The sequence below is a fragment of the Siphateles boraxobius genome, unplaced genomic scaffold (genome assembly GCF_051911475.1).
Source record: "Siphateles boraxobius isolate OS27281-9 unplaced genomic scaffold, OSU_SipBor_1 8, whole genome shotgun sequence".
Lineage (NCBI taxonomy): Eukaryota > Metazoa > Chordata > Actinopteri > Cypriniformes > Leuciscidae > Siphateles > Siphateles boraxobius.
This window is the reverse complement of record NW_027509208.1, coordinates 39800-616515: the sequence shown is the minus strand read 5'-3', so window position 1 is coordinate 616515 and position 576716 is coordinate 39800. Positions and strand designations below refer to the sequence as shown.

General features: G+C 37.9%; 16 protein-coding genes and 1 long non-coding RNA gene across 42 annotated transcripts in view; 4 read left to right on the top strand and 13 right to left on the bottom strand.

Moving 5' to 3' along the window:
* LOC143729596 (uncharacterized) overlaps positions 1 to 57452 on the top strand; it is a 700608-nt gene extending 643156 nt beyond the window's left edge. The window contains exons 2-3 of the mRNA XM_077220925.1: positions 56423 to 56938; positions 56976 to 57452. The gene's annotated coding sequence lies outside the window, so the exon portion shown is untranslated. The remainder of the gene's footprint in view (positions 1 to 56422; positions 56939 to 56975) is intronic.
* On the bottom strand, positions 10728 to 13283 carry ccdc25 (coiled-coil domain containing 25). The gene is made up of 9 exons (XM_077220826.1): positions 13102 to 13283; positions 12826 to 12873; positions 12702 to 12741; positions 12560 to 12611; positions 12403 to 12478; positions 12217 to 12320; positions 11770 to 11972; positions 11314 to 11359; positions 10728 to 11229 (listed from the first exon to the last, which is right to left on the bottom strand). Exons 1-9 carry the CDS (start codon positions 13124 to 13126, stop codon positions 11200 to 11202), a joined length of 624 nt encoding a protein of 207 aa, XP_077076941.1. The 5' UTR covers positions 13127 to 13283; the 3' UTR covers positions 10728 to 11199.
* Positions 13444 to 19395, top strand: esco2 (establishment of sister chromatid cohesion N-acetyltransferase 2). Of its 2 annotated transcripts, none has more exons than XM_077220824.1 (11): positions 13444 to 13890; positions 14400 to 14454; positions 14553 to 15441; positions 15524 to 15614; positions 15921 to 15957; positions 16200 to 16338; positions 16422 to 16553; positions 16640 to 16729; positions 17581 to 17724; positions 18629 to 18813; positions 18893 to 19395. In XM_077220824.1, the coding sequence occupies exons 2-11, from the start codon at positions 14411 to 14413 to the stop codon at positions 19023 to 19025; spliced, it is 1884 nt and encodes a 627-aa protein (XP_077076939.1). In that variant the 5' UTR covers positions 13444 to 13890; positions 14400 to 14410; the 3' UTR covers positions 19026 to 19395. The 2 variants fall into 2 exon arrangements, with proteins under 2 accessions (XP_077076939.1, XP_077076940.1); XM_077220825.1 differs by having other exon boundaries at positions 13754 to 13890; positions 15924 to 15957; positions 18893 to 19170.
* Positions 19863 to 24841, bottom strand: pbk (PDZ binding kinase). Its single transcript, XM_077219725.1, has 8 exons — positions 24760 to 24841; positions 24515 to 24588; positions 24268 to 24361; positions 23985 to 24124; positions 23726 to 23895; positions 22542 to 22671; positions 22238 to 22420; positions 19863 to 20375 (listed from the first exon to the last, which is right to left on the bottom strand). Exons 2-8 carry the CDS (start codon positions 24582 to 24584, stop codon positions 20140 to 20142), a joined length of 1023 nt encoding a protein of 340 aa, XP_077075840.1. The 5' UTR covers positions 24585 to 24588; positions 24760 to 24841; the 3' UTR covers positions 19863 to 20139.
* On the bottom strand, positions 26657 to 31537 carry slc35d3 (solute carrier family 35 member D3). Its single transcript, XM_077219588.1, has 2 exons — positions 30915 to 31537; positions 26657 to 30107 (listed from the first exon to the last, which is right to left on the bottom strand). Exons 1-2 carry the CDS (start codon positions 31348 to 31350, stop codon positions 29278 to 29280), a joined length of 1266 nt encoding a protein of 421 aa, XP_077075703.1. The 5' UTR covers positions 31351 to 31537; the 3' UTR covers positions 26657 to 29277.
* pex7 (peroxisomal biogenesis factor 7) lies at positions 33516 to 68095 on the bottom strand. Its single transcript, XM_077220924.1, has 10 exons — positions 67699 to 68095; positions 67565 to 67622; positions 66932 to 67082; positions 66775 to 66852; positions 64845 to 64953; positions 57533 to 57639; positions 53013 to 53126; positions 50746 to 50801; positions 43505 to 43604; positions 33516 to 33950 (listed from the first exon to the last, which is right to left on the bottom strand). Exons 1-10 carry the CDS (start codon positions 67802 to 67804, stop codon positions 33885 to 33887), a joined length of 945 nt encoding a protein of 314 aa, XP_077077039.1. The 5' UTR covers positions 67805 to 68095; the 3' UTR covers positions 33516 to 33884.
* A 1767-nt stretch (positions 68096 to 69862) lies between these two features.
* Positions 69863 to 73212, bottom strand: hey2 (hes-related family bHLH transcription factor with YRPW motif 2). Its single transcript, XM_077219589.1, has 5 exons — positions 73024 to 73212; positions 72105 to 72183; positions 71922 to 72005; positions 71706 to 71787; positions 69863 to 71302 (listed from the first exon to the last, which is right to left on the bottom strand). Exons 1-5 carry the CDS (start codon positions 73104 to 73106, stop codon positions 70638 to 70640), a joined length of 993 nt encoding a protein of 330 aa, XP_077075704.1. The 5' UTR covers positions 73107 to 73212; the 3' UTR covers positions 69863 to 70637.
* A 2561-nt stretch (positions 73213 to 75773) lies between these two features.
* Positions 75774 to 91624, bottom strand: LOC143729161 (uncharacterized). Its single transcript, XR_013199949.1, has 4 exons — positions 91509 to 91624; positions 86773 to 86905; positions 82598 to 82695; positions 75774 to 76076 (listed from the first exon to the last, which is right to left on the bottom strand). It is a non-coding gene; the product is annotated as an uncharacterized LOC143729161 (long non-coding RNA).
* Positions 91625 to 122894: 31270 nt separating this feature from the next.
* hddc2 (HD domain containing 2) lies at positions 122895 to 127653 on the top strand. The gene is made up of 6 exons (XM_077220910.1): positions 122895 to 123047; positions 123129 to 123250; positions 124722 to 124824; positions 124906 to 124974; positions 125067 to 125205; positions 127286 to 127653. Exons 1-6 carry the CDS (start codon positions 123003 to 123005, stop codon positions 127420 to 127422), a joined length of 615 nt encoding a protein of 204 aa, XP_077077025.1. The 5' UTR covers positions 122895 to 123002; the 3' UTR covers positions 127423 to 127653.
* Positions 127654 to 128034: 381 nt separating this feature from the next.
* On the bottom strand, positions 128035 to 150308 carry tpd52l1 (tpd52 like 1). Of its 7 annotated transcripts, XM_077220903.1 has the most exons (11): positions 150143 to 150308; positions 148979 to 149032; positions 148498 to 148521; positions 138398 to 138513; positions 137384 to 137532; positions 132598 to 132699; positions 131567 to 131599; positions 130678 to 130692; positions 129496 to 129534; positions 129104 to 129164; positions 128035 to 128937 (listed from the first exon to the last, which is right to left on the bottom strand). In XM_077220903.1, the coding sequence occupies exons 1-11, from the start codon at positions 150159 to 150161 to the stop codon at positions 128815 to 128817; spliced, it is 735 nt and encodes a 244-aa protein (XP_077077018.1). In that variant the 5' UTR covers positions 150162 to 150308; the 3' UTR covers positions 128035 to 128814. The 7 variants fall into 7 exon arrangements, with proteins under 7 accessions (XP_077077018.1, XP_077077019.1, XP_077077020.1 ...); XM_077220904.1 differs by lacking the exon at positions 130678 to 130692; XM_077220905.1 differs by lacking the exons at positions 130678 to 130692; positions 131567 to 131599.
* Positions 150309 to 159727: 9419 nt separating this feature from the next.
* On the bottom strand, positions 159728 to 175703 carry rnf217 (ring finger protein 217). The gene is made up of 6 exons (XM_077219868.1): positions 174744 to 175703; positions 165426 to 165656; positions 164583 to 164747; positions 162905 to 163106; positions 162378 to 162449; positions 159728 to 160498 (listed from the first exon to the last, which is right to left on the bottom strand). Exons 1-6 carry the CDS (start codon positions 175584 to 175586, stop codon positions 160419 to 160421), a joined length of 1593 nt encoding a protein of 530 aa, XP_077075983.1. The 5' UTR covers positions 175587 to 175703; the 3' UTR covers positions 159728 to 160418.
* Positions 175704 to 191799: 16096 nt separating this feature from the next.
* nkain2 (sodium/potassium transporting ATPase interacting 2) lies at positions 191800 to 377333 on the bottom strand. The gene is made up of 7 exons (XM_077219870.1): positions 376478 to 377333; positions 326301 to 326438; positions 311883 to 311963; positions 243480 to 243680; positions 212812 to 212872; positions 205638 to 205719; positions 191800 to 193519 (listed from the first exon to the last, which is right to left on the bottom strand). The coding sequence occupies exons 1-7, from the start codon at positions 376529 to 376531 to the stop codon at positions 193510 to 193512; spliced, it is 627 nt and encodes a 208-aa protein (XP_077075985.1). The 5' UTR covers positions 376532 to 377333; the 3' UTR covers positions 191800 to 193509.
* A 20069-nt stretch (positions 377334 to 397402) lies between these two features.
* On the top strand, positions 397403 to 450895 carry trdn (triadin). 19 transcript variants are annotated; one of them, XM_077219862.1, is made up of 33 exons: positions 397441 to 397791; positions 401113 to 401322; positions 402192 to 402230; positions 406201 to 406254; positions 408491 to 408622; positions 417111 to 417137; positions 418846 to 418872; positions 420950 to 422497; positions 424867 to 424911; positions 425112 to 425213; positions 430924 to 430980; positions 432180 to 432275; positions 433082 to 433108; positions 434471 to 434515; positions 434655 to 434696; positions 434819 to 434863; positions 438097 to 438153; positions 438285 to 438338; positions 438456 to 438503; positions 438717 to 438767; positions 438858 to 438905; positions 439025 to 439072; positions 439197 to 439244; positions 439326 to 439361; positions 439443 to 439490; positions 441438 to 441485; positions 442502 to 442540; positions 443567 to 443626; positions 445182 to 445226; positions 446668 to 446691; positions 446921 to 446959; positions 448503 to 448547; positions 449806 to 449898. In XM_077219862.1, exons 1-31 carry the CDS (start codon positions 397776 to 397778, stop codon positions 446956 to 446958), a joined length of 3204 nt encoding a protein of 1067 aa, XP_077075977.1. In that variant the 5' UTR covers positions 397441 to 397775; the 3' UTR covers position 446959; positions 448503 to 448547; positions 449806 to 449898. The 19 variants fall into 19 exon arrangements, with proteins under 19 accessions (XP_077075980.1, XP_077075981.1, XP_077075972.1 ...); XM_077219864.1 differs by lacking the exon at positions 446921 to 446959 and having other exon boundaries at positions 420950 to 422032; positions 449806 to 450895; XM_077219851.1 differs by lacking the exon at positions 446921 to 446959 and having other exon boundaries at positions 434474 to 434515; positions 449806 to 450895.
* A 20219-nt stretch (positions 450896 to 471114) lies between these two features.
* clvs2 (clavesin 2) lies at positions 471115 to 497643 on the bottom strand. Its single transcript, XM_077219726.1, has 5 exons — positions 496492 to 497643; positions 494365 to 494539; positions 483099 to 483209; positions 482618 to 482838; positions 471115 to 475467 (listed from the first exon to the last, which is right to left on the bottom strand). Exons 1-5 carry the CDS (start codon positions 496878 to 496880, stop codon positions 475374 to 475376), a joined length of 990 nt encoding a protein of 329 aa, XP_077075841.1. The 5' UTR covers positions 496881 to 497643; the 3' UTR covers positions 471115 to 475373.
* Positions 497644 to 517281: 19638 nt separating this feature from the next.
* Positions 517282 to 529625, bottom strand: smpdl3a (sphingomyelin phosphodiesterase acid like 3A). Its single transcript, XM_077219614.1, has 8 exons — positions 529410 to 529625; positions 527708 to 527921; positions 527392 to 527536; positions 525334 to 525430; positions 519107 to 519270; positions 518739 to 518919; positions 518447 to 518571; positions 517282 to 517714 (listed from the first exon to the last, which is right to left on the bottom strand). Exons 1-8 carry the CDS (start codon positions 529507 to 529509, stop codon positions 517400 to 517402), a joined length of 1341 nt encoding a protein of 446 aa, XP_077075729.1. The 5' UTR covers positions 529510 to 529625; the 3' UTR covers positions 517282 to 517399.
* Positions 529626 to 530178: 553 nt separating this feature from the next.
* On the bottom strand, positions 530179 to 531701 carry fabp7b (fatty acid binding protein 7, brain, b). The gene is made up of 4 exons (XM_077219565.1): positions 531552 to 531701; positions 530994 to 531166; positions 530780 to 530881; positions 530179 to 530429 (listed from the first exon to the last, which is right to left on the bottom strand). Exons 1-4 carry the CDS (start codon positions 531622 to 531624, stop codon positions 530379 to 530381), a joined length of 399 nt encoding a protein of 132 aa, XP_077075680.1. The 5' UTR covers positions 531625 to 531701; the 3' UTR covers positions 530179 to 530378.
* A 470-nt stretch (positions 531702 to 532171) lies between these two features.
* Positions 532172 to 574142, bottom strand: pkib (protein kinase (cAMP-dependent, catalytic) inhibitor beta). Its single transcript, XM_077220727.1, has 3 exons — positions 573996 to 574142; positions 538223 to 538391; positions 532172 to 533209 (listed from the first exon to the last, which is right to left on the bottom strand). Exons 2-3 carry the CDS (start codon positions 538365 to 538367, stop codon positions 533124 to 533126), a joined length of 231 nt encoding a protein of 76 aa, XP_077076842.1. The 5' UTR covers positions 538368 to 538391; positions 573996 to 574142; the 3' UTR covers positions 532172 to 533123.
* Between the last annotated feature and the right edge of the window lie 2574 nt (positions 574143 to 576716).

Below are 576716 nucleotides of genomic sequence, written 5' to 3'. Positions count from 1 at the left end.
AATTGCGTCAAAAGGGGCAAACAGCGCACCTCATGAAGCCACCTGTAAGGTCATGATGTATGTTCTAACAACATGGCCAGACATTGTAGACATCCTGTACAGCATAACTTTCATTTTTAGCCAGTGCTCAGGGAACTGTAAATTACACATAAACCTTAACAGACTATAAACCCAGACAGCAAGCTAACAATTAATAGTCTCAGTGAAAGGCCCTTCTGTGACAACCTGAATAAAACCAGAACCTCTGTTTAACATCTACACGATGGGTTTAGAGGTCCAAAAAGCATAGCATGAATGTGAGGGAGATAACAGTGAATACAGGTGAAACTAATTTACATACAATTGATGACACTGGTGTGATTTGATTTTAATAAATAGTGTTAATGTAAATTATGTTATAAATATAATGGTATAGTTGCAAGTAAGCATACATTTTATTAATCATGTAATGTTTTTAATGCCTTTCATTTACATCAAATGAAACTGGAAAGGGAATTTACTCATTTCAGAAGTCCACCACACGCTACCTATTACATTAATACAAGAGATGTCATTTTTTTCTTATTCTGTTTGTTACTTTTAAGTTAAATGATCCGAATAATTGAATTGAAGCTCCAGAAATTGTTTGAAATCAAACCAAATAAAACATGAACATAGCATATTTATTTGGATTTCATTATACAGACACACTCAGAGACTCCTTATTAAAACCATATGGAGGAAATGCTTCTCTCAAAACAAACGCCATCAGTTTGGAGCTTTTGGCAGAGGGAACGGTGTGATGCTTTATTGTAAAGAAAGAAAGAAAGAAAGAAAAGAAAGACACAACTCTGGTATGTCAGTAACAGTAAACAAGGGTGGGTTAGATTTTCATCAAACAGTTCAATTAAAGTGCAGGTAAAAGGATTTAACCCTTAAACTTTATAATAAGACAAAGTTATTCCAGATTTCTGTTTGCAGGAGAAGCATTTAGATATAAATACAAAAGATATGCATTCAGTGTTTATTACATATACTCATAAGTGGCTTGAGCTTTGTTGTAAAATGTTTTTCTCCTCACAGGCAGTCTTAAAGAGTCTATAATCCTTGTTTGTTTGCAGCAATAGGTTCTCAGACTCATTTTTCTTGGCATGTGTGTAATTAAACAATGCTTGGCAAATAGCAAATACCAAAACATGTCAGATGGGAAAATAAATGTGCATTTGATAAGGACATTGGGAAGATTCTCATTCTTAGATGAAAAACTTTCCGCAAAATATCATTGATTTATTGGATTAAGACAGGCAGAATATTTAACATTTTTGAATAAAATCCCCCAGAGCCCACTGCTTCTGCTAAGACATTTTACACTTATCCATGTGTTGTTTTCGTCGATCGAGCCTTGGAAAGTCCGAGTTGTTTCGTTTGAAATCATTTGTGAAGTGCATGCATGAAGAAAGCCAAGAGATGTTAATCTTCCAGCCATTCAGTTCAAAAGAATATTTGACTAAATGCAAATAAGTTTTTTTCCAGTGTAATACAGTTTTTTTTATATATATATATAATCAGTATAACAATTTTATATAAAAAAGTTGAATTGCAAGATGCACATAATGTCCTAGTGTTTGGTTTGTCCTCATGCATGCATGAACTCTGTGAAAGTTTGTGTATTGTTTGTTGCCTATAACTGTTCGTTTATAATTTTAATGAAGGGTTTTCTTGGCTTAAGGAGTTTTGCTCAAAAGGGTTTAAAGGCAGAAATGCAAAACTTGTTTTTGCTATAAACTGCTGTCTCTTAATCAGCAAAAACTGACGATTTACTTGATCCATAAAGAACATTAAAGGGATAGTTCACTCCAAAATTAAAATTGTGTCATATTTTACTCACCATCATGTTGTTCCAAACCTGTATGAACAAGATATTTTAAAGAATGTTGATAACCAGACAGTTGACGGCACCCATGACTTCCATAATAGGAAAAAAATATTCTGGAAGTCAATGGGTGCCATCAATTGTCTGGTTATCAACATTCTTTACAATATCTTCTTTAGTGCTCAACAGAAAGAAACTCATACAGGTTTGGAACAACATGAAGGTGAGTAAATAATGACACATTTTTCATTTGTGGGTGAAGGGATAGTCAAACCAAAAATTTAAATTGATTTACTTACCGTCATGCCGTTCCAAATATGTATGACTTTCTTTATTCAGTGCAAGATAAAGAAGATATTTGCTGGCAGGTTTATAATGACATAAGATTTTTGTATCATCTGAAATTTCCTGTTATGCATACAGCTCGGCCCTGATTTCGCATTTTCCCCTAGAAGCGTCTTGACATGATTCCAGTGGGTTTCTGCTACACATTAATCAGCAGTTTTTGACTGTTTTGTGCTGTTTTGGTTTCTCAGTAATCTTATACATTGAGCTCAAGTACTCAGATTTTGATCTGAAATGGCACTGCATCTTCCGTAGGGCAATAAACCCCAGCTGTTTCCCTTTTACATACTTTGTTAACATGCCACAACAACATTGCGAGTGGCGGACATAAAATTAAGGCTACATCAGCTCTGCCCTCAATTGGCTGTGACACCTTGCATCATGTGTTTACCTCTCCATATGGTTTTTGAAAGGTTTTGGGTGCGTCCACCTCGTTGGGTGTTCACCTCATACAGTGATTGTAATATGATTTTCCACTGGCCTGCCTTGGTCCAGGAACCCGCAGCTGTAGTAACAGCCCCTGACCCCCTTTTTAAACACAGGGGCGACATCTGGACCCTGTTAGCTATACTTGCCAGTGAAGTCCTGCACCTCCCCGAGGGCTCCTCATAGGCAACCGCAGATGAACAACTCAGCATAAAAGCCAAGACCCTCCTCTTCGTCCCACGCCATATTGCCATTTTCTCAAATTGTGCTTGGAGGACATCTCGAGGAGGCTGCGACTGCTTATATAAACGCCTCCACTGTCTCCATGCAGTCTCATGTGTGGCTTTGTTTACATATATGGTAATTAGATGAAATGACAGCTGTAGGCATGCCAAGTGTCATGTAGGCCTCTATTCTGCGTGATATGTATGTTACAACACATGATTTACGTCAATGTAATTGCTTACCTCCAGGTTGGTCAGGAATGGAGTGGAAGGTAATTATATTTATGTCAGTTATTCTGATCATGGTTATTGTATGGCTAGTAATCAAACGAATATAAATGCATTTATCAAAATAAAAAATATATATATATAATTTTAAAATAAATAAATAGGCATGAAATATTGATTTGATTCAATATTGAAGAATAGAAGAAAGAAACAAATAAGTTCTGCCAGAAACACTGAACTAGCACAATGTACAAGAACAACAGAAAAATAAATAATTTGGCAGTTTTTATAGCAAATATATTTGGCTGATGATCGGCCATATTAAAACTAACCAAATATGATATATTCATGTTTTATTTGATTTCCAATCATTTCTGCAGATTGGGTTAACTTATTTGCAGTGTTGGGGAAAGTTACTTTTAAAAGTAATGCATTACAATATTGCGTTACTCCCCAAAAAAGTAACTAAGTACGTTACTTAGTTACTTTTTATGGAAAGTAATGCGTTACATTACTTTTGCGTTACTTTTTCTCACCTGCATGGGTTTGTTTGTTTGTTTTTTAATAACAGCTAAAACAATCTATTTTTGCCAATTGTTAAGGCCCTTTCACATCAAAAGTTAAATGAATAAGCCTAAGGCTGAAGGAAATGCATATTTACTACTGTACAGTAGAGGGCGCCGCTCAAACAAACCTTTCAGCTGCTGCTGTTCTTGATTAAATAACAATAGGATACAGGAGAAGGAAGTTCAACACTCTTATTTCTAAACCTAATCTAAAGTCATTCTTGCTTATTAGTATGGTTGAATTAGATCATTGTAGGTCAGCAGCAAAGACATTGGTTAATAAAGTGAGATTAAATACATAAAGTATATTTGTGTAATTTAACATAGTTAATTATAAAACTTTTGCACAAAATTCAGAGATTGCATTTGACTGTTTTTATTCATTTTGAGGAATACTGAATGTTTTTGTGCAAATGAGATGAGTAAATGCATGTTCTATGCAAATGCACTCAACACCTCACTTTATTTCTCTCAACATGGGGACAGGAGAGCTGTCAGTCAATAAATGTGAAAAAGTAACTAGCGTTACTTATTTGAAAAAGTAACTCAGATATTTTGTTGTAAATTGAAAAAGTAATGCGTTACTTTACTAGTTACTTGAAAAAGTAATCTGATTACGTAACTAAAGTTACTTGTAATAAGTTACCCCCAACACTGCTTATTTGGCTCTCATATAAAAATATAACATATACATTAATAACAATATACTGTATATGAGTCAAAATTTTTAAGGGGTCATCCCGGTCATATAATAAATAATGTAAAAATGTATAATCTTTTATTGGAAAATGAAACAACTTTTGATCAAACTTTGATAATTGCCTTAATCTTTTAACCAAGAAGATAGTGAACGAACAATTTTTTTCTAGTTTCTAATATTACATAAGCATACTAGTCAAATCGGACGACGGACTCATTTAACAGTTTATCTATTGCCAAAATTATGGATATTAGATCGGTCAAGAATAGAAAATTATTGAAAATATTTCAATCAGGAATGTCAGAATCAGAATGTGTAGTTCGTGCATAAAAAATATCCATCAAAACCAACACGTTGATGTTCACTAACCTGGCAAAGTATTTCCATTGGATTGGCGTTTATTCTCTTTAGCATGCAGTGTGAATTATCTCACTCAGTTCCCTGATCATTCCGATTCAATTTCAGCGAGTGAAGAACAAATCTATAGGCTACTCACGTGCGTTATGTATTACGTTTGTTATTGTCTCTGAACTATGTTGAATCCTCTCAGCCACTAGTGTGGGTTCACAGGAAATGCATGCACTCGCTGGACCTCTGCTTCTCGTAATACTACTGTGTATTGTGTATTGTTAATAAAGCTAAAACTATTTAAAAAAAATGTTTTCTTTAAAATAAAGCTAAAATAACGTAAAATAATGTGCTTTTGTCATTTTTATTATTTATAAATAGATATTTCTGTTAACTTTAACTGACATTTTAGTACTTCAACTTAAACCTGTTTATTTCAGTTAGTTCAGTTTATTTTTTAAGTCAAAATTTTGTTTACCATAAAGTTTGCCTAATTGCATTCACATAAATGTATATTATAATACATTTTCTGTAAAAGAAAATATTGTTGGTTTATGGAGTTAATTGAAATAAAAAATTTGAGTTTATACATTGGAGGTTTAATAAATAGAAACTCCAAATATTATGTTATCTGAACCACATTAATTATCTAAGTTGATTTGACAAAAGATAAAAGCTGTGATAAATCATGAAAATAAATGTTTACAGTTTACATGCACATAACAAATAGGCCTGATGAAATACTTTTTTTGCAAGCAATATATCACAGATATTTCATTTTAAAAAATCTACTGTAAATTTTTGCAATTCATTATTATGATACATTTGAATGCCCGTCAATATAGAAAGATGCTTTTTGCTGCAAGTGGAGCTCACTACAGAGACCTAGTCCAGGTTCAAGTTTAGGGATAGGGATATGGACAGGGCTAGGGTGTGGCTGGACCTTCAAGCTCCACCCATTACATTCAGAGAGGGCGTGGCTGGATGTCCAGCTCCACCCATCGGCTCTTCAGTGAGCAGCTTTTGCTGTCAGATGCTGTAGTTGCAACATCTAGCATGCAGCAGGGGTTAACTGGGCCATGCTAACCAATGCAATGATCTCCAAAACGTGTGAATGAGCAAATATGACAGTACACTATAAACCCAGATTTTGTTTCTAATTAAACTTACGAGTGAGCATTACTTATTCTTTTATGTTTTGTAAAAACCTGCTATCATTACTAAACAACATTAATTGTTTGTACTATTTAGCTGAAAGATTCATTGCACTAATCAAGTTTAGCAGATATTACTTGGTATGTTTAGTTTCATAAGGAAGGGGAGGGGTTCAAACACCACATCACAAATCAAAAGCAGAAACCACTGGTATTCAAAAACCTGCCTGGTCACGTGAAAAGACCCGCGTCTAACGTGCTTCCAAGGGGCTCTACACCTGGCTGGACGAGCACAGGCCTCGGCAACAGATGGTATTGAGAATTAACCAGTAGCACCTCAATGCAGTGCATGAGATCCACGGGGAGGAGTCGGATCAAGATCCAAGGGGTGGAGATGGGTAGGATTAGGGTTGGGTTTAGGGATTAGGGGTGTGTTTAGGGATCAGGGGGCGGAGTTGGCTAGGTTTAGGTGTATGTAAGGTGGGAGGAGTTGGATCTGGATCCGACTCCTCCCCGTGGATTTCATGTTCCGCAGTGAGAACCATCTCGAATTAACAGAGGTTTAGATGTTGATGAATTATTGTTTAATTTAATTTTAAAATATTCACCATAATGGTGATAAGTGTTGGCTTTAGTTGAGCTCTTGCCCTTGACATATGAAAATTAGCAATTATCTGCCTGCTTTACCTGTGTGTCTAAAAAGGTACAATTGTTATAGCTAACAAGCTATAGTAAAGTGATTCAGTGATAACTGCACATTGATGTTGTCATCAATAGAGATTAAAATCATGAAAAATGAAAAGCTTCATGTTGCAATGCATGCTGGGTATCTAATAGCACACCTAAACTCAAAAAGTTTTAGAATGTGAACTAATGATTTTCAGTAAAGACTACTAATGTAAACTTGTTTAGTCTACTGCACCTACATAAGATTATATGTTAATACAACTCAACATGTTTAGTTTAAGCTTGTGTAAAAACTAAAGTGGTATAGGGCAACGGGTTTCCACGCAATTTGCGAGTAAAGTCAACTAATTCGGGTTAAGAGTGTAAGCAGGTTGTGTACACTGGAGGATCACACACCACACGAGCAGCTGCCATTCAGATGAATGCCCCCTTGATGTCCTTCCTTCTCCACCAGCATGGGAAACAACAAGGTACAATGTTTTGAAAAACAGCTACCACCTTAAGCTGACTTTAGCTGGATTTTCTAGCAATGTAAAAAAAATATATCAAGGTGAGATAAGGTTTTGACTGGAAATCTTATGCTTCTGGTGTAAGTTTTGCATACGTGCCAGAGGAATTTGTGTTGTCAGCTGGATGGGTTGAATAGATCAGTGGGTCACGTCTCTGTTGATCTTGTCCAATCACTGTGTCAGGGGCCTCTGGAGTGAATCATCAGCATGAAGTTGATGCTGTCGATTTAACTGTACCCATGGGGAGAGCTCATGTGTTAGGAAGAATGAAGCTGAGACTTTTTCACAAGGTAATCACAACTTAATTTAACTGTAGAGTGCATATTTAAAGTGACATTGTGTAGGAATTTCTCCCATCTAGCGGTGAAATTGTATTTGCATTCAAACGAATTGTGCTCTCCAGCGCCTCTCTTTTTCAATTGCGTGTTGCATCTACGGTAGCTGCTATGTACCAAAAAGCTATGACAAACAATGCAAGAACAATCATATGCTCTATTTAAAATATATTCTTATCGAATTTCTAGGTTACAAAAAGTAAACTTACAAACCTTGTTTCTAGCGCCTTCTCAACTTTATTCACTAGCTGCTATTCATCAAAGAGCCTGTTTAACTTTTAACTATAAATGTTCTACTGTCTATATAAGAAAGTACACAATTAAGCAATGAAAAAAAGCATGTCATTCAGACTGTAATATTGACTTAGCCTTCCTGTCGAGGAGAAAGCAGGACTTCAGCGTCTCTTTTGAAATCTTTCTCCTGCGTTAGTTCTTTCCACCTGGAAAAAGCTATCCCGGCATTGACTCTTGTTTTTTGTAATCTCCGGTCACGTTTCCTTTTACGTTCAATTTTGGACTTTTTTGGCGACGAGGATTTCTTCTCCTGAGGCTCGGCATGTGTATGCCATTAAAAATAACAGTGCAATGCAGCCTTTTAAAGATATAAGGATACCTTTGACATTTCTCAATGATGTCATTATAAAAATGTTAAAATGGATTGTGTGAGGGTTATGTTTAGGAGTAGTGCATATAAAATATTAGCTCAGTATAAAAATAATAGAGGTCAATAGAAAGCCTGCATCGTGGTAGAAAAACAAATGTACTTGGTCATGTTAATTTAAAATATACATTTTTGTACCAATGTAAAAATCATTACAGTCACGTTTGATCAATTTAATACATCCTTGATGTGAATTTTATTATGTGCATGCAGAAAACTTGGCACGTCTTAAAATTTTTGCATTTTGAAAGAGTAGCATATGATGAAGTTAAATGCTTCATAATCATGACCCTTTGACAGTTGTTTTTCACTGCGGTTCATAAATCAGCACTTTATCAGAGTGTTTGCTGTATTCTCTCTCCCCGACAGTGCAGGAACTGTTGAATCAGACCCATGTGTACCGCACATTTCCTCACATCACAGTGGCTCTTCTCCAGGCCTGTTCTTTTCTGCACCCACTTTATGACCTTGTTTGCTTTTGTTGAAGGCTCCAGCTGGCCTGGCCGGTTCGGAAGACCACAGAGGCACATCCCTTTTCATTTTGTGTGGCGGTCCACGCTTCTCACTGCTTTCCTGCCTCTTTATCCCCACTCTTTCAGTGTGAGTGTACGTGTGTGGTCCCTGCCAACAGTTTTGGCCTAATGGCCAGTGAAGATGTGAAGTATAGCTGTCTGGTTTGTGCCCCACAGCCACATCTAGAGAGACTTTTTTTTCCTAAACATGAGGTTAATGGAGCAGACAGGTTATGTGTGGCAGGCCATCCACCCAGCGGAGGTCTAAGCTAACTGTGACGGTGGATGATTGGACTAAACGAGTGCTTGTTAGGATTTCAGGAAGTTTTCTCTGCTTTGTTGATGCTAACTTCAGCCACAGGTATGTGTATGTGTATAATCCTCTATACACTCTTAAAATAAATTTTACAAAAGTGAGTTTTCGCAGTGATGCCGTGAAGAAATATTTTGGGTTCCCTAAAGAACCCTTTAACGAACAGTTCTTAAAAGAACCATTTTTCTTTGAGTAAGAACATTTTAATTATCTAAAGAACCCTTTTCCACTATAAAGAACCTTTTGTGGAATGGAAAGTTTGCATTTATGTTAAAGGTTTTTTAATGGAACATGCCAATAAATAAACTTTATTTTTAAAGGGATGGTTCACCAAAAATCTAAATTTGGTCATTACTCACCCTCAAGTTGTTCCAAACCTGCATGAGTTTCTTTCTTCTGTTGAACACAAAATCAGATATTTTAAAGAATGACAGTAACCAGACAGTGGACGGCACCCATTGACTTCCATAGGAAAACAAAACGAAACATGGAAGTCAATGGGTGCGCTCAGCTGTTACTGTCATTCTTTAAAATATCTTTTGTGTTCTACAGAAGAGAGAAACTCAACAGGTTTGGAACAACATGAGGATGAGCAAATGATGACAAAATGTTCATTTTTGGGTGAACTATCCCTTTAAGAGTGTAGGGATCCTTGCTGATATATATATATATATATATATATATATATATATTTTTTTTTTTTACAGAAAATAACATCAAAGTGTACGTACCAGTATGATTTAGTCATCTAGACATTGTAACTAATCCAATTCGCTTAATTCAAGCCACGCTTTTTGTAAATACGTCGCTGAATTGGCCTGTGTTATAATAGTGCAATGCCACTGGCTTGAAAATAATGTGACTGAATCTTTCCTATAAACAGAACAGAAACATCCCGCCAGTGAAGGACAGCTGAGGTGCCAATCCAAGGTCATATTTTCCAGCCCGGCCTTGGACAGGAGACGACGCTTCACACAATAACTCCTTTATTTTGTCCGTCTGTAATGCAACAAGTGTGCTTGCTCTTAGGGGTATGTAGTCTGTCAGCAGCTTTTAGATTCCTAGCCTACGATATTTCTGATCGCAATGTTATTATTGTAGGCCCTACCGATAAATTGATTTGGATGGGTCTTATTTATTAAATAAAATAATACAACAAAATAAAATAATTCTGGCATGATGATTTAAAGTACATTTGAATATTTCTTGCTAGACCTTGGCAAAATCAAACAAACCAGGGTTCAAGGTTAGACCTTTAGATTAGCCGATACATCTAAGTTTATAAAATTTCAGTAACAAAATTGATTAATTTGCAAATCTCATTAAAAAATAATTAACTAAACGGTAACGTTTATGAAATGTAAATGTCATAATCCAAGATGAAATGTGTAGTTTGAGGTTGATGATCAACATTTTCTGGTAGCACCTCTTGAAAAAGAAATGACAATTTTTTAAATGAGCTTCAGGACCTGTTTTGTGTCCATTTGTGGAAATTGCCTTAAATAAATAGGCTACATTTTAAAAAGCACTTTTTAATAGAAACTGATCTTGTCCTTTTCCAAATTATGCGGTGAAATGCTGCCATCTAGTGGATGTTCTCGCCTTTTCCAAGTGACAATAAAGTAACCTAAACTAAAGCACCGTATTTCTCCTCAAATCGATCGAATAGATTGCCAATTTGACTTGAAAGCAAAATATAACACTGAAAAGAAAACCCTAAACAAAATAAAACACTTAATATTATGTAGTTCAGTCAACTGATTTTATATTTTAAATCATTTAACACATTTTAATGTAATTATACATTCATCCAGGCCATCCATAGACCTGAATTTATACACAGACTATCAAACAAACAGAAATGAACTGAGAATGTCAAAGATTTTTTTTTATTCCAGAACATCAAAAAAGGAAAAGTTTAAGAGCTTGTCGCTCAATCCTGTCATTTCAGAAAGCCATCATTTATAAGCACAAATACCCTCAAGGTTTTAGTGTACACTCATCCATTAACATATTTCCACTGTGAATATCTTTTAATTCGTTCAAAAACATCAACAAAAAAAACCAAAACTGTTTGAAGTACAGAATCAGCAGATATTCTCAAATTCTTTTTGTTAAAATGAGCTATCTACTCTTTTATCATTTAAAGAGGTTGTTTTTTTTACATACTTTACATATTGCATTTAATTTTCAAAGGAATGACAAAGCAAGATGATCTAGAGCACTCTGGGAATTGTGCTTTATTGGCACAAATACTGATTCCTTTTGCTTATTTCTGAAGCCTGCTATGACGTCTTGAAGATGGTGGTTCTTCTTTATCGCAGATCCATTTATTTATTTCACATGAAGTCATCTGAATCATTGCCATCCTGCAGAGAAAATGATCATTTCAAGTCATAACAGAATTTATGTAAATGCTCAGCTATGAATATTAAACTCTAAGGACGTATTACCTCATTTGTGGTCATGTTGTCACTCTTCATGAGTGCTGAATAATTCCTGCAGGAAAGTAGATGTTACATGTAAGTTCACAAAATGAATGCATGTACCTGTAAATAACAGCTCTCAAAAGGACTGATTATTAAATGTTATTTTCTTACATTTAACATTTTAATTTTTGTATATACAGTGGAGTGCATAAGTCTGAGACCACACTGAAAATACAACACTGAAGTAAAAAAAATTGATTTAACAAATATAAATTCTGTAAAGAGATTTTAAAAAAATACTCAAATCATTTTGCTGATAACATAATTTGTTATAAAATTTTAAAAAAATAATAAATAAATCATTTTGCAAGTGGTCTCAAACCTTTGGATGCCAGTGTATTTAAAAACAACAACAACAAAAAACAATTGTTTGTGTTGAGATTATAATATGCATCTCAACATCTTAACAATATGCAGCACCTTAATTCTTCCATCTCTTTTTTATTTTTTATTTCCTCCTTCTCTTTCTTCTTCTGATCTTGTATTTGAGCCTTCTTCTCATTTCTTTCCTCTCTGTCCCGAGACTCCTTCTCAGCGGCCAGATCAGGATAGCGCTCCTCTTTCGTTTTCTCTAGTCTGTTGACAATTTCATTGATTTTCTTTTCTACCGTCACAACTTTCACCTGTTGATATCGAAGTGCAGTTGAATATTTATAAGGAATTTGCAATTATTCACAAGATTTCATAGTAAAATAGTAATCCCTGAACACTTCAAAATCATATAAACTGTTCAGACAGTTTTCGACATATGATTTTACTTTCTTATAGGTTATTAGTTTCAATTGTGTACAAATACAAGAATTGGATGCAGTGTGCACAAAATCATAGTGCTTATTATCAAAGCATCATCATTATCTCTCATCATACCTCCTTCTGCCGATGGAAGCCTATCTGACCGACATCCATGTCTCCTGTTTTTTTCAGATTCCCCCATGGTGTGTAAACAACATTAATATTGTTCATTTTGCATCCTGTAAAAAAATACAATTGAGATCACACCTTCAAAACACTCTTAACAAACTAGTTTTGATGTTTCTCGTAAAGAAGCAATACCTTGAATGCTGTTGTTTTTGACGAGCTGGGCACAGTCAATCAGGACTTCTTTTGGTAAGTCTTCTATCGGTACACCCTTTAATCAATTAACAGTTGTCAACACAGAAATATTATAAATACATCTGTAGGCTAAAATCCGTTTCACTTCTCAAAATACCTTTGGCATTCTTAGATATACATGAGCAGACGAAAGCTTGTCCACATGGAACCTGGAATCACAGAAACATTCATTGCAGATCAAAACTAGAAGAAAAATAATACTTCATTCGTGGTGTCAAGCAACAAATAAATGTTCTCACCAAATATCTTCAGGCCATCCATACTTTATCAGATCTTCATCTGTTGAAAAACAAAAACAGCTGTTAACGATCTGACAAGCACAGAATGCTGAAAAGTATTATTTATAATAAAATATGCACGTACTTTCATATTTATCTTTGCCCATGTAGATGGTATAGGACGGTGAGACAACTGTAAAAGATAGCATGTAATGCAACTTTTAAAAAGCACTGTTTATTCTTGCTATAAAACTGAAGACACAATGAACCGCCAACAATATCATCTCACCATGTCAAGCTACATATATTGCAGTCTTTTTGTTGTATGCTTTATTTGTAGCATTATCATTATTTCTTATTCATACTGTCTTTGCTGACAACATAAACATGGTCTTGCCTGGGCACACAATTCACTACTCACCCTCGCTTTTAAAGTAAAACACCATCTTTCCGCAAAGACACAACCTTTAAAATGTATTCAACAAAACAATGAGCACATCAGAGGTAAATCATCTGAATCAGAGGCACATGTCATGTGTACCATCCACTCCGACCACAACATGAACGCAAGCATCGCTGCAATGAAGTAGCGATTCCCAATTCGTGAAAGAATTGTTCGTTTGAATCGGATCTTTTCAATGAATTGGTTAAACCATGTGCCTCTGTATCGCGATTCACATTGGACAGTTCTACGTTTCGAACTGTCCTCACGCCAGCCACTGCATAATATTTCACAAAAATGTGTTAAAAGTTATGCGGTTCCGAGTTCAGATCGCTTTATCAACACAGACACGAATCAGAGTTGATTTAAAATAATATATGCGGGGAAAAACGTTTTCAGACTGATGTAAATGTATTTTGTGTTTGATGTAGATGCAATTATTTATTTATTTTATTATACATTACTTTGTTTTTAGAATAACCAAGTGGTAGTAAGAAACTGAATTAGGGGGTATGGACGCACAGTCCGACAGGACCGGTTCTTGAAAAACAAACCGTTTAAAAGAACCGATTCGCAAAGATGAATCCGACTTCCCATTACTAACCGGATGTTGTCATGCAACATACGCTGTTTCCGTTTCCGTGTGCGCCACAATTGACTCTGGCGCGGTGTTCAAAGCTGATCGCGGCTGAGGGCGAGAGTTTTGCCGCGATTTTGTTCCAGTGTTTTCACACAAATCAAAAAACAGAAGCGGATTTATTTTACCTGGTAAGTAATCAACTATAGATATTGTTATCTTGTCAGTATTTAAATGAAATGTGTGATGATGATCATATCCAGCATGTATTTTTACACCGCGCCAGTCGGATTGTGCTTGTTGTCACTTGGCGCCTAGAAAATAAATGCGGTAAAAACAAGTGAGATGTGAAGTTGTATATGCTGTATGCTTTATACTCTGGGCCAAACCACACATACCTGTAAGTCCTGTATCATAGCAATAAGTTTGACAGGAAAACATTCAGTTCGATTCTTTTAATTTAATGACACACAATATTCTCACTGCCTTCTGACGCGATTAAGTGTTTGTTTGTGTACGTTACTAAAATATTGTCCACTAAATTTGCTCATGTTACTACTTTATATCACATTCAGATTATCTCATGGCAGAAAAAACAATATTGTAGAAATATAAGAATGTTCCAGAAATGCAAACAGTGGCATCCCATAGAATTGTTAGAAATCACGTCATTCTCTGATTCCCTGTCTTCTCATTTCAGGTGATTTGAAGATGTTATCCCATAAAAGAAAACATGGCTCTCCTGATGCTGAAAAGTATGTGATGTAATGTTGTTAGATATTAGATCGTGAAATGTTCTTTGCTCTTATGACTCAGATTGCGAACCATTTTTTTCCTTTGCAACCCTCCACAGTAACCCATCTAAGAAACAAAAAATAAACCCAAGAAGGACAACTCGGCAAAAAGAGAACATTCCCATCTCGCTGGCATCACCCCAAAAAATTCTCAGTACACCTAAGAAGATGCAGAGGACCTCTTCTTCACTAGAATCTCCTCCAAAACGGATCTCGCCACGCAAAACAGTGTTAGGAGCAAAATCTTTCTACAGCAAGCAGAAGCCCCTGTATCTCACACCTCTTGAAAGGAAACTGTTGAAGGAAACCAAGTCACCACCGTCAGCCCCTAGCAAAGAGCCATCACACCCCCCTTCAACTGCTGAGAATCCTGTTAAAAAACCAGTTAGGAGGGTTCAGAAGAAAAGCAGCGTCACTGGTCCCCAGTCTAACCTGAAAGGATACTTTACTGCTAAACCCAAAGGGAAAAGTCCCTCTGACACACACACGGATCAGTCGTCAAAGGTCACGTTTCCCCCCATTTCATTTACTTCTATGAAATCCAAAGGAAAACCCAAGCTTGTTGTGGGAGCAGCTTTCTTCAGCACTGGAAAAAAGGCCAATTCATTGTACAAGAAGTCTGCACAGAACTCAAAGCCTAAACAGCTCTCAACTTACGAGAAACCCAACTCTCAGAAACCCACGAAGAAGAAGGAAGTGACGTTAGCACCAGGAGAGCGTTCGCCAGTCCGCCATGCTGTCTTCTTAAAAAAACACCCGGAAGTGGGCAACACAACCAAAGCTACCAATGATGAAGATGCTGAGAGCAGCGAGTCAACACAAGTGCTGTTAAGTCCCAAGAATATGTCTCCTCAGGTCCTGGCTGGTTTGCATGGTATTACCAAAGATTTAAAGGTGATTTTGAGGAGATCAATTAGCCCAAACAAATCCTTTGAAGCAGGTAGCCAGGTAAGATTGAACTGTTGAATTATCTGATAATAGCTTCAAAAAGCTTTCATTATCGGTTTCTCACACTGAAAATGTTTTCCAGGACTCACCCGCAAAAACTGATTCAGTGTTTGATGTGAGTGATATTCCATCAGAACACAACAGCTCTCATGATGATGATGATGATGATGATGGTAACTTAACATCCACTAATTATCTATCCATCTATATAATGTATAATCTATCTCTCTCTCTGTCTACTATATATATATATATATGTAATCAAAATACTTTCTAATTAGAAAATAATTTAATATTAAATAAGTAATAAAAACTAATTTTGTGGATAATCGTATCAATTAAGGTAAATTAACATCTAAAAATTATCTCTGTATGTAATATATATATATATATATATATATATATATATATATTATTGACTGTTTACATGTACATCACATTTGTGTGTAAATAACATTTATTATTATTTCTCTGTTCAGAAGAATCATCTGTATATCCCATCTTTGGCACTAAAAGGTAAGTCCATCATATACCAATTTTTCCCCTAATGCAGTTGTGGCAAAATATTGAAAGGTACAATACATGTAAACATTTTCAAATCTACAACTCTATAAAACTAGTGTGATATTCCATGTGAAAGAATATAACCTGGCAAAAACAAGGTCATAAGTTATGATGTCATGACCATGTAAAGTTGGTAAACTTTTCATTGAATGCGTTTAGTTTGAGCCTTACTAGTTGTTCTTTCTTGGTCATAGATCTCAGAAAAAAGGGATTTTGTCCCCACCTCTGAACACCAGCACTCCTGCACTGACTGGCACTCCTGCTTTTAAAGCCAAAGAGAGGAGTGCTTTGAGAAGAGAGATGAAGAAGCAAACGGATAACCAGCTCATCATTGTGAGTTGAAGGTGCAGTTGTTAAATGGAAATAAATGGGTGGTTCTTCACCTTCTGTTAATGGTTAATGTGTCTGCTCTTTAGGATGCTGGTCAAAAGCAGTTTGGTGCTACTTCATGCGGGTCCTGTGGGATGCTGTACAGTACAGATAGTCCCGAGGACAACTTCCAGCACACGCAGTTCCATCAGCGCTTCTTGGACACCATTAAGTTTGTGGTGAGCCGTCATGTTGTTGTCATCAATGCAGTTTACCGATTCTGCTACAAAAATGTTGCAATTTCACATCAATTTGTATGCTTTAGGGTTGGAAAAAGGAGAGGGTTGTGGCAGAGTTCTGGGATGGAAAGATTATTCTTGTTCTTCCTGAGGATCCAAAGTATGCCACAAAAAAGGTATGCTGGTAGTTGGTTAGAGCTTAAAGGGATAGTTCACCCAAAAATGAAAATTCTGTCAGTATTTACTCTCCCTCATGTTGTCCAACCCCGTAAGACCTTCGTTCATCTTCGGAACATGAATTAAGATATTTTTGATTAAATCTGAGAGCTGGATCACTCCTCCATAGGCTTCTAAGGGATTGACACTTGTTCCCCGAAAAGTTATTAAAGACATCGTTAAAATAGTCCAAGTGACTACAGTGGCTCAATCTTAAGTTTATCAAGCGACGAGAATACTTTTTGTTCGCAAAAACAAACAATAATAACGACTTTATTTCAACTATTAATTTCTTTCTCTGTGGGCCTCGACTGAGTTCACTTGTGTAACAGCGCAGCGCTTCTGTGTTGTACGTCACACGCATCACACACATGACCAGCGTCGGCCAATAGTGAGCCTACGTGTGACGTAGCTCTACGCTATCACTACGCTAACTGACTCGAGGCCCACAGAGAAGGAAATGAACAGTTGAAATAAAATCGTTATTTTTGTTTGTTTTTGCGCACAAAAAGTATTCCCGTCGCTTGATAAACTTAAGATTGAGCCACTGTAGTCTCTTGGACTATTTTAACGATATCTTTAATAACTTTTCGGGGAACAAGTTTCAATCCCTTAGAAGCCTATGGAGGAGTGATCCAGCTCTCAGATTTAATAAAAAATATCTTAATTCGTCTTCCGAAGATGAACGAAGGTCTTACGGGGTTGAACAACATGAGGGAGAGTAAATACTGACAGAATTTTCATTTTTGGGTGAACTATCCCTTTAAACGCTTCTTATCAGTATTTTCTAACTTGTGCTGCTTTGTTTCAGGCAGAGGACGTGAGACGGATCGCAGACAGTGAATTGGGCTTTCAGCAGATCACACTCAGTTGCCCGAGCTCGGCTAAAACCTACCTGTTCATTAACAGTGACAGGATGGTTGTGGGATGTCTGGTGGCTGAGAATATTAGACAGGTGAGTGAGTCTTTGTCTACCTGAAGACTTTACCTCAGAATGGCAGTGATCAATAGGGTTGCCAACTTCAGAAAAGAAAAATGCGGGACAATCGTGGTTCTTTACAGGAAAATAAGGGACACTCAAAATATTTGTACTGTATCACACAGTATATGTCATTTCTGTCACCGAATGGGTTGATGAAAGGAGCAAGGATTCAAGTGCAGGAACAATGGGTATTTATTAAGTGGTAAAAATTAATCAAAAATACAAGAACTCCCAGTGGGGGAAAATAAGACAGGCATCTTAAAGAAAGTAATAGCCTACTTTTATTCAGCAAGGACGGATTAGAGTAATCAAAAGTGACTGTAAAGTCATTTATAATGTCACAAAAGCTTTTTGTAATTTCGGATAAATCTACTTTGAACCTTCATCAAAGAATCCTTCCTTTTTTTTAAATAAAAATATTAATAATAATCAGAAATGTTTCTTGGGCAGCAAATCACATCAGCATATTATTCCCTCAGGAAGATGTCATGTTTTCTTGCGTGGCTGGATGTTGGACTCATGAACAATAATCACGTTGTTTGAATTCACCAAAACTGATTTGCCGAAATTAAAACCCGGCCGGGCAGTGAAAGGGATTTGCCGTTAGCGCGAGTCCGGATCAAACCGGGAGCGATCAGACAGCGATCTAATGCGTATATGGTCTGATGCGCGTGAGTGTGGGCCATGATTGGATGATGACCGGTGTTGTGTGTTGCTGTTGTATCGGTCAGCGGTTAGATCAGCGTAGCAGTCTATTTAATCGGAACCAGGGAGGTCCCGTACGGGACAAATAAATTAGGCCTAAAATACAGGTCAGTTGGCAACCCTAGTGATGAACTAAAGTAAAACTGATCTTACTGAACCCAATGTTTTCCAGGCCTTTCGTGTGCTGGAGCAGCCAGAGAAACCCAAAGACATGAACAAGGAGGATTTCATGGAGCGCCACAGAGCCTGGTGCTGCTCTACCGTGCCGGAAAAAGCCCTCTGTGGCGTCAGTCGCATCTGGGTTTTCAGTCTGATGAGGAGGAAGGGCATCGCCACTCGCCTGCTGGACACTGTCAGGTACTTCTACCAAACCTTCTTATAGTGGGAGTTAGCATAAACTACTTTATGCATATAAAACTGTTTCTTACTGATTCAGGAATTCTTTCATGTATGGGAGCCATCTGACCAAAGAAGAAATCGCCTTTTCTGACCCAACACCAGAGGGGAAGCTGTTTGCTACAAAATACTGCCAGACGCCAACATTTCTGGTGTACAACTTCATCAGTTAAAGGAAAAACAACTACACTAGGTTTTAGTTTGACTGCATTTGTTAATGCTTTTGTAAGATTTTTCAGAGGTTTTAATAGATAAAAAAAAGTTATGTTCAAGAGAAGTTCAGTCTAGTATGACAAACATCTAATTTTACTGTGTTTTAGAGACTGATGTTTTGTCTTTAATGATGTGTTCACAAATTCATTTTAAGGCATGGTTTACTTCAGCACAAATATTGGTTGATTATTGTAAGCTAGCAGGTCCTAAAGTTTCCTGCCTGTTTGGAAAATAAGGCTGTCAAAGTTGGTTGTAAAATGAGCAAAAACGTTCAGTTCACCTGCTTCTTGCTTTGTACATATTTTTTTAAAATAAATGGTCTTGTTCATATATTTTGTCTTGTACTTGTGAATGAAGCTGAGTTATACAGCTTAGGTGACTGGTCAAGTTTTCAGTTTGTAATTACCCTTTGCCTTCTAGTTAATTTTATAGTTTTGTGGTGCAATGACATTTTAAAATATATTTCTCTAATAGTTTTTTTATTAGTCTGTCCATAAAAACTTGCATTCATTCGACAAGAATTAGCTAAATGTTAAATCTTAAATCAAAAACTTTATTTTAATCCTGTTCCACACGTACTTGTAGTAATTCTAAATATATATTAATAGTAGTTTTTAATTTTTTAAAAAGAAATAGTATTTTACTTGTATAACTCATGTATTTACCTTTTAACCAGTACTTGGTAAGTACACACACTAAAATAACGTGCAACGACATTCTAAGTTGAACACAAATTACTTTAATTATGGTCGTCAGCTCTAATTACTGTCAGTAAGAACTTCAAAATTTCCATCAAGTAATGAGTCAGGTGTGCTGATTTAATACACAGACCATAGTTCAAATAGACACGTTAATTCAAATTGCACTGACAACAGTGTCTAGAAAAAGTCTGAACATCAATAGAGTACATACGAACATATGTAACATGACAAAATCCTCAACAGAAAAATATTAACAATGTGACAAAGAAACAGCTCACAAAGTAAAATTATAGACAGAAAAGCAGAGCAGAAACCAGACCCAACCTGTGAACATACCGATGTATTTTACATTGATGGGAATGGATTAGTGAATTTAATCAATTATAATGACCTCACTGTTTTTGTCATTTTGCTGGTTGTTGGATTCCAGCACCTGAACAATGTGAGCTGCAGAGGGTCTTTTATGAGGATCTTCCTCAGTACAGAGACAGAAGAGCTCCACCATCCTCTGGTAAGACCCTCCGAGAGTGGCTGCGTCCAAAGCCGGTCGAGTTCCCAGCCTCTCATAATACGCATCTTCATCAAAACCATCCTCATCAAAGGAGTCATCTAAGAAAAAGACCGAATAGATGATTTTAAAGAAGTATGAAAAGTGCTAAATCTACCCGCTAGGCTTGGGCGGTATCCAAATTTTGATACCGTCAAACCTCCTCCCTATTTTACCGGGGTATACGGTATTACCGTGACTAATTAAAAATTATGACATAAGGCTCAGACAGCGTCACCAAACTGTTGGCTTGTGTCTACACCGTTCAGACACTGAATATCAGATCGGGCAAAAAAAATAAAAAAATTAATCAAGGCCAACCCGTGCATGTTGTGTCTGATCCCTGCTGACGGCATTAAATGTAATATGAGCCGTCCCTATTTAGACTCGACTATTTTTAATACGTGGGCCGTTATAATATGGTGGCGCCAAATCATTTTTTAACCCATGTGCTGAGGGGGCGGTAGATATAAATACTATTTATAAATGAGCAAAAATGGGACAATTAATAATATTTAATTATTTTAATTATGACAATTGTATTCATTTTATTAATTAATTTAAATTAAATTAACAAGCAACAAGCAAGAAGTGCATTTGTGAATCCGGTGACACGCGTCCATTGATTTTTATTAATACAACTTTTCTGTCAGTGCTGCAAAGATTAAGCTGACGATCGCCATCACCATGTGAACGCGCATATATAGAGAGAAATGCAAATCATGGATTACATAATCAGAAGGTATAGGCTAGCCTTTTTCTTTTCGTTTTGAATAGTTTCGTTTAAAGAAATTGACGATTGATATCTCCGTAGTGAACGCGCCTATAGAGAGAAATGCACATCATGGATTAATCCGAGAGTATGCTGCCTATATTACTTTTCCTTTTGAATTGTTTCGTTTAAAGAAATTGACGAATTGCCATCTCCACAGTGAACGATAGAGAGAAATGCACATCATGGATTACATAATCAGAGAGTAGGTTAGCCCATTTCTTTTCGTTTTGAATAGTTTCGTTTAATTTGATGATCGCCATTTCCGTATAGAACGCGCATAGAGAGAAATGCACATCATGGATTAAATAATCTGCGAGTGGCCTATTTCTTTTCGTTTTGAATTGTTTAGTTTGATGAAATTTCAAGCTTTATTTAGATATAGGCCTATCTGTCATGTGTGTGAGACATACACTGAGTTTCGGTTAATTTATGATGAGATTTCAATGCAAGTGACCGCGGCGCGCCAGCGCACGATCAAGTCATGATTATGTTGTCTGCTATATTTGATTCTTATTTATTAAATCCAGGCAATTGGTTGATAAAAAAGTTATTAAAATTAAGATACAATTTATAAAAAACGAAATTCACTTTAAAGAAAGGCCTTTTACAAAAAGAAACTTAATTAAGTGGTCAATGTCTGACTCCCGATGCATCCCATCTTACTCGTGCTGTTCAGTTTTCATTATCAACGTAAAAAAAAATAACATTATAATATTTTAACAAATATAAACTAATGCGCTTATTTAATGAACTCGGGGCAAAATGCATCCTCGCAGCAGTGAGTGTGTGGTTGTTTCGGAGATGCGACATTAGGTTAGAGGTGTTTCCATCTCTCGCGGTCACCTTTTTTATTGCAACATTTACAAATTGCCCTCTCCCTTCTCTCTCTCTCTCTCTCTCTCTCTCTCTCTCTCTCTCTCTCTCTCTCTCTCTCTCTCTCTCCTCCACACTGTCACTTGATGACAACTATAAAAGCATTTTTAGGCATTGAATAAATTATATTTATATATTATATATAAGGGCCGGTAATGACTGTATTGAAACTGATACCGTTGCTTTTTTAAGACCCCGCGGTATACGATATTACCGGAATACCGCCCAACCCTACTACCCGCGATAGGATATTACATTTGATTACAGTAACTTTACCATCATCATTATCAGCACTCTCAGTGTCCAGCAACTCCAGGTGAGGAACAGAAAGTGTCATCATCTCCCACAGCGTGAGTCCATATGCAAAGATGTCAGCTTTGTCTGTGATAAGCCCATCCTCTAAGGCTTCCTTCGGGTTCCACGGCTCCGTCCCAATGTAATGGGCCTTTGGATCGCTCACTGAGGAAAGATAGGTTTAAAAATTATACTTCAATATAGTGTATATTTAAAAAAGAAGGTAAATAAAAATGCTTTTAATTAACAAATGAAGGAAAATGAATCATGTTAAATCTTTTCATACCTTGCATGTTTTCATCCAGTGGCAGTGACACACCAACATCACAGATTTTGATGCTTTCAAAGTCGCCCTTGACGACAACATTGCATGACTTCATGTCTCCATGCAAAAGCCTTTTCTCATTATGCAGGTACTGAAGAAAAACAACAACAAAACAGTTGTAGGAGCTTGGGATTACATCATAATTACATTTCATTATGGAAAAAGTAGTAAAGGCCTGTTCACACAAGGACGATAATTATAACATAGTTATAAAAATCTTTCTACATGTAAAATAATGGAGTCCACACCAAAACAATAATGGCAAAGAGGAACGATATCATTGGATACACTTTCAAAATGATTTTTTCCAGATGATCAACGTTAAAACCAGTTCACACCAAGAACGATAATTATAACGATAACAATATTAGTGTCTACACGTACGCACAATATTGTTGTGTATCATAAGTATGTGCTGCAGTAGTTATATCGTCTGGCTCTAAAATCAGGATGAATTCTATGGATGCTCGATTCCGCCACTGAATAAAAAATAAAAGGTAATTGTGACTTTAAATCTCGCAATTCTGAATTTTTCCCCTCAATGTGAGATATAAACTTGAAATTGCGAGATATGAAGTCACAATTCTGAGAAATAAAGTCTGAATTGCGAGATGTAAACTCGCAATTCTGAGAAATAAACTCGCAATTGCAGGAAAATGTCAGAATTGTGAGCTGACTTTTCCCCCTTATTATAACTAGCAATTCTGACTCTTTTCCAAAACTTTTCCAACAATTGTGACTTTATTTTTCAGAATTTCAAGTTTATATCTCGCAGTTCTGACTTTGTAACTCGTAATTGTGAGTTTATACCTCACAACTCTGAGAGGGAAAAAAAGTCAAAATTGTGAGATAAAAAGTCACAATCAGTTTTTGCATTTTTTATTCCATGGTGGAAAAAAGCTTCCAAACTCATCAGCTGGAAAAAAGCGTTGTGAAAATGATTCCAACAATATCGTTCCTCTGTGCCGTTATCGTTCTAGTTGTGGTGTGGGCTCTGCTATTGTTTTACATTTAGAACGATTTTTGAAGTTATACCTTTATTGTTATATAGTAATCGTCCTTGGTGCAAAAAGGCCTTAAAAACATGGACAGCCTTAGTTTATGGTTATCGTACTGGGTGTGATTTACAAATGACTCAACCACACCTGTAAACCACGTGCGACGTGAAGAGCCACTTTTTCAATAGTGGCCACTGGAAATGCCTGAAGACCCTCTTCACTTCTTTTCTCAATGAGGTCATTCAGAGACTGCTCTCCACCGTACTCCATCGCTAAACACTTAGAGCCGTCCTTTGCTGTGGTAAAAGCTCTGAAGCCTTAAAAAAATGAATTAGAAAAAATATATTTGGCTTATAATCCTTATTTTTACCTTTACCTACCTGTAATATTTTAAAGAAATACTTGCCAACAATATTGGGGTGGTGCAGGTCTTTCAAGATCTTTGCCTCCTCGGTCAGACGCTTCTGATAAACATTCATTTGACTTTTTTCACACTTGCTGTTGATCTTCTTAATGGCCCATGGTGAATGAGTCTGCTTGCCCATCCTGGTGTTAATATTGGCATAGATGTTTAAACTCGTCCATTACATTAACATGGAGTAGGTGAATATGTATGGGTTTCAGTCAGTTTATGTTAAGTGAAAAATTGCATAACAAGTACAAATATGCATCAAATATTACGTATGAACCTGTTCATGAGATAGACATTAACTCCAGTCCCGCAGCCGAGCTTCTTCATGAAGGGAGAGGCAGGAATGGTGACTGGGGTTCCACAAGCACTGACTGATAACAAACAACACATTGAAGACATTATTAACCAACGACCACATTTGGATCAAAACCATCTCGATGATGAGAAAGCCAATATAACGTGTAAGTTAAATATAGATGTAGCGTAATTAACTTATGGTATCAGACGTTTGAAGACAACTCTACCTGGACTTTTCACTTTTGCAGGCTTGCAAGGCGTTTTAAAGGCAGCAGGTGATTCTTTGTTGGCCTCCATTTGTCTAAAATTAAAGAAAAAAAAGATCATATTTTTGTTTACAATACCACAATCCGTACGACAAACGTTAACGTTAGACAGTTTAGTCACGTTATACACAACCAATTAAACACAAAATTGAACCACAATTCGTAATATAACATATTAGTAATGTAAAGCATATCTTTTTAATTACAATAGAGATGCTGAAAAACGCGCCCGTATTTCAAAATTCACCGGTTTGCTTGACGTCAAACGTAGTACGTACAGCAAGCAACAGTGTCCGTAGAGGGACAAAACTGATTGCGTGAGTTTTCGTTTATTTTTTCAGATCCAGTGTTACTCAACATTTCTTAATCATCACTTTAGAACCATTATTTAATATTATATATATATATATATAATGACATATTGCATGATTTATAATTATTGTTATCCCCAATATAATTACATATAGGCTAGGTTTCGCTGGATATAATTTGCATTATTCAGGGTTGTTATTGTTAAATAAAACTAAAAATATTAAAACATTTTTGTTAATCAAAACTAAGTTGAAGTAAAATATAAATACTAGATGAAAAAAATGAAATGAGATTAAGTTAAAGCACTAAAAATTAATAACTAAAAAAAAACTACAACTGAACTAAATCTGAAAGAACAACAAATTAAACTGAATAAAAACTGATAAAAAATTACAAAAGGAAAGAATAAAATAAAAGCTAATTAAAAACGCCAGTGTTGTTTCAATATTAATTCTATACTATTAGTCATTTAATGTTTTTAAACAACAAGACGGCTTTTATTTCGGAAGGATTTTGTGCTATTTCTTTTGGTGTAACAAGTATAAAAATTGTGCACATTTAATGTAGATTAACTGAAATAGTTAGAAACATAATATGTATTTTTATACATATAAGTGAAGTAGATAAACTGGTCTCTTAAGCATATACACTTATTAATGATTAGCCTATTTTTAAAGTGCTACACAACAGATTATTTGTATCATAAAACTGCAACACCTTTATTATGTAAACAGATGCAGTGAACTCACCTTTGTCCACTAGATGGCAATATGCATGCATGCTTAGGGATAGTTCACTCAAAGATTAAAATGATGTCATAATTTACTCACACTCATGTTGTTTCAAACCTGTATGAATATTGCTGAACACAAACGAAGATATTTTGAAAAATATGGATAAACAAACAGTTGATGGACCCCATTGACATTCGTCAAAATATCTTCTTTTGTGTTCAGCAGAAGAAAGAAATTCATACAGGTTTGGATCAACGTGAAGGTAAGTAAATTATGACAGAATTTTCATTTTTGGGTGAACCAGTTGCAATTGTACAAACAATATTTCTTAAATGTTCTGCTATCCTGAGTCTAGACAACCAAGTGGCCCATTGAACAAACATGCTTTTATTTTATTTTATTCTTGTGTTTCACTGCTGAGTTCCATTTTTCAAGCTTTTGTATACAAAAACAAGGGCAGAGAAGAGAGATAATAAAACCCACTTCTGAAGGCAAAGAAATGAACATCCTGATTAGGTAAAGATATGCAAATCACTTTTACATTCAAGATTTGAATGTGCTGATTAAAGAGAGAAAAAAAGATCAGAGGAGAAACATGATCCATTAAAACAGCAATGACCCAAATTCCTGTTCAAAACAAAATATATACCCAAAAAATACAGATGTTCTGCACTTTATTACTGTGATGTTGCATGTTTGGCGAGGAAATCAGCTGTTGGCATTAATCTAAAGAACAATCTGTCCTGGACATCTCTCTTTGACCATTGGATTTTAAATTAAACTTCCACTGGCCATAAATCATATTACGAATGGGAACATAAAACCAAACAAATGCTTCATGAAAAGTATGAAATGTGATCAGTACAACACCACAAAGCATATCTTTCCCACACATGGCTTCAAGCATGACATTAAATTTTTATACGTTTGGCTCTGAGGGTTTGTGCTATATTGTCTGGCAAATTGTCTTTTCGTAATCTGCCTTGAGCAAAATGAAGAAGATAATACTCCATGCTGTGCTATCTATTATAACCGAAAAATGATAACAAAAGCACCTGGTACTCATGAGAAGTTTATTTGTTTTCAGTTGTTCATTGTCAGGCAAAGATGATTTTAAATGGAAGAGAGGCATGGAGAGTTTAACATGAATGTGCTCTAGTGTAACAACAGATAATACTGTTCTGAGAGGCTAACCTTTATTTATTAACCCAGCTAGCAAAGTTTGAGGACATTTTGTAAACTATTGCTTTTGCAAACAGACTTTTTATTCTTGGTCATGAAAACTTCAAGGGAACATTCAATTTGATCATTCTGCAAACATATTATTTTTGAATGTTCTCTGAAACAATAGTGACATTTAAAAAACTTTACATGAACGTCCAACTAAAATGTTTCAGGAAAATGTATACTGTAAAGACTTATATGATCAATAAGTTGTGACAACATATATTTTTACATTGCAATTTTTTTACAATTTATACAAGATTCAACTGATTTTTTAAGTCCGTTTAATGCAATTTAAGTTGAAATGACTTAAACATCCAAGTTGATTGTACAAAAAGTTGCTTCGATTTTTAAGTGCAGTGTATATATTGTTTTTTTGCTAATGTTTTGAGAACATTATTAAAGATAACTTTGAATGCACAATCTATTAACGTTACTGGAAGAACGTTTGTTCAACTTTAAGAAAACATTTACCACCTTTAGCCAAAGTTTTGAGAATGTTCCCTGTCAGGGAGATGCTTCTCTGACTGAAAATGAAGAATGCTAGCAAACCAAAAAAAAATGCTTTTGAAAAAGTTTTGAAAGGCACCTTTGGATATATTATCCCACCGTAAAGTGCTGACTGTGAAAGCAACCGATGTACTCTTGTTTTAGCAAGTACACTAAAGAGGCATGTTCACTCTGTGTGTGTGTGTGTGTGTGTGTGTGTGTGTGTGTGTGTGTGTGTGTGTGTGTGTGTGTGTGTGTGTGTGTGTGTGTGTGTGTGTGTGTGTGTGTGTGTGTGTGTGTGTTACATAAAGAAATGCTGTAGGGCTTCTATATTTAGAAATATATATTTCTTTCTATGTTTTGCATTTTCAGTAGTCAGTCCCTAAAGAACCGTGGTCTGCTTTTGCTGATAGGAACACACTCAAATGCATACATTACATTTAGTGAAGTCAGCTAACAAAAGATTGATTGACTTCAATATCATGGAGTGGTTCTCAGCTGTGTCAGTACTCAGATTTTAAGATTGAACAACAACTGGCGACCCAACACAGTATCAAAAGTAAACACAAATGTTGCAAACACTGAAGTACATTTTGATTATTTGTTCTTGATGTGATCAGATCCCCAAAAGCCTTTGTCTTTTTCTTGTCTCTTGATTTCATATTCTCAACAGACAATCATCCACAATCACGAAACACATGGAGGGCTCAAACCTTATGAATCCTTGCTGCAAGAGAATCTGTATTTAATATAGTCTAGGACTGGTCATATTTTCTTTTACCTTGCATAATTGTGTTAATGGTTATCGAGATTGAAGGTACGTCACACAACCAGTCAATGTTGACATTGCTTTATCTGGCAAAATACAACAAAAATGAGTAGCATTTTCCCTTCCTTATTCATTTTGCTTGAACTATTTCTGTCTTAACTGTGCATTATTATAAGTTTGGTTGGATTTTATTATTGGATACAAAATAGTTTTTGTCCCATTGTCAAAATAGACTTGCAATCCATTTCTGGATTGTGAGCCACCAATTGTGAGTCACTGATATAAAGTATCTCCAACTCTATATTGTTTTGTTAAGATGGTTGGTCTCAGATGGCTGGAAGTTAAAGAGGATTTTAAATAATTGCATGGTTTTATCAAGCTAAAGCAGTTGGTGGGTAGCTTGTATTATACATGTTTTTAAAGATGATACACAAAGAACATCATTTTGATGTAAAATCATTTTAAATTAATTCCGCATACTACATGCAAATGGGAAAATTCAATGCCTCCTATTCAAGAATTGCATTCGTAGACAAAACACACTATTACAGGCACAGACACTACGTGCATAGAAACATAAATAATCATTCAAAATAAAAGCAATCCAATTCAATTAAAGGGATGGATACTCCACACACAAAAAAATTGAATTCTATAATTGACCCTCATTCATGGCATTTCTTTCTTCTGCGGAAGACAAAAGAAGATATTTTGAAGAATGTTGGTTATCAAACAATTTTGGTTCTCATTGACTTCCCATTGTATTTTTTGTCCATATAATGGAAGTCAATAGGAACGGATACTGTTTGGTTACCAGCATTCTTCAATACATCTTTATGCTCCACAGAACATAGAAAGTCACACAGGTTTGGAACGATATGAGGGCGAGTAAATTATGACAGAATTTTAATTTTTGGGTGGACTATCCCTATAAAGATATTTGATTTTTTCCCCCAATAGTCATTTCAAACTGATCCTAAAAGAAAACTATATTTTGTTTTTAAATTAAAAAATAAAATAAAATTCAATAAATTGGCTCATCTGTCATGTGATTATACTCCCTCTACTGTACAAACAGAACATACCTTTTTTTATAAAAAATAAATGTTTTTCATAAAATCATGTTCAGGAGAGAAAAAGGTAAACATTGATCACCAATACTTCAACAATTATCATGCACTCCGTGAAACCAATCATCAAGGACTTTGGACCTCCATATTATCAAGTAAAGTGTCTTTCTTAAAGAACTTTAAGGTGCGAATGGATCTCCAGACCCCTACATAACTGTCGCTCAGAGATTGTCTCGTAGGATCCTCTGATGGGACCCCTGGCCTTTCTAATTCTATGGACTCTGCCACTTTATCCTCACGAATGGGACCCTGGTCATTACCATCAGCTGATGGCGTCAGGATGCCATTGGGAACGTTCTCCAGATAGTTTGGAACAGTTTCCGTATCTCCATCAGGCTTGGCTGGTTCCACATAAGGTTCTCCGGGAAGTTCTACGTTTTCACCGGACTCATCCATGTCCTGGTAGGCCAGCTTCTTTCTGGTTTCGTGATACTTCACCGCACAGTAGGTGATGGAGCCGATGGTGTTCACTACCACGCCTGCCACGAACAGTTTGGTTGGCATCACGTCAGTGAAGGCCAGCATGCCCACGGTGATGGTAGCTATACTCTTGACCACCCCCACAAAACTGGTGGTGACGGCCGAGTTGATGTATGTACAGTGCAGTGTGGTAAAGTTCATCGCACAGCCTATGAGGATGCAGGTACAGAAGATTCCTGTGATATGCGGGTTCTTCCAACCTTCATATGTCCACATGTCAATGGCATCCATGCTTACAATGGAACAGATGAAGAGAACAGGAGAAGCCACCACTGCAATGGTGTACTGGGCCGTGAGTGGCCCATAATCACTGTCTGCACTCACTTTTTGGATGAGTACCAAATAGGTGGCGTGGACAATCACAGCTAAAACGCCAGTCACGTAGCCAAAAGGGTCACCTGTTAGATCTCCAGCACCTGCACACGAACAGAGCGACACGGTGCAAAGTTAAAGAGACTGCGCCATACATGATTTGTGTTCATTAAAATGAAACTCTGTGTGAGAGAAATATTTCATGCAGACATCACATGCATAGAATCTCATATTATGGACAAGACAGCAATTAGGCAAGATTAGTGTAGTTGCTTTTAATTCTAAACTGGATTCTAAATCTTTAGGTTTTATGGAGGGCTAGTTATCAAACTGGGGCAGGTTGTCACACTGGCTGAATAGGTTTTGATTCAGAGGACCAATTACACAAATGCATGCAAATCTATATGAATCTTAAAAAAATATCTAGAAAACCTTCTTAAGTTAGAATAGTCTTTACGATCTTTATCCTCAAACCTAAAATTTAAAACTAAAAAAAAATCATTAGCCTATATAATATTTTTGTAGCTGTTGGTTAACATGAAAACTAGGGATTTTGTTTGTCCATAAATTTCACATTTATGTGGTCATGCATGTTTTACATGCTACAAATACATAAGTCAATTGATTAACTACTTTATTAATTACAATATTTATTTTCAGCATTTTTGCTGTTTCTTGAATTCCTTGAAAAAACTTTCCCCCTTATAGTGTGACAACATGCCCCTATAGTGGTAAATGATTTCTCCTTTTTTCACCCGGCAATAACGGTGATGTTCAAAGGCGCTTTTTTGTACCCAAGACTTACAGGTATGTGCAATACTAATAGCCTAATAAAAACTGTGATTACAAGTTTAATATATAAAAAAATAAAGAACTTATATATTATCTATAAATGTCCAAAATATTCCTACCAGCCAGTGCTGCACCTCCAGTGGTGATGAGAACTGCTGTTATCACCCCAGCTGATGGGAACCCATTCTTCAGCACACACACTCCGATCCCTAACGTTACCAAGGGCAGGCATCGCTTAAACACAACATACATGGGTAAACTCAGTCCCCTGAGAGACCACAGGGTCAGCGTGGACTGCAAAGTTGACAAAATACAGACACTCGCAAAAACTTTCACTAACTGGAGGCTGAAGGGTGGTATATCTATTTTGCCCAGTCTCCTCAGCACCTCTAATGTGAGAGCCGCAGTGCCGCTGGTCAGAGACTGAATTAAAGTCAGATACGTGAAGCTATAGGTCGTAATGAGGAATTTTAACAAAATATTTAGGGATCCCGAAAAGAATCCATGAGCAACGGCCACCGAAATGCCCAGCAAACGTCCTTTGCAAACTTCCATGTCTTCCTTCGTAGGCTGGGGGTTCCCGGCGTCTCCGTATTACGCACTGAGCTCTGAGTTCACTGCTGAATATTCACGTGCACTCTCCTCTCGCTCGCGCGTAATTCACACAACACACGCGCTGGTGCTGAGCGCTGCTGAACAAATGCGACACGCGCTGCAACTCCGACTGTCTCCTCTGTACAATGATTCAACTGGAGTCAACTGCAGCCAATACGTTTACTATCCATTGATGTACTTTATTTCTCCTTCCAGGTAGTTTATAGTTGTAAACAATACAAGCTGGGGGCAATTTAGATCTGTAAACCAATGCGTAAAGTATAAGATGTTAAATAAATTCACCATGAAATCAAAATTGAAGTTTTTTTTTTTACTTTTAGTATGTACTTTATTTCTCCTTGCAGGTAGTTTATAGCTGTAAACAATACAAGCTGGGGGCAATTTAGATCTGTAAACCAATGCGTAAAGTATAAGATGTTAAATAAAGTCACCATGAAATCAAAAGTTTTTTTTTCTTTTAGTATGAATATGTGAGCCTAACTGTTATCTATAAGCTAGTGTGCTCCAAAATAGTGACAGAAATTCGCACTTAGAAGATATAAGCATTCAAAACTTCCGCCAATATGGATCAGAGATTTTGATGACATCACTCTGCACTTCAGCTTCTCATCAGATTTTCTGTCCAATCAAATGCTCTTTAGAATCTAAAGTGTCCCGCCCCCTACACTATAAATAGATGTTGAAGCTGCTTCTGAAAATGGTAACTTGTTCACAAATTTACTATTTTCAACATGGTGAATGGCACATGGTGCACTATATAGGGGATAGGGAACGATTCAGACAGTGTAAATATGAGTTCCATTGGGGTAAATGAAGTCTGTTTTCACGTTTGTGTCATGCGAACTGCTAGTGTGCACACATTATGCGAGTCGGCACAGACCAGAAAACATATCGGACCCATTTGAATTCTGCACAGAATGCTATTTTAAAGCGATATGGTTAGAGTTTAGGAGGAAACTGCGGCATTAACGAGCTCAACAGCTCAGGCCAAGCTGTGATATAAACGAAACGCCATTGGCTAATTTAAAAAAGGGGAGGAGCTGTTCAATTTATCCCACCCTGCCTTCTCTGAGAGTGTATTACAGAATCTTCCTATCTAAATTCTTAACTTAAAATTTGAAAAAGTATCTTTTGACATGAGGTTGAGAAGTTTATGACAGAATTTTCAATTTTGGGTGAACTAAACCTTTATATAAGTGGGTTAAAAAATCTTTTTTTTTATATCAAGTTCAAGAAAGGTTGTTTGGCTGCGAGAACAGATTGCACGTCTAAAATGTTTTGTATAGTCAAACTCCCTGAAAGTGTTTATATAATTGCCACACCAGCTTTAGATCTGAACATGGAAGCAATATCTAAAGTCACAGTTTGAGCTTCAAAACTTTCTGTTTACAATTTCAAAGGCTTCATATCAGTTCTGGCGATTCAAGGTCATTTGGATAACAACAAACCATTGGAAAATCCTTGACAGCGACTATACAACTTGGGATTATATTAATATATATTCTGAAAGTAAACTGTCTTATATTGTTGAAGCCCAAAACTCACTTGAAGAATAAAGGGGATTGGGCTTTTTCTGGTTTCAGCTCGAGGTTGTGGAATGCCTGACATCAGATGCGTTTTCTCCATTGAAATATTTAAATCTCAAATGAAAACTTGATTTCTATGGATTTTAACTATTGATATTTGGAGCTTTTTATTGTTATGTTTGATGTTTTATTTTTTAATATCAACTGTATCTTTACATATATATAGTCCTTTGGTCTGTAGTGTAGTTGTAAAAAAATAGACTTGCTACAACATTTATACATGAATATGATACTCATTCAATACTACGGTATATACTAAAGTACCATAGTATTACTTGATAACATCACGGTACCATGTTACCGCTACATTACTGTTATACCTGTAAATACTTGGCATTTCTATTCCTATATTTTGCCCCAAGTGAAATATAACAAACAATATTCACTATGTCTCTCAAACTTTGATATAATATTCACCTATTTGTCTGCTGCAATCTAAACTGAATACAGTGCTGGAGGCAATCATAAAAATATTAATTTGATCTTTAACAAACCAGGCTCATCATTTGACTCAGAAGATTCAGAATGAAAAATTGCACTGATTTATTAATATCAGATTAACAAACTGGAAACAATCCGATAGAGAACAACAATACGTACTACATCATTTACCAATGAGCTTTAGACAATAATAAGGCACTCGCTGTTCAAGACAAACTCACTAAGTTAGATTTTACACTTAAGAAACACTATAACGTCACACTCCTGAAAGCGAGCAGTTTTCACACACGATATTCTCTGTCCTCTGTACCGCGCTCCCGATGCAATGATCCTGATGCGTCCCACGGGTTCTCCTTTAATAGCGTCATTAGGAAAACTGCAGTGAAATCTTGGCAAACTCTGCACCTGTGATTAAAACAGAGCCGTGTCTTTCTGGTGCATCAACTCCTACTGGGCGGCCAGGCATGACGGGGTGAAGACTTTTACAGTCTCATCCCAAGAGCAGTCCACAACCTGTACAAAAAAAAAGGGAAGTCACACAATTAGAATGGCATCCATGTAATGTAAAAAATCTGATCATTAACTAAGGACATTAACGCCAGCATTTAAAAAAAAAAAGTTGCCAGCCACCACCAGCATTTTTGATTATTTTCACGGCTTCTAAAATATTTCACGACAGAACTAAGTATTTCATTGATTTGATTATATGGTGTAATATAAAAGGTTAACATGCTTTAATGTTCAAAAAACACATTATTTTTCACATGCTGTACATTATTGCAGCTCCTCGATTCCCAGTCTGTCCGAAACACGATGATTTTTACAAAGCCCCTCCAAGGCTTCTAAAGCAATTGTAATTCTGAAAACCAACTTTACAAGCACGTCTTGAGCACAACATTGGACAGTGATAAGTATCTTTTGTGTTCTCTCCCAGGTTCAGGAAGATGTCCTCTGCAGGGTGCGAACTACGGGCGAGCTCGGCTCCCCTTATAAGACATGGGCTCCCCTGAAAACGTGATTTGTGAAATTTTGGGGGGTCTCAAAAAATATTGACAAAGTTTTATTTTGACTGCAATTTCAGTTTTGTGTAATGTGATCATCGTGGAGTATTATGTGTAAAATAGCAAAAATATCATTCATTCATGCATGACGGCGATTTAAACCTAATTCACTTCAATAAAGATAACCATACATGCTATTCTTGTCATGAGCATCGAGGTGTGGTGGCGCTACTCCAATCATGTTAAGTACATGTTAAAGGGGCAATGTGTAGTTTTTAACGGCCTCTAGTGGTGATGTTTCAGATTGCAACCAATTTTTACAAGAGCGCTCCTGCGCGTGCTCGAACTCAAGAGCGAGCACTCATGGTACCGGCCACACTGAGACTTTCAACACACCGGAGAAAGCATCACAATAGGGATGAAAGCCAACTCCGGGTCTGTTTTTATACCTAAATATATACCTATACCTAAAACAAAGCGGAGGTCTCTCCATAATTCAAACGCTCTGCCGATGTTGATCCGTGTTTTCGTCCGAAGTTGATCCGATTCACGTTTGGCTGACGAGCTTCAGCAGATAAAACTTTTGTTTGTTTTTTATATTTGGGTGGAGTGTGTGTTGTGCTGGAGGCAGGACGTTGTTTGGTGTTATCAGACTCCATGTAGTTACTGCAGTGCCGTCGCATAGACTGTATATAAAAAGGAGAGAGGCTCGGGAGCGCGCATGCACGTCACATCTGACCCGGAGCCTTCACATAGAAATAGGAATACTGGCCTTCAGAGGTAATAGCAAAACCCAACAAGTGAATCACTGTAATGTGTGATTACAACCCCTTCACACACACAGGCAATAAAAAAAGGATTCATTTTAGAAGAAAAGCTACATATAGCACCTTTCACTCAAAGATTCGTAGAAAAAATATAAACGTTGGAGGCCATTGATCTGTGCGCGAAGTCCTTGAAATCCATTCTGTGTTAAGGTAAGGCATGTTATTCCCAATTATGTGTTGTGGCCAGTGTTGGGAGTAACGCGTTACAAAAGTAATGCATTACAGTAACATATTACGTTTTGCTGTAACGCAGTAATGTAAGGCATTACTAATCAATTTTCAGTAATATTTTACTCGGTACATGTTCGGTAAGGCTTGCGTTACAACAGACTTTTAGTTTTAATTGTAAAACAAACAAAAAAACAAACAAAAAAAACAGCAAGACCGCCAGACATTAACGAATGAAAGATGCAAGTAGGCTAAATTACCTGTTCGTGGTCAGTCAATAGCCGCGTGTGGTGTCCAAGTCTGTAATTAAAGACTAAATGGCAGCGGCTGATATATTTGTATAGCGATTTATTTTTTACAGGAGTGCCGTGAGGTATGATTTCGGCCTCTGTGCTCACGCTGACCAGAGGAAAAGCGGCTAATGGTGAAGGTGGCATGAAGAAGACTATACATTCGCGAGATGGACGTATGCGCATTAGGCTATTCGTTCTGTGTTTTCTTTATAAACAGTTAGGCTATGTTTATGTGGTATTTTTCATGTTTTCATCACGCAATCATGTTTTTGATGCCGTGGTGACGCGTTCATGTAAGGGCGGCGGCGCTGCCGATGAAGCACCTAAAAGCTGTCACAAAGAACCGGCAAAAGCAATGATTATGAATATGTCAAATATAGCAAGCAGACATGTTGATTGTTTATTAATAAAGTCAAGATGAAGTTGACGATGCTGACTCGCGATCTTCGCAGTAGTGAATGCACCAGAGAGAAATGCACATTTCATTTCATAAGCAGAGAGCAGTCTGTTTTCTTTCGTTTTGAATTGTTCTGTTTACAAGTAGACATTTCAATATAGATATATTTTTCAGGTCCGTACAATTAATACAAAACGAAATTCACTTTAAAGAAAGGCTTCGTGTCTTCTGTGTAAGGTGTCTGTGAAAGTTTTAAAGCAGTCTTTTAGTGCCGCTTCAGAGCGGTCGCGTCCGTAACGGAGAACTGTCACGTCTGTAACATTGTTTTTTCCTCATAAATGCGAACACGAAAAATAAAATAAAATGAATATTTTATGTTCTGTGGAGAGCCCTTCTTCATTAGATTTGCGCAGTGTAATTCACAGAATTACAACCAAAAAATCGTTGCCTCCTAAAAGTTAAAGATTTTTTTTTGTCACACATGACTGTCGATTTCCCTATATTAAAAAACGCATGTGTAGACTGATATTTTTCTAATGTCTGGACTCCTTTCTGGGAGGAGCCTATGGATAAACAGACGTTTCAATATTTTGGTATTAATGCATTTTCTGAGAATTTATATAATTATATAAGTTTTGACTGCAAGTCTGCAAATGTCATGTCCATAAGGATGGAATTCCCAAATTTTAAATAATTTATCCTCAACTAGTTTTGTGGTGTAGGTCTACATATTTTATAATTAACTTCAAATAATACTAATAGTAATTTAAAGATGTGGTACGTAGCATTGGATCTGGACGGTATGGATAACGCTGGGAGTTGGAAGGGGTGTGTCGCGATTCTGCAGGTTCGTGGATCTGAGTGTCGCGATTTCGGTTTCATATCGCATATCGTTACAGCCCTGGTCATTTTAGAACGTTAAGTTCTACTTCTGTATAGTTATTTTGGTGAAAGTAACTCAAAAGTAATACAGGAGTAATGTAACGCATTACAATTCTGAGACAGTAATATTGTAAGGTAATGAATTACTTTTAAATAACAGTAACAAGTAATATATAATGTATTACAGTTTGGAAGTAACTTGCACAACACTGGTTGTGGCTGGGTTGTTCTAGCTCTGTGTGACTCTCGATGTCTTAGGCCTAATTGAACGGAGGAATTATGGTATTCTTCTGTAGCCTGACGAGTAATTTAACCCTTGTTCAAGTGAAATGTATACTTGGCATTTCTATTTTTATTTCTATTTCCATTTTAATTTACTGAAACCTGCCTTCTTTCTTCGTGTACGCATTTGGGCGGGCATTATGCTAATATTTCACATTGTGACATGGATGTTTGTGGATGTAATATCTGGACTTGAGGTTTTAAGATGGATGCTGGTATGATGGTACTGCATAACTGGTTACAAGCCCTTCAATTTAAAAGGGTCATTTCGTGAGAACTTCATCATCTTTTTAGGTAAAAGTGCTTGATGTACTATGAAAATAACATAAATTGATACATTATGGCTTCTTTTTGGCACAACAAAACTAATATTACAAAACTAATATTACAAATGGACATCAGGGATAAAAAAAAAATTAATAGAAAAAAATCTTGCCTGATTATAAAGAGTGACAAAGCTAATAAAATTAATAAAATCAACCACTGATTAAATACTAAATCAAAGAGAGAAAGAGAGAGAGAGAGAGAGAAAATAAATGACTCAAGCAGTGCTGAGAGAGCACCCTTGATATTGTAAAACAAAGGGATTTCTAAGCACACGCTGCTTTACTGAAATGCACAATAATGATGTTCAGTCAATGATTTGCTTGGAATGGTTTGTTTCTTTTGATTCTGCTTCAAAGACTTTTTAAAGCCTCTTCTTTTGAGCATGTAAGGAATACAAGTGCACAAAAAATTGCTACCGTAACATGTACAGTACAACTCAACAAAGAACCTCTGTTATGTTTTCCTCATTAAAAATCATAATAGAAATATCAAGACAAATTTAATAAGGGCAGCTGACATAACATGGACATATATATATATATTATAAAAAAAAAATTCCACTCTCTAACTAAAAAGGAAAACTAAAATAATTCCCTGGACTAGAATAGAATGGACTGGAGTAGATTTTAAGGAATAGAATACAAGGCACAGTGTGTCCTAAGACAATATGAAAGTGATATATAGTGATGCCAAATCACTCCCTTTATTGCAGTCCTTTTCTCCGGAGCGCTCCACCAGAAAGCCTGTGACTCATCCATTGAGGGAGAAAAGTCCTTCATTAATTACTTAACTGCAAAATGCACAACAGAGACCGAGTGCCAGAGAGCAGCCCACAGTGCAGAAAAAGCAGATTCAGAGAGCGAGGAGTGAACGGGTGGTCAGCTGATAACACAACCTTCAATTCATACTTTGCACGTGACGTCACAAGTACTGGCTGGCGGGCAAGAACGTTGTTCTCTAGCAACGAAACCCAGTAAACTAATCAAGGATCTTGCCAGGACGTCGCCAGTTTTAATATACAAAAGTTGGTGTTTTGAGGTGTAAACGACATGCCAGATAGTTGTTGTGCGATTGGATGCACTATTATTCAGCATAATCGGGTTAAGAACGTGCATGTAAACACGCTCATTCCCCAAAAGTGAAAGTAGAAACGGACTGAGCTTTTAGCATCTGTCGCTGCAGTAACGCCGCGTTCTCTCAGAGACGACGATGGATATAACGGTATAGCGACGACTATCTTAATTTACTGGCTTAATATTTCTCTTGTGGACCTACATTAATAAATTAAAAATTAGAGTAAACAAATAGAAGAATATTTCTTTTTAAACAAGTTTTTGAAGCTGCTTTTGATTTTCACAGATGGCAGAGTTGTGCTGTTTGTGAACCAAAGACTGTTTTTAGGCCTATATAATTTTAGTGATATTGTTCATATTTAGTAATTGTATTGTTTTTAGTGTTATTAGTGTCATTAAACGTTTTGTTAATGTGCTATGGAAACAAAATAGCCTCACTATATAATTGATTGTAGTATTGGCCATTTTGTCAGCGTTTGTTGCCCGCCAGGTATCCATGGCAGTCACGTGACTGCAGAGTATGAATATAACTGGAGGCAGGAGAGCAAGAATGTCCTTCTCATCTGAGGAACAATATCTGAGCACAGTCCTGAAACGTTTGGCTGAAACGTTCTAGCTCCTTGTCAAAAGGTGCAAAAGTATGATGCATCACCTGCTGTGGTGTAGATGAAGGTGGAGCTGGGCTTTTCCTCAAGAACCGGTTACAGTATAATTACACTTCACTGTGTTCAAAGGCAGATGTACAGATGTTCAGTGCGGAGAGCAAATCTGAGCAGAGGTGATCAATCAAACTGATATGAATATAGTATGAGTATAATAACCATATTTTCAATGAGAATGTGTGTTTTTAAGTCAAAGTATGTGCATAAACTTTTGATAGACTGATATATCAGCTATTCGAAATAATTGAAATTGACCTATAATCAGGGCTGGTTAGCCAGTAAAGGACACTGGTCGTGTTAAAAATGTAAATGCGTGAGTATTTAACAAGGGCTCAGACTGATCTGTGGGTTTGGATATTGGCTACGAGCAGCACAAGGTGTGTACGTGGTGCGTTTAGGTGTGTGTACGGTTGGCAGAGAACAGGGAGACTGCGGTAGAAAAAGCACTTCACAGTTCTTGCCCTCGTCACAGCACCTGGAGTCTGCCAACAGCTGCACTTACGCCCCACGCCAAACTAACAATCACAGAGAACCCATACATACTGAAGTTTCCAATCCTGCAATTTGGCTGACACACTGCGGGTCCATTTTTTGTGATTTCTCTAGTTGCGCGCTATTAGTATAAGAGACACATTATGTCTTGTAAGAAACTCAAAAAAGACATCTAAGTGAGCTTAAAAGCTTCCCAAATTTGCATTCTGATTGACAGGAAACTCTACATGACCAAAATGAGATGTGAAGGTAATGGCAAAGCCATTATATCCTAAAAATAATGTAAATAACTTTCAGGATGATTTGACAGGGCAAAAAGGAATCTTTAGGCTTTGAAACAGAAGCTCAAACCCGAGAAGTGGATTGTGATAAATATATATATAAATAATGTTAAAAATAAGTCTCTGATGCCTTGGTGAAGGTTGCATTCATTTGATCAAAATACAGTAAAAACAATAACATTGTGAAATATTAAGATAACTGTTTTGTATTTTAATGTACAGTATTAATGTCATTTACTCCTGGGAATTTTCAGCATCATTACTCCAGTCTTCAGTGTCACATGATCTTTCAGAAATCATTCTAATATGATGATTTGTTGCTCAAGAAACATTTCTTATTATTATCGTTGTTGAAAACTTTGGAAACTGTGATACATTTTTCAGGATTCTTTGATGAACAGAAAGTTTAAAAAAAACAGAATTTATTTGAATTAGAAATCTTTTTTAACATTATAAATGTCGTTGTCACATTTGATTAACTTAAAGCTTCTTAGTGTAATAAAAGTACTCTTTTTTTTTTTCAAAAGACAATTCTTACCCCAAACATTTAACAGAATACTCTAATCAACACAAAAATACACTGAACATGCAAATATTAGGCGACAATGCATTTTCAGTTAGATATACACTCACCTAAAGGATTATTAGTAACACCTGTTCAATTTCTCATTAATGCAATTATCTAATCAACCAATCACATGGCAGTTGCTTCAATGCATTTAGGGGTGTGGTCCTGGTCAAGACAATCTCCTGAACTCCAAACTGAATGTCAGAATGGGAAAGAAAGGTGATTATAGCAATTTTAAGCGTGGCATGGTTGTTGGTGCCAGACGGGCCGGTCTGAGTATTTCACAATCTGCTCAGTTACTGGGATTTTCACGCACAACCATTTCTAGGGTTTACAAAGAATGGTGTGAAAAGGGAAAAACATCCAGTATGCGGCAGTCCTGTGGGCGAAAATGCCTTGTTGAAGCTAGAGGTCAGAGGAGAATGGGCCGACTGATTCAAGCTGATAGGAGAGCAACTTTGACTGAAATAACCACTCGTAACGAGTGGTTAGGTATGCAGCAAAGCATTTGTGAAGCCACAACACGCACAACCTTGAGGCGGATGGGCTACAACAGCAGAAGACCCCACCGGGTACCACTCATCTCCACTACAAATAGGAAAAAGAGGCTACAATTTGCAAGAGCTCACCAAAATTGGACAGTTGAAGACTGGAAAATTGTTGCCTGGTCTGATGAGGCTTGATTTCTGTTGAGACATTCAGATGGTAGAGTCAGAATTTGGCGTAAACAGAATGAGAACATGGATCCATCATGCCTTGTTACCACTGTGCAGGCTGGTGGTGTGTGGGGGATGTTTTCTTGGCACACTTTAGGCCCCTTAGTGCCAATTGGGCATCGTTTAAATGCCACGGCCTACCTGAGCATTGTTTCTGACCATGTCCATCCCTTTATGGCCACCATGTATCCATCCTCTGATGGCTACTTCCAGCAGGATAATGCACCGCGTCACAAAGCTCGAATCATTTCAAATTGGTTTCTTGAACATGACAATGAGTTCACTGTACTAAAATGGCCCTCACAGTCACCAGATCTCAACCCAATAGAGCATCTTTGGGATGTGGTGGAACGGGAGCTTCGTGCCCTGGATGTGCATCCCACAAATCTCCATCAACTGCAAGATGCTATCCTATCAATATGGGCCAACATTTCTAAAGAATGCTTTCAGCATCTTGTTGAATCAATGCCACGTAGAATTAAGGCAGTTCTGAAGGCGAAAAGGGGTCAAACACAGTATTAGTATGGTGTTCCTAATAATCCTTTAGGTGAGTGTATAACAGCTTACTTTCCAGTACTGCATAAAATTAAATTACCTTATGACTTATTTCTCTTGACTGCTAACAATTAATTGAAAATCAATCAAACAAATCTAATGCATCATGCTCCATGTAAACAGATGGAAAGAAAGACCTTTATATTTACAGGCTTCTAAGAGGATCTGAGGTGACTTATAGTTTGCAAGAGCTTCAATGTTAAATCTGAGAAAAATGTCACGCTGGAGCTGAGGAGAGGTTTTCTGCAGACATCTCAGTGATGGCTCATTGACTGCTCTGACATTTATTCATCACTGTGAGTGCTGACGTCAGACAGGACCAGCTCCCAGAGGACTGCGGCCCACATCTCAATGAGCTGAGTGCTCGGTTACTGTACGTGACCCATTCTGTGTGCGCATGGCATACAAGACAAGACATCTCAGGTGAAGTGAGGTCAACAGACCAGGCCGTACAGTGAGGATTAATGAACAGTAATAGCTGCAGATGGAGTCATGGAAATATTGATTTAAGTTTCTCAATTACTGGTCCATCAGAACAGATGTCATTAAATTGCAGGTTTCGCAAAAAAACTAAACGAAAAAAAAAAGTTAGACTATGATAAGGCCTAAAGTTATCTCACTTGTTCAGGATTTTGGAAATATATGATATATAACTTATAATTATGTATTTGCTCTGAAATGGCTAAAAATGCAGAAAAACAGTAATATTGTGAAATATTATAACAATTAAACTCTTCTCTATTTTTTTATATTTTAAACATGTACTTTTTTGTCACAAAAGATCACAGAAAGCAAGACTGTAAGATATAGTATTAAACAAGCAATCTCAATATATTTATCTGCCTTTATATTTGATATATAACTAATATTTATGTGTTTGCTTTGAAATGCCTAATTTGTTTTATTTGATCTGAAGTACTATACATTTTAAACTAACAGCCAATGGAGATTCAAGTAGATTTTGTTTGATTTAAAAAAAAGTTAAACTAAACAAATTTTTTTTTTAATATATACAAAATAAATAAATAAAGTGAAACTAAAAAATTTAACAAAACAAAGAAAAAAGATAAAGTAAAAAAATAAAATGAAAATATTTAGTCAAAAACAACAAAATGAACAAATTAATTTCACTTTCATTTATATTTACCAATATAACAAAATGTGTCAATAATCAGCAATATTTACCTACATATATTTTAATAGATCATTGTAATACATGTGATGACAAGTTATGAAATAATTCTTTGATCACTTAAAATGCACATAATATTTTTTTCTATTACAAAGTGCCATTTTTGGACTACTTATTCTTGGTCCAAGGTTGCTTGGAGTCTTTTTGCTGCATTACTGAAGTTTCTCCTAATATTCATTTCCTTTTTTCCACTAACTGAAAGGAGAACATGGGAGGATACGTCTGGATTAGGTGAAATGGAAATGGGAGCTAAACTGGATTTGAACCCAAGTTGCCTACAGTATATGAGCACTATAGTGAAAACTGAAGTCAGTGAGTGCTGCCCACAGTACTGTGTTTTGGCGAGTTTACCTGGTTGGGGATGTGCAGGTTGAAATCCAGGCCACACACGAACTCTGAGTGGTGCTCCAGTGTCTCCAGCAGAGGCTGGTTCTTGGAGTAGTCCCAGAATCTGTGGACACAGAGCAGCAGAAGGCAATCATGCTAATTGAACGGCCGTTTGTCTTTTCTGACGGGGCAGCGGCTCAAAGCCCTGACGCAGCCCTGGCTCACCAGGCCCCGACTGATCCATTCAGCAAATGTAATTAAATCACCTCTCTGGAAAAAAACTCCCTGTCTAAAAGAAAACATTAGGCAGGCATTAATACTAACATTGCCATAGAGCAAAAGTGAAGGATATTATTTATAAGCACAGATTTTCACCCACAGTCAGTGCAGAAAAATGCAGATGACTAAAAAAATAAAAATTAAATACAACTATATAGACCCGAATAAATCGTTAAAAGATCGCAATCTCGATTCAAACACCCATGCGGTCTTATATCTAGATGACATTGATTCAGCTAGATGTCTATTAAACCTTTGAGAAATGCGATCACAGCGATCATCCAAATCTGCATTGGGGCTGCCTGCAGTTGTCAGGTATAAAATAGCCATAATGTATTATTATTTCTGTGTAACAATAATTCAAATGATCACAGAAGTGCTGTGATAAAAGTTTATAGTTCGGATATAAATACTGATGTTTATGGTAGCGTTCAGTATAGATTAAATCACCTATTGAAAGTAACTCGACGCTTCAAATAAAGATAGCATAAATTACATCGTTACACCAGTAGGTGGCAATATGTATTTGTCATTGAATCATTCATTCAAGAGATTTGTTCAAAAAACACTGATTCATCCAGTAATGAAACAAGTAAAAATCTTTATGAGCGAGTCATTAAATCATTCATTCAAACTGATTTAAAAAAAAAAGATAATAATTAAAATTAATTAAATATTTTTTATATGGACTGCAGCAATTAAAATTTCGTCAGAACCTCTAGTAATTTACATGTTATTTAGTTTAGATGTCTATACAGAATCAAGAGAAAATCTAATCTCTTATTTTGAGTGTTTGATATTCATAAAACACTGATATCTGTCGTACTTCATTTAAAGCAATTTCATCAACCTAAACAAACTGTCGTCATTGAAAGAAAGAAAGAAAAAAAGCAGAGAACAATACAGCGAAACCAATATCCCAGCCTAATTAGTTGTTAAATAACACACAGAAAGACAATTTTCCTTCTGTACAGCACCCCGTATTAGCCACTGCCATCATAGCAACTCAGAAAAGCCAGCTGTTATGTATGAAAGAGGACACCTTATCTCCTGTAAACGAGACCTGACAGATCTAAAAGAGACTGGGTTAAGTAAACAGCTAGGTGTGTGTGGCAGCAGGTGGCTCACATGTTCTTCTGAACAATAAATAATATACTCCCTTTTCTCTTTAATGCAAGGGAACAAAAAAGATTCACGTTGTTCTGTTCCTCCTGCGGAAATCACTTCTGGTAATTACCTCACGGTCGGTATCATCACAGTTTACTCTGAATGTAAAACTAATTAAATGAAACCTTGGTCAAGTATGAGTGCCTGTCCTATTCAAATAGCAAATTTCCTGTAATCATTAGAATTGATTTCTATGAAAGCAAAACCACAAATACCAGTTCTAAAGCAAATCAGCTATGATTTATTTTAAAGGGTAAGTAAACCCTAAACCAACTTTTTTTAGTTAATGATCTAAGAATGGGGCTTTCTTCGTGCTATTCATAGATTCAAGGTACTTTTTTGATATTTGGGTATAAAGTGTTTTAATTCTACAATATATGGTGTAGAACGTCTGAGTGCTGCCCTCTTCAGGTTGAACGGTGGCTACTGCAGTTGTATTTTCCTATTGGATGTTTGGGGTGGTTCATGACGTAAGCAGGTTCCAGCTCACCACGCCCTAGGTACGAGCTACCACGCCCTTGGCAGTATAAAAACAATCTTGTTTCGTCAAAACTACTGTTTGTCAGTTTGGTTTGAAATGTGCTTGGGACAGAGACGCATTCGGAAGTGCATTTTCAGAAGTGCTGGGTACAAACTTGTCAAACTGTGCAGCCTCTCTGCTCAACCCGTAAATAAATGCATCTATCCAAAAAATTTGTTTGTGTTCTGAAATGGTCTATTGGTAGATCTTTTGTCAAGCGTGTCAGAGGTTACGGGTTCTAATCCGCACTCGTATAGTTTTTTTCTCTCTCATCAAAACTGAATATGCTCATCAGTGATTACAGTCTATATCAAGCAGGGACACGTTTGTGTGCATTTTATTTTGTGATTTCAGTCTCCACAACAGCGATAGATTGAAGAGCGCATCCGAGTGAAGACTGTATCCATGGACACTGATAGCAGCGGACACGAGCGCTCAGCTTGATTTCTAAAACAACACATTTTAGCGCTAGATCTCTTATTTAATAGCGAACTAAATGACTGCTCTGGTAGTTAACTGGAGATGTTTTATTTATTTTTTATTAGCAGACCTGCCAACTTTTGAGTTTAGCTTGGAGTGAGATTTGTTGGGGGGGGGGGGTGACTAAGTTGTAGGCTACTGTATCACGTGCCGTTTGAACTGAGGCGCTACAGCGATCCGTCACATTTAAAAGCGCCAAAACATTATTATCTCGTAAAAATATTGACAGAATCTGACAGCTGAGAATTTTTTTCCATATCAAAAGTAACTTTCTCTGTCTTGTCTGTCGATGTCAGTGTCCTCTTTGTCTGCGATTTTTCTCTGCGTGAGAAAATGGATGTGTGGCCTGAGAGCGTGTGAAAAGGGTCAATTGCGTGAGTCTCACGGTCAATGCATGAGAGTTGGCAGCTTTGAATAATTAGGTTACGGTACATCCGTGGCTCAAAGTTTCCACTCAGCCCCGCCCTCGGTTCGTCCCCTCTATCTCCGCTGGGCTCCGCCCACTTTTCCAGCATTTTTCAAATATTGCCAGTGTGTGGAGCCAGGCTCTGACCAGGGGTTTAGTTACCCTTTAAAGCAGCACTATGCAGTTTTTTTTAGCTTAACTGAACAGCTTCAGAGTTATTGGAATGGTTATATGACTCTTTTCGGGTTGAATGGTGGTCGCTGTGGTGCCTCTGGTGCCTGTGAGTGGAAAAAACGCACTTCCAACTTTGGGCCGGACAAACCGCCGGCCTCAGCGTCAGGAAGTATCGTGTGATTTCAGCTCTCGCGATGTAACGAATTGCTTTACGGCACTGCACACATTACACACATACACGCCCCCATCCAGGATCCGGCTAGCTATAAGAACAACTATCGTCATGGCTAAACTGGCATATAAGAAGCAGAAAGCTAGGAAAGCACTGTCGGAGGAACAGAGAAAGAGGAAACGGCAGACTGACCGAGCAAGGAGTCAGACACGAGTAAACATCGGACCTGCATTTCCAGAATGGAGAAAAAAATGAAGAAAGCGCTGTCGGAAGAGTCTAGAAAAAGGTAATGAGAATCTGACAGCGCGAGGAACCGGACAAGAGTCCCACTCGCTCAGGCTTTCACTGTTAAAGTTGATTCCTGCGATTATCATGAGAACAGTGTTCAATATGTCACATAATTATCAGGACATAAATAAGCCTACACGTTGTAAATAGTGTAAATGAGCGCAATTTGAAAACTATTATGATAAATTGCAATAATCATGTCTAACAACATCATAATAACGGACATTGTTATGAAATAATGCGACGTACATGATGTAACTTTATTGATGTCATCTGGCATTTAGGCTCAGGTTAGCCTAACGCGGTAGTCTACTTTATTATTATAAAGTGGAGAGGCCGTGAGTGCAGATCATAGACTGTCACGCTCTGCGTGAGTTGTATTTACGACAGTAACGTTAAATACAAGTACTCTACAGCGACTCTAGGGGGCGCTGTTTGACAAAAACGGAATTCCTGCATCGTGCTGCTTTAAATGAACTTTGAAAATGACTACAAACTAAAAGTTGAACAAATATAACATTTTCGATCTAAAATCTTTTAATTTAGGTACAGCAATCTAATATAGCTCCTTGTGCAATTTGTATATGGCCATTCACACTGACTGCAATTTTATTGAAAATCTGATCATAAATGAGATGTATTGCAACAAATATTTGATTTTTACAACAAATATATAAATTGTGCTCCACTCTAAAAGACAAGAGATTCGAGTGCAAACACGTCTGTCTAGCGTGTGTTTATATAAAGAAACAATAGAAAAGTAGCGCAGTGGAATGGAAAAACACGTTCTATGTGAGCCGGCCCCAACTCAAATAACCACTCGTTATAACTGAGGTCTGCAGAAGAGCATATCTGAACACACAACACATCAGAAGAGCAACAACAGCAGAAGACACACACTTCTGTCAGCTGAGAACAGGAAACTGAGGCAACAATTCACAGGCTCACCAAAATTGGACAATAGAAGATTGGAAAAACGTTGCCTGGTCTGATAAAATCTCGATTTCTGCTGCAACATTCAGATGGTAGGGTCAGAATTTGGTGTAAATAACATAATAGCATGGATCCATCCCACCCTGCTGGTGATGCAATATTTTATTGGCACACTTTGTACCAATTGAGCATAATTTAAACATCACAGCCTACCTGAGTGTTGATGCTAATCATGTCCATCCCAGCGTACCCATCTTCTGATGGCTACTTCCATCAGGATAACGCACCATGTCACAAAGCTCAAATCAGCACATGACAGTGAGTTCACTACACTCAAATGGGCTCCACAATCACCAGATCTCAATCCAATAAAACACCTTTGGGTTGTGCTGGAACGGCAGATTCACATCATGGATGTATAGCCATCAAATCTGCAGCAAATGGGTGTCAATGTCAATAGTAACATCAAGTAACATCTAGGTTATATCATATATAGATGTTAATTAAATTTTAGCATACAGACTCTCCCCACCACACACATAAACACATTTATTACCATTATATCAGCTTTTTGGATGCATGAATAATTTAATACAGGTTTCTATCTCTTGTTTTTACTAGGGATCTGGGTGGTATAAAAAGGTTTAGATTATCGTACTACACAAATTCACAGTGTTTATATAGACTGGCCGGCACATTTAGCCTCCAGGCTTACATAAACACAATGTTTAAACAATACCGTAAGGTGACTATGGAATTACATTTGTTTCTAAAAAAAAATGAAGGTAACTTTATAAAACTAAATGTAACTTTATAAAACTGAACGTAACTTTTTCAGAAACTATCAAAAATATGCCATTACAAAAGAAGAAAAATAATGAAAATGAAAAACTCAGACGCACAAATTTAACAGACTCTTCAAATATGCTTCATTCTTTGTTAATGTTTTTTAAAGATTCGTTTTCGCAAATCGTGGATTCTGAATGCATTGCCACAGATTTCGCTTACGCTTCGTAGTTTTTTGTTTGCTGTTTTGAGACAAACCTCTCGTGGGGGTGGGGCTTAACAGTGATCTTCTCTGATTGGATAGTGAGCTTTTGATGGACAGGTGCTCTCTGACTTGGAAGTAGACGTCACTCAGTGGCGCTCATATCGGAAAGCTCTAAATACGCTAAATATTCCATAGGTAAACCATCCATCCCTCTATCAATTATGGGACTCTCACAACAGAACAGACTAACTAAGGAATGCAATTTTCCATTTTCAAAACAAGTTAAGCTTTATTGACAGGCTGTCAATTACCAGTCACATGTCCCTTAGTATAAAAACAGAAATGTGTAGCAGTATTTCTGTTAAAGCACTTAATTCTTCTACACAAAGTGTTATCTAAATTATACAAATTATGTGGAGCTTCATTGAACCTGAACATTATTAGATGTCTGGCAGGAGCATAAAGGCATACAAATCATGAAATGCAATGTCAGTCTTCTGTTAACTATAGTATTATAATTAGTATGTTCTTCAAAGGTATTGAAGGTAGTATGTTCTTCAAAATATCTATCAGACTTTATCACAATTAACGTTAAGACTCCAAGGGTATATTTGTATAAAACTAATTTGTGGTTCCTTTATCAAATTACAGCGACTAGGCAGCCAGCAATCTTGGAAATAATGAAACCAAAAATTGGCTTTTGCTTTACAACAGTGATTTCTGCTGATCCGTCCTTGACGGTCCTATTAAAGATCATTCTCCCAGTGCAAAAATGCAATAATCTCCATGCTCAATAAAAACACAACCATGCACTAACAGAATAAACCCACTGCAAAAGGAAATAAAATAGTCCCTGAAATGAAATCAATGGCTTTTACAGCCCCGTTTGATGGCAAAGGGATCAGTTCTTCTGCAACTGTGCCAGCAATGCAGACTTCACCATTCATCCAAAGGCCACTAGGAAAGATGTCCTCAACATGGACGAGTAGATTTGAATAGTTAAGGGAAAACTGTGGAAAGTTTTTTAGAAATCTAACTGTGTTCTTGATGGAAGACACATCATTTCAGTATAAAACATCTCAAATTTTTTTCTTTAAGTGCTCAGTGTAAGATTGTAAACTGATGTAATTTCTTTGTGAAGGAAGGAAACTCTCACAGAACAGAGAGAGAACAATAACATATCAAAAAATGTACTCATTGTGCCTGAGTTTAAAGGGGCATTCGGCAACCCTAGCTATTTCTTCGCTGATTTTCACTTTTGTTTTCGCATGTTTCTCAACGAGCCCCAACAGCTGTGAGGCGTATATTTCACAACAATGTCGTAAAAAAAACTCCCTTGCGGTCCCTCCTCTCGCTTTCTCCCGCTGCTCATGTGCATTTGTTATTATCGGAGCCGGCCAACTTTATCATGTGGAGCTATGTCTACTGAGGTGGGTAATACATCATACACATTGAGGGCGGCATGTGTGTCGAATTGCCGTAAAGCAGTTTGTGTTTCTCGCTCGTTCTCGCTTCTCACGAGACTTCCTATTTCCAATTTACAGAGACGTTAATTCTCATGTTGCAAGGTTGGTTTTCCGTCTGGGAACGCTGTGGGGAGCGGGGAAACTCACCATTCTCACCAGAACAGGTTATTAAACCATCCAAATGATTTCTCAACGGTTTTATTAATTTGAAATAGTTGCCGAATGCCCCTTTAATCTATCCAATCATACAACAGTTAGTTCCAGTCCTCCAATTTGCTAGGACAATATTGCACTAGGTTTATAGAACTGTGTAAAATAAAAAAACATGCTGTTGTGTTGATAGTCAGAAGAACAGAACAGATGCATCTGTGGTCAAACATTTGGCTTACCTGACTGTGAAATCATATGAGCAGGATGCGAGGACGGTCTTGTAAAATGGGCAGAACTAGAAAGGATGGGCAAATGAAAGAAGAATTAATATACAGTGGCTGCTGGATAAAAATAAAAATAAATCAATTGATGTGCATGCTGATATCTTTATCAATGAACACTGCATTCAAATATAATATTTACACTAAAGCTGAATGTGGCCCGAATCCTTTCATCATTTATAGATAGTATAAACAACAAAAAACACCCAGAATTTGTTCAAATTTCTGCTTTAATATTTGTCACGGTCACGTTTAGCTTCTGTGTTGTTTCGTTTTCAGTCAACGGGTGTGTCTCAATCAGCTCTCCAGTTCAGTAGTCAGGGCACTGATCAGGGAGTCAGACATTTTCATCATGTGCACTTAAACGTTTGCTGCCTAAAAAAGTCCCACAATGCACTATGAAAACCAGGGAGCATCGATGCTCACTATGTTCCCTTAACGGAAGTTATGAAGCACGAAACATAAATCACGTGAGCCAACCCACTACACATAATGTTGATGTTATTAAAATACAAACCATTATTTAATAATATTTCAGCATTAACACAACGCTAGACTAGACTAATCTAGCTAACATTTATAGTTCATTTACGGCTGTAATGTTACAAGTATATGTAACAAGCAAAGTATTTATAATGTATTAAATATCATAAACAAATAATGTCAGAAAGATATCAGTTCTGCTGTTGATCATAAATACCAGTGGTGATGTTGTACAATGAGTCATCAGTGTCCCAATGTGTATCACGATAAACTGATTCATGACCTCGAAGGAAGCTAGGGAACTGATTGAGACGCACCCGTCAGGAGGAACATGGAGGGTTTTTCAGAAGAACGGTGCTCAGTTTAACTGCTAAAGACAAACAAGTGACTAATGAACAACTATCAAAAAACATAAAAATAGTTGTTAATCATCTAGGTAACAATACACAGCATAAAGATGCAAGGGATGTAAACTTTTGAACTGGTCCATTTGTGTAAGTTACATTATTATAATGTTTTGTGGACTAGATGTCACGTGAAAGCTTTTTCAGAAAAGTAAATAAACAACACGAAATAAACAACATTATAAATAAATAACCTGAAATTTCTATTCCCCCCCCCCCCCCCCCCTCTCTCTCTCTATATATATATAATGATGGGATAATAATGATAATGGATTTAAACAGAAAAGCAGAGCTGAGCTGTCTGGTTTGAGGTGTGAACATAGACATTTTATGTAATTTATGATTATGAATTTATTATTACTTAAAATACAATGGTCAGTGATTTCCTAGAAATGGCGACATTAGACATTCCCCTTCAGATCAGCCAAATTATATACTTGCTATCAAGCTAAAATTATTTGATCAAACTTAGGTCTTGGAGATCTTATATCTATATTCACATCACAAATATTGTCATTACCCTACAGAAAGAGTTTTTTGATAATTTGCAGAACAGTAAATGTGAAAGACAAGGAATGAACCTCTTCATCACTGATACAGTATAAGATGACATCATAATAACATAAAAAGTGTTCATTTCAAAGCTATTTGATATCATTATATTCAGCAACACACAATCTCATGCTTCACAGCCCTCATCTATTCCCAGTGTAATAGCAAAGCTCTGTGTTAGTAGCTCCTTATTTCACACATTTCAACATTACCTGAAAGCTGAGAGCAAAACCATTAACTTGAAACAGCTTGTGATTTCACCCTGACCCAGCTGGGTTTTATTCCCACAGCTCCATTAGGAGATACAAGGATCCTCAAGTGGCATAAAATCAGATGGAAGGACTATCTGTGTATGTTTTGTTCACAGGTTTGGCAGCAGGCTGGTCAGGTGCAAAGTGCACTGAACTCTTTAATCGGCATAATTGCTGACTGTTTGGATACTCAAGCGCTCACTTTTCCCCAAATCAATTACACAGATCACTAATGATTATCTGTTTATATACGGAAATCCATAGCTGTCACATACAGTACAGAAATACGCTTTGCGATTCACACAGACAGAAGCCGCTGCAAGCCTCATTAATGTTCAACAGACTTGTTAAGTTAATTTAAGTCAAACCAATGACCAAACTAATGTAACATACAAACTGTTATGTGATGTAACTCTTTACACAAAGTAAGCATGGCCCTTGAAATCACATGATTCAAGACACTCTTTTGGACGAAATTAAGACCAGCTTTTGAACTAAAATACTAAAAATGAGTTGGCCATCCAACTAAAAATACCTTTACTCTGCGGATGGCGTAAGAATGCCCAATCATTTGAGCTAAAGGATTTCGGATGTTCCGTAAGTCCCACACACGGAGACTGCAGTCCACGGCTCCAGTGACCAGAACATTCTGAGAACAGAATAGAAATGAGAGAAAATGTAATTTCAGATCTTGTTACATAATTGATAGACAATATGAATGGAATTAAACACTACTTCGCACCATTTAAAGGTGCAATGTGTAATATTTCTGAGTATCTATTGACAGAAATGCAATATAAGATCCATAACTATGTTTTCAGTGGTGTATGAAGACCGTGCATAATGAACTGTTATGTTTTTATTAGCTTAGAATTAGACATTTATATCTCCATAACCGCGGGCTCCCCCTTCTATGGAGGTCGACATATTGTGTGGTCATGTTTCTAGCGTAGCCGACAGCGAACACACAGCGCTACAGAGCGCGTTTCCTCACTACTTGAAAAAGAAGTTTTCAGTGGTGTATAAAGACCTTACTTAATGAACCATTATATTTGTATTACCTTAGAATGAGCAGTTTCTGTCTACACACACCGCGGGTTCCCGATCATTGAAATGCGCCGACATGTTTCTACGGTGGCCCTAAACGGACAAACGCGTTTCGTTACTATGTTGCTCTTCGTGCAAGGAAGCAAGCTTAGTTCAGCGAATAAAACACTGACACAATGATGAACAAGTAACAATAATATTCGCACTAACATATAGTTTTACTGAATAATGAAGTAAACATAATTTCTTAATTTATCCTTGTAAAGAAACCTCATTGCTGAACTGCTACTCTCTGCTGTCTCAGACGATGACATATTTTCCTGTCGGTCACCATAACTTTTGTTGGTTGCAATTCGTAACCTCACCACTAGATGCCGCTACAAATCACACACTGCACCTTTAATTTATACAGCATACTAGTTGTTGTTTTTTTAAATAGTATGTGCAGTATACAGTATGCTACATTGTTGGTCACATGACTCCACTAAATTACATGCTTAATTTAGTGAGTGGTATCAAGTTATCATCTCAGAAATACAAAGGTTGTAATCTAATTTCCATCAAAATGCTTAAAATACACAAGTTTGGAGTCACTAAGATTTTTTTTAAAGATATTAATACTTATTTTAATTTATTACAACAAGGGAATATTAAATTAATAATGTGACAGTAAAGAATGTGACAGTAAAGGCATTAAATGTTACAAAAAAGTATTATTTCAAATAAATGCTGTTTCTTTTCAGTTTTCTACTCATCAAATAATCCTGAAAAAAAAATGTTTCCACAAAAATATTAGATAGATTTCAACACTGATAATAATAATGTTTCCTAAGCATCAAAAAAGCATATTAGAATGATTTCTGAAGGATCATTTGACACTGAAGAGCCACATCATTACAGAAATTAATGAAATGTTACAAAATATTAAAATAGAAAAAGTTCTAGTAATATTTCACAATATTACAGTTTTTCAAATACAGTAGTCAACATTTGAAGTGGATCAAAAGCTTTCATCAAAGTTATACATGAATTTTGAACAATACCCGTTCTTGTCTTTGGAAAACTTTGACAAACTTTTTTGATCCACTTCAAATGTTGACTACTGTAAACACAGCCTTGGTGAGCATAAGAGACTTAGCCACCCTAAACTTTAGAACAATAGTTTATGTTACTACTTCAAATGTTTAAAGGTATAGCGGAGGATTTTCTTTTTCCGGGTGGGTAGCCTATACTATTGGTCCACCTAACTGTCAATCATTCTGGTGATATGTTTACGTAAGGCCGTCGTACCTGCTCGTCCCTATGTAGTTTTTGCTTTCTGCGCATGCGCACTTTCAGGTGTATTATGTGTGATGAGTTACGGTTTCAGCCATTCCTTTGAAAATGGCTGAGGGTCGAAAGAGAAAAAATGTATATGAAGTGTATGATAAGAAGAGAAAGGCCGCAGAATATAGAAACAAGACCAGAGTGATTTTGGGTGAATATTTCACACGCTGGCGTGCGCTAAAAGCACAGGTTGGGCTTCCCACTGATGCCGCAGTCGTGAAGATTCTTCTAGACAGGTAAAGTTTGTCATGCTATTTGGAGAAATCCATTTAAAATCACTGCTAGTAAAAGTTAATGTAAGCTATGATTAGCGATACTAGCCCTGGTACAAGACATGCACCGCGTAGACACGGTAAACATCTCAATTTGTCTAAAGTAGCCTTATGACCAAATGGTAAATGGTATCACGCTGAAATATTCTAAAACCTTGTGTGTTCATTTTCGATAATTACAATGTGTTTACCATAGTATTTATTACACAAATGCAACAAGCTACTTCTCCATTGCATATCATGTCTTGAGTCCTCGGTCACTCAACACGTTTAATAAGCGTTCCCTCTCGGGAGCAAATAGAGTGTTGCGCATGTGCATTTTTTAAAAAAATTGGAGAGGGCGGGTCTTCTCTAAAATTCGGAAAGATCCTCCGCTATACCTTTAATGCGCCATTTGTATGATAATTTCCTCAAAAAGTATTTTAAAACTTTTTTTCTGGATAAAAAACAAACTGTGTGCAGTAATATATATATATATATATATATTCTGAAAATTAAATAAATAGTATAGCAGTGCATCATTTTAAACATACTTCACTCCTGAACAGATTCCTTGGAAAATATTCACATCACATTATATCTATCAGATAAAGGTGCAGTGTGTGATTTTTAGCGGCATCTAGTGGTGAGGTTACGAATTGCAACCAACAAAAGTTACAGTGGCCGACAGGAAAATATGTCATCGTCTGAGAAGAGAGTAGCCAGTTCAGCAATGAGGTTTCTTTACAAGGATAAATTAAGAAATTATTTTTACTTAATTATTCAGTAAAACTGCTCATTCTAAGGTTATACAAATATAACGGTTCCTTAAGTAAGGTCTTTATACACCACTGAAAACTTCTTTTTCCAGGTAGTGAGGAAACGCGCTCTGTAGCGTTGTGTGTTCGCTGTCGGCTACGCTAGAAACATGACGACACAATATGTCGACCTCCATAGAAGGGGGCACCCGCGGTTATGGAGATATAAATGTCTCATTCTAAGCTAATAAAAACATAACAGTTCATTATGCAAGGTCTTTATACAAAACTGAAAATATAGGTATGGATTTTATATTGCACCTTTAAGTGCTCTGAAAAACTTCTGTACAATTACACTTCAATATACACTCACCTAAAGGATTATTAGGAACACCATACTAATACTGTTTTTGACCCATTTTCGCCTTCAGAACTGCCTTAATTCTATGTGGCATTGATTCAAAAGGTGCTGAAAAGCATTCTTTAGAAATGTTGGCCCATTTTGATAGCATAGCATCTTGCAGTTGATGGAGATTTGTGGGATGCACATCCAGGGCACGAAGCTCCCGTTCCACCACATCCCAAAGATGCTCTATTGGGTTAAGATCTGGTGACTTTGGGGGCCATTTTAGTACAGTGAACTCATTGTCATGTTCAAGAAACCAATTTGAAATGATTCGAGCTTTGTGACACGGTGCATTATCCTGCTGGAAGTAGCCATCAGAGGATGGGTACATGGTGGCCATAAAGGGATGGACATGGTCAGAAACAATGCTCAGGTAGGCCGTGGCATTTAAATGATGCCCAATTGGCACTAAGGGGCCTAAAGTGTGCCAAGAAAACATCCCCCACACCATTACACCAGCACCACCAGCCTGCACAGTGGTAACAAGGCATGATGGATCCATGTTCTCATTCTGTTTACGCCAAATTCTGACTCTACCACCTGAATGTCTCAACAGAAATCAAGCCTCATCAGACCAGGCAACATTTTTCCAGTCTTCAACTGTCCAATTTTGGTGAGCTCTTGCAAATTGTAGCCTCTTTTTCCTATTTGTAGTGGAGATGAGTGGTACCCGGTGGGGTCTTCTGCTGTTGTAGCCCATCCGCCTCAAGGTTGTGCGTGTTGTGGCTTCACAAATGCTTTGCTGCATACCTCAGTTATAACGAGTGGTTATTTCAGTCAAAGTTGCACTTCTATCAGCTTGAATCAGTCGGCCCATTCTCCTCTGACCTCTAGCATCAACACGGCATTTTCGCCCACAGGACTGCCACATACTGGATGTTTTTCCCTTTTCACACCATTCTTTGTAAACCCTAGAAATGGTTGTGCGTGAAAATCCCAGTAACTGAGCAGATTGTGAAATACTCAGACCGGCCCGTCTGGCACCAACAACCATGCCACGCTCAAAATTGTTTAAATCACCTTTCTTTCCCATTCTGACATTCAGTTTGGAGTTCAGGAGATTGTCTTGACCAGGACCACACCCCTAAATACATTGAAGCAACTGCCATGTGATTGGTTGATTAGATAATTGCATTAATGAGAAATTGCTCAGGTGTTCCTAATAATCCTTTAGGTGAGTGTATATAGCATCATAAACTGTGTTTTGAAACTCAACTCCCATTTGTGCCCACAGACAGTGAAAGAACTGAATAGAGGAAAGACTCACCTGGTCGTATTTGCACCAATCACAGCTGAGGGCTTCAGCCCTGTGTGCAGGAATGGCCAGCCTGCAGGATCCTGCTTTCACATCCCAAACTCGCAGTGTCCCATCCCCTATAGCAACAGAGATGAACATCAATTCTCAAGCGTCAGACCTTTAAATCTTAAAAAAAGCCACACAATTTCTCATATAATTTCCCAGTTTGCGACCTCAGCAGAATCCTCTGAACCATAACATTCATTTCAAGGGCCACTTGCACTCAGCATGAATGAACCCAGGGCAAGGGCGCAGAGGGAAATGTCACAGGCCAGATTTCTAAAGGGAATTTCTCTCGTCATATCTCTTTTTACGCCTTTTATCTTACCTTCTTGAAGCACAGAATTTCTATTCTGAAGTAAGCAGTACATGTTCCAATCATTCACATTTTAAGTATATATGCAGTACTAACAGTCTGGGGAAAAATGTTCATATGATCCCTAAAACCACAGGTCCCACTTTGAATAACCTAGGATGTTCCAAAAAATCATAAATAACTAAATATCATGCAGAAGCCTAAAGCATTAAGCACCACATAATCACATCATAACCATATTAATGCATATCTGGAAAGCTCACAGATGTTGGGATGAAACTGAAGTTGCGATAGACATTTCTACCATATTATGACGTATATATGCAAATGAAACAGCTTCTCAGACAAGAAAAACTGTAGGGTGGGACTTGATTTTGTTCATAAGGAATTGATTAGATGGTTGTGGTTTGCTATTGGTGTGATGTCATGTGAGTGACAGGCTGTCCCGTCCTCATGCCAGCAAACACGTCTTCACAGAAAAGAAGAGATGTCGCTGCAAGAGGGAGGGGAAGCGATTTTGATTAAAGATTATAAAGGGCACATGCATTAAAAAGAAAATGATATGCACATACAAGTCATTTATAATAAATACTGCAATATCCCATAAAGAATAAGAATTGTCAGTTTGGAGTTTGTGTTGACCATTTAAAAGTGTGCAGAATAGAGATGCACCGATTGATCGGCTGGTGATCGGAATCGGCCGATTTTCACGTGATCGGCCATGACCGGCGACCGGCCGGTCAGTCTGACATATTCCGATTTTTTTGCCGGTCAAATGCACTCGGGCGCCGCATGATTAACATCGCACAGCATGATTAACATCGCACAACATCAGCACCACACGTGCACACGGAACGCACATGTAGGAAACCTCATGAATTACGGCCAGTGTTGGGGAAGGTTACTTTTAAAAGTAATGCATTACAATATTGCGTTACTCCCCAAAAAAGTAACTAAGTACGTTACTTATTTACTTTTTATGGAACGTAATGCGTTACATTACTTTAGCGTTACTTTTTCTCATCTGCATGGGTTTGTTTGTTTGTTTTTTAATAACAGCTAAAACAATCTATTTTTGCCAATTGTTAAGGCCCTTTCACATCAAAAGTTAAATGAATAAGCCTAAGGCTGAAGGAAATGCATATTTACTACTGTACAGTAGAGGGCGCCGCTCAAACAAACCTTTCAGCTGCTGCTGTTCTTGATTAAATAACAATAGGATACAGGAGAAGGAAGTTCAACACTCTTATTTCTAAACCTAATCTAAAGTCATTTTTGCTTATTAGGATGGTTGAATTAGATCATTGTAGGTCAGAAGCAAAGACATTGGTTAATAAAGTGAGATTAAATACATAAAGTATATTTGTGTAATTTAACATAGTTAATTATAAAACTTTTGCCCAAAATTCTGAGATTGCATTTGACTGTTTTTATTCATTTTGAGGAATACTGAATGTTTTTGTGCAAGTGAGATGAGTAAATGCATGTTCAATGCAAATGCACACAACACCTCACTTTATTTCTCTCAACATGGGGACAGGAGAGCTGTCAGTCAATAAATGTGAAAAAGTAACTAGCGTTACTTATTTGAAAAAGTAACTCAGATATTTTGTTGTAAATTGAAAAAGTAATGCGTTACTTTACTGGTTACTTGAAAAAGTAATCTGATTACGTAACTCAAGTTACTGGCAATAAGTTACCCCCAACACTGATTACGGCCGTTTCACACCGCAAGAGTGAGCAGCGCGGGTTTTTTTCCGGCGTGCATGTTAATCAATGAGTGCAGGAGCAGCGCGTGAGCAGCAGTGAAGCGGGGTTCGCAGTCTGTTTTTGCTGCTGCTCGCGGACAAAATAAATATGATTTCACCCAAAAACTGTCCAAAATGCACAGAATTTGCATGTCTGGTCTGTTTTAACAAGAACTGGAGGAGGCTATGTCAGATTTTTTTTTTTTTTTATAATTTCCCAATCGTTTCCCTGCACTTGCTCCATATGCCCGAGTTGAGCGCTTGTTTAGCCTGGCTGGACATGTGGCAGATAAGAGATGAACTGTTTGTGAAATAAAAATTGCCATTGATGTACAAGTGATTGCAATAGGCCTGTGTGTGTTTTGAGAAATATCTTTATACTGCAAGGCTATATTTATTATATTTTTATTTGCTATTTATATATTATTTTATTGCCATTACCTGTTGTCATACAGAAGTTTAGTTTCCTAAATAAGTAAATATATGACATTTTTTTTAGTTGAATATTGGAAGTGAAAATGCCGGTTCTTCCATACCATAACACTGCACTTAGATATGTGTGAATTTCCTACACCAGGAGTAATAATTTATATAGTTCTATTTTATTTAATTTGTTCAAAAAATGTTCTATGTCCTATGTAAAATGCTCTATTAAAGAAAAGATAGAAAATAAATATTTGTTTTTGCTGGCCAAACTCATGAAAAATCGGAAATCGGAATCGGCCTAGAAAATTGTAATCGGTGCATCTCTAGTTCAGAATCTCTATTATTATTGCGAACGTATTAAAATTTTGGTATGCATCTCATCTTGTACCATTTGCAGCACGAACATGAATAATAGCAACACACTAGCTTGGTAGCACACAAGTAAATATGTTCAAAAAATATGTCTCAATCCTAAATATGGCATCAAAATATATTGGATTTATTGATGATCCAATAGATCGCCATTTAAATGAATAGCCCTACTCTAGTTAATTACATCTCAGGAGACTTATGCCGATGACTATTGTAACCCCTATTGATTTGGTGATCTGCAACTGATGGAATAAATAAAAGTCACTCTGAAACGCGACCCGCAGGGAGTTCCTGCCTGAGCTGCGCAGTCACAATAAATTAAGCCTATCCCATAAACACTTTAGAGTTTTCTAGGAAGATTTAAACAGAGTGGTGTTTTTGTATCACGATATACTGCAACATGGTTCCATTTTCCATTTTAACATTGTAGCATCAGGAAAAAGTGTCAGAGAATCTAAAATATGGGACCTATAGATATGATTTTTATTTTTGTAATTCAATAGTATTGGAAACTTTGCTATGCCTATTGCCTGAATCATCACAAACAGGGCCTCAATATGTAGAAGGCAGCTTGTAGATGGAAATAAAAATTGTTTAAAGGTTTTTAGGAAGATTAATTATGTCAATATTTCATTGAGCTCAAGTTTAACAATAACTTTGATATGTGGTCTGCTTTAGGCACTTCTATTTTAATTATAGCGGAACAGATCTCTTACTGAGATTGTTGGCATGCAAGCGTTTTGCATTAAAGATTTCATTGGCATCCCCGTCAGAGAAGCCAGGGCTCCTGCTATCACTGCGCTGAGCGGGAGGAGGTGATATCTCTGATAGGGACGTGCTGAAAATGTCTCTTCAAAGCACAGAGGCACTTCTAGACCCTGATGAATACATTATCAGATGACATAACAAAATAGAAAATCGAAGTATTAAAAAGATTTACACTACTATATACACACACAATCCAATATAAGCAATATGTACATATACATACATATTATTACAATATAAAATAACTGTTTTCTATTTTAATACATTTTATAATGTATCAAAGCTGAATTTTCAGCATCATTACGCCAGTCTTCAGTGTCACATGATTCTTCAGAAATCATTGTAATATGATGATTTGCTGCTCAAGAAACATTTATTTTTATTATCAACGTTGAAGTGTTGTGCTGGTTAATCATTTTGTGGAAATTTTGATAGAATTTAAATCTTTTGTAACGTTATAAATGCCTTTACTATCACTTTTGATCAATATATAATGTGTCCTTGCTGAATAAAAGTATTCATTGACTGACCCCACATCTCATTTAATAAAATTAATTTTATATATATAAAATTTACTTGATTTAGACCCTAATATGAGATATTATAAGATTAAGAGAGAATTGTATTATTAATATTTATTTAAATATTCATACAATGAAATATGCCAACATCACATTACACAGCATGAACAAGCAAATTCTGTGTATTCTCTGTCCCACCAAAGACCTGCAAGCTATGGAGTCATGTGGAGGTACTGACGTCAGTGTCCATGCAAACACTGGTCAGACTGAAATACCAATTTTGCATTTGCATATTGAATAGACATAAGGACTGGAACTTTTTGCAAGCCTGATGTTTATAAATAAACTCTTTCAGAGTCAACCGGCCCACTTAAATCTGTGCATGAAAGCTGTGGAAAGTTGCCACATACATGGAAAGTGAAAACCTGATGTTGGCTTTATGTTATCTGCTTACATAGGTTGTTTCTGTGATGAGAAAAGCCAGCATATAATATATATATATATATAAGTCAAACATCTTTGCTGAGGCGGCGGTTCATGGAAACCGTTTCTCCAATGATTACATTCGGCATTAGGTACTGGGATTTAGTATTGATTTTCAGACACATCTCATTACACACATGGTGTCAACATTTAATAGCAAAAAAAAAAGGGTCCTCCATCAGCAAAGGAGCGTGCTATCCTTACTTCAGCTGCTGAGGAGGGCTCAACTCAATATGAATGAACATGAATGAGTTTTTATGCATTATGATCTTCCAAGGAACCATAAATGGGCTTCATGTGTGTATGTGCAATGCATTCAGGGCCATGCTTTAAATGTCTGATGCACAATAAAGGGTGCTTGACTCCTCGTCACCGTTCATGCATAAAATGCATTATAAAGGGATGCATATCTCCATTGGTGCCTCATAGAATAAAGTAAGTAAGGTTTGCAACGACGTGAGGGTGAGTAAATTATGGCACAATTTTCATTTCTAGAATTATATTTTTTTAGAAACTATTGGTTTTAGACACTGAGAGTTTGAGATCACATCAGCAGTAAGTGGGTGCTGCAGGCCTAATGTGCTGCTGATAAGATCACGACAGAGCCTGGGCTCTGATGGCAAAGCCTGCTGGTTTAGAGCTGCAATGTGTCACCAACCCCTGCTACATCTGAAAAAAACCCTTGTGAGTCTTCTTACACACGTACACACATATACAGATCACTGTGCAGACTCAAGAGTGCAAGCAAAAATAAAGCAAATATCCAATATTATGCAATCATGATTATGCAGATTATACTATGAATGAATGTATTGTACATTTTCCCAGCACAAAATGTATCAAAACTAGGGTTATTCAGTCGATTGGAAATTTAATTCTACATCAAAAAGCAGATTAAATTCATATTAAATAAATAAATAATAAATTAAATCATTAGGAGAATAAAGTCAAAATTGAGAATATAGTCTTCCGTAGAAGTTCTGTCTGTCTCTCTCTCTCTCTCTCTCTCTCTCTCTCTCTCTCTCTCTCTCTCTCTCTCTCTCTCTCTCTCTCTCTCTCTGTGTGTGTGTGTGTGTGTGTGTGTGTGTGTGTGTGTGTGTGTGTGTGTGTGTGTGTGTGTGTGTGTGTGTGTGTGTGTGTGTGTGTGTGTGTGTGTGTGTATATTACCACGCATTACCATGCCGTTGCCTATAGACGAGCACAGACTCCGCGGAGTAGTAACTAGTCTAAAGAAAAATGTTTTCCTGTAAAGGAAAATATTTTAAAAGAATGTTGGTAACCAAACAGTAGGAGAGGGAACTTCAAATGATTCAAATGTAAATGAGTAAATGATTCATAATTTTTTCCATCACAATCATTTTTGGGTGAACTATCCCTTTAACTACGTTTTACTTTGGGCTATTTTTCTCATAATTAATTGTACTAAATTAACACATTAAATTAAAATTCAAAACTGAACAAGAAAAGCGAGCAGAAGAGGATGATGGAAGCTCTCTGCTGACCTCATGGGGTGAATGATGGCACTGATGAGGTGAATCATTTGGCTACTAAACATAATTAAATAACACAAGCTCAGTCTGCACTCAATTCGTTTTTTCTGTTAATTATATTGAAGGGAATGAGATTTTGAAATGGTGCTACATGTCTCAATACACAAACTGTATTTCCTTATTTACTGTAACTTAAGTTGCTCTCTAGTGTAAAATTTGCCAGTGATGCAGTTTTAATGAGCCGATTTTTACAGCAAAATCAAAACATGGCATGCACACAAACAAGCAATTTACTAACAGTTTGGTTTTAGGCATTTTACTACAGGGTTGTCATAGGTATTAGGGTTATAATATTATAGGTTATAATAACTAAAAATAAATAATAAATAAAATAAATGTTAACTGATCAAATAAAATAGACAAACTTGTTTTCTTTCACCTATCTGCCAAGCAACATTTTCATTTAGTTTAATTTCATTGTCATTTAATTTAGAGTCATTACATGGTCTTATTTATCTGAATTATTTAAAACTCTTAAATCCTTGTTTTGTTGCTTCATAAGAATTGTCATCCCTTTGTGTAGTGTTTCTAATGAGGTATTAGTTAAATAATTGGGGTGGTTTTTACCCCTGGCGCCCGAACTCAATCTTTTAAGGCCAAATACCATCACAGATGTACTAAAATAACTAAAACGGAAATAAAAATGAACAAAAACTATGGACACATAATGAAAACTAAAAAATGACAAAAACACAAAAAATACTAAAACAATATCTAAAATTAAAATGGAAAAAAAATCTAGTTTCTTAATGATAGTAAAACAACACTGTTTCAAGATCCCATACCTCCTCTTCTCATCAAAATTGTCTGTCCTCTCCAATCCCTCAAAATATTATTAGCAAAAAGACCCTTGAACTGGTAACCTGTACTGATACGCAACATATTTCTCCAAAAAATGAATCAATACATGCATTCCTTAGGAATCAAACCCATTGTGTGGGTTTACTTTGGCGATGCTCTACAAACTTGCATATGCATGTCTGATCACCCCTAGATTATATAGTATTTCTAATCTGCATCCCAACACAGCAATTTTCCGAAGGAAAGCAGCAATTCTTCCAAGCTTCATGGGAGAACAGATACAGCTCATTATCCTACCTGAGGCTGAAGCAAAGCATGCTGGGATATAAGGAGACCAGATGGTGCTGTATATGACTCCCTCATGACCCTCCAGGGAGCTCACTAACTGACATCGCTCCGGATCCCACTGTGTGGAAAACAGGACAACCATGTAACATCATTAGCAGTATGTTTGATCACCAATGCACATGAAAGAATGCTTTCATCTTTCTTTCAAAGGTTAAACAAATCTGTTTAATTTGGTATCTCAACAATGCACGAGTATGGTTAGTTGCATTTAATTATGTGTATTTAGCATTGTTTAGTTCGGCATGAAAGTAAGTTGCGATAGTCTTTTCTTCCCTATTGTGATGATGTAAATCTGAGTGAAATAGCTTCTCGAACATGAAAAAACTGTAGGACAGGACTTACTTTTGTCCATCGGAAATTAATTGGATTGTTGTGGTTTGCTATTGCTGTGACAGATTGTTCTGCCCTCACACCGAAAAAACACGTAATCAGAGAAGAAAAGAGTTATGTACGGAAGAGGATTAGGGCCAAGCAATAATACAAAATAAAACCATCTCGAGATTAAAGTCATTATAATGCGAAATTAAAATTTGAGAATTTGAGAAATCTTGAGAATAAACTCATTAAATTTAGAGAATAAAGTCATTGTGTTTCGAGTATGGTTTTATTTTCAGTAAAAAAAAATATTATTCGGTATTTTGGTTTTATTTTTATTTTCGAGATGGTTTTATTTTTTTTAACAAGTAAAAACTCATTAAATTTCGAGAAAAAAGTCGAAATACAATCTTGAGAATAAACATAAAATTTCGAGAATAGAAATGAAATGTAGAGAATAACGCATTCGATCAGTGTTCATTGCATAGCTACTGATAGAGGACATGGCAGAGTTGGATCACTTAGTCAAGCTATATTTTAGACTTTCTTTCAGTAACAGAAATACTATCAACTTTGGGATGTTGGGATGAATGTGGCCTCAAATCGATCTCAAAATTTAACGCGTTCATTCTCGAAATTTAATGAGTTTATTCTCACGATTATTCCGACTTTTTTCTCGAAACACAACGACTTTATTTTCAATATTTAATGAGTTTATTCTCTAGATTGTATTTCGAGTTTATAATTTCGCATTATAATGACTTTAATCTCGAGATGGTTTCATTTTTTTATTATTGCTTGGCCCTAATCCTCTTCCGTAGTTATGGAAGCTTGTTTCCGCCACAGAATAAAAAAAAACAAAAGTAAAAAAGGTTGACTTTTTATCTCACAATTAAATAAAAATTTCTCGCATAAAAAGTGGTGGAAACAAGCTTCCATAAGATGTTGCTTCAAGAGGGAGGGAAGTTATTATGATTCATTGTTATAATAGTTATAATAATAGTAATTATTATGATTGTTTTTTTTTTTAAATAATAATGATGTGCATGGAAAATAATTTATAATACATACTGCTGTATTGCATTAAAAAATAAGAATTGCCCTTTTTGATTTCATGGTGACTTCAAAGGGGTCATGAACTGCATTTATTTAAAATAAATGTAAATTTAATTTAATGTTCTTTGAGGTCCACTTGTAATGTTAGATATATTTTTACATTTCAGAAGTTAGAAGTAATAGGCTATTTGCTATTTTCTATCCCGTTTTGACCCTCTCTTTGAAACACTCCCCGCTACATGTGTGGAATGGTTTTGATAACACAGTTATAGCTATAGTTGACAGGATAACTTGCGGTGTTTCATGTACATTTGTCGCACTGTCATTCATTCATCGTTCATCATTTCAGTAAAGTGAAAGTAAAGTGAATGCATATCAAACAACATCTGTAACAGACAAAGCAATAGTGACACATGGTAAAAACATTATTACAAATGACTTCGTTATTTACCATTATTTACTTGTGTGTTTTGACATTACAGTCAACCGAGCATGAAACTCCACTTACCACTTTTGCCGTGTGGTCCCAAGATCCTGACACCACCAGGTTCTCTCCCTGTGTCTGACTCCAGTCTACTGAATACACCTGTAAGGCCATATGTTTTGCAGTCTAGAGGTTATGAAGCTTTAACATGCTGTCTTGTAAGCTAAAAGTGTGACCTGACCTCTTGCGTGTGCCCTTTCAGCACCTGCAGAAGACCTTGCGGGTTGGCCGTGTCCCAGATCTGCAAAGATCCATCACCTCCTGCCGTCACCAGCACATGTTCATTGTTCTCGCTCCACGTCACATCGAAGAGGCCATTATTCCAGTCAAAACTGCCCATGAGACAAAAAGATACTAAATGATCAGTCACATCACTGACTCCACGTGTCCTCATATCACTGCAACATGACACAGATTTACAATGGCCTCAAAAACATATGAATGTCAAAGAAAGCATTCAAAATAAAATAGAAAAACCAAAGTGTTATCTGCAAAGAAATGATTCTATAGGTTTACTGAATAATTCCAAATAATAGTAATTATGATAATAATACTACATTATATTTTGCTCCAAGAAAACAGAACCCATTTTCAGGTCCAATACGATTTTGTTGCATTGGAACATTACTTTCATGGCAATTCTGAAAACTTCCCCAATTTTCTAAATTCTTAATGCAAAAAAAAAAATCAAAAAACAATAGCAAATAAATACATAAACTAAACAGTAGACTGTTGTTTGTTTCTTAGGGTTTTGGTGATCTATAACACACATTTGCAGATGCTTTATTTAATTCCCTAAAAGAAAGCAAATTACCTCCTCACAAGTGAAACATCTGTTTCTCTCTGCTCCAGCACAAGAAGTGTCCCACATCCTAAAAGACACAAAAGAGGTTTTCATTGGCATTTACGTCAATATCATCTAACCTTGGTCTTGCAAACTAATATTACCAGCTATTCCATAATACTGAGAGGAAGCACAGGCGACAGTAGAAGAGACAAAAGGTGAAACCTCCACCGCATATCCATGACGTCCTGGAGATTTAAACGACTTCATACTCTCTAATAACTAACGTTATATAATACAGAAATAACAGCGCCTAGACCATTGTACTATTGACTCTAAAGTCCATCAAATATGTAATCACATGTAATAATAACCTCGTTTGTTTGAGGTAAAACGCCAAGCTCTTGTCAACTACGGCGAAAGTTAGATAAATTCCCGACAATTAATACAACAGTACATTAATAAATTAATGCATTTGACAGGTAAACTCAAATTTATCGCAAAACATGTGTGTACCCAAGTACCAGATGTTTACTTCCGTGTTTTGATTGCGTGAAGAACGCAAAGCTGTGATTGGTCGGGTGAGGATGACGCCATGTCGGTTAATAGTTAACTAGATTGTTTACATTAATATGCTATTTTTCCTTTTTTATTCAATGTGGTTTTCTAAAATGAAAACTTGATCAGAAAATATTTAAAAAATACCATTCGCACGTATTTGCAAAAAAGTAAGTTGCAGCTTAAAATGATCTCGCACCAGATGGCAGCATTTCTCTGGTAAAGATCACTTCTTTTTTTGCCTTTTCAGACTTCACACATCAAATAATTTAAAACATTTTGTTGTAGTGTCATCATTAATGTAGTGTCACTACTACTAATGACACTTAATTTAGTTTTATGATAATAATTATGGCACTATGATATATTCCATAGGACTAAATGATGCAATATTTTATGCATTTACGTGATGTATTTATGTATAGTATTTACATGGTATTCCGAGGAATGTCAAATATTTATCGATGTATCAAATATACAGTACGTGCACTTACCTAAGAAAATATTGGTTGATATAAGGTAACCATGGCCATGGGTTAGGTTTAGGTTTAAGTTCAGGGTTAGGACCTAGTCATTATAATATAGGAAATGCAACATATATTGCATATATTTCAATATATATATGTATGTATACATATATACACATTATATATTAAATATTCCAGATAATCCCAAATAGTTGAGGTTAAAATGTCTAAATGACGGTGTACAAACTAACTGTGCCCTTGAGCCAAGAATATGACCTGTCAGAGATGTGAATATCTATATGCTGCTTTTATCTTGTGGTCTGGTTTATGAAGCACATCTTGTAGTAGCTAAACCATTTTCATGTGTGGAAAGTAATGAAGCTGACAGGCTTACTGACCACGTTCACACCACTGACTCTTTGCCTGTGTGATGTTTTGGGGAGATCATGTGCGGCCTTGATATATGACGGCCACTTCAAAGGCAGGGGCCCGGCGTGAGAACCAGCCGCTCTAAAGCAGATAACCGGCGGATTTATGGCCTCGCACTTTTCCCATGATTGCCGGTGGGTAGCAGGCGCTGTTTGCCTTAATCCCCATTCACTTGGAAATGCTGATACTTTTTCTCTTAAGGAATGTAATGGTGTGACAGTGATTTACTAATGTAAATCTGTCTAACAGACCCTGGCATAAAGGGACTGGATTAGGCCGACATAAAGACCCATCTTAAGGAGGAGTGACTGGTGTTGTTGTGCTTTCATGTGGTGCACAGTACTGCAGTCCGACCGGCGGTTTGTTCACGCCCGCCAGAACAGCTACATAAGTTTTGACTTGAGCCGTCCCTGAGGGACCATGGGGGACCTTGAGGGACCATGCCTTCAAATAACAGTAAACAGCAAATGAGAACTGCTTTTGTTTTTAAGACATTGTTGCAGCGTCAACATACAATGGCATTGAGACATTTCATAAACAAAAGGGAACATAGTTAAAAAAAATTGCTGGTGACTAACAACTTATGCGTTTTATTCAATAAATGTGTTTGCAGCTTACTTTAAAGTTTGTCGGCAGATTTATTACTGTTGAAGTAGCACTTATAATTGCAGTTGTTTGTTTGACTTTTGTGGCTTCTTTTGCATTATTAGAAAAACATAAAAGAACGCAAATATTTTTTTTGACCGTACAATTTCAAGAACTCAAATTATGCAATGGGAAAACAATTACTTTCTCTCATAAAATTCCACGATCTGTTGTGGTGAAGGCAAATGGAATGATGGTTTTATGCGCCAGAATGAAAGAAAACACTCAGTTTCTTCAGGGACATCAGTTTTTTTTTCTTTTTTGCATAGAAAAAAGGTTACATCTTACAGAGCGTGGTAGGGTTATTAAAAAGGTCATAAAGTTACAGTAGTAGAAAATCTCACATATGAGTATTAGTGAATGTTATTTTTTTTAAATTTCAGTAGGCCTATTGTGTAAAGTGGAGAAGATCCCCCCCCCCCCCTCCTCCTCCTAAAAAAAACAGTAGTGATTGAAGTGCATCATACCAATGAACCCATCTAATTTCAATATAAACTCTAGTTACAATCTTACACATATACAGATTTACAAACTGGATTGTTAAATCATAGATTACAAAACTGATTCACACCTCACTTTAGTGATTATCTGCAAAACCTTTGGTTTGTCTTTGAACAAGCTGTTTTTTTTTAACTCTAAAGCTACTGTGTGTGTGTTTGTGAAAATCTGACAATATGCTTTTCTATGGAGAAATATCAAAGCATACATATCAATTGCAGCATTTTAGCAGTGTATATGCAGGCACTATCCCATAGCGTAGTCCTTTACACAAAGTTAAAACAGTATTTTTCTTTAAAAATGACAATCACTCTTCATCGTAAGGGTGTCCACGCAGTGTGATGTGTAAAAGTCTGTCTTTCTTTCCCTCCCAGATTTGATGTTGCATATGTGCACAGGAAGTGTAGAGAAAAAAAAGCCCATGGTGCTGACCAAAGCAGCTGTTTTCTTTCCTTCATGTACAAAGTGTGGAAGACGTCCAGATGCAACAAGAGCAAATCCAACACTTAAAATGCTCCCACTTCAGTCCCCCACGGTCGATATGGTTTACTGCTGCTTCCGCTGTTCCCGCTGCTCTGTTGGGATGTGGTGGATGTGGAAACGGAAGAGCTCACGGTGGAAGAAGCCACCGAAGATGCCGTTACACTGGGGCTGAAGAGCGGGAATCCGCTAAACGACAGAGGGAAGGTTTGCGCTGCAGCTGCGGCGGCCGCTGCGTGAACGGTTGCCGATATTGAAAGCAGCGAGGTGGAGAGCGGCGGTACGCAAGGAGCAACGCTGCCTGTAGAGGGCGCTCTGAGTGCGGAGTCACTGTGGGTGAAGGAGGAGGTCAGCAGGGCTGCACCCCTCGGAGGAACCTCAGACAGTCTACTAGAGGAACTCTCTGAGGATGGAAGTCCGGTCTGGTGCAGAAACGCAGTGGGGATGGGATGCAAAGCAGAAGCCCAGTGATGCGGGTGGAGGGCCTGCTGGTGATGGGCTATGGATGTGGTCATGGCGGCCGCTTCCCTCTGCGAGGCGCAGCTGCTGAGGTGAGAAACCAAGCGGACGCGGAGCGGGTCGCTGGAGTCCAGACCTTCCACGGAGCTCAAATACCTCGCCACTTCAGTCAGACACTCCCGAAAGCCAATGCTCATGAAGTCCATGGCCAGAGAATGAGCATCAAAATATCCTGAAAGAGACGGAGAGAAGTGAGGCTTTAATCATGATGAATCAAATGCAACCCCACTGTGTTGGAGAGGCTAAACCTAAACAGACTAGGATTGTGACCTGACCTGTTTGTATGTTTGTTTTGTCTCCCCTCTGCTTCGGTTTTAACACTCATTGGAAAGCCCTAACAAACCCCCAACAGTGCAGCCTGTGAATGTGGCCCCACTCCCCTCCCATGGATTTATGAAAGCAAACACAATCCCAGGGTCAAGTGCTTCTTTTGTCCTGCCGGCACTTTCCCACGAGTTCAATCCTACCATTAACATTGATTTCCACTTTAATCTGGTCAAAAGGGAACTCTGTGCTCAAGTTTCACTACGGCGTAAGGTGGAGTGCACAACAGGAGCCAATAACAAGCAATCTACCTTTTCCTCCTGTGGCCTGGAGCATCTTCAAATGATCCACTGTCATCTGCAATATTTCCGCTTTCTCTAACTTGGCAGATCCCTTGGGAGAGGAAATAGGATATGTTTTTAAAATGATAGCTTTGATGAAATAATGTGGCAACATCCTTTTCCCCTTACTTTTAATTTATTATAATCATAATAATTAATATAAAGCACACAGGGATGTGAACTCACCTGTTTCTCAAATGCTGTTGGCACCAGACGACGTAACTCTGATAAACTATTATTTATTCGGTCCCTCCGTCTTTTCTCAATGATCTGCAATATATAAAATAATCAACAATGTATCAGTATTCTAAATGAAGTACTTGAAAGATTTTAACAAATATGAATATTATCTAAAAAGTTATGAATTACCCCTCTCCGCTTCTTTCTAGCCATGACTTGGGATGTTGTGGTAGGTGAGCCACATCTTATAAATGAACCGTTGCTTTGACTGGGGGAGGGGGGGGGAATGAAAACTTGTCAGTACACTGTAAAAAGTGTTCATAGTTACCATTAAAATTACTTTTATCAAGTCCTATTGAATTATATTTTAGATTTTTCGACTAACAAAACCAGTTAATATAAATATGAACCACATGAAACATGTTTCACAGTGATAACTGATAACACTTCAATAAAACATTCCCTTGTAAGTCATTACCAAACATAAATTCTTAATATAAAAGTCCACTAATATTTATAGCCTACATTCAAATAGATGGAAATTTCTTTACAATAATGTTTAGTAACACGTTAACAATACTTAAAAAAATGGTAACATACAATTGGTACATTTAGGATCCATTTCAGCTTCATCAAACCCATCAAATTATTGTTGGTGCAATCTAATGTTTGATTTAGTCATATTAAATAATATTTTGACTCAAATTAAAACCGTTCATTCAAAATTTTTAGGTAACATGACAATATACAACTAAGTTACAAACTTTTAACTATAGTAGTTTATGTACGATATTAAATTACATTAAACAGTGAAATTCTAACTATTTACCTGTTGAGCATTACATACTAATGTTAATACTAAAGTATTATCAAAGCTTTTTGTGTCATAGCCTACAAAATGAGTTGATCTATAATGTCTAAGATTAAAATATTAAAATTAATAAACTTATAAATGAACTATAATGTTTTTAATTAATACATTTAATTATATGACAGGCCTATATTTATACATGTAAAAATGTCCAAAGGGAAAGATCTTAAGATTTCACCTTAAAGTGAATCCTCAGCTACAGAACAACAAACAAGCATCCCATGCATGCATGCTTACCCCGAGTAGTTATTCTCGCTGCCCACATCAATAGTTTCATCCATGTCGCTGTCGGACGTGCTGTCCTCACAAGGCCGCTTCATGATGCAGTGCGCACAGGTACACTCACCAAACACTCTGAGCGTCTTTCCCACGAACCGCTGGAGCCTCAGTCTCGCATTCACGCCCACGTCCTGCTTTGGGAACACCCACCGAAAAAAAAGAAAACACGCCCCGAGCCACCGAATGGAGGTCTCAAACTTCATTCCCCTGATAATTGACTCTGCCCAGCTTCAGCACTCGCGTTCTGCACCCGAGGGCCCCAGAAGCGTGAGAAACACTTTACACAAGAAAGGCGACGGTGTTTCACAGCCTGACAGAGCTTGGAAACAGTGTGGGGATAGGCAGGAAATCTAGGTAAAGGGTTTCTGGCGAGGCTAATTTCAGGATGCAGAGTGACTTATCCAAAATGTAGTTTATTCAGCGCGCGAATTATTAAGGAAGGAATTCCTGTCAGTAAGTGTTCAGATTCGTCTCGCGCATCCTAAATTGTTTTAACTTCCCTTTTCACAGTTAGCTAACCTTCGAATATCCTGAAGACTTATTAAATAGAACAATTAATTTTATATATTTATTTAAATCTATATTAATATGAAAATAACAACAAAATGTTTTGTCGATTTGGTCACCTCACGTGCAAATGTGTAGCCTACGCAATCGGACAAACTTGTATTTTTACTTTTAGGTTATGGAAAGGTTATTTAAACTTACATATTATATGTAAAATAAAACGAAACAAAACCATATTCTTCTACCTACAAAAGTTGTAGTCGTTTTAATAACAATCAACAAAAAGTTAAAATTGGTCAAGTGTAGGCCTAGGCTATGCCTTATATATATATATATATATATATATATATATATATATATATATATATATGTAAGTATATTTTAAAGACAACATGGGCTATATTTTTAAATGTTTTAGTAGCAAAAACTACCTTAATTACCTTAAATCTATAAAAAAAAGAAAAAAGATTAATATTACTTAGGCCTATATTTTACCGTTAAAGGCAGGATAGGCGATTTGTTCCAGAAACATTTTTTGTTAAGGTCCTTGCACACGAGTCCGAAATTTTCACGTGTGTTTTTTCGTATTCGTCATTCGGTGGCTCTGAATTGTCTAAACACCCTGGTTGAAAGTCTATTCCCATCTTGATAGCAATCACTATCTATATAGCCTTTATCGTCTCTGGAAGAAGGCATAGGACCATAAAATGTTCATCCAATCATTGCATTCGATCCGAATGTATTTTCGTAAGTATTTTCATACCTTCGTGCACCCTGCTTATGCAGACATAATGTAAAGTTATGCGCTTTGAGACATGAGGTAACGTCTCGTGACCCTTTCCAAACTCTGCTGTATGCGTTCATGTGTTTTGAAGGAGGCGTGGCTTTAGAGACACTCTGAAGGGAGGATGGGATCTTATGCTTTCAAAGCTAACTTGCCATCTTGCAATTGCTAGCCGCTCCGAAGAATTGCCTACCCTACCTTTAAAAATGTATATTTAAGGAAGCAGTAATATTGTGTAATTTTTTTTACAGTGTTATGCACTATTGCAGTATGTACATATGGACATACTCAAACAAATGTTTCAATAAACACTAACTATATTGAGATTATAGAAGTATATTTCAAGTTGTTATGGGGAGCCTGTCTCATGTATTTCATATAGCGCAAAAAAGTATGTTGACAAACTGAAAACGCTCCTAAATATATGCATACACACAGACAGACACACTTTCACACATGGGCTCCTCATCTAGTTGGAGGCTCCAGCTGTAGTGAATTTCCTGGGTTAAACGGTGAAGACAGCACATTGTTTGGGCTCTCAAAACCCCCCCTTTGTCATGTGCCTTCCCCCTGGTGGAGCGTAGCACAGTCTCCCAGGCAGCCCGCCAGTGTGATGACTCGTTCCCACAGCTCGAGCCCTGCGCTGAAACCCAATCATCATGTGAGAGACGGCCAGGAACACAGGGAGGGCCGGCAGAGCCGCTGCCACTGGGAGGTTAGCGCGAGCCAAGCGTCACACACACCACTGCGGCCGCAGCCCGTAACCCTATTCTTCACATTGCTTGTTTGTTGCAAGTCCAATTTAACTAACATGATATAAAACCTTAGAAATATCAAGCTGGCATTGTGGAGGAGGGCAGCTTATGACCTTTCACACATTAAGTTCGACAGTGTCGAACTATATTTTGTTGTTAATTATATCTATGAATTTAATATAACATTTTATGTAAATGAATACAATGTAACATTATGGACAATTTTTTTTTTTTACTTTAAAAGTATTATTCTTAAAAATATATAAATGTCTTTGCATTTCACAATAAAATTATGTTTACCACCCAATAATTTCTAAAAAACAACCATCATTACTAAAAATACATTTGTATAGTAAAATTATAAATAAAATATTTTAAATAAAAATAAAATATTTATAAATAAAATGTATTTATTAATAATAGTAATTTTAATAAATGATTTTACTCCAAAAAGTTTTATTTAAACATATAAATGTCTTTATATAAATGTGCATTTCACAATAAAATATCAAAACCAAGTGGCATTTAAAGAATGACAGAAACACACACTCGACAAACATTTTAAAAACAAAATTGGAGATTTTTAATGGTAAAAACAATAGCTATACAGTACTGTTCAAAATTATGGACTGGACTTTTTCAAACTGATGTTTCAAGCCGTTTCAAACTGATCATGCCTTTAGTTAATGTGGTGAACCCTTTGGCTAAAGCACATATAGTGGTTTGATATTTTGCTATCTAATGAAATAAAAAGTTCATAGATTTTAAGTATGATTTAGCTGTTCAAAATCTCCTAATATAATGCATATTATAAAGACACAAACCTCAGTATGCTGAAGGGTTTCTGCATCACCCATTGCCTTTAACACCCTGCACCAGACCCAGTCCTCAGCACAGATAGCTCCAATCAAGCTGTCAACAGCCTCTCATAGCCCAGGGCAGGCTGCAGCTCTCCCAGGTGTGACCTAAAGTATATAAGGGCTAATTAAAGCAGTCTGTCCGGCTTCACAGACCCGGACTTTCCCTCGTTTTCCCCCGTTGATGGATATGCCCACTCAAGAATGTTCAAAGTTCTTTTTAGGATAAATAAAGACAGTATAATGAAAATATTGACAGGAGAGCAGATATACACCAAGCCTTAAAGGTTTGTTTCACTCTATTTATTGCATTTGCAATATTGTTCTACACATCTACAAAAGGTCTGCTGAAACAGACTGGGTCTCCTTATATCTATGCTTTTATCCATTTAGTAGTTTATTTAAAAGGGACAGTGCACATTATTAACGTTTCTGTAATGGACCAGTTCACTCAAAGGACAATAATCAGTCCTTCCAGAAAAACACCCTTTTCCTGAAAAAAACTGAAAAAGTTTTTTGTGATTGTTGCAGGCAAAAATCCTTGATTATGCGGCCCGTTTTCTTTAAAAATGCGATGGAATATGCGGGATATTTATGCCATTTTATGCGATGAAATTGCGGGAACTTGCAAAAACTGCGGTTTGATGAAAAAGAGAAAAAAAGTGATTCCCCCAACACCCTGTTCTCACTAGGCTACTACCTTAATGTAAAGAGGCATTTCTTATTACTTCCTTTGATAAGCAAGCACACTACATAACAGAAAGTGCTGGGAATATTTAATTTCCATGTGTGCGGGTAATTTCTGTTTGATGCTACTTCTTTTATCTTATTTTGTTTATTAAGTAACAATGTGACGGTAGAACGTGTTACAGACAGTTATACGAGTTCGATTTGGGAATAAAGAGCGAGTTGTGAGACGCCAATCGCCTCCGTGAGTCTGTCTGGCCTCTGCAATAACTTCAGCTGTGAGCTATCCCGTCGCGTAATTGCGTCACTTCATAACGTTCCCATGGAAACAGGGGGAAATGGCTGCTTTTGTGTGAAGCAAACGCAACATTTTTCAACTTTCTGCTAAGATATATGTGACTTTTTTGCAACGAAAATGCGAGGATTATGAAATCATGCAAGGCCCGCATATTTTGCACGGATATCGGCAATTTATGCGGCGAAAGTGCGGCGTATTTGAAAAAATGCGGCCCCCGCATGAATATGCGGACTTTGGCTGATTATGCATTGAATTCAGCGATCGCATAATCGCGTTTTTCTGGAGGGACTGAATAATGGTATCTGTAAAGTTTTAATAATTGTTCTAATTCTGTGAGAATAGGGAAGTCCACACCACAACTATAACGCCACAGAGAAACGATATTGTTGGAATTACTTTCAGAAAGTTTTTTTTCTCAGATGATGAACGATAATAATAATTGGCACATTTGGCAGCCAATCAGAATCCATCCTGTTTTCAGAGCTGGAGCAGTCGGCAAAACTGCATCACGTGCTTATAATACAAAGAACATTATTTTGAGTAGGTGTGGGTACTAATAGTTAATAGTTAGTTTAGCATTAAGGCTATTTTTCATCTGTAGACCCTGGATAGAATATTACAGGGTCATCCTAAAGACAAATACAAAATAAGTAAAAATTACAACAATGATTTATACATCTACTGGATTTAAAAAGGCAAATGCTTATGAGTCTATGATTGGATCATTATTTCTGTGATTATTATGTTTCTAGCATGTTATATGTTTGGCAACAGTTCTTCTAACCCTAATTAATGGTGTGTGTGTGGCTTTTAATCTCTTAAACAACCATGTAGGAAGACAAATCATGCTCATATTCCAGGATGACGATGTCAAGATTCATCAGACTTAAATTGTGAAAGGATGGTTGGGAGGGAGCATGAAATACTGATGCACCTCTTGGTGGAAATAACATTACAACTTTATTTCCATCAAGAGGCGCATACATTTGTGTTCAAGATCTTGTAATGACCATGCAAGTGTCCAGTACTCTGTTAAGTCTCCTCCAGCACATCCCAAAGATTTTCATTGAGTTTAAGGTCTGGACGTGCCAATTCATGTGTGAAAATTATTCTTCATGCTCCCTCCCAACCAGGTCCTGGAATATGGCAACATATAATATGCTAGAATAACTGCAATAATGATGCAATCATAGACTCTTAAAGCGATAGTTCACCCAAAAACGAATGTGTCATCACTTATTCACCCTCAATTTGTTCCAAACCAGTATCTGTTGAACACAAAATAAGATATTTTAACTCTTTCCCTGCCATTGACGAGTTATCTCATTATTCATGAGAAAATGCTTCACTGCCATTGACGAGTTTTTACGGCTTTCCGTGTTATCACTGTTATAAAGGGGGCGCTTACGCATCTCCTGACTGAGTACAATATCTCCAGATCAAAACACAGGCAAAGAAGCAGCAGAAACGAGTGATCTCATATGTAAGCAGATGCATATGGAAAATAATGCGATCATCAGCATATAAATCAAAATGGCTTTAGGGGTGTTGATGGACTCGATCTACTCCATCTGTGTTTTAATCATCGTACTGAACCGCCCCGAAAAGTTATTAAAGACATCGTTAAAATAGTCCAAGTGACTACAGTGGCTCAATCTTAAGTTTATCAAGCGACGAGAATACTTTTTGTGTGCAAAAACAAGCAAAAATAACGATTTTATTTCAACTATTCATTTCCTTCTCTGTGGACGTCGAGTCAGTTAGCGTAGTGTGATAGCGTAGTGTGATAGCGTAGAGCTACGTCACACGTAGGCTCACTATTGGCCGACGCTGGTCATGTGTGTGATGATGCGTGTGACGTACAACACAGAATCGCTGCGCTGTTACACTAGTGAACTCACTCGAGCCCACAGAGAAGGAAATCAATAGTTGAAATAAACTCGTTATTTTGGCACACAAAAAGTATTCTCGTCACTTGATAAACTTAAGATTGAGCCACTGTAGTCACTTGGACTATTTTAACGATGTCTTTAATAACTTTTCGGGGAACAAGTTTTAATTCCTTAAGAAGCCTATGGAGGAGTGATCCAGCTCTCAGATTTAATCACAAATATCTTAATTTGTGTTCCGAAGATGAACGAAGGTCTTACGGGGTTGAACAACATGAGGGAGAGTAAATACTGACAGAATTTTCATTTTTGGGTGAACTATCCCTTTAATGAAACTTATCCACATTTAAGTGTTGATAAAAAAAGAATACATGAGGTTAGACTAAAAAAGTTGTATTCATACAAGAAAATATTCGGGGGGCCATGAAAGTTTTGTGAAAATTACCAAAAACGCTGGCGGTGGCTGGAATTTTTTTTTTTTTTAACGCTGGCGGGGAAAGAGTTAGGCTATGTTTACACAGAAACGATCTGAAGAGAAAACCCAAAAGTGGCGTTGCATTATCACTTTTTATTCTGCGTTTAGACGAGCATTATGGGGGGGGGATCCGCGTGCATGGTGACGCAAAAGTGTGTGAAATTCGATGTAGTATGCACTCCAGACACAAGCCCTGAAAAGTGCAAAGCGTCTCGATCGCCCCCCGGTGACTGGTCCTAGTATAGCTCATAAAGCTCACGTGAGACCAACTAAACAATTAAATTACACTTCACATATATTTTTTCCAAAGATAGTTTCTGTCATATACTGTAGTTTTCATCACGCTGATGTAATTTCAAGTGTTTGTTTTTAAAATAAGTTTGTTTTTAGTTAGTTATTTGATGATATAAAAACAGCGCTGTGGCGTACATGCTTGACAGCTGTGATTGACAGGTTCTCTGAGCAAAGTAGAAAAAATGAAGCAACAACGGACTTTTTTTCGGGATCTTTGGAGGACTGAGGAGATTGGAGCTTTAAATTTAATATCTAAATTTCTATAATTAATTATTTCACACCGACATAATGGTTTGTTCTGCAGCAGAGGCGCGTGCTTGCGCTTGATTCAGCGAGAGTGAGGGCGGGACCAGAGCGGGACTTTGATTTCGTGGCTTTACTTCCTGCTCACTACTGCGCATGTCTGGTCCCGAAATCGCAACTGCGCAGACTCAAGTCCCAAGATGTCAGCGCCATATCGGGACAATGGCGGCTTCACTTCTCGCCAATGGAAGAGAACGAAGGGGCGTCGTCCATCTTTTTTTACAGTCTATGATGGTTACCAACATTCTTTAAAATATCTTTTGTGTTTTTTTGGCTGGGCACACACATATATACACACAAAGCAAACCGAAAATATGCACATATTACATATATCTTTATATTAGATGTTGTGAAAAGAGGTTTTCACTCCTATTCTGTTTTGTTTTTTGCATTTCATCATTGGCTTATAGAAAATAAGTGCTAGTGATATCAGTCCGGGGCAGGACTACAAAACAAAAACCGGAACATGGCCTCCACCAAGTCTGCCAGCGGGCAGCGTGGAGCTAAAGCTTGAGAGTGTCACCTCTGAGACGTCTCAGCATGTGGCCAAGCAGGTCCAAACTTGGGATGCAACAACGTTTGCATGTGTTTCTTCTATTCCCAGGCAGGAGGAAGGATTCCTTTCATCCCAAACATGCTTGCATGGAGAAGGCGGGCGGGCGGCCCTGCCCCTGGGCCCAGCGAGAGGGGCCCAGCCCTGATGTGCCATGCTATCAGTGGTTCCCAAGGCTGGCCAGCCTGGGAAAAGCTGGGTGGACCCGTTCCAAAATCAGCATTACATGCATTATTGTTCTTACCCTCCCCGAGTCCCAAGCACACAATGAAAACAACAGCAACAGCCACAATCTCAAGCCCTTCTCTGAACACAAGGCTGCCCTTAGTCACTCGCAAACTGCCTTTTTAAAACCAAGTTAACTGCTTCATGGCAACGGACACTGTTGCCTGGGCAGCAGCTTCCTCAGCCCCGACTCTTCCTTGAGAGTACACTGACCTGTTTTAGATTCAGGGCAAACAAACATTTGTCCTGTTAAATTAAAGTATAGTGCAAAATGGTTGGGAAAACATGGGCATTTATTGCTCTTCAGTAAATTCATCTGAGAACCAGTGGCTAGCTGCATAAACTGCTTACATGTTAGTCATCAATTTTTTTCAGTCAGTTACTTAAAAAACATAAATTTGTCATTCCCCTTGGTCACACTAGTACTTAAGACACAGTCTTAACATAATGGCTGTTTATGCAACTGGCCACAGGATTCAGTTTTATGCTAATGTTATGATACCCTAACCCTGCTTAAAAAACAGCTTAAACCAGTCTAAGGTGGTTTTCTAGTCCTCAAGCCAGGCCTAACTGGTCTTCATCTGGTCTGAACAGCTGAGAAGTGCTGAAAACCTTTGCAAAAGGCTGACTTCAACTGGTTTTTAAGAAGTTTCAACAACGCCTGCACCATCAGAAGTAAAAGAAACTAGGAAATTACTGAGATCATAATCTAGCTCCATCTTTTCGTGTTCCTCAAGGGATGCTCTTGTGATTAGTGAATGAAGTTTGCATGAATGAAAAATGTTTGCTAATCAAAAATAACTGATATCTTGCTGATCAGACAACAAAGATTTTAAGATTATGACTAACCTGATTGTTTTCTTTAGTGACTTCTGGATTTAAACACAAGGAGGTTCCATTTCAGCGCCAAACTGAAACAATTAACCCCTGAGTAAATAATCTACTTCTTTCTCATTGTTTTCCAATCTGTCCGAGACAAATGGGCATCTGTTTATTTTTCCTGTCAGTGGAAGAGCGAACAGCCACAAACTGACGATATCCTAGGATTGTGGACTTCTGACTCCAAAGTCATATTATAGGCACTTTATTAGTGTTTAAGGTCACAGAGAGACAAGCAAGTGCATCCTATATCAGGAAGCCTTGTGCGTCTCTGGAGTGAAATATTTGGCTTTTAGTTTGAGCGCCGGCCGTGAGTCGGAAATCCTGGGAAGCGAGTTCATGGCAGACAGGCTCCAGGCGTCGTACGGGCCAACGTTGAAGAGAATGGGTCAGAATAATAGGGCCCTTCCTGCCATTCTCAGATTCAGGGCAGTATTTCTGTCACGGCTTTCCATCGTACTGTGTCTGGCATTTTGCTTCGCCACTCATCAACCCGCATGCTACGCTCAGAAACAAACTAATCTGCACTGCAAGTGCCATTTGGCTCAACACAAAGTGTCTGTCAGAATTATGTCAGCATCAGAACAACATCATTGTGGTGATTTTGCATGGCTATCAAGGGAGTAAATAAGTTTATCAGTCTTTAAAAGATATTTTAAACTCTGCTATAGTGTGTACTGGTGTGGGTTTATAATACAAACATTGCATATATGGAGTGAGAACACACACAGACAGGTGCCACTTCTCTGCTTCCTGTCATATGACCTGAGCTTCCTGTCAGGATATATGAGTTTGAGGAAGCCATAGGTTTCCCCTTCTGCATTCAGCTCTCATTGTTCAAACATTGTTAACCAATTGTTATGCATCCCTTTTATTCACTGTGGCACCTTCGTTATTTGCACAATAGCTTTGTTTCCACTGCCAAAACCTGGAACCCACAGGTTTTGATGCATTATCAGCTTCAGACAAAGTTCTAGAGCTAAATACTAAAATAAAAGAACAGCGAGGCATTTTTAATTTCCTTACCTACTGAGCATTTGATCCAAACATTTAAACATGCCACAGAAGTGTATGTCGATCATTGTAGTAAGGCAGCGCTGAGACGGCTTCATTTAGAGTTCAATCTACAGAAATACAACAATTTTCAGTTTAGTTCAGTTCAGCAAACTCATCCATTATGGATAAATAATGGTATGTCATGTCTTTAGTCAAAAGCTTCATTCATTACAAATCAGGATTGAGATTTCAATTTAGAATTGGTTCCTTTTTAATTTTATGATTTGCAATTCAAAGGAATTCTACAAAAGCACTGAATCTTGGCAATCGGAGCAAAGTGTTCTTCCATCCAGGTTCACAAACGTTAAACACATTATAAAATATATATAAAAATATTAATTAAAAAAAGTATTCTCAATTAAATTCTGAATGCCGCACAACCAAGATTAAAATATTCATACAAATACATACATGCAGTAATATAATATAATTCAAACATTAATACATATAGCATATCAACATAATTGCAGTCATAAGCTGTATTTTACAAAATTTTCATTTAACTCATTCTCCGCCAGAAAAAAAAAAAAAAAAAGTTGCCAGTCACCAGAATATTTTGTTGTATGAATATTGGACCATGCAATATATCAAAAGAAAGAACAGAGCCTCTGAATAAAATAATAGAATAAAAACTTTTTTGTTTGTTTAAAAGCAGTTTTATTCTACCTATTCTTTTTTTCTCAACACTTCAATGTGGGTAAGTTTAGTAAAAAAGCAACTGAGCAAATCGAGAAATTAAGTTTAAAAAAAAAAAAAAATTTGGAAATCGCATTTTTGTCAAAAACTACATCCAAATCGGATTCAGACGATGATCAAAACATAGATGGAGTAGATCGAGTCCGTCAACACCCCCTAAGTTGCATAGTTGTATACTACTTCCTGGGTGGACATTGCATTCCATTTTCAAAATGGTTTTGATTTATACGATGTTTAATGTTAATATCTTACAAATGCATATGATTCCATAAGATATCGCTTGTTTCTGTTCTTCCAGTACTTTCAGTACTTTTTCAGAAGATAGTGCCTAATAGTGCCCATAACAGTGAAAACACAGAAAGTGTTTTCCGTGAAAAATCTTAAAGGGATAGTTCACCCAAAAATGAAAACTCTGTCAGTAATTACTCTCCCTCATGTTGTTCAACCCCGTAAATCCTTCGTTCATCTTCGGAACATGAATTAAGATATTTTTGATTAAATCTGAGAGCTGGATCACTCCTCCATAGGCTTCTAAGGGATTGAAACTTGTTCCCCGAAAAGTTATTAAAGACATCGTTAAAATAGTCCAAGTGACTACATTGGCTCAATCTTAAGTTTATCAAGCGACGAGAATACTTTTTGAGTGCCAAAATAACGACTTTATTTCAACTCTTCATTTCCTTCTCTGTGGGCGTCGAGTCAGTTAGCGTAGTGTGATAGCGTAGAGCTACGTCACACGTAGGCTCACTATTGGCCGACGCTGGTCATGTGTGTGATGCGTGTGACGTACAACACAGAAGCTCTGCGCTGTTACACTAGTGAACTCACTCGAGGCCCACAGAGAAGGAAATCAATAGTTGAAATAAAGTCGTTAATTTTTGCGCACAAAAAGTATTCTCGTCACTTGATAAACTTAAGATTGAGCCACTGTAGTCACTTCGACTATTTTAACGATATCTTTAATAACTTTTCGGGGAACAAGTTTCAATCCCTTAGAAGCCTATGGAGGAGTGATCCAGCTCTCAGATTTAATAAAAAATATCTTAATTCGTGTTCCGAAGAAGAACGAAGGTCTTACGGGGTTGAAAAACATGAGGTAGTGTAAATAGTGACAGAATTTTCATTTTTGGGTGAACTATCCCTTTAACCGTTTAATCCCATTGCATAAGCAGTCTGGCTCTGCTCCTATATCAGAGGCTTGTGGCTGCCCTGGACAACCCCAGTCTGAGCAGACAGGCAAACGTGTTAAAGTAATTAACAGACAAGAAAGAGGAAGTCATCAGCTACACATTAAGTGACCTGTCCACTGTGAAATCACTACTCTATATGGCAGGATACATACAACCACAGTCAGAGAAAGAGATATGCTTTCACACGCGGCACCAGTCAGTGAAGGCCAACAAGATAATCTTCTCTTCCACACTAAAAACAAACAGAAGAAAGGAGGGGTGTCCTCTTGGGACACCTGTGCTAATCATTACTTGTTTGTATTTTATTATTATGTATATTATTTAAATATTTAAACAAAAATGATATATAACCCTCTTGAAAGATAGGGGTTAACATTTATCTGTAAACAATTATCTGTGAGGGCGAATTTTGTTTTTCAAAACATGAGCTTGTGCACAGTTTATCTTGTGCTCTGGAAAACACCTAAATATAATAACAATAACTCAGTCTGGCCTCTAGGCAGTAGCCGAAACCATTCACCAATCTTTCCCTGAGTTTTAAGAGGTTTGGGTATCACAGGCAGTGAGGAAGCACAAGGTTAGAGAGAGATCCAGGAAAGAGCTTTCTGCTAATCTCTACCAGGCTAAGACCCCACAGAGCCAAAACACTGATATGGTGTGTCACTGCCTGGTGATAAACAATGCTGCATATTGTTGTTTTGGGCTGCACCCTCTGGTTCTTTATCAGCAAGCATCCTTCCACTCCCCATGATTGTGAAATGGCAATGGGTGTGCAACAGAGTGATGGACTTATATAATAAATGGCAAAGAAGTTGATCATGGTTAAGAGAAATTCAATGCACTGAGTAATTTGTTGTCATGTGACCTTTGGGGTGGGTTTATCTGAAAAAGCGTTAAGACCCGTTCACACGATAAATATAACGATAAAAACAGTTCTAAAAATCTTTCTAAATATAAAAATTTAGCAGAGTCCACACCACAGCTATAACGGTAATGGCACAGAGAAAAGATCACTTGGAATCTCTTTCAGAATGATTTTATTCCAGCTGATGAACGATAAAAACATTGACAGCCAATCAGAATCTATTCTAGAGCTCAAGCATTAAAAGCGGCGGATGAGAAAACTGCAGTTGTTTTTAATGTTTATGAAAGTCTTTTATGCTCACCAAGACTGCATTTAGTTGGTCAAAAATACAGTAATACATGAAAAATTATCAAAATTTAGAATAACTGTTTTACACATTCAACACATTCGTTGATGTATATCTCTGTACATTTCAGCAGCCATTCTTCAGTGTCACGAACCTTCAGAACTCATTCATATGCTGATTTTGTGGTCAAGAGCATTTATTATTATTATTATCAATGTTAAAAACAAGTGTGATATTTAATTTGATTTTTTTTTAAAACCATGATAAAAACAATTTCTTGGAAATATAAAACTTTTATAACATTACACATCTTTACTGTATCTGCAACTACTGTAAAAAGACTTTCACTTCTAAAAAAGAAAAAAAGTATTAGTTTCTTTAAAGAAAATGTAGCCTAATCTTACTGAAAGGTAGTGTATCCTAATAAAATGTTTGGACAATGGGCAATCATGGATGAATCTATAGTTTTAGTCATAGGAGGACTGAGACACTTATCTGAATATGAGCCGTTATAGCAAACGAAAAATTCTTAAAGAGCAAGAACTCACAGCTAATTCGTGCTTGATTGACCTAAAAAAAATTTAACTGCCTAATTACTTTTTTTCACAACTAGTAAGGTAGGATTCTGAATGAAATAATCTCAGATATCGTTCTCCGGCCACTGTTTTCACATAATCCCTGATTTTTGGGGGCTAAGATGATGGCAAGGGGAGCTGAAGGTGATAATGCAGTTTCAAGTACAAGATTCAAGAATTTCAGACTAATTTTGAACTAGCCTAAATCTGTGTGTGGTTTATTTTAGGTCCGATTGGCTGGCCCCCGTCATTGTATTGGAAGTCCAGACACTTTGACTTATCAGCGCGAGCCGTTGAAAAGCAGTAGCGCACATGCTTGACCCCAGGCCTTCTGGTCTTTCTGCTATCACCCCGAGACAGCACTGTTGAAGTCGGGGGAGAATGTGACAACAGCAGGCTCAGCTCATCTTATCAAGCTGAGTGAGGGCCACCAGCTGACCATACGCAGACCCCAGATCAGCAACACGTCGGCTACTTCTTCATACACCCTGCAGGGGAAAACCTGGACTGAGGGTCCGAGCCCTGGAAAATACCTGTCATCAGAAGAGCCGCGATCAGCTGCAGGGATCTTGCTTCATCACACCAGGAGAAACGCAGAGGGAAAGGTGTCCACGACAGCTCACAGACACTCTACCGCTGTCTTTCCCACTGGCAGAAGACTTGTCACTGTCTATCAAAGCTGAAAAAGTTCAATAAAATGTGTTATTTGTACAGAAATAGACTGTAAGCCACAATTTAAAGTATTTAAAGTGCATAAAGACTAGTTCACCTAAACTAAACTAAACAGTTTTTCATTATTTACCCACTGTTATGTCCTTCCATACCCAATTTTTTTTCATTTTTTCACAATTGCATGAGATTGCTTTGAGGAACAGAAAATATTTCTGTATTTCAGTGATTGACAGTAGTTTATGTGCAAAATGGCTTTACTGACACGCATACTGTGGAATGCTACCACATAGGTACTGAATGCAAGAAAGCATTTATTTCAAGGGCCTTCACTGGTATTGGTGTAAATAATGTGTGGGTTTGTTGTTTGCTTCCATGTGCACTATATTTTGTAAATAGACAAAGCACAGTCTAAAAATTGAAGGCTATACAAAACATGAAGGCTGACATACAACACTTATACAAAATTCATGGTTTCTACGAAAATATTAAGCAACACAACTGTTTTCAACAATAATAAACTTTTTTTTTATTGAGCAGCAAATCAGCATATTAAAATAATTTCTGAAGGATCATGTGACACTGAAGACTGGAGTAATGAGGCTGAAAATTCAGCTTTGCCATCGGGAGTCAATTTTAAAATATATTAAAATAGAAAAGAGTCATTTTAAATTGTAACAATATTTTTGAAATATTACTATTTTATTGCATTTTGAATCAAATAAATGCATCCTTGGTGAGCATAAGAGAGTTCTTTCAAAAACAAAGAAAATCTTACAGACTCCAAACAATTATCCACCCAAATCCAGATATATTTCTATCATCTATTAATTAATGTACTTTAATTGGGAAGACAAGGAGGATAATTTAAGCAACATTTTTAACCTTTTTTTAATTTAGTAAATTGGTATTTTCATACGAACAAGCTAAAATTAGAATAGTTTATTGTAAGCTTGCTGATAGATCCAACTATATGATTAAAACATATTCTTTTGCATTTCATACATAAACTCTAAAAATTATAACATAGTATCAAACTCAACTACAATGAAATGGATTTAGAGAACTAAAATATCCCTAAACTGAGAGACTTGACTTCTCATTTCAGTAGTCTGCCACACGCCACTGGGTTGTGGTGTAAATATTGTGTGGGTTGATTGTTTGCTTATGTTTCAAGTATATACTTCATAAAAGAAATATAGAAGCTGAACATTATCAACTTTAATTGAGCAAACTATTTACATGAAAACTATAACGTTTAGACTGTAAATGTAAGTTTTTGAATAGACAACAGGATCATTTCAGCAATCTAACTGCTGCAAAATACTCGACGTTTTTCTGTCGAACAATATGTCTCCAGGTGCTAATATCATTTTTGTCAAAAGACATCAGTCTCATTCATAAAGCTGATGCCATCTTGGAAGGAAGTGTAGTGCGCTAGCAGCGCTACTGTACAGAATGGCAACAGCTGTGGCTTTCATTGTTTGTAGCCACACTTTCTTTCTTCCTGTAATATAGTGGTCAGCTACATTACAGGTCAAGCTACTCCGGCTTTACTGGCGTTCGGTCAGAGATCAGAGAGCTGGCTTCCAGAGAGGGTCAGTCAGGGTAAGTAGTTGGCGATGACAGGAAGCTGGCAAAGACCATCCTGAGGATATATTGCCATGCTGAAGAATGATCAATGGCTATAAGAACAGAAACATATCAGCTTCATTTACATGATTGCACATGTATTAAAAAGTTTAGGGTCAGTAAGATTTCTTTTTAAACTAATACCGTTATTCAGCAAGGATGCATTAAATTGATTTTTTTTTCTCTTTTGAACTTTCTACTGTATCTTAGAATCCTGGCAAAAAGTATCACTGTTTACACAAAAATATTAAGCAGCACACCGTTTTCAACATTACTAATAATAAATGTTTCTTGAGCAGCAAATAAGCATATAAGAATGAATTCTGAAATGTGACACTGAAGACGGGAGTAATCATGCTGAGCTTTGAGCTTTATCTTTTAAAATATTCAAATAGAAAATGTCTATTTTAAATGGGAACAATATTTCACAATGTTCTTGATTTGATATTAATAGTTCAAAACTGTGTCATTTATATAATTCCAAACCATATTTTTTTATTTATTTAGTGACAAGAGTTTTTTAAATAGATTTTTTCCATATAACACTATAAAAGCACCATAAAAGTACATCAATCATGCAATATCTTTGTGTATCGAACAGCCCATTATTTCAGTGATTAGCCTTAAATACAATGTTGTATATGCTGCAGGTTTAGGACAATTTTCATGTTTGTGTGAACTATTCCTTAAAAGGTTTAGGGAATCCCTGCAACCACTTCGTTATGAATCTGATACGATTAACGACTGAGACAAGAACGGGAAGCAAACCCTTGACAAGCTCTAACTGTCTGAGCTGTTTCTAGTCAAGTCAAGTCATCCTCATTTATATAGCGCTTTTAACAATGTAGATTGTTTCAAAACAGCTTTACAGAGATAAACATATAATTTAAGGTAACAGAGATTGGTTTAGTTTTATAGTGGTTCTTTAAAAAAAATTCCAGCTTAAGTTAGTTTTGATTGATCCACTTCCGTCTAAATGATCATTTGTTATTAAATTAGGGGCCGCTAAGACGACACCGTTCTCTCTAAACAGACTTTAAACGTGAACCTGTGATAGACGCTGATGGCGTTCACATGCGCATTAAGAATTGATTCTATAGTTATGTGCGTTTGAATATATGTGCGCAGGTTTGTAATTCCTTACAAACCATGCCTAAACAAACTACTTGTCTTGTCTATAAATTTTGATGCAGAATTTTATTTTATATTATCACTTCGGGTAGGTACGCGAACCAAAAAAATCCACAATTCTATCATGCGGATCTCTCTCTCCGTCACCCTGAATGTTTACTTTGGATTATACTAGGTGCTTCAAGACAGACCTCTTATCGCTTTTCCACCAATGCTAACAAGGTGCTGGTTCTGGGCTGGTGTTTATGCCAGTTCGGTGCTGGTTCTATTCGCCAATTGACCGTTCGCAAAGACCCGCCCCCTTTAGTTACTGTTGCTACGTCCGACAAGCCACGTCGCTCTCACGCCACACACCATGTTCTCACACAGTGAAAAATACAACTCGGAGCAGAGGACACTGACAACGCGCTGACAGACACGACAGACCAGGTTACTTTTGATATAAACAAAGTAACAACTTTCAAATTTGGTCATTTTTTTGGTCACAAGAGATTTAAACAATAAATACCGTTTTGTTGCTCTTTAATGTGTCTGACAGATCGCTGTAGCGCTTCAGTTAAAGCTGCTCGTGAACTGATCATCTCTTCCTTCTAGTTAATTAGCATCAAATAAACATGAATGAACAAGAAGGAATGTTATTTTAAATGCGGAAAGACGTCAGTACACTTATTTTTTCAAGTTAAAATCCTCCAACGTTAATCTACGAACTCTCCTGACTTCCTTGTCGGACAAAAATGGCAGATTATGATTGGTCAGATCGTCTGTCAATCAAACTCCTTGCGAAGGGTCAATTATCTAAGAACCAGCTCGATTTTCCTCAGACTGTAGAGCCAGAGTATAGGGCTACCTCCGTTGTCCTAGCAACGCGTCATCAGAATGATGAACGCGTCATTACAGCAATGGAGAATTACATATACTCTTGCTCATAAAGTGAATTATAAGTTATGAAATGAATGTTGTGCGTTTAACATAGGGTGACCAGACACCCGATTTTGAGTTGCGTGTCCATAGTCCAGAGAAAAAACTGTCGTGTCAGGACGCTAAAATGTCCCGGTTTACACCAACCACTATGACATTGTCCCGGTTGTCAGCGATTACATAGACGACGTGGTCTAATTATAGCCCGATCACTAACTAAACCCACGTAGAAAGACTAATAAAGCGTCCAGCGGATGATTTTAAAGCTAACGTTAGCTTACCGGTGTTTTAAAAATGGCGTCCCGAAGTTTTTGTTTTCGAACGTAACGATAACCCCGCCCCCAGCACCAGACGAAACCAGTTCTTATCTCTATGTAACGGCGCAAAGTTGATGCTGAGCTGGAACCTGTTTTCTTGGCCCAGAGCCAGGTTTATTTGTGTGGAAAAGCAAAAAAACGATTTGAAACTAGGCATTGGCTCCCAACCAGCACCAGCACTGCCTTGGTGGAAAAAGGGACATCCTGATGGACAAGCTGATATGTTGCACTCAAACATCCATGCACTTCCCTAAAGAACGCCGAAAAAGCCCTCAGTAGCTAAACTAGCTGGATATCAAGGTTGTAAAACATGTAACAGACACTTCTGCTAATCTTTAATGACATTTCCGTGATAATTAAAGCTTGTTGTGTTTTGCATGACAGGTGCCGGTCTTTCATGTGTGAATTATAGACTATAAAACAAGACATGAGAGGGTTTGTGTGATGTCACATCACAGGTATGAGACACATCTGATTTAAAGGGTTTCAAATAGCATTTATGACTTAAATAAAAATTGCAGCACACTAGAAATGCATTTCATCAACTGAATTAACTTGAATATTTCTATGATTAAAATGGCAAACAAAAATCCATTACATACCAAAGTTGTCTACATTTCTGTATGCCTCCTATTCCATCAGTCAATCTCACTGGTGCCCAAGAAATACATTAGCAGATTGGCTTGCAATCCCATTTGCCAGAAGATAAAATGACACGTACATAAAGCAGTGAATGAAATAATAATAACAGAAACTATCTGCAAAAATCATCCATCCAAAATACCCTATTTTTGCCTATTGTGTCATGATCACAGGAGCCTTTACTAATTGTAATTAATGGTGAAATCTGTAAATATCTGAGATTATTATAATATTTTTTGGCCTGGTTTTACAAATAGGGCTTACATCAAGCCATGACCTTAGTTTAATTAGGACATTTAAGTCGTTTTTATAAACATGCCTTGGAAAAAACATTACTGGTGTTCATCTTAACACAAAACAATGGCAGTGACATATTTTAAGATATATCAGTGCAAGTTGCTTTCAGTTAAAACATAAGCTCAAACATAAGCCTTGTCTGTGAAACTGTTTTATGATTTTTGAAACAAAAATATTAAGCAGCGCAATTGTTTTTAATATTGAAAACCGCATTTTTGACACTGGCATCAAATCAGCATATTAATGAATGATGATTTCTGAAGGATCATGTGACACTGAAGACTGGAGTAATGATGCTGAAAATTCAGCTTTGTCATCACAGGAATAAATATATTGAAATATAAATCAGTTATTTTTGATTGTAATAATATTTCCACAATATTAATGTTTTACTGTATTTTTGATTCAATAAATGCAGCTGTGGTTAGTATAAGAGACATATTTCAAAACTTTTGAATGGAACGTAGTGTTTTCTCTCATACAAAACACATCTTTGTGTTGATGTATGTTTTACACTTTATAAAAGCACAAATATGCATTTAGCACAAACGTGGTCTACTGTATTAATTATTAATTTACAGATAATTATTGATTTACAGATAGAAAACAGTACATAATTTGAATAATTTCTCAAAAGAATGAACTTATGTGTAGACTTTTTAATAATCAAAAGAATACTTTAAACGGAACATTGAAATATTGTTTGCCGACACATCACAGAGGAACTGGCACAGAAAGTCCCTGGGACAGTGTAACAGTGCTCTCTGACCCTGTGTGGTGGTCTACGAGACAGAGCGGGTCAAAAGAAAAGTCTAGAAGTGGCTCTGAAGTTGAAAGTCTATGGGGTGTCTGAGCACAGCCCTGTTTGATGTAGGTTGCTGCTGCCGCACGCCTGTGAAGTTGTTTTTGTGTGATGGCAGCTGGAGACTCACTCAATCGCCCTCTCTCTCACAGACAAATCTGCATGACCCATTCTGACTGAGGAAACAGCGTTATGAAGGTCTTGACCCAGAGCTGGAAAATGTTGTGGGGGTTTGAGATGGTGACAGATAATGAGTACAGATCTTTTAGGGACAGTCTTCACTTAACAGCTTTTTTGCTTCTTATATTAAAATCACAGGCCTTTATACATTTAGCAGTCACTTATATATTGCATTCACAATATACATTTTTAGTTCTCAAGCCATAATCTTGGCATTCATAGCATGGCTAAAAATTACCCTAAATTTAAAAGAAACATACGTAGGCTATTCTTTTGTTTTGAACTTTTAACAAAGTAACAACTGTTTTCATATTGCAATAATTTAAATAATCAAATATGATGTCTCCCTCATTATGCCTTTATGTAGGTATATACTGTACTATATAGGCCTATATGGTATGTATGAATGTGTGTGTATATATATATATATATATTTTTTTTTTTTTTTGGGATAGTTACATCAAAATGTACTTCATTATATTTACAATTTACTTCATAAAAAGGTATTCAGTAAAGTAATCCAAGCACCACAAAGGGACGTAATCTGATTACTCCAGGTCACATGTAGTCAAGTAAAAAGAAACATTTAGGAGAATGATTGCAAAACTGTATACAACCCCCGTGTCTGTTTGTATACACACATTATATATATATATACACACACACACACACATACATACATACACACACATATATGCACACATATATACACACACATATACATATATACACATATATACACACACACACACACACATATACATATATATACATATACACACACACTGTGAATTTATACAATAAAAACGCATGTAAAAATGATGAATTAAAACGTTGAAAAAATATTAAGTTTCGTATGTAAAACATGAAATTGTATAGCACAGTTTCCGCAAAAGTAAATTGTGTGGAAGCGCATTATTATTGTCTCTAGCGGTTTGAAAAGTTTGCAGCTTCTGTGCCACTATGAAAATAAGGCATTAGACTACCCAAAATCCCGCTCTTTGGTAAATAAGGAAACAAGGGCCGGAGCTCAGAGAGGCCTGACTAACCGAGCGGCTGCTGCGGTGTCCGAGGCTTCAGCGGCCGGGTGAAGGGAGTGAGGCAGAGCGGGGTTATCGTCTGTCTGTGGGGAAAATAACAGCCCCAAGGTAGACCGCGGCAAACAGGAAGGGTGTGGACCGGATCCGAGCGCAGCTGCTGCCGCCGAGCAGCGTCTGTTCCCTCTGACTTTGATGTGTGGGCACACCGTGCTCTGTGCCACGAGATAAACACTCTGGGAGCGAGGAATTGTTTGTGTTACGCATAGCTCCGTAATGACATGCAGCCTGTGAGAAAGTCAGCTGCCGCCGACAGACCCGCGGGAAGCACGTGTGGAGACCGTGACCCTGAGCTAATTGATGAGTGAAGTCATTGATGAGTCATCGGTGACTCCTTTATTACCTAAATGATATTAACATTTTCCTTTTCTCTCTACTGTACTTCATGCTTAATTTGTTTTTACTGACTCCCTTTACTTTATTTATGCTGTCATCCATTGCCACTTCATTTTTGAAATGTTCATTTATACTAATATTGCAATTTGATTGCAATAAAAAATAAATAAAACATTTTAAAAAAGATATTAACATTTTAAATTGAACCATTGCAGTGGTTTGTATTGTGATCTATAGAAATAATATTTTTTTTAATTATTATTATTATTAATTTTAAATGCCCTTCTTCTGAAGCAGTTCCTTTCTGCTAATGTCACTGGGCCATGGCTATTGTAAAATCTTAACCAAATGGCAAGTGCACATGGCTTTATTTATGTTCTAACCAATAAAATTAAGTCCTGCCCTACATTTATTCTCGTTGAGCATGATGTTTTACTTTTTTTTAAACATAAAATTGCTTAGAATAAATTGGGTTGCAATGACAATTCATTTTAACTTTATTTATTTCATTTTTGTTTTAAAATGAACATAGTATTCTCACCTCCACTGTTTAAAATTTTTACTGTTTCTGCAGATTTCAACATATTTTCTAAAATTAATGGCTTTCTAGAGTTCTTTTTTCAAGTTGTACACTATCTGTTAAGCCTTTGCTTAAGTTACGCAATTGGTCAGAACAGAATAGTAAAAAGACATTGACACAGCGGGTGAAGACAGCGGAAACACACAGCCATTGTTACATTGCATTGCTCAACTCTTCAAAAGCAAGTAAAGTAATGGAGTCACACAGTGATGAGAAAGATAAATCTCAACATATTTTCTAAAATCCCCCACACCACCACCACCACCACCACTTAAAACCTTGACTTTATATTAACTTTTACATTTTCGATGGGATGGGGTAATGTCCTTTTATTTCATATTTTCAAGACTTTCCTGTGAGGCAGGCGGTGTTGGAAAGCATCCATCTTGTCCTCTCCAACACTCCATAAAACATTACATTCACCTTGGGAATACTGGATGGAGAAAGACTTGTGGCATTGACTGGGAGGGAGGTGGACATTCTTCAAGGGTCTAAATAAAGTCTGTGAGACACTCTTTTCTCATGAGCACGGCATGTTGACTCATGAAGCATCAACAGAGGGCAGAGTGTGTGTGGCCTTAAATCAATGCTCAGCATTTGAAACAGAGTCTGTCCGACAGAAAACAAGTGACTGGTTTAGTGTTAGCAAAGCACTGCATGATCATATGGAAATAACCATGTGAGTAGGCCTGCAGTTCTGCATGCTGCATGTTAAGTGCTCTCTTCCAAATGGAGGGTTGTCGGTTGTTTGGCTTCATCCCTCATTGGTCATCAATGGCCAGTTAGACCCCTGGCTTTTTAAATAGGCCCCTGGGGTACTAAAAAGGCAATTAGGGACAAGTCAGTTTGCTCAGTCTGTTTCAAGTACTTTTCAAGTTTATTTTAGTGGCACTTTGCACAAATAGCCCACAAAAGAGCACCTGGAATTCTTAAATTATTGTTATTATTATGAATTATTATTCATATTCATTGCACAAACTGATTTGTGATTGTGTAATTTCAATGAGCAACTTCATTTATTAATAACACACACACACACACACACACACACACACACGCACGCACGCACGCACGCACACACACACACACACACACACGCGCGATCTATAAATATGAATAAAATATAACTTATGGATTAAAACAATTATTAAATGTAAAGAAATGAACAAATTAAAAACAATTTATAATTTTATATATATATATATATATATATATATATATGCAATTAAATTATATGTATATAAACAATTTAACAGATAATTATAATTTAATTGCACATTCGCTCATTAATTGTGGTCAGTTTTCTGAGGAGATCAGTGCATCAATATCAGGATCAATGTCCTTCAACACAATGTCTGTAATTATGCTGAATACAAGTTTTTCAGAGCCAGACCTCTCTTCCTCTGGCACTCTCCATTGTCATTTTCACTCTCTATTGCTTGTGACACTTTTGCGGTCTACTGAGTAGACAATGGTTTTTTTGAGCCATTGTTTGGATCTATTTATAAAGCGAGAGAGCGGTGAGAGGCTAAAAAGCTCTCAGGTCCCATAGGTATTTCTGTAGCCAGTCTTTTCAAAGATGTTTGTGTGCCATAAACCTCTAATTAGGTAATTGGGAATAATGGAATATTGTATTTGTTTTGACTAGTCATCATGAGTTCCCGTTATTTTGTGGTATTCCATGGAATCAAGAACATGACTGGGAAATCGTTGAAGAATATAACTTTTTTTTTTAAATGTTATTTTTTATAATTAGCAGACAGATAATACAGCACACACTGCTATATGGGAACCAACTGGCAAAGCTTTTTTTTTTTTAATGTTTTGTGGGTTTTAAGCTATGTAGTCTGCAGAGTTGAAAATGCTAAATATGATCTGTCTGACTTGGTTATACAGTACGGCATAAAAGCGATGCAGACAGCGATGCCAGCGCAGGAATGGTTTCACAAGCCAGTGATTTGTTATTATAATGAAATCAGAAATATTCATTACAAATTACCATCGCAATAGAGCTTTTGGCTAGCTGCTTGCCATTTCCATATTTAAATCGGCCATATAAACCTAAATCGTATTGACAGTGCATGACAGAAGTGTGTAATTCGGTCACGTTTGATGAAGAAAAGCTCGATTATCTGAGTTCATGGACTACATCGCTGTCTTTCAGGCCTGTACAAAACCCTGGCCCACTTATAGAATGAGAGAGGGTGGTTCGTTTTCGGGCACAATGGGCCAAGCCCGTCAGTGCACTGCACAATTATGCAAAATCAACCAGCTACTTACACGACTCGGGCCTTTATTTGCGTGACCTCAGCGTGTCAGAGCATGCATTGTAGCTTTGCAACCCCACACGTTCCAGAGATGCAAGCAGTGGGGTGCAGGATGCAGAGTCTTAGCTCTTGCACATTCCTGTGAGGAACGCAGGGGGTGTGGGAAAGACCTTGAGCTTGGATCAGCTGATTCATCCTCATGTTTAATTCTTGGTACAGTTTCCATTTGTGCTGGAGGTCTGGCTCCATCACAGAGTTCAGTTCGATCAGAATATAGACAGTGGCTGCCGTGACTTCTAAATTGCTTTGATTGTGCTCATGCAAATGCATGTAGCATCCTAAATAAAATGGCCTTTGTATGTTGAATTGAGTTTCAAAGACTCACTGAGAGATATACCGGGACCACCACCACACTAATCAAAGCGAATCACTGGGGCCTTATAGAGAAAGGCCTAAACAAGTCAATGAGAGGGCTTAACTGATCTCTATTTCTTTAAGGCATTAGAAACGGCCTTTTTTCCCCCAGCGTTCGTAAACAAGTCATAGATATTGAGAAGAAAAAAGAGCGGCATCATAAATCAAGTTGTGTGCAAATATATTTTCGCCAAATCTTTATTGAGTTTTAGCGTAAATGTGGAATCTTTTCAAATTAGCATCCTTAAATTATACTTTAATTAATGTGTGAGAGTGTGACAGTGGAAATTAGAGCGTCTCAATGACGCACGAGAATAAGCCGAGGGAGTTCGCTGCTCAAATCACTGTGAGAATTGTGTGGAGGCTAAGAATGTAATTATGCGTTCCATGAAAGAGAATGCTTGCGGTGGGTCAGTGATGATTTGCTTGTCATTTAACAGTAACCATTTTACTGCAAAAGCTAAAAGATTTCCCAGACAGCACTCTTGACAACAAATCTGGCTAAATGTACAGTAACAAAAAACAGGCAGCTATAGCCTAGTTGTCAAAATTACATTGACAACATCATCAGTACTGATATAAAGTTAATATATCCACCTACTTCAATGACTAAAATCGAATTTGCACCCTAAAATATAATAATTACCTAGTAAAATAGAAGGCCAAAAAATGGATTGAACAATGGCTAAAAAACACATAGTCTGAGCAAAGTGTTTGAAAAAAACTGAAAAAAATGTCAGGATACACTACACTAATGCTATAAACATTAACTAAACATAACATCTTAATGTACAAAAATAAAATGATAAAAAAATATTTTAATAAAATATCATTAAACCTGCTGTGAACATCCTTTTACTGTTTTTCACCGTAATTCTTACTTACAGTTACAGTAATACCGTTTACTGTATTTTACAGTATAATTATTGTCATGGTAAACTTAATATAATTTTTCACCGATTGAGGAAAAATAATTTACAGTTAACCAATTAACTGGACTTTTTTTCTGTAGTATTTTACAATTTTTCCCTTAAAACAAATACAATTCTGAACAATTTACAGTACATTATTTTAGTATCATATCTTGAAAAGATAGAACAATGTGTAATTATTGTTTGTGGGCAAAATTCATGGATTTAGTGACATTGCGATTTGGTGAAAGAGCAGAAAGAGTTCAATGGTTGGACAGCAACCAAGTTTAATTTAAAAAGTCATTTGTTATTTCAGAAATTAAGTGTTTTATTTACTACTAAAATGGCCAGAACTGGGAATGTAAAACGTTTTTTTGGACATTTTGTTTAAAGATAAGTCCAAGAACAATCCGTAAATTTTATTATCTGCATGTTTAATCCATCAGCACATGAACTCATTGTAAATAAATAATCTTTAAATTATAAATTAACTTTAGCTCAATGGTTGGACAGCAACCAAGTTTAATTTAAAAAGTCATTTGTTATTTCAGAAATTAAATGTTTTATTTACTACTAAAATGGCCAGAACTGGGAATGTAATTTTTGTTTTTGTTTTTTTTGTTTTGTTTAAAGATAAGTCCAAGAACAATCTGTAAATTCTATTATCTGCATGTTTAATCCATCAGCACATGAACTCCTTGTAAATAAATTATCTTTAACCGCAAAGCTAGCTAAATGTAAAGTGCACTAACCACAAATCCCCCTGTCACTCTGGTGGTTGGCTCACATAAATAATGATCACATGACCGGGGAGCAGGTGAGCATATGCTCCCACCACCTGTTTAATATTTCACAGTGGGAACGAGGACTTTGAGGAAGCCCCATGGCATCTGCAGTGTCTGTGTTTCTGTGGTAACGTGATTGTTAGTGCTTGTTGGAAAGCACAAGGTCCAACACAACACAATTAGGCTGGCTGGCAGCAGAGGAGCGAGCTAATGCTGATTATAATTACGTGTTGATCTCATCGCCTCCTCCTCCATCAACAGGCTCGTTTAAAAACAGATATCCGTTAGGATTGTTTTCACACAGAGTTCCCGAACGAGACTGCGGTGATGATGTTGCACTGGACATTTCTCTTTTCTTCAACACAAAGACAGATATCACAGTGCTAATTGTTCAATATCGCCTGTGCATCAATGATCGATCAAATATTTTTAACAAAGTAATAAAATGTGAAAATCATTTTCTATTCACTATAGAAACTAGCAATCTAATGAAACATTTTTTGTTGTTGTTGCAAGTAACAAGTAATTTTAAGACTTTATTTAAGGGTCCAATTCTCACTAGTTGCATATTAGCTTGCAATTTAGGATATTGGCTGTTTATTAGTACTTATAAAGCACATATTAAGGCTTTATTCTGCATGACCTTATTCTGTATCCTTAATCCCATTCCTAAATTTAACAACTGCCTTATTAACTATAAGCGGTAGGAGTTTATTAAGGCAAAATTCGTAGTTAATAATTAGTTAATAGTGAGAATTATCTAAAGTGTGACCTAAATTGTATATAACAATGACATACAAATTAATTAATAAATACAAATAAAATATAACATTCATAAAAAAGATATTATTTTGTATTATATTGTGTCTGTTCATATGTTTCATGCAGACATATATATATATGCAAATTAAACACATTCTAAATAAACTATTTTTTTATTTCATAAATACCGGTATATGTTTGACATTATGTTTTTTAATATAAAATGTATTATTACAATAGTACAAAAACTATATATATATATATATAGTTTTACACAAATTTACAAACATCATCATGCATTCTATCATGCATTCATGCATTTACAGAATAACTCATGCATTTACAGGATAAAAATATGTTAAAAATGTATAGAGAGAGAGAGAGAGCGAGAGAGAGAGAGAGAGAGAGAGAGAGAGCGAGAGAGAGAGAGAGAGAGAGAGAGAGAGAGAGAGAGAGAGAGAGAGAGAGAGAGAGAGAGCTAGGTTTACATTCTAAAATAACACACATCATCAATCATAGAAGCAAAAACATATTTGTGCTGTTCAGTGCCTTACATCTGTAATTATCAACAACTTTTCAGCTCTGAACTGTGCAAATATACATGCAAATTAAACACATTCTAAATAAACAATTTTTTTTATTTCATAAATAAATGTTTGACATTATGTATTTTAAGATAAAATGTATTATTACACAAAAAATATATATATTTATATATATACTATATATATAATTTTACACAAATTTACAAACATCATCAAACTCATACATTTACAGAATAAAAAATATGTTAAAAATGTATATATATATATATATATATATATATAGAGAGAGAGAGAGAGAGAGAGAGAGAGAGCTAGGTTTACATTCTAAAATAACACACATCATCAATCATATAGAAGCAAAAACATATTTGTGCTGTTCAGTGCCTTACATCTGTAATTATCAGCAACTTTTCAGCTCTGAACTGTGCTCAAGCATAACAAGCATCACATACAGCTGTCTGAGTTTATTTTTCCAGACCACAGATGAAAAGAGTGAGCTACTTTAACAAGTTATGATCCTTCTACCTACACGTCACATTAAAAGCCATCAGGAGTGGTGAGTGTGACATGCTTTCATGACATGCCTTCCCTATAAATGTGAGCCAAGTGCCCAACCAGAGACAAAACATCAGCTCTTGGCAGGTTACAAGGCTCTCTGCAGTAAGTACCTGTGGTGGAGAGCGACCAGAGCTGGAGAAAACTAATGCGAGTCCTTCAGGGCACCTCTGCTTTGAACTGGGTCCTGCCCACACCAGAACTTCCTTCGCTGTGCCAATCTGGCATCCTCCCGTACTCACACTGCTCCGCACTGACAGTTAAAGTGATTCTGGCACCGCGTCGTGCCACCTGCAGCTAGCCCTCTCCTCACCCATGCGAGGTCCTGTCAAACCAGTCTACTGTCACAGGCAGTGGGGCACGCTTTACAAAGAGTTGGCTGCAGATGTTAACTCAAGTGGGGAAACGTTTTTGTTTAGAATTATGATGAGGTTTTTGTTGCCTTGACAGATTCAGATCACAAGATGCTTAAAACGAGTGCAATTTGAGCTTAACTTGACACAAATTTCCAGGCAACTGCAAGGGTCTCATAAACTATGTTTCATCCCAAGTTGCAAATTTAACTTTGAATATCGCATAAAACATTTGCAAATAAAGCACCGGTTCCATCCCATGTGTTCAAGAGAACAAAATTGTCTCTTCCTGGGAAACTGGTGCAAAATATCTGTAATAAAAATGGACGTTGTTGCAATTAAAGAAGCCACTGTGTCTTTTTTCTGTGCATCATGCAGGCTTGTGCCACAGATCGTGCAGACGAAACGCAATAAAACTCGGAGGCGGACGTTTGGTGTTTGGGAACGTAAGGTCTGGGAGATAAATACTAAAACATTTAGATGACAGACTTTGACATGGTTTCAGAATGATCAAACCAATATTTGAGATGCTGTGCAACTAGTCCAGTTGTCCAATCAATTACATCATCTGCTGAGGAAAAGTCATGAGTTTTTGCTGCGCATTGAGGGATTTATTCGGTAAATTATACGTTTACGCATACCTCATATCCCAAATTATGCATATTAGGATATCAAAGGTGGATGGAAACATAGCTATATTGCATTCATTCCTATTCAGTCTTTCTCAAAGAACAACAAGATCAAAATAAAATAAGCATTGAATTGATGGTCTACAGAAGAACTATAAGGTTAATGGATAGACATGCAGAACATCTGTCAGTCAAAGTTCCTGGGTCTGGGAAAGTATCCTCTATGAAAGAAGACCTTCATAAATGTCACATCTCTGTGATTCCCATCACATCTAAAATAAGAAGCATGAGAAGTGACGGATATTGGCGACTTTCATCTTTTCGAACAATACTGAATCTCTGTATGGGAGACAGCCTTCATGCCTTAATTGAATTACCATCCTGTTATTGGTCTGTGGGATACTGAATGTGCCATACTATGTTGATTCAGACAGTGGCCAACTTCTCCAACCATTTTCCCATGTCTCAGCGCAAGTGAATTGGCACAGGTCCTCAATGTTTTCCCCCTTAGTAATCAGAATTTTTTTGGTCAAGTTGAATGTGTTGAATGATTGAGTTACTGAACATGTTTTATTTTCTGACCAGGCACCCCATTAGGAGTAGCCCCTTGTCCTCAAGCATACGTTGGGTTACTAATAAGACTAAACGTTCGTGCTGGGATAATAGGCCCTTGACAAGTAGAAAGCATAACAACCACAGCAGTCATTTCCTGATCGGTCTTAAGAGCTCTGGTCTTGCAGGCCAGCGTGTCTGGTTGCTGGGCATTGAGTGAGTAAAAAATACCCAGATTAATCTACCGTCTACACATTTCTGCCTGTCACTTATCTCTTATCAGAGAAGGGCTGGGTCTTTTCCCTTACAGGTTCACCAGATGAAATAATACTGGAGTGCTGCAGATTTTGGGTGGGGTGGGAGACAACGAACAAATGACTCTGATTCTATACACAGTCACACTTACTAGCTGGAATCTCATGCACATCTGGTGCAGATATGATATATCTTAGTTATTCGATGCATTTGGAGTGTTTGGATGCTTGAACTTTATGAAATGCATTCTTACAACAATATGGCAAATGCTTTGAAGCACAAAAATATGTGTCTGATTGTGAGCTGTCAAACAACTATGACAGCCCCTTCACCCATCTACCTCTTCACCCCGAGGACTTTAAACACGGAAAATGTATGTAAAATATTGAAATTAGAAAAACAAAAATTCAATAAATGTCATAAAAAAACCTTATCATTAAATACTAAAAATTAGCTACATTATTTTTTCCACTTATGCACGGTGAGATAGGGATGCAAAATCATAGTTTTTGTGTCCTATAAAAAATAATATATTTATGTTATAAATATGTTTTTTATATTACTTATTATATTTTTATATAAAATGTAATAATAAACAAATTACATTTGTAAAATAAGTAAACTTATTTTTTATATATAAAAAATAAACTTATTTATTTTATATATAGTTTACTTATTTTACAAATATATATATATATATATATATATATATATAAAATATGTTTTATTTATTTAGTGCCTTTACTCATCTCTGGATTACTTAAATGCACACAAATATATATATATATATATATATATATATATATATATATATATATATATATATATAAATATGTTTTATTTATTTAGTGCCTTTACTCATCTCTGGATTACTTAAATGCACACAAATATATATATATATATATATATATATATATAAAAATATGTTTTATTTATTTAGTGCCTTTACTCATCTCTGGATTACTTAAATGCACACAACGCAAACATTAAGAAAGCTTTGTGGATTTGTGTCAACTCCTCTGGAGAGCCGCATGATTGTATGTGATCTTATGAATGAGAGTTATTCATTTTACAAACCAAGAGGAAAAGTGGTGGGAGGTAAGTCAAACTCTTTTTTTTCACCTAATAAAAATCATCACAAGAGAGGTTGTTTGGAAAGCCAAATGGAAGATAACATATAGTTTAGGCCAGAAATATAACAGTGGATATTGTGTTGTTATTTGTGAACTCAGTTTCGTATATATTTGCTACATTTAACATGTGAAACATAAAAGACAGTGAGATTAAAGGGGTCCTGTTGTGCCCTTTTACGATTTTGTTTTTGGGGTGTACTGGAATATGTTTTCATCCTTGATTGTTAAAAAAACTCATTATTTTACATTATTACAGCTCCTCTCTCCCCAGTCTTTCTCAAACGCGCCGTCTAGGTCCTGTTTTGATGAAGCCCTTCCATCCGAAATACAAATTGTGCTGTGATTTGTTAGCTAGCCCAGTGTGTTGTGATTGGCACCGCTTTGCGCGTGTTTGGGAAACCTCCTGCCCATAACTCCATAACTGAAATTTCTTCTCTAGTGTAAATGTAAATATTACGGATGGCGTCAATTTCTAAACCAATCTCCCTGATTCAGACCCTGACAATGTTAATAAACAAGAGGACCTGGCAGAACGGATTTCATGCACGGACATTGCAAGCACGGATTTCACAGGACGTTTCAGAGTGGTACGATTTTTGTAATTTTCTTATACATTATAGAAAGGATGTTATCCACCATTTAATTATGATATTTGTCAGAAAACTAAGGTAATACAAACAGTAATCGGTAACAAAACCATGGTTAAAATTCCTAAGGAGCCGTGCACCGTCTTACAAAAGCGAGAGCTTACAAAAGCAACAGAAAACAAGCTGTTAGAATTGTTGCATTATTCCAAATAAAAAGATCAAGATTCACAAATAAATGTAAAGAGTTTCACAAGAAAAATATAAAATTCACAAATAAATAAAATGAGATTTGCAAAGATATATATTTACATATTTATAAATGTTTTATTATTTTACAAACACAATTCTGCCTGGCCTTTATTTGTGAATAGCTTTTTGTGCATTTGTAAATCCCCTCTAACGCATCTGTGGATCTTGAAACACTTCTAGCGTAAACATGCAGACAAATCCACAAATAAGTAGACCGTTTACTCAAGCCAATCAGATAACAGCCACATTGAGCTGGCCAATCGTAGCACGTTCTCGGTACAACCAATCACGTTTGGCTTTAAACTTTAGGGAAAGGCACTAAACATGTAACAGACAACTGCCTGCACAACAAGGAAATAAGCTAAAGCCTTCAGCCCTTACCCCATTTTTTATACTGATTTTCAGTTGTTAGCTTCATTTTAATAAATATTACAAATGTTGTGATGAAGAAGAAGTCGGGCACCCATGTCGGAGAGCGTAAGTTAACACCCCTACAATTCAACTCCTTGCTTGCTGAGTCAATGGCCAAACCAACTGGATGGTTGACCATTCTTTGAAATGAGACATTTTTCTAGAGCACTAAATCAGTATATTAGAATGATTTCTGAAGGACCATGTGACACTGAAGACTAGAATAATGGCTGCTGAAAATTCAGCGTTGCCATCATAGGAATAAATACAATTTTACATTATATTAATATACAAAACAAATATTTTAAAATTGTAATAATATTTCACAATATAACCATTTTAATGTATTTTTGATCCAATAAAGGCAGACGTTGTGAGAGCATAAGAAATTTTTTTTTACCGATCGCAAAATTTTTGAACAGTAGTGCATATATTCATATTATTTAATATATTACCACATACTACTAAAATAAATATGCACTTTTTTTTTGTGCAGCATGAAACATGCCATAAACACATTGGTCTATGTACGCAGTAGACATCATGGCAGCTCACTAATCTCAGTGTCCATGAAGGAAGGATATAAGAAAAATCCCTTATCCCACACACACACACACACACACACACACACACGCACGCACGCACGCACGCACACACACACACACACACACTCAAAGTGGTCAAACACTCTAATGTCCCGGTCTCTATGATGTTCAGACACTCACTATCTCTGTGAAGTCCTTCTCTCACACACACAAATGCTCCTGTTTCACACACAACGCTGTCTCACACACAGCTCTCCCTTTCTTTAATCTCTCCAACCACCTCCCCCAAAAACCAGCACGTACACACTCTGCACACCTCCCTCAGAGCTTGTACTCATCTCATCTCTGAACTGCACGAAAATGAGTTTGAAAGTAACAGAGGGAGAGATGGGAAAGGTGAAAAGAGGATGGAGAGACATGAGACGAGTGGGACTCGAGCTGTGAGAGGCTAGAGAGAAATAACGAGAGATGGAGAGAAAGAGAGAAAGAGGCAGGGCAACAGCAAGGTTAAGTGTATCTGGTGAAGGGAAGAGAGAGAGAGAAAGCTGTAGCAATGTTCAGTTCGCAAATGAATTGTTCATTCGAGTAAATCTTTTCAATTAATCAGTTGAACCGGTTCGCATAATCAGTCTGAATGATTCGTTCAGGAAAAAATTACAGCTGAAAAGTGTTGTTATTGTTAACTAAAAATAAAACTATTAAAATTTTTGTTTTCGTTAATCAAAATAAAGATAATATAAAATAAAAATTAAATATTAAATGAAAAAATTTAACTTAAAAAATTAAAATTAGACATGCTGCCTTGGTAACTAAGGTTACGTAGTAAAATGACTAAAAACAAAAACAAATTAAAACAAATTAAGGCTAAATAGATTATTTTTAAAAAATAAAATATAATAAAAATGAAAAAAGCACATAACAAAATGAGTAAAACTTACACTAAAATAAAAATAATACAGAAAATATAAAAATAAAAGCTCAATTAAAAATTAAAAATATGAATAAATACTATAGAATATAAAGAATACCAAAATAACACTGGTTGAACATGCTCGACTTCCAATCATAACTACTCGCCACGTGACAACTGTGTTAACCATCACTGAAAACTGTGAAACAAGAAGGTTTTCTTTTAAACATGTTCATCTCGTGTTGATCCAGGTTTATGACTCACCCAGTCACTGAACTGTGAACAGCTTCTTTCGGTTCGATTCATTAAGAGCCGGGAATGGACGAGTAAGGAACAAAAATAATGTATGAAAGAAACCATACTGGAAATATGTTTAGGACGGGTCGGGACAGTTGCATTTTCTGAAAGACAGAAACACCCCCCCCCTCACAATAATACTAATGTATATGGCTTTATTGGAATGAGTAAATAACCACTAAATTGATTCATTTGAATTGTTTCATTGAAACAAACTGCTCAAAAGATCCGATTCACTGAAATGAATTGAACGTCCCATCGTAACAGCGTAGAAAGGGAAAATGAATGGCTTTTCTCCAGAACTCTCTCCTCCTCCACCCTCTCTCAGGGTTGTTCTCATGGCTCTTTGGCCAGGGAGGGAGAGGAGCATCGCTGACTTTCTCGGCCCCTGTGCACAAACCACAGAGAGCTTTTTGTGATGGGAGCCCACGCCTGTCACTTGCATTCGATCCTCCCGGACACGATGCCTACAGGGGTCGCCACCGGGGCGCTGATCAGGTGACCTTCCCACCACGTCCACAACTCCTTCAGCTGCAGGAACAACAGCATGTCTCTAGAGGCGGGCACACACGTATTTAACACACACACACATCTTCCCTTTGTGGATTACAGCCTCGTTTAGATACATTAAAGGACACTCACACACGCTCTCTCTCTCTCTCTCTCTCACTCATTGTCATACTCGCACACACACACGCTCACACACTCTCACACACACACACACACACACACACACACACACACACACACACACACACACACACACACACACACACGCTCAAACACGCACACACACGCTCACACACACTCTCTCTCTCTCTCTCTCACACACACACACACACACACACGCTCTCACACACACGCGCGCGCTCACGGTGACACACACACGCTCAAACACGCACACACACGCTCACACACACTCTCTCTCTCTCTCTCTCACACACACACACACACACACACACACACACACACACACACACACACACGCTCTCACACACACGCGCGCGCTCACGGTGACACACACACGCTCAAACACGCACACACACGCTCACACACACTCTCTCTCTCTCTCTCTCTCACACACACACACACGCTGTCACACACACGCGCGCGCTCACGGTGACACACACACACACACACACACACACACACACACACACACACACACACACACACACACACACACTTCTCTTTCCCACGGATACACATTGTTCACTTCACAAGCCTCATTAATTCAGCACATACAAAAAGTAACAAATATAAAGCAGGCCTACATTCCTTTCTGAACTTAGGAACATATTATCTCAAGTTAAAATAGTACATTTACAGGATTGTCTTTATGTTGCTTCAGTGCTATTTTTTAAACATGATTTGTAAAACTAACTACTCAACCTTTTCAAAAATCATGTTTAAAAACTGCACAGAAGCAGGCAATTCCCTGCTGTGCACACCTTCTATCTCCAGCCATCTTATGAGGAGCCATTAAGTACGTCGGAATTACCTTCAATTTGTCTGATTTGACCATCTGGGATTCTCACTATCTGGATTGACTTCCTCCCATTCAACTTTGTTCTTGACTTCTATTCTTTGAAACTCTCCCATAGAGTGTGAATGAGTTACATGGACGCTGGGCACTGAGGGCTAAGGAGGTCCGGCCCAGCCAATGAGTTTCATGATAGACCCTCTCTGACTCCCAGAGAATCTCTCTCAGAATTGAGTTTCAGGACATTATGGACTGTTGTCATGTTATCATCTCAGATGCTAATGCTATACAGCTGAAATCTTATGGGAAAATGACCAAGTTTGTGTAAATGATAAATACTGCTGGTTCTAGAGGAGAGAATTTCAGCACCCAAAGTGCATATTTTCATGATTTTGAACATATAACAAACTTCTTAAAAAAAGTAAAAAAAATTTTTTCAAAATCCATTGCAGAAAAAGTGTAATGATATCTGAGGTCTGCAGTGAAATAAATATCATATAAATCATTTTTAGAAAATATGGTGGGAAATGCAGAAATATTAAAAACAGATTTCAGTGTTAAGAAGTCCAAACCAAGACAGGTTTTGTATAAGAATATAATATTGCCACAACAACAACACACACAGAGACCTATCCATCACAAAAGGCCTTCTGCTATTTTAAATTTGCAACAAAAAAAAAAGATAAATTCTGTATGATTTATAAGATTGTTTCCCCATGGGGATCGAAAAAATTTCCCCACAAGGTCAAAATTGACTTGTATTACTATACGTTTGTTCCATGTAATGAAGGGAATACCAGGACCACACACACACACACACACACACACACACACACACACACACACACACACACACACACACACACACACACACACACACACACACACACACACACACACACACACACACACACACACACACACACACACACACACACACACACACACACACACACACTAATTTTAAGTTATTTGCTGTTTATGAACATGTGATGTATCACATTACTTTTCTAATTTTCTATTTTTTATATCCTAAGGACTTGAGGATACAGTAGCAGAGAAGAAACAGGCAAAAATACCAGATTTACATATAGGAGACACATTTATGGACGCGACCACAAAGCCACATGCTAAACACTCAGAACACCTTAGCAACCTCATGTAAACCACCTCCAACAACCTAGCATTGTGACTGAGCTTTGCATGGGCATACACCATATAAAAGTGAATTTAGAGTTGTTATGTTTTATCATGTTTTCCACTATATGCACAGTACACAGTCCTTATGGAGCACCCCCTATTGACGCTAAAAAGTAATGGCAATAAAATTGGTCTGCACTTGCTTCATAAAACCTGCAAGTAAAGTCATTGGGTTCAGATTCACGAGTATGCATGAAAAAAAAAAGTCCTTGCAAAAGGCAGGCTGGTGTTTTAGGGCCAGGACAATGAGTCTGTGCAGCAGTGTGTGCTCACAGCACTTCCCAGTGTTGTACTGGGAGATCCCCTCACTGATAAACATGTGCCCTCTCCACCCTTACACGTCTCTATCAAGATCTGGAACCGCTGCCACTTTAGTACCGTTCCCACATCGGCCTGATGCATACGCATGCAACGCACTAACACACTCCTTGCATTCAACATGTCCTTAGGAAATCCAAGGGAAGTTACAGTGCAGGCGGTTAAAGCAATGTACCAATGTTAAAATATCTCTTTGTGTGAGTGTTTTATCACATATTTTGGGTTTCTTTGCATGGTTTATAAGATTGATGGGTTGGACTGCGGTCTTAAATTGTTTTTAGGTTGTTTGCTCATAATACACTCCACTAATTAACATTTGATTAACAGTAACTCACTGCAGCGCAGGCTGTTATCGTGGAAAAAGACCTCGGGATGCTCTGTGGATAGCAGAGTTTAGAGTGAAGTACAAGGGAATATTTGATCCCGAAAGTTTGGGGTCGGTAAGATTTGTAATGTTTTTAAAAGAAGTCTCTTCTGCTCACCAAGGCTGCATTTATTTGATTAAAAATACAAAACAAACCCAGTTATATTGTGAAATATTATTTCAATGTAAAACAGCTGTTTTCTATGTGAATATAAAGTGTAATTTATTCCTGTGATCAATTATTAGCATCATTACTCCAGTCTTCAGTGTCACATGATCCTTCAGAAATCAGTATAATATGATGATTTGATGCTCAAGAAACATTTCTCATTATTATCAATGTTGAAAACAGTTATTTACATTTTTATTTCAGGATTCTTTGATGAATAGAAAGTTAAAAACAACAGCATTTATCTGAAATAGAATCTTTTGTAACATTAAACACTACTTTTCAAAGGTTTGGGGCCAGTAAGAATTTTTATTTTATTTTTTGGGGGAAATAAATAAAATAAATCAATACTTTTATTCATCAAGGAGGAATTAAATTGATCAAAAGTGACAGTAAAGACATTTATAATGTTACAAAAGATTATATTTCAAATAAATGCTGTTGTTTTTAACTTTCTGTTCATCAAAGAATCCTGAAATAAAAATGTAAATAACTGTTTTCAACATTGATAATAATGAGAAATGTTTCTTGAGCATCAAATCATCATATTATACTGATTTCTGAAGGATCATGTGACACTGAAGACTGGAGTAATGATGCTGAAAATTTCACCAAGAAAATTTAAATTCTGTCAGCATTTAATCACCCAAAACTGTATAATAATTTGAAAATAAATAATTGAAATAATTAAAATATGCTAATTTGCTGCTCAAGAAACATTTCTTTTTTATTTTAAATGAATATGCTTAATATTTTTGTGGAAACAATATGTTTTTTCAGGATTATTTGATGAATAGAAATCTCAAAAGAACAGCATTTACCTTTTTATTTTTTTATTCGGTAACATTTTAAATATCTTTACTGTCACTTTGATCAGGATAATGCACCCTTGCTGAAAAAAGCAATCTTACTGACCCTAACCCTAAACTTTTGAATGGTAGTGTAAATTTAAAGTTTGTCTCAGCTAAAGACATTTTTTTTATTGATAAAATGTTTGAAGTTTGAGAGATCAGACTGAACAATAAATGAACTGCAATCAAATCTACAAACATTACAACATGGAAAAAAGCTTTCAAAAGCTTAAGGCCAACATAATAAATAAAGGTCGGTCTAAAGATGAGGAAGACCAATAAGTAAGAGTGGCCAAAGCCAGAGAAACATCCTAGTCAAAAACATGACTCTCATTACTTAAACCAATGATTTACTGCTGTCATTTCAGGGTGGAGAAGTCTGGCTGGAGGGGGAAAAAGTGTCGCCCTTTCATGAAAAATGGAGAGCTGTCGGAAACGGTGGAGGCGAGCGAGCAGTGCCATGGGGTTGCCGGTGTGTGTAGGGAGGAAGCGCAGGGGAAAGCCTGCATCTGGTCACTAATGAGCCGCTCACACAGCGGCGTTCTCATCAGCTCTGTTTGTTTTCACAGGCCTCTCTGTGTCCACTCCACGATTGTTTGGCTTGGTAGGCCCTGCCGTCGTTCTCAGGCTCTCGGACCCTTATTTATCAAGCGGCTGCTCTGTTTTTTTTTCTTTGCCTCGAATTCATGGGGCTAAATATAATCTCTCCTTCCTTCTCAGCAAGTCACTCGCATTGTGACGGACATTGGTTCTCAACTACATCGGTATTAGAAGAGATAGATTGGGGGTGTTTCCCATTGCTTTAACCTTCTTTGGCTGTGGTCCAATGCAACGCGAACAGGATGCAGTGCAAACATTCTCTCAAATGCTTGTGAGTGGAAAAGATGCGGTTGCTTTTTAGATGGGATTAATAGGATTAATAGCTTTAAAGTAAAAAAAATAACTTCCTGAACTGGAACTATGAAGCTATGTTAAGTTTTTTTTAAATATACATGCAGTTTTAAACACTGATAATGACCGCAAAAACACCTTTTTGACAATTAAAGTTTGTTAAAAAAAATTAAGGAATAATTCATTTAGTCATAATTGACCTTCAGTTGTCCCAAACACATAAGACTTTCATCCTTGGCTGTAGTTTTCTGTAAAATGCAAGAAAATCTTTTTTTCGCAGTAATCACTTGTGCATCGTGTATTCATCACTTCGGGTGCATCTCAGCTAAAAAAAAAACTAAACAAAAAAACACCTTTTATTATGTTTTATTGTGTTATTTTCTAAATAATAATTAATTAAAAAAATAAATAAAAATAAAATAAACAAGTAGGAAAAAAAGACCTTGGATGGACTGGCCATCTGCCCAATTACATTGTGTGGAAAAGAGCAGCCAGGACATTTTAAACAACTAAACATTTCCATTTGTGTTCACCAAAAGTCATTAAAAGTCATAGGGTGAGTAAATAACGACAGAATTATAATTTGTGAGTGAACTATTTCTTTAACCAGCCTTTTTCTAGTAAACAGTGATTTTAATGAGTAATATATGTAAATGCGAATCCTTTGAAGAGTTCTCCTTCACAATTTAAGTTTCTTTTGGTCTCACTGACAAACATGAACTAAGGTTGTCTGTTTTTACAGCTTGAAAATACAACCACATCAATTAAACAACACACATGTTTTAAGGCAGTAACTATAGCCACCACTCTGACAGCCTGGTGGAAATTTCACCAAATCACTAATTCTACATTAGCTCCATCTAACCTCACCCCACTGTGGAACAACCGTGACTTTATAAGCAATAAAAAAACATTGAACTTTCACACATGGGCGGAAAAGGGTATCACCCACATTAAGCATATTTTCAAATCTAACACATTTAGACCATTTCCGGAACTGGCCCAGGAGTATGGCATCGGGAACAACGAATTTTTAAAATACCTACAACTCAAATCTTCTGTTCTGACAAAAATAAACATCAGAGACACAAATTTAGAACTTCCACCGGCAATATCAGACTTGGTCAACATTTCCTCTCCAAAGAAACTTCTCTCTAAAATATACAAAATGATCTCAAATCAACTTCAGACCATATACTTACCAACAATAAAATGGGAAAACGATCTATCAATAGCCCCTGATGCCAACTTCTGGACCCAAATCTGTAAAAACATCTATCACATGTCCAAAAATTCGAATCTTCAGTTAATACAATACAAAATACTTCACAGAACGCATTACACGGGCAATAGATTAGCTAAAATGGGATTCACATCAGAAATTTGCACACATTGCAATCAAAATTCTACAGATACATACATTCATGCAACCTGGCACTGCACTCCAATCAAACACTTTTGGGAAGAGGTCACACAGGCACTATCAACTATAGTTGGCTGCCACATCCCAATGTCGCCTTCCCTTTGCTTGCTGGGGGACCTCACAATAATAACTGATAAAACCATAAACTCTAAAATACTCCTCACAGCTCTAGCCATCGCCAAGAAAACTATCCTCATGAACTGGAAAACCAGAAATAAATTACACATTAACATCTGGAAAAATCTTATAACAGACTTCATGGCAATGGAACTCGCATCTCCCCTTCATAATAACACATCTGAAACTGATCCCTGCCGTCCAACACTTTCTGACCTCTTACAGCTATGAATCCTTTCTCTGTTTTCAACTGTGACTTCTCTCACCTTCTTACTCAACCCACGAATATTCATATTAGTTGTTTAAACTTGTTTCTGTCATCATTGTTATTGCTATCTTTACTGTTACTGTTATGATTACTATTTTCACTTTTTTTTTTTTTTTTTTTTTTTTTTCATTGTTGTAACTACTGTTGTTGCTGTTTTTTGCTCTTACCGTTATGATCACCACTGCCATCATCATTGTCATTTATTATTATTATTAATATTATTATTATTATTATCATCATCAATATTGCCATTGTCAATGCTGTTTTAGAATTAGATATCATTGTCATCACTAGTGCAATAACTTCCCCCTTATCTCTTCATGGGTTTTTAATGCACCACAACATAGAATAAAAAAAAAAAAAAAAAAAAAAAAAAGAAGGATTAAGGATATATGGAAAAACCTCACAAACACCAAGGCAGGCTAGACAGGCGAGAAGTGGTTTCAACGGGACAGCATCTCTGTCCCAATTTGAGACACTCTCGCACTGTACTCCCTATTTTAATGCACCTTAGACATTGCACATAACACACATAACACAAAAAAAAATAATTAAAAATTAAAAAAAAAATAGGAAAAGATATGGACTGATGAGATGAGGGGGAAGGTTATATTATATTATCTTATATTATATTATCTTATTATGTCGTATTTTATGCAGGATTGACAATGGCAATTATTACATAGGAGGAAGGATGGAAGTAAAAAATCTACCAACACAATATTGGCAATATGGTGGTAGTGGGAAGTGGGATGGTGATGGTAATAACAATGGTAATACATAATAAACGGTTACTTTGTTTACGCATACACACACATACACATAACCACACTCACACCCGCACACATACACACTTAAACACTTAAATCACTCTTGTCACTGCTGGAAGTATGGATTTACAAGATTGCTCACTACTGCACTATGTTGGTTTGTTTGTATGTATGCCTGATTGTTAAATAAAAAAAAAAAAAATAAAAAAAAAGAAAATACAACCACATGACTTGTGATCAGTAATCCCTCTTATCGTGGACATGTTGTGACTCCCCCTGCCATAATTCCTGATCAGTGATCCTTAAATGCTAATATTACTTCTGTGCTTTTTTGGCCCTTTATAGAAGTCCCGCACATTTCTGTCCACGGTGAACGCTCGAAACGCTCGACCAGCTTAGGGATAAAAGTTGGTCCTCAGACCCCTAAAACCCTCCTGAATACCCTTTCAGACGACCGGTGCGGGGGGTTTGGACTCTGATCCATGCTCCTTTTTTACAAGTACCAGCGTTGAAACGTGACAGCGGGCCAGTATTTCAGAAGACTGATTCAAAGGTATGGCCATGGGCCGCTGTTCAATGGGTCCTACTCATCACATGCTCTTTGGCTAAATCATCATGACCTGAGATTTCAACCACTCCGCCACACTCTTTCCCAGGCTTTTCTCCTTGTGCATGCTCTGGTGACAGCCAAACCGCCAGCTAGAACGAACCCCCACCCTCTTCCTTTTTCTCTTCAAACATTTCCTAACCAGACTCGCTGTATGAAAATACATAACCGATGCGTCCCCGAGAGAAAAGAGGGACCGAAAGAGAAAAAAGAGACTCCATGTTGCATTATGTAATGGAGAGGGGCCGTCGCCGGGCAGACAGTGGCACTCTGTGTGAGAGAGCGTGGGGCACGGCGGGGCGGCGTGGTGCTGGTGTTGCGCTGGGAACGGGGCGATCTCGGTGAGCCGTGGGAGCGACGGCGAGGAGGACAGGGCTCCTGGCGGCACTGTGCTTCTCTCCCCCAGCCCTTTATCTCTCACGCGGGAGAAGTGGGTCAGCTTTTGGGGCCGAGGTACGGTTACATTTGAGAGCCTCCACTGAATGAGCTCTACTCCCTTGATTACAGTGCAACGTTTCAAAACGCAATTTATCAGAAATGTTACAAAAGATGAAATGAGAGTTGACGGGAAATCTTTAGGCCTACAGTGGGAACGCGAGCTGATACGAGATCATTTGTCTCATTTGTGTTCATTGAAAATTATGACAGTTTTATGTCCTCTAATCTCTTTGGATGTTCTACAATAATCAGTACTATAACAGCAGTGTATAAACACACATTGTTTGTTTCACTCTGCATTTCTATTTACTAGCTAGCAACTTTAGCAGAACAAAAATAGACAAAAACGGCCTAAACTCACGTTACTTGCTTGGTGGTTATATAATTGTTGTATAAAACGCAATAAAACGATCTCTCCATGCTGTTGTACTGAATTTCAGAGATCTGTGATTATCTGCAGCACTTTAAAACCTATACAGTATTAAAGGGAAAGTTCATCAAGACCATCAAAAATGAAAATTCTGTCACTTTTTACTCATCCTCATGCCGTTCCAAACCTAGAAACCTTTCTTTCTCCTGCATGCATAAGATTCAGGACTTTCATTTTTGGGCGAACTATCCCTACAAGTGAGTGAATGAGTGAGTGACTGACAGACTAACAAACAGAACGATAGACAAAGAAAGTGTATCTCAATGCGCTTCCTGCAAAATCAAGAGCTAAATATTTATCTTAGCATAAAAGCAATCTTTCTTGGTATACATTACAGCAGCCTTAGCTTAGTAATATCAAGTCAGCATGTAATTTATGCCAGGTTGCTCTTTTAGGCATCATCACTGGGGTTCAATTTCAGAGCCAAAATGATGGCATTTCAACATGTTTGTCGTCAAAGAGGACGTAGTGTTACTGCGTTTAAAGCGCGTCAATAATCGATTCCATGGCCGCCATAAGCTTCACCTCCACTTTAACAAGAAGTGAGCAGAGCGGAGGCACAGACCTCTCACTGTGCATCACCGCCGCAGCCTCTCACAGGCTCTAAATCAAAGCTCAGGAGCCATGAATGACAATGTCCCTTTCTTCAGACTCTTCCCTCTGAGGAAGAAAGGCCTGCGAACCCCCAATGTGATCCCTGAGAGGGAACAGCGTGGCCTCCCCCCCCCCCCCCTTCCCACCGCTGAACTCAGTTTATGGCAGGGCTGAGGTTGCTCACTTCAAGGTAGTGTTCTTTTGAACAGTGGCGTTGCCGGGGCTCGTGTTACACCTGCCCCCGCTCTAACCTCTCCTCATTCACACGGCCCTCCGGGACAAGGCCCTTCTCTGTCTGCCTGCCCGGCCACACAAAGCACCCACAAGCCATCACTGCCAGTGCTGTTTGTTAGCCACCATCGCCCCAGCACTGTCCGCTCACACAATGTGTGACTGTGGTGGAAAGGCCCCCCTGACACCCGGCATAGGCAGCCGGGGGGGATTCCAGATCCATTACCCATCGCCATGGCAATCTACGGAAAAGAAGGTTTATCTTTAATTTATGTAAATGTATAACTTGAATCACTGTAAGTCGATTTGGATAAAAGTCTGCCGAATGAGTCAATGTAAAGCTTTATATATAACGTGTAAATTAATTAGGAATTGCTTCTTTAAAGTTTCTGATCCAAAAGTCATCCATTTGTGTTTTACATGCGGAATAAATCTGTATACTGATCCATCAGAAGTTTGGGATCAGTAAGATTTTTTAATGTTTTGAAAGAAGTCTCTCATGCTCACAAAGATATGCATATTGGATCAAAAATACAGTAAAAACAGTGATATTGTGAAATATTATTACAATTTAAAATAACTGTTTTCTATTCTTATATATTTTAAAATGTATTTTTTTCCTGAGATGGTAAAGTCTAATTTTCAGCATCATTACTCCAGTTTTCAGTGTCACATGATCCGTCAGATATCATTCTAATATGCGGATTAGATTAAACATTTCTTAAGTGCACATTATTTTTCAGGATTCTTTGATGAACAAATTATAAAAACATCATTCATTTAAAGTGCAATTTTTGTAATAATGTTACGGTTAAGGTCTTCACTGTGACTTTGGAGCAATTAAATGCATCCTTGCTGAATAAAAGTATTAATTTAAAACATATTTCTCATACTGACCCCCACACTAGTGCATGTGGTAATCAGTTTATTTTAAGTAAATTTAAGACATGCTCATTTTTATTCCCTATAGTATAATTAAAGATCCTGGCCATAATTACTCTGCATTTTATTAGTAATTCTGCAAAGTGATTTAATAAACTCATTACAGCATAGAAGCACAATAAATAGCAAAGTGTGCTATGAGTTTTAGAATTACTGAAGGTCTTTTGTTTGTGTATACACATTCTTTTTAAAAAAGAAATGACTGCAGAAATAAGATTTCTGCATGCATAAATGATCACTTTCATTGGGAACTGCCCAGAAATATATGAAATTATATCCATTACAGTCACATTTCCAAATAAGACCGATTAATACATACAGAAATATGCCAACACGTCGTTGGATTTCTAGAAATTTGGATTTTTAAAAACAGAATATTGGTTATTGTAAACAACTAATCACTGCTAAAAATTATTCTGTGGTGAAGTAAATGTGACAGAAAAAGCAAAGGTAATTTACCTGAATAAGTTCAGCCAAAAATTTAAAAAGCAAAATACATTCTATTTTAGTACTCAATTTAAGCTTGTAGAAATTGAACGTAAATATCAATGCTATAAAATCAATTAAAACCTCCTCAACTTTCTGATATGGGTTTTCCCATCAGGCACTGGGGTATGAATAATTAATAAGGTCGAATTTTTCACTGTTTTCCAGCTGCAGTTACACTGTTTTTGTTGTTAGGTTTAGTAACTTTCTGTTTTGTGATATCTGGAGTTCATTTTCCACTCAAAATGACCCATTCATACTCAAAAATGATCCAACAAATGTTACCGTTATTGTGTACTGTGTACCAAGTATTGAGATCTCTGTGTTCAGATAAGAACGTCATACTTCTAACATATCATCTGCACACTATCTACTGTATTATTTATTTAGATGTTCAAAGTAAAGCAATTTAAAAGCATGGCTAGATTCAGTGTATTAATATTCTAAAATGTACTTCAAAAAACAGTGTTATGCAAAGTAAACATTAAGTAGAACTTATTCAACAAACTTTAACTGATCAAGTTAAAGTTACTTTTTGCAGTGTTGTTTACATGACATGCACATTATCAAAATATGACCAAATTGGGTTTGATATAAAGGTTGTGCATGTAGATGAGTTAGATTTCTGATCCTTCAAAATTGGGCTTGTCACTTTCACTTGACTGTAAAGCAGTGTGCGGCCGGTGCAGAGCTGCAGAAGTGCTGTGCTCTGTAAACAGAGCGGGCCGTGAATCTAATCACAAACACAGACGGACAGCACTGAGAAGGACGGCCTGTTAAAGTTCCAGCGGGGTGCCGAGAGCAGACCTGCCGTCGTCCACAACACACTCCTGTGAGTGATGCTCTGAAGACCCCACGTGCCCTCTGTAAACATCAGCGCATTCTCACGAGAAACACACTCTCCACATCCGAGGCAGTTCACACAACTTCCAGAGAGCTGCAAAATCCCCCAAAAGAGTTCCCAGAGCATTTTTAGCTTCGCTTTCTAATATTAGACCTTCTCTGGTCAACTGAGATCAAAGGTCGGCGGACCGCTTGAAATGTAATACAACCGAATGGTTAAATATAGAGGAAGAGACAATTAGGGAGATGAGCGGTGTCTTTCTGCGGTCGGCTGTGGGTCTATTTTCTGCTGCCAGAAGAAGAGAGGAAGGAACATTGTGTTTCCTGTAAATAAAGAGAGGAGTGCGGCTGTCATTGTTTTGACAGCGGAAGTTACGTCGATGTTATTCTTTTTCTGACACCCGTCACATCTACGTGTGAAAAGAAGTGTTCCCTACTGCCCCAGAGGTCAAGAATCACAATCATTCGCAAGTTGAAATGAAGATCTCTACGATGAGGTTGAAAACAACACTGGAGTTTCTTGCGTCAAAGGGATGAAGCGGTTCAAATGACATCCGTGAAACCTCATGTGAAAACATGTTGTATCTTGATTTCATTTTCGAAGTGATTTAAACCGCAATCACAGTTTCAGTGTTTAAAGGATCTAAAGTAATATCTAAAAGATAACAACAACAACAACAACAACAACACTAAAAGACCATACTTGCAATAATGTAAATCACATCAAACATCCAGAAAGAATCACAACAGAGAAATATTGTTATATTTAAGATAATATTTTATATTTATTCTGAAATTTACACTGTAAATATTTTGTTTTTAAATGAATAATAGTATTAATTGAAGATGCATTAAATTCATTTTTTCTTTCAAATATAAACTGTTCTTTTGAACTTTCTTAAAAGATCCTCAAAAAAAAATCATGGTTTCCACAAAAATAGTAATCACCACAACTGTGTTTAACATTGATAATAAGAAATAAACTGAGCAGTAAATCAGCATATTAGAATGATTTCTGAAGGATCATGTGACACTGAAGACTGGAGTAATAATTCACAGGAAAAAAAAGATCAAATAAATGCTAATTTAATCACTTGTTGATCTAATAAATGCAGCCTTGGTGAGCATAAAACATAAAAAACATGAAAAAATTAATTTACCAACCCTAAACTTTTGAATGTTAGTGAGATTTTATTTGTATTTATTGGATGAGTCATCTGAATTCATCTTATCATATTTAATTTTCACATCATTTAGTGTGAAAAAATAAGTATTTACCAACACCGAAACTATAAGTTTACATGTTACATGTTAAGCAGACACACTTTCACTATAAAACCAGATGTTCTGCATGAGCTAATAAAATCATTTAAAATTGTATTTCATTAAAGCTGATAGCAGGGAAACCTGGAAGACTCCAGTTCTTCACCTCCACTGAATCACTTGATTTCCCACAATGTGCAAAATATCCACAGCACATCCTTCCTGGTGGATGTTCAAGAAGTGATAACCAGAACACCCACGACCAGGATGTATTGTCTACAAACCCTCTACAAATAGAGCGTGCCTCCAGGAAACGGTGTCATGAGAAAAAGCGGTGACATAGGTAGGGGAAGATGACCATCACAGAATAAAAGCTAGAACTGTCTCTACAAGCACATGTCCAATTCAACTGCGATACAAATACCAGTGAAGCGTTTCTTAAATCAACCTTGAATCAGTTTTGTAGTCTCTGAGGAATGTGTGTTTGTCAATCCCACTCACTTACTTTAAAGGAAACATTGTAGACAATGCATATGTCAAGGCCAAAACAACTGAGGGAAGAATGATTTTTATAACATTTACAAACAGTCAAAAGATGGTTAAATGATTAAAATTTAAGAAGCACATGGTTTCAATCTATTATAAAGCAAATCTTGAATAGATTATGTTTTTCAGGTTTACATTGATATTTTCCCACAGAAACTTGAAAGAACAACACTTGATATATCACAACTGTAAAAAAAATATTTGTTGACTTAACTCATTATTTTGTGTTATCTTTTTGCATGTTTTTTTTTTAGTTTAACTAACTTATTTCGAAAAGTGTACCTGACAAATTTGGAAAGGTTTATCTGAGAAATTATAAAGTACAATGAACTGATTTAATTTAGTTAAGTAAACTTTGAATCTAAGTTCTACCAACTAAAGTTAAGTTTTCTAATCTACATCCAATAAGTTCTGCCAACTAAAGTTAAGTTTTCTAAACTACATCCAATAAGTTCTGCCAACTAAAGTTAAGTTTTCTAAACTACATCCAATAAGTTCAGCCAACTAAAGTGGTGTTTTGAAAATCTAATTTTTAAGCCACCATTATGGTGATCAGTGTTTGCTTTAGTTGGGCTCGTGACCCTTAAACTGTTAACATTAGATTTTGTTTGGAAGTTGTATCTGAGTTATGATCAAAGAGAAAAGGTAATTCTGATGGTGTTGGTTATGTTTTGACATAATCATCACTTGAGAGTTTTTTAGTGATATTTATATATATATATATATATATATATATATATATATATATATTTATATATATATATATATATATATTTATATATATATATATATATATATATATATATATATATATATATATATATATATATATATATATATATATAATGACAGTAAAAAAGGATATACCAGTTACACAACATTTGGTATAAAATGGTGGTTACACTTTACAATAAGGTTCATTTGTTAACATTAGTTAACTATATTAGTTAACATTAACTAATAATGAGCTGCACATACAGCATTGATTAATCGTTGTTAATGTTAATTTCAACATTTACTAATACTTTATTAAAATCTTGTTAACATTAGTTAATGCACTGTGAGCTAACACGAACAAACAATTAACAGCTTTATTTTAATTAACTAACATTAACAAAGATGAACAAATAGCCTACAGTTACAAATGTATTGCTCATTGTTAGTTCAAGTTAGTTAATACATTAACTAATTTTAACTAATGAACCTTATTGTAAAGTGTTCCCAAAATGGTATAGTAGTTCTTTGGTATATCTGCCAACCATGGTAGTGAATGATTGCCATATTCATGTTATTTAAAAATTATTTATCTGTAAATCCCATGGTATATGTCAGAGTAAACCAAATATTGTATCATGATATGCTTTGATACTTTTTTATTGGTAAAAAATGTGATTTAATTCATGAATATATGAAATAATTAGACTTTTTAATAATGAAAAAAGAATTAATAACAAATCAATAAATATTAAAAAAGAGTTTTTAATGCATATTAATATGGCACTATTTTCTTACAAATAGGAACGATTATTTTATTCATAAATTGCAACCTATCTATCGTATGCATAGAATTAATTATTTTTGAAGTACTTACAGATTTTGTTCGACTTGACTCCATTGACTTGCTTGTATTCTGTCACCATCTAGTGGCGGCTGTATGTCATTACACTCTCAATGTTCTGTGGACGCTGTTGGTTTTACATCCGGGTCGTTGACGTCTGGAGTCTGGACTCGACTCGGCATTCTTTTGACTGGTGTAACGGTCAACGGAATGGACAACATGTTACAATTCATGAAATTAGTCGGACAGCTAAAAGTGAGTGAAATTCGTATTAGGAACGTTACAATGTTTTGTAGGTTAACATGTATGCAATATTTACGCTTGCTTGTGTTACAGCGCGTACCACGAACAGGATGGGTGTACAGAAATATCAAACAGCCTGAGAGTGTGTCTGATCATATGTACAGAATGTCAATGATGGCCTTAACAATACAGGACATCAATGTCAATAAAGAAAGGTTTGTATGAGGGGTCATATTATTTACATATATGTCGATCATTTACCATTGAACTACCGTTGATGTTCTTCTGTTTATTTGTGAATGAGGGTTGACAGTAGATGAACAAAATACTATTTATATCTTCCTCGGATTCTTGTGTTACGATTATAAGTAACGTAGCAACGACGATGTAACGTGTTTTTCGATAATTTCCATAAAATGGTGTATAAATCTGTCCAAACAAACACAGATCAGTGAGAGAAACAAAAGTTTGTGTGGCAACAGTTGCTAAAGTATGATTGGTTAGTTGATAAATAAGGCGGGGTTTAGAGAAGAGTCAATTCATTTAAGCATACATACTTGTGAAGTTTATTGAGATTGATTGACATTTGTGTAGTTTATTTTGACAATTGTTCGGTTCACACGGTGTGTCCACCAAAGCGTTTTTTCACGCGGCTGGCGTCCCATTGAAACATATTAAAATGTCGATACAATGTAACGTATTTTTTCTGGCTCTTGTTTTAAATTATTTTGTTCCATTATCAGCTTTCTAGAATGCGTTTTTTCAAGCTGAAATGCTCGGCGTTTTTTACCTGTCGCCAAAAGTTGAAAAATACTAAATTTTGGTAAAACGCAGCGCTCGTCACTGTCACTTTTTATCCAGCCGTCCAATCACAGTGGAGGAGGGGCGGGACAAATATCACACCGACCAACCGCCACATCCTGCTTGTACAACGTCAACAGATGACAACAAGAAGCATAATAACGTAAAAAATAATTTAAAACAAGAGCCAGACCAAATACTTTATAATCTTTCGACATTTTTATAGAGAAACAACACAAAAACAAACGATCTGTGAAATTACATACTAGTAACACTTTCGCGGATATTCCGTATCAAAGCAAGCAAAGCGTCTCAAGTTTTCAGCTGGCTAAAAACGCTTTGGTGGACTCTCATTTATCATTTGTGAAGTTCATTTAGATTCATTCTCATTTGTGCAATTTATTGAGATTTATTCACATTTGTGCAGTGCATTTAGATTCGTTCACATTAGCGCTGTTCATTTAGATTCATTCACACTTGTGTAAATCATCTAATTTACACTTGTTCGATTCATTCACACTTGCGTGAATCATGTAGATTCGTTTACACGTGTTCGATTCATTAGGATTCATTCACAACATGCAGTTCATTTATTTTCAATCACACTCGTTCGATTTATCTCTATATTAATTCATATACATATTCATACCAGTCAAAGTTTTAATAAAAAAAACTGTTGAGCCTTATGCATAAATGTTCTAGAAAGCTAATTTCAAGCAACATAAATTGTACAAAATGTATAAATATCTTTTCAAATTTCTAGAAGTTTAAAAATGTATTTGAGATAAAAAACAAAGACAATTATTCTAAAATGTGCAAAGTAAATAATAACGATCATTTCATTTAGATATATTCACATAATTGATCATCTCTTCTCTTCAACAGATGCATGAAGCTGGCTTTAGTTCATGACTTGGCTGAGTGTATTGTGGGAGATATTGCTCCTGCAGACAATATTAGCAAAACAGAGAAGCACAGAAGGGAAAATGTATGATGGTTTTAAGTTTAATTTTTCATTTTAAAATATTTATTTGTGTACACATTAAACATTGAGAATCTTTCTCTTTAGGAGGCAATGGTGCATATCACAGGCCTGTTAGATGATGGCTTGCGGAAAGAGATTTACAACTTATGGGAGGTCAGTTAATGATCAAAATGAAACCACAGGACCAAAGTTCCTCATTGTTTTGGTTCAGAATGACATTATAAACTGGACTGCATCCCTCATAGGAGTATGAGGCTCAGTCCAGTCCAGAAGCCAAACTGGTGAAAGAGTTCGACCAGCTGGAGATGATAATACAAGCTCATGAATATGAAGAGTTGGAGGGGAAACCTGGAAGACTCCAGGAGTTCTTCACCTCCACTGAAGGTTTGATCTTGTTTTCTAACTTCTACAAGCTCAGGATCTAATTAGATAAATAATTCTAAGAAGAGCAAGCAAAGTAAAGATGTGCTCAACAGTGGCCGTTCGAATATTTTATTTCATATTTCATATTTTCGAATAGGCCATTTTGCAATAACTTATAGTTTTCATACTTGCAGTTATTGATTTAAATGCAATAACTTTATATTAGGGGTGTAACGGATTGTAGTTGATCCGTACAGAGTAATTGCAAAGTTTGACCATCATAAAGTGAAAGTTTATCATTTACATTTTATATTTGTTTTTAAGTCCTGCCAATTTAAATATTGCCATGCAAGAAGATGACAAAGCAACAAAAGACAAAGAGAAAATCGGCTTTAACAAATATTAATTATATTTAATTTATACAGTGAAGACTCTGCAGTGCTATTTTACATTTAATAATTCAATTTCTGTACTTGAATACTACGGTTGGAACTACCTGAAAAGTACTGTTTACATTAATTTTATTAGTTTGGCTTGTAGCTTTTGCTGTGGTATTGAAGTACTTAATGTGTTCTTTACACTGGGGGGCTACACACTTTTGTTTGCTGATCCAAAAAATGATCCGATCAATGACTCAAAAAACACAGTATGATCCGAACCATGAGTTTTGTGATCTAATTCTCCCCTAGTTTATTTTGAATATTGCTGTTGATCTAGATCAGGGGTGTCAAACTCAATTCTGTCGTGCCTCATTCCTGCAGTGTTTAGCTTCAACCTTAAATAAACACATGTGATCCAGCTACTCAAGTCCTTCAGGATTATTTGAAAACTAGCCTACAGGTGTGTGTGTGTGTGTGTGTGTGTGTTTGAGCAGGTTTGTAACTAAACTCTGCAGGACTGTGTAGCACAGAACTTGATTTCACCAAGTGGAAGATGTTCCTGGATCAACATCTTTGTTGATTCTAGAACAACATTCCAATCAACCAATCAGATTTTAGAGACAAGTTTACAGTTCATGTCAAGTTTAGGCTTACAACCAGGGGTAAAGGGATAGTTCACCCAAAAATGAAAATTCTGTCAGTAATTACTCACTCTCATGTTGTTCAACCCCGTAAGACCTTCGTTCATCTTCGGAACATGAATTAAGATATTTTTGATTAAATCTGAGAGTTGGATCACTCCTCCATAGGCTTCTAAGGGATTGAAACTTGTTCCCCGAAAAGTTATTAAAGATATCGTTAAAATAGTCCAAGTGACTACAGTGGCTCAATCTTAAGTTTATCAAACGACGAGAATACTTTTTGTGCGCAACAACAAACAAAAATAACGACTTTATTTCAACTATTCATTTCCTTCTCTGTGGGCCTCGAGTCAGTTAGCGTAGTGTGATAGCGTAGTGTGATAGCGTAGAGCTACGTCACACGTAGGCTCACTATTGGCCGACGCTGGTCATGTGTGTGATGCGTGTGACGTACAACACAGAAGTGCTGCGCTGTTACACTAGTGAACTCACTCGAGGCCCACAGAGAAGGAAATTAATAGTTGAAATAAAGTCGTTATTTTTTTTTGCGCACAAAAAGTATTCTCGTCACTTGATAAATTTAAGATTGAGTCACTGTAGTCACTTCGACTATTTTAACGATATCTTTAATAACTTTTCGGGGAACAAGTGTCAATCCCTTAGAAGCCTATGGAGGAGTGATCCAGCTCTCAGATTTAATCAAAAATATCTTAATTCATGTTCCGAAGATGAACGAAGGTCTTACGGGGTTGAACAACATGAGGGAGAGTAAATACTGACAGATTTTTCATTTTTGGGTGAACTATCCCTTTAAGTGCTTCTACATCAGTGTGATTCACCTATAATTTTTAGGGATAACTTTAGCGTAGGGTTAGGTTTAGGGGCAGGGATATGCTTGAAACTAAAATTTCATAACGGACTGTTGTTCCAGGATTAACGCGTCTAACACTGCAAAATCAGGACGTGCGAGTTTGGCACCCCTGATCTAGAATCTAGACAGATCGAGATCTTTGTCTTTAGGACACACACTTACTCTTTTGACTGCTAAATGACTCAGATGTATTTCCCCTCTCGTCACAGGCAGGTTCCATCACCCAGAGGTGTTGAGTCTGGTGAAGAGTTTGAATGAGGAAAGAGCTCGCCACATCGCTGCCAAAGGAGATAATGCTCCTGAGAAGAGCACTGACACAAGCTCTCACACCCTAGCAACACCATGATCTCCATTCCTGTCAGGCAATGAAGCTACCTCCACACATCTGTGCACAAGAGTGTTTATTTTGTCGAGATATTCTGTTTTATTATCTAATTTCATTGTACAGAAGTATGGTTTGTGGTTGTGTGATGTTCCTGTTTGTTTGAATGTTCTGCAGGACATGGTTTGTTTCCACGGTTGTAATTTTTTTAATAGAAATCAACCTTTTTATTAAAATCAAATGTGAATCTGTGTATTTTCTTTTGATCAGTGTTTTACTGCCTTCCTGTATTAAATTCTTTAATATTTTATGACCACTGAACTTGATTTTACTTTGTTAAACGCATCGAAACACAAGGGAAACGTAAACAACTCGTTCTGCAATAATTCTGAACAACTTTCAAAATATGTTTGTAAACATAATCAGTTCTACATTTCTGAAATTTTGACAGAAAAAGTGGAAAGCAAAGCATAAAGCAGAGGCAACAAATAAAGTGAATGTAAGGTTTTTGCAGAGACTTTCCCACACTTTACTGTCTTAATGATGAGGGAACAGTAAAATTAATAATCCTGATGTTATGGTTTATGATTTCAGTTCAGTTCACCTTTATTAAACGACTGATGAGCCGGGACTTGGTGACTTTGCAAAAAACGTTTAATGACTAATGTTAACAATGGACGCAGCTCAACACAACACTTTGAAGAAAGATTTTGGTTATGAAATCCTCTTCCTTAAAACAACAATTTACTTAAATGTCAATGTTAAATATGTAAAGCTGCAACAAATTTTACACAAATGTATGAAGAAAAGAAAGAAGAAGAAAAAACGACATTATAATGCTATACATTTTTGGTCAGTGACAATTATTGTTACCAATTAATAATTCACACCAGGCATATTAGATAAATTAATAGACTGCAGTAAAACATATATCCTTAATTTGCTGTTTGCATCCGTTATCAGCAAACATGTGCTCTAGTTGTGGGGTATACAGCAGGAAAAGGAGCACTGACAGATTTACGACAGGAAAAAAGCAAGTTAGCATCCATTTAGTTAAACATTCTTTCAAGTACTTATCTTAGGATTGGATATTCAGCCATTATTTTTGGTCCTGGAAATGTGTCATGCTTTGTTGCTGTTAACACAATGTTGAGTTAGTATAAATAATGATAAAGTAACGCAGGATTACACCTAAGGCATTCTCCTTGAAAAATATACATATTTTGAAGAAAAGTTAAAGAATAAACGTGCTCCACTTGGTTGTTTTCCTTCCATACAAAACTAATAAATACATTGCACGGATAATCCACCAGGATACATCTGAGGGCATGTATTATTGATCCCCGGAGCAATTTTCACTGTGGTCTCCAGACCACTAGGAGGCATCATAGTTCCACCTGTAGACCTTTAACATCTTCAGCATGAGCGCTCACTGCTTTCAGTTATGTTGTTAGTAGGGGTGTCCTGGGCGCTGGCATGGGCCGCTGATGACAGGACCTCTTCAAAACTGCCTGCACCTCCTGTTCCTCCAACCTTTGACTGCTCACAACACAAAACTCTCATAACATTAGATAGTATGTTGACAACAAGCACAGTGAAGTTGAAAACTCCCAATGATAAGCTCATCAATTATTAACAGCACTGAACTAAGGGACAAACAAAGTTAGTGTTTGACCACTAAAAGGTCATTTTATGTCAGGCTTACCTTAATGTTTGAAACTGTGCTTTCAACTTTCTCCTCAAACGACTTGAAACTAGTCGAGTTCCTGTGGAATAAAGACAATTTCGTTTTACGCATTTCACCAAACGTAATCTAACTCTAAACTTAAACTCGTAACTCTAAACTTGGTCCATTCAAAAGGAGTCCTAACATCCTCTCCAGTCTTTTTTGTTGTGTGATGAAAAAGTTGGTACGGTATTACCATTATTCAGAGTTTTTTAATGCAACAAAACCACAACGGTATAAACCGGACTGTATAAAACAGTGTTTTATACATGAATATGATATATGTGGTATCACATTTTTGATGCTTTAAAAAGTTGTATTAAATGCAATAAAAGACAAAACATGCAAAGCAAGCTGTCACACATATTTACCTCATTGCAGGCATGCTCATTGAATGGCGTATAGAATAGCTGTCCCATGAAAGCATGGCCAAGCAAAAGAGAGGTTCAATCATCATCATGGACAAAGAAACACATTGCAAATAAGACACATAAAATGCTAATAATTGAACAGTTATAAATGTAGTTATATTTAAGTTTCACTACATCTACACCACCGTTCAAAAGTTTAGGGTCGTTTCGATTTTTGTAAAGTAAAGCTGAATTTTCAGCATCATTACTCCAGTCTTCAGTGTCACATGATCCTTCAGAAATCACTATAATATGATGATTTGCTGCTCAAGAAACATTTATTATTTTCATCAATGTTCAAAACAGCTGACTTAATATTTTTAGAATACTATTTGAAATATAAATCTTTTGTCACAATTATAGATGTCTTTACTGTGACTTTGTATCAATTTAATGCATCGGTGCTGAATAAAAGTATTAAATTCTTTCAAAAATAAAATATTGACCCCAAACTTTTGAACGGTTTTGAACTTTTCAATGGACTATACATATAACTATCCCATAAAGGCAAAGATTCCTGTTCTAGCTATACTGGTAGTAAGCTGCATGTGAACTGGGTAACTGTACAGATCATTTTGCACTTTCTGTTTTCTATGCATAGAAACTAAACCACGTGCTTGATAAAAAAACATCTACTCAAAGCAGGTGGAAGACAGGGGTTCTGCTATTTATCAAAGAGTATTACATGCATTATTTCTCATAAATAGTAAAGAAAAGCAACAGATGCTGATTTAGTAAACAACATACAGTCAATGTGGAAGACAAAGAAATGATTGTGACTTTGGATTTACAATGATTTGCTGAAAATTCGAAATAAAATAAGACCAGTCTATAATGCCATGCCATAGTTTCAAACATCGAAGCATTTCAGATCTCATATTGTCTCTTCTAAAGAGTTTATGACTCCATATAATGTTAGAATCAATGTTAGGCCGACACTCATTGAATTTGTATTGAAATATTCATATTAACCGCTCAGATATTTGAATACCCCTTCACACCCATATTGATTATTTATGCGAGTCCTGTCTGTAAGTCAGATTTAGTTTCAGCACCATCACTGTTCTCATGCATCATGCAGATGCTAAAGGAAAAGCAGCTATCGCTCATCTCTATCTGGGATCTGTGAACACAATATCTTACCCAATGGAATGTGATCTTTGTTGCGCATTAGAAATAGGGAAAGAACATTGTAAATTATTTTTGCTGACAGATTATAGGCCATGCAACCACAGTTTGAGTTCTGCTAGAACAGTACGAACCATAAAATGCATGCAGTTCTCAAGTTAAGAAAAACTATACTAGCAAAACTTTCAGGTCAATTCACTGAGCGTAAAATCAGAGAAATTGAATCATAATTATATACAAAACCAACAGCAGTTGAACCCCATGCAACTGATTTTGTAAATTAATTTTAATACAGAGGTCACAAAAAATATTTGGACACTTAAGTTACACGTAATGTATGAATATAATTGCATTAGGAATAAAATAAATAAACCAAATGATGCTTGACTTTTTCTCAGAACTAACTTTTGGCCAAGTTCATTTTTGGTCGATGCTTCACACAAACTACAAATACTTTGTCTTCATTTTGAACAATTGTTTTGTCATGGGAAACCTTGTGAAATGTTTTGCTTTAAAAGTGTTCCTTAAGTGTGCTTTTTAGGGCCACTGTATATTAAATTTGCTAATGAACATTAACCATTCCCAATACTGCCATTTTTGGACTGATGAAGTAGGCTGAACATACATAGCTCTCAGGACTGCACAACAATAAGATTTATCATTATGTAATCAAAATAAAAAGTTCATTTTTGAAGTAGAAGATATTTATGAAATCCTGAGAAGCAAAAAGCATTACTTGTCAGTATGAACTGTATCATCGTGCGCTCTGCTGCTATTGCTAGGAGCCGATGAGCATGCAAGGCTACACATTGTTCTTTGAATGTTCACTGCAAACACGAGGTAGAAAACCCCCCAGACACATGCAGAGAGACAGCGTCACACACTGGCAACCAAACACACATACCTCATGGGATACAGTATCTGAAGGCCAAACATGCTGAAGTAAAATAAGGTAGGGAGGTATTGGATCTACAGTAAAATCAACACTACTTTGCTAAAGCAAAGGCAGGAGTGAGTAGTAATAAATTCGAACTGGGTTTCATGCATTGATTTTCAGTATTATATCTCTACAATTCATTAATGAATAAAATTGTCTTCAAACGCACTAATAAGAGAATACATCATAATGAATACCCTTTAACACTTCTGCAAAAGTTCTTGTATTTTGCCAATTTTTTATCTATATTTTTGACTTGTCTTCCAGTAAAAAAATACCTAAACATCCTTAAAACAAGAAACTCTCATTTGATAAGCACTAGTAATAATGCATACTGTTTATGCATACAACATTTTTATACAAAATAAATGGCATATATATAAAATAAATGACGTATGTGAATAAATATACAGGTATGAATACATATTAATATAAGATTATTAGAAAAAATACAAATACATAACATATTCTGACAACAGTTCTACAACAAAATGTTGCTTCTCAATATCTTATTTTAAGAATATATATTGATTAAGAAAAATGGGTAATATACTTATTTTCTGCAGTGTTTAAGATGGCCATCTTTAAAGCATGACCATTATAAAATAACTCAAACAAACTGTCAACATTCAATGATTTATCACCCTGTTGTAGACTATGACACTTCTGAAAGCATCTTTTGTCACAGAAACTCTCAACCATCCAGGAGCCAGTGAAGAGGAGCTGGTAAATTCTTCATGCCATCACAAGCTCTTATTTCTCTGCCAGCTGGATCTCCAATCTGGCCCACTGAAAGCTGCTTAAACGAGGCTTACATAACACAAACATGCCTCTCAAACAGACTGTCCGAGGTAAACGCCTCGAGACCACTGCCATTTCACTGTGCAACATACACAGCATGTGTGAACTAAGTGTTTGTGAGAGATCCCTACAGGAAAAAACAAAAACAGGAAATGATGGGACAGCAGAAAGAGGCCGAGGGAGAAGGGACACTGTACCTCATATCCCCGAACTTCCTGGTGATGGTATTGCCCAGGTTACTGAAGGCAGATGAGGTCCGCTGTCCTGCCGTGGTCAGGGTCTCAGATGTCTTTTTGTATCTGCCAGAACAGTACAAAAATAACAAATATTGTCACTGATAAATAAAATAGAACAAAATATTTCAGAAAAATATATATTTCTGAAATCTGATATCCCCTTTTATGGAAATACTTTGTGTAGGAATTTCTCCCATCGAGCGGTGAATTGTGCTCTCCAGCGCCTCGCTTTTTCAAATGCGTGTTACATCTACGGTAGCTGTTATGTACCAAAAACTATGACAGGATGTCTTCTAATAGCTCTGAACGAAAACACGTTGTGGAAACGCGTTGGCCTAGTACTTTTTGTCCCTCTCTGCTATTATAGTTTTTCAAGATGGCGGAACGACATGGAAGCCTCCGTGGACCTACCCGTCACATCTATATAAAGATAATAAATTCTTCGTTTACGAGGATAAGTCAGATAATTCACAGAGGTATTTGTACACCATTGATGAATATATTTATATTAATATTTATGAATAAAAATATTGATTTTAGAGAATAAAGTACCTAAACAACTACACATTGTCCCTTTAATTCAGAAACCATTTTTTAAATGTCACTGAGTTTAAAACACACTACATAGTAGAAACGACCCCATGTACACGGTATATACTCAGCAATAAAAGAAGCTTCCCTTTTTCAGGATACTGTAGTTTTAATGAACATTTTATAAAATCCAAATAAGCTTTACACATATTTATTTAGTTTGGAAAGGGTTTAAACAATTTTTATCATGCTTGTTCAATGAACCAAAAACAATTATTGCATATAAACCTGTGGAACAGTCCTTAAAGGGACAGTTCACCCCAAAATGTAAATTCCATCAGTATTTACTCTCCCTCATGTTGTTGAACCCCGTAAGACCTTCGTTCATCTTCAGAACACGAATTAAGATATTTTTGATTAAAACTGAGAGCTGGATCACTCCTCCATAGGCTACTAAGGGATTGACACTTGTTCCCCGAAAAGTTATTAGAGATATCGTTAAAATAGTCCAAGTGACTACAGTGGCTCAATCTTAAGTTTATCAAGCGACGAGAATACTTTTTGTGCGCAAAAACAAACAATAATAACGACTTTATTTCAACTATTGATTTCCTTCTCTGTGGGCCTCGAGTGAGTTCACTAGTGTAACAGCGCAGCGCTTCTGTGTTGTACGTCACACGCATTACACACATGACCAGCGTCGGCCAATAGTGAGCCTACGTGTGACGTAGCTCTACGCTATCACACTACGCTAACTGACTCGACGCCCACAGAGAAGGAAATGAAGAGTTGAAATAAAGTCGTTATTTTTGTTTGTTTTTGCGCACAAAAAGTATTCTCGTCACTTGATAAACTTAAGATTGAGCCACTGTAGTCACTTGGACTATTTTAACGATGTCTTTAATAACTTTTCGGGGAACAAGTTTCAATCCCTTAGAAGCATATGGAGGAGTGATCCAGCTCTCAGATTTAATCACAAATATCTTAATTCGTGTTCCGAGGATGAACGAAGGTCTTACGGGGTTGAACAACATGAGGGAGAGTAAATACTGACAGAATTTTCATTTTTGGGTGAACTATCCCTTTAAGACTAACAGTTTACAGGTAGTAGACAAAGACACAGTTCCAATAGACTAAAGAGATCTTTTTACTGACTCTGAAAACCACCAGGAGAAAGATGCCTACAGGTGTGTGAACATGCCATGAGGACTGCGAGCCCGATCTCATGAAAGTGCGTATCTATACAACGGATGTTATTTCTTGTGCCATTTATACGCCAAAAATAGTTTTTTCATGCATATTCTACGCAGTTTTCGCGTGCATATGATACGCACTTTATGTCGTGTAATACGCATGCACTCCCCACCCCTAATCCTACACATGGGGTTTTCAGTGCGTAGCATATGCAAGCTAAAACCATTTTTGGCGAATATATGGCACGAGAAATAACATACGTGGTATAGATACGCACTTTCATGAGATTGTGTTGGGACTGCAGATGTGGCCAAGAGCAATAAACTGCAATGTCTGACAGTGATCAGGGAGACAGACCCGCACCTCATGTAACCAACCAGACATGCAAGTGCTTTGGTGGAAGAGTGGAGTAACATCTCAGAGCAAGAACCAACCAATCCAAACTGTGCCTTTAGCCTGTTGTACCTTATATGGTTAAATCTTTAGTGCACGTTACAGTTAATTAAACATGACATTAACATATTAGACATGCCAGTTCCCAAAGGAGACTGGAGAACGAGAACCAACTTTAAACCAAGTCGCCTACAGGCACATAATGTGCCTTTCCTGAATTGTAAGCAGGAAGAACTTTACTTCACTTTTTATATATGATCTCGTACAAAACAGGAAGAAATGCTGCTTCAATATATAGAATACAAGACGACAGTCCACAAAGGGAAAAGTAGATTCATAATGCAAATTTTTACTGAAATTTCACTGGTATCTGAAATTTGGTGTTATAACCTTATATTTTAAGGTTACATGGGTCACAATGAAAACATAAACTATTTATTTATTTATTTTTTAAAGATTTGTTTTTATTAACAGAAGCTCTTACAAGATGTTAATTGTGTGTAGGAAGGATCTACAGTTTGATACATTGAAAGTTGTATTTAACAAAAGGAATATACACAAATGTAGGATGATGATTTTCAATTTTAAACAAAAGAAGAAACATTAACTATTTTTTGTATATATTTTTTATATTTTGAAAGGGCGGAGCCAATACAACAAATCCTCCTCGTTGAGGTGACTTCCTATTCTATGCTTTTTCACAAATGTCTGTTTGAGAGTCCTATCACATTTTAGATAGCATATTCATCTAAACTGTGAACTGAAGTCACAATATCCTTTTCACCTAAGAGCTCCTCAACAAAACTTCCACATTTCATAACATCAGACTTTAAAAGCCTACAAAAACGTACGTTTCTCACATAAAGCTATCTTATGACTTCAGAAGACTATAGTACACGAGTCTGGATTAGTTCCATAGTGACATTATGTTGTTTAATTTTAATTTTTAGAGCTTGATCATCCCTATTCATGTCGTAAGGAAAACACTCATGTGTTCAACGGAAGACAGAAAGTCATAGAGGTTTGGAATGACATGATGCTGAATAAATGAAGTTTATTTTTGGGTGAACAAGTTATGCTACAAGGTACATTTCAAAGCTTAATTATGTGAAGTGAATCACATTGTGGAATTACATGCTTTGAATAATAGCACATCTAGACTGACCCAAGAACAATCTACTGTATCTACTGTAAGAGCTGGAAATCTAGTCAATCGATGAGAGTATGAGTCAACCAGACTAATACAGAAATGATCCAGATCTGATCAGTGTGTCCTTCTCAGCCCATGGCAACTGCGACATGAGAAGGGCTTTTCATTTGAGATGCTAGATACCATGACACTGTAGTAACTCAATGACCAGATAAACACGAGAATATAAAGTCAGACATACTTATTATCATATAAACATACCCTTTAATGTTATTCCAATGATTATAATGTTAAACAGTAACACAAAAAAGAAAGTTTAAGTGTCAAATAATTAAAGTGTCAATAGCGAAAGTTAATTCTGGAGACATAGAATGATAGTTTATAGAATTGTTCTATAAGCAAACTTTCTAGCACAGATTTGATTTCCAAAAAATAACATTTCAACAAGTCAATCCTCTAGAGCTAACGAGAATGGGCAACACTTTGGGCATACTGTATATTTGTTTTTCTGATAGCATAAATTCACATAATATGAATGATTTCTATTCATCATACTTGTAACCTGAGTATTAATCTGTTTAAGAAACAGAATAGCTGTTATTCCCTAGGCTAGTGATTGTAAACAGTAATGCACAACAGTGTTATGATACTTCATGAGTCATAATGAGAAGTGATTTTATTTAAGTAAGCCTCTACACTATTTGCCTTTCATTGACAATAATAGGCCATTTGTTCATGTCTATGTTCAGTGTGTACGTATAAAGCGAAAGAGGGATGTGCAGCAAGCCTTGTCGCAATGACGTAATTACCGTGCAAATGGGCGGTGTGTCTCTGACAGGCGCTGTTTGTATAAGTGAATGTGAATTGAATGGATCACATCATGATTGCAATAACCTAAATATACATTGACAGAGGGAAACACAGCAGTTTTAACATGCTCTTTCAGATTGCAATTCATTCTCAAGAAGGAAGCATGTTAGTAAAAAACAGGGGTAACACTTTATTTTAAGTTACACATTACTACATGTACTCAGTATAGTAATAACAGTAAATTATGCATAACTACAAGTAAACCAAACCCTAACCGTAATATAGTAAATACATGTAGTTAAGTAATATTACTAAGTACATATTTGAGTAAGTACAATGTATCTCTGCCACCTTAAAATGAAGTGTAACTTTACTGACGGCACTGACTACTATTGACTTTGGTTCCCTCTTTTAGGAGACAATAACTCTATTTATCACGATCTTTGAAACTTTGCAGACATTTTACTTTCACAAAAAGGTATATTACATGAAAGGTTATATCTGAAGAACTACTAGGTTGTTAAAAAGTGTTTTTTCCCCCATCATTTTAGTCATGTGTCATAACCACCACTATTTTCCTCTTAAAAAGGTGCATGCGTCAGTAGTCACAATAAGCCACAACGAAAGATGACATTAATCACAGGGTTTAGCAAACACTACTGTACTTACGCAGTGCTGGTCTGCATGTCGTACCAGCTCTTGCTGAAGTTCTGCCGTAGTTCACTCAACGGTGTGATCCCTAGTTTCTGCTTCAAATCCAAGTGGCGTTTTTCTTTGGAGGCCAGGACTTGTTTCAAAGTAGTGATTTCTTCTTCTAACTGAGAGGGAAAATAGGTCAAGGTTGGGGGCTGTGTTTCCATTATACAATTATTTCTTACTAAAAGTATTGTCATTTTTATATTGTTATGTAAATATGTAATTTTACTCTGTTTTAGGGTGACTTTTTACCATTTGTCTAGGGACTGCAGATGAAAAATAGCTTTTTGGCTAATTCTGGCATATTGACAGAAATGTTTATTAATATGCACTGTCCCTGTAATAAAAAAATAAAATAAAATAAAAAGCTCTTTGATGCTCTTCAGATTTATATATAACAGCTAGAAAATGTACAATTGAACAACAAATAATGCAGTTTTAATATGATTTGTCCACTCTTTTTGTCCTTTCTGTCTCATACACAAATTGTGACACAGTTAACGTCAGACGTACATGGCTTAATGGACTGTGAATATCTGGGGGGATCAAATAGCCCAGGGGGAAAAAAAGGAAAAGCTTTAGGTCACATGATTTCCAATCAAGGGTGTATGTTCTGGATGAGATGATGCAGAGCGTTTGTGCGGCATCAACACAGTTAATTACAGTGACTACAGTACAGGAAACTGGATCACATGTCAATAACCTAACCCAACCTAACTACACTTTTTCACAGATAAAAGTCATTTTTTAAGGGTCAGAACAGGTAAAAATACTGTATCTCCTTTGCACTTTTTACATTGAGTCACAACATGCAAAGAAGGAAAATGACAGATCTGCAGGATTTGCATAACATGCGAGGCAATTTCTGCTTGAGCTTTGTGGCCTTTGAGTTCACAGACTAGCACTGTTTCTAAGGATAAACTAGCTCTTAATGTGCACTACACTTCATTTTCTTAGTTTACAGCACTAAAACGTTGGGAAAAGTACCTTAGTCAGTTCATTCTCCATTTCCTCTCGCTCCTCTTCTGTGACAGTGTTGTTGAGGTCCACCTCTGACACCATGTCCTCATCCACTTCCTTCAGAGGCTCTTTGTCCAGTAAACCTGGAAATAAATGTACAAAAATAGAGGAACAAATGTTATTGTTAACATGTCTCAGTCATATGTACAAATCTATGAGAACAAATTCTTTTACAGATTTGAGTTCACAGAAATATCTTGTGTAAACTCGATCCACCATTGCTAAAAGGATGACAAAATCTTAAACCATTTGGCCCAAAAGTCTCAAAATCATCATTAAAGAATAAGGGGTGTAATGAATCAGATTAGTTATGTATTCCTTTATATATTTATTTCTGCCACTCCAACCTGAAAATGTACATATGAATTTTCAGCATCATTGCTCCAGTCTTCAGTGTCACATGATCCTTCAGAAATCACTATAATATGCTAATTTGCTACTCAAGAACCATTTCTTATTATTATCAATGTTGAAAACAGATGTGCTGCTTAATATTTTGGGGGATACATTTGTTTAAAATAATTTTTTAAAGACTAGAAAGTTTAAAATAATGGCATTTATTCAAATAGAAATCTTTTGTTAAATTATAAATGTCTTTACTGTCAATTTTGATCAATTTAATGCATCCATGCTGAATAAAAAGTATTAATATTATTTTTTTAATCTTACTGATCCAAATTTTTAAATGGTAGTTCATATGACTGGTTTTCTGAAACCATACAATAACATGAAAAAATGTTCTTTAGCCCACATGTATTCAGATTGCATAAAAAAACCTGAATGTGAACACCAAGATGTGAATAAAACTGCCATAATTTGCATAAAATTAACTTTTTGGAATGGAATCACAACTTTACTTGCATTACATTTTCCACAAAAAATAAATTCAGAACTTTTTAGGTAAACTAAAACCCAAGTTCCCCCATTATGTCAAATGGCATTTGCCAGTATACAGAAACTAGCCTTCAGTCGGTGTGACAACAGCAGTGAAGCCTTTAAACACATTTATCCATCACCTTCTCTATGTAATTATCCTGCCTCACCCCTGAATGAAGGTGTATTTTTGCAGTTCTAATGAAAGGTTGTACACAAAAAGACGAAAAGACTGAAAACACCTTGCAAACATGCCACATCAATCTTCTGAAGGTAACAGTTATAATAGAGCTTTACATGTTTCCTTTAAAGCTGAAGTCTGTAGTTTTCAAGTGGGTAATCCATCAGCCGGAAACTGAAGCCTTGCGGGAGCCGCCATTGTAGCAGACCATCACCTGCTGTTAGCTTTGACTCCCATTTATTTTGGCGTCACTTTGACAGCGAATAACTTTACATCTGAGGCGTCCAAAGACTTCATTTGTCCATTATTTATTTCTAAAGAAACACGGCAATGTATAAAAGGCTCCATTACTTTGTATCTGACGTTATGGCCCCGTAGAAGCCGTTTTGTAAAAATAGGCTAACGATTGGGTCATAACCACGCGACTCTCTGTCGCACAATAGAGAAATTACCGTATAGACAGGAGGAGAAGCTCACAGACAATCTTTTACTCTCTATGAGGCAATCTGGGGGACATATAGGCATAAAGTCAAGGGAGAAGCCCATAGATAGAGAGTCCATAAAAGCAACAGGACAAAATATTTCAATAACGTTTTTGAGGAATTAGGTGATTCAGATTTGTGTTGGCACAGCTACTAGAAGATTTACAACTGTCAGACTGTCGTCAAGCTCAGTTTGAGCCTGCGCAGTCGCTCAGCCATCAGGAAGTGAGTGCTATAATCGGGCTTCAGTTTTCTCCATTGAAATCAAGGGGGTCGCTGTGTCCATTTCTTTTACTGTCTATGGTAGTTCTTCCTCTTTGTCGCCATCTCTGTTCGAAATCTGCAATAGCAGTTATTCGCGGAATTATGAACTTTACGTGGGTTGTGCCTCGGCACAGCGTGGATGAATCCAATGTTTTTAGGGGAATGTGCGGTTGTCAGTCACCGCCGGTGTGGATCCAGGCATTCGCAATCACAGATTATACTTTTGGAAGTATGACCAACATCAGCATTTTCACAGGAAAATGTCATCTGAACAAGCAAGTAACATTCACTTTTGTTCTGACCAACTAAGGGGAAAAAAAGCATTTCAGTAAATCAGTTTATCCTTGTTTTCGCATGGCCCGGTTGCAGTCTCTTTTTTTCTGTAGCAACTCCGAAGTCCGAAGTCTTTTGCATTTTACAGCAGGTGAATCTCCAGTTGTAGCTGGTGATTGTCGTTTGAACCTTTCTGTCTCCGCCATCAAATTGATAAGTTTGATTATATTAAGTGCTCGAAAAGGCTATAAATCTCGACCTCCAACATCCTCACGCAACAAATCCTACTAGCCGAGACTCTTCTTTATGTGTACAGATGTGAGGTAATGACACAAAGACATGCTCAAATTTCCGGTGGAAATCCACCAGTACCACTGGAGTTAAAAACATTATTACAAGTTTACCGTTTTGAATCGAGCTACGGGAAGCAGAGTTTTGAACACTGGCTGGTTATGTACTTTCTCAAAAAATTATTTTGGATTATTTTTAACACAAAAAAGTTACGGATTGAAGCTATAAATGGTTAGTTCACCCAAAAAAGATTTACTCAGCCCTCATTTCGTCAAACCCGTAAGACTTTCGTTCATCTTCGAAACACTAATGAAGATATTTTTGAAGAAATCTGAGAGCTTTCTGTCCCTCTGTTGAAAGCTACACAACTATAACTTTGTTCATCATATAAAGCGATAGTGTTTCTTCAGAAAATTTTGGACTAAACCACTCAATTCATATGGATTAGTTTTACGATCTCTTTATTATCTTTTTGAAGCACCAAACTCAATGTTTCAGTTGCATTGCTGTCGTCAGAACTCCCTCAGATTTCATCAAAAAGATCTTCATTTGTGTTCCGAAGATGAACGAAAGTCTTGCGGGTTTGGATCGACATGAGGTTGAGTAATTAATGACAGACATTTTTGGGTGAACTTACCCTTTAAGATCAGTATCACATTATGAATCCTAAGAATTGGTCAACTGATTTACAAAATGATGGCATTTTTACAACTTACAAGCATCATGGAAATATGTTTTGAGGCAACAAAAGGCTGATTTCATAATAGCTGACATGCTGACACAGAGACTAGTGACCAAAACAGTATTATTCTCTCATGCATTGGAAGACTAAAACCTAACTTATTAAAGTAAAGAGAAGAGGACATGAAAATAGGAATATGGTTTGATTACCACAACTATCACTGAAAGCTCAACCCAGTTCCCCAAAATCCTTTAACACCATTATGTTTATCAGTTTCATTTCAGCATTGCAAGACATGCCTGACATGGCGTACATAAATAAATATTTTACATTAAGTGTGTTTATAGTAGAGTGAAATTACATTGAAATTATGTCTTATTTGTAAACTCAAACCCCTTTAAAATTAGACTGTGAAAACTTTTACAATTCACCTAAAACTCAATGTCCTTCAAAAGCATTATGTTGGAGAATCAAAATCTAAAGCTTACAATAGCTAGAAAATGAAAGCTCAAATGATGAAGCACTAATGCATTTGATATGCCTCCAGTAATGCGAATAAACGTTGAGGTTGTTTTTGTCCAGAAGGAAAAAAGAGAGTCATATCTCGGAGGTCTGGTCAGTCATTACTTGTGAAACTGATTAGAGTGCTGTGGTATGAAACGCGTGATACACTTTCAGAGACTAATGCAATCAGCAGGTAAAGAGCAGAGCAGAACGGTTTTAGCAAAGAAAAGTGCTCAGGAATGAGATCCCACATTCATCATTTACATCACACACAATGCCTGTACAGAAGATCATATCTACATGTTTAAAACTAAAGCAAGATGGTTCAGTGCTTGCTATAAGACATTAACTTCAGAGTCAGACTAAGTATGTTATGCATTTCCACTGCTTTTCATCTGTCCTTCAAACTAGATTTGCTTTCAGCACAACCTATTTAGATTTTCAGGTCTTATTAAACACCTTTTACATCATGCCTTATAATTGTTTCAGTTTGAAGTGTGAAGTAAGTTTGAGTAATAAAATAGCATCGGTAAATATACGTTTTAGACTTCACACAATTTGTTATGAAAAAAAACATACATTTATTATTTTTTATTTGTATCATATCCAATGAACAAGGTAACATTTTATTTCGATAGTCCACTTTAAACATTCTACTATCATGTAATTTAGCAACTAAATCATGTCAACTAGCAGTCATTAGTGTATTAATAGACTGTCTGCTTAATATTTGCTAACACTTTATTTTGATGCTCCCCCGAGATACATAAGCAACTTTGCAAGGACCAAGAGACAGGCAAACAGGGAAATACGGGAAAGCAGGGATAAAGACAAGACACGGGTAACTGAACAAGACTTTGCAGTGAATGCCTGAAAACACAGAGTTTATCGAAATAAACTGTAACCACAAAAATAGATTTTTTCAGCACATATTGACATGTGATTAAATATTAGTGGCGGTTTACACAACACTGTTTTCATGATTAAATTAAGGGACCATTTACACGCCCCAATTTTCAACTAAAAACGTAAAACTTTTTATACGTTTTCGTTCATTTACAATGACAACAACGTTTTGGGGACCATTTGAAAATGCAAACTTTTGAATTTGGGTTTCAAAGTGTACGTTTTTTAAAATGATACAGCTGTCATCTCCGTGTAAACTACAGAAACACAATTATGCGTAAACGGTGACGTCATGCACATGCGTATTACGTGTTCAGTCTATATGAGTGTAGTGTTTCTTTACAAAGTGATGTCGCCAACTAATGGCCTGGCATGCATAACGCCGCCATTTTTGCGGATCTGAGTGAACGGAGATCATTTTGACAAATAGTGTCGTCTGTACGCAAAAAAATCAAAGGAAAAACTTTTCCGTTTTTAGTATATCATTGTCCTGTAAACATACCCTCAATTAATTAATCAGCATATTATATAATTTAACTAAATGTTTTAATTTGGTAACAGACATGGTAAAACACCATGGACAAATTAGCTTTGACTGTTTACATTTTTGTTTGGATATTTAAATGTCATATTATGATGGAAAACAGTCTCCAACATAGTGCATGTGGCTGACATTTAAAATTTGAAAATAATCAGTATGACAATTCAGAGACACAACATGTCCTCAAAATGACTTTTTCAGAGGAAAATCACTGATATTACGATATTAAGAAATAAACATTAACATGACAGTATACACACAACAAGCAAACACTAATTGAGACACTGCATACACCTCTATAGGTCTTCAGTCTGTAAGATGCTTTATTTGCTTTTAGATATAATACATATTTTGTATATAGATTAAAACTGAGGGTTGGGTCGTTGAGCATAACTCAGAAGAAACGCAATTATTTCACAGTTCCACCGCCCCATTGTTCAGGTTGCCGGGTAACTTTCCTGATGCCTTGCATCAACCTCCCAATTATCCGATGAATCAGATTCCCTAAATCCATTTAAGGGCCTGTGTCTCGAATAAGAGGAAGTACAGAGGATCATTTTCACAGTAAATATGTAAAATAATACCCTTTCTATTCCATTGCCTTAATACTGTGTCTACAGACACTGAGTGTAATCTTTGTTGAAAGGTTTATTACCTGGAAAACGGAGAACTGCGTGATATTGAATTGCTTTATTCAACACCACCAAGATGAAATGCGGAGATATCGGATTTAAGCCAAGATTATTAGAAAAAATAATGCTATGATACAAAACAATTCTTTTTTAACACCAATTAAAATAATACGGTTCCTGTTGAAACCCCTCAGCTAAATCCTGATTCTGATGGCAGCTGGTTATACATGGTTTCTAGATCAACCTGAAGCTGGGAACCTGAGCTAGATAACCAAAGATAACTTCAAGTGGTTGGTCATTTTGATCATCTACATAAATCTGTATCTTTTTATTAGGAAACATATATGGTAGGGCTGCACAATATATCGAAATATCGCAAATGTATATATCGCAGCAACGGCTTGCAATAACTGGGTCATGAACAAAAGACAAGAGAAAATCACTCGCTGCTCTAGGCTGAATAACTTTTGTAGCTTTAATAAGAATCCGTATATATTTAATTCATACAGTGAAAACTAAGCATGGGTTTATTTTTACATTTGATTATTCAGTTTCTGTTGTATAATAAACCTAACGTAGGATAACCTTAAACTGATTACACTGATGTTAAAATAACACTTCTTATGCTACTGTAAAACACTGATGTTCACTTTCAAAAGTTGTGAGGGATGTTGTCTTGTCACAAAAAGAATATGAAACATGCATGTAGGTTATATAATTTTAAATTTACTTTAAAGATAATTTAAGTTGATTTTACACACTTTAATTATTATCGTAACGCATATCGATTATCGCATTATTTAATGAGTTATCGCATATCGCACTTTTCTTCAATATCGTGCAGCCCTAATATACGGACGGAATCATTCTTTCGAGTTGGTTCTTAAAGGGGTGGTTTACTGCTTTTTTTCATTGCATGATTGTGTTTATGGGGTGCAAAATAATATGTCTAAGTGTGTGTTTTTAAAAAAAAAGCCTTATTTTCATAAATTTCACCTTTATTGTAAGCCGCTTTCTCCTCTGTCATTTGAACGACCGGTTGACTTCCTGATTCTATGAAGCCACTCCCTCAGGAACAGGCAATGGGCTCAGATTGGTTAGTTGGGCCGGTGTGTTGTAATTGGCTAAACTGCGTAGCGCACGTAGTCCGGAAACTTCACGCCCATTAACTTTACAGGCGAAAGCTGCATGTGCTCCGGTCAAATGTAAATAGTGTCTATAGCCTACTGCCGTATCAGTTTGAGCCAGAATCAGACCCAGAAAGTGGCAATGAAGAGAGTCAAGCAGAACCTCCCCACGGCTCTTACAAAACGTTTCTGAATGGTACATTTTATTATTATTATTATTATTCTATTCTATTCTTTTCTACTATTATTATATAAGAATACGGTTTTCTCCTGATTAAACATTTAATATAACTGAATAAATGACAGAGTATAATACCGTTTTTTTAAAGTTATTGTTTTATCGATATAATGAACAACCGTTTATCTATTCACAAAACTTAGTTTACTCAGTGTATCGTTTTCTTTAGGTACACGTTTGTCTTACACACACGAAATAGCATCGAACTAAAGCCCAATTTATACTTCTGCGTCGAACTGAAACCCAATTTATACTTCTGCGTCGAACTGAAACCCAATTTATACTTCTGCGTCGAACTGAAACCCAATTTATACTTCTGTGTCGAACTGAAACCCAATTTATACTTCTGTGTCGAACTTACGGCGTAGATACGCCGTAGGCTGTGCGTAGCGCGCGTACCCTTCGGCGTACCCTGACGTGCACCTCTCCAAAAATGTAACAACGCGTCAATTCTACTCGGACGCAAGCGCTGTGATTGGTCTGCTCAAACCGCTCCCTCGGGTTTCACAAGCTCCCTCTGCGTGCGTCAACGCCGACAACGACGCAGAAGTATAAATTAAAACCAATGCGTAGTCTACGGCGTAGAGGCTCCGGCGTATGTCCGACGCAGATGTATAAATCAGCCTTAACTGGCTACTATAAACAAACAGTGTTGGCATTGGTTTAAGTTCTTGATCAAATCGAAAAATTACGTCATAAAGTATACATGGAAAATACATTTACAAAATTAGTATATAATTACAAATTCAGGTCCAAAATGTTTGTACGCGTTTGTCATAGACACACGAAGTGGCTACTAAAGCCAGCACTGGCACTTGTTTACGTCCTTGATAAAATTAAAGCATTACGTCTGAAATTATACATGCAATACATTTAAAATTATTAAGTCTCACTTACTGGTTGTGGCCTAACAACTGCAGCCTCTGGTTTTAAAGTTGGAACTGCTTCATGCTTTAGTAACAGTTTGTTGTTGAATCCGACATTGAATTTGTGGAGATTCTGGAAGCTGTCTTCCGTAAAATGCGCAGCACAGAGAGCTAAATTACGATTGTAATATTCAGGAACCTAATCAAACATAAATTGTAGCCATTGTTGACGAACTACAGCGTCCGTAGGAAGCCCGAACACAGAAGACCTGACAGCTGGGTGAAAATAACACACTTTCGACGGCATGGCTACTGCTCTCCACTATAACTCTTCCTCTTCGACAAAGCAGCAGAAATATGGCCATGCCCCCCTTTTTGCATATTCCGGCGGGAATAGTTACGTATTCAACACGGGAGTACCTCGTTGTAGTCCCATTCCAGTGGCATTAAACTTTTGTAGGCATTAAACTTTATCTATAGCCTATTTTTAAAAGACGATATCTCTGCTTACATTGAACTTTCAGTAACTTTGCAGATACTGTTCATGCACCAACAGCAACATTACACACTATTTAAAATGAAAAAAGTGAAATCGCAATCAACCACCCCTTTAATTGGTTAAATCGCTGAAATGAGTTTGACTTGTCATGACTAAAATAACAGTAAAATGCAATAGAGAAGACATAAGCACATGAGAAACTCCTCCATATATTGAACATTGTTGATAAGCCTTCGAGTATTTTCTTTCAGTTCTATTTTTGTCATTAACAGGCCAATCAGAGTTCATCTTTCTCATGTTCTTATGTCTGGGTGAGCAAGTCAGAGTCGTGTCATGGTGTTCGGTGTGTCATCTGAGTAACTAAGTGTCCCTTTAGGGCAGTGTGCTCGACGGTTCAGCTTCTTCAAGCTCACTGGACTATGCGCTACTATTCTGTCCAACCCTCTCAGTGTCCTCATTTTCCTTCTTGACTCACAAAGAATCACTTCACTGTCCTCAGAGAAATATTGCAATGTGTGGAGGAGGAGGAGGCCATTCTTATCCTCATCAGATGAAAAAAACATTACTATATCACCCACTGAGAGGAATGAAAGACAATGGCTTTCAACACAAACCAGAGATAATTGAGGGAAAAACTAACAATCTTGGGTAAATCTATGTATAACACTGATGACAATTGATTACACCAATTAATCACTCATAATACTCTTGTTAACGTGTTAATGCGTTCAGTTGCCTAATGGAAAGAAAACTATAAATAATAGCAAAAAATAACAATTGTTTAGAAAGTTGTGTTAATGACTTTTATATTCATCTCAATGACACAAAAACTATCAATGGAAATCTAAATTCTGAACTTAATGCAAATTAAATAAAACAAAAGCTAAATTTAACATTAAATCAATTTCACATATTAGTGTTATAGGCCTATTAGTATTATTTATGTACTACTATAGTATTTTTTTAAAATAATTTATTAAAATAATATGTAATAACATTTTAATAATAATAGTAATAATAATTAGACTATTAGTTTAATATTATATTTTATATATATTTTAAATAAGCTTAATAGTTTTTTTGTTTTTAATTAAATTTTAGTTTAATATTCAGTAATATTGTTAAGTGCTTTTGTCATTTTATTTTAAATATTTTTTCTTTTGCTTTAATTTATTTTAATTTCAGTCTTGGTAATTTTAGTACTTCAACTTACAAACTTGTTTTATCATAGTTAAGACAACATTTCTAATTCTCATAAGTTTTTCATCTAATATTTATTGAATTTTATTTTAGCCTTATATCAATTAATGGAAATTACTTTTAATAGTTTTAGTTTACATGCTAACTTTCGTGGCAAAAGTGACGACCACTGGAACAAATCCTGCATGCTTTTTTCACAAAATAACTCTTAATAATGCAACACAATCCATTCGGAGCTTGAAATAAAGCAGTATAATTTAAGAGCATGGTTCCAGTGAAGAATTGCGTCATTTCTGGCCTTGCCGAAGTAATCTGAGGGATTTCTCCTTAGTGATTATCTGACTGGATTTAATTCTGTCTGACTGCCGCACAGAGACATGACAGAGTATTTAGTGACTGGCAGGAAATTCTAGATGGTGAGGAGGATGCAAAGTGTGTGTATTGGGTTGTGTTTATAACTCAGCTAAGCTACATCCTTCAGATGAAATTAGATGTTTCTGTGACCTACCTGCATGGAAAGTTTCTCTGTCTTCTGTGGTACAGCAAATTGAAATAAGAAGAACAGTGCATGAAATGATTCATAAGCTGATGATAGCCTACACCAAATCTTAACAGATTCCAAATGCCACTCAATTTCAAAGAACATGCAAACAGGCTGCATTCAACAATATCATTCAAAAATGTACACAGACATGCATATCAAACCAAGGCTGACTCATTTAAGGAACCTCAACATGACATGCATTTGAAGAACAACAAAGGGTATGTATCTGTCAATCAAATGATATCACAATTCTAGGGTTTAGCAGTGTCTACAAGTTTTAAATGTGCTAAAGACTTTCCATCTAAAAACACCTAGCCTATGTGAAAAAGCTAAAGACAACCCGTCAGCTCAGAGATGGAAATGAGTGATCTACACACACACACACACACTACAGAGGTTGGGTTTGTCACATTCACTTTCATCAAACTGCACAGCAAGCTCTTACCCCAGTCTATAGCTTCAGAAGTCAGTACACTAGAGTACAGCTCTGTGAAGCACGCTTAGCAAAACAAACAGATATTAAAGGTTGAATGCACAAATGAACAATGCAGATGCATTGACTTTACTGATCATGTTGATTTATATTTATTTAAAAGAAACAACACACAACTACATACTACGAATACACTGTTTTCAGGTTTGTACTTTGCCATACTATACTATACTTTACATTGGGTTCAAAAATAAATTTGCTGAATTCAGAACTGCATACTAGTATACAAATAATACCATATCTTTCTATGACAGAAATAGTAAGAGTGGTATACTATACTACTTTTGTTACTGTTAGTTTCCGAATGTTTACTTTAATATACTAAATAGATTTGCTCATGTAGAACATATCAATGGTCTTGTTGTTACAGGTGATGGTACTTAACCTCAAACATAGACCGGCCTTTCTCGCTTCAGAGCAAAAAATGTCCACAGTATACCAATGTGTAAGAAGTCTTATTACACTGAGATATATTGATGGTATTTATATGACATTTCATTGCCCAACCCTGCAATTAGAGTTTGTTGCACTACATTGGTGGAGGAACGCAGTACCAGGTGCCAACAGGATGTGTACTGTAGTACTACTGTAGCCTACTTATACAATTTTGTTTAGTTAAAGGCCAGCCAATTCACTGGTACTCCCACTGGAACATATCCGGTCACAAGATTTCAATTATTTAGCTCAGGACAATCACGCGGAAATGAAATGGAAAGGTCACATGGTTGTCCAGATCAGTGCACCTAAAGGAACATGAGAGCTGGAGCTCCATCTAATTCTCTCATTTGTTTACGTGTTTTGGCAACAGATCTCTGGAAAACTTGATCACGTGTCTGACTTAAGCTCATGCACCTCATTAGAACGAAGCCTAAATTACTTTTAAGTAGCTGATATTCCTATATAAAATAGTACTATTGGGCTAGTTATGTTTTAATCCATTATATGAATTTTTCTGGTATGCAAAATTAAAACCAACAAAACGTGCCTCTTTAATTTGGATCTACTCAAGTTATTTAAAGATACACAAAGTGAAACGATATTTACAGAAGTATTTAAACACATTTCCAGTATTTTCACAGAACATAAGAAATGAAAGTGATCGAAAAGTAAGCTCACCCTGTTGCCTGGGCTCCATATCAGCGATACTGTGCAAATGCAGGTTCAGTACACACTCACACACACACACACGCGCGCGCGCACGCACACACACACACACACACACACAGAACGTCTCAGTTCTGACAGAATATCGCGTCCTACACAACCGTTTCACACACACGCGTCTGCTGTTAAACCACACCCATTACCAGGGCATCTTCAGCCACAGACCAATAGGAGCGGCTCTAATTAGCATATTATGATTTAGTAATAGGGCATATTTCATGGTAAATATCATAGCCTGTAAAAAAAAAGACATTTCTAAATATCAACTTTGCTACATAAAGACTACAACTGTTGTCCGATTCCTAAAGCACGTAAACGCGTATCCCTGTGGAAGTTGTAGTCCTTCTCTAACAAATTGTTACCAACATGGACTTTTTGTTTTGTTGTAAAAGACAACAGCTTCAAAATCAAGTTTGATTGTGTCCAATTTATGTTGTAACTTGTAGAACAAAAATGGTTAAATACACGGAATAACACGTAGCCTACTTTTTACTTTTTACTACAATCCAAAATAGCTCTTCAAGCCCAAATGAAAATGAAAATGAACCCATGCATGGCTCAAAAATGTTCTTCGGGGTTTTAGAGCAACAACATGCTCTATTTAATTTATAATCAATAATCGGTAAGTTATAAAAAAAAACAATACAATGCTATTTATACAATCAAGCAAAATTCGCACATTCTTATAGGATTTTTTTATTTTATTTATTGTTATTTTTTATTACAAAGGAATGCCAGTTTGGCATACCAAAATGATGATGTCATGAGTGACACGTGTACTTGAGAGGAGTTTACTGTCGGTTAAATTGTCCTTGCGGTCAACAGCGGCATCTACTGGTTACACACGGAAAAAACAGGCTGGCCTGAGAATGCAATCGAGATATTGTATGTATTAATGAAAGGCTTTTGCTTTATGTTTGATGACTCTGTGAAAGTTTTAAAGTCTTTCAGTGCCGCTTTCAGAGCGGCCACGTCCGTAACGGGGAACTGTCACGTAACACTGTTTTCCCTCATAAATGCGTTCACAAAAAAATAAGACAAATTGAATATTTTATGTTCTGTGGAGAGCCAACCTTACTTCATCCGGTGGGTAGTATTACTTTTTGTAATTTTGCCACCAAAAAGTTCAAGTTTTTTGTGTCACGTCCGTTACGGATGTGTATTTACATCATATTAAATATAAAACGCATAGCTGCTAGACTGATATTTTTCTAATGTCTAGACACCTTTATTAAGGGAGTAGATAAACATACGTTTCAATATATTGGTATTAAATGCCCCCTACAGTGCAATTCGGCTAGGTATAGCCTACATCTGCGGTAAATCAAGGTGAAAGTCATCCTAGCTTGCGTAAATAGACTCAGCTCCCAACCCAACTCTGAGAATATAGATTAACAGCGATATTTTTTTTATCGCCCGATATGTCTAACGCAGCACGTTAACGCCGATAACGGCCCACCAATAATATATATGGGTGGTTCTTCAACTACAGGCACTTTTGGCCTTGTGAACTTGAGGGGGAAAAAAGTGTTCAAATCAAAATTGTCACAGTCAAATATAACAGTTAAATATAACTAGTCTAGTTTAATGATCCATAAGAGAACGCAATTACATTATAAGACAAATTGGTGTTTTTTGACATATTTTCCGATCCGCACTGAACAAATGTCGTTTCCATCACATGTAAATATTTGATTATTATTTTAAAATATTATTATATAGATCATTTCTTAACACTGTAAGACCAATTTCACACATAGTATTAACAGTTTAGGCCTACCTATATATATTGCAATTACCATAGATTTGTGGATTAAGTAAATTAATCGTCATGAGGCCCAAACACAAAGCTTACATCCACCACAACCTGAAATATAATATTGGATTGGTTAGATACATTTAAGAAAAATAACTACTTGTGTTATTACATTAAGTGGACCATTATCCCATAAACTATGCAGAAGTTTTAATGAGTGATTTGAATTTTGTAAATATTTTTAAAAAAGTTATGAGGGGGTGGAAATGATTGGGTCTTGTGGAAATGACAATGAATGGACGTCCATGTAGAAAAACAGAAGACATTTATTTGAAACTTTCTGAAGCAGACAATTCCATTTAACAAATCATTAATCTCATTAGTTTGGTTCTGTTTTGGTATAAGACTGAGACCTTTCTGCAGTTGACTTCCGCGGCATCTTAAAAATAGATGAAAAGGCATTTCAACAAAGATATATTTGAATAAATACATTAGCATTGTACATTTCAATAAATAAAATATACATATAGCCACAGAATCTATGAATTGTACCTTGTAAGCATAAATGTCATTTCCACCCAAGAAGGAATGTGTTGGAAATGATAATGGTGGAAATGACAATCCTACAGTATTTTGTATAAAAAAAAAAAAAAAAATCCAAGCTAGTATTACAGATTAGCTATGAATTGGTAGTTAGCATCGCATGCATGCAAAATACATCTATTTATGTAAAAAAATCTATTTATTTACAAACTCAATTGATGTTACGACATGTTTGGAAATGACATACAATAAAAATATTTTCATTTCAAGCAATATTTACCTTGAGTTTTCTTCTCCAAGTTGGTGAAGAAATTAAAAATCTCCTCCATGTTAGACATGTGCTGTGATGTCATTGTTCATCTCCATAGAAACTACCCAAGCAATCTTTCAAAAAAGCCTTTTAAAAGGGACATTAAAGCTGTGGTGGAAATGACCGCATTACTGTGGGACAACTACATTTTGTATATAAAATCACATTAATAGTTGTCTGACCTTAAATACCACAATTATGTTTTGATTATTTTACTGATACTGTATACAGTCATATTAAAAAAAAAATAGATAAATCATTTTTTTACATTTCTTTTTCATTATTGAAGATCAGAAGTCTGGGTGTGGGACAAGCACAAAACAGCAATATTTGCATCTATAATGATGTTTAAAAAGCTGAAAAAATCATCGTAGACTACCGGTAAAAAGTTCCTAAAGTGCTTTCATTGTAAAGTTAACTATGAAAGTGTGAATTTTTCTAAATTAAATGTATTTTTATAAAATATGATCAAAGGACATGAAAGTGCCCATAGTCTAAGAATTGCCCATATATATATATATATATATATATATATATATATATATATATATATATATATATATATATATATATATATATATATATATATATGGGCAATTCTTAGACTATAGGCACTTTCATGTCCTTGTTATATATATATATATATATATATATATATAGGCCTACATATATAATTTAGTACAAAAATAGAATAGAATAGAACATGTTCAGTTTTCAATTGAAGTACTGCTTGTGCCAAGTTATGCAAAGCACTTAATGATGTGTAACAGGAGCTAATATTTATTGATGTGACTGAGCTCAATTAGGATATTGCACTTCCTTATTGTAATAAGAAAAGGGTTTAAACTTTAACGAGTCAAAAGCATTTCAAGCGTGGATGTATACAAACACAGAGCAGATGATCCCACAAAATAATATCACAGTTTTGTTAAATGATCATGTAGCCTACGGAAAGCACAAGTCAAGAAGGTAAACAGGTTATTTGTTTCTAAATAGCTGTTTACAGTTTACATGTATGTCTACTTGTGCTGAGTTCCTTGAATACTACAAGTATTTAGTTTATATTTATAATGATGCTATTGCTGTTTGCTTCACAAGTGTTGGCAACATACAAAATGTCACTCGAGTATTTTTTTTTTCTGTTATTTTGACCACTAGGTGTCAGACTTGTTCAAAACGACCACTTATAAAGAACCACAGCAATCAGGCCCAAATTCACATGAAGATATGGATGATTGTGTTACATGGGCATTTTGCTGGTGTTTATAATTATTATTCATAATAAAAAGTGCTGGGAGAAAACAATGAGCTATGAATGATATGACGGAAGCAGATTTTTATGGCATTTTCTAAATAAATATAACTATTATTGCCATGTCCTCCCATGGCGTTTATATAGAAATAAATATATCTATTTGAAAAAAATAATTGTTGCATGTATTTGTTATTATTATATTTTCAACCAACATTGTATAAACCTCCATGGTTTTGGCTATCATGTCATCGTCACCGTATTTGACTAAAATCCTTGAGCAAAAAAATTAATCAAACTAAATCACATTTGTCACCAAAGAATAATACATTTAGTACATGAAGACCATTGTTGTCATTACATTTTGTGAAATAAAAAACATTGCGATAAAATTAGCATGCTTATTTGTGTTTGCTCATGAGATTAATAGATATAATATCAATTTGTTTAGGAGTTGTGCCCTTGTAGCCTACAGACGAAAATACCTGCCTAGATCACAAACTTTGACTTTTTATAAATTGTAACTATAACCACATTCACATTTAGTCATTTAGCATACACTTCATCCAACAAATGAGAAAGCATCATTAATAAGTCAATATTTGGGTAACACTTCATTTTTACAGTATGTGCACTTTCAATGTAGCCTACTTACAGTGTTCTTACCACAAAAGTAATGAGTAGTGTGTGGGTTAAGTTAAGGTTTAGGGGTAGGATCAGGGTTAGTGTCATTACTACAATAAGTACATAGTATGTTCATGCGAAACAAGACTGTAAAACAAAGTGCTATCAATATTGGCAGCAACAACACTCTAAAAAATGCTAGGTTGTTTTAACCAAATTTTGGGTCAAATATGGACAAACCCAAATGTTGGGTTAAAAATGTAATGTAAAAATTTAACCCAACGGCTGGGTTTGACCATATTTGACCCAAAGTTTGGTTAAAACAACCCAGTTTTTTTTTTTGGGAAGTTACAAGAGTAAGAACTACAATATACCAATGTGAGTCACCATTTTATTGTATTAACCTGACAGAGATTGTATTAGTTGTGATTCTTCATTGGTCTGCACTGCCGTTAGAGTCTGGTTGAGGATGGTCAACAGGATGTCAGTCAGTCAGCTGACCTCAGGAAGCAAACCTCTAACAAAGTGCTTAGACAGGCAGGAAACTGGCTGGAATGTGCATTATCAGAGACTACCAGCAGAGAGGGACAAAGAAGAAATCCTGAGGAAACTGTGACTCAAGTGACATGTTGTAATCTGTGTTTGCTAATGTTGTCCTGTGTCCAGATGGTGATCTTCACTTATATGGACATAAAAAACGATATTCTAATGGAATGTTCAAAACTGAATGTCAATATCACTGTGCAGATAAAGGTGTAGGATCAAACTTTAAGAGGCAATCCTTGACTTGCTGTACTCCAAATCCTTTATTTGGTGTTCCCGGGTAAAAATTACTGCCTTTTAAATAGCTTATAAATCTTTCACTATGCTGTATTATCACCAAATATTGGATTTAATCTTTTTGTCAACTTGCTTTCTTCATTAAAATGGACTAATTGACCGTAGCTCTCATTGAGCTGAACTCAAGCTTATTCCTACAAACAAACAAAACAAACAAACAAACAAACAAACAAAAAAACAAACAAACAAACAGGCATTTAAGCTCAGATCATTGAGGCCTACAATCATTCTGTTCTAAAAAGTAATACAAAACCTATAATTAAAAGAAAACAACTGGATAAAAAGCTTGGATACAATATTTGGAAATACCAAAGCATAATTAGTTATTTATACAAGCAATATACGTATATATATATATATTACCAAAATTAATATAAAATTTGGTAATACATTTTAAATTTTAAAAATAAATTTTTTGGTAATAATTAATATAAATTTTGGTAATAAAATTACCAAAATTTTTAAAAGTACACGAATTAAAAAATATTTTTTAAAAGTTGTTACACCCTGTGTGAGAAATGTCAGTTAGCTTTAGTCCAATGCAATAACATTAACTGGCATTTTTTGGAAAAAGAATATCTCTTTGGGTCAAAATGACCAGATTTTGCCGAGTTAGTGTTCCTTGGTCAACATATTTTGTTGATCCTTGAAAAACATTTGTGTCCGAAAATGTAACCATAACCCTAACCCTACCCCTAAACCTAACCCAACCCAAAAGTAATCCCTAAAATCAGAGGGAAATGGGAACACTGGTGTAAAGGCACCTAACTCTGGTTTTAAGCCTTAACTTGACATAAACTGAAAACTTGTCCCTCAAATTGAGGGTGGATTGTAACGTTGTTCATTGTTGCACTTGTTGAAATCGGTTTCTGCAGAATTACCCCAATAAGGGTTAAAAGTTCACCCAAAAATGAAAATTCTGACATCATTGACTCTCTCTCATGTCGATCTAAAACCTATATAACTTTTTCTCTTGAGTGAATTTGGAACAGAAACATTATTAGACCCCACTGACATTCATTATATAGACAAAAATGTTTTTTCAAAATATGTTTTGTGTTGCACAAGAAAGTCCTACAAGTTTGGACCGACGAGGGAGTGACTATGATGGCATTTTGTAGTATCAAAATATGCTTTCAGCCAATGTCCCTGTAAAAGCTAGCCTGCACACAGGTGACGTTTCTAAACTTAGCTAGCAACAGCTGCGACTGTAGATCAGCTGACAGCTTGCACACAGACCACATAATGACAGCTCTATGAGAAAAAGAAGACAGTATTTTACTCCAACATATGGTCAGACTTGCATATTTGATCTGCACATGCAAATCACAGCAGAAAGCTTTCATTGAGCGGAGACTTCCGTGAGCTAGATAGTCATCTGTAGTAGTGAGATTTTGTTGGGTGATAAACTTGTCATGATCTAAAATAAACATCAGAATAGCAGAGTAAAAGTTTCACTTTTTAAAGTTTGGGGTTGGTGAGATGTTCAATAGTTAATATTATGACATATTATTACAATTTAAAATAGCTGTTTGCTATTTTAATATGTTTTATAAATGTAATTTATTCTGGTGATCAAAGCTGAATTACTCCAGTCTTCAGTGTCACATGATCCTTCAGAAATCAGTATAATATGTTGGTTTGCTGCTCAAAAAACATTTCTGATTATTATCAATGTTGAAAACAGTTGTGCTGCTTAATATTTTTGCTGGTAACTCTGATAAATATTTTTCATGGATTAATAGAAAGTTCAAAATAACAGCATTTATTTTAAATAGAAATCTTTTCTATCATTATAAACGTCTTTAGTGTCACTTTTTATCGATTTAATGCTTCCTTGCTGAATAAAAGTATTAATGTCTTTTGAAAAAATTAAAATGACTGGACTCTAAACTTTAGTGTATCTGTGTAGCACAAACTGTGCATTATGGAATACATGCAGAATACTTCTTGCTAATCTCATAATAGTGAAGCTTCTCTTGGCAAACACCACCAATTAAACGCAAGCGAGAGCAAATGTTGGCAGCTCCATTTAATTCTCAATTAAATATGATGAAGACATATTTGCTGTCTGCAGGCCTGAATTGACTTTCTATATCCAAAAATAAAGTGCAGCAGCAAATGTAACAATGAAAAAAAAATTACAATGTGCATTTAAAAAAACAAAACATGAATGTAACAGGTGTTGTGCTATAGATTCAGACACATAAGTCAGTGTATTTAGGGAATTAGTTTGGAAATCAATAACAGCAGATGTGCTCTCAAAATATACAAAACGAACTCATTCATAAAGTTCATTCGAGTAAATTTCAATCCATTTGGTAAAAGGCACCGTTTGTGGAGACAAAAATAAAAAACACCACTAGATTGGCAGTCAAAGCGTTCAGTTGATAATGTTAGCAAGTTGAAAGCAGCAGACGTTTAACAAGCTAACATTCTGATTTTGACTGATTTCTGTTATGTCTTCCTCAATATATATGTACAGATAATTCAGTTATCTGCACTGGAGTGATAATATAGCAGATTCTCCCTGAGAATATCAGTGGCATTCACTACCAGCCTGAGTGCATCTTCATACTTGATTGTCTCCAAAACCCAATTGATATCTGCTTTGAAATGATATCTGGCAAACTCTAATAACCAGTTGAATTAGATGGCAATTACTGAATTAGACCGGTTTTGTATAGGGCATTTCCCAAAAGAGTAGCAGGTCTACAAGTATATCCATGCCTTAATACTCATATTTCTGATACTCCAGCCTGACCATGTTGCTATGGTTACAACCTTTCCTGCAATGCATTTCCATGCATTTTCTGGCTATCCTACAGATCAGCTTTTGTTTGAGTTTTAAACGGCTAGCTCAAATCAAATCAACATGGGACAGACGTTTGAGTTGAAGCTATACGGGTTGCCTTTTGTTTAAATTTCATTGCATGTAGTGGAGTGAATGTCTAATGGTCACGATTGTATATTTGTTGGGTAGCTACAGTATTTGGTTTTTGTAACAGCATGGGATTGAAACAAACCCAACACATGGCAATGGATTACAGTGGATATGAATCTATAACACTGTGCAATATACAGCAGGGTTGCCTATTGGGCTGATAGTCTCGAGGATTGTGTCGCTCAGTGTCTACGTCTCAGTGTGCAAAGCTAAAATATACTACAAATGAACGTCAATGTGTCCATATTATGGACATTAAATTTGAATTAACATCTCTACGAATTATACACACTCAATTAGAAAACATTATGCATCTAACAGTTTGTTCAAGGCATGCACTATGCTTCCATGTAGGGTTTGAAAGTCTGAGACCACTATTAAAATCTGGCATTTAAAAAAACATTTCTAGGTCACTAGAACATCTCGAATTCAATTTCTGATATTAATTATGTGAACTCGGTCAGATTTCATTTAAGCCATTGCCATTCATTCTCAAATCATGCTGGCTAACATGATCAGAATTCAATCAAACGATTTTTTACCCCCTTTGGATAACATGGACAGATAGATCGATGACATTAAGACATTGAATGTGCATTAAAAAAGTAAAGGTGAATTCTGACTTAATGTTGATTTGACAATAAAACAGGACTACTAAATACTACTACTAAAATATTCTTAAAATCATGCACATTTTGCAGTTCAGCTTTTCACTGTAATTGTTACGATGATACATTTCTTTTTTTTATAAATATTTAGTTTTTTTTCTAACTTAATTTGTAATATATACATTTAAAAAATATTCAATAATTTGTTTTCTAAGTTTCTAATGTTTTTAAATACATTTTTAGAATTGTTTACATATATATATACTGTATATATATATATACATACACATTATAACATAAACACATTTTTAAAGATTTATAACAAATTATTAGTAAATGATGTGTAATTATACACATATATAAACATTTAAAAAATATATAAAAAATTTGATCGAAAACAAATGTTATTATTATTTATATATATATGTGTGTGTGTGTATGTGTATATATATAAATATATATATATATATATATTATGTATGTATATACTATACAGTATATATATATATATATATATATACACACACACACACACATTTAAAAATTAAGTTAGAAAACAAATGTTTTTGATATTACAAATTATATTATCAGCATAACAATTAGAGTGAACTAATTTAAATGTAAATACTAAATTAGACAAAAGCAAAATAGGAATCAGACTTTTGGACCCCAGTGTATTTTGTGTTTGGTTTACAGCTTTAGATTTGTGAAAACACAGAGCTTGAACACTTTTACATGACAGTACTGATTTGCATGACCTGGATGACCTATGTGTCTTGGCGTGGAGCTCTGGGTGCCGTGTAATTCGGGACCTTTTGTTTTCCACAGTGTAGTAGACAGAAACGTGTTTCGTTGATCATGCAAATTCCAGTGGATGTTGGCACAGCATGAAGGGGAGAGAGGGGATAAAGTGGGATAGACATTAATTCAGCAACTCCCCATCATCAAGAACTAAACGCTTACAGATTATAACATCTGATGCACGTCATAAATAGATTAAAGAACAATATAATTCACACTTTGAGGCTCCACTGCATTACACATCCAGCAGGAAATTATTACGAGTCTAGTTCCATTCCTAAAAATGAACTGAATTCAAATCAGTTTGGGGGCTTATAAATAAAACATTCTGAAACAAAATCTCCTCAATTAGACTTTGATCACGATGCCAGAGACGTCATGTGGAGGAGAGGGTCAATGTGCAATTGAAGATATTCACGAGACGCAACGAACAGGAAAACTGCACGTTGTGATTGTTGTAAGTGGCCAGTGTTTGGTCACTTGGCACCCAGGGCTATTTTGGGGTGTCTGTTTGTGTGTCCAGGTCCTGAGCAGGATGACCGAAGCTGATTCAGCACAGCCAGCGACCCGATCCCTGTGAGCGCTTCCTCCTCCGCTTACAGATGTAGTAGATAGGCAGAGCAAACAAGCCTGGAGAGAGATCAGTCACAGCACAGGACAGCTCGGTCACACAACCCATCTAGTCAATCAATCACAGTCTGCAGTAATGTGTACCGACAAGTTCTTTACAGAATAATAGAAATAAGTTTCTTATGCTTGCCAAGGCTGCATTTATTTGATCCAAAATACAGTAAAAAATAGTGAGAAATATGATTACAATTTAAAATAACTGTTTTCTATTTATATTCTATCTGTGATGCAAAGCTGAATTTTCAGCATCATTACTTCAATGTCACATGATCCTTCAGCATTTATCTGAATAAGAAATCTTTTGTAACATTATAAATGTCATTACTGACTTTTTTCAATTTAATGCATCCTTGCTGAATGAATAATTTCTTTCAAAATTTTTTTAATAATTCTTACTGACCCCAAACTTTTAAACTGTAGTGTATAATGTTACAAAAGCTTTCTATTTGAGATAAATGCTGTTTTTTTGTCTCTCTATTCATTAAAGAATCCTGAAAATCCTGTTTTCAACAATGATAATAATCAGAAATGTTTCTTGAGCAGCAAATCAGAATATTAGAATGATTTCTGAAGGATCATGTGACACTGAAGACTGGAGTAATGATGCTGAAAATTCAGCTTTGAAACACAGGAATAAATTACATTATATATTTTTTTCTCTTTTTTGTGCATATTTTTATTTGTAGATCCTATTACCGTTATATAGTAAAACAATCATTAAATTAAATCTGCATAAATTAAAGGCACTATTTTAACAAATATTATCAAGATGTATCTAAATAATTCATTCTATAATATAAAAATATAGATTTCTTGGGCCATACAGTCTTGAATGATACTCAATAACCATTTTGAATTTTGAAGGAAAAAATGCTGTATTTTACCAACACTTTGAAATATCAAGATTCATATGGATTAATGTCACAACCATTTGTATATTTTCATTATAGAACTGATTTTGTTAATGAGAATTTGGGTGGGAGGGGTGCTTAATTGTCAAAAAAGTAATGATAAAAAAGCAAATATAATTATAAAATCTTATTTGTTGGGATGCAATATAACTCAGAGATGTTCCTGACAGGCTTAGGAACACTTAGCAGTCCCTCCAGAAAAACGCAATTACGCGATCGCATGATTTAGTGCATAATCAGCCAAAGTCCGCATATTCATACGGGGGCCGCATTTTTTCAAATACGCCGAATAAATTGCCGATTTCCGCGCAGAATATGCGGGACTTGCATGATTTCATAATCCCTGCATTTTCGTTGCAAAAAAGTCACATATATCTTAGCAGAAATTTGAAAAATGTTGCGTTTGCTTCACACAAGAGCAGCCATTTCCCCCCGTTGCCATGGGAACGTTATGAAGTGATGTAATTACGCGACGTGAACATCATCGAAAAGCTGTAAAACAGGAGCACACTTTATTTATTTTTTTATATTTTATTTATTCATTTTTACAGAAGTTTTAGCATATTCCTTTTGTAAAGCTACAGAACTTGTTTGACTCATCAATGTTTTGTAAGTTTGATGTTTTTATATAAGTCTGAAATAAAACAAGATGAGAACTGAAATATTCCAGCACTTTCTGTTATGTAGTGTGCTTGCTTATCATAGGAAGTAATAAGAAATGACTCTTTACATTAAGGTAGTAGCCTAGTGAGAACAGGGTGTTGGGGAATCACTTTTTTTCCCCTCTTTTTCATCAAACCGCAGTTTTTGCAAGTTCCCGCAATTTCATCGCATAAATATCCCACATATTCCATCGCATTTTTTAAGAAAATGGGCCGCATAATCAAGGACTATTGCCCACAACAATCACAAAACAACTCCGCGTTTTTCTGGAAGGACTGACTTAGGAAGTGTTACACAATCCTTACCTACGACCAAAGCCAGAGCTCCGACGACCACCACAAGGACAATGACCACTGGAGCCACCAGCACTTTACTCACTGTGGAATGAGCAACAGAAAAGCATTCAGGCTCACAAAAACAAACACATTTAAAATTCTTATCTACTTCTGGACTAAAGAGAAATGGATGGAGTGCATTTGTCTTTCTGAGCAAGTCACTCGGTTAAAGTGAACCCTGCGGAACAAACACTTGTGTCTGTGATGTATGGATCGTTGGGTATCATATGGTTCACTGAACTATAGCCCGAGGACACCACACAAACACTGGCTCATGTAAAGTACACACACACAGAGATATGCAAACTAAAAGCAGATCATGGAGCCGGTCATATCTCTGCGCCATTACTAACTGGCGTTATCAGGAGGTTTTAAACTAGCACTGTCTGGATTTGTGTAAACTGTTCTTTTAGGTTCTCTAGTTATATCAGGACATTTTGTTTTTGTGACAAAAACTAAACATAGAAAGAATGTAAATTAGTTTGCATCCAACTTACTACACACAGAGCCTCGGACCAGCCGGCGCAGGTGGGGTTTCTCAGGCAGGTAGCGGTACTTGCATCCAAACACACTTAGATCGGAGGTGTGGTCCCCAAAGAAACGCAGATGCCTGTACTTCTCCCCACATCGATAACAAAAGTTTGTGTTGCACTGTGTGCAGGTCATGTGATCACAGCCCTCCGTTCTCTGAATGTGAATCTGTTGTTATAGAGAAGAAATATTCCTGGCAATGAGTAATCTATTCATAAAGATGCACCATCCTCCCATCTATTATTTTTTCTTCTTTCACATATTGGTTACATTTCTAGCCAGATCTAAGAGCTAGTGGGGCATTTTTTCCTGAATCTGGGCCAGTGACTGACATGTTCAATTAGTGAAAGCCTAAGCTCACAAAATGATAATTAAGAATGATTACACTGATTATTCCAACAAATGCACTTCGAATTATAGGTTGAGAAACTCGTTCTCAAAGGAAAGGTCTTAGCTAAGCCCTCAGGTATCCGGCTCGCGTATGAAGGTATGCCAAACGCCCATGTTATGATGTGTCCTCCAAAGCACCATGAAAGCAAAGCACCAATGTCTGGATGGAAAACAGCAACGCCTTGTAGAGCTGGTTGATATCTTGAAATTGTGTCAGTGGAAAGAAAATGGTCTCAGGTGAACTTTAATTTAGGATCACTTTGCCCACACCCCAGTCTTGTGACTTCCTGCAATGCCATGTTTACTTAGACCGTAATTAGAATTAGACAAGAGGAAAGGAAAAGAAAAACAATCCTTTTTCACCATCTCAAATGGGAACAATCTATTTTTACACTGACTGTCTCTTGTTTATTCGACTACATACCTCCAATTCTTTTTAAATTAGCCATATTTTATATTTCTGTAGCAAGTCTACTTGCTTTGTAAGTAAAAAAAAGTGTGATAGATGGGTTTTAAATTTACATTTTCCAACCAGACAGTTGATGTACCCCATTGACTGCCATAGTAGGAAAAAAAAATATTATGGAAGTCAATAGGGTCCATCAACTCTTTGGTTACACAACATTCTTTGAAAGATCTTCTTTTCTGTTCAGGAAAAGACAGAAACTCAAACAGGTTTAAAACAACTTGAGGGTGAGTAAATGATGACAGAATGTTCATTTTTAAGTGAACTATTCCTTTAAGGCAATAGCTAACATAAATGATATACAATTCTTATACAGCATTTATTAATGTTTATGCTAATATCTACATATTCAAAATTTTCTTTTACATTTCAAGTTGTATGAATTAACATTAATGTATCAAATGAACATGAATTAATGAACAACAGTATATTTATTAATTAACAATAATCTAGATTAATAATTGCTGTAAAAAATGGCAGTTGTTTGTTAGTCTATGATAACCAATACACAACCCCAAACTTTTGAATGGTAGTGTAGGTCATTTGCATATAGTTTTGATAGGTTCAATTTGTTAACATTAATGTATTGGGTATCATAGATTAACAATGGACAACAGCCAATTTTACACCAAAAGTTTGGGGTTTAAAAACCCCAAACGTTTCAAAAATCATGATCATGTGGCACTGAAGACTGGAGTAATGGCTGCTGAAAATTCAGCCACCACAGGAATAAATAACATTTGAAAATATATATATAAAAAAACAGTTTAGTAGAGTTCGTTCATTACTTTGCAGCGTGGGCACTTCTGAGCGTTCCTCTGGCCATGTTCGATGACGCTGGCCCAGTGACGCAACAGTTTGTCTCCTTTCTTGTAGTCCCGACACTTCAGGCCTTCATGCCAGGGCGCATGGCATTTAAAACACCAGACAAACTGGCACATTGTGCATTGAATCTGAGGAGGAATATATGATCAGAAAAACTTTTAAGAAATATTTTGGACTGTATTGAAAATGCTGAAAATCGTTTGCTATAGAATCACTTACAAACTCTCAAGTGATGATTATGTCAAAATATAACCAACACCATCGGAATCATCTTTTTTCTTTGATCATCTGGCAGTTATAACTTAGATACAACTGCCAAACAAAATCTAATGTTAACAGTTTAAGGGTCACAAGCTCAACTAAAGCAAACACTGATCACCATAATGGTGGGTTAAAACATCGATTTTCAAAACATCACTTTAGTTGGCTGAACTTATTGGATGTAGTTTAGAAAACTTAACTTTAGCTGGCCGAACCCAACAAACTATGTTTAGTCAACAGAAAATATTTAATTGACACAACATTCAATTTCAAGTTCAGTCTACATGCAGGGGTAGTCAGCACAACACAAAAATTTGGTTTCCGCAACTTAAATTGGGCCAACAAAATTTTTTAGGTGCAACGGGTCACTAGAAATCTTTCTGTTGGAGAGGCATATATTTTTTTACAGTGCACAAACAGTTTACTTACTTTACTTGCCTACTCAAGAATGTCTTTTACCAAAGAAAGTCACTCTAAATCAGAGTTTAGGCACATAACTCCAAACAATGTAAGCTTATTAACTGCAGAAAGGACAAAAACCTGACCTTATACTTGTGTTCAATCTTGGTGGACGTCTGTTGGCTACGACCCTTCAGGGAAGTAAACAGGCTGCACTGGGGACACGGTTTTGTGCTGGAGTCCAGTCTGCTCAGCTCCAAGAAGTACTTGTATTTTGCAAGCTCCTCACTGGTCAGGTGGGGAATCACCAAGCTCTCCTCCAAGTAACCACTGCACTCCGTGATGGGACACACCAAGTGTGCCCGACCCACGTGAACCTTAAAAGAAACCCAAATTTACACATGACTAAAATGCAAACAACCGTCTGCAGCATTAAAGGAAGACGACGACTTTTTGGGACTTTAGCTTATTCCCCGTTTCCCTCAGAGTTAGATAAGTCCATACATCCCCTTTTCATCTCCGTGCGTGCCGTTACTCAGTCTGACGCACCCACCGCTAGCCTAGCTTAGCACAAAGACTGGAAGTAAATGGCTCCAGCTAGCATACTGCTCCAAATAAGAGACAAAATACAGCCAACATTTTCCTATTTATATGTTGTGATTTGTATAGTCACAGTGTGTACAAATAACAAGTTCATATGAGACACAGGCATCTTCTAACCGTATACATACTGGGAACTATATTCTCAGAAGTCGAAGCACTACTACTTGGGCGGAGTGATTTGCTCGCAGCACCGGAGATGTATGGACTTATCTAACTCTGAGGGATACGGTGAATAAGCTAAAGTCCCAAAAAGTCGGCGTGTTCCTTTAAGGAATACATCAGGTCAGAGGTCACCCTTCCGCGGGAACTCGACTCTCGAGTTTTAAACGTGAATATATTACTTTCAAAAACCCATCGCTTCACTTCAGAAGGTATTTATTAACCCACTTGAGTCGTATGGATCCATTTTATGATGGATGGAAGAGCTGTTTGTGGCTCTATTCAATGCCATTACAAAGCCAGGATATTATTTAATATAACTCCGATTGTGTTTGGCTGAAAGAAGAAAGTCATGTATACCTAGAATGGCTTGATTTGATTAAATCATGGGATAATTTACCTTTTTGGGTGAACCAATCCTTAAATGCAACGTTAAGCCTTTAGATGACTCCATGTGCAGTTAAATATGTAATCCACCCTGTTTGAAAACGGTTAACTGCACAGTGACGTGTGGACAGTGATTTAGCGTTCTTGGAAATCGAGGGTTTTAATCAGTGATTACAAGCTAGTGCACAATCAGCAGGAAGTCCAACCAATCTGTGTACACAAGCAACTCAAATAGCCACTGTACAATCAACACGATCCCCGAGGTACTTCCAAGTCAATGATCAACGTCACCTTCTCAAACAATCACTGGGCTATGGTAAATTGTGACTAAAGATGGCTCAGGTAGAAAGGTACCCTAGGGGCTCGTTCTTACTAGCTTGCATAGGTTGAATGCGGTATGATTTGTTGATAAATGGATATGTGTTGAATGACCTATCACAGTCTCCTGGAGAGTTAAGAGATCACATGGATCAGTGAGATCCATTTCATTCTCATTGTTCATACTACAGCTGCAGGACTGTGACTATCGGCACCTCCCCTGCGAGAGGATTACGTCCCCACTCATCTTCTTTCGGCTCCCCTTTGGGACGGCAGGATTACCGAGCACTTTCATCGCAAATAAATAATCTACTCTCAGCTCTCCTATTTTTATGCTGGGATATCAAGCACACATTTAGTGGACATTATCTGAGGTGACAATAAAAAGAGATGACAAGAGATGTCTGTAAATTCGAGCAAGTTTTTTGGTAGTTACAAATCAGCAAGAATAAAATCTGCCATGATATCTGTAAGCAATGCATTCTGGACCAAACTAGACAAGACGGGATTCTGTCTGTCCCTACATGATGTGAGCTGAGCACCAGGAAAGGTTGACAACAGTTACTACTTTTGGTTTACTACTATACCACCACATTGTACATCCCTAAAATATGGCTATGCTAGATAATCACCCTTGTTCTATGGAAACTCTTGAGTTAGGAATAATTGATTAAGAGTTTCACAGAACAAAGGTTACTTTTAGCAATGAGTCACAAAATTATACAGCAAGTGACTAGTCATTTAGTAGACTAGATTTAAAATAATATTTTTTTAGGGGTGGTAATGTTTAGTCGCCAGAATCATACACATTCAGCGTTTTGCCACAAGCTTATTGTTATTAAGATCGTTTCTGCTGCTCTTCGTCAAGCTGCTTTTGACTACATAATTGCATCTTTAAAAATCTAAGAAAAACAACCAATTAGGGCCAATTGAACCTGAAATCAACCTAATTATTTTTTTCGAGATTTTTTTCGAAAGTTTGTCAAAATCACCTCCATGAGAACAAGGTGTGTCCCAATTTGCACCATTTTGTAGTAGTGTGTTCACATTAAAAATCCCAATCAGAAAAAGCGCACTTTCAATACCCGAATTATGCACTTATTTATCTGGAAAAAAAATAATAAATGTAGATTGTTGGACACTTCGTGCACTCAACTGTCGCAGATTATTATGTAGCCAAGGGGAGGGTCTATCAGACTCTGATGTTGGATGACAATAACCATTTAAGCCTCACATACTAGATGGATTAATACATATTGCGTTGTATAAGTGCATAGTGTATATACACTCTATAGTACGTCATTTGGTACACAACTTTAGCTCTGCTGGAACAGGCTCGTACTTGTTTGGGGACACTGCTTGAGTCATTTATAAATGACGCACTTGACTAATGCAAAAGATGGTCTTAGTAAACAGCACTAACAATGCTCATGTTGAGACGGGCTCTCGTGGCTGATTGTCTGGTGTCTTGTTCTCGCAGCAGGTGAGATTCTGCAAGCAGGGTGTGCTTGGAGTTTACTTTGGGATCCTAATGAGATCTGGCACTCCCATGAGAGCCCTTACCGGAGTACGTGGCACCAACTGGTGACAGCAGTGCATGCACTCCCCCAGGGCCACCCACCGGTCCTTTTTACACCTGTCAGCCTGCTGCTAATGGGCCGAACATACAGCTAGCACAATAACGGCACTCAGCAGTCACCGCACACGTGAACAATCCACTCAGTTTGGACAGAGAGTCTGATTTTTAGCCTGCCATGTCACACGATGGCATCCTGTATCAACTTTGGCACGTTTTCTGATTGACCAGCACCACCTCTTGAGGTGGGCTATTTACTCGGGGAGGTATTTGATGGATGTTAAATCGAGTGCAGAATTTAAGCATAAATCAGTTTTCTTTATGGTAAACACCCAGTCAACCGTATGAAAGAAACCAAATTGCAGTGGGAAAAACTGAAACTTACTGAAAGACACGTATCTAGTTTATATTAGTTAATAATATATTCTAATATAAACACTAACCAGGTATGGATTAACTTAATTTAGAAGAGCATTCCTATTCTTAGATGACTTTTAAATGAAATAAAGGAACTTGAACTTTTCAGAAAACTATGCTGCATACGCAACGCAACACACAACATGGAAAATCATGCTGATCGGTGAGAGGATGAACACCTCAGGGTTTAAATTGTGTCCAAACACTTTCAGTATAGCATCCATAAAAAAGTAATCACACATTTTTTTAAATTTCCTCAGCAGATTTCTTGCATCACCTAATTTCAGCACTGCATCACATTTTTTTAATCTAAGGCCCCATGAATATCAATTACAGTAGGCTGTAACATTCAGTCTAGCAGAAAGTTTATACATTCATACATTTAAACGGATCAGTTATTCCGCAAGCCTACAAAGGTCAGTAAAGCCATCTATACAGTACTCCTAAAAGACATTACAAGATTTGATTGCATATAAAAGATCAAATCTAATGAGGCATATAGAATACAGTACAGTACAGTACAGTACAGTATCAACACTGAACTGACTTCAGGTGAACAACAACCGAATTGCATCATTTTCCTGATATTACTGTAAAGCTGCTTTAAAACAATCTGTTTTGTATAAAGCACTATATAAATTAAGTCGACTTGACAGCAAGGCAACAAGTAAAAAGCAGACAGACAGACATTTCCAAAATGTTTAGGCATCATCACCACTGTGGCTTTTAAATGCTACTTTCACAGTGCAAGAGTAGAGATTAATCAAAGGTTCATTCAAATAAAAAATAAAGCTCCAACACTATACAACTGTTGAAAGACAGTTTATGAAATCCGACTGTTGGGTCATTTTCTGTCATTTAGAGTTTTTGAAAAGAACCTTGGTAAAGCTGAGCTCCTGTGCATCAGGGTTGGGCTATTGTATACCATAATGAATTCTCTATAATTCATGAGTTAATAGGAACTCACAGACATTCAACACTCACATCTCATTTAAATTCAGTATTATTTTTAGATAGCTACAGTTTTTGCTTAAAAAGTAAAAGTGTATTACAAACCATGAATACACACACACACACACACACACACACACACACACACACACACACACACACACACACACACACACACACACACACACACACACACACACACACACACACACACACACACACACACACACACACACACACACACAGGGATCTTGAGAAACATTTCAAACAAAAACAGCTGAACTATTTTTAACTTGATACATTCATGATGCTGAAAATAAGCGATGCTTTTGTACATAGAGAAACAATCAAAAAATAGTGCAGACTACATCTAAGAAGTCACAGTTTATGCATAATTGTTGAAGTCTATGTAATTGTTATAAAAGCAGTGTTTGATGGCTGTGGCAGTGCTGCTTCACAGGCCATGAATTTCTCTGAGAAGTTCTCTCTATATTCAACCCCTTTGAAACAATGCTGCTAAAAATATTAACTCAAATCGTTAGACCCACAAATGACATGTTGGATGAAATATGGCTATGGTTACATATTTATAGGCAATTTATTCTTACCTATAAATATGTTATAATACACACAACAGGAATGTTTATTTTTTTATTACATAAATTCATATTAAAAATTACAGTTCTGGATCCTGTTTTTGAGCTTAATTCAAATTCAATTCACCTTAGGAATTTAAAAGTTATTCTGAATTCAAATCTGAATGGCCCACAACACTAATTCACATCATTCTTTTCAAAATTACGAGACAGATGCTACTACAATTATATTTGTGAAAAGTTGTGTTGGCATTATAGCATATATTATGACTCTATCCATGTCTCTTTAAACATAAGTAATGGACTCAGTAGTACAAGCCAGCATTCTGAAATATTACTCCGAAGAATGAACCAAACGCCCTTGCCATAGGCACCTGACATTTAGACTGGTCGTCCCATTTGCCAAGCCCAACACAAAGGGCTGAAATGAGAAACAGTGGCTCTGTGAAGTTAAATATTAGCTATTTAAATTAGTCTTTTGTAGTGCAGACCTCGCGCCATTTCTTTTCAGTAAAAGTGCACATTAACCGTTCACCGATTCCTTTCATCTGGTTACAAACAATATTCATAGCATTCATTTGAGCTCATATATTCATATTATCTAAATTGCTTTTGAAATCATGTACACCACAGGCCTTAAAATGATTGCAATAAAAGCAGGATTGCGAAAAGCATCATCTTCAAAAAGTAGAAAAGGTGCCCAAATGATAACTGAAATCATACAACACAAGTAGAAACTTAACTCAAACTCAGATGTTAAAGGGATAGTTCACCCAAAAAAGAAAGAAGATATTTCACACAGAGTTTCTGCAGGTTTTATAAAAGTATATTTAAGACTTTATAAGATCAAAATGTAAGGAATAAAGTCAAGGGAACACAACATGATTGTCAATATGTTCTCAAAATGTAAATGTCGAGGGAGAACACATCGAGTTGTATTAGCAACACTTTAAAGTTTCAAAATAAAACTTCTACCAATCTCCATTACTTTTTAATTAATTAAACCTTAAAATTGTTTAAGGTTTGAATACCTGCTCACAACCACTAGAATAGACATACTGCAAAAAAGCAAAACCTAGGCCCAGTTTCACAGACAGGGTTTAGATTAAGCCAGGCTTAGGCTTTAGTTAAATTAGGGCATTTAAGTGGCTTTTATAAACATGCCTTAGAAAAAACACATTACTGCTGTGTGCATCTTGAGACAAAACAATGGCAGTAACATATTTTAAGATATGTCAGTGCAAGTTGCTTTCATTTAAAACAGCTCAAACGTGCATCTTAGTCTGAAACCAGGCTTAAGCCGTGTCTGTGAAACCAGGAGTTAATGTCTTCATTTTGTTTCTCAAGTAATGTATCTTTTTTTAAGGATGTTAAGATATTTGTACTGGAAAACAAGACAAAAATACTGAGGAAGATATTTATTTTTTTATGCAGTGCATGCAACATTTAATGCCATGACTTTATGAATTGAAGGCTTTTTGCTCTGATTTAAGACCTTTTTAAGGCCTTAATTTGTGGAAGAGCACAGAAACGCTGATTTCAAAGAAAGTTGCAACTTTTTGTCCATAAAATTAAATTGAATGTGGTTAAAAACATGATAATCTTTCAAAATAAAGAAAGTAAGAAAGAAGAAAGTAAGTCATACAGGGTTGAAATGGCATTCGGGTGAGAAAATGATGGCAGCACTTTCATTTTTGGGTGAACTATCCCTTTAAATAAAATAATTTCCATCCATCTAGACATAGACTGCATATGATTGCACGTCACTTAACTTTTCAGGCCTAAAGCTCACAAAGGCAAAGAGTCAAAAAGTAGCTGTAACCAGAAACTTGCTATGACGCTGTTGTAAAGCTGTCATTGGAAATACGATTCAAACAGACAGGTTTTACAGGTATTCAGCCTTTACAGCAAGTCCCAGAAAAGCGAAACACACGCTGCAACAATGGGAGGAGTGGCGATATATCTGCAAGCGGATATATAAACAAAATTCTTTTTGGCAGCATCATCTCATAATTGTGCACTCCAGAACACAGTTAAGAAAAATGGTCTAGACGTGCAGCTAAACAGGCCAAGAGAGATCACCAAACGCAAGTTACCGCTTGGGCATGCATAAGACAAAACTACACCAATACCGTCAGCCACAAAAGACGGCTATCATTATCACATCAACCTCTGTCTGACCCCCGAGATCATTCACAGGGGCAATAAATCTGATTTGAGAGAAGAGAAGCAACAGGCAAGCCAGCGTTACTCGATTATGTCCACAAGATCTCTCCAGAAGGGCAAATTGTTTCTATGTTGCCAGCAAACCGCACACAGACCTTCCAGCCAACAGTCATGTAATGTAATTAGGGCACAGAGAGGCTGAGCTCAGTGATTAAGCAATCAATTACAGTACAAGTTCTTCCTCCCATCGTCAGTCATGACTCACTGCCACAGGGTAGAAAAAACCTTCTACCTCTTCCTCTTTCTAAGAACCTGATATTACAGAACTGTATTTAATCCAAACTAGGGATGTGATAAACTACATGTTTTTGGTTAAGGGTGACATGAAGGTCTTAAAGGGGTAGTTCACACAAAAATTTATATTCTTTAATCATTTACTCACCCTTATTGTCATGTCAAAACCTGCATGACTTTCTTTCTTCTATAGAACACAAAAGAAAAATGCTTTTTTTAACATCCATACAATGAAAGTCAACGCTGCAAAAAGTTTTTTTCATTGCAAGCCGTAAATAAAACAAAGATCATTGGGGGGTGTTTTACATGAAAATACTATTTCAGATTTTCTACATTAAAAACCTCATGTTTAATTTAATGTGTAACTAAACGTTTCTTTGCAACTGTTTGTGATATTTACTAGCAAACTTCTAAGTGAAAACTTTTATAGTAAATTCTACACAACCCCCCCCCCCCCCCAATGAAAGCAGTCCTATGTTGTTTGGACCACAACATTCTTCAAAATATCTTCTTTTGTGTTCCACACAGGTTTGGAACAACATAAGGGTGTGTAAACGATGACAGCATTAATTTTGGCTGAACTATCCCTTTTAGGGCTGTTTTTGGGGTTCACCTGATGTGATCAGATGCAATTCTTAAGCGGTATACCGTTAGCAAACATCCGACGCTGACCACACTGCAGATATGTGCTGCACACTTTCCTCTCAATAACAAAATGAACAGACATCTAAAATGACAGTGGTGAGAAAGCAGCAGTTAAGAAAGCATCTGATCATAGCGACGTGAATATGATTGCACCAGCTCTGTAATTTGGATTGTTTTAAATTAAGCAGCTTGACCGTACTAAACATCAAAAACAGCGTCTGTTTCTATTAGAATTACAACTTCAGTTTTTACTATAAAGCGGCTCTCCACCAAACAAACTTTAACTTGGTCTGATTTTTTCCCGAAATGACGTCATACCAGTTTGTTCTTCGATTTCGCTTGAAGTATATAGTCTTTTAAAGGGTCATTTACATGAGGCATGTTCTTTTGTTCAAAAACAGCGAGATGGAGTGTGATCGAGTGGGTCTTGAGGTGCTTTTAAAGCTGAACTATTTTCAACTTGACATGCTGTCTAGAAACCCCAAAGATTGGCAGTGATGCTTTAAATTGGTTCATTTAACTTTTCCAAGAGGTTTTTACAATGCAAAACCTAAAGTATACCATGCAAATTAAAGCACCACCATTGACGATTTCAAAGTAAAATTGTCTGGATGACTATTTGACCACTGTGACTCCATATTAGTTTAAATATACAGTACAAAAAAAGTGTCATATTTTTCAAGTTTCACCAAAGCCCTCACAAGACTCATTTAAGCACATGCTTTGTGTCAAGCATCTTTGAGGAACTCAGAAATAGGGTCATTCTTTTTTTCATATCACACAGACATGACTGTAGTGTACAGTCACAATGTTACTGTTACACAATAAGGGCCTGAACTGTGAAGCAAAGGGAGTACTAATGACAAAGTCTGTGATGAACACATAGGCCAGTCTTTGCAGAACACAGTAAATGCATCACTTCTCTAAAGCAGGACAGGACAGGGAGAGAACGTTTTCACAAGCACAATAGAGAACCTCTCCATTAACAAACAAGAACATGCTATAATTAGGAGACAAAAAGAAAGAGCAAATATCAGGATGACTGACAGGTGATCATCCACAGTAAAGTACCAAAACATTCTCGTTGAAGCACCTTGGTGCACATTAAAGACCATACTATGGTAATCATTCAGTACCATATATCACAGTATTACCATCACTGCAGGGTGTAAAGCTCATGAAGATCAAACATTCAAAGTTTCAGGAGGCTGTGATTCTCATTGCTGGCATGTAGAGGCATATTAGGTTTGCATCACAGACACGAACAAAGGGACATCCCCGAAAACAAAACTTTTTATTCAATGCTGAAAAGAAAGGATAAATTTGCAATGAAATGGGGTGGATGTGGATACCTGTGAGATGATGTATCTTTTCAGACATTCTTCACAAACGGCCTTTTTGCAACAGTGTAGCGGCATGATTTGTTTGTCATCAAGACAAATGCGACATGTTAACACAACAGATAAACTGCTGTCAGCATTATTATAAGAGTGGTTTATTCCAGACTCCATCAGGTCAGAGACTGTATAGGGCTCTGGATAGGGATCATGGTCCAATTCTGAATTTGGCAAGTCATGAGGTAAAACCAGCACATCTGATGATGATGATGATGATGTAGTCTCATGATCAGATGTTGTTTTCTCAACAGGTATCCTATAATTATCATTGGCAATACAGTATACAGTGCAGTAAACATGCTCTTTTGATTGGCTGGGCTCTTCATCACTCTTGAAATCAATATTATAATCAATATGATGATTCCCATCTGGACTTCCCAATCTTGAGTTGCTCTCCATGTCTTGTTGGAGACTTTTTGTGCTACATTGAATCCTTTCATCATACGTTTCATGTTCCAAATCGTTCAGTTTGATGCCAAATCCTACTTTCTCCAGGTCTTTGGGATCTTCTGCATCCCTGATAGAACCAAAATTCCTTCTTAAAATATCCACGGCTCTTATGTTATTTTCTTTCTTATTGCCTCCCGGCTCATGTTTGTGTTTATGAAATTCCAAAACATCCTTCGAGGATAATAATAATGTTGATGATGACACCTTCGCCTCGCTGCTGCGGACATCCTGGCCGAAATCAGTGCTCCGTATCCCGCTGGATACATGGACAGATTCCCCGTCGCGTCCGGTATAACCGGGCATATTTTGCGCGGTGACATTCACACGCTCGGAAGAGTCATCTTCCATTCCCGAGCAATCAACTTTCCATTTGTGCCAAACACACACGGTCCGGTTTCAAACTCACAAACTAAAAACAGAGCGAGTAACTATTATACCACTTCCGGGTCTGAAATCTCAAATCCTACTACGGCGAAGCGTCGGCTTATGAATATTAATTTAGCCACGGTGACGTTACATTGTAACGTCCCAATGGCACACATCTGTCTTAATGAATATTAATTAGGCGGCTTTGACGTTGTGTCGTTGTTGTATACAAACAATAGCGGATGCGCGCGCATCCACGGGGCAAAAAAACTCTATCTGTTATGCCGAGTTCTGTAAAAGAACATTGTAATTAACGTAGATTTCGCATTGTTTGTAATTTCTTGTTGACTCAATAATAAACTGCAATTTCAGAGATGGATCTGTTTGTTTGTGTTTCATATTAATATAACATTATGTAAAACGTCCAACTGTTTACGAATCAAAATCCGGACACACTGTGATGCATGTATGAATTATCATGTTAGACTAAGTTAGTAATTTAATAGCCTCTATAGAGCCCGAATTTGCTTTTAAATAAGTTAACCTTGTTTACGTTACTTTACGACCTGCAACATATCATGACTGCACACATATAACTTTACTTTACTGTAAATCAAAGATTTGACGATGGATTATGTGGGAAGTAGCCTACTACCTCCGACCGTGGCGATTATATTAAAAAACTGACTCTCAGCAATGGTGAGATCTTGCCGGATCCCTACCTGACGATCTTTGGATTGTGGATGACAAGAAGTGGCCAGGAATTGTATGTTCTGATATATATATAGCCTAATTGTCTAATTCAGACACCAAGTGTGTATACAAGAGAAATGATTAGAGCGTACAAATCCCTTGATGCATACAACTACGTGCTATTTGGTCATGTGCAGCTCGTCAAATACTTTGATGCTGCACCGGATTTTTGCGTGTTGAGGTCAGATGTGCTCCCTGTCAAAGGCAAGGCATTAAAGCCAAGCCTTATGGTGCCTGGGTGTATTTCCATAAGGGCCTTGGTTACATCCTTACGGCTAACTGCAAATGCATGGCAGGGTAGGCCTACGTCTATCCAAATGTATCTGCCATCAGAAACCCTTTACTCCGGTATGAAGACGCGGGTCTTTTGCCCCCTGGCTGCGTATGCAAACAGTGATGACGTCGCCGAGAAATCCATGTATGGCAAATAGGCCTACCTTTTTTTTTTTTTATAAATATTAATAAATCCTTCAGCGTAGTAGGATTAATAAATTCACAGCTGGGAATTATGCTATTTTTGTTTAGGCTCAACTAGGTGAAAACTATTATATATATAACCTATTAAATGCGTCACATCAAGACTGCAGGAAACGTTTGAACCTTTTTAATCTCATCAAATTATTCTTGATTAATAATTACCACTGACTGTGAATGTTTTACTAGGCTATGTGTTAATAATATTCTGATCAGTGGATATTTCTGTATCTGAATAAAAGCCGTTTTTTCATTCCCAGGGTATGAATTCTTGATATCAACAATTACATGTTCACTAGTTAAAATGCTATATTTACTAACAATGGAAATTTGTAACAATGGATATCAGGAATTACATTTCCACTTGCCTAGTAAAACATGTAATTCTTGATATCAACAATGACGTCATCACCCGCATAAATATGAATTCATGATATCAAGAATTAAATTTCAACTGCATGGTATAACTATAATTCTTGATATCTGTAATTCTAGTTAAATGTCACCATGTAGGCTGCCATTCAATTGTTGCTTTTTTTAGGAATTGAGTTACTTGTTGAAATTCAAAGAACACATCATCTATGCAATTTCTTACTTGTAGAAATTACATTTTTGATATCAATAATAACTTTGTTACTAGTAAAAAATATAAATTCCTTATATCAAGAACTCAATTTTTTTACTAGCTGAAATGTTAATTCTTGACATCTGTTAATGTATTTCAACATGTTACATTTGTTATTGCTTATAGCCTACCTGAAAATGTATTTCTGATATCAATAGGAGAGTAATTTCCGATATCTAAAATGGCTTTTTGTAACAATCACATTCATGTTATCAGAAATTAACATTGTCACTATTATTGAAATCAAAAATTGAATGTTGTCATACAGTGACATTTTACTAGTGAAAAAACAATTACAGATTTCAAGAATTACAGTTTTTAGTTGAAATGTAATTCCTGGTATCAAAAATTAGCATTTAAACTAGTGAAAATAGAATTTTTGACATCAAGAATTCATATCCTGGGAATGTATAAAAGTCAATAATATCTGTAGTAATCGTACCCTTTCCGTCACTCATATCTTGATTAATTGAACGTGTCTACACTAGAGGGAGGTAGAGCGTAAGGTATAGGCTAAACAAATCTCAATTTAAAAGCTGGTTCTGCTTCGGTGCTTCACAGGATAAGAATGCCAGAAAAAGAACCACATTAGGAAATGCTGAGTGTGATGTTTCTTTGGAAAAGTAAAAGGTAAATTAACCCAGTAATAGGTCACAGTGGGCATGTTGTACAATACATGCTGAATCATCATCTTGCCCCACCTTGTTGATCTCCTTTAGGATAAAGAGGCCCCGGGGTCCCTGATGATATTTGCACATTCACAGCATCTTTAAGCCTCGCAAGGTCAGAAATGAAAGCTTTACACTTCATCCATAACCAAAAAAGGTTATCAAGTAGTTGCCATTGCTAATGATGTTAATAATACAACATATTGTGTGTAGCATAACTTATGCACCATGTTATGAATTTTAATTTAATTTATTGGTATGCATTAATAAGCAATGCTTATTTTTATACATTATGCAAACACATCACAACACAAGATTCTTTCATTCTTCATTCTTTCAAAAAGTGCAGCTGTTTCCCAACGGAGCATGTTCTGTCATGTGGCAATTTATAAAAGCGTGACACAAACCCATCATTAATTAATAAATCAAAATCACAGGTATTAGTCATGCTTAAACGTCCATCTGTTAGGAGGCTCATTTTAAACATTCTAAGGAGTGACCATCTGTTATTATCTATGATGAATTGAAGAGGGGTCACAATGTCACAGAATGCATTCAAGCACGCATCACACATTCAAATCAACCAAATCCTGCTCTACACGGAGGATCGTTTCAGCTGTTAAAGCAGAGAGACGCTCCCTGCCTCTTACTTGAGCCGTCTATATTCATATTTACTGCCATTTTAGTGCCTATGTGGATATAATAGGTTGGATACAAAGTTTGCCTGTGAAATACATGCCATCACAATGCCAGGTCCTTCTGGGAGGTTGCCAGGGTGTTGCTATGCAGTTGCTAAGGTGATTTGACTGTTTTTGTAACAGTGTTCTGGGTTGTTGCTATGCTATGAGGTTTGCTTGCTGTCCTACATCTCTATGATATATATATATTTTTTACGTGCTAATTTTTTCATCTGCCAAGTGTTATGATGAGACATGTTGGGTATGGTCTCTCTCTCTCTCTCTCTCTCTCTTTCTCTCTCTCTCTCTCTCTCTCTCTCTCTCTCTCTCTCTCTCTCTCTCTAAAAACAATAGGACCTCTTTTCAACAAGCTGCACAATTTTAGGTTTAATTCATGTCTGTAGATCCTTTGGAAGTGTCGCTTCCAAGTTTATCAACAACTCCCAAGCAATATGAGCAGTAATAGGCCTGATAGTGATTCTTGCATTATTATTAGCAAGCACCACTAATTGTTACTATAATAATTAAAACTACACAGGATAACTGTTTTTAAAAAGAAAAGAAAAAACTAAACAAAAGAAACCAAAATTTTATTAACGAGAAAGTGCCCCCAAAAACACTTTTATAAATCTACAATTTATATTTTGGAACTGTCGGGATGGATTTAGCGGGAATATTACATTATTTGCATACGTACCTTATTCTCCCTTGTCTCAGGGTGCGTAGAGTAGCATGAAGCTAAAAGTGGCAATGATGGATCATTCCAGTTGTGAAACAAAGAAACTGTTATTTCTGTGTCTATACGCTTTTAGCCGAAGCACATCCAAAACAACAGGTCTCACTAAGCATTACGCACAAATTTGTGCGTGAAATCTTTGTACAAACGTTTACAAGAACATGATTCACAAAATTTGGTCGTAAAATGTATTCTAAATTTACACACACAAAAAAAAATGTAACAACTGAAACCACATAAAAGCAATTTCTCTTTGCGGCCTTATAGGCTAATCTTGTTAAGAAGTTATTTTTAATCTTAACACGTCCTATAAGCCTCGGCATGGATGGCATGGTGTTCTCATTAGCTCTCTTTGGGTGATGTCCCCATTTATTATAAAGCTAAAGGTATTTTACATAAAATGGTACTTCACCCAGTGCTAATTAATAAAGTGCTGTTGTGCTGTCGGTGGAGTGGGTGCTCACAGCTACGGTAAGAACCGTATGTTCCCCGCGCCATTCACACCTTTCCCTATAACTGATCCCTAACACACCTGTAAATATACCGAACTCCCAGTGACCCAGTGCATTTTAGCCAAGTGGCTAAAATAAGTAATAGCTAAATTAACCTATCTGAAAGGTGAATATAAATGACTCCTACAACACGACTATAATTATATTATATTATATTCATTTTATATAAAATTAAAAATTTATAAAAAAATTAATAATACAATTTAATGTAATCTTAAAGGGATAGTTCACCCAAAAATGAAAATTCTTTCAGTAATTACTCTCCCTGATGTTGTTCAACCCCGTAAGACCTTCGTTCATCTTCGCAACACGAATTAAGATATTTTTGATGAAATCTGAGAGCTGGGTCACTCAATCTTAAGTTTATCAAGCAACGAGAATACTTTTTGTGCGCTAAAAAAAATAACGACTTTATTTCAACTATTAATTTCCTTCTCTGTGGGCCTCGAGTGAGTTCACTAGTGTAACAGCGCAGCGCTTCTGTGTTGTACGTCACACGCATCACACACATGACCAGCGTCGACCAATAGTGAGCCTACGTGTGACGTAGCTCTACGCTATCACACTACGCTAACTGACTCGAGGCCCACAGAGAAGGAAATTAATAGTTAGAATAAAGTCGTTATTTTTGTTTGTTTTTGCGCACAAAAAGTATTCCCGTCGCTTGATAAACTTAAGATTGAGCCACTGTAGTCACTTGGACTATTTTAACAATATCTTTAATAACTTTTCGGGGAACAAGTTTCAATCCCTTAGAAGCCTATGGAGGAGTGATCCAGCTTTTTCTGTCATTTTTTTTCCAAAAATGACAGAATTTTCATTTTTGGGTGAACTATCCCTTTAAATATATTTGATCATGTAGCCTACACAGCCTACGTGTAAGAGTAAGAAAAGCTGCTTCAGTTGTGAGGATTCTCTGAATAATGCAGATACAGCCATTAGCTGGCTATTGAAAGGTCAGTAAGCTGGGTCTGTATAAAAGGTTGAACTGGTTTTGAGAATGACACACCTGGCTTATGGCTTTGCTCAAGTGAACGGCATGTTTGCCGAGAGTGACAAAAGGCTTTAAAGAAAAGAATAGGCGGGAAGCCCTAATATGGAGATGGTTTGTTTTATGTGTTTTGTGTTTTATGCAAAAGACTAACCTTATGTACGCGGAGGCTTATACTCTAATTCATACTTTGCACGTGACGTCACAAGTGCTGGCTGGCGGGCAAGAACGTCGACCGTTCTCTAGCAACGAAACCCAGTAAACTAATCAAGGATCTTGCCAGGACGTCGCCAGTTTTGATATACAAAAGTTGAGGTTTTGAGGTGTAAACGACATGCCAGATAGTTGTTGTGCGATTGGATGCACTATTATTCAATCTTAATTTACTGGCATAATATTTCTCTTGTGGACCTACATTAATGACAGTAAAAATTTAGAAGAATATTTCTTTTTAAACAAGTTTTTGAAGCTGCTTTTGATTTTCACAGATGGCAGAGTTGTGCTGTTCGTGAACTAAAGACTGTTTTTAGATCATTTTAGTGATATTATTAATATTTAGTAATTGTATTGTTTTTAGTGTTATAAGTGTCATTAAACGTTTTGTTAATGTGCTATGGAAACAAAATAGCCTCACTATATAATTGATTGTCGTATTGGAAATTTGCAAGGCTGCAATTCCCCTGGCTGGTCACTGTTTGTCGCCATTTTGTCAGCGTTTGTTGCCCGCCAGGTATCCATGGTAGTCACGTGACTGCAAAGTGTGAATTTACTAACATTAGAACGAGATTAAAGGTGCTGTATGTAACTTTTTGACAATGCTACAGCCAGTTCCCTTTCAGTCGAGAACGTCAGACGTAGTCGACGGTCGACTGAATTGGGAGATCGCTAGAGAGCCTGTCTTCTTCGAGTACTATTGAACGAGCCAATGTAATTGGCGTGCGTGATTCGCATCACACACTCCGCCCCCGCGGCGCGGGTATAAATACGGAAGTGGATGCACGCACTAGTTGCCTTTCGCTTCGGAGCCGATCGTTTGATGTCTCTGAGAGTGCTGTTGTCTACAACGAGCGAGTGTGTCCGTGTTCTTCAGGAAGACTCTCCCAGTGCTGGTGTTCTACAGCGCGAGTGCAGCGGTGATCGCGAGCTTTGAGCTCTCAACTGCTGTTTTAACAGCAACAAATTTCTAAATGTTTGTGTGTGTTGATGGCTGGTTAGAGGGCGGAAAAGTGAGTGCTTCACTGTTTCAGTTCTCTGTTCAGTGTTGCCGCGGTCATTCCCCTGTGTGCTCCGGCACTGGTGACGGTCCTATTTTCTGAAAGAGCAACACGGGTGCGTTTGCGTCTTTTTCAAGATGTCATTCCGCCCGTGCGTTTCTGGGTGCGGTCGTTCCCTGTCTCTCTCTGATGGTCACAACTGTTGTGTCACGTGTTTGGGCTTACAGCACGCTGAGACAGCTTTTGTGGACAGCTCATGTTTTCACTGTGGGAACATGACTGTCGCAGTGTTGAGGGCGAGACTCGCCTTCGTTCGCGGAGAGCGAGTCCCCATTACCATGCCCCACCCTCGGGTGCTGTGTGGGATGGGTGACCGGAGGATAGTGTTGGATGTCCCGCCCGGTAACCATTCCCTGTGGGCTCCTCACTCCTCCCTTCCACTGCAACCACTGGAGCCTCCTGTGTTGTCTGCTGGTCCATCTGTAATGGGTGGGCCAGCGATTTCACTCGGGGCTCCCCTGGAGGACAGGACGCCGATTGCAGCATCGGAGGGTGAGCTGACTTCTAGAGATGATGACTCGGCTGCATTGTCTCCCTCCGGGAGTTCAATGTTGCCCGAGCCGGATCCAGAATTATCAGCTATGCTGAAACGGGCCGCCGAGGCTGCCGGGCTCGAGTGGAACCTCCACCGTGTCCCGTTCAGTCTCGGTTGGAATCTGGAGTTTGGTATCTTGGGGCGGGCCGCGCTTGTTCTCAGCTCGCCGCCCCAGTGCCTTTCTTTCCCGAAATGCATGGAGAGCTTGTCAGGTGGTGAACAGCATCTTTCTCTGCCAGAAACTGCCTGACTAGCTTTTCCCCCTCATTACCCTTGATGGAGGAACGGTGAAGGGTTGCGAGGTGTCCCTCCATTGGAGCGGTCTGTCGACACAGGTGCACCTGTGTCCGGCGGCCGCTGCCTTTTGGGGGGATCCTCGTCTCCCCCCTAAGGCCTGTGAGTTTCGTCTGTTCCGACGGGCAGAGCTTACAAGGCCTGTGGGCTAGCCCCTTCCTCTTGCGTGCCATGGCGTTGCTGCAGGCTAGGGCACCCATGGCATGCACGAGGGTAATCCAGACCGTGCGCTCATAGGTGAGCACCGCACTGCATCCGACCTCACCCTCCGGGGTACGGGTGTCGTAGCGTGCGTGATCGGTCTGGCGATGTCCACCTTGGTGGTACAGTAGCGCCTTCGTTGGCTCAGCCTGGTTGGTATGGCGGATGCGGACAAGGTTCGGTTCCTGGTCTCCCCAATTTCCCAGGTTGGGCTGGTCGGCGACGCGGTGGAGAACTGCATCAAACAGTTCTCTGCCGCTCAAGCGCAGACGGAGGTCATCCGGCACATCCTGCCCCGGTGGCCAGCTGCTGCCTCCACTCGCCGCCGGTGGCAGCTCCTCCGCCTGCTCGTCGCCGTGGGCGTTCTCCGGCCGCCGCTCCTGCTGGCCCTCCGCAGCAGCCTCCACCCAGGCCTCAGCGTGGAGCCGGCCGCAGTAGAGACGCCCAGCCCGCTCCAGGCGCTGCCAAGCCAGGTGGCAAGCGACAGCGAAAGCATTCCGGAGCGGGCCGCCCAGGAATGGATGAGATGCTCTTGGAGTGGCACGATCACTCCCTCCCCCCGGGTGAGGGCCGGGTGGAGCCTTTGTTTGTGTGTGTGTCTGTTCCGCCGCTGGCTCCCTAAAAAAAAAAAAAAAAAGCGGAGCAAGCGGTACCCACACTTCAAAGAGAGAGCAATTTCATCTGTTCCTGGGTCCCAAGAGGGCCAGTCTGGCGGGTGTGACCCTGTATAGCCTTACACCCCTCAGCTCCCCCTTGGTCGCCAGCAGGCAGCTTGGTGCGTTCGAGGACCCGGTCATCCGCCTTCTCACGCGCCCCCTGCCGCTTGTGGAGACAGGTAAGTGTTGCACAGCACACTAACACCACTCTCTCTACTTTGCTGCCCCACCTCAGGCTCGGCTACCCCGCTCAAGTCAGTGATAGTCATCACATTAGGTGTTGAGCAGACGTGCTCCTGAAAATTCAGTGATATTCATCACACCGAGTGTTGAGCAGTGCTCCTGACTTGTGCGTGCTTATCTTATCCTGCTGGCGAAGGATTTGATATAGCCGCTCCTCCAGCCGGTACGAAGGCCAGTTGTAAACTCGTTCTTCGTGCTACTAGGGGGTGGGTCGTGACCATCTTGGCCCAAGATTGGTCTGCAGCTTTGACCTGAAAGACAGGTGCTTCAGATCTCTACCTCCCGCACCGCAGGCCATCCTGTGTGTTGCGTCTAAGGGTGGAGTATCAGTACAGTGTCCTTCCCCTCGAGTGCTCCAGAGCCCGTTGGGTCTTCAGGTCAACTGGAAGAGAGTAATCTCGCCCACGGGCTGAGTATCTCTTTTCTAGTTTTGGAGAGGTACTCGGTCCAACATGTCTCTCCAATGAGAATGTGTTCAGCTGGTGTTGAAGTGAGAAAGGGTCCCACTGAAAGAACTTTCAGAGGCTCCTGGGGTATATGGTAGTCGCAGCCTTTGGCTCCCTCCATATGTGACCGCTTCAGCGCTAGCTTCACGATCGAGTCCCGAGGTGACCGTGGCAGAGCAGCTCACCCTGTGTGACTATAGTTCATCCCGGTCTGCTGCCAAACCCTCTTCAACAGAGGGGCCATGTACAAAGGGCGTGTTTTAACGGGGGCCTGGGCGACCCCCGACTACACGGGCATTAGTGCCTCGAGTTGTTAGACATTGCGACCGTTGCGCAAGCTTCCCCTGCATGTCACAAACTCACCCGTCACCTCCTCCTTGGAGTCAGACGCTTCTGAGGGCGCCTTGTTCCACTCCTCCCGCTTACTCAATCGTGCCGCCATCGAGCCTCACGACAGTTATAGCCAGGGCAAGTGGAGACTCGCTCCCCTGGGTCCGGCTGGGTCATGACCATTCCGGGGCCGCTCAGTTGCCCCCCCGGTTTTATTTTTCCGCCAGTGTTTGGGTAAACCGAGCGGACTACCCTTGGACAAACACTGGGACTCAGCTGCCCCAGGGGCCCGCAGAAATGCGTTTAACCCCAGTGAGCCTTCTAAAAGTGACTGCGACTCATGGTCGCCTTGCGCCTGCAAGTCAGTGAAATCATCACTCTTCATGTTGAGCAGAATTGCTCCTGAAACTCAGTGAAGTTCATCGCACTCAGGTGTTGAGCAGCAATGCTCCTGTAGCTCAGTGAGTCCATCACAGGTAGCTCAGTGAATTCATCACACGCAGTGCTGAGCAGAAATGCTCCTGGTGCTCAGTGAAGTTCCTCGCACTCAAGTGTTGAGCAGTAATGCTCCTGAAGCTCAGTGAACTTATCACACTCAAGTGCTGAGCAGAAATGCTCCTGTCGTTCATTGAAATTCTTCGCACTCAGGTGGTGAGCAGAAATGCTCCTGAAACTCAGTGAGTTTATCACACTCAGGTGTTGAGCAGGAATGCTCCTGAAGTTCAGTGAACTTGTCACACTCAAGTGCTGAGCAGAAATGCTCCTGTCGCTCAGTGAGGTTCTTCGTACTCAAGTGTTGAGCAGAAATGCTCCTGAAGCTCGGTGAGTTTATCACACTCAGGTGTTGAGCAGGAATGCTCCTGAAGCTCAGTGAACTTGTCACACCCAAGTGCTGAGCAGAAAATGCTCCTGAAGCCCAGTGATCTTCACATGTTGTGTTGAGCAATGCTCCTGTCTTTTGCGCCCGTCGCTTGCACCTACGTGCCAAGTCAGGAGAGGAACAGGTCTTCATAGTTGCCCCTTATTGGCCCAACTAGACCTGGTTCCCTTCAACAGCCTTCCTGACTTCCCCTGAGAACTCTTTCGGGGACGGGGCACGATGGCACACGCGTTCTTCCCCCGGAGATTCCGGGTGGTCTTACATCTGAACGCGGAGGTTCAGGTGGCTATCACAAGAACATGTGGTAGTTACCATCACTTCTGCGAGCACCCCCTAGAATTGGGTAGCGTGCTTACGCCTTTAGAAGTGGAACCTAGTCGTTGAGTGCGTCTTCTCTCCAGAGGAGATCCTGAAAGCTTTCGATCACTTCAGTGCTCTCTTTCCTGCAAAATGGGTTGCAGTAGGCTGTTTTCCTTCACCCTCAAAATGATGTTGCCTCGGTGTTTAAACGACGCTCATCGTGTTGCAGAAGTATGCAGAAGCACGTTCTGATCGTCAGGTTCCTGAGGAGCAAGGTCTTGTAAATCCTTGTGTCCCTCTTTATCCTCTTGGGCCTTGTCCCTGGTGCGACTGCACTGCAGAGACCGCCCCTGAGCCACTGCAGGCAGTGAGTTAAAAATTCTGTTATATCAGTTCTCCTGCTCGCGTGGTCTCTACTAGAGGGTAGGGACTTGCTCGCTTTCGGTCAACGTATTGTGCCTGGAGTCTGGGCCGGCTAACTCTCACAAGCTGAGACCCCGGCTCGGATTGTGCCCAAGGTTCCTACCTCTCCCGTAATAGGAGCAGGTGGTGAGCCTGCAAGCGCTGCCCTGGAGGAAGCAGATCCAGCCCTGGCTTCTCTGTCCGTTCGCTTGGACGTGTACAGAATGCAAGTCATAGACCTCAGACCAGCTCTTCAAGTATCTGTTGGAATTCAGCAGAGAGGGAAGGCTGTTTCCATGCGAAGTTGCACTTAGTGCTTGCCTTCATTTCGGCAAAGATCCGAGATGCAACATGTCCACTTAGGTGTTGAGCTCCTCTATGATGAGTGTAAAGTGCTCCGCCTGGGCGTTGACGATATACTTTGCTAAACAGATTCTAGAGTTGGGGGCTGGACGACACCTAGTTAAACCGCTGCTTCCCGTGGGCTCCCTTCTCATGAAGCCAGTTTCACCGTGAGCCCGGTTCAAGTGTCGGCTTGCTGCGCCATTCCCCTCCTATGGACTGGATACGTGCGCCTTTCTACTCCAGTTGAGTTCCCTTAAAATTGAACCCTGTTGAGTTCCTCCACACCCCTCCGACGTCGGACGTGCGGAACGTCTGGTGTTAGGCCTACCACTCGTAAGCAGTGTGGAACCTGTGTTAGGCTGGGTCCATATGTTGCGGTCCCTTCGGTGACCCCATATGTGTATTCTTCCACGATACGGCTCCCTGCGGTGAGCCCGTGTCTTCCCTCGGCAGAGTCTCTCTGCCGTCACGGTCCGGTGTGTCTCCCCCCGTCTTAGGCTGGAGCCACCCCAGTGACATTCCATATGTTAGACTGCCCGGTTTCCGCCCAGTTCATATGTGTATTCTCCACATTACCTCCCTCGGGTTGGATGTGGCTTCCGCAGCGTCCCTTCCTTCCAACGTACGGGGAACGCTTTCCCAGTGGTCCTGTAGGAACAGCAGTGACTTCCCTGGCCTAAGCCCTGTCCTTCCCCGCCTTAAGTTTGCTGGGGCATCAGGAGGCTTTGGTTTAGGCACTGGAAGGTGGCAGCGTTAGTGGCGTGTTCAATGGGTGATCCCAATTCAGTCGACCGTCGACTACGTCTGACGTTCTCGACTGAAAGGGAACGTCCTGGTTGCGTATGCAACCCACCGTTCCCTGAAGGAGGGAACGGAGGACGTAGTCCCCTTGCCACTACCGCTGGACCACCGCTGACCCCGGGTTACTCTCGGCTCCTCAGCGAAAAGCAACTAGTGCGTGCATCCACTTCCGTATTTATACCCGCGCCGCGGGGGCGGAGTGTGTGATGCGAATCACGCACGCCAATTACATTGGCTCGTTCAATAGTACTCGAAGAAGACAGGCTCTCTAGCGATCTCCCAATTCAGTCGACCGTCGACTACGTCCTCCGTTCCCTCCTTCAGGGAACGGTGGGTTGCATACGCAACCAGGACGTTATTTTACTTGTGCGTTCCATGTCGGAATGTCTGTTTTTTTTCCGGTCTGTGTGATCCCGCCCACTGCCAATTTACCCAATAGTATTTCGACACCCCGGGTTGCCAGTTATCGGAAAACACAGCGTATTGCAGCCATGGAAGCCAGCAAACAAACTAGGTCAGAGATCATAGATTCTACCTGACCTAAAAAAACATATTAAAACACGGATAAATCATCTCGTCAACTTACAAGTGTGTATCTCCTCGCCTTCCATTGTCAATTGCGCTAGCTCTTGTTGCTTGTCCTCAATTTGGAAACCCGCGTAAGCGTCGAGTCTGAGGAGGAGCGGGCGGGGAAACAACTCTCTCAAATATTTTGAATTTGAACTGCAGTACCTATTTTTACATACTGCACCTTTAAGAACAAATTCATGTGCGTACGTGCGTTGCGGATATTTTTGTGAGAATTTCTCCTGTGCGTGCAATTACGAAATAATCTACGTAATCATTAGTGAATGAGACCATGATTTTCATGTGTGTTACCATGATGGTGTTTAATGTTTGTGCGAAGTACAGTGCGTGCAGCTTCTATAAATTAGTATTAACTTTCTTGTTGACATGGTGCTTGTGATGAGCTTTAATTGATCATGTGACTCTCATCACTGCTGTGATTGTTGGTTGTCAGTGTATTACAATGGTACAAAACTGATTTATACTTCAATAGGTTGGTAAATTAACACTATATCAGATAATGAAATACAGTTTATTGCTTTCAATTTTAAGTTAAGTCTGTAAAACTAATAATGTTGCTACCGTATTTTTGACGGTAAAGTTCTGGCAACCACAGCTTCCGTTTTTTTACTTTCCGTTGTTTTTTTTTTTGGTGTCTTTGATGATCAAATCATAAAATAAAACTTTAGAAACTTTGCACTGAGAAGCCAAAGCAATTAGATTATTCAGTATGATAAGTCATAGCTCCCATCAATGATGTAAACTATTATGCATTATAATGATTCAACTACTTATGGGGTCTGTGGCACCAAGCCCAGACTCTGTGTTTGATGGACAGGAATAAAATGGTAAGGTAACGGGAAGTGCAGGGAACAGCTTCAGTGTCAGCAGCATTCTTTAGCAAAACCGTCTTTCATCCCTATCACCTCCTTCCACAGTCTTCGTAAAGAATTTAACATGGATGCTAGTTTTATCCCTCTAAAATATTAAAGCAAAATTGATTCCCGTTTTGCGTGGTCGGTTTTCCGCACATCATCAATAGCTCTAAACGTTGCGCTGTGCAGATTACGACGTGACCTCCACGTGCAGCTCAAAGCGAGGTACACATACAGTATCTCAGTCATTTCAATCCTTCTTAACTCCCTTATTCCTTTAGATTTCTTCACTGGGTATCTGGGAACAACGTGTTCCACAAGGCCATATTTTATATTCCAAGAAAGTTTTCACTGACTTAATGCATTTATTCCAACATCAGCTTGCAGACTCTCAATTACATTCAAAAGCCCCATTGCAAAGATTTACCGTTGGTAACGGCATCACTGATTAGGTGTGTGTGTGTGTGTGTGTGTGTGTGTGCATGCGATATTTAATCACTTGCTTCCCGCTGGGCAATTACACAGCACATGACTGTAAAACAAACAAACGCAGCCTGTTAGCCGTAAGCATTTACACAAGAACAAAAGGCTGTGTGGAGAAGGAACATGCACATCACTGCTGCAATTCATGGCTTGTGGTGTATGATTGACAGCGGTTCCTTTTTAAGTGGAAGACAGTCATCATTGACAATGTCAAAGCTACAGTCTGTTGCTAGGCACAGTCGCTATGTGCTGAATGACATGTTACTATACTTAGACATTACATAATAAAGCAAAGAAGTGAAGTAAAAGAGAAGAGAAGCAAAATAAAGAGTCATTAACACAGTCTGGTTTTATTTACAGTCATTTTTTAAAAGAAACAGAAATAGAAAAGGCCTATCTAATCAAAACTCAGCACTGAATCCAATGGACACAACCTGGAAAACTGTTTAAAGCATCTAGTGTCATTTGTTTTAGGATATCATAATGGACCATTTAATTAACGAGAATGGTTGAGCTACTCTTACACAGTATATCGTCAAATAAAAGCTATATTTTTGAATTCGTTCGAACCACTTCACAAAGAATTTAAACTAGTTTCTAAATCCATATTTTTTATTTACAGTTTTGGTTAGAGCATTGTCGTTGTGACATAACATACACTCCTGGGTAGAAGCATCATGCAAGATTTTTTGGAGGATATTCATTTTCATTCAGGTTTCTTTCAGCTCAATAATTACGATAGTCAAATTTGATATTTTGCATTGTCAAGTCTTGTTTTACATGTTTTAATGCAGGGTAAGTTTAGACTGTGCCTTGCAAGTATATTGAAGACCAGAACATTTTTCTTTTATTTGTGTTAACTTTGCCCTGTTTATTCATTATAATATAGTCTAATCAAGCACCATGTTGAATCAGGATGTATTTATACATATGTCTTAAAAGTCACTCGTACAGCAGCCAGACTGAGGCAAGATGCTAATCTTTCAGTAGTTTAGGCAATCACGAACCTCCAAACAACAAAAGTAATACGGGCGAATCTCTTGAAAACATGTCCAGGTCATATTTCACCCCAAAATCCACAAAAATAAAATAAAAAATGCTACTAAAACACGTAATTATATATAGATGTATATACATCATTACTCCAGTTTTCAGTGTGACACGATCCCTCAGAAATCATTCTAATATGCTGATTTATTATCAGTGTTGGAAACAGTCGTGCTGCTTAGTTGTTTTTTTATAACCTTTTTTTACTTTTTTCAGGATTCTTTGATGAATAAAAAGTTAAAAAAGAACAGCATTTATTTAAAATAGAAATATTTTGTTACAATACCATTCAAAAGTTTAGATTCAGTCATTTTTTTATTTCTTTAAAAAAAAGAAAAGAAATGAATACTTTTATTCAGCAAGTGTGTTTAATTGATAAATAGTGCTAGAAAATATTTTGGAATAAATGCTGTTCTTTTTAATTTTTTATTCATCAATGAATCCTGAAACAAGTATCACAGGTTCCAAAAATATACTAAGCAGCAAAATTTTTTCCAACATTGAAAATATCTGAGTATCAAATCAGCTTATTAGAATGATTTCTGAAGGATCATGTGACACTGAAGACTGGAGTAATGGCCGATGAAAATTCACAGAAATAATTATATTTAAGAGTATATTAAAATAGAAAACCATTATTTTAAATTGTAATAATATTTCACAATATTGGCTTGATGAGCATAAGAAGATTAAGCTTCTTTTAAAAACATAAAAAAAATTGTAATGTTTCCAAACTTTTTACCGGTACTATTACTGTAATAATCTTTGTGCATTACAGTAATGTAATAAATAATATTATAATTTATGATAAATTATAAATTAATTCCACATATTAATACAAACAAAATAAAATCTTGTTTTTTATACAGCAAAATATATTCTCTCTATATTTTGATTTTGGGGATGAAATTTAACCTAAATTTATATGTTTCTGAAAGGTTTTGTGAGATAAACCCATACAGGTTTCCTTTCCTAATGTCATCATTCTTATTGAATCGCATTACCCATTCAAACGTCACTCCATATTGAGTGGGATGCACAAAGACTAGAGGGAATCATTTGCCAGTGAGTTCTGGAGAGTGCGGCTAAAATATCTTTATTAATTATCAAAGCCACTTAACTTTGCCAGTGCAGTTCACAAGGGGTTTGATTAAACACAGTTCATTCAGAAACCTCTGTTTATGTACAGCCGTTCTGGGTGAGAGCAGATTGCCATTTATTGGAATGTTCACAGGATGTCATTTCAGGCACTTTCTCTACACCAAACCACAGATATATGTCAACCTACTAGAATCAGTTCAAGGGAAAAGATAATATACAGTGGAGAATGCATATTTCATCATCCACTATCTGTTAAGGAAGGGGAAAATGCGTTATTCAGCTGTGTTTGGCATGGTAGTTTGACCGAAATGAAGACATTTCACGCTTTCACGGATCATACAAGGGCTACAATATGTTCAGTATTTTAGGCGATTGAAAGTGCAGCACAAAAAAAAACTCGTTCCTTGATATTCATTCAGGAAGCAGGTTACAAAAGAAGCCATACAGCGCAGCTAAATCCAGGGGAAACCTCTCACTTAAAAGTTGGGGAACATTTGTGTTAAGAAATTGTTTCGAGACTCGATATTCTTGGGTTCCTGCTGCTACTACACAAAACAAAAACGTTTTAACCCAAGACTCGTTCCACACACCTCCTCGTACATCACATCACTAGAAAAACTGCATCTCTATCCCTATCCCCCCTCAATATGTACAGGTATATCGAAAAAGAAAGGCCCACTTACACGGCATAACAAATTATTAGTCTACTAGAAAAGAGTGAACACTGGCACACATGTTAAAAAAGGCTTAAAATTGAAAGTTACAATTGCTTTTCTATCCGTTATCTTGACTCAACACCGTCTTAAAAACAACAATATTCACAAGTAACCTTTCGGAGTAAGGACAGTCGCTCTAGGCCAACTGTTACCCTTCCGAGGTCGGCCTATGTCTAGCTGAAAGATATTAAATACGCAACAGATTTGAACACCTCATGCAAACAAATACGCCTGAATCCCATGGTGACGTCGAACTGATAAACTCAAAGGTATTTTTTTAGGACTGTCTTTAACTCCAAAAAAAATAAATAATAATAATACGAATCTCTTAGCAGCTACTGATTTGTTTTTGTTTTTTTTCTTAACTGTTCTTGGCACTTTCAAGACATCGAGTACATCCAGGAGAGAGAAGAAAAACTACTTGGGTTGCAATTAAACACCGAAGGTAATCCCAATGCTTGGAATAACCCTTTGTAAACAACCAGAAAAATGACTCTCCACTCTATTTACCATTTGAAGGACTGTAGGACTAGATAACTAATATCATACTGACTGGTAAATGAACATTCTTTAAGGATGGATGGATGGATGGATGGATGGATCCCGTGTAAGTCAGTCGGACACACTGACACTATATCCGTTCGGTCCATTGCACGATTCCAAGTCTTTCTTATTGCAGATCTGTCCGCAGACATCGATGCAATCTGTTCCTCTGTTTTGCACTGCTAATGGCCGAGAGACGAGAGTCTGCTGAGGGGGTTCGGCCACACGAGGGCTCTCTCGAGCTCTGGAGGAGGAAGGGCTGGGCGTACACAATGAAAATCCACTCGTTGCTCGAGTCTTTGAGGTTAAAGCGTCGGTTCCGTGTTTCTCCGACAGTCCGTAAGACACTATCATGTTAAGACATTTACGTAGAAAGACGAGTTCAAACATCAGTTCATCATTTTGACTGGCTGATAAGGCAGTTATCCTTTTACTTTGACCTGTGAGAGAAGAAAACAAGGGTTAAAGACTGTAAACAGCATAAGATATAATGAAATACAGTGCATGTAATAAAACATCAGATTGACTGCTTGATTAAGGTCAGCTGGGTGAAACAAAGCATTTTTGTGTATACAAAATATTTGGGCACTTAAACAACATTAAACATTTATGAATGACACTGCATTAGCTAACACAAAAACAAACCAAAAAGCAATGCTATTGACAAAACAAAGCACATGATTCTGAGTGGCAATTTCATTGTACAGTTTGTGTTTAGTGTATAGCATGCAAACGGACCCAGGTTCAAAATCAAATCCCATCATATATGATTTTTTTACGGACAGAATTGAATTGGACAGAAAAATATCATTATGTATTCATTTTGGAAAAAGACCATCTTTGATATTGTTGATATTTTGAGTGGTATGAGTTGCAGGACTCGACTAGACTGACCAGATTTCGACATGAATGGGTGATTTCTGCCACAGCGTGTAAATACAAACACTTCTTTATAACACAAAACTTCATTTATTGATCAAAGATACATTTGAAATACAATATTATTTTGGAAAAGTTGTCCCTCAGCATTATTCGCCTCTGAACACAATCACATCAATACAAAACACTAGATACAGTATTAAATAAAGACTGTTTGTAAATAAATACAATTACTGCATCTGTTTGCAGATGACACTTAATTTTATCCTTTGAATCTAAGGCAGTGAAATTCATACATTAAAGTGCCCCTTAATGCTTTTTCGGATATATTACCTTTTCATGTTCTTTGTAATATCAAAGATCAAAGTGCACGATAAACTTATATAAAATAAAAATGATTGTCTCCTAAAAGAAAGAACCAATTCTGAATTGAATGAAATGAGTTGTCAGTAATTCCTGTCTTACTTCCTGCAAAAACCTATGTAGGTTTCGTTTATAATAAATTTGCATGATGCCAGACTATGTTCTTTATTGGCTGCCCGCGAACAACGTCTACAATGACCCTTAAACACTGTAGTTGTAGCTGAGGCCTGGAAGAGTTTGGTTTGTGTAGTCGACGTGACGAGAAGTTGCTGTTTTTCCGTGCTGTGGAAGCAAATTCACTTCACGTGAACTTCTAAAGGATGAGGACTCGGGCTCAAACTGATACAGTAAAGCCAACACCATTGTTACTGTTCGTATCACTTTGTTTACAAGTGCTGAGGAAGGCTCAGGGGCCGGTTTCACAAAGATAGACTTTGACTACGGCTTAGATATAGTAGATAGTCAGGATTGAGATAGACATCTAAAATCAGAACGTCGCACAAAGCACTTAAGACTCTGACTATCTTAAGTAGGACCACACTGCAGTGCATTCTGGGTAAAATAAGACACTTCTCAACACAAAAACATGGCGGATCGAGTGAGCGCATTCAACCGCTTAGTGCAGTTTACCCCAGCGGAAAATATGTGTTTGTTGGAGGAGTATAACCGTTACAAGGACATTTTACTTGGGAAATTTAGCGGAGAATGTAGTAACGAGAAGAAATGTTTAATTTGGGAAAAGATTGCTACGACAGTTAACAGTGTTAATCCGACCGTTGAGCGGAGCGTTAAAGACGTACAGAAAAGATACAAAAACATGGTACAAGATGCCAAAAAATAAATATTTAAGAGGAAATATCCTAAAAACCCTTTCCCTCCTCATAGCTCTCTCCATAACGCCGTCAGAAAACCACAAATTATGAGCCATTTTCCCTTTTCTTTTGGCTGTTTGTAATGTAACTGATAGTTACTGCTGGTTGTCAAGGTAACAGAGTCTTAGACCCGAGTTAGCCTGGGGTAACGAGTCAAATTTTTTGGGTCTTAATTAAGTCAGTCTTTATTTTTGTGAAACAGTCTAACTTGCATTAGACTAGTCTATGAGAACATTTTAGACTATAGTCTAACACTATAGACCGGTCTAAAATAGCTTTGTGAAACCGGCCCCAGGAGCTGAAATATGATATGGTAATAGGGGTTTTGTTTCCGACACACACTGGAAGCAGTGGACCAATCACAACAGACTGGGCCATCTGCCCAATCAGAGAAGAGTATGCTCTCGGGAAGGAGGAGAGAGACGAATCCTTTATCGAACCGTTTCAGACACTGTGAGAAAATAGGTGAACCTGCAATGTATATTATGAGAAAATTAAAGTGTTTTTTGACCATGAATGCATCTAAACCTATTGTAGGAGACCTTCAAATCAAAATGAGGAACCTTTAAAATAGCATAATAGGTTAGATCTGAATGTTTAAGTCTCCAAGTACGTTTCAGAGCCACTGTTTTTTTTTTTTTTGCAGTGTGTTAAAGGAGTGAATTCAATTCCTTTCTCTCATGTCGTCTTGCCCTTCTAACTAATTATTAGCTGTGACCTTTTCCACTTTTTATCATTCTATTCTTCTCCACACTGAATCTCAAAATGCACTAAACAACACACACGCACATGCTTTCACAGGAGCACATGTAGAAAAACCTCCTCCCTGAAATATCAAAATATTCCATCTGCTTATGGATGGACCTGCCATTCAAAGCACTCCAATGCATTATGGAAAAGTGAGAGTCTGACATTTACAAAGGCAAGAGACTCATGACGTGACAGAAGGATTTAGTCAGCCGGCCATGTAATAAATACCGAACATTGGTTGAAAGTGAATTTTCAGTGCATTTTCAACACATTTCAAGACATTTTAACCACATAAGACTAGGGGAGCACCCGTGGGTACAGAGGGGGTCAAATTGTCAATCAATTTTCTCCGTAGTCTTTCTCTGGATTCTGTGTAATCCTCATTAATCCCAATTTTACAGCATCTGTTCCCAGAGGACGAGGACGGGGTTGCATAAAGCATTGTTACTCGTCACTGATCTAAAAGTCCATGTAATTGCACCTTTCTGCTGTATACATCAGTGGCAGAAAATGAAAAAGCATGGAATAATGAAGCAGCACCCAAAATTATTTAATGATAAAAATTAATTTCAATAATAATATAACAAATGTATTCCGCTCATCAATTACTTTAGTAACACTTAACAATAAAGTTTTATTCGTTAACATTATTTAATGCATTAGCATGAACAGTTATTTTAAATTGCAATAATATTTCACAATATTACAGTTTTTACTCAAATAAATGAGGCCTTGGTGATTTCTTTCAAAAAATCTTTTGAACAATATGTGGATGTAACGTGTTATCGTAACATGATTTTTCTGAATTATTTCTTCTCAAGCTTCCACCTTAATGTGAATTCTCTAGGGTCAAACTATAAGTCTGTATTATTGGTAAATCAAGTCTCTTGCCATTAAAATCCATATGCGGTCTCGTTTCTTATCGCATATCACTGGCAGGTTTCCATTCAGCTTTATTCCCTCTGTCTAGACTGTGGCGCTGGGCGGCTCAGCTGAGCCCTTCCTTCCCTGGAGGATGGCGGGGAATGTTCCGGCTGGTACTTTGCCGTCAGTGTCACTTGTGTGCCAAAACTAGTGACAGGCACATTTGGACCCCCGCCATATGTTTTTACATGAGTTGGGCTGATGTCACCCACAGGCCAAAGACGACTTTAGATGATGCCATAGGGTGAACTGAAGTTGAAGTTTACATATATATTATTTCAGTTAACTCTTATTTTATTTCAAGTTACATATATGGTTTTAGGGACTGTTTACACGACACCGTTTTCAATAAAAAAATGTAAAAAATTGTATGCATTTTTCTGCTCATTTAGGCAGCCTGAAAACGCAAGCTCTTGAAATCGGATTTTTAAAAATGATACCGTTATCGCCTCCATTTAAACTACAAAAATTTGTGAAAACTAATGTGCTAAAAATGAAAATGAAAAAAAGAGCATTCGTATTAGGTGTTTGTGTTCAGTCTAAAGGATTGTAGTGTTTCTTTACAAAGTGACATCGCCATCTACTGGCCATACAGCCATTTTAGTCGTTTTCGTGGATCCTTGTGAACGGGATTGTTTTGACAACGTTTTCGTCTGTATGGGAATAAAGCAAAAGAAAAACATTTCCATTTTTAGTACGTTGTTGTAGTGTAAACATACCCTTAAGTTTTAGTTAACATTAGTATAACCTTGGCTAAAGATGAAGGGTCTCATCTCAAATCCCAAATACACCCCCATCTTCCTGGGGGTGTAATTTTGAAAACGTACTCGGTTACTAACGTAACCTCGGTTCTCTCTAGAGAGGGAACGAGTACTGCGTAATATCTTACGCTATGGGGAAAACCTCTTTTCCACGAGATATTGAAGCCAAAAATTATCCTTTAATTTTGATTAATGTAAAACGCTGTGCGGCAGCGTGCAGACATAGGCAAGACGGCTCGCGCGCCTATTGGCTGCCCTGCGGCAACAGCAGCAAGCCTATCGAGAGAGGCCCTGCGTGACGTGACATCCAATGGGGGTGCTTCGCGCCCATTTCGTCGCGTCCCGCCAGAATAGGCGTGGCCTTGGCCTATAAATACGCTCGACAGGCTGATACAAACTGGTTTTCAACGCTGAAGCGAACCAGCGCTGTTGTATGCACGGCAAGATACGCAGTACTCGTTCCCTCTCTAGAGAGAACCGAGGTTACGTTAGTAACCGAGTACGTTCTCTTACGAGAGTATCTCTCGTACTGCGTAATATCTTACGCTATGGGGAACACAATGTAAGACGCCGTGCGTACTGGGATCCGACACCAAAGTCCCAAGGGCAGTAGCCCGGGGCTCATATAGTGCATAATCACCGTAGACTCACAGAGAGTCGGAGAAGAGAGGCTACCAGCATCATTCCCCACGAAATAGCATCCCATAGGAGCTAGTTATGTCAACAGTATATCCCGCAGACAGGGTGAACGCGTTCAGCCTGAACTGGGGAAAAATACGGGCTATTCAACACCCATGGAGCTGTTCCATCGATCAGTGAGCGATACTCAATCAAAACTCAGCATTCTGCGCCGGCGCAGCGGGACAGATAGTACTGAATTCTAGACCGACAGCAGCTTGGCCTGTAAGGCGGGAACTTCTAGGTTATAGAACCTTATAAATGTAGACGGCGAGGCCCAGCCCGCCGCCATACAGATATCATGCAAGGAAATCCCACTAGACCACGCCCACGAAGAGGCCACGCCTCTCGTGGAGTGCGCTCTGACACCCAAAGGACACTGCAGGCCCTTAGAAGTGTAAGCCAGCACTATGGCATCGACTATCCATCTGGATAGGCTCTGTTTTGATGCGGCCAGTCCCTTGGAGCGTCCGCCAAACAAAACAAAGAGCTGCTCGGTCTGCCTGAAGACAGACGAGCGGGACACATAAGCCCTCAGCGGCCTGACGGGGCAAAGGAGATTAGCATCCGCTTCCTCATTGTTCACCGGGAGGGCGCACAGGGAAATAACCTGGGCCCTGAACGGTGTGTTGAGGGATTTTGGCACGTACCCGTGCCTTGGTTTGAGTATGACTTTTGAGTCATTAGGCCCAAACTCAATACAGGACGCGCTTACTGAAAGCGCTTGCAAGTCCCCCACGCGCTTCATTGAAGCAAGAGCCACAAGAAATACCGTTTTGAAAGACAGGTGCTTCATGTCTGACAAATGGATTGGCTCGAATGGGGCACCTTTCAGGGCTTCCAGAACCGTAGAAAGGTCCCACATAGGGACTGAGGGAGGTCTGGAAGGATTCAGCCTCCGAGCTCCCCTGAGGAATCGCACAACGAGGTCGTTCTTCCCCAGTGACTGGCCAGACGTCGGTTTTGCAAACGCCGCTATGGCCGCCACGTATACTTTGAGCGTGGACGGGGTTCTACCCTTATCCAGCAGCTCCTGAAGGAAGGAGAGCACTTCCGTAACCCCGCAGTCTACGGGTGAAAAGCCCTGAGCTTGACACCAGGTAGAGAACACTGACCATTTCGAGGAGTAGAGCCGTCTAGTAGACGGGGCCCTAGCCTGCGTGATCGTGTTTAACACTCCCTCCGGGAGGTTAGCGGGTACCCGTTGATGGCCCACACATGTAGGGACCATAACTCCGGGCGAGGATGCCAAATCGAGCCCTTTGCCTGAGAGAGGAGGTCTCTCCTCACCGGTATCGGCCACGGGGCAGTGCTGGCCAGCTGCATCAGGACTGGGAACCAGGTTTGGTTCGTCCATAGCGGAGCCACGAGCAGCACTGGGCATCCATTTTCCCTGATTCGTTCCAGCACTTGAGGCAGGAGCGAGACGGGGGGTAAAGCATAGAGGGGGCGTCGGGGCCATACGTGGGCCAGCGCGTCCCTGCTCTTGGAGAAAAAGTTCGGACAGTGAGCGTTTTCCTGGGACGCGAACAGGTCCACCTGCGCTCTGCCGAATGTCTCCCACAGCAGTTGGATCGTCTGCGGGTGCAGCGACCATTCCCCTGCTTGGACATTGTTTCTGGACAGTCTGTCTGGTCCAAGATTCAGGTGACCAGGCACATGCGCTGCTTTCAGTGAAAGCAGGTTGTGCTGAGCCCAGCCCAGGGAAGCGTTTCGTCAGCCTGTAAAGGCTTCGGGACCTGACGCCGCCCTGGTGATTTATGTACGCCACCACTGACATGTTGTCCGACCGGACTAAGACGTGGCGGCCTTTTATCTGGGGACAAAAACGCCTTAGCGCGTTGTCTACTGCCAGCATTTCTAGACAGTTTATGTGTAGGAGCTTCTCCCGTTCTGACCACTGGCCAAAGAACGGTCTGCCCTCGAGCAGCGCTCCCCACCCCGAGGTGGAGGCGTCCGTGGACACCACCATCACACTCGAGGGAGTCCCCAGACTCACGCCTGACTGGTACCAGTCGGCTTTTTTCAAGGTTTCAGAGCCGAGACGCATTTCCTGTCGACCCTGAGGCGAAACAGACCAGCGGCCCAAGCCCCGGGCGGAACTCGTGCTTTCAGCCATAACTGCAGTGGGCGCATGCGAAGCAGGCCCAGCTGAAGTACTGAAGATGCTGAGGCCATGAGGCCCAGCATTTTCTGAAACCGTTTGAGCTGGACTATAGGGCCGCGGCGGAAGGATTTCACGGCGCGCTGAATGTTCAGTCCTTGCTCCGGCGACAGACGTGCTGTCATAGACAGCGAGTCCATCACTGTTCCCAGAAAGGAGATTTTCTGGCTGGGAGACAGCGAACTCTTCGCCCAATTGACTGTGAGACCCAAATTCTCGAGATGCTCGAGTAATGCGGTCTTGTGTTCTATGAGCTCTGATCGTGATCGAGCTAGAATCAACCAGTCGTCCAAGTAGTTCAAAATTCGCATGCCCTGAAGTCTCAGGGGTGCGAGAGCCGCGTCCATGCACTTCGTGAATATACGGGGTGCTGGAGACAGGCCGAACGGTAGGACTGTGTATTGATATGCCTGGCCCTCGAAGGCGAATCTCAAGAATCGCCTGTGACGTGACGCAATCTGTATTTGGAAATAGGCGTCTTTCAGATCTATTGACATGAACCAGTCTCCCTGGCGCACGTGCGCGAGGATTTTGCTGGTTGTCAGCATTTTGAACTTGCGTTTCAGAAGCGCTTTGTTCAATTGTCGCAGATCTAGAATGGGTCTGAGACCCCCGTCTTTTTTCGGTACCAGAAAATATCTGCTGTATACACCCCCTTCGCTCTGAGCCTGAGATAAAGGTTCTATGGCCCCTTTGCTCAGTAGTTTCGCTATTTCGGTTCGAAGTAGATGAGATACTTCATTGTCCACCGTGGTTTCGACACGCGCCGTGCAACGGCGGGGACGTCGAGCGAACTGTAGCGAATAGCCTCTCTTTATAGTGTTCAACACCGATTCTGATACCCCGGGAAGCATTGCCCATGCATTCGCGTGGATAGCTAGAGGCAGAATGATATCCGGGCTCTGGCCGCGGCACAGCGGCGGCTGCAGAGCTTCGGTGTGCTGAGACATGAACACTGTGTTTAAAGTGCGCGAGGCGGGGGGCGCGCCGATCACGGCGGGCAGCCTGTTCGCACTCGCTTTCTCTATGACAAATTGTGGAGAGAGAACGAGCGGGACAAACCCCGTAGGGTTCAGCGTGTCTGTGAGTGAATGTGGGCGCGGGACAGCGGGCACATTTACTGCACTGAAAACACCGTCGGCTTGCGCTGACTGAATATGTGTTGGTTTCGTTTTTACAGAAACCGTGGGACACGAACTGTGTAGTGTTTGTGGGCACTGTGTCGTGGGCACATTCACTACGTTTGCACAATCGACATGAGTCGATTTTATTTGTGCTAGCCCTGAACTGTGGCGGGCTGTGTCTGTGTGTGGGAATGGGCACTGTGACGTGGGCATTCTTACAACACTCATAACACCATCGGCTATGGCCGGGACACCAGAAAATACACTCTTTATTGGATTTATCTGGGTCGCCGTAAAAATGGCGTTAATGTGCAGGCAAGCGGGCTGTGGTACCGGCTTGTTTACTGCGAAATACACTGGAACAGTCACATTGTTTGGAACTGAACGAGCGAGAGGTTTCGGTGGAGTCTGGCCGCGGCGAGACTTAAACACCGTGGGTCTTAGCTGACTGTATGTGTGTTAGTTTCGTTTTACAGAAAACGTGGCACATGCAGCGTGTAGTGTTTGTGGGCACTGGGTTGTGGGCACATTCACTACATTTAATGCACAATTGACATGAGTCGATTTCATATGTGCGAGCCCTGCACTGTGGCGGGCTGTGTTTGTGTGTAGAAATGAACACTGGGCTGTGGGCATTTTCATTACACTCAAAACACCATCGGCTGTGGCCGGAATACCAGACAATACATTGCTTATATGATTTTTCTGGGTCGCCGTGGAAACAGCATTTGTGTGCAGGCAAGCGGGCCATGGTACCGGCTTGTTTACTGCAAAATACACTGGAACAGTCACATTTTCTTGGAACTGAACGAGCGAAAAGTATCAGTGCAAGTCTGGCCGGGCGAGACTAAATTTTATCTGCTGCGAGAGCTGGGATCGAACACGGGTCTCCCGTGCGATGGCTGTAGGTTTCGCCACTGAACCACAGGGGGAAACGACAAAAGCCTAAAATAGCTCGACCACATAATAGAGCGTCATCACAGTTTTGTGTGTGTTGGCGTTTGTTTGCATGCGTGCGTGTTATACAACAGGCTCATAGCTGCAATATTGACATTTTCAGCCGCTCAAACTAAGAGGAACTGAGAAATGTTTGAGGAATGGAGATTGGTCCGGCCTCGGCGGGACTAAAAATACACTCTATCCTCATTTCGCCGATGACGCATGCCCACGGGGGGCGGGGTAGCTTTCTTATAACGTAAAGAAAAGCTAGCCGCGGTTTAATGCTGGCCCGTTTCCCTGACGACTCGCGGGCAGAAGGGGGAGATCCACAGAGCTCGCCCAATCCTCACTGTCCGACGCGGGGATATAGCAGCTGGCCTCGTCTACAGATGCAGCTATCTCGTCGTCATTAATGGCGGAAGCGGCGGCGCGCGGCGGCCGTTGTCCGTCAGTGAGCGACTCGATTGAAGCTGGTGAAGCTGGCGGGCGAACCGGCGAGCTTTCACGGCTGGAGAAGGATCAGGGACCCGCTGAGTACGGCGCTTTGCGGCGCGGCACTACAGCGGGCGGGAGTCTCACTCACCATGGCAATAGCTGGCCTCCTCTACCGATGCAGCTATCTTGTCGTCACTAATGGCGGAAGCGGCGGCGCGCGGCGGCCGTTGTCCGTCAGTGAGCGACTCGATTGAAGCTGGTGAAGCTGGCGGGCGAACCGGCGAGCTTTCACGGGCTGGAGAAGGCTCGAGGACCCGCTGAATACGGCGCTTTGCGGCGCGGCACTACAGCGGGCGGGAGTGCAGACTCGGAGAGAAAATGCCAGGCAAGTCCTCAGAGTCACCATGGCAATAGTTCCACAGGAACGAAGCGTCTTCAAAAAGACGCTTGCTCTTTTAGAACAGATACAAAACAGAGATAGAGTGTGAGTCGCAGCGGCGAACACACACTCAGCAGTGAAAAGGATATGAACGCCGGAAAGCGTAGCAGGTACGGCGGCTGAAGGCGGCGAGGTGTAGGCCAGCGACTTCAGGCTCGAAGGCTCGTCCCGCAGAAGGCTTACAATCAGACGGCGCGGCTTCTCACTCCGGATCCAGCGATGCAGTAGTGCTTCGCTGAAGAGTTGAAAATCAGTTTGTATCAGCCTGTAGAGCGTATTTATAGGCCAAGGCCACGCCTATTCTGGCGGGACGCGACGAAATGGGCGCGAAGCACCCCCATTGGATGTCACGTCACGCAGGGCCTCTCTCGATAGGCTTGCTGCTGTTGCCGCAGGGCAGCCAATAGGCGCGCGAGCCGTCTTGCCTATGTCTGCACGCTGCCGCACAGCGTTTTACATTAATCAAAATTAAAGGATAATTTTTGGCTTCAATATCTCGTGGAAAAGAGGTTTTCCCCATAGCGTAAGATATTACGCAGTACGAGAGATACTCTCGTAAGAGAACTGAGGGAGCTGGTTTCATTGGACACATTTAAAGTAATTTTAAACGATTTGGAGAATGACACATCGGCTGTAGATGTTTTAAGTAGTTATGTATTGATAGTGAAACTGATTGGATTTGCTTGTGTGTGTATATGTGTATGTATTGATGGATGTTATTTGTTAAACTCAAACGAGCTGTGACAGGACGCACTTGTAAAAGAGATTATTAATCTCAATGTGCTTCTTTTCCTGGTAAAATAAAGGTAAAAAAAAAAAAATTCTTCCATTAATTGGACATACAGATAGTCATGCCACAAACTCACGTCATTGGTTGTTCCAGTGTTGCTATGCTGGCTGGTTTAATGTTTTGATAGTGTCAAATATTTACATGTGTGAGGAAATAAACCTATTAATGGCTTACTAATAGCTTTCTATCCACATTAAAGACATTTACTTTTGCGAATGGGTGGCAGACTAGAATATAAAACAGATCTGCTGCATAGTTTTGATGCATTTCCCTAATTTTCAGTGACTCCTCCAAACCTTCCTTTAGATCGGTTTGGTCTTCCATCAAAGAGTTGTCTCTATATAGATAACAGGCCTAAGCTTTAATCGCATTGCTGTCTCACCTCCTGGCATAATGGAGTGCATTGTGGACATAAAGGCTGACTCTATAGAACACAATCACCAATGGATCAGTGTCAATAAGCCAAATCCTCTTAAATCTCCCAACGATCACCCAGTCCCACCTCTGAGCATTCAACTACTTCCTCATAAACATTTAAGCTGCCAACAGAGACTAAGCAAACAGATCACCTCCCCTAATATTGACCTAAGCTATTGTCCCAGCCAGTCTGACAATGATATTATTTCTTACTAGAGATGTTCGGCTAGAGATACTCCTATGGGTTTTGTTTTGCTCACGGTTTTGTCACGGACCACCTCTCATAAAAGAATGTCCAGCATGTCCAACAGAGAGTGTTGTGAACCGCACAAAACGGTTGGGTCCTTATACATTACTTACATTTTGCTGTGGTATTCTAATCTGTACAAGTTATTCAAATAATAGGTTTTTTTTTATGTTCAGTAGCATAAGAAATAAAATCAGGATTAGATAGATAGATAGATAGATAGATAGATAGATAGATAGATAGATAGATAGATAGATAGATAGATAGATAGATAGATAGATAGATAGATAGATAGATAGATAGATAAATAGATAGATAGATAGACAGACAGACAGACAGATAGATAGATAGATAGATAGATAGATAGATAGATAGATAGATAGATAGATAGATCGATAGATACAGTAGATACAGTAGATACAGTAGATAAATAGATAGATAGATAGATAGATAGATAGATAGATAGATAGATAGATAGATAGATAGATAGATAGATAGATAGATAGATAGATAGATAGATAGATAGATAGATAGATAGATAGATAGATAGTTAGTTGCGGTTTACTAGGGAAACAAGAATTGCCTTGCCAAGTTTCTGTATTTATAAGCAATTGCAGAGAGCTGATGAAAAACCCCCAGCATAAATCAAATACAGTGCACCATGACAATTTACACCAGTATATGATAAAACACTGCTAAGACTGTACAAGACAATGTTGTGTGCTAAAAATTGGATTTGCTTTAATTTAAAAACCATTTGTGGTAGTGATACTTACATGTACATTGGTTGTAGTTGCAAATGAGATGTCTTCTGTGGCCCTTGGTATCCGTATGAATCAAACCCTCCTATAAAGTCAACTAAAGAAAAGAGAGAGAGAGAAAGTAAGAGGAAAATGGGGAAAGACCGAGAGGATTATTGAATGCTTTTTAGGGTTGTAAAAAGCACCTTTTGGTTTTCTACCCCATGTGTGTCAGTGTGATAATCATGTGTACTGGATGAACAGCGACCGGACCCTCTATGAGACTGATATCTTTGGAGGCCGGCTTGTGGCACGCTGCCGGTCGGATAATATGATAGGCTAACATAAGGCAAGCTGACAGGATTAGCCCCCCGGCCTCTCTGCGAGGGCCCACCAGCTGTTTCAGGCCCTGGAAGACCCGAGTATCTGGGCTTTCCACAAAGATGCAAAGGTAATAAAGTGTGTGATAAAGATCCAGGCTCTGGAAATCCAAGGCTGTTTCCTAGACTAACGAACACAGGAGATAAGCTGTGGAATTAGCATAGAGCTTCTCTCATGCATCCCAAACAGAAGGAGAGGGGAAGACTGAAATGTATCATTCTGATGATAGATTTTAGGGGGCATATACCTACAAATCCCCTGATCCACGAAGGTCTCATTGTTGAATTAAACCTTTGTCCTGATCAGTGTTATCTGTGGGCCCGCAGAGGTCAGTCTGAAAGCTTGTGCCAGTGTTATAATACTGAGCGTTCACTTCAGCGAGACACTGTTAGCATTTTACACTCTCAACTTATATATTTTATCTGAGCTTAATTGGATTTCATATACTTAATTTAGTAATTTCTTTAAAATTGATTGACAGTCCTAATACAATATTTTAAAACAATTTTTAAATGGATCTAATACAGGATACCAGCTGCGCGTTCTCACGCTCACATTTTATCTCTCCAACGAGTTGACACACAAACCAGTCTCCCCTCTCTCCGGATGAATATTGTTGATGTTACAGGGCTTGAATTTCGGCGTGGGATTGCGCATATTGTGCATAATTTTACTAATTCCAGATTACAGTTTTTGTGCTCACACCCAATGTACATAAAGTGCACCATATACGCACATAAAGCCCCTCTCAGTACTAAATTTAGTTATTTTCACTGCTTATTGCGCTTAAACAGTCAAATGCACACAAAATAATGTCAAAATGCCGGTGTTGGCAAGTATTTACATAAACCCAGTGTGAATGTAGTAGAAAAAGATAACGCATGAGTAACAGTATAATGGGTCCTAATGCATCAGGTCTTAAAGTGACAGCAGCCTAATATACCTGGTGCCAAATTATGAGATAATAATAAACATATCTAGGCCTATAAGGCAGTTTTCCCCATGGTTTCGATGCCAAATGTGTGACGTCACAAATCCCACAATATCCAAAAGAGCCGTTTTTGTGACTTGATTAAATAAATGCTTTGCTTATGATGAGGAGTACATTTTAAGCCATGAAAATTGCAAGATGTTTTAATGGTAAAGACCTCTTATATGTCAAAACAATCAAGGCAAATTTGATTTCTCATATCATGACCCCTTTAAAATGTAAATTACAGCTTTGATGGCAAAGTTGCCATTACTCCAGTCTTCAGTGTGACTTTTGATCAATCTAATGCATTGTTGCTGAATAAATATAATAATTTCTGTAACATCTTACTAACCCCAGACGTTTAAATGCTAGGGCATTAAAAAAATACACAAAATAACATTTAAAATGTAAAACACTGATCATATCAAAAAGAAAGTTAAGCTACGCTGCACTTCAGAACATTCTCATGTTAATGTCCTTTATAAATATATCTGCAGGGGGTAAATGTTAAAATAGATAGCCTTGAGGCTTGAGCTTTTAAAACATTTCCCTTTCCCAATGGAACAAATATCTCAAGTTGTTTTACTGCTGAAATTCCTCCCAGCTAGTCCTGCCAAGATAATGGGAAATGCTGGGATCACTGATCCAGTAATGAAGTAAAAAAATAAAAACAACATACAAGTATGGTCGACTGTGGGCAAGCGGACAGATCGAGGGTCTTATGGGCCGCCTTGAGCTACCGCATTAGCATTCAAAGACATACAACAACCATCTCTCGACCTCAACAAAATGAGTCAAATAGCTATTTATTCTGCTTTAAGCGACACATCCCAGAAAGGAGCCATTTCAGTGGCACCGGCGCTGCAGGGAATTAGGCTGAGATGGACGTTTTCTCCTCACAGACTCCATATAGCAAAGCTTTACGAGTTTTATTGTTTTGGCTTCGCCCTTCCAAAAGCTATTCCTCCAACAAAGGTATTTGTAAACCGCACGCGGAGCACAAAGACTATCAGCATGAGTTCCCACCTCCCTGCAACCACAAAGCCTGATTGCATATCCCCAAAAGGAAAGCCTTAACCTCATTTCCTTGTTATAGATGCAAAAAGTGTTTCCCCACAACTTGTGCGCACTGACACTTCCTAATTCTCTCGCGCTTGTTTTTTCGTTCTCTCAGAGGCAGACTCATTTAAATACTGTCCTTTCTTTAAATGGGCCCTGGGATGTTACCCTTGATAGTAGCTGTAATTACGTGCGGACCGTGTTGATTGGTTTGAGCTGTTCATTACCTATGCGGAGGTGCTTCATGTACTATATTAATTAAAGCCGTAATGGCCAATATGGCTTCCTGATTAGTGTTTCTACATGCCCCAGGGACCAAGCCATCAATATCGTTCACCTGCTTGGAGGATTCAGAGCTTAAACAATTATATTCCTCTGTAGAATCTTCCTATACCCACATCAACACCACTGATAAACTCTCAATGGACACTAAAACTGCCATGCAGCCGCATGTCTTCCATCACAAGCGCTCCGCCAGTCACTCAAACTGCTACCCGTGGACTGATTGGGAGAGACTTTCAAGAAGGATTTCCAATTACACAGATGTTCTAGAATCTTTCCTGATCACTGATTGAGGCAATCAGGAACCTCATTGGACACCGGGAGCGCTGCTGAATTAAGTTTGAGGAAGTTAACTGAACAGAGTGGCGGCAGAAGTTTTTACGATGCAAAGCTTATAGCTCATTTGACTAATCTAATGCCAATAAACTGGTTTATGTGAGAGGATGAAATTATTTAGTTTTTGCACACATTGCTTAATTGGAGAGTTTTATTCATAAGGTATTCTGAATAAGGCTGTTGCACATAAATTATGATTTAAGATGCTTTTCTTCATCATAGGAAGTAGATTAAATGTTCAGCCAAAGTTTAAAGTAATTCACCCAAATAAGAAAATTCTGTCATAGTCATTTGTGTGAGGACCAAACGAAAAGTCATTATTTGTTATTCATGCCCCATGCCAACAAAGGCTAATGGCGTTTGGAATTGTTAATTTGGAACAAAATGAGGGTGAGTAACAAGTAGTGATATATATATATATATAGGGGTAGCACAGACTAGTTCAGTTTAATGCTCTGCCAAGAAGCTTTAAGCTTGACGTCGACTAGTCACTGATCATGGCCTATATAGGGCACAACAGGATAAGAAATCTATGAAGTCAACATTTACGCTCCATTTCCAACTATTAAAATGACAAATAAATGCATACTTCGAGAGTGTTCCACAAGATATGTTTGATTATACAATCTCAGGTTCAGGCTTATCTTTTCATTAATGACGTCATCAGTTACTTTAATCACATAAATGTCGACTTCATGTCGCTCAACCCATGATATATATTCTGTGAATATTTTTAGCATGCTATTGAATATGGCAGTGTTAATGTATTTGGTTTTGGCAGACTAGATCTGTTATGCTGCTGCAGAGCAAGTATAGACTTGCTACTCCTAATGATAGATACACATACACACAGTGTTTAAGGATGTAAGATAGCAGATCTAGGTGGAGCTGGGGGAGGTGGAAGGTTCCAAAGGAACTCTGATAGCGTACTACAGCAAATACAGAAACATACTGCAATTTCAGAGACCAATCAGCTTGTGCCATGTGGTGATGATGTGATTGCTTTCAGATTGCATGCAAATGACCAATCAGCCTGCTCCCTCTAGAGTTTCATGACTGAACTATATATATCAGGGGCATGCAGGCCAAATAAGCTCTGCTTATTTGCTAATTAATATAGACACAATAAATTACTATAAAATCCCTTGTTTGGGGTGTACCATAAAACTTACATGATAAAATGTTGGTGTTATGTATGTAACTGCCTGTCATTTTTTCATTTGCTGAATGACGATAATTTTCTTCAAATCTGCCAGTTACTGAGGGTTCAGTGTAAGCAGATCCATAACAGCTTTGGCGCCTATACGCTCTGTTGTTATGTATCGTCATCATTGTCCCGCATTCTCATTGGCTTGCTGGCATATGGGGGATTTCATGCACAAGGAAAGCTGCAAAGGGAATGCTCTTTAATAATCCTTTAATTATTTAATTCCTTTATTATTATTATTTATTAAATAATAAATCATATATATATATATATATATATATAAAAATATATATAAATATATAAATATATATATATATATATATATATATATATTTTTTTTTTTTAATGTTGTAATCAAATGAATTCAGCCTTAGTGAGCATAAGAGTCTTATTTCAGAAGCATTATTTTTGTAATGCATTCAAAAGCATTAAAAAAATAATATATATAAAGGATCACGCTCTGGCTTGGACCAACATCCCAATGAACTCATGCATAAAACTCAAATACACACAAATATCCTGTACTAATAGATCATCATGCTACACTGGATGTATTCTGCCACAGGGCTCTCTCTTCGTGATCTTAACGTGTAGTGAAGGCACTCCGTTTAATGAGAGGCTGGCCCTCCAAATACGGCCATGCTTAATTACATACAGAGTGAAGTTTAATGACTCTGATTATGAAATTATAAAATGCATTGAAAATACAAGGCAAAGAAGGAGGATGCATAACAAATAAACAGCCACAAACACACTTTTACATGCATCTCTTTCTGTTTTAGTCGGTTGGTGATGAGAGAATGACGAGAAAAGGGGAAAATAAGGATTGCTCTCTGCAAGAGAACAACAGTATTGATCTTGTATGCCAGTGTTAGCCTGCATATGCTTTGTTATTGTCGCTATATTCCTCAAAAGGCTCTCCCAAGAAAAAGTTGCAAGCATCTGATGGCAAAACACAGTAAATGAATAGTTTCTTTATTCTTTGGAACACAAATGGGAAAATGTTGAACAATGTAGAGCCCACTGTTTTCAATATAATGAGAGTGAAACAACAAAAAAAGCACCATAAAAGTATCATAAAAGTGGTGCATATTCCAAGTCTAATGAAGGTATATGATTTGCATCCTCTTTTTTGTGTTCCAAAGAAAGAAAGTCATACAGGGGTGCGTTTCCCGTACAACAACGTAACTTGATGCTTAACTACCATAATACGTTGCACCGTTGAAGAAATCAGCTTGCTAGTCTCGACTGTCGCAAATTGGTCATTCAACTACGTTGGTTAATGATGTCACGCATGTGGTGGAGTAATAACTTCTTTTAATGAATCGGTTGAGATCGAATTAATGCTAGATGTTTTGCTATAAATTACGGACATGGCATCTGAGGACTATTTCAAAATTTTCTCAGTTATTTCGCTCTGTTTCCAGATTCAATCATAGGCTCGTTCTTAAATAGTAGATTATGCGCACTCTTCAACAACAGTGCTTTAAATCTCTTGACAAACTAAAAGACGTAAATTACATTTGTATGTATTCTAAATAAAAGACACAGGTTGTACTGAATGTCAGCTTGCTTATTTTGATCAAGACAAGTATTTATTAAGTCCACATGTCAAGAAAACAAGAAACTATGCTTCTAACCACAGGTCGAGAGCTGTAGTTCAAACCACACAATTTTGCGATGCTGTTTGCGAATCTTCATTAGAACTATGTTTTCGGTAAACACCGATTCGTTGAACTTCGCTGATGATGACAGAACTTGCGACCAAAGTTGGCTAACGATGCTTTCGGGAAACGCACCCCAGGTTTGGATACATGCGAGTAAGTAAATGACCAGAATTTTCATTTTGGGTGAACTATTCCTTATACATATAAGGGGTATTATCAATCAGTCCATTGTGATTATTATGCTTTCAAATCTTTTATCAGGACAGAAAGGCGATCAAAGAGAGTGATCCATGTGTGGTCGTCTGACCATTACAACGGGAACAATTTTGTCCTTGCTTTAAAACACTAGGCCACAGGCTGGTCGTCAAGGATCAATAAAAGCAATCTTTTAGATTCTGGAACATCTAAATTCAACTGTTTACTGGGGCATTCAAACTAGGCTCAAGATCTGTCACCAAAAGCAGGAAACGAATGCTAAAGCATAAAGTGCATGCTCCATATCTGTGAATATAAAAATCTGAAAGTGTGATCCTGTTTGGGTTATATATATATATATATATATATATATATATATATATATATATATAAACCAAAAATACATATATCAAATGTATATATGAGACACTGGACCACAGAACCAGTCACATGGGTAATTTTTTTTAAATTGAGATGTATACATAATCTGAAAGCTGAATAGAAAACGCTTTCCATTGATGTATGGTTTGTTAGGATAGGACAATATTTGGCCAAGATACAACTATTTGAAAATCTGGATTCCGAGGGTGCAAAAAAATCTAAACATTGAGAAAATCTCTTTTCAATTTATGTCTTTATGTTTGCGATTGTGCTGCATTAACTCACAAAAATAAATGTTTTATATATTTACAGTAGGACATTTACAAAATATCTTCATGGAACATGACCTTTACTTAATAGCCTAATGATTTTTGTCATATTAGAAAAATCGATAATTATGACCCATACAATGTATTGTTGGTTATTGTCACAAATATACCCGTTTGACTTTTTGACTTTTTGACATATATATATGTATATGTATGTATGTATGTGTATATATATATATATATATATATATATATATATATATATATATATATATATATATATATATATATATATATATATATATCATGCATCTTTACAGAAGTTTAGGTTTTAAACTACAAACAATGTTATTTTAGCTCGTATATTAGAAGCATGAATGATCTATTTGAGTGTAGGTAAAACCCTCATTAAAAAATTAACAAAAACACACTCATTACTCAGTTATGAAGATATACTCACAGCTGTCCTCCTCTTCTGAAATGAGCTTCACAACATAACAGGCATAGATGAACCCAGCAAGCTGTGAAGAGAACAGAAAACAACACTGATTAGAAAAATCAGCCGCTCTAATCAATTTGCCAATATTAAGGTTAAGAGTAGGGCACCAAATGGAACTGGAATAATAATATTTCCCAAACAGGTTTCACAAACAATTCACAGCCCTGCTCTTGTAAGTTGACGTTGGATCAAAAAATAAAACAAAACAATTAAGTAAAATAGTGGCTCTTTTCAAGTGTAAGTACAACAAGAAAGTATTTTCCTATTCTTAAAAATAAAGTGTGATCTTATACAAACATGTAAAATGTAAAATTTTCTCTATCAAGAAACCGACAAAAATTATCGAGGAATCCAATAAAACGCTCTTTAGTATGACCATGTCCATGTCCCAAATCATGATTTTACTTTGACAAAAAACTGAAAATACATCAATAAAGGAAATGTTTTAGCAAACCTGTTTAGCAAACCATTTCATGTGGTAATTATACCAGAATAAGAAAAGAAACCACCATGGAAGACCATTAGTTAATTTTTTCTAACAGTACAGAAAACACGTTCATGTTTTGGTCAAATGAGAGAGAATCTGTATTAAAAACAGGAGAGAATGAAGAGATCAAAGATAAAGGGAGGCATATTTTCAATGATGAAACAGGTGTTGTACCGACGAGAGCTTCACATCAAACTGAGACACCGCCACAGGAAACGGGTCTTTAGAGCAATGAGGACAGAGAGAAGCAGAAATGTTGGAGTCTCATCGTCTCTGTCGCTCCAAAACACAGCACTTCTGAATCCTACAAGCACACGGATGCACAAAGCTCCTATTTTCCTGGCTCTGAATCACTCATCAGCATCTGTGTTTAGTGAAAAAGATGGTCGGTGGCACACTTGGGACTTGAACAGTGCAAGAGGTGTAAATGTGAAATGATGATGAAAAGATTGTACGAGAATATCGAGTACTGTAAACACATTTACTGGACAAACAAAAGGCTTGGATCTAGGAGCAGACTCTTTATAAAGCTCAGGGAGCACAGCTGTGCTTTTTATAAACCCTCTTCATCAGAGAGCCCTGTTGTTGTGTGTTAAACCGGTGATTTTATAGAACTGGACTGATTGGACATCTCTGATCGAATCAAGAGAAATGATACAGAGGGACAGCTTGGAGTCCATTCGTCTGCATCGCAAAATCAAGGTCTACAAGATCAGCACAAACACAAAGTTTACTTCATTTGACTTAAGTTTACTTGAGCTTTTTCCAAGTAATGCGGTGACCAGATGTCAGTTCAATTTGACCTACACTTGTATGTCCATTTTTTTAATTATTTAATAACAAACACACACAAAAACCTTTCAGTTTCGTATGTGAGGTGAAAAAGGTATACAGATAAAGGCGTAGAAACGTTGTATGGGTTATTTTAGTATGTGCTGAGCCTGTTGGGTATAGTGTAGTTCTAGAAAGTGTGTATCAGGACTCATTTACAGAGCACCATATAGTCCTTGGTTTTAAAACCACTAAAATACTGAAAATAACTCTAACAAATAAATAAATCTTAGTACTTCAGTAAAATCCAGTTGAATTCATTATTTATATCGAAGTATGATTAAAATATATTATACTAATGAATATTATAAATTACTTTATTGATGTTCAGCAAATTCAGAATTTTCAGCATCCTAACTCCAATCTTCAGTGTCACATGACTTTTCATAAATCATTCTAATATGATTTTCTGCTCAAGAAACATCTTTATATTATGATCAATGTTGAAAACAGTTTTGCAGCTTAATATTTTTGTGGAAACCGTTCAGGATTTTTTTTGATGATTAGAAAGTTCAACACCATTTCTTTTAAATGATTTTTGCTATGCTTTGTAATGCATCCTTGCTCGATAAAAGTATCAATTTCTTAAAAATAAAATAAAAAAACCTCACTGACCACACATTTTTATGCTGGGTGGATTAACACTAGTAGCAAAAAACAAAACAAAATTCAAACCAATTAAAGCACTTTCACTATGGACAAGAGAGATGCTCAGAACGTAAATACACAAAATAACATTTTATGAGTAACCCAACATGTTATATTTAAAAGTAATGTTCCTCAACACAGGCCACAATTGTGCTTCGAGTGAATGTACTTTGACATACTCCTAAAAAGGCCACCCAGACTTGAGTTTATAATTAAAAGGCTGAGCGCCATTTGCTTTTCTACGAGATACAAACTCGTGTCCTCGGGGGAAGCTCTACAATGCGGCTGTGTTTACAAGAGTGTTTATGTATCGTCATCATTTGAGCAGTTCATTTAACTAAACTCACAGAACAAACTGTCCAGGACTGCATTCCCGGTCCAATCCCTCCAGATAATCACAGTGCGGCGGTAAATGGGAGGATTTAGGATTCGGAGAATACCTCAAGGTCTTGCTCTCATTTACACGGAATAATGTCCCACTCCCTCCTCCTTCCCAGCGGCAGTGGAGAGCATGAGGCCACACTCACAATCATGCAATCCGTACCCAGACAGGGTCATTTACATAATAGCGCACAGCTATGTGAAGGACAAGGGCTCAATGTAGTGTCACCTCGGCCCAGCACGTATTGGGCCAGACAGTATCCCGGTTCCCAGTTCCTTGGATACAGCAACCAGCATGGATGAGGAGACAATGGAGGCGGCCAGCATCCAGCATCTGTGTGTTTGTGTGGGGAAAGGGTTCAACATACACAATACAGGCTGCTCTTTTGATTACCTGATGCTATCATCTGCCCATTGTGTTTGCAAAAGATGTAAACCAAATTAGTAGGCTGTAATAAATATAGTCTGTACTAGCTGTGTGATAAAGAGCAGAGAAAAAGACTTAGGCAAACAATAACATGCTAAATAACAGCATGGCTAAAGGAAATATACAAATAAAATGTAATGTAGAACAAATAATGCAGAACCTCAAATATCAAAACATACTTCATAATGTACTTTTAGACCAGAAGGACATTTCCACTATTAAATTACATTTTGAAAAAAAAAAAAAAAAGACTTGTACAAAACAAATATATATAATGAAAACATAGAAAATATGTTTATGTAAATGTATTACTACTCAATGCATAAATTACTATACAAAAATACTAGACAAAAATATTCACAATGTAAATGGAATGGTCAGGTAAAGCACACTGCATTGTGGGATACATATTCCACACACTGTAAAAAGTGATCCGTTGACTTAAAAAAAGTGCTGCCTTAAAATTGTCAAGAAAATAAACTACATGATTAATTGAAAAAATAAAGTTATGTTAACTTGACAATTCCACATAACTTAATGTTTTCAATTACGCATGACTTTTTTTTAAGTTAAGTCAACTGATCACTTTTTATAGTGCGCTCCACTGTCATCTGGATATTCCCATGCATGTAGAAAACTTAGAGAATTTAAAGATGAGTAATAATAAGAAATGAGAGAAAGAGTTGAATAGTGTGCTACTCTAAACAGTTCACTCTCTCTCTCGCACGCACACACGCACGCACGCACACACACACACACACACACTGTTGTTGTGTTGTGTACCCTCTTCCTCTGCCATGTCATTCCCAATAGACAAGACTAAATTTAGATTCTATACATGTGAATAATACATGCAGGGTTTCTAAAGAGGTGCTAAATAATTGAGGATGCGTCTGGGAGCAAGGATTGATCTGATGCAAGTGTCTTAAAGTTGAACCTCACGTACAAGCTTGCTCATTCTTCATCGCCAGCAGTTTCGATTAATGAGTTTTAATGTTTAATATGTTTATCTTCAAAGAGTGGAGCAACTGGATTCACTTCACATTGAAAAAAAGGCTTTTGCACATGAGGAACGCAAATGTTATTGAAGCTACATCCGCTACAAAGACTAGTTACACAGAAACAGGCTACATTTCTTACATGACACAGAATAGCAAACTTGTGTGTGCTTGTTAACACTGATTTACTTCCTATTACAGTCAGTCTAAAGAATTTAACTCTTGTATAAGTGCCTCTGAATAAACTAATTTAGCAAAACAATAGATAAAAAAACAACAACAAAAATGTACAGCATTATATGAAATGAAGTGAATTCTGACTTGACAGGAAATGACTTGATTGTCCTTTCCGGCACAAGATCATCTTTGATCAGCCTTGTACATTTACTCAAGTCTGAAATACTTTGGCTAGTTTTACAAAGCTACCATTTAGCCATTAACATCAAACTAGTTTCCCCTGAATGATATCTATAATATTAATATTAAAAGAAGTGCAGTGCACTTTAACAAATCATTTCACTATTACTCATTTTCTGCAATTTTATGAAGAAGTGACACGTCTTTTTCATTCCTCTCTTTGACCCTGAGATTTTAAAGGCCTGTTTTAATTTTTTTGCTGCTGTGCCTTTAAGAAAAATAAATGTAAACTATCCAAAATATTATACACTACAGTTCAAAAGTTTGGACTCGGTAAGAATAAAAAAAAAAAAAAATGAATCGTTTTATTCAGCAAGGATGCATTAAATTGACCAAAAGTGTAAGTAAGGACTTTTGCACTGTTACAAAAATCTATTTCAAATAAATGCGGTTCTTTTGAACTTTCTGTTCATCAAAACAACCAAATCATCATATTATACTGGTTTTCTGAAGGATCATGTGACACTGAAGACTGGAGTAATGATGCTGAAAATTCAGCTTTGCATCCCTGGAATAAATTACATTTTAAAATATATTAAAATAGAAAAAAGTTATTTTAAATTGTAATAATATTTTACAATATTACTGTTTTTACTGTATAGATCAAATAAATGCAGCCTTGGTGAGCATGAGAGACTTCTTCTAAAATGTACAAAATCTTGCAGACCCAATGAAAGAAATCTTCGGATGACTGCTGTTCTCTGTTCTCTTTCATTAAGATCTGTTCTTACAGTTTCCTACATAACCTACTTTTTCTGGGTAGAATAGCTTGGCTTAATCAATTTAGCGTGTTGACACAGCATCAGTCAACCCATTTCTGTGGCAATGTGGATGCCTGCTTCAAACTGCGCTCTCGCACTTGGCGGCTTGGACTAATTCACATGTCCTTGACTTCCTCCTCGGGCGCTGGGCGTCTCTCCAGGTGGGCTGCTCACTCCTGCTTTTATAGACTGCGCTAGTGAGCTACTTAACATGCCAACAACCACCCGTATTCTGACGCACCAAACGTCTTCTGCAATCTTCCAAGTGCAAACACTCATTCAGCAGTCGGCGTTGTATTTTTATTTTTTTCAACACAGCGTTCTCAGCACAAATCAAGGGTGAATGCTTTATGCACTCTTTATGAAATGATTGAAATAGACAACCGGTAAGAACGGCCGTGTTCTTGTAAAACGTGGACAGCTGACACAAAGAAATGCTGATTATATTGCCGTTGGGGTCTTTTATAGGGCGAGAGGGGAAGTGATGTGTTTTTTTTATTACTCATCGTGGTAAAGTCAAATGTTTTTTTTCTCAGTAAAACGGTCCTGTTTTAAAATGGACTGATTATTGCTTGGCACAGACAGAACATCACAAATATGGCTAATACCTTTGATTTATTGCTAGCTCAAGGACACAGATGCGAAAAATCCGACTTTTCAGGAGCTAGTCTGCTAAACTGACCAAAAAAAAAAAAGACTGCTAGAATGAAATACAATAAGGAAACAACTAGTTCAAGAATGCCAACAAATCAACAAACACACAATAATGGTAACAAACAACCTTTACAGTAAGGTTTAATTTGTTAACATTAGTTAACCCAGCTAACCCAGTACATTTGTTACTGTATGTGTTAACCTTTGTTAACATTAGTCAGCTGTTCATTTCATGTTACTTCACAGTGCATTAACTAATGTTAACAAATACAACTTTGGATTTTAATAATGTATTAGTAAATGTTGAAATTAACATTAAAAAAGATTAATACATGCCGTAAGTTAATTATCCATGTTTATGTAGAAAACTAATGTTAATAAATTATCTTATTGTAAAGTGTAGCCATAATAATAATAACTGCAACTCGAAATGAAGGTAAAGGGCTTGTTCAAATCCCTAAGTATTAAACTTCCCTGCATAAATCATCTAATAGAGACAAAATAGAGACTCGATCTTTTGACTTGGGTCAGTAAGCAACCACCCGAAACATCATCGCAACACTATTTTATTACAGTTTAATGGTACAGTATTTCACTTGTAAGTATGTTTAATTGGTTCTTTCGCTCTAGGCTACGGAAATACCAGACAAGCCATCTGTGACCTTCAAAAAATGCCGAAGGAATAAAAGAATGAAACATTCAAAGGCCAATTTAATTCAGATCATCTCAAATAAATTTCAGAGCATTTTCAATATTTTCAATTTTTTTTACAAATGATTTAGTCCTTCTGGTTTCAGAAAGTCACTTTTTAAGCTGCCGGTCCCTTTAGTCCTCGACAGAAAACAGTTTCAGTGTTGACCTCCTTAGGCAATGTCCACCTGGCTGTTAATCTGAATTAGACGCAGTACATTAGTGCGGCTCAGGCCACGCTATAGCTCAGAGCTAGCAAAGGGAAGTCTTGTTAGCAATGCTAAATTAACCTTTTTAGCTTTTTAATCATAGCTTCATTCACCGCCTTGAGTTCTCAACTCCTAAAGAGTCTTTTTATAAGAAAAATCGTGCATTGAGGGAACACAGGTTTTTAAGGAAATGTTATGGAGGCACGTGAGATCACTGGGGTCATTTTTATTTGAGAATATTTGTACTTTGGCATTTACTATGATACTGAATGAGTATTATATTAATGTACCATGGTATTTATATGGTACTCCAAGGTGCATTAAACACCACAGTCCGATTGCCTCTTTAGATAAAAGCTACTGTATGGAAAAAGCAGACAGTCTTTTTTTGCCATAGTGCACTTGCATCAACTAAATCATTTCAATTTGCACAGAAATTATTTAAATGGTCAAAATGATAAATTAATGAATAAATAAATACACATCATTTAATATTATATAGAATATTTAATAAAATAATTCAATATATTTGCTAAATAAATCAGCTAGAATATAGAATCACAAACAGAGGTTTCTCAAGCAGACAAAGACCAAGTGTGGCATTTTTTTCAATCCCAGTGTTGAAATGATCACCTGACACTGCTTACACAGCAATGCCAAAATCAAAAAATGCAGTCGACCCTCTTCCAAACGTTTTTAGTAATTTCTTCAAAAATCACAGATAATAGACTTTAACTCTGTATCTACAGCTGCCAATGTTTTTCTAAAGGGCAACAGTCCGTGAATCAGTTACACACCAAGAGTTTCGCTTTGTTGACAATTGGCAGAACTCAGTGTTAGTGGGGAAGGAACACAAAAAAGTGAGTAAAGCCAACACTTTTATCTCAACTGCTTTGATTCGCAAACACATCACACCCAATTTTCCACTTGCACAATTGAGCAGGCACTTAGCCAGAGGGGATAAGCTTCTCTATGACACAGTAGCACCCAATGCTCATAGAGAAGCTCTGCTGCGGCGCTTCTTGAGAAACACACAACACAGACATTCATAGACTACAGTGCTCCGCATATTGGTGATCTGCCGGACCGAAACTGACACGGCAAGAGAGGAGCGAATGAAGAAATCACACCTCTGTGTCGCCTATATGAACTTTCCAAAGAACGGACACCCGAAAAAGGCAGTTTTAATCCACACACAGTCTTGAGATGGATATTATACTGTATGACAGCAAGACAGCTTTCTCCATTTTACTCTTTGCTATTTAGCATTTTTCTTATTAATAACAAATATGATTCACAATAGCCATGTGTTTCTTTTACAAAGAATCTCTGCTGCATGTCTAGCAAACGTTATTTGTTTTTAATTAGTTGTTAATTAATCAAAGATTCATTAATTAAATATACAATAATGTCAGTAAAACCAACAGGACCAAACCAATTACATAATAATTAATAAATATAAAGTGTCAATAAACATGTTTCTATATAACAGTCCATTTACATTAAACTGGGAAAAGAAACCTGACATGCTACTCAATGCATAAACTGTAGGCTATATTTAACAATTAATTTAAACAATTAAAAAATTACACATCTTAGCTTTAGCTTTGTGTACAAACAAACAGTATACCATGCTGTATAAATGATAAAAAATATAAAATACATATCAGGATTATTTACATTACAATAATGAGAAAATCATTTCTTTCTATTGAATTTGGTGTGAAATATGTAAAAACAAAACAAAATGAGAGATTCATGATATCAACCCATTACAAATAAAATGATGTAATAACAAATATAATATAATATAATATCTAAGCTTTATAAGTAGGTAACATGCTTCATTCATACTATGATGATTTATGCATTTCATCTCTGGTTTCTTTCATTTTTACTGGCTTCTGCAGAGCTGCTGTTCCTTCACTTGATGGTAGTTCATATGGTGGGCCTGAGCTCCCAGCTCCATTGTGCCAGGATTGATTGTCTGCTGTAAAAGCCGACTCTCCAAGTAAAGAGCATAATTGCTCTTTGTTTACAGTAATGAATTCAGACATCTCATTGATCTTGACAAAATAATGTTTGAATACCTGCTCTGCATACCGGTTGCCAAGAGTGCCAGAGGCCTGAAGCGCGATGGTGCACGCTTGCTTCGCATTTCCGGTTTCACACTCTGCAAAGTGACAAAAGCGCCGCCAGGAGTGATGCTATTGAGTTGTGACTCAATACAGAATGGCATAAAACACACAAATCATAAAGGCGGCGCCTCATGAGCTTGTTCAGACGGCAGGAGGAAGAATTTGCAAACCGGATAAGACACACGACGTAGAGCTTGCCAGACCTCACGGCCTCCTGATGTGTTAGCGCTCATATTTTAGAAGGAAAAGATGGGTGGTGGGCAGGTGTCTAGCTGAGATCGAGAGGTCAGGCTTCACTTGGGGCAAAGGCGCAACGACTCACGGATAATTGCTTCAGTGACCTCCCGAAGCCCTCCATCAGTAATGGCAATTTTATAACACACCAGAGATATTTCCTTTCCTGGTGGAGTATAACTGGGTAAGTGAAAGGTTTTATCCTGACAAACAGAGGAACAGACAAAAGGATTTAAAGCTGAAGCCTGCAGGTGGTGGGTTGGTTTATATTGGATGGCACGGCTACTGGAAGGTCCAGAGATGTGATTTCTTGGAAAAAAGGCGAAAAAACCTTGCAAACGATTCATAGTAAATAAATTGCGTGTTTTTTTTTTCAGGCCTTTGGAATAATCTCTCCATGTCATAACAGACGTAACATAGAAAACATCTCTGCCTACTATAACAATGACAGATTTGACAGTTATTTGGTTTCAGTCTGGATTGGTTTGAGTCCAGCCGCTAACACCACATGTTATACGTGTTGAACATTGATCTCGTCCAGACTCTGACAGATTAATGACTTGTATGATTAAGAACTATACGATCCCTGCCTGTCACACAAGCTTCCAAGTAATTTACCAATTCTCTTTCTTTCTGTCTTTCTCTCTCAGTGCTCAAAAGACCAGCTTCAAACACATTATACATGTGTATGTGTGTGTGTGTGTGTGTGTGTGTATACAGTCTCTGGTCAGAATTATTGGCACCCTTGCTAAATATGAACAAAGAAGTATGTGAAAATAAATCTGCATTGTTAATCCATTTGACCTTTTATTTAATTATTTTTCTCTGTTTGATTCTGATAGATTCCATAATAGATTGTATATGAACAAGATGTTCAGGACCTCCAGCAGAAAAATAGACCCATAACATTAAAGATCCAGCAGTCTATTGAATTGTACACATGGGATATTTTTCTTTAATCCCTGTGTACACGAAACCTTTGAGTGTTTTCGGCTAAAAGCTCTTTATTTAGTTCATCAGACCATAGAAGCAATTCCTTTTGATGTTGCAGTCGTGTCTAACAACTGAATATAATGCAATTCTCCAGCTGTGATCCTTGGAGAGTCTTTAACCACTCAAACTATCCTCCTCGCCTTGCATTAAGACAAGATAGCATGTCCTCTTCCGTGCAGATTTGTAGTGTTTCCTGTTTATTGGAACTTCTTAATTATTGCCCTGATGGTGGAAATGGGAATTTTCAATACTTTAGCTTTTTTCTTACAGCCACTTTTTTTTGTGAAGCTCAACAATCTTTTGCTGCACATCAGAACTATATTATTTTGTTTTACCTATTGTGATGAATTATTAAGGGAATTTGGCCTTCTGTGTTTCCTCATATTTATACTCCTGTGAAACAGGAAGTCATGGCTGGATAATTTCATGTTCCTGGTGTGCTGAAAATTGTAAATATGAAGGGGAATATACTTCAGAGATATTTTACCCATAAGAATTTCAAGGGGTACCAATAATTGTGTATTAGAGAAAAACATTTATTTCACAATGTGACCCCCGCCCCCTCCAACACACACTTTCACTTGTTTTACTAAAGGTTACATTTTTGTGATTTTTGAACAAAACAACAAAAGGATACACAATGCAGATTTTTTTTAATCATATTTACCAAGGGTGCCAATAATTCTGACCACAACTGTATACAACTAGCTCTTCTCAGCTGATTCTTGTCTACTTCTTGCTCGTGTGGTGTTTGAGTAATAGGGCTCCGCCATTCAGCCTTGGTCTCTGATTTCTCCGACTTATCAGATGAGATGCTCGGCCACGTCAGCCGCGCCGGAGATATCAGACCTCCTGTCACTCACCCGCGGCCCGCGTCGTTACTCACTCCAGCGGAGTGACGGAGAAAATAGCAAGACAAGAAAGAGAATGAAAGGGGTCAACAAATGGATAAAAAGAAACAAAAATAGACTATGAATAAGATCACCGGGGAGTTCGGCCTGGTGTTGACATTTACGAGAGCTGATGGCAATCGCCTGCTCACTGGCATCTGCCAAGCTGATGATTTGCAGAGCACAACTCATCCTCGCCACCAAATTAAGTCTTGAATCGAAATTGGCTATGGCATAGGTTTCCACAGAGGTCTTGAGGGATTGGCATGTAATGAGGTCGATTGATTTTCTTTTCCTCCGGGTGTTATGTTTTGTCAAAACAGTTACCTATTCTTCTTTAGGCGCTCCATAAATCGTTCATGGACTGACAGGTTAAGAAAGGTTAATGTTGTTGTTTCAATATAAATGCAAAGGAATGGTCACATCTACATAATGGCTAATGAGAGATGGATGCATCCATATTTAAATGCCCTTTTTAAGAAGTTTTAAGATAAAAGAGGGGTCAAAATGGACTCACTAGTGAGATAAGTTGAACCTTCATGTTGAAAAAAGTCCCCATTATAAAGTACATTATAAATAAATAAATAAATAAATTTAAAGTAATTAGTTTAATAAATAAATAAATACCACAGGACTCAGAATGACTGCATCGGGGGTGCGTTTCCCGTACAGCGACGTAACTCGCTGTTTCAATATGATGCATTGTTGAAGAAATCAACTTGCTAGTCATGACTGTTTCCCAGAACCATATTGTCGCAAATTGGTCGTTTAACCACGTCGATTAATAACTTCTGTTAATGAAACTGTTTGAGATCAAATTTACACTAGATGTTTTGATATAAATTACAGACATGGCATCCGAGGGCTATTTCTCATTTCTCTCAGTTATTTTGCTTTATTTCCAGATTCAATCATCAGTCTCCTTCTTACATAGTAGATCACGTTCGCACATGCGCACTCTTCAATAACGGTGCTTTAAATCTTGATAAACTAAAAGACGTAAATTACATTTGTATGTATTCTAAATAAAAGACACAGGTTGTACTGAATGCTTATTTTCCTCAAGAAAAGGATTTATTAAGTCCACGTGTCATGCAAACTAGAAACTATGCTTCTAACCACAGGTCGAGAGCTGTCGATCCAAACACAAAATTTTTCGATGCTGTTTGCAAATGTTTGTTGGATCAATGGTTTCGGTAAAACACTGACTCGTTGAACTATGCTGATAACGACTGAACTAGCGAACATAATTGGCTAACAATGCTTTAGTAGTCACCCAATAACTGAGTACTCAATTAGGGAGTTTGGCTAGTTTATTCAGATTCTGTTAGCTCTACTATTATTTAGTTGCTGTATTTTGAAGGTGGTGAATTTAGAGGCAAAACTTCTCCGAAAGGCTTTTACTGTCAGCACACAACATTGCAACCGTCTTTGAAGCAGCACCTTTCATCCTCTTTAAAGCACCTCTGCTGCACTCAAAGCACACAAATAAGCCCTCAATAAATTTCCGGTCAATTAATAGGGCTCCAAATATTTGTTTCATTTTTGGTCTACCATCATGTTCTACGAGAGTTGCATTTTTAAGTTAAAAAACACATCTCAAGACTCCTTTCAGTCTATTTGACTGTTTTTAAATACAAGAAAATTGTTAACCAAATACGTCTGATTGGTGTCTTAGCACAGACTTGTTGATCCAGCTCTCTTTATTTCAGGAAAAAAGGGTTCCAATATTTACCAACGAGCCATGTCAGAGCTTGAAAAATTGCCTTTGGGCACATAATCCTTTTAGCCTTTCTGCAATGATTGCATCCAATTTGATTCAGTGTTTGTCTTTTCCCATTTGATGGGACACATATTTCCCTCACAAACCTGGCACTCACCTTTCCTTCATTTTCTTATCATTGTCACACATAGCTCAGAACAATAGGCATCGCAATAAACGTTGGAAGGAGCTGTTAAAATGAATATGTGAGCCTGGGTTCCCAATCAGTCATCCTGAGAATGCAGAAAGCAAGCAGTATTAAACTGAGCAAGTATGTCCACCCATGAATCTTAACAGACGCCGCACAGGGAGAATTGTTAGCGCACAGGGGGTTATGCAAATTCTACCACTCAATCAACGGGCTTAAAACAAAAAAGTTACATAAAATCCGGAAAAGTAGGGCTAATAATATACAATGCAAATATGATGCAAACAGCTTTAAGAATTTAAGTAAATCTTATTTAAAGTAAGCTGATTCATTTAACGTTGCCGTTAATGGACCCTCACTAAACAATTACATACTAATTAGGGATATACAGTCACAATATATTAGTGAAGATCTTGCTGCTAATATAAAATTGAGCTACATTATATTTGCTTTTTATTTAGCCATTAAGTTACTTCAATATATTAGTTTTGCCTTCTTTGCTTTTGTGTGTTAAGAAAGATGTTTCTAATTTAAACTTTAGAAGTCGCAAAAACAGCATCAAATCATTTTCAAATTAGTTCAAACTGACTATTTAAATGAATATCAATTCAAGTCTGATTGAGTTGCATGACTTGTTTTTACAGCAGGGTAAAAATACATGGCATTTCTCATGTATTGAAATGTTTTAGTAAAAACATATGCAGGTAATATTGCAGTTTGATTTTCCTTTAATTTGTTGAATTAAACACTTATTGAATCTACTTGGTAACTGTTTGGTTAACATTACTTGATTCATTAAATTAAAATACCATAAAAAATGTCAAAAAAAATTCAGAAGCCAGAGGTTTGGTAAAATAAATATTTTTAAAATACATATTTTTTAAAATTTAAACACATTCATTAGTTAAATAAAATAAAAAAGTAAATAAATGCATTTATTTTACATTAATAATAATAATAATAATAATAATAAAACAAAGCAAACCATTCTGCAACAAACTGATATCAAGATATATTCAATATATATGACCCTGGACCACGAAACCAGTCACAAGTAGCATTGTTATACTTGTGGCAATAGCCAACAAAACATTGTATGGGTCAAAATTATAGATTTTTCTTTTATGCCTAAAATCATTAGGATATTAAGTAAAGATCATGATCCATGATCAAAATATTTAGTAAATTTCCTACCATAAATATATAAAAAAATATATATTTTTGTAAGTGGATGCAGCACAATCGTGAACATAAATGGACAACTTTAAAGGAGATTTTATCAATATTGAGATTTTGTTGCACCCTCAGATTCCAGATTTTCAATAGTTGTATCTCAAATATTGCCAAATATTGTCCTATCTTAACAAACCATACATCAATGGAAAGCGTTTTTATTCAGCTTTCATATTATGTATAAATCTCAATTTAAAAAAATTGACCCATAAGACTGTTTTGTGGTCCAGGGTCACAAATTGTTAAAAGGCTAAATAATTACGAGACGTGCTGTCTTATATCTAGCCTTGCGGAGCATAATGATAACCCTACCATCAATAAGATGATGCACTGTAATTAAACAAAGCTTGATTGAATATGACTGTCATTGAACATGTTCAAAGGCCGGTTGCATAAACATAGCCATAGTCTTAAGCTCAGGTATGACCCACTAGCAGTTGGTCAGCGGCAGTCAGTCTTAGTTTTCGGTATCAAATTAGGCTAATCTACATTTTTATGTAACTGATTTAAAAAAGATATGAACAGTCTTAAAGAAAATAAATTGATGTCTAACTTGTAAGACGAGTCTTAGAGGTTTATGCAACCGGCCCCAAGCTCATCAGTATAGCTGGCTTTCATTGACTTGTCTGACTGGACTCACGGCTACAGCTGCCTGTTGAGAACTGCACAGGTTTGGGACAGGTATGATAACGATAAGGACGTGACTCAAAATCACCAGCTGTCATAAGTCCTATAAACCCGGCATGACCCAGTCATCTTAGTAGAGGCCTGTTATAGTCCTCTGCATGAGAACAGAGACTGAGGCTTGACACAAACCAGGACTAGCTGAGATTTCTGTAGGCATATGTCATGCGGCACAGTCATGACAGCTGATGCGGAGGTAACCACCAGGGATGAGAATACACCCAGCGCCCACATAGAGGAGATTATCATGATGTGAAATTTTCATAGTCAACATGCTTAAGCTGCTTGAAGCTGTTCACTATCATTACTGTATAGTCTCTGTAATAGAGATGGCATTTAATATTTAAAACATCATGCAAGATGAATAAAAAGCATTTGCATTATATACTGAAGCTCTCATTGCACATCCTAGTGGGCTGACTTACTGGATACCTTCTGAAGCAGCAAACTAACCATAAAAGAAGGCTGTGACTTAGGCCCCATCCACACTACTACGTTTTAGTTTAGAAACGCAGACCTTTTGCTACGTTTGCACCTCCCGTCCAGACTAAAACGGCAAAAACGAAGACCTAAAACGGAGAAGTTTAGAAACGCTGCCGACCTCGTTTTGCGTTTTGAATCTCCGGAGGGCGTTTTAGTATAGATGGGTCAAAACGCAGGACATTAAAAACGATGACGCAGAGGCTCACGCTCGGCTCTCTGATTGGATGTCATGCAATGGAAGAAAACGCACAAAAACAGCCTGGACTACCAGTTACGTTAGTGCAAATAAATTCTGCATTTTACAATGCTATAACTGCCTACATGCGCCGGAGGCAAGCTATTATTCCAGCGATCTGACAGTTCCCGTGTGTAGCGGCGGTATCGACCGTACATGGAGCGTCGGTTTTGAGTTAAGCCGGGAAGAACCAGTGCATGGTGGGATCATTTTATCAATGAAGTTGTGGTCCCTGAAGAATGGTGCGAAAACTTTTGAATGTCCAGATCGGCACTAATCAACCTCAGCGAAATCTGATGTCAATCCGATTCCTGTTTACACTGGCACGCAACGCCCAGTGTAGGTGAATGGTGACGTGATCCGTGTTTTCAGTCGTTTTAATTTGGACGGAGATCAGTTCTAATACGCAGCTAAAACGCTGGTGTGGACGGAGATCGTATTCATTTTAATTCTCCGTTTCTAAACTAAAACGCAGTAGTGTGGATGAGGCCTTAGTTAAATGGTCGCACATGACAATTGCAGAATGCAATTTCGACCGGGGGAACCTCTATTGTCAAGGTTCTGATGTGCTTTGGACTTTTAGTTTGCAGTTTCATGTTTTCTTTGTTCTAGTTTCCCACCTCTATGTGAGTTTGTCTCTATGGTAACAGATATGATTAATTATTCATTTAATCTGTCTATCATTAATTAACCTTATTTGCCTTAGTACGTAAGTTCCAGTATTGTCAGTGTTCAGTTGTCCCGTCTCATTAATGTTACGTTGTGTTTGCTTGCCTGCCTTTTGTTGGAGATACCTTTGGATATTATTAAAGACTGTTTAAACCTAATTCTTCATCTTCATGTACTTTACTACCAGGTATCGTGACACCTTTATATTCGTTCGGGTCACATGGCGTCACTGCAGCTTTGCGCCGCCATCTTGACGACCGGCGGTCTCAGTAATGCCTGCAATATGTTGTGCAGTTGGCTGCAACAACAGCTGAAAGAGGAACCCCGAACTGGTATTTTGTTCTATACCAAAAGAAAAGGATAGAAGAAATGTCTCATATTGTATGAATGTCTCATATTGTATCATGTCTCATCTTTCTGTGCGCACACACCCGACCCGAAGCGTGCAGCCATAGAGCCCTATACAGCACGCGAGTAATGAATTGAGCTCTGTTTCGTGTCTGAATGGACAAATACATACAACATTGTGTTTAAGTGTCCGTTTTGGAGAGTATTCACGTAAAATATGTCGGTTATGTCTTAAACAGAGTTGTCATCCAGTCTATTTGGTAGAGAGAGAGAGAGAGAGAGAGAGAGAGAGAGAGAGGGAGAGAGAGAGGGAGAGAGAGAGAGAGAGGGAGAGAGAGAGAGAGTGAGAGAGAGAGACAGAGAGAGAGAGGGAGAGAGAGAGAGAGAGAGAGAGAGAGAGAGAGAGAGAGAGAGAGAGAGAGAGAGAGAGAGAGAGAGAGAGAGAGAGACGAGGAAAACAAACAAGCATGCAAATGGAAATTATCGCGGCTGGAAAAATGATCGAGCTCATTTTTTTTATCGTGTGATTAATTGATTTATTGACTATCGCGACAGGCCTAATCCAGATTAATGACAGCTAGCCGTTAGCCGTGGCTAACAGCTGGCAAGCTACCAGCTGTTAGCCACTTAGCTAGCTGACAACTCGCTACCTAGTCAGAGCAAACTAGCACCAAATTATTTTTTATAATACCTAGATTCCCCATGATTAGCCTAAATATATGGCCAGGTGCCGGACTTTTATGTTTGTTACCCATCCAGCAACAGCATATTGATACGCGTCGGTACTCTTGAAAGCCTTCAAGCGATCCCCACTGTATGGGGAGGGGTTACGCACAAGGTAAATATATATATCATCGAAGGCAAATTGGGGCAAGTCTGGGGCAGATAATAAAGGACAAAAGAAAACTGGGGGTAACAAATAAGGATCAGAGCCTGAAATTAAAATTGTATCCATGTATCTCTGTCTTTCTCTCTCATTCAAATGGGCAGTTTGGGCGGCCATACCGGGCGAGATCGGTCATCAATATGGCGGCGTTCTATTTCTAGTGACGTAGGTGGCATCTATGAATACACTATATTGCCAAAAGTTTTGGGACGTCTTTACATGCACATGAACTTTAAAGCTACAATATGTAATTTTTTTTGCCACTAGGACGCTAACCTTTTACAATAACAAAGGCGTAGGATGATGACGCATAAGCAGAATTATGGAACTTGTCCTCATGCTTAAGGATCTAATAATGTTTATGGATAAGTGAATACATTGATGTTTTTAACATGACTGTGGTATGAAGCAGGACACGATTGCTAATGAGAGATCTCAGCGCCACACACGAGTCCTGCGGTTATAAAGGAATAAGAACATTTCATTCTACCGAACTACACACAAGTGCTGAATTAATACTCACACAGGTCAGTTTATTAGACGAATGAAACTTGTGAGGGAACGCAGCGCTGTTTCACTTGGTCTACACTATCACACTAAACTGCATTAGAGTGTGTTGAAAGTTATAATGTTATTCTGTGTTAGTTTTGTCAGTATGAGACTAGCAGTAAGCTAGATCAACATTAGAATAACACACTGATCATATTCTAACATTTCATGTTCATGTTGAGCTATATAGCATTGATTAGATGTATGTACATTTTGCTGTCTAATGAAGTACATGCAAGAGCGGCGTCTCTGTCGAGTCGAAGTTTGTCACGGACGCTAGCTCTCGGTATCTGGAAAACTCCACGCTGATATTGATCCTCGTTTTAGTTCTGCTTTTGTCCTAAAGTCTGCTTGCCATGGTCCATAATGTTTATGTTAATGCATGGTCCATAAAACGCAGTTGTCCACGTCTGTCGCCATGGTTACTATGGCAGTACGAGCGGAAACCAAGGATAACGTGGATATTACGTCATTGACAGGCGACAAGCAACATGGACGAGCCATTATTTAAAATTATTATTTCTCTGAAATCAAAAATCTTTGGGAACTTTTGGGATATTTTAAGTACACAACTGCAGGAAATATCACACTGTGCAAGTGATTTTTGGATATTTAATTACAAAAATCGTACATATTGTAGCTTTAATGACATCCCATTATTAATCTGTAAGGTTTAATATGGAGTTGGCCCACACTTTGCAGCTATAACAGCTTCAACACTTCTGGGAAGGCTTTCCACAAGGTTTAGGAGTGTGTTTATGGGAATTTTTGACCATTTTTCTAGAAAATCATTTGTGAGGTCAGGCACTGATGTTGGACGAGGAGTACTGGCACGCAGTCTTTAGTCTAATTCATCCCAAAGGTGTTGTATGGGGATCAGGACTCTGTGCAGGCCAGTCCAGTTCCTCCACACCAAACTCACTCATCCATGTCTTTATGCGCCTTGTTCATTAACATTTACATTTACATTTATTCATTTAGCTGACGCTTTTATCCAAAGCGACTTACAATTGCTAGACATGTCAGAGGTCGCACGCCTCTGGAGCAATTAGGGGTTAAGTGTCTTGCTCAGGGACACATTGGTGTCTCACAGTGGATTCAAACCCGGGTCTCTCACACCAAAGGCATGTGTCTTATCCATTGCACCATCACCACCCCTTTAATCTATATTTATTTATTTATTTGCCATTTTCATTATTTATAATATATTTTAGAGAACAGTTTTGGTTCCTATTGACTTCCATTCAATTTTTTTTTTGTCCACAATGGTAACATTCTTCAAAATATCTTGTATGTTCCACAAAGGAAAACTAGTCTTATAGGTTTGGAACAACACGGGGGTAAGAAAATGATGACAGAATTTAAATTTTTGGGTGGACTATCCCTTTAATTCAAATTCAAAAATTGATTTGGAATTTTAAAGATATTCTCAATTAAATTCCAAATGGCAACAAACCCTAAAAAGAGAGCAGGTCTTTTGAATAGAGTGTCTATGGGAAGCCCTTCTGGTTACACAGTCTGCTCATGGTCAGGCAGATCCCGGGGCTGTGCGACATCAGTGCTCTGGTGTGCTGGACACAGCTCATTTACTGATGCATCCATGCATATATGAGTGAGTGAGTGAGAGAGAGAGAGAGAGAGAGAGAGAGAGAGAGAGAGAGAGAGAGAGAGCGAGCGAGCGAGCAGAGGTTTGCCCAACTGCCTGCCAACACTCTCTCCTTCTCTTTCACTGTGAAGGAGAAATATTCCCAGGAACAGTTCCCAACGGCCCAGAGGTGGACTCTCGGAAATGAATATATGCCAGACATTCAGCTAAACCTCACAAAGGACTTCTGTGGAGAATGTCCGAATGACGTATGCTTTTTCAGTACATTAGCGTTGCGTATGGCAAAACGGTTTTGTTTCAGGTGAGTCCAATTTTCTGCATATTACACGAGCGTGGACAAGAGAGCCTCCTCCTCCTCCTCTGTCTACACGCTGGTGGATAGCAACACAACAGACCTCAGGAGTACTCAGGGCAGGAGGTGAGGGAGAGAGCATTAATCACAGATGAGAAGTGTTATCCCACCATCGGTGCTCTCTTCCCCTCTTTTCCTCTCTGTCTTTCCCACAATGCACTCACTGCAGGCAGCGGCGGATACAAGTGCCTACTCTGTTTCTTCCCAAGCACCTGAGGAAATTAACACACTCTCCTCTAAAGGACCTCCAAAGTTGGTGTCTGCAGAAGAGTTGTTTAGAAACAAGTTTGAAGTCCACTGTGGCATCTTCAAATGAGGAGATATTTCAGACGAGTGCTGTCATATAATCCTGATCTTTTCTAGAGATTTAGTCATGGGCTCAAAGAAGAATCGTCTTAAAGATAATAACAAATAAACTTAAACAGGTACTGACCATGCACAATGCAATAAATTGGCATGGAACAACATTTTTTGTGTGCATGGTAACCCACCTACATACTCATTAAATGGCATTTGCAACCTATTTTACCTCGATATAACAGCGTGTTATAATATGCTCTGGACATTATTTATAATTCTAAAGCGATAGTTTACCCAAAAATAAACCAAACCTGTAAGACTTTCTATCTTCTGTGGAACTGTTTTTTTTTGTCCATACAATGAAGGTCCAAAACAACACAATTGACTTTCATTGTATGAACAAAATAACTTTTTTCAAAATATATTCTTTGGAGTCCTAAAGTCATGTAGGTTTGGAATGATGAAGGGGTGTGAATGATGACAGAATTTTTATTTTTGGCTAAACTAACACTGTACGATTGAAAACAGTCCATTTTGATTTCCTCTCGACTTAAACATCATTAGACATTACTGTTCGGTAAGATTTTTTTGTACAAGTTTTTGAGAGATGTCTCTTTATTTGATCAAAATACAGTCATATTGTGATTTAAAAAAAAATGTTGAATAACTTTTTTCTATTTTAATATGATTTAAAATTCCTATGATGGCAAAGCTAATTTTTCAGCATCATTACTCCAGTCTTCAGTGTCACATGATCCTTCAGAAATCAATCTAATATGATGATTTGCTGCTCAAGAAACATTTCAGTTATGCCGCTTAATATTTTTGTTGAACCTATGATACATTTCTTTTTCAGGATGAATATTAAGTTAAAAGGAACAACATTTGTTTGGAATAGAAATCCCTCGTAACATTATAAATGCCTCTAAAGTCTGACTCCAAACTCTTGAACAATAGTGTAAATGATTGCCTACAATTTTGCTCTTTAATATGCAGAAAGGAATATGTATCGGGTCTTCTGAAAGGTCTTCTGCATCACTTGATCATTTATAGAAAATAATCACAGATATTTATAACCATTCATTAAATAAAATTCTGTATACCACCTGTTTTCTGCGTGCGGAATAAAGCATGTTAATTACACCAGGCAAATTGCGCTGAGATTTATAAATAAAGTGCATTCTATAATAAGCTTCATTTGCATAGAAAAGAGGCGTGTCTGCACTGAACCCGAAAGACAAATGACTTGCCTTAATTTAAATACGTATGCTAGTCAATAAACCACCTGATCAAGCTAAACTGCAGGTGTTTCGAGAATATTATGCAGATTTTTGCACAGAAATATCATGTGCAAGAGGAAGACAAGGAGAGCAAGAGACCCTGGGATTATCACATTCCGATTCCGATATTAGCTCACACCACGGGCCTTTCATTATCATACAACTCTACTTAATTACTTTCAGACTGACGCTCCCTTACTGTGTAATGATGCATGCAGCCTTACTAATGTCTGAGATGCTTGTAAATGAATGGTCGAAGGCTCCACATACATTTCGGCTGGAAGAGAATCCTAATTAACTAAAGGTGCCGCACTGTTGCTCTGACGCGGGAAAACAATGGGAGCAAAGGCGCGTCTCGGAGCCTAGTGCAGGTGCCGTTCGGGAAAAAAAAGCACAAAGTGGATGGCTAGCAGGGAAATGACAGCACTCCCTCCCAGATGCCTCCTCTGTAATCCACATAATTATCTGTGTGTGTGTGAAGATCGAGCCGTCATTACTGTAGTTCACATCTACGGCCTTTCAACAAGCCACATCCATCTCCATATTACTGAATCAAATTAACCCCCAGGTTATTTTCATTAATAAATATGAGATAAGAAATTATTACTTGGACACTTTGTGTTCTGTCAAATGACTGTGTTTTAGTGAAAGAGAAGACGAGCACAAATTTGCTGATCAATTGTGTTCTTGTCAGCTAGATAAAACGAGAAGTGCGGAGAGGGAGCGAGAGAGCGGTTGTCACCATAGTTAACTGATCAAAGAGGCACTTATTCGCTTTAGGAGAAAATAATGAACCAGTCAATTTTTCAACACCCCGATTCCTATGTGGGGAACAAAGAGGATCATTATGTATCTGGAGGCTTGAGGGGATGATTGAAAATGTTGTCTATGCATCCAGACACAGCTGGGGAGGGTCTGAGACATAAAGAAACACGTTGTGAGTCCAGAGAAAACACATTATGATCAGCAAGACAAAGACTGTTGCAACACTGCAGACAAAACTCTTGAAGAACTTGGATCTGAGCCCTGATAGTCTTGGCAAATGCTTTTGATTCTTGTTAGATTTAATCAGCAAATATTTACTGTAAAGGATAATGTACAGACACGTACAGTCATTATCGCTAAAACTTTTATCACTCTGAAAGAGTTTAATTTGTGATAAATGATGCTGCCTGAAATACATTTATACAACAGTCCAAACGTTTGGGGTCAGTATGTTTTAAAAAAAAGAAGAAATTATTACTTTTATTTACATATGAAGCATTAAATTGACCCAAAGTAAGGAGAATATTTCATATAAATGCAGTTTTTTGAAGAATCCTGAAAAATTTATAAGTTTTCACAAAATATTAAGCAGCACAACTGCTTTCAACATTGATAATAATATGAAATGTTTCAGCACCAAATCAGCGTATTAGAATAATTTCATCATGTGATCATGCAACACTGAAAACTGGAGAACTTGTGCTAAAAAATCAGCTTTGCCATCACAGGAATAAATACATTTTATTATAAATGTAAAATATATGTTTTTACATTATGTATAAATATATTTTTTAATTCACAATATTATTGTATTTTTGAGCCAACAAATGCAGCCTTGGTAAACATAAGAGGCTTTCAAAAGGATTAAAAAGATACGGTACTGTATATTTATTATGGCTTATGAATGATAAATGGTATGATAAATGTACAAATAATAAATGATATTAGAATTTAGTACTTTTTTTTGTCCAAATAAGTTACTAATAAAACACTATAAATTAAAAACTAAGCTTGTCTCAGCTAGGGGGGTTCATGAAACGACCCAACCTGTGACTCTCTGCAGGGACACCATGAACAAAACGCTAGCAATAAACTTCAAGCCTTGAAATTGTTTTACAGTCCTTTGGAACGGCAGCAGCCAGCGGTGGGACTCAACTCAGCACTTCTGCTGACACAGACATATGTCTTGTCCCTTTCAATGCTTCAGAGAGAGCTTAATTCAATCATTGTCTTATTGATCCTGGCCTACTGTAACAGTTTCTGTGTTTAGAAGTCTAAGCATTATTGAACATGCAATGACTTCAACCGTTTCCTACATAATATCTGACAGCTCCTAACAATATTTCTTATTCGGCATATAAAAGTGTGTGTGAATCATAGGAAAGAAAAATCACTAATCGCTTTTATTGTGAAATAAAAAAACATTTATCCTTAAAGGGGTCATATAATGGAACATGCACTTTTACAAGTTGATTGTACTGAAATGTGTGTATCATATAATGATAAAAATCCATCCAGTGTTTTTGTTTTAATCTCCTTATATGTTTTCCCCTGCCTCAAATTGAGCCGTTCGATCTTGTGACGTCACTAAATCGGACGCCCCTTTCACGACTGATAATTGACAGCAGCGTTTGAACACGGACCCGCCCTGAGCGAGCTGTCATCGTAGTCCGCCATTGCTGATACACTGGAGCAGAATGGCGTCTAAGCGATTGCTGTGCTCTGTTCTTGGCTGTAATAACGAACACAGCAGTCATTTTGGTGTTCAGTGTTTTTGGTGTTGTTTTGGTGTCGCTGAAGACGCAGTGGTTGAGTTTTATTTTTGAAGGGAATATTCCCAACGATCAACGTAAATGCTTTTATGTTTGCGCTAAGCATTTCTCACCAGACTGCTTTCTAAACGAGCGTCAGTGTAAATCTGGTTTTGCTAAGAAGCTGGTCCTGAAAACAGAATCGGTACCTTTTTGGTGGGACATGTCTCCACCACTTTTTGCTAGGTTCGATATTGTCCCCACCACTTTTGAAACATCTCGCGGCATGGATGTAGCCTACCAATACAAATAAATGAAATATCTCCAGTTAACTTGCAGAGCATGCATTTCGTTCATTTGTTAAATAAGAGGTGATCTAGTACGCTGAAATTTGTTTTTGAAATCAAGTGATAAAGTGCTCGTTGCCGCTGCGATCAGTGGTGCAGATACAGTGTTCTCTCGTGACTCGCGTACAGCCTACACACGGATGCACGCTTTAATCCGTTTCGGAGACTCTCTATTCCTTCCGATCAAATCACAAAATAAAATGCACTCAAATGTGTCCCTGCTTGATATACAACCACTGATAAACATAATCGGTTTTAATGAGGAAAAATATAAAAAAATACGAGTGCGGATTAGAACCCAGAACCTCTGACACGCTTGGCAAAAGTTCTACCACTGGACCATTAATGTACTTCTGCATTAAGGTCTGAGATCTTTATTCGTTACTAACAACATATATTAGATCTCATTAAACGACAAATTAAACCAATGTACTATTTAAATCGATGGCTGGACATCGTAATGCACTCAGGGTATATTACGGCATGTTTTCTCTGTAACGTTACGACGTTCTCAATATAATTCATGATCCCACGTTTATAATGAACAACGCGTTATGGTTAATGTGTTATTAAAAACTGTGTACGCAGGTGTACATTACGTAACATTACGTTAACCAACCATTCAGAAACGTCCTGTTCGAGCCTTACTTCTCGAACTTCTTCGGGGCCGTCATCTTGTTCCGGGTCCAACTCTGGTTCAAATTGATACGGTCGCACAGATGTGTCCTCAGAGACTCCCGCTGCAATTCTTTCTCCAAAATATAACCTAAACTGTTGTCAAGGCAACACTCCACGTGCAGTTGTGTCAAAACCATAGTCAAACGCCCCACAGAACAGAGGGGCGGAGTGAGCAAAGCTCATTATCATTTAAAGGCATATGCACTGAAACGGCGTGCTGAAAACAGAGCTGTTTTTGACCAGGTAAAATTAGTGTTTTCTTACAATACTAATGAGAATTTTTAATAAAAGTATATTACAAAGTTTTCATTTAGACCCTAAAGATTCATATTAACTTGTAATAATGGCATTATATGACCCCTTTAAATTCTTCCAAGACCATAAGATTTGAGCTTTGACATTCACATTCACATTAATTCTATAACTCTATACTCTTTCCGCATGTCAACGACTGTCTCATTTCTAGCAATTTTTAATCCTATTTCATTATTACAAAATTTCCAGCAAACCACAGTAGGCTATATATAAAAAATGGAATTGAATGGATTAAAAGTGCTTTTTTCACAACACATCACACACACTGGCTGGGCAAAGCCATTTATCAGACGAACAGGTGATTTATAACAGGCAAAGTAATTCTTCAATTTTACAAAGAAAATACAATTCCAGTCTTTCCAATTCAAAATTTCACGATTAATTCAATGTGTTACTTGCCATTTCTTTGTAATTATACGTGAAATTTACTAGCAATTTCTGAGTGAAATTTGTTTCGACACCATTTTTTGTCAGGTTTAGAGAACGTTCCCGTAAAATAAAAGATATGTATTTAGATGAGCTTGTCTGAAATGTACTTTCTCAAATGATGTACATAATCATAAGGTACAGTTAAAGAAACTGCCAGTGAAATCCCTCACATTTACAGTCGTGGAGGGTGAAGCTCCCTTGGGAAGCAGGTGTGCTTCAATATTGTCATTTCCACAGCGCCACATTCAGATCTGTTTCATCAACACACATGCCTAATTACATGGCATGTGTGAAGTCATTATAAAACACCTCAGCAGCCTAGGGATTCTCTCATACTCAAGCAATCTACATCTAACTCTGTAATTACAAGAAAACGGTAAGAAAAATATGAAATAGGGTTTTTTGTTTTTTTTTACATCTATGTGGGTCTATAGCACCACCCCCCAACCACACATAGCTTCCTGCAGTAAATATCAGACCATCAATAAAGGAATAGACCTTATTCACAGCAGTGCCATCTTTGAATTTTAAAGGATTAGTTCACCTCAAAATTAAAATGTCCTAATAATTTACTCACCCCAATGCCATCCAAGATATCCATGTCTTTCATTCCTCAGTGGAAGAGAAAATAAGTTTTTGAGGGAAACATTCCTGGATTTTTCTTTGAGTAATGGACTTCAATGACAACCAGCGTTTTGAAGTCCAAATCAAGGTACTTCCGCCAGCGCCCGCGACATGGACATGACCTTTCAATGTGATGACGTAGTTCCCGGCGCGTTGCAGATCAGCTCAATCCGCACAATTGTAGTTAAAAAAAATAAAAAATAATAATAATATATATATATATATTTTTTTTTTAAATGACCTATCGTTTAGCGAGATAAGACCCTCATCCTCAGCTGCGATCGTGCACAGCCGTTTCAAGCATTTCAAAGACCTTTGAAACTGCATTGATTTGGACTTCAAAACGCTGGTTGTCATTGAAGTCCATTATTCAAAGAAAAATCCAGAAATGTTTTCCTCAAAAAAGTTATTTTATCTTCCACTGAGGAAAGAAAGACATGGATATCTTGGATGGCATTGAGGTGAGTAAATTATTAGGAAATTTTCATTTTGAGATGAACTAATCCTTTAAGGGGAAGTGAGTAGACATTATGTCACGGTTGTGGTGCGGGTGAAGAAGAGGGAGAGTCAAAAGGCTCCAATTCCAAACAGATACAGGCAGGCAAACGTGGAAAAGGGTTACAAAGGTAACATTCACAGGAACCGACAAGGACAGACTGAACAGAGACAAACTAAATACAGATACAAATCAAACATAACAAGGTGAAGACAGGTGACACGGATGATGAAGACGAGGAACAGGTGGGTAATTGAGGGAGTGAGTTCAGGTGTGGAGACAAGGAGGATTCTGGGAAGTGTAGAGCAGACGAAGACTATGTTTACATGCAGCCAATATTCGGGTTTCTGAAACATTAGGAATAACCCGTTTACATGCGTGAGCAGAGAGAGTTTCTCATGTATACATCAAATTGCAATATCCCGATGTAAACGGCGACGCACGGTTAACGTCTGGACGTACGGACAACCTTAAGACGGGATATATCTGGGATATGAGCATATTCTGGTTTTTGCCGGTGTTTACATGGCCGTGCGCGACCGGGTTATTGTAATATTCCGGTTTTGAACGGGTTATTGGCTGCATGTAAATGTAGTCAGTGACAACATACATCTCTTTAAAGTGGGCTGTTCTGTTATTTAATGTGTTTTTGAATTGCTATCGAAACACTGCAAAAATGTCTTTCCAAGAAAATTCAGTAGACAAAAAACTGGAAAATGATAAGGAGCCATTGAAAACATGGTAAGTCTATCCCTCACAGCCTCGCGTTCATACCTGTGATGGCGCTGCTCTGAATAAGGTCTATAGCGGAGCCTACTCTCCTCTCTGGAGAGAGAACGCCACAAAGCCGCTGAAAGCTCCCACCAGCCACAGACAAGCAGCTTTCTCCTCTGCTATTCACTATACAATATCTCAACAGGAACACCAGTCGTAACAGAGGAAGGTCTATAAATATCGGGGCGAATGGAGTCGATTCCTGCCTACAGCTCTTTATGAGCCACCGGTGGTCCCCATTAAAGTTACTGACCCCCAGACATCATAAGGTACAGTATACCAGCCTCGCAGAAGAAACGCTCTCGCTTGTAGCACGTCTCGCTACAGCTTGAGATATAACGTGCAAAAAGCATGTTATCAGTAATAAAACATCGTTCACAAATGTTGTCTTTGATTAAAAGGTGCTGAGCATTTTGGTAGTTGCCAAATAACGTTCATCAACACGTCATCTATATTTATTGAAGCATATATATTTGTATTGGTAACTGACATGAAATACTTTTGGGAATTCCTGTGGTGTGACATTCCTCAATTGATCTAAAGCTATTTAAAAAAAGTTGCTATTAAAGAATGTGATAATGTGATAAAGCTATTAAAAAAAAATTTGCTAATTTTTAATAGTCATAATGATAAAAATAAAATAACAATACTACATTTGTAATTATTATAAGCGTTTAATCATTATAATTATGTGTTTATACATACATGTGATGTGCGTATATATATATATATACAATTATTTTTATTATTTTATTTTTATTTTTAAAACATGATATTATATTACTTTATAGCATTATATTACTACAAATATAAATATGTATATCATATAATAATAATTTACAATTCATATTTTTATTTGAATAACATCCTTAATACATTAAATGTAGATAATACATTTCAAATGTAGATAATACATAATTTAGATAATACATAATTACGATGACCTTTTTCTGAGCTCATATTAATTGATACAATAGTACATGGACTATTTGTACTATTTGTATAAAAATGTATTTGTGTCACAGCAGGACCATTACAACTGAAGGAGTGAAGGCAAAAAAGATGTTTAATATAATGAATTAATTAAGAGACTCATTAAATATGTATATTCCATTAACTAAATGGTGGTCAAAAGGTGACAAACTTGAAAACTGTGTGTGTGTGTTGGGGGGGGGGGGGGGGTATTAATAACAGATATTATGTTGATAACATGATATCATAATTTAGGTACTGACAAAGGTCACCATTCGTCCAGAATTTCACAATTTATTACCACAATTTAGCTCATTAAGTAGAAATATTTAAGCCGTCTCCTAATAAAAAAAAAAACGGTGTAAAATGTGGACTGTATACATAATGATTACACAAGAATTAAAAAAAAAAAAAATCCTGTTTAAAACAGATGAAGTATAGCATGTCATACTGCACGATACACCAGTTGCTATTTGAAATTACATGTCAACAACCCATTTAACATCTGTAAATGATACCTTTCCAAGTGAAACACAATATACTGTAGTATATAAAAAAGCAGGCGCTGATATTACTGGTTCACATTTTTCCTTGCCCTGGCGGCCTTGGTTTCATCAACAGAAAACAAATATCTTTTTGTTAGAAATCGAAGGATATTACAGTTAGATTAAGAAAACAAAATAACATGGACTGATCATCATGCAGTAAACAGGGTCAATTTTAATTTCATGTTGCGTTGTGGGAAAAAAACCTGTTTGAAATTAGATTTCGCTGTATGAGAATGAAAGCCGAGGGAGAGTATTGTACAGGCTTGTAATCAGAGAATTGCTGGATCCACGTTGGAGGGGGTTCACTTCACTATTGCATTAGAGACGCTGATTGTTGAAGGGGGGAGTAGAAGCAGGTGTCGCAAGTAATGGAAGAGATAAAGAATAAAGACTCGAAGGAAGGCAGCATGCTGAGCTCCTATTAACAACCCACATTCAAGCAATATCAGCACTGGAGCTCGGCCAATCTGCTCGATGCTTCTCATAATCTGAAGCATTTCCTGAACCGATATTTACAGACTTGGAGTAATAAACTGGTTTTCTTTTAAACAGACAAAAACAAATGTACTGCACCGACGACTGCCGAATTTTCCACACTCTAAAGGCCTGTTCACACCAGGGCGAATTTTGCGCGCGATATTCGCCAACGTTTAAGGCCTCGTGATTAAACAAAGGGCGCCAATGTTAGTGTGCACACCGACGCGAAAAATGCCACGCGTAAAAGCGGCATTTTTAAAAAACGCCTCGGGTTCGTTCTTTTGGTTTGACGCACCGCATCAAAAACTATCTGACCAATGAGATTGGCGGTTTTGCTCACGTGTCTGGAGCTTCTGAAGTTACAGTAAAACACAACTTGGGGGCCCTCAAACACACAACGGTCTTGCCGAGCACACATACGTAACGGCGAAGAAGATATTCGCCAAGTAGCGTCTACACACTGCCGGGAAGAAGACGAGGAAGATGCAAGCCAAGCTGCTGGTCTCGTTGGTGTCGGAACATAAGGAACTGTGTGACAAACGCGACAGCGGCTACATAAATATTGATAAAAGAGAACTGTTATGGAGTGGTATTGCAGAGCAAATGGGCCATGATGGTGAGTTTCATTTCACTTAATTTCTTCATCGCTGGAGCTGGAGCTACTGGTGCTTGACATATCCATGTTTTCTTTGCATGATTTTGACAAGCGCGTAAATACTTGCTCTCTTCTTCTGAGTGACAAGCGACTGTCAGAAGCGTAAAGTTGCGCAGCGCCACGTTGTGTACCGGGGTATTTATCTTTTACATTAAGCGCCATCTAATGTCAGGGAATGAATTTGCATGTTCACTCGGCTCAGCGAAAATCAGCGAAAATCGCTTGGGTGTGAACACAAAAAACGCGTTGAAAAACACTGGTGAATAACGCGCGCCGATATTCGTCCAGGTGTGTACGGCCCTTAAAGCAGAGCTTCTGATCCTTGGTAACAGTCAATTATATAGTCTAGCTGTCAGTGTACACAACTATTTAATCGCAGAACTCCACGTTCGACCAATCAGAAGAGACATATCATAAAGGACCGTAAGTATATATATTTAATACCAGAAGCCGCAATCACAAGCACAGCAAAAAAGAAAGAAAAGCCGTGTAAAGGATTACTCACAGCCAGGATAATCTGCAAGGAACTGTGGGCCACCTCCACATACTGGTACTCCAGCAGACAGCCGGCAATGCTGATGTAGCGATGGTCCTCCGGGGCCCAGGAGGGAGGAGGGGTCACGGGGGTCACCCTGCACCCAGGGCCGTTCTCCATCCACCAGGTGCGATGCATGGATATGTTAAAGGTCATAATCAGATCTGTGTCCTGCAGGAGAGATAAATGAGTCATAAGAGATGCTATACCAACTTTCAATTGAAATTTTAACACTCTATATGCTTCTGTGTCACCAGACAAAAGTAGAATGGCACCAGAGATATGAGTATATATTTAGAACAAATGTAATCATCAGTAATCATCCAAGCACTTGCTTTTACGGTAAAGTTAGTCCATTTCCCCGCAATCAAATCATTTCAATTATGTATTCAAGCTTACAAGATGTAATACTCTGAACGCGGACCTATTTAACAATGTAGGTCAAATAACAAGAGCTCCGGAATATTTCAATCATGCTAAATCCAGTCTTGTTTAATGGCGGCTAAGAGAGCGATGGATTTCTCCCCAGCAACCTTAGATTATAACCAATAGAAATGCATGATTTCATTCATTAGTTTATATTAAAACGATCATATATTCTGGCTCGCGATCATGGTAATACTCATGATTTACAAAGTCAGACATTGCCTCACACTGGAAATAGGATCTCTAGGAGCCAGTGAAGGATTTGTGTTTTGTTGTATCATTAATCAGATTCAAGCTTTTAACATTTTGAGGCACAATTATTTAAGTGGCTCTTATGTGGTTAATTTCGAGACGTCGAAGGGACTCGCAGAGCAATAACCAGCCAACACATACTTATAAATGTGGCATGAGATTAATTCCACAATCAAGTGGTGAAAGAAATCACATTTCTCAAATCCCAAATTCACTTTTGTGTGCCATTTTTCAGCCTTAATGATCCGCACACTAGCGACTGAAGTGTTTGCAATATCCTGGGTCATTTGAGTGAATGCCAGTTACACAAGCGGAGGACTACTCACCAGGGCTTTGCCTTTGAGTATGCAATGAGAATATATTTAAACAAATCCATCAGTCTTAAAAACACACACCAAGCCTAGACACAAAGCAGAAAGAAAGAGACAAAGCGCTTACTCTAACACCTACAGATGCACAGCTGCATAAATGTGATGCACAGCCGAGTGCCCCACGAAATCCCTCTAAGGAGCAGCGATTGTGCATTTTAAAGACAGATTTTAGATCCTACATGTGTTGAAGCTTAGCACTGAGCATGCCATTCATGTAGGAACCTCCTGTAATTTTCCTCCTGAGGGAAAACAACAACAGCATATAAGAGTATAGTTCTTAAGAAGTGCTTAAGAATTTTGTGACGTTTTATCCATGTCTTTTAGCTGTGAGGTCATCTACATGCTAGTGCACTCCTTCAGTCCATGGATTTGCTAGTGCAAATCCATCAGTCTTAAAAACACACACCAAGCCTAGACACAAAGCAGAAAGAAAGAGACAAAGCTCTTACTCTAACACCTACAGATGCACACCTTACTCTAACACCTAAAAACGGACAAAACAAAACTTAAGATTTTTGCATTTGCAGTTTAGTCTTTCTCTTTCATTTTGATGAGTCATGTTGCACTAAACAGACTTTTGTCCAATCAGTGCTTCAATCATATGAGATGACGGACCCTTTTTTCTATAACATAGAAAGTCAGCTATACTGTATATATGCACTACCATTCAAAAGTCTGGGATCAGTAAGATTTTTTATTCTTTTATTCAGCAAGGATACAATAAATTAAAAAAAAATTAAATAAATGCAAAACTTTCCATTCATCCACATCCAAAATCCACATCCAGTATATATATTTTTTAATGTTTCACTTTGAGATGACCCGTCCAAACTTAAATACGTCAAATCTGAAAAAAAACAACAACCCCTGATTATATAGATTTTTAAGAACAAAAGGAAATAACTACCAAATAGCTAACAAACGTGCCTCTTTAGCATTTGTCGAAAACTTGCCTCCAGTCTTTTCTGAGGCAGAGTGAATCATCCAAGGGCCCGAGTCACAGTCCCCATAATGTTTTCTTAAAGGCCGCTGTAGGATCAATCGCTCTAATGCCTCTGTAAATGGTTTCACTGTTTGCCCAGCCAGTGTGGGTGATGTGATAAAGCAGTTTTAATCCATTTCAAAACGCACTCTAACGGCAGACATTTTTGTTGAAGACTTGCCCAACCTCACACTGCAGTGTCTATCTCAGCGTGAGAATGACATTGGCCGTCTGAAAGGCTCCTGAATTACTCTCCCTCCTGAATAAGCCCTGTTCCTCCTTAGAGGGACGCTTAGCACTTCTCGTTTTGTGGAATACAAACCGAGGCCTCAGTGCACCCTTGCTTCTTATTAAAACATATACAAAGAACCTGAATGGTTGGATTGATTTGTTTCCACCGAATCAATACCACTTTTACAGCAGTGCAGGGCAAAGCCTTGTTTGTCTACAGAAACACATGTATCACGCTCCAATGACGGACATAAATAGCCATCATGATTCAAAAAGTGAATCACAGCTTTGACTGAATGTGGTATCATCCACAAGCACACAAAGTAAACACCTTTGGCTTCAAACTTTTTAAAGGAACTAATTGCTATACAATATATTTAGGGTCTGTATGAAGGTTCAAGGGGGTCTCTTTTTTTTTTTTACAATGTGAACAGTCAATATTTCTTGTATTAAAAAAACCTTCACATTGTATCACATTGTATTTTTTAACTTATTTAATTTATTTAATTTAATTTTTCAATCATTTTGCTTTGGCTTCAGCACAGTAACAATAGGGTATGTTTAAATAAAAAAGCCAATTGTATTATTTTATAATCAGTTGTCTTCATAAACTGCAATATCAAAGGTTGTGTTTAAAGCGTTTAGACATGTAAATGCAGTCAGTGTTAATTTCGTCATCAATGAATTTTTTCTCCTGATGAAATGAGACGATAAGATTAAAACCGATTTTGAATGTCAAAAACTATAATGAACATCTATTGACATTTTCGCCAACGAATAAAAACGAGACGAAAATGTTATAGAGGGATGATTTTGGGAAGAGATCCAGTCAGAAATGATGTCCTGTGTGGTGGATGCTCACATTTGAATTGTAACGTGCTTATTAACCCGCCGGGACATAAGTTATTATACACTTGCTGCATGTCTCATAAAACTTTCAATATTGTAAACATCTGGGAGAAAGAGAAGAGCAGACATATGGAAAAGCGTGACGACAGGGAAAGAGACCTCAATTCAGTCCGGTTTTCTGGGCACACACACAAACTGAATATAACACACAAACTGAGTACTGAATTGTACTGTCTAATCGTGCTTGAATGGACAAAAAAAATCGTGTCAAAATGTCAGTTTTGGTGAGTATTCGCATAAACACACATGTTTATGTCTTCAGTGAACGTAAACAGTTGGAAGAATATCGGATGTGTATCAGTGTATTGGATCCGTACATTCGGCCTTAAAGTGACAGCAGTCTAATAAACCTACTGATGCCTGTCATTAATGTTAATCAAACAACAAAAGAAATAGAGAAAATCACTCAATGCTCTTGAATAACTTTAGGATTAATCTCTATATATATTATACAAATAAATATGACTGCTTGAAAGAACGAAGAATGTTGTATACAAGTTGTTATAAATAATGCATGTATCAATTAAAAGGAATACTATGTTCTTGTTTCTTAATAAGAATTGGTTTTATTTCATTTTAAGATAAATAAAGACATGTTATATGCTACAGCAGTTACATCTGTGTCTGTACTGCATGTTCAGACCTTAGTATCATTCATATTAACAGGTTAATAGATATTTCTCCCATAAGAATATAGTGAGTTTGGACTATTACTTGGTGCAATTGAACTAAACCTATTAGATTTTAGTCGACTAAAATCTTATGATATTTAGTCGACTAAAACTAGACTAAAACTAAATGGCATTTTAGACAAAAGACTGACTTAAAACTAAATCAAAATTTCCTGTTAAAATTAATAATTAATGCAGTTAAATGTAGGATAGGCAATGTTTTTTATAAACACTTTTTGTTATACTGGTTGAAACTCTTCACATCCTTATAGCAATCAATAATAATGTGGTCTAAATATAAAAACAAAACTACATATATCTTCTGTTTTCGTACTTCTCAGGACCAAAACATGTTCGTCCAATCATTGCATTCGGTCTGGTCCGCAGTAGTCCGGTGGTACAAGTAAGCGCTCTTTAAGTTTGTAAGTTTACATTCATTATTATAATGTTATGTGCTTTGAGACTTTATTTAGTTTAGCAGTGTCAGTGACGCTCTTCAGACTGTTCATGTACGTTCATGTGTTTAGTAGGAGGTGTGGTTTTGGAGAACGCACTGATGGGACGGTGATCTTAAGCTTTCAAAGCTAGCTAGTATCTCCAAAATTGCCAACCCTACCTTTAAATAGTATAAATACACTCACCTAAAGGATTATTAGGAACACCTGTTCAATTTCTCATTAATGTAATTATCTAATCAACCAATCACAGTTGCTTCAATGCATTTAGAGGTGTGGTCCTGGTCAAGACAAACTCCTGAACTCCAAACTGAATGTCAGAATGGGAAAGAAAGGTGATTTAAGCAATTTTGAGCGTGGCATGGTTGTTGGTGCCAGACAGGCCGGTCTGAGTATTTCCCAATCTGCTCAGTTACTGGGATTTTCACGCACAACCATTTCTAGGGTTTACAAAGAATGGTGTGAAAAGGGAAAAACATCCAGTATGCAGCAGGTCTGTGGGCGAAAATGCCTTGTTGATGCTAGAGGTCAGAGGAGAATGGGCTGACCGATTAAAGCTGATAGGAGAGCAACTTTGACTGAAATAACCACTCGTTACAACCGAGGTATGCAGCAAAGCATTTGTGAAGCCACAACACACACAACCTTAAGGCGGATGGGCTACAAGAGCAGAAGACCCCACCGGGTACCACTCATCTCCACTACAAATAGGAAAAAGAGGCTACAATTTGCAAGAGCTCACCAAAATTGGACAGTTGAAGACTGGAAAAATGTTGCCTGGTCTGATGAGTCTCGATTTCTGTTGCGACATTCAGATGGTAGAGTCAGAATTTGGCGTAAACAGAATGAGAACATGGATCCATCATGCCTTGTTACCACTGTGCAGGCTGGTGGTGGTGGTGTAATGGTGTGGGGGATGTTTTCTTGGCACACTTTAGGCCCCTTAGTGCCAATTGGGCATGGTTTAAATGCCATGGCCTACCTGACCATTGTTTCTGACCATGTCCATCCCTTTATGGCCACCATGTACCCATCCTCTTATGGCTACTTCCAGCAGGATAATGCACCATGTCACAAAGCTCGAATCATTTCAAATTGGTTTCTTGAACATGACAATGAGTTCACTGTACTAAAATGGCCCCCACAGTCACCAGATCTTAACCCAATAGAGCATCTTTGGGATGTGGTGGAAGGGGAGCTTCGTGCCCTGGATGTGCATCCCACGAATCTCCATCAACTGCAAGATGCTATCCTATCAATATGGGCCAACATTTCTAAAGAATGCTTTCAGCACCTTGTTGAATCAATGCCACGTAGAATTAAGGCAGTTCTGAAGGCGAAAGGGGGTCAAACACAGTATTAGTATGGTGTTCCTAATAATCCTTTAGGTGAGTGTATATAGCTGCCTTTATATTCTAGAAGGAGGTCCCTTGCAAAGGGTTTATTTAATTAAAATAGTTTGAAATGCCTATCAGACCCAAGATGAGCTGGACAGACATCATCTTCCTCCCTCCAGAAAGAAGAACATGTGCTAAATAAAGTGTACATGTTGCCTCACTCTTCCGCTCTGTTGCTCCCTGTCTCTTTAAAAGGTGTAATGAACATCAGCCGAGTTGATAAACGCGATCCATCAGCAGTCAAATAGCAGGACAGACTGCTCAACACATCAGCATTTCAATCTGCAAAGCGGCAGGAGTCCCGCAGACAAACACTCCTCCATTACTCTCCTTCAGTCCGTGCCAGAGTCACCGTGACAGGACAGCCTGAAAGAAGGCCTGACAGTGAGGGGTTGTTAGGACAGTGTCTGGAGATGGATGAGACCATATTTCAATAGGAATTATGGGCCGACGTGCCAGCATACAGTGAGTGATGGTGGACCGCGGTAAAGAAGTGGTTAATGCCCTGCTAGGTCAATCAAAACAAAGAACATAATGTGTTTAGGATCCTGTAGCTTGTTAATGTTGTGATGTAATGTCTCAAAACAGTAAAACATCCCTATTAATTACCAGAGTGTATATTAAAAAAAATAAAATAATGTTTTGATAAAAAATACAGTAATTAAAATATCACAATATTCTAAAATTTTATTACAATGTAAAGGTACACTGTTTTTTAAAAGCTTTTTGCAAAATGAACCAAATTTAAATAATGAGTCAATACATCATCAATCTTTCTTAGATTAATTTTCAGCATCATTACCCCAGTCTTCAGTGTCACGTGATCCTTCATTCGAATTCGCCGATTTGGACACAGAAATATTTTGTAACATTATAAATGTCTTTTGGTCAATTTATAGCATCCTTGATCAAAAATAGTAGTTTATTCTTTATTCTGTATTTATTTATAAAAAAACTGACTGAAGAAACTTAAAATCAGAAACATTTTGTAATGATTTATGATAATAAATCAGAGCATGGTGCAAGCAACGCCAAGGTTGTGGGTTCGATTCTCAGGGAAAGCATGGATTGATAAAATGTGTGCTTTGAATGCAATGTAAGTCACTTTGGATAAAAGAGCTTGCCAAATGCATTCATGTAAATGAAAAATGTAAATGTAAAATAAAAAAAGAAACGGGCAAGAAGCATTTTCAGTAGTTTCATTGACAAGTTTAACACTGAATCACTGTATATGAAAAGAAAACAAAGGTGGCATATTTCAGCAGAAAGCTCTGTAGTCTGGGTCCATCAACCTCATGCACATTCAATATAAAGATTCATGAACATATTCAGATCAAAGGAACAAATCATGATTTCTATTTGTTGACCTACGACTATGCTTGAGCATATTTGTATAGTCATGCTGTGAAATGCAATTCAATACAGGCATATTGAGCGTGGCTGACTACAGATAAAACCCTGGTGTTCCACTAGATACAAGAGATTTGATTTACTCAATGAACAAAAGAACATATACACACTGAGAGAAATTATGACCGTCTGAATGTCCCCTACTGTTTCTAATAAAAACATTTCCACTGGAACATCATCTTACCATTACTAAAACACAGAGGACTGTCAGTGCTTTAGGAAATAAATCAAAGACAAAATATTTGCTGATACTTAGTGTGTGCTAAGGCAATTACTATTGATCAAACGTAGGGTTTTTGAACAAAGCCAAAGTTTGTTCCATTTTCTATGCACAAATAAAATAAAATAATGTATGTCTATTCCATTCAATGGATAAAATGATTCATTTACATTTACATTTATTTATTCATTTAGCTGACGCTTTTATCCAAAGCGACTTACAATATCTATATATGTCAGAGGTCGCACGCCTCTGGAGCAACTAGGGGTTAAGTGTGTTGCTCAGGGACACATTGGTGTCTCACAGTGGATTCGAACCCGGGTCTCTCACACCAAAGGCATGTGTCTTATCCACTGGGCCACCACCACCAAAAAGATAAATTGCTATATAAGTTTTGATAAAAAACAATATGAGCGTGACATAACTTTTATGTATGGGTGATTTAATCCTTTAAAGCCAAAGGGCCAAGAATGATATGCTATTCCAAACACTGCAGTAAAGGGCCTACACTAGTTTTCGTACACATGCAATTTATTTATGCTTACAAAACCCAGTGTTCGTGTTGGGATAATTCTCCATCATCAGGGATTGTTTGTTGTCGGAAAGCAATCAGAGGGCGTTTGGAGGGGATCAAGATGGGAAGGCTCGGCCCCTGGATGACTGTCAATCATCTATCCATCAGTAAATGGGTTTCTGCAGGCGAGAGTTACAGCAATATTTCCCTCAGGCTAACACTGTGATATCTGGACTGGGGCAGAACAAAATCAAAGATTAAGACTACCAGGGATAGACTTTATTTATTTAGTTAGACAGGCTAAGCCTAGTAGAAGTGGCTAAAGTATCAGAAAGTGAGAATTTGAGATGGTTTATTCTTTTCTTTTTTTCAAATAATTTTTTCTAGAAGCATTGTTTACACAAAGATGATAATAAGGATTACGGACTCCCATAATGCCACATGGCTTCGAGATATCTCAAACGCAGCTAGCATCCAGTCTCAGCATGCTATGAAGTGATGTCACAACATGAGAAGTGGTTCGAAATATTAATGGCTTAATGTCACACGAATGTGAATTTTTCGGCATCAGAAAGGTACTTAAACGTCTCCGTTGCTCTAGCTATGTTTTATTACTAAGGGAAAAGAAGCAAAAAAGTTTATAGTGAACCTGCTGTTCAATCTCTGAAAAACTTTGCTAAAATGTCCATAACTTGAATATACAATACTCCAACTATAAGACATGCATATTACAGAATAAGTGACAAGAAGCAGTGATTAAAGAGTGTTTAAGGAATGATGAAATAAAGAGTGTTTAAGGAATGATGAAATAAACTTCCTTTAAACAGGGTAAAATAATGTAAGTCACAACAAAAGAAAAGAATGGCACACTTCACATGCTCCCATATAATAATAATAATAATAATAATAATAATAATAATAATAATAATAATTAAATGAATATATTGACAAATACATACATTTACTTTAATTTAGCTTTATTGTTATTATTATTATTATTATTAATTAACAAACAAATTAATAAATTAATAAATATATATAGACGAATAATTTACATTTATTATATATATTTTATCATTATTAATCATAATAAATTAATAAATTAATACATTTCCTAGAATAACAATATATTGATTTGATTCAATTAATAAATAATTTAGTAAATTAATTAATACAAAAATAGTATACATCTCTTTGGTACGAATCATATTTGAAACTCATAGATGTATATAGCACTTAGATGTTACAGGTGTCTGTTCTTGTTGTTTAAAAGATCATAAGAAACATGACATTTGCTTGGCATACAGATCTCACTCTCTCTGCTGACTTTAGGAGTCTCTGTTATTGTCACAGCAATTACACGACCACAGGACCGGCAGAAGCGTCCGGATCATCACACACACTCTAATTGGCTGTCTTCACAAGTAGGTTTACTCTCGGCAGACTGACACACTGGGAGGCCAGCAATAAATGTAACATAAAAAAATGAAATAGAAGTGTTTAGGTCCATGGACACCGACCCAATATTTGTGTTAATGAAGGCTGGAACTCTCATTGGCTAGTGTGGAAATATGGATGAAAAGCCTGACTCCAGGTATTATACTGGGCATTGCTGGTTGTAATGCATTTTGGGATTGCCTTATCTGCAACATATATAACTGATGCCTTGGCTAAAGTCTGGCTAAAAAGCTTTTTTCTTACTCTTTGGAATAGTCTTCACATTGCAAGCACACTTGCAATGACTTAAAATGTTGCCTGTGTGGGAAGATTCTGGAACAGAGTCAATAGTGAATAAGTCAGTGTTCGATAGAAAACCTGATTCATACCTGCATCCCGCCAGCACAACAGCTTTCAGGTGTAATGAGCATGTGCAAAACCCACTGTGCCACAGCTAAAGCAAAAGGTGCATCATTTTAATCAGCATAATCATCATCATTGAATTCATATTTGCTTTGTTTATATTTTTGCAGTATTTTATCTTCAATATGAATTTGAATTTTTAGCAAAGCCCTTCTAGCTTTCCTATGGAAGCTTGTTTACGCCATTGAATAAAACAATTGCGGCTTTTTATCTCACAATTCTGACTTTTTTCTTGCAATTGACTTGCGTGACTTCAGAATCGCATGATATAAACTCGCAATTCCGACTTTTTTTCTTGTAAATGCTAGTTTATAACTTGCAATTTTTCTTTTCCCGGAATTGTGAGATATATACTCGCAATTCTGAGAAAAAGTAACAATTGCAAGATATCAACTTCTCTGAAACAAATGATAGTCAAATGAAACTTTAGGCCTATATTTTATTCTATACACTTTTTTTGTTTGTTTTGAGAAATGTCTGAGACAAAGTGGATAGTTGAAACATAACTGAGACAAATTATCCTGAACTATTTGCTTTTCCATACAATTTTCCAATAGGTCCTTTGAGAAAACGGCCCTTAAACACCTGTACTGTTGCTAGGCGAAAAGCAAATATCTCAGATGTCTCTGCTGATGCCACCGTCGGCACTGAGAAACACCTCGTCGAGTAGATTCAGGGCACTGGCTTAGGTTCTAATATAGCTTCCCATGTAAACAAGGGCCCATCACAGGCATCCATTGTGTTCATTATCCAGATGCTGCACAACAAACATTTTATGCCAGCGGAGGAGTTTTGTTTGTCCACAAGAGCATGAAATTAGCCTGTTTAGCAGAACTGAATTCATTTGGAGCTCCTAAAATAATAGTGCATGCTGCCATGACGCTCCAAAAGGAGCTGTTGCTAAACGACAGACTTTCTTCTCTCGTCCCTCGGAGAGAGATGTTTGGAGTGAAAGCAGATGCATCTGTCACAGACCGAGATGTGACATTTCAAAATGTGCGTTAGCAGATGGAGGATTGTTTATATTTATGAACACTGCAGTGCGATGACTACACATTTAGCACTGGAGTGAAGCACGCCTGCGCCACACGTAGAAATGTCAGGGAAAGAGTGTGGCGCCTTCGCTAAAACAGAATCTGAATCCTGGCAGAGCAGCTGAAAGTCAAAAGGTGTAGCTTGGTTATAGCCATTGAAATGTACAAAATGAAAAGATTTAGATGAGGTAGAAGGAGATTGCCTTGAAAAATAGGAGGTTCACATGACACATTTCTTTTTCTTTCGAACGTGCCTTGTACTACAACAAACAGTTTTTGGTTTCAGTCACAAGGGTTTTTGTGTAAAAACAGTAGATAAAACAGAGATATTTATGATTGGCTTTGATGTACATACATATACACACACATTTCTTTCTTTCTTTTGTAATATACAGTATATGTATACACTATACAGTACATGCAGTATATGAGACCTTATTGTAAAATGTTAGGCTACCCTTTTTTAAAGAAAACTCTTATACTTACCAAGGCTGCATTTATTTGATCAGTAAAAACAGTAATATTGTGAAATATTATTACTATTTAAAAAAACACTTTTCTATTTGACCGTATTTTAAAATGTAAATTATTCCTGTGATGACAAGCTGAATATTCAGCATTATTACTCAAGTCTTCAGTGTCACATGATCCTTCAGAAATCATTTAAATATGCTGATTTGCGTCGGGTCAGAGGTCACTCTTCCGTCGGAACTAGACTTGCATACAGCCGCTACCGGAAGCCAGTGATTACACTTTATAAAATTATAAATATGAATATTTTTCTTACAAAAACACACTACTTTGCATCAGAAGGCCTTTATTAACCCCCTGGAGCCGTGTGGATTACTTTTATGATGGATGGATGCACTTTTTTGGACAAAATCTCAGATACCATTTACTCAGATTATAAAGCTTGCAAAATCGCTTTCCAGCAGCTGTTTTACCATTCGTTGTAAAACTGTGGACCTATTTTTCCAAACGCCTCACAACCGGACATTCTTACGTTGAGAGCTTGAATAATAGACACTCCAGCCCAGTTGGTGGCGATAATGCACCTTTGCCAATGTTTGGATAGCGTAGCCTACGATACCGCGACTGCATAACTACAGAAAAAATACAAACAACCTCATTTCCGTCTCCGGCGGCGGAGTAATACCGTACCTCACAGAACATCCAATACAAGTCAATGGAGTTGGACAAAAACTACAATAAAACCTGTTGGAAAGCATCTTTTGCAGCGATTTTTGCGTGAGCATATCAGTGAACACCCCAGACCACTCGGTGAGTTTCACGTCTTTGTAAACTAATGCGTTTTATGAATGATTGAACCAGTGCCCCTATGAAACCATTGTGGATTGGGGGGGTGCTAACACAGAAACCAAAAATTCTCGGGACAGAAGCATTTGTCCAAATTTCAATCTTAACCGTTCTATTTCATCAGAAACAATCTTTAAACAGGGCTTTAAGTGTAAAATAGCGAACTTGTCCTTTAAAGATCAAATCAGAATTTGGTGAGAACACAGCCTTCAAACGAAAAAGTACCATGGTACTTTTTTGAAATACCTAGGAATACCATGTTAGTACCATGGCCTATATATCCAAGTATCAAGGTATTAGCCTCTGACCCTCAGCACATTGCGTGAGAGGGTAAGAATTGAGACAGAAGAAAGAAAACAGAGAAAACATGAGGGGTGTGGAGGAAGCTTCCAAACCAGTCACCACTCATCAGTTCCTCCGGCGCTGTATTGATCGGGGGAGCAGGCTGGATATTAGAGAGGTAATTCACTTTTTAGATAGAAGGCAAAGGGGAGCAAGGGCTACCCCATTTGTTACCCAGGCTGAGGAAATCATTGATACTGCCACACTGTCAGCGGGACCCCTGTGGAGGACAGTGGTTTGATGAGGTGGGACACTCAGACACAGAGTCTTCTTCATCTCCTCCTGAACTCACGTGCAAAATGGATCAAGGTGCACTCTTTAGGAAGTGTTAAACTAGGGCCAACTGAGAGTTCCTACTATGGAAATCGCAATGAATTGAATGATTCCAGCTTAGTACTTTGAGAAAGAAATATTTGGAAATGCAAATCTTACTGAATTTTTTGCCCTCAGCAATCAGTTACCAATTTCAAACAGAGCAGAATAGCAAAGCAAAAACGAATGAATGTAATTTTTAAATACAATTCTTTCATATACAATTCAAGTGTTTATATAGTTTTCAGAGGTGACATAAATGTAATCTAGCAATGTGGTCTAAAATAAAACTACAGAAACAAACAATGTAACATCATTCATTCATTAATTAATTAATTCATGTAATTGTTTTTTATAAAATAATACTGATTACCAAAGAACTCATAATTTGTATATTTAACTACCAAGATTGCTAATCAGTGCTAATCAGTTTGTTCAGGAACTACACTGGTTGTGCTGTATGATTTTGATTAACTAAAAAGAACCAGCTCATACACTCTTAAAAATATAGGTTACAAAAGTTTTTTTTTTTTTTTTTTTTTCAGTTATGCAATTGAAGAACTATTTTTGGTTCCCCAAAAAATCTTTCAGTAAACAAGTTCTGTAAAGAACCATTTTTGTTTTCTTAGCATGAAGAATATTTCATAATCCAAAGAACCCTTTTCCAGTATAAATAACTTTTTTACAATGGAAAGATTCCATGGATGTTAAAGGAATTGTTCAAAATAAAAAGAATTAAGTCATCATTTACTCACCCTTGTGTTGTTCTAATTCCGTATGCCCTTCTTTATTTTTCAGACCACATAACAAGAAATATTAAAAAAATGTCAAGCTCGCGTTCGTCCATTTAATGGCAGTGAGTGACCATGCATCAAACTTTGTAAAAAAAAAAAGAGGTAAAAGTATCACAGAATGGTCCCACGCGATTTGTCGTATATTCATGTGTTCTGGGAGATTGGTAAAAAAACAAACCAAAATTTAATGTAGCCAATTTAATGACTTAATTTTCATTTTAGAGTAAACAATCCCTTTAAATATTCTTCATTGAACCATCAATGCCGATGAAGAACCTTTACTTTTAAGAGTGTAAGAGCAATTCATTCGGTAATCGCACTACACTGGTTGCGCTGTATGTTTTTGATTCAGTAAAATGAACCATCTCACAAAAGGGATTCATTCAGGAATCAGGCTATACTGGTGTCGCAGCATGTTTTGGACTGGCTCATATAAGGATTTTTACAGGAAAATGGAATATACTGGTGTGACGATGTTTTTAAATCAATAAAAAGACCAGCTCATTAATGGGATTCATTTGGGAATCGGATTACAGAAGTGGCGCTATCAGTTTATGATTCACTAAAAAGAACCGGCTCAAAAGAGCCGTTCGTTCGGGAATTGGATTAGTTGTAGCATCACAGCGTAGATAATCAGTGCATTTACAAAATGCTTGAAAAGCAGTGAGCCGAACTGTCTAGCTTATGTTTACATAGAAAAACAATTAAAAATTGGTGCAGTGGAACACACATTCTGTGTGAATTTTAGTGAGCATTTTAATACGATGTTATGTCTCCAGAAAGAAAGAATAAACGGTATGTTACAGTATTTATTTTCTTCTGTATCAGACCGGTTCTGTAATGTTCACCTCACTGCAGACTGGAGACTCTGAACACCGCATTTATAACATCAGCCATCAATCACCAAACATGTCTTAAAATGCAGTTTCATCACAAACAACCTCAGGGGAAACATATTTGGTAAATATTAAAACCAACTGAATGAATTACAATTTCATTTCCTTACATCGTACAGATGAAACGATACGGACACGGTTTTCAATATCCTTGGCTGTGTGTGCAATACAATAATATCTGTCCAGGAAAATTGACAATGGTTCATGAATTCATTTCAATATTGACAATATCAATGTTAGGTAGCAAAACTATTGTTTTGATGTCTAAATCTGATACATTGTTAGCATATTTATTTACAGATATTTCCAATAACAATGTGACAGGTGCCATTGCATAAGTGCTAGTGAATATATTTGATTCTCAACTGAAAAGTTTTGTACAAGTTTTCCAATAGTCTTTTCAAAAGAAAACTGGGAAAGAGAGAAAACTAAAATGGTATTAATAAAAAGATATTGCTGATCAGAACTAGATATTTCAAAGCAAGAAAACATTACAGGGCGGCTTTCATGCCATGATGTAATTTGCACTCCAGTGACATAAATGATAGTCAAAATGAGTTCAATTGAGAGGGAATCACATGTTATTTAGCAAACGATGCAGAAGGGACAGTACACCTTGTATGTGACACAAGCTTTTTTAGGTCATTATTGAGAGCAGACCATGGATGATCAAAACAAAGGAAGGGAGTGAAGATGAAAGCCAAAGAAATCAAAAGCCACTGAGCCTCACATGAAAAATAGGGCAAGTTTCAGCAAAACTCTTATCTGCATGTCATTTACACAGCAAATAGGAAGAGAATCATGGGAAATTATAGAAAGAGGAAGTGTAAGAGAAAATGAGAATGGAAGGAGTGTCGCTCTGAAGTCTGCGAGTGCTTCATGGAGGGCGGACAAAAAAAGCGTTGCGGATGAGGGTTATAAATGAGACAAGGGCAAAAGAGAAAGAGCTGAAGATGTGGGTTGTTTCATGGATGATACATGGCACTGGGCGACTAATTACTGTTGAGCTTTCTCTGTGCTGGCTTCTGATTGGTTGCCCGCTGACATTGAGCGCCCGTCATTAGACAGGTTATACACAGGACAAAAAGCGAGAGACGAGGGCAAATTAAATTCCACACTTCCTTTAACTGGTGCGGCACTTTTCCCTAACAACCCATGTGGTTAGATGAGCTGGATGCATGTTGTTGAGGCGTCAGAGACATTATCATGCTTCACTAAAGACAAGCACCATATGCAGTGGTTCTGATTGCACTCGGGCTTTGCTGTGGACTCAAATAGCGGCAAAACAGCTGTTGGGAATTGAAGGGAAAAGCATTAAAGTCACATAGCCAGCGTGCTGAAGCGATAACTGACAGCTTTTCTGAAACAGAATGAAGTGTGAATAAACGTCAGTGTTTCTTTCTTTTGTTTTTGTCGCAGTGTCAAGGCTCAATCTCGTAATTTGGCCATTTAGGGCAGAAGAAATCAAATGGACCATTAAATGAATGGAAAGATCAACAGAGACAAACAGGGGAAACATGCAAATGCAGGGTAATCGAGCAGACAGAAGAAGAAAAGAAGGTACAGACATAAGTGTTTTAGTGTTGAGGCAGGTTAAATACGTATCCAACTTGTGTGCTTGCCAGATTCGTATAGAGGGAAGACAAGGCATGCCTGTAACACCGTAACACTGTCAGTTTAACTACTTACAAATAAAGGACAGGAATGAAAATGCTATCAAACAGGATCACCAGCTTCTGAGGAAAGTCAGTAACACTTTGTTTTACAGTGTCCTTGTTACTTATGTTACATCTACTTACCAAAGTAATAACAGTAAATTATGCATAATTACTGTACATGCAACTTCAGTGTTTATGATGTGATTTTAGTGAGAGTGCAGAACGCGGTAAGTCAGTTATGGCTCAAAGGGAGTGCAATTGACAATCTAAATAATAATCTAGTTTGACTACGGCAGCTGGTTTAGTCAGAAAATGGGCAGTTCTTAGGCTGTTGGGTCTGTTCGAGGTCGGATCACGTTCTCACCTCAAACGAACCGTTCCAGAGTTTGCTTGAAAGCGTACCGAGGTGGTGGGCTTATTTGGTCCGCTTTTGGTACGCACCTGAGTGCGATTGCTGCTTTCACACCTGCCCAAACGAACCGCACCAAGGGGGAAAATGAACTCTAGTGCGATTCAATCCAACTAAATGAGGCAGGTGTGAAAGCACCCTAACCCTCAACCAAATCCCAATCCTACCCTAACCCTATAGTAAGTACATGTAGTTGCTTAATAAAACTAATAAAAAAGTAATATAGAATTACTGTAACAATGACACCTTAAAATAACGTATAACAGGAAAGTCTAAAGACGAAAATGAAAAATATGTTATCTGTTGTTCATGACCCTTCCAAAGTTTGGTGACAGTAAAACATTTAAAATGTTAGAAACGATTTCTATATATATATATATTAAAAAAAAGTTTTCACAATTCAGTGCATTTACATGGACCCTTATAATGGGATTTCACAATATTGCGATTGATTTTTGACTTAAAAAAACATTAAAAAATCTTTCTGATCCCAGACTTTTAAACTGCACTTGTACTTGACAACAATTTACACATGCAGTTTATGGATAAGTTGTAGATCTCAAAACAACTTTAATTTGTAGCAGTCAAATGTAAGAAAAATATATGAAAAATTACAGATATTAAAGCAAACAGTGCCCCAACTATCCCATAATCAGTTGCCGAGTTCAAGTTGAGTGGAATTGAGAACCCTAAACAGTCTCCTAGTCACTTAGCGGTGCATCAAAGCCAGCCTTTTAATATGTTCTGAATGGTCTAATTGAGGTCAGAAAGTTGGGCAAATGAAAAGCATGTGATTTTTGTTTTCCTTTTGCAATGCTCTTCAGAGAGCGCTGACGATTGTGGTCCATTGTGCTTTTGACTTTGACCATAATGGCCAGTGGTATTAATAGACATCTGGGGAAAATAAAAGCATGCACAAATGATTAATTATATATTTTTAAAGAATCTTAAAAGCACTGCCAAAAGCTGATGCTTTTATCTACTACCACTTATTTTCCAAAGACTGACTTCCCAAAGAAGTCCTAAATGACTTGCTCAAGGGCATCCTCACTGTAGAAGCAGGAAGTGACATCAGTAATACCTCATCTTGTTCACTTCAATTCCTTTTCGGTATCGGAAACACTAACCTTTCAGTTGACAGCCCAGATCATTAACCACTAAGATACCTGTGACACTAGAGCACAATTGGTGAAGAAAAGTCCATTTGAAGAACATTTAGAAATCGAGAAAGAACAGTTACCACTCAATCATCACACCGTCCTGATGTGTCTAATCTGTTCCAAGACGTTACCACAACTTGTTTTTGACCTTTCAAAGCTAGACACCTAAATGTGAGATCTGTCCTTTCCATCAATGATATCTCAAATAGCACTCATTATGTGAAGCTGTGTGATTGCTTTACACCAGGCAGACTTCAGACATCTGAACCCAAGGTTAACCCAAGGAACCAGAGGGTTAAAGGTCAGCTGGCATCTGTTTCAGAGCTATTAAGTCCCCTCGACACAAAGAGCTGGCAGATTGGGCAGGTGGGGCTTTCATTCGGACATGAAATAGAAAACTACATCTTAAACACAAGGTTCAAGCTATAAATCCAAATCAATAAAAGAAGGAACATCTTCATCGTCTAACTCTCGAGTCTGTGCACGACTTGTTCTGGAGCAGATGCTTAGATGTGGAAAGTGGGTCAAATAGATATAGCTTCTCTGGAGGGGTTCTGCTGCCTTTCTGAAGTTTTTCCCCTCCTCGCGGGGCTCAAGAGACCCGGCCGCTACGACAGACTCGTGTGCAAACCTCAGTCTCGAAATGCTGCCAGGGTGCAGCTGGACAACATGAATAGAAATGTCAGGCACTTTTTACAACTAGCCGGTGACATCTCTCACATGAGATCGCTTACATTACAAGCATTACAAGCTTACATTACAAGTATTTCAATGTAAAATCCGTACTATGGGCCCCTATTTATAAGCTTTTTTTTTTGCTTCTTTGGGAGACCCATTTCACTGTACCCAATCTACTCTGTACCTTTAAAATTGTATTATTGTAATGCTTGAAGAGGTACTGTGAATAAACTGAACTGAACTTCAAATAGCCTTTAAACTTGGCTTTTCAGGTAATCTCCGCCAAGTGTTCTGAATGAACAAATGGCATTTACTGTACATCCTAACTCAAGCATTCTTTTGCGGGAATTAAATATTTGGATTAAAATGGCAGACTGCTTTGGCTAAGATACACAATATGAAAATTTCAGTAATAACTTTTTTTGATAAAAAAATACAGTAAAAACAGCAATATAGTGAAATATTATTAAAGTTTGCGTTACATTTTAATATATGTTAAAGTGTAATTTATTACTGTAATGGCAAAGCTGAATTTTCAGCATCATTACTCCAGTCTTCAGTCACATGATCCTTTATAAATCATTCTAATATGCTGATTTGCTGCTTAAAAAACATTTCTTATTATTGTCAATGTTGAAAACAGTTGTTGGGTTTTTACATCTTTTTGTGAAAACCAGTGAGACATTTTTCTTAAGAGCCTATAATAAATAGAAAGTTCAAAAGACCAGCATTTGTTTGAAATATAAATCTTTTTTAACATGAAAAAGATCAATGCAATGCATAATTTATCAATATAATTATGAATTTCTTTTGAACAAGACTAAAAGTCTGGTTCTAGATAAGTTAATCAATAAAACAAAAACAATTATGGTATATGGGGAAATTTTGAAATAGATAGATAATAAAGATTCAACACAACGTGTGCACATCCAAAGGACAAAACATCTAAATGAGGGTGCTCAACCACAAAAAGTTGCAAAAAAGAAGAGAAATGTTGGCACACCACAGCTCCAAAAACAGAAAAAAAAACGTATTTATGTTCTCACCACATAGATAGATAATAGAAAATAGGAATCAACCCCAGGGACATAAAAGTATCCACAGTGGAAGAAAAATCCAGATCATTTATGCAAATCATTGTATTTATGTTCTCCCACTTTTTGTTTGTTGTTTTTCTTGTCAAAAGGGATCATTAGCAAAGCAAGACCACAGTATTAATTCACTACCTGCGGGCGACCATTACTGTATATGCAAATGACACGGCAGAAAAGTGAAAACTAAAAATTGGTACATGTAGGAAGTAGAATAGTTTTACATGTTGTTCTGTAGATGAAGTGTCAGCTCCTTGAAGTGCTGGGCAAAGCCATCGGAGAAACACGGAGTAATCTCTCTCCTGTCCTCACACGGCAAGGCTCATCAAAAACCAATAACACCATCTCATCATTAGCCTTCGGTAAGATACACGGCTCACACACTGACTAGGGCTCAACTACGTGCCTCTAGATCTCCCAGGGAGAAGACCGTGTCACACTGACGGAGGGTATGAGAACTACTCAGAAATGCAGCGCCAGTCCCGGAGACTGAATTTATTCCAGCAGCAAAGGGCATATCTGAAGCAGCTTAAGGTCAAACTAATGCCCACCAGACGCAGAACAAAAGGATTTACAGGCACCTGCGCAATCGCAGGAATTACGAGCAGCCGGTCTAATACAGTACAGTGCGCTGTGCAAATTAAATAAATAATCGCTAAGCACAATCACATGGTGACACAATCCAGAGAAATATGTCTTACATATTTCTTCTAAGGGAATGCATAATGTTGTGTAATGGCATTTTATGTTACTAGGCCTGCAAGGGTTGTTCTAAACCTTAAAAAATACATGATATTCAAAAAACAAAAATGCACAGACACAGATATAAGCATAAGTATAACATAAAAATGGTAATGGCAATATTATGCAAATTTCAGACACTTGGGAGTAAATGATAAAATAACAATGAATCATAAGAGAACAGACTCAAGACGTGAATATCTGATTATGTGTGTGTTTATATATTATATATATACCAGGTCATGTAAAGATGCCACACTAAAAGATAAATCACTCCATCTGTCTTTTGTATAAATTGCACAGTATTTTTCATGTTTAGAAAGCTTTTGTTCTAGATCTGAACCAAGGCACGGCAAAACAATACAGTGCACATGTTTAATATTCATGATGAAGAGTCAATTATTCAGCTTTCATTTTTATGTAACATATTTACTTTTAGTCTCTGACCAAGGCTGTATCTCAATACTAGTTCTACTCGATCTAAGCGCTGCGTTCGACACTATCGATCATAAAATACTCCTGGATCGACTACAAAACTACACTGGTGTTCAGGGACAGGCATTAAGCTGGTTTAGATCTTACTTATCAGACCGTTACCATTTTGTCTGTCTAAATGGGGAAAAATCAAAGATAACGTCAGTAGACTATGGAGTGCCGCAAGGATCGGTGTTAGGCCCTCTGCTATTCTCAATATATATGCTGCCACTTGGTAATATTATAAGAAAACATGGAATTAATTTCCACTGTTATGCTGATGACACTCAATTATATATCTCATCACGACCAGATGAAAACACTAACTTATCTAAATTGACAGAGTGTCTAAATGATATAAAATGCTGGATGACGTGTAATTTCCTGCTATTAAATTCAGATAAAACGGAGGTACTACTTATTGGTCCAAAAAACTACCCACAAAATCCCTTACAATACAACTTTAATTTAGAAGGATGTCCTGTTACTTTATCCACTACAGTAAAAGACCTGGGTGTTATACTAGACCGCAACTTGACTTTCGAAAATCATATTTCATATATTACAAGAACAGCCTTTTTCCACCTTAGAAACATTGCTAAGCTACGCAACATGCTATCTGTTTCTGATGCAGAAAAGTTAGTTCATGCTTTCATGACCTCGAGACTAGATTACTGTAATGCTTTATTAGCTGGCTGTCCTACATCCTCAATTAACAAGCTACAGTTAGTGCAAAATGCAGCTGCTAGAGTTCTTACTAGATCAAGAAAATATGATCATATAACACCTATTTTATCATCTCTACACTGGTTACCTATTAAGTTACGTATCAATTACAAAGTATTCCTACTGACCTATAAAGCCCTAAATGGTTTAGCTCCTGTGTATTTAACAGACCTTCTATCGCCATACAATCCATCGCGCTCTTTAAGATCACTAAATTCGAGGCTTCTGGTCATTCCTAGGATATCTAAGTCCACTAAAGGAGGGAGGGCGTTCTCGCATTTAGCTCCTAAACTCTGGAATAGCCTTCCTGATATTGTACGAGCCTCAGACTCGCTGTCCCAGTTTAAAACTAGATTAAAGACGCATCTCTTTAACCAAGCATTCACTTAATGCTTAACCTTTGATACTGCTGAATCGGTTCGAATGCATTAACATTATGAACATCAGCTATGCTAATTATTTCCCATCTGCCTTTCTGCTGTTATCTCGGGACGCTAGTCCCGAGGTAAATAGCGTTCGTCAGCTCCAGTTTGTATCCAGCCTCTCACGGAGACTTCAGATGCCCCAACGCCTGTGAAGAGACGACTCGACGCCTGTGAAGAGACGACTCAAAGCCGGCGATATGTTATGCCATAAATTAATACTTGATTAACTAACTGTATTTTTCTATGTACATTTCCGAAATGCAATTTCTGTAAAGCTGCTTTGAGACAATGTGTATTGTGAAAAGCGCTATACAAATAAATTTGAATTGAATTGAATTGAATATTTAACCTTAAAGCTGTTTATACTCCACAAAGCCCTCTGAACACAAATCACATAGCGTGTTCATGTCGTAATCTCACTGTAATCTCTAGATCTTGAGGGGAAAAACAGGTTTCCATTAGTAAATAAGAATCTAACGCTGTCTCCAAAACAAAAATGAACCTCAGTAAACAAACTCAAAGAAAAGAGCATATATTAAAAAGAGAAATATATATTTTAATCATCATTTGTTCTTGTTCAAACCTCTCAAGTGAAGCTTTATACAACACAGATTGTTTCAAAGCAGCTTTACAGTGATAACATGAAAATAATTCAATGATGCAAACAGAGTTCATTTCGGGTGTACAGCAGCTCTAAAAGAAAACCGTGTCATTGTTCAGCTGAAGTCAGTTTAGTGTTGATTCATCTCCGTTGTAAAGATCATCAATTATTAAATTAGTTCATATAGGGCAGTTCTGCTGAAAACAGTGATGTCATCGGCCAGCTCAGTTCCGTTCTAATCCAATAGTGTCAGTGCAGTCAAATCAATAATATTGTTGAATATTAAACCCCTGTCCAATGTAAATATTAAACTTCAGCATTTAACTTGCCCTGTTTGTGCTACGCACGTGAATGATCCTTCAAATCATGCAGAGTGTTGAGGAAAATGATAATTTCTTCGGATCAGCAACAAGTTCAAACATTATTAAAGACAAGTGAACAGTGAGCAAGGAATAAGAACAAATACACTAATTACAAGTAAATACAAAATGACATAGCAAATAATCTAACAGCAGTATTTAGCTACAGAATTGTAATAATTAAATGTAAAATTACACTGTAGTGTTCACTGTTTAAATTAAATATAGTTGAATCTTTGTTATTTTGTCTTTTGTTGTTTGATTAACATTAATGACATAAACAGCAGCAGGCATTTATAGGCTGCTGTCACTTTAAGAGCTAATGCACAGATCCAATGTAATCATACACATCCGATTTCTTTCTGAAATGTTGACATTTGGCCAGCAGCCATATCACCCAGTAGAAAAAGACTGGTGGCCCACTGAAGCGAAGCAAGGCTGAGGCTGGTCAGTGTCTGGATGGGAGACTCCTGAGAAAACCAGGTTTCTGCTGGAAGAGATGTTAGTGAGGCCAATAGGGGGCGCTCACCCTGTGGTCTGTGTGGGTCCTAACGCCCCAGGGGTGCGTTTCCCTTACAACGACGTAACTCGATGCTTCACTACCATAGTACGATGCATCGTTGGAGAAATAAACTAGCTAGTCCCGACTGTTTCTGAAACCGTACTGTCGCAAAGTGTTCATTCAACCACGTTGGTTTATGACGTTACGCACGTGGTGGAGAAATAACTTCGGTAACACTTTAAGGTAAGGGTACATGAATTATCATAAATTCATGCATGAATTCTGCATTCATTCATGCATTAATATCTCATGAATCATCAGGAACTAACACAAGTTCAACATTTTTCATTCATGACTTCATGGATGAACAACACCTTAATTAAAACATTAACTAAGATGAGCACATCATCATGAGTTATGATTTATTACGCATGATCATGATGTTTTCTTTGTTCACAGTTATGCCACGATTAATAGCACATTGTTCATCAGTGTTTCAAAGGACTCTTCACCACTTTAGTTGAGGGGCCACACACATGATGAAGTCCTTGATAGATAATGCTTAGTGTTAATGATGACTACTGTATTTGAATGTCAACAGAATTTGTGTGCTATGAGTTGCGATTGGTCTATTTTGGGGTCTGTCCAATACAGTAGTCATCATTAACTAAGCATTATGTACCAATGACTTCATCATGTGTGTGGCCCCTCAACTAAAGTGGTGACTAGGTCACTGACCTAGACAAAGAACAAAGAAAACATAATGATCATGCGTAATAAATCATAATTCATGATGATGTGCTCATCTTAGTTAATGTTTTAATTAAGGCGTTGTTTATCCATGAAATCATGAATGAAAAACGTTGAACTCGTGTTAGTTCCTGATGATTCATGAGATATTAATGCATGAATGAATGCAGAATTAATGCATGAATTTATACATGAATTCATGATAATTCATGTACCCTTACCGTAAAGTGTTACCATAACTTCTTTTAATTAAACTGTATGAGATCGAAATAATGATAGATGTTTTGATATAAATTACAGACATGGCATCTGAGGACTATTTCTCATTTTTCTCAGTTATTTCGCTTTATTTCCAGATTGAATCATAGGCTCGTTCTTACATAATAGAGCGCTTTCGCACATGTGCGCACATGTTTTGCGAATGTTCGTTGGAACGATGGTTTTGGGAAACACCGACTCGTTCAACTATGCTGATAACGACGGAACTTGCGACCATAGTTGGCTAACGATGCTTTCGGGAAACACACCCCAGTATAGTGACTGGGACACTATACTGTCAAAGATCACCGTCCTTCGGATGAGACGTTAAACCGAGGTCCTGTGTCTATATGTCCATTCAAGCGTAAGAAGAGACAAAAGACAAAAAAAACATAAAAATGATGCGTGCCGAACCATGGGGGGGGGGGGGGGGGGGGGGGGGGTGTCCGGGTTTGGCCTGGTCCAAACGGATCACGGATGAGCTACAATCACCCCTACCGACCACCCAGGACATCCAACTCACAAACAACCACACAGAAAATCAGGAATGACATAGCAACACCCTGGCAATGTTTTTTACATGCAATCACTACTCACATTTTCTTTAGAAAAAATAAAATCCAGTTATTAAAAGATTTGAAGACTGACTGAATCCTGCTGAGCCTAATGCTGAACTTTTACGTGACTAAATTAATTACATAATATGGTTATATGAATCATACCAATTACTTGTAGAAATGCTCTTTTTGTTCACATTGAATCAAACAGTCTTTGCCTACCAATGTCGTCTTGAGATTTCTTCTCGACTAGCATCCGTCTGCTCTGATACATCTGGTCTTTTCTTTTCTCCATAATTGACCTCTGGCTGCATTTTAATTTGACTAATGTCAGCAATTATTCTCCTGATGTAATGAAGTTATTTGTGCCAGAAATAAACAATAAAAAAATCCCCCAACTCAAGTCTGTTATCATAATTTGTTAAACTGTATTAATCAAAATGGTCTATAGTCAATTGAGGTAAAAGCTTTTCCGCTCCCACTTTGGACTGAGGCCCGATTTATGAGTGCCGTTTAGGAGAGTGAACGGATCAATAACAGCTGTGAACTGGCGCTTGGGTTCAACATACAGTATCATCTCTAGAGGTACAAGAGTAAACCAAAAAAAAAATAAAAAAAATAGTGTTAATATAGTCTACTAAATTACTGATGAAAATTTTTTTGTTAAAGTCTTTTTCATCAACGATAACTGAGATAAGGAAAATGAGCATCACCACAACAATAAAATATTTTAATCAAGACACAATAAGTATAAGACAACTACAAAAAAAAATACTCTACAGTGTATAGAGTGGCGTGATGCTAATCTCTTTCTTGCGTATAGAGTGGCGTGATGCCAATTACTTTCCAGTGTATAGAGTGGCGTGAAGCTAATCTCTTTCTAGCGTATAGAGTGGCGTGATGCCAATTACTTTCCAGTGTATAGAGTGGCGTGATGCTGATTACTTTCCAGTGTATAGAGTGGCGTGATGCCAATTACTTTCCAGTGTATAGAGTGGCGTGATGCTAATCTCTTTCTAGCGTATAGAGTGGCGTGATGCCAATTACTTTCCAGTGTATAGAGGGGCGTGATGCCGATTACTTTCCAGTATATAGAGTGGCGTGATGCTAATCTCTTTCTAGCGTATAGAGTGGCGTGATGCCGATTACTTTCCAGTGTATAGAGTGGCGTGATGCTAATCACTTGCTAGCGTATAGAGTGGCGTGATGCCGATTACTTTCCAGTGTATAGAGTGGCGTGATGCTAATCTCTTTCTAGCGTATAGAGTGGCGTGATGCCGATTACTTTCCAGTGTATAGAGTGGCGTGATGCCGATTACTTTCCAGTATATAGAGTGGCGTGATGCCGATTACTTTCCAGTGTATAGAGTGGCGTGATGCCGATTACTTTCCAGTGTATAGAGTGGCGTGATGCCGATTACTTTCCAGTGTATAGAGTGGCATGGTGCCGATTACTTTCCAGTGTATAGAGTGGCGTGATGCCGATTACTTTCCAGTGTATAGAGTGGCGTGATGCCGATTACTTTCCAGTGTATAGAGTGGCATGGTGCCGATTACTTTCCAGTGTATAGAGTGGCGTGATGCAGATTACTTTCCAGTGTATAGAGTGGCGTGATGCTGATTACTTTCAAGTGTATAGAGTGGAGTGATGCCGATTACTTTCCAGTGTATAGAGTGGCGTGATGGCGATTACTTTTCAGTGTATAGAGTGGCGTGATGCCGATTACTTTCAAGTGTATAGAGTGGAGTGATGCCGATTACTTTCCAGTGTATAGAGTGGCGTGATGCTAATCTCTTTCTAGCGTATAGAGTGGCGTGATGCCGATTACTTTCCAGTGTATAGAGTGGCGTGATGCCGATAACTTTCCAGTGTATAGAGTGGCGTGATGCCGATAACTTTCCAGTGTATAGAGTGGCGTGATGCCGATAACTTTCCAGTGTATAGAGTGGCATGATGCCGATTACTTTCAAGTGTATAGAGTGGAGTGATGCTGATTACTTTCCAGTGTATAGAGTGGCGTGATGCTAATCTCTTTCTAGCGTATAGAGTGGCGTGATGCCGATTACTTTCCAGTGTATAGAGTGGCGTGATGCCTATAACTTTCCAGTGTATAGAGTGGCGTGATGCCGATAACTTTCCAGTGTATAGAGTGGCGTGATGCCGATAACTTTCCAGTGTATAGAGTGGCGTGATGCCGATTACTTTCCAGTGTATAGAGTGGCGTGATGCCGATTACTTTCCAGTGTATAGAGTGGCGTGATGCTGATTACTTTCCAGTGTATAGAGTGGAGTGATGCCGATTACTTTCCAGTGTATAGAGTGGCGTGATGGCGATTACTTTTCAGTGTATAGAGTGGCGTGATGCCGATTACTTTCAAGTGTATAGAGTGGAGTGATGCCGATTACTTTCCAGTGTATAGAGTGGCGTGATGCCGATTACTTTCCAGTGTATAGAGTGGCGTGATGCCGATAACTTTCCAGTGTATAGAGTGGCGTGATGCCGATTACTTTCAAGTGTATAGAGTGGAGTGATGCCGATTACTTTCCAGTGTATAGAGTGGCGTGATGCCGATTACTTTCCAGTGTATAGAGTGGCGTGATGCCGATTACTTTCCAGTGTATAGAGTGGCGTGATGCTGATTACTTTCCAGTGTATAGAGTGGAGTGATGCCGATTACTTTCCAGTGTATAGAGTGGCGTGATGGCGATTACTTTTCAGTGTATAGAGTGGCGTGATGCCGATTACTTTCAAGTGTATAGAGTGGAGTGATGCCGATTACTTTCCAGTGTATAGAGTGGCGTGATGCCGATTACTTTCCAGTGTATAGAGTGGCGTGATGCCGATAACTTTCCAGTGTATAGAGTGGCGTGATGCCGATTACTTTCAAGTGTATAGAGTGGAGTGATGCCGATTACTTTCCAGTGTATAGAGTGGCCTGATGCTGATTACTTTCCAGTGTATAGAGTGGCGTGATGCTAATCTCTTTCTAGCGTATAGAGTGGCGTGATGCCGATTACTTTCCAGTGTATAGAGTGGTGTGATGCCAATTACTTTCCAGTGTATAGAGTGGCGTGATGCCGATTACTTTCCAGTGTATAGAGTGGCGTGATGCCGATTACTTTCCAGTGTATAGAGTGGTGTGATGCCAATAATTTTCCATTTTATACAGTAGTGTGAGGCCAACTACTTGATTGTAAATGTGTTTTTTTGTATTGTATTGTGTTTGTTTTATATGTTTGGTGTGCAGTGGCTGTATTCATGAGCCAAAAACAAATTTCCCATCGGGACAATAAACTATACATACCATTCTACCTAAAGATAACTATATCAATTACTATATTAGCATCAACAGCAATGGACCATAATGTTCTTCTTAAGTGTGCTGCAGTTATGTCAATACCCTCTTTAAATTTATTAAGTTTATTTGTCAGGGACAATGTACAAAATACATTAATCTTACGAAAATATGTTTTGTACCAGAGTTAGCAAATGCTAGTTTCCATCTGTAGTCCCCGGGCAGGTGCACACAATATTAAAACATTACATTACAAATAACTATCAGTAGCACTAACAAGTTCATGCAATATTAGTCAAACAATGATCATTTAAAACTAATCAGATGTTTAAATGAAAAAAAAAAAACTAATAAAAAAAACCATCACAACCTAAAATATTGTATAACATAGTCAAATACATTTACTTTAATATTACTGTAGACTTTAAGTGCTTTAAATGCTGGAGCTCTTTAAAGTCGGATAGATTCTGATTGCCTCGGAAAAATCTGAAAGTGATTCTCTTTGTCATGACAGTATAGTTGTGGTGTGGCCTTCTCTATTCTCATAGAATCAGAACTATTAAATCTTTATAGTTATAGTTGCAGTTATTATTTGTGTGAACGGCCCTCAAATTAAAACATATATATTTTCGTCAATAGACATAAAAGATGACAAAAAAACTAACTGAAAATGAACTGGCTCCACACAACGTGAGTGTTTGGGAAACCCCTTTAAAAACAGTCATTTTATTTGTAATTCCATCTGTTGGTGTTAATGGATTTACACTCTTCAGCTTTAAACTGGGATTGAGAAAGTATTTTAACATGGGGGGAAAAAAACGGCACACATCATCTGTAAGCATGCCTAAACAGTCTATAAACCAGAGGCGATGATTTATATGGAGCATGCAAAAGTGTTTATTTCTAATGAGGCAGAGAGGATAGACTGTTAGGTGAAGATGAAAGATGGAACACACAGAGTATGTGGATGTGTGTTTGTCCAGGTGGGCTTTAGGTAGAAGAGCGGGATAGGGACACAGCTCATTAATTGGGAAATGGGACTCCTGGCGATGAGGCTAAGGACATCTGTTCCCCTGACAGGACGTTTGCGGCCAATTCTGCACCACATTGCTAAAGAAAATGTTGTGCTTCACATCAGAAAATGAAATTGATCAAGTCTCTTAGCATTATATGCGTTAAAACGAGTCCAAAACGTCATTAATGAGCTATCCCATCTGTTGCACGTTTCATTTGCAGCTAATGCTTAAGGAAGGTTTGAGTGGTATGACATTGTGGTGATTATATAAAGGGTATTTTGTTTTGAGATTTTGCGGTCCATCCATTGACAGTCCAAACAACTACCACTTTGACCAATGAGGTTCATTCTCGTGTGTTACTGTGTAACCAATGAGGTTTGTTTTTTTGTGCGTCAAGCAAGTACGGCTGAGCTTCTGTTTATGTTCGCTGATCAATGTTTATATGTGAATAAAACCCTAAATTAAATCAGTTCATCAAATAAAGCGATTGTGTATCTTTAGGAAATTTTGACTAAACCACTCAATTAATTTAGATTATTTTACAATCTCTTTGTGAACTTTTTAAGTGACAAAGTTGTAGTTGCATGGACTGTCAATGGAAGGACAGAAATCTCTCTGATTTCATACACATATCTTCATTTGTGTTTCGAAGATGAACGAAAGTCTTGCGGGTTTGGAACGTCATGAGGGTGAGTAAATTATTACAATTTTTCACCCTTTTAAGTTATTAACACCTTACAATGATAAAGAAACATTCATGAATGAGAAAATAAACGTGGGACGTGCATGATGTATCAAGGAGTTATTAGGCACAATAAGCTGTGTAAAAATAACTAAATGCAGTAATGCAATCAATTCTCAATTCAGTTTTCTTTTTTGGCTTACTGAGCCTCTATAGTCAAATACACACACACTTATGTCAATTCGCCATGTGGAGCATCTATGCAAACACAATTGGTTATCATGAAATAAAATTTCTCATTTCATGTAATAAGATTTTATCCATATTGCCCACCCCTAGCGTAAGGCATGCATGCATTTCCATGTGTTTTATTATAGTTGATGAACCCCTTAAAGACGACAGCTGTTTGCATAGAAAGAAAACATCTTATGTTCATCAAGTTAGTGTTAAAGTGACCTGGTATAACAGGCAAATGGCATACGCGAAACTGGCGGGTTTTGTGCGACTGCCATTACGCCCCCTCCCCTAACCCCACTTACATCCAAATTGCTGCCATGGGAGACCTTATGAGAATAATGGTAAAATGGCTACACAATCATGCTACTAACACTGCTGACCTACAAATAATTGGGAAATGAGTTAGCTGGGGGCCTGGAGGGGTGTGTATGTGTGTGTTAGCAAAGGAGTTTGTGGTTTGGTTCATTTCGCTGATCTGAACTGCCTGAAGTATTGTGCATCCCTCCTCCAATCACCTTCCGAGGAGCAGGTGCAAGATGGGAAATGGAGAGCTACCCCCTAACCATATGCCACACACACACACACACACACACACACACACACACACACACACACACACACACACACACACACACACACACACACACACACACACACACACACACGCACACACACACACGCACACACACACACACGCACACACACACATCGCCCCCCTAAACCTGTCTCTCTGTGATAGGCCAAATGAATAAGCCCCAGAAGCCACAAATGAAGGGCTCTGGTGTGCCTGGCATAGAGATGGAGAACAAGAGGGCGTCTGGGCCATGCTGCACCCTGCAGCCAAGTTGGACCCCAAGGCGGTGAGGTCAGCGCGCTTCTATAGGGAGGCAGGGGAGTGTGCCGGGACCATTTGCGCCGCAGACAAAGTGACAGGGGCCGAGCGTATCCAACAAGCCCAACCGGCCGGAAATGACACAAAGGCAAACAATTTGGTTTGCAGCCTGTGTAGCACTGGCGCGCGGCGAGCCGTGCACCCTGTTTTAATGGAATCACAGCCGTGCACAAAGAAAGACGGAGGTAAACGCAGAGCCTTTGCTTTCTTGGCCTCTTTTAGGCTTTGAGCTGCTACAGTAGATAAGATTAAGCAATAAAAACAAATTAATGAGTTTAAAAAGGCTGAAAATGAAAAATATCACATATTTTGAGTTAGATTATACACAAATTGCATCCAAATACAGAGTATAGTCAATTTAAATCTATGATTCATGAAGAGATTCACATTGGTTCACTTCAAAAGAAGATAGTAGTACAAATTCAAAAGTGACCTGGTGCATCTCTTTTTTCGTCCACGATAAATGTATGGTATGTTATATTAAACAAAAAACAATGAGGTATATATGAAAAGGACAATCATACAGACATTTTGGGTATCATGGGTATTGCATTGCGCAAACAGATTTACAAGCTGTGGGAATCAAATGCTTTCTCATAAAATGTCAAACTGTATATACTTTACTCTAAAGGTCCAGGGAGGTCTGAGTCATTTTAGTGAATCAGTTCGTTTGGATAGGTCATGTAAACCTAGCAATGCAATAAAACGATGCACACATTTTCAACCTTTTTTTAAGCTAAATAATAAGGTAAATACCACTAATCATCACTATGTTTTCAAATTGTATAATCTTGTATAATTAGCAGTGTTTCCCCTAGGATTCTTTTTTAGGGGGGTGTACTGCTGGTGTTGCGGAGCGGGCGTGTTACGGATACGTGGTGTAATTTTTTTGCAATCAAAAAGCATGTCTAATTAATTGAAATCATGTATTATGAATCATTAAACAATACTTTTTTTTAAAATATATGAAAAAAAATGTCACACTAATTAATTCTGCGCTAATTCACACTAACACTAATTCTGTGTTGTGTTTTTTCTGGTAATAAAATGAAGACATAAAACAAAAATTGTATCATTTATCATCAATTTTAATCATGTGAAATTAAATAAACTTTTTGTCAAATAACTTGCTGCACAATGAGCTTTACTGTTAAAATTAAAACATGGATTATTCCTTAAAAATTTCAGTTTTGATGATAATTTATTTGGATTAGTGTTAGTGTATTATTACATTGGGACATATCTAAATTCTAATGTTCTGTGTGTTTATGTCATGATGATAGTTGTTCTCAAATGAAGCGTTAAATGATCACGAAGTAGGGTTGGGAACATACTGTCTATGGTTGGGAATCGTAAGAAATTTTTCGGTTCCGATTCCGGTTCCGCCAAACGATTCCGGTTCCGGTTCCCATTCAATAAAAATTATTAAAACTAATACAAATAGTAGTACGGGGAAAATACACAATCCTTTTTGTGTTTTATTTCTGATAGGCCCTACTTGTCAAATGAGTTTAACAGACTGGCAATGTCAACAAATGCAACATATTATTTAGCAATATTTTTTTCTGAAGGAAAATAAAAAATGTTGCATTCTCAAGGATAATTTGGGACCTCTCCTATATCTTATTGTATATCCAGCAGTGGAATACCCTCTCAGAAGGGGTAGAATATGCTTGAACACACATGTAAGATCCAGACAGGTGAAACATAATATTTTTTAAATCGGTTTGAATGATTGATTTCTGTGAAACTTCACTTGTTTCCTTACTGGATTAAAGTGCTCTAGCAGTTAATAAACAGAAATGCATGCGTCTTGCGGAAGAACATTGTAGCCGGAGCTACTTCTCTATGTTTATGTCAATGACGCGAGTGAGTCACGCAGGCACTGGGCTACTCCGCAGCAGTGCCGAACCGACCAGTGTAAAGTAGTCTGAGTCTAAACGCTTATTACAGCCTTACCGTAGTGATTCAGGATAAGACAAAAACACGTTTTGAAAAAAGGCATTCATGATGTAATCGCTCATTATATACATTTTGTAAATTCTGAAGCGAATTTTCGTTATTTGAAGCGACTTTCAAAAGGTGATTAACTGTTTTAACATCAGTGTTTATTCTCGAACTATAAACTTTTATCTCAGTACTTCTGTGATCATTTGAATATTTTTAACACAGAAATATTGATACTGTGTTGTTGAAAAGACAGAAAGTAAAGCTAACGTTAGATGTTTCATGTCAGCGACAGCGCAAACAGATTTGAATGTCCCGGTGTGAAGTTTTTGTCATTTAGGAATAAGATCGCGTGGGTGTTTGAATCGAGATCGTTTAAAGATTAATGGTGCAGCTCTACTGTCTTATTCTCTCTCTCTGCGTTGATATCTGACGCAATTTTTTTTAACTTGTTATACGAATAGCGCGAGGGACAGTGCATTCATTACAATTTTAATATTTATGTGGTGAGACGTCGCTATTAAAGGATAAGCTCCCAGCACTTCGTCCACACATCGCATCAGAACCAAAAACACTACCGGTTCTGCATAAGACCCGGTTCTCGGTTCCCAACCCTATTACGAAGTGACTTTCAGAGTGGATCTAGAGCCTGGAGAGGAAGTTCATGCGTTTGTGTCTTCATATAGGCCAAAAAATAGCGCAAGCGTCACACGTGCTTCAGTGTGTGTGTGTGTGTGTGTGTGTGTGTGGTAAATGAAACTGCGCGTCGCGGCACCATTCATTCACACAGAACATGCAGGATTCGTATTTAAATAGTCTTTGTGTTTTAATATTCACACACACTAGTCTACATCGCGATTTGATTTCAAGTGTACTGAACTGCTTTCTATTTTTTCCTCAAATTTACAAATTCCGTGAAATTCCGCGTTATACACTAAATTCCTTTTTTATGACTGGATTTCGTCAGCATTTTAGGGGGGGCGGGGGGTCGTTTTGGGGGGGCGGGGCGCCCCCCCAAAACAATGGTAGGGGAAACACTGATTAGTATTGATCATTGAAATAGTGGTTATAACGATCAATGGTTAAAAATGTATAACATACAGTATCTGCTCAAAAGACAATAAAATATCCAGTCAGTCATGCTAACACACCAGTAGCTCCTCACTTGAACCCTCAAATCAAATCAACACTTGTTTGCAATCATTCAAAATGACACGTGCAAATGTTCAATGGTTTTTGTGAATTTTACACGAGGATAAACTTGCTAACAAATAATACAGTGCGTCTAGCCCGAGCCTGTGGGATCGAGAGCAGGTTTAGTCAGAGATCCGCGAACCTAAACCTGGATCATCAATCGCATGGTGTAACGGCTTCTGCTGCTGGTTTTAATTTCCCCAGTGCCTCTGAGTCCTGACTCCGTACCGCTGGAAGGAGTTTCACTTTAAAGTGACAAAGGCATTTACTGAGGGAGAAATAATGCCAGTCAATGCTGGACTCTGAGCCGAAGTCTCCGATGGGAGAGAGGGTCATCTCTTTTCAGGAGGATGCAAAGTTCTGATCCAAACCCTCCAGTGCCAGGATCATTTGCATTTAATTGCAATACTAAAATTCACTCACGTGGTGGAGGTTTAACCATCAGAGTGTGTTATGGGAAGTCCTTAAGCCTGGATCAGAACAGCATGCACATGTACCTGGCTGAAAATCCCAGTATGGCTGGTCATCCGCCTATGCTGTTTTGGTGTGCAATATACAGCATATATATATGATTGACAGACAGACAGATAGATAGATAGATAGATAGATAGATAGATAGATAGATTGATAGATAGATTGATAAATAGAATATTCTTTCTCTATATATAGCTACATATACACATAATACTATATGGCCTGGTTTCACAGACAGGGCTTAGACTAACCCAGGATTAGTCCTTTGTTCAATTAAAACATTTAAGTAGCTTTTATAAATATGCCTTAGAGAAAAAAAAACATTACTGGTGTGCATCTTGACACAAAACAATGACACTGACAGATATATCAGATATATCAGTGCAAGTTGCTTTCAGTTAAAACAGCTCAAACATGTATTTTAGTCTGGGACTAGTCTTAAACCGTGTCTATAAAACCGGGGGTAAATATAATACTCACTGGACATACCACTGCTGACATGCTAGCTAAGGGTCAAGTGGAGGTTATTATGATGAATGCTGTCAGCCTTTCTTTATGAAACATTACCTCATCACAAAGACAAGAGATGTAGAAAGAACGAACGGCTCAGATTTCATTCGGTGTACTTTGCTAAATTTATATAACAACCCTACAATAAGCGATATCCATCTCTTTACACCAACCAAATGAATGTCTGGATGTTACGGCAATTATAGGTTTCATTCCACAGATTGAAATCCACTTGCCAGCCCGATAGCAACATTTTGTGCTGTCAAAGTCAGTTTAAGGAAAAAAAAGATCTAATTTTAACACTGTTTCTCATGAAAATTTCAGGCTGCCAAGTCTCTCATTGATTTCCATGGAATCCATAACAGAGTGGTTGTGCCTAGAATACATCTAACTTTCACACCTGATGTGGCAAAATCACAAAATCAACAGATTTCATATTCAGAACAAAGGCCAACCATCCATAACCCAATGACATAGTGAGCACGTAAGTCACGCCATTGTTATGACAAAGGTAATCAATCACTCCTTTGTGCAATTGGCATCCTGGTGCAGACTGGTGGAAGTGTTAAAGATAATGAATGAGAAGAGTGGAGCACATGTCCCGGCCACAGGAGAGGAACTGTCACTGAGGGGATGTGATGGGGGGCGTTTGGGCCCTGCTTGAACGGAGAGGGATCACATGACTTGTCTTGTCTGCACAGCTAAGACGAGAAGTGAGGAGAACAGCTTCTTAATAGACTCAACTGGATAATGATTAAACAAAGAAAACGGTATTAGAACAGATTAATGACTGGACTAGTTGACAGATATTATTAATCATGACAATTTGATGGATGTGGATTGATAAGAATGTTAGTAAGAAAATCTTTACTTCATAGCACTGCACATTGATTAAAAAATCTTAATCGACTGAATTACATGGCATGCAGATTGATTAATTTACAATTAAACACAAATATTTGCTAAGAAAAGACTGATGAAAGAACAGATAAAAAGGCTTTACAAATTATAGATGCATTCAAATTCACTGAGCTAATCATTTAATCAATTATGATGGACACAAAATAAAATTAAGAAATAATATTTATGAAATCTATTTTTTTTGTAATAATTTTAACAGAATATATTTTTATATAAATGAACATAATATAAATAAAACGTGTGCATTTATTGAAAAACTACACACTACCGTAATACCGTTCAAAAGTTTGGAGGTGGTAAGATTACAAGGCTGCATTTATTTGAATAAAAATGCAGAAAAACATTAATATCATGAAATATTTTTACAATATAAAATAACACATTTCTATTTTAATATACATGACCCGTGCTGGCAAAATGAGTCGCAATGAGCAAATTTTCAAAAATGATTTATTGAAATTTTCACATTATATCATTTTTTGGAATCAGATAAAAAATGAATGAGCTAGACCAGTTTGAAACCGAGAGAGTCAGCAAAGTCAATTTTGAGAAAAATCGAGTTAAAGAAGGTTCCAAAACAAAATCACCTAGCAACCATACCTTAAAATCCCTGGTAATACCAACTAATTTGGTCAAAAGTCAAAACCAAATATCTATTGGAAAAATGTATATATATATATATATATATATTAAACTTTTTTCCCATGATACCACGATTGTTTGATTAACATTAAGACACAGAAAGTCTGTAATACCTACTGTACCATATGCATCTAATATAGCCTAATGTTACACATCAGATGTTGTTCCCCAACAGTTAACCAAACGTTCACACAGATAATGTTTGCGTGAATACTTGCCAAGACAGATATTTTGAAATACTGTAATTCTGGGTATATATCTGGATTGTGTGCTGTCTGAGGCGTCTTTGTGCTCACGCTTTGGATGTGTCAGTCAGCGAGAGTAATCGTTTTGTTTACATCAGCATGAGTCTGAAAATCACATTTCATTGGATCAGACTCATGTCATCGAGAATTCTATTTGAATATTCACAAAGTTGGAATGCTGCGCTTAAAAACAATAACAAACTTGTGCTGAGGGACAGCATTTTTCATGGACCAAGGAAAGGTAATCCTCTCAGAAAACATACAAATAAAGATACTTTTAGATGTTTAATTGCTATTTGGAGCACTGGGATCGCAAGATGAGGGGTTTAATGAACACATTTTTGTGAAATTTTTCACTTGTTTTGCCTGTAGCTCGTAATTATCATGTGCGCATTCCGACTTATTTTGCCAGCAAGGGTCACATATTTTAAAATGTAGTTTTTTCCTGTGAAGGCAAAGCTGAATTTTCAGCATCATTGCAGTCTTCAGTTTCACATGATTCTTCAGAAATCATTCTAATTTCTCGTTTGCTGCTCAAGAAACATTTCTCAATATAGGTGTTAATAAGAACATTTCATTTCAATGTTGAAAACCATTGTGTCATGATGCTTTTTCAGGATTCTTTGATGAATAGAAAGTTCAAAATAACTGTACTTATTTGAAAAAAATAAAATAAAAAAATGTATCAATGTAAATGTCTTTACTGTTACTTTTGATATACATTTACATTGCATCATTGCTAGACAAAAGTGATTTAAGATAGCTAATTTAACCGTAGAGTCAAATGGTCTTTGTCCGAACAGCATTAATTCCAAAGCACTATAGTATCCCTGATTAACCTCATAATGGCCAACTTATATTTATCTATAATCAGCTCAATTGTTCAGCCACTACTAGTTAATTACACCTCTAAGGACATATTAAGCAAGAAGAAAAACTGAGGCGCTAAAATGACGACCCACTCATACCGCCTCAGGGAACACGGAGTCCCAATTTGACGTTCAAATCAAATTTGACTGTATAACAATGATGATTGCAAAATAATGGCCTTGAACCCCCTGGAGAACAGTCCAGGTTTGCTAAACTGCCTCTCAAGCAAGTCGAAAATTGGCACAGACTGCGGTGTGTCTCTCAGTTACTTGATCAAGCATTACAGGCAACTCAATGTTATTTATTTTTTGGAGCACTGGCTTAATTTAGCCTCGAAAACTGTAATAAGATTTGGTTGAATGTGAGGTGTAGGTGGTCTATCAGAGAGTCTTGGATCATTTCTATACATTTACGCACAGCTTGCTGTAGAATTACTCTCTTTCTCTCTATCTCTCTTACCTCATGGCCAAGGCTGTGGTATTAAACTCCTTGGGGATTATTGTTATTTTCCACCCTTGAAATGAATGCAGGAGATGCACAGATGAGGCACACGGCCCGCCACATGCACACACAATGAGGATATTATGCTAATGTGTGGCATGTCCATTTCCCATGGAGCTCCTCTCATTTACACAAAATGCCATGTGAAATAAAGGAAACTGCAGTGATGAGTGGGACAAAGAGACTCTGTGCTGCTTGCTGAGACTTGGTTAACCCAAAAACAAACATAAATAGCAGCGTCATGCTAATGAAAGAGAGGTTATAAGCTGAGATGTGTCTGCTCTGCAGTTATTGATTTACTTGCAGCTGTATGTTGCTTAAATCTGAACATCTGATCTCCCTTCTTGGAGCTGCAGGCACCACAAGTAAGTTATCTGGTGTTGTGTTTGATAACGTGTAGCAACTTGAATTGACCCTTTTGGGTAGAAAAAACAAACATCTTAGAGCAGTTTGGATCATAATTAGGGATCCTATTATGATTATTCAGTTATTGTGTAATGTTGCTGTTTGAGCATAAAAAAGATCAGCAAGGTTACAGAGCTCAAAGTCCACTCCAAAGGGTAGTTCACTTTCCAAGAACTACAACGAATGGCTCGTTTGGGCTACAACACATTTTTCCGGGCTTTGTGAAGTCATAATGTTACTCATTTAAATAATTCCAGCCCACTGAATACGCAAAAAAAGGGACGACGCCTGGTTGAGCTGAGAGATGCTGTTTTTTCCACAACTCATTTTGTTTGACCTTCCTAAGGCTGACGTACTTAGAATGGTTAAAATTTATGTTAAACACTGTTCCTGAACATTATAACGCATATGCACATTTTACAGAGAACAGCTTCCATAACCTCAATGCAGGCTACGCACAAAATCTTCTCCTGAAATGGACAATTTGTTGTTTGTGGATCACAACTTGTAAGTATGTCTTATTATCTGTAGTTGCGTTTTCTATTACCAGTTCCAATTATAAGTTTTATTTTGTTGCTGATAAAAAAGAAATGGTGTAATATCGTATCTAAAATGTATAAGGAAATTACAAAAAACAAAACAAATCTCTCTGAACCGTCCTGTGAAATCCGTGGTTGCAAAGTCTGTGCATAAAATCTGTTCTGGATGCTCTTCTTGTTTATTAACATTGTCAGGGTCTGAATCAGGCTCGAATTTGGTTTGAAATTGACGCCTTAATATTTACACTAGAGAAAAACTCTCAGTCGGGGTCGGACGTTTCCCGAACACACACTAAGTGCTGCCAATCACAACTCACTGGGCCAGCTAACAATCACAGCACATTTCATATTTCGAAAGGAGGAGCTTCATTGAAAGCAAAAGAAAACGAAGCATTCAGGCCAGACTGGGGAGAGAGGTAAAATATGTGAAAAACAATGTGTTTTTGAACAATCAAGCATGAAAGCAAATTCTAGTGCACCCCAAAAACAAAATCAAGACTTAGTGAAAGGGCATAATAGGACCCCTTTAAATTTCAAAATGGTCTGAGTTTGTTACTGGCACAAGCTAGAGCAGCTTAAACAGTCAAAACCAGCATCAAAGTGGCCAAATCATACCAAATACTAGTCAATAAGATGCAATTTAACTGGACATTTAAGATAGTCACAAGCTTAAATATAAAATACAGCAATATTGTGAAATATTATTAATAGTATATTATTATATACAATTTTAAACATTTAATTTTCATCTATTTAACATGTCCTTAAATAAAGCATTAAAATTAAATGCAAAATTGTATTGACCCCAACGTTTTGAACGGTAGTAGCCTATATTAAATTATTTTTTTAAAGTCATATTATAGTTTTATATGATTTATTACTTTAATATATTTCAAAATATTTCTGGAAATAATAATGACTAAAACCTGCCAAGGTCAGGCTAGTCAGTTTTGCTGAATTTAGAGGGCACTTGTTAGCTGGCCCTCCAGCTAAGCCAGTTAAACCCCAGTTTTGCCGGGTTGGGAGACTAAGTAATACCTTTTAAACCAGCAAGCCACTTTAGACAGGTTTAATATGTTTTTTTTTTCAGCAGTTTAGCTAGTCTAGGCTGCTTTTCATAAGAGAAAGGGTAAGCAAACATCTGAGAGGGCTCTGGCTAATGACTAGTTTTGCTCATCAGTGTGATTTCTATCAAGGGCACTAGTGGACAGGAAGACATATGCACTGGGTTCACAGTAAATGTCAAGCAAGCTACGGCTGCTGGGTCCCAGATGGGTGATCTTTAACTGCTGCCATCTCCATGACCTCACCTGGAAAGGTGCCCTCTGGGGAGTCATGGGCGCCCAGTTTCTATTCCGGACCGAGCAAAGACTGAATATCTACTGTTTCAGGCCAGTGGCATCATCCAAAGGAAAAATGAGTGTAGATAGAAGTGAAAAAAAGGTAGTTGTACAAGTTTGGAGCCTTTGAACCACATAAATAAAAAGGGGAAATGGTGAAAAGGAGAGCTGAAAGATAAAGAGAGAAAGAAACAGGGTTGAAATTCAGTTGCATCATTTAAACTAAGTCACTCCTCTCAGAAAACACAGACAGAGGACATTGGGGACAGAAACACACCCATTATGCTGAACGCAAAGTATAATCAAAAGAGCTGGAAAACAATACAAAGAGATCCAAAAAGAGTGTGAGAATAAGTCAGCTCCAGTTGAGTTACCATTCATGAGCAGTTCAGCTGAACAAAAAAATCTGAAAAACTTGTATGATGGGATTCAAAAATCAGTTTTTTTTTTGTGCAGCTAAAAGGACCAACGGCCACTTGTTTTTAATATTTAAAATACAGTATATGATATAGTTAAGCAATATCACATGAGCAAGATCATCACAATCACGCCATTTTCCCCAATATCAGCTCAATTGCAAATGTACTGTTGATTTTATGCAATTTAATATAAAGTGACTAACATTTTAGGCACAATATTGTCGGTTTTTGCTCTATTTCATCAACGTTCCATCTGAGCCGCTGCACATCTCCAAGCAAACACACAGCAGCGATTAATGAATCTGCCTTTTTGAACGAATCGGGTGAGTCAATGATTCAATGACCCATTCATAAAGAAAGTGGCTGCATCCGAAATTGCATACTTCCCTACTACATAGTATACTATACGAAAAACAGTATTTGACAAAAGAAGTATGTCCGAATTCATAGTACTCATAAAAGAGTATGTGGAAAAAAGTGCACATTAGATAATAATAATTTATTACATTTATATAGTGCTTTTCTCTGCACTCAAAGTGCTTTACATTGAAGGGGAGAATCTCCTCAACCACCACCAGTGTGCAGCATCACCTGGATGATGCGACGGCAGCCATATTGCGCCACCACACACCAGCTTACTGGTGGAGAGGAGACAGTGACTACGTTTACATGCAGCCAATTTTCGGTTTATGGTTGGGTTAAGGCCACTATTCGGGTTTCTGAAACATTAGGAATAACCCGTTTACATGCGTGAGCAGAGAGAGTTTCTCCTGTATACATGGAATTGCAATATCCCGATGTAAACGGCGACGCACGGTTAGCGTCTGGACGTACGGACAACCTTAAGACGCAATATGCGTCATTTCCGATTCTTCTTCCTGTATCCAAAGACAACAACAACAGCAGCAGCACACGGATAATGAATAGTTCGGGGCAGATAGCGATCGCCTTTGTTTGGGCTTTGGTGCTGGTACTGACCTCGCTCCATAAGCATGCTGTGCTGCGTCTCGCCATGTTTACTTCCGGTATACTGCACGCGGGTGTTTGTATGCGCCGAGAAGTTCCTCTACTCAAAAGACCAAGATTCCTTGCGAATAGAACATGCGCAGAACACAAATCACTATGGGGATATGCCGATACGCGTTTACATGACCAAAAATTCGGGTTAGAAAAGGGGTACCCCAGGTATCATATCCGGGTTTTTAAAATCTGGGATATGAGCATATTCTGGTTTTTGCCGGTGTTTACATGGCCGTGCGCGACCGGATTATTGCTAATATTCCGTTTTTGAATGGGTTGTTGGCTGCATGTAAACGTAGTCAGTGATGTAGCCAATCAGTATACGGGGATGATTAGGAGGCCATGATGGACAGAGGCCACTGGGCAAATTGGGCCAGGATGCCGGGATTACGCCCCTACTCTTTCGAAAGACATTCCGGGATTTTTTGTGACTACAGAGAGTCAGGACCTTGATTTAACGTCTCATCCGAAGGACAGATCGAAGATGGACACTTTACTATTCCATGAGGCCACGGGAGAGGATTTATAAATGGAAGTGAAGCGACGTAACTGACGCTTGTAGGTCACATGATAATGACAACATGAAGGACGTAGTACGTCCGGATTACATTCCATCACACATTCATACTATATATACTATATAGAACATTCTTTTCAGTGGCCGTGAAATAATTACTTATTCAAAATAAGTACCTTCTCAAGGGAGTATGCGATTTGAGACAAATTTCCCAAATGAATCAAATGTTTTGAATTAATCCACTGAATGGATGATTCAGTGACATGCCGCCACCTACTGGCTGGTTTAGTTTTAATTTTAAATATTAAAATTTGACATGAAAGATGACATTTAATTAGGTTTCTGACACACCATAAGGTGTAAATAAACCTGGGCAAACACTCTTCCATGACCTTCATCAATACAATTCCCCAGAACAGCTGGAACACATAAATGCAGAATCCTTTCAGCTTAACGCTTATTACAGCCAAATTATAAACATATGTTAGGAGTCTGGGTTGGGGGGGGGGGGGGGGGGGGGGGTGACGGGGGGGTTAGAGACACTTGTCTCAATGGGGGAGAGCTCAATGTCATTAAGTCTTTATTCTTTCTTTAAATCCTCTAAGACACAAAACTGAGACAGGCAAACAGGGAAGCACAATACCAAAGCATAACAAATGAATGAACAACTGACCATGTTTACTGTACATGCAGATTCTGGTGAGGCCTTTATCCTGAAAGATAGTTACATGATTCATATCTGTTGGACTATTCATGATGAATACATAAACTGACATGCATATTATATACCTTACCTTATGATGTATTTTATTATTTTTGGAATGAAACTCAATCATTAATTATCACGCATTATCATACATCTGTCTTATGTTCAGTTAGTTTGTTTTCATGGACTTTCAGTTTGTTTCATCAGTCACATGTGTTCCTTTGTTTGATTTTCCCATCAGTTGTCATGGACACTCATCTAATCATCACACGTGTTCATTATCATTTCATTATCTCTGTGTATTTAGTTCCACTGTTTTCAGTCTTTGGTTGTCGGTTGATGTTTGCATGTTTTGTGTGTTTATGTTTCACACACTCACTGTTAAACCTTCAGTCTGTTCCTGTGTTTGTTGTTGTTGTTTGTTATTAAGTCTTGGCTACCTTCATCTTCATCATCCTCGTCTTGTGACAGATCGAATGGCCAAATATGGATTATGCTGCAAGGTTTTCAGCGATTACCCAAAAGGTTGTTGATGTTTTTGTTTTCACAGAGGGATTCTGTCATTTTGCCATCACCTTCCCCTTCGACGACGAGACCCTGAAGTCTTTGTTCTGGATAGGGGTGAACTACCACCAACACATAGACCTCCCAGACAACTCTGGATTAAAATGGAGGGATGCCATAATCTGGTGTCTGGATAGTGTCTACCCCAGTACAGAACACAGCCGGAGTGACGTGTTAGCCAGAGCCCGAGGATTAAAAGAGACAACGCTGACCCCCGCCCCGGAAGAGGATAGCCTCCAATGAGTCTGACCAGGGGTGTGAGCCCAGAGGGTATACAGGTGGAAATAGAGACTGAGGAATGGCAAATTGACCTATGGCTAAGCCACGCCCCCAAACGCGATGAGCCAATCACAGTGCGCATAGCTAACCCAATACACTCAGACATTCTCTGCTTCCACATCCATTGAAATGCATTGCAGTTATTCAGTTTTCATTCGTTTTTATATGTTTTTTCTTGTCATTTGAAGTTTAAAATGGTCAAACGGTGTGCATGGGGTACATGTAACTCCGACACTAGGTATACCGAGAGGCTGGGAGACGGTGTGTATTTTTTACCCTTTAACCCGTAAAGACACGTGACATCGATGTGACATGTAATGTCTCAGCAGCGTCTATAGTTTGCTTATGAGCTGCAATTTCTCTCTCCAGAAACCACGCTTGTGCATTTTTTTTCTCTGATTCGATCATAAACTAGCCGATTACGTATCGTTTCACACTGGCAAACGATCCCGGCTTCAGCGCCATCATTACGACACGGCATTGATTACGGCTTTTTTTCACACAGCGCGCGTTCCGGGACTGAACATGGCAATGTTACTAGGTCCCCAACCTGGCATCGATCCCGGCATCGATCCCGGGGTCCTGTTTCCCGGGACAACACGCTGTGTGAAAGGGGCTCTACAGACGCCCGTCGCCGCTGCATTTCCTAGGCCTCCTGTGCCAGTGATGTCACTCTGCTCCGTCGGTCACCCCTCAGTTGACGGCAGCCTTCACTACACCTTAGCTCCTCCCTCCCTCTGGGTCTGTGCCTATAGACGGATACCATCATATCCGCTGGGGTCTCCTTGTCCGTCTGTCACCATTCCTCCACCGCCTGCCATCACCATCCCTTCGCCATCTACTGTTACCATCCCTGAACCATTTCCACGCCCTCCTTCTAAGCCTCCTCCTTCTCCTCACCAAGTCGCGAGGTTGTGCCTTCTCGGGAGGGAACATCAAGCAGTTCACATGATTTTAATATAACCACATTCTGATAAAAATCTGATTATTCTTGTGCATGTAAACACAGTCAGTGCGACAGATCCAGAACATGTGGCACAGTTCTAATGAGTGTATACGTTTCAGGCTTACTGCATCTGACTAAAGAAAAACAAGAGGTGGTCTCAGTACTGACAACTTGACAAGTTCTTACTATATAAAGCAAAAGACAAGAAACCAAAGGTGACAAAAAAGCAGAGATACGAGATTGTTTGCTCATTTGTATCAATAACATTGCATGCAGAGTTTTAGTCTGCAGTGTTTTTTTGTGTGTTTTTTCTTTTTTTTGCATACATCTGTTTAACCAAAGAGTACAAATTTACTTTCATAGCTCACATTTCACTGGTGAAATACTGGACACACATACTTAAGAAGAACTGAATTGAATGTCACTTGCGAATCTTTGCTTGTTAACATACTAAATATCCATTTATCAGCAGAAAGGTGAATCAAAATGATCTTGGTCAAACAAAGCTGGATTTCTGTTGTTTCATAGCACTCATTTACAACAGATCCTTTTATTCATCAAATTATCTACAGATCAAAACCCCATAATAATAGAATATACATTTAATAATAATTTAATCATTTCAATTTGATAAATGACACAAATTAAAATCCCTACGTAAAATCATATATTTCTTCAGGTAGCTAAATGACAATGTTATTTGTCATAATAATGTTTCTTTGATGTTCCTTTCAACACAGTTCTCAAAAAACCCAGACACAAAACATGAGGGTTATCATGTTTAAAATAGCCTGATCTGAAAAACTCCAGATTTTCCCTGTCTGTTCAGCCTCCAGAGCTTGGAGGTGTTTGACAGAGCCTGTGCAACAGATTTATGGCAGAAATATGAACAGCTGTTGGAGTTTAATTTATTTTTTGCCGCTTGGCTGGCTGCTTTCTTTCTTTGTCCAGTATTGGCCCAACCATGTTCTAGGACTGTAGCTAAGGAGTTTTCTTTTTCTTTTTTTATTTTCCAAATGATGACGTTAGTAAGTGTTCTTTTTCCAGTCATATTTGATCTACATTTAAATCTGGTTAATTCTGAAAATATAACAACTACATAATGCATTTTTAATATCCTTTGAAATAAACAATTTAGGAAAAGCCCTCCAGTCAAACACTTTTCCTGGCACTATAAAAACTGCTCTGTGAAACATTCGACCGATTCAAAGAAGATGTGAGGCACAACAGGTAGGCTACTGATATCTTAAATGTTCCATGACAATAAAATTAAGACATTCCTCAGTGGACACTGCAGAAACCAATAAACCATTCAAATCTCTTAATACCACATACAGGGGCGCTTTTGTCAAACCTTCTGCACAGAGTGAAAGAAAATGAGGAAAAATTATTATTAGACCCATATTTCTTCTACCAGCTAAGATTAATATATAAATAAATACTGTTGCGATTTTAGCTTTAATTACAGTTATTTTTGCTGCCTGGAAAGAAAAAAGCAATTCTTCCAAGCAATTGCAAATTAAGCTTGACCTTTAGAACAAGCCCTGGTGTTTCACAGTCAATGAACTAATTGCTCTGCATGTGTAATGGGGCACAGAGAAAAAGAACAGTGGAAGAGCAAGAAAGAGAGAGATGGAGAGAGAAATAGTGAGACTTACACAACCAGGCATACAAACGATCTAACACGTGCACACACGCACACACGCACGCACACACACACACACACACACACACACACACACACACACACACACACACACACACACACACACACACACACACACACACACACACACACACACACACACAAATCAAGGCTGATTACCATTCATTTGTTTAGCACACACTCGATCAGCTAAGATCCCACAGAAAAGACAAATCACCAATGAGATGTCTTTCATTTCTCATTTGTTTCTCCTAGACAGCAATGGGATTAAATGGAGAAGCCTGCTTCTCAAATGTGTCTTTTGAGAAAAGAAAGCAGTAATCTAATTTGCCTTCTCTAGGGTTCGTTTACACGACAATGATGTACTCAGAACAGAAAAGTTTTTCAATTGCGTTTTTTAAGTGGTTCACGTACAGACGGCAACATTGTCACAACGATCCGTGAAAACGATTAAAAATGCTGTATTCTGCTATCAGGCCAGTAGTTGGCGACGTCACTGCGCACCTATAGACAGAACACATAATACATATGCATATGACATCACTGTTCCCTTTCAAGGGAACTTCGAGCTGCGTCAAACGCTGCGGGAACGCCCCTGCGTTGTGCGTCATGAAGCACGTATGGAATCAGCCCAATGGAGAGATGAAACGTCATAGGCGGGTGACGTCATCGACCAGGAAACTATAAAGCACCCCAAAAACACAAGCGCATTAGCTTCTGTGCTTTCAGTCGCGCTACATGTGAATCTGTCCCTGTGTGATATTGTCTGTCTTACATACCCTGCACCACACAAACAATTTATCCCTATATATATATATATTGAGAGATTATGGCGGACGAACAGCAGTTTAGAAAGTGTGTTCCTCCCTGCTCGCGTTATTTAACGAGCGGGGATACACATGATCTTTGTGTTGTTTGTTTGGGAGTTCAGCATGCCCAGTTTGCTCTCGAGGGAGCAGACTGTGAGCATTGCGAGCGTTTGCCGTTAAGGACGCTCCGCTCCCGCCGGTCGCTCTTTGAGGAGAGCGGTTCGGTGCGCGCTCCCCGCGGTTCGGGTCCCGCTTCTGCCGAGGCAGAGCGGCGGCGCTTATCGTGGGGATCGCAGATGGATCTCACAGCGGGGTTTGAGACGGGCTCTGCCTTATCTCTCCCTTCACCTGTGAGATCCAGTGCCTCAGTCCCGGGTTCGGAAGCACGCGCTGCGGTTTCTTCCGCTCGGGCTGAGGCACCAATGCTATCCAGTTCTGAGGAACTTGATGTTGTTAGTGTTGAGGGAGATGTGGAGGATTCGCCACCCCACACTCCTGAGAGTGATGAGCTTATGGAGGTGTTAACAAGAGCTGTTGAAAAACTTAATATTGAATGGCCAGTGACTAGACAGGAGTCTGTTTCTAAATCAAAGTTGGATGAGAGATTTTTGCCGTCACGTGTGCAGCCTCCACGCCGGTGCCTGCCGTTTTTCCATGATCTCCACACCGAGGTGTCGAAATCATGGAGAAAACCGGTGTCATATAGAGTGTTTAGTCCCCAGACTTCAACATACGCTAATATTATGGGAGCCAAGGCTCATGGTTATGGTGCGTTGCCTCGTGTGGAAGAGACGCTTGCGAGCCATCTCTCCCCCGAAGCAGCATCATCTTTTAAGGCACCGGCATTACCCACCAAGCCTTTAAGAAACACTTCGGCTTTGGTGGGTAAAGCATATTCGGCAGCAGGTCAGGCTGCGTCATGTCTGCATACTATGTCAATCTTGCAGGCATACCAGGCTGATCTGCTAAGGGACATGAGTGAGAGTGAGGAGGTCAGTACTGACGTAGTTCGCGAACTGCGTCAGGCTGCTGATTTATCCCTGCGTGCCACCAGAGAATCGGCCAAATTAATGGGTCGTTCTATGGCAGCTCTGGTGGCCGCAGAAAGACATTTGTGGTTAAATCAGACTAATATTAAAGAGAGAGAAAAAGCTTTTCTTTTAGATGCTCCTCTTTCTCCCATGGGGTTGTTTGGTGATGCTGTGAATTCAGTTATCGATAAATTCCAAGAAGAAAAGAAACAAACTGCAGCTTTTAAAAAGTTTCTTCCCCTTAAAGTTCATGTCCCTGGGGCTGCTGGGCGGGAGCAGCCCCGGCCGTCTTCGAGCTCATCACATAGAGCGCAGCAGAGGCAGAGTGTCGCGTCTCGTGCTCCCCCTGCTGGACAGTGGGCTCAGCCGCGACACTCTCAGCCGAAGCCTTCTCCCAGTAGAACTGATCTGAGGACAGTTATATTGGCTAAGAAGGCTTCGGCTAAGAAGAAGTCCTGACGCCAAGCCGTTCAGGATGCTGAGGGTGGTCCCCACCGAGGCGGAAAGGTGTTCACCTCTTTTTACGGTGCCCATTCCTCCTCGGTGCCCTCAGGGGCTCGTTCTGCCAACCCCGCCTTTATGCCGGGGCACAGACGATCCCAGCGAGCGCTTTCCCGAGGGACGCTCGCTCCCTCTGAGGAGGGTCTCAGAGCGGTCAGACCAGTTGTTCCCTGCCGGTGCGCCGTTACAGGGCGCTGCGTCTGCTGCTCAAGTTACACCAGAGGCCAGTCTCGAGAGGCTGGTACCCTTAGTAGAATTTCTGGCAGAGTGGAAAAGCCTTCCAAAAATATCTCATTGGGTCCTGCAGACAGTAGAAAAGGGTTATGCTATCCAGTTCAGGTGTCGTCCACCAAAATTCAGAGGGGTTCTGCACACAGTGGTGGGCCCCGAGCAGGCTCTGGTATTGGAACAAGAGGTGAAAACGCTCCTTCAAAAAGAGGCTATAGAACGGGTTCCTCCTCCCAGTTTGGAGTCAGGTTATTACAGCCGATATTTCATCGTTCCAAAGAAGGATGGGGGGTTGCGTCCAATTTTAGACCTGCGCATATTGAATCGCTCGGTAGGGAAGCTAAAATTCAAGATGCTCACTATCAAGCAGATCGTGTCTCAAATCAGGTCCGAGGACTGGTTTGTCACGATAGATCTGAAGGACGCATACTTCCATGTGTCCATCCTTCCACAACACAGGAAGTTCCTGAGGTTCGCCTTCGGGGGCGAGGCGTACCAGTACAGGGTTCTTCCGTTTGGCCTAGCTTTATCTCCCCGCACTTTCACGAAATGCATGGATGCAGCACTAGTGCCTCTGAGGCTTCAGGGCATTCGTATTCTCAATTACATCGACGATTGGTTGATTTTAGCTCAGACCGAGCAGATGGCGGTTCGGCATCGAGATGTCGTCCTCGCTCATATCAGAAAGTTGGGGTTGAGGCTGAACGCAAAGAAAAGTGTATTATCTCCTTCCCAGAAGACCACTTTTCTGGGTGTCGTTTGGGATTCGGTATCGATGCGGGCGCGACTCTCTCCGACCCGCATCGCTTCGATTCTCTCAGCTGTGAAACAAGTGAAGCTAGGCCAGCTACTCACTGTCAAGCAGTTTCAGAGACTGTTGGGTCTGATGGCAGCAGCGTCCAACGTTATACCTTGCGGCCTGTTGTACATGAGACCGCTACAGTGGTGGCTCAGGACCAAGGGATTCTCCCCGAGGGGAAATCCGCTCCGCACGTTCAAAGTCACGCGGCGCTGCCTTCGTGCTCTGGTCATGTGGAGAGAAACTTGGTTCCTATCCAAAGGTCCTGTGCTGGGGGCTCTTTGTCGTCGCATAACGCTAACGACGGATGCTTCCCTCACAGGGTGGGGGGCGGTCATGAGTGGTCGCCCAGCCCAAGGTCTGTGGCAGGATCATCATCTTTCGTGGCACATAAATTGTCTAGAGATGTTGGCTGTGTTTCAGGCTCTGAAACACTTCCTAACAGACCTGAGAGGCCATCATGTGTTAGTTCAATCAGACAACACGTCGGTGGTCTCTTATATAAATCATCAGGGGGGCCTGCGGTCTCGCCGGCTTTACAAGTTGGCCCGTCAGATCCTCCTGTGGTCCCAAGGGAAGCTACTATCTCTGAGAGCAATGTATCTCCCTGGGTATTTGAATGTGGTAGCAGACTCCCTGTCGAGGCAGGGGCCGAGGCCAGGGGAATGGAGACTCCACCCCGAGGTGGTGGAGCTCCTTTGGTTGAGTTTCGGTCGCGCCGAGGTGGACCTATTCGCTTCCAAGGAGACCACTCATTGTCATCGGTGGTTCTCCATCACTCTTCCAGCCCCCCTGGGGTTGGATGCTATGGTGCAGCCGTGGCCGAGGTCACGTCTGTACGCCTTTCCCCCGATTGCTCTGTTACCAGGAGTTCTGGAGAGGGTCCGCCGGGACGGGGTCAGTCTACTACTAGTAGCCCCGTTCTGGCCGGCCCGAGTATGGTTTGCGGACCTGATTTCTCTCCTGGACGGTTCTCCTTTGGAGCTCCCGGTCAGGAGGGATCTACTCTCCCAGGCGGGGGGCACGATACTTCACCCCCGCCCAGAATTGTGGAAACTGTGGGCTTGGCCTCTGAGGGGGCCCAGCTCATAGACTCCGGTCTCTCAACCGAGGTTGTTGAGACCATTCTTAACTCCAGAGCTCCATCCACGAGGAAGCTTTATGCCTTGAAGTGGAAACTTTTCACTTCTTGGTGTGGAGAACACCTGCAGGACCCAGTTAACTGCCCAGTGGGTGCAGTGCTGGAATTCCTGCAGGAGCGCTTCTCCACAGGGTTATCCCCCTCCACACTAAAGGTGTATGTGGCGGCACTAGCTGCTTACCACGTCCCTTTCAGTGGAGTTTCTCTTGGGAGACACCCGCTTATAACTCGTTTCCTCCGTGGCACTTTGAGGCTGAGGCCAGCAGTTCGTACGAGGGTGCCGACTTGGGATCTGGCCATTGTATTAGAAGGTCTTTCCCTAGCTCCTTTTGAACCTATCGAAGAAGTTCCCGAGAAGTTTCTCACTTTTAAGACTATCTTTTTGCTTGCTATCTCTTCACTAAAAAGAATCGGAGATTTGCAGGCTCTGTCGGTTTCACCCTCGTGCCTGGAATTTGCACCTGGCATGGTTAAAGCTTTTCTGCATCCTAGACCAGGTTACGTTCCTAAGGTTCCTACTAATATTGTTAGACCTACGGTTCTGCAGGCTTTCTGTCCTCCTCCATTTATGTCATCGGACCAGGAGAAACTTAATTCACTCTGCCCTGTTAGACGCTTATGTCCACAGAGCTGCCCTGTGGAGGAAATCAGAACAACTTTTTGTATGTTTCGGGCCACCCAGGAAAGGGTGTCCGGCGTCTAAACAGAGAATGAGCAAGTGGGTGGTTGAGGCTATCTCACTTGCTTATGAGTCGGCTGGCCAGCCTTCACCTTTGGTTGTCCGAGCTCACTCTACCAGGAGTATGGCTGCTTCTAAAGCTCTTTTGTCGGGGGTTTCCCTGAGTGATGTTTGTGATGCGGCTGGATGGTCTTCACCGCATACTTTTATTAAGTTCTATGACCTAGACTTAAGCTCTACCCCTGGGGCACAGGTGCTCTCGTCCTCTGTGCGCTAGTCTCACATGACGGTCATTTGGTCCTATGGCGACGTGGGTATTCGCGTTCCCGCAGCGTTTGACGCAGCTCGAAGTTCCCTTGAAAGGGAACGTCTCGGTTACGTATGTAACCCTAGTTCCCTGATAGGGAACGAGACGCTGCGTCGCTCCGCCATACTCCCGGCACTCCCGTTAGCGCTTCCTTCAAGCCTATCAGAAGCTAATGCGCTTGTGTTTTTGGGGTGCTTTATAGTTTCCTGGTCGATGACGTCACCCGCCTATGACGTTTCATCTCTCCATTGGGCTGATTCCATACGTGCTTCATGACGCACAACGCAGGGGCGTTCCCGCAGCGTTTGACGCAGCGTCTCGTTCCCTATCAGGGAACTAGGGTTACATACGTAACCGAGACGTTTTCACAAATTTGCATTTCAGTAGTTTACAGAGAGGCGGTAACGTTATCTTGCACTTTGAAACCCGTTTTCAAAAGTTTGTGTTTTCAGGCCCCCAAAACACAGTTGTTGTGTAAATGAATGGCCAAAACACATACATTTTTTTTTTGTTGAAAACAGAGTTTTACGCCCCTCAGAGTTTGGGCTGTTTTGGACGCTCAAATAACTTAACTACAATAGAGCAATAATTGAGGAATACAATTATTAATTTGGCTATAAACATGGTGTCCAATTCAGTGTTGTTGTTGTTAACTAAAACTATTAAGAGTTCTTTTCAGAAATTGAAACAAAGGTGCAATAAAATTAATTAAATATAATAGTACTTGTAGTGCTGTTAGTTGAAATTTAAAACTAAAACTAAAATAAAACTGAATATAAATATTAATAAAACAACTAACAAAATTACTTATTTAAATACATTTGAATTAAAATCAAACTAAAACTCATTTCAAAAATGACCATCTCTAATCCCAGCTGGAAGAAATTATACAAACAATATGACTATATAAAACCCCACCACACTACAACTGCTGAAACCATTTGAATGTATATTACTAAATTAGTTCCATCTCAAACAAATGCATCCATTTGACAAAAATTTAACTCTACAAAATACCAAATCAACAATAATTTCATACAGCCACCATACACGGCACACGTTTAATATAGGTTCAATTAGATCACCTTAATCACACTTCTTGATCCGTCCACACAGAGGTCAACAGCTCCTCTAAAAGCCTCATTCTGAATACTTGTATTAGAATTAAATAATCGAACTAGCCCATTGTAATTTCAGTCACACATCTCCTTAAAAGTTCAAATGCGTGGGAGTATTAAAATTTGCTATTAACATTTCACTGCGTTGGTTGAGTGATGGCCGTCCGACGCAGGTTACACCACGAGAGGATGGTGATCAGCGAGTCTTCTGTGAAACAAAGGACGCTTGGTTGGAGTGAATCAGATGTGAAGGTTTATCAAAGACTACGAAAGCCAGATTCATTTCCCCACTTCTACTTTCAGAAGAATAAAGCTTTGCAAAATGTGAAAAGACATCCTTGTGTGATCACCTAATGCCCCTGCATTTTCAACAAAGCACTGTTGCTTTTGAGACACTTGAGTCAAGGTACATGCCTGCACTTCCTTCAAGATTAAACTCTGAGAACACAAAGTGATTTTTTTACTGCTTATGCTCTCTAAACCTCTATGGTCTGCAGTGGTGAACACACATTTCAAATGTTCAAATTTCACTCTGTTCAAATGTTGCCTCCCCAGGGATTCTGCTTTATGCAGCTTCCTGTTTTTACCACCCAGCTTCCTGGTCCCCATGCGAGGGATGGGTGGTCTGGGGCTTGGATTGCATACTGAGCCTTTGGTGCCTGTTTTAGTCTCAAGCTGCTGACACATCTCACTCTGAGTGGCTGAAAGCATGTTGGGAAATGACAAGTGGTAGCCTGTACATCCACTGGTGAAGCCCTGACAAATCACTCCATCCTTTCCTCAACGGATAAAGCATGGCATGCAGACTTCTCAGCATGCATGACTTTCCAGACTGGTTTATGTTGGTTAGTGCTGTAACTGTAATGGAAAAACACTACAAAATAACTACACTCTCAGAAAAAAAGGTTCAAAAGTTTTTACCTTTGTACCTAAAGAGTGCATATTAGTCCCTCAAAGGTACATATTGGTACCAAAAGTGTACATATTAGTACCTAAATGGTACATATTAGAACCCCTTTGAAGGGTACTGTCCCAGTGACAGCTTTTTTTTCTGAGAGTGTACAGTAAAAACTTGCTAATTGGTTAACTGCAAGATAACATGCATGTAGAGAATTTTTTTGAATCAGTTTAAGTTAAAATTGTATATATATATATATAATATAACTATAAAAAAGGGGATTATAAGTTTATGAATTACCATAATTTACTGTTTAAATATATAACACTCAAGAAGAAAATTTGTAACTATGATCAAATGTACACTATCATTTACAAATTTGGAGTCAGTATTTTTTTTAAATATTATTTATGAAATTAACACTTTTTCAGCAATGATGCATTAAATTGATCCAAAGCTACTATACAATTTTTTTCAACATTGATGATAATAATAAATGTTTATTGAGCCCCAAAGCAACAAGTGAGAATTATTTATGAAGCATCTTGTAACACTGAAGATGGAAGAAATGACACACAAATAAGTTACATTTTTTAATTATATATTACAATAGAAAACAGTTATTTTAAATTGTAATAATATTTCACAATATTGCCGTTTTACTATATTTTTGATTAATAGGAGTAGTTCACTTTATAATGAAAATTAGCCCATGATTTACTCACCCTCAAACATAGGTGTATATGACTTTCTTCTTTCAGACGAATACAGTCGGAGTAATATTAATAAATGTCCTGGCTCTTCCAAGCTTGATAATGGCAGTGGATTGCAACCATCAGATTGAAGCTCAAAAAAGTGCATCCATCCATCCATCCATCATCCATCATCCATCCATCCATCATCCATCCATGCATCATCCATCCATCCATCCATCCATCCATCCATCCATCCATCCATCCTCCATCCATCCATCCATCCATCCATCCATCATCCATCCATCCATCCATCCATCCATCCATCCATCCATCCATCCTCCATCCATCATCCATCCATCCATCCTCCATCCATCCATCATCCATCCATCCATCCATCCATCCATCCATCCATCCATCATCCATCCATCCATCCATCCATCCATCATCCATCCTTCCATCATCCATCATCCATCCATCATCCATCCATCCATCCATCCTCCATCCATCCATCATCCATCATCCATCATCCATCATCCATGCATCCATCCATCCATCCATCCATCCATCCTCCATCCATCCATCATCCATCATCCATCCATCATCCATCCATCCATCATCCATCATCCATCATCCATCCATCCATCCATCCATCCACCATCCATCCATCCATCCATCCATCATAAACAAACTCCAAACGGCTCCGGGGGGTGCAAACGAAAACTCACAAACGATGAGTTTGTGTAAGAAAAATATTCATACTTAAAACTTTATAAAGTAAAATAACTAGCTTCCGGCCAAACGAACATACAGATCTGACTTAAGTGTAAAGCACAACTTAAACTTATGCGAGTAATGTGACGCACTGCTGATATTTACGCTACGCCATGACATTATAAGTTGTAATACGTCAATATTTTTCTTACACAAACCCATCGCTTTGCTTCAGTAGGCCTTTATTAACACACAGGAGCCGTTTGGAGTTCATTTATAATGGATGGATGCACTTTTTGAGCTTCAATCTGTTGGTTGCAATCCACTGCCATAATCAAGCTTAGAAGAGCCAGGACATTTATTAATATAACTTCAATTGTATTCGTCTGAAAGAAGAGGATGGCTTGAGGTTGAGTAAATCATGGGCTAATTTTCATTTTAAAGTGAACTACTCCTTTAAATAAATCCAGCCCTGGTGAGCAGAAGAGACTTCTTTAAAAAAAACCTACACAATCTTAACAACCCTAAGTAAATACATTTTTGAAAAATATGAGTCATATGAGCCATATATAAACTATAATCAGATGTGATGAATCACACCCGTTTTTAGTTAATTTTTGCAACAAAAAAATGTAAGTAAAAATATTTCAGTATAAAATATTTTAATATAAATGTATTTTTAGCAAATACTTAAAATACCAAAAGTAAATATGTGCTATATATATATATATTTTTTTTGTAAGTAGAAATGTGATGTGTGCTGGTTAAGCCAGTAAAGAAGCTTGTTGGGAGCACCAGCACAAATATATTTACTTAAAAAGCAATCCAAAATACTAATTAAAGAAAATAAATTGCAGTGTTGGCCTGAATGTTAAATTCCTCATGGCTTCAAACAACAACAAAGTATATGCATAACTATGAATATGATAATACGCATCAGTTTAGTACTCATTTCAATGCTCATTTCATAGTTCAGGTATTCCCAAACAACTGCCAATAGTGCGTTGAGTATTATCACTTATGACTCAACCCTGCTGAAATACAACATCTGATTGTCTGTGTGGGTGAATAATGGGAGCGTATTCTCTGCTCTAAGGAGATCTGTGGGTTTTTCAGAGAATGTGTGTGTTTGTTTGTTTTGCGCTGAGCGACATTGAGGATGACACGCTTACTTCACAAAGAGCGCAACGGGACCCGAACCGAGGCCCCCTGCCGAGACGTGATTGATGGCAGTAGCTTCAAAATCCACAGAAAAGAATCTTTAATGAACAGACTTTCCCTCAAGATCACTGCCAAACGACGAATGGACATAATGACGAACTAAACTCGGAGAACTGCAGCAAACAATGAGAACAGTTTGGCTCTCAAAAGCAAGCTGATCAGGATGAGTGCTACACCGTGTGAACGGTGGCCCCGTGTGCGAGTGAGGCCAGATCTAAATGTAGTCTCAACAAATGAACTGACAGTGTGGAAAAGTGAGTTCTCCATCTCAGACACGGAGGCAAGACCCCCTGCGCACAAAGCGAACGTCTGAATGGCGCATTAGTGTCACTCCGATCTTAATGGAACATTGAAAGGGGAATTTTCATTGTCATTTTTAATAACACAGGAAGCCTTTAGAGCTCAATGTTCATCAGAAATAAGATTGGGCTGTCACCCTGTTTTCTCCCTTCACATTTACCCAGAACCGCTCCAAATCCTATGATGTCTAAATGAGAGCTTTGTGGCTTTTAGTCCATGTGTGTGAACTAAAAATTCACTTTTAGCACACTTTTAGTCTTTCTATTCTATATGGGAAAATAAACTAAAAATATTGATGACTCTAAATCACGAGTCCTTCAATTTCTTCCTATTGCACTAGGAAATACATCAATGAAGGAAAGAAAACTGCACTTGTCAAGCCATTATATTTGATATTAAACTATGTCTAACCTATTTAGAAGGTTGTATTTGAACAGAAAATCGTTATTTATCATTAAATTTGCGCACTTGTAGCAACATGTGTCCCAAGGCAAGAATTAGACTTCAGAAACAACAGGGTTCAAATTGCTTTAAGTTATTTAGCACATCATTAGACTAAATTAAATATAATAAAATTTGTAAAATTCAAGACCAGTGATGTAATGTTACAAAATATTTATATATCAAATACATGCTGTTCTATCACACTTTCTATTCATCAAAGAATCCTGAACAAAATATATCACAGTTTCCATAAAAATATCAAGAAGCACAACTGTTTTTAACACTGACTATAATAAAAATGTTTCTTGAGCAGCCAATCAACATATTAGAATGATTTCTGAAGGATCATGTGACACTAGTAATGATGCTAAAAATCCAGCTTTGCCGTCACAGGAATATGAAACATTTATATTAAAAATGAAAAAAACAGTTTAAACTGTAATAATATTTAACAATATCACTGTTTTACTGTATTTTTAAAAATAAATAAATGAAGCCTTGGTGAGCATAAATATTAAACAATATATATATATATATATATATATATATATATATATATATATATATATATATATATATAAAACCAACACCAAGCTATAACGCAAACCTTAACTACTAACTGCATATTCACTTTACTAAACAATACAAGTAACAAACAATTTATATACATGAAAAAAAATACATCTCTATTTTTACCCCACACAACTCCCCCATTCTCATTAAAATAAGCTTGTGGTTTCCACTTTAAAATCCAGTAACAAATAAAGTGAGTATTGTAAAACTCATAGACCATATCATTTTCTTTCTTATGAGGGAAATAAGTGTTGTGTTCACAGTGCCGCGTTCTGTGAGGCAAACAATTATCTATATGAGCTTTACTGTCAGCCAATGAACCGCATTAGAGCGGGCAGCTCGCACAGGTGTAGCCCGAACTCACCTGCGCCCCAAACACCTTCCCAAGCATCTCCTCTCTCCAGGCCAAGTGGCAGTGATGTGTCCTGATGGGGAATGATAGCCTTATTGAGCCACTGGATGGGCTCAAAGTCATTTGTTTTTCAGAAGCCAGGGCTGACAGGCCCAGCTTTTCCCCACCAGCTCCCACTGAAACTGACTATAAATCACCTTATCACTTTCACCCCCTGACAGTTTTTCAGACTTCCAACATTTTACTGAATATGAGGAATTGGAGTATGTTGACAGGCTGGGCATTTTAAGCTGCCTTCTTTGTAAGGGGGAAATAAACCCACGGCGGCGGTTCTATGGATTAAGCTGTTATTTTGACAGTAAAATCAACAGCTCCACATCAACTGTGAAATACTAATATAATACTTATAATACTTATATTATTCATGCTACCTGGCAAACATGTTAGTTTTTTGAATTTGCATTGGGAAGCTATGGAGAATAATGTCACAGTCACACTAATGCTCAATAAGACTTTTTAATGTTTTTGAAAGAAGTCTCGTCTGCGAACCAAAAATACAGTAAAAACTTTTTTTGTGTGAAATATTATTACACTTTTAAACAACAAAGTTTGCTATTTTAATATTTTAATGTAATTTACTCCTGTGATTCTTGTGAATTTTCAGCATCATTACTCCAGTATTTAGTCTCACATGATCCTTCAGAAACATTCTGATTTGCTGCTCAAGAAACATTTCTTAATATCAATATTGAAACAGTTATACTAAACCGTGATACATTTTCTTTCAGGGTTCTTTGATGAATAGAACATTCAAAAGAACAGCATTTATTTGAAAATGAATAGACCGAGAAGCAAAACTGTGTAAAAAAAAAATGATATCACAATATGAACGAATTTGCCTTCGAGTTTTGTGAAGAATGCTTGACACAGTCTGAACAATATCTAATATTTTATCTTTTTCCCTAAAACTTAGCTTTGCTAAGCTTTGAGAGTTTGCATGTATAGACAATGTTAAATAGTCAACATGAATGCAGGTAGCTCATAATATACAACAGCGCTCACTAAACTAGAACCTAAGCAGCAAGGCAAGCATGCAATCTATCCTCAGGGATGGGGTAGTGGTAATGGGAGCGTCTTTCAGATTGCAAAGCGCGGTGCAATCTGCAACTCTCGTCTCTCGCCAGACTGTCTGTGTTTGCGTATAAACTAGTGGACTGGATGGATGCTGCTGTGCTATTTGCTTTGGCCACCTCCTCAAAATCTCAGCTGTCACTTTTGCTCAACACCACTATCCTCAAATAATGGCTCCCAAATCCCATTCCAAACATGCACATGTGGACTTGCAGATAGGCGGGTGGGGTTGTGACCGACAATAAACTCCTGAATATTCACATTAAGATTTATAAAAAATATATGGATAAACAGGAAATGCTTGCACACATACATTGGGCCCACTACCTCAAATGTCAGTCATTCTTTGTATTTTTCCTCATTGCTATTAACCTAACCTAAATTGAGGTGGGTGATATTTTTTTGTTTTTTAAATTAACCTCTTATGCTCACCAAGGCTGTATTTATTTGTGCCAAAATACTATTAGAATGAAAAATAACTGTCTTCTCTTTAAATATATTTTAAAATGTAATTTATTCCTGTGATGCAAAGCTGAAGTTTCATCATCATTACTCCAGTTTTCAGTGTCACATGATCCTTCAGAAATCATTCTAATATGCTGATTTGCTGCTCAAGAAAAATTTCTTATTATTATCCATGTTGAAAACAGTTGAGCTGCTTAATATTTTGTGGAATGTTTTTTCAGGATTCTTTGATGAATAGAAACTTTAAAAGAAGTCCGGACTGGCTACTGATTTGGCCCACTATCTTGCTTTTAATTATTTTTATTTTATATTATTGCCTGGCCAATGTACACAAAGTGATAATTGAAGAATTCGGCATTTGATAATAAATCAACAATAAATCATGAAACTGTTAGTCTTAACTAGCAATGCTATGATTGGGCTCACGTCCACGTTGCGCCTCAGCTAAATGGATTTGAACAGAGTAATCAATGAAAGGGACTCTATAGTAATTCTACTTTATTTGTATGAATTATAGTTTTGTTAAATCTTGGGTATTTAAATGAACCTAGGGGTAAATAACACATGGGAAACACATGAGTCGACCATTCTCTGGAATGTGTTTTCATGATAATCGAATGTACCCAGTTTTATCTTTAATTTTAGTATTACCACAGATTAGCTTATAATGCTAGTGTATAGGGCATAGAATAAGTAAAAATAAAAATCGCTAGTTAATACCACTAACAAGGCTCTAAATAGCCCCACACTAACACGCTAGCATAATGAGGGTCTCTACCTGCAAGCCGAAGCATTGAGAACTTTTTAAGTGAACAGACAGTTTAATAAGAAGATACTTTATAAAGACAGTACACTTCGTGTATAGAGAACGGTCGACCCGGTACCAATGTGTTATTTACCCCTAGGCTCATTTTTGGCCGGAATTGTCCTTTAAGTCATTCTAAGATTAAAAAAAAAAAAAAAATAGATTCTGTGCAAAGAAATTTCAATGAAGTGGTTGTTTTGCAAGAGAGTTTGGGGAGGGTCGTCAGAGTACTGGCAACCTGTTAGAAGTGCCGGTACGCAAGAAAAAAAGAGGGTAAGCAACAAATTAAAATATACTTTGAGATATATAAAAAATATACTGTTTACAAAGCTTGTCAAAAGGCATTCTGGAACTGCAGTCTACATAAACATGCAACGCTGCCTTAGAATGTGAAGGCAGAACAATTAATTTTGAATCTTTTGGAGCGGTTTCCGGATCAAAACTGCTCTTAAAATGCTGTCGCCGTTGGCAGCTCACTAGGTTTTTGCGATGGATCTTACGTACCCATTCCTGCACCTTTACTTCCTACTCATATAAGTAACAGAGCGAATCTTGACTAATATTGAGTCCTGTGTGACCTAAAAAAACGAGAGACAGGGAATTGTCTCTTGTATTTATCTTCATTTGTTTCTGTGTGATTTAAATCTAATTGCCTGTGCTGGTCTCAACGGATTCGCTGCTGCTTAAACACATTACACCCACATTAATAAATCATGAACTGCACTGTCACGAGGAAATAAATTATGCTAAATAATATCCTATAACTTTTCTAACTAATTAAAGTTGCGTTGATGACTTAGGGAGTGAATTCTGTGAGGCGGATCCACAAACTTCATTTGTTAGCCTCTTCAAGTTCTCTCTTTTCCAAAGGAGACCGTGAAGACATCAAGGATACCGAAGTGACTTTCTTCTCCAGCTGACAACAAATGACAAGATCCCTTGTGGGATGTGAAGCTCTGCGAATTCTCCAGTTAAAAAACGAAGAGGGCGTCTAACAGCAATGAAGACTCACACAGAGCCTCTCGAGAGGGTTGTGGAGGCTCTCGATTTTTCCCACAAAGCTGTAGCTGTGACAGGCTGCCAGCCCCTCTGACAACGAGTTTCAGAAAGACACATCAGGACTGCCAATCCAGTGGACCAACAGCAGCGAAGCCGCAGCACATCAGCTGGCCTTCTCTTTATAGACTTGTTCAGTAAACGCTAAAAAGAACTGAAAAGGAACTGATCACTATAAATAGTTTTAAAGGGTGGTTGAATATGATTTCACTTTTTAAACTTTAGTCAGTGTGTAATGTTGCTGTTTGAGCATAAACAACATCTGCAAAGTTGCGATGCTCAAAGTTCAAAGCAATGGGAGATATTTTCTTTTACAGAAATCGCTTTTTAGGGACTACAACGGCTGGTAGGGACTACAATGAGCTTCTTCATGGGTTAAGCCATGTTTATACTCGACGCGTCCGCACGAGCGCGAGTCTCTGCTGACTGCGCGCTCACCTCCCCAAACGGACGAGGCGTTTATACTTGATGCGCTCGCCGTAGTGCTATTCTGTGAAACGACAGGGGGCGACTCGGAGTAATTCTCCTCTAAACCACCAGGAATCAGCAGTGAAGAAGTAGTTTGCAGTTTATTAGTTGTTTATTAATTGCTGAAATTCATATAAAAATGAGTAATAAATGCAGTAGGTTTATTGTACTTTCACTGCATGTAAACTAGTAAAACAACTGAAGCCTTATTGAAGAGTGTTTAAACCTTAATTTCATCAGCAGGGCTTACTTCTGCTATTGTAGGCTTATTTTGTAAATGTAAGCAGTTACTTTAGACAATAGCAAACTGGGTGCTTAATGCAAATGTGTTCCTATTCACAAAATGAAAGGCTTTTATGGTCGCCAATGCAAATGTCTCTATGTGTATAGAAGGATCATAAACATGCTGGTACAGACGTACCAGCTCGGACAAAGTCACCTCGAAGTCGTTCATCTTCAGATGCGGCGCCGCGCACGATGTTACAAAAAGTGCCGTGCACACCGCCAGGCGAAATGGGGTCACCCAACGCGCACGACCACCCACACCGCAATGACGTCATTTTTGCCGCACCTTTGCCCTCGTGCGGACGTGTCGAGTATAAACAAGGCTTTAGTGACATCACTAACCCTAAAATTTACATAAACACCACCCCCGGGAACGAGATTTATAGATTATCATGACAGAATATGCTAATCAATGACTAGAAAATAGTTAACTCCACATCAGCTACATAAATTCATCAACTAACCATTCAGAAATGTCCTGTTGCATTTTACATGCTGTCACTTCTTCTTGAGTCTCTCCATCTTTGTCCGACACTGGTTTGAGCATAAAAGGCTAAAAGTTTTTGAGATTTTTAATGTGTGTCTGTGTTAGGTAATCAGAGCTGTTAACACATGAGCTCTTGAAGCTCCGCCCTCTGTGCTGGGAGCAGCAGCTCATTTGAATTTAAAGGGACACACACAAAAACGGCGCGTTTTTCCTCACTTTCCTAAAAAACACTTAAACAGTGTTTTAACATGCTATAAAAAATATCTGTGGGGTATTTTGAGCAAAAACTTTACACTCTGTGGACATCAGAGACTTATTTCACATCTTGTGAAAAAGACATTATACAGTAGGACCCCTTTAAAGGGATAGTCCTTCACAAAATGAAAGTTCTGTTGTTATTTAATCACCCTCAAAAGAAGATTTTTTTTGTTGTCCATAAAAACAAAAGTCAAGGTGGTCCAATGTTCTTTGGACCAGAGTTGTTATTGTTGACTTAAAAATCATTTTTGTCAAATGACTTAAATCTCAAATAAAGTAAAAAAAAAAAAAAAAAAAAAAAAAAAAAAAATTATATATATATATAAGACGAACAACTTAAACTTAAAAAACTAACAAAAATTAGATAGGCAACTACCTGAAATAAAGCTGTACTAAAAAAAGTTTAAAAAAAATAAATAAAAAAATAGTCCTGGTCCGCTTTTAACACCGAACCTAAAGGCATAGGGATACATTCACAACTTGATTGGTCGGTTTTTATGACGTACATTTTCAGATGGAACTTACTGAACATCCAAAACAATGTTGTGTGCTGGGCTAAATGTGCTCATTGTATGCCTATATATGATGGCATTTTGATCAGCTGAGAACTCGTGAAGAGCTTATAAAATGTGTAAAGGAGTCAAAAAAAGAAAAAAATCAGCTTCAAGGAGATGCGGTTCTGGTGCCTGTACTGAATTGTGATGGACAACATTGGGACTATGACAAGAAAAAAACAGGTATGCTTGAGTATTCTGTCCTTCTTATCATCATGTCCCGTGTTTGGATCGTTTACATGTCTTTGGTCCATGTTGCATTAATATTTAATTCGAACTGCACTAGAGTTTCTTTGGTGTGCACCAGGATTTGGATGGCAGCGTTCATATTTATTCAAATTAACATAACAGCATTAACATAGCAATTGCACCAATCGAACCAAACATGCCAAGTGTGAATACACTTTTTTTAAAATAAAGTTAAAATGAAAATTGAATACATAAAAATAAAAGATAATTCAAAATATTAAATTACATAATACTAAAATTATACTAAATATAATACATTCTAACAGATTTGGAATGGCATGAGGGTCATGCTGAATTTTTTTATTTGGGTAAACTAACCCTTTAAACGAAGCAAGAAATTAAATATTCATGAAACAAAAAGGAGAGGGAAATTTCATAATTCGCTCAGCAACATCTCTATTGTGATTGGAGTCTCCCGTGAGGAACAATATATGTGAGTTGAAGCGACACATTTTTAAATCATTCACTTTCAATAGAGGTTGCATCTATTTTCTATTCTATTCTCACAACAGACACTGGCCTTAATGAACTGGATTTAATGAACAATATTCCATAAATTATTCCACTTTCGATAAATCCTCAACCACATCTCTCTACCGGCCTATTTTATTTAATTTTATTACATTTTCCTCACTTCTAATTCAATTTAACATCACTAACTGTGTGTTTTGTTTTTAACTAAGACTCAAATGGAATGCAAGGTGCAACTAAAGAATATCCAGATACAAGAAATATGTCAAAGCAAGGTGATGGTCGCTTGGCCTCCTCATCAAAAAGGACAAAAGTGGAAAAAAAGAAGAACTAAACTGAGTTGTATAACAAGGAATCTACCCTAAAATAATCTATCCTGCTCTTGGATCTGCTATCCTGATCTTGTAAGCCATGACTTCACTAATATAAAAACCTTGATGTGTGACACATCAGAACCTGATGGCATGAGAGGCTATAACAGAGAAATGATAGCTGAAGCCGGCGATCCGTCTGACATCTTTGACACCCTAGCTTGCAAAGCAGATCTAAAGTGAAATGTTCATTCTGTCATCTGAGATGCTTGATAAGATTGCACGTTAATGACATATCAACCAGAAGACCAGATTGACTGCCAGACATTTCTAGGTGATTTAGAGATTAAAAGGATCAATCTCCATTACAGATCTGTGCCCAAGGAAAGGAGTGCAGACATTTGCGTTTTTATCATCAGCAATACACTACATCACTTCTGTCCACCTTATACCTGGAAACACTTTTTGTGAAAACAATCTTTTGACCAATGCTGTCATACACATATTCTCTGCAGACTAATGCACACTGTACGATGTTTTATTTGGCTGTCTGAGACAAATTTTGCAAATCCTAAGAGTCCTCTTATCCTAGGCTAAAATCTACAGTATTTGATCGCTAGTTTGACATGATCGCCGACAGAAATAAATGACCACTGTGATCAAGTTTTACCTCAGATGAAATTCTGGCAGTGTCAGAAGATTTGACGCACAGTCCAGCAGTGTGACTTCTCCTACGACAACCGGCAAATCAAATATCATGAGCGCAGAAACTAATGACACAATTAGTGCGACAACAACAAACCACCGCTTTCTCCAACCACATCAACATTAACACTAGAGATTGTTTTTCTTTGCTAGCCACCATTTCAATCGCGCATGTAATGCAGCTCGTAGTCACAGAACGTGTCACGGATTAATAATGGTAAACTCTGTTTGAGTTTTCGAACGTGCATCTGTTTTTTTTACGTTTTTTGTACAGTCTGACATTAATGACAACTGAGATCCTTCAGTGTGACATGGCTTACAATGGGGGTCATGTTCATACAGTCTGACAAGCGAAGCGATGGGTTTTTGTAAGAAAAATATCCATATTTAAAACTTTATAAACTACAATCACTGGTTTCCGGCAATGGCCATACGCACGTTCACGATAGAGCCGAGTTCCGGTAGAAGGCTGACCTCTAAATATTAAAATTTGTCTTACAAAAACCCATCGCTTCGCTTCAGAAGGCATTTATTAACTCACTGAGGTCGTATGGATTACTTTTAAGATGGATGGATGTGCTTTTTGGACCTTCAGAAACTAAAAAGGGGAAAATTGAGGGGACACTTAAGGGGACACTATTCAATGCAAAGCTGGGAAGAGCCAGGATATTATTTATTATAGCTTGGTTAAAAGAAGAAAGTCATATAGACCTAGGGTGGCTTGAGGGTGAGTAAATGATGGGACACTTTTTGGGTAGCGAATAGCGATAATCTATGGCCTGCAATTACAGACCGTCGCTTCCTGACCAGTGGCCTGAAGTGCCTATATAAAAGCTTGCACTGACACTGAACTGAAGCAGCTGATGATAAATAGAAATCTAAATAAAAGTAGGGGTCTGCTCTGCTGACATTGAACCAAAAGAGCATTCAGGATAAAAATGTAAAGGTCTCCATGGATCTAATAATCAAGTTTCGTGGCTGGTTTCACATGTAATTGGGTACAGTATTTGAAATTTTAAGAACATATTTGCTCGCTATTTCTACACACATGAGCAGACGATGGACTATTTAATAATTTATTATTAGCTGAAATGAAGGAGGCAAAGATGGGAAAATAGAGGGGAAAGGAAAAAACTATATACAAGAATTAGATGTTTACAGTTTTGGAAGAATAAGTGCGCTTGTCTGTGCAAAACTAACCGCTAAGATGCTAGAGTGTTGTAGATGGGCACCAAGACATCGCAGTTGCTAAGGTGTTCTGAGTGGTTGTAATTACGTTGCTATGTATCAGGTTGCTAAGGTGTTCTGATTGGTTGTCACTGCGTTGTCATGCAGTGGCTAAGGTGTTCTGAGTGGTCGTGGGGGCAGATGTGGTTGTGGGGGCATTCTGAGTGATTGTCATTGTGTTGCTACTTATGTGGTTGCTAAGGTGTTCTGAGTAGTTGTTATTGTGTTGCTATGCAGTTGCTGGGATGTTCTGAGTGGTTGTTATTGCGTTGCTATGCGGTTACTGGGGTGTTCTGTGTGGTTGTCAGTGTGTTGCTACGTATGCAGTTGCTAAGGTGTTCTGAGTGGATGTTATTGCGTTGCCATGCGGTTGCTTGAATGTTCTGAATGGTTGTCATTATGTTGCTATGGGGTTGCTGAAGTTTTCTGAGTGGTTGTTAATGCATTGATATGCAATTGCTGGTATCTCGATATTTTACACTTAAAAAACAACTAAATGGAGTGCAACAGGGATATAAAAGTTAGAATTTCTTAAAGTTGGCAAGCCGTTTAAAAACAACAACAGTCATGGCAGCCAAGACAACCAAAGACGTCTATCTGAATGTGTATAAGAGCATGCTAATTGATGCACCACCGCTTAACTCTTTCCCCGCCATTGACATATTTTTCTGGCAATCCATGTTTTCACTGTTATATAGGGGGTGCTGTTATACATCTTCTTAAAGAGTACACAATCCCCGAATTCAAAATCAAGCGAAGAAGAAGCTTAGAAGATTGCTTACGCACATGTAAGCTACTGCGATCATCAAACATTCAATTTCATTTAAATCAAAACTGCCTAATGTTACAGAATGAATTGTCGAACCCATAAAGAGATATAGGACTGCGCAAGCTTTGTTGATGGACTGGATTTACTCAATCTACATTCAAGTGTTGATAAAAAAATGCATGAAGCTAGAATAGTTTTTTCACAATGTCCTTTCTTTTGATGTATTTAATGTCAAACAACAAAATATTCTGGGGGCCATTAAAGTTTTGTGAAAATGATAAAAAATGCTGGCACTGACTCGCAACTTAAAAAAAACAAACAAAAAAAAACAGGAAGGCAAAGAGTTAAAATATCAAAACTATAAAAATGATATAAGTACAATACGAGCAAAGAAAGAAAGATACTATAAAAAAAAATCTAGATTGAGTTGTTAATCTCACTAGGCAAACTGACCCCAGCTCTAGAAAGGATTTTAATGTAGACTCAGCTGTGACTCTGAAATACTGATAAAAGAACCAATACATGTCTTTCCTGACCTAATACTAATGCAGGTTGATGATCTGTAACATATTCCTTAAAAAAAAAGCCACTTTCAAATTCATGAACAACACTTAGTAAAATGCTTACAGAGCTTAGACATAAACAGAAAACACTGATACCCAGGCTGAGGGATTATACAGTGCAAAAGAAGTACAAGATCAGATGTTAGCCTACCTTTGATAGGTCACCCACTTCCAAATAGAAACAGATGATGAAGACATTCCAGGCGACCCACAGCACCAACCAAACCGCATACTGTAAAAGAGACAAGAACATGGTGTTTTTGCTTGCATATGTGTGATTAATTGGCGTAAGTGGGATATTTTCTCTGTAATTAATTCTCCAATGTGTGTTCCTTAAAACATTCTGCCTCCACAAATCTAGAATCTGCCAAAGAAGCAATACGGGCAGGCGATGCAATTCACAGTGGAAGCAAGAGCCCTGTGTGGGAGTTTGTGAGGGTGGCTCGTTCCCCGTTTCATGAGTTTAACGCTTATCGAAATAGAGGGATGTGATAATGAAACGATGAAACGTATTCCCCAGCAAAATTGTAAACGTCGCAGGGGGGGTGTCTCTTAAAATTAAGTAATTTTTTGTTAAATAAACACAGGTCTCATCCCGTTTCGCATCATTAGGGAATGCAGCAAACTGCTATTATGTTAAACGAATTTGTTCAAAAGACGAGAGTAGCGCGGGGGGCTGAATTTGCTCATGAGCATTAGCAGCTGATTAAAATGTGAGATGTACGCCGCGTGAGAACTCAGAGGTCTGTTAGGCAGGCAGTGATCTTTAGATAAAATAACACTTATCTGATCCAATTGAAAGTGAGACAGGTGAGTACAAATGAAATACTGAGCGAGGGGAAATGCAAAATCAATCTGAATTACCTGATGGGACTTGAGCGGAAAAACTCGGCCTTTAACGCTTGAAAATGAGCAGTTAGCGACATGCATTTCGAGTAGCTCCCCAAAAGTGGCTCTAATAGATAAATCAATATGAACTTAGCTTTGATAAAAATGAGCATGTGCAAAGACACTTCAACCTCCCGTTACAAATGTACTACCTCTCTGCTAGGATTGTGCATCATTCAGAATTGAACTAAGAATGACTGCTAAATTTTTAATCCAATGCCTGAATTTAAACTGGGCTACATCATGTAGAATTTGAATGCAAAAAATCTGAATTAAAATTCAAAGAAATTCATATCACTAATTTTTAACTAGGAAAGCAAAGATAGTCAGACTTTGTATGTTGGCTTGTTAAAATCTCTGTTTTTAAAAATGCAACTGTGCAGGTGTTTATGAAGACTGAACTATAGAGCAATTCACATATATATATATATATATATATATATATACAGTAGATAGATAGATAGATAGATAGATAGATAGATAGATAGATAGATAGATAGATAGATAGATAGATAGATAGATAGATAGATAGATCTATTAGCATTTCTTTAAATTGCAATTCAGAGAATTTATTTTCCTGTCATTACCATTCAACTATGGGGAGTGACCAATTCTGTTGAAATCCCAACTCATCAAGATCCTGATCTGTAACAGTGTTTGGCAAGCCACTCAAAATTATAGCTAGCTAAGTTACCAACCCAGCGCTCTACCGATAAATTATCAAAGCTATGCTGAAAGCTATTATTTAGAGAAGATAGCTAGTTAGCTAAAAGCTACATGTCTAACTACATTTACTACATTAACTACATTTAATACTTCATATTTTTGAATATGCATGGAATAATATAAATAGTCATATAAAATTTTATCTAATATATATTTATTCATTTGCTAATTGGTTGGTTTCTCCACAACCAACAAATGGACACACATTTGATTAAAAAAAATTTAATTTGTAAGGGAAAATGTAATTTGTAATTTTAAAAATAAGTTTGTCGATGCTACCCAGCAATAAAATAAAAAAGCTTTGATAATGAAAAGCTAAATTACTTAAAAACTGACAATACTGAGAAAAATAGTTAAAGAGGAACTTGGCAACTCAAGCCTTTTCTTCACTGATTTTCACTTTTGTTGTCGAATGTTTTCTCAACGAGCTCCTACAGCTTTGAGGCGTATATTTCACAACACTGTCGTAAAAAAACTCACTTGCGGCCCCTCCTCCCCCCTTCTCCCGCTGCTCATCTGCATTTGTTTTTATCGGAGCCGGCCAACTTTATCGTGTGGAGCTCTGTCTACCGAAGTGGGTAATACATCATACACAGTATCATATGGCGTGTGTGTTTATCTCGAATTGGCGTAAAGCAGTTTGTGTTTCTCGCTCGTTCTCGTTTCTCACGAGACTTCCTATTTCCAATTTACGGGGACGTTAATCCTCATGTTGCAAGGTTGGTTTTCCGCCTGGGAACGCTGGGGGGAGTGGAGAAACTCACCATTCTCACCAGAACAGGTTATTTAACCATCCAAATGATTTCTAAACGGTTTTGAAATAGTTGAAATAGTTGCCAAGATCCCCTTTAAACTAGTTGTAACAACGCTACTGCTCAATACATCTTAAGTGCAAACAATCCTGGGCAGCCGTTTATTAAGTCTTACACATGATTTGTTGCTGAATCTAGCCATTATGATTTTCAAGTTGAGCATTATAGCAGCCATTTATTAAAGCTGACCTTGTACAAGAGGGTTGACTCACTCGGGGTCAAACCTTGCAATGTAGCTGCTCTTTATTTACAGATTTGTAGTTATATGCAAAGAATCGTGAGCGCCTCAGGCCAGGGGCAAAGGTCAACACATCATGATTGTCTTCCAACTAGAATGGGTGATGTATCTCCTGTCTTCCATGCTCTGCTGTATAAGAAGGAGCCTCCTCCGCATGTTAGAGCAGGAGGGGGTCTAGACAGAGCGATTGACTTCAATTAAGTCTCATAATCCTGCTTGATATCTCTAACACACATTCAAGTTGATCCGGAGGGAGGAGGTTATGAACGCGTACTTGACGAGGGCTGTTTCAGCCTAACCTTACCCCACAAACAAAGCGCACCAGACCGTTGAGACTCGGAGACGGGAGGAATTTTGCCATCTTGAAATCTGACGTGTTGTCAGGACATTAGATACAGAAGATGTGGGCATGTAGTGGAACCTCATTTGGCCATTTGCCAGCCACTGGAACGTGCCAAGTTGAATTAGAATAAAAATGTATCTGGCCTGACAGCATCCCCAAAACAGATATAAGCAAGAGTAATGTTCGAATGTGAGCAATTTATCTCTGTAGGAGACTCTCTCTCCATCTCTCTGGCCAGCCACTGCTCCTTCACTGAAAAAAACGAGCATTGTTTATTCCAAAGGGAGACACATAACGCTAAAAAGGGCAATCTGTTTCATCTCAACTGGGTGACATGGTCCGAGTCACATTTGAGTCAATGACCCGGTCCGTCAGTACATTGATATCTCTCTGTTACGCTGGCCAGGGTGTTAAATGTCCGTTGTACCCGACTGTAGAGAAAAGCTGTCACAACATGCGGTCTAATCTCATCTGTGCTGAACAACTGTTTCTTGCACAATATCATATATTAGGTAAAACTTGCTTGATGGACTGGATACAAATATAAATCATGCGTAACACCATGTCTACACTCGATGCGAGCGGCCTACAGAATTTATTATAATCAGTGATTCTGTCTACACTGGATGCAGCGTGATGCAATGAGTCATAGACTGTAAATTGATGCCCCCTTCCATTTCTGATGCGTCACAACAATCTTCAACAATCAACAATCAGTCACTACATCAGTGTAGACACGGTGTAAGGGTGTTTCACATGATTCATTTGATTTAGAACCAGATGCATTTTCTCCCTTAATTGGTTTGGGCATACATTAACACAGCTATCACTTAAATCTGCACCAAAAAGTCAGACCAAAACTACCTTAAGGAATACAAAATAAGAGAAAGAAAGCTACAACAAATCCATTGCGCCTTGGTTATAAAAACATTCTGACCAATGAAGGGACAATTTGCTCACATCCCTGCTGAAAAAAACAAAAACAAATCTTAAAACCAGCCTAAATCAGTTTGCTGGTCTTAGTTGATCTCCCAGGCTAGTCTTTTGCTTTGCTTTACACAGGTTTCAAGCACTTTTCAGCTGGTCAGATGCATCCCCACCACTTTTTGCCAGGGTCGATATTGGCTCTATCACTTTTTGAAACATCTCGTGGTACAAATGTACCTAATACAAAAGAAACATCTTAAGTTGATCATCAATTTGTTCGTTTGTGTTAATGGAATGTGTTGTTTTTGAAAACATGCTGAGTGCTTGTTGCCACTGTTATCAGTGGCAGAAGGCAACAGTGTTCTCTTGGTACTCGTACACACTGTGCAGTCTTCACACAGATCGGCACTTTCATTTATCACTTAAAGTTGTTGCGGAGACTCTCAATTCGTTCCAGTGAAATCACAAAACATGAAACATGAACATTAAACCTAAGTTCTATGTCAATAAATGAAACTCAATGTACTACCGATATTGATTACTGAACATCGTAATGTTATTTTTGTGCGTTATTTTCCAGCAAACCAGCTAAACGACAGCTTAGCCAGACTGGGTCACCAGACCATATTAAAGCAGTTAAGACCAGCAAACAAGTTTAGGCTGGTTCAGAGTTTAGGGTTTATTTTAGTAGAGATGTGATAATGTGACACAAATGTTGGTCTTTTTTATTATTATTTACAAATCAAATTAAAGGGACATTGTGTAGGAATTTCTCCCATCTAGCGGTGAAATTGTATTTTGCATTCAAACGAATTGTGCTCTTCAGCGCCTCGCTTTTTCAAATGCGTGTCGCATCTACGGTAGCTGTTATGTACTGTTGTAGAAATTTTTATATTCTCATTGATTTTAGTTCTTTATCTGTGCTGTGTACGAGAACAGAGGACCCTGTTTTCCTGTTGGTATGTTTATACAGCTTGGAGGTGTGTGTGAGACAATCAGCAGGTGGTTGGGCAAGTGACCTCTGACTTCAGAGGTGAGAAGACCCTCTGCTTTTGGGGTAGTCATAATGTTCCTTTGTTCCTCTTGTTTAGACAAGAGATAGAACAGTATAAGACTGCTGGCAGCCCGCTGCTCAAGGTCTCACTCCGCCTACAGCTGGACTGTATGGATGGACTGGGAACTTCTTGCAAGAATAAATCTTTTAAAACTAATTTGGAATCCTGATGTCTCTTATGCTGTGATGCTATATTGTTAGTTATTGTTTTTGCCGCAACAGATTGGTGTCAGAAGTGGGATTCCTTGAGGTTTTCTTCTGGTCCTGACAGCGGATTTGACGAATTGATCATCTCAAAGCACAGGCTTTGATCTTACCTCGCCAAATTTAGAGAGAAGAGCCAAAACTGCTATCAGGGCTAGGAGGAACCCACTGGAATCAGAAAGAACTCGGTGGCAGTAAAAGCATCTCAGGTAAGAGACAGTAAAATTATTTTATTTTGTGCGGTGTAATTTGATATAATTGTGAGTGAACATGAACCATATTGGCTGAGTTTGTCTCTTTGGTACGAGCAGAGTAAGTTTTGAGGGAGAGATTGATCTGACAGAATCAGACCGGTCTCTACAAAAAAACTAAGCTCCTGTAGGTGGGAACAGAAGTACCATAATTGCTCGTAGGTGAACAGGAAGAGTCACAACTGAAGTACTGGTTTATTCAAAATCTTTGATTGTAACTTAATTAATTCCAGTAAAAGCGCTTGAGTTAATTCTATGTAAAACAGCGTACGGAAGAAACGCGCTTGAACTAATTCTTGTGCACGCTTGATTGATTGGGTGCGCGGAAAGATTGAGTAAACCATAATTACAGATCATAATTTGCTAAAACCTGGCCGATTTTGGGTGAAAAAGTCGGATCTGTCGAAGACGTTTGACAGATTAGTAAAACGCGCGTCAAAAGGAAAAATCCAAGAGAGAGATTCAGCCAATATGGAGTCAACGTTAACGGTAAGCTAGCTAATTTTTAAACAAAAGTTTTCGGTCAAATGAAAAAGAATTATGGACATAAATGTATAAAAATGACAGAAAAGTTGATAAAATATCATGATTTTCCTGAAGAAGGGACACTGAGCAAAATAAGATTGAATGTTGTGAAAAGGACAGTTTAAAAAAAAAAAAAAAAAGCAACAGAGTTGTTGCATCTTGTTTTAGTCTAAAGAATGTGAGCAGACAGATTGTTGGCTTGAGGAAGCAGATAGGAGGGAACGAAAACAAATACAGAAGGAACTGGCATGTAGGGAAAGATTGAGAAGAAATATAGTAGAAAACTATATGTGATGAAAATAAAATTTCAGACAGAATTTAAGGAAGTCAAATTAACTGTTTAAATGGTATGAAAAGTGAGTTTCATAATAAAATAAGGCATTGAGTATATTAACAGGGATTAATTTGGTATAAAGATAAGGAATGTTTTCATTAAGCAGAATGGGAAAAAAATCTATATTTTAATGATAAAATAATGATTGAAATGATGATGTGAATGTGCTGTATTGTATTAATGTTATGAAAACAAGGGTATTGAAGAATAGATTGCCATATTTTTATAACAAAAGTTGAAGGTGCTAACGGCTATGATAGCTGTCTGTGTAATGACTGAGACGAATAATAGAATCTTGTGGTTTCTGGGAAACAGTAGAGGTGGAACTGAGGAATAATGATAAGATTAAGTTGAATCTGCAGATTTACCATTTGATAGAAGAATAAGTTTTCAAACCAGTGTTGATGAAATTGATGACATGCTAAATTTCTTTATACTGTATGAATAGTAACTGAACAGTCATGACACAAACAGTGAGACAGAAGAGAGCAAATGCTGTAAGCAGCTCTGCTCTGAAGCCCTCACCTTAAAGAGATTTGCAGATGATGTTTAGTTTTAGTTTGATAACCATTGTGTTTTTGAACCTAATGGGTCTATAAAAGGGGGTAGTGAAAAGATGGATTAACCATCAACCTTCGTTTATTATAAAAGGAATTGGAAAATTATAGTTTTATAAAAAACGAATGCATATATCCTGGTTGTTTTGTAGATGATGTCTGTATCTAATAAGGAGTGACTGAGGGTCCAGCTGTACTGGGAGTACAGCAACAGTGCTTGCTTATTTAGCCCGACTTCCAGATATTAGATATGTACTTGTTCTGTAATTAGTGTTGATGATAATACAAAATTAGTATGATGTAAAGACAGCTATGTCTAAAGATTATGGAAAATCAATAATGAACAATGTCGGATATGATGTTTTTATAAAAGTTTGATTCTGATTGGAAAGATAAACAATAACTTGACTGGCTCAAAACAAAGAAAGTGCCAAAAAAATGATACAAATTTGAAGACAATTCTGTGTTAATATGAGTTAGAAAGTAGATTAAGGTTAATATGATGAAGACTATATGATTCGGCTATTGTAATTGTATTTGCAGCTGGGACAGTGGGGGAAAAAATGCAGAGAACTGTCAGTGGCTCTGTTTGCTTTTCCTGAATAGGACACATTGCTTCAGGGGTGTGAAGTAAGCTGGAGCTGTTTTGAAAGCTCACGTGACCAAACAATAGGCAGGATAACAGAGAGTGTTTTATTGCGGTCAGCGGGGGTCATTTTGCAGTGACTGTAAATGTTTTGAAAGTACAACAGTATTTAAATGACAATATTGAAGTTTTGTTCTGAGAAGGAACTAAAGAAAGTTGATAGATGGAACTTTTGAAAGTTGTAAGAAGATTGAAAGATTTAAGTGCAAGGAATTCCTTTTGAAAGGAAAGAATTATAAAAAGTACCGGTTGACGTAAAATTACAGATAAGACTAAATGAGTTGTAAAGTATTTTAAAGGTACCGGTAAATAAAAGGATGATTGTGTTTTGAATGAAATGCTTTAATAAGGTTTTAGATGATATAGGGAGACAAATCTAATGAATGATTTATAGTGATAATAAAAATGTATCACAAGCAGAGAGCGCAGCCTCAAAGGTTAGTATTGATCCTAATTGCAGATTGGTAAACTCCTAGAGAAAACATTGAAGTCGGGTATTAAATTATGGTAATTGAGAACCTGACAACTAAAATTTAGATGAAATTTGAAAGATTATTATTTTTATAAAGATAAAATAGGCTAAGCAAAAGCAGCGTTAGGGGAAACAACAGTTGCTAAATGTAAATGACATTCGATTGAACAGAGAGCTTGTTAGTGTTGACCATGAAAGAACTAGAAGCTGATGTGTTGATTTTAGAAGATTTTAGCTTGTGATTTGGCTGAAACAATTTGATAATCTGAATCTGATGTGTGCTGGGGCTGAAACTGCCAGTATGACAGATACTCAATCTGAGTGGAAATTTGTAATGTCTAAATTCCCTGTATGGGCAAAAGAAAACTATAAAAATTATGCTTGTATTGAAAATACATGTAATTTATGGAAAAGATGCCTTAAGCTGGGCTAGAGTTAAAAAGATGGTATATAAAGCCTGAAGTTAGAAGTTTATGAAAATGCAAATGTACCAGTCCTGAATGCCTCAAGAGTCTCTCTCTCATTCAATGTCAGCAGAAAGCTGTCTGAGCACAATGTTTCAGTTGAAAATCATAGATATGGAAAAGCTAAACCAAATCATGCTACAGGTAGTTCAGATTTGATAAATTTAGAGGACAATTTGTAAATGTTTTAGAAATAAAACTGAGTGACTTTAAAGAAGTCTTTAAAATAATAATACAGACCTTAAACGATAGAGGTGACATTTTTAGCCTATTTTAGAACCAGTAACTTCTTTGTCTCATTTAGCCTCCACCGATGGCTCCGACTACAGATGAAGTACACTGAATGTACAGTTGTGATCTAAATTCTCTGAGTATAATCTAAGCATTGCGATTTTGTTGAGGATGTCTAATAGATTGATTTGATTAAATACTGTTGTTATTGTTTTAGGACACTCCTACTGGCTGTGAGGGTTCTTGAATGTCTTCTCACCCACACCTAAGAAAAGTTTGTATTTATTATTGTCAAATTTTAGAAGAGCCTCTCTGATAATTCTGCCCAATTGGATGGAGCTGTAACCAGTGCGCTGGATGTCAGCCCAGAGACGGGTAAGATCTTCCGATGGCCATAGGGGGACAACCCAAGCCAGGACTTTCATCACCACTGGGGCACCTGCCCACCAGGTTGTGGAGGTGTTTTCTGTGCGAAGAGAGTGGATATGATGCTACTTTGGGCCAAGAGCATCAGAGAGGTCCACTCCCAAATATACTTTAGAATGAACTCATCCTCCAAAACGGCTTAATTATCAGATAAAAGAAGTGAAGTTATTTTGTTTCTTCACCATTGGGATTACACATCCTGAGCAAATGGTAGTCAATTGTATAAATGGGGCCGGTGTGAGACACAGGGAACCTTATCAGACAATGGGGTGTCTAAACGTCATTAACATACAGACCACAGGTGGGTGCAATTATCTGATGTGGAGACAGTAGCAAAACTTTTTGTGATATTGGTTGCCTTATAGGCAAGAAAATGTATAGAAGTGTTGATTTTGAGCTAATATGTCTATGACATAGTTTGAACTCCTGAAGGTCACTGGACATGGTGGTGGCTAAAGATGAAGACAGCTTTGTAGATCTGAGAAAAGTCTGAATAACAATGGTCAAAGTTTAGTGTAAGGAATTTACATTCTGTCTAAAATACATTCTTAGGAGGCTGATTGAAAATATTATTAGTTTGTTCAAGAGAGAAAGAGAGAGAGACTGTCTGAGTGAAGGAAGGGAGATGGTACTCTGCATTTCTGTTATCAGTCAGCCAAGGCAAACTGAAGAAAAGTAATAATGCACCAAAACAATCCAGCTGACTTTTCTAAAATCAAATGAATAATGAACAGACATGCTCTGAAACTGGTTTAAGAGGCCATAAAACATTAGATAGAAGATACAGGGAAAATGTAAGGTTAAAATGTCATTTAAATCTTTTTAGAGAAAAGAAATATGAGCGGTTCATAGTCAGGGACTATGAGTGTGAATGTTAATTCATGTTTTGTACAGTATGTGCTAGTTTAGGACAACTTTTTTGTCTGAATAGTGTGTATAAATGTGTCATTAACTTCTGGAAAGAGTGTTTTGGCATTATAGATGGGTTAAGGCAAATTACAAATTCGAAAGGAAGCTGAGAAATTTGAGTCAATCTGATGAGAAGACAACACAGAACATAGGAGGAGCTTTAAGTTGATTGATCATTGAGCTCTGTCTGTTAGTTATTATTTTGGTCATTTATGATGTGCAGTAGATTTGAATTACTTTCTGGACAGGTTTAAGTATTGATGTGTAAATTAGAATTGTGAAGTCGTAGATAGCCGTCAGTCATATGTTGAGAAAATGTAATAGATTTGACAGTAGTAAATATCAGATTATCCAGAGAGCCCTTTACAGTTAGGCATCGTAAAAAGGGGGAGATTGTTATTCGACTGACGTTGACGAAGTGTGCACACAAAAAAAAACCTGACCTGACAAATTGGTGACCTGAAGAATGTTTGTAGATGACTGAATTGCGAGACCAACAACAGGCCTGAAAAACAGATTACGCTGTGAGAAGAAGATAAAGTAATATTTTTGTTTCAGAGGCAGAGAAAGATGTCTAAAGGAAATTTGTCTGAAGGACAACGTTTGGGTTAAGCAAACTTTATCCAAACAAATGTTACCAAACAAATATGAACAAATATTGCAGTTTTTCCTGTTGTTCAAACAGTATTGGCACTTGTAACAACAAGGTCATGGGTTTGATTTCCGAGGGAAAGCAAGAACTGATAAGAATGTAAATGTGTCGTCTGATAAATGTAAGAGAATCTTAGTATGTTAAATTGATAAAAAAGATGAGATCTAATTTATCAAGAGGAGGATGATAATAATCTGTCTGTAAGTGTGCAAGTAACAAGAATTGCTTTGACAGGAAACGCCAGGCCAGCACAGCAGACAAAAGAAAACTTTGTGACAATAACCTCAACATTTGTTTTTCTTCACAGAAGATGTAGACTTTTGCGCACATGACATGAGCAAAGACACACACACATGAACAAATGGTCAGATTAGAGCCTTTCAACTCTCCAGGGAGTTAGAAGGACCATTTGTCTAAAACCAGCTGATCTTGTCATACAGAAGTGAACGGGCAGAGCAGACAGTGCCCAGTGAAAACAATGTGAATGAATTTGACTAGTTATCCTGACCTGGGTTATTATTGTGGCAGAAAGGTGCCACACTTTGCGCAGCGCTAACTTAAAAAGTTTCATTTTTTTAGGTTGTCAGAACGGATTGCATCAAACAGAACTGATTCTGTTCCAAATGTATACATATTGTCTTGTTAACATGAGCAAAAGTGAAGACAGAGTGCCTAACCTTGTGCAGTGCCTAACTTAAAATTTTCATTTTGCAGGATGCCAGGATTGAACCAAACAGAACTGATTCTGTATTGTTTGTTAACATGAGCAACATGGGTTGAGTGTTTTTTTTTTTTTTCAGGAGAAAAGGACCATGAGTGCTATTCAATGAGCAAGAAATTATCTGATGATATGTTTCAGGTTGAAAATTACACAGGTCACACCAAAAGGGATGACAAGACAAGCGGTCACTAACAAAATCACTTAAGGCCTCCATTTCACAGGTGACAGCAGACCGTAAATGACTCATTCCAGTGGGGGTGTGATCATGATCTAAGGGAATATCTTGTAAGGATTTGAAAATGATTGGAGAGTTTTAGACCTGGGTCCAAACATCTCAGCTTAAACTACAGCAAACAACATCAGCAACCCCACACGCCAACACGAAGAATAAAGTGGGTGATCAAGGAATGTGCTAGAAACATACCTCGCCCGCCAACGCTGGAAAAAACATTTCAACGGCGCGCAAAGTGTCAAAATGGTGAAGATGGAACGTCCATGCATGGGGCAACGGATGATCAACACATCTGGAAAAAGATGTGGACCAATTGATGGTTCAAGTTTAGCAGAAGAATATGTTTTTGATGATGATTTTGACGATTGTATTTGATTGAATCAAACTAGATATTGATTTGTTATGTGCAAATGTAGAAAATCTATTAACTAATGTGTAATAAGCTATAAACTACATTGGTTAGAAGGAATGTCTGCGGGACGAACGAGATAATCATCACACCTGGAGGAGGATGTGCACCAACTAATGATTTGAGTCTAGCAAAACTTTTTGTGATGATTTTGATGATTTTATTTGATTGGGTCAAACTAGGGCTTACTATTGATATAGATCTAATAATTTGATTGGTTCAAATGTTTTCAGGAGAAGTAGAAAATCTATTAATTGATGTGTAACAAGCAAAAATATTTTTTTGAACAAATAAGCAAATTTTGAATAACTAACATTGGTTAGAAGAATGGATAAGATGATAAAACTTTTATGGAAAGATTTTATTAAAAAGGGCATTAAAATAGAGCTTACTAAATTGAAATAGAAGTGAACAAAATATGGTTAGGAAAATCAAGGTGATTAATGGAAAAGGCTAATAGTAGGAATTAGGATTGTATGTGTTATTTTGTTATTCATGGGTGAATAGGATTCTGTTCAATTGGAAAATGACAGGCTAACCCAAGGCTGAACAAAATTATGCAGACGATACAAGTAGCGGAAGTTACAGCGAAATGCTTTAATTGAGTTAAGGTATATTTTTCCTACTAGAACCTATACTATTTACTGAGGTGACTGAGAGTCTGATTTAATGTTAGGAATGCGATAACAGTGCTTATCCATTTAGCCTGGCTTCAGATAAATTCTTTACTCAGCAAGTTGCTTGCTAAATACTATCCCCATAAAATAAAAAACAACCTAAGCTTTTTCTTCTAATCTTATTTCAACAAGTTCAAGCAGAAAATGAAAGGTAAAATTGAAGAATTGTAGAAGTGTGATGCAATGACTTAAAATTGTTGTGTTTATTAAGTAATCAAAGAGAATGATAAAAAAAGGGGGAAACTGTTGTAGAAATTTTTATATTCTCATTGATTTTAGTTCTTTATCTGTGCTGTGTACGAGAACAGAGGACCCTGTTTTCCTGTTGGTATGTTTATACAGCTTGGAGGTGTGTGTGAGACAATCAGCAGGTGGTTGGGCAAGTGACCTCTGACTTCAGAGGTGAGAAGACCCTCTGCTTTTGGGGTAGTCATAATGTTCCTTTGTTCCTCTTGTTTAGACAAGAGATAGAACAGTATAAGACTGCTGGCAGCCCGCTGCTCAAGGTCTCACTCCGCCTACAGCTGGACTGTATGGATGGACTGGGAACTTCTTGCAAGAATAAATCTTTTAAAACTAATTTGGAATCCTGATGTCTCTTATGCTGTGATGCTATATTGTTAGTTATTGTTTTTGCCGCAACAGTACCAAAAAGTTATGACAGGATGTCTTCTAATAGCACTTCGTCGAGTTTTCCTTTGGGTGAACAGGTTTGTTATTTCAAACAAACTGCAACTTGACACAACGAACAAACAAATGTTAAAGTATGAATTACTGACTGACTTGCCGGAGCAGTGATGCGACTCTCACTTTTCTGCCCCTCCGTTTCTGCTGCTTTCAGTCACGTGACGCTGGCTCTGAATGAAAACACGTTGTGGAAAAGCGTTGGCCTAGTACTTTTTGACCCTCTCTGCTATTATAGTTTTTCAAGATGGCGGAACTACATGGAAGCCTCCGTGGACCTACCCGTCACATGTATATAAAGATAATAAATTCTTCGTTTATGAGGATAAGTCAGATAATTGGCAGAGGTATTTGTACACCATTGAGGACATATTTATGAATAAAACTATTGATTTTAGATAATAAAATACCTAAAAAACTACACATTGTCCCTTTGAAGAGAAAATGCAACATTGTAACAATTTAGTCAATTTTTCGACACAAATACAGATTGAAATTAAAGCATCTGAGGATGTTTTCATACCTCCCTTAGTTTGTTAGGGAATACAGACTTTCCATATTCAATGTGAAACTGCTGCAAACAACAATCACATCCAATCAGAACATATTTTGGGCCAGATTTACTAAACAGAGCAAATTATTGTGAGAGAGCAATTCCAGAAAAGCATTGATGGAAGTGGAAAGTTCTGCGCGTGATCTACATTCGTGTCTTTATCTCTGAAAGGGAAACTCCAAACAAATTCATATGCAATAAGGTCAGCCGCAAATATAAGTGTGTCCACGCCTTTTCAGTGCTAAGTTTCACTGTGGAAGCAAATCCTGACAGTAGTTTTTTAACGTCAAAAGAGGGTTTGTGCTGCTGCTAGCTGTTAGTAAATATTGATGTTGATGCCCTTGATGTTAAAAAGCATATATGGAGCTGGATTTTGGACCAATGAGATTTCACTGTGGGTGAGGCTAGCCAATAAAACAAGACTGAAACCAAACGATTGTCAAAGTGTCTTGCTGCTCATCACGGTTGCAAAATGTTAGGAAAAAAACATATCATGGAACAGATGTACCTGGCTAGGACACAAAGTGGGACAGTTTTATGGCACCAGTGGTATTAATACAAAAAAATGACAGCATAACCTGCAGGGGTGAAAAACAACGTCACAAACGGAATATGAAAATATATGTAAACTCACCATGGTCACATATCGCGGTCTGAACTGTACTGTTCCAAAGAGTCCTAGAATCACTGTGATGATGTGGACAAAGTTTGTGAGGATTGGAGCCCACTGGTATCCAAGGAAATCAAATATCTGTCGCTCCAAGATGCTGATCTGGAAACGAGAAACAGAGGAAAAAGACACGGCGTTACTACACAAAAACAAAGACAATATATTGACATACAAGCATTTATTAGCATGAAGGCTTAAACAGATTTCCAGCTTCGGGGGTCGCTTTATGATGACACTCTGATGCCAGCTGTAGGCAGGGTGAGATGACGGACCACCAGGCCACATGTGAAAGCACACAGCCTACAGGAAGCCAGAGGAATACCCTTGTCACACAGGCGATTAATTAGGACCGAGACATGCCGCTCTCCGGAGTCAAACCCCCACCCTTCCACAAAAACCAGAGTTGACTTGGAAATTAAAGCTGGCAAGTCCAGCCTCGCAGCTCTGGGTGCTCCAATCTCAGCCACTGATTGGACATGACACTGATGTCAATACCACAAGCAATGGCACTTCCAAAAGCGGACCAGTACAGGGTCACAGTTATATCCCCAAAGGACCTACCAGCCAGCCTCATAAAGCTAATGCTAATAGAACCCGTGACTCCAGCTGCTTTCACCAACAGGCACGAAAAGCCTTTAACAACCTCAGATGCTCAAGGTCTTTTCTGGAAAGGAAACCAAGCAAAATCTCTCCATTGAATCATCTGCTTTGCTGCATGATGTAACAGAGGATAGTAAAGAGCAAAGCTTCAAGATGAAGGTTGAAAATTCAGCTGCTGAAAACACGAATGTCATTGTGACCTCAATAGATTCATTTAACAAACAGCTTCTCAAGTGAACATCAATAGAGGCCTCAGAGGATTCAATAGCATCATGAATATCAAATGACTTAAAGAGATGCTATATATGAGTGTTTACTACTGGATGATGTTTTTACAGCGGGGAGACCCTGTTCAACCCTGCAGTCCATCCAGCGGATCAAATTTATCAGTTTTTGTGAGAAAAACAATTGAAGATTTACTTCATTATTAGAATCTTGAATATTCTGGAATTACAAAATGAATCATGGTTAATTTAAAGGGGATTTTTGATATAAGGGGCAGTTCACGAAGAACGTGTTTTTCATGACCCCTTTAATATAGCAACATTCCTAGTTTCTATTAATAAAAAAACGTTTCAAAAAATCTTAGTCAAAAGGGAACCAATGTCTTAAACTACACGTTGTCATACAGTATGAGCACTAATTTTACCAATTTGAGTTTCACAAACCTTTCACAAAACAGTTCTTGCTTTCACAGATATGAATAAAAACAAAGTCCCGTGGTTCAAGCGAATCAGAGGTTAATTCAGTGACCACTCTAGCAGATTTAGTGATTCATTCATCGAAGGATTTGTAGGACTCACAACTTATTAAAATATAATTTGCAATGGCACTGTAGATTGCATGGCAGTGAAGGAAACACTGTTCTTTGTAATTGAGCAGTAGTTCATGCTATAAATCTATCAACAGTAGACAATGCTCAGGAGTCTATTAATCTGTGCATCTTGTCCATGTAGTTCTGCCCAGTGAGGACCAGTTTGTAACCCCCCTCCACCCCCTGGTCTCCCCGAGGGACGTGTCTTCTGTTGTCTGGGCGTTTCCTTTGAGCTTCTGCTAGCACGCATCTGGTGAGTGTGTCTGTCCCAAACACTTACGTCTTCGATCATAATGAAAGGTTTTATTCTGACAAAAACCAAGCAACACCAGCGCACTTCACACAAGTTTTTTTATTAAGAATCGTCACAGCTCTGGGGTGCAGATGAGATTAGTTTTGTGTCAGAATAGAAGTAGTTCCCTTTCCAAAATTCCACCCACTTCTTTCTTTTCTTTTTTACCACAATTCTGTTTTGCCTTCCCATTCAGCCTTCAGTGGCATGGTGTGTTTTTATGAATCATGGCATGTGATTTCCCCCTGCACTAGCTTTTGTTTATTTTCACTGTCCTACATATTTCCTTTATGAAACAGATTGATGAAAAGACATGCATTACCATCTGTTTTCTTAAAGGAATAGTTCATAAAAGAAAATTCTGTCATTATTTACTCACCGTAATTTTGTTCCAAACATATAGACTTTCTGAAACACAAAAGACTGCTTTCTTTTTTATGAAATTACAATGCACGGGAATTTGAGTTTTCAATCAAAAGGACAACAAATCACCACTTCAAAACAACTCGTGCACTATATTTCAAGTCTTCTGAACTCACATATATCATTGTGATGAACAGACCAGAAGATGTACTGTAACTCGGTAAAAATTTTGACATCTGATCTAGCTCTCCTTTGAACGTTCATAAGAGTTTATGAGAGAAGCAGCGATTTGTGAATAAATCATTTTTGAGAGTCAAATCTTTCCAATAAATAGACAGATTTTGTTAGCAAACCCGGTCTGAATGATTCGTTCATGAATTGGACTGAACACACTCTCTAGAAAGAATAACAGTTCGCTAGAGGAAAAGATTATTAGTAAATAATAACTCAAATCTTAAATAGAAAATTTCAAATGCAGAAAAAGGGACGAGGTCTGATTGACTTGCATTAGTTGTTGAAACTTGCAATTATGGGAAGGGGTGTGACATTTCCAAAACATATCTCAAGCAGTTGACCAATCACAACACACTGGTCTAGTCAACCAATCAGAGCAACATTCAAGCATGAAACCCTTTTCTAGTAGACCCCAAAAATGAAATTGAGACTTTGTAAAAGGGCAGAATATAGCCTTTTTAAGTCTCATGGTCTGATTTTGATACCTTGAATCACGCTTTTGCTGCTTTTTGATACATGAAAGCATCATTTTCCATTTTAGCATGGAAAAGAGCGACCAGTAAAATTCTTCAAACGTTCTTCTTTTGTGTTCCTGGGAAGAACGAAAGTACAAGTTTGAAAAAACTTCAGGATGAATACATAATGACATCCAATGCAATAATTGGCTGGAGTACTTGTTTAATAGGTTGTTTTCCATTATCAAACCAAAAAACAAATGAGCCAGAGAGCATGATAGCACCATGTTAAATACATAATACCTTCATTATCAAAAGCTCTTCCAATGAGCCATGCATCACACCAATTCTCAGAAGCACTGTTCAGCCATAGTTGTGCAGCAACTACAAGCACACAGAGAAAAATAAAATGATTGATTGACCCAACTCAGTGGATCCATTGCTTTACAACCACCCCTGAAATCAACTAATAAACCACAATGCCATGGTGTTGAAGTGAGACCATATGTCAGCACAAAATACAGTCTGCCCTGCGTTCGAATAGGTTGCAAAATGCAAATATGGCTAATTATGTTATATTCTATTGTTTGGTGAAAGATGGTGTGTTGACAATGCCTTTAAAACACGTCTGAATGACACTCTCATTCACAGTTCTCTTCTGTCAGGCTTTTGTAGACACCTGCGCTTATTGACAGAATTCCCAAAAGAGCCCTGGCATTAATATGCATGTCCAATGGGGGAGAAAACCTAAAGGGATTTTATGGGGAGGTTCCAAGCTCTTGTCTGAGGTGTGGGCTGGGATCACCATTAATGTGGTCCCTGGGTCCCCTTCCATATAAACAGTGATGTAAACAGCATTGTAGGGCAGCTGTGCTCTGAATGAGATTTATTTTTTAGATTTACGTTTTCGGGGTCGTGAGAACCAGGGGATCAACAGACGATCAAGTCATTTTTATACATGAGAAATTAGATCCATAAATATGAGAAGAAAATCCATTAATGTTCAGAAGATAGGCCTTAAAAGATGAAGTTGCAAAATCACTGACTAAACACTAACAAAAAAGAGAGCAAACATTCAGTACTTCAGTATGCACAAGTAGGCATCTATAAAAAAAGAAGATAACACTCATACTAAGGCTCTAAAATCACATTCAAAGCCACTGAAATGTCAATATACAAAACCAATAAAAAGTCTGAGGTCGGTAAGATTGTACAAGTTTTTGAAAGAAGTCTCTTATGCTCACCAAGGCTACATTTATTTTATTACGATTACAGACAATATTGTGAAATATAATTACAATTTAAAATAACTGTTTTCTATTTTAGTATATTTTAAAATGTAATTTATTTCAATGATGACAAAGCTGCATTTTCAGCAGCTGTTACTGTGTCACATTATCCTTCAGAAATAATTCTAATATGCTGATTTGCTGCTCAAGAAACATATCTTATAATTACCAACATTGAAAGCAGTAGCGCTGCTTAATATTCTTGTGAAAACCATACTTTGTCGAAGATTTGACTAGATTTTTCCAGAAAAAATCTTACTGATCACAAACTTTTGAACAATGTTTTTTCAAAATTGCTACAATTTACTTTGACTCATTTGGGAAACACTTATATAACTTGTATGTGGGAATGTACACCAGTATGTCGGAATTGAACCCACGACCTTTCTGGCACCAAGCTCTATCAGTTAGAGATATGAGAACACTGCTTCAAGCCATTAAAGTGGTAAACAACTTACAGTTAGCATAATGAACGGTATTACTTGGTGTAAGAATTGTTTACTACAATTATAAATATTAATAAATGCAATTATGTATTGAACATACTGCTATTGCTGTAATTTTAGAGAAAAAATAAGACCATTAGCTAAGTTTTACCACGGTCGAGGGGATTTTTGTCTTGGTTTTTTTTTTTGGTAACAGCTCCCCTCAACCATGATACATTGACAACAAGGAGTGAGAGTGTCAAGCTAAAAGCATCACTAAACCAATTCAGTAATGAATATCGAATGCAAAGGTCAGCGTAACCAATTCCTGTAATGATATTTTCCCTTACTTATGCACACATAATGTTTTCTCATGATTATTACTTGGCAGCAGAAGCATCCCATTAGCGATTAGCCTGCTATTGCGCACGCTTTCAGTCTGTGATTGAGATTAAAGTTCATTCTCCCTGTGACAAAGCCGAATCTCATTCTACCCAACCTTGTGCTTTCGCTCGCCTCTCTCCCACTCAGTTTCTCTCTGCCTTTCGTCCCATTTATATATTTCTTTCGGAGCGAAGGGAGATGAGCAGCCTTTAATCAGAAAGACAAAAGCTAATCAATCAGTAGGGGCAGGTTGAATAGAGAGCTTCACCCGCATTCAAAAGAGGCTGGCCGAGTTATAGCGTTTCCCAGCATTAGCGCCACAGAGCATTAACTACAGATTGAGCATGGGCTAATGAAGAAAGCTCCCATGAAGCACGGCAGAGGGAAGACGCATCTTGGCCTGCCTCCATTGTCCGTCAGTAATCCAATTTCATCTGCTGCTGCCGCCAGTGATTTTAATGTTGCTCTGCAGAGATGAGACTGCAAAAATAACAGCAGAATTGAATGGTTAACTAATCTGACACATTCACTTGGAGTCGGGGGGGTGGGGGGGGGGGGGGGGTGGGTTGAGATATGGAGACATTTAAAGATTGAGATATTGCAAATTGTATTTACACTTATTAAGTGACCAAGTACAAACCCTCAGTTGGTGTGCTGCGTACTAGAAATCCTTTGACTATGCAAAGTCAAAGGAACTAGCCAGACATTACAATGGGCGAGATTGTTTCATGAACACAAAATTCAAGAGGTCTTCGCTTCAGGCAGTAAAGACAGTGACAATTGTTTTGTCTTATTTACTTACAAACAGTGTATTTGGATAAAGTGCAACTCTGGTGGTAATCTGACATACCGGGCAAATGCCCGGTGGGCCGACGTGCTTTTTGGGCCGATACATCTCATATTTTTATTTTTATTTATTTTTTACGGCCCATAAAACTCGTACATCGGCAACCCATTCGTTTTGTTTTGTTTAATTGACGGCGCTGGGTTAGTGCCGATGTAATGCATTGGTCAAAAAAAATTTCATATTTTTTTCCAATGACAGACCGGCCCATGAAACACTTAGATCAGCGGCCCATTGGTTGTTTTCTTGATTGACAATGGGCTGGCCCAATCAAATCTTGAAACACCTCCCCCTTTGTGCTTTGAGTGAGCATGCAGTGTCAAGTGTACTGTGTATCTGTCTACAGTCTGAGAGATGGAGAATAAACGCAAGGAATGTGCAGAGAAATAGCGTGAAAAATAGATGTAGGCCCTTCAAGCAGACGCTGTAAAATGTGTCAAAGTATATGCGTTTTCTTCAGCAGCAGGAGCTTCATCAGCTCCAGTGGCTGATGAGGAGGATAGTGAGGAGGATCAGGAGACGAGAGAGATGAGAAAGTGTAGAGTCTGTGGTAAGCAGAACTACTTTTTAAAACACTTTGGCTATGAGTGTAGGAACCCATTACCTAGTTACGCATTATTTCCACATCTGCATTGTTGACGATTACAGCAATTTACTAGAAGTTTAATGAGACGCGTTTGTATCCATGTTTTCCGCCAAAATAAAAGCTTGATGCAGTTTCCGTCAAAATAAAAGATCATGTGCTTATCTCTTTCAAGTTTATAAATTAGTTCAAAACTAATTATGAAAGTTTTCTTTATTTTTCAGTGCATTTGTTTTACAATATATGGCTATTAGGCTACTGTCTTGAGATTAATTATAACTATTATTATATAGTAGTGTCATATAGTAAATATAGTTTTATACTAAAAGAGTTTTTTTTTTTTTTCTGTGTTTAATTTGCACACTAAAAATGGGTTGGAGCTTTTAATTTTTAACTCTCAAAGTGCACCAGATTGATGAATTTAACATTAAAATACACACAATTTTCTTAGGGGGGGGCATGCCCCCAAACCCCGCTAGAGGGACAGAGGTCCACCCACCACAGTTTTACCAAAGATCCTGTGGGAAACACTGGTATTGCTATGCCAGTGCAGCTTATAGCTTGTTTTTTGATGCATCGCTGCGGAGTATAGTTCAATTGTATTAATAAATTACAATTTTGTACTTATTTCATCTGTTAACTCTCACTCGTTCCTACTCACTCATTACATGCCATTAGTGGTTTTCATGAATAGGAGTTGAACATATTCAAGGGCGTGCAAAGATGGGTGGTGTTTATGATCATATGTAGTGGGCCAGTCTGTGCCAAAATGCCAGGGCCGATTTTCTGTCCCAGTCCAGCCCTGGCACCGCACATAAACCTGCTTCTCTGAATGAACTTTATGTAACTATAGAAAAAGACAGATTATGATTGCAAATGAATATGGTGCATTTTCTAAAAGGTCGATTTCTTTCAATTGCCTCAAAAATGATTCTCAGGGCCAACTACTGTAAATAAATAATTAGAAGCTATCAAAGAGCATTTGAAACCACCTACAAACTTATCTTTGTACAGTTATATAAAGACATCTAAACTACACAATGCCAATTAGACACATGCAAGGACCCCTGCTGTTCTCCCCTGTGTTTTATGTACAATGGACATGTTAATACAAAAATTCAAGTGGGCGTTTCAATGAAATATTTGCAAGATGTTATGCATAACAAAGCTGATAAATGAACAAAGAAATCATACATCACTGACCATTAAAAAGGTTTTACAATGCATTATTTACACATTATTTTTCCAATGATGGCATTAAAAACAGATTTCTAAATGAAGGAATGAAATAGGCTTTGTTTGACAATAACTGCATTAGAAGGAAGGAAGGAAGGAAGGAAAAGAAAGAAAGGAAGGACGTTATTTCACTGTTTTTTTTAAATATATTTTAAAATAGAATATATTTAGCAAAGCTGATTTTTCATCATCATTAGTACGGTCTTGAGTGTCACATGATATTTCAGAATTCATTAAAATACGCTGATTAGATCCTCAAGAAATTTTTTTTTGTAAAGTTTTTTTAAGTTTTACTGACCCTAAATGTTTAAAGGATAGTGTATATATACACATGGGACCAGACATCAGTTCAATCCTACATTAAATGCAGCATGTTGCTACAATTTACATTTAGAAAGGAAGAAAACACATTAATTCATTGTAGTTCAAAAAAAGAAAGAAGGTCATACGGCATTAGAACAACACCAGGGTGAGTAAATGATTACTTCATTTTCATAATAGGGTGAACTATCCCTTTAATTAAAAGGGAAAAATCTATAGTATGGGATGAAAGAGCAAAGGAAAGGAAAAAGACTCATGAAGGAATATCAGCTGGAAGCGTTTCAAATGCAGAATGAAAGAGGTGATGGTAGTTAAGAGCTGCGTTCCTCCACTACTGACTACAGTGACAGGAAACCATCAGTTTTAGGTGATGTACATCATTATGCACTTCCTTTGTTCCTCTTTAGCTGAGAGCACGGCCTGAGGATGTGCACAAGAAAGACAAGACAAGATGAATCCAGCAGTTCAATGGTTCCAGATAAAAGTATGCAAGTATGATGATTTAATGATGACTTAATGGGGATATCTGGTATAGTTTCAGATAATGCTGTTGTTGTGAAATATAGTGGCATATCCATCATATTCAATGAAAAGGTTTGCACAGGTCTCATTATGAAATTATTCTATCAATCTAATCAAATATCTACTGTATTTTAACATACTTTCATTTATATATGTACATGTACATGTACATTTACATTTATTCATTTAGCAGACGCTTTTAGCCAAAGCGACTTACAAATGAGAACAATAGAAGCAGTTAAACTAACAGAAGGACAACAACACGCAAGTGCTATAACCCCTCTCAGTTTAACTTTAGTGCATTTTTTTTTTTAAAATAGAATAGAAGAGAAGAGAAAGTGTTAATACTTCTGAATCAAGTGCTGCCGAAAAAGATACGTCTTCAGCAGTTTCTTGAAAGTGGCTACTGACTCAGAAGCTCTGGTTGAACATGTACAGTAGAACATGTACGTGTGTGTGTGTGTGTGTGTGTGTGTGTGTGTGTGTGTGTGTGTGTGTGTGTGTGTGTGTGTGTGTGTGTGTGTGTGTGGTGTGTGTGTGTGTGTGTGAATATACACAATATATATATATATATATATAATTTTTTTGCATATATATATATATATATATACATTTGTCTGCATTTCTTTTTTGCATTCCTTTTGAAGGCTTGAAAGAATATTTAAATATGATGTACAGCAAAATATGATATCATTTAAATCTCATAAATATCCATTATCATACTAAGCAAACACATTCATGCCTTGAATTTTTATAGTCCATCTCAGGATGAATAAACAAACAACTTAAATTCAACAGCTTCATTTTATCCTAGAAGACTTCCAGGAAATGGTGCAAAAAGAAGCACATCAAGTTCATGGCTTGCACCGAGAGCCAGTAAACCAGTGTAATGAATGGCAACATTTACATTCATCCAGCAAGAGGTTACTGAAAATGCACAAGGTTATTTACATATACAGAGCTGTCTCAACGTGTTCATTACCACACCGAAGACTTGCTATTCGCACAAATCTAGGCATTCCACGCAAAATGACGCATGTTGGACATTTGAAGAGTAACTGTGTTGTTTGTAATAAACATTGAGGATGACTTCCATTGTCAGCATGTAACAGATACAATGATGTGTAGTGGAGGGATTCAGTAGAAGCTGTCAGAATGTGTAGCTAAGCTTGAAAAATGGCATTCATTATCTACTTCGCACAATGGGCCGTTTCATAATCTTGGCCTCCTGATCTTTGGCCAGAATCCGCAAAGGTCTAAATAGCAGCAAAAGAAAAGCTCTCTGCTAAAGTAATTGTGCTTTACACCCACAGAGCAAAGAAAAAGAGGCCATGGAGGAAACTGCAGAAATTAATATACTTAATTTCACATACTGAAGATTTTGCTGCAAGACAAACAACTAAAAAATGTCAGAGAGCTAGATGTATGTTCCTCAAAAAAAAAAAAGCCATGCGTTCTTGTCTGTAATTATGTTCTTATGGACTTGTGAAACGTCCCCATTCGCTGCCCAAATACTGTTCCAATTCAAAGTTAATCGAGGCAAGTATAGTTCAAATCTTCGGATGTGCTCTTAAGGCTCTTGTACACTGAGTCCGAAATTCGCGTCCGAAATTTTCGCACGTTAAAAAATAAATACGACCTCACGTTATGTCAATCACGCTTGCACACTGCCTCCGAAACTTTCGTCCGTCATAAATAAAATCGGATCGGGTTCGATTTTCTGCGTTTTTCGCATCCGTAGCGAGCAGTTTGAATGGTGTTTGAATGGTGTTTTGACAATTCAGAGCCACCGAATCACGAATATAAAAAAACGCATACGAAGATTTCGGACTCAGTGTGCATTTACATTACATTTACATTTATCTGACGCTTTTATCCAAAGCGACTTACAATTGCTAGATATGTCAGAGGTCGCACGCCTCTGGAGCAAGTAGGGGTTAAGTGTGTTGCTCAGGGACACATTGGTGTCTCATTGTGGATTCGAACCTGGGTCTTTCACACCAAAGGCATGTATCTTATCCATTGCGCCATCACCACCCATGAGTGCAAGAGCACTTTACTTCACACGTTTTAGCCAGGAATCCCAGAATGCATCTCGCACCAACTAGTGAGCATTAATACTACTGTTATTGTCACGAAATGCAGTTTTAAGAGTTTTTCAAACATTAATGTAGTTGTTTAAAGCTCAAATCTGTGGTTTATTTATAAAATTAGTGCCTGTTTGAAAATTTGCTCCGACGTTTTCGGAGTCGTGAGAACCAGGCGATCAACAGACGATCAGTGCTCATTTACCCAGCCGAGGTTTAAGTGGATTAAACACGGAAGATTGAGTTTTTAATTAAAAATTACTAGCTCACAAAAAAGAAACATTTGCATTAATGAGCCATTCACAATAAGATCAATAAAATACATTTATAAAACAGATTTTTAATCTCAATCAATCTCAACAGAATGTAAATCGGGAAGCAATTTGCCATGAATTACTTTTCACACCCATATTTGAGAGCCTCATTAATACAGACCAGTGAAGAAGAGCCTCTTGTTTGCCACTCTGAGGTTTTTAAGGAACCAAGTGGTGAATGTTAATTTCCTTAGTATGGATGGCTCTAGGGGTGGGAGGAGGAGAGCAACTGAATAAAATTCATCAAGATGCAGCAATGTTAATGATGATAATCTATTTTAATATTCGTTTGCATTTAAATGAGGCTGGCGAAAGAGCCGTTGCCCGGGGGCCAGAAAGATGATCGAGACTGATACGGGAATAGACCACGTAGTGAACTCAAATGTCAACTGAGCGGGATGGAAACTGCCAGCATGCGGAGAGAGCACACTGTGAGAGCTGCCACAATGGCTTTACTAATACATATGTAAAATATTAACTAGTCAGGGTACAATAGGAACTGTAGAGATGCATGGAAATTCAATCCAAATGTAATATATCCTTCAGGTTCTTCCGTACGACCACTGAGGCAATATTAAAAACAGATCCCTGACATAAAACCTACTGTAGGTGATGCTACATACATAAATGACACAAATACATTAAATGATTCAGTCGTCACTGTGACAGTGACCTCAATGGCTACTGGGTACAAAAGTAACCATAAGCTGATTTCAGTGAAGAAGCCCTCTAATTGTCTGACCTTAAACTGTCATCAGGCTTCATAATTGCTTGACGCTTTATTTATTTCACTTCTCACTGGGTGTGTTTGGAAAATGTGCCACTGCTCATTTCAGATATTTTGTCAGAGAAGTGCTGGTAAATAGCAGCATTACCAAATTTCGGTGACTGACAGTTTTTCCCGTTCGTGCCAGTTTCTTACAAGCCCAAAAGCTCTGCTGCCACAAAGAGCTGGAATCCGCTCATGGAAGTTAATGGGAAATAACAGGTCAGAGAAACCTGTTTTCAGGGCTTTAGAGACCATGAAGTCACGGAGTAACAAACGCCAGGGCCTATTGAGCTTCACACTTTCATCCGCTTTTTGAAAAGTACAAAGATGTTTCATAATGGCAGAGTCAAACGTCCAACAATAAAGTTATCTCGAGAAATGATACGCTCCCTGAACTCCCTCAACCCCACTACGATATGTTGTTATCGAATACAATAATATTCATACATTTCTAAGTGTGGCCTAAGTGTCCAAATACATTTTGGGGCCACTTTATTAGTGCTCAATTTCTATGTATGCAGTGAAATAAATATTTGCCAATCTCTTAAAATAAACTATTGATTTTGAATACGCCAGACCAAGCTCAGGCCAGGGGACTGGTGCAAAAATGTTATACTAATATGAGACATTCTTTGCTTTTGCCTTCATCTGAGGCATTATATTCCAATACCAAGGCCAATAAAATAATTTCCACTGTGCTTGTTAAATAAAGCTGAGCTTTTTAAGAATTATGGGCAAATATGCATTTGCTGATTAATAAGCTGCGGAATAGGTGGGGAGATAAAATATTTTGCTAATAATAACACACACAACAGCAGCGCTGGCTGACTCATCCAGCACATACATTACAGGGTTTTTATTACTGAATAAATAAATAAAAATCTGACTTCGTTGATCAACAATAATAAAACTGTTTAATGGGTGTGTTATTAGTGCTAATCAAATATTACTGGAGTATACTGAAAAAAACAACTTTACAAACAATCTCAGGAATTGAACACTAATGCTCCCACAGTGTGACGTCATATACACACACTACATTAAATACATTAAATACAAAGAAAAAAAACATACATATCCTAAGCAACTAAGAGCATGTCCAATATACTTATATAATTAAACATGGGTAGTTAACTTCTAATATAGTACTGGTAAGTTGATATTTCTTAAAAGATATTAAGAGACATGGAATGTTTTTACTTTTTAAAATGAAATTTCCACAATGCAGGACCATTAAAGCAGCACAAAGTGACTTTTCCTCTGCGGTCGCCCTACAGGTTGGAAGCGGAATTGTCCATTGCCGCTGTCGTAAATAATTTAGCCTACCGCAGCCGACTGTCGCACGCGCACGCACATGCTCTCTGTTTATCCAGCACCGGCTTTGGAATCAACAATGGCCACAGACAAGGTAGAGTATGATGCATGATTTTATGAAAGTATGATGTATTGCGACATCACAAACGAGCAATAGGTTGGTTTCACGTGACGTCACGCTGCTGCATCGCGAGAGCGCGAAAATTCAGATGGTTGGCAGGAAGTGAAATAGCTGAGGATCTGCCATCAATGTTTTGTGTAGTTTACGGCTGCTCAAATCTTTCCAATCGAGAAAAGGGAAAGGGTTTATATAGAGTACCAAAGATTGTCATTCATAAAGGTGAGAAATGTAAAAAGCTCACAGAACAACGTCGTAAAAAGTGGATTTTTAACGTAACGTTACGTCTGCGGTTTGGGAGGAGCAGAGTCTGTTAATGCAGCGACGGTATGTTAGCTAGCCAACATGTTTCTTTGTGTCTGTGTTTATATAGCATTAGGTTGTCGTTGAGGGGATCAGTGGGAATGGGACATTAAATGATCAAGGTAAATTAGACTCAATACGGACTCTTCACAACGGTTTCCTCCATAGACGTATTCTCCATGTTTACTTCCTGCCCTCCATCTGAAATCGCCCCGCCTTCCCGCGTCATCATAATCGTCATCATAATCACGTGACTGAAACCCAGCTATTGTAACGCTTGCCGTAAAGCAAGTGAAACTAATAGTTTTCTTATGTCTCATTAGAACTACAGAAACACGAACCGATCTGGCAATCTTACATAGCGTGGATATATCAGATAAAGGACCGCAAGGCTGTGGCGTAAGTGCATTTCACCATGTCACGACCTCATGAACCACTGAAACGATTTTGGAAACATTATTTTAAGGTAAAAAATCATACTGCTTTAAAATGAACAATGAACAGCCAATGGTAGGTAGGCATGATGTCTGAGGCTGAGATTAGCTATTCCCAATAGCAATGTAACTAACTGATATCACAGGCAATGACTAAAGCTCCATAAACCAGTTCTGATCTACGACAGACAGATCTGCAATCTACAACAACAACGTTTGTGCTTCTTCTGGATTCACCCATAAAGCAGCGTTTGTGTCAAGAAGTTGAGTGCAGTGGGGCAAAAGATGTGAATATTCATTATCATTCATACTTATGTAAATCTCCTGTGAAAGTCAGGCATGTTCACCAGCCAGGGTATTACTAAGGTCACGTTGCCACAAGCCCACATGCTCTCTAATGACAGGCACCCTCTGGGGAAGAACATGTGCTGATGGAGATGGGGGGGCATCTTCCCACACTGTCACCCATAAAGCACCCCTTACACAACCATCATTCTTTATATAGTATCGGAAACAGTTTCTCCTAGACTGCATGGAGATGAAATGGAGAGCAAATTGGACTCAAATTTCTCAAGAGAAAAATGTGTCTCTTCCCCTTCAGAGTGATCTCCAAACGCAAATTTGACCAAAGCTAATATGAACTCAAACATTTCTCATCAAAGACTAAATTATCTGATAGACATAGAGTATGACAACACTAGTCTCATTTGTGTCTATTTTTAATTTTTAACTATCAAAGGCAGCTATAGCAGATATGGCATTTGGCATAAGATAGATTTTTATTTGTTTAATGCTATCTTATTCCTTCAGGCATAAATTCAGCCTAACTTCAGTAGGGGAATATGAATGATGAGTCTCCCTGTTCTTACAGATTCTCACATAAATGAATGGCAGCCTGAGTGAAAGGTCTTGGTTATGCATCATCTCTTTGTTGTGGCATCTGGGTGTCAATTAAGTAGAGCGTCCCAACTGTTAAAAGTAGAGCGTCCCTACACTAAAAAAAATCTGTAGTCTGAAGAGGGATCTGGCAACCCTTTCTGCAGTTATTTGAAGACCCAAAAAAACGTCTCCACTGCCTTACATTTACATCACAGTCATGACCTGTGATTTGGTATGTTTCAATATAGAGAGCATTTGATTGCATGCATATTTGGATATGCAATGAGAGCAAGATGAATCCTCAATGTTTTTTGCCAACGAGAAAGTTCATTTTAAGTGTGCGCATTTGCTAAAATAAAAGTTAACTTGGTCAACTTTTACACTAATGTTCAAAGTCTGAGGCTGATAGGATTATGCTCTTATGCTCATCAGGACAAAAGGTAAAACAGCAATATTGTGAAATATTAATATAATCATTTTAATTTTAAAATGCATTTTATTCCTGTGATGGCAAAGCTGAATTTTCAGCATCATTACTCCAGTCTTCAGGCTCACGTGATCCTTCAGAAATCATTCTAATACGCTGATTTGGTGCTCAAGAAAGATGTATTATTATCATCAATGTTGAAAACTGTTCTGCTGCTTAATACTATTGTGGAAGCAGTAATCTGTTTTATTTTTCAGGATTATAACATTATAACATTACAAATGTCTTTAGTGTCACTTTTGATCAATTAAATTAATTCTTGCTGAATAAAAATATGAATTTCTTTTTTTTAAAAAAATCTTACAGATTCCAAACATTTGAAAAATAGTGTATTAGCATAAATACAGTCTCAAAGCTAGCAAACATGGGTTTTGCGGCTCCTTTTTCAATTCATTAGATGAACAAGAAACCTCTGAGGCTATTGACAGAAAGTGACATAGACAGGGCATACAAAGATCTGATATCAAAGCAGAAAAATGTCCCTTGTCATAAAGGAGAGGAGATTATGGTAGCTCATCTCTGATCCCTGTGAACGCCTGGGATTTAGGGGCACCTTTTCCGATGATTCCCTGACCTTTTCGAAGAGAGAATTATAAAAAAGCACAATGGATTAAGTGAAACAAGAAGAGAGAAAAAAATCAAGCAAAGTGGCAGTCGACTTTAATTACGAAAAAAGCCCTGAAAATGGGTGAATTTTCCACAAAAGTGCTTTGGGACCTTGGGTCTGAAAATTGCGGAAAAAGTAATATTGTGCCCTGGGGCCCTGGCAAAGTCTCACTATTGTGTTTTGACTTTGGAAAAGTTAACAGCCTGTTCCTAGGTCAAATAATGGGCAGGAGGATCCTGCAGAGGCTGCTATCGAAACTTCCTGAGGCTTAATGATATCACTCCATTGGGAGAGGAATTGATCGTGTGCGTCGACCACGAGTCCACGGGAGAAACTCACTGATTGCTTGATTCATCAATCATCTGACCCTGTCATCGATCAGACGGAACATTAAGGCAGCCAGCCGATCCCAATTTTGTCCCTTAAACGCCAAAAAGAATAAAAAGAGAGGCAAAATAATGTTGCTTGAACAGTATCATTCAACAAACAAGACCATGTTTTCAGGGAAACACAATGACTGGCTGATATCGGTATTCTGCACAAACAACACAAGGCTATCAGTATACTGCAAATTTACTCCAAATTCAATAAAAAAGTGGATAGGAAATAAGATGAAGAAATACAATATTTTGTTTCACCTCCCAAGTAATTTCCTTCAGGTAATGTTAGAGGACAGGACCCATATATCCTTCTCATTTTACTGGGGTACAAGTTGGCATAAGGTAACACATGAAAACTAAGCGCAGAGTAAACTGATGCCGCTCACAAACAGGACTCCAGAGTCTCAGCTTTGGTTGCGTTTTAATTACAGCTGCACGGCACTTTAAACTTGACAATCATTGTTGTGTAATTTCATCCATCCAATCATTGTGCATACTAACATATTCCATTTCCATTGTTGCTGCAGAGGTATTGTTCAGGAGATGATTATGATTACATTAACTATTCACTTAGATAGAGCCCTTGACCTTTACCAATATAATAAAATCTTTTTAACACACAGAATAAAAAAACTACAGTTATGGATGAAATTTTGAGCTTCCCTATCAATGCCAAGGGGTTATCAGCACAACAGTGTTGATATATGTAATCTTAACAATCATAATGCAACATCACTTTATGTATTTTAAATTACATATCACATACATTATTGTCCAAAAATTTGGGGTCAGTATTTTTTTTTTAATTAGCACTTTTATTCAGCGAGGATGCATTAAATTGATCAAAAGTGTCAAAAAAGAATTTGACATAGTTATAGGAACTAAATTTCAAATATAAATATATTTATATTTATCAAAAAATCATAGCGGTTTAGTCAACATTTTCTGAAGAGACACGATCGCTTTATATGATGAACAGATTTAATTTAGGCTTTTATTTACATGTAAACATTCATCATCTCACACTTCAGATATGATAAACATAAGCTCAAGCTTGCTCAATTGACGTTTGAGAACCAATGATGTTCCTTCTTGTGGATTACGCAACATGTTTGAGCTTCCGCAAGAACTAATGAGGTTAAATATCACTGTTGTAATATCTGTATTATGTAACATAAGTTGCCTTAATAAAAAGAAATTAAAAAATGATTTACTTCAGCATTGCGTGATACTTTTTCAAAGTGATTCCAGTCATTTTGACAGATAATAAATTTTATTTACCTGTGAAAACAAACCTGGAAAGAGACGTAAGGATTTGGGGAGAAAAAAAGAGAGATTCTTTGTGCATTCCAGTGAATTATTAATGGCATCTATCGTATTAATTAAATCGGGAGAACAGACCACAAATGTGCAGTACATGTTAAAAAATGTTATATTATTAGAGCGGAATGCAAAAGGAAAAAAGAAAATAATCATGAGGAAAAGAATGCAGTGACTGAAAAGAGGTCTTGCCACAGATATTCTTGATATAACATGTCACGGTAAAATACCAAGTGCTACGTTATTCTAACGTAGAAATAACGAAAGAAAACTGATAGCTCATTGAGTCAAACTGACGGATAAAGTGTAGGGTAACCTTATGATTTGAAATGATTCATTACAGTCTTTTTGAATGGAAGTTCCCAAACCGGAAGTGCCCTCCATAAATAAGCTTGTCAGGAATAAGGTGGATATAGCAAAAAAAAATCCTACGGATAAGTTTTATGATCTCTTTATGAACTTCTTAAAGTGTCAATGTGGTAGTGCATAGACTGTCATTGGAAGGACAGAAATCTTTACATTAAAAATATCTTCATGTGTGTTCCGAAGATGAACAAAAGTCTAACGGGCTCGGAACGACATGATGGTGAGTAAATTATGAAATATTTTTAATTTTTGGGTGAACTAACCCTTTAAACAATTCTCTTTCTCCTGGATTTCATTTAGCTTGTGGTTAGCCTGATAGCTTAGCGCTAGCTGTTCAACTGCCATTAGGATGAATGGGAATGCTAACATTCAGCAAAACAACATCTCCCTGCTTGGGAAATACAGTTTGAGATGGTTTGTTCGTCTTAGCATAGTGTTAAGGTTGTCTTTGCTGGTCTCCAAGCTAGTGTTCATCTGGTTGGCTCGCTAGACTTACAGCTGATACTTGCCCAAAACTCCTCTAAATCCAGCAAACCAGACAGGACTCAGAGGCCAAAAAAGACCAGCAAATGTACTACCATCACTGCATTTTGGAACCGCCGCAGTGAGGGCATCTACTATCAACATGGAAAAGCGAGAATAAAGATGCAGATTCAAAGAGAGAAATACTCATTCCGTTATGCACATAATAAGACTAGCTCTTGGCGAAAGCAAAGCGTGTTGCGGCGGCCATGCTTTCTCCTGTTGAGAAAAGCACAAAGATCAGAACGGAGTTATTGCTAGTGTGATTTCCCCCTCCGCGTGCCACAGTGTCAGCTACTTCAGCCCACCATGATGAGCTGATTGCTGAATGTGAGCACAGCGCATTACTTTATGAGATTAAATGCATTGCACAGGTCTCTGTCTCCTGCTTGCTCTCTTTCCATCCAACCCCTAATCATCTAAAAAGCTTTTGCTTTGCTATCTCAAAAGCCCCTGCCTGAGAAAAATATGCTCCTATTTCTATAATACACAAAACCTCACTGGCATTTAAATGGAAAAACGTAATGCGATCTGAAACGGCTAAATCATAACATCGGCTGCCTTTTTCACTGATCTTTCATCCGTCTCAACAGGCGAAACTATCAGCTAATGAAGCTAACAGATTTGATTGGAATCAATAATCTCAGGCAGTGGCGTAATGTTATAATAAGCCACTTGAGAGGGAAATGGCAGTGCTCAAATTGATTTCAGTCCTTAATTTTCTCTCACGCATACGCAGAGCTTCAAACTAAGAGCCAAGTGAGGACAATCCAAGAATGAGAGAGGCTCCGGAATATGCCGGACTTGCTGTTTATGTCAGTACAAAGAGCTTTTACTCCAATTGCTTGAAATCCTTCTCTAGTTTCACTGCAAAAAACATATTTAATCAGTATTTTGTCTTATTTTCCAATAAAAATATCTAAACTATCCTTAAAAAATATAAATTTACTTAAAAAGTAAAATGGTGTAAGATAGTAAGTCTTGTATTCAAAGAATATCTCCTGTATTAAAGGGGTCCTATGCTCTTTTACGAAGACTTGGTTTTGTTTTTGGGGTGAATTAGAATGTGTTCATGCTTGATTGTTAAAAAACCCCATTATTTTTCACATATTTTACATTATTACAGCACCTCTCTCCCCAGTCTGGCTGAGGGTAAACCACTGGAGTCACAAGGATTACTTTTATGATGCCTTTACTACCTTTCTCGGGCTTGAAAGTGGTAGTTACATAGACTTATGGTTTTGGAAAGAAATGAGGGTGAGTTATTAATGACATATTTTTGGGGGGAACTAACCCTTTAAACAAAACTGTACACATAAATCTTACATGTATATTACACACTACTAAAAAAAAAAAAAAATAGGTAGCCTAAATGGAAATTCTGCATTTATTAGTTTTTTAGTTAGTTCCTACTGATAGTCCAGATGGTGAGGAATGTATTACCAAAACTAAAACTGACAATCACTGTCAAACACTCACACACACACACATTTCCCCTCAATCAGCGTCATTTAAATAACATTAGGGGGTTCATCATTAGATGAAGACTTCCTCTGCTGTGATGTGTTTTATTGGCAGGAAAATAGATGAGAATCACTTATGAGGAAAAAGTAACCTCAAAAATGTAAATCATCTCATCTGCCATTCCATTACAAAGGGGGAAACAGGAAAGACAAACAGCGAATCGATTCAATTCGGCATGATGCTCTATTAATTAATATGAAATATATTGGAAAGTTAGCACATCTGTGGCTTTAAAACGTCAGCCAACTCTGTTGAAATCTATAGGAAGTGGCAGCGGAGAGAGGACAGGAAGAGAAGGCCAGCACTGCGCACGGCACAATTAATTACTGTCAGACATGCATGAAACACGTCTCAGACGCATGACCTTGACTGGACCACAGCTGCGCACAGCTAGGGAGTCCTTAAACGAGTCTGTCCACGGCTTCAAGCAGCAGCAAAGTGCACATGTGCAACCTAGATCTGAAGCCCTCACCAGAGCCACATGAAACACCAGACGCTATTAAGATCGGCACTTCATCAAAAAGGTTTTCATCAAAAGCTGTTTTTGAACACACATCTGATCCCGTGGAATTACACTCTCGTTAATCATATAACAGCAAAGCCCTGGCGACTGGAGATCACACTCCCCAGCGGAGGGCCAAGTGTATGTTAACAACAGAGCTCATTACGAACGCAAATGTTGAGTAAAATGAGATCTGGGGAAAAATAACCTGTGGCATTACTAATCACTAGGGTTGAGAATCAGATCCTAAAAAAAGAACAAAAAAACTGAATAATATGACTTATATTTATGTTTTTTATTTCCATCAGCGGTTATCAAACAATTGATAGCAAAAAAAAACTTACATTTGTACTTAATATAATTTTATCTAACATTAAAAGTTGATAATTACTGGCAGATATAAAATTCTACACAATTCTGTCAAAAAAAGACAAAAACACTGCAAATTAAAATGAATCAATTTAGACATCAGCAATATAATCTACAGTATGAAAAATGTATATTACTGAAAAATAATATTTTTGAGAATACATTATTAAATGATTAGTGTTTTTTTATTAACTCAAGAGCATTAGATGATGGCAAGGAAATCAAAATGTTAGAGGAAATGTGAATGCATGACTAAATATCTAATACTAACCAATAAATAGTCAATAGCACCAATTAAATATCTAATTTAGACCAATACAATAAAATCTAATATTGATATGATACAGATTCATTGTGCATTCCTAGATTCTACAGTACGAAACACCCACGACCAGTGTTGTCTGAGTCAAAATGAATCCATGAATCAAAAACACTGGCAAATCATTCTTATAAGGTACTGAATTATTAAGACCCACTTACTGAACATGAAATGAATTAACAATTCTTATTGTGTTTTGCAAACTTAAGGCATATGAGACTTTTTCTAACATTCCACAAAAGTCATAAATCATATTAGCAGTACTAATAGAATCAAAATGAATCTGCAATCAGTAAGTTCTGATTGTGATTTAATTCAAATTCATGTTGAAGTGCCTATAGAGAAAGCATACGGGCCACAGACCAGAATCCCACTGTCCTTCCTCTCGTTCTCTGACATTGCCATCCTAGTTAATTGTTCGCCTTGACTATATTTCTCCTCTACCCTAAGGGCAAATGCCGTCGGCCATCCGACCTGTGTGATAAACAAATAAAATGCATACAAATGATTTCCCGCTCATGAAAACAGACAACTAAATGGTTGATATATGGATTGGTAACTCTTTTATGAGAAGAATGGTGGGCTCAAAATTGAATTCCTGCATGATAAATAGCCTGCATTATCTCCCCTTTGCCCGAAGAAGCCATTGGAGCTACTTAAACAGAGTGGTGATGACACTGGAAAAATGCTCACAGATGGACACCCAGAAGGCTAAAAACATTAGCGTGGTCCACTCCATCAATAAACCCTGCCCATCTTGGAAGGAAATTGGCCGCTCATGGCTTATCTCCCTTCTTAAAAGCGTGGCATAGCAGCAGAATTAAGTGCCCGATACCCCGCTGCAGCGTACTTCAGGGGCAGTGCAACTCGAGACTATCAGTCTTTTACATCAGGGGGCATTAATAACGGTGACGGCCGTGCAGGAGGAGAGAGGGCCGCAGCAAACAACTTCCCATGTTTGATTTCTATCTTTGTTGAGTGAAACGGGAAACGAAGCCTCTGGCAAAACCAAAGAGGAGGAAAAATATCACTCATATATTGCTGATATTTATGAAAGCATAATTTTTACCTAGATAAAAACACAGCTAATGACTCTTCCAGATAATTACAGCTATTTGGGCTTTTATAGTAAAAAAAAAACACCCCCACAAATGAGCCTGGTTTCCATAACCCAAATACAGTCTAGACTCTAGTGAGAGGAAAGCAGCTAATGAGGTGTTTCAGACATGAAGCTTGTACCGAGGTCATCAATTTTTCAAGTAATTTCTCAGATGTTGCTGGTTCACGGGCAAATGCTAATTTGCATGTAGAAACAGTTGGGGTGGAAAGGAGCATTTTACTTGACTCGCCATTTTCTAATAGCGATGCACGTACTGTACCTGCTTAAATCAAAGAGCAGCATAATACAATTTTTTTAGAAACACATTATTAAAACTATGTGGCCTAATATTTAATGTTTGAAGTGTGAAAGCTGTAATCCATAGAGCACATTAAACATGTAACAGTGTGCGCTAAACACAATCAACACTAGACAAATCACAGAGCAAACTGAGGGCAATTTAGACTTTATGCACTAGAGAAACAAGCGCAGCCATGTTTAGATCATCACTCATTTAGATCATTGCTGCCGAAAAGTAATTAGCTAATGAAGTGTATTTTCTTATTGTAGAGTTAACGAAAGTTATCATGAGCATTGTAATGTTGTAATGAAGCGGATGTTATAACAAATGTCAGTAGACCGGGAAGATTTTAAAATGAGCGATTCATTCATAAATTCGTAAGATCTTACATTCATGTTGTGGAAATACAAACCAGAAGACAGAGCACAACAAGTGCAGCGATGAAAAGGGGAGGGGCTACAACTGAAAAACTAAACAAGGAGCAGGTGAATGTAATTAATCAAACAATGGCTACGTTTACATGAAACCAAATAATACGTTAGTTATCGGATTGACGGCTCAATCGGACTGAAAAGCGTTAATGTAAACACCTGAATCGATCCGATTGAGCTTGATCCGAATGGAATTTTAAATTCGATTGAAAGGGGTCTTTTTTTCCTTTTCTAATCCGATCGAGAGAACATGTAAACACTTGATCGGACTGAAGACCGAAACTCAAAGGACCGCGCATGTGCAATGACGTTGAAATAGTGTAATGACGAATGACGCGCGGAACAAGCTGTTCTTCCTGTTCAGGGTGGGAAATTAGCACCCGCCACCAGCCAATGGCTGGTACTTTTTCAAAGTGGCGGGTGACTTTGCCTTGTATACCAGCCACAGTGGCGGGTGAATTGTAAAACATATTTTTATTGGTTACTACTTAAAACATTCCTTGTAACGGATTGGACATCTTTTGTCAAAGAATGCTGTTGCTAAGTAAAAATAATGCACTTTTGTCGAGTAATTAATTTGATTGGTTTTCAGCGCTGTGCGTCACGGACACAGCGCACGGACACGGCACTGAACGGACCGTGACACCTAGGCTATAGCTGAGCTGAGTCACAGATGAAAGGAAAATTTAAAAAATGTGGCGACTTATACCCGGTGTTAAGAGGCCCGCCGCGGAGTCAGCAGTATATGAATGTACAAACTATTGAGGGCGAAGTAAATAAAAAGTGAAGGTACTTTTCGAACAAGTGGCGCATTGATGACGAAGGGAAAACGAGGGAATGGTTAGCCTACCTTCCCGTCGAACAGTCCATGTACTGTACTTACTGTCGAACCTATGCGTCGTCCGAAAATGCAAACAATTTGTTCGTTAGAGGAACAACTAATCTTAAAATAGAGTCAATAATGAATATGACCAATTCTATTCAGAAACGTCCATGCGATCGGCAAAAAGGGCAGACCTTTTCGGGACTATTTTTGGATGTGCAAGTAAGTAAATTACTAACTTGAAGTTGTGTTTTGTGATGGCTAGATAGCTATCGTTTTTTTAGTTTAGCGATAGTTTTAGCAGCCGCGAGGCTAGGAGCCGATACCGTGGGTGCTCCGGAGCTCGATTATGTCTCAGTTAAACTTTTCATCTCCAATCCTATCTGTATTTGTGAGAAGTGGTGCTGTCCTGAGTTGAAAGATAGCCTACTTTACGGCTTTATTATCGAGTTAAGCCTCTGGGGTCTACAAACGCGCTGGCGCGTTTTGCTGGATTTTTTTCAAATAGCAGCAAAATACATTTAAATACTCCATCATTTATGGTCATACAGACTTAACTAGTAATAAAAAATAAACTGTAAAATAACCATGCATAAAATTCTCTCAAAAATACAAATATGTACATACATGTTGCTCACATATTATGGTAGCCCTGTATGTGCTGAATAGTGCTTTTTTTTTTTTTTTTTAAAGGGCGTGCTCCCGTGAGCATCCACGGAGGAAAACATAAATTGGCGCCTGAGTGCAGCATAACTCATATTGTTAAATGGATAAAACGAATTACATATTTGTAATGGACGTCAATGTTATCAAAGTCACAGTTCTCATTCATAAATTTGAATTCCAGAAAAAGTGGCTGGTAAAAAATACAAGTGGCTGGTAAAATTGGGCATCCAGCAGGCACTGTGGCTGGTGGGCAAAAAAGTTAATTTCCCACCCTGTTCCTGTTGAATAAAGTGTCATATAAATAAGTGTCCCGTCATCCTTAACTTCTCCTTTCACTCAGCGTCTGTGAAGTGGAGCAGGACAACGGCCCACGTAACAGTCCTGGTTTCGGATTCTCATCCATACACGACTGGTTTTGGGCTAAGGGAGGAGTGTTTTTACTGCATTACACATATAAGCAGCACGGCACAACAGTTCATATGCTCATTGTCTCCAAATTATGATCAGAATGGATGAATATTAAGTCTGCTGTTTTAAACAAATAAAGACCCAATGTAGGAGAATGGTTATTATGCGCAAACAGCAGGAAACTGCAGTGTAGAAACGCGCACATCAACCCAATCACATGTTTAGTGTTCATGTAAACATTACAATCAGATTCATCAAAAGTTGTGCATGTAAACGTAGCCAATGAGTAACTATGACAACAAACGAGAACATGCTGAGAAAGATGACAACAGGAAGGAAACACAGGTAAAAATATGATATGAAAGAATCAACAAAAATAGAAAGCCATACTACAGGAGGGTAAAAACTATACTGTTAAAGGATTAGTTCACCTCAAAATTAAAATTTCCTAATAATTTACTCACCCCAATGCCATCCAAGATATCCATGTCTTCCTTTCCTCAGTGGAAGAGAAATTAAGTTTTTTGACATACACATAAACCTACACTGCTGAAGTTCATCATATGGAACCAATTCAATCAAGCTGCAGCGCCTTTAAAGTCATGTAATTACCGTAGTAAAGAACTTTAGGGAATAGTAAACACCAAGGTTAAGTTCGATACCTGGCTGGCACACTCAGTTGTTAGATCTAAGACTGAAACAGATATCCAAGAGCCAAGCTTTAATTTTCTGTGTCAATTAAGAGAAAACACTTGTTGTGATTATTCACAACCTTGAAATCAAAAGCAGAGCTATTGTTAAATCACTCAAAATCGCAGGCGTTAACTTGGTGATTTGCATTTAATAACCTCAACCTCTGAGGAGGTGAATGAAAAACCCCAGCCCCTGCAGTCTAAATAAATGAAGATTGATATAATTTGGGGAAAATAATACTCTGTGCATGATGGTGGACCTAATCAGGGCCTGGTGCGTCTATCTGCCTGTCCAGTGTGACAGACTGGTTACACTTCAAATCATCTCGAAGATTGAGGTGGGAAATTGGGTCTTATTTCCCCATATGCTGAAAATAATCAGAGTAATTTCTCTCTGACGGCTGGAGCCACAATTGCATGATGAAAAAGGAGATGGATAATAAAAATCAAGCTGTCCCATTCTTGCTCAGGAAAGGGCTGGTGTGCGAGCACACGAGGATCTGATTGCCTCCCTGTTGCATTCAGTCTACCAATGACCTTGGATCATGTGACCTCCATGTGAACAAAACCAAATAATGACAAAGTTTAATGAATATAATGAATAATTATAAAAATTATTATGTTGAGATGTAATACCAGTGTACTTCTAACAGAATATATGTGTTAGATGCTGTGTGTATACTGTATAGACTACCGTTCAAAAGTTTAGGGTCGGTATCTAAAAGAAAGAAAGAAAATAAATCTATACTTTTATACAGCAAAAATGCATTAAATTGACTAAAAGTGACAGTAAAGGCATTTATAATGTTACAAAATGCATTTATTATCTATTATACATTTAGTCTTCTTTTGAGCTTTCTGTTTATCAAAGATTTTTAACTGTTTTCAATTTTCACTGTTTTCAACTGTGATAATAAGAAATGTATCTTGAGCACCATTACAATGATTTCTGAAGGATCATGTGACACTGATGACTGAGTAATAATTTCTGAACATTTAGCTTTGCCCTAACATAAATAAATGACATTTTAAAAATATTTTAAAATAGAAAACAGTTATTTAACTGTATATTACTGTTTTTACTGTATTTTTGAACATCCTTGGTAAGAATAAGTGACTTCTTTCATTAATTCAATAATTCATTAAAAATAGTACCAACCCAAATGTGAATATTTAAAAGTGTTCATTCATCACACTGGAAATGAACGGTCAAATCGAGTGCACTGCATGCTGTGCACAATAAATACACTAATAGTAGAAATATTAGTATGCTTTTTCAAACACAGTGTGTAATAAATCATCTTCGACTAAAGAAGGGTTTTACATCACGTCATCAAAATGCAGCATAAAATATGATGGCGATTTACAGATTGCCATCTAATTGGATGTGAATTACTAGCATATACATTAGTAAATAATATGATTCAGCTATATTGAAATAGATCTTGTTGAGCCGCAGAGGAGGCTGGGATATTTTAATATTGAAGAAAGGTAGAGGACTCTCGAACGGGGATGCTGATGACAGAAAGTCTTTGTACGTACGTCATCAGAGCATCCAGTACGCCATGACCCTCTCAGCGGACAGTGCATCTGGCAGGAGACACTCTATGCTTTCCCTCTAATGCAATTTATCAGCCAATTCCATCCATCTTATACAAGCCCGGCACTTTAAGTCTCATACTACTTATGATATTGCTATGGAGGTACCACACACACACACACACACACACACAAGCATCCGCAGTCCAAGTCTTCTGATACGAGACGCCTGCAACTTCCTCTTCTGACGGACCAAAACAGAGAAATAATGGATCCGCACATGAACGAAGATAGAATTAAATTAAGAGTCATTCATTATTTTAATGGATGATTTAGCTTAGTCAACGTTTTGGTTTCAAAGTGTTTACAGCACCGTGTCCATTGTCGATGTATGGATTTTTCATAATAGCCGGTGAGCAAAGACTGCTGAGTGTCAGTTTGTGTAACAAATCAGTCTGTCTTGAGTAGTCAACCTTGATGAAGTCCAGAACAGGGTCTGATTAGTTTTGAACAGCAAACAGGCAGGGTTTTGACCCAGACGCGACCGTAAAGATTGGACATTAAAATCAGCAGAGCTGAGCATCAACCTTTAGTCCACATGCTTCTTCTGAAACGACAGTAAAAGGTCAGGAAATAACACTAAGATTATGTGTGAACCATCCACAGGTTAAAAGGTGTAACTGACAATACCACATTTTGCTGGGTAGAAGTAACTCAACTATGTCAAATTATAGTTATGGATGATATTATTCATTCTGCTTGATTGCTCCAATTAGGCAATTCATAATTGGTAGATAAATAATATATTGATTGAAATACAAAGGATATGAAAGGATTATTGCAGGTTTAGTTCAAGTTAAGTTTAATTAATAGCATTTCTAGTGACAAAAATGTTTTCAATATTAATAATAATCAGAAATGTTTCTTGAGCACTAGATAGGCATATTAGAATGATTTCTGAAGGATCATGTGACACTGAAGCTGGAGTAATGATGCTGAAAATTCAGCTTTGCCATCACTTCTTTTTAATTTTAAAATAAAGAAAAAATATGAATGTATACATATATCATTTCCGATATTTCCTGAAAGTGAATAGGGCCTTTCCATGAACATTAAACATTAGCTTCAATAGTACAGCCATAAAATGTAAACAATATGCATGTTATTATGATTTTTTAAGTAAAAGTAAAAGTGTACATTTATTTCTGATTTCACAACTTTGTTGAGACTAAACTCACAGAAGTCTTTGCACTTAGTACACCTTTCATGTGGAGATGGTCTCACTTACCAAGTGCCTCTTTGACTTGCTCTCTCTCTCTCTCTCTCTCTCTCTCTCTCTCTCTCTCTCTCTCTCACAGACACACACACACGGACACACACACACGGACACACACACGGACACACACAAACGGTAATAAAGCAAGTGAGAGATAAATTGTGCAGAGAGATAACAGATCAATCAGTCCTGAAGGCTTGACAGCGAGGGACAGTTTGTCTTATTTCCAGCCACCCTCGAGCAGTCGAGTGCTATCAACTCCTGAGCTGTTCTGAGCTTATCCGGGACGCTCAGAGCTCTGGCTCTCTCTCTCTCTCTCTCTGATTGTCTCACTCTTCAAGCCTGTCTCAATCTCCCTCATCTATAGTTTCCATCTCCTTTGCACACATGTTTCCTCTCTCCCAACTTATTCCTTCTTTCCACCACTTCTGTTTGACCCCCAATCTTCCTTGCTCTTGTTCTACCTCCACCACTCTCTCTCTCTCTCTCTCTCTCTCTCTCTCTCTCTCTCTCTCTCTCTCTCTCTCTCTCTCTCTCTCTCTCTCTCTCTCTCTCTCTCTCTCTCTCTCTCTCTCTCTCTCAATGATTTCCAATCATCACTTTCTCTGACCCAATGCTCCTCAAAAAGAACACTATTAATAAATAATACTGTAATTATTACTATAAATGCATTATATTATTTATTATTTTAATGTTGAAATTAATAAAAATGTGATATATATATAAAAAATATATATATAGGGTTGGGGAGTAACAGCATACATGTAACGGCGTTCCATAATCAGGATACAAAAAAACTGGTAACTGTAATTTGTTAGAGTTATGTCAAAAAAAAAATCAGAATACAGTTATATTTTGTAAAAAAAATAATTATTAAAAAGGTAATTACTACAGGATTAGAATGGTTTCATACAAAACTAAATAAATTAGTATTTTGACATAATGACGATATATTGACAGCTGATGAAGATTTAGAATTAGATTTCTAAACTCTTGATCCTTCATGATCAATAACCATAAACAGTCTACACAGTACAACATAACCTACTGTTGAATAATCCTTCAAAAATCATGCTATGATGATTTGCTGCTCAATAAACATGTCTTATCATTATCAATGTTTAAAACAGATGCTTAATATTTTTGTGGAAGCTGATACATTTTATTACGTCTTGACTGTCCCATCTGATCAATTTAATGCATTCTTGCAGAATAAAACGATTTAAAATGTATCAAAAAGTTTATATACTATATATCCGCCTAAAGAATGACAAAAGAAGAAACAGCAAATTGAACTATGTTTTTTTTTGCTACTGTACATTTTTGACTTTGTTTTAATGTAAACAACCGCTTCGCTTGACCTCACAACAACCACATTTTCTGATCAACTTCTTTTGCAGTTCTTTACATGGTCATTTACATGGTCTCCGAGCAGTTATTTTAGGAAAAAACTTAAAAATTATAACAACATTGCTTTCTTTTTTGGCTAAAATGTATGTAAGCACTCAGTCTTCGCTTAATAAAAAAGTCCCCCAGTGTGTCGCTGTTGTAAATGCAACCTGCATTCACAAGTCCTTGTGGTCTTTTAATCATGCACTCTAAATGCATGATAATTTTCCTCCATCAACAGTTTTCTGACAGTCTGACACCAGTCACGACCTATAAAACGCCGTAAACGCTAGCGTCCGTAGGCCGTCTAGTAATGAATGTGTCAGAAATTTTGCTACTTAATTACCAGTCATGGAAGACCGGAGGATGTGCTATTGCCTATGAACTCGTTTTGGGGCTGCTTAGCACAGACGTGTACAGATTACAGAGCGAAACTCTAATGACAATTCACAAGGCGAATGGGAATTTGTCCGGCAAGGAAGGCTTTTGAGAATAGAAGACTATTTAACTCTTTATTTCACCCTGTATAAAATTAGATATACATAAAAATCTAAAAGAAAATTCACCATTAAACGCCTTAAAATGGTCAATGAACTGATAAAACCTTTGAGCAGCAGCTGTGACCTTTCATTTCATAGGTCAAGCAATTAGATAAATTAAACAGGAAGACAATATTGACCCGCTCCTGTCAAGCCTACCAATGAGGGTCACAAGGGCATCAGCTTCAGTCTCATTTTCTGCTATTACTCATGTCCGTATGACATCGCCATGGGTCAGCACATATTTCCCATAAGTGAAGACTCTATTAATGTCCAGCCCTAAAATGATGATCGATAATCTACAAGTGCATCCTCAAGAAAGCGTTGAGTGATGCTACATTACACAATGACCGTTTCAAATTTGTGGACAGAATCCAAATGTCATCATTTACATACCCTCATGTCGTTCCAATGAAATGCATTCCAATGCATACAATGAAAGTCTATGGAGTCCAATGTTGCTCTTCGAAATATAATCTTTCGTGTACATACAGGTTTGGATCAACATGAGGGTGAGTAAATGATGACAGATTTTTTATGTTTAGGTAAACTATCCATTTTATGATAGCAAACACATGTACCATTATTCAGTTCCACACTGGCTTACACAGCTTAGTTAAGCTTATAGAGAATATAAATACCAGAGAATTATGTTAAACAGGGCAAACAAACACAGCGCTGTACACATTCTCATCAAGCAAGTCAGAAACGTTCAGGAAAATCACACAAGTCTAAGCATATGAAATCACTTCAAATCCTGCAAAAAATATGGACAACAGATATCGATGCCACTAAAATATTGATGTTTTTGTTAACAAATTATATAATAAATGGTAATCAATTTGTAATGAGTCAAAAGCTCTGTAACATTTAAAGGAGATCCTCTACTATTCACAGAATTTGCTTGTTTTGGGAGTTCTGATCTAGAAAAAGCCTAATTTACATAAAAATGAGGCATGTTTGAGCTTAAAATAACATACATTTAAATATGAGTGCATAGAGGACCTGGATTGCAGGTGTTTTGCAAATAATCATTTTTCAGTTTTTACTGAAAGTGGCACAACTGTTTAGCGAATTCACCCCAAAAGCAAGAGACTAATTGTAATGCTAATGAAAAGAAGAGTATAATATTTTCTTTGTGACTTATAAAAACTATTTTAAAAAGTCACACTGAATACAATAATAACAGAAGACCCCAAATACTACAAAACATCAGCCTTGAAGTCTACAAAACACCAGTCACTTCAACAGCAAGTATGACTGCTTTCCGCATCTAGAAACTATGACTGCTTTCCACAAAGGCTACCAATTCTTTTCTTCCTGCTTAGTATTATTATAAGTGAGGTAGAACACCCAAAGCATCATGAGAAATTATTCACTCTCACAAACTCTGGAAGCCTGAGAAGGTGTTGTATGTATGCCCATTTTTCAGCCCAGTAGCGACAGGGATGTATACGTATTATCCTCGACAAACTGGGACAGAATGACAGTGCGACACTGATGTGTGGCGTCCCTGTGAGTATCCCCCCCTGTATTCAATGCTAGAGTCATGTCTTCAACTTCACCAAACTCACTGTCACTCTTGCTGAAGCTCCCCACCAATGGGAAAATAAAAGCAACCATACCACTTCTGAGACTCAAGATACAACCTTGTGGCTGCGCCTGCCACCTACGAAAACAATTCTTACACTAGTGCATTATCACTATAATAAAGCACAATAGGTACAAAGGACAAATGTACAGATTAATTGATTGATTATGTAATATACTGTATAAACTAAATTGAAGCATTTGGGGAAATTAAGTGCTTTTCCAGCATGGTCCATAAAACAAAAAATAGAATTTTCTTCTATATAGAACTTATGTAGCCCCGCCCCTTTTCAGCGATGCGCTCGTTGTCTTTTGTCTTCCGGTCTGTATTTTCACAACGATCTTGCCTATTTATAAATGAACGGCTCATTTTAAAATCTTCCCGGTATACTGACATTTGTTAAGATATCTGCTTTAAACATTACAATCCTCATGATAACTTTTGTTAACTTTACATCAAGTAAATCCACTTCAAAAGCTAATTACTCCTGGACAGCAATCCCATAGAGATATACAGAGCGACCGCAAAAAACAGTTCAAAGACAATATTCCAAAGATGGCGGCGCCCTTGTTTCTCTGGCGCATAAGGCCCTTAAGAAATATTATGGATGGATGGATGGATGGATGGATGGATGGATGGATGGATGGATGGATGGATGGATGGATGGATGGATGGATGGATGGATGGATGGATGGATGGATGGATGGATGGATGGATGGATGGATGGATGGATGGATGGATGGATGATAGAACAATAGAATGATGGATGGGTGGATGGATGTACGGACAGTAGAATGATGAATGGATGATAGAATGATAGATGGAGAGAACGTTAGAACAATAGAACAATGGATGGATGGATGGACAGAAGGATGATAGAACGATGGATGGATGGACGATTGGATGGATGAATGGATGGATGATATAGAACGATGGGTGGATGGATGTACAGACGATAGAACAATGGATGGATGGATGTAGGATGATAGAACGATGGATGGATGGATGGACAGAACGCAGAACAATAGAACAATGGATGGATGGACAGACAGACAGAAAGATGATAGAATGATGAATGGATGATAGAACAATAGAATGATGGATGGATGGATGTACAGATTATAGAATGATGGCTGGATGGATGATAGAACGATAGATGGATAGACCGATAGAAAAATGGAATGATGGATGGACGGAAAGACAGACGAAGGAAAGGATGATAGAATGATGGATAGATGGAAGGAAGGATGGATGGATGATAGGACAATAGAATGATGGATGGATGTACGGATGATAGAATGGATGTATTGATGTTTAGATGATAGAATTATAGATGGATAGAATGTTAGAACAATAGAACGATGGATGAATGGACAGACGGATGGAAGGATGATAGAATAATGGATGGGTGGATGGATGACAGACAAGAAATAATATAACAATAGAATGATGGATGGATGTGCATAGATAGAACGATGGATAATAGAATGATGGATGGATGGATGTACAGACGATATAATGATGGATGGATGATGATAGAATGAAGGATGGATAGAACGATGGATGGATGGATGTACAGATGACAGAACAATGGATGATGGATGGATGATTGAATGAAGGATGGATAGAGCGATATAACAACGGATGGATGGATGGATGGATGGATGTACAGATGAAAGAACGATGGATGATGGATGGATGATAGAATGAAGGACGGATAGAAAGATATAACGATTGATGGATGGATGGATGTACAGATGATAGAACGATAGAGCGATGGATGATGGATGGATTTACAGACGATAGAGCGATGGATGGATGGATGAATGTACAGACGATAGAACGATGGATGGATGGATGGATGTACAGACGATAGAGCGATGGATGGATGGATGGATGGATGTACAGACGTTAGAACGATGGATGATGGATGGATGTTAGAATGAAGGACGGATAGAACGATATAACAATGGATGGATGGATGGATGTACAGACGATAGAACGATGGATGGATGGATGGATGGATGTACAGACGATAGAACGATGGATGGATGGATGGATGTACAGACGATAGAACGATGGATGGATGGATGGATGGATGGATGTACAGACGATAGAGCGATGGATGGATGGATGGATGTACAGACGATAGAGCGATGGATGGATGGATGTACAGACGATAGAACGATGGATGGATGGATGGATGTACAGACGATAGAACGATGGATGGATGGATGGATGTACAGACGATAGAGCAATGGATGGATGGATGGATGGATGGATGGATGGATGTACAGACGATAGAGTGATGGATGGATGGATGGATGTACAGACGATAGAACGATGGATGGATGGATGGATGTACAGACGATAGAGCGATGGATGGATGGATGGATGGATGGATGGATGTACAGACGTTAGAACGATGGATGATGGATGGATGTTAGAATGAAGGACGGATAGAACGATATAACAATGGATGGATGGATGGATGTACAGACGATAGAACGATGGATGGATGGATGTACAGCAATAGAACGATGGATGATGGATGGATGATAGAATGAAGGACGGATAGAATGATATAACAATGGATGGATGGATGGATGTACAGACGATAGAACGATGGATGGATGGATGGATTTACAGACGATAGAAAAATATGGATGATGGATGGATGGATGGATGATAGAATGAAGGACAGATAGAACGATGGATGGATGTACAGACAATAGAACGATAGATGGATGACGGATGGATGGATGATTGAACGATGGATAGAAGTATGATAGAACGATGGAAGGATGGATGCCAGTAAAGCCACAAGGAAACTTTTGGACAGGTTTAATACGCCTCGAGTGAAGTTCTAGGCTATTAACAAGTTGAGATCTCAATGTAGCGTCAGCAGGACAGAGAACAGTAATGGCAGCTGACATGCCTGACCTTTCCCATTAAAAGAGCCAGGCTGCCTCCACATCTCATTAGCCAGCTCAGCACCTCGCTCTGTGACTGAACCCAGCAACTTCAGCCAACCACTCGTTAATTCATTTATGCCCATTATACACCTCTTTAGCTCTCGTTTCTGGGGTGTATATATACAAGACATTTGTGTGTGGCTTATTTTTCTTATTTTACAAACCTGTTTTTCTCCCTCAATCTGTCTTTCTCACGCATATGCTCAACAAAATGCTTGTGCGGTTTATCACTGATTAAACAGGCTGATGCTGTTCCATGTGACACCTTGGCAGGAAATTAGGGGAATTATTTATGTATATATGCATAGAAATGCAAATGTGCAAACATACATTTAAGACACATAAATCACAAAGAAAACATGAAATAGTTCAGGAGTTGTTTAAGGGATCATATAATTATCTCAAAAACATCTAAGAAAGTGTATTAAAAGATGCATTACATAGATCAGAAGTGACAGTTAAGACTTTCAGATTGTTAAAAAGTATAATCTAATAAATGCTATATTTTTTACCTTTCTATTTATCAAAGAATCTTGAAAAAATGTATCATGAATTACACAAAAACATCAGACCGCACAACCGTTTTCAACATTGACATTAATAAGGAATGTTTCTTGAGCACCAAATCAGCACGCAGGTATCCAACGGATGAACCGCTAATATGTTATGTAAAATAAAATTTTAAAATCTATTTAAATAGAAAACAGTTATTTTAAATTGTAATATTTCACAATATTGCTGTTTTTACTGTATTAAGCATAAGAGATGTCTTTCAAAAACACATCTAATCTGACCCCAAACTTTTGAATGGTACCATACGTATGTTTTCATCTTACATCTCAAAATATAAAGAAAATGTACCAGATTCTGTTTCTAACATAGACTTGCCCTTTATTGGTGGCATGGGCAGTTTAACTTCCTGTCACGGGAGAAAAAGTTCAATCCCAATAAATCTGAGTGTAAAATGACACGGCATGGCATTTTACGTTTTCTGACGGACGATTTTTTACTATAAAATGGAAAAAGGTTGTTTCTTTGAAATCCTCACTCCGCAGAGTCTTTCCCAGGGGTGCGACAGACAAGCATCATAAGCGTGAGGAAATCCATCATCCCTGACCACTTCCCCCAGTTCTACAAGGTCACTATGTTGAAACAGGCAGTCTGACACCGGCTCTGTCACCTCCAATGCAATCAGAACTCCCCCACAGCGGTGCATGGCTCACAGTTTTCAAGGAAATTATATTTATGAGTGGCAGACAGCGATTATTTTTTCACTGACAGCAAGAACAATGCCACTAAAATCCTGGCAGGCTGACTCACAATCATCGTTTGATTCCTAAGATGGGGCGCTTAGTGTATTACGAAGTGACATCCCCAAATGACCTAATAAATGATGAAGCAGGTTTATGGATGAAATAAATGGGTCAACAACAAGCATTTCAAACTGGAAAACAGCAAATACGTGAATGTGTAGAGCTACTAGTGTTAAATTACCCTTCCCAGCAGGGCTCGACAGAGTGAGCATTTGGCTCGCATTTGTGGCTAAAAGAGTCTAAATCTGCTGGGTAATAATGGGACAACAGTTTTTAAAAGTGACTTTTCACTATTAATTACAACAGGAACTGCATTTTCATTGGTTTAAATAAAAGATTTGTGTTATAAGAGACAATAAAAAACAACTTTGTGCATCAAAACCACTCCTTTCTTGGTAAAAAATTAACTTTATTTACTAAAGTCAATGAATTTGTGACCGCTGAATGTAACATTTTTGGCAAGCCAAACATGTCAGTCTCTGAGTAACATGTCATTTATTTAAAGGAAGGTTAAGCAATATTGGAGAGGCTAGCAATGCAAAGCTAGGTTTGAAAGCATAATATCCTTACTTAATTTCTCACAGCACAAAACATACATACAATAATAATGACCGTAAACAACTAACAGAGCTCTTCCTTGTACCACCTGACCGCTGCAGATTCATTTCAGCATTGATAGTGTTGACATAGAAACACAAAAATCTGAGTCTGAGGACGTGAACGGCTCTGGGTCATGGGTTGCCATCTCGTAAACAGTTATGACATGTCGTGAACGCAGCATAAGCTTGTTGTTTTGGTTCAGGAGGAACTGTAAAAGGCTGTTGCTGTTTGTTTAAAGCACTCGGTGACTATCCACAACTCTGCAGCCTTACAGAACGTGCGGATGTGTGATGTCTGCGCGAGATTGTACGAAAATTCTTTCGAAAACCCCTTTTATTATTGATTGCTATCAGGATGTGAAAAGAGTTTCAACCAGTATAACAAAAAGTGTTAATATTTTTTTGCGCGTCAAGCTTGTTCCTCGATCAGGAGAGTAAGATGGTTCATCCCTGTTGAAAAAAAAGTTTTAAAACCAACCTAAGCTAGTTTGTTGGTCTTAGCTGGTCTCTCTGCCTGGAAAGACTGATATATTGGCTGGTATAGGAGGGTTTTGGGCACTGTCTGCTGGTCAGACTGGGAAACCAGCTGAACGCTAGCTTAAACAAGCTAAAACCAATCGCAAACAGCCAGGCAGGACCTGAGTAAAATTCTCCATTTGCTTAAACAACTCAAATATTAAAGAGATCATAATGCAACCGTTGAGATATACATGCAGTCTGAAGTAGCAGCCCTACTGTGAGTTTAGTCTTGACTGGATTTCTTAATGTTGTGCTAAATGGTATATCTTTAAAACATAGGCTAGCTCAGCGCCTTATGGTGTAGTCATTGCATTTGAAAATCTAAGCACACCTCCTACGTAGCGCAGCAGCAGTCATGACGACTGAAAACAATAATTAAAGAACAGACTACTGTATGAAGAGAGAATCTCAGTATGCTAGCTGAGCTGTCGACACTAGTCAACCAATGTCGCCTTTTTGATTAAAGTTGGTTGACCTAGGAATTCTACCTTGTTGCTAAAGCCTTTTTATAGCTCAGGAGAGTTAACTTAACTTAAATAAAATAAGTTTGAACTCACGCGCTCCACCATCCGACCTTGGGGACAGCAGGAAGGCGTTTTCAATCGTTGTGGGAAGTCAAAAGCAAAAACTATCAATTTGTCAGTTCCACTTTTCAAGCCAAGCCCAATGACAGCAAATCAGCTAAACCCCATTTAAATGTATCTGGTAAAAAGTGTGTCTAATACAGCTAACATATTCCATAAAGGCTTCTCTTCCTGTGCACCAAGAACGTAATTACATTTGCACACTGTAATATGAAGCCATTGGCAATGGCCTGAGGCACATTAAAGCACGTGATCTGCCACCATGTGCCCTGGCTAACAATGCCTTCAGTTCCCATAACCTGCTTCCATCAAAACCGCTTCATGTGGACACCACACATCTGCTCCTCTCACTCTAATAGCTTTGATGGAACCCTATAGGTTCCTTTAAGAAGTGAAGGATATTACGCTGGACTCCAGAGCCCTATGGAGCCAATTACTGTGGCTATCTTCTCTTAACAGACAATTATGTCACCTAAATAGAAAAAATGTGGGAATGTGATTGAACTCTCTATTATCATGAGACATAAAGGTGATTTTGTTTGGCAAAAAAAATAAAAAATACCAGACCCATTATCCCGTGGACTATCCATCCATCCATCTTCCTTTAAATTTTAAATACATCATTTAAAACTTTCAAATAGCCTAACATTTTACTTACATGTAGCTAAAATTCAGTCTGTCCTGAAAAACTTTGCTTTTCCTGAAAAGGTATATAGTTATGAATTTCTTAACATTCATTTGAATTCTAATTCCTTACATTCACATTTAAATGGCAATTCTGTATCCTTTTTAGCTTCAAATGCAATTAAATTAAAAAATGAACTGGTTAAAATACCCAAGTCATAGAGAGCAGGTGTTTCCCAGACAATGTTTGAAATAAAGAAGGATGGCTATATAGTATGTGCTAGATATGGGCTTTGACCCGAACAGATGCGGAACAGCCCAGCTCATCAGCGAGAGCGGTTCTTCACCTGAGCCACGCCACGATGACAGATCACACGTCAGGACCGCCCTCGCAGGCCCTGCAGAGATGGAGCCGTCTTTAACCAGGCATGCCATCGCTGTGTAAGAAAATCTCTTATCATGTTACGATATGCAGAGGCACAGTCGTAATCAGGCTAAGTGCCATGCTCAGGCGTGAACCCTGCTAAAATGCCATTCCAGGCAGTCACCCATAAAACACTTTATGGAAAGTAAAGACCAATCTCACTACTAAGTATCGATCGTAAATTATCGTAACATTTGCAGGCAGTCAGCAGAGCCATATTAACCACTGGAAGTTATCAAAGGGTGTGTGTGGCTGTTCTGCTTGGACATGTTCACATGTCACATGTAAAGCAGCTGTTGGTATTGTAACTGTCTTCAGATTGGATTACATGTTGTCTTCATATTACAGCTACAGCTACATGCAATCATAGTTTAAAGGAACAGTTTGTCCAACAAATAATGATTGGGTCATAATTTAGTCTACTTTACATCATTAGTTTCGTTCCAAACGAGAATGACTTTATTTCTTGCTTGGTGAAAATGATGACAGGATTGAACTAAGTTGTGAAACTGAAACAGTTCTAAAGCAAACAAGAACTGAGGCCTACGTATACATTGAAGGTAAAGGCACACAAAGAAATGTTAAACCTAGATTTCAGCTTGGTTAAATATTTATGATTCCTCTGGCATCAAAAAGCACTCATCCTAAAAGCTTTTCTTGTAACAATATGTTCTCAGGAAACAGCCTTTTGGATTACAGGACTGAACGCTTTAAACAAGAGAGTTAATACATTATCACACAATCACTTTACAAACACATACTGTACCAGTATTACAGTATCATGATGGTCACCTTATTCGTTGAACAACAAATTTAATTTAATATAATTATTTTACACACTTAAAGCATTGTCGTATCGCATATTGAAAATCGCATTATTTACCGAGTTATAGAATTTTTCTTCGAAATCGTGCAGCCCTAGTACTAAGGGCTATTGATCAATTAAAATTTTGATCAAATTCATTACATACGCTAAGTGAAGCATCAAAGGAATCATAACTATTCGCATATACAGTACCTATTGGCTGAGAAAGCCAAAACATTTTCCTTCCATATTTAACATAAACCTATTGCTGACCTACAGTCCACAGCAAAAACATTTCACAATCAAGTCAATCTGCCCAGAGTAGATTTAGACTTAACATCCAAGTCGGTGGGAATGATTAATTGTTTTAATTATTTTATTTTTTATAAAATCACTTTACTTTTGTATAATGAACCACACTAAATGATTGTATCAGATTGACAGGCTTTTGATATTAAGCAAACCAACTTAAAACTCACTCACTTAATCACATTTCACTTCTTAGCTGTAAACAACCAAGGAAGGTGACGCCACATTATCATGCACTAAATATAATCTCATCAACGACATTATCTGCACTCTACGACAACAGACAGTTACAATTGACATGTTAATCATAAAGCAGGATAAGGATGTGACCTGAAATGTATTATATATTTATTTTCTATACAGATGCACTAGAATGATTATTTCTTTACAAATAGAGCTATTCAAATCCTCTGGTGAAATGGTTTTCATATCGCAATATAAATTGCAGAAAAACAAAATAATCACAATGAAGGTTTTTTTCCAATATCATGCAGCTCCGTACCTGTGACTGTGAATAAGGACAATAACAAACTCTCAGTTTTACTTCAACTACGCTTGGAAAACACATACAAAGCTATGTAGCAAAAAATGCTTTTATTCACAGCAATTCTACTGCCCTGCCTCGTTTCGTTCTGCTGAAGCACATAAGGGCCTTTGTCTGTATTCCCAAGGGATCACATCCTCTAGGCTCTACCGCTGCAGTCAGGTAAAAAAGCTTCTGCTGTGGCAACAACGTAGAGGATTTATCAGACAGGCGATACAAAAGCGTTGTGGGTATTCATATTTCCAGACAATAACACAAGGGACTATTTATTATTAGATCAAAAACTATAGGCATCCGCATTAGGGAGAAGATGTTCTAACAAAGTTTGCTGAAACACAGCCAAACCGCAAAAGATGATGGCTTCATTCCCAGATGCAAAGTGAGCTAACTTTACCGTAAAACGACTTTCGCAAAGTGGCCGGATACAAATTGTGGTTGCACACTGCCAGGAGTGGTGGTGAATAATTTGAGTGACAGCAGCAATGACTGACAGCCAAGCAGAGAGGATACGCTGTCAATTTAACTATAATTATTGGAACTGATTACACAGCTTGAATATAACAGCACTTACGAGTCACGAATGTGTTGAAATACTGACAATAAAACATGCATTTAAGATACAGTGTGAAATTTCTGCAGGACTACTTAAAATTTTTTAAAACGTCAGCAAATTAAATGTTTGTTAAAGGGATAGTTCACCCAAAATGTTTAATTCTGTCATACTCACCTTCATGTTGTTCCAAACCTGCATGAGTTTCTTTCTTCTGTATAACACAAAATAATATGTTTTGTAGAATGTTGGTAACCTGACAGTTGACGGTAGCCATTGACTTACATTGTATTTTTTTAAGTCAATGCTACCGTCAACTGTTTACCAACATTCTTCAAAATATATTCATTTGTGTTCAACAGAAGAAAGACATTTTTGGATGAACTATCCCTTTATCAAAAGGTTTTTAGATTTTGCCAATAATAATGAAAGAGATAAATATAAAATTCACATCAGGACGATAATTAAATTATTTTAAATAAAACTTTGGTAACACTTTACAATAAGGTTCATTAGTTAACATTAACTAATAATGAACTGCACTTATACAGCATTTGTTAATCTTTGTTAATATTAATTAACATTAGTAAATGCACAGTGAACTAACATGAACAAACATTGAACAGCTGTATTTTTATTAACTAACCTTAAGAAAGATTTAAAAAAACAGTAACAAATGTATTGCTCATGGTTAGTTCATGTTAACTAATGTTTAATAAATAATTATTGTGAAGTGTTACCATAACTTTTTTTTAAGAAAAATCTGATTAGTTTTCACAATCACATGTTGTTTTTGTTACATGTTCATACATATTTAAATTAATATATACAATATTTGAATATTTGGTTTACTTTTATTTTTTTCCTCACCAACTTAGTTTCATTTCAGTTAGATGGCATCTTAGAATAGTAAATTTCATTAAAATTAATATGACATGACATAATATAGACTAAATTGGTACTGTTGTAAAAAAATACCATACATTCTTAATAAACTATTAATAAAATGCTGTGTATAAATGAATCTCGTACCAAACAACAGAAAAGGAACAGATTTCTCAACACCAAATAAAATTACTAAAATTAACAAAATTAAAATGCACACAGTTCATCTTGTAGATGAGCCATTTGAAAGGAAAATGGATCTAATATTGCCAACTTTCTTATGAGATCTTTCTGATCTAACGCCAAACATTTTTTTTCTAAATCATTTGTATTCTCCGCAACCTGTCCCGAAACAACCATTAATGTGATTTGTGCACTTTATTATGTGAACGCCTTGGTTGGAAAGGCTTTGCCAAGAACATAAAATGCAAATTCAAATCAAATAGATTCAGAAAACAAAACCAGCCAAAAGGCATCATGATACACATAATGTATTTCTTGTACTGTTCTGGGCTTTGACGGGTCAAAAGGGCAACTATGAGGAGACTGTATCCTCCGTGTTCAGCTACTGGGCAGCAATCCAACATTATACCTATTGTTGCTAGGAGACATTCACGCTAATGTTTATGGCTTGCCTCAATCAGATGGGAACCTGGCAAATAGCGTGCAGCACTGCACAGGTATCATCACTGTAACCTTTTGTGCTCTGAAATCTCAGGACTACGAGAGAGGCATCCGGGCCGGGAAAAGAAAGGTTAATTTAATGCCAAAAGGAAAGAGAAACGCCTGAAAAATGTCCTGCAGCAAAGACTTATTCCCACCACACCTTTGCAGCAATTGTGTTTATTGGTTTTGTTAAGCTAGGAATGATTTATAACATTTGAAAAGCCATTAATTCTTTCTGCCATTTTAGATTTGGATTGTGGTGTGGAGAAGCCAATTCAATTCACTAGCCAAATATCAAGCACTTCTTTTCCCGGAAAGGCAGCTCTTCAGTTGCAGTCACAAAGCCAAAGAGCTTCAGTTGTTTGCTGTGCTATTCTATCTCTGTCCTGCTTCTCAATCTGGCATTCTTTGTTGTCAAATTCATGAAAATATTAGCAAACAAATCTATATGACTCAACAGTCCAACTTACATAACAAATCAATGGATTTACACCAAACACGGTGGGAATGGTTTTTAGTCACAGGCTTTTTGCCTGTCCACATGGTGCTTTATTCGCAAATGTTTTATGCGATATTTAAATTTTGCGCACAAGTTAAATTAGCAACTTGTTTGTGAAACTGATGTCACCATAACAGCCAATTAGAACAGTTTATGTTTAATATTCATGTAAGTTTGATTACAATCAATGATATTGCACAGGAGGGCTATTTGTAGATTGATGGCAAATTACTGTAATACAAACCAAGCGATCAGTAAATGTTGCACAAAAATCTTATTTACATGAAAAAGAGCTGGCACTTGTCGTTTAATTATGTTGAGGTGTAAGAGAGAAAGTTTACAAAAATGCATGTTAATGCAGCTTTTATTAGCAAGTTTAAATTCATGGTGTACAAAAACATTAATTTATACATGGTAGAGTTATGGCATCAATGCTTTGCTAAGACAGAATGTAAATATTTGGATTAATTATGCAAAACGGCTTCCGAAACCATCTGTCAGTTTTGGAAAATCAAGGTCAAGTCGCAAAGGCATTGCACAGCAATTTAGAGAAATACTCTGCCAATGTGATTGTTGTGTTTGGCAAAGGATCCGTTTCCATCTGTACGCTAGGAATCCATTTAGCTACTTCTAATCTATAAAAAAAAAAGCAGAGTTGTCACAGCACTTTTACATGCTTATGGACAAACTCAATCATACACAATACACGGCATTAACCTCAAGAAAATCTACATTTGGCAAATCACCTGCATTCAGGAGAGTAATTAATTTCAAGAACACAAGCCTTTCTCCTGCATGCATTCAGCTGATTACGATGAAGGAAAACAACAATTAAACCTTTGTCTTTGTGGTGTTCAAAGAGGAAAAACGACAGCATACATTCATACCTGTCGGAAAACAAAGCAATTATAGAAATGTGTAGTGCCAGGTGTATAATATTTCAAGAGAGTTTAGAAATAAACTCAGTTCATGACCTCAAGAACAACAGGTGTCTGTCAGTCTCTGGACAATATGTTATTCGCCAATGAGGAAACAATCTAACAAGTAATTTTTCCTTTTTTTTCTATTTACCCATTCTATTTTTACTCCCAAGGTAACATCTGTGTTAACGTTCAATCTTGGGTTTATTTGGCTAAACATGTATTTTATAAATTGTAAATTTTCAATGCCTTGGGCATCTATTTCTGAGGTTGAATGGACTTCGATTTAATTTGTTACTTTAGTACAATTAATTATAAAAAATAAATGCATAAACATTAACACATGTAATCATGGTTCCTGACTCTGACAATTCAACAGGCAACTTGCCAAATCAGACTTCCTGAAAGCCGACAGCACGAAACGAACAAGGACAGATGGAATAACTCTGAATGCATTACGCATTGCTTCGGACTGCAGGCCAAAGCTAGGAAATGAAAATAAACAAACAGTATATTGCCTTCTAAAGTCTATTCAACTCATCTGCCACAATAACATCTTTGAATCATCCTTATTCAAGAGGGCTTTTCTTAATAAAAACATTGATATATGTGATTCATTTTGAGTAGTAATTGTGATTGATCATGCAATTAATTCAATCAAATCATTTAAATAACAGAAACAGGCTTGGTGAATAATAGGCTACTTATGAAATAATCCATATAGATTTTAACTCTCTAAATCCACTGCATAGTTTATTCTGGCCAAGTACTGCCCACTTAGACAGAAAAAATGCCTTCTGATGAACATGTATAATGACCAACTGTTGTTGATAAGTGTGTGAAGGGGCAGATAAATATAAAATCGATGCAGCCACAACAACAGACCCATACAACAAAGTGGTAAAACGTTCCAATTATGATGCTTCACTTTCCACAAAAGCTTACAGAGATAAGGAAATTAGAGCAAAATCTGAGAGAAGCACATGGGCAGAACTTCCCTCAAGGACATAACAGATGATAAGGCATGTCTAAAACAAAACCCTTAAATAATTTGATGTTCCAATGCAATGAACGGTGGGCGATATACCGGTAGACATGATTAAACCGGTAGAAATTTGGAGACCTATCCTCTCCATCACAGTCGTGTGAAATTGCCGTGCAGTGTGGTTACGAAAGCTTATTGTTTGCATATGTATGTAAATCTCAAGCATTGAGATTTAAAAACAAGCACAATAACTAATTTCACTATATGCACACACTGTCTGAGAGACACACATAAAGCTGCTGCTCATAGAGCACATGAGTACTGAACTAAGTTATTTTTGCCGCCTAATTGCAAGTGTCCAACTGCGTCTAAAAACCAGATGCATACAAATTATGCACCCACAAAAATGCGATTATGAATTTGCAAAGGCTGCGATTATTTTTTTATGCACAGCTTGTCAGTGAAGCACAGCTCTGTGATCAGTAGTAAAGGCTGTTTCATCTGAAATCACTGCGAGTTTGAGTTGATAATAACGTGCATTTAAAAAGCAACACAAGTCAAACATCTTTCCAAACATGAGAAGTATTTATGGACCTCTTGTGCAACAAAAGACAACATTTAATAACGTGTTTTTACTCCAAACTCACTTCCTAACGATAGTAGAGCATCCTTCTGTGAGATGATTTGGCTTCTAACACAGAATAAAGCACAAGACATTATTTCATAGTATTCTATACAGTGATAAAGGCTATATCGATTAGCATAGAAGTATAAATATACTTTATTATCATGAAAATTCCTGAGAAGGATTGAAGAACTCATTTAGACCATATGTGACCCTGGACCACAAAACCAGTCACATGGGTCAATTTCTTTCAATTGAGATTTATACATCACCGGGAAGTTGAATAAATAGGCTTCCCATTGATGTATGGTTTGTTAGGATATGACAATATTTGGTCGAGAAACGACTATTTGAAAATCTGGAATCTGGGGGTGCAAAAAAATCAAAACGTTGAGAAAATCACCTTTAAAGTTGTCCATTTATGTTCACAATTGTGCTGCATCCACTCACAAAAATATATTTTTTATATATTTACGGTAGGAAATTTACAAAATATCTTTATGGAACATGATCTTTACTTAATATACTAATGATTTTTGGCATAATAGAAAAAATGATAATTTTGACTCACACAATATATTGTTGGATATTGCCAAAAATATACCTGTGCTACTTGTGACTGGTTTTGTGATCCAGGGTCAAATATGTTTAATCAATCAAAGCGTTTCGATCTTCTGTTTCACCAACAGCTATATTATGATGACAATAGCGATTTCCTGGAATGATGATACCTTACTTCTGCGGGGCATATTTGGAGTTTATAAGCAAGAGCGCAGAAAGATGAAGCAACATTTACTACTGATCACAGAGCCGTGCTTTACTGACAAGCTGCACATTCAAAAAAACGCAGTCTTTGCCAAATCGTGTGCTGTTTAATTTTCGATTAATCGTGCAGCCCTAGCCATTCTGGATGTCATCATAGCCATTCCCTATGGTATTGCAGATGTTTTCATTAGTACCGCTCTTCTTCTACTTCACTTTCTTCAGTTTACTATCGCCACCTAGTGATAAGGAATACAGATCGTATTGCATAGATCACCAGACTCCGCAAGTCATCAGGTTTGTTTTCCTCAGTTTTTAATGTACTTTATTTATGAAACAGTAAATTTAAATTTTATGGCAGGGGTAAGTTTAGGGTAAGGTTTAGGGTTTGGGGTAGGTTTTAGCTAAAATCACCATGAGTCTGTATTACATATACATTTACATTACATTTAATCATTTAGCAAACACTTTTATCCAAAGCGACTTATGAATGAGGAGAGTACACGTAGCAAGTATTTTTAAATAGAAATAGAATAGTTAGTGTTAGTATTAATGGGTCAAGTGTTGACGAAAACGTTTGTAGTACTAAGGGACACAGACAGACTCCCTTCAATTTTGTAACTTTAATAAGAATAAATGTATTAATTTACATAGTGAAGACAATGCAGTGTTTGTGTTCACGCGATTACTTACAATTATTATTATTTCTAGTGCTTTAATTTTTTTTACGTAGGTCTATTTCATTTGTGTCTTTGTTCTATTGTAGTTTCATCCTATTGTCATATTAGTTTCTTTGATCTTATTTTATCACTGACTGTTTACTTGACTTTATTTTTTTTACTTAGGCTAGTATTAGTTTTTTGTGATAATGAAATTGGTGACAAGAATTATGACATTTCAATTACATAAAAAATTTTGATATCATAAAACTCTTATTTTTAAGCAAAGATAACTATATATATATATATAAATATATATGGTAAATGGACTGCATTTATATAGCGCTGCCGCTTTCACAGACCGAATGGCCACCAAAGTGCTTTACATATTTGCCTCTCATTCACCCATTCACTCGCTCACTGATACACTTACGGCAGTGTCAGCCATGCAAGGCGCCATCCAGCTCGTCGGGAGCAGTTGGGGTTAGGTGTCTTGCTCATGGACACCTCGACACTTGGTCAGGTGGAACCGGGGATAGAACCACCAACCTTTTGGTTTGTAGACAACCTACATGAACCACTGAGCCACTACCGCCCCATATAGTATATATATATATATTTCAGGGGTAGGTTCAAGGAAGACGGAGATGATAGTAGTTCAACACTTTCTTTAATAATACTTGCACGAAAGACAGGCGAACAGGTTTGACAGCGTGTAAACACCAACACAAAGTGTATCACACGAACAATACCGGACACTGAACAGAAGACAGGCAGGAACTTAAATACACAATGATGATAGACATTAACGACAGGCAGCTGTGAGGAAGGTGATTAGTGTCCATGGAAACAGATAGTGGCGGGAAACACTGACAAGGAAACACTGTATATATGTATAAATGGTTATCATAAAATAAATGTACTCATAGCTTTATCCGATTTTGGTCATATCGCCCACTCCTACCATAAACCCTGCAACATTAGCAGCAATCTGCAAACATGTAAACAAATCTTCCTGACTGACTGATAAAAAACTTGTGCATGCCTGATTCCCAGAAGTTCTCTTGCGGGCAGCCAATTGGAATGGGCAGATTTCACCAGCTGTATTCATCTCAGTATACATTATGCATCATTGGGGGGCTGTCGGAAGCTGAAGCTAAGAGGACAATTTGACAACGTGTTATCAAGTTCTTCATCAGCCATAATAGAGTCAAACTATTTTACCAGATGTCCTTTGTATGAATGCATCTTTGAGCAATCTCCATGAACACATCCCTTGAGTAATATTCCTTTCTTTGTTTCCATGTCAGAATGTTGGGCCTCCAGGCCAGACTTTTAGACCACAGGCATTTATACATGCCAGACACAAAAACCACCAGAGAGAGAACTCGCATAAATGCTTTAACTATGCACATTTATTTGTATTATTGCCTTAGGCAATAAAAACTGCCTGGTAATTTAGCAGAGCTGGGTGCATTATGGGTTTTCTACAGCCATTCCTGGAAGAAACTGTTAACAAAGCTAGAGAACGAAAGAGACAATCATTTTTTTTTTCTTTCTTCATAACTCTGACACGACATGCTAATCTACATGCCATCTTTGGTATAAAAAAAGTTGTTGGAGGAAATGTTATCAACCCAGTATACAGTATCTCACAAAAGAAAAAGTATATCTCACATAATAAAATGTCTGTATTTTTTCCCACCCTTTCATGCCACTATTTTTTTTTTTAGTTGTCAGGAATAAATGTGCTTAATTGGACAAGAGGAACAAATACTAAACATTTGCAATACCACAATGTATTTCCAAACCTTCCAATTGCCATCCCAGTTGTGCCCAAAATGAACTCTTTTGCAGAATAGTAGCAAAAATGAGGAAAAGGGGATCGGAAAAGTTCAGAGAAACAAAAAAGAACAAAAGGACAAAAAAAAAAAAATCAGATCAGTGCACCAATAAAAAATTGTTTTTTTTACATCAATCAGCAAAAAACCCACCCTAATTCTGAAATATACAAAACAAAAAAGCTCATAAGACAACGGCTACTTAAAAGTAACTTGCTCGCCTATGACATCATCCAGCTCAAACTGTATGCTTATGACATCATCGCGCTCTAAAGAGCGACTTCTAGTCATGAACTCTGAGAAAGGTCTGATTAATTGACACCAGGTGGTGACATCACCCACTACAGCTGATTCTTCGGGTTAATGACCTGCGTGATACATTAACCTACAAACGCCCATTTGGATTAGTGTAGTCACGCTTGCCAGTTGTCATGTGATCAATCACTTATCACACACGTCTGATTCATCATGCCAGCTGGTTGGCATGCCGAGACTGTCGCTGCCCACTATCCATTACTGTAACTGAAAGAGTGATTCAAAAGGTGTGATAGAGATAGTCCGGGAAGAGTTTACTCGAGAAATTACTCTTTACAGAGCTTGTTGTTGTACAAACACCAGACTGAAATCATCTTTTTAAATGGGACTGGATAGGAAAACATTAAATGTAGATTTCTAACAGTCAAAATCCCTATTAAGCTCTACAGATGCAATAATCATTTTCTGCTTTAGTAGGTCAATGTGACTTGGCTTAGCATCTTAAATTTAAAAGTCCTAATTGGCTGTCACGACCCGTGGTAGTGGGAAGATAAGCATAAATGATAGTGGCTCCAGGCTAATGACACAAGCCCTGCACCATCATCCCTCCGGTTTAATATAACGAGGCAGGGTTTCCACATATAGCCCTAGATTATTTCCACTAAGATTACCCATGGCCACATACATTTTAGTGCCGTATCACTGACCACTTGTCAGGTGGACTCTTGGGTTCACTACAGTACCTATTTGCACAATTAAAAGTGAGATCTCTATAAAATTTCATTAAATAACAAATCACAAGCGTCCAGTAACCAATTCAGATTAAAAAAAAAAACCTCTGTGTGTAATCTGAAAGGTTGTAGGTTCAAACCCTCTATGCACTTATAGGTTAGTCCAATCAGACTGTTCCGAGTCACCAATTCACCAGTTTTTATTAACAAGTGATGCTGTAATTAAGTAATTAGTAATGAAAGATCTTGGCTGGTAGTCTGAAAGGTTGTAGGTTCGAATCCATAAACTATCACCATCACCGCTGGTAGAAATTAATGTTACTTTAGCATCACTTACCAATTGCATGCCACATATAAATGCCAGCGTGCATCTACCACTGCAACAGCCCATCTTGCCCTCCTTCGAGTCCGTGTTTCCACGTGGGTCGCTGTAACTCCACAAAATGATGCCCAGACAACGGATTTAAATGGATCTTTCTTCACTCCAAACGCGATAGACGCGAATCAAATACGCCCTTCCGATGAAAGCATCCCAAGAACTCCACCGTGTAGGGAGAATATATGAAGAAAACTGCATGTGTTTGTTAGAAAAGTAGAATTGAGGTGTAACGCAAAGTCAAAGAGACACGGAGAACACTTCCCTAAGTTAGTGGAGAAATAACGGTCTCTCCAAATCCAGCACTGAAATACATGTCAATGTGATCTTCCTCGGGTCCGTGTCTGAGAAACAAAGCCACCCAGTGTTGTTTACGCTCTCATTGCTCCTCCCTCGCGAGAAAGAAACCGAATTAACACATTTTAAACAGCTATGACTCGTTTTCTTTCTCTGGAAGCCGCGACGCGCGTTTAGTTTTCCAGCAGGAAATCCAGGGGAATGGTGGTATGAGGACAATAATCCAAGCGCGCGTCCTGCAAGAGCCTTTCAGTGCAGCTCAAACGTGTCTTCTCGGATCCCTCAACTACTGTTGGCCCCTTCCAGTGTTAACTTGCTCAGTCCGGGTGTAGAGGAGGACAAAGAAGCGGCGCATCTTGCACCATCTGACGCTCCAGATTGAATGAAGCGCACGCGGCGCTGCTCTCCGCGGGGATGCGACTCGGTATGTTTCTCACGCAGCGGCTGGTGCTGATGCTGTACAGAGCTCAGATGAGGACCTGGATGTCCCCCAATGCACCGGATGAGCTCTCTGCTCCCTCTCTCAGTGGGCGTGAGAGCAGATATATAACGGGCTGTAGGCTACTTGCTTCAATCGCCCTCGGGGAATTTCAGGTCTTTAAACGGCTCCCTCGGGTTTCAAAGTCTACAATGAAAAGACACGTTCTAGTTAGTAATATAACTATTTGTTTATTAATCTTCCATTACTGTTGCTGAAAAGTTCTTTTGGCGAGATAAAAAGTTTATTTTCTACAATACCGTTTTTGCTGATTATGAAGGGATTTATACTGCGGAAACGACCTGACTGTATCCTGCTCACATGGCTACTAACAAAATAATAATAAATAAATAATAATAATAATAATAAAGGTAACTCTTTAGTTTAGGGTCCAATTCACATTATTATAGTTCCTTGTATGCATATTGCATATTACTATATTGTCTGTTTAATAGTAGTAATGCCTTGTTATGCATGACCATAATCTACATCCCTTAAATACCTAAGCTTAACTACATTACTAACTATTAATAAGCACTAATAAGGAGTTTACTGAGGCAAAATTCGTAGATTAGTTAATAGTAAGAATTGGACCCGAATCTAGAGTGTGACCAATAATACTATACTACTACTACTAATAATAATAATAATAATAATAAAATAGGAAGACATAACATATTGATTTGTTTATATTACTTTATAATTTAAGCTGTATTAAGAAAAATATATAAATTACTTAGCCTATTAGGAAAAATATTATACAGCACAGGCTACAAAACAATCAGCTAGCAAACAAACACATGCAACAATATTAATAGTAATAGTCTAATAATTGTAAAGTCTTCTGGTTATTATCAAACACAGTCGAAGACATGAAATTATACCATGGATTTAATGTTTCTGAATGCCGTAATTGAAGAATCAGGATCAGAAATCAAGTATTCATAAGAGCCGTGTAACAACATGCAATATATACTTTACATATATATATATATATATATATATATATATATATATATATATATATATATATATATTTATATATATAATGTATATACTCTAGGAGCATAACTCCTACTTTTTAATGCTGGTGCAATGCAATCCCAAACAGTCCACATAAACATAAACACAAGCCCACACCCACAAACAAACACACACACAAATAGTCTCTTTTATCAATGTTTATGACATGCTTTAATTTTCCCAGCAATCTTGACTGGCAGTACCATGTATTTACGTTCTGATTTCCGGAGGTAATGACTGAAGTGAAATTGCGGACTCCTCCATCCCGTCATGCTTGTCCTCTCTTGTCCAGTTTACTTTCAGATTCATTTCACTTTACCTGCAGGGAAACCAACAGAATTAGTGATACTGGATTTTGTTTGTGTGAATGTTCCATGCCACATGACTAAGCCTATCTGAGTTTTCCAGCCATCACGTCTCTGGTCCTCGCATTTGCTAAGTTTAAACAATGTCCAAGCAAGCAAACTGTTATAAACAAATTCGTTGGACATGAAAGACATTAACCTCAGCTCATGACATGAATAATACTGAGTCCTCCTGGAATGTATTAGCACTTGTCATATATAAATAACCTAGTATTTTTTTTGCATGCATTTGCTTCTTTGTTCCCTTAAAAGTCATTATAACTCTTTGAGACAAATCTTAGATGTAAAGATTTGAATTTATAACATTCACGTCACAAAATTCTAATCATCCGCCTGAAAGTGTCACACTGCTTGTATCTGATCGCTTTCTCAAATCTGAATCTAGATTGGGCAAACTGAGACAAACCATTAAAGAATAGGACATTAAGGAGGACTGTGCATCTGTAGCAGCTGTACGTGGAGATATCGATCCTTTAAAAATGCATGAGCTACTGCAGAGCCCATGACTTCTATCACTTTAAATTGGACACCAGACTGATGCACTTTGTGCTTTAGTGAGGTTGAACTTTGGGTTCTTCTAAATGTTTTATTTGATCTGCTCTTATTCAGTATGCCATCATAGGCCTTTCACCCAACTATAAAATCAGGACATTATTCTTTCAAAGATTCCTTTGCACCGTGAACACATTCTCATTGGCAGGCTGAGGATGTTAAAGCTGTATCATTGAAATAACACAATGGCTATTTCACAGATTTATAAGACTGACATGACAGTCGCTGTGGCTTTGAATGCATTTATAGACCAACTACACCACAAAACATGTCCCTTGTGTTATGCTAATATACTGTATAGCCTGTTTTCCAAAGCAGTTGTTCCACTGCATCTCATATCTAAATCTCTAGTAACTTATAGCAGTTTATATCGCAATATTATCAATTGCTCATTGAGATGGGATTCTTATGAAAGATTTGTGACGTGAGAAGATGCTTGCCCTGCTAAATAGATGTTTCTCTGAGTCACAAAAGGTTCAGCTATAAGGGCTAAATTATTTGCACTATATACATTAATTAACAACTAATAAATAAACAACTAAATTAACTATAAATTAAACTTAAATAGCAAGATTAAAAAAAGACAAATGCACATAACGAAATTACTACAAATTAAATTAAAATATATAAATATATATTGTCCTTGCCCAAGAACACAGGCTTGTATATTAAGCGACTCCATTTGTCACACACCACAACTATGGGTGTGCGTGACTGCAGTGAGGTACAGTATATTAGATGTAATTGGTAATTAGTTCACAAAGCCAGTGTTAACAAACAGTAGCAGTCCTGCTTTACGCTACCTGTCGGTATGTCTTAATAAGTGTAACACTGAAAGCTGATTACATAAGCTCCAATAATGAGGTGTTCAATAACAGCCTACAGAAGGGCTGTTCAATTAATTTTTTAATAAGCCAATGATTGGCCCCTGTGGGTGTTTCAGTGCCCCCTTGTGGATGTGGGATAATATTTCAACATGCCTTATTACAAACTCTGCATTAAATGCTGCCATCTATTATATGTCAGGGCTGTCAAATGTCTATTAAAGTGTGTTGATTATAATACTTAGATTTTTGATGATAACATATTTACTTTAAGCTTAATGTCTCCCAACTGGGCCAAATCTGCAGGATTCCACATACTCTGTTCCTTTGTGAAATGTATGAAACATATACAATTATCCAAATATGCATCCAGTAAAGTTTGAAATAGCAATGCATGGAGCATAATTAAAAGTTATTTTCACAACATGCACAACATATGTTCATGTTCACCACCCAAAAAGTATATTGGCATCAGATAAAGACATCACACAATGTCCGCTGCTGTGTTAGGGAACGCGCGGCACTTTTGCAGCTCTCTGCTAGTATTAATCATTTAAACCTGCATTCCAGAGGGCCATCAGAGATTGATGATAATTTCCTGCCCCCAGCTTGTTTGTTGCTCTGTGACAGACTGTTTGATCAAAGTTTGAAAGTGATGCAAGTTGCTATTTATATGAAGCAATCCACCGAGCACAAGGGGAGGTGAATAACACTCAAAAGTTAAAGAATTTCACCCAAAAATTCTGCCATTGTCCTGAACCAGTACTGTAAGCTTTTTTTTTATGCATTTTTTGACCCCATAAAACAAAAGCTCAAAGTGACCACTGTCAAGCTACAAAAGGAAAAGTCTCATAAAGGTGTTCCATTTGAATTCCAAGCACAAAAGTTGATTGGACCACTTTTATGATTATTTTTAGGGTGATTTTTACGGAGAGAGCTCAACACGCTGCAAATGAAGAAAACACATGCAAATAGAAAAACACCCGCAAATTAAGAAAACATCTTCATCAGTTTCACAACACGTGTGCTACAAATACTCACAACACATCCAAATACTGAAATGCGCTGCAAATAGCACAGACCACAACGGAAATGTTTCCAGGGAACCCCGATATGTGACGAACCCGGATGGGACATGCTTATTGCTCAATGTCTACTTGTTATTTTATTTTGTACTTTTTTTTTCTTGCAAAACATACTGTACAGAGATGACTTGTATATACAAAATATATTAGAGTTAACAAAGAGCCGAAAAATAAAATAGAAAAAAGATAGAGAAAAAGAACATCAGGGTAAGATATTAATCTATACATCAGAAACATTCTACACATTTTGTAATGTTATGTTTAAATAAGCTTCATAGGTAAGAAATGTTAAGTAATGTAGGGTTCAAAGAGGGAGCAATTTTTGATAGCACTTTGTGTTACAGTCCTGTTTCGCATGAACATACTATGTATAGATACGTTAATATAAATACGTTTATATTTATGCATTTAGCAGACGTTTTTATCCAAAGCGACTTACATTGCATTTTAGGGTATACACATTTACCTTCTTATCAGTTCTTTCTTTCCCTGGGAATCGAACCCATGACCTTAGCGTTGCAAGTGCCAACACTCTACTGTTTAAGCTACAGGAAAGCAGTAGTAATGTAGTAATGATACTAACTAGGTACTGAACCTACCCCTAAACCTCAACTTAACCCAATGTCGTTACCTTACACTACTCATTACTTTTGTGGTAAGAACACTGTAAGTACATTGAAAGTGCACATACTGTAAAATGAAGTGCTACCGAATTTTTAAAGTTGAGACACTCACACACAGATAAATAAAGCATATTATAAAAATCTTTTTAGTATAAAATGTATTTATTTGCAACAGTTATGTAAACAGCAACAATGGCATTTCTGTCCCAAGAACAGCTCTTTAGCTGATGGATGCGGTGCTGCGTTGTCATGGGAACATTATCCAGGAAATTAGGAAATTATGTTGGCTGAATCCGAAATCGCCCCCTAAACCCTCATTCGCGAACCCCTACGTTAGTCCAGTAATAGAGTTCAGTTGAAGGAGTGAATGAAAACGAGTGAGTGAATTCGGACAGCCGTTGATTGTACATCGATACACAGCCGGGTCCGTCACTTATTGGCGTCCCCTGAAAACATTTCCGTTTCCGTCAGTGCTATTTGCAGATTAGCTTGAAGTTTCAGGACTAACAGTAATTCAGGTACAGAAATTGTATAATCAAACGTAAAATAACATTGAATAATCTTCACTGTATAAATTAAATCTAGATTAATCCTGGCTGAAGCTACAAAAGTTATTCAAGTCAAGATCAGTAATTGACTTTGTTTCTTTTTTTCATTGATTAACTTCAATGAAACAATCATCAATAATCAAGGTATACATGCATTAAGTCTAAATTCAATCGCTACTCGCTCAGAAAGTGTGTTGCTGGATGGCTGGAACACATGCAGTAGATCCTATGAATGTATATAAGTTACATGTCAAGATTTACCGACAAATTTTTTTCTTTCTCGAAACACAAGTTTATGAGTTCATTCTCTACATTTTACTTCGCCTTTCACAAATTTAACAGGGTTTTTCTCGAAACACAATGACTTCACTCAAAAAATGTTTATTCTCAACATTGTATTTAGACTTTTTCTCAAAAAAAAAAAAAAATTCTTAAAACAAGATAACTTCATTATCTAGATTTAATGAGTTTATTCTCAACATTGTATTTCGACTTCTTTTCTTGAAATACTGCGAGTTTAATCTCGCATTATAACCATCTCGAGATGGTTTCAGTTTTTTTATTGCTTGCCCCTAATCCTCTTCCGTAGATGACAGAAATGTCATATTTAGGAGATTTATTTCTTTAACAGTCGAGCTGTGAGTCTAAACAACCATAGAGTGTTTCACTCAGTTTACTGTTCATATTTGTTAAGCGTTTGCCTTGCAAACACAGCTGACCCATCAGCCCAGACATAACATTACCGCCGAATGAGGCTGTTTTCACAACCTCTGCAATTATCCTACACGTTTACAGCCTAGTGTTTTAGCACATTTTCTATCCCGAGGTATCCACATCTGCTTCTATTATTGATAGGTGCCAGCAAGCTCTGCTAGCTGCCAGTGAACTTGAGAGAGAGATTGGTTGAACTTTCATTGTGACACTCTTAGTGGCGCCTTTTAGCGGAGTGCTTTGAAAATGAATGAATGCCAGGAGAGCGTCTGCAATGCAGGGCTTTTAATTGATAGTACGGTCTCTGATCAAAGAAAGTGGGGTAGGTATGCGGCTCCATTCAGGTGCCCGGCGTACTTTCCTTGAGTGGGAATCAGTGATGCATTGGGCTGCCCATCTCAGCACTTTAATATGGGATGTTGCGGACCTGTCAACTCTAATTACACATGAACACATCCAACGGTATTGGGCCGCATTCAATTCAGAGGGATATATTGCCAAAGAGCATGTCGCGTGGCCAAATCTTTATACAACTCAAATAATATTCTGGACTTTACAATGATGGAACGCTTGCAATTTATCCAGCAGGAGCAATCCCAGATGAGTCACTATCAATATCCGGCTAGCTTTTAGGATGGGCTATTATGGATTGGTGCCGTGGATGGGACAAGCATAACGTCTTTGGTTACGTATGTAACCCTCGTTCCCTGAGTAGGGAACGGAGACGTTACGTCAGATGACGACGAATGGGGTTTCGCTTAGAACACCTATCGACTTCGAGTATTACAAAACGAGCCAATGGCAAAGAAATGCCATGGGTCTGCGGAATTTGCATAGCGTATCTCCGCCTTCGTCGTGGGTATAAAAGGAGGACGCCGGCAACATGCAGATATGTTTCTTCGCTGAGGAGCCAAGACTGAGCTCAGGCGATCCCCGCGGTACAGCGGAAAGTGGCAGAAAGACGTAACGTCTCCGTTCCCTACTCAGGGAAAGAGGGTTACATACGTCACCAAAGACGTTCCCTTTCGTTGTCACTCCCAGTTACGTCGGATGACGATGAATGGGGTTACCAGTCTAATCACGCCACCTTCTCAGCTGTCTTCCAGTGCCCTGCGTAAATCGAGATCCCGTCGTAGACTGGACGAAGGACTCCATTTATCACAGGAATACCAATGTACACTGGGAAGCATATCCCAAGCTAGGGGAAGTATGCAATTAATGCCAACCCAGAGGGGGGGGACTAGAGAATACACATATGACCCGCAGGAAACATATGGAGAACACTGGGGTATCCAGCCGCAGGTGGAATATTTCAACCCCAGGGGCTGCAAGGTGGCTTGCCAAGGGAAAGACACATGCTCGGAGAGGCTTACAGTGGAAATACACATGTGGGGGTCGCTCAGGGGAGGGACCATGCACACGGGAGGCACCTAGCCGACGCGCAGGCAATAGACACCAGCGCCAACGTCAGGAGAGCTGGAGGAACTCAGGGCTTTCGGGGAAGCTCACCTGAGGAGAATATCGCACGTATCCAGTCCGTGGAGTGGAATGGCGAGCAAGCGAAGACACCTGAGCGGGTCGAGTACTAGCTGGTTGAAGCGAGTACATGAGAAGACACTGGCTCCACTCGGAGATTGTAGAATCTGGCGAATGTGTTAGGTGTCGCCCAGCCTGCAGCTCTGCAGATGTCTGTTAGCGAGGCGCCATGCACTAGAGCCCAAGAGGACGCCACACTCCGGGTGGAGTGGGCAGTCACACCAAGGGGGCACGGTCGACCTTGCTGCTGGTAAGCCAAAGCAATGGCGTCCACTATCCAGTGAGACAACCTTTGCTTGGAGAGAGCCTTTCCCTTCAGCTTCCCACCATAACAGACAAAGATCTGGTCTGGGGTCCTGAAACACTGCGTTCTGTCTACATAGGCGCGGAGAGCGCGTACTGGACAGAGCAGTGCCAAGGCTGGGTCTGCCTCCTCCAGGGGCAGCGCTTGCAGGTTCACCACCTGGTCCCGGAAGGGAGTGGTAGGAACCTTGGGTACATATCCAGGCCGGGGTCTCAGGATCACGTGAGAGTAAGCCGGCCCGAATTCCAGGCACGCTTCGTCAACAGAGAATGCATGCAGGTCCCCTACCCTCTTGATGGAGGCCAGTGCAACCAGGAGCGCTGTCTTCATAGACAGGAATTTAAGCTCGACTGATTGCAGGGGCTCAAATGGAGCACTCTTCAGGGCAGTTAGAACCACTGAGAGGTCCCAAGAGGGAACGAGAGGAGGGCGAGGCGGATTTAGTCTCCTCGCTCCTCTCAGGAACCTGATGACCAGGTCGTGCTTCCCCACTGACTTACCTTTGATGAGGTCATGGTGTGCGGCAACAGCGGCAACATAGACCTTCAGGGTGGAGGGAGACAGCCTTCGCTCCAGCCCCTGTTGAAGGAAGGAAAGCACAAGGCTGATCGAGCATCTCCGGGGGTCTTCTCGGTGAGAAGAGCACCAGCTGACGAAGAGGTTCCACTTCAACGCATAGACGTGTCTCGTGGAAGACGCCCTAGCGGAAGTGATGGTAGCCACCACCACTGGTGGTAGGGTACTCAAACCTGCCTCGTCCCGTCGAGGAGCCACACGTGGAGGTTCCAGAGATCGGGACGAGGGTGCCATAGGGTGCCCGGTCCCTGAGAAAGAAGGTTCTTCCTCAGGAGGATCGGCTAGGGAGGTGCTGTCGCGAGGAGTACTAGTTCGGGGAACCAGGTCCGGTTGGGCCAGTAAGGGGCAACCAGGATGACCTGCTCCTCGTCCTCCCTGACCTTGTGCAAGGTCTGCGCAAGAAGGCTCACTGGGGGAATGCATATTTGCGGCCCCGCGGCCAGCTGTGCGCCAGTGCATCCGTGCCGAGCGTGCCCTCGGTCAGGGAATAATACAGGTCGCAATGGGTCGAGTCGTGAGAGGCAAACAGATCTATCTGTGCGTCCCTGAACTGGTCCCAAATCAGCTGAACCGACTGGGGATGGAGTCGCCATTCTCCAGGGAGGGGCTGAAGCCGTGAGAGCTCGTCGGTTGCACAGTTCAGGACTCCGGGAATGAAAATGGCTCGAAGCGACCTCAGCCGCTTCTGACTCCATAAGAGGAGGTGGCGGGCGAGTTGGGACATACGGCGTGAGCGTAGACAACCTTGACGGTTGATGTACGCTACTGTGGCGGTACTGTCTGATCGGACTTGTACGTGTTGACTCCTGAGCAACGCCCGGAAGCGGTGCAGGGCAAGGCGTATTGCCAGCAACTCGAGGCAATAGACATGCCATACTGCTCAACACTACATGCGAGAATCACTGAGCTTCAGGAGCAACCTTGCTCAACACCTAAGTGTGAAGAAATTCACTGAACTTCAGGAGCATTTCTGCTCAACACCTGGGTGTGATAAATCTCACAGAATTTTTCAGGAGCATTTCTGCTCAACATGAGTGTGTGACAGCATGTCCATTGCGCATGGTGCCCCAGCCCGTGGAGGCATCTGTTGAGACAACAACATGCCGGGAAGCTCGTTCCAGGGGCACTCAGGCCCGTAGAAAACTGAGGTTCGACCACGGGGTGAGTACTGACGGCAGGTCGGAGTAACTGGTACTCGGAGGGTGCCGTGTTGCAATGCCCACCTCGGGACTCGGTCGCGAAGCCAAAGCTGAAGCGGTCTCATATGAAGCAATCTGAGCGGCGTACGTTGGCTGCAGATGCCATATGGCACAGGAGCCTCTGAAAAAACTTCAGTGGAACCGCACTCTTGCGCTTGATAGTTTCAGGCAAGTCAGCAATGGCTGAGTGGAGAAGGCGACCAAGTCCATACCGAGAAAAGAGCTCCTCTGCATGGGGCAAAGTTTACTCCTTTCCCAGTTGACCCGAAGGCCCAGACGAGCTAGGTGCCGGAGCACTGGGTCCCTGTATTCGCAAACCTGGTCTCAGGAGTGAGCTTAAGACAGCCAGTCACCGAGATAGTTCAGGATGCGAACCCCGTGTTCCCATGGAGGAACAAGGGCTGCCTCAACAACCTTTGTGAAGGCGCGAGGAGACAGGGCTAGCCCGAATGGGAGAACAGCGTACTGATATGCGCGAGCCCTGACAGCAAACCGTAGGTATGGTCTGAGTCGAAGGAGAACGGAGACATTAAAGTAGGCGTCCTTCAGGTCGATCGCTGCAAACCAATCCTGTGGCCGCACACATCCAGAAATGCGTTTGGCCAGGAGCATCTTGAACGGCAGCCTGTGAAGGGAGCGGTTCAGATGCGTAGGTCCAGGATTGGCTGTAACCCACCAGACTTCTCCGGGACAATGAGGTAGGGGCTGTAAACCCGGACCTCATTTTGGCTGGAGGAACAGTCTCAATCGCACCCATCGCCAGTAGGGTAGCAACCTCCGCTCAATGATAGGGGCATAGCCACCGACCAAAGAGGAGCAGACTCCCCTGAAGCGGGGAGGAGACCGTGCGAACTGAATCGCAAGCCGAGCCGACGGTTCGCGCGACCCAGCGGAACAGAAGGGAAGCTCTAAGCAGGCTCCCAACTGTGCCAGCGGCGTCAAGAACCACAGATGTCCCCCCGGTGGTGCAGCGAAGCGGAATGACCGGCCCAGACGTGGACGGCATAGCGGCCCGGTGTGGGGGCAAGGTCATAACCGCACCCTGACAGAGGAGGCCAGGGAAGGACCAGCGTTCCACGGGGGCCTGCTCTGTCAGGGCTCTGGCGACAGAGGGGGACAGGGGCGAAGCGGTCTGTGGACGGCACGCCGTGTCAACCGCCTCTGGGACAGAGGGGGACGAGGAGAGCACGGCTTGTGGGCGGCGCTCTATGTCGTCCGAGAACTCTATATGCTCAGAGACGAGAGAGTCAGTTCTTTCTGAATAAGGATTCTTCGCCAGCCCTCCACCTGGGAAAGGAGTGGCCCTGCTGGAGAGGGCTGTGGCATCCCCCCTACGGTCTTCCAGAGCCAGGCCCGGGTGAACGGGCGGGGTTGGAACCGTAGGAGAGCGCATTCGGCGGTGGGCAGACTGAGGGATCTGAGCGGACGGCGGGGCCGTCGGGCAGAATAACCTCAATCTACTCATGGGCTGTTGGGAACTGTTGGGCAGAAGCACTCAACCGCACCGCCGAAGAGGCCGACCTGGGAGATGGGGGTGTCGAGCAGACGGGTCCGCCCGACATCGTGCACATCAGACCGGTCAGCCCCAGAATGGTGAACATCACCTGACTCCGAGAGCGTACGGCCACTTTCCTCGCTAAGAGAGCAAGGTCAGTGGCGGCGCGCAGCTCACTGAAGAGCCTCGGGTAAGTCCCGCCATCCTGCATGTCCATGAGCATCTGGGTCAGGTAGACCAGCAGAACGGTCATGGGATGCAGTGAGGCGGCTGCCTGTCTGGTGGCACTATATGATTTCGCCACAGATTAGTGTAGACGAAAAGAACTACAGGCTTTGGACAGGTGCTTAGGATTGCGCCGGGAAGCACTCTGAGGACACAGTAGCATGGTAACAGAGCGTTTAACCGGGGGGACCCCGGTGTACCCATGGGCAGCAGCCCCTGAGGGGAGGAAAGGCAGATGAGACCAACGAGTTGACCCGTGATCTCATCATGCACGTCCGGGAGGAAAGATATTGGGGTTTGCCGTGGACGCGGGTCGGCGGCCTCACCCAAAAACCAATGGTCCCGGGAAAGCATGGCCGTCATCTCCGGATCAGACTCAGGCACAGCCGTATGCACACCAGAGGGTGGCAGCTGTGACGAGTCGTCATCTCCAGAAGAATCAAGCCCACCTAGTGATGCTGCTACAGACACAGCATCATCCTCTGTAGCTTCAAATGAAAACACACGGGCCACCCGAGGGTAGACTCGTGGAATCATCAGTTCGCTAGCGGGCACCGTCATTAAAGAGGGGGGCTGGGGTCGCGGACACAGAGTCGGCGCCTTGTTCCAGACCAACACCCTCAGGTCACCCTGGCCACCAGCCGAGATCGGGGAGTGGATGAGGGGACTCTCACTCTTGCGAGTTCACCGAGTCTCGACCTATATATGACGCGATGTTCACGTTCCCAGAGAGAACATGAGTCATCCACGAGCGCTGTTCAAGCATGATCAAAGCCCAAAAACACTAGACAGCGCTTGTGCCCATCAGAGTCCGATACCAGTCCGCTGCAACCAGAAATGCACGGGCGAGCCGTCTTTAAAAAGACGTGCCGCGTGCGAGCTCTTTTAAGAGAGGAGAAAAAAACTCCGCAATGTTGAAGCGCACAGGGAGACACACACACACTGGCAGATCACTGCACAGATCAGCAGGCACTGTGAGCTCGCTGCAGATCGCCGTCACACCAACATCGGAGAGAGAAGCTCGTCTCGTAGAGCGAAGTCAGAGATGACTGTGGAGTGAAGAAATATTCTTGGCTCCGAAGCGAAAACATATCTGCATGTTGCCGGCGTCCTCCTTTTATACCCACGAGGTAAGGCGGAGATACGCTATGCAAATTCCGCAGACCCATTGCATTTCTTTGCCATTGGCTCGTTTTGTAATACTCGAAGTCGATAGGTGTTCTAAGCGAAACCCCATTCGTCGTCATCCGACGTAACTCGGAGTGACAACGAAAGGGAACTAGGGTTACCCAGAGAAAGGCTAAACAATGTTTACTTTCTCCTATTAAAATAGGTTCTTTCTTTATTGTCCTGCTCTATGATTAGACCTAAAGGACTGCAGCTGAGCCTGCGCCAGTCTTCCTAAACATATTATTGTAATACGGGTGAAATTAGGGCCTTAAATTAGGGACTTACATTTGAGGTTTTTGCTCAGTATAAAAACACTTTACAAGTTTTATTTGCACATCTGTAATAGGCTACATTTTATTTTCGTTGTCACTTATTTAACACACTTGTTTTGGTTTCTGATATTTGTGCATTATTTTGTGTATTTATTCTTGACACATTTTCACATTGTTTAAATTTTTCTGTTATCTGGCTGAGATTTGAGAGTTTTTTTGTCAACATCAAAAAAAAAAACGTTGCATACTTTGCATTTGCTTGGTTTCTGTGTTATTGATGTTTTATTTATAAATTTCACAATATATGAATATCATTTCTGGCTCAGTTCTGGGGATTCTGATATTGGTCCAGTTGTGGGTGGGTTTTGGGGTAAAGGTGGTGGCAGTTTGGCTCATTTCTGGCTGACATCTGGGGAATCTGGCATTGTTGTGGGCCAGTCATGGCTGATTTCAGGGGACATGGAAAAAGATGTGGGTGAGTTTTGGTCTACTTCCAGCATGGATCTGGTTTACTTTAGGCAAGTAGCTGTTGTGCCAATCTTGGGCCATAATTCCAGGTGGTATCTGGGCCAAACTCACAGCCAAAATTCAACCAGATTCGGCCCAATACCAATTTGCTATCTGGGTTAAACAACATTCACAGTATGAATTCTTAAGGAAATTGATAAATGGGATCGCTCATAAAAATGACATTTATGCTCCTGGTTTGTTGAGCTGTGGGTGATGCTGGTTTAAGTCTCACCTGCGATGTTTTATCTGATGTTTTTTAACTGCGTTGCGTGTTAGACCAGCCTTATATTTTATCATCTCATTCATCAAAACAGTCCAAAGCTCCATTTCAATTTTTCACAACATAGTCCATTTTGAATTTAACTTTTAAATCTAATACACATATAAATATAAATTCATAAAGGCCTTTTCACATTTACTGTATGTTAATATTGAAGAAAACAAATTCACTGTAATTTATTTTTAAAGGTCAAAAACATTACAAGGAGAAAGTAAAGCTTAGGCTATCCCACCGTGTTGAAATAACTTACCCCAAAAAGTGACAAATTAAGGGTCATCATTTACTCGCCTCATGTCGTTCCAAAACATTCATGCTGTTATTTTTTCAGTGGAACACAAGTAGAAATGTTCACATAGCTCTTTACACACATCAGTTCAAAATGACCATGAAATGTACCATGAAAAAGTACCATAAATGTAGGCAGCCCAGAAAACATATATTTTGAGATATATGCCAATTTAGTTTTTAAAACAGTATTCTCTGATTAATGGTAGAATTTAGATCCACAACAAATAACACACAAACCTGAATTTTAAATCCATTGTTTGCTTTTAAAAATGTCAGTTGTTTGTACGTTGCTTCATAAGGATTACAACTGTTGTCCGATACATCATGTAAAGCATGTAAACCCACGTTCTTGTGGTACTTGTAGTCCTAGTCAGTAAGAAAAGATGAGTCTTATGCTCAGAAAGGATGCATTTATTTAATCAAAAATACAGTAAAAACAGCAATATTTGGAAACATCGTAACAAGTAAAATGAACTGTTCTCATTTTAATATATAATTTATTTCGTAAAGCTGTGTCACATGATCATTCAGAAATAATTATAATATGCTGATTTGGTGCTCAAGAAACATTTCTAATTATTAATGTTGAAAAAAGTTGCTTTTTTAAGCTGCTTAATAATTTTTATAGAATCCTTTTTTTTCAGGATTCTCTTGTAAAATTATAAATGTCTTTAATAAATGTCTTTAATGAAATTAACTCACTGACCCCAAACTTTTGAATGGTAGCATCTGGTTTTTAGAGAAAACAATAGCTTTAAAATTAACAATGTATGAGGAATGACTTGTGTAATATATTGTTATAAAACATAATGTGAAAGTCTCTTCAAGTAATGTTAACCACACACAGACCTTATTAAACTTGAAACCTTATCTAACTACCCAACACACACACACACACAAAAAAAAAAGAGAGATCCTTATTTGTACATCACATTATTATGAATTACATGATCACATAAATACCCGCCATTAAACGCAAGGCTTAGTTTGCTGTGTGTAACTCATATTCTTCCTTGTTTATGGCTCTGTTGTTGCTACGGCAAGCATCCAGATGGCCGGTTAGAAGAGACAAGTCTAAATTATGATTGGGTTTGGCATGGCATAACAGGGGTTTGATGCACTTATAACATCCATAACACCCCTCCCAGTGAAACACAATGACAGAACCCATTAGGCCGATTTTGCTCTTTTTTCTCCCCAAATTCCTGTTCTCCAAAAGCATTTGAATCAGGGCCTGACCTCTCCACCCATTATGGTCATTTAGCGCTGCTTGCTATTGCACTCCAGGCAGACTGTCTTTAAGTATTAATGACTTCATCAGCAGTTCTTTTAAATTACCCATTAAGATGCAGTTTTGTCCAATCCTTTACTGCTGGGTCTGCTTCCTCTCACCAACAGCTACAGATCTCTTCATATGAGGAGGAACAAAACCTGACATCTATTAGGGAGACGGACGCTTCTTTAAGTCTGTGCCTGTGCTGACGGATTATTTCCCAATGAAGCGGCCCAAATGTGTATCATGCCAGGTTAGTAATGCTAGTTTTACTGTACCTTAAATAAGACTAAATGATTTGGAGATCATTGTCAGAGAGTTGTTTCATGTGACATTAGCTAACTGTAAAAGTCTTGGTTGTCAGAAAGGGAATGCTTTAAAAGTGAATGTTTTGGTTTTATAGACAAGTCTATGCATCGCATTTTCGATCCGCAACCTGCTGGTTTATTGCTTCTCTCTTTCCCACATCTGTATCGCTCACAAAAAGTCATTGCTTTTTCTAAATTAGTTTTTAAATCATTCACGGTGGGAAAGAATTTGTCTGCTTTGCATTATTTTTCATCATTACAGGCTCATCAGCTCTATATTTCTTCCTTTTTTTTGTTGCTTCCATTTTTTTTTTATTTCACAGACAAAGAAATGTGAAATAAAAAAAAAGACTGAGATGATATAAGAAAAAAAATCTGCATTCTCTTTCATAAAGCTTTTTGAAGTTTTTTTCCAATTTTGGTCAAGTCAGTATGGTCTGTATTCGCCAAAGACCGGAAATTTTAAATGTATATGTATCTACTGAAAGATTATTAGTTAACTACTTCTTTTTAATTTTTCAAATTTAAAATTACACTATAGCAAATTACTACAACATACACTTTGAGCCAGTGCGGCTCAACCAATGGTGTGAGTTTGGGGGAGGGACTAACTGTGTTCTGTAATATATATTTGTATGCATGTCAAGGCATCTTTATTTATATAGCGCTTTTTACTATACAGATTGTTTCAAAGCAGCTTTACATTGATAACAGGAAACTAATGCACCAAAGTTTGTTTTGGCTGTACAGTGTTCAGTGTTGATTTATCTCTGTTGTAAAAAAATTATTAATTTAGGTCACCTATCTATACAGGGGCTCTGGAGAAAACAGTGATTTCATCGTCCAGCTCAGTTTACAATGGTAATACAATGGTGTCAATGCAGGCAGTTCAGTAATATTATTGAATATTAAGTGTCCCCAACTAAGCAAGCCAGAGACGGCAGTGGCAAGGAATCCAAACTCCATCAGGTGACAGAATGGAGAGGGAAAAAAAAACCTTAGGAGGAACCAGGCTCAGTCGGGAGGCCAATAAACAAACAGTGCATGATTATGATTCAGGCTGCATTACAGGTCAGAAGTCAGATTGAATCGGAACGTTAAAAATATTTATCCAGTTCCCTCTGCATGTAATATATAAAGAACGAAACAGACAGATCAAATGTTCGGTTTGCACGAGTTGGTCTTTTTCATGGCTTGGTTCTTTTTAGTGAATCAAAAACATACAGCAAAACTTTTCCCCAAATATTTATTCCTTACAAGAACAAAACGAATAGTTAATGAAATAGTTAAGAAACCGGAATCGTTAAAGACTAGTTCACACTACATGATTTTAAGCCTGATTTAAGCCCGATTTGCAAACCGTTGAGCTCGCTGAGACGTCAGGGTGTTGTCGAGTGCAAATCGCGGGGGATTAGCGGGCGATGAACGCTCGCCAATCTGTTAGTATGAAAGAGCCAACAACGCATCAAAGATGCTCGCAGACGCCTCGCCGAGCCTAGAAAAATATCTAGCATGCTAGATATCCAGAGCTGTCACACGACTGATGTCATGAACAACAGCCAATCAGAGCAAGGCATGGGTTGAGGTCACCGGGTAAATACGGGATTTTTGCCATCAGCTAAACATAAACATGCAGCTACATCTCCGATATAAACATGCTGTACTCACCTCCAACTCTCTCTGTAGCACATACAATCCTTGCTGTTCGCGTATGCGGATCCACTCTTTCGCCCATACTCTCTTATTTTTTTGCATTTTTTCTCAGAGCAAATCATCGCGCAAACAGTTTGCAGCACTAGTTTCTGTCTGACGTCCATATTCGCGGCCGTGTTGTGTTCTTCTTTCTTAGTCTTCTTCGCTGGGTGTTGGCGCGCGTGCTGTTTCGCCTCATTTCCGGTTCGTTTTATCGCGTGATTTTTCGTGACAAAACGTGGTTTGTAGACAAGATAGAATCGTTGGGTGACAGAGTTGTTGTCAACTCGTGTAGTGCGCTACCTCCAATTGCGGATCAATCACGTTGTGTCATGTGTTGTGAACAGCTCAACAACTTGAACGCTCCTGATTTCACAGAGAGCAAGTCATGTAGTGTGAACCCCACAGTTCAGCCCGACGTTTTAAAATCTAGGCTTGAGAGGAATCATGACCAAAACCATTAAATTCTTCCCAATTCCCATCCCTAAAATCTAAAAACTGAACCTTGATTTGTTTAAAGGTTTCTGTATCTGCTCTTAATAATCTATTACTAGTTATGTAGCTTCCACTTTTAGCATGACGTTCAGTGCACCGCTGATGGAATTGTCTGCAAAACACAATGCTTTTTTTTCTCACCTTTGCACCATAGATAGAGATGCAGATAGTTTATTCAGACCCTTGGCAAAGTCTTGTCTCATTTCAAGGACTTGAGAAGCTATTCAGGGAGGCAGCATTTAGATGCAAATCTGGATGATATAAAACCCTGCTATTGTGAGATAAGGAGGTCACAGATGTCATCACAGTGTCTTTTATGTGATAGCTGTTCAGAGACGACGAGCTAGGATTGAACCCTGAGGTGACAGAGCGGTGCACTAAACAGGACAGAATGTGTCTGCCTCAACCTTCTCCCGGCGTGGGCTCCACACGCACACACAAACACACACACGTGCGCATGGAAAAACACCCGTGATTCGCATCACAATGTCAGTCATTTTTCCTCCTCATTGCACCCGATTTCATCAGACCTGCATGTTTCATATTGACCTGCAAAAGGGTTGACTGACTACGACAGCCATGCAGATAAGTGGCTGAGAAATGAGAAGCTTCTGTTGAATATTCTGCTCTGAAGGGATGAGAATAAAGATGCAAGATTGTACTCCAGCATAGGGGTCTTCCAATAAAATTGAAAAAAGGTATAATAATTCAACTCGATCTCACGGCAATTTGTACAAAATTTACGAGGTGGCTAGTTCGTACGAATTCATATGACCTCACGCGTACGACTTTTGCTAAATCGTACATATCGAGTTGCCCAATTCGTAAGAATTAGTATGAATGACTTACCCCTGACCCCGCCCCTAAACCTACCCATCACTGGGGTTTAGACAAATCGTATGAATTCGTTCGAGCGAGGTCATAAGAATTTGTTCAAATTAGACACCATTTACTCACTCATACGAATTGAATGTGAGATAGCATTGAATAATTTCCACTGTTAGTGGTAAGTAAGGGATAATGTACATCCAGCCGGTTGTTATCTCAGAATAAACCCCTGACAGGGTGAGGATGATCTTGCATCAGCCTGAAAGGGTTTATTCTGAGATAACAATCGGCTGGCTGTACATTATCCCTCTTATTACACGGCTACTTGCCACATAAGTAAATAATTAGACACAAAATATTGACCTGAGTTTAAATATTTTATTAGGTCTTTAAATGCAAAGCTTCCGCGGAGAGAACAGTTGCTAGCGTGGCAAGTTCAAACTAGACGGACATTTAAGAGATACGGTATACAGTCATACCACTTATTACGCAGCATTTTGCCACATAAATAATTATGTAGATAAGAGATATTTATTTCAGATTAAACTGTTTTAAAATCGTACCTGTTTGTATCTTATAATCCAACAGTGTACAAAACAATAGTCACAAAATGGCAGCAGCTGTGTTTGTATGAAACAAGAGAGAGCGAGTCCACGATAATGGATGGCATCATTAAAAAACTGTACACAAAATATTGATTTGACTGAGTTTTAATATTTTATTAGCTCACCAAATGCAAAACTTCCACGAAGAATATCCGTTCCTAGCAAGCAAATAGTGCTGCTGACTTCAGTAACCCGGATGAGGCTGTGTTATCTGTTATCAGCGGTTGTTGTCTGGGAATAACATAGCACTGGATGGCGCGATTGACCAATCAGAATCAAGTATTCCACAGAGCCGTGTAATAATGTTATATACTGTAACACCTCTAGCATCACCAAACGGAATAGCAAAAGGCATTTATAAATCATTTATATAAAAATCATTTCTATTTATTATATTTTGTACTTAGCTAGCTAGCTAGTCAGTCAGTTAGTTAGTTAGTTAGTTAGTCCCTGCCCCTAACTCATGCCATTGGCTGATCGGGATGTTAAAATTTGTCAGTTATTTTTTTTTAGTGTGTGATGTTTTAATTGTGGAAAAATACAAATTCCTCAATTGCACCCAAACTTAGCTTTAAAATGTTCGAATTTAACTAATATTTGAGCTATGTAGCTTTTAGTCTACATGTATTCGCTTTGAGGTCATCTAAATGCTAGAATACTCCAAGAAGTTGACTAAACAGTCTTTTAGCAGCTAGGTACACATTTTTCTGCAAAAATAAAAAAATAAAAAAAATAAAACCAACTTCTTGTTTCAATAGCAAATACCTCAACACAAGAAAGAAAACTGTGCTCAAGCAATTTTATACAATCTTTAAACATGGAAAGCGTGGCTATATTCTGACATCTCATGCTCTTCCCTATTCCCTGTAATTCAGGGAAGGTAGAGCTCAAATAATAAAATGCAATTTGCTCTTTAAAGGTCAGCTTTCTAAATGTTCCATTTGCACAGTTTATGAAAAAGGTTTTGCTTGATTTGCATGAATATTTATCAAGCCACCGTAAATAGCTTACAGACTCAGTTTCTTAAATGCATCCATTTACAATACTTCTGTACCTCAATCTTAGCAACATTAAAAAGATCTCTATACAGTACATCATGCTTTTAACGTATAATATTAAATAGTTAACTATGCAAATGAGCAGAGAATGGACCTAAAATGGATAAAAATATACATTTCAGAGATGTGTTGTGTGTATGCGTGTGTGGTTGCCTTCCGGACTCTCACTCGATGACAGCCCGGCTCCTCTTCGGGGGTAACACCCCTGGCCTAAAAAGGCAAAACATAATGCCGTTGCTGCCGGGGACTCTAAGAATAAACCACACAGTCCAGTCACAGATAAGGTTACCTTGAAACCCGTCCTCCCTTCTCTCCCGTGTTTCCTGACCCACACACATCATGGGTTGGTAACAAACATAAGGACAACCTAGGGCTTGATTTGCTCTTTTGACAGCATAGCCTTGTTTTTCCCTTCATGCTGGTACTTGGTACCAGTTGGAAGTGTACAGGGTTTTTTTTTTTCCTGTCACTTTAAGCAACAGGTGCCTTTTGGCTTCCTTGTTAGGGGCCCTGGCACAAATCCAAGTTTTATCGGGACTCCAACAGGAAAGGCACAGAGAGACATTGTGGTGCTTTCGATTGGAAACCTATTCTGGACTGGGGAATTGACTCTTGAGATTGTGTTCAGCCTGTTAGTGCATGAGAGAGATGGAAGGTACTGTCAACTTAATTTTCCGGTTTTATTTCTCAGTGCATTTAACAATAAAAAGATGGAAGTCAAGTAAATGTTACTGTACTGCATGTGACAAACTATGCTACTAACAGTATACAGTCAAGTACCTCAAGTTAACTTAGTCTCTTAGTCAAGTTAACCGTCTTTTAGATGGCAGCCATCTGCTTTGAAGGGGAATTTTGTAGCTGAAAGCGGCTAAAAATACACCATATCATATGGCTCTATGGGAATCTGTACTCCTTTGAAGCAGGCCTGTGATCTTAGCACAGCTTTTTTAAGGTTTTAAGGTAGTCATCAACTGAAATATGGCGGTTTAATCAGCTAGAGAGAAAATATATTTAAAGGAATAGTTCGCCTATGATAATTAATTTACATTACAAATGATTCATGAACTCATTTACGGTTTACGATTTTCTGTGGCACACAAAAGGAGAAATTTTGAATATCCTGCCAGTCACTCTTTTTCGTGCAATTACAATTAACAGTGAATGAAGCTTCAAAAAGGTCACAAATGCACCATAAAAGTGGTCCATGCATATTATAACAGGACTTCTGAATTCGCTGCAACCAGTTTATTGAGTCAGTGAGTTCGATTGAAGAATCAGACTTGTTTGCTTCATGAATAATTCACTCACTGAAAAGCTTTGACACAAAAGAATGATTCATTTACAAACTGACAATCGCTGCTTCTCTCAAGAACAGCAGATATCATGATTATCAGTGAACAACAAGTTTTACAGTTATTTTATGACTTTTAAAGACTTGGAATTACAATTAGTCATGTGGACCACTTGTATGGCTCCAGAAAAGTTGCAGTCCCCATTGAAAGCTTAAGGTTTTTTTCAACAAAAAATTTTTTTTCTTTGATAGTTGATGTCATTTAGATTTAGAAGTGTTTTCTCAACAAACTGAAATTCTATCAGCTTCCAAACACACACACACACACACAAAAAAAAAACTATTCAAAAAGTTTGAAACCTTTTTTGAAGTCACTATTAGTGACTTGAGAAAAAAACAATTGACATCAAGGGCCTGCATAAATGAGTCCCAGTCTTGCATGAAATGGATTAATGTAGCAAAGACTTAAAAGTAAATTTGATATACTTATTAAACTGTGAAACTTCTCCCAGATCTGCCTGAAAATAAATCGCATTTAAAGTGACACTTGAGGGAATAGCAGTGCAGAGTGTTTTTTTTTATGCTGACTTCATTGTCTCAACAGCTCTTATTTACTAACCTGGGATTAGTTGCCATGGATATAAACACACGGATCTGAGGAGAACAAAGTCTTATATTAAAATAAGCAATGCAAAAAGGGCTATTTCTTTTCGCCACTGTTCGGTTTACAGCACAGTTTTGAAGTGGCATTTGTGCACCGTGTTGCCATGGAAGATTTCTCCTAAGCCTTTGGTGTACACAATCTGCGATCTTATGTTTCTGTACAATCAGATACTGAAGCTTGTAGACAATCTGCAGGGGTGAAATCATGATAACATACAGAAAGATGCACCAAAACTACAAACTAGCTAAGTATAGGGTGTCTACAGAAAGCTTCTTGAGTCAGCATTTGGATGGGATGTCTAATCCTAAGTTTGACCACTGAGACCGATGTGAAGAGATGCAACAGGTGCTCTTAGTGGACACTTCAGCCTGTGACATCTGTATCAGATCCCCACATGCATAGACACGTCATTATGTGCAAGCCAAGAGTAGCGATAGCAGGAAACACTGCTTGTGTGAGCAACAGGACCAACATAAACAAGAACCACAAACCCGGTCTTGGCTCAGTTTCACAATGGATCATCCACAAATACATTTCTGTAAACACAATCACAACTGCTTGCAAAAGAATCAATCATTTATTATGACTCAAATCAACAAAATTGGCAAAGTTCAATAAAGGGGTCTTGTAAATGCAGCCGCGTATATAAAGGTTACATGTGGTGTATGTTTAGACTCTCTGTGCAGCAATTCAGACTGAGCTGCCGCAGGAATTTATATCCATTTAGAAAAGAGGCTTTTAAAGGGGCTCCGGCCAACATATGACACAGCGCCAGCATTCCTCATGCGGCCTTGGAGATGTTTTAACGATGAAACATTGCCATTGCAGATGTGTGCACTAGACAGCAAGTTCAATTCAATCTCTCCCCCAGGCAATGCATTGATAAAGACAAAAAGCAAACATTCATCTTCTGTCTAGCTGTCTTTGTTTTTATAACTCTTACATCCTGTCTACACTGAGTTTTATAAACAACTTTCATCTAGCATTGTTTTATTCGAAATATATATATATATATATATATATATATATATATATATATATATATATATATATATATATATATCAAAACGAAATGGATTTTTGTCCATATTATGAAAGTCAATGAGAAAATTCAAAGTTCCAAACAGGAAAAAGATATGAAATTAATGTATTTATTGTATATTGTAGGTCTTCTGTTCTTCCAGCAAAATTATTGTCACTTCAGATCACTACCTTTCAAATCAAGGCAAAAATTTTACATTTAACTCATTTAGCTGACGCTTTTATCCAAAGCGACTTACAATTGCTTTATATGTCAGAGGTCGCACGCCTCTGGAGCAACTAGGGTTTAAGTGTGTTGCTCGGGACACATTGGTGTCTCACAGTGGATTCGAACCCGGGTATCTCACACCACAGGCATGTGTCTTAATCCACTGCGCCACTGCGCCATCACCCCAAAAATTGATACACGCATGAATACACAAACTGTAGCAAAACTCTTTTTTTTCTTTGGCTCAACTCTTCCTTTAAATATCATGGTCGCTACCTGGTTTGATATTGTTCCAATGTGATCAACCAGCTCTACCCATCATGGATTCCAAAACAACCAAGGACCTTGTTTGTGCTATAAATGACTGACTCGAACCAGTTTGAAACCATGTAGAATGTTTATGGGTTAACCTTTCAGCCCGATCTCACGGCAAATCGAACGAATTTTACAAGGTAGCTAATTCCTACGAATTCATACGACCACACTCGTATGAATTAGTAAGATTTTTGCTAAATCGTACATATTTTACGAGTTGGCCAATTCGTATGAATTTGTACGAATGACCCACCCCTGACCCCGCCCCTAAACCTACCCATCACGTGGGTTTAGACAAATCGTACAAATTCGTACGAGTGAGGTCGTACGAATTCATACGAATTAGCCACTTTTTAATCACTCGTACAAATTCGTACGAATTGGTCGTGAGATAGCGTTGGTACAGCAAGATCTTGTTTGCACTTATACATTTCTAAAGCTCTATCTGTCCCTACAGCCCGGTCCTCCACCACCACGACTACCATAGTCGAGACCAAAAATGACGTGAGTGCACATCCCTTACGTTCGTCCAAGCGCACCATGACCGATGACCTGTACAGCACGTTCAGCTCACCCATGGCCTGGATCCTCGTGCTGGCTCTCGTCATAACATGGTCAGCCGTGGCCATCATCATGTTTGACCTGCTCGACACCAAGGGTCTTGAAGGTAGGTCTACCTCTCTTATCTTTGTCTAATTCTCTTCGATGGAGAGTTATTTTGGTACAGTTGTCCTGAAGGGCAGGTTGGGCGCAGCAGTCGATTATTATAGGCTACCTGATTGGGGGCTTCATAACAGCACATTCACTTTAACTTTTGGTAAAACAGGACCGAAATGAAGCGTAATTGGATGCTTGGGCGAGCTTTTACAATGTGATAAAGCTCAGAGCTTGTTTTCTGGCTGGAAGTTTATCAGCAGTGCCACAGGGCAAACTTGTGATGCTTCTAAGAGTGGGAGGGAGGGATATTGACTGGATCCTGATAGCATTGACAGTGACAAGGATAGATAGGGTTTCCCGTTGGTGGGCTGCTATCAACCACCGCTGCATACATGCAGAGTGCTGAAAAAGTCCTTGTAGGACACCATTTTACCTTGTATTACCACCTGATGATACATTAGAGTCCATCGTGTATGCAAGGAAGATGATAGAATGGTTGTTTTTGGTGCTGAATTGCTTGAAGTTGCAGTCATTTGTTTCTCAGTGTGATTCAGTAATTCCATAATGACAATTTTGAACTCCTTCAACTGTTTAAAAAATTGTCATTGCTTAGAAGGATTTATCACTGTCATTGAGATCACATCACAACTCATTCACAATTCATTCCATCAAAAGCTCTAGCACACAAACACATTAACCCATTTTTGAAAGTATTTAAAAATGGAAACTTTAGACTTTAATTTCATGTAGTTCACTACATGAAACACACCACCCCACATTGTAGGTGTAACATTTACGTTGACTTATTTCTAATAAGTTTCCCTCCTTTTTCCACCCTGTCCATCATCACGTGTCATCCTGTTGCCATCCAATAAAAAGCCCATACATTATACTGTGACGACCCCTGTTTACCACCTGGTAAAGACTCTCTGCCTGCAGTTCAGTGCTAATGCCTGTTTGTGTGTGTGCACGTGTGTTTTTTCCTGCATGCAAACAGGGAGCAACTGTCACTATCATCTCAAACATTCATTCAGAGATGCAAATTTACTGAACCATCTAATATGCCTGTCATGAAGACGACATCACTTCCTCTGGACTGTCATGCACACCTTTGACTTTATCATAATGACAAAGTGAATTGTGGAACTAAGTTCACTTTGAAAGTAGATCGCACAATGCTTTATGGTAATAAAAAAAGTGTTTGCTTCAGATTTTAGACACCTGATCAGATTTTACATCCGTTTCAATCACCTCCAGAAAAAAAACAATCTCCTTTTGAGTGCTTGTATTAGAAAATACACAACTGCACTATTAATATTTCTCTATACACTGCGAAGAATAATTAGCATTTTTATCTTGCTCTCCATTAGTATATAAATAATTGATCTAAAACGAGATCAATTTACTTTATGCAAAATTACATAATGTATATTGAATTTTTCTAAACCTCCTGTCTATGAGAAATAAAATAAGATATAATATTATTAAATCTCAATACTATATTCCACATCGGGTACAATTGTCTCGTTTTAATATTTAGATATTTAAATGAAATACAACTTTTTCCTTTAAGGAAAAATGATAAGGTGTTGTGTCACCAAAATGTAAGTAAGTGTTTGTCTTTCATAATGCATAAAATAATGGTTTATTTTGGTCTCAATATGAAACACGTTTGCTTTGCAAAATAACACATTTGCTGTACATATATTTCAACGTGAAACTAATTTAAGCTATAGAGACAAATAAAAGCTTCTTTATTGTGATTTAGATTTAAATTCAGACCTGATATCATGGTATGGGCTTGATATATAGGCCATAATACAGTATGGCATCATCAAAAAGCTTAAATAAATATATTGAACTTTTTAATTCAAACAGCAAACTGTATATTTTTTGAGAGACTTTAAACCATAATTTTATTTGAGCCAGCATGAAATCAATAAGCTTTGTGCCAATTGCTCCCTTCCAACCTGTGATGATATCCGACATTCATGAGTTGATGTCTACTTTGCGATATTGCTTTCAATAAGCCTCAAATTATTCAATCAATTAATTTTATTCTAACATCGATAACTATGCTTTGAAAGCACTGTAGCTTGTCTTCGTTTATTAACTGTGTGGTATTGAACGGCAACTCCTCCTTGCCATGCAGAATGATTTGATTCTTCTTTTCATTAACTGCATTGAGCAAAACAATGATATTTTACCTGTAGAATATTAATGCAGTATTCTATGTTGCAGATTTCTCACGTTCTTTTCAGGAGAAGGAATATATACTTTAATTTCTCTCTCAATGCACAGCTAAGCCTGGAGAAACGTAGGCTACGCGATGCGGAATCACGGGGAGGAAGTTGGCACTTAACACAGCCTTGCATTTACTGAGTCTTTACCATTTGACTTCAGGTGGTCTATAACGGTGGTTCTCAACTAGTTTTGCAATGAACATCAAATGGAAGTCCAAAACAGTACTAAAACTGTCTATCCTACAAAACGAAACAGAAATATCCATAAAAAAAGATAACTAATATAATTATTTTACCTTGTGTAGCCAAATTTCAATGGGTTTTTGAGAATGAAGGGATGTTGTGCAACCTTTCTATGTATGTTGCCATCCATGTTTCGCTAGCAAGTCCCACCAGTTGAGAGCCACTGTTCTACAAAACAAGTTACATTGAATGGCAAGAGTATTGTGATGACAATAAAGGTTGTTTATAGGTATAAGATATATCAGAACTAATCTGCCACTGCCTCAGAGCAGGATTATCTCACATGTACAAATATCAACAGATTGTGTAAACATACACATATGATTGGTAACACACTGTAATTCCCTTTACTGTTGGAGAGCTGTGGTCATGAAAAGAAGAGTAGAGCGCAGAGGACTGTGCAATGAAAGTGAAGGGTGAGACTCTGCTAACTTTCAAGGCAGGATTCAAAGACCGTGTTCCCCAGTGCCGTGACTGAGATTCTCTTTTGGGAATGATCCTCCTCATGCCGGAGTTTCTAAGATGTGGAATAGTGTCCTCTTTTTGCCCTGGAGTCTCAGACACATGACTGGTCTATGCAACAGTAGAAGAACTACATGCACATTCTCACTTTCTTATAGCAACTGCATCAGAGCTCCTCAGAACATAGATAAAATTAAATTAAAAGTACACAATAATAGTAAAACTAATATTTGTCTATTATAGCACTTGTAATTGGCTGTGATTATGCCAAGTAGGGCATGTTCCTGGGTCATATTTCATATTTGGTCACAGAGCAACAATCAACCTACCATTTCCATTTGCCATTTATGTTCTACTAGGCAAAAACACAGTCACAATATTATAACCATGAAAAACTGCAGAGCTAGATTTTCAAATATTCAGAATAATGTTACAGTGAGTAAAATTTATTTTTACCACCATGACATTCCTGTAAAAAAATAAATAAATACTTGATCAGTATTTTTTCCAATCTCGTTTCCCAATATTTTTTTATACCCAATAATGGCTAAATGTTATTTTTCAGTATTTTTTCTGCATATCTATCAGTGAGGTAAAAAACAACAACAACAACAACAACAGTTTGCCAAATGGGTAAGAAAAATGAAACCAATTCAATAAATATTCATTGGAAGAAGAAAAAAATTCTTCTGGAAAAAAAAAATCTGCAATTTTGCTTCTCGTACATTTATCTTATTTTAATAATGTTTAGACAAAAAAAAAAAACAGATTAAGAAAATGATTTTCTGCATTGATATGAACAGCAACCATCTCACTGTATCACAGATAAGAGCCAGCACATTATCACTTATGCAAACAAATAACCATATTAAAGTACAAAACTGAATTGAACATATAAAAACGGCATTGAACTCTCTGTAATTTGTCCTCAAGATATACAAAACATCAAGACATTTATTCAGTTTGAGCTCATTGTGTCTTTAGTAAAGCATTCTGTATGGGTTTCTGTCCCGTATATTGATTTCAATGGTTTAGCTGCACTGCCCAGAGGAAAATGTCTATTGTTCCAGATATCTTTTTTATCTTAGGAGATTTATTGGAGTTGGATCTGTTTTTAGAGATATCAACTTTGTCTCGGATTTTTCTCCTTAAGAGAAATAAAAATGGGAACATTATACAGAAACAACGTATTGTGGATATATAGATTATTGGTCATGTTTTGATTGCAGACTTTGGTATGTTGGCAAAAATCTAGAGATGACACACAAATTTTCCATTAGCTCTCCTTTCAAACTTATTTTCTGACTAGAAATACAGTATTAAACAAAAAACATTTGTACTTTTCCTTTCCTACGAGTTTACACGTCACACTCAAGCACCCAAAAATGTAAAATATTGTCAGTTTTGAGAGTGAAAGCTTATGTTGAATTTCCATAAAGTAGGTTAAAAAGTGAATCAAACAAATGTCACTGAATTCATCAGAATTGCATTAGCATCTCTGTGTAAAGGAGATGTCACAATTACATTACGAGGCCTGAATTTCAATGCGGCCGGAAGCAGACATGAGAAAAGAGTGTGACAATTTAATTTGCTATAATAAATGCTCTAAAAAAGAGACCACAATACAGTGACTTACGTAACACATTCACACTACATGTGTATCTTGCTTCTTGTAACTGTTTTTTCTTCTTCTTAAAATGTGTATGTTTGCGGTTTCATTTTCACTGTGACGTGGATTAATATGATGTCTCTTTTCACACCTTTCCTGCGATTTTGTGCCATAATTGTGATTGTGTTTTGTTTATAATGGTGGCTAAATGAGCGCGTTTATCCTGCCTAGAGTTCTGAGCATGCTCAGTGAGGATGACCCAATGAGAGTGTGTGTACAGTATGTGTGTTGCTATCACACACTTCTGCTTCTGTGTCTCTCATCCTAACAGGACCTGAGCCACATCGTGTCAGGAAAACATTAAAGGAAGCAGGCAGCCTTAGAGGCAAGCCATCTTATTACATCTTACGCATACAAGCAGAGATTATGTAGTGACCAACACATTTAAAATAGTTATCTAAGTCACAGTATTAAAAATGTGACTAGAAAAATTTTACTGTAAATGTAATTTCCTCATCCTGAATGGCATCTTCAAGCAGCATTTTTAAGGGATGCAACCCCTTTTCAATGTCAAGGTGACAAGATCTTTAAAGGTGATTCGAGTCTTTTTGTTTACCTTAAATATAGACTCCTTTCCCAATTTAATTTGTAAAAATGATTGAGTTTAGATCTGAACTTAAATGGCTAATGAATGCTTAGGAATACAGAGCTATGGTTGGTTTCTTTTTGGCAGATTATTGCAAAAGTACTTTAAAAAAAGGTATAGAAGTTTAGGTTTACCGTAGAAGCAAATGTACAGGACTAAACCATTTTTATTTTATACAAAATATATATTTGACAAAATAATTTAGACTCTAAAATTGCTGGAACATCAAAGCCATATGTCTAATCAAGTTGTGTTCCAAATTTCCATGTCCAGTTTCAAAATGGTTTAATTTTTACCTAATTTATGATGATTACTAAAATAAAAAGCGCTTCAAGTGTTCCGTTACTGGGGTCTAAGAAATCACCCACTTTACCTTTAATTAAGAAAATGTTAGTAAATTATAATAATAATAATATCTATCACAATTCGAAATACCAAATTTGTGCTAATTAACATAATGAAATATGGTTATACAAGTCATTATCGGCCTAATAGGCTTTTTAGATTTACAACATTTTGCAACTAAAACAGCTTTACTGCTACCTTTACAAGCCAACTTTAACACATGCAGATTATAGTAGTTGACCACCAGAATATTTTATTATCAGATACTCATTTATTGTAACATGAATAGTGAACATCAGGGTGTTTAGAGGCTATAATAGTCTGATGAGTCTGGAGTCTGTGCATGCAGTCATGTCACTTCTGCATAATGGCTTCTGGTAAAATGGCTTTGACTCGGGTCATGCTGTTCACCGGCTGATAACTGCAGACAGACAGCCACTACATGATGATGTGTGAAATATGAGGAGTATTTCTGTCCATGGCCAGTGGAAAGCAGGAAAACCCAAGATTAACTGACTTGGCAATGGCATTTATATTTGTAGATCCAAATATGCGCTTGTCTTTTTTAATGACATGTGGGTGTTAAATCCTTTTCGATGCTGAATTTGAAATCATCAGATCTTGTCTTATTATTGAAGATGTCATTCCGGTTCAATAGTACACTGATTATCTGAAAACAAGATCAGCATACAGTACATGGCCAAAGGCATGTGAACACCTGCTTCTAATGAAATGGTTTGGTTATTGCAGCTATCATCATTACTGAAAAAAAAGCATACAATCAAGCACACATTCAAGCAATCCATTTAAATTGGCGGTTTTCAAACTTTCTGATGCCAAGGACTCTAGAAATTATGATCTAATATTAATGAGGAACCCCCTTCCAAAAATATGCGATCTAAAAACCCTTTTGTGAAAGAAAAATTATAGCATTATATAATAAAGGTACATCTTGCCTCCAAAATTAAATGATTACCTTTTATACTGTCATTAAAAACAATATGTGACAGTATAAACAATATAATGACAGTATAAACGGCTAATTTAATTTCGAAAACAAGTATATATGGGGCAAAACACAATACTATAAAACAAGTATACAATTATTTTGTTTTGAAAACAATAATATAATCAATTACAGTGTATATTTTTCTTCCCACTATGATAGTAAGATATATTGAGCTGATATAATATAATACATATTTTTTTTCACAAGAACATATGCTTACTGTTAAAAATAAATGTCAATAATATATAAAACTCATGATTTCTTGTCTGAGCAGAATGAAAAAGTAATAATGTAAAATTCAAACAACAACAACAAGTGCAACAAGAACTGCCAACTAAATGTCCATGATTTTGAAATGTTCAACCAGCATAATAATGATTTGGTGTTCAAGTGTTCAGGTATTGCATACTTTCGGCCGTATAGTGTATGTATAGCTTTTGAGCTGGATTTTACACAGATTAAGATTTTGAGTTGCTGTTGTAGAGCATTGGCAAACAGAGTGATAGTTTAGATGTTTTTGCTGTTGTTATTAGAGCTGGTTAAATTGCTGTAAGTGAATGTACAGTTTGTTGAGTGTATGGAAATATGTCTCAAGATGCCCTGTCTAAAACATGCTCTTAGGGGGTATTCACCACATCAGCCCTGATCCGATGAAGGCGGTGAACGAAGCAATGGATGACACTACCGATTGGATAACGTCAATCTTGACTTTTATGACTAATTTAGTAGCACCAGAAGAAGAGGAGGATGAAGGTATATAAACTTGTTGTGGCCTTTCTTTCACAATAGCAGCATGATTACACAACCAAGTGTTTACTGTAATATCAACAGCATCCCAGAAACCACAGACTAACCCACAGCGGTTCGATCTGACGAGCCATGTGTACTAATAGGACTTATTAGAAATATGAGCTGGCTTTTATGGTCACGTTTTCCCCATTCTGCAACCTGGTTTCCCAAAGGGATTGAAGAATAGCATGGATCAAATTTGTGCAAATATTTAGTTTCAAGCAATCTATATTCTGACATAATATTACAAGTTCTGCTAGGAAATTCTAAATGGTGTGTGTCATAACCAGAAACATTAAAGGAATGGGTCATTATTTTACAGCTTTACACTCCAAAGAAGAGTTTTGAGAAAGAGGACGAGGAATTTCTACCAGGAACTGTCGTGCCACATGTGTGATTCTACAAAATAACAATAAAAACCAAACAAAACAGTATCACATCTCTGTCATTAATCTCGCACATCAAATCTTCTTGTTTCTTCTGATAATAATCACAAGTTATGTTAAGTTAAATTGATTCACAAAGACATATACACAGGGTTCGTACAAGGTGCTTAAAGTGCTTGAAGTACTTGAATTTGACGCTTTGAGATTTAAGTCCTGGAAAACCCTTGAAAACAGCAATATTTATGAAAAGGTACTTGAAAAGTGCTTGAATTATTGAAAGACAATATATGTGAAATTAGTGTTTAATGTTTTTAAAACAATCTTTTCAGATAAAATTAACACTGCAACCCGTCTGATATAGAGCAATTTCATATTGCACTTGATATTGCTCACATAAATATCAAGTATATGATTTTCAGGTCAAAATCATATATTCATGGGAGAAAAAATCAGTTTGAATAAGGAAAGCGATATCTTTGACATATATCTTTCAATGGTTAAAAGTTACCACAGTCATTGCTTGTGCTGCACTTTATTTGTACCATTTAGTTTTATTAGTTTATTTTATCAATTTACCCTTTTTTTTTTTTTTTTTTTGAAAGAAAATAAAGATATTATTTGATGAATGCGATCTCTGATTGAAGTCCTTGAAAACCAAAAAAGTAGTGCTTTAAAAGGCCTTGAAGGTCCTGGAATTACATTTTACAGTACCTGTACAAACCCTGTATACATGATATGCAGTAACATTTATCCAAGGCAAAATGCAAATGAGAATTCAAGCATAAGCAATTGATTGAAAGGGGACAATACAAGTAATGCTACTGTACAGAATTTAATTTGAGTACAAATAGAGAATAGATATATAGAGTATTAAATATATAATATAATACAATATAATATATAAAGGCTAGTTGGCTGGAGATGTTTTTTATTTGAATACGAAGATAATCTAATTCAATATTAATTCTAAGAAAGCAAGTCTTAATGTCTTGGAATTATTTTATTTCTCAAATAACTTTAAGTTAAGAATGTCTCTATATATTTTACTGGAAAACAAGACAGCAATACTGATTAAGAAAATTATGTTTGCAGTTTAGTGCAAGAGAACAGATGATGCACTATTTGTGATATTTGTCACTATTGGAGAACAATGAATCTCAGAAAAAAAGAGAAGCAAAACAACATGACATATCTTAATTTTGGAAGTTAATGAGTCATTGTGGTCTCATTGAGGACAGCTCATATGGCCCTGTCTCTAAACACAGATTCACTTAGAAAGGTCAGAAGATATGTTTATTAGGTGCTCTATCTCAGCTCCTTTTTATCCTGATTTTGTATCAAGTTTAGCCCAGTTAATCTTCAATTGACTTCCATTGACAATTGACAATTTATCACATCTGTTACTAGACTATCCAAACAATACAATGATGGTAGATTAACAAACAAAGCTGCCATTAAAACTGACACTTTTATTAAAGTCAAATACAGTATAAGCCTATTTGCTTTAAACTTCATGCAAAATCTCCAAAGATAACTAAGGCCTATGGAGATTAGATAAGACCTATGAAGTAATGAATCTGACCAGAGACCATCAATTAGGAAACCTACAACACCAGAAGACTCTTTATAGAGTTTCTACATAATAAAGATGCATAAAGATCTACATAATTCACATTACTACATTTGTAGTATTTAGCATTGAGCTGAGCACAAAGGTTTGAAATCATCTAGTTAAAATAGATCCAGCAGAAATAAATGTTTATAGAGCTGTCAGAAAACAAATGAAGTACACATATGCACAGTGAACACTTTCATTCAGACGCATCAATAAAGAGATCTCAAACAAATGGAGGCACAAAAGTGACATTGCCGAGATTGTTGAACCAATAACACGCTTGGCTAAGATTCTTCATAAGTCACCTTGAGGTGCTCTGAATAAATGCATGTGGACTGACTGACACATTGCTTCAATACCTCCAGTTATAAATGAATGATTTCAGATAAATATATAACATACCAACAGAAACATCTCAGGAACACAAAAACATTGCAAGTACACAAGGTATACCAACTCAGGTCATATGGGTCATTCTTGGGATTCAGTAATATTTAATAATAATAATTCATTACATGTATATACTCAGAGGTACCCCATGGGGCAGTGGATAAGACACATGCCTTTGGTGTGAGAGACCCAGGTTCGAATCCACTGTGAGACACCAATGTGTCCCTGAGCAACACACTTAACCCCTAGTTGCTCCAGAGGCGTGCGACCTCTGACATAGCAAAAATTGTAAGTCGCTTTGGATAAAACTGTCAGCTAAATGTAATTAAATGTAAATATAGTCCTTTTCTGGGCATTTAAAGCTCTATAAATTGAAGGAGGGAATCTCCTCAACCACCACCAATGTGCAGCATCATCTGGATGATGAGATGGCAGCCATATTGTGCCAGAACGCCCACCACACACCAGCTTAATGGTGGAGAGGAAACGTGATGAAGCCAATCAGAATACAGGTGAAACTTAAAAAATTAGAATATCGTGCAAAAGTTTGTGTATTTCAGTAATTCAAATTAAAAGGTAAAACTAATATAACTATATACATATGCATGATTATACTTTTCAGAGGGCCGACATTTCTGTATCTAAAATCCTTTTTTATTGATTTCATGTAATATTCTAATTTTCTGAGATTTTTAATTTGGAGTATCATAAGGTGTAAGCCATAATCATCTAAAGTACAACTTTTGCGCGATATTCTAATTTTTCGAGTTTCACCTGTATATGGGGATGATTAGGAGGCCATGGTGGACAGAGGCCATTTTCCCACATCAGGCATTAAAGATCTTTTATTATTTTCAGTTTTTTCCCTCAGATTTAAACACCTTTTATTCTCAACCCCGTAACAGTCAAAATGGAATTGCTTTAAAAAGGGATTTTACACAAAAACTTGTTATAAAACAAACATCTACCTCCTGCTTGTGTCCTTCATAACAATTTAATAACTACAAATGTAACATTATGATAATTTTTAGGGCTGCAACTAACGATTATTTTGATAATCGTTAATAATTATTTTTTCGATTAATCGGATAGAAATTAAATTGGATTTTTTTTTATTATAACTAAATAAAACCGTAAATCAGGGTATTTATGTGTAAAAGTGTACTTTAAAAAGTGCAAAAGCCACTCATTGAGTTTTACTAATATCAATATTTGCATTGTTTTTAATGATAATTGCTGATGGCAAGTTGACAAACATGATTATTGTTAAAAAATGATATCCAACATATTATGTTTTAACACAATTTTTGTTAAAACAAATTTACACAGACATGTTGTTCAGATGTGAATATCTGAACTAAAAACAAACTAAAAACATCTAAAATATATAATTCATTTAATTTTTATTTAAAATTAATTATATATAAGGAATATAAGGATAAAGAATATAATATATTATATATAATATATAAAAGAATAATATAACGATAAATTGATTAAATAAATATAGAAAGACTGAAAACAATTGTGTGAACGTGGAGCCGCAGTAGATCGCGTTTGAAAAACAATTAAAACTTAGTAGACAAATGCTATAAAAAGAGAACGGAATGGAGGTAACGTTACCCAGCAAGCTAACAGGCTTGAGTAAAGGACAGGAGAAATTATGCATTAGTGCACAAGCATTCGCTGAAAACCACTGAGTACAGTGACTAAAAAACAATATTTTACTGCTGCTGTTATTAACTGCCTTTATATTTAGTGCTTCGCTTTGTAAAGACCGTTTTAATTTAACCTATTTCTGCGGTAGCGCTATTTTAATCCATCACTTACGTTGCGAGCGAACTGATTGCGCAACCTGATGCTCTAGACAAAATACAGACATCCCAAGATCCCGGAAGTAGAGGTCTGCGCGGGACACAATTTTCAGACCCGCTCCCGCCCGCTCCCGCAGTGTTCAGTCCCGCTCCCGCCCGCTCCCGCAAAGATTTGTCATTTTTAGTACCGCTCCCGCCCGCATCTGTGATATAATGTCCCGCTCCCGCCCGCACTTTCTGTCTGACGAAAGGTCTTGGGGGAAAAAATGCGTGCACACAAAATTCCTTACCAATACTTGGTAACATATTTATTGGTCCCATATTACGAACAGCATAATATTCACAACAGTACTTTATCTGAAGCACTAGAGGCGCTCTGTTCCTCGTCCATGCTGTCTATTTTGAACTTGAACTAGCTTTCGAATTCGAACTCGGAGCAGCGGGAAAGGAATTGTCTCTAAACAAGTGTGCGTGAGATTAGGCCCCGCCCTACCCGACAACATTCACAAGTTTAGGCTGCTTAAAACGTTTTTATTGCTGCCAATCAGAATCTCCCTCACAACTACAAATTATGTACGCTACTTTAATCATTTATATATTTTACTTCATACTCATATTTAATTTGCGGGAGTGCAGCGTATCATCCCTCCCGCCCGCACCCGCAAGTGCACCTCATCATCCCGCCCGCTCCCGCAATGACCTTTAAAAATTTGTCCCGCGCCGCACTGTTTTGCGGGAGTGCAGACCTCTACCCGGAAGTCCCGGGAGTCTCCCGCATATTGATTGCGGCTCCCTGATGCCCGCGAATTAGTTCAAACTCCCGAAATCTAGAGCGCGCAAGCAAGAGCGCGCATGCGAGACAGAAGAGACTGCTCCAAACCGTGTAGCGCGCGCGCTCGGCAGAGCGCCTGCGGGAGAGAGACCTTGCGTGTGTGTGCGTACCAGTAAACGCTCCCCGTGACGTAAGCAGACCAACTAATCGATAATGACATTCGTTGACAACGATTTTCATAATCGATTATAATCGATTTTATCGATTAGTTGTTGCAGCCCTAATAATTTTCACATTTTTATGGGGCTGAAGTTGTGCCTTTGGTCTCTTTATTTTTTTAAAGAATGTTTTTAATCTAGATGTTCAACCAAAACCACAATTTTATTCTGTTAGCTATTTATTCCCCAAAATAATAGTTGAGACAGGGTTGAAGACTGTAACTGGTTTGAAGGGAGACATTGCCTTCAATTTTATATTTTAAATTGTACCTCTATCTCATATTGTGCCCTTCTTTCTGGGTCAGAGTCTGCATGCACAACACAGTCATTTCCTCTGTAGATGTGGCGGCCATTTCTGACATAGAATGCTGGTCATAAGTGGACACAATACATTAAATATTCTAAATTATGATTCTAAATCATGATTTTTTAAGTATATTTTTACTGAAATCATGACATTTTTTTTTTATTATTCATAAATGAAGTAAAAAACTCAACCCTGTCACAAATTTGATAAATACATATACTTGACAGGGTTGTTTTGCTCAAAATGGCCACTGCTCCTCTTGTAGTATAGGAGAGAAGACCATACGGCAGTGATGAAATAAGAACATTGTATATACTTATGGATAAAAATAAAATTCTGAAAATATAATAACTTTCCATCTTAATTTTATGTGATGGGGTTGAGTTGTTAAGCTTAACAGTACCCTCCCTGACCATAATACACCCAAAAATATGAATACAAAGTATGATACTACATAGTACCATCTTCTGCACCACTGTTAAAGAGACCTGAATGATGTCATTTCTGATCAATAATGTGACATATGGGTGGAGTCTAAATTATTATAGGCTGAGAATGGTTGGCATGCATGACAGGGATAAGGTCAGACTGAGGAGCATTGTAAATATATATATATATATATATATATATATATATATTTTTTTTTTTTTTTTTTTTTTTACAAGAAAGTAACTTACAATACTGCTCAAAATTATATACACTCTATGCTAATTTTGTTAAACATTTGTTAAGGACAAATTCAGTGAAGTGCCTCAGGGACATGACAAAATGCTTATACGATAGAAACACGACATAATTTTATTGTAAAATTTATTTAAATGCAATAATTATTTTTATTCATTATAAATGGACATAGCTGGACCACCACTGAAATTTTACCGAATCCCAGGAATGACCCATAATATATACATAAACACATACATAAAAAACGAACAAACAAACAAACACACACACACACACACACACACTGAGGAAAATTTAGTGTCAGACAAGTGTCAGATGGCAGCGTGCTGTGTGTGTGTACTGTTTTGAAACTGAAGATGAAAAATTAATTTACCCGAGTCGTTCACAAGCAGCACGTGCAGATGTTGAACTTCATAAAATCCTTTGCATCGCTATCAAACGACAGAAATGTATGTAGGCTATTTCGAGGTTTTCTTTCTAAGGTCTTATATTAATTTAATACAACACTCGTTTGCCTCTCTGTGCAGTGACTTTAGTATTTCGTCAATGTTTATGTCGCGAGGAACTCCTACAAACGATTTAGAGTGTGAGTGAACTGAATGATTCACTCTGGTTCTTAAACCCTCCAAACGATTCATTGAAAAGTACCGATTCAAATGCGTGAATCATTTAAAAATTGGGCCTCAATATTTTTGAATCGAAACTGACAGAAATGGCGAACACACACAAGATATTGTGAGGGAAAAAACTTAGAAAAAAATGATAAATAAAATCTAAAAAGACTTTAGATAGGCAAGTCTAAGCTTAACTGTTGAATTTAGTTAGTCACTATGAGATCAAAATTGAAGTAGCCTAGCTATTCTGCTATTTTGGCATTTAGTATATGTTAGCCTTACTGTTATCTATAAGCTAGTGTGCTCCAAAACAATGACAACATTCTAATTTATGATGAAAATAAATAAACAAATAAATACAGCCAGGAGGGTAAAGCATTGAAGTGTACAAATATAAATAAACAAAACTAAATAGTAAGTGTACTAAGTACAAACACAATTCTATACATAGGCCTACTGTATAGCCTGAATGATGATGATGTAAGTGAAATATTCTGTGTCTTGGATGGAAAAAGCATAAATGCATAGGAACATATGAAGACCTTTAAAAATCCTGGTGAATAAAAAAAATTTGTGAGTGAGATTCCAAACAAATCATTGCCATTTTATCATACTGAATTAACCTATAATGTTTTTGACAAATGTCACAGCCAGGGATTAAAAAAAATAGTTTAATGTAAAAACTGTAGTAGAAAAATTGCTTCCACTAGCAACTTAGAAGAAAAATGACTCCATGGCTTGAACTGAATTGTTCACACCACACAAGAATTTGAATTAGAAAGACAAGAAGAAGAATACACTGAATTGCAATTAAACAGGTGATGCATTCTGGGAAATAAGTGTTCTTAAATGTTTATTTATTACTGTAAATACAGTGAAATATATAAACTACATGCACATTTTAAACTACGTGGCATTTCAATTGTCGATCTTTAATGTTGTACACTCTTATTTACCAGATTTGATAGCATTGTATACAGAAATTGACGAACATATCAAAAAACTTACTTTCATAATCATTTCTGGAAATGAGAAATGCAATTCAATCATGAAAAACATTACTCAACTCTATATACAAAATCACCAATATGCTCTTTTCATTTGAGCACCAAAGGATGTATTTACAGATCACACTGGAGAAAAACAGGCTCGCCAGATCAATTCGCTCAGCAGACAAACTAGCTGATTAATTAATCATTCTAATTGCACACATGTAAATGCACCATCGGGCATAAAGGTGGCTTCACATGCCGAATCATTTAGATTTTAACCTGCTTGTTGCATGCAAATTAAATGTGTAAAAAGTATGAAATACAAAGATTGCAAGAGAAGACTTCTGTGTGTGTGTGTGTGTGTGTGTGTGTGTGTGTGTGTGTGTGTGTGTGTGTGTGTGTGTGTGTGTGTGTGTGTGTGTGTGTGTGTGTGTGTGTGTGTGTGTGTGTGTGTGTGTGTGTGTACTGATGTTGGCATGCCCTTTTTTTATAGAAGATCTTTGAGGCCAGGAATAAAGTGCTGTGGATCGCAGTCAAGCCTTTCCCTTCTCTGATCCACATTTATAATTCATTCAACCCTCATCAATGTTTTAAAAGATCTATTTTGTAGGTTCTTCCCTAACACTGTCTTCTGTATTCCTTCCTCCTCTGCCAATTTAGGTGATCGTCATTTTGTGAAGAAAAAAGGTTAGTATCATTCTCCTTCACTTTGAACATGCACACATAAGAGATGCATAATTTTAAAGGTGCACTACAATTCTATAAAAATGTTTGACATAAATAAATGAATAGTGTTTAAAATCAACGTTTTGCACATCTTAAACATGGCCTCATTTTCCCCTCTGGCCTGACCTTGTGAGGTGTACGTTCTTCTTCATGGTTTTCTGAAGCATTTATTCTCCTTTTAAAGTGGACTATGACAGCACTTTAAGGGTGTCAAGTGGTGTTGGCATAAATAATGATATTCAGACAGTTGTTTTGAAAATTGATACATTACTGCTGAACTAAATAAATATGCAAATCTCCTCGCAAAATGCTTCTCACATTAGGTTTGTGGGACTTTCAGCTCTTAATTGAGGAAGTATTAAAGGCAGTATTTGAAGAGAATTCATTAGTTGCTTGAAAGTCTGAATCTTTAGTCAGGTTGTTAAAAAATGTTTTTACATAAAGCAATGAATTTGGTGTACCATATGCAAATTAAAGTCTCAACAAAATGTATTAGGCTACAAACTGGGTTCTTTCAAAGCAGTGTATACATTGTCATTGATGATATTAAATAGTTCAGTCAAAAAATGAAAAGGTTGTTCAGAACCCCTATGGTTTTCAATGTTCTGTCGAGCACACAAGATGTTTTACAGAATTTTGATAACACTCTTTTCCATTCAATGCAAAGTGAATGGTGACCATTGGCAATAAGTGTCAAAAATGATTTAAAAAATCCCTAAAAAGGATTGAAATTGAGCTATTTACCATGTTACAGCCTTTAATGTGGCAAATTTGAATATGCACAAAATCAAATCGCACAAATGTGAGAGGTGGAGAGGAAGATATGACTGTACACTTTTATAATACTTTTTATGGTGCTTTTTTGTGTCATTTTTGGAGCTTGACAGCCTGTGGGCACCATTAAAGGGATAGTTCACCCAAAAATGAAAATTCTGTCATTAATGCTCACTCTATGAAGATCAAATGAAGATCTTTTTGATGAAATCTGAGAGCTTTCTGTCCCTCCATTGACAGCAACTACTGTACCACTTTGAGGCTTCAAAAAGTTCATGAAGAGATCGTAAAACTAATCCATATGAATTGAGCCGTTTAGTCCAAATTTTCTGAAGAGACTTGATTGCTTTATGATGAACAGATTTAATTTAGCCTTTTATTTTCATTTAAACGTTGATCAGAAAAAACGAAGCTAAACCAAACCTGCCTGGTTCTTGCGGAAGCTCATATGTGCTGAGAAACACAAGAGAAACACATTGGTTCTCGCAAGTCAAGCGGACATCCTTGAGCTTCTGTTAATAAATGCTTATATGTGAATAAAAGACTAATTTCAAACAGTTCATAGCATAAAGTGATCCAATTGTGTCTCTTCAGAAAATTTTGTACTAAACCACTCAGGGTGAGTAAATGATGAAAGAATCTTCATTTTTGGGTGAACTATCCTTTATACTGTGAGTTAGTATCATGTGTATGCCAAAACAGCATCATGATGAAGAAGCAGCTGACAGGGGAGCCTATAGATAGACTTAGATATTTGTCTCATTTTTTATCACCGTGCTACATATACAACTTCGTTTAATTTTTTTTTTTTTTTACCATGCATTAAAGCTCACATTAACCAACTAACTTAATCACAGTTGTTCTTATATTCTTATGGTCTTTGTATCTTTCTTAGGAGAATTCCTGCCACCAAGAAAAAAAGGTCTGGCTCTTGAAGAGAGCTTGATGAGCTTGCATTCATTAGAGAATACATAACCCATCAGCATAACAGATGACAGTTTGCTTGAGTCTGTAATTAACACATTTATATTAAAGTTGCATTAGGAGGGCAAGCATTAGAGTATTTTATGGAGAATGGGCATTATGCTGTCATTGATTGCATTTGGAGCCATGCATTCATAATCATTTCCCTTTGTTTTCACACACCCTAATTATGTTCCCCATGCTAATCAGTGTTCCATAAAGCTGCATGTATTTGTCTATTAACATCTTCATGAAATTATCATTAAGCTGTCTCTAAATGGTAAAGCTATTGCAGAGAGCATCTAAACACCATTATCGGTTTCAGCAAATGCAAATGTTTGTGAATAAGAACAGTCCCACATATGGTGCAATAAAAGTCTGTATTTGATTATATGGGCAACACATTTGCTGTCATTTGTCATATTAACACTTAAGGGAACTCTGCAAGCCTCATAAATTGGTGTGCCCCTGATTTTCTTTAAAGGTACAGTCCATAATTGTTGACACAGGAACACCTATGAGACCAGGAAATTAGATGTGTGCTCCTAAGACATATAGGCAGTGTCACTGGAGGAGATTTATAAATCATAAGTATTGTTCTTATGATTATGCTATACATAGAGGTATACATATATAGAGGCGCAGTAATTTCAGACACTGTGAACTTCCCTTTTACAATGATTTTCATTGTACACTGTTCAAAGTACCTTCTTAAAGACCCCATGATATGTATTAATGAATGCTTACAGTTGTTCCTATGGTAACAGGAAATTGGGATGGGACACATTTTTAAAAACCAATAGTGTGATGTATTTTTTTTAGGCCAAAGCCTGGAAACAAGTTTTAGCATTTTAGCACTTCCAATTCCAATTCCAAAATGCTTGAAATAAGGTGTCTGGTTAACACAAGCTCAAGATATTTCCAGTGTTTATTATATATGTGTAACCGGTCTTATTAGAACTACTTCGAGCTGGATTCGAACCGGGGTCTCTGGCGTTGGAGGAGAGTGCGATAACAAGGACGTTAAAGACCGCAGCCTCTAGTGCGCCTCTTGAGGCCAGGGAATTGAGGTTTACACACACAGCTCTTACTTGCCTACGTCCGTTACACATGATTTATCCATGCACATCTTTTTATATACTCATGTTCCCTGGTTATATCAGTAAATCGAAAAAATAAGCTCCCCCTTCGCCTTTCAACAACATCTCTTCTTCAATGATGACTTCACCAATGAAGAGCGGGACAATAAAACCTCCCTTTCCGCAACCTAACGCATTTACACAAAATCGCAGCTTGATCGACAAAATCAAGTCTCGCCTTACTTTTTTTTTCTTGTTCAAAAAGCCGCTTCACTTGGTCACCATTGGGAAGAAAAGACGGTCACGATATCTGTTTCATGCCGACTTTAACAGACATTGACTAATGGTGCGGTCACATTTGCAACATGTCAAAGGTCCATTGTTTATTGTCAATAGTGTAGCGATATGTGTAGCACAGCTCACACAGAAGTCACTTTCAAACTAATCAGCTTTCTTGGTTTGTGACCATCTTGAAACCTTTACAAAATCTGCATGGGGAAATCTTTCACCCTCACATGAAATTCAGTCGTGTGGATTCCAGTTGATACTTGTTTTTGGTTCAAACATTTTCCAAACAACAGTAAATGAAACCGAACCTTAAAAGCCACAAAAGTTTGGACCATTTGTTATTCTGACAATATATTGTATCATTAAGAGGCCCCATCAAGCTATGAGCAAATGCAGAGCTCCTTTGTGCATCAACAGTTGTACTTTGTAAAAAACAACAAAAAACAAAAAAATATAATGAACCTATACGTTTGCATGTCTTCTAAGTATTCAACTATCTAATAGCATATTACTAAAGGGATGCTGTCATAGTAAAATACATAATATGCATCATCTATCTGATTATATGTTATGCACTGGATTGTGTATCCTTGTGAATTTGTTCAAATCCTGTGGGGTTTGAACCCCACACTCTGCTTCTCTGATATTTCTGACAACCTAATGATATAGTTGCAGAGATACGGGCCAAGGAGATCTTAGAAGAGGAAGGGGAGTACGAGGAGGAAGAGGAGGAGGAAGATGAAATGGCTGCTGATGAAGAGGTGGAGGAGGAAGAAGAAGAAGAGGATGATGAAGAAGAAGACGTAGAAGAAGAAGATGGTGAGGAGATTGAGGAGGAGGAAGAAGAATCTGCTGAAGAAGAGGAAGAGGTGGAAGCAGAGGAGGCTGAAGTAAAGGAGACAAAAGAAGCTGATGCTGAGGAGGAAGATGAAGATGATGAGGAGGAGGAAGAGAAAGAGGAGGAAGCAGCAGCAGAGGAGCCTGACGAGGAAGAGGAAGATAAAAAAGAGGAGGCTGAAGAAAAGGAAAAAGAGGAAGCTGTTGCTGAGGAGGAAGATGAAGATGAAGAGGAGGAAGCAGCAGCAGCAAAGGAGGCTGAGGAGGAAGAGGAGGAGGAGGGAAAAGAAGAGGAGGATGAGGAAGCTGATGCTGAGGAGGAAGAAGAACATGAAGAGGAGGTTTCTGCTGCTCCCGAAAAGGAAGATGCTTCCATCCCTGCCGAACCCGATGAGGAGAAAGATGAAGCTGCAGAACTCGTCACCTCTAAAGAAGCTGAGGCAGCTGAAGATGATGATGAGGAGGAGGAGCACAGAACTGATGCAGATGAAAAGGTTCCTACTACATCACTAGATCATCAGGATGATGAATCGAGCAAAGCAGAAGAGGAGGATGAAGATGGCACCATAGATGATCTAATATCTGATGCTGAAATCCTCTCACATTTTCCCACAGAAGAGGACGACGATGATGTTGACATTGTAGCTGATGATTCCTCCTCTAAAGATATCAAAGAAGCAGAAGATGCTCTTGAGGGTGGGGAGGATGGCCATGAAGAACAACCTCAGGAAGAAGATGATAAAGAAGAATTAGCCGAGCCAGCCCTTAAATTGGCTCCTACTTCAGACGATGACAATACTGATGATGACCAAAGTGAGGAGAAAGATGATGTCCAGGAGGCTGATATCCCCATTGTGCTTGGTATCATAGCAGATGCTGGTGTTACAGTCACTGATGTTGAAGCTCAGGAAATCGGTGAGGAACCTATACTTAAAGTTGATGGTGATGCAGAGATATTAACACCCATAGAGGAGAGTGCTGCTAAAGCTGACGACGCAGTAGCTGATATAGCTGACTCACAATATGGCTTAAGCACTACTGATATCCCATCTGATGACCATGATGATAAGATAGCTAAAGAACTAGCTGACAATCAAGGTGAGGGTGAAGAAGACAGTCTTAAAGATGAGACTTGTGTTGGGCTGAAAGAAAAAGATATAACAAGTGAAGGTGAGGGTGTTAGTGAGGAGCCTGAGCTAGCTGATGATGTTGCAGATAAGGAGGAGCAGGAGGCAGAAGGAAAAGAGGAGGGAGATGAACAGATAAGTGGTGAGGATGATGATGGTATTATAGTAACAGCACCTGTAGTTAGTTCTGATCCAGGTGGAGATGAGACAACAGTGGTGGCTGATGAAGATGATGGCTCTTCACCTGAGAAAGGTAACAAAAATATTTTTAGTTATTGACTCCGAAAGGTTTGTTTGTTTCTCAAAAATGTGTTCATGGCAAAATGACAGATACTCTTGCAGCCAGTGATTTAAAAAGAAATATGGAACCAAATAATGTTTTGTTTCTGCAGTTTTCACACATGCATTTGGATGCTATGGAAGCTTGTTTCCGCCACAGAATAAAACATTTAAAAAGATAATTGTGAATTTATTTCTCAGAATTGCGAGATATGAAGTTGCAATTGCGTGTTATAAAGTCTCAATTACGTGTTAGAGAAAAAACTAACAATTCAGACCTTTTTTATCGCAATTCCGACTTTATATCACGCAATTCTGACTTTATAACATATAATTGTGACATATTTTCTCAGAATTGTGAGATTTTAACTCGCAATTGCGAGTTAGGAGTCCAATTATATGTAAAAAAAAAACAGACTTTTTTCCCCCTCAGAATAGTTTATATCTCACAATTCTGACTTTATAACACGCAATTGCGACTTTATATAGCCTAATGCAATTCTGACTTCATATCTCCCAATTGCGTATTAATAAAGAGATATAAACATGCAATTCTGAGAGAAAAAGTCAGAATTGCGAGTTTATATCTCATAATTCTGACTTTACAACACGCAATTGCGACTTTATTTCACGCAATTCTGACTTTATAACACGCAATTCCGAGAAATAAAGTCAGAATTGTGAGATAAAAAGTCGCAATTACCTTTTTTATTTTTCATTCTGTGGCGGAAACAAGCTTCCACAGGATGCAGTCGGAACACCATACTAAAGTAGCCTAGGCCTACTCTGACAGAGTTTCCTACACTTTTTCACTGGCACTGCAGCATCATTACTGAATCTTCATTGCAAAACAAACAGCGCGACCAATGTAGTTTGATTCCCAAAATAATCACTTTGAGCTGGTTCTTGTTAGTGAATCAAAAAACATCCAGCACAACCAATGTAGTCTGATTCCCGAACAAATAACTCTCTTTTCAGTCAACTCCTTTTAGTGAATTTATTTTTAGTACGTTTTGTCAGTAGTATTTTATAAAAAATAATGAATGAAATTTGTTTACACATTTTTGTTTGTTTGGTAATGTATTGATTTTGACATATGTACGGCAAAATTATTAATAAAAATGATTTAAAAACATTTAAAATAAACAAAGTTTGTGTAAACACCTTTTTCAAAACGTTTTAAATCATTTGTTTTATATCATTTGGCAGTAACATTGCATTTCCTGAGATCACATTCTTTACAAGTACTAAAAGAATACTTGATGGAACCATTAAGGAACAATAATCATCAGCAAAAAAAATTCAAGAATTCCTCATGATAGTAAAAGTCACTGTAAAAGGGATCAGTTGACTTAACTTAGTTCCCTTCAAATAATTAAGTAAATAAAAGTTGAAAAAAATAAGTTATGTGGAATTGTCAAGTTCATGTAACTTTTTTTTTTTTTTACTTATGCATGAAGCTCATTTACTTAATTTTAAGGCAACGGGTTAAGTCAACTGATCACTTTTTATTAATTTAGCTTTTTTTTAACTAAAGGTTTGCTAAATTTTAGCCAAAAACAATAATCATTTAGACGTCTCTTTCACACAAGAGTCTAAGTTAGCTACAATCCATATCCAAATACGCTGATAGGAAAGGACCTCATTTGAGTTCTAATTGAATTGAAGTCTAATTCATGCTGGGTGGATCAAAGAACAGCAGCTGTTGTATTGCTGTTCAGCTGCCAGTGAAACGGTTAGAATCCGGGAGAGACTGCTTTCATGTGAATTGTCACCAAGAAAGAGGTCATTCAAGGGTATCAAAGTTCTAGATGATCAAGGAAAAAATATGAAACTAAGCTAAATGAAGGTCAAAATTGGTTATCGTGGCTTAAATGAGTAAGTAAGAATAGTGGTCATAGTCATTGTCTTATAGCAGCGCATATAGCAATTAATTGGTAAGCTATTTTCTAAGATAACGTATACCGCTTATGCTTTTTACTAATGGTCGTTAAAATAGGGCTGCTTGACTTTACCCTGCTAACCTTATTTAGCTGATTTGATAATTCACTCTGTGCAAATCTAAACCAACTGTTCCAGCTCTTAACTCCCTACTGATGTTGGTAATGAATTTTAAAGGATCGGCCTCAATACAATAATTGAAAAAAATGTTTTGTGTGTAAATTAAATCTGATTAGATCTCTTTGTAAAACTAATGCAATCTACCCAACAACAAAGGGAAAATCTTAGCTGTGCCAAAATTGCTTGGCATTTCAAGAATAATAGGTCAAATGAAAATAAAGTGTTACCCATTAAGGCCTTTGCTGACTTTGTCATGTGTAACTCATCTATGTGATACAACAGCTTCTGAAGCCAAAGAGGAGGTGGACAAGGAAGAAACGGTTCAAGGTATAGTTTTCAAAATGCTCAGTATGAAAAGCATCTCGCTAGTAGGCTAAATGTTGAAAGTAGAAATTTCTGTTTTATCACATTAATTGAATTTTAATGGTTACTAAAGGCTTTAAAGACTTGATAGATTCTAAATAAAATCACAAAGACTTGTGATATATCTGGCAAGCCTTATAAACATGTTTACTTTTCTTGCAAAGGCATAACAACCCCGGAAGAAGAGGAAAAAGATGAAAAGGAAGAAAGTGCAGAGGAAGTGGAAATTGCAGGAAAAGCACTTGAACCAGAACCGATCGCTAAAGGTAACAAACATGGCAACATTTTGCTTGCATGAAGCATATAAAATTATGCCAACACTAATAAGCTCAGAGGTTATTGACTGCGGAGGAGTGTGGTTCTATACAACATGCAGAGGGAGAAGAGGGTGTGTGTGTGTGTGTGTGTGTGTGTGTGTGTGTGTGTGTGTGTGTGTGTGTGTGTGTGTGTGTGTGTGTGTGTGCGTGCGTGCGTGCGTGCGTGCGTGCGTGCGTGCGTGCGTGCGTGCGTGCGTGCGTGCGTGCGTGTGTGTGTGTGTGTGTGTGTGTGTGTGGGGCAAGAGATGTGAGGGTTAAGAAGACCCTTAGGTCTCAAACTTTGATCTCCAAAGACTTTCTGATGGCTCATTTTTCCATCTACTACACAACAGTAGGATCAATAGGATGATGCTGGTGTGTGTCTACTACTTTGGTAAAAAGAGAAATTTTGCGACTGAACTTATAACTTATAACAAATAACCTATACATTTACATTTATTCATTTAGCATATGCTTTTATCAAAAACACTTACAAATGAGGAATACAACATAAGGCCATAAACTTAGTGCTAGTAATAAACTAAAGTTTAAGTAATAAAACGTTTATTTATTCAAAATAATTATTTGAGTTATTATACAGTATATGCCTATGCACCCTAAAATACTCTTTGGCATCATTTTTCAATTTACCTCAACAGTTTTTCTGCATATGTGAGGTCCTCAAAAGGGAAGAAAGAAAGAAAAGGTTAAGGTAGCGTCAGCCTCTAGAGCTATTTGGCTGAACACCACGAAATCATAAATAATGCACTAAAAGTATAAAAAGTATAATCTTGGCCATGTTAAAATTAACATTAAATAAAAGGACAAAGAGCACAAGGGTCTCTGTAATATGATTTTCTTCTAGTGAGATGCATTCCTCCCTTTCCAATTATTCCTGCTATTTGATTTATTGATATGGTGTTGAACTACAATTTTTCTGAATTCCTCCGGAGGGCAAAAGATCCTACTGGGTATCAGATTAAAATCTGGAGAGGAGATTGGGGATAAAGCAATGTGTGTATTGCAGGATGGAAATCTAATCCTGTGCTGAGACAGTGTATGACACAGCAGTATCACAGTCTCAGAGCTGAGATGAGTTCAGAGTACTGCTAGTTCCTCTGTCTGGGAACAGGAGAATGAGGTGTATTTGGATGTGCCTGCAGAGAAACAGTGGGACACGGCGAGACTGAGCCTACACTGCACTATATATGAAGTCCTGGTACTCATACTTGTACAGAGAGTTTAAAATACAATTGGTTAAAGGTGCAGTGTGTGATTTTAGCGGCATCTAGTGGTGAGGTTACGAATTGCAACCAACAAAAGTTATGGTGGCCGACAGGAAAATATGTCATCGTCTGAGACCAAGGGACTAATCCATCAGCTGGAAACTGAAGCCTCGCGGGAGCCGCCATTGTAGCAGACCATCACCTGCTGTTAGCTTTGACTCCCATTCATTTTGGCATCACTTTGACAGCGAATAACTTAACATCTGATGTGTCTAAAGACTTCATTTGTCCATTATTTATCTCTAAAGAAACACGACAATGTATAAAAGGCTCCATTACTTTGTATCTGACGTTATGGCCCCATAGAAGCCGTTTTTGTAAAAATAGGCTAACGATTAGGCTAACGACGTCATAACCACACGACTTTCTGTCGCACAATAGAGAAATTACCGTATAGACAGGAGGAGAAGCTCACAGGCAATCTTTTACTGTCTATGAGGCAATCTGGGGGACATAGAGGCATAAAGTCAAGGGAGAAGCCCATAGATAGAGAATCCATAAAAGCAACAGGACAAAATATTTCAACAACGTTTTTGAGGAATTAGGTGATTCAGATTTGTGTTGGCACAGCTACTAGAAGATTGACAACTGTCAGACTGTCGTCAAGCTCAGTTTGAGCCTGCGCAGTCGCTCAGCCATCAGGAAGTGAGTGCTATAATCGGGCTTCAGTTTTCTCCAATGAAATCAAGGGGGTCGCTGTGTCCATTTCTTTTACTGTCTATGTCTGAGACAGCAGAGAGTAGCCAGTTCAGCAATGAGGTTTCTTTACAAGGATAAATTAAGAAATTATGTTTACTTAATTATTCAGTAAAACTATATGTTATTGCGAATATTATTGTTACTTGTTCATCATTGTGTCAGTGTTTTATTCGCTGAACTAAGCTTGCTTCCTCGCACGAAGAGCAACATAGTAACGAAACGCGCTTGTCCGTTTAGGGCCACCGTAGAAACATATCAGCGCATTTCAATGGAAGGGAAACCGCGGTGCGTGTAGACAGAAACTGCTCATTCTAAGGTAATACAAATATAACGGTTCATTAAAGGGGAACTCGGCAACTCTAGCTATTTCTTCGCTGATTTTCACTTTTGTTTTCTCAACGAGCTCCTACAGCTGTGAGGTGTATATTTCACAACAATGTCGTAAGAAAACTCACTTGCGGCCCCTCCTCCCCCTTTCTCCCGCTGCTCATGTGCATTTCTTATTATCGGAGCCGGTCAACTTTATCGTGTGGAGTGTGTCTACCGAGGTGGGTAATACATCATACACATTGAGGGCGGCGTGTGTGTTTATGTCGAATTGCCGTAAAGCAGTTTGTGTTTCTCGCTCGTTCTCGTTTCTCACGAGACTTCCTATTTCCAATTTACCGGGACGTTAATCCTCATGTTGCAAGGTTGGTTTTCCGCCTGGGAACGCTGGGGGGAGCGGGGAAACTCACCATTCTCACCACAACAGTTTATTTAACCATCCAAATGATTTCTAAATGGTTTTATTAAGTTGAAATAGTTGCCGAATGCCCCTTTAAGTAAGGTCTTTATACACCACTGAAAACTTCTTTTTCAAGGTAGTGAGGAAACGCGCTCTGGTTACGCTAGAAACATGACCACACAATATGTCCACCTCCATAGAAGGGGGCGCCTGCGGTTATGGAGATATAAATGTCTCATTCTAAGCTAATAAAAACATAACGGTTCATTATGCAAGGTCTTTATACACCACTGAAAACATTGTTATGGATCTTATATTGCATTTCTGTCAATAGATCCTCATAAATATTACATATTGCACCTTTACGGAGAAAAGGTCATTGTCAATTCAAAAACACTCAAGCAACCATAGTTAAATGGTTTCTAAATAATCTTTGATTAATGGCTTGGCCGTCACTAGGGAGTAACTAAGGCCCTGTTTACACCTGGTATTAAGATGTGTTTTAGAAGATTGGATCACAAGTAGGCGATGCTAAATACAGGTGTAAATGGGGTCTAAAATGTTTTGAGCTTTATCCACATTCGACCACATGAGCATCTACACTATGAAAGCAATCCTATCGAATGTGTTTTCGACTCTGGAAGTGGTCGAAAGTGGACAAGCTCAAAACGTTTTAGACCCCGTTTACACCGGTATTTAGGGTTGTCCACTTGTGATTGACCAAAACGCATTTTAATGCCCCAGAGGCAGTCGAAAACACATTTGACTGAATGCAAATTTGCTTTCGTAGTTTAAACGCTCATGTGTTCGAATAGCCACAAAAGACTGCCTATATTCTCCGCCTACAAACCTAGAACATTACGGGAAGCGGGCTAGCCAGACGGGATTTAAACTTTGTATCCTGAAGACACAAGTTTTGTTTTGAAGACGAAGAACGTACCAAGATCAATGTCGTCTCACCATTCCTGATTTCTAACACACACTCACAGCATTCGCCGTGGTCTTGAGGCTATCAGAGCAGAAACGAAAGCTGACAACAATCAAAGTTTGTCTTGACCAACTTTATTTTTCTAGTTAAATAAATCTATTCAAAAGTCTGTTTTTCACCTACAGTGATTTTGCAGCAACATATTGATTTGGATTCAATCTCCTGCTGTTTGTGCAATGAACATTAAAAATGTATGCCAAGTTTCCAGGCATTTTGAATTTAATATGGCAAATGCAGATCTCAAGTTGACCACTGCTTTTATGAAGTGAAATTAAATAATTTATTTGTGATTCCTTGATCAACATCCTTTCACCATTCCAATCAACCAATCAGATTTGAAGGATAGGTTTACAGTGGATGTCAAGTTTAGCATATAGCAGGGTTAGGGGCTTCTACACCATTATTATAAATTTTTTTTAGCGATAAGTTATGGGTAGTGTTTGGTTTTGGGGTAAGGATAGGGTTAGGACTGTGTTTTTGGACAAGAATGTTGTTCAAAGATCAACAAAAGATGTTGATCCAGGAACAAGTGTTACTTGGCAAAATCACGGTGACCACTGGTGCTCTTAGGTATGATATTGTATATTAAAGGTGCAGTGTGTGATTTTAGCGGCATCTAGTGGTGAGGTTACGAATTGCAACCAACAAAAGTTACGGTGACCGACAGGATAATATGTCCTCGTCTGAGAAGAGAGTAGCAGTTCAGCAATGAGCTTTCTTTACAAGGATAAATTAAGAAATTATGTTTACTTAATTATTCAGTAAAACTGCTCATTCTAAGGTAATACAAATATAACGGTTCATTAAGTAAGGTCTTTATACACCACTGAAAACTTCTTTTTCAAGGTAGTGAGGAAACGCGCTCTGTAGCGCTGTGTGTTCGCTGTCGGCTACGCTAGAAACATGACGACACAATATGTCGACCTCCATAGAAGGGGGCGCCCGCGGTTATGGAGATATAAATGCCTCATTCTATAAGCTAATAAAAACATAACGGTTCATTATGCAAGGGTTTTATACACCACTGAAAGCATAGTTATGGATGTTATATTGCATTTCTGTCAATAGATCCTCAGAAATATTACACATTGCACCCTTAAATTATAGTTCTGTTACTAAACTCTGTTGAAGGTGATAGAAAAAGAAATGTCAGCTTTCATCAAATTTCCACGGTTACATCCCTGATCACCTCGCTTAGGTGTTGGTATAAAGTATTTTATTTTATTTTTTTAATTCACTATTATTCAGTAAATTGGTGGCAGCAGAATGATAAGATTTATAATATGTTTATGGTGCACTGTGTGTGCTTGCTTTGGCCCATCATAAAAAAATGGGAGTCTTAAAAATAGGGGTTTTGTCCCACTCACGCACTTATTTTTATTGACAAGTTTAAATCACTTGTTTTTGACTTTAGTACTTTAGTTCTTTAAAATGTTGTGCTACAAATGAAATTACAGCAATAACATCACCCCATTCCATTTACTGCAGAGAGGAGGCCAGAAAAATGAGAATCTCTGCCCTGCCTGCCGGCAAGCAGCAGATACTCTGTCATTCCTCTATCAAGAACATCATTAGATATGTTTCACACAACAAAATAAATCCCTGCTGAGAGAAAGAAACCTGCTGGTAGGGGAGAGCGAGCAAAAATGTGGAACTTGAAGAGATCCATTTTGACCCATGGGGTTGAACAGTCTTCACAGAAAGCGCAAACAAAGTACAAAAAAGATCTGAACATCAAAGTTTGCGTGTGTGTGTGTGTGTGTGTGTGTGTGTGTGTGTGTGTGTGTGTGTGTGTGTGTGTGTGTGTGTGTGTGTGTGTGTGTGTGTGTGTGTGTGTGTGTGTGTGTGTGTGTGTGTGTGTGTGTGTGTGTGTGTGTGTGTGTGTAAGCAAGTACAAGTCTGTGTCTTTTGTCTTTCTATTTTGTCTTCTGGGCTGGTAAGACTCACCTTTTGTTTTGTTGGTTTTATTTCTTAAAACAGCTGAGGAAGTGAAGGAAAAAGAAGCACAGAAATCTGTGGCAAAGGCTGAAAAAGAAGGTCAGTACCATAGACTGTAAAAAATATGGACAAAGCGGTCAGTACACAATTACATTCTGAGTGCTGCTATTTTCTTTAAATGGGGAAACATTATATATATATATATATATATATATATATATATACACATGGAGCAGTGCTATACCAGTGCAGATAGTGCCGGTTACACTATATAAAGTTTCAATGGCAAATCAAAGTCATAGGGATAATATCCTATCTTACAACTTCCAATGCCCCTGCTGATCTTAATCAGTCAAGAGTAGATGCATTTTATTAGCTAATAAACTTCTGCGCCAAAGGTCAGTGAGAAAACAAAGGAAGAAAGAAAGCATGCTGTTTTAATAACACAGATCATGTACTCGGCTGCAGGGTCGACTGATATCAAAAATGGCATTTGCATTTTTGGTTAAAGGCATTTTGAATGACACTTCCCTGTAATTCCACGCAAGCATGTTAGCAACACAATCTAAACCGGCTTTTTCAATTTCAATTATTATTCAAAGAGACTTCTTGAAATTTCCCTGCTTCTCAGCCATTTGCCATTCTTGTTAATCTCCGTTTGTTGGCGGGGTTGTCAACCTGTTTTTATTTTTAGCTGACTTCCTTCTTGTTGTAATAATCCAATCTCTTTACTGGTGGGGTGGCATTTAATCATAAAATGTCACATTAATTCTGACAAATTTATGCAATCCAAACTTATAATGAAGGTGTCATATTTGTATCCTGTGATTTACTACCACCACTTTAAAAATTAATTTTAGTAATAACATTTTGATTTATGGACATACAATCTGGCATTGGTCTCTGATGGCATAAGCTATTATGGGTTTTAAAGATAATGATATCAATATATTAAGCTGTAGAAGACATTTATCTCTGTGTTTAGCTGCCAATATGATCTTTATCATCCTGTGTTGATTTAAACAAGGCTAATCTAATACATCGCTCATTAGACTGTCTTTTTTTTAACAGTTTCTCAATTTTTTTAATCATTTTTGTATTTAATGGATTTTTGCAATTGATTTGGTTACAGTATTGACAAGTCTGCCCGTGCTAGCAAAAAACAAAAACAAAAACAAAAAACTATAACGTCACAGCCGATGATTCATATGAACCAAAGACGGCTAAAATAGGCAGGAAATGAAATGTTCACTTTGGTCTATTATCACACTCACTATTTTGCATTTGTTTGTATCCAGAAAAACAAAAAGAGCCCTCTACATGTCCTTGTATGCATTCAGTAATACATAAAGATCCTCAAAAAGCCCAAGACACTAAACCAAAGGAAGAAAAAGGTATTTGGTATTGACTTGCAAGGTCAATATCATGCATGTTGTTTTAAAATACAAAAAGAAAAAGCATGTGCATATTTTACATTTTCTGCATAACAGAGCCATTTTATAGCAAATCACACTGGCCATGTCTAAAGCATAGATCTAGTCAGAGACATGCCAATATATTTGTTTTAACACATTTTGTGAGCTCTTCATGCAAAAACAACTGACCAAGAGGTATTTAGTATTTTGCACGTGAAATAAATCGCATGCTTAAAATATAATCATTGATTGTTTAATGATGTGTACCTTATTGTAGTGACTGATGGCGTGGGTGTACTGTGAATTGATCAAGATAACATGCATGCATACACACGGAACAAGGATTGTAAATTATGCGTATGTGCACATATGGACCATATGGTTAATTTCTGTATCAGCAGATATACAGAAAATCATATTTGAATTAGTTCACTTTAGATATATTTGCTCTTAATGACCCTTACTCTTTACTGTAAACTCATCATACTGCTTTCTACTAAAAGTATTTATATTACATTTATTTTACAATAAAATATGGATGGTATATAAAAAGCATGCAGGCTATGTTTCAAAATTGCATTTTGGCCTTCCCCTTAACCATTTCTGAATTTTCTATAGCAAACTTTGGGCTTTAAAGATTCTAAGTCATTTTTACTGTATGTGCTTTCTCTGTACGTGGAACAAATTTCTCTTATATTATGTTATGTAGTAAGCTAAGTTGCCATCTGCAACTTACTTAAAGCTCTGCAGTAACTCGTTGTACTTTTTATCCGTTTTTCCTCCAGCTGAACCTGATAAAGTGAAGAAAAGAGGTACTTTTATTCCAGAAAAGACTTTGAATGCACCTATTATACTCAAGAAGCTAACAATAGATGTTTTTAATGTATGTCTTCAAGTATTCAGAATTATGATTGGCCTTGATATTGATAGTACTTGATATTATATTGAATAAAACAGTATAGAGCAGTTTAAGTAGAACTGAGTAGCTTTTCCAGCAGCAATTTAGACATGATTAAGTTTGTAAGTATGAGGCCACAGACTTTTATACAACAGTTCTATGAGCATAAATGAAAATAAGGTACTGTAACGTGTATTGTAGATATAATATGATCTGTTGGATTGTCTATTTTAGTTCGACTTTCAAAGCACAGTAAATTAATGAAAAATATAACCCATGATCTCCTCTATGACCTATAATAATATAGCAATCTGTTTTAGAGGACATCACTGAGGATCTTATATCAGTAAAATAGCTGTATTTTTTTCTTACTTCCAATAACTTTGACAAACACAATAGTGCCCCCTGGTGCATATCAGTTAATCTTTTAATATAGATGTTATTTATTTTTTATCAAAACCCCAAAATTTAGGAAAACTTCAGGATTCTTGACAGAGTATTTCAGCTGTAGTGTGATAATAATATATTGCAATATTAATCATGGCTACTGATCATACCAGCAAATGCTTTTTTACAAGAACACTCTTTAGGTCTGTGTGATTGATTTAGACATCAAGTGATCTGTTGCTGCACACAGTTTTAAACCCTCTCTCTCTCCAAACAAAGCCGTCTGGTTTGATTCATGTCTGACTGTTTTTCATGTCACAGCTAAAAGAGTGAGCCTTGAACACAGGAGTAGGCTTGTGTGATGCATTGTTTTGTTCGATTAAAGCTGGTTAAGCTCAAGCAGGCAACTGTCGATTTCTACAGTAAACTGCTTGCTTTAGCAGCACAACTCAACAAGCATGTGCAAAACTATTAACTTGAAGTAGTTAGACTAATATATTGATAAAGGATATTTATGTATCCATTTGTTCTGTTATGTTAGCGAAATGGATAAAAGATGCTAATCAATAAGGTAATAAACTACTTAAAAAAGCAGAGCCAACAGCATTATAGGACATTAAAAAAAAAATCCTAATTTTTCATGTCAGAAAATGTATTTATTCATAAATTCAATGCTTTTGATGCAATGTTCCCGCACACACGGTAAAGACTTTGTGAAATAGGGAAAGTTTGAAAACGTATTTTTAGCAGAATAAAATTTGTAGGAACACATTTGGAGATACTGATATATGTTTGGAGAGATACTGATATATGTTTGGAGAGATACTGATTTATGTTTTGATCAGGAAGCACATTTTTTGTTGTTTAATGTTTTTTTTCCCCTTCCCAGAAGTTGAACCCAAGAGAAAGGAGCCCCTGCTCAAACAGAGAAAAGGTGCATTATATGAGCTCTCACTCAGATCAAAATAATAAAAAACACACCTATATTCATTACAGACGTGGAGTTTGTTTGTGGAAGAATATTGCACTAAAGACTTTTTTCTTTCACCTCCTCACTAACATTTGCTCATCAGAAAGAGAGGCTCCAAGAACAAGACTAGAGAAAGCAAAGAAAGGTACAGTAGCACAATGTGTTCCTGCTTTTTTTTTTATCATCATGCACTGAAAGATTTCTTTCAAATATTTTGTTATAATAGCCATGCATATTTTGACATAATATGTGCTCTCTGGTCCACAGCTCCAAAAGCAAAGGCAGTGGCTGCCAGCATTCTCAAAAAGAGAAGTAAGCTCACATGATCTGATCATACTTATTTAAATTGATTGTTCACCCTTAAATAAAAGGTCTGTCATTATATAGTCACCCTTATGTTGCACCAAACCAGTGTGACTTTCTTTCTTCTGTGGAACACAAAATATTTTACTGAATGTTCACAGGCTCTTTTCCATAGATAAGAACGTAGGCCAGTAACAGCCGTGCATGTAAACCTCACTCCCCTGGCCTCAAGAGGAGAGCTAGATACTGATGCTAGCCGCGGCGGTCTTGAGTGTCCTTGTTAGCTCGCCCGCCTCCCTCGCTGGAGACCACGTTTCGAATCCCGTCCGGTGGTGCGTTTCCCGTACAACGACATAACTCACTGCTTTACTACCATAGTGCGATGCATCGTTGAAGAAATCAACTAGCTAATCACGACTGTTTCCCAAAACTGTATTGTCGCAAATTGGTTGTTCAACCACTTTGGTTAGTGATGTCACACAGGTGGTGGAGTAATAACTGCTTTTATTATCTGTTTGAGATCGAATTAACGCTAGATGTTTTGATATAAATTACGGACATGGCATCTGAGGACTATTTCAAATTTTTCTCAGTTATTTTGCTTTATTTCCAGATTCAATCATAGGCTCGTTCTTACTCTCTAAAGCACGAACGCACATGCGTACTCTTCAATAACGACACGTTTAATCTCTTGACAAACTAAAAGACGTGAAAGACATTTGTATGTATTCTTAATAAAAGATACAGATTGTACTGAATGTCAGCTTGCTTATTTGCCTCAACATTTGGAGTCCGCATGTCATGGAAACTAGAAACTATGCTTCTAACCACAGGTCGAGAGCTGTCGTTCCAAACACACAACTTTATGCTGTTTGCAAATGTACGTTAGAGCTATGGTTTCAGGAAACACTGACTCGCTGAACCATGCTGATAACGACGTAAGTTGGTGTGTTTTCCGATGCTTTCGGAAAACACACCCCAGAGCGGGTAGAGTAGGACTGGTTACTTTTGGTGCCGTGACCCAGATGGGACTGAGGTTTAGGGGGGAGAGTGCATGGGCGTCGGAACCATTGTATATGGGTGGGACAAGACCCACCCACTTTTTAAGACCAATGATATTGGACCCACTCACTTTTACCGTCTCTAATTCAGCGCATATGTCTGTTCACTTTCCAGAGCGCAGTCAGTCAAATCAATCCACTTGAGGAATGCCCTAATAAATTAAACTCCATTTCCGCTGAATTGCTACATTATATTTCTCAACGAGAGGCAACTGACGAAAATAACCGCCCGTTGTACCCTTCCAGTCAAAATGTTGCGTTGCAAACATCAATAACAGCTTTAAGTTGTCAATGCTGGCAAATGACCATGGTATCAGCAGCGGGATAATCCACGGATAGCTGTGCATTTAATGCACGATGTGAAACGAAGTTTAGTTTACTTGTTTAATTAAAAGTCACCAGAATACATGAAATGGCATTTACTCCAGTGATATTTTTCTGGGGGAGGACCCACCCACTTTTCTTTTGCGTCTTTAGCGTCCTTGTTTTGAATCCCGCTCGGAGCGATTTGAGTAGGACTAGTTACATTTGGTGCCGTGACCCAGATGGGAGTGAGGCTTATGGGGAAGTGTGTAATGGACGTAGGCCAGTAAGAGCTGGGTGAGTAAACCTCCCTCCCCTGGCCTCAAGAGGCGCATTAGCGACTGATGCTAGCGGATGTGGTCTTTAGTGTCCTTGTTGGCGTAAACACCTTACACGTCGCTCACCAGGGTTTGAATCCCACTCAGAGCGGGTCAAGTAGGACCGGGTACACATATATAATTGTGTGATTTGCAACCAGAGGCTGTCAAGCCCCAAAAATGAAAGAGAAAGCACCATAAAGGTGTTTTGATGTCAAGGAGCACTAAGTTACTTAATCCACCAGTTTCACAGCAAGGTTTAAGACTAGTCCCAAACTAAAATGCATTTGTTTGAGCTGTTATAACTAAAAGCAACTTGCCCTGATATATCTTAAAATATGTCAGTGTCATTGTTTTGTTTCAAGATGCGCATCAGTAATGTATTTTTCTAAGGCACGTTTATAAAAGCTACAGTACTTAAATGTTTGCATTGAACTAAGGCTTAATCCTGGCTTAATTTAAGCCCTGTCTGTGAAACCAGGCCAATATTTTTTTGCATTGAACCATTAAACTTGCAACATTAAAATGCAACTCTTTGTATAAATTAAATATTTACAGAAGCCTCTGACCAGGAGTAACGGTTGGAATAAAACACCAGAGTGACTAAATTTCATCAATAAGCTCTAGTTTTTACCTGAAAGACTTCAAATCCTTCAGACATGATAATGTTGACATTTACACTCACTTAGAGAGAACATTGTGTGAATAAATTACTTTGTTAGTGGCTTTTCAAAACTAACCCATAGCTCCTCTTGTCTTCATCATATCCGTGTTGTGCATGTCAAATTAAATCAGTCATGATAAATAATTGTGATTTTTTAATGTTTTTAGTATTTGTTTCGTGAGCCTAATTAATTTAAAATACAGTTTCTGAATATTATTTACAAATAAAAAGACATTTTATGTTAATGGAAACTTATTTTTACCATTAGTTATGTAAGCAAAATAAGTTTTTGAAGGATAAACTGAAATTTCAACACAACTTCTGCTAACTTATTTGAAGACTTATTTGGATTATTGAGGGTAAACGTCATATTATGCGACTATGCGTTATACTGGTGCATTTACGGCATGTCTTAATTCCTGTATATACGAGATTTCAACTTGCAGATTCATTTTGGTGCTGATAGTGTTTGTTGACTCGTTAAAAATTCCGAGTTTACAAATTGAAATTAGCAGTTCTTCCGGGGACATGAACGTTATGGTTATTACAACACCTTTACTTTACGGAGAGCTTTCTACCTACTAATACGTTCTATAGTGCTGTCGAATAAAGTACAGAGTTAGTTACAAAGTAGCTAGTAGTTACTAAGCCTCTGGTGTGGACTTTAAGTTACAATTTAAGTAACAACTTACGAACGACTGATGCAAACCTACTGAAAAGAGCAGCATGAATATAATGCTTAACATCTCCTTTTGTGTTCTACAGAAGAAAGAAAATAATACAAGTTTTGATCAACCATGAGCATTTTTGGGTGATTTCATTTAAGTTGATGGCAAATGTAAAATTCTGTTTGATCTAAAGATATGAAAGCAGTTCTTCCCCATCTCCTAATAACAGGATCTAGAGCCTCAAAGGACGTGGAAGTGTCAGCTGCTCCAGCTCCGATACAGGAGCGTGAGTGCAACTCATAATATTACAATGTGTTACATTCACGTAATGCACAAAGACAGCAGCAATAACACGCAATATACAGTAAGTCTACTGTACTTACTCTGAATCTTTCTTTTCACAACCCCTTAAAACAGTTCCTATGTGTCGACCAACACCCGTGTACTGCCCAGCGCCCCCTGGCTGGTATGGTGAGTATTGCAGTCACCTATGATTACTGTAACTGAATACTTGAACATAAAACACCTTTATACAAAATGTATGCATCCTTTAATCCCCTGAAATTCTCTTTATACTTTATCTTACAGTGCATCATATAGTTACAAGTAGCCCATTACCACCATCGGCTTTTCCAGGTACTCAAAACTAGGCTATATTAATTCATTTCAAATGCATTCAAGATAGTTGACACTGTTGTTACTAACTTAATTATGTGGCTGTCAAAGCTTTTTTAAAAGAACAAAAAAAGAAATATCTGTCAGTTTCAATATGTTTAATAGTTCAGTATGCTTAATACATCACTGCATTACAAGCTTTTTTAACATTACATTTTTCACTGTGTTTTTCAGAATCAGAAGTTCCTATTTTAACAACTCATCAAGCTCCTACTGTAATGAAAGGTGTTGATCTCATAATATTTCTGAATTTTAATTCTATATTTGCCATTTGTCAATTTTGTTAAATCTGATTGAATGTTTCCTTTGCTTTAGAACCGGAAGCTACTAAGGCAAAACCAAAAAAAGACACTCAAAAGAAAGGTATAGCAGTAATTTGTCTTCATTTAGTGCCTGTAGTAAAGATGTGGTATTTTTTTTCCAGTTACAATGACATGTAAAAAGACCTGAAGCAAGTAATAACCTCCGACCTCCAATTTCAGAACCAGCTGCACCAAAAGAAAAAGCCAAAGCAACTCCTGCGAAGAAGGGTGAGAAGTTTAAAATGAATGGCAGTATCTTAGTTACCATTACCATCTATCTATCCATCTATCCATCCTTCCGAATCTGTGCATTTATATTTGTTTTTGTACATTTGTACTGTATGTGTTCAAGATCCCACAGTTACTAAAGACAGCGTAAAACCTTCAGTGGCAAAGAAAAGTAAGGACAATTGAAAAATGATGGCTAAATTTAAATTTTAGATCTATTTTCATACTAAATAAATCAATTTTTATGACTTAGGGCCAACAGTTGTGAAGGAGAAGCCTAAAAGGACAGGTAATTATGATTCAGGAACTGACTTACAGTAGCTGTAGTTTTATATTAATGAGCAATAACTTATAATTTCCTATTTTACAGAGCGAGTGATCACAAAAGAAAAGGCAAAACCTACCTCTACTAAGAAAGGTAGGTTTTATTGTTTTTCAACTTTATTGTATATAATGTAAAATTATATATTATCATACATTTAAATGCAGTTCATATAAAAAGATCATGCCTTTACCTGTGCAATACAGATGCTTTATGAAATGGAGTATAAATAGAGTTGTCAGGCTATCTTGAAAACAATTACCACCAATCTGGGCCCGGTTACCCGATAACGCTCACTCTTAGAGCGCTAAGAAGACTCGAAAGATATATCTTACCAAAGTTGTTTAGGTTCCTAAGTGTGTTCCCCGAAGTGTCCCTTAGGAAGCTTCTTAACACGCTGCCACGACGTTACAAAGGCGCTGTCCCAGCCCAAGTGAAGGGGCTGAATTAGTTGGCATCGATTGCTCAGGAATCAATTTTCCACTTCACCCGAAGGTGCATTACGGCGTTAAGAAAGACAACACGTTCTATGCAAATGAAACATTCCTCAAATTATTCCAGTAACATTTTTTTTATCATTTCAGTAAAATATAGACTATTAATTAAATGATCAAATTGTCAGTAATATGTTCACACGATATGTTGTGACGGGTAGACGAGCGGGTATCCCTCGCTAATCATCCACCCTCCTTATCCCATTGTGCCGCTTCTTGACATGGGTTTAACGTCTTCTAAAAATTATGTAGTACACTTTTATATTAATGGTAAGGTACTTTACAATCAGAATTGATTGGCAAGCAGCGGCAGTTGTGTAGTTGTAGTTTTTGTGTAGTTTTTACCGGCCTCTAGTGGTGATGTTTCAGATTGCAACCAATTTTTACAAGAGCGCTCGTGCGCGAGCTCGAACTCAAGAGCGAGCACTCATGGTACCGGCCACACTGAGACTTTCAACACACCGGAGAAAGCATCACAATAGGGATGAAAGCCAACTCCGGGTCTGTTTTTATACCTAAATATATACCTATACCTAAAACAAAGCGGAGGTCTCTCCATAATTCAAAGCTCTGGCGATGTTGATCCGTGTTTTCGTCCGAAGTTGATCCGATTCACGTTTGGCCTGACGAGCTTCAGCAGATAAAACTTTTGTTTGTTTTTTATATTTGGGTGGAGTGTGTGTTGTGCTGGAGGCAGGACGTTGTTTGGTGTTATCAGACTCCATGTAGTTACTGCAGTGCCGTCGCATAGACTGTATATAAAAAGGAGAGAGGCTCGGGAGCGCGCATGCACGTCACATCCGACCCGGAGCCTTCACATAGAAATAGGAATACTGGCCATCAGAGGTAATAGCAAAACCTGACAAGTGGATCACTGTAATGTGTGATTACAACCCCTTCACACACACAGGCAATAAAAAAAGGATTCATTTTAGAAGAAAAGCTACATATAGCACCTTTAAAATGTCCATAACATAAAATCATTGTTGAGCCACAACATCGTCACCATACCATAGTTTGACTTGTACTGCGCTGCGCTGATTTCTAAAGACTGCTGCACAGTGGCGGCGACTAGCGTCTTGAGCTCAAACAACGCTAAGAGAGAGCTTACGAATGGTCCAGGGCCCGGTTCCCCAAAACGTTCTTATCGCTAAGTAGTTCTTAACCTATTCCTTAACCTCTCTCTTAACGTGATTGCATGATTCCCGACACGTTCGTACGCTAAGTATATCTTCTGTAAGTCACACTTTCGTAAGGTTTGTCTGGACCATTCGTAAGTCCATTCGATCTTTCGAGTCTTCTTAGCACACTAAGAGTGAGCATTATGGGGGAACCGGGTCCAGACCAACCTTACAAAAGTGTGACTTAAAGAAGATAAACTTAGCGTACGAACGTGTCGGGAATCGTGCCATAACGTTAAGAGAGAGGTTAAGGAACAGGTTAAGAACTACTTAGCGATGAGAACGTTTTGGGGAACTGGGCCCTGGTTGTAAGACATACAGGAATCATGAATCTTAAATGTTTATTCTACATCCTGTTCTTACTATAGAGCCAGCAGTAACAAAGAAGGCAAAAGTAACAACAACCAAATACAAAGGTAACCTCACATACTGTACAGCTGATTATACATACAGTACAAGCATATATTCATATTAATAGCCTAAACGTGAAATTTTTCATCCTCAAAAGCTTTCATAATGTTATGAAAGAAGGAAAAAGTCTTAATCCTTGTGTTATTATCTTGTATTAGCTCCTTTAATACTCACAGAAAGAGGTTTAACTGTGCCATAAACTTGGTGTTTATAAATTGGTAACAGTTATAAATATTTCATACTGGATGATATTTGTCTCGCTTGTATAGGTAGGTGTCTGTTAGCTGCCCGTGGCAATGTCATATAATGTTCTGCTCAGCTTTTTTTTAAAGTGTTGGACATGAAGACAGAACCTCAGAGTTTTGCTGAGAGTGAATAGTTGAATTCTGCATTGCTCCTCTACTTTTACTCAAACTATCTCTCCGACTACTACTAGATTTGGGCACATGGAAAGAGATTTGTTGTGGCATTTCCACATAACATTTCGTTTTATCTGATACCACAAAATCCCTGCAGTCAAACATTGTGTCTTTACACAGCGAAAAAAAATATTTTCTGAGTATTTTTGTTTTGTTTTCCAGTACAAATATCTTAAAACAAGAAGAAAAAAATACCAATTGGGTATGAAATTGTAATATTGTTTTGCCTATGAATTAGGTTTATTTTTCTGTCCCTGTTTGCATATATTTCTCTCTCTCTCTCTCTCTCTCTCTCTCTCTCTCTCTCTCTCTCTCTCTCTCTCTCTCTCTCTCTCTCTCTCTCTCTCTCTCTCTCTCTTTTTTTTTTTACTTGCTTAATTTTCATAAATTGTTCAGAAAACAAGACTTAATATCTTTTGTCATTTTACTTCTCAAGTAAATGTATCTTGATGTAAGAATAGTTCTATATTTATACTGGAAAATAAAAAAAATAAAATCAGTTTTTGCAGTGTAGGATGTGAAGTATGGATATTGATAAATACTACTTTTATTTCATAATACATCCTATACATCTATACTTTTTTGTGTCTCTACATGGGAAGAAGAGAAAGCTGTAAAGCAAGTGAAGACCGCTGCTGAGGGTAAGTTCTTTTATTGTAAAGTATTAGGTGATGTTTGCTTAAAACTTTTAAACTTTAGCTCATATTTAACCCTCTAATGCTGCATATTCAACTATTAAACTCATCCAACATTGTTAGTGCTGCTTACATTAATTGACTTTGAAAACATTGGCCTTATGATTTTTGCATGAATGTTAAAATTAGGAAACAAATCAATCTTGAAGGAGGGACACAAGCCTTATTCTCCCACATGGTTACTAAGACATGTTCAATAATAAGCCATTACCTTGTGCTTAAAACACTCAAACACCTTAGCAATTGCATAACAATGCCTTGAAACCAGCAACAAGACACTGGCATTTTATTCAGAAAATGTAAACATTTAATTTATAATTGTTTGGATATTTAGAATCTCCCACCTGTTTTTCTTTTTTAATAAAATGTGTTTATTATAAACCTAATTGTTTATAATCAAATTAGTAATACTAAACATTACTGTCTTGCTCTGAATGTGTTGAAGACACAAGTTTGTTTGAGGGGATATTTCAATAATCCTGCAAAGAACATCTACATTTAGTGAATGATTTTGTTCATCCTGAGAGATAGGTCACTGCATTTTAGATTGCTAATGGACTCTTTAGAATTATTACGTGCAAAGTTTATCGACTTCTTGACAGGAAACCAGTTCACAATGTTTATGTGCTTTTAACTTCTTTAGTACATTGATGTCGTGCAAGGACTAACACACAAATACTGCAAGAGCTGGCAAATCGTGTTTACTCTATAATCAACAAGAGTCCTGACTAAAAGTAAAAGTGATAAAACACTTTAAAATAGCTTTTACTGCAAAAACAAAAATCAGCTCACTTAAATGAAAGGTTTAAGTATAAATGGTGCCAAAATGACAACCTTCAATGATAAATGCATGTATACACACACACACACACACACACACACACACACACACACACACACACACACACGCGTATTTACATAGTTGTATTGTATAGCATGAATGTAATTTGTTTGATTATGTTTGATCATTAGTCAAGAAGAAGGCCACATCAACACCAAAAGCCAAACAAGCCATTAAAGAAGTTTTTGTGGGTACGTTTTAATTACTATTTTTAACAGTGCATTTTAAAAAAGCCCAAAAGACGTCTCTGTTTTTTTGAATATCCCCTCAGAAAAGAGAGACAAAAAAGGCATGCATGACAAAATATTGAGGAATTGTTTTCATATTAATTTCCCAATGGATGCGTTGTGTTGTGAACACCAGTACATGTATTATGTGCTTTTGTAAAAGCTCAGAGAACTTACTGCATAGATGACTGTAAGATGGATCAAGAAAACAAAAAAATCTTAGACTCCAGTTGGGATAAGAAAATTGGATCTGTCAAGTAATATAACTTTAGATGAAGTCATCAGATTTTTTCTATTTTTATGACAGGAAGTGAACCTTTCACGTTCTGCTCCATGACTAATCACTTAAAGGTACAATATGTAGGATTTTTGCAGTAAAATATCCAAAAACCACTAAGCCAATGTTATATATTTTGTTTTGTTGATTACTTACAATATCCCAAATGTTTCCAACTATTTGTAAATCGTGAGAAAATTGCGGTTTTAACCAAGGAAACGGGGCGTGTGAGCAGGGGTGAGGAGGGCGTCATATCCGTGTTAGCCTCGGTTTCCGCCAGGTTTGCGCTCGTACTGCGTTAGTAACCATGGCGACAGACGTGGACAACCGGGTTATTGCCGTTATGCCTAGCAAGACGCTCACGCTGTTGTTGTTTTGTTTAAACATTATGGACCATGGCAAGAGACAAAAAGAGGACTAAAACGAAGATCAACATCTTTCGAGATGCCGAGAGCTCCACGTCCGCGACTAACTTCGACTTGACAGAGACGCGATGTGTTGCATGTACTTTATTAGACAGGTGAGCAAATGTACATAAAACTAATCAATGTTATTTAGTTCAACATGATGAAATGTTAGAATATGATCTGTATGTTATTCTAATGTTGATCTAGCCCACTGCTAGTCTCATACAGCCAACAAACAACCTAACTAACAACATTCAACACACTCAAATGCCGTTTAGTGTGATCGTGTAACTGTTAGAGCAAGTGAAACAGTGCTGCGTTACCTCAAGTTTAATTTGTCTAATAAACTGACCTGTGTGAGTATTAATTCAGCACTTGAGTGTAGTTCGGTAGAATAAAATGTCCTTATTCCTTTATCCGCGGGACTCGCGTTGTGTGTGGCGCTGGTATACGTCTTGCAGTCACGCCCTGCTTCATACCACAGTCATGTTAAAAACATCAATGTATTCACTTATCTATAAAAGATCCATCAGCTTGACGACAAGATCCATACTTACGCTTAATGTGGAATATACGTCATCAATATACGCTGTTGTTATTGTAAGAGGTTAGCGACCCCTGGTGGCGAAAATTCCTGCATATTGTACCTTTAACTGAGCATGTTTTCCTGACACATTAAGAATAGAAATAACTGATTTTAAACTTGATTTAAAGACTTATGCACACTAGAAGTGCAATTATGAAGATTTTACACTGTAAATGTGTAAATGAAAAAAAAACATGCTATTGAAAGAAAATAGATAATGTGATGAGCATTATTCTCCTTCACCTCCAGGAAAACCTGTTCCAGCCGAGAAGAAAACATCTGAAGAAACCCAAGGTATGAAGTAGACATGGCCCTGTTTCAAAAACTAGTATGCTGACTATGTACACAGCATTTAAAAGGGACAAGTCAACCAAAAATAAAAATTCTGTCATTATTTATTCACCCTCATGTCATGTCATCTGAGTTTAACTCAAGAATTGGAAACCGGCTTTGTGAAGTGGATCAGCCATGTCATTTGCAAGATCTGACTTAAAAGAATGATTTATACGGCAGTTAACTCATAAATTTGTGATTTTTAGAGATTGTGTTATATTCTATTATGTTATTCCTTAAATCCACAACATAAGGGTGAATAAATATTTACAGAAAACGAAAGTTCATTTTACATAAACTATCCCTTTAAAAATGAAAGCAGTGAAATAGAGAAAGCAATTACATAATCCACTATGAGAAGCCAAGTGGAATATAAATGAATTTAATTCAGAATATTTGATCCAATATGTATTATTTATTTATTTGTATCCTATTAACCCTTAAATGCATGAACGTCTCGCCAATCATTCTTACGGATCTATATCTAACACGGGTGGATCTCTACCTGATATTAGAGTAAAAATTATACAGAAGAATAAAATAAAGCATATTTTGTTACTTTTTGGAGCTCGGATCCAAAGTTTTATACCATCATCACCGTCCTCGTCAGAACTAATTTCCCAGTACATTCAGTATCTGGCTCATATTTGCAATCTCAAACATATTCTCGAAATTATAATGTTCAACATCTCCAAAATCAATATTTTGATCGCTGACAGCTTCTTCCCCAGCTCCACCATCAAGTGACAGTGACACTAATATTTGATTGCGTTCAGTACTTGCTATGCAGTAAATCGCTGAGCCATTTCAAGTTTTGCTGATGATACTTCCTATTCTTTTGTTTTCTGCCTGCGGTAACTATGAGTGAAACGTCACTTCATCATTGTGTATCAGACATTGCACTTATCAAATATTCAAATGTTGAATAAAAAAATAAAAAAATATACTTACACTGTTACACACCTCGGGTCGTTAGCAACCCTATGCAATTTTTACAATTTTTTTCTTGTTATATTGTTTATAATGAATAAATTGAGGAATACTAAGAAGGTTGATGTCTAACTTTAAAAAATGAATGAGGACGAGGGTAGTGAATGACGTCCTGGGTCACTAAAGACCCGAAGTATGCGTTTAAGGGTTAAAAGTATTGCATGGTTAGCTTAGCAATGTGTTAACGGCAAACGTTATTGTGAATGGTTTGTAAGTCAGTTCCATGTGGAGTGCCTTTTGTGCGGCGTGGAGTTCAAAATCAGTCACTTCTGAGGTTCAATTTCAGTTAGAATGCTGCCTAGTAAGGCAGCGAGACATCTCTCTATTATTTTGTAACAGAGCCCATGTGTTGCCATCATTTTCAGGTTAATATTTGCTAACCATAATTCTGTCCTTAAATTTCTGTCTTCAGACAAACCAGCTGAAGCACCAGCAAGTAAGTTCTGATGTTTTCTGACGTTCATGAGCTGTAGAGAAGTATTGCGTGAAGCTTGAGATTAAATTTAGCCTGTGTGCTTCATATAGCGCTGTACCTAATCATTCCAGATGTCAAAAGCAATAATCAAGTGCATGCATTTGTGTAAGCAGTTTGAAACATCTGCAGACTACATTTAGAAATGCATTGTTCAGCATCCATAGTGATCGTGCGTACCTGCATATTGTAGAGCTTGGGAGAACTTCAAAAACTTCCAGGCGACATTGAGGTACAATTCCTTATTCACCAGATGTATTAACATCACAGTTTCAATAACTGAGCCAAAGTACACATTGTTACCATTCTAGGTTATCCCACTTAAACCAAAGGGATTAAACTACTTTTAAACAGCATTAGTGAAATTTTAAATTAAATTAAGCTATTAATAGACTAATGCTGGCTGGTTGGCCCTGTGTGAACTCCTGATGTCACTCTTTCACTGTAACTCCTGACAAACACAAATCGCTTGACTTGCTCGTTAGAGACTCAAGGTCAGATTTATTAACCGTTGTGCCACATTATTTCAGTGAAAACCCTGGGTCTTATTCACAAACCACTTACCGTCCAATTTAACAAGGCACTATTCACTGCAAAAAAATAAATAAAAAAAATTAATCAGTATATTTGTCTTATTTTTCTGAATAGTATCCTTAAAGGACTAGTAAAATAATAAAAATGAAAATTCTGTCATCATTTCCTCACCCTCAAGTTGTTTCAAACCTGTTTGAATTTCTTTCTTCTGCTGAACACGAAAGGAAGATATTTTGAAGAATGTTGGTAACCAAACAGTTGATGCACCGCATTGACTTTCATAGTAGGAAAAAAATGACTATCGAAACCAATGGGCTCCACTGACATTCTTCAAAATATCTTCCTTTGGGTTCAGAAGAAGAAAGAAATTCATACAGGTTTGAAACAACTTGAGGGTGAGGAAATAATGACCGATTAAAAAAAAATTCTATTTACAGATTCTTTCTTTATTTAATGCAACATGAAGTGGAGAATAAAGTCAAGTAGTCACTTTTATTTAGTGCTTTATACAATGCAGATTGTTTCAAAGCAGCGATTAATAGAGAAATAACAATCAGTGATGCAAACAGAATGCTATTCAGATGTAAAACAGCTCTAAAATAGACAATAGTGTCATTTTTCAGCTGAAGTCAATTTAGTGTTGATTTAGTTTGTTTTTTAAACACATTTTGTAATCCGCTAGTTCAGTTCAAGTTTTGTTCTCATCCAATCAAATCAATAATATTACTGAATTTAAATCCCCACGGTTTGTGAATACCCTCAAATACAACTTTTGTGTTATTTCAGTGCAACTTACTTGCAACTACTCTTCAGACGGACATTTCTTACTGTTATAGTTCACCAAGGAATTCTCTTTAATGTAAAAATGTGTTTCTCCTTGGGAAATCTCAGGATTTTTGAGGATATATAATCCCACCAAGGTCTCAAGTGACTTTTTATTTGCAAGCCTGAAGTAACGTTTGAAGGTCGCCATTACTTTCAAATTCAAGTCTTCAACTCTGCCTCAGTGGATGTTCGCAGATATTGTGGTCTAGTGCTTGTAAAAATTATTCCTCTGAGAGCTTTGTCATGTCACCTTATAACAACCCTGAAAACTAAATCCTACATTAACAGATATTCTATCCTTAACTGAAAGCATTTGCCATGTCATTTAAAGATTTGCTACAGCAGAGTGCATATATCATGTTATATGTTGAAATGAATACATTGTTCTTCAATTTATCTCTCTAACAACTAATTAGAAGAGCTGAAAGTGGAGGAAAATGTCACAGAGGGCAAAAAGCCAGGTAAATGAATCTAATTCCACACCATACATTGCATTATAGTAGTTTTTCCAGCAAAATCTTCCACTGTAACAGAGTTTTAGAAACATGTACAATAATGTTACTTTGCAATATGCAATATGGAATTTTATATGTAACCTTGTTGCGGGACAAACTTCAAGCTCAACTTCAACTTCAACTGAAGAGAGAGGCTGTATAATAACTGAATATCTTCAGTTATTGCTTTATATTCTGTTTATCAGTGGGTGTAATGCATTACATCCAACATGCATTACTGTAATTTAATTACTTTTACCTTAAAGCAAGGTAAAACCTTTTTTTAATTTTTTTTTAATAAAGGAACTATGTACAATTTTTAACATAAATGTTTCCATATTATGCATTGCACGGATTTAGCCAAAGACTATTTTTCATCCGTATGTTACCATTATTACCATTACTTCTGATGTAATTGTATTGAATACAATAGTGGACTTAACATCAAAATGTAACTTCTAATGTCAAAAATGTATGTTTTTAATGTAACCTTCTCCCTTTAAATACTTTGGTCAGTTCAAGAATCATTTATGCAATTTTATATTATTTGTTTGAAAGAATTAAAAGAGCAGTTTCATGTCTATCCTTGTAATGTTCAACTGGTCAAAGTTGAAATGGGATTTGGAAGGTAATTAGTATAGTAAGTAATGCAATACTTTTAAAGAGTAATCAGTACAGTAATCTAATTACACTGTTGAAGATGTAATGTTGTAGTTGCACATATTTTAACTTGAATTTACCAATTGATTGTGTATATACACACAGTACGTGTGTGTGTGTGTGTGTGTTTGTTTTTGTGATTCGTGAGGACACAAATGTGTATAAGGACATGGGTATTACACTGGTATTACAACTTGAACGTGATTTATGAGGACATTTCATGAGTCCTCATATTTCAAATGGCTTTAAAAACATACTAAGCAGTGTTTTATTAAAAATGTAAAAATGCAGAATGTCTTCTGTGATGGGTAGGTTTAGGGATAGGGGTAGTGTAAGGGGATATTGTGTGTGTGTGTGTGTGTGTGTGTGTGTGTGTGTGTGTGTGTGTGTGTGTGTGTGTGTGTGTGTGTGTGTGTGTGTGTGTGTGTGTGTGTGTGTGTGTGTGTGTGTGTGTGTGTGTGTGTGTGTGTGTGTGTGTGTGTTGAACTGTTCAGTGTTTTATGTATTTAGTTGTGGTTGTTTTTTGCACCTGACAACTGAGAATCACTTGTTCTTTGTGTTACAGGCAAGATACCGTACTTCCAGTGTGTTTTAATGAGCTCAAAATCCAGCCAATATCCACTGCGGCCCATGTCCCCTGCTATGAGTCCAGCCATTAACCCCAGTATGATGAGAGCCATGATGGAGCAGCGGGCCGCGTTACTGCAGCAGAAAGCCCGTGCAGCTGGACAGTAACAGTCCGGCTCTGGCAGGTGTAAACTGCTAATGAACCGCTGTAAAAACACAGTGCTCTCAAGAGCTATTCACCTAAACCATCACAGAGACTAAATAACAAATGGAGGTCACTGGTTTTTCAATGTACACTCTCCATTCCTCCATAAATAGCTTTTGAATCTAATCACAGTTTCACAATTTTGACAAAAAAATAATAATATGCAATTACTTTAAAGAAATATAAATAAATAATAAATACGTTTTGAAATATATTTAATGCGCCTATATGAGCGCCTGTCAAAGAAATGTTACTGGGTAGATACATTTATTTATTTATTTATTTGAGATCTTAAAACATCTGTTTACATTTGTTGCAGGGAAGATTCTCCCGGGGGGGAGGGATTTCCACATTGTACATAAGACTACTCAGCAGCTAAACAAATTTAGAAGTGGTTAAATAATTTAAGTGTTCCTCTAAATATTCAGATATTTATTTTTTTATGTCAGAGTATATGATCTCATTACGGAAAGGAATACTGCAGCAGACGTTCAATTAGGGCCTTATCTTTCAGCGCAGGCCATTTCCTTTGGCTCACTGGTAATAAGATTATGCGTATATGTCTGGGTTCAGCAGGGTCTGGGATCTTTCTGCATTTGTATGCATGGCCATTAGAAAAAAGAAGGACGCCATTTGGGCCGAATCCGATTTCTATCTTAACCAATGAAAAGAGCTTACATCCTTATAGAATTGAAAGAGACATTAAGAAATTAAGGCACACAAAAGCCTCTAAATAATGAAAGGCTTTCATTTTACTTGACTGAGACTTTTTTTAGTATCTCTTTATTTAATTGAAACCCCCTATTTGGGTTATTAGATTTATGGTAGTGAATAAATCTAAATAAATCTTCGTGTATAAATCTAATAAATCCTTTTGTTGATACACAATGTATAAAATCAATTGTATTTTAAGCTTGGCCTAAAATATCATGCCATTTTAATGCATTTACATTCTTTGTATTGTTGCTACATGGATGAGCCATTAAGTAATTATTATTAATAATATAATATTAGTAATAATTATTGGTAACACTATACAATAAGGTTTCATTAGTTAACATGAACTAACAATACTTCTACAGCATTTATTAATGTTAATTTATACAATTACTAATACATATTAAAGATCAAAAGTTGCATCTGTTTACATTATTTAATTCACTGTGAACTAAAATGAACATGAATATTTGTTATTAACTAACATTAACAAAGGTTAATAAATGCTGTTTGCTAGAATACATTATATATAGAAAATATATATACTGTAGAATATATTGCTTATTGTTTGCTCATGTTAGTTAATACATTATGTTAACAAATGAGACCTTATTGTAAATTATTACTGAATTATTTGTAATCATTATTGGGATTATTGTATGTTATTTTAATATTTTTAATGTGGGTTGGACAATTAAATATTTAGCTTAGTTTTGCTTACCAGTAAAAAATGACTTTCTAACTTAGTGTTTTTGCGTTGTTATCCAGTACAAATATCTAGACGTTCTTAAATCAAGATTTACTTAAGAAGCCAAATGACTTGATATTAAGTGTTTTCTAAAAAAATGAATGGCAAATCAAGTGAATTCATGCTTACTTCATGCAACCAAGAAACAAAAAATCTGCCAAAGGGGTCAGAAAAATAATCTTGTTTTCACTTTGAATTAAGTTTATTTTTCTGACCCCATTGGAAGATATTTTCTTCTTTTTTAAACAAACTCACTTCATTACGATCAACTGTTCAAAAAACAAAATATCTTGAGTCCTTTTGTTTCTCAAATAAATATGTCTTGAGTTAAGAATGTTTCGATTTTTGTGCTGAAACAAGACAGAAATACAGAGTACAGATTTTTTGTATACACACCTGTTGAAGACCCCTTCCCTAGGTAGTCATCAAACAGTGTGTGGATTAACTGTAAAGTACAATAGTATATTATTTGACTTTACTTTGACCAACAGTGGTTTTCAAGATGTTGATCTGAAGTCACTGTCCATTCTCAGAGGCATCTTGTTCTTGTAACATTTTGCTTCGAGCGGGATTCAAACCAATGTTTCCGGCATGGGAGGCGGTCGCGCTAACAAGGATACTAAAGACCGCAGCCTCTAGTGTGCCTCTTGAGGCCAGGGGAGTGAGGTTTACTCGCACAGCTTTTACTAGTCTGGCACCGTTACACACACCTCCCTAAACCTCACTTCCCTCTGGGTCACGGCACCAACGTAACCCCTCCGGTTCTACTCGCACTGTTCCAAACAGGATTTGAACTGCCGTCTCTGGCATGGGAGGCGAGCGCACTAACAAGGACACTAAAGAACGTAGCCTTTTGAGGCCAGGGGAGTGAGGTTTAAATGCCCATCTCTTACTAGCCTGCCTCCGTTACACACACCTCCCTTAACCTCACTTCCCTCTGGGTCACGGCACCAACGTAACCCCTCCGGTTCTACTCGCACCGTTACGAATAGGATTTGAACCGGCAAGTGCACTAACAAGGACGCTAAAGACCGAAGCGTCTAGTGTCAGTCGCCACTCTAAAAAATGCTGGGTTGTTTCAACCCATGTTTAGGTCAAATATGGACAAACCCAACCATTGGGTTTAAAAATGTATTTAAAAAAAAATGTAAACCAACGGTTGGGTTTGTGCACCACAAGGAGTGTATTTCTCTTTCTTGAGGCCAGGGGAGTGAGGTTTACTCGCACAGCTTTTACTAGTCTGGCACCGTTACACACACCTCCCTAAACCTCACTTCCCTCTGGGTCACGGCACCAACGAAACCCCTCCGGTTCTACTCGCACTGTTCCAAACAGGATTTGAACTGCCGTCTCTGGCATGGGAGGCGAGCGCACTAACAAGGACACTAAAGAACGTAGCCTTTTGAGGCCAGGGGAGTGAGGTTTAAATGCCCATCTCTTACTAGCCTGCCTCCATTACACACACCTCCCTAAACCTCACATCCCTCTGGGTCACGGCACCAACGTAACCCCTCTGGTTCTACTCGCATCGTTCCAAACAGGATTCGAACCGGCGAGTGCCCTAACAAGGACCCTAAAGACCGTAGCGTCTAGTGTCAGTCGCTACACTCTAAAAAATGCTGGGTTGTTTCAACCCATGTTTGGGTCAAATATGGACAAACCCAACCATTGGGTTTAAAAATGTACTTAAAAAAAATGTAAACCAACGGTTGGGTTTGTGCACCACAAGAGGAGTGTATTTCTCTTTCTTGAGGCCAGGGGAGTGAGGTTTACTCGCACAGCTTTTACTAGTCTGGCACCGTTACACACACCTCCCTAAACCTCACTTCCCTCTGGGCTTCCCTCACGGCACCAACGAAACCCCTCCGGTTCTACTCGCACTGTTCCAAACAGGATTTGAACTGCCGTCTCTGGCATGGGAGGCGAGCGCACTAACAAGGACACTAAAGAACGTAGCCTTTTGAGGCCAGGGGAGTGAGGTTTACACGCCCATCTCTTACTAGCCTGCCTCCGTTACACACACCTCCCTAAACCTCACTTCCCTCTGGGTCACGGCACCAACGTAACCCCTCTGGTTCTACTCGCATCGTTCCAAACAGGATTCGAACCGGCGAGTGCACTAACGAGGACGCTAAAGACTGTAGCGTGTAGTGTCAGTTGCTACACCTTAAAAAATGCTGGGTTGTTTCAACCCATGTTTAGGTCAAATATGGACAAACCCAACCATTAGGTTTAAAAATGTATTTAAAAAAATGTAAACCAACGGTTGGGTTTGTGCACCACAACAGGAGTGTATTTCTCTTCTTGAGCCCAGGGGAGTGAGGTTTACTTGCACAGGTCCTACTAGCTAGCCTCCATTACACGGGTTTGACAATTTCAACCTGAAAAACTTTGTCTTATTCAAGAACACACTGGCGTGTGACATTTATTTCCAGTAATTTAAGGACTGGCAAGACCCAAAATACTGTATGTCCTTGAATGTCTTCTCATAATCAACAGCAGTGACAAAAAATCTAAATGACAAGAACAAGAGTGCACAGCTGGCTGTTTTTTGAGTGTCGCTGTGCATATGGGCTGCATATGGTCATAGAAAGACTGCATAATGTTAGTACTGTATCTAGTGATCGCAGCAGAATATCTCTTTAATCAGGACATAGTGAGACAGTTAGCTGTAACTGTCTGACTTTGAACATAGAAGTAGGCTGCAGAAGTAATTCACTTTGAAGTTACAGCATGCAGCTTCCTGCAGAGAGGAGGTCAACTGTACTGTCGATATTCCTAAGATATATTTATGTAAACAACGTAAATATTGATGACCCTGAAAAATATATATATAATATGGGACACCATTTTTGTCTGACATTGAGAAAAATCACTGTCTTAGCTTAAATGAGAGACAGTTTACAGTGAAAACGCAATGTTTACGAGGTGGAACCTCAATTGTTGATTCTCAGAAGGCTTTGAGCTCCATAGATGTATAAAATCCAAGTGTGGGGCTAAAAATTTTATTTTAAGGTGACAGAAGTTGTTCTTAAAGTTTTTGAATGTGTTTGGTATTTGCATGACTCCTGAGAATATTGCACATGTCAGTTTCTGATGTGTTAAATTAGCTTGTTACACTGAATTTCAATGGAGGCTGCTAAATTATCTTTCTTTAAAACGACTTGCACTGATGACATTAGGTTGGGCACCTAGAACTTATCAGCCTTATAAGCTAAATTATGTTTAGCTTATAAAAGGATTGATCACTTTTTTCCACAAAGTAGAAGGATTTTGTGGTTTGATTTATTGGTTTTACTAAGGCATGTCAGATTGCTCCATTATTAGTCATCACATCGCAGAGACCTAGCTAATTCAGTTCTAAATATGTCAAACTGTCATGTTCTTATGAATATTGAATAAGATCTGTCAGTAGAACCAAAGGAAATTTTGACTAAATCAATTTTTTGTTCACATATTGCTGAATTCTATGTTTGAGTGGGCACATTTCTGGTAATAAAGCAAGTTATTTGTGCAAACTTGTCTGTGACAGAATGTCTTTTTACATGTACTTATTAAATTGGGTGAAAAAAAAACATATATTTTATTTTGCAAAATGAATGCGTCAAGCCAAATGTGTGAAAGCAATTATAAATAAAAGCTGCCTGTATAATTCAGTCTATCGAGGTTTTGTTATGAATGTAACGTCAAAGTTGAGTGCATGTTTCATCTTAATTGTTTTACCCCCCAAATGCTTTTTTTGACAACTTCATGTTGTACACAAAAATCTATATATTCAATATATCCATAAACTGTTGTGAAAATGTGTGCAGACAGCAAACAAATGGAAGCTATATGTTTTGTTTACTTACTAGCTAAAATGTGTTATCTCAATACTTTTTGTTTACATTTCAGGGACCTTGGCCTTCTAAACTTTGATACAAACTTTCTGTTTTCCCAGCACCGGTGAAACATATGAGCTTGACTTTTTGGTCTTAAAAATGTTAAAAGGTCCCTTACCTTGCAAGACAAAAACCAAGGCATCAAATCCACACAGAGGAAAGCCAAGGCCACACCAGGATGATGAACAACGTTTTTGAAACATTAGCAAGCATTAATTTGTAGCCTGTACCTTTCAGCATAACCACAACATGGGCTGAATTCAGAATAACATATTAGCATGCAAACATGGCAGGTAGTATGAGTAGATAGTAAGAGTAGTTAGTATACTATCAGGAATTCAGCCTCTGTTTCCAAATACCTTTTAAAAAGTACTAGGCTGTATACAGTACATAGACTGCACAGTATTCAGCAATTCTAGTATTCCAAATATAGCCTTTTTTAAATGTTTTTATGCTCTTTGCTTATCTCTTAAATGCACAGTATATATGTTTCACCACTAGAGGTCACTTATTCAAAACAATAACAAAGGCGTAGCTTGATGACTCCGTGAATGACGGGCCTCAGGTAGAAATCATGTTCATTGATGAGCAAATGTAGGCTATTACATTTGTATTAGCGTTTCTGTGGTATGAAGCAGGGCAGAGCGCCTGAGACATTTTTTGTTCGTAACTTATACTTTGTTACAGTTTCGTTTGATAACTTAAATTCACATTATTTTATTTTATTCCAATAAACAAGTGCTGAATAACGTCTCGGTTACTAACGTAACCTCGGTTCCCTGAGAGTAGGTAAGGAGTATCGGGTAAGTTAGCTTACGCTATGGGAAAACTCCTTTTCTCGAGAATATTGAGGCCAATTTTTTAAAACGCAGTGCAGCTGCACAGCAGACATATATCTGAGCGTCTAGCGTGCTCATTGGCTGTGCTGCGGCAACTGCACGAACCTATGGCGAGGCAGCAAAGACAGGCGAACCAATGAGCTTATAGCTATATAAACCCCCATTTTCGCCATAGAATTCAGGTTAAATTGACTGAATGCCTGATCGGAGCACAGTAGCACAGCGAGTTACGCAATACACGTTCCCTAGTCTCAGGGAACCGAGGTTACGTTAGGAACAGAGACGTTCCCTTTCGAGAGTTCTCTCGTATTGCGTAAGTTAGCTTACGCTATGGGAACCCCTTTCAAAACGCTGCGCATGCTTAAAACTTCACCTCATACTATAGCCTAGTACCAAGCGCCCGAGGCTCATAGAAGAGTAAAGTTATGTGTCCTAATAGAGGCCAAATCAGAAATGAGCCTCATATAGGGAAATATAGGAATGGGCCAAGCTCCTTCTTATATGGTATATAGAACTGTAGTTCAGGTTCACCCAGGACCAGACAGATGTCGGGCCCTATAGTTGTGTAGAATTGTGCTTAGACACTTCATTTACACGGAAAGAACCCTTGCTTGTAAAGAGGGAACTTCTAGGTTATAAAACCTCATAAATGTGGACGGTGAGGCCCAGCCGGCCGCCGCACCGGCTTTAATTGGTATCTTTAATTGGTATTCCACTCGACCGTGCCCATGACGAGGCTATGCCTCTCGTGGAATGAGCTCTCATGCCTATGGGGCAACGGAGGCCCATAGACTCATAAGCCAGCGAGATAGCATCAACTATCCATTGTGTCTCTGCTTCGTGACCGCGAGACCTCTGGTGCGAACAAAGCACACGAAGAGCTGTTCTGACTGCCTGAACGCAGAACGCTCCAAGTAGACTCTGAGATCCCTCACAGGGCAGAGTAGATCAGCGTCTCTTTCTTCTTCTGACGAGGGAAAAGCTGACAGCGAAATGACCTGCGCTCTAATGGAGTAGAGAGCACTTTAGGACGTTATGCACGAGAACGAGCGTAAGCTCATCCTGTGCGCTCACAACAGAAAACAAACACGCGGAGCATGAATGTCCGAATAACGATACAAAACCGAAACCAAACTAGACAGATGTGCCGTGATCCAAACACCAACATGTAACAAAAGCACCTGACATCGACGGAGGAAATGTGGGAATTATGTTAAACTGTGAAATGTATGATGAAAATTGGCTAGCAATTTCGCCAAGCAAATACCAAGAAATAGTTTACAGCAGTTTCGAGTCCACAAAATCCGCGATGGGACTGAGCTCGAATAGCTTCCACGTCTACGACTTTTTATTGTACAAAATCGCTGTCAATCAAAGGGAGATGCAGTCTCTCGACAGACCCTCCAATCATCACGCAGGAACCCAGCTTCCAGTCCTCGCAGCATTTATCCAATGACCGTCTAGTTTCGAAGCACTGAAAAAACTGTTTAAAGCAGCGCCATTGAAGTCACCGGACGCTGGGCTTCAACAGGGAAATGCACTGTGACGCTCCGGGAATGAATGAGAAGGAAATCGAGTCAGCCGATCTGCTATATGAAGCTGATTTTGAACCAACTCGTCTTCGAGATGAACGTGTTCTAACGCATTTTTAGTCAATAAAATGTTTACACAATAGTACACATTTGACCATTATTTTTTTGATATTATAGGGGAAGCCGAGCTTCCCTTGCAGTCTTAAAAAAATCGCCACTGATCCGCACCCTGGTTCAGAATGCCTGGCATGTGCGCCGCTCTCAGTGAGCGCGGGTGTTGCTGAGCCCATTTAATGAGGTTTTTGGCCATGGTGTGCAGGTTGCTCAACCTGAGTTCACCTTGGCGAATTATATAGGACACCACCGACATGTTGTCCGTCCGGACAGTATGGGAGAAAAGCTTGCAGCGATAGAGCGTCCATTCTCATCTCTAGACAGTATGTGTAGGCGCCTCTCCGGGCTTGACCATAGGCCAGAGATGGGCCTCGAAGAAGGCTTCTCAATCCGCAGGTCAGTAAAGTGAAACTTGCTGAAGGAGATTAAATCTGAATTCTATGGCGAAAATGGGGGCTTACATAGCTATAAGCCACGCCCATACTGGCAAGCTAGGACGCGAAGCGACCTCATTGGTTCGCGCGTCTTTGCTGCCTCGCCATAGGTTCGTGCAGTTGCTGCAGCGCAGCCAATGAGCGCGCTAGACGCTCAGTTATATGTCTGCTGTGCAGCTGCACTGCGTTTTAAAAAATTGGCTTCAATATTCTTGAGAAAAGGAGTTTTCCCATAGCGTAAGCTAACTTACCCGATACGAGAGAACTCTCGAGAGGGAACAACTCATACATATAATTTTATTGGTGGCTGGTATGAGACACGTGTTGCAAATTGCAGGAAGCTAGATCGATATTAGAACATATTAATAAATGGCATGCAGTTAATTTTAAAATATATTGTATGGTTGAGAAAATGTTTCACTGTTACTACAAATAAAGCTCTTTCTGATTTTTCTATGTTAGCCACTTGACAGAATAGTGTCTCTGAGGCATGTAAATCAAGAAAACAAGAGATTCAAACAATAAGACTAACCATGTTGAGCTATATAACAATGATTAGTTTTATGTCGATAAAGATATCCAAACACTTGCTAACCTGTCTAAAAAAACACATAATATATTAAAGCATATTTGGTGGTTCCATGGTTTGTACGAAAGTAAAACTGTAAATCGAGTGTAATGTGAAAAATGGCATCATTGATAGGTGACGCAGTGACGAGGGCCATTACACTGGTAAAAATAGCAGATTTTTCTGGATTTAAACAATATTGGACACATTTGGGATAATGTATAAGTACACAAGTCAACAAAATATATAAACTTGTTATTGTGGTTTTTGGATCCAAAAATTGTACATATTGTACATTTAAGCTATATATTATTCAAGCTATATGCTATATAATCTATATATTTAAGCGATATATTATTATTCATAACTGTAAATAAACATTTTGGAGATTCAAAGAAAGACTCTTCATATCAGCAAATCAGAGCTGATTCTTATAATATTACAACACTGTTGTCTGAATACCCTTGGTAAGTCCATTCATATTTTTAATTGAATCTAATCTGTTTAGGAGAAGCTGGTGAATAAATTCTTACTTTGCTGCTGTAATTCCCTCTAGTATGCCCTCTTCGAGCCCACAACTGTTGAGAGCAACATAAAACGAGTACACTATTTTAAGCTGAATTCTCTATGGCTGGCTGCCTGGCTATAAAAAAATACACAATCTAAGCCAAGGTTCTGGATTCTAGGCCTCAGTCTGGATAAGTAATGTGGCTCAAACAGGTCACATCAGCTGATGAGCAAAGATATCTGGGTCAGCCAGAGAACTACATGATCGCAATGTGCTCATCTCTGAGCAGCTCTATATAAATAATAGAGAGAGAATATATAATATATATATATTCACACTGCCTTCCAATTATATATATATTTTTTGGGTGGTGATGGCGCAATGGATAAGACACATTTCTTTGGTGTGAGAGACCCGGGTTAGAAATGTGTCCCTGAGCAACACACTTAACCCCTAGTTGCTCCAGAGGCGTGCGACCTCTGACATATATAGCAATTGTAAGTCGCTTTGGATAAAAGCGTCGGCTAAATGAATCAATGTAAATGTAAATATATTTATATATATATATATATATATATTTATTTATTTAAAGTTATTTTATAATTTATAATTTTCAGCATCACTACTTGCCTACTCCAGTCTTCAGTGTCAACTGATCCTTCAGAAATCATTCTAATGTGCTGATTTAGTGCTCAAAAACATTTCGTATTATTGTAAAAGTTGAAAACAGTTGTGCTGCTTAATATTTTTATTATATATTTTTTATATTCCCCATAGAAAGTTCAAAGCACAGCATTTACAAAAAAAATATGTAATAATGTAGAAGCCTTTATTGTCACTTTTGATCAATGTCATGCTTATAAAAGAAAATAAATAAAATAACAATAATTCCTTCCAAAGCTATTGATAATCTGAATATATATATAATTATTTTTTATAATTTTAAAGTTCTTATTGCGAAGTAAAAGCAACTTAGCGTTAGTAAAATCCCACAACCTAAAGCTAAATCAGCTTTGTTTAAATTAACTGTCCATCCTGATCACTCTTAGTGTGTCCGAAAGAGAGAGCAACTTCATCATCAACAGGCATGTAAAGTTCACCCAAAAACTCATCCTCGGGTTGTCGCTGCTCCTTAAATTGGCTTAGGAATAAATCATTTTAACACACACGAATGAAACATAGCATGTTTAGGTTTGTCATTCATCATGCATGCATGAACATCCATAAATCACAAACACCCTGCTTTTCCATAAAATACTCTCCCTCTATCATGAGCAGCAAAGGTTCCTCGAGGCAGGATCAGTGCTTCATCTCCATTTAAAATAAGACGGTTTAGACTAGGGCAAACTCTCCAATATGGAAACTGCTGTCTCGAGAAGACAGCGTGACTGTGAATCTCATATTAGCACTGGCATCCCATGGTCTCGGTAGACAATAAAAGCCCTGGAGATAAATAGGTCTGCACATCCTTACTGAGGAGCGAGCGACTCCTTGGCGGAAGTAAGGCGATGCATGCAGACAGTGACAGTAAGCACCATTATGTTCAGCAAACGTACGACATGGTCTTAAATATGACGAATGCTTTTTAATTAGACTCTCCGCCGCAGTATATTACATGCACATGGTCATCGGAGAGCCTCAGCCTGATTGCACACTTTAGGTGGCGTGAGATGGTCTGATGACACCCTCGATAAATAATGCAGGAGACCAGTGGTTTTGTGCAGCGTTTGTACAGGAGGGCTCAGGATGTGTCCACAGCAAAGCGAGTCAGCAGATGCTCTGAGTGGGCGGCACAGAGTGAGATCAGGACAACAGAAAGATTTTGGCTCCAGATTTGTGCACGCTCAGCAAACAAACTGTCCCTTCAGGGTGCTAATGTTACACCCCTGAAAAAGGGGAGAAATAATCACGAGAGTGATAGAGTCAGGTTTCCTCACTGAAAACTTTAGTGTTATCATTTCAACAATAATACATTTTACAGATCTACAGAAAATAGTAGCTTTATAGGGCTTATTCAAGTCACAACAGCATACTCTGTAATTCACTGGAACATAAACTCATTTTTCCAATATAACAGCTGTCAATCAAGCACAAAGTAGTTTTAGCTCAATAAACATTACTACATTTACCAAAAATATCGATAAAGTGCTTGAAACACATTATACAAATAACACAGCAAAATAGATATTATATAGGTATCTGTTAATTCACAATTGACATTAAATGGCGGCTGCTCTCATTACGAAGCTATTTTTATCTGTAACCGAGCGAGGGCTCCGCTCACACACGCACATTTTAAACTCGGCAAACTTAACTCTCTCACTTACTCAAATTGTTACTAAAACACACCTTCAACACTCTTAACATGTTAAATCATCATTACATTTACTCAACTCAGTTTTATAATCAACAACGCACCTGAAAAAGGGGAGAAATAATCACGAGAGTGATAGAGTCAGGTTTCCTCACTGAAAACTTTAGTGTTATGAGGAAAAGACCGCGATTTCCCCGGAAACTTGGGTGGAAGACAAAAGCAATTGATCACGCCGCATAGATTAAGATCACTTTGGTGATCACAGATTAACACTTTTTACCCATAAATTAGGCACTGCAAAATTAATTAATCAATCTAACGTTTACATATTCCTCTATTAATTTTTACCCTTTGTACACGTCAGATCTGAACTTTTTAACACAATTACATGAATTGAAATTATATGAATTGTTTCAATCCCTATTACTAGTAGGCTACTGGATGCATTGTCTTTTTAATCTTAGATACTTTAAGATCCTCACATCCTATTAATTGACTAAAACCCTTTTTGCCCATTACATTACAGCAAGTGTTTCTATAAACTGTCACATTCTCCCCGACAAAATAAATGTCGTCCCGACATTACCAACATTCATCTTAAACAGTCTCTTATGCACTGGACCTAGAAAATCATCTTCTGTGAGTCCGTACTTGAGCAGAGGTCAAAGGTCACAGCTCAAATAAAGTTAACGCATTATCCACAGTCCATATCTGTCGACCAGCTGTATAAACAGTCCATAAGCAGTCTTTTCTCATACTGTTAATTCAACAGTCCATCAGGCTCAATGATCTGTATGCATAGTCTGAAAATTGTCTCTTGCAACAGTCTGTGAATTAAATCAAACCTGTCATCATTATGATTGCTGAAGTCCATACATGCAGGGTGGCTGAAGGTAATATTGGTGTGGTGATGGCAACCACGGAACCAGTCCTGGTGCAGGGTAGACAGAGAACAATTGCGGTTGTGGCTGGATACTGTACAAGGAAGGCCTACCAAGCTGATCATAGGTGATACGTCTTGGAGGGTGTCTTTCTCTTTGTGGCCGCTGATAGGCTGGGTCCTCAGGTTCAGAAACAGCAGTGTCCTCAGGTTCAGCAACAGTAGTTAATGAAGGAAAGGCCCTTGGTGGACGATCATCAGGCAAGTTCATCTCTTCAGCAGGTAGGTCTTTAACGGTTGTTGTCCCCTCCAACTGCTTCTCAACAACGAGCTGTGCTGGTAGCATATCAGGAACTGGCACTACAACTGTCTCTTTCAGTGGTGGAGGCCTGTGTTCCGACTCTCTCGCTGGTTCAGTGTATGTGGGGACCTGTAGCGGCTCATGATGAAGGTCATATTCATCCCCGCTGTCTTCATCAGAGTCAAGAGACTGTGATGCAGGCTGATGTCTCCTTTTTTTCTTACTTTTGTCCTCGTTAGTCATCTCTGGTTGTGTCTCAAAAGGTAAGTGGTCACAGGACATGAGCAGATTTCTGTGCAGGACTCTGGAGCGGCCCCTACCCTTTTCTGGTCTCACTTCATAAATCGGCAGGTCTGAACCCATTTGTCTCACTACTGTGTGAATTGTATCTTCCCAATAGTTACGGAGTTTACCTGGTCCTCCTCTTGGTGTCAGGTTTTTAATAAGAACTCGCTCGCCAGGCTGTAGCACTGCACTCCTAACTTTGGTGTCATAATACTTCTTACTCCTTTCAGCATTTTTCTGAGCATTTTCATTTGCAATGGCGTATGCTTCCTCCATCCCTTGTTTCCATTTCTCCACGTAGTCTCGCTGGTTACTGGGACCTGCCTCTGTGCACAATCCAAAGAGCATATCAACTGGAAGCCTGGGTGATCTCCCAAACAGAAGAAAAAATGGTGAATAGCCGGTCACTTCACAACGGGTGCAGTTATATGCATAAACTAGTTTGTGCAGAGACTCTTTCCAATTTGACTTTTGTGTCTCAGTCAGTGTCTTTAACATTTGCAACAAAGTTCTGTTCATACGTTCCACTTGACCATTACCCATCGGGTGATAGGGTGTTGTTCTGGACCCTGCCATGCCACTGAGTTTCTTTAAGTGATGGAACAACTGATTTTCGAACTCTCCCCCTTGGTCATGATGGATGCGGACGGGGAACCCAAACTTCAGGGCAAAGTCATTGAAGATGAGATTTGCAGCAGTTTTTCCTGACTTTGACGTGGTGGAGTAGGCTTGCGTGAAACGTGTAAAATGATCAACAATAACGAGGATGTACTCGTATCCGCCTTTGCATCTGTCAAGATGGAGGAAGTCTATGCATACCAGTTCAAATGGCTGTGTTGTCACAATGTTTGTCAGAGGAGCTCTTATTTCATGGCTTGGCTTTTTCTGTTTGACACAGCTACAAGTTTGAGTCACATAGTGCTCAATGTCAGATTGCATATATGGCCAGAAGAAGCGGTCACGTACTAGTGATACAGTGCGGTCAGTACCTTGGTGTCCCATGTTGTTATGTAACTCTTTCATCACTTTACCTTTGTACTGCTCTGGTAGAACTAACTGCTTGCGGGCTGTAGTGATTCTGTACAGAATGCCATCACTGTCTACTGTCAATTTGTCCCATTCTCGGAATAGGCATTTTGTTTTTGAACTGGATTCTTTTTGCTCCTTAACTGGCGGTTTGGAACCAGACCGTTTGAAATCGAGCACAGGACGGATGACCGGATCAGATTCTTGTGCTCCTCTTATCTCATCTTTTGGAATCGAGCTGATTGATGCAGCGTTTGTCTCACCTTCAACTGATACTGACATAGATGCAGCCAGAAGTGACCAAGTTGCAACAGACTCTTTCTGTACCTCTACTGCTTGTATCGTGGCGGCAATAGTGTCTGGTGGAAGCTCTTCAGAACATTCTCTCATCAGTGACTCTACATCCAGTGGCATCCTTGACAAAGCATCTGCATCACTGTTCTCTCTACCTGGCCTGTACTTTATTGTGAAGTGGAAGTCAGCCAATTCTGCGACCCACCTGGAAGTAGTTGCGTTCAGTTTTGCAGTAGACAGAATGTAGCTGAGCGGGTTATTATCACTGTACACAGTGAATGTCGGAGCATAGTATAAATAATCACGGAACTTATCAGTGATTGCCCATTTTAGAGCTAGGAATTCTAGCTTGCCAGAGTGGTAGTGATAGTTCTTTTCAGCTGCTGTTAAGGTTCGAGAGCCATAAGCAATGACCCTAAGCTTCCCATCTTGCTTTTGATAAAGAACTGCTCCCAAGCCTTGGTGTGATGCATCAGTATGTACAACAAATGGCTGAGTGAAGTCAGGGAAACCTAAGACTGGTGGGTGGAGCAAACAGTCAATCAGCTGTTCAAGTGCCTGTTGGTGCTGGTCAGTCCACAGGATTGGCTTGTTTGAGGGCACCACATGACTTACTTTCTTTGGTTTTGTTTTCCGTGGGTGGTCAGAAACTTTCTCTGAATCTGCTTTCAGGAGGTCATACAGACAGCTGGCCTTCCTAGAAAAGTCTTTGATGTACTGTCTGTAGTAAGTGAGTAAACCAAGCATTTTTCTGAGCTGGCCCACCGTCTCTGGTCTGATTTCTTTCAATGTTCTTACTGCTTCAAAATCAGCTGGGTCAACTTTACTGCCCTCCGCAGACACTATCCTTCCCAAATAACGGACCTGGGGTTTACAGAGGTCACACTTACTTGGCTTGAGTTTGATGCCATACTCTCTGAGGCGCTGTAAAACTTTACGTACATCATTCACATGGCTGTCGAAAGTTTTACTGAAAACTAGTGTGTCGTCAAGATAAGGAATGCAGATATTATCCCGGAGCCCTTCCAGACATTCCTCCATACAACGCTGAAAAGCTGCAGGAGCGTTCATGAGACCGAATGGCATGCGTATCCACTCATAGAGTCCCCACGGGGTCACAAATGCTGTCAGTGGTCTGCTTTCCTCAGAGATAAACCCCTGGTGATATGCTTTTCCCTGATCTAAGAGGGAGAACCAGGAATTACCACCTAAGCTGTCTAGGATGTCTTGGACCCGAGGGATTGGCTGGCGGTCGGGATGCGTCTTTCGGTTCAGCTCTCTGTAATCTATACACAACCGGAGGGTCCCGTCCTTTTTCCTGACGCACACAACCGGCGAAGAGTATGAAGAGTTTGACTTCCTAACCCAGCCTTGAGCTATGAGGTCATGAAGGTAACCTTTCATCTCCTGATACAGTGGCCTGGGCACTGACATGTATGTGCGATTGACTGGTTCCGAGTCCTTTACAGAAATAGTCATTTCCAATCGTTCAATGCAGCCAATGTCATTGTCTGATCTGGAGAAGGAGTGACACTCTTCTCTAAGCATTTGCCTAACTACCTCTCTCTGCTCTTCGGCTAAGTGACTTAACTCTACTGGTGGATCCCACTGTCCACTAAAATTACATGGGGCTTGAACGCTGGTATGATTCACTGTGGCTGAGGTGACAGCTTTTTCAAAGACTTGGGCAGGTAACACAGTCATTATGGTTTGTACTGTACCAATTATTGTGCGTCCAAGCAGGACAATGTCGTGGTCAGTGGCGTTAGAGACATCAAGCATAATGACTGGACAAGCACTTTTCCTGACTCTGACTAATGTGTCAAAAAACTCAAGTCCATCTGGCCACTGAGGGTTCAGGTCTGGCTGAAAAAGCATTGTCGTGTCCTCTTTGAAAGGCTGGGAAGCTACACGGCACTCAATCTGAATACTACTGTGTTTTGGTACAGCAGCCTTCTTTTCCTTTATTTTCACCCCATATTCATCTGTCTGTTCTGCACTAACAGCCTGTATGAAAGCGCTCACTTTGTTTCTTTTGAGGCTTGGAAAAGCTTTTCTCACTGTACTGTACCGTTTTGTCTTTTCGGTCATTGCCAGGATGTGCTCGATAACATTGAAACCTATGATGGGATGAGATAGGTGACAGCCTTTCATCACCAGCACTGGGATGATCAGTTCATTTGTTTGGTCAGTTTCAGAGGCTAGCCGAAAAGTTGTCTCAATCCATCCCAGGTACGGCATTTCAGTCCCATTTGCTGCAGTCAATCTTAGCTCATCAGGTGAGTCCAGGATTTCTGAAACATCCCTCAGCCTTGCGTTTGGGAGGGATTCCTCTTTCCATCGTTCATCAATGACTGAAACCTGAGAGCCTGTGTCCCATAGAGCTTGGAGGTGTTGGTGATTCAGGTGACACTCAACAAGGCACTGTCTACCGACTAGGGAGGTGACCTTATGGGGGTGGCAAACCTGTGCTAGAGATGATAAAGAGTGGGCATTTTCCTCTGTGCAGGAAAGCTTTTCAGCAGTAGAGTCAATTTCCAGGTGAGTGCATGTTTTCTTATGTTTGGTCCAATGTTGGTTTTGACATGTTTTGGAACAATACAGTGTCTCTTTACATGATGAATATTGTTTCAGGTTCTCCATTGAATCTTCTCTGGCACAATTTGCACATTTCTGGGACTTTTCGATAGCTGTGGTTAACACTCGTCCCTCAGCGGTAACCCTTTCCCGTTTAAAGGGGCCTCTCTTGATGGTCTGACTCCCCGGATTTTACATCCAGCTTGAAAATGTTCTCCACTCCCACATCGGAAGCAGTGTGTGCAGCGTTCACCTGTTCTGGCCTGCTGGCAGACAAAACACCTCCTTGTAGCTTGAGCAGAACGGTTTGTATACCAGTTAGGTGCATATTGATGCTGTGCAGGGTCAGATGGTGCTTGGGGCTGATGGTAGTTGCTGTAATACTGCTGCTGGGGCAGGGGTGGCTGGGGTTCCCTATCGGGCCTCCTAACTGGAGGTGGGGCATAAACATAAGGCTGTGACTGAAACATAGGCTGCTGTAATGTCTCCTTAATCTGAGCTATCTCTGCACTGAGACCTTTTAGAGAAGCTACACCCGTCTTAAGTTCAGCTAACTCTGTTAATAGTTCTGCAGGTATCTTCGCTTTGACTTCCTTCACATAACACTTTGCAGATGGCGTATCTTCTGACTGGACTACACTGACAGTTGTTGAAGGCTGTGTGACATTAAACCGCTTTTTGTTTCGTCTTTCTATTTCATTAGCAACAGCAATGTTAAGCTTCTCTAACAAGACCTCATCTGACGTTTCACTATCTAGCAGGAGGGGCTGCATGTCTATCCTGATACTGTCACTCTGGAGACCTGTAAGGACGGTGTGTAAACACATGCGCTGGACCAGCGCCGGGTCATACTTAAGTCCTGATTCTGACTCCTGGGACGCAAACAGTACTTTCTGCCTCAGATCGAAGACGCGCATCAGGAAGCTTTGAGGGGTCTCCTTGCAATGCTGTGATTCAGAAGTTAGCTGTTTGTAAAGCTCTGTTGCGCTTTTCTCTTGAAAGTGGGAACGCAGGATGCATCGAAGTGTGGGAAGAGTTAGCTGGGGTTTACCTTCCAAGTAGCTGCGGAGCTGTGAGCCTGGAGAAATAGCCCTGATTACTGCATCTACAATCTCTACCTCAGGATAACCTCTGTTAAGTCCATTCTCAATCTGATGGGCAAGGCTGGAAAAAATCAGTTTCTCTTTCTGGCCCGGTTCACCTATCTGCCCAGAAATTTTAAACTCTTTGCGCCAGTATTGACTGGGCGTGTGCTGCATGCTCACCTGACGATGGACAGGGGTTTGGGGCTGGTGCAGAGAATCACTGATCATTGCATTGACTGCAGTAATCTGCTCGGTTTTCACTCCTTGTTGTAAGGTTACAGCTCTCGGTTCCTCTGTTCTGTGATGTGTTCCTGTTGTTTCTATATCATGTTCCGTTTGCTCTGTTTTGTTATCCATCCCACTGTTCATCTCCGCCATTTTGTCTTGGAGTAGCAACAATTCCGACATGCCGTCATCTTCTAACTCTGCCAATTCCTCTCTTTCAATGAACATCATAATAAGAGTCATCAATGATATGCGGGATTTGTCTTGGACATTTCTTCTCTGTTCGCCTGATATGCCAAGAAAATCACATATCTCTAGTAAGTTGTCCTTGGTCAGGGTGTGCAATTTCCCTACTAACTCTCCCTGTACCTCTTCCAAGGTGGTTGTCATGGTGACAGGACAGGAGGAACTTTTACCGTGCAGGAATTGGAACTGAACCAGATGGTCTTTACTGTCTCTGATGATCTCTTAATGGCCTCAGTTGACATGTACTTCACCACCAGGATCCAGGACCCTTCGAACAGCAACACTTTCCTCCCTGCCTGGGTTGTTATGGGGGGATTTAGCTGGCTCTGAATTCAGCGACCAGTATGTGGCCACCGGACATCTGAACAGCATCCCAGCGGGGCCTCCAAAATGTTACACCCCTGAAAAAGGGGAGAAATAATCACGAGAGTGATAGAGTCAGGTTTCCTCACTGAAAACTTTAGTGTTATCATTTCAACAATAATACATTTTACAGATCTACAGAAAATAGTAGCTTTATAGGGCTTATTCAAGTCACAACAGCATACTCTGTAATTCACTGGAACATAAACTCATTTTTCCAATATAACAGCTGTCAATCAAGCACAAAGTAGTTTTAGCTCAATAAACATTACTACATTTACCAAAAATATCGATAAAGTGCTTGAAACACATTATACAAATAACACAGCAAAATAGATATTATATAGGTATCTGTTAATTCACAATTGACATTAAATGGCGGCTGCTCTCATTACGAAGCTATTTTTATCTGTAACCGAGCGAGGGCTCCGCTCACACACGCACATTTTAAACTCGGCAAACTTAACTCTCTCACTTACTCAAATTGTTACTAAAACACACCTTCAACACTCTTAACATGTTAAATCATCATTACATTTACTCAACTCAGTTTTATAATCAACAACGCACCTGAAAAAGGGGAGAAATAATCACGAGAGTGATAGAGTCAGGTTTCCTCACTGAAAACTTTAGTGTTATGAGGAAAAGACCGCGATTTCCCCGGAAACTTGGGTGGAAGACAAAAGCAATTGATCACGCCGCATAGATTAAGATCACTTTGGTGATCACAGATTAACACTTTTTACCCATAAATTAGGCACTGCAAAATTAATTAATCAATCTAACGTTTACATATTCCTCTATTAATTTTTACCCTTTGTACACGTCAGATCTGAACTTTTTAACACAATTACATGAATTGAAATTATATGAATTGTTTCAATCCCTATTACTAGTAGGCTACTGGATGCATTGTCTTTTTAATCTTAGATACTTTAAGATCCTCACATCCTATTAATTGACTAAAACCCTTTTTGCCCATTACATTACAGCAAGTGTTTCTATAAACTGTCACACTAACACCAGATCCAAACTTATAGCTGCATGCACACATAAGCTAAAAAGGCTTTTTGGATTGTAAGAGCATTTCCTAACTGAACTGAAAGCATGTTTATGTGCTCTATGTGTGGTTGTGATACCTCAAATCACTTGATTTTTTTTGGAGAGTTGTGCTATTACTTTTCTTAGTGACTGAGATTTTCTCCTGGTGAATGATAAAACGGACTAAAAATATTTCTGTTATCATAGGCTGCAGTTTGCAACAGATTATAGCCTATACACAAATTAAAAAAAATTGTAAGAAGTATCGGTAGCACTTTGCTTTACAGTCCTGTTTCGCATGAACATGCTATGTACTCATTGTAGTAATGCCACTAACTAGGTACTAACCCTGAACCTACCCCTAAACCTTCACTTAACCCATGTTACCTTACACTACTCTAATTACACTACTCTACTCTAACTACACTACCTTACACATACTGTAAAATGAAGTGTTACCGAAGTATCTTATGTATGGAAGCTTGTTAACGTGACAGAATAAAAAAAGAAAAAGGTAATTGTGACTTTTTATCTCAAAACTCTGACCTTTTCTCACAATTGTGAGTTTACATCTCATCTCATGTACAGCAGAAACAAACTTTGTTGCATTATTTTCCTGTTGTCACTGTAAAGCTGCATGCTTTGAAACAATCTGTATTTTAAAAAGCGCTATAAATAAAGGTGACTTGACTTGTTATAAAGAATTGCGTGACATAAAGTCTCAATTGCGTGTTATAAAGTCAAAATTGTGAGATGTAAACTCGCAATTGTGAGATAAAAAGTCGCAATTATCTATTTGAATGTTTTATTCTGTGGCGGAAACAAGCTTCCATAGCCTACATATGCTCAGCAAAGCTGCATTTATTTGATCAATAAATACAGTAAAACCGTATTGTGAAATATCATTACAATTTTAAATATAATATCTAATTCATGCATTTCAAAATGTAATTTATTCCTGTGAAACAGCGTCATGATTCTTCAGAAATCATTCCAACATGTTGATTTGGTGCTCAAGAAACATTTCTTATTATTATCAATGATATATCTATGACCTGTTAAAAACAAAGTAAAATGATCAGGAAAAAAAAGCAAGCTGATTTCAAAGACAGAACGCGATAGGGTTTAAACTATGTATATCAATATTTATTGGCTGCTTTTTTTTTCCTTTCGCAGTTTAGTTTCAGTTACATAATTTATCTCAGCATTTTGAAAGGACATATACACATATTTACTTCCATTCAACATGTTCCTTTAAACCACATGTAGTGTTCTGCATGATAATACCTCTATACTGCATGGGCTTCTCAGCACTAACACCCTATTATACAATCAAAGTGAGATGGAAAAGATAAGCCAACAATCAAAGAAATACGAATGCATTGTTCCTGGAGTCTTTAGAAAAGCAGGGAATAATTGTCGTTTTCCTTGACCCAGGTTTGCTTTGGTTGTAATGGCAATATATACGTATCTATAGAAAGCAAGGCTAGAAAATGGAGACAATTTGATTAACATTCCGATTGCCTAAAATACAAACAAGGCTGTTCATAATGCAGCATGACCAAAAAACATATACAGGAATACAAATAAATTCAAGGTGTATTAAAATACTGATCATGGCATTAGCACAGCTCTACTAAATACTGTATACTGAAACAATTTACACCATCGTTTGATTCATTTCTGCTCTCTATATCTGAACATCCTCCCATTATTCAGGAAATGTAATAATGACTCCTAATGGCATTCTCTGAACCCAAAGTTGTATGACATCACTCTCTGGGAAATACATTCAGATTCAAAACAGCCAATTTTCAACTTTTTGTCTTTCAGTGTGAAACAGCAATGTGTTTAGAAAGAGTTTTTGCTCCTCGAGACGTTAGAAACCCAGTCATGACCATGGGCAGACTTTAGTTTTAGCAAATAAAAACAAACAAAAAAGTTGTCAGCAAAATATACAAAGTCATAATCTCCTTTTTGTGAAGAGGAAAAGTCTAGTATAAATGTAATGTTCCCCCCCCCCCCCCCCTTTTGTTTGTATAAACACTGAAACATACATAATTAATGTATTAACAGCAATTAAAACATAACTAGTATAAACAATTTTAGACATTTTTATAAATAATGAATACATGGAATTAATAGGCTGATTGTATTTTACATAATCCATGACATCATGACACTCCAAATAATATTGCCAAATAGATATAATATATGTTATACAGCATTTTGAGCTTCCCTCATACTTAAAATATTGAAAGAAAATATAAAATATTTTTCATATTTTGATGGTTTAATATAACTTATATATATTCATGGATCATATATAAAGGAAACATTAGGATTTATAAAGATTCGTCTGTTTCTAAAGTTGCGCATACGTAAAAACGTGTATGTTTTAGATGCTATCAATGCGTCTATAATGTATGTTTCAGCATCTATCCAAATGTACAAAATGAATGTATAAAGACTTCATATGAATACTTGTGGATTGTTATGAAATAATGAAATAAAAACAGGAGCAAACTGAGCCACTGTACCGAAGCTGTGCTCACAGAATTTTACATTTTATACCACACAAAAGAGTAAGATAACAGTTTTTCTAAATTTGACTATTTAGACATTTTGATGATATTGTAAATTTTATCCGCTCAAAATCAGTGAGGATGTGTAATTATTTGCTTCCATGGAGAAAAATCTGGAAGATTTGTATGTACTTTATATTTTAAATGTACATTGTAAATGAATATTGCCCTTGTTCCTTACACATACACAGAAAGAAAAAAATCCCTGAAATCAAATGGTGACATGATCTGTGTTTTGACCAAATAACACTGGTTTAGGCTTGAAACTGCTGTAAAATCCTATTGCCAAAAAGACTAATGACAACACATCATTCCATTAAACAGCTGAGTAATTTAGAGTAAACTATTTTCATATAAACCATAAGCTGACCATACCATGATAACCATGTGGAAGCATGCATTAGCATGTGTCACTGTACAACACCTTGTTTATGTGTTAGTGTTTATCTTTGCTTTTGAGAACTGAATAATTTAGGCCTTGTCCACACTAATACTTTTCGTTTGAAAGCACATCATTTTCTGTCATTGTTGGCCTTCCATTCACATTGAGACGGCGTTTTTTATCAACAAAAATAAAGCTTTTTGAAAACTCTGTCCAAAGTGGATACATTTGAAAAGGGAAAATAACAAAGGTTAAAAATAAAAAGTTTGTTGCGTTGTAGAGTGGAAAGTGAAAATGGAGGCTTTCAAAAACAATGACACATTTTTAGTCATGTGACACAGTCATGTGACCCATTAAGTCCAAAGCAAGATGGTGGACGATGTTGTGTTTTGGCTGCTCTCCAGTTTGATGGAATTGTTAAAGATTAATGTCAATTTCTACATACTTCATATTGCATTTCTTCAAATTGCAGCAACTGATGGAAAGTAAACAAACGCCTGACATGACGCATGTCGAAGCGTCTTACGATTTACTCGTGAAGTTCACTGTAAAAAAAAAGTTGGTGCCTTAAATTTTTAAGTACAATCAACTCGGATGTTTAAGTCATTTCAACTTAAATTACATTAAACTGACTTTAAAAAATGAGTTGAATTTTGTACAACTTATAAAAAAAGTCGACAATTGCTTAACTTATTTTGATGAGTTAAAGCAATGTAAAAACATATGTTGTCAACTTTTTGATCACATCATTTTTTACAGTGTACAAGCACATAAGTGTTTTCAGTGCAGACGAGCAACTTTTGGAAAACTCTTGAAAACACTACTGTGGACGGAGATTTTCAATTTTCAAATGTGACTGGATAAGTGTAGACGTAGCCTTTATTAATACCTTAAAGGGATAGTGCAGCCAAAAATGAGAACTTTGTCTTAGTTTACTCACCCTTGTGTTGTTCCAAACTCGCATGATGACAAATCTTGCTTCAAATGGTGCTCTCCTTTCATGTTTCAAAGGAAAAACTTTAACATAAGCGTATAGAATGATATAAGGGTGAGTAAATAAACAGAGAATACTCATTTTTGGGTGAATTATTCCTTAATTCTGTAGTTAGAAAGATGGCAAAAATGGTACTTTTTTGAACTGTATCTGGTCCTTGGTGTGATGCCTTGGAAAACAACTCAACACGGAAATGGTTATGAAATAAAGCGTTATTCCACGGATCTACGACATAGTGTAAACAACAAGGCCATCAGTGAAGAATCAGCTAGCCTAATAAATGTGACTCGACCCCTCTGGGATATAAGAATACTAAATTGATAACACAGCTTAAGTTGTGGTAAAATAATATTAGCAAACACTTGTTAGAAAATCCGTAAAGGGGTATTTGCTGTGAAACTGAAACCTGGACGAACTATGGTGTTTTCTTTAATGGAAGTAGCATATGCCTGTATGACGCTGTCAACAGCTCTATGCCTTCCTTTCGAAATACTCCTGAGCGACTCTTGATTTTTGGGTATTATGGTGAGTTCAAGTTGGCATTTACGAGTTGGGAAGTAGAAATGTCAGGTGCGTTCAAGTCACTTTTGTCAGAGCAAGATGGCAGTGCACCTTCTCTTAATTAACTAAAGCAATGTTTTTAAACTCTACTTCTAGAAAATGTTAGCTTAATCTGTTATAAATAAAAAGCCTGACAATGTAACTGCTAAATACTATTTGTTCTAAGTATCTAAGTATTGGTATTCCGCCACATTTCTCACTGACTCGTAAACTCGGGGCCCCACTCGTATTTACGACTTAGTGGTGGCGTTACATAAAAAAGCAGAACACACCTCATGCACATTATTATTTGTCCTTCATTTTCTAAAAGTAAAGAAACCTAACTGTATTTTTGTCTGGTTAAATAGGTACACTATCATCTTCTTCTGACGAAGGTGACGTGAACGCACCTGACTTTGTAAACACGACTCGTAAATACGAACTTCCCGGGAGGACTACGCACCGTTATAAATGTTGAAAACCCCAAAGCTTGAGAATCTTTATAAGCATGATTATCCATCCTACAGTGCCATGTTCTATATAATAACCACGAGAAGCACACACAGGATATTCACAGCCGTCTTTACAGGTTCATGTCACAATTACTCAATCCCTCAATCTCACGTCTAGAACTGAAGTGTATTTACAGATTTGAATTGGCACTTGACAATTACATACGGACGTCCGCCGTTAGCTCTTTGCTTCAAAAATATCACTTTAACTGGCAGCTCTGCAGTGTTCCTGGAGGCTGTTTGTGTGTTCTTTCGCTTAACATCTCCTTTCTTTGTACATTTTTTTTTTCTGCTGTTATAGGAACAAGGTGCACTCCTCCCTAGCATACGGGGCTTGACGTTTCCTCGTTGCCTGGGGAATTAAGAGCTTTTAGTCCAGCGAAAGCAGCGGCTGCATGTTTTCTTCTTCGCTTTTCACTTTTTCTGGTCGTTTCAGGACACCTGGCTCCACCACGGACTGGGACCTGCGGGTATAAATAAAATATGAATGCCATCCCGGGAAATGGATTCCGAGATGCACAATTGAGAAACAAAAATTTCTGAGAGTGCATTGAAAATCTAAGCTAGAAAATAAACATAAAAAAATGTGAATAATATAAAATTTTATTTATAATTTTTATTTGATAATAATAATAATTATTGTTATTATTATAAAGTGCTGCTGACAATAAAACAAAATGTGCATACAATTTGACAATATATGATAATAAGTAATAATAATGATAATAATGATGATAAGTTAAATAATAATAATAAACAAGTATACTAAAAATTATATAATTATATAAATAATCTAAAAAATAATATATATATATATATATATATATATATATATATATATATATATATATATATATATAACCCCTTAGACATTTGGACCCCAAAAATATTTAAGCACACACATAGCGAACTACAAACTCAGTAGTACATCTTAATGATGCATTGTGCATGTCACAATGATTTGAAGTGAAGGATGTGTAATGGAACATGTTAGTGTTAGTACACTGTGTTGGCCTACTTTTGATTTAGCTCTCTCTTAGAGACATAAGAAGCTTTGAGGACAGTGTGCTGTCGTTCATGCACAGATCTGGGGCACTTTCCGCTGACGGATGCATTTGTGTACTCTATGAACCAGGACTGTAATCATGAACAAAAACAGCTGTTTCTCATCAGACAATTGTGAGATATAACAAAAGAAATCAGTTTGCAATGCATTTAACTTCCGTATTGTGATATATTTAATGTTCTGCATATTAAGAAGGGAGTAATGTAGGACAGGGTGATTGCATTGGGATTTGAGTGGATTGTGAAAAGGAGGCTATGATATTTTAGAGGTAATATACAGCCAGTCATTAATATATCTAAATGATAGTCCTTCAATTAAAGAAGTAAATAATTTTTATGTTGACTTTAAAAATTATATTGTTATAAGTTGCCTTTTTTGCACTTCCACACATGAAATACACCACCTGGCAGACATCACTGAAATAAGTGTCTTAAAAAAGTCCCACCTGTCCCAGCAAACAGCCACAAAAAAAAAGAAGAAGCTTTTGGGAAAGTCTGAACCAAACATAATAACACAAGATATCTCTTGAGGACAATGAACTACATTGTTTTATTTATTTTTTTCCACTAAGAAATCACAGAATGACGCACAAAAGCTGTTGGACTGACGTCACGGCAAGAATCTGTGCTATTCGAGTGCAACCTGATGCAAATACAAGAGTAAACTGGGAAAAAAGTCGTCCATGTGACCTTTCCAGAGCAGACAAAATTACAAAGTGTGGTTTTAATTGCTCTGATTAATGAAGAATGTGGGAAGGAAGGGAAGGAGAAACATTGCTTCTCAGCACACTATGGAAGTGGAAATTTAAAGCTCAAAGTAAATACTACAATACTGTTGCTTGATTCATCACTGACTGGAAGTAGAAATGTAATGATGATGCATCTTGTTTTCATGAATCTGACAAGTTCACAACAGCTCTAGTTGCTCAGTATAGTCAGATTAATTGCTTATCTCGAATACACATTGTCTTGGGCTAAAAACACTGGGTCCCCTGGGTCCTAGAGACTAATGAGAAAAAAGTATATATATATATGGGTGCTTCTCAATGCTTATTTTTATTAGTTTATTTGTCAGGGACCATGGACAGTTCAAGCCCTGTACCAGAGTTAGCTATACGGCTAATTTACATCTGTGGTCGAAGGAATCGGATGAACGTTTTTTTATACATTGGAATACTTGATCACTCGAGCGTCACTTCGCAGCGTCATCAGCAGCGCTCAAAGGATCTGCCCTTATGCTGTTGAAGTTTGGATATTTAAGAAATTCTTAATAAATAATAATAAAGCAAGATACCCTGTTGAAATATGTGAGATGTGTGGTTTATATAAACTGCAAAGCTAAAGTATAAATTAAAATGATTGTGACCGATGTGAGGGGGGAGGAGAATGTATACGTGCGTCACGTTTAGTCGATAAAACACTTCCGCATAGGATACACCTGTGTATCCTCGCTCATGACTCTTCTGGAAGCTCCTCACTCCCTGATCCTCGACTCCTCGCGGTGCAATTAGAGAATTGAGATGTCCTTCAAGATGGCTGAGCTTGATCGGTTTCCGTGTCATGGGATGGAGGATGGAGCAGAGAGGAGACGAGGAGGGATATTGAGAAGCACCCTCTATATGCTAAAGGTATAACATGTATAATCAATAACACATCATGTACTAGGGACGTGGTTTAGCATCATTCATTTCTATTTGGATAATAAAGAGAAACGTAAAATACTGGGGTCTTTTTAGAAAGAAAAAATGCTTCAAATTTTAAACACTTCAAAAAAAAAAAAAGTACCTTTCAGTTGGATGCTATGCTCACAACCAATTCAGTGATGAAAGGTTATGGTTAATCACACATCTAAATGTTTAAGTGTGAAGTCAACTTCTGCAGGTTTGAAAAAGGGGTCAAAAAAAATTATGGGATATAACTAATGGGATAGTTTCTCACCACAGTAAACCAAAGCCCCAATATATGACCAGTATCCATTAAACTGCATAGGTGGAAATGAAGAGCAATATATATGGATCATCACCAGCGAACTGTTCCCACAGCTTAACATGATGAATTATGTTAATAATACACACACGAGAGAACAATGAGTGCAGGATCCCACTGTACTGTAGCTAGTTGTACACAGATGTGTTATGTGCAGACTGGGAGGTTTCGTTTAATAGCCAAAGCTGTTAAAGTAACTGTTCTTTGATCTAAGCAGTAGAAGAACATCTAAGACCTACTTTCTCCCAAATTCCGCGTCCCCTGGATGCTTTGGCATCATTCAAACAATACAAACACTTGCTTCAAATATGAGCGCAAAGTAAGCCATTGTGATCTAGGCTATATTTGGTAGCCAACATCTCTCTGCACACACACAGTCCCAGATGCAGCAAGAAAAGATGAAATGTTTGCCACTGGTAAACCTCCAAAATGTGTTTTAGCTTGCATACACACAGGCAGTGCATCATTTAGCACAGCAACTTCACTCCCTCGTGCTGATTTCATGACCCAGCAAGTCAAGACACCAAACCCTTTCTCGATCAGTGAAACGAGGCACAACAAGAGTTCATAAAGTCACCCACTCAATCACAGACTGTAACTCCTCCAAAAATGCTTATTTTATCAAAAAGAGCTGTGTTTAATTATAAAGCTAGGGAGTCGGTTGCTAAGCACTGTAACCAAGAAGAAACAGACAGTATGCTGCTAAAATGAGACTCTTTTAACAAACACTGTAGCTTCTCTACGCCTTTAGCAAAGCTGCTTATTTTTGTTATCCAGAGCAATTCTCTTGATAATTCCACTTGAGTGAAGACTGCGAGCAAGCAAACGCTGTTTCCATGGCGAGTGACCAAATGATTTCATTAAACAATCATAACAGAAATAAACAACATACATAATATGGCCAGTGCGGTGACATCACATGCTTGTTTTAGAGAGCACCAGTGTTGTTATTGTTAACTAATAATAACATTAAAACCATTCAAAAAATAATTTATGGTATTTGAAATAAGACAAAAAATATATACTTAAAGGGATAGTTCACCCAAAAATGTAAATTTTGTCAGTATTTACTCACCCTCATGTTGTTCAACCCCGTAAGACCTTCGTTCATCTTCAGAACACGAATTAAGATATTTTTGATTAAATCTGAGAGCTGGATCACTCCTCCATAGGCTTCTAAGGGATTGACACTTGTTCCCCGAAAAAGATATTGTTAAAATAGTCCAAGTGACTACAATGGCTCAATCTTAAGTTTATCAAACGATGAGAATACTTTTTGTGCGCAAAAACAAACAATAATAACGACTTTATTTCAACTATTCATTTCCTTCTCTGTGGGCCTCGAGTCAGTTAGCGTAGTGTGATAGCGTAGTGTGATAGCTTAGTGTGATAGCGCAGTGTGATAGCGTAGTGTGATAGCGTAGTGTGATAGCGTAGTGTGATAGCGTAGTGTGATAGCGCAGTGTGATAGCGTAGTGTGATAGCTTAGTGTGATAGCGTAGTGTGATAGCGTAGTGTGATAGCGTAGTGTGATAGCGTAGTGTGATAGCTTAGTGTGATAGCGTAGTGTGATAGCGTAGTGTGATAGCGTAGTGTGATAGCGCAGTGTGATAGCGCAGTGTGATAGCGTAGTGTGATAGCGTAGTGTGATAGCGTAGTGTGATAGCGTAGTGTGATAGCGCAGTGTGATAGCGCAGTGTGATAGCGCAGTGTGATAGCTTAGTGTGATAGCGTAGTGTGATAGCGTAGTGTGATAGCTTAGTGTGATAGCGCAGTGTGATAGCGCAGTGTGATAGCGCAGTGTGATAGCGTAGTGTGATAGCGTAGTGTGATAGCGTAGTGTGATAGCGTAGTGTGATAGCGTAGTGTGATAGCGCAGTGTGATAGCGTAGTGTGATAGCGTAGTGTGATAGCGTAGTGTGATAGCGTAGTGTGATAGCTTAGTGTGATAGCGTAGTGTGATAGCTTAGTGTGATAGCGTAGTGTGATAGCGTAGTGTGATAGCGTAGTGTGATAGTGTAGTGTGATAGCGTAGTGTGATAGTGTAGTGTGATAGCGTAGTAATGTCTGTGACGTACAACACAGAAGCGCTGCGCTGTTACACTAGTGAACTCACTCGAGCCCACAGAGAAGGAAATCAATAGTTAAAATAAAGTCGTTATTTTGGTTTTTTTTGCACACAAAAAGTATTCTCGTCGCTTGATAAACTTAAGATTGAGCCACTGTAGTCACTTGGACTATTTTAACGATGTCTTTAATAACTTTTCGGGGCACAAGTTTCAATCCCTTAGAAGCCTATGGAGGAGTGATCCAGCTCTCAGATTTAATCACAAATATCTTAATTCGTGTTCCGAAGATGAACGAAGGTCTTACGGGGTTGAACAACATGAGGGAGAGTAATTAATGACAGAATTTTAATTTTTGGGTGAACTATCCCTTTAAACTTTACTTATTAATATACTTATTAACTTTCAAAAACTCAAAAAATAAAAATAAAGTTGAATTTGAAGTGCTAAAATAACTAAAACTAAAATTGGAAACAAAACACCCATTACCATCCATATCTAAATTTCCAACCCGATCTCACAGCAATTCAATTATTCAATTATTTAATAAGTTTTATTAAATTAATTGAATTAATGAATTAAAGGAATTGCCATGAGATCGGGTTGGAAATTCAGAAATGGTAATGGGTGTTTTGTTTACAACACACTTTGTAAGCGGTGTCACAACAGACTGGGCCATTGACCAATCAGAGCAGAGTATGGTCTCGGGAAGGAGGGGTTTAGAGAGACGAATCCTTTATCAAACCGTTTCAGACACTGTGAGAAAAGAGGTGATGCTGCAGTGTATATTATGAGAATATTTGACCTTGGATACAAGTAAAACTTTTGTAGAAGATCTCCAAAACAAAATTGGGACCCTTTAAAAAATAGCATAATAGGGGCACTTTAATATTTTGAATGAGATTTTATCTTTTTATTTGAATTTTATTTGAATTTTAAGTAACTTTGTTATCTGCTTTTGTCATTTTCTTTAATTAGTTTTCTTTTTATTTAGCTTTAATTTATTTACTCATTTATAGTTTTAGTAGTTATAGCACTTCAACTTAAGTTAATAAGTATATTAATAAGTAAAGTTTAAGTATAATTTCAGTCTTATTTCAAATACCATAAATTCTTTAATATCAATTATTAAATACCATTACGACCTTACGTACAAATTCTGCTAAATCGTTCATATTTTACAAGTTGCCCAATTCGTATGAATTAGTACGAATTACCTACACCGGACCCCGTCCCTAAATCTACCCATCATGTGGGTTAAGACAAATCGTATGAATTAGCCAACTTTTACTCACTTGTACGAATTCGTACGAATTGGTCGTGACATAGCGTTGGAATTTCAGCTCCAAAGGCTTCCTCGGTGCTTGATACACAGTGATACGAACAGTAATAATGGCGTCTTTCCAATTCCAATACACCATACATTGTACGCAAACTGGAATTACTGACAACTCGTTTCACACAGTTCAGAATTGGTTCTTTCTTTTAGGAGACAATTACTCCATTTATTGTGTACTTTGATTTTTGAAACTTTGCAGACCTTTCACATTCACAAACAGCTATATTACACATAATAATAATATCCAAAAAAACTTAATAGGGGTACTATTACTAAAGCTATAATAATATACTATACTATACTATACAGTTCTATACTACTATAATGTAATGTAATATAATATAATATGCTAAAATAACACTGGAGAGCATACTAAAACATCTTGGAGATGATCTAGCGGTTAACACATATGCTCTGACATTGAATCATTGTGCCCTCGATTTTGCCCTCAACATTACTTCTTGTCCTCTTTTTCCACTATATTTGCAAAAACGGTAACACTTTACAATAAGGTTCATTACTTGACATTAGTTAACTACATTAGAAAGCATGAATTAATAACGAACTGCACTTATACCGCATTTATTAATCTTTGTTAATGATAATTTTAACATTTACTAATACTTGATTGAAATCTTGTTAACATTAGTTAATGCAACATGAACAAACAATGAACAACTGTATTTTTATTAACTAACATTAACAAAGATTAATACTTGATTAAAATCTTGTTAACATTAGTTAGTGCAACATGAACAAACAATGAACAACTGTATTTTTATTAACTAACATTAACAAAGATTAATACTTGATTAAAATCTTGTTAACATTAGTTAGTGCAACATGAACAAACAATGAACAACTGTATTTTTATTAACTAACATTAACAAAGATTAATAAATACAGTAACAAATGTATCGCTCATGGTTAGTTTATGTTAGTTAATACATTAACTAATGTTAACTAATGAACCGTATTGTAAAGTGTTACCGCAAAAACTTACAATTAGATGGCAACAGGCAAAAATAAAATAAATAATAATAATAATACATTGTATTTGTTTGGCGCCTTTCTGGACACTCAAGGTCGCCTAAAATAGGAGATATAGGATACATACTTAAATAAAAAGTAAAAACTCGAAAAATTACAAGAACGAACCTTTTCATGGTTTTGGGGGATAGATCTTTCTCCAGGTCTTTGACAGATAAGGTATAGGATTCGGGGCAGTAGTCCGTCTCCTCGTCGTACGCGTGGTCCAGCAGCGTCCGGGCCCAGGTGCCCATGTCGTACGGAGGCAACATGCCACCCAGCTCAGACGGCAGGATCTCAGGTAAGATCAGCTGGTGCAAGCTGTTCAGATTGTTTCCATGCATGAAAATCTAAATACACAACATATGAAATATTGTTATTTCCCTGGTTATGTTTTCATACTAACTGTAGGCTGCAGCATTTACAGTTTATCGGTCAGTGTTGCACTTATTTCTATGGCATTACACTGTGCATTTTGTTGCACTGGCCTGTTGTTGTATGAATATGAAAAACCTATAGTTTAATGTTTACATAAACTGAACAGCTAACAATTATATGTGATATAAGTGACGGAGGAAAAAACTATAAAAATGAATAATAATTCTCTCACCCTTTTTCTTGTTTTGTCCTTGAGGAAAGGCCGGATGACTGTGTACAGAGCATGGATGTACCAAGGTTGGTTGACAAAATGAATTCCTCCAAACCTGGCTGGGAAGCTATCCTGTGGGAAATAAATAATATATACTTTAATATTATTATAAAACATTATATTATTTAAATATGTTTTATAGAATTTTATATAATACAATTAAACTGATTCCCTTATGCAGTAGAACAAAATCAGTCATTTTATTTAAACAAATATGCACATTTTGTAATTCCTAGCATTTGTGAGGAGAAAACAAAATCAGGTTTTGTGACACCAATGACTGCCTCCACAACCTCATACTTTTCCGATAAGAAGATGGTTCACATGAGAGTTACTGATGTTCATTTAAAGTACCTTGAAGTTCACGATTCCACAGAGGATTACACCAAAAAGTGGGCATAATTCCTATTTCTCCTGATATCACACTGCTGAAGTTGATACATACTTTGCTGTGTTCACTAATCTGCCCTGAACTGTAATCCATATTCATAAAGCTGATGGCAAGGGTTCTGGAAAGCTTCATAATGATGCTGTCTTTCGCTAAGCTCACAAAAACCAATCTTAAGAAAAAATGACGGTAAAAGACTTCCGAGTCTAGGTTACAGGGCTTAAATTTGAATCTAGATAAGTTATGAGAAAAAGTATCTTATGCTCACCAAGGCTGCATTTATTTGATCAGTACAAAAAGTAATATTGTGATATACTTAATTTTCTCTTTGACTATTCAAAACGTAATAAATTTTTTTGAAATGGCTGAATTTTTGCATTATTACACCAGTCTTCAGTGTGTCACATGATCCTTCAGAAATCAATCAATAAGATTTGAGATTCCACTTGCAACTTTAATCATCTTATAATTTCCGATCTTTTTTTGTTGTTGTGAAAATTAAAGAGAAAACCTACACTCATTTTAGAGTGCTCTTCTTTCAACAAACAGCCAAATATGGACATTTCTCTTCATTTAGTAACTTAAGTCCTAACATTTGCTGCTAAAATAAAATCTACGGCTTGAATAAACATGTATGAATGAACATACATAGTTCAGTTCTAACATATTGAAACCACTGCATGACACCATTTTATTCTGGTAAATATTAATGCATGCTTTGGCTTGTTAGATTTTGTTTACTTTTTTATTTTTTATTTTTGCTGCTTTGGCTTAAAACATACTATGCAATTTTTAAATTCAATCACAATCACAGCCTTGTTTAATGCTTCTCATTGACTTGGTGCCACTGGCGTAACGCCGATGGTGGACAGCTGCAAGTAAAATTGAGCAGGCCGTATAGACACGAGACCCTCAGACCAGCGTCCGGCAGCACACCACAGGTTTGTGAGTGGCGTTAGATCTGGCACTGGATCTGGCACAGAGGCAGGTGATGGGGGAAAGCGTATGGTGATGGGGGAAAGCGTATGGTGATTGGCCAACGCTTCGGGGGAGGGGCTATGAGGCATTTGCCAGCAAGTGTCAGCACATATGATGATATCTCTGCTCTGCAGTGGCGGTTCTAGACCATTTCAACTGGGGGGGCCAAGCTGGGGCCAGTTGTACTGTTAGAGGGGCCAGTTACATTTAGACCTTATTGTTGTCATATCATTTTCTGCACTGCACTGCAGGCATTAACAGGCAAAATACCATGTTTATAATCATTCAACAATGTATTTGCATTTCCATTATATTTTTACATTTGCATTACATATTCAGTATTAGTCACAGTAACTGTAATTGACATGATGTCCTTCTTTCTCTTTATTTTGGTGAGAACTATAGAGCAAAAGCAATGGGGACCAAGAAGCTTATTAATTCATTTACTGAAAATAACTGACTTGCTAGGTAACTGTCTAACCGTTTACAGGTTACTGCACACTTTTTAAAGTCAAATTGAAGGCTTTTGAAGACCTGAAGAAATCATAATTCATACCGTACATTAGGGGTGTGGAATATTGACAAAAATATATCTCAATATTTACAATGTTTTGTTGATAATTAGATGATATTTTACTGATTGTGTTTTTGTGCTGGTGACATGGCCGGTTTAGGCCTGTTGTTGACAGCAGACTCACAAAGATATTCATATTTTTTAATATTCTATGCAGTGGTCAGTTAACAGCAGGGACCGAAATTAATTTTTTAATTAATTTTTAATTAATTTAATTTGCCAGCTTAAATCGATTTCCAGGGGCATTTTCACCTATATATGGACATTCATTCTAAACTTAATTAGAGTTATGAATCACCTTTTATGTCAAATACTAACATTCAAATTATACAGTAATTATACTTATTTATACAACAATACTTGATTATACAATAATTATACAGTACCACTGTTACCAGTCAAATTAATTAATTTAATCAAAATCCATGTTTGCAGTGCAGTCTAGAGGTGACACAGAAGCGGCATTAATATATTTACACTCCATTTACAATTGCATAAATAAAGCTATGAGATTTTTTTTTAAATCAATATTTAAACATGAAATGATTTCTAATTTTAACGTTTTAATTAAAGGGTACTTTAAATATGAAACTAAAACCGCCAGTAGGCGGCGGAAAGTCACAGAAGTGAGTTGAGGGATTCATTCATTCAACCGATTTGTTCAAACGGCTGATTCATTCGGGAAAGCAGCAAGTGATCAAAACGCGGATTTCAGTCAATAAATCATCGCTGTCTGTTGCATTGAGACTCTGCTACGGTTTCATTTTGAAATTCTAGTCGGCGAAATAAAGGGGAAACAAAAAATATTGACAATATTGTGTCTAAAAAGTAACTCATGTTAACTTATTGTTGACTTAACTGTTGTATAACATCAATATCACAGTTGCAATTGTGCACGGGAAAACGGCACTCTTGCTGATTTGATATTCTAATATAAGAACATAATATGATATAAATATAAGACATAGGCCTACCTATGAACCGCACACAGCAGTGAAAGAACCATAGACAAATGCGATGTCAGCTCACAGTGCCTCGTACATAGTTAAAACAATGATTACAATATTTTAATAGACAATACACATCGCACAACCGATACGCACATACAGAATGAACTTGCAACTGACCAGCTTTCTCCTTCTCTCCTCTCTCGCGTGCAGGAGACAGACGTTATTCTGCCGCGATTCCCGCGAATGTGATGCGAATTGTCACGTGAACAAGCAAATCCACAAAGATAGAATAATAAAAAAAATAATATGCATACAACGATAACAAAGATAGCAAAAAACAGTTTTGTAAACATTATTTCACACTCCACATTTAGGGGGGCCACAAGGGGGGCCAAGCTTGTTGTCACAGGGGCACGGGCCCCCCTGGCCCCCCCTCTAGAACCGCCAATGCTGCTCTGGGACCTGCTGCTACCGAGTGAGATAAAGGTCTCAGCTGCATTAAACATGAAGAGCTAAACTCTGGTGTGAGCTGGTGGAGCCTGATTGATCTGTGTCCCTGCGGTGTGACAGTGGGAGGAGACAGAGGGAAACGGGGGAGGGGAAGCTGACACAATGCTCTTTTTCCTAGATTCTACCATTCAGAATTCACATCTGATCCTGTGATGCTGAAAAAGCATTGTTAAAGTCCTCCTGTAGTCAATAAGTGTATCCCTTAAAACTCACCAAAATGGCATTAAACACATTTTTGCTGTGAATTTCTTTTTATTCAAGCCTTAAAATAGCTTGAATGTAACTCTACACCCTTACTTGCTCAGGTAAGATGATGTAAAATTAGGACAGCCTTCTTTGCTCACTTTCGCTTTTATTCTCATTCGCTAAGCTAAACAGCCAATCAGAGTTCTTTCTCTCACCAATGGCACAGACGGACGCCGATTCAACATTCTCAATCGGCCAAACCCCTGACGATGTCCAACTAGCGTTGACAGTGTGGAACAAACCACAAAAACTGGGCCGACCGACGCTCAACAACGGTCAGACGTTAGCCTGTCAGCTTAGGGGCTGTTTACATAACCTCGTTTTCAACTAAAAACGTTAAACTTTTTATATGTTTTGGTCATTCACTTACACAACAATGGCGTTTTGGGTGCCTGAAAAAGTGCAAGTTTTTGAAAACTGTCTCCGTGTAAACAAAAAAAAAACGCGAATCTCTGAAAACAATGACGTCACGCACATGCGTATTACGTGTTCAGTCTATAGTATTTCATCGCCATCTAATGGCCTGGCAGCAGAATACAGCGTTTCTTGTCATTTTCGTTGATCCATGTGAACGGGGATCGTTTTGACAATGGTGTCGTCTGTACGTGGAAAAACTTAAAGGAAAAGATTCTCCATTTTAAGCATATCGTTGTCGTGTAAACGTACCCTTAGTGTGTCAGGGCCCCTAGAAAGACACTAAGGTGAGTAAATGGTAATAGAATTTTCATTTTTGTGTTAACTATCCATTAAAAACCAACATGTTTGCTATACAAACATGCAAAACAAAAAAGTGGTAGCGGTAAACTGAAATCTGGATGCTTACAAAGCAAATCAATTAAACGTAATTAATTAATTAAAATACATGAGCTACACTGAGCCATTGACAAAACATTAAATGAAGTAACTGAAGTCGCTATGGCAGAGCAAAAAGCAGACAAAAAAACAACAAATTTTTGTTAATGTCAAGTTTTTTTTTAATGAACTACTCAAAAATATAACAGACTCTTCGAGAGGGATACAGGTTTATGCATAATTCTCCTGTTTTGGTCAAGTGATGCACTCAAATGGATTGTTGAAAAAAGGTTTTAGTTTGCTTGCTTGAATACAAATCCATCAAGCACCTAACATAGATTCTGGCAGCAGGTCAGACTGACTAGAAAGGAGTAAAGCCTGGATAATTGCTCTTAAAAGTGCCTCATCGTACAATCAGGAACCATTTAAAACATCTGCAATGTTAAATAATTACCGGTTTTAAACAGCGCCGCTAAATTACAGTTTATCAAAGAATGGCTTTGCTTAGAGCTTGTTTTTAGTCACTGTATAAGCTGATGGACCGCTGATGTCATCTGTGCATTTTGTTTCAGTGGCTTGACGTGAAAACATTCCTCTCTTTTCTTGTCAGGAGACACTGATGATGCACGACTGAACTCCAGCAAGGTAATTGAAGAAAGAAAAAAAACTCCATTTGCTGGAGTCCTTTTGAAAGACGTAGCCTGAGGAAAAGCTAGTATTTTATCATGGTCCCTCTACCAAATAATACATACCGTACCAGTCAGCATCAGTGAGCTGTCCTAGTTTCAGTGACAGGATTCCTGGGTTAGAAACCTGATTTCTAAGAGCCTTTAGATGAGAAAAACAATGGTTTATTTACCCAAAAATACAAATAGTCTTCTGTAGCCAGACTTTTTGTCCATCAGCATTAAGTGTGGTCTATATTCTAGCTCTTTTGTACAGTTGGCATCCCGTCAGCAATAGTTAGACAAATCAACCATAACTGAGCAAACCAGCAATATGAAGGTTCACACTCCGACACATGCCATTGCTCACGTCAATAACTGTAGCTCTACAGGAGACATTTTATCTACACTTGCCAGATCCAGCCCACTGAGCGTAGCCACGCAAGCCCGTTAACACAAAGATGAAGCTCTACTCACTAGCTGTCGGCTCTACTACAGATCAGAACAGTCCCGTTATAGTGCGATAAACAGAGCACGACCATAACTGTGCCACTTTGCAGAGAGCAAAACAATTAGTCTAACTGTAGTCCTGCAGGCCCAGATATGTCTAGTGCCGTTTCCCAGATAAGCAAGACACGTACAAGCTTTGCTTTCAGGGAGGCAACAGGGAGAATCCAGATGACCCAGTCTGGTGTGAGGGATGCAAACCCGCATGTGCAAGTTGTTCTGTTGATTAAATAGGGACTGAGATCTTCCCTGGATCACGCTTTCCAGTGTTTGCTTATGGGACATAGACTGCATGGCACTATAAATATTGTAGAAACCTCATGCCCTGCCCCTGAATACATAGCTGTTCAAGCAAAGAAAACTTGAATCAGTGTCTTGGATCGAGAGTGCAAATTGAGAACAATTTATTGTTTTTAGAAAGAATTTAAAGGGGTAGTTCACCCAAAAAATGTTGTTTAAAACCTAAGTAGGTCTTTCTTTCTTCTGTTGAACACTGAAATAAAATATTTCAAAACTAAATAGGTTCCAAACAACACCTTTTTTGAGTTAAAGGTTTGGAATAACATGAGGGTGAGTCAATGGTGACAGAATTGTAATTTTGGGTGAACTATCCCTTTAATTAAGAGAAGTTACATTCTATAATACGGCTTTTGAGAGAGATACAAAAGAGAGATTACTTATGGCGAAGGTGTAATGCTGCTTTAAATCCATCTGTTGTAACGAGTTTCAGTCGCCTCTTTCTTTAACGATGGGGAGAAGTACTTCAATCAACAAGACATAAAGGATTCGCCTGTTTCTAGAAGGCTAAATTACATCATTCTGCCTATTAAACATTATTAGTTCAATACCTCAGATATATTGCACGATTTTTATATTGGTGTCTATTTACACCAAGTGCAAATGTAAATTACACCTCTTTTTGATGACCTACTTTCATATAAGCCGGGGACACACTTAACGACTGTAAGGCCGATTATGAATGTAATTTGATACTTATGACTGATCAAACGCGCAGTCAGAGACAGTTGCGTTCAGTCGGTGTTCACAGTCATGTTTAAAATCTGCTCCAGTCGCTGGAAACAGTCTGTAAGTGTGTTTAGTTCAGTATCATGATGTTTCAGCTAGTTGTAAGTGTGTCCCCGGCAATAGGGGAGAAAGGGGGCTAGTTGTCACAAACTATATCTCAGTACCTTGAGTCAAGAGTCAATACATTAGAAATATTTTTTTATATATGCAATTCTCAAAAAACAAAAAAAGTAAAAACGTGATATTTTTGCTATATTTGTTGGGTAACGTAATGTAGACGCATGCATTTTCTGTAAAGCTGCTATGAAACAATGTGTATTATAAAAAGAGCTATACAAGTAAATGTGAATTGAATTGAATTAACAAGTAATTACAATAAAACCTTGCAATTGGGGCGTATTGTCAAAAAAGGTCAAGTTATGTGCAATGAACTGTATATGGCAAAAACAGTGAAAACTTGATACACTTTTACTGTATCACCGAGGAAAGGTTCTGAAAGATATTTTTCATTCAAAGCCATGACGTTTACTAAAGTAAATTGCATACACACAACAAATAAAATCAAATCATTGCTTGTACCCCAGGTGATATCAGTCCCAGACAAGCAATAAATAAAAGAAACTTACAGCACAAGAAATAAACCCTTTTAATACCCCCCAAAATAGCATATAATAGCACAAAAATAGCAAAGAAAATGTATTATTACTATTTTTAATTAAATAAAATCAATAATTATACTCTATAATTAGTAATTATACTAATTATACTCAATAATTAGTAATTATACTAATTATACAAATATATATTTATTTTAAGGTGTCTGTGTTATAGTGTTATTATATATTTAAGTACGGTGTTATATTATTTAACAACATGTACTATAGGGTAAGTGTAGGATTAGGATTTGGTTGAGGATTAGTTAATTATGCATCACTTACAGTTATTACTATGATAATTACACGTAACACATGGAAAAAGGACACTGTAAAATAAAGTGTTACCTTATACTCCAACTGACATCGGTCAATAAAAAAAATACTTTTTATGGGAATGCAATGCAACAATGTGATGCATGTCAATCTGTCAGTACAATGAACTTCCCTGTGCTTTTTAAGATGCACTTTAAGCGCCATAGATAGAAACACACATACGGACACGGTGTCTGAGTGACATGAGTGCGTGTCTCTCTGTGAGCACAGCCCATCTGGAGAGTGCATAGCATGGCGGTTAGACAGGTTGCCAGGGAAACTCGGCATGGGGTGGGCTGGGGAAGATTGGCCCATTGTGATTGGCTGCCAAGCGTGGGTTATTTCTCAAGACTAAGATAGACAAAAGGCATGTCCAAAGCAAAGAAGCAAACAACAGAGGCTGAAACAACAAAGCACTGCTCCAAGAAACCCAGAACTACTTTCTCTCACTTCTATTCGACTCGGGAGTGTGTTGCTGTCTATTGATTTTGCAGCCATTTTCTGCACATCAAGTGCTCATTTCTGAGCCACCATTTGCTAGGAAACATATATGATAGATGGCTCTACTGTAAACTAATAATAAAAGCATACTACCTCCAAGAACAGGCAATTATCACTGCCTGCAAACCAATATGTTTTCTAGGAATAATCCATTAGTTCTATTTTAACCTTGCAAAACGTACATACAGTTTCTGGCACAAAAAGTACTTTCAAAAGCAACAGATTCTAGCTCATCAAATGGACTCAGCAGAAAGAAAAAATGAGCAGAGAACATAATGGACTTACTTCGTACTTTCTCCTATTCCATCAGTCCATGACCTTGCTTTCTGTTTCTGTCACTCTCTCTCTCTCTTTCATGTGTTCACTCACTGGTATGACAATATGCTAAAATACCAAAAAGCTTACAAAAAAAGGTTTTAATGCTTCATTAAGTTGATGATTGAGACAGACAGATGTCCATATGAACAATGGCATCAGACTGATGTAACGCTTTACATGACCCTGCACTTTTGGGTCGGAGCTGTGCGGTTTTCCCGCGGGCTCTAAACGTCATGTTTAATGACTCAATGTACATACTGTTGGTCTGTCACTGTCAAAAAAGAACCATGGGGCGTCACACCTCTCATTCTCGCATTCTCTCAGTCATTTTCTGACCTAAAAGTGTTTGGGAAACGCTATCGGTATACACTTCTGTTCATAGGTTTGGGGACGGTAATGTTTATTAATGTTTTTGATCAAACTAAATCTGAAATTTGAGCACTTTTTATCAGCCCAGTGAGCACAGCCGTATTGTGCCATCTGCACATTTCACGCCGCGGTTTCTTGACCTTCACTGAGGATGCGTTACAGCAGTATAAGACATATAAGACAGTTATATTAGAGATATACTGCCCTTACGTAAGCCAAATTTTGAGCAAATAGATCTTTACTAATTCATGCGCATCCACACTCTCCTTTTCTTCATAGTAAAATGGCAGTGACGTACAATAGTTATAGTATACATAATCTGGAAATTGTAATGCGTGAGCACGTAAAAAAGTTTATTGTGTACACCGAAATGTTTCTCATGTGCATGCAAAAGTCTGTACATTTTATTTTTATTTTTGCAAAGGTCCCTTAAGGAGCTCCGTAGTACGTATTTTAAGATGTAATTCATACTTGTGGTGGAAAAGCTGAATTTTCAGCATCATTTCTCCAGTCTTCAGCATCACATGATCCTTCAGAAATCATTCTAATATGCTGATTTGGTGCTCAAGAAATTTCTTCTTATTCATTTTTTTTCATTTCTTATTATAATCAAGATTGAAAACGGTTGTGCTGTTTAAAAGTTTTGTGGAAGCCATGATACATTTGTTTTTCAGGATCGTTAGATGAATAGAAAGTTCAAAATAAAAGCAATTATTTGAAATATAATTTTTTTGTTTGAAATCTTGGACTGTTACTTTTGATCAATTTAATGGATCCTTGCTGAATAAAACTATTAACTTCTTTCAGAAACAAAAAAATAAAGGTAGTGGTTATTTGCACGTGCTACTGGCAATAGATGTTATTTACACTAAGTGAAAATAGCGATATATTCTAATTACACTATGTAAAAGTAGCAATATTTTCTTTGCAATAAGTGAAAATAGTACTTAGATGCTATTTATACTAGTAAATAGTATATATACTGGCAGATACTATTTGCACCTCAGTGTTGTACATTAAATGGTAATCAATAATAACATAGATTGTAAATGATTATATCTTTTAAAATTATTAAATGGATGCCGCCTTATTGGAACAATAAAGCTCTCTCTTCACCAACCCCTAACCCTAACCAATAAACACTGTATTATTAAACACATGTTAGACAATTTATTTCCACTTTTCAAATATTTTCTTTATTTTTATTGAAAATAAATGCCGTTTGAATATGATATGTGATGTCTAAATAGACACTCCGAAAAGGGAAATCGTAAGAACTTCAAACTTCTGAATAGCTGTAACTTCTGATCTGTAAATGCATGCATTCATCAAGTGTTTCCTTGTAACTTTTTATGTATGCAAATTGGATAAAAAATGCCAAAAATCTGAATTCCTGTAAATATTTACACATGTAAGAGATGACTTCTGCTGACAAGCTAGCTGAGCACTCTTTTGAACTGTAACTAATTAGCTGGGGCTCTTTTCCCTCAATCTACGCTATTGTTTCCCATTCAAACGGCTACAAAAGCGATGTCCCACTTGATGTGAACAGCACATTGTGGATGCAAGATGCTAATGGCGGTGATCAATTATTCACCGGCTAATCTGTCTGAAGAGGCACTGGAATGTGGAATAGGCTCATCATGCACCCGCATTAATATTCAGTCAACAGGCCTCACTCTGCACTGCCTACATGTCATATCAGACCCAAGCCCTCCTCAAAGAAGTGATGTCTAAATGAGAGCTTTCAACAGGCTGCTGCTTCTGGAAATGTCTATGCGCAGATAAGCTCTTGTTAAATGCACAGTGACCATTTTTCTAGCACAATGAATGATTGCTGCTCAGTTATGTGTAATAGTGATGTTAAAATAGCGTAACTAGATTTGTACATTTTATGCAATGTGGTTTTCAGGGTGTTGCTACGCGTTTCCAGAGGTCTCTGTTGCTTATATTGCTCAACTCCTCTCAATGCAAATATGAGACAGTTTTACTAATTTTATCATGTCCTTTATGTTGTGTTTGTGTCATTTTGAAATGGAGATGATTTTCTTTTCCCCTAAAATGTTAGTTGATGTTATTAACATTGGACTAAAACTTATTGACCTCGCTCACAAAGGGTATGACTACCTCTCAAAATGGTTTGGATCATTTTTGTACTTTTGTGATACATCAGAAGATGTTAGATGTTTGACAGAAGATTCCTCTACAAGCACCTGTTCAGCCTCACACATGCAGAATTTCCCTAAGCAATTCTTATTAGTTATATCTAATGCATGCTTCAAAAACATTACATATTTAATACCATAATACATTGCTTCTAAGAACATCGGCTGAACCGTTTAGATGCATGAAAGCACAAATTTGAAGAATTATTTTGTAACATCTATGTTGATTCTCTATATAAACATAAGATTAAAAGCAAACAGTTGTGTTACCTGCAGCCCCTCAATTGCCAATCTCAGCATGCTTGGAGTTAGCTTGGAAGCTTGCTTGAAAGTGAAGTTACTCCAGTCAATGATCAAGACAAATCCATTTACTTGTAGCTCAGGGTCTTCTATCATCGCCTCCAGAGAAAGTAAAATAGCTCGCAGAATATCCACAAACGTGTACCTGCAGATAAGCACAAGACTTTATGAAGGTTTGCAAACAAACTCTAAATGTGCTGAGTATACAGTTATTTCATGTTTGTCTATACTGGTATTTAAACTTCTAGTGGGCATAAGTACATCATATATACAAAGCTTGAATACATGTAGCAAATCAGGGGCGACTTGACCCTAGTTCTCATCACACATTGTTCCTGTGAGAGGATGCCAAGAGCCCTGCCATCCAAGGCAATGGTGCCACTGGCATGGATTCAAAGGCTGTTTGATATGGACTCGAGCACTGTGTACTCTTCAGTCTAAAGAGGTGAGACTCCAATAGTTAACGCCATGATTTATCACAACATTAAAACAAATTAAATCTGGAGAAATACATGTACATATATCATTTAAGTAATCTTAATTTCGTGCACAGTGCATAAACTAATGAATGCATATACGTACAGTACAGTGGTCCCAAAAATATGACACTATTAAATATGCATGCATGTGACTGCATTACATACAAAATATGTATGACTTAAGCGTCCAAAGATGGTTGAGGCCACTGTAGATAGAGAGTGCTTTACTAAACTCTTGGTTTTGGGCCATAAATAAATGTTGAGTACAAGGGATGAATCAAAATTATTTCATTTGGAACTTTAGGTCACATTTAAGCTCACACACTAGTATATGTTACAGAATATACACACAACCTCACTCTTTGAAGAAAAGGTTCTATATAGAACATTACAGGTTTCTGTCAGGTGCTTCATATATGTAATCTTTTAGGGGTTGGCATCATGGGATCATCTTATGAATTTAGTTATTTTATTTAGTTTTATTTCATTTTTTAATTGTAATTCAATTTTATGTATTAAACATTGTAAACATACTTTATCACCAGAAAAACATCTGAAATATCCTGTTAAATAAGCAATCATTTATACAATTTTCCATATATAAACTATAAAGTGTTCTATAAAATTGAGTCAATAAACCCAGGGTTCTATTTTAAAACCATATTCTAAGAGTGGATACTTAAGGATAAATGAACAGCTTGATTACACTGCAAGAAAAGTATATATTTAATAAAATAAAGGTCACTTACAGTGCGCTTATTGCATGGACAGTGTCCTTGGAGTAACCTGAGATGAAGAGCATTACTCAAGGGCACATTGATGATAGATTAACCCTTGTTGAGTCTGAAGTCTCAGCCAAGCCTATATAGTTCACTAACCACTAAAATAAACATTATAAATGAGGCTAGGCTATATATAGTTTTTTATCCATCATTTAAAAGGCATTAATAAATGCACAAAAAAAACCCTTACTTGCCAAGTGAAAGTCAGCATGTTGTACTGTACATGCAGGTAGCCATTTTGACATGTGCCAAGAGACCCTTAGACTGTATGAGATTCATGAATGTAGGTCAAGGTCATTAAGTTTTTTTTAATTAAGATTAGATGATGCATTTTGAGAGAATAACTGTCTGTTCATTAAAATAGAAGATATTCCAAAGGTATTTGGTGCATCCATGTTGAATTTTTTTTGTCATACCACAAATAAAAAACACAATGACATATATGAAGGACAGTCATGTAGAATATTGGGTCAGGTCAAATGTCATCACCCATTATGGCTTGGATAAAACATCAAATCTCAATGGTTAAAATATCTCTTAAAGATCTACATATATATTTGATGTAGAAGATGGTATAAATGTTCTTAAAAAATGTATGAAACCAACATTACATTTCTAAAATCTAGGCACATGTGTTTTAAAGATTTTCTTGTCAACATCTCAGACATCCTTATTTGTCAGTACAAATAGTAATATGTAACGGCCACTGTGATGTACACTGTTACTAACTTTAACTTAACATCATGCTCGTGAATGACAGAAGACTGATGCTGAAAAGACAGCTCAGACAGAGCGTGTCATTACCCACAATTAGCCAAAATCCAATAGCACCTTACCTGCTCTGATCCCAGTTTGCCGCAAAAAGAACCAGAATCTTCCTTCCATATCTATCCAAATTGGACAGAACTCCAGGAAATCCATCCTTCAGAGCCTGCTTGATCCCAGGATCGGTGGCCTTCAGGTTCTTGAACATATCTAGGTTCTGTTGCCGGTACTCAAAGTACTGAGCCAGGAGACGGAAGGCCTCGAAATGGTTAAATTTCCGGGCTCTGAGAAAGCGCAGGATGAAAGCATCATCTGTCCTGAGAAAGCCAATGTCTGGACGGGTGATGATCATGTCCCTCACCTCCTGTATGTCCTGATGTAAAGTGTCGGGGTTCTCCTTTAACTCCACCTTGGCTTTCTCCAGGGTTTCTGGAGACAGGCCTGCCTGTAAATGAGTCATTGTCCTTGCAATGGATCAAGGCTGAGTATACTGTACTATACACTACACTAAATATGCCCTATGCGATTTTAAGTTTATGAAAATGCCAATCATATAGAGCCCTGTCACTGCAGTGCTTTCAAATAAAAACCTGACTTTGGAGATGGTCCTGAGTGTAGCTATGACACTGATAGTTCACCTCATATACTGTATAGTCCTTATGAGTTCACCTGTATTGTAGGTTTTTGATGCTTGTCCTGCAACATACATGCACATACATTCATGTGGTCGTGCTCATCGATTGTATACGTCTATGGCTTAAGCAGGCTGAAATCGTCTTAGTTTGCGTATGATCAAATCTGAGGCATTGACTCGACCCCAAAATCCGTTCGTTCATTCATTCATTCCATCCCACCCCAAAAGCATCTAAGAACGAGCATCACTAAGAACGAGCATCACGGTTAAAAGCGCTGCTCTATCCTAGCATCATCAAGCGGCCAGGCAATGCGGCACCCTGCAGCATCTCTTGTCATGAGTCTCCATTTAACGCACATTTCAAATGTTGCCGTGAATTGGAGTCCGAGCATCATCACGATCCCTCAGCGCTCCGTTTTCATTCTATTCGTCCTTCGGAAGAGACGATATGGTGTCGGTCCAGGTCCGTATGGTTCCGGTGATGTGGTAGATGGTTTACGTCAGTGCTGTTGCTTCGCTTTGTTGCTGATGAGAGTGACTTCAAGCATCGCTCCGGTGATACAGTCTGTCCGTCATCACATGGCGGAGGAGGGGAGAGCGCGCGCTCGCTCGCTCTGTATCCTCTCGAGACTCACTAAATAAAGGTTTAGACATTTTTTGGCACTTGCTAGATTTATTTTGTTTCACATAATTGTTGGTGTATTTTTTTTTCTTGAAAAAAGTACAACAACAGTATTAATAATAATAATAAATGATCGTCAATTTATTTTACATTTTTATTTAGTTATTTCCTGTCGTTTTGTTGGTGTTGTTGTTTGGGGATGGCTTATTTAAAATTCTGAATATATTAATATTATATAAATATGATGGCATATATAAAGATGCATTTCATAATAGTGTAAACAATAATATTTAATGACAACAACAACAACAAAGCGGATGTCACTAATGTCAGGTTAGTCGAGTCATACAATTATACAGTCACTTTATACAATAGCCTATAGATCGTTTCAAAGCAGCTTTACGGTGATAACAGGAAAATTATGCATTTCGGCTGTTTTTATTCAGCTGGAGCTCAGTTTTGATCAGGTCCGCTGTAAAGATCATCAGTTATTGAATTAGTTAATTTCATAAAGCAAAAAAAAAAAAAATGATGTCATCGTCCAGCTTAGTTCAGCTCTCATACAATAGCATCAGTCAGATCAATAATATTGTTGAGTATTAATATCCAGAGCCGACAGTGGCAAAGAACATAAACTCCATCAGGTGAAAGAATGGAGTAAAAAACCTTTAGAGGATCCAGTCGGAAACAGGAACAGGAAAACAATGACTCAATGATCTAAACAAAGTTCAATTCTTCTGTAAAGCACATTTAAAAAGAAAATAGTGTCATTGTTCAGCTAAGGTCATTTCAGTGTTGATGAAGTTCTGTTCAATAACTGTGTAAAGTCCATAAAATATGAAATATTCGATTCAGCTATAAAGCAGCTTTGTAGAAAATAGTGATGTCATCATCCAGCTCAGTATCATCCAGTAGTGTCAGTGCAGTCAAATCAGTAATATTGCTGAAGATTATGTGTCCCAAACTACATCGGTGACAGCTAACATTTGCTAAAACATGCTTAACATTTAGCTAAAAATATGTTTTATGTGGTAGGCTAACATTTAACTGGTACAATCAAATAAAAATATTTCTCAAACTAACATTCTTTTCATAAATTTTTTTGGATTAACATTTATATTGGGATATATTGCTAAATGTGATTGTTACTTTGAACATGTTTGTTCACTTTGTGAAGGAAGGGCATTGTGCTTAAGAGGTATTGCCTATGGGTCAAGCCACAAGGCTTTGTATTAAAATTAGATGCAGGCTAAGTTATTTGTTGTGATGCCATAATTAACAAAATGCAGTTGCAAGCAGAATTGCACAGGTTAAACTATAGCTGCAGCCAAAGTAGTGAATCAAATCATATTAACCATGGGAATAATAACACATATTCAGAAAAAGAAGTCGAGCCTTTAGGCTATCTGTGACCATCCACTAGTTCAGGCCTGCAAAGCACTCAGTCGGCTAAAACACATGCATGCAAACACATGTTAAACTGAAATGCACACACCACTGGGGACACGCATATGCACATGGTGAAACAAAAGCATGCACACACACACTTACAGGCAAGTACTTGACTGATCGCAATCAAAGCCCTCGAGCACCATCTGTGATGATGCAGTCTCTTTCTATTCTGAGTGCACTGATTCTGTCCGGTGGCTATGATTTCATAATGCAAATCTCGGTAATAAGGCTGTTTTTATGGATTCTGATGAATTATCCTTAAACTATGTCATGCAAATTAAGTCTTTTCAAAAAATCATACCTCAGACACAATTATCATACACTTTTCAATCAGGCTGCATATTTTCTGATATCTACCTTTTAGAAGAATATTAACCGTAAAACATTTAATCTATTTCCCCTTCTGGTTTATTCATTGCCACTGAGATCAGTTGATATATAAATACTGTACAGGTGAAACTCGAAAAATTAGAATATCGTGCAAAAGTTATAATCTTGATGATTATGGTTTACAGCTTGTGAAAACCCCAAATTCAAAATCTCAGAAAATTAGGATATTACATGAAATCAATAAAAAAAGGATTTTAAATACAGAAATGTCGGCCCTCTGAAACGTATAATCATGCATATGTATATAGTTATATATACTAAATATATTAGTTTCACCTTTTAATTTGAATTACTGAAATACATGAACTGTTGCATGATATTCAAATTTTTCGAGTTTCACCTGTATATAAACATTCTCATATTTGAGATACAAAACCTCTGAGAGACATTTAAAACATCTCAAAAACATGCTTAACATTAAAGCATCAGGTCGATCACATGATCAATAGACAGACAGATATTATAAGGCTATAATGAGAGTCAATGGTGACTGATTCTGGACCAGGCATTGTGTTGAGATTAAGAAAGTCATACAGCTGGTGCTGGTGGGTGGGGACAGGATAATGTCACATGATCAGGTGGGGGGAGGGCCGAAGGGCCAGGGGACGGTCACAGCTGAGCACGGAGGGGGAAGGGCTCCCTAGGGACGCTAGATAGAGGGATGATAATTACATTCAGCACTCTGGGAGATGTGGAGGAAATCAAATGAATGGACCTGCTTGCATTTGAAATTACCTTTGTTGCAAAAGAGCAGCTGTCACTTAAAATGGGTCCGCGGCCTTTTTGCCTTTCCTTGGACTGGCTTGATGCCGTTCACTAGGCCTGAAAGATTGAATGATGAGGTTTTAGCATTATACGATGTTTATCTCGAAGAACACAGCATGCATCTAATGCAAATATTTATCTAAAAAGCTCTTAAGTAACAGGTGAAAAAAAAAAAAAAGAAAGATGTTAATATCTCCCACCAGCAAGAAATTAAGACTCTCATTGAGTGCGTCTGAATCAGCTCCCCAGTTCAGTCGTCTCAGCGCACTGATCAGAGAGTCTGACATTTTAAAGCAGCACTATGCAATTTTTTTTAGCTTAACTGAACAGCTTCGGGGTTATTGGAATGGTTATATGACTCTTTTCGGGTTGAATGGTGGTCGTCTCGCCCCCCTCTGGTGCCTGTGAGTGGAAAAAACGCACTTCCAACTTTGGGCCGGCGGACCGCCGTCAGGAAGTATCGCGTAATTTCAGCTCTCGCGATGTAACGAATTGCTTTACGGCACTGCACACATTACACACATACACGCCCCCATCCAGGATCCGGCTAGCTATAAGAACAACTATCGTCATGGGTAAGCCAGCATATAAGAAGCAGAAAGCTAGGAAAGCACTTTCGGAGGAACATGGAAACGGCAGACTGACCGAGCAAACATCGGACCTGCTTTTTCAGAATGGCGAAAAAAACGAAGAAGGCGCTGTCGGAAGAGTCTAGAAAAAGGTAACGAGAATCTGACAGCGCGAGGAACCGGACAAGAGTCCCACTCGCTCAGGCTTTCATTGTTAAAGTTGATTCCTGCGATTATCATGAGAACAGTTGTCAATATCTCACATAATTATCAGGACATAAATAAGCCTACACGTTGTAAATCGTGTAAATGAGCGCAATTTGCAAACTATTATGATAAATTGCAATAATATTATCTAACAACATCATAATGGACATTGTTACGAAATAATGCGACGTACATGACTACATGATGTACCTTTATTGGTGTCATCTGGCATGTAGGCTCAGGTAAGCCTAACGCGGTAGACTACTTTATTATTATAAAGTGCAGAGGCCGTGAGTGCAGATACGCTCTGCGCGAGTTACGACAGTAACGTTAAATACAAGTACTCTACAGCGACTCTAGGGGGCGCTGTTTGACAAAAACAGAAATCCTGCATAGTGCCGCTTTAAGGGCTATTTCAATCTTTCTCAGTGCACTGACAAGTACCTGTTGTTATGATTATAAGGAATTATGCATGTATTCTTTTTTATTTATTTGTTTATCTGAAAAGGGACAACGTACACTGATCAACATTCAAAACAAATGTAAGCGTACCCGAGTTAGCCACAGGCTAGTTTTCATCGGCAGTCCCCTTGACAGATGTTATTAGGCATCCTAAAATAGTAAACTGTTATAATACAATTCAATTCTTTATACAATAGACAAAAGGTAAAAAATGACAGTGTGTTAAAATCACAAACGATCAAGTAAACAAGATGAGCAGATAAAATCTAAAAATAGATGATACAGTTATTGTTGGTGGATGAGACCAGCATCAGTGTTGACAATATTGATTTTCAATAAGCCATTTCTTGACATTAATCTTAAATGAGTAATAGGACGGGGACTCTCTAATTGATGGTGGTACTGAGTTCCGTTGATGTGATGCTGTGAATGAAAAGACGGCCTGGCTGAATGCAGTTTTTTTGAGTGGGATTGTGCAGTCCCTCCTATATCTGCACCTCTGGTAACTCTGTTCGTATTTCATTTAAAGTTGATAAGGCCAGACAAAGGAGGAGGAGCTAAACTGTGCATGATCTTATAAACTAAACAGACATTTCTGTATTTTATGAGGTTTTCCCAACTAAGCAGTTTATACTTCTTTAGAATATGGCAATGATGGTAACGAAATGGCCTTTTGTCTAGAGTTTTAAGTGCCTGTTAGTATAATGATTTCAGTGTGGTTTTAAGGCTATAGAGTGTGCGTTGGACCAACTTATCATACAGTAGATGATGTAGGAGAGAACCAATGAGTGGAAATATAACTTAGCTGCCTCAGTTGATAGGAGGTTTCTGATATACCTGAAATTAGCCAAACTGAACTTTATTTTATTACAGACCCTTTTTATGAGGGTTTTGAAGGCAAGGTTTGAGTCTAAGTCTATTATAATGCATCTAGACTACCCTTATAATGCATTATATATATATATATATATATATATATATATATATATATATATATATACAGGCTTTATAGAAAGTGTTACCAAATTTTAAAGAATTATTTATCTTTTATAAACCCATTTGTTCAAAATTATTTCATCCAGTAGAAACTCCTGCAACACTGTAGGTTAAATGTGAAATGGTATTTGAATTTAAAGTATCATCCAGAAGGTATTAACCAACACATTTAGAAACAAGACTCCAAAGTGTAAGTAATTTTAGTATTTAGTGGGATTAGGCCATGAGTTGATACTTCAAATGGTTTGAAGAAATAATTTGAGAATCTCTGTAACATAGTCATGCATGGGAGAAAAACACTGAGCAACTACATATCAAGGCAGAGTCCAAGAGCTTATCTCGTGTAGACCAGATGGTGAGTGCATTTGCCCTCAGTCCGTAACTCTCCGTAACACATAAACCGATTCAGCTGTACAACATTTCACACTCATACTACTTGCAATCCTCTTTTAATTAAGTTGATAACAAACATTTTTGGGTTACACTTTATTTTAAGGTGTCATTAAATATTTAAGTACAGTGTTATGTTAATTAACTACATGTACTTACTATAGGGTTAGGATTTGGTTGAGGGTTAATTGCATGTAATTATGCATCATTTACTGTTATTACTATGATAATTACATGTAACATATGTAACAAGAACACTGTAAAATAAAGTGTTACTAACATTTGTCACTGCCTCAATTACTGTATATGAACTACTAGGCCTATGTCAGCTATAATAATAATAATAATAATAATAATAATACATTTTATTTGTTATGCGCCTTTCTCAGTCTCAAAGCGCTACAACATGAACAGAACAAAATAATCAAACTCGAAAAAAATATATATATAAAAGGATCAAAATACATAAAAATAATACAATTATAATTGAGTGTGAGTGTTTCCCAACCCTATGAGTGTTCCCCAACCCTATTCCTGGAGTCACACTAAGAGAACACATTTTGGATGTCTCCCTTATCTGACCCATTCATTTCAGGTGGTCTTAAATCACAACGCATTCTCATCCCAAGGCGTCATTTTATTCACACTTTTGACCATGCTTCCAAATCCGACGCGCATGGCACCCTTTAGCGTCAGGTAGATGACGCTTATCCTCGCGCGTCATCTAACGCCTTTAGCGTCAGGTAGATGACGCTTGTCCTCACGCGTCATCTAACGCCTTTAGCGTCAGTTAGATGACGCTTCCGTTTTTAGCATCAGTTACATGACGCTTCCGTAATGGGTAGGTTTAGGTCCGGGGTAGGGTTAGCGTCTCATATTGACGCTAAAGGGTGCCTTGTACGTCGGATGTTGAAGCATGGTCAACAGCGTCAGTTAGATGATGCCTTGGGATGAGAATGGGCTGTAAATCACCCACTATACCCTTAAATAGGGCACTATTTGAGGGGACAGCCATTTGTAGAGGTGACTTAAACCATAGTGGATACTATTCTCATTCAATCCCATAATGCACCACAATAATGAGTGTACAACTGATGTACACTCAACAGCTAGAGAATACCCATAATGCACGGTAAGGGTCGTGCCGAATGAATTCCTGCGTTTCGCCAGAAGATGGCGCTCACAGCTGAATCATCCATCCATTCATTTTCCAAACCGCTGGTCCAATGTGGGTACAGTGTAATATCAAACATACAGGTATAAATTCCTTTTTAATTGATTATTAAATTGTTTAATTAGGGTTTATTCATGCTAGTTTCCATGACAGAATAACTACTGGCGCTGCTAGCTTGCTAAGTTTCAAATGATTATTAAACATCAAGTACAAACTATGCAAAAGTGCACGGCAGCCATTCCGGTGCACTCACTTTCTTTAAATGATGATATAGGGGGCAATTTTGAACACAGATTTAGGGTCTTTTCTAAAGGGCTGATTAGCTGAGTTGTGTTTGAGAATGAGTTTAAAAAAGTGTAGTGTTTCAGTGTGCCTCCAGGAACAGGGTTGGAAAACACTGAGCTATGAGATAGTAGATAAGATAAAATAAAATTCTGTATCAAAATTTATAGACAAGTAGTTTGTTTAGGCATGGTTTGTAAGGAATTACAAACCTGCGCACATATATTCAAACGCACATAACTATAGATTCAATTCTTAATGCGCATGTGAACGCCATCAGCGTCTATCAGAGGTTCACGTTTAAAGTCTGTTTAGAGAGAACGGTGTCGTCTTAGCGGCCCCTAATTTAATAACAAACTATCATTTAGACGGAAGTGAATCAATCAAAACTAACTTTAGCTGGAAAAACATTTTTCAAGAACCACTATAAAACCAAACCAATCTCTGTTACCTTAAATTATATGTTTATCTCTGTAAAGCTGCTTTGAAACAATCTACATTGTTAAAAGCGCTATATAAATGAGGATGACTTGACAGTCCTGGGCCATGACTCCTGGCATAACCCGTCAAAAATGACACACCAGATGGTCATCTGCCTCTTAGCTGTGGCATGAGCCATTCCTCCTAATGGTGACATCTGGGCAGGCATACAGAGCGCTGAATGGTGAGACGAGTTCAATTATACACTTGTGATAGACTGTAAAAACCTGATCTTGAACCAAAACGCCTATTATATGTTGACAAATAATGTCATGTTTAATTATTGGATGGATATGTGGAGTTTATTCCCCAGTGTGGCTTTAGTTTTTTGTGGTATATATATATATATATATATATAATACCCTTACTGAATTCACCTGTAAATATGCTATAGACCAGCATTGGGCAAAGTTCATAATTTCAGATGCTCTTGTCCACCGGATGATGAACTGGAAAGACAGGAGGTGGAATTTAGAGAAGCGCGATTCAAAGAAATGTATCATTTAATTAGTCTTACACGAGTTTTCTGACAAAACATAGGTAATTATACATTTAATTTATAGTAATTTAGACACACTGATTAAACACGTCTTGCATTATATTGTCAAAACAATTAACCCAGCAATTAAAACAGATTTTAATTTTGCCATACAGCTAAACATTTTCTTATTTGCTTTACATTGTTTTATATTGAACTGGATGCAGGACAACACTGCGTTACAATAAATCAGTCTAGAAGTTATGAACGCATGATCTAGCTTTTCTGCATCATAAAACCGATGACATGTAAAATTATTTTGAAAGACAACTTACAGACCCATTTATGTCTAAAATATACTTGTCGGCTCAATTGTGCTCATTAAAAGAATTATCTCAATGAAAAATCTCAGTCAGTATTCAGGCCCCATCATAGCACAGAAATATGCTTGGTAAAATTACAAATGACTTAGCCTACTTCTAGCTTCTGACCAAGGCTGCGTTTACTTAATCTTAGAGCTGCGTTAGATGCTATCATGACATACAGGGATGGAAAACAGTAAAAGCAAATGTCTTTGTCCATTTTACTTAAAGCAAATGACTGTTTATTTTCAAATATCTTGGATTATTTTCAATCCTACTTCAAAATTGCACTTTGCTATTCAGGGGGAGGCATTAATGGAACATGCCGACTTTTTGGGACTTTAGCTTATTCACCGTATCCCCCAGAGTTAGATAAGTCCATACATCCCCTTTTCATCTCCGTGCGTCCCGTAACTCTTTCTGACACACCCACCGCTAGCCTAGCTTAGCACAAAGACTGGAAGTAAATGTTTCCAGCTAGCATACTGCTCCAAATAAGTGACAAAATAACGACAACATTTTCCTATTTATATGTTGTGATTTGTATAGTCAGAGTGTGTACAAATAACAAGGTTATATGAGACACAGGCGAAGCACTACTTGGGGCGGAGTAGTAGTAGTAGTACCCAAGTAGCAGTGCTTCGTCGTCTGAGAATATAGTTCCCAGTATGTATACGGTTTAAAGATGTCTGTGTCTCATACGACCCTGTTATTTGTACACACTCTGACTATACAAATCACAACATATAAATAGGAAAATGTTGGTGTTATTTTGTCACTTATTTGGAGCAGTATGCTAGCTGGAAACATTTACTTCCAGTCTTTGTGCTAAGCTAGGCTAGCGGTGGGTGCGTCAGAAAGAGTTACGGGACGCACGGAGATGAAAAGGGTGTGTATGGACTTATCTAACTCTGGGGGATACGGTGAATAAGCTAAAGTCCCAAAAAGTCGGCGTGTTCCTTTAAGGTGGTTTAGATTGTACCTATCTGACTATTACCATTTTGTTTATTCAAACAGAGAACGTCAGTATGTTAACGTCAGTATGTTAACGTCAGTATGGAGTGCAGCAAGGGTCTGTTTTAGGCTCTTATTTTCAGTTATATATTTCATCACGACCAGATGAAACCTCTAAATTATCCAAGTTGACAGAGTGTGTTAAAGACATAATACTTTGGATGGCCAGTAATTTTTTCTTATTACATTCGGATATTAAATTGGACCAAAAATCTGTACAGAATCTTTTAGAATACAATTTGCAAGGGTGGATTATTACTTTATTTCTACAGTTAAAGATGGGTGCTACACATATTACATGTTAGACAGCAACAATAATTTAACATGTCATCGGTTTTATGATGCAGAAAAGCTAGTTCATGCATTCATAACTTCTAGATTGATTTATTGTAATGCACTGTTGTCCTGCATCCTCATTAAACAAGCTACAGTTAGTCCACAATGCAGCTGCTAGAGCTCTTATCAGGTCAAGAAAATATTATCATATAACCCCAATTTTATCATCTCTACACTGGTTACCTATTAAGTTCTGTATTTATTACAAAGTATTGCTATTGACCAAGAAGGACCTAAATCTGTAAGGCAGCTTTACAACGATATGTAGTGAAAATAAATGTGAATTGAATTATTTTAAATAATAAAATATTATTATTTTTATATTGATGCTTGACTCAGTAAATTTCTTCCAAAATGGTCTATAAAATGAAAGTTAATGTTTAAAATATTGGTAATAATAATAAAAAAGTATTAATGAAATAGAATATTTAAATATTATAATAATATTGAAAAATAAAAATGAGAATTTATTATTAAAATTTCATTTGGAACAGTTATGTGAATTCCATTCTTTTCTTTTTATCTTAAATTGAAAATATTCTCAATTAATTTTTTATTGGCACAGACCCTATAGTACACTGAAAAGGTCAAGGATTTACTTTGAAACAATTTTCACTTAGAATTTTAACAAAGAACTCACAAGTAACACTTTCATTATGAATGAAATATGCAATTTTTAAGAAAGAGAGAAATAGTATTTTTCTACAATGCACTGCAATAATCTTTATTTTATTTACAAAATCTTTTTTGTACAGTACAGTTACAAATACCATGTCAATAAACTCAGTTTTGTACATCATGGCATTATGATGTCATGCTCTACTCAAGAAATCTGAGATCTGTGTCTGAGTTACATTATGAGTCACAGCCTATGGATATATGTAGAACAGACTGCAAATAATTAAACTTGCTGTATAATAACTTGCATGATTATTGTCTACTTGACCAGATGATGGCAGTATTGTGCTAAAACTGTGGATTAACATTACATGTATTACAAATAGGTGCATGAAATACCTTCATTTTGTGTTTGCTCCATGAGTCAGCTGTCAAATGTCATTAAACAAGTCTGTAAAACTCACAATGAGCCTCTTCATTCTTTAACAAGACGATAACATTGGAGACATAAACAAAGTATAGGCCTACTATACGATATTACTAATCATGTTACATTTGAGGGGTACAACAGTATTTTTTGTGAGTTACTAAAAGGAATTACATTGAGAACTGTGATTGAGAATTACAGAGAACGGGCTGTCAGGTAATAAAATAAGGGAGTGTAATGAGTCAAACCGTCTCTTCATATCAGCGTTACCTTCAACTGTAGATCACCTGTGGAGAAGGTGCTGAATGCAGAACTGACCATGTGGAATAAGCCAACATCAGCGCTGATGATCAGAGAGGTCATGCGCTTGTCTGGTTGTGTTCACGGTTAAAATTATGGTCTATCACATCACATCTGAGACGTCAACACAGCAAAACTGTCTAATAGAAGTTTTCATATAGTTTAAATGCCACAAAGCCTTAATAGAACTGTAAAACAAATGTGAATTTCAATACCAATATTTTACATTAAATTGTGGCAGAATACTAGTTTAACTGGACACAAAGCCTTTGGCATCAACAATCAAAGATATGGGAACGGATCAAATTTTGGATTTACAACCCACTGTTTTTTTAATTTTTTTATTTCATAAATATTCCATTTAATCCCAGTATATGTTTTATATTCAGAGTTCATTCAAACTATATGACTTTTGATTACTTTTATTATTCAACATTCCGTGTCAGACGGATTCCTTTTTGCTCAGCCTTGCTTTCTTGCACATTGTATTAAGTCAGCATCTCTGAAGGTCTAATGAAGACTTTGTTAGAGTTCTATTCTTTGCCAGAATGCCTTTCTGCAGTCAAAAGCATAAAATCAGGGCGAGTCTTGCATGGGCATCGGTTGACACTGATGTCACAGCCAAAGTAAAAAGCCATTGGCTGCAGAGACGCTGGCCTGTTCTTCCCTCACAAAAGATGAGAACAATCAGCTTAGGATTCAATAAAGTCTGAACCCCTACTGATGCCTTCATATGGATTAATAAGGGAAGAAATGCCACTCAAGCATGAAACCAAAGGAAAGCCGCAGTTGGGTGTGCTTCCCTGCTTTCACTGAAGTAAGTTTCCCCTCCCTCTTCCAAACACACTCATTTTGTAAAGGAATTACACAATCGGAAAGGCTTTTCCCAAAATTACATTGTGCCTGGCTCATTGCCCTCCATACTTATTAGTGGCACCACACCACAGCCAGGAGCTAACAACTACACGAAAAACCTTAGTAACTGCATAGCAACACATTACCATCATTATGGTAAGTTTAATACTATTTTCAGAAAAAAAATTCTTAATTCTTAAAGTATTTATTTTTTAAAATCACCACAAACTGACTTAAATAGTCTGAGAGAAATGTTAATTATAAATCAAATCAAAAGAGTTCAGAACTCCACATGATTATAAGAAATTCCTTCAAATGTGTAAAATTGCCTTCAAAATAATTGTACACAATATTATATAATTTATACGCACTCACCGGCCACACTTTTCTTTTAGAACTGCTTTAATTCTTCGTGGCGCAGATTCAAAAAGGTGCTGGAAACATTCCTCATGATGCACATTCATGACGTAAATCTCTGCACATCCCAAAGCTGCTCTACTGGAGTGAGATCTGGTGACTGTGGAGCCCATTTGAGTGTAGTAAACTCACTGACACGTTAAAAAACAAACACTTTGAGATGATTTGAGAGTTTTGACATGGCGCGTTATCCTGCTGGAAGTAGCCATCAGAAGATGAGAACACTGGTCTTAAAGGGATGGACATGGTCTGATACAATACTCCTGTGGGCTGCTGTTTAAAGATGCTCAATAGGGGCCCAAAGTGTGCCATTAAAAAATATCCCTTACACCATTACACCACCAGCAGTCTGAACCATTGATACAAGGCAGGATGGATCCATGCTATCATTTTTTACAACAAATTCTGACCCTACTGTACCATCTGAATGTCATAGCAGAAATCAAGACTCATCAGACTAGGCAACGTTTATTCTAGTCTTCTATTGTCCAATTTTGGTGTGTCTTCCGATGTAGCTCTTCTGTTTCAAGGCTCAATGTGTTGTGCGTTCAGAGATACTCTTCTGCAGACCTTGTTTGTAACGAGTGGTTATATGAGTTACTGTTGCCTTTCTATCAGCTTGAGCCAGTCTGGCCATTCTCCTCTGACCTCTGGCATCAACAATGCCTTAAAGGGGCATTCGGCAACTATTTCAACTTAATAAAACCGTTGAGAAATCATTTGGATGGTTAAATAACCTGTTGTGGTGAGAATGGTGAGTTTCCCCGCTCCCCCCAGCGTTCCCAGGCGGAAAACCAACCTTGCAACATGAGGATTAACATCCCGGTAAGTTGGAAATAGGAAGTCTCGTGAGAAACGAGAACGAGCGAGAAACACAAACTGCTTTATGGCAATTCGACATAAACACACACGCCACCTTCAGTGTGTATGACGTATTACCCACCTCGGTAGACACACTCCACACGATAAAGTTGGCCGGCTCCGATAATAACAAATGCACATGAGCAGCGGGAGAAAGGGGGAGGAGGTGCCGCAAGTGAGTTTTCTTACGACATTGTTGTGAAATATACGCCTCACAGCTGTAGGGGGCGCTCGCTGAGAAAACATGCGACAACTAAAGTGAAAATCAGTGAAGAAATAGCTAGAGTTGCAGAGTTCCCCTTTAAATTATTATTTTGTGAAAATCCCAGTAGATCAGCAGTTTCTGAAATACTCAGCACAGCCCGTCTGGCACCAACCACCATGCCACATTCAAAGTCACTTAAATCCCCTTTCCTCATGCTCCATTTGAACTTCAGTAGATCGTCTTGACCATGACATGCCTAAAGTAGCCTCTGCCATGTGATTGGCTGGTTAGATATTTGCGCTAACGAGCAGTTGAACACGTATAGTTACTAAAGAGGCTGGCAGTGCTGGGTAGATTACTTACAAATTGTAGTACGTTACTGATTCCAAATTACATGAAAAAAATGTTTAGTAACGTAATCCATTTCATTACACATTTAAGGTAATATAATCTGACTTTATGATTACTTTTCTATTACATTTTACCTAATAGTTTATCACATTGATAAAGGATAATATTGTACCCTATAGGCAAATACAAAGAGAAATACAATATTTTCCATCTTTTGTTTTCAACATGAAGTGCATTGTTTATTATCATAACATTTTTAAAATTAATAATTTTAAAACAAAAACAGATAGAAAAATTATATACTGTATATATATAGAGAGTTTATTCGTGTACCTGCATGTCACATTTTCAGTGTCACATGATACTTCGAAAATAATTCTAATTTGCTGGTTTGGTGCTCAAGAAACATTTCTTAATATTATTATTAATATTATTAATATTACATTTCTTATTATTACAAAATAAACATTTCTTACACAGCAAATCAGGATATTAGAATGATTTCTGAAGGATCATGTGACACGGAAGTGAGTGACTGCTGAAAATTCAGCCATCACACAAATTTTTTTTTTTTTAAATGTATTAAGATAGAAAACATACATTCAAAAATTAGTTGGATTATGATAATATTTTGTATAAATGATATTACACATACAGTATATTCTTTTTCATTTACGTGTCATAATTAAAACACAGTAGACATCAAGAAACAACACAAGAGAGCCAGTTAATCCTGATCCAGCAAGCAATGCATTCTTTCAGTTCAATCACTGTTTCCCCAATTGTCCTTGAAATCTGAGCCTTTGTAAGCATGGTCATGGTTAGCGAGACAATGCATGCCACAAAGGGAAGCTACAGTCCATTTACTGTTCCTCAGTTTTCAAACAGAAAGCAACTTTTCCCAGGACTTATGTTTGTGGGTTTTAACAGTCACAGATATGGTGTCAGATCTCGGAGCGACTCAGAATGCAAACTTCTGCATTACTCCAGACAAGAGAGCTATACAAGCTAAAACAGAAGTGGCTTACGGCATTTAGTGCTGAGTGTGCACTCGCAAACAATGCAGCAAGTCACATTTTAACACCACAAAAATGAAACCTTTGAAAGTATTTACTGTCAAGAGCCATTGGACAAATGAGCAATGGCTATACATCTACACTCCTGGGCCAAAAAATGGCCAATCCAAAAATGGTAAAATATTTATTGGATATTCATTTTTTATGGTCGTTTTAATCAAAAATCACGGGTCAGGAAATAAGAATAAATTTCAGAAATACTGTAGATAAAGTAACAGAATAGCCACTCCCAACTTAGACAGTTTTTTACAGGAAGAACAGTCAGTGTCGTTTCACTCCATGTTAACGGCTTCAAGCAGTTCATGAGTAGTTGAAAAATGTCTCCCAGTTCGTTTGAGTTTAAGATGAGACCAAATATTCACTATAGGGTTCACATCTGGACTCTGACCAGGCCCAAACATGAGTCTGATGGACTTGATCTCAAGCCACTTCTTGGTTGACTTTGCAATGTGGGCAGGAGTGTTGTCTTATTGAACAAGAGCATCGGATCATTCCTCTTTAGATCATTTTTCAATTGTGGGAAGAAAGCCATTCTGCAATATTCAAGCATTAAATGACCTTTCACAGGGAAGCAGCTCACCAATACCAGCAGCTAAAAAGCTCCCCACACAATGACACTCTTCCTCCATGCTTCCCTGTGCTAGAGAAGCATTTATTATTATATTTCTCAGCAGATTTTCCAAGACACCGCTTTAGAGCATCAGAGATTCATCACTTCACACACAACTTCCCATATTCAGCCAAAAACTTAATTCTGTCTTAGATGTTTTCCTGAGACAGCAATGGATTTATTTCTCTTTTTTTTAAGAAATGCATTTGCTTAAATGTAGCTAAATTCATGACCCAATAATTTGTGGTCTTAGAGTCTAGCCTTTTGAGCTTGTCTATGTTTAGCTTTTTACTTCTCCTGTGCTGATTATACGTTTGCGTTCATTTGTGAAAGCTATCATGATGAACAAAAAGAGTAAGAATCATAAACTCCTGTTGGTTACATGCAGAGATTATTTCTGTAACCATTATTTCTTAAATGATTCATAAAGCCAATGAAAAAAAACAAAAAACAATTGGGTTTTTGTCGATGGAACCAGGGCGGTGCAAACTGTTGGCCAACAAAAATACGTCATCACTGCAGCACTGGGAGTAGTACTGTATAACTACACGATTACTAATAAATACTAGTTTAAATTAGTTTAATTTATTTCTTAAAAATCATCACATTTAATGATTTGTCAAAACACATAGAACTAAGCTACATGAAAACAGGTCAAGGGCTTTGTAATAATTTCTGTCCTGAACTTAAAGGACAAGTTCGGTATTTTACACTTAAAGCCCTGATTTAAGATCGTTTCTGATGAAATAGAACGGTTAAGATTGAAATTTGGACAAATGCTGCTGTCCCGAGAATTTTCGGTTTATGTGTTAACACCCCCCCACCTCCGCAATGGTTTCATAGGGGCACTGGAAGAATCATTCATAAAACGCATTAAACTTTAGTTTACAAAGACGTGAAACTCACCGAGTGGTCTGGGGTGTTCACTGATATGCTCACACAAAAATCGCTGCAAAAGATGCTTTCCAACAGGTGTTTTACCATTCGTTGTAAAACTGTGGACCTATTTTTCCAAACGCCTCACAACCGGACATTCTTCCATTGAGAGCTTGAATAATAGACACTCCAGCCCAGTTGGTGGCGATAATGCACCTTTGCCAATGTTTGGATAGCGTAGCCTACGATACCGCGACTGCATAACTACAGAAAGAATATTAACAACCTCATTTCCGTCTCCGGCGGCGGAGTAATACCGTACCTCACAGAACATCCAATACAAGTCAAAAACTACGATAAAGCCTGTTGGAAAGCATCTTTTGCAGCGATTTTTGTGTGAGCATATCAGTGAACACCCCAGACCACTCGGTGAGTTTCACGTCTTTGTAAACTAAAGTTTAATGCATTTTATGCATGATTGTTCCAGTGCCCCTATGAAACCATTGTGGAGGTGGGGAGGTGCTAACACAGAAACTGAAAATTCTCGGGACAGCAGCATTTGTCCAAACTTCAATCTTAACCGTTCTATTTCATCAGAAACGATCTTAAAACAAGGCTTTAAGTGTAAAATACCGAACTTGTCCTTTAATCAACTGGTATGTAATCCCAAACGTTCATGCAGCCGCTGCCCAGCTGAGAATTAACCAGCATATTCCATGAATACCAATTCCCCGGGGGCTGCCATGGTAACACAATCCCGACAGTAATCCACAGCTTAAATAGTGCAGTAGGTTAAGCATGCCCATCAAAGCAATAGTTTGATGATTGAACAGGCTCTGATGAGGGTTTGCCCACGTATAATGAGGCCCTGTAATCAGTGGCGAGTTGACCCACGCCGGTCTCTAGCATTGACCTTCCCTGTTACAGCTCTTTAACTTTTAAAGTAGACACAAGACTGCTAGCCCAGCTGAATATATGTGACAGCAATAACTAGCTAATCGGCCAGAGAGTAATCTGTTATGATTAGACCCTGGGGTCTCATATTGTATCTTTATAACAAAGGACATTTGATGTTGAAAAGACATTTGTAGGAAGCAATGCATTCTGGGACAATCCCCGAACTGCTAAATTTATATGTAATATAGGCCCAAGGGTAATTTTTACAAAATGTCTAAGATTCGTTTCTCCCTTACATACATGTAGTGTTTTAGTGTTAATAAAATACATTTTTCTCAACACAAAAACCCCAGTAACTTTAGTTTAAATATTAGTTGACCTCAGGTTATGCGTCAACCCAAAAACTAAAACAATACAAAAATACTTATTGTGGACGAAACTGAACCCAGCATATGAAATACTCTCCAGTATATGCATCAACCTCGTTACCATAATATTATCAAAAAACTAAAAAACAAAATGACTAATTGCGGACAGAACTGAACCCAGAATTTGAAATACTCTCCAGGCTGTGTATCAAACCCCTTAACTGTAATATTTTCCTCAAAACAAACCAAACCAAACCACTAAACAAAACAACAATAATTATGGACAGTACTGAACTCAGCAAAGCAAAGCAAAACAAAGTAAATAAAAACAAAATAAAATAAAAACTACACTAATTGTGGACAGAACTGAATCCAGCATTTGAGATGCTCTTCAGTCCATTACCATAATATTATTAAAATCAAAAACACTAATTATGGACGGAACTGAACCCAGCATATTAAATACTCTCCAGTATATGCGTTAACCCTGTTACCATAATAACAAAACAAAAATACTAATTCGTGAGCTTAGAATTATATGGTTCTATCTCCACTTTTGGTCGAAATTGAGTTTTTGACATAATCTTATCCATTAGGTGTTTATTAATGCCTGTGTGGTGTAATTTTTGTAAAAAAAAATATTTTGTTAGTAGTTATTAATAAAATAAAAAGGTTCCATCTCACAAAACAGCAGGGATTTAAAAACTTTGATGCTCAATATCTCAGAACTACCCTAAACGGAGATAGAACGGTATAATTCTAAGATCTCGAATTGGCTATGGGTATCAATTCAATCCCATTACCATAAAACCCCCACCACCCCCAAAAAACAAAACAAAAAACAAATGTATCAACCCCGTTACCATAGTAAATCCCCACTAAAAATAACACTAATTATGGACAGAACTAAACCTAGCATTTGAAATACCAGGATAACATCTTCTGCTAACCAATCCATGAAGGGAGACAAAGCTCTCTGAGATTTATGTGGCTGTCAAACTCTGGCCCAACTCAGTACAGCCCTGTGTGGCCCGTGCTTAAAAAAAGCCATCCCTCCTTTAGTGCCGCCAGTGCAGCAGGGCAAATATTGACCCGTCCCTCTTCCAGATGAGTCTCTGTGGGGAACTCGGAGGAACACGATTGGCAGACCACTGATGAATGCTGATTAGAGCATCTCAGTCAGTCGTTAAAACCACCAGCCAGAGTCACCGCGGCCCCCCTTTACCTCAGTGTCAACTTTCTGGCTCCACAAACCATTGTGAGTCATCAAAGGCTGTGTAGCACTTGAATGCCAATGACCACACGAGGAGGGGGTCCAGACAAATGAACTAGAAAACATTTCATAAGACCCTCAGTGGAGGCTGTGAGCAGACAGTATCCCTGCACGGGGTCTTCGTGTGTACGGGGCCTCTGAGTGGGGCTTGGACTGGATCTTACGCATGGTTTTCTGTTTAAAAATCTGACCACATTTACAACTAGTGTGGTGTAGTAAAGATTGACAAGTTATAACTGGTACAACGCAACAAACTTTCAAAATAATGTAAGCAAAACTAAATTCTTAAATTCATGAAGCACTAAAACAATAAAAAGCTTGCAAAAGCTGTAATATTTTATTTATTTTTTTGTGCAAGAAAGACTGTGGCTACATTCAGCTACATAGAAGAGCGGTCCAATCAAATAAAAAGATTTTCCCCTTTAATTTCTAGCAGCATTTTTTTTTTTAAACTGCAACTAAAAGCATACTTAATTTTATTAAGTCTATAGAAAAGGATGCAAAGTTATTTTGCTAATTAAGTATAAAATGCATTACAAACATTTTAAAAGAAATTATTTTTTTAAAGTGCCTTAAAATCAGTATCAGATTTCACAAGTAAATCTTAAAAACCATGTAATGTTTCACCCCAAAATGAATAAGAATACCTACAGTATTTTTTGCTTAAAATTAAGCATTTAAATCACCATAGTATGTGTTACACAGGCTATATATATATATATATATATATATATATATATATATATATATATATATATATATATATATATATATATATATATATATATAAATATATATATATATATATATATATATATACACACACACACATACATATACATATATATACATAGTTTAAATTATTATTAATTTACATATTTTTTTTACTATATTACAGCAAAGACACCATTACGAATAGTGGCATTTGCCAATAATAATAATAATAAATCATGGACACATTATGAGTATGTCTAGGGGAAAATATGGTTAATTGGTCATGAATATAATGAGAAAAAAAATCTTAATAGTCTTAAATTAGGCTTCACTTTCTACACATACGTAAATTTCACCTCCCTCTCTTTCTGGTGTTGGGATGAAGTGAAGCATGTTTTCCTGAGGTTCACTCTTTTATTATTATTATTATTTAAATACAAATGTTCCCTGATTTCGATTAATAAAAAAGGATCAAAACCCTTTTTTTAAGGTATCCACTCCAGAAGTGTAACTTCAGCTCAATCTTTTGGTCTCCCGGCCCTCGCCATACACTGCAAGTAGGTCTCTCGATCCAAAAAGTGCACAGCACACACCTGAACCATTTTGCAAACACTCTCACATGTCATGTTTAAGTTGTAGCTCACCATAAAATGGTTAAAATACTTCTCAAAGGCTTTGCTCTGTGGCTGTTCGAATCTAAGAGCAAGTTCATGCAAGTTGTGGGGCTGAATGTCTTCGATATCAAAAGCCTCAGTCATAATGTATTCCAGCTTCCACTCTGACCTTTTTTCCAGGTTTGCTTCTGTGAGATTTAAATAGAACTGCCAAATATCCTGTAGGAGAAAAAAAGAGAGTGATTATTACTAGAGATTCAATAGAAGAGCCATGCTTTGAGCTGACACCTTGATTAAAACACAGCATGTAATTAGAACTGACACTGCCATTAATCATTCAGAAACAGGACTTGCTCGAGGAAGAGACACATTGGTGGTGCAGGAATGACCTCACACAAAAAACATTTTCACTTTTATTAGAATTAAGCCAACTATTTAGCTCTAAACAACTCCGAATATAATAATTAAAAGATACAGTGCCTTGCCTAATATATGAAAGCTTTTTTTGCCACGGAATAAAAAAATGTGATAGCATCTTTTTATCTCACAAATCTGACCTTTTTTTTCTTGCAATTGCGAGTTTATATCTCACAATTCTGAGAAAAAAGTCAGAATTGCTAGCTTTAAACTTGGAATAAAAAGAATGTCTAAATTGCCATATCTAAACTCGCAATTGCAAGATAAAATCCAGAAATGCGACGTTAAACTCACACTTGTGAGTTATTATTTTGTAGTTATCGTTCGTGGTGTGAAAGGGCTTTTAAACTCGGAACTGCAACAAAAACAAAAAAAAGATTTGTGAGAAAAAGCTGCACTTACCTTTTTAATAATTTTATTCCATGATGGAAGCAAGCTTCCACACTAATAATTATAAGTATGTTCTAATAATTATAAAGGCATGCTAAAAGTAAATAAATCAGAGCTTGAACTTGCTAGTAGGTGGAGACTTACCAGTAAAGCATAATTCTCAGGTTGGTACAGATACGCACGGAGGCCAGGATTGTTCGAAAATGGTTCCAATAGACTTTTGATAGGTGTAACAGCAGGTGTGACAAATATAGAGTTCACAGGTTTCCCTTGAACAGATGCATTTATGGTACATAAATCAGCATGGTATATAGTGTATATACACACATATACATGATGTGCATTTTATTTTAACTAAGTCAACAGTTTGGAGCTAAAATGCATCTCTTGTTGAATCTCTTATTTAAAATATTAATGCATTGCGGTGTTATGTTACCTTTGTGGTCCAGCAGAACCATTATGCTGTCTCGATGAGTGTGACCGTAGAATTGACCCTCAACGACGTCACTGTAGTTGCGAAATATTTGGACCAGTTGTTCATTGTAGCTTTCTCGGATGGCTGTTGTATTTATAGCAAAGGGTAGGTAACCGATGGGGACGTGAGCAATTACATAGACCTCAGAGGAACAGATGACAGAGAAATTCAGCTCAGCAGTCACTCACACACTGCTGATGTCACTTACATGGACATACCACTTTGCAACTCTTAATTTACAGCCTTATAACAAAATGGCCTCTTATGATCCGTGCAGCGGGCTCTTTCTAAAATTAACTGTCTTGTAAAAGCGGGCAGAGTATACTCACCTTCTCCATGTTTTGTCTCGAGAGCTCAAGCGTTTCCTGCAGCCACTGGAACTGCCCAGCAGGATCAGACATATTTACAGTCACTTCATTAGGACTGTAGTACAGGTTTGTGTTGAGACTCACCAGACGTAGGCCAGGTTTGATCACAAGAGAGTAAAAACCACCTTCAAGCAACATATGAAGAGTATTTGAAGAGTATTAGCTCACTATATTGTCACAGAGCTAAAGGCCATTGTTAGGCACCATGCATCACAGTAACATAGTGTGTGTGTGTGTGTGTGTGTGTGTGTGTGTGTGTGTGTGTGTGTGTGTGTGTGTGTGTGTGTGTGTGTGTGTGTGTGTGTGTGTGTGTGTGTGTGTGTGTGTGTGTGTGTGTGTGTGTGTGTGTGTGTGTGTGTGTGTGTGTGTGTGTGTGTAATGACCTGATCAATATCAGTCGCTTATTTGGTCTTATTTCTGAAATATGTGGGTTATTGTATTTTGTTGGGTTTGATAAAGTGCTTAATTCATATGCAATTTATGATAAGGTATAAGAGTTATTGAGGTAGCTAATGCCTAGTTGTTGATAATGTAATAAATGTATAATTTAATTACCCTTGCGCTGTTCAGATGTGACCTGGTAATATAATGGTTAAGTTGTGTTTTCCTCAAAATGTTTTAAGGATAGTTCATTACATAGGAAAAGCTCACTAATCAAGCTCACTAATAGTGGGGGGTGTTTGGGGGGGTTGAGAAATGGGAAAAAGTTGGTCTGAGCACGAGGGATAGTCTGCTACTAATACAGACTTTTTTCATATTTGTTGTTAAAATGTTATGGGATTCTTGCATAATACATAAAAAAAAGAATACTGAGCTATTACGTTTTTGTTGTTTGTTTCATCACATGCCCTGTATCTGTGTAGACCAGGATTTTTCTGTGGTAATATTTAATAAGTTTGAAAACCAAGATTATTTTTTCAGTTACTTATTGATTAGTAGAGAGAGTGAGAATCATAGTGTTCCTAGACAGGTTTATTATACAATGGGATGTCTCTTTCACCATTTTACCAAGCATTAGGGTCAAGAGGGTTTAATACTTTTGATGTTGCTGTATAATGTACTTGCATCATTACGAGCCTATAGTGAAAAGGGTTACATGTGTAAAAAAATATATACAGTCCTGGTCAGAATTATTTGCCCCCTTGATAATTATGAACCAGTGGCGGCTGCTGGTCTTTTAAAGAGGGGAAGCTCATTTTCGGCCTACATCATGAACATTTTTCATTTACAGTATTTATACTTAAATAAATATATAAAAATATATAATATATATACACTGTATGAATAAATGAACAAATAAAAAAAATTATATTAAACGGAAATGTGGGAATTAAGTTAAACTGAAACAAGGAATGTATGTGGTGTATAATTGTTTGAAATATATGATGAAAATTGGCTAGCAATTTCGCCAAGCAAATACCAAGAAATAGGTTGCAGCAGTTTGTTTTACGATTACACTTGCAAAATCCACGATGGGACTTAGCTCGAATAGCTTCAGCGACTTTTTATAGTACCCCGCCCGCTCATTCACCTCAGAGAAGCCGAGCGTCAGTGGGCGGGACATAATAAAGACCCAGCATTTATCCAATGACCGTCTAGTTTCGCAGCACTGAAAAAACTGTTCAAAGCAGCCCAATTGAAGTCAATGTCATTCTGGGTCAATGTCATTGAAGTCAGTTCATTCTGGGCGATTTTAACCATTGTGGCAGAAAAATCTTTGAAAGGTTTTCAACAGTATGTCACATGTACTACCCGTCTGGGAAAAATATTGGATAAATGCTATGGCTCAATTTCAGGTGCATATAGATCAATTTCTCTTCCACCACTTGGTTCTGCTGATCACAACACTGTATTACTGGCACCAGCCTATTTGCCGGTTATAAAGAGGACAGAGAAGGTTGTAAAGGTTATTAAACAATGGACTAATGATAGCATTGTTAGACTACAGGGATGCTTTGAGATAACTGATTGGAATATGCTCGTAGTTCCATCAAATGATATTAATGAGCAAGTGGACATAGTAACATCCTATATCTCCTTTTGTGTGGATAACATCATTCCTACCAAGAAGGTTACCATCTTTCCCAACAATAAGCCCTGGGTAACCAAGGAACTCAAGGAAATTTTAAATAAGAAAAAGAGAGTTTTCTACACCGGCACTGAATATGAAAAGCAGGAGGTTAACAGAGAGGTTAAGCGTGCTATTAAATCTGCTAAATTGAAATATAAGAACAAGACTGAGCAAACATTTACTCAGGGAAATCTCCATAGAGTCTGGCATGTGGTGTAGTACCTCAACTATGGAAACATTCCACAGTTATTCCGATACCTAAAAAGAGTTTCATCAAATCCTTAAATTATCTGCGGCATGTTGCACTCGCCTCTCTTGTGATAAAGGCAATGGAGAGGATTATTAAAAACTATATCACTAAAGTAACTGACTCACAGTTGGATCCACTTCAGTTTGACTATCGCACAGATAGAGGGGTTGATGATGCAAAGGTGTTTATCACAGATCTTGTTCACAAGCACCTTGAGTCTCCTAATACCACAGCCAAATTTTTGTTTGCTGATTTTTCTTCGGCATTCAATACCCTACAGCCACATTTTCTTGCAGAGAAACTTTTCAGTCGTTTTCATCTGGAGGACCAAATGATTTTCTGGATAATTGATTGTTTGACCAGTAGGTCTCAGAGAGTGCTGGTCAACAATATTTTTTCTGACCTCCTATATACTTTAACTGGCTCTCCCCAGGGATGTTTCCTTTCACCTCTACTCTTCATTCTGTATACTGACAATTGTAGATCCACTCAGCCTAATTGTCATCTGATTAAGTTTGCCGATGATACGGTTTTACGGTCTCTGCTTTCAGGCCCTTCACAGCATCATGGCCCAGCCCTTCAGGAATTTGTTGAAAGGTGTGACATCTCCTGTTTGGAACTTAACTTGAATAAGACTAACGAGATGGTAGTAGCCTTTTGTAATAAGCAGAGGCAGGTGGCTATGGCAGTACCTACTGTTATTCACGGAAAGCCTATAGAGATCGTCAAAGAGTACAAGTACCTTGGGACAATTTTTGACAATCTGTTAAAATGTACTTCTAATACAGAGGAGATATTGAGGAAATGCCAGCAGCGGCAGCACTTTTTAAGGAAGCTCAACTCCTTTGGAGTTAGTAAGAACTTGCTTATTATGTTCTACTACTCCTACATTGAAAGTGTAATTACATTTTCCATCGTCTGCTGGTTTCATTCTATAAGCCTCCAAAATAGAAACAGTCTGGAGCGCTCAGTTAAAGTCTGCTCAAAAATTATAGGACTCCCTATATTAGCGCTCTCTCTATTATAAGTGAACAGCAAAAGCTGAGGTTGGCTGGAAGGATTTTGTGAGACATTTCACATGTTATGTTCTCTGTTTTTGAGTGGCTTCCTTCACGGCGACGGCTTCGTTGTCCATGCTGTAGAACACAAAGGAGGAAGGCAACCTTTGTTCCCAAATCGGTGCAGCTTTTAAATTCTCAACCAAATCTAGCCTCCTTTTTTACCATGCCTTGATTTTAATTATTATTTTAATATTAGGTATACATTAATATGCATTCCGTGCACATTGTGTTATTTATTTAATGTATAATGTTTTTATGTATAATATTTGTGAGACTCTATCCGGCCTCATCAATTGCCCCTTGGGGCCAAATAAAGTTTTTTGAAATTTTAAATTTTAAATGAACGCTTGGCTTCAATAGGGAAATGCACTGTGGCGCTCCGGGAATGAATGAGAAGGAAATCGAGTCAGCCGATCTGCTGTATGAAGCTGATTCTGAACTCTTCGAGATCAACGTGTTCTAACGCATTTTTAGTCAACAAAATGTTAACACAATAGTACATTTGACAATTAATTTTTTGACATTATAGGGGAAGCAGAGCTTCCCTTACAGTCTTAAAGAAATCCCCACTGATAAGAACAAAGATGGCTGTAAAAAAATAAATCTGCATTGTTTATCCTTTTGATATTTAATTTAAAAAAAAAAAAGAAAAAAGAATTGAAAGTGGGGGGGAGGGAAATCACATTATGAAATAAATGTATCTGAACAAGATGTCCAGGATTTCTGGTAGAAAATTAGGCCCACAGCATTAAAGATACAGCACAGCATTTCATTTTACACATGGGGTACTTTTTTATCCCTGTATGAACCAAACCCATATTAAGTGTTTGCTGCCAAAAAGCTCTTTTTTTGTTTGTTTCATCTGTCCATAGAACGTTTGAAAAGTACTGACACTACTGGAACTTCAAACTGGATGGGTTCTATGGTCAGATGAAACAAAGAAATTAGCTTTTGTGTGTTTGGGATGCTTTGGATTGGCGAATACGACAGCGTGTTCCAGGTCCTGCCAATATCCAGCAACTTAGCACAGCCATTGAAGAGGAGTAGACCAACACTCCACAGACTACAATCAACAACCTGATCAATTCTTTGTGAAGGAGATTTGTTGCACTGCGTGAGGCAAACGGTGGTCACACCAGATACTGACTGGTTTTCGGATACCCCCGCCCCCCACTCCCCCCATCTCGGCAAAGGAGAAGTGCTCACTAACAATTATTCAACTTTATTAATAGTTAAAATAAAGTCGTTATTTTAGTTTTTTTTGCGCACAAAAAGAATTCTCGTCGTTTGATAAACTTAAGATTGAGCCACTTTAGTCACTTGGACTATTTTAACAATGTCTTTAATAACTTTTCGGGGCTGGCAAGTTTCAATCCCTGATGAAGCTTATGGACTAGTATGGAGGAGTGATCCAGCTCTCAGATTTCATCAAATATATCTTAATCCGTGTTCCGAAGATGAACAAAGGTCTTACGGGGTTGAACAACATGAGAGTGAGTAAATACTGACAGAATTTCCAAAGATGCTCTATTGGGTTGATATCTGGTGACTGTGGGGGCCATTTTAGTACAGTGAACTCATTGTCATGTTCAAGAAACCAATTTGAAATGATTCAAGCTTTGTGACATGGTGCATTATCCTGCTGGAAGTAGCCATTAGAGGATGGGTACATGGTGACCATAAAGGGATGGACATGGTCAGAAACAATGCTCAGGTAGGCCGTGGCATTTAAACGATGCCCAATTGGCACTAAGGGGCCTAAAGCGTGCCAAGAAAACATCCCCCACACCATTACACCACCACCACCAGCCTGCACAGTGGTAACAAGGCATGATGGATCCATGTTCTCATTCTGTTTATGCCAAATTCTGACTCTACCATCTGAATGTCTCAACAGAAATCGAGACTCATCAAACCAGGCATAATTTTTCCAGTCTTCAACTGTCCAATTTTGGTGAGCTCTTGCAAATTGTAGCCTCTTTTTCCTATTTGTAGTGGAGATGAGTGGTACCCGGTGGGGTCTTCTGCTGTTGTAGCCCATCCGCCTCAAGGTTGTGCCTGTTGTGGCTTCACAAATGCTTTGCTGCATACCTCGGTTGTAACGAGTGGTTATTTCAGTCAAAGTTGCTCTTCTATAAGCTTGAATCAGTCGGCCCATTCTCCTCTGACCTCTAGTATCAACAAGGCATTTCACCCATAGGACTGCCGCATACTGGATGTTTTTCCCTTTTCACACCATTCTTTGTAAACCCTACAAATGGTTGTGCGTGAAAATCCTAGTAACTGAGCAGATAGTGAAATACTCAGACCGGCCCGTATGGCACCAACAACCATGCCTCGCTCAAAATTGCTATAATCACCTTTCTTTCCCATTCTGACATTCAGTTTGGAGTTCAGGAGATTGTCTTGACCAGGACCACACCCCTAAATGCATTGAAGCAACTGCCATGTGATTGGTTGATTAGATAATTGCATTAATGAGAAATTGAACAGGTGTTCCTAATAATCCTTTAGGTGAGTGTATATATATATATATATATATATATATATATATATATATATATATATATATATATATATATATATATATCGGCCTATACCAATATGGGGGCCAATATATTGTGCATCCCTATATATTAGTCACAAAAACAGTGGCTAGATAAACAGGGATTTTGCATCATACTGTCGTTTGCATCCAAGTATTTTAGCAAGGCTAAAAATTTGCATCGACCAATCAGCATCCAAAATCCCCAAATTATATAGTAATTTAAATGTTCTCATTCATGTCTTCCTTATCTGCAGTTACCTTTTTGCAAAGTTGCTACAGCTGCTGGGTTCAACCACGGAGACCAGAGTTTGGCTACAGCGTCGTAAATTGCATTTCCAGATGTTGGCAACTGATCCTAAAATGATTAAAAGCAAGATTAGACACACACACCAAAAAAAACAGCATAAAATATTTTTCATATTCAAAATAGCGTTCTACACTGCACTTTCAGAGTAAAAAGGTTCCTTTTCGAGAATGTTCACTTCATATTGCGTAGCTATACGCTATGGGAAAACTCCTTTTCTCGAGAATATTGAAGCCTTTATTTTAAAACTGCACGAACCGATGGCGAAGCAGCGAGGATGCGCAATCCTATCAGGATGCTTCTGGCCTTGTGTGCCAAAGCGCGCCAGAATGGGCATGGCTACTGACTATATAAGTGGCCCATTTCGCCATAGGAATGAGATTTAATCTCCTTCAACGAACTCTTTGCTGATTCTCCTGCCAGAGCCTTCGCCGTCGACGAACCCGAGCAGCAGAACAAGCGACTCAGCATAGCAGTTCAGCGGACGGCGGCCTTCTGTTCAAAGCTTCTCGACTTAACACCGCTTCTTCTGATTTACCGTTCTACTGCGGCCATCCGGCGAAAAGCTGCGTTACGTGAGTAACCGAGTACGTTCTATATATAGAACCTTAAAAGGTTTTGTCAGGTGATTCATATATAGAACCCTTTAAAGGTGCATTGTGTAATATATCTGAGGATCTATTGACAGAAATGCAATATAAGATCCATAACTATGTTTTCAGTGGTGTATAAAGCATAATGAACCGTTATGTTTTTATTAGCTTAGAATGAGGCATTTATATCTCCATAACCGCAGGCTCCCCCTTCTATGGAGGTCGACATATTGTGTGGTCATGTTTCTAGCGTAGCCGACAGCGAACACACAGCGCTACAGAGCGCGTTTCCTCACTACCTTGAAAAAGAAGTTTTCAGTGGTGTATAAAGACCTTACTTAATGAACCGTTATATTTGTATTACCTTAGAATGAGCATTTTCTGTCTACACACACCGCGGGTTCCCGATCATTGAAATGCACCGACATGTTTCTACGGTGGCCCTAAACGGACAAACGCGTTTCGTTACTATGTTGCTCTTCGTGCGAGGAAGCAAGCTTAGTTCAGCGAATAAAACACTGACACATGATGTTCAAGTAACAATAATATTCGCAATAATATAGTTTTACTGAATAATTAAGTAAACATAATTTCTTAATTTATCCTTGTAAAGAAATTACATTGCTGAACTGGCTACTCTCTGCTGTCTCAGACGATGACATTTTCCTGTCGGCCACCGTAACTTTTGTTGATTGCAATTCGTAACCTCACCACTAGATGCCGCTAAAAATCACACACTGCACCTTTAAGGGTTCATTTTATAGATTTAGTTTCAATGAATGAATTTAGTTAATTTATTTTTAATTAATTCAATTTTGTGAATTGAACCGCTCATAAACAATCACTAAGAAAAAAAATCTATTAAACATGAAAGTATTATGCAATCATTTAAGACATTTCTCCTCTTTGAAAAATTTAGTCAAGAACCCTAGGGTTCTATATAGAACACCATTAACCCTTTTTTTTCTAAGAGTATAGTCTTAATATTTCAGCAGTATGCAGCAATCATACTGTGTCAAATTGAGCCGTACACGACAGAGTACGACATTTCAAATACTGATCCCACAATGCAATGCACTCACTATTTATATTTTCATAAAGGAAGCAGAGGTAATATCAGACATCTTTTTCTTGATTTATGTTTTCATCAAATTGTCCAAAGATAAGATGTTTTTACATAAAATGTAATTAAAAATGCTTAACTGGATGCCACTCAATACCTCTAATGAAGAGATATGGAAATGTTTGAATAGTTTTTTTGTTGCATCATTGTCTAAATCCATTTATATTTAAAAAAAAATAGACAACTTAAAAACATAATACAATAATAAAATATAAACATATATATATAGTAGGGCAGATGTTTTTATTTTATTTTTATAACTCCTAGAGCTCTAGTTGCCCTCGGATTTGAAATACCTGTGGCCAGTAGTCGTGGTTTCCCAGGGCAGGGTAAACTGGCAGCTCTGGGAAGAACTGACGTATGGTGTGAGTCATATTGGCAATAACATTGATCACTATATCAGTGGAAAGCTCTTCTTTTGGGACGTGTGGAGGGCTGTCTCTGCAGTGAGGGGCACAACAGTTAAATAAAAGTTAATGAGAAATATTGAAGACAAAAACCATGATGTGATCATTAGCTCCCAAATTCAATCATCTCCCACTTTCGAGTAGAAAACATTATACCAACTGATTACACAGAACAGCTGCGAGCAAATATTTGTTTGCTTTATACCCTGTCCATATAATGAAGTCGGGCTGCAGGTCCACTTGTTTCATGTAAGTGAACGCTGAGAGAATGAGCTGGTATGGAGAATCACACAGGAAATCTCCAAACACTCCTGGATCCAATGCAGGAACTCCCTTGGAGGAAAAACAAACTTTGGTGTGATCTTCTGTGACATGGTAGGTTGGATCCAAGTGCAGGTCTGAGATATGCCAGAATTTAGCTGGAATTTAAAATGATCAAGTTAAAAGCCATTTGACAAAATGTGGAAAATACTCCCCATAAATACTGATGCGTCAAATATTTTGTCCTATTCAGGAGCTATTTCACAGCAAATCAGGCCAAAAGAGCACTGCAATCAACTTGAAATCAATGATTGATTCAATCTTATATGTCGAAGTCAAATATTTCAAAACTAATCTTGTTAGTTTGTTTTGACCCAGTAGAAAGAGACTATTGAACTCTTACCCAATCGTTTTATTTTTTCCATTTTTGTTTTGTTAAGAAAATGTACTGTTGTCCAGCATAATTTTCATCATTTTTGATTAGGGACAACAGTATGGGGCTAGAATTTTCTTTATTACATGCGAGAAAAAAATGTTCATAGAGAAAAATAAAGTTTGAGACGATGCTCACCCGACTGGCCAATAGGAACACGAGAGCAAGAAATTGCATCGAGAGCAAAGCAAAGCTTTTTTTTTAGAGAAAATATTTTCACACTGATAGCAAAAAATATATATTTGAGTTTTTCTTTTCAAAGCATTTTGAGAGAGATATTTTTTTCTGAAATAATTTTAAATATTTAAAATTTATAATTTTTTATGTTCTATGAGAAAATATTTTCTCTCAAAAAAAATTTGTAGTCTCAAATATTATTATTTTTTGCTATTGATATGAAAATGATATTTTCTCTCAAATATTCTTTTTTCTCTCATGAAATGTTTTTTTGCTATCAGTGTGATAACTTCTCTCAAACTTTTTTTCTTCTCTCAGATCATTTATTTTCTCGCATGTAATAAAGACACAATTCTAGCTCCATACATACCAACTGGACCCCAACACATCCACAAAATATTGAAAATAATAACATTAATTTAAATTTAAATAGTCAACTTCATAGTAAAATCATATAAATGTAATACACCATTTTGATAATCTTTGCAACTGAAAATGTTTTTGTTTTTATTTGTATGCATGTATATATGCTCTTCTTTCAGATGTCTTTCATTTCAGAATATCTTTCATTCAGATGCATTTCCTCGCCTGTCATAATTCATTTACTTTGAATTAACTAACCTGATTAAAAGGGTAATTTTTATAAAGTCTGTGTGATTTTACAGTATATTAATGACAATCAATTGATTATTACAAAATGTTTCATTTATTTGCACTAATATCAGTTGATGCAACATCATTGTCGTGTACATGTATTCAAATGTTACAATTTATCAATACACGCACCTTGATGTTAAGAGAATCAAATACCCAAACAGAACATACTGCAAACTAAATGCAAACATTGACAACAACAAAAGCTTAATGTACAAGAATCTCTGACGAGGTAGCCCAAATCTGTTAAAACCGCCAATAAAAGACCAGCCAATGCCAACCTATGTAAAATGTGTGCGCGATAGAGTAATAGTACATAAAGATAACTTCAGGAGGAGACATGAAGCACCTTTAACAGCTGATCAGCCTCCGAAACACTTACATGCGTCCTGCAGGTGTTTGAAGACATTATTAACCGGCGCAGCAGAAACCTGCAGGTAAAAAACATGACTAAACACGCATAAGAGAACGAGGAAAGTCATTATTGCGCGTCCCTGTTTATATTATTACACCCTCCTTATGTAAACCATAGACTGTACAAAAAAAAATAGGTGTAAACTAAAACAGGAAAAGCAATGGCTCTAAATAAGTGTAAACCAAAACAGGAAAAGCAATCACGTGACGCTTTGTTTGCGCAACCTTCTGCAGTCACGCGCACTGATTGGTCATCACTGATTGGAGATCACCTTACCAGACTTTATTTCAGACTCTTTTGTGTTTTTGAACTTCCGTTTTTGCGGTACTTCTGTATATTTATATGGCTTAGCTGTCAGAGAGTCATATAGCTGGTGAAGTGTATTTGCTTATTGTAGGTTTAGCAAAATTTATCGTGAGTTTTTTCATGTTTGAAGCAGATGTCAACAGTAGACCGGGAATATTTTTAAACGAGCTGTTCATTCATAAATCTGTAAGATCACCTTCATGTTGTGGAAATACAAACCGGAAGACAGAACACCGCTGAAAAGGGGATATATTTGCATACTCGTAAAATGTGGCTTATAAAAACAGCAAATTATTTTGTTCAACAGAAACTGCACATTGTAAAATTACAAAACAACCAGAACCTGATATAGGCTACTGAATTCACTTTTTGTCAACCATCTTAATAATACGTACATAGGCCTATAACTCATGAATGAACACACAAGTCATCATTTTTGACTGGTTATTTATTAAATGATTCACACTGACTGAAATGTATTTTTTAAAAAGATCAAAAATATTAGTAGTCCATTGTTTCATAGATAAGATTTGAAGGAACCAAGTGCACGTTGTTCTTTCAGTAAAGCATCAAAGCACATCGTATCTGTTGCTGCCCAGTGAAGAAGAAAAAAACTGATATTCCCAAAACTTATGCTTTTTCATATGTGCGCACAGCCACCACGTCCCCGAAGGTGAGTTTCTGAAACAAAATTGAAATCAGAAAACAATAAAGTGCAAGTTGTAAATGTCTTTAAAAAAAAAAAATCAATATTTAGTTTTGACTGTCTTATAAGTTGATTTGTTGTTGTGTTTATCAATGGTGTAGCCTATGTTACGTCCACCTGTTTGTACTACCTTCATGTTGTTGTCTTAAATGCTTGTTCTAACTTTGCACATTTGAGCTGCTGTACACAGTACACTCTTTGTTGTATGGATGGAATGACAATAAAGCACTTTGAACTTGAACAAATATCAGTTTATGAATATAAACTAAAGATTAGTTTATTGACCAAATATAAATATAGGCTACTGAATAGTGAAGAGCCTTACCATCACCATCTTCCCGTCCTTGATCTCCCGGACAAACGTGGTCTCCTTTCCATCCCACTTCTGCACATGAACAAGCCGGTCTCCATCCATTACCACCGTGGACTAAAAATAACACATTACTGCTTATTCATCTCAGACAGAAGCTCTGAAATGGGAATGCATTGTTCCCAGTTGTAACAGTTCCCATTAAACCATGTTATGAAGCATAACCTACTTTACAGTTTCGGTCATCTGCGGTGGTCTCATCAAACTCCTCACCCAGTGTGAATGAGATTTCAGTGTTCTTAAAAGTACTCTGTGATTTTTGGACCACTTTATCCCCCTCTTTCGAGATGATGAGGGTCGGTTTTGTCACATTTCCAACTTGTCTTACTGCAAACCCAACACCTTAAAAAGAATCACATTCATTGAAATCTGCTCATCATCAAACCCCGTGTTTTTAGTGTCTGAAATGTAAGCCATTATGGTAACACTTTCATTCGTTAACATTACTAAACTAAACTGGTTAGCATGAACTAGCAATGAAAAATACTTCTACATAATTTTTTGATAGTGATGTTAATCTCAACATTTACTACATTTTTAAGATCAAAAGTTGTATCTGCTGACATTAATCCACTGTGAAATATATTGCTCATTGTTAGTGGTTGCATTAACTAATGTTAACTAATGAGACCTAATTAGTGTTACCACTTACCACCATAATACATACCAATAAAAATGATCAGAAATAATAAACCATATTAATAATTATTATTATCATAAAACTTACCTAGAGCTTTCATATACTCATCAAAGTTCTCACTGTTGACCAGTTTCCATGTGCCACAGAAAGCCTCTACCATTTTCAAAACTAAGCTTTTCTGATCAATACACGCAAACTAAACTTTATATTAATGCTCTGTAGAATATGTAGCTGCATTTTCTCTTTGCAAAGGATCTTAAATATGTTTTTCAACTTCATGGAAATGATTAAACATGAGTGGGAGGAGTCAGCATTCCTATTGGCTATTATTCTAACGTGAAACTGTTGAGTTTGTACAAGTTTTTACAAAGTAAATAAATTTAGATTCTATTCAGTAATGACATCTATGCTCTAAATTGTTAAAACTGATTTAATTGTAAATAAATCTACAATATTAGTTTGTAGAAAATCAAATTAAATGCTTTTTTTAACTCCATTAACAGCAACAAAACATGTAAAATTGCACACATTTCTGCGAGTTTATAAACCTAATTTGTTTTGAAATGATATAGTTTTTTTCCCCAAAAAATAAAAAAATCTAATGGGATATTATGGTGAGATTTTTTTGTGCCCACACATTATAAAAGATACCTTTGGTGTCCTCTGCTGGTTACATAAATTACCACTCTGGTCCACGGTCCAAAAAATTAAAACTAAGCACGGGATTTATTGTAATTTTTAAACATAGTATAATGCCATTTTATATGTAGCTTACATCAGACAAAGTAACACAAGAATTATGGGCAGGTAAAAAATCAAATCAAATGCAATTCTCTGACAAAAGCATGAAAAGACGAAAGAGAGGAAGAACAACACGTCTCCACAATCATATTTTTCCCATTGCCATTGACAACAGTAAAGAAATATCTGAGAAAAGCACTTAAGATGACGTCCAAATGCCATGACCACAGATGTTTGAGCGATACATCAGACAGCTAACAACCCAATTCCAGCTCACGCAGGGCAACACTGACAGCACACAAAGGAAGGCTTTTAAACCAAACTAGCAAATATAATGTACAATTCTCTATTTACAAGAAGAAAATATCATATTTCATGTTATTCAGCACTGTTTCTTATCCTCTGCCTAGAATGTTAACAATGCATATCTTTACAATACAAAACACAGAAGATGTGGCGTTGTACAAGGACAGACAAATATTGTAAGATAAAAAAACTTTACTTACATCACCAAATGGAATGTATTTACTTTTTTGTGCAAAAAGAGACATTTTTGCCACTACATGTAAACAACATTCAGAGAAAATGCCAGTATGGAAAGTCTTATAACTAAACAAAATGTTCATTTCAAATGGGAAAGCAGGTCACGTCTTGTTTTCATAAAACAGCCGGTCATTAAGAAAATCATGACAGAGAGTCTTTGGGGGAAAAAGTCAAAGTCATTGAGGTGAAAATGACCAATCGTATACATTTGATAAACATGACTTCAGATGAGTTCCTCTGTAGGAATGAGCTGTTTCCTGCTGACCCATGCATGTCTGAATGCTCTCGATGTTGCATAGCAGAGTGTAACAGTTGTTTGGTCAATGGGCCGAGAGTAGAGACAGGTCCCGTGCGAGTCTCTCATGTTGGGTCGAGTTATGAGCCCTCTGTCTTTGTCTCCCCTGTGGTGTCTTTAGCTGGGTCGGCCGAGGACGAGCTCTCTCCTTCCTGTTCGCCATCATCTGTGCAAAGGACAAAAATAATCTTTATTAAATGAGGTACATGAATTTGTTTTTAAAACAGACATGTTCATCCAAAGCAATTCAAACATTATCCGTGCCACAAAATGTTTAAAAAATAGGTTTCAATTTTCTTTTATTCCCCAAGCAATCAAGTTTTTAAATGATCCTCCCTCTAGTGGTAGAAGATACATAGACGCCAGACTGGGTTTACTATTAGATTATTTTATATGTATTCAAATTGTAAATAATATGTCAAATGTGAATTTGCCAAATGCTGTGTGAGTGTACGCTGCAAACAACATTTCCCTACGGGGATAAATAAAATAAATACAATACATTAAGCGAATTCAAAAGCAATGAATACAAGGAAAGTGGATTGCGATTTATTCTGTCAAGCTACAAAAAGGGAAATTATATATATATATATATATACTCTAAAAAATGCTGGGTTGTTTTAACCCAATTTTGGGTCAAATATGGTCAAACCCAAATGTTGGGTTAAAAATGTAATTAAAAATGTAACCCAACAGCTGAGTTTGTCCATATTTGACCCAAAGTTGGTTTGAAACAACCAAGCATTTTTAGAGTATATATATATATTATATCAAAGTAGTTTATAGAACTGATGTAGTGAATGTTGCTCTGTTTCTCATGTAACATTACCGTATGGCATTGGGAACATTTGGGGTTTTCTTCCCTACTATGACGTAGTGAAACGGCTATTCTTGAACAAGATGAAATGTCGTGGGACTTGTTTTTGTCCATCAGGAATTGAATGGATGGTTGTGGTTTGCCATTGATAGATACAAATAAAATAAAAACTCCCATGGGAGTTTACCAATTTTATTTTTTTATGAGAGTATATTTACCCATATACTTATATTTAGGATATTTATTTATTTATTAACCTTTTTAAATTTATATTTAATTATAGTGTTTTTGGTCTCCCTACATAATTTATCTTCGGAATACATAGTTGGAATAATGTTTTTGTCTTCTTAAGTATATTTGTAGTTTTTGTCTTGTTTACGCTGCTGTAACGTCTAAATCTCCCCTTATGGATAAACAAAGTTTTAATCTATCTATTGCTGTGATGTCATGTGAGTGACAGGTTGTCTCGTCCTCTTGCAGTAAACACGTCATCGGAGAAGAGATGAGATGTCGATGCAAGTTTTATTAAAGATTTCGAGGACACATGAATTTTTAAAAAAAAATGTGCACGGATAAATCATTTATAATAAACTGCAATATTCCGTTAAAAAAAAAATAGTACATTTTGATTTCATGGTGACTTTAAGTAGTTTTTCCATTGATAATCTTGCCTGTAGCTCTCAAATCTCATTTCTGGCTAAGTCAACTGATCACATGACATGCCAGAACCAATGGCATTTGGCATTAGTGTCACCAAACCTGTGATTGCACATCTAATAGCACCATTTTATTTTTATTCAACACAAGCGCTTTGGTTGAGAAGAAAAAGGGAAATTTCAGTCTGTTCCTCAAACAAAAGCATTCGGCTTCGGAAGACTTGGAATATAGTGCACATTCTCCACAAGTCGCATAAACCAGGGCTTTTCAAACATTTTGATGTGTCAGTCCCCTTGCTAAAGTCACCCTTTTAGACAATGAAAAGTAATAATATTATAAATGTTTAAATATTACCTGGAGAACATTGATTTTTAATTATTGACTCTGTATCTCTGAAGATAAACATAAAATGTTGGCTGTGGAATAAAATAATTCTTATGATTTCTTATCAGTCTTTAGAAAGATGAGACAATAAAAAAAAAATTATTAAAAATACTGAAATTTACATTATTACGGTTAATTATTATTATTTGTATGAACCCCTAGCACTCCCTTGTGGCTCCCTGTTTGAATATAAACTACCTTTAGGATATTTCTCTGTGGATTTTTGTTTCTTTTTGGAGCTTGACAGTATTAATCACCGTCCGATTTCATTTTAAATGAGAAGACCCTTTGAACGCGGCTGAAAATGTCACAGATACAATGTTCTTTGTACTAAAAGACAATTATAAGCACCACCACTAGATGGCAGACGAGGTCGTTTATTATTCAACAGGACCCGGTTACAACATATTTGCGAAGAAAGAAAGTCATTAAAGGTTGTGAACAGCATCAGGGTGAGTAAATAATGACGGGATTTTCTTTTTCGGGTGAACTATCCCTCTAAGAAGCTGACTTAGAAACAGGATTCTGTTTATTATTTAAAACATGATAAATAATGTATGATTCATCAGTCTTATGCTGAAAATCTCCACGGTCATCACAAACAGCTCATGGAACATCATTTGTTTATGCCCTTGAGGCTTATGGGTAATCAAAGGTGTTTGACTGCAGGGATTACTGAAGCAGGTTCAGTCATCTAATCCTGCAAGAAGGCATTTTTGAAATCATCTGATCAGAAATGTGTGCTTTGAATCAAAGGTCATTGCCTAGGGCATTCAATTGTTGATATCTCTCTCTTTTTTTTAGTTTTTTGAAAATCACAGGTTTTCACCAGCAACCACAGAAACAAGGGAATGACTTTCTGACAGCATCTGGTGGCATTCTAACATACAGCCGGCCCGTGATGACAGCTCGATCTCACAAAAGCACTTAAGTATGTTTGTGATGAGAGAGTGCTCCTTTCTGTTGAAAAGCACCTTTTAAAGAAAGACAGGTGCTTTTGTCAATCACAGCTTAGTCGAAGCTAGACTCGGACAACATCAGCCCATTTTATATATCAGAGGTACATTGTTTGCATTAAATTAGCCTAGTTAACTTATGCACTGAACTAGTTTTCAGCCCTGTTAATTCTTAATCCCATTGCATAAATTTGCTGTATAATTATACTGCAGTATTTCATTATGGTTATGTCCTTTTATGTACAGCATTTCTTTCCTTTTTATTAAATAATTTTTGAACTTTTTTCATTATCCTTTTTCTTTGCATATTATGTTGTGAAAATATTGGGAAATATTATTACAATATAATATATATAATTTTAAAATGCAATTTAATTAATCTGATGAAAAGTTGAATTTTCAGCGTCTCACATGATAATATGATATATTATATGATATATGCTAATATGCTGACTTGCTGCTCAAACAATTCTTCTTCTCCTTCAGTTGTGCTGCTATATTTTTGTGGAAATCAATTTCCTTTTTTCAGGATTCTTTGATGAATAGAAAGCTCAAAAGAACAGTATTTATTTAAAATAGAAATCTTTTGTAACATTATAAATGTCTTTAATGTTACTGTTGATCAATTGAATGCATCCTTGCTGAATACAAATATTCATTTAAAAATATTTAAAAAGTAATAGGCTACTTAATAGGCTACTTAGGAATCTCTCACACACTTTTTGACATATTTTCTGATTGAAAGTCACTTGCCGAGTGATGAAACTCTTGATATTCAGTGAATGCACCAATAAGAGTAGTCATATTTCATGAGCAAGGAGCTTTTTATTCATTTGTATTGAATCCTTTTCATATTTTTTCCCATATTTTGCCTAGCCCTGTCCATTAATCTCAATGTATATACCAAAAACATGTGTTTGTGAGACCAGCCTTCTCGCAAAGACATATTTTTGATTATCAGCATATACATTGAAACTAATGGACATATAACTGTGGCGTGAAGAACGGGGCCGAGAACCGTGGAAGCAGATCGAGCGAATGTTAATGAGCGACACATGCACGACACCGGTCTCGAGTCCCACGGTGGAGCTCTGGAAGGATAAAATGAGTGATGACAGTGGAAGAAGAGAAAGGACCAGGCCTAAGACATTTATGTTGAGGTTTTCTGCTTATATGCGACAGTTGTCCGTGAGGGACTGCTGATTACTTTCGTTTTGCTGTGATTAACTATATTAGCGTCTACGCTAATTTTTGTCGCTCTGTTTATCCCGAGGTTTACCGCAGTCCGCCGGATCCAGGCCGTATCCGGATATTTCATTTAATTTATTTATGTATTCTCTTTTCATGGTAATGCAACACGAAATGTCACTACACCAATTTAACAAATCCAACAAACACAACAAAAGTACATTCCATGACAAGAAGAATGATGAAGAAAAAAATCTTATAAACTCCTACCCCATTCTTATAATAAAAAAAATACAAATTAGATGGCCTCACCGACATGACAAAAGATAACAACATTTTTTTTCTCTTTTTTTTATTATTAATTCTGCTTACACAACACTAAACAAACAAAAACAACAACGAGACCATCTTTGTTGTTATAATTTTATAATTTTTCACATTCATCTTTATATAAATTAAGTATCTTCTGTTTATACTTGTATTTAAATTGTAGAATATTTGAACAACATTTTAGATCATTTTCTAGAAAATTCCATCTTTTAACGCCAGAAACTGAAACACACATTTGTTTGAGGGTATTTCCAGCAAAAGGTTGTTTAAAGTCATTATTTCTTCTGGATCTGATGAAGGACCTGCGCCTGTACATGACGACAACGCATCCCTGAAGTGTCACTAGTCTCTCCCCTGTGAAGGCCTCCTTCCCTTTACCTCTGTACTGATAAAACGTTGTCGGGATAATCCCGATTCACGTGGCTACGCAAAAGCGATAAAAAATTCTCAGAGCCACCAGGCACTGTTTTATGCAAATGAACAGCTCGCGATTTCACATTAAAGAATTTTCTGTTAGAACGGTGTCGTGTTAGCGACCCCTAAGTTAATAACTAATGATCGTTACGACAGAAGTGAATCAATTAAAACTAACTTTAGCATGACAATAACTTTATTCTAGAGCTGCTGTAAAGCCAACACAATCTCTGTTACTTTAATTTCCTATTATCACTGTAAAGCTGCTTTGAAACAGTCCATATTGTTAAAAGCGCTATATAAAATGAAGGTGACTTGACTTGAATTACACTTTACGCTCATCGTTTCCCGGTTCCTTCCCTGAACTATGAACATTGTTACAATAATAAGCCCAGTTGAACAGAAAAAAACAATGCAGGAACACATACAGTACCTCCTACTGAAAGCTCGGCTAGTTTATCAGGTAGGTCAGCGGCTCCAGAACCAGCAGTGGAACCTAGAATATCTGGCAATGCATTCCTCCGGCCAGTCCTGCCCGTGGCTGCAAAGTCAGAGACAACAGGCTCCACATCAGTCATCTCTGGTGGTCTTCATAGCATCATCTGAAACAAATGAAATGAAATGCACTCGCTCAGTGACTGACATATGAGGGTTCAATTAGAGGATTGTTTAACAGTTCATTAGCAGTTCTACACTCTAAAATATAATAATAATAATTCATCTTATTAAGTTAATAAACTTAAAGATTAAGTTTGTAGAATGTTAGATTTTGCTTTTGTTCTACACAAGCAGAGTAAGGTAACTCATACAACTTGATTGGTAGATATGATGGGATTCGTTTTCAGTTTCCTTTTCAAATTCTGTGTAATTAATAAAACAGACTACCAACGGTTCATAACTAGAGTTTTACATTTTTATGAAGCAAATTGTGTTCAGCAAGTGTTACGAAAAAAGCTTATAATGCCAGAGATTTGATATGTGGTTGTTTGGGCATTCTGAGTGGTTTTTAGCCCATTGCTATGTGGTTGCTAGTGTGTTCTGGGTTGAACTTTAGATTTTTGTTTTAATAATAATAATACATAAAATTTTTATAGCGCTTTTCTAGACACTCAAAGATGCTTTACAGTTGTTGGTTTACATCGATAAAACAAACAAAACAAGGTATATAGAAATGGTTACATAACTAGCACAAGAATTGAAGAACTGTGAAAGTCTGTTAATGGGAAAAAGCAAGTTGAAAGAGGTGAGTTTTGAGGGGCCGGTCTGAAGGATGTTACAGTTTTTTACAGTCGCTAGGACACATTTCTCAATACTTAGGCTCTTCACACAGTTCACACAAAGCTCTTCACACAAACCTCTTCACACAGTTCTCCAAACCAACTTTCAGCTCGGCACAGCAGTTCATTTCACTTTCAAAATTCACTAAAACTACCAAATCACTTCATACATGTCTCAAATCAACATATTCTTCCATCACACTAGCAAAGTTTGACAGACAACAAACACACTTTGTCACCCACAAATCAATGACCTAAAAACACTAACAACATGTAGCATTATACAATGTTTTCTTCTGTAAAACAAGCACACCTCTCTACTGTTTAGAATTCACTGCAATATATGTTACTGGAATGAATCAGACATGATGCTGTATGCTTCAATATATTTTTTGTCTTTTATTAAATTTTATTTTTTTTGCACTGAGGAATTCCAAAATACAAGAATTTGTATACACACCGTCCTTTTGTAATTACATTGAAAGAGTAACACCTGTGTAGATGTTCATCTACAATGGGAATCAGCTGTGGTTGGTCCAATTGTTTTTATAGCATTTAATTTTAAGATTTAAAATATATTTCATTAAAATATTACTGTAGAATTGTATGAAATCATATTCAGTTTTGTATTATGTTATTGTTTTGAACATAAGTTTACCAGCTTTGAAAACAGTGTGTAAGCATGTGCAAATTGGCCTGTAAGTACGCAGAGTTTTGGCGGTTGTTGTGTCGAAGTGAGAAAATAATTAATGTAATTTGAAAGATGTAGTCATTGAATGCATTTTGTGCCAAAGCAATGATAAATGATCCACAGTTTAGCCCACATATACTTCTGTTGTGCTCACTGTGTGAAGAGTTTTGAAAAAGTGACCTAAGTATTGAGAAATGTGTCCTAGCGACTGTAAAAAACTGTAATGTGCTTGACTGAGGCGTTCGAGAGGGTTGGTGCAGCAGCTGAGAATGCTCTGTCGCCCCCGGTCCGGCGCTTTAGTCCTGATGGTCTTGAGTGTATCAGACCTGAGGAGGCGGCGTGCGTGTGCCGGCTCAGTAGGACAGAGAGGTGTTGAGGGGCAAGGTTATTAAATGCTATGTGAGGAGGAGTATTTTGAAGTTGAGCCAGTGAAGGTTGTAGAGGACAGGAGTGATGTGATCGCGGCGGCGGGTGGAGGTGAGAAGGCGGGCAGCCGAGTTCTGGACATATTGAAGTTTATCGATGATTTTGTTTGGTAGTCCATAAAAAATGCTGTTGCAATAGTCCAGCCTGGATGTGATGAGGGCATGGATGAGTGTTTCAGCTGCAGTGGTAGACAATGTTACGAAGGTGAAAGAAGGCAGTTTTGGTGACATGGTTGACATGCGGTACAAAGGAGAGGGTAGGATTGAGGATGGTTCCAAGGTTTTGATCTACTCAAGCATATTAATAGGTGGTTTGCAGTCACGTGATTGCGATGACGTGCGGAATTCAGATGGAGGGCAGGAAGTGAAGAGCGGAATGGACGAGATGGAGGAAAGTCCGTACTGTACTACTTTAGACGCTATTACAAGAGAACGATAACAAAATCGAAACATATGTTGGACGTGATCCTTACGTCATGATTTTTCAACTGAATTGAAAGATTTGCCTGCCATCGAGGCGGTAGATATCAGCAACTACCTTGTCTTACAGACATAGGGTAGACTGAGTACAGTTGAGACACTTTTTTGCGTTTTGATTTTTCACACAAAAATAGATACTGAAATAGATACATGCCACATGACATTTCATTAGCTTGTAGACTAAGATATTATCAATCAATAATACCCATAAGTGGTTTATATTTTCCACAATTAGCTCATAAAAATATGGTGCTTTTTTTCTTAACTTTGTCTCAACTGTACACATATGTGGTCCAGTTGAGACAGTACCATGGTACAGTTGAGACACCCATTTTTAATGATGTAAAGGTAACTAAATGTTCATTGCAAATATAATAAATAAAGACAAATAAAGAAAAAAAAACAATTGGGCAACATGTTTATTTATTCATCCATTTAAATTCATTCATTTTATTTAAATAAGCACTGGTTAAAATATATAAAACAGGAACAATATATTTAATATATTTATTAATAATACACAGTTTAAATATCACAAATATTCAAATAGTATTTTCATTTGCGTCCTATGCTGGCTAATTACGACGTTAAACCTGTTATCATAACACTGAACAACTAAACAGGGTGTTTCTTAATAGAAACCTCGCACATTTCTCTAGATTTTGCAATGATCTTGAATGACACAATACCTTGAAATATGCCAGTTTTTAGGGCACAGAATAACGTTTGTGATGACACCAGTTACGTTTAACAGTCACAGAAGGATAATAAGCTATTCATTGTGGAGTGTGCATGGTGAATTGAACGACTTATCTTAGAAAAAAAAACTTTTGCCGATATCTTCGGATCGGAGGTCCGTTGTTCAAATTTCCCACGATCAAGAAGGACACTAATACGCATGTGCACAGCCAAAATCACAAGTTGTGCTTGCTGCGCACGCAAGTTATTTAAGGTGTCTCAACTGTACCCAGTGAGTCTACCACAGTACTTTGACTTTACAAAGTTCGGAAACTGGTACGTTACACAAACATAGCCACACAAGTTGTATTACCTCACCTTTGACGAAGTGATCACTACACACATGGGCATTTTCCGATTTGGCTCCTCCCGACCGCAGACGTACTGTAACGTTAGGTTTGCAAGCCATTTTTTCCGGAGTTTTTCTATCAATTTCTTGCATTTTTACCCCTTATGAACAACAACTTTTGGTACACGATAAAAACTCCTCGTGGTTTCTCGGTTTGATCGATTTGAGCAACAATAAACGACGCAAAACATAGGCATTATGTTATAGTGCTTCCTAAATATAGCAAATCACTTCTTGCCCTCCATCTGCATTTCGCGCCATGGCAATGCAGTGACGTGACGTCATATGCAAACAAGCTATTGCTAACTTGAAATATTAGGTAAGGTACTCATACAATTTGATTTGCAGGATTAGTTTACTTTTCAAATTCTGTTTGATTAATAAAACAAAATATTTCCATAACCAGCTGGGTCACAATTAGAGTTTGACATTATCTAAAGAAAATGGAATATTGCTTGCCAGTGAAAAAAACTTGCTGCTATGATCCTAGGGTGTTATAGGTGGTTGCCATGGTGTTGCTATGTGGTTGCTCTGAGTGTTTTTTAACCCGTTGCCATGCAGTTGCTAGGGTGTTCTGGGTGGTTACTATATTAAACAAACGGACCCAAGTCAAAATAGCCTAACCCCAAGTTTTTATGATATTTTTATCCCTAAATAAGGCTTGGGTTTCTTCCTTCAATGCATATCAAAGTTTTTTTAATATTAAACTTTGAAAAATCCCAAACTAAACATCACAAATTAATATTCATATAAACTAATGAACATCCATATAGTGATAGTAAGGTATGAATCAGCATAATTTGGGGCAATGACAATAGCCGTAAGAGAAATGTATGATATTGTACCTGTTCACTATCATCGTTGTCCCTGATTAGTCAGGAGTACAAAAGGAACAGCAGTGTCAAAATAAGTGGAGCTTGTTCTCCACTAATGAGACTGTTCTTCTCACCAGGGAGTGACTGAACCGAGTCGCTCCCTACTCCTTATCTCCCACACACTGTCTACAGTACCTTCAGCTGCATTACAACATACCGTATCATTTCCTCATTGCATTGTCACTAAAAGCCCTATTGGGGCATTTTTCACATTTACCTTTTTCTAATCCTCTTTCAGTCAACCACACTACGCAAGATGGAGTAGCTTTGAGGAATTTGGCCAGAATCCCTCCTGTGTCAAGGAGGATTGCAAATAACATTTATTGTGCTGGCAGTACAAGACAGAGTTTCCAAACCACTTGGCAATGCCTTCAATCTGCCGACAAACTTGATTGTCCTTTAGTTAAGTGAATGTTTAGTCTGAGCATCGTTAAATCAGACGTGACTGTACATGTAGCCTGAGGGGGAAATTCACTACTAGAAAAGGCAGATGGGAATATGGGAAAACAGACTGACTGATAAATTGCACGGTCAGCCCAACCAAATGACCTTTCATTCTCATCCTAAAAAAACAGATGGCTTTGCTTATCAGATCAAATACATATAAGATTAAACACTGATAATATCTGGGTCAGTTTCTCTGCAGTCGAATACTGTATCAATTACTGATTCTGTGAGCAACATCCTAATAACTAATCAATATCCTTATAAATGATAAAATAATTTCTCCACAACTGAGAGTATTTTTCTCTTTTCAGAAAAATCCATATCCTGCCCGGTTGAAACTATTATTTCAAATTAGATGGCGCCACTGCAGCTTAATCATAAAAATGTCCAATCGATTTCCATCCCTGCTTCACTGGTGCTAAATTTAATGGAATCAAAACATTACTTTTGCTAATGAGAGCTATTTAGCTGGATTTAAGATGGATTTTCTTTACATGTTCAATCTGGCCAGCAGAGGGCATGCATTGCATCCATGTAAACTGAGATTTCACATGAAGGAGGCTACAAATACCCCCGTTTTATTGTATAGATTCAAAGATATTCTAAAAAATCAGTGATGAACTACCATGGCTTTTCTTGCACCCCTAATGTGCCAATGCAAAATCCCCACAGATAATATTTTAAATATTATTAGAAAGTTTCCAGCATTTAAGCAGGCTCAAATAACCCCACTGCTTAAGAAACCCACTCTCAATCCAGCACTTTTAGAAAATTACCGACCGTTATTTCTTCTTCCATTCATTGCAAAGACACTTGAGCGAGCTTCGTTTAACCATCTCTCTACCTCTCTTATACAGAACAACCTTCTGAACAACCGGTCTGGCTTCAAAAGCGGCCACTCAACTGAGACTGCCCTGCTCTCAGTTACTGAACCCCTGAGACTGGATCTTGTTGGATCTGTCTGCTGCTTTTGACATTGTTAACCACCAGATTATCCTTTCAAACCACATGACAAAGGGCATCTCAGGAACTGCACTCCAGTGTTTTCAGAGGCCGGTTTCACAAAGCTATTTTAGACCGGTCTATAGTGTTAGACACATCTAAAATTTCTCATAGACTAGATAAGTGAAGTTAGACTGTTCCACAAAAATAAAGACTGACTTAATTTAGACCAAAAAAATTAGACACCTTTCCCCAGGCTTACCCAGGTCTAAGACTCTGTTACCTTGGCAACCAGCAGTAACAATCAGTTACATTACAACCAGCCAAAAGAAAAGGGAAAATGGCTCATAATTTGTGGTTTGCTGACGACGTTATGGCTCATAATTTGTGGTTTTCTGACGGCGTTATGGAGAGAGCTATGAGGAGGGAAAGGGTTTTTAGGATATTTCCTCTTAAATATTTATTTTTTGGCATCTTGTACCATGTTTTTGTATCTTTTCTGTACGTCTTTAACGCTCCGCTCAACGGTCGGATTAACGCTGTTAACTGTCGTAGCAATCTTTTTCCAAATTAAACATTTCTTCTCGTTACTACATTCTCCGCTAAATTTCCCAAGTAAAATGTCCTTGTAACGGTTATACTCCTCCAACAAACACATATTTTCCGCTGGGGTAAACTGCACTGAGTGATTGAATGCGCTACTCGATCCGCCATGTTTTTTGTTTTGAAAAGTGTCTTATTTTACCCAGAATGCATTGCAGTGTTGCTCCTACTTAAGATAGTCAGAGTCTTAAGTGCTTTGTGCGACGGTCTGATTTAGATGTCTATCTGAATCCTGACTATCTACTATATCTAAGCCATAGTCAAAGTCTATCTTTATGAAACCGGCCCCAGGTCTTACCTCAAGTAGCTATCTAAGGGGTGAGCTGTTTAAGTAGCAACATCTTGCTAATGGGGTGCCTCAGGGCTCAGTGCTTGGACCACTTCTCTTCTCTATCTACATGTCATCAATGGGATCTGTCATTCGGAAACATGACTTTTCCTATCACTGCTATGCTGATGACACACAACTCTACCTCTCATTCCAAAAAGATGATCCGACAGTAGCTGCTCGCATCTCAGCCTGCCTGCAACTTCAACTCAACCTTGCAAAGACAGAGCTGCTTGTGGTCTCAGCCAACCCAACACTTCATCACAACCTCTCCATTCCACTAGGTTCGTTAACCATAACTCCTCCCAGGACAGCCAAGAACCTTGGAGTTGTGATTGATGATCAGTTAAGCTTCACAGACCATATTGCTACAACCTGCAGATTTGCATTATGCCACATTAGGAAGATTAGACCCTTTATATCAGAGCATGCTACACAACTCCTTGTCCAAGCTCTTGTTCTATCCAGACTGGACTATTGAGATGCTTTCTTTCAAACCTCTCTTCATCAGTTTGCACTGGCTGCCAATAGCCACTCGCATCAAATTCAAGGCTCTGATGTTTGCCTATAAGACAACCATAGGCTCTGAGTCTGCACCACTACACCTAAACTCACTACCTAAGATTTACAGTATGCGCCCTCCAGAAGCTTGCGTTCTGCAAGTTAACGGTGACTTGTGGTGCCATCCCAAAGAGACACAAAATCACTCTCACAGACCTTTTCCTTGTCTGATCCTTGCTGGTAGAATGACCTGCCTAACTCAATCAAAGCAGAGTCTTATGCTGCCTTTTTTTTTTAACGGCTGAAGACAGCAAGAATAATCTTTTTCGTCAACACTTGACCCAATAATAGTAGCATTTACTTGTTCTATTCTGTTCTATCCTACTCTGTTTATTATTTAGTAAAAAAAAAAAAAAATTCTACATGCACTTTGCTAGTCTAACCGGGACTTGACACATGCCCTCTTGTTGATTTGATTGCTTCTATTCATCTCATTCGTAAGTCGCTTTTGACAAAAGCATGAATGTACATTTACATATCATTTAGCAGACACTTTTATCCAAAGCGACTTGCAAATGAGGAGAACAATAGAAGCAATCAAACCAACAATAGGGCAACAATATGCAAGTGCCGTGACCAGTCCCAGTTAGTCTAGCACAGTACATGTAGCAAGTTTATTTTATAATAGATATAGAATAGTCAGTGTTAGCATTAATGGGCCAAGTGTTGCTTAAAAAGAAAAATGCGTTTTCAGCAAATGTAATTGTTATTTTTTATAGTTGTAGTTAACGATAACAACATGGAAGGAAAATTATATATATATATATTTATTTTTTTTAAAAACTGTGTGGCAGAAATCACACATTCATGTCTAAATTTGGTCAGTTGAATTGAGTGTCATGTCACCTTTTCTGTGGGGAACAGAATGGATTTTCAAAATGTCAAAGCTGCTCTTGCATGGTGATCACTCACAATCATGTTCTTCTGCAATCTAGCTTGATTTATTAACATAAATACACAGTTCAGAATTGGAACCTGAAGCATCTTGAGCACTAAATAAAACCTCTAGACCAACACATCATACACTTCTGAATAGAACTACTAGAGCCCTGCACGGGCCTCAAATCTAGGCCCTAGCCCGGCCCTGGCCCGAGACGCTCAGGCCCTAGCCCGGCCCGTGTCCGACAGCTCATCAGAATGATCAGCCCGAGTCCGACCCGAGCCCGTAAAAAAAAAAAAAAAAAAAGGATAGCCTACACAGCCGGTGTTGGCTGTGTATGTTGCAGTCAGTAAAACAGATATGTTTTGTTCTTAATGGCAAAGTATTTACTGGTAAGTTTATTTTCATTTCTTTGTAAACTTAATTAAGAAAAAAAAAAATAAAGTCCAATCAAACATAAAAAAAAACTCCTAACATGGCTAAGAACAGTCTCAGAGCATCGTGAAGAAAAAGCACAGCATCCACAGTGCAAGGTTTTAATCCAGTCGTAGGCCTACTTTTTCCAGCTGCGCTGAAGTCACACTCGCTACCGGGACAGTAAACACAGAACGAGCCGGTCGCGCGAATCTCAGATCGCGCCGCCGGGAAACCTGTGTGCGTTAGCGTGAGCAGACTGTCACGTGTCAGTCATATGTCAGTGTGATGGGTTATAAAACGTCTTTCTATGTTTGCTTTTCAATCGTCATCGTTTTATTTTATTTTAATTAATGTCTAAAATAGGCTATAAAAAAAGATAAGCCTAAAACAGGCCCGAGGCCCGGCCCGCGTGTGAACTATGATGTGAAAATTGGCTCGAAGCCCGGCCCTAGAAGCGTAAATAAGTCGGGGCCCGTCGGGCTCGGGCTGAAATGCAGGCCTCTAAGAACTACTATGATGTTAAAACTGTTTCCTCCTTTTGTCATGTCTTGTCTTGTCAAGGGCTCCATGTGTGCCAGGTCTGCACTGCCCTCTCAGAAGTGAATGTGTGCAAGACGCCTCTGCATTCTGCCATGAGAAATAAATGTAACATCAATCAAACTGTATCTTTTCAGCTTCTTCATTGTTTCATCTGCTCTGTCTCTGAGTGTGAAGATTCAGGATGATTAGCGAGAACAAATCTTGCAAAACTATAGCCTACACACTTCTTCCCCTACATTTCTTACTTTTTAAACCTTAATGTAGCTCCTTAAACAGGGACTGACCACTTCTAATGTCTATTTCTTGTTTTTTTATTATTATTATTTTTTTAACTCTTACAAACTCGAGCTAATTGATTTTTAACAGATACAGTACGACTGAAATATGAAGAATGACTTTTGAATGGTAAATGAATGGTTATATGCTTCTCGGTCAGTTTGGTAAAAGACTTTGCTTGAGGCCTAATAATGAAGGAAACATTGCTTGGAAATGTGACAGATTTGCATGCTTCAGTGCGAATTGTTTGGTCGGATCTTGATGCAGAGAGATATGTGGGACACCAAATCATCAGAGACAGCATCAGATCAACGTTACTGAACAGCATAACAACATAAATATAAATGAGTGCTAAATTAAAAGAAATCGATTCAAACTGACATCAACATGAAACGACAGTAGCAACGATACGATATAGTTCTAAATATGAAAGAATAGTCCACACCACTATAACGGCACAGAGAAACAATATCGCTTTCACAATGATTTTTTCCAGCTGATGAATGATAAAAACATTGACAGACAATAATAATCTGTCCTGCTTTCAGAGCTCGAGGCTTTAAAGCGACAGATGACAAAACTGCAGCGCGCGATTAAAATAAACAGAACGATATCATCTTTATCTGGGGTGCGTTTTCTAAAGCCAACAATGGTCGCAAGTTCTGTCGTTACAAAGAGTTCAAAGGAAATTGCGATCATAGTTAGCCAACGATGCTTTTGGGAGACGCACCCCTGTAGTTTTAGTTCTTGGTGTGAATTGGCCTTAACCCTAGATTTTCATTTTAAAAAGTTCTGCTCTAAAAAAATTAATTAACTAACTAACTAAACTAATTTAAATTCGTTTTTATTCGGTTTTATTATCTTACCTTAAGCATCCTTAAAACAAGATTTACTTGAGAAGCATATGATTTCACACGAAGACTTACATTTTATGATCATAAGTTAAGTTTATTTTTCTTATTCTATTAACAAATTTCTTGTTAGGTTTAGGTTGTAACGTGTTTGCTATATTTTGGTTTAGTTTCATTCTATTTTGGTTTCATTTTCTGTCAGTTTGCCTGTTCATAATTAGCTCCCTTAGTTACTCATTCTCGCTCTAGTTTGTTACTCGTTTATTCTTGGTTGCTTCTTGTATTTAAGTTCCTGTGTTTCAGTTCTTGATTGTTGGTTCTCATTAACGTTAGTATCAAGTTTCCTGTGTTCTGCGTATTCTGAATAAGGACTATTTGAGTATATGTCCTTCGTCATGCTATTTGACCAGTTATTTGACCTGTTATTACAAATAAAATCTATAAAACTATATGAAAAGTATGTCTGTGTAACTACAAATTGTGGTAAGTAAAATTACTTGCTTGTAATTTAATTGCTTTAAGGATGCTCAGATAATTTTTTTTTACTGAATGACAAGACAAAAATAAATGTTACACGAAGGGGGGAAAACATTCCCTTTTTTCGGCTGATGTCATCAAGACCTCTTGTCTTATTCTATTAACAAATGTCTTGTTATCTAACAAAATAGTGAGGTATATCCATAAAAAAAGAAAAAAAACGACTTAAAATCTCAATAAAAAAATGTCTATAGTGGAAAAAAATGACAAAAATAAGTAATTCCAAAGACGGATGGTAAAAATTCTTGTTTCGGCTGATGCCTTATTTTCCCATTCCTCCCCTCAACAACCTGACCTCTCTCATTTAAAACAATTGGTATGTTAAAAAAAAATATTATAAATAAAACGATAACACAGTTCATTAGTTAACATGTTAACATGAACTAAGAATGAACAATACTTTTGCAGCATTTATTAATCTTAATACCAACATTTACAAATATATAATTAAAATCAGAAGTTGTATTTAACATTAGTTAATGCACTGTGAACTAACATAAACGAATAATGATCGACAATTTATCGACAAACTATCTTTAACAAAGATGAATAAATGCTGTAACAAATGTATTGCTCATTGTTAAGTTCATGTTCAATGTTAACAAATGAGACCTTATTGTAAAGTGTTACAAATAAAACAACCCGCACTGAAAATATTGTTTCATACAGAAGTATGTAAAAGTGCAACACACTATTTAATGTTGGCTTTAAGTATACAAAACCATGCACAATAAAAGCTTTATGTTTAAGATCAGTATGCTGGAGTAGATGCACAAAAATGCAACATAAATGCATAAATAAATTGGTTTCTGTTATAAGACATAACTGAATAAACAGACGGTGTCCCATCATAAGTACATTAGGTGCTCCAGAGGAGGGGCAAATGCTCAGCAGCTCAATTAAGATATTTATCAAACACCACAAGTATGCTGTACTTTTTCAAAGTGCTTTTCCACAGCTATTTATGGCCTGACCTTGTTATCACCTGTGCCACTTATCTCTTCTTCTCAGTCTCACTCAATCCCAGGATCAGAAGCTACTAAAATCGATGCACACTGTGGCTTTCAATGACACTAAAGGCTCCATATGTGTTAATAAGCTCTGTGCTAAATGCTCAGCATTGAGGCACTATCAGTGATCCTCGGGCTGCAAACGACAGCCCTCACCAACAGTCCACAGCAATGATAACTGATCTGGTTCCTGATGATGCCAGCTGGCTGGTCTAGCCCCCCCGCTGAACAAAACCACCAGAGATAACATCTCGGCATGCTGTTGATGGGTTCTGGGCAAGAAAAATGTTGTTATTTTTTCCAGTTTTTTGGTTCCAATCACAGTTTTTGTGTTTCAACAAATATGTCCTCTAAATTTAGTCAATATTTTGTCACCTCATTTCAGTCATATTGTCCAAATTGGCATTTAATTCAAGCCCGCAAAATGACGACAATAAATCAGACTGCAAACCATGCAAAAATATATGTAACATTTACTAACATATAAAACATGTATTTCAAAGGATTTATCAACATAAAATAGCAATAATAAACTAAAAACAATACAAACCTGAGATGAAATAATAGCATAATGAGAGTTGTTAAAGGGATAGTTCACCCAAAAATATATATTTTTTTATCATTGTTCTTTCTTCTGTTGAACATAAAGGAAGATATTTTGACCAAATAGTGGAGGACAGTAACAAAGTATTTTTACTTTGTTGTGGATTTGCTTACCCGAAACCCTCTTTAAATGGCACTGATTTAAAGAAAATAACAGTCGTTTGGCAAATAAATAAATGACACAATGATACACGTATTACCAATGACAAGGAATTTATTCATTTATCCACCTTATTCCTGACGAGTTTACTGCGTTTTGCATTAAAAAAGACTGAAACGAATCATTTCAAATTGCCCTACAAATAAAGCTGATCCGTCAGTTTGACTTAATGAGCTATCAGTTTTCTTTCATGTTTTATCTAAGAATAACATGAGAATAACGTAACATTTGGTATTTTAACGTGAAATGTTATAACAAGAATATCTATAGTAAGAGCTCTGCATTCTTTTCCTCATGATTATTTTCCTTTTGAATTCCGCTGTAATAGTATGATAAAGGTCAACATATACTGCACATTTGTGGTCTGTTCTCCCGATTTAATTTACGATGTACACCATTAATAATTCACTGCACGAAGAATCTCTTTTTTTCCCTCCCCAAATCCTCACGTCTCTTTCCAGGTTTGGTTTCACAGGTAAATACAATAATAATTTATTATCTGTCAAAATGACTGAAATCACTTTAAAATAGTACCACGCAATGCTGAAGTAAAACATTTTTTTATTATTAAGGCAACCTATGTTACATAATACAGATTTCCACAGTGATATTTAACCCACCGATTTTGCTGTGGAAAGATGCTTTTGGGATTATTCATGGTCTGTTGAAAGTACCTTGTTGATGCTTTTACACTTTTAAATGTCCTTTTAATGTTCAATGGTTGAAAGGTGAGTAGAATAATGTAATATCATCATATACGGTTTAAAAATAGATATATTATTGCGTCCATTGATAGTCTTTCACTGATTGTTAACAGCTTAACGGAAGTTACACCCATAATTCGCGCAAAGCGTCATGGGGCGCAGGAATACTGTGGATAGGCCTAGTGATAATTCATTAGCGAGTCCACAAACTCATTCTCTCAAATGGCTTGGGTATATGCACGCTCCTGGTATACCCTTCAGGACAGATCTCTCGGCTGAGAAGAGCTCGCCCTCGAGACAGAACACGTATAGCAGCAGCAGAACTGAGCAGCAAGGCCAGCAGATCGCTCTGAGGTCGAGCCCTCTTGTGAACCCGCAACAGAGATGTGCACCAAGACACCTGTGCCCGTGTCTCAATAGGCATGTACCATGTTTAGCAGTCACAGAATGGGCCCACAGAGACGTCGGTGTCTGGTCAAAAAGTCCAAAACAATCTGTCTGTTTAGTCATAATAGAGTCTCTCTCTCACTCTCTCTCTCTCTAAATTCAAAAATTGCTTTATTGGCATGACTGTCCATCATCCAATATTGCCAAAGCTTGGAATACATAGAATAATTATAAAGACATCAAAATAGTACAATATCAAAACATACTTATTATATAACAAATTATTGTACACAAAAAAAATAGACCAGTATATGAACATTTCAAAATTCTGTGAAGAATTTAGTGTGTTTTCGTGTTTGTGTGTATGAGCGTGTGTGTGTGTGTGTGTGTGTGAGCGCATCACTGATTAATCGTCGACTCTCTTTTTGTGACAAGCATCAATGTCTCTGGCTGCTAGTATGATACAATCTCTTTTTTCACCTAATAGATGTTGAAATTGTGTTTAGTTGTTTATTTTTATGAAGTTAGGGTCCTCATAGTTGGGGCAGCTGCGTCTCTCCCTATCTCTCTCAATTTCAATTTTTCAATTTCAAATTAGCTTTATTAGCATGACTGTGTAACACAATGTTGCCAAAGCATCAACATTTTATATATAATAAATAAACACAATCTATCTTAATAAATAGATAAATAAATACATTTGATCACTGTAGAGAATTAGCTGTCTCTGGCGTTGTGAATAGCTAGCACATATTTAGCCGCTAGTGCAGCTGTATTAACATCTTCTCCGAGTAAGAAGGACATTCTGGATCTCCATGTTTCACACACACACACACACACACACACACACACACACACACACACACACACACACACACACACACACACACACACACACACACACACACACACACACACACACACACACAGATAGCTATAGCTAGTGCTGTGCTGCAGGACCTGGCCTTTATACAGGAACTGGTGTTTGTGTCCCTGAGATCTGTTCTTCTTCTGGAACACCATGACTCTGGTTTTGTCCAGATTGACGGTCAGGGCCCAGTCGTGACAGTACTGTTCCAGCAGGGACAGCCTCTGCTGAAGGCCTTCAGGTGTGCGGGACAGCAGGACCAGATCATCCGTGTACAGCAGACATCTGACCTCTGACCCCTGACCTGTGTGTGCTGTAGAGTGAGGCCGGGGACAGTAGAGCTCTCCAGCGCTGATGCCAGATCATTGATGTAGATGTTGAATAGAGTTGGACTCAGACTGCAGCCCTGCCTCACTCCACGGCCCTGCTGGAAGAACACACACACACACACACACACACACACACACCAGCCCTGCCTCACTCCACGGCCCTGCTGGAAGAACACACACACACACACACACACACACACACACCAGCCCTGCCTCACTCCACGGCCCTGCTGGAAGAATACACACACACACACACACACCAGCCCTGCCTCACTCCACGGCCCTGCTGGAAGAACACACACACACACACACACACACACACACACCAGCCCTGCCTCACTCCACGGCCCTGCTGGAAGAACACACACACACACACACACACACACACACACACACACACACCAGCCCTGCCTCACTCCACGGCCCTGCTGGAAGAACACACACACACACACACACACACACACACACACCAGCCCTGCCTCACTCCACGGCCCTGCTGGAAGAACACACACACACACACACACACACACACACCAGCCCTGCCTCACTCCACGGCCCTGCTGGAAGAACACACACACACACACACACACACACACACACACACACCAGCCCTGCCTCACTCCACGGCCCTGCTGAAAGAACACACACACACACACACACACACACACACACCAGCCCTGCCTCACTCCACGGCCCTGCTGGAAGAACACACACACACACACACACCAGCCCTGCCTCACTCCACGGCCCTGCTGGAAGAACACACACACACACACACACCAGCCCTGCCTCACTCCACAGCCCTGCTGGAAGAACGCGCTTCTGTGGTTCCTGATTTTCACCGCACTTTTGCTGTTGCTGCACAGAGATTTGATAATATCAAACGTTTTCCCGCCAATGCCAATTTGTAGGATTTTGTATAGTAGACCATCATGCCAAATTGAGTCGAATGCTTTTTTAAAGTCTACAAAACATGCAAATATTTTATTTTCCTTTGTTTGTCCTTGATGTTTTTGTTGATGAGAGTGTGTAGAGAATAGATGTGGTCGGATGTGCGCTGTTTTGGTAGAAAGCCAATCTGTGCTCTCTCTCTCTCTCTCTCTCTCTCTCTCTCTCTATATATATATATATATATATATATATACACACTGCATATACAGCACTATGCAAAAAGGCTTAGATTCCGCATGCACCCCAGATGTGAAGTTTGTGCACAAAAAATTTGCTAAATATAAAGAAGCATTACTTTAAATGCCAGAACAAACAAGGTTAATCCGGTCTTAATCCATATACTTTCAGCACAGTAACAAGCTTTAAAATAGCACTAAAAGAAGGGATGAGGCATTTGCAACTTTCCTTTCCGCACACTTTACCTTCACACAGCTAATTTTCTGCTTTAGATATGCAATCTGCGCTTAAATTAAAAAAAAATGTAATGACATTTCCTCTCATGGACCACACTGCACAGAGCATGAACATGACTGAAATAAAAACTGAAATTGTTAAACAGTCAAGTTAAATCTCCTTGTTTTATGAGGCCCATTTTAAGCATGGCTAAGGTGGCCTTTTTTCACAAGCATGAAGGATTATGCATAATGATGGGGGGGGAAATTGTTGTGGTGCTGATTTGCTTTTTTATTTTTAAGAGATTATTTACTGAAATTTGAAAGACTCAGAGATTTGTTCACAAATCAAAATAATCTGGTCCCTTTGTTCATCTCACTAACAATTCATGAACACTTCAATCCACCATCATTAATTGTATGAATTTATGTTCAGAATGTTTATTGTGTGAACAAATTTCTTTAACCAAATCCTTTAACCAATCAGACACTGCGTCTGAAATCGAATGCTCCCCTACTTTAGTATGTGAAAAACAGTATAGGCTAAAAGTACCTGATGACCAACTACTTCTGAACTCTGAAGAGAGCATTCGATTCGACTTTAAGTTAAGTCAATTCACCTTCACTTACATAGTGCTTTTTACAATACAAATTGTTTCAAAGCAGCTTTACAGTGATGATAGGAAATTAATGCAACAAAGATTGCTTTGGCTGTACAGCAGCTCTAGAAGTCATGGGGCCCTATTTTAACGATCTGAAACGCAAGCGTCAAAGCGCAAAGCGCAAATAACCATGTGGGCGGATCTCGGAGCTGTTGCTATTTAACCGGCGGGATAAATGACTCTTGCGCCCGACGCAAGTTTAAAAGGTGTTGGTATGAAGTAGCTTCATTATTCATAGGTGTGGTTTGGGCGTAACGGGAAACAAACCAATAAGAGCTTTATATCACATTCCCTTTAAGAGCATGATGGACGATGTACGCTTGTTCCATGGCGCAATACTATTATAACGGCGCATTTACCAGGCGCGCTTCAGAATCGGTTCTCAGCCGAGGAGATCGATGTTCTCGTCAGGGCCGTAAAAGAAAGAGAAGTGACATTGGGGATGGGACAAGCCCACCCAAATTAGCTTGGGTTAAACATGCATATAATAATTTGGGTAAATGTGTAAGCTTTATGCCTATTTTCCCCATCGTCATGGACACAACAATGATTCCCCTCGTGTTTTAATATTTTTCCTTATAATAATGTATCATTTGCAAAAAAGTTAAATGCATCTGTGTAGATGAGAGAATCATCTACAGTGTATTCGCATTGTTCACACTCTGTATTATGGCCAAGCATGCGCGCTTAAATAGCATCTGAATGTACGCGCAACGCGACACTGACTTTAGACTAGTTTTTTTCTGGTCAGTGGCGCAATTGTTTTATAGAACAGCAAAATAGCATGAGGGGAAGATTGCGCCGGAACACGCTTTCTCTTTGCGCTGAACCGCCCCGTGGAGCGCAAGTATTTCTTAGTTAACCGACGTGTGTCTGTGGAGTGAAAAGTCCGCTTTGCGCGGGTGCAAAATACGAATGATAGCCTACATGCGTCAGTGTACAAAGTCATTTGCGCCGGGTGCAAGATAGGGCCCATGGTCTTAAGGACATTTTTAATTCTTTAATTTCTGCTGTAAAATGATTAGTTATTAACGTAGGAGCCGCTTATACAACGCCGTTTTCAACTGAAAACCGAATTCTGGCCGTTTATTTACACAACACCGGCGTTTCGGTGGCCTGAGAACGCAAACTTTGAAGTAGGTTTCTAAGTGAAAGTATCCCATGAGGGTAAATAACCCATGAAGCCACGGGAGATGATTTATGAATGGCAGTAGTAGTGCACAGATGCATGTACATCGGAAATTATTTCATACAACCCATAATCATCCTTTATAGAACATACTTCTTCTTTAACGGGCACGAAGTAAGTTCAAATTAAAATGTAGTACCTAAACAGAATGTATGCGATTTCGAGCCCGATCCCATGAAAGTGCGTATCTATACAACAAATGTTATTTCTCGTGGCATTTATATGCCAAAAATATTATTTGCGTGCATATGATACGCACTTTATGGCGTGTAATACGCACGCACTCCCCACCCCTAATCCTACACAAGGGGTTTTCAGTGCGTATCATATGCACGCTAAAACCATTTTTCCCGTATAGATGGCACGAGAAATAACATTCGTGGTATATATACGCACTTTAATGAGATTGCGTTGGCTATTTCCGATGCACCGAGACTGGCAAATAAGTAGCCTATTCAACATCTTGCTTTGCCTAATGAAGCACCAATTTAATTGCTCATCAAACGTGCATTTGAAATAAAGGACAATTATGAATATAAATAATAATTAAAATTAAAAGGAGTAAACACTTACACGGAATATAAGCACACAAAAAAAAAAAATTCACACAAACAGAAGTCTCATATTTACTGGACCAAATACTCAGGGACTTTGTCCAGGCAAACAATATAAGGAAGGAAAAATAGAGCTGGATTTTCCGAATAATCTCTGCTCTGAGGATCAAGGACAGCGGCCTGATCTCATCTTCCACTCGGCTTCCACACAGCCTTGACGGTCTGCAACAAGACAACACAACCTTGTAAAGCATGAGCAAGAAGCAAGGGTAGCTCTCAGCGACATTGTCGCGATGACGGCATTGGAAAATAAATAGCTTGTTCGCACATGGTTATGTAATAAAACCATTGCTTCTGAGAACTGAACAAAACAGAAACTGAGTCAGAGGAACTGTTTGAGGAGGAGAGACGTCATGCAAGTCTCCCAGCACCTAGCATTTAAAGGTCTTGTCTATATACTCATCTGTTCGGCCTGACTAATAATGCTAATGGAAAACTAACTGCCAAACAATAAAAGTGAGAACAATGTGGCACTGAGCTACAAGCGCGTGGGCTAGTGTGATAAGCCTGTGAGAAAGCAGCTTGTCTGATTTGATGGTTCTGCAGTTGTGCAGAGGTGTTTATTTTAGTGCATTTCCCCTCAATGGGGTTTTGTAAAGGCAAGCGATGGCAGGACAGCTAGCAATTTATCAAGAGCAATGACCTGAGGCTAAAGCTATAGCGTAAAGGTGTTGACTCGCTGGGCCTGGGAGGACTGTGAACATTTGCATGAGGAACACGAATGCATCACTCATAAAGTTGGAACAATCTATGGTAAAATGTATTGTATTAAAAACAAAACCTGATCAGTGGTTCTTATGTGGTTAAATATTTAAGCCTAAATGTAAGATATTTGAATTGCAAATAAAATGCATTTGGATTATGCAGTTTTAACATGAACAAACTAATAAACTTATTTGTCAGACATACATGAAAGATGTATGCATGTATGAAACAGGTAAGAGTACAGTTTCTGTTTTGTTTTGTTTGATTGTATTTAAATCATTAAATCATTTTTTTTAATTGCATTTATTCAAAAGGCTTAGAATCAGCATAAACCAGTTATTGTGAAAGTGATTTATTCAGTTAAAAAGTATGAACATGTTTAAAATAGGGCTAGTTGTGGGCGGAAAGTTTATGCAATTAAAATACATAAATCATAAACCTAGCCCTAAATATTTATTTGAGTAGGACTTCTTTGGAAATTCAACACTGAAAAAATGGTTTCACTGCACAAAAGTAAACAAATACATTCTTAAAATCAAACCCTGACAATATTTATAATAATTTGTTAATGAAAAACAAACAGAATTTTGATTGTTTCATGCTGTAATTCACCACGCAAAAAAGCATTATCATACATCCACATTTTATTTTGCCTTGTGTAATTTAGTTTGATTACAATGAAGCAATGTCAACCCATCTATGTTGGAATCTGTTTCTTTGTTGTTGTTTTTACATAGTAAACTGGAGACAGGAAAGAGGTGTGAGAGGAAGAATGAAATCAGGACACGTGACTTCCCATGAGCCATCAGCTCTTACACGTCTTCAGCATGTGCACAGTTCACTGTCATAGCTCTGACAAAACACGGGAGCGTTTGATTGGACACACAGCCTTTAACAACAACAACAACAACAACAACAACAACAACATCAACAAGCATTTTCTCCACTATAAGCCTATTTATGTGCTATCACAACTATTATTATGCGACCCATTTTTGTTATGAATCACTGCCCTAGATGGCTTAAACTAAAGTACTGCAGCTGGACTACATCACCAAAACAAAAAGAAAGACTATATACACATCCAATAATGAGAATTTTACAATGACGCTGAAACATGTTCAAAAGCTTTCAACTGCAGATGAAACGTATAAACTTGTTATATGTCAAACAGACATATGTTGTGAATATGTTTTGTTCCATCTTAAGTATTTGCATCTACACTACTGTTCAAAAGTTTGGGGTCGGTAAGATGTTTTAATGTTTTTTAAAGAAATGTATTCAAGACTGCACTTATTTGGTCAAAAATACTGTAATATTGTGAAATATTATTACAACTAAAAATAACTGTTTTCTGTTTTATTACATTTCAAAAATGTAATTAATTCCTATGAGGGAAAATCTGAATTATCAGCATCATTTTACTGTCACTTTTAAGCAATTAATGCATCCTTTCTGAATAAAGGTTCCAATTTCTTTAAAAAAAAAATGTAACAGTATATATAAAAGAAAGAAAGAAAAGAAAAGAAGGGTTTACCAGGTCCATGTTTCGATTCACAGGCCCAGGGTAAAATAAGGGTGGACCCCAATACTGCCCTACAAAGGCTAAGCGCAGTAACTACACATTTGAGCTAAGACTTCTAATGGGCTTTATGACATGTGTTCTGTCTTGTGAAAAAAATATCTGGGTTAAATTATGTTCCGTTTCGGAGATGCATTACCACTAATCTACCCATAACATGTTTGACTGGCTGGTATAAAAACTTTAAAGGCCCTTTTCTCCGTTTCTTTGTTTGCGTAGTTACTGCACTTAGCCTTTGTAGGGCAGAATAGACCTAAGACCTTTTTTCAGAAAAATATTGTATGGTAGTCAATGGCAAGAGACAACAAATATTTGGATCCCGTTTGAATTGTGCCCTGAATTATGATGTTTGTCAATTTTAAAGATACATTTTAAAGTCAAGAAAGTGACAGTTTGATGTAAAACTGTTGAGGTATAAGACTGTGAAAAATACATAATTACAAAGAAGGCACGCATTTGACGTCATACCTTTTCTCTCAGTGAATGAAGCTAACTTTACTGAAGCTAACGTTGGTCATTTCATCTATAGTCTAACGTTATAATCGTAACGTTACGCCGTCATGCTGTGTGTTTTGTACCAGACTGCACACACACGAGCTTGGTGACGTAGATACTGCGAGACGAGAGATGTAGTTCATTGAGCGATTTTCACATAAAACTAAATGTTACTCTTCTGTTTTATGACAAACTGGGACTTTCTTGACTTTCAGAATTATATTTTAAATTGACAAACATCATATGTGTAATTCAGGGCACAGTTCAGACGGAATAAAAAGATAAGTTGTCTCTCGCCATTGACTACCATACATATTTTTTCCGAAATAAGGTCCCATGAGCCGGAAGCGGAGGGGAGGGACTCAGGTTTTCTATATACACTAATGTTTGGTCCTCCCTTATCACGGGGCCCAGGACGAGGTTTAGTTGTCCTGATGAAAGCCTGAGCACAACCATCAATCATGGAACCTAGAACAGCTAATAGGACATTGAGGGCATCAGGGTCAAACCCAGATAAATCCAAGCAACCACTGAGTCTGATACTTAAAAAAGCTGCCTGACCTCTGAACGAGCTTACTGCGGGACTGTTGCCTGTGCGTTTCCATTCTCAGGAGGCTTACATGGACACAGATCCGAGGATGAGCAGTGAATAGGAAGTCTGCAACAACACTGTCACTACAGAGACCTCACTATCCTATTTCCACCCTGATGATAAATGCCACATATACATCCCACACTGCTGGTCTTCACTACAGCTGCAGGGTATGAGATGGTATGTTTCATGCCTGTATGACACAGATTGTTTATCTTTTCAGTACGGGGTGTCAAACTGCAAAATTGACAACAAGGTCACCATTAAAGGGACAATGTGTAGTTTTTTAGGTCTAATATTGGTCTAATATACAAATATTGATCTAATATACTAATATACAGGTCTAATATACAAATATTGATCTAAAATCAATATTTGTATTCATAAATATATCCTCAATGGTGTACAAATACCTCTGCCAATTATCTGACTTATCCTCGTAAACGAATAATTTATTATCTTTATATACATGTGGCATGGTCATGGACATTGACTTTATATACATGTTTTGGTTCGCGTACCTACCCGAAGTGATGAGATAAAATAAAATTCTGCATCAAATTTATAGACAAGTAGTTTGTTTAGGCATGGTTTGTAAGGAATTACAAACCTGCGCACATATATTCAAACGCACATAACTATAGAATCAATTCTTAATGCGCATGTGAACGCCATCAGCGTCTATCAGAGGTTCACGTTTAAAGTCTGTTTAGAGAGAACGGTGTCGTCTTACCCGCCCCTAATTTAATAACAAACTATCATTTAGACGGAAGTGAATCAATCAAAACTAACTTTAGCTGGAAAAAACATTTTTTAAGAACCACTATAAAACTAAACCAATCTCTGTTACCTTAAATTATATGTTTATCTCTGTAAAGCTGCTTTGAAACAATCTACATTGTTAAAAGCGCTATATAAATGAGGATGACTTGACATGTGACGGGTAAGTCCACGGAGGCTTCCATGTAGTTCCGCCATCTTGAAAAACTATAATAGCAGAGAGGGTCAAAAAGTACTAGGCCGACGCTTTTTCACAACGTGTTTTCGTTCAGAGCCAGCGTCACGTGACTGAAAGCAGCAGAAAGGGAGGAGCAGAGCAGCGAGAGGCGCAATTTGCAGTTTGTTTGAAATAACAAACCTGTTCACACGAAGGAAAACTCGACGAAGTGCTATTAGAAGACATCCTGTCATAGCTTTTTGGTACATAACAGCTACCGTAGATGCAACACGCATTTGAAAAAGCGAGGCGCTGGAGAGCACAATTCGTTTGAATGCAAAATACATTTTCACCGCTAGATGGGAGAAATTCCTACACAATGTCCCTTTAAAGTCGGCATGAAAAGGAATTTGCAATAGTCTTTTCTTCCTTATTGTGATGTATTCTCGAGTGAAACGGCTTTAAAAAAAAAGATGAAATGTAGGGCGGGACTTGATTTTGTCCATCAGGAATTGATTGGACGGTTGTGGTTTGCTACAGCTGTGATGTCATGTGAGTGACAGGTAGCCCCGCCCTCGTGCCAGTAAACATGTCATCAGAGAAGAGATTTTGCTTCAAGAGGGAGGGGAAAATATTTTGATCAAAGATTACGAGGGCACATGACATTTAAAAAATATCAATCAATTTTGAATCAATTATGATAATTGCAATATTCCATTAAAAACAAAAACAAGAATTGTCGATTTTGATTCATGGTTAATTAAAACCAGCTCAAAGTTAATCCATATGAATTGAGTGCATATGTTTTCTGAAGCCATATGATAACTAAGGAACAGACTGAAATGACATATGTGCAAATTGAATTATGGCATTTCAAAATGTGTCACAGTACACAATACACAAATGTATTTAAATCACAAAATTTTTATTTTATTTTTTATGATGGATTTTACTATTTAAAATGTGGATTGTTCCACACACAAAGCTATTCACAAGACTTGGGATATAGAGCATGAGTTCTTTTGCACTTCTTTTAAGTTGATTTATTCGTTTTTGGAGCTTGATAATCTCTTGACATATCTCCTTATGAGTCACAGCTCATCAATTTTACATTAGGTTTCAGTACTTTGAATCTTTTGTTTTTTTAAATTGTATCTTTTGGTTTGCATAAAGTCCAAATAAAATGAGAAAATAATCAAACGATATCCTTTAATTTGTGAGGCTATTATCATTTCGATAGGTTATCAAAAATATTTAATATACACTACTGTTCAAAACATTTTTTTAAAGAAACTGACACTTTAAAAAGGATGCAGTAAATTGATCAAAAGTGACAATAAAGACTTTTAAATTGTTGCAAGAAAAGTACAGAAGAAAGTACTTTCTATTTATCAAAGAATCCTGAAAACAAAATGTATCACAGTTTCCACAAAAATATTAAGCAGCACAACGTTTTTCAACATTGATAATAATAAGAAATATGTATTGAACAGCGTATCAACATATTAGAATGATTTCTGAAGGATCATGTGACACTGAAGAATGATGCTGAAAATTCACAGATTTGCCATTGCAGGAATAAATTACATTTTATATTTCACAATTTTTTTTTTTTTTTTTTAATCAGAAGCATTTAAAAAATCTTAGTGACCCTCAATTTTAAATGGTAGTGTTTTTATAAATACCATGTTTTTCGAGTTTCAGCAAAAAATAACTATATCTTCGGAAATATTGCAATTTACAATATACCATTACAAAAGCTTTTAGCCATACCACTCCCCCTTAATATTTTCCTTACTGTATGATAATGCCATGTGACTGCAACATAACTGATCTATGGGACTAGCTCTTTGATTTTTGAGTGGGTGTAGGTCAAGAACTCATTACTTTGTGGTGGGTGTACATAAATAATCCAGCTGAACATACTGTACCTTCACTTGTCATTCCCATAACTGTCACACAGCTGTGAAAATATATCAACACTGTGCATATAACAGACAAATCCATCTTTGAGACGACAATGTTGTCAAAATATTGTCTCTCGGGATCTTCAAAATAAATATGAAAGCACAAAAACTATTTCCTATATTTGAGTTGTTCTCGGTCCAGGCATCTTTTGATTGATTCTGAGTGCACAAAGCGAGTGCCACGATCACACTGTTTTGACACTGCTCTATTGTGCAGATATGATAAAGCTTTTTTACAGCTATTCCTTGAGCAGAATCTGAGCCATTAAAGAAAAAGAAAAGAAAAAATAAACTCAGCTCTGTTCTAAAATATGCGAGCCGCCTCGCTCTCTACTGCCTATAAAAGCGCATGCTGCTATAATTAGATGTTGATAAGTATAACGTGGTAACCTAATACGCACAGAAATATATAGAATACACAAATATTAGTAATAGTAAACAATAAATTTTTAATAATATTGCACTCTTAATAGAATCACATAAAATATATAATAATCAACAAATGCTGATTATAAACAACTGAAATTTTACATCTGTATTCTGTAGATACCAGTGGATTAGCCATTTCACGCTGCGAAATAACACCGTTTTGGAGCTGTTGGTTGTCATGGCTAATTAAAATAAAAATAGATTTTACACAGAATATCTGAATATTTCTAAAAGCCTGAGGTTCAAAACACCAATTAAGTCATCATGTACAACAGCAGGACAATTTTTAAGTCCCTTTTTTTTACTTAGATTTCTATGCACATCAGACAATGGTTGCTTACTTAATCAAGGTAATCTGGACAACTCTCTAATGCCATGTAGTATAGTTATATGAACAATTAAACATTTTCCACTATTATATTTATATGGTATTCCAAGGTATTTCAAAGAATACCATGGTAGTATGTCCAAAAAAACATGGTAATAACATTGTGATCCTTGTTGCAGTACAAATCGTTCACTAGCAGCAGACGCAGGTATTTATAGCCTAAATACTCACCGCTGTCTTTGTTCTCTTGAGTGATAATCCGCTCTAAACAATTCAGCGCATTCGTGAGCTGTTCAAATGATTCCGGCTGATTAAGCGATAGCTATAAATGAAAAGTTGCATGACTGAAAAATTGACAAATTGGGGATTCAGATTCAGTGACTCAATTTTTTTTATCTACAGGTTACACTGGTTACTTCAGTAGGTGATGATAAGTGATTATCAATGTGTGCATTCATATTACGGAATAGTACTGAATCTGAGTGCATCAAAGACCAAAATAAGTCTTATTAGTGTTTATTCAAATTTGCAAATCTAAGAGACTCCATGGTGATGACCATGTCCCGGAAATGACAGGAAAGCAAATCATTATTTCCATCCATATGCTGAGCATGACTTCAATCAAGCTATAGAAAAAACAATATTAGTCTAAATAAAATTTGAATTTCAATAATGTTCTTACATCAGTTTAATTATGGTCGTCAGTCCTTTTTACACATTCTTTTAGGCACTTTAAAGAGGACATTTCATGGAAGAGAAGACGAACATGCCCAACACTTATGAAAACAGCTGAACACCAGTATGGGAGCCAGCTAGATAGCTAAGAAGTTTTCATTTTCAGCTGAGTTACTACTAGCAAACATTTCTACAGAAGGAATTAAAGGCCCACTGAAGTAACACGTTGCTCCTCCCCTTTTTTTAAATAGCCAATAGCGTTTCATTTATATCACAGCTCACAGCCGTTGAGCTCAGCAAAGCCGTGATTGACAGCCACAGTCTAATAGATGCCCCTTTTAGATTTATTATTAAACTGTTCCTAAAGCAAAACAGTGAACATAGTCATGCTGAGGATTTGTAGTGTGTAATTTATGTCGGTGCATGGCACCGGTGTTATCCCTCCTCTCATCAGTGCTGTTTCTAGTGCCGAGTCTGTCTAACCGTTTCTCCTCCTAATCTCCTCTATATCGCTATAAAATATAGCATTCTGTGTAGAATTCAAATGGTCCGATTAGTTTTCTAGTTGATCGTATCTCTGGACTAGACCAGACTGTGTGTGCGCTGCCGCGGTTCACGTGACTCTAATGTGAAACCAGACATTCACCCCAATGGAAAGCACATACGTCTGATTCGCTCCCTAAAGTGCATTACGTGCCATTCGCCATAGAAATTAGTAAATGTGTGAATCCGAATCTCAGCTGCAGTTTCAGCATCTATTTATAGTGTAGGGGGCGGGACGCTTAGAGGGCATTTGATTGGACAGAAAGTCTGAAGAGAAATCGCCGAGTGACGTCATCAAAACGTTAATCCATATTTGTGAAAGTGAGAGACTGTAAGTTTTGAATGCTTATATTTTCTAAATGCGATTTTTGTCATTGTTTTGGAGCACACTACATTATAGAGAACCTTAAGACTAACAACAAAATGTAGCTTTTTAATGGGTTTAAATTATGGTTTTAAATGTTTAGCTGTGTCAGATGAAATGGCTCCAACCTTAGACCTTTGGAAATATTTGACTGCAACATCCCTCAGCCTCAAATGCATCAAAATTCTTACATTGTATTTTAAGGTCTAAATGAGGTCTGATTAAATCGATTCAACTGGTTACTCGTTCGAATAATCCAACACCTCCCGACACATCTGTGCATGGTGAACAAAGCCAATTAGCGCTGCATTACAGAGACGTCTCCAGCCATACCCATAGCTATCAAAGCTGTTTACTGCATCGCATCACATGTACGGCCAAAAATAACACTAGCCAAGTCACATCCAATCATCTACAGAGGATCAGATACATACGTAGCAGCAGCTAATTGAAGATGAACTGTAGGTTAGCTGGACAACCAATGTTTTTTTAATCTTTGCCTATTAATAGCAGATGCCGGCCGCTTGAGGGCAAAGCCCATATGTGTGGGCTAGAAGAACAAAGCACAGATTACATGTGATTCATCTTCTCACGTTTCAAAAGCAGACCTTGGTTCCCTGCACAGTGCATCCCCAGGGAATGCTTTTCCCATTGGCTATCTGCCTTCCCAAACAAAGATCGGGCTCAATGACGCAACATCAATGTGCATCGGACGCTGCTGAAATACCAAAGAAAGGCAAAGTGGCATCAATCAGATTTGACAATATCCAAATCTATATTTGGACTGATGATAGGGAACATCAAGCATTCAACTATCATTCCATATTATTTCTAGGCTTTTACAAGCCAGTTGCAACCCAATCATTTCATCTGTAAAATTGTACGAATCACATATATCAGAAATGGCAATGATTTTTGCACCTGTATTTCAAGAACTGATTGCAATGTTGATTGGTGTGATTAGCTGTACTTGCCAAGGCAAGCATAACTATTAGTATTGCTTATACATTTAGAGAATATCATTGTACTATTTGTGATACAAACATGAATGGCATCTCAAATTGTGCAGCTGGGTAAACAAAACATGTGCTATTACTTTGATAATCAATCTAACTAACAATTTTTGACTGGGCAGATGATAAAATGGGCCAAAAATCTCATTGGAGGGATCTAGAAACAAGAACATTTTAGAGAAGATGGGCTCTTTTGATTTAACCGAGACAGTAAGCAAACCCCCTAACAACCACTCCAAACACCATAGCAACTGCCTAGCAAACAGTAAACAATTTATTGGCAAACTGAACCGAGACTACAAGCACCACTCACATTTTCTTCATAAAAAGGTTTGAATCTAGATGTAGCCTAAAAAACAGTGCAGTAGCCTATTATAAAGCATTAGAACACTCTCACAAGGATATTACACTGTGAAAAAAACTTTTTTTTTTCTTTGATCCCTTTTTGTAGAACATTTTTCATGCATCTTAGTTTGCTTTGCATATAGCTTCTTTTTTTTCCGGCTTCCACCAGCCATTCTGCTGACTCCAAAGTGAGCAATGGTTTCTATATGCGGTAACAAACAACAAGACAGGCAGGGCAATAAAGTAAATGCACTTTCTTTCTTTCACAGTGAATCTGCATGGGAGAGATTTCACAAAAAGCAGTCTATGACTAAATTAAATCAATCAGGTTAATTTATATAAAGCTTTATTTTGCAAATCAATACACTTAAATGCTCCTAATCATTAAATGTCCATGTTAGCTTTAAAAAAATAAATTCATCAGCCTGAGAGTCAGTTGGCTCTTCGCTGTTGCTTGGCACAGATTTTGATGCTGATACTCCTATACAGTATAAAAACACCTTTAAAAGATTTATGAGTCTGTATAGAAAATGGCAAGAAAGGAGAGGGAGCAAAACTAACACTGGTCAATAGAAATGCAGTCATAAGAAACATTATAGAAACTTGACCTTCATTCAAGAGCCCTAAAATTGTTCCATTAGCAAGGAAATATTATCAGATAACCTTATACCAAATTTGCTCATTTTCCTTTGTATTATGGATGGACAATTACTTAGTAGCCAATTATGCCTCCTAAATCCTAAACTTTAAGAGCCTGTTCACAGTTCACACTGACAGCAACTTGCACAACATAACGACCAGAAATCGTACATTATTATGGCTGGGAACAGAGAACTGGCTGATGCTGCTTTCCATTGACAAAAAAAAATTAAATAAATATTGATACAAATATTGGCTTGAACAACCTTCCATGAAGAACTTTTAACATCCATGGAAACTTTTCATTGCACAAAAGGTTTTTTATAGTGGAAAAGGCTTGTTTAGACTATTAAAATGGTTGTTTTGAGAACGGTTCACTGAAAGGTTCATTGGGGAAGCCAACATGGCATTACTATAAATACTCTTTTGGAACCTTTATTTCTTTTTAGTGAATCAACACAACCAGTGTATTCCGACTCTCAAACTATATGACTATTATGAGCCGGTTCTTAAATCAAAAGCAAACAGTGCAACAAAAAATAACTTCAACGAATTATTCCCACGAGCCGGTCCTTTTAAGTGAATCAAAAACAACACAACCAGTTAAATCTTGAAATCAAACACATAACCGTCCATTCACAACTACCATTGAGAATTTTGAGCTAGGGCTGTGGCGGTGAAGGAATTTCCCTTGCGGTAATTTTGAGTGGCTCAATAGCGCGATATGTGGTTTTACCGCCATTTATTTATTTATATTTATTTGTTGCTATATAAATACGTGTTATGATGTGGTCAGCATACACAAAAACAATGTAACCAATGTAACCGAAACTAAACAGCGTCTCTGCGCATTGAAAGACTGTCACTCAGCGCCAACGGACTGTCTTTGAGTGAGTCATTAAACCGTTCATTCAACAAAAACGTTCAAAAAAGCTGATTCCTTAAATGATAGATGTAATGAAACAAGGTGTTAATTATTTTTTTAACTTTGAGCTCCACTTTTCAAGGCTCAGCTGGCCAGCAATGCTTCACTTTTGGGCAAAGCTGAAGCAATGCTTCACTTGACCAATGGCATTGATTCAATGCGTGACTCGCTGCTTTCCCCCCCACGGCTTCCTCGCGCTGTGTAATGCTGACCAGCGCTGACGCCATTCATGGTAAATACCCTTACACGTTAAAAGGATGATAGCCTACGACAAATATTTCGCTTTCCTTTGAAACGGCAACGTTTTCACGAATATACATGACTTGACTTCAAAGACAGACTCAGGTAATCGCACGCGCTCAGTCGATCACATTCACTGTCTGTTTAGGCTTAAGTCCAAATCCATGAATCCTCTGTACAAATCACCATGATAAACAGTCTTGTTATCATTATTAACTTATTTAACATTCAATACACATGGTACGAACTACGAAGGGTGGCCTTATGAAAAAAGAAAACGCGGTTCGCGGTTGCATTCCTCTGCGGTTGGCCTGTCAGTAGCGCGGTACTGCGATATTGCGGTTATCGCAACAGCCCTATTTTGAACAAATTATGAGTTTTGTCAGGTTTTTATACAAATAAATGAATGCAGTGTGTTTGTTTGTTTAGTATTTATCAAATATAAGGCCTGTCAATGGACTGCATTTATGCTGTCTGTAATAAGACTGAAAAGTCTGTCTTTTTTTATTTTATTTTTAATATGTATTCCTTAGGCCTACAACTAGAATCATTAATAGCACGCTCCATTATATTCCTACTTATTTATTAGTAAGAGAAGCTAATTTCTAGCCACATCGCAAATCGCTGTCAGGATGTGAGGTGCTTAACACTGGCATCATTTGGTTTATAACACAAAAATGTAAAATTTAAGACAGGTTTTTTAAAACAGCATTGGTCGTATTTTACAACACCTCACCGTACACCTAGTCTAGGCTTATGACACAAATAGTGTGCCATGCATAAAGACACTGATAAATAATTCACATTTGTGAGGGTTCCAGTGTACGATCGATAAGAGCTCCATGTGAATGTGACCTCTTATTCTCCTGTCACAGACAATTTATCCAGCGCAAACACAGGCACAGCGTTTATTTGACAGAAAGTGAGAGTTGTAAAGCTTCACAACATGCAACAATCTGTTTTATTTACTTGACATATGGTCTACAGCTCAGAGCAGACAATAAAATAAGCTGTTGTCTTGGTGCAAGACATTTTGACAGTTAGCCGGGGAAGATCAAACTCAAACCCTTAGATTGTATTTTTAGGTCCGATGTAATGATGCGCTCAAATCCGGCGATTTAAGAAAACAAATAACAGATAAGAGTGAGATCCCTGGCACTTTATAACACTCCGGTGCCAGATTTGTATACAACAAGCCCTGCTATATTGTAGAGATTAGGCCTTATCACTAGAACACTGTGTGGTCTTTAACTCTTTAGGAAGACATGATGTACCGCATATGGTGAGATGAATAAAAGCCCACATGTTAGCAATGTGCACCTCTGCAAACTACCGCTGATCCATCTGTGTCCCCTGCCAAATACACCCATGCACTCACAAAAAAATTCATGTTAAATGTAAATTATTAATTTGGCCGAGAGCAAAACGTATAATTTTATTGGTAAAAGGCTATGGTTAACAGTAAAGTTATTGTTAACAGTTAAGTTTCCTTAGACAGTGAAAAACTGAAATAAATCTAATGAGTTATTTCATGTAATTTTGCAACCAGAGTTTCTGCATTTCAGAAGTCATTTAAAATAGTGATGTACTTGTATGTCCTGTTTCGTTTTCACTCTGTTCCCGTTTGTTCAAGTTTCTAACTAGTTTCCATAGGCCCTAATTCCACACACCTGTTCTGTTTCTATCTTGATTACATTCCTCTGGTATTTAAGCCCTGAGTTTCTATTGTCCAGTATTGTTTATGCCAACGTCAATATTATAATGGTTGTTTTACATTATTCTCCAGCGATCTCCTGTGTTTTAGTTTGTGGATAATAATAAAAACTATTTTGTTTTGTATTTTTGTAATAATAAAGACAATTGACTATTTAGAATCTCTATCGTTGTGCGCGTTTATACAGTGACAAACCGTTAAAAATACATTATAATGTTCTTTTTTATCATAATTTTTATATGAAACCAACATGAACCTTATATGAAATAACAGTTTAATTATATGGTCAAAATAGAGAGATCACATATTGTATTTATGAATTTATTTTTCATGTACTATTTTAATTATTTTGGTGCCACCACTTAATTACTCAATTCTTTAAAATAAGATAAAATAAAATAAAATAAAATACATTTAAATAAAATAACATTTTAAAATAAATTAATTTTGGTTGGTTCATCCCTTCGGCCACTAATTGACCACAAAAAAATTAATAAACCTGTTATGATCACAAATTTCTGTGCATTTCACTATTTTAAGATGAACTGTGTAATTTCTGTGCCACTAGCACTAGCAGATTCTAGTTGAATTGCAAAAAATAATAATTGTTTTCAAACTATCAGCCATTGGTCAGATAAATTAGATAGGGTCCAAAAAGACTACAAGAAAAAATAGGTCTATTATACTGTAAATTCCATGTACCTGTGTGGTATTGTAAGTTGCGCTGGGTAAAAAAGTCACTGTTAAGTAATAACTATCTGTGATTGTTTGTGTTGGATGGTGCAATGTTTTATATTGTTTGTTTACAGGACAATATGTATGTAATGCATGGACCAATTGGTGGAATGAATGGAGCGTTGAGCTCTCTTGGGATCTCGCCAGTGAAACACTTGAACAGAAGCTGTCAAGCCTTTCATTGAGCAGAGCCTGATGATACTCTGAAGGAGGCTGAAACAGAATGAATATCAGCTGTTCAAAGAGAAAATAGACGCTGCGCTTCTTCAAGGCTAAATTCGGATCTGTTGCATACTGTCAGATTTAATATTTTTTTAAATGCCTGCTCTAAAAGACTTTGGGTTACAAATAAGCACCTGAAGCTCCCAATGCTTTGGCGTAATAATACTTTGTTTAATAATCCTCCTCAAACTCCCTGAGGTTAAAGTAAAAGAGAAGAAAAATGTAAAGGTGAAGTGTGTAAGGGTGAAGCAGTGTTTGACTGCTTTCAAACATTTTTCCTGGGGGCCTGCCATTGGTTAATTAACAGACAGACCCGCCTACAAACTCACACCATTGGTTGAGCTTTTGTTGGCGTGACTGGGAAACAGAGCATATTTTTTGAGGGAATCAACTTAAAACATTGCTTTCAGTTATTCAAGTTCAATATGCAGACACATCTATAAGATTATTTTAATATAAATAAAAATCAACAACATTGGAACTGCATTTTACTGCAATTGAATCACTGCTCAGTTTCATTACTCTCTTACAGTATTATAATTTTCAAGATATTTCCCATTCAAAAATGCTTTAGATATGATCCATAGAACAACATATCACTGACCCAATCCTTTCGTATAATTAAACTATTTCTGGCTTGTGATTTTCTAACTGCAGCATTTTGTCAAAATCATAACTTTACATGTTAAAATAGCCTAAAGAAATAAAACAAGAAGTCTGGGCATCAAATCTGCTTTTCTTGTCTAATTGCTGTTCTTCTGACACGTGTGAAAGCAGACGAGCAAGTGTGAACGTGCAGCACCAGCGGTAATGAAGAAAATAAACTGTGCCAAACGATACTGTCTAGTCCCATGAGCACAATTAACTTTATGAACAGGCAGACAACGCTGCAAAGTTTCTGTTATCATCAACAAGGCCAATTAAAAATAGATTCTCCATGGGCGGCACCCAGCAGGAGATACTCTACTGTACCATGGCACGACACACACACACACACACACACACACACACACACATTCTGACGTCGAGATAGATTGATGTAGAAGGGCGGCTCTAGATCAAAGCAATTTATCATGAGATTTGATGTATGCTTTTCATAGAAACGTCAATCTGTTTTCAGTATAATTTGGACAAAACTGCCCAAGCAATTAGAAATCATATACTATTTGGATCCAGAAAACAGAAGATAACCTGTATACTATAATGATTAAGGCTATTATATTATTAAGCGTGCTGCAATAAAATGACAGCCTTTGCAGCAGATCCTGCCCTCCATCAGTAAATCATGTCAGGGTTATTGAGTTGTTTTGGGGAAAGATAGGACTTATCAATGTAATTTCATGTGTGATTTAACCCTGCTGGAGGCTCATCTATTGTCACAGTGCAGCAATATGACAATCTTTTGTTTTCAAGAACACCATAGCATACAAAAAAGAGACAGCACCCATAGCAACGAACAAAGGGCCCTTATACCAGCATGTAAATGCAAAACTCATTATAGTGGAAAGGACACGGTGCCCGTTTGAGTAAATGCTTCTAGATGAGAAGATAATGAAACTGCTGTGTCTCCTAGGCAACTTTAACCACCTTTAACTTAGCAACTAAATGATCATAAATGTCACAATATCAGATCTGCGCATTCTCTCCATGCAGGGCATTTAAAGAGGAAAATTAATTAAATTAAAGATTAAAAAACAGAAATGAAAAAGAAATGTTCATGATAGAAAAATAACTAATTGTGGTCTACTGTGTTTTAAAATAACAACTTTTAGAAGGAATGTGCTGCTTAGCCCCGACACTAACTTTATATTGGCTTTTTGTTATGCATTAATTTACAACCATGAAGCATTGTAGATTAATCATTTACATTCAAATTGATATTACAACTGTAATAATCCAGCTGGAAAATCCAGTGTAAGTTGTTTTGAAACATGTTTCTAGATGGTCATTCGCTGGTTGACCAGCAATCATGTTCTAAAAAACAATTTGACTGACTGACTTAACCTGCATGACCAGCTGATAGCCAGTTTGTTGCTGCATGATCCAATATGATCAGCATGGACCAGCAATAAGCATCTCAGATCAGTTATACCAGAAACCAGCTATAAAAGAATACATTACACTTCTGGTGTACAAGACTACATCCAATCCAAGGTCAGTGTGAATTCAGACACATATATACACCGTAATTAAAAAATGAAGTCAAATAAAAAAGAAAATAAAGCCTATTATAGTTTTGTTCTAGTATTACAATTTAAATTAATTAAATTGCATTTGTTAAATAAATAAAATGTAATTAAAAAAAAAACAAATCTTAAAATAGTCAATTTCTTCATGTGTCAGCGCCTAGAGGGTTGCATGGTCACAGAGAATATGAACTGGCAGAAGACACTCGAATAGGAACAATAGATTTTCCCTACGACAGCTGGGATTATTTAACTACTATCAATACACATTCAAAACACGTGGTTCATTCATTTACGCACGGTCCTGTCGTTTAGATGGCATGTAAATAAACGGATAGTTGTGATGCATCAGTGAGCATCTGGATAGACCAGCGCACATAAAGAACTTCAAAGCGCGCAGTGATGCTCTCCACATACAATTCTGGCACATCTCTAACCCTCTCTGTCTGTCTCGTGACAGTCCTGCAACAGCGCGTTTACTCACTCCGAATACGAAGCGACTCCTCGAAGCAGAGTTATCCGGGAGAACACTCCGAATCAGTACCAACAGAGGCTATCCGCGAGGGGAACTCCGCATATTGAGACCATCTTCGTCGTGATTCTCCTTCTCTACACTGAGTCCAGCGCGAACGAGCACAACTACCCCGCGCGCTGCTGACATCACACGAGAGCGCGCATAGCCAAACACTACTGTCAGACAGAGAAAAGTATGTTTATTTGTCTATTCATTGTGAAATGGCAGATTATACTCGAATGATACATAATATAATATAATATAATATAATATAATATATTTTGGCACACACATTACAGGCTATTTAATATGTGAATGGGAATAATTACATGCATATTTAAAAGCCTATTTTTGATTTTTTTTTAAATAATATATATATATATATATATGGCACTGAAGACTGGAGTAATGGCTAATGAAGATTCAGCTTTGCATCACAGAAATAAATTATATTTTAAAGTATATTCAAATAGAAAACCATTATTTTAAATTGTAATAATATTGTACAATATTACTGTTTTTTTTCTGTATTTTTGAACAAATAAATGCAGGCTTGATGAGCATAAGAGTGTCACAGTGTCTGGTTGTGTTTCCCTGGGTTGTCACTAGAGGTCCTCGTTCTCACGGTGTCTTTCACATTTGACTTCATTTCCCAGCATTCTGTCTGTCACTCATCAGTTCATTGCACTCAGCTGTTTCCCATCACCTTGTTAGTTCAGTGTGTATATATACCCTGTTTGTTTTAGTGTTTGTCCCGGAGTCGTTATTTTATGTCCCCCACACTTCTGAGGTTTGTTTCTGCTCGTTTCTCGTTTTTGTTGTTTTGTTGTTTGGATTGCTTATACGGTGTTTGACCCTTTCCTGGACTGGATTACGTGTACGGATTACCCAATAAACATACTGCTATTGGATCTACTGTTTCCCTGTGTGTGCGCTGTGACAGAACGACTCCGTCTTCAAGATCCAGCGGTATGTTTTTTAATATCTCTTCCCCAGCCACCGAGCGAGAGAGAAGGGATTTGTTTGAGAGGACCCGGTTGGTCTACTTCCGGTGTCTGTTCCTGAGCCGGCGCCGGTGTCTGTTCCTGAGCCGGAGCCGGTGTCTGTTCCTGAGCCGGAGCCGGTGTCTGTTCCGGAGCCGGAGCCGGTGTCTGTTCCGGAGCCGGAGCCGGTGTCTTTTCCTGAGCCGGAGCCGGTGTCTGTTCCTGAGCCGGTGTCTGTTCCTGAGCCGGCGCCGGTGTCTGTTCCTGAGCCGGCGCCGGTGTCTGTTCCTGAGCCGGCGCCGGTGTCTGTTCCTGAGCCGGAGCCGGTGTCTGTTCCTGAGCCGGAGCCGGTGTCTGTTCCTGAGCCGGAGCCGGTGTCTGTTCCTGAGCCGGAGCCGGTGTCTGTTCCTGAGCCGGAGCCGGTGTCTGTTCCTGAGCCGGAGCCGGATGCGGTGTCTGTTCCTGAGCCGGATGCGGTGTCTGTTCCTGAGCCGGATGCGGTGTCTGTTCCTGAGCCGGAGCCGGTGTCTGTTCCTGAGCCGGAGCCGGTGTCTGTTCCTGAGCCGGGGCCGGTGTCTGTTCCTGAGCCGGAGCCGGTGTCTGTTCCTGAGCCGGAGCCGGTGTCTGTGCCTGAGCCGGAGCCGGTGTCTGTTCCTGAGCCGGAGCCGGTGTCTGTTCCTGAGCCGGAGCCGGTGTCTGTTCCTGAGCCGGAGCCGGTGTCTGTTCCTGAGCCGGAGCCGGTGTCTGTTCCTGAGCCGGAGCCGGTGTCTGTTCCTGAGCCGGAGCCGGTGTCTGTTCCTGAGCCGGAGCCGGAGTCTGTTCCTGAGCCGGTGTCTGTTCCTGAGCCGGAGCCGGTGTCTGTTCCTGAGCCGGAGCCGGTGTCTGTTCCTGAGCCGGAGCCGGTGTCTGTTCCTGAGCCGGAGCCGGTGTCTGTTCCTGAGCCGGAGCCGGTGTCTGTTCCTGAGCCGGAGCCGGTGTCTGTTCCTGAGCCGGAGCCGGTGTCTGTTCCTGAGCCGGAGCCGGTGTCTGTTCCTGAGCCGGAGCCGGTGTCTGTTCCTGAGCCGGAGCCGGTGTCTGTTCCGGAGCCGGAGCCGGTGTCTGTTCCGGAGCCGGAGCCGGTGTCTGTTCCGGAGCCGGAGCCGGTGTCTGTTCCGGAGCCGGAGCCGGTGTCTGTTCCGGAGCCGGAGCCGGTGTCTGTTCCGGAGCCGGAGCCGGTGTCTGTTCCGGAGCCGGAGCCGGTGTCTGTTCCGGAGCCGGAGCCGGTGTCTGTTCCGGAGCCGGAGCCGGTGTCTGTTCCGGAGCCGGAGCCGGTGTCTGTTCCGGAGCCGGAGCCGGTGTCTGTTCCGGAGCCGGAGCCGGTGTCTGTTCCGGAGCCGGAGCCGGTGTCTGTTCCGGAGCCGGAGCCGGTGTCTGTTCCGGAGCCGGAGCCGGTGTCTGTTCCGGAGCCGGAGCCGGTGTCTGTTCCGGAGCCGGAGCCGGTGTCTGTTCCGGAGCCGGAGCCGGTGTCTGTTCCGGAGCCGGAGCCGGTGTCTGTTCCGGAGCCGGAGCCGGTGTCTGTTCCGGAGCCGGAGCCGGTGTCTGTTCCGGAGACGGAGCAGGTGTCTGTTCCGGAGCCGGAGCAGGTGTCTGTTCCGGAGCCGGAGCAGGTGTCTGTTCCGGAGCCGGAGCAGGTGTCTGTTCCGGAGCCGGAGCAGGTGTCTGTTCCGGA

What these genes read in the sequence shown, in the direction of transcription:
- slc35d3 (XM_077219588.1), bottom strand. Translation starts at nt 31,350, where the DNA reads ATGGAAGTTTGCAAAGGACGTTTGCTGGGCATTTCGGTGGCCGTTGCT. An exon ending in TGGAGGTGCAGCACTGGCTG is followed by an intron (nt 30,108 to 30,914) that starts GTAGGAATATTT and finishes GTTCGTGTGCAG; the next exon opens with GTGCTGGAGATCTAACAGGT.
- smpdl3a (XM_077219614.1), bottom strand. Translation starts at nt 529,509, where the DNA reads ATGACTTTCCTCGTTCTCTTATGCGTGTTTAGTCATGTTTTTTACCTG. An exon ending in TGTAGCAACTTTGCAAAAAG is followed by an intron (nt 519,271 to 525,333) that starts GTAACTGCAGAT and finishes TGTTGCTTGAAG; the next exon opens with GTGGTTTTTACTCTCTTGTG. An exon ending in CTGAGAATTATGCTTTACTG is followed by an intron (nt 517,715 to 518,446) that starts GTAAGTCTCCAC and finishes TTTCTCCTACAG; the next exon opens with GATATTTGGCAGTTCTATTT.
- clvs2 (XM_077219726.1), bottom strand. Translation starts at nt 496,880, where the DNA reads ATGACTCATTTACAGGCAGGCCTGTCTCCAGAAACCCTGGAGAAAGCC. An exon ending in TGGCAATTGAGGGGCTGCAG is followed by an intron (nt 483,210 to 494,364) that starts GTAACACAACTG and finishes TATTTCCCACAG; the next exon opens with GATAGCTTCCCAGCCAGGTT. An exon ending in AGGACAAAACAAGAAAAAGG is followed by an intron (nt 482,839 to 483,098) that starts GTGAGAGAATTA and finishes TTGTGTATTTAG; the next exon opens with ATTTTCATGCATGGAAACAA.
- pbk (XM_077219725.1), bottom strand. Translation starts at nt 24,584, where the DNA reads ATGGAGGCCAACAAAGAATCACCTGCTGCCTTTAAAACGCCTTGCAAG. An exon ending in GCACCACCCCAATATTGTTG is followed by an intron (nt 23,896 to 23,984) that starts GCAAGTATTTCT and finishes CATTTTTTTAAG; the next exon opens with GCTTCAGAGCTTTTACCACA. An exon ending in ACGTCGCACGTGGTTTACAG is followed by an intron (nt 22,672 to 23,725) that starts GTGTGGTTGAGT and finishes GTTTTTCTTCAG; the next exon opens with TACCTGCATAATGAGAAAAG.
- ccdc25 (XM_077220826.1), bottom strand. Translation starts at nt 13,126, where the DNA reads ATGGTGTTTTACTTTAAAAGCGAGG. An exon ending in CAAAAACAACAGCATTCAAG is followed by an intron (nt 12,321 to 12,402) that starts GTATTGCTTCTT and finishes ATTTTTTTACAG; the next exon opens with GATGCAAAATGAACAATATT. An exon ending in AAAGAGATGGAAGAATTAAG is followed by an intron (nt 11,360 to 11,769) that starts GTGCTGCATATT and finishes ACTTTCCTGCAG; the next exon opens with GAATTATTCAGCACTCATGA.
- pkib (XM_077220727.1), bottom strand. Translation starts at nt 538,367, where the DNA reads ATGACTGATGTGGAGCCTGTTGTCTCTGACTTTGCAGCCACGGGCAGG. An exon ending in AGCCGAGCTTTCAGTAGGAG is followed by an intron (nt 533,210 to 538,222) that starts GTACTGTATGTG and finishes TCCTTTGCACAG; the next exon opens with ATGATGGCGAACAGGAAGGA.
- nkain2 (XM_077219870.1), bottom strand. Translation starts at nt 376,531, where the DNA reads ATGGGCTGTTGCAGTGGTAGATGCACGCTGGCATTTATATGTGGCATG. An exon ending in AAGTGGGTGACCTATCAAAG is followed by an intron (nt 243,681 to 311,882) that starts GTAGGCTAACAT and finishes TCTCTCCTGCAG; the next exon opens with GACACAGATCTGATTATGAC. An exon ending in CCTTGCAGATTATCCTGGCT is followed by an intron (nt 212,873 to 243,479) that starts GTGAGTAATCCT and finishes TTCTCTTCACAG; the next exon opens with CTTGCTGGGTTCATCTATGC.
- rnf217 (XM_077219868.1), bottom strand. Translation starts at nt 175,586, where the DNA reads ATGGAAGATGACTCTTCCGAGCGTGTGAATGTCACCGCGCAAAATATG. An exon ending in AGATTGAACACAAGTATAAG is followed by an intron (nt 164,748 to 165,425) that starts GTCAGGTTTTTG and finishes ATTCCTCCTCAG; the next exon opens with ATTCAATGCACAATGTGCCA. An exon ending in GGTCCGAGGCTCTGTGTGTA is followed by an intron (nt 162,450 to 162,904) that starts GTAAGTTGGATG and finishes CTCATTCCACAG; the next exon opens with TGAGTAAAGTGCTGGTGGCT.
- esco2 (XM_077220824.1), top strand. Translation starts at nt 14,411, where the DNA reads ATGTTATCCCATAAAAGAAAACATGGCTCTCCTGATGCTGAAAA. An exon ending in CCCATCTTTGGCACTAAAAG is followed by an intron (nt 15,958 to 16,199) that starts GTAAGTCCATCA and finishes TCTTGGTCATAG; the next exon opens with ATCTCAGAAAAAAGGGATTT. An exon ending in CGGATAACCAGCTCATCATT is followed by an intron (nt 16,339 to 16,421) that starts GTGAGTTGAAGG and finishes TCTGCTCTTTAG; the next exon opens with GATGCTGGTCAAAAGCAGTT.
- pex7 (XM_077220924.1), bottom strand. Translation starts at nt 67,804, where the DNA reads ATGAAGTCGTTTAAATCTCCAGGACGTCATGGATATGCGGTGGAGGTT. An exon ending in ATGCTTTGCTTCAGCCTCAG is followed by an intron (nt 57,640 to 64,844) that starts GTAGGATAATGA and finishes CTGTTGCTATAG; the next exon opens with GGGATGGGACACTGCGAGTT. An exon ending in ACGCCATCCGCAGAGTAAAG is followed by an intron (nt 50,802 to 53,012) that starts GTATTTTTAGTT and finishes CATCCTTTCTAG; the next exon opens with TTCTGCCCATTTTACAAGAC.
- trdn (XM_077219849.1), top strand. An exon ending in CGACCCCTGTTTACCACCTG is followed by an intron (nt 402,231 to 406,200) that starts GTAAAGACTCTC and finishes TCATCCTAACAG; the next exon opens with GACCTGAGCCACATCGTGTC. An exon ending in ACCAGAACCGATCGCTAAAG is followed by an intron (nt 425,214 to 430,923) that starts GTAACAAACATG and finishes TTCTTAAAACAG; the next exon opens with CTGAGGAAGTGAAGGAAAAA.
- hey2 (XM_077219589.1), bottom strand. Translation starts at nt 73,106, where the DNA reads ATGAAGCGGCCTTGTGAGGACAGCACGTCCGACAGCGACATGGATGAA. An exon ending in AGCGAGAATAACTACTCGGG is followed by an intron (nt 72,184 to 73,023) that starts GTAAGCATGCAT and finishes CCCCTCCCCCAG; the next exon opens with TCAAAGCAACGGTTCATTTA. An exon ending in CTAGAAAGAAGCGGAGAGGG is followed by an intron (nt 72,006 to 72,104) that starts GTAATTCATAAC and finishes TATATATTGCAG; the next exon opens with ATCATTGAGAAAAGACGGAG.
- hddc2 (XM_077220910.1), top strand. Translation starts at nt 123,003, where the DNA reads ATGGACAACATGTTACAATTCATGAAATTAGTCGGACAGCTAAAA. An exon ending in AATTAGTCGGACAGCTAAAA is followed by an intron (nt 123,048 to 123,128) that starts GTGAGTGAAATT and finishes CTTGTGTTACAG; the next exon opens with CGCGTACCACGAACAGGATG. An exon ending in ATCAATGTCAATAAAGAAAG is followed by an intron (nt 123,251 to 124,721) that starts GTTTGTATGAGG and finishes TCTCTTCAACAG; the next exon opens with ATGCATGAAGCTGGCTTTAG.
- tpd52l1 (XM_077220903.1), bottom strand. An exon ending in CAGAGAAACTTTCCATGCAG is followed by an intron (nt 138,514 to 148,497) that starts GTAGGTCACAGA and finishes ATTTATTTCCAG; the next exon opens with GTTTACTGGACAAAGAGCCT. An exon ending in GCACAGTTTCAAACATTAAG is followed by an intron (nt 128,938 to 129,103) that starts GTAAGCCTGACA and finishes TGTTGTGAGCAG; the next exon opens with TCAAAGGTTGGAGGAACAGG.
- fabp7b (XM_077219565.1), bottom strand. Translation starts at nt 531,624, where the DNA reads ATGGTAGAGGCTTTCTGTGGCACATGGAAACTGGTCAACAGTGAGAAC. An exon ending in CAGATGACCGAAACTGTAAA is followed by an intron (nt 530,882 to 530,993) that starts GTAGGTTATGCT and finishes TGTTATTTTTAG; the next exon opens with TCCACGGTGGTAATGGATGG. An exon ending in AGGACGGGAAGATGGTGATG is followed by an intron (nt 530,430 to 530,779) that starts GTAAGGCTCTTC and finishes ATTTTGTTTCAG; the next exon opens with AAACTCACCTTCGGGGACGT.